Genomic DNA, 576716 nt, shown 5'->3' on the forward strand with positions numbered 1-576716 from the left:
TGGGGAACATTAAACAACCAACGCGGGTGACTCTCCCATCCTGCACCCCCCCAGCCACCCAAAGACACTGATTTAATATTGATCCCAGGCATTGATATTTTTAAAATCTCCCCAGCTGATTTTGATGGGCAGCTGAGGTTGAGAACCACTGAGCCAGCCTTATGCCCTCTCTTTATAGATGAGGAGGTTGAGACCCAGAGACATTAAATGTGGCTCAGGGCCAATTCTTATTCATCATTTCAGATGTAGCTCTTAGGGTTCACTCATTACATGAACGAAATGAATGCAAGCCAGCCCCATCCTTGGGGCTTTATTTTAATGCCCTTCCCACTGCTTTCTCCAATATCCCTGTCCTCCACATGAAGACTTCAAATTTGCAGGGCAGAGAGAAACTCTTGATTCATCTCTTCTTCCTTGAGGTACTAGAACTATTCTCACCTACACTCCTCATTTTCTAAGGGAATAAATATCAAAGTCCATGCATGGCATCCAAAGTCCTGAACAATAAGGTCACAGATGATTTTTCTAAATTTATATTCTAGAATATATCTTCAGATTACTTCATATTCCTTCTCCCCAAAGCTTCAGCTCTTTGGTCAGTTGCCTCTCCCTCTGCCTAGAATTCCTTTCCCCTTGCTCCTTTTCTATCCAACTAAGGCCCATCCATCGTTTAGATTGCAGCACTTCCTCTGGGTAACCTTTCCATGACCTCTCAGACAGAACAGATCACTTCTTATTTCATGCTCCCTTAGCACTCGGGACATTGCTCTGCAGTCAGTGGGTGCCCCTCCTCCATACAGCCCCATGTAAGAAGCTTCCATGGTTTTATTTTCTTCTATATTCCCAGCACTTGATATGATGATAATGTACTCTGTACCTAATAAATGTTTGTTGATCAAAGTCAGGTAAAAACCTATTAATTTTTTTCTTATGTGTTCTCTGGGTTTAAAGAGTATGACTGTATGAAGAATCTAATTAAAATTTTAAAATTATCAGCAAACAAAACAAGAGAACTATACTTTGAAACCCAACCTTGGTATTGTTAATTGGAATTTAAGGCATTCAGGATCGTGGTAAAATTCTGAGTCTCCAATTCCAATGAGTCTCTAAGCTGGATAACAGTGGTTCATAGTTTATAAAAGTGTGAAAGTAACATATTCTTCATTGTTAGATTCCGGGGCCCACCCAGGATTTAACTTCCAATTTAGGCCTCTCTGATCTTCCCTCACTTTTGTGATAAGAATATTGAAGATTCTAATTAATTTGTTGTGTGTGTGTGTGTGATTTTATTGGCTGAGTAAATTAATCCATGTATATTCTAGAACAAATAAATCAAATAAACAAAAAATTTTAACCAAAAAGAAAAAGAGGTAGGAAAAAGTTATTTTTTGGTACCCAGGGTCTCTTGAACATTTAGAAAAAATTGCAGCTGTAAAGCAAAGATCGACATGAGTTAAAGCTAATGACTTCATTAGAATAAGATATTCTGAAGTTGGAGAATAGAGGACCCTCAGTTCAACTGATGGGTAATTATTTAGTTGAGAAATGATTATTTGAAGAGAAATATGAATATGGCTCCAAATCTTTGCAAAAGAACTCAGCCTGCCCCACCCCCGCAAGAAAAACAACCATAACAATGATGTAGAAGCTCAGAGAGATGGACAGAATCTCCAAGCTACTTCTATAAACAGTGAAACTAAGCCTTAGGGCCATGACCCGACTTGCCCAGGCTCTCAGCGAGTTCTCAACAGACTAGGGTTGGAGGTCCACCTGAGTGGTTTCTTTCTCCACCACCCCACGCTGTCTCTCCTCATCAAGCTCTATTCCTGCAACCATTTGAGATCATTGTTATGGTTCCACTGATGGGGAGGCAGGGCACCTTTTAAGTCAAATATGAAAAATTACCTCAGAATATTTCATTAAATGTGCACTTTAGTGTATGCCTTTGCATGTTTCAGGGGTGATAGCAAAATCTCATTTAATTCATAATATAATAATTTTTCTCCAGCAAGAGTAAACTGTCTCATTGCCATTTCATCTTTCGTGTTTGTGAAACACTGGCCTCTCTGGGTTTTTTGTTGTTGTTGTTTTTGTTGTTTTGTTTGTTTTGTTTTGTTTTTGTTTTTGTTTCTGGTGGAGTCACACACCTTGGGAGACCTTCTTGGTTCAAACCCAGGCCGTTGGCAGTGAAAATTTGGAGCCTTAATTACTGGACCATCAGGGAATTCACCGGCCTCTCTCTTTGGATTGCCCATGTGCATGTGTGTCCAGCCCCAGCTTCGGGGATCTCAGTTCCCTGACCAGGGATTGAACCTGGGCTAGGGCAGTGAAAGCCCGGAATCCTAACCACTAGGCCACCAGGGAACTCCAGGAAATCACCATATTCTTATATGACCAGGGGCTGGTACCTGACTCACTCTGAGACTATCATAGTGTAATATCCCTCCTTTTTACAATTTATTGATCTATTAGGTGTGTTTTTGATCCATGCTGACTTCTGTCCTCCTCCTTCCATTTTTTAGCTAAATGGGCTATATGCGTTTTATGGGTGGTAAATTGCTAAAAACTAAATATATCACACTGTTATTGTCTAGAATAAAGATTATGGGGGAAGGGTGGGTAGATTCCGGTGCAAGATAAATCTTCAGCACTTAGTCCTGTGCATATGGTGGTTGAAGCTATGATGAAATAACACATTTGAAGGCTTAACATTTAACAGAATAGATACTAGGATGTATTATCAATTTCTCTTCTACCCAAACTTTCATTGGTGAGCTCCACTGTGGTTTGTAACAGGATATTCCTGGCATCGTGGAAAATGATTCAAAGGAAGTTTAGTTGAAGTCCCTTGGTTTTTGGAACTTCTGCATCTTGGAGATAAACTCCAACTTTGCAGTCATGTCTGCAACAAGTTTAGCAAGCCATGATGCACAAATGTCAGTTCCCTGGGGCCATGTAGTCAACATATGTTGTAAACTAAAATTTAATTTTAGTCCATGAAATTACGTTCATATGTCATGCTGATTGTCTATTTCTTCCTATCTTTTGTCTCTCAATCCACTGAATTGAAGGTCTTGTGTCAAAAAGTTGGAATAGAATGCATCTGTTGGTGGGAGGGGGAGCACAATTATCAAGGGGTGGAAAATGAGAAGTGGGGCCGAGCAGAAGAACCGAGGCTCTGTGTGCCATTTATTGCCAGTGTTTTCTGGTTTCAAAATTCACAGCAGAAGGTACGGGTGCAGATCAACCCCCACTGTTAATCAACAGCCATTAACTTGAGAGTTTTGTAGCGTTTCTAGCAGCAATGACCTATCATCTCTTAAATGCCTGAAGAGTGGTCTAGAATTCTGGGAGCTGTTCAGACTTGCTTTGTATAGTCAGTTTAGGGGTCTAAGGGCCAGAATTCAGAACAGCTTCCTCCTTTGACTATTACTCATAAATTATTCATTGATCCATAGGTAACATTCACTGTTTATTTGAATAAATATGAAGGAAAGAGCCTCTTCTTTGGCTTTTCTGATTTGCTCAAATGCATACAACATTGGAGATAGATGGAAGCAAGGGTAAGTCCTTTCATGATGGTTATAATTTTGGATTAATTACCGAACTTCATTCAGCCTTGTTTCTTCATTTGTATTGAACAGAATATTGGCAGTGTGTTCCAGCCGACTGTAAGGGAAGTGGTCCCACATCAATGGACTTTGGAGAGTGAGCAGACTTTCCTTTTCTAGCAGTGTTGCAGTCATGGCAGAGCAGGTAGTAGTTACCCAGGCAATTTTCAAGGAGTTAGAGATGAGAGAGAGAGAGAGAGAGAGAGAGAAAGAGTGGGAGAAAGGAAGGGAAGAAAAGAGAGAGCTGAGTAAACATCTTTTGTTTTTGGACCCAGGAGAAAAAGTTCTTCAGTGCTCACTGGTGAAGCTAGGAAAGTATTGAATTTCTAAGTGCCTCAGAAATTAAATGGTATTATTTAATTATGTGAAATATTTTTATCCAAAAATTTCAATTTTATGCATGCCTGACTTTATTAGTGACAATGTCAATTTATACTTTAGAACTTTATACTTTTCAAAACCTTGTCATACAAAATTACCTTCTTTACCACAATTCGATGAAAGCAGCAAGGGTAACCTGATTTCTCCCATTCTCCTGAGAGGAAATTTAAGATGTTGGGAAAAGGAAAGGGTTCCCTCTCATTCAGAAGATCAGGGTTAGAACCAGGATAAACAACCAGATCTTTTGGCTTCCTGTCCCTTGTAGCAGAATGAATCACTGTTTTCCTTTGCCACTGAAGCAATAAAATGTAATATAGTGTTACCACAATTATTTGTATATTATACAAATAAATTCCTCTTTGAATATGCCTCATGGCTTGATATCAAACAACCTAACAGAGCTTCCTGGATCATCTTGTTAATTCTTACACTGTCTGGGAGGGGAGGGGTTAGAGAACAGCACTTGTATTATGTGGCATTGGTATAGATCTGTTCTAAATAATTGTGGCAATGGTCGTGGTGGTTGTTATTGGGTTCCAGTGCACAAGGTTTATGGGCCATCGAAATCCAATCATTCAAGAACAACATTATTAATTAAATTATAATTAACATCCCTTTACTTAAAAATTAAGTTTGATGACTACCCTCTGTTGAATGGATAATTTAAATGAAATACTTGAATTCTAACTCATGGTCAGGGCAATGATGTATCATGTTAAGATTTATTTTTCTCATTTATATATATTTAGGGCATGTTTTTAGAAATTTCTTTCACTTTTTCTTCATTTCATTTTAGAACCGTGGCTATAAATCTACCATGCAATACAAATATTTTGGATAAAAGAACACGGGAACTTTTTATTTTAGTTAATGTTACTTTAGCTTTGTTAGAGTTTATGAAAATTGTGTGTATATCAACAAAAAACTTAGTATTTATTTGATTTTCAAAGAGTTATCACTTAATTGACAGCAAAACAAATTGCTTAAACTGGCTTATAATAATGTTATAAAAAGCGTCTCTTGAACTACGGTATTCCAGTATAACATAGTAACATTTTTTTTTTGAAAAAAAATCTATATTAAAATGTCTTGAGGCCACAAATATTTTAAAATAGATGATTTAGTTTCAACATTAAAAAATCATATTTAATTCTTTGGGATAAATATATTTGATTTTAAAAATAACCCGTGAAGATTTTCTTTCATTCATTTGGCCTTATTAACTTAGAATTTATAGAAATATGAAAATAACACTTCTGTTTCCTGAATGATAAGACACAAAGGGAAACAACAACCATATTTCTACTAATATCCTCTCCAGCACAGTGCCAGTAATTCCAGGTCTTCTGTAATACCTCTGGTGACTGGAATCATTAATCCCATGTTTTGAAAATTATTTAAGATTGAAGGTGCCACTCTTGTACATATTGGTTCAGTCTCTAGAGCCCTAAGAAAAGATTTAGTGCATTTTCAAAAGAATTTTGCAGGTAGGAGCCCAAATGGATTTTCAACTAGGCCTCAACCTTTTTGAAACCTACTGATGTTGAATAGTCTTTTACTGGTTGCCATGCCAACTGATACCAGAGGAACACTCTGCAGTGTGTTCATCCCCTAGAAAGCTTCACCAGATGTCTTCAACAAATTGCTATGAAAAGACTTTGGTCTGTCAGCCTTGTTAGGAGATAAAAATCAGGCTAAGAGATGTCCCTGCCTCCACTCCTGATAAAACCAAACCATAAAATATGTAGACTTGTTCTACTCTCACAATAAACCAATAAAACCTCTCATCCCCCACCCCAACCCGCCTTACTTCCTGTAGCAGGATTTTTAAAATATTTATGTTCTTATTTCTACACGAAGCAGAGGCCATTATGTGTTGCAGCTGACATTGTCTGGCTGAGCAAAGTGAGAAGCATCTGGCTGGCAGTAAGGAAAGACAGCAAGTTGATAAATTATTGATTTACATAAATCAACACCCTTTAACTATTGGTCTTTTGAAGAAAAAAAGCTTTTATGTTATTTCAGGTTGAAAAGTGTTAAAACGATAAACAGAATCAGCTGCATCATGATTTTATATTTTTAATCAAACATACACAGCCGTCACATGTGTGTGTGTGTATATATATATATATATATATATATATATATATATATATATATATATATATATATATTGCTAATCCAATAAGTTTGAGACTAAAATAATCAAATTTTGTTTTCTTGAAGATAAAATTCCTAGATTATGAACAGATTTTCTGTAATGGAAAAAATATATTTAAAGGCTAGTTTCTTTACAAAGAGAAAAAAGACTGGGCAAATAGGGTCCACATGGAATATTATTTACATGTACCAATTGGCATCTGTATGTTAAAATTGAGGGTTTGCACGTGCAAATGAATCATTAACTGTCAAATTACCTGTTTGCATATGCAGTTATTCCACACAGTATGAAAATGTGTGGAATTTGCATATACAATTGAGGCTTAGGCATTTACAAAGCCTGATTTTTAAATAGGAATTCAAAATCTTACTGCTAATTAGCAAGAAAAGGAATTACAAAATTGAATCCAAAATGTATTTGAGGCTACATTGTTGTACTACAGTTCAACTTCAAAGACCAGACAAAACACCTAAACTTAGACCTAATCACCGATCATGTGCTTTTTGTATTTCTAGGATTATATGGCCCTTTGTCAGTCTGTGTGTGTCTGTCTTTGCGTGTATGTGAGAGTTTATTTGATATGTTTGTAGTTTTGATATGTATAGAAGGAACATTTTTGGAAATGTGAGATAAATCTCATATAGTCATTAATATCTTGTCAAATCTTTCCAGGAATTTAATTATTTTAGTGTTAAACCATCTGGATAATGTGATTAAAAACTCCACAATTTCACATCTATGTTTTGGTTTGGTGGATTTCTAGAGTTAGATTGATTGAATTTCTTCCAAGTTTTCAAAGTGGACCAGAAGCACAGACAGCCATGACCTGACTCCTCATGGAAGAACCACAAAAACGGCTGGAAAAATATATACATAAATAAAATACAAAAGAATTGTTTAATATGGAGAAGGAAATTTCATCAAAATTTTTACTATATTAAGGAGACTGCTTTTCAGAGAGAAAAAGACCCATTATTACATGTCTCCAGATAACTAGTTAAAAAGAGATGAACAGAAAATATGACACCATATATGTCAAATATAAGAAACATTTTTTCAAATTAAATTAAATGCTGGTCTTGTTTACAGATTCTTTTTATGTACTATAAATAAGCACTTTTTTTTAAAGTCTTAGATATTTTAAGAGAGATCCTGCAAATGGTTTATCTGGGTGTTAAAGAAATTGTGGAATTGGGAAAGAAAGGAAGGCAGACAATATAGGTTGGGTTATCAAGTCAGCCACCACTTTGATCAGCTGGAGAAAGTCTGAAAGCCAAAGTAGAAAATACGTCTCAAAGTTATCCAACTTTATAACTGGAGCTATACCCGATATCCACTAGTCATTGACATTTGGAAGCCAGGTCACCATGCACTAAAGCACAAAGGAAGAGAGAAGTTGAATGAACAGCTACAGCTATTGATACTGAACCCAACTTGGGTCCACTTGCCCACAGTGCAGCAAAGCCAATTATTTGACACCAGGTTGTGGTGAAGGAAAGTACTGAGTTTATTGCAGGGCCCAGCAACGAGAACGGGTTTCTTGTGCTTAAAGGACCCAAGCTCTCTGATGGCTTCCAGGGAAGAATTTTAAGGCTACACTTGTGGTGAGAGCTGCAGGATGCATGAGTTTCTTCTGACTGGTTGGTGGTGAGGTAACAGGGTGATGTTTCAGGAATCTTAATCATCAACCTTCTGGTTCCAAACAGTCTGGAGTCTACAAGCTTGTGGTTAACGTGTAGTCACCATTCTCTACCTGGTGGGGGGGTGGGGCGCGGAGGTGTCTTAGTTCCTGCAGAGCAACTCAAAGATATGTGTCAGATTGTTATGTATACCCCTTGAAGAGGAACTAGGGCTCTGTTTTATTACTGAACTATTGTCATTACTTTTCTGGCTTAACCAGAAAGTCCAGCACTGGGCTTTAGCTTGCTCCTTTGAGAAGACACTCCTCAAAGTGTTACCAGGAGACCAAATGCCATGATACACACATATGAAGGGACCCTGTAACATAAAGTGTCCTACTTGGCATTTATTTTTATATAAATTTTTTTACAGTAAGTACTAAGCTCCTGTGGGTGGAAATCATGTTTTATTAAATGTTATAGTTTTATAGGTTCATAGTGTGGAGCCCGGGAATTGGAACATAATGAATGTTTGGTGAATATGTTGAAAATAGACAATGTTATTCTTAGGACTGTAAAGCGTGACAAGCCATAAAGATCATCCGGGTCAAGCTAATGATTATCCAGTTGGTAGAAAAGAATTAGCATACGTAAAACAATTGGAGGGCTAAACTGTGTGGTAAGTTACTGGTTAATTGTTGAAGAGGTGAAGAGGAGGGAGAGACCAATAGTTGCTAGGTTAGTCAGGGGAGACGATGGAAGAAGTGGGACCTGGTAGGTCCTGAAGGCTGGGCAGGAAGAAGTCTGTCTGGAGAATGTGCAAAGAAGTGGCTCCAGAAAGGAAGTATGTTTAGGGAGAGTGAGGGACTTGAGGCGCCCTGGAGGCAGGGAGTAGATTAAACTGATTAGAACTTGGAGTGTAGAGCAGTAGCATAAAATGAGGTCAAGAACACAAGCTTGGAGTTCATTTTGCCTGTTCTGTAATATCACTGGGTCCTTACTGTATTAGATAAACTTTCGTTTCCATATCTATATTAACGGGAGGATAAAGTAAGTTCCCAACATTGTGTGAAGACTAAATTTTATAAAGTACATGAAGCATTTACTGAGGTAACTGGCATCTCAGTATATGTTATACAATTATTCTTATTGTTATTATGATTATTCTATTGGTGAGTAGTATATATAGGCAGTATGTAGTTCAGGCATGAAGGCTTTTCTAATTCACCATAACTTGATATATTTGAGTTTTGATTTTCCTCCTCCCTTCAAAATTTAGCCACTATACTACTAGGAAACAAACTAATAAAAACAGCAACCTAAAAAGAATACTGAATTTTCAGAACAGCTACTATCACCATATGTATTTTTTCCAGGATTTAGAGAAGAAAAAGGATTTTGGTAAAGGGGTGCTGTATTTCCTAGAAAGTGAATGCTAGTTTGCTTTCCAGGATTCTAACATGCCTTTCACTTGCAAATTATCTCTCTCCACTCAGGGAAGCTTTAGGAGGAAAGGTTATGGCTGAGCAGGCAAACAATTCCCAGCAATGAGCACATTGCATCAGTTTTACTGTCACATAATAGCTAAATGAAGTTAGTTGGGGAAGAAATAGAATTGATCCTATATTTGACTATCAAACAAATAAAGTGCCACTGGTCATGCAGAGTGCTGTTCTGCCTTCAGCTACCTTCAACACAATCTTATTACACAAGTTGGTACTTTTGGTCAGTTGTTTCCAATCATACATTATTGAAAATATTTATCTGATTTCTTATAATATGAGATCTTTGATGTGAGGCTTAACCCAGTAACAGCTTACTGTATTCAGAAATCCTTTTCAAGCCATTTCAAAATACATTTGAAAAGATACTTTTCTCACTAGAAATAATCAATTGTGGGAAAGAAAGAATAACACGTATGTAAATATTCATTCTACACTTTTGATATACAAAATACTTTACTTGTATCTATACTCCTATGGGGTTAGTAATATTCTTTCTGCTTTTATTGGAAGGCTATGCAATTTTTGTAGGTAGACTTGGTTTTATTATTGTTGAAAATAAACTCATCATTTTTAGTAAGCTTTTTCTTAGGCTAAAAGATTTTTTTGAAATAGCTATCAATGTAAGAACAGATTGTGGTATTTTCATTTAATTGAATACTGTATAGCAATAGTCAATGAATGAACTACAGCTATACAAAATGTGAATGATATTTACAAGACTAAAACAATGCTAGATTAAGGCAGCAATATAAAATGATATAATTTTATTAATAGAAAGTTCAAAAACAAGCAAAACTAAATTATACTGTTTAGGGGTGCACAGGTAGATGATAAAACTATTTTAAAAAGCAAGGAAGTGATTACTATAAATGAAAGGATAATGATCGCCTACAAAGAGGTAAGAGAAAGCTGTGATCAGGAAGGACACACGATATGTTATCTCTCATACTAATCACTTCTCTGCATACATACTCTATTCCTTAAACCCTCTCTACCTCTGATTGATTGTCAGCAAATTTCATTCCCCATAATACTTTCTCAGTCTGCTCTGTACCTGTATGGGACTAGCAGAAACTATCTGAAGAAAAACAGTTGCCATGCATTGTCTCCTTTTATATTTATTATCACAAACCCAAGTGATCCCTCAGTGTTGCCCAGTAGTCCTTCCATATTTCCACATTCAATCCACACCACCTCCCCACTCTAAGATGAGTATTTTACACCTTCCCCTTTCTCCTCCCACCTCTACATCGTCTCCTTTTTTCACTCGTAGCTGAGGATCTCATTTCCCTGGGAAAACCAAGACAAGCAGAAGAGAATGTTTTTATTTTCTCACCCCAGAATCCAGTATTCCATATTGACGCCCATATATTCTGTCTTCCTTGCTGCAAAAAAAAGAACTGTTCTGTTCCTCTCTAAAGCCAAACCTTCCATATGTATCCAATTCGAGTCCTTCTTATCTTCCTAAGATCAATGTTTCTGCTCTTGTTTTCTCTCCTACCCTATCAAATTTTCTGTGCTGGACCACTCTCATTGTGGAAACATACTGTGAGTCTTCCATTTATTAAAAAGAAGAAAGAAACTCCCTTGGTCCAATACCTGCCTTCATCCGATAACTCTTCAATTCCGTTTCCCTCTGTTGCAATAACTATTGGAAGAGGTACTTTATTCTCACTGTCTCCACTTTCCAACTGCCCTCTATTTTCTCCTCCCTTGAATCTAATCAAGCTACCATTTCCTATATTCCACTAAAAAAAAAAAAAAAAAAAAAAACTTTCTAAACTAGTGAATAACCCCGATTCAGCCAAATCCAAAGTTCTACTCTCAATTTTTATTTTATTCTACATCTAAACAACACTGGCCTTGGTTGATCAAGTATTCAGAACCCCACTTGTCCTGGTTTTTACCTCCCTCATTGTAGCTCTATGTTTTCACACACTGGATTTTTCTCTTTCTTCTGGATCTCTATGTTCTGGAGTCCTCAGTGATTCAGTCCTCTGACTCTTTCTTTCTCTATGCTCACTCCAGTGATGCCAATATCCAACTTTGTAAATTTAAATACCATATACACTCTGAAAACTCATAATGTATGTATCTAACCAAGACCTTATCCTAAATGCCAGACTCCAATTTCCAAATCCTGATTTGACATCTCTCTTTTCATTTCTAATAGTCATCTCAAACATAACTAGGACAAAACATAATTCTTAATTCATGCCTCCCTCCCCACCCTCTGATTCTTCCCATGTCCTTCCCACCTCAAATAATAGTATCACAATTTACTCAGTTTCTCAAGCCACAACAAGCAAATCATTCTTTCTTCTTATTTTCTCCTCATACTTTCCACATGTATATTCTAGTGTAACCCACCAGCAAACACTATTGGTTCTATCTTTAAAATTTATCTTGAATCCAAGAGCTTCTCTCCACCCTCATCAAAATCTATTTGGAATCCAAGCTATTCTCTCCATTCTCGAGAATTGGTTTAAACCACTCTCTGGTCTAAACCACCACTGTCTCTTACTTAGAATTCTGAAGTAACCTCTTTACTGATCTCCTGATTATACTCCTGCCACATCTTTCTGAAATCTATTCTCCACAGAGATAGAGCAATCTTTAAAAACGATACTGGAAACAACTTAACAGTAAAATTTTATGTGTTCCCATTGAAAAGAATTGAATGACAAAATTGTACACCACCACTGCTCCTATGCAACAGTGCACTTGAGTCATTACCCATGCAATAAAACTAGGAAAGGGAACATATGCATAAAGATTGGAAGGGAAGAAACCACTTGTACTTAATTTCAAATAATATGATTTTCTACATAGAAAAATCACATGGATTATTGAAAAGAAGCAATTATCCATATAAATACTTATGGCAGAAATTGAGAGTTGTCCCCAATGACTGTTCTCCACTTCTTACATAATAATAAGATTATTAGCTTGGGCACATGATCACCCAAGTAAAGACGACATTTACAAAGGGTGGTCATGCGGCTAAGCTCTAGCAAACAAGCCACAAAGATAAGTGGTATATGCAGTTTCTGGGTTGTGCTCTTAATGAGAAGAAACATGCCCTCTTTATTCCTTTCCTCCTCCTGCTGGTTGGAAAGCAAATATGATGGCAGAAGCTGAAGCACTTATTTTGGCACAAGATGGAAGCCAAGAATGGCAGAGAAATCATATAGAAAGGTCTTGGGCCTCTGAACCCTTTGTAGAATAAAGGTACTCTACCAGCTCAGATATTAAGACACTGTCAATTTGATATGACCCTGTGGTTTCATATGTGATAGCTGACAGATGTATACAATATACTAATATATCAACAAATAAATTATGCAGATGTTAGCTTATTTTGTAACTGCTTCAACAAATTGTTTTTCTTTTTAAATAAATAAAGCCTTAAAGGTAAAATTAATTTGTTCCATGTACTCCTCACCAATCTCATTCCCCTCCTTTTCTCAGGAAGTTACCATTATCATAAAATGTGTCAGTTTCAAGAACATGATTTATATCTTTATTAAATATTAATATATCCATTATCTATATAAATGTCATGTTGTATTTGTTTTTAAATGTTCCTTTAATGTTTCATATAATATATAACATTCTGCAACTGACTTTTTCACTCAACATTGTTTTCAAAGTTCTAATCCTGTTATGTATTAGTATTAATCTATTTTATGCATAATAGTATTTTATAGTATGATACTATATGAATGTACCACAGTTTATTTACTGAGGTCATACATTTTTGTGTCTTGTTTAATCATATGTGAATGTCTATAACATAGTTTGACAAATACTAGTATTTAATTTAATGAAAAATTGTTTCATAAGTGAAATAATTCATGTCCCTTATTATGGGTATTTGAGTTGCTCCAAACTTTTCTAACTACGAATAAGGCTTCAGTGAATCTATTTGAGCATGTCTGTGCATTCAAAATAGTTGTGAGAATTCTTTAGTAACTACACCTTGAAATACAGTTTCTAATTTGAAGGGTATGAAGAACCTCGAATTACTGTCAAGTTACTCTCCAAAGTTTATGAGAACTTTTCTTTCACCACATCTTCACCAACACTTGACATAGACAAACATGTTTTCGTTTGTTTGTTTTCTACCGATCTATTCAGGATAATTCTGTATCTTTTGGTTGTGTTTGTTGTTTTAATATTCCTATTTTCTTTTCCCTACTTATTTGTGAAATTGGATGCTAATCCCTTACCGGTTATGTATATGTTTTCCTTTGTTTAAGCACCTTTTTTTCCCCAAAGTTTAAAATTTTGATATAGTCATGTTTGCTAATCTTTCTGATTTGTGAATTGAATATTTAGTTAAGAAACTCTTCGTGAACCTGTATTTTATTCTGATAATCATACAATTTTGTTTATCATATATAGATTTTTAATCCATCTAAGATCAAACAATCCACTTTTTTACACTGATTGTTTAAATCCTTTCACCTTTATATACTGAAGCTCTGTATTCTTGGATATCAGCTCTTTATTCTGCTCCACTAGCCTATATTTTAATTTATTTGTAAATAGAACACTGTGTTATTATAGCTTTATAAAATACTTTGATTTCTAATATCACAAGTATATTTCCTTATTCACTTATTCATGATTGTCTTAGCTATTGTCATGCATATATTCTTCCGTACACTTTTAGAATAAATTTGGCTAGTTCCAGGAATAAACCAATGGAGATTTTTGATTGAAATTATACTAAATTTAGAGATTATTTTGGGGATAGTTGACATTTTTATGAGCATGTTTTATGATCCCATTTTATATATTCATACTTATCACCCCATGTATTTATATACAAAAATATTAATGGTTACATTTTCAGTGGTGGGATATTAGATGTATTTTTACTTTTAAATTGGTACTATTCTATATTGCATAGTATGTAACATTAAAAAAAAGCCATCATTCTAAAAATTCAGAAAAACATTATAATGTTCTGGATATATACACTTTAAATTGATCTTCAGGTGAATATTCAAATGGTAAAACATATTCCTGAATAAATCATACTTTCCTTATACATGATCTGTTAAAGTGGACAAAGTTGATGACCTGCCCAAAATCTACTGTAAAATCCATTGGTAAAATGCTATTTACCAATCCTGTGTGTGTTTGCTTCTAACGGCCCACAGCTGGAGGTCTCTGAATGGGGTTCCTTGATCTGCTTTGACTGCACACGCAGAGTTAGAAGTATATGTGAATTACCTACCACCCCCTCTTCTGTGGCCAACGGCCAATGGCCAGAGGTGCAGGGTTTGAGGTCACAGAAAGCACAGTTCTCTCTCCTGAGTCAGGACAAACCCTGAGGTGCCCTTGACACTCCAGAGCAATGAGCATGACTAGGCTGAGGCCAAGACTTTGCCTAATACACACTTATGTTGCATTCCCCCTTCCTGTCTTGTTTCCCCCAATCCCTTACAAGTGTCTCTTAGGAATACTTTATTAATAAGTGTTATGGGCTGAATTGTGTCCCCCAAAATTCATATGTTGTAGTCCTACTCCTAGTACCACAGAAGTGACTATATTTAGAGATAGGGTCTTTACAGGGGTAAATAATGTGTTAAATGAGGTCATTAATGTAGGCCCTAATCCAGTGTGGTGTCCTTATAAAAAGAGGAGATTGGGACACAGACACAGAGATAAGACGATGTGTAGACACAGGGAGAAAATGGCCATCCACAAGCCAAGGAGAGAGACCTTGGAAGAAACCAACCCTGCCAATACATTGTTTTCCTATTTCTAACCTCCAGAAATGTGGAAAAATAAATTTCTGTTGTTTAATCCACCCAATTTGTGGTATTGTTATGGTAGCCCAGGCAAACTAATAAGTAACTGCAGTGAATCTTCATCTAATATTTTGCAAGTGACTTTTCTCTATGCTTTAAAAAAATCAGTGTTACTTCAAATATGCAAAATAACCCAAAACTTGATTACAGGCCTGTATTTTGAATCTCATTCCATTCTCATGGTAAAGTATGTATAAGATGTAACTAAAGATTATTCTTAAGGTTTAGTGGATTTTACCTTTTTCCTCTAAAATGAGGAAATATTTACATATTCTTAGTGTTCTCATGCTTTTTTAAGTGTTCAGATGATCATAATATTTATAATGGAAATTCTGATTTGTAACTTTATCAGTCACATAGATTGGGATGTTTGCATCACAATTTCATGTCTTTATTCTAGAAGCACTAAGGATTTAACTCAAAATACAGGGGATGGGTTGAGAATGCTGCTATAAAATAACTTAAATGTCTCTCATGAAAAGCAATATTAATCTGAAAAGCAAAATGTATACAAAGTGTATGTGATTATTAAATATTTATACAAATATCCATACACTCAAGTAGACTTCCCAATGTTTCTAGCTTTAAATCTAAGAGACAGAGATACCACTCAACCACTTTCTCAGTGTCACAGTTGAGACCTGATCCTCATAATCCACCATTTTGCTTCATTCATGGGCAAAAGAATTGAGCAGTGAGTAAAGATAACTGTGGGACAAGGCGCTCTTCATTTCTATAGTGTAATCTGTCCCCTGCTGCTTTTGCTTATTACTGCCCTCATTTCATTTTATTTCCCTTAGGAATGTGCATGCAGCTTGGATAGGGTAGTAGAATTATCACTAAAATCAGCCCTATTGCTGCTTGACCAATGAATAAGACCCTGATGATTCCTTGATCCCTGTTTGGATTTATACATTTTATCAATTGTTAATGTGGCCTCTGCCTGATGTTCCCCATCCCCCTCCATTATACTTCCTTAGAAAGGGAAAAGCAGGTACTTCATGTTCTAGTATGTAATGGAAATGCTCTGTCATTCTTTCCCTCCTGTTTCTCATTTCTTTGTTCTCAAGTCCACCATAATTGAAACTATTTATTATTTAGAAACAATTATTTGGATATTATGGTATTTTGAATGAATGAATTGAATTTGTCAGCTTGATAGACTTTGACTTGCCTTGCTTCAGCTTCTACCTAAATTCCTTTTTTTAAATATAATAGAGATCATCATTTCTGATAGTACCTTATAAAATTTCTAGGAATATGGAGGTTGACAAGGGTTCTATTTCTGTACTATGTGGCAGAAACTAGAAAGACATGGGATTTGGAGATAGAGATGCTAGGTTTGAATCTCTTTTCCATTGATTGTTGGCTACGTGATTTTATTCAAATTATGTAGCATCTTTGTAGCTCAGTTTTCTCATTGGTAAGATGGGAAATATAATAATCATTTTAGAAAATTAAAAATGTTTTCATAGAGTCATATGAGAAGTAAATGAGACAATAGCACAATGCATAGCTCACAGCAAGCACTTGATAGTTTGCTATTATTTTTGTTATCATTCAGATTTTAAGAATTTTTTACTAATTTATTAAACTTTTAGTGAAGCTTACTGCATGCAAGTCACTGTGCTCAATGCTGGAAATGTCTAGATGAATAAGACATACAACATTTCCTGGAAAGTAATTTGTCTAAAGGAAGAGTCAGACAAAGGACAAATAATTACAGTGCAGCATAATCAGTATGATAGAGGTTTATGCAAAGAACTTAGGGAGAAAACTCTCCATCCTCCTCCCACACACTCACCTGACACTCCCTACTCAGCTTCCCCACTTATTTCTTTTTGTAATATTATTATTACCATGTCATATCTTGATATTTTCCTCACACGTTTATTTATTGTCTGTATATTCCCACTAAAATATAAGTTCATGGAGGAAAGTGATCTCTGTCATCTAGTTTACTGCTGACACATCATTGCTTAAAACACTGTCTGGCACAGAGTAAGTTCTCAATAAATCTTTGTTGAGAGAATGACTTATCAATCCTCCCCAATTTCATACTAGTCTCATCAAATGGCCAAGGATTTTTTTCCTCCTCAGGCTCTTCTTTTGTCTTAGAGGATAGGGTTTAACACATAACCTCTCAACTTAAAACCCCGTTTGAGATTCAGATGAAGAAATATAGTACATTTATATTGGTTTTTCAAATGTCATAAATCTGAAGAGAAATAGGTCAATCACTGAATGAGAAACCAGAAGCTAAGCCTAATAGGATGGAATTTAAGGGAAGTAAGTTTAAATTCTTACACTCACTGTCAAACTAGAAAAATATAGGACTGAGAGACTATGCTTAATAGAAATTAATGGAAAACAAAAGGTAGGATATTTAGCTTATTGTGAAGACATAATGAACCAAGGGGCTTCCAAAATAAGCTAAGACAAAAGTGTGTTTTAGTCTGCTTAGTCAAGAACTAAGAGGTAACATTCCACTCTAGTATGTACTAGTGGGGCAACATTGAGGAACTGTGTTGACTTTTGGTATCAAAAGCTGACAGTAGCTCTGAATGATCTGGAGACCAGGTCCTATGTATATTGGGCAAACTAAGTGTTCTTAGCATGAAAAAGAATAGATTAAGGGAAAAATATGATTGCTGCTTTCAAATATTTGAAGGACTATTTTACTTAAGAATTTTTATTTGTCCTAATAATGAAGTAGTGGTATGGCATAATGGAGAGAACACAAGAATTGTAGTCAAATGGAGCTGACTCAATTCTAGAACAGACATGGACTGCCTCTGTCATTTTGGTCCCTGGACCCTCAGTTTCCCAACATCAAAAATAAAAATAGTTAAGCTTACATTGTTTGGTGGTTGTGAGGATTAAAAATACCACTGGCTAAGCATGTGCCACATACAAATTTTTCTATAAATGATAACTATTCCCAACAAAGGAAGTAGTATTGATGGCATTACAGCAAAACTCAAAACAAAGTTGTTCAAACATGGAATTGACTCCCTTCTCATTTCATTCTCACTGGAAGAGCTTCAATGACTACACAGCCACACATCATCAATTTTGTAAGATCCCTTTCAACTCCATGATTTCAATACCTACTGTAGTCTCTACCACTGCAATGGAGGCTATTTTAGGGAAATGTAATATAAAACATACCCAATAAAGAGGAAGAATGTTTCCAGGTAAATACTATTATTGCACCTACAAATATTATTGAATATAGAAAAAAAATCAACTTTCATATATCAGTATATCGTCAGAAATAGTACAAAGGTCTTGAGAGACAGGACAGGTTTTGAAGCCCAGCTGTGTTACTTAGCAGTCTCGAACTCTTAGGAAAGATCTTAATCTCCCTTAGCCTCAATAAGTAGAATAAATTGGAGTGATATCATCTTACAAAGTCATTGAGAGGGATTTTCCTGCACTTGGTACATAATCTAGCACACTGCAGTCACTCAGTAAAGAATTATATCTCCCTTGCTACTCCAGAGAAATAACAACTCTGATTGCTTTTCTTTAAAGAAAAAAAAATGGAGATCAGAATGCAGTACTAATGTTGTAGCAAAATGAGATTGAGAATATGCCCGTAGTTGTTTGAAATTAAAAGTAAATGATAGATAAGTGGGCTACAACAACAATGGGCCAAAGAATCATGTAGTAAGGGTCTGATGCATGTCTACCACTGATTCTGTCTCCTTCAGCAAGTCAGTAAACTCTTACCTCTCCATACAGAGCAAATGATGAAAATGCTCTTAACCAAATAGTAGGAAAACCACAAGATAAGTAGGAATGGCACAGTGCACTGCTGCCTTTACTCAACAAATTTTACATTTTATTTCAATATAGCCAAGTGTATAATTTGTATGGAATCAATAGAAAGACAATGACAATAAATAGGAAATACTTAATTGTCTATAAAAGACTTTATTTCTTTCAAGCAGTAATGAATTATAATGATCAAGGTCCTTGTTTTTATAGACAAAAATAGACAAGCACATTAAAATTTTAAGTGAGTTAGTTCTCAAAGTATTATTATTCATTTAGTAATTATGTAATTCACTTTAGAGTCTTTCTTGCTGGATTGTAAATAATATGAGGGGAGAGAAATCTCTCTCTTGTTTACTTCTGTATCTCCAGTCCTAAACAATTACATGTTCCACCATTATATTTTGAATGAATAAATAAATTAATCGAACAGGTCACCCACATGTTTGTCCCACTCTCTCCTTTGTCTCCGCCCTACTGGGCATTTAATATACCACCATAGACTTTTTAATGTCAGTTTTATTTTACTTGATTCAGCTTTTTGAACAAACGACTCATCATGTAGTTCTTGCACCCACAGCGTCTGGGAAATAGTAGCTATCAAGAAGTGTTCTCTAAGTAACAGAGCAGGGAACCCGATGATTGTAGAGATAAGAGTTGATGCTGACAAACAGGCTCCAGGCAATATTCCAGCTCTGACTGTGAGATATCTCAGCTGCTTCAGAACTGAATTATTATGGCCATCATTTCCCCTTTTCTATTTCTGTTACACATGCCTAGAGACATACTTAGGCCTAGGAACAAGAGTTATCTTCAAAGTATTCAACAATGGCTAGAAAGTGAGCACTGGCCAATCAAACTGGGGGCCATCCATATGCTAGCAAGACCAAGGTCTTAAAGCCTCTTACACGGTTAAACATTATTTTAGTAGATGCAGAGTAGTAAGTTGGGCTGGAGGGGGAGTTGGGGAGGGTGCCAATGGGTAAACCCAGGTAGGGGAGGAGATACTAGGAGGCATGAAGTAGTGGCTATTTACCCACTGGAATTGAAGTAGTTCAAAATCTTTAACAATCTGTATGGCTATGCTAGAACACACTGGCTGATTATCAGCTCTGCTTAGCAACATGCGTTAATAAAGGAATTGGCAGAATGTCAACAAGTTCTACAAACTGGAATGCTGCCAATTCTTTTCGACTACCACAACTCTTAACAATCTCTGCTAACATCTCTTTTCTTGAAGAATGCAAGCTGGAAAATGAATGGGGAATTTTAGTATCTGCAGAAATGTGAATGGTATAACTCACTATTTTACAGAAGCCTGATTTATAGGAGGGGAATGGGAAATTATGTGTGAGATCTAAAATTGCAATCTCTTGGGATCTTTTCTACTTTTTCAAAAGAGAGGCAGTTCAGGTCAGAATTTTATTATTTTTGGCTAAAGGCCAATGAATGTCTTACAATGTGATCTTAGCATGTTATAAAAAAATCAAATCCGAACAAAGTTAGAGTGAGAGTCTGAGCACAAAAGTTGGTAATAACAGTTGAGAGTTAATTTCATAAAAGGAGACAACAGTCTAATACTTCACTGTGTTGTTTTAATTTGTAGTGTCTTAACTTTTCACTGAGTGCTTCAAATATCAGACATGAAGAAAAACTCCAAACTCTCCCATAGTCACACCATAAAGAATTTCTTCTTTCCTAAATATTTCAAATCAGAACTACACCCAAGAAGCTTTTTACATGATCAGATTTTTTAAGATGAGTCCAGAGCTGTATAAAGGGGATCTTAACTCAGGGATTCCAATTTTACCAACTTACTGGTTTCAAAGAGTCCTGGGTTCTTGCCTTTAATGACAGCACTTGCCATCAGGATATTTTGCAGCTGAAGAAAGTTTAACCAAGTAGAATTACCTATTTCAAATTATATTTAGATACTTTAAATCAAGTGAATTTGGAGAATTATACATTTTATAAAATATATTTGATAACATTTATTCATGGTTGATATTGGATTATATGCAAATCCCTCATAGTATGGGACTAAAATATAGAAAGCATGTCTTAATTTAAATTACATCTATTATATAGATGATAATCAAAATGGACTTATAAACTAGGCAAACTCTTTTCATATTAAATAATTCCTTTCTAATCTGGTAAAAACACATAAGCAAATGAACCAAAATCTTCACAAAATGGGAATTAAAAATTTTGCTTGAATTTGAACATTCCAAAAAAGTCAAGAACGTAAATAAACTGGTTTAAAAGACATTTTCAAACTTCCTGATAAAACAAGTTCTATCAAAAAATGGCAAATCATTGGCTATTAGTTTGAATATAATATTCTCATCATTTATAACTTGAGTTTTTTTCAGTCGGTTAATTTGTTACTAAACAAACAAATTTTGACCAAAAATTTCTTTTACAATAGGGAAATTAATTGCTATTTGCCTTTCTTGAAATAGTCATATGACATTTCAAATAGCATTTCAAGTATACATTCTTTATACCTATAAATCTTTTTAAAGCCTAGATCCAATAAAGAATGTAGAGGATGTTTGTTTCCTTGACTTATGCTTCAACAGGTTAAAAAACTCACTATTTCACTCTGCAATAATGAAAGGACAGTGAATTTGTAAATCATGGCAGAAATTGGATAGCAGTATGAAAATGGAGCCTCTCTAGCAATGAATTGAATTCACCTCACCTCCACACAAAGCACCGTGTTGATTTGAAATGTAGGTAGAAGGAATATTTTCTTCCCGTAGTGTTTTAGTCCTGATCTCCTGAATTACTGAGACTATGAAATCACTGCCTGGAATTGCAATTTAAGGAGAGAAATTGATACAAAGCTCAGTTCTTATTACCCATTTCATATTTAGGGAATGTAGTCTTATACCAACAATATATCTTAGTTTTCTTTCCGTATGCTTATTAATTTCTTTCCTTTATAATCACTACACCCATGAAGCCCACATTCTTAAGCTTAGTTTTGAATCTTAAGCTTAGTTTTAGTCTAAATTTATTTGTCATTAATAGATTTTCTGAGTCCTCCACTTCACTTAAACTGAATACTTACACCAGCTTTTTCCATCAGAACAAGGCATATCACTCCTAGTTTTTTGCTAAAAATACTCTTAGGAAAAAGACAGACCAGGATCTGAGGTGTTAAAAAAAATCCTGCACTTTCTTCACTATCCCTCTTCCAGCCAGGCTTCCCAGCCTGCTTTATGTTTGTGGCATTTATAATGCCATGTTCTTGCATCACTTCCTTTCCCTGCTGGAATCAAAGCCACTTGAGAGGGGATCTATGACATATATTCTGCATCACAGCACCTTCCTAGCAAAGTCTGAGACTAGAGAAGTTGCTTATTGAAGGCTGGGTTTTCTTTTTACATTTCTGCCTATCTTTCTGTATAATTAAAACAACAGTGATGAAGAGGAAGGGAGGATAATGGTAGAACTGCCTCTGGTTTGTAAATATTTTCAGGGTGGCCTCTGTAGCTTTACATTTTTAATGAAAAGTATAAGCAATACCAGAATGAAGAACATGTTAGCAACTGCACCCCATCTCTGGCTGGTCACCATTATTTCTGGCTCTGTGCTTTCCAGGACTGTGGTAGGATCGCATTTGCTGGACATTTTGTGGTTGAGACGATGAGAGCTCTGGCCTGTGTGTTGTGAGTGAAGGTGTCACTTCCTGGTCAGAACATTTACTTGTAAGTAAGAATGTAACTTCTCTCTCTCTCTGGCTCAGCCACTGGCAGCATATGAGATGGTGGCTCCCTCATCCAGCCTATGGTGGTTGAACAGAACTCTCATAAGTTTTCAAACCTGAATGGGAGAGTAGTCGGAATGAAAACTAAGTAGCTGGTTTTTTTTTTTTAAACCCTGAGATTTGGGGATTACTTTTTACCCCAGAATAATTTAACCTACTTCATGCATAACTTTTCCTCCACTTTCAGACCTCATATAATGAGTTTGGTATGTCTCTTTCCACATTTTGCTTCACACTAATGAAAAAAAAATACAAATATGTATACATAATATAGGACATTTTTGCAACCAAAGTGGGATTATATTGTTCTCATTGATTTGCAGATTTTTAACAAAATAGAATTATATTGTATATATTATATTTTGTTCTACATAAAAGATTTTATGCAAAACAATTGATGCACTTTTATATTTAATAATATTGAGAAATGCTAATTTTATAATTAAGATAGAACTTTCTTATATAGAGGAATAAAATTTTTAGGGAAATGTATGTCTTTTATAAAAATTGTTCTTAATTAGAAAGATAATTCTGTTTACAATTAAGATGAATATATCTAGAATTTCTTTTTTCTCACTCTATTATCTTCTATTCTAATTTGAGTTCTTTGTACCTTGAAATATATGAAAAATATAAACAGGGAAATGTAGTTATTAAGAAAACCTTTATACAAGCTTTTAGAAATGCATCTAGTAAACAAAATTGTTTAAATTAAACACGACTTAACTTTTCATATTCTGAGAATATAATTGTACCATTTTAATCTATTCAAGTTTCATGTAAATACTAGATTATTTTATAAATATTTGCTTCTATTTTCACAAGTGTAATTAAATCCCTCATGTAAAATATTGTCAAATTATGGTCAGACCAAGCAAATATTGTTTTAGTTGTGGGAAATAAGTAATGTGTGGTGGCTTGAAAAGTGTCAGTTCCTAATAAATATAAAACAATTTCAAGAAGACAAGACCTGTATTTAAAATAACTTAAGAACAGGAGATTATATAATTAAATGCTAATCACTATTACAAATGATATTTTAAAATAAAGTTCTTTTTTTCTTTTTAGACAAAACTTCATCTTCCAAGAAGAAAATGCAAAGATGATGTAGCTTTTATGGAAAGAAAAAAAAAAAAAAACCTTTCAAGAAGACTGATTTTCTAAGAATTTGCTTATGACAAGTTTTCTTTAAACATGCAGTATCTTGGTGTATATTACATAACGGCATAGTAAAATCAATCTTTATTAATCATTGCTCCTTCGTGTCTTAGGTGACCCAAACATAACTGAAAATTTTAAGTTGAAAGTTTATCACTTCTTATTATCTACAAAAATACTTAAAATTATACAAAATGTATCATTTCATTCACCATTTATCATTAGTAGAGTGCTAACTCATACTGAGATATAGTTATACATATAATTTATTTTTATATTATTCAAACAGACATGGAAACCCAATTACTAGGATATTTTTGGCTGTTTACTGTATAACACAAGCATTTCTCATTTTACTGTATTTTGCTTCATTACACTTTGCAGATATTGCATTTTTTACAAATTGAAGATTTGTGGCAACCCTGCCTTGAGCAAGTCTGTCAGCACTATTTCACCAAACAGTATTTGCTCACTTTGTGTCTCTGTGTCACATTTTGGTAATTCTTCCAACATTTCAAACTTTCTCATGATTACTATATTTGTTATGGTGATTGGGGATCAGTGATCTTTTAGGTTACTGTTGTAAATGCTTTGGGGCGCCACAAACCACACCCTTATAGGACAGCAAACTTAAATGTTGTGTGTGTTTTGACTGCTCCACTGATCTACTGTTCCCCATCTCTCTCCCTCTCCTCAGGCCTCTCTATTCCCTGAGACACAACAGTATTGAAAGTAGGCCAATTAATAACCCTACAATGGCCTCTAAATGTTCAAGTGAAAGGAAGAGTCACATGCCTTTTGCATTAAATCAAAAGCTAGAAATGATTAAGCTTAGTGAGGAAGGCATGTCAAAAGCCAAGATAGGCCAAAATCCAGGCCTCTTGCACCAAACAGCCAAGCTGTGAATGCAAAGGAGAAGTTCTTGGAGGAAATTAAAAGTGCTATTTTAGTGAACACACAAATGATAAGAAAGCCAAGCAATGTTATTGCTGATATGGGGAAAGTTATAGTGGTCTGGATAGAAGATCAAACCAGCCACAACATTCTCTTCAGCCAAAGCCTAATCCAGAGCAAGACTCTAATTCTCTTCAGTTCTATGAAGGCTGAGAGAGGTGAGGAAGCTGCAGAAGAAAAGTTTAAAGCTAGTAGAGGTTGATTCATGAAATTGAAGGAAAGAACCATAACCATAACGTAAAAGTTCAAGGTGAAGCAACAAGTGCTGATGTAGAAGCTGCAGCAAGTTATCCAGAAGATCTAGCTCAGATCATTAATGAAGGTGGTTACACTAAACAACAGGTTTTCAGTGAAGATGAAATAGCCTTATATTGGAAGAAGATGCCATCTAGGACTTCTATAGCTAGAGAGGAGAAGTCAAGGCCTGGCTTCAAAGCTTCAAAGGACAGGCTGACTCTCTTGTTAGGGACTAATGCAGCTGGTGACTTTAAGTCAAAGCTAGTACTCATTTACCATTCCAAAAATCCTAGGGCCCTTAAAAATTATGCTCAGTCTACTCTGTCTGTGCTCTGTAAATGGAACAACAAAGCCTGGATGACAGTACATCTGTTTACAACATAGTTTACTGGATATTTTAAGCCCACTGTTGAGAACACCTACTCAGAAAAAAAGATTTCTTTCAAAATATTACTACTCATTGACAATGCACCTGGTCACCCAGGAACTGTGATGAAGATGTACAATTAAATTCATGTTGTTTTCATGCCTGCTAACACAGCATCTATTCTGCAACCCATGGATCAAGGAGTCATTCTGTCTTTCAAGTTTCATTATTTAGGAAATATGTTTCATAAGGCTATAGTTGCTATAGAGACTCCTCTGATGGGTCTGGGCAGAACAAATTGAAAACCTTCTAAAAAGGATTCCCTATTCCAAATGCTATTAAGAACATTCATAACTCATGGGGAGAGGTCAAAGTACAGTATCAACATTAATAGGAGTTTGGAAGAAAATGATTCCAACCCTCATGGATGACTTTGAGGGGTCATGACTTTGGTGGAGGAAGTCCTTGCAGATGTGGTGGAAATAGCAAGAAAATGAAACTTGTAAATGGAGCCTGAAGATGTGCCTGAATTGTTGCAATCTCATGATAATACTTGAATGGATCAGGAGTTTTTTCTTATTGGATGAGCAAAGAAAGTGGTTTCTTGAGGAGAAAATCATCCCTGGTGAAGCTGATGTAAAGATTGTTGAAATGACAACAAAGTCTTTAGAATATTACATAAACCGAGTTGATAAAACAGTAGCAGTGTTTGAGAGGATTCACTCCAATTTTAAAAGAAGTTCTACTGATGGTAAATGCTATCAAACAGCATCTTATGTGACAGATAAATTATTTGCAAAAGGAAGAGTCAATCAATGCAGCAAACTTCATTGTTGTCTTATTTTTTTTAAATCACCACAGTCACCCAACCTTCAGCAAACACCACCCTGATCAGTCAGCAGCCATCAACATTGAGGCAAGACCCTCCACTTGCAAAAGGATTACAACTCACTGAAGGCTCAGGTGTTGGTTAGCATTTTTAGCAATAAAGTATTTTTAAATTAATGTATGCACATTTTTTAGACATTATGCTATTGCACAGTTAACACATTATAGTGCAAACATAATTTTATATGCACTAGGAAACCAAAAAAAATCATGTGACTCGCTTTGCTTTATTGCAGTAGCCTGGAACAGAACCCACAATATCTCCAGGTATGCCTGTATTACATGTTTCTTATTCATGGGAAACAGAAAGATATGTCAGGTATAAAGGCTTTTATTTTCTTATATGCCAATCATTTAAAAAGTCACCTATAGGGCAAAAAATGGTTTTATAAGAATATGACCCTCAACTCCAACATAATATTTTTAGATTTGCAGGGAACAATGTACAATAAGAATAGACACTTGTTGGCTATTTTAGAAAGTGAATCAAGTTCATTGTTGAAGAGCACTGCCTAAATCCAGAAGACATATCAACTCAATGAGGAAAACCTATTTGGATTTTAATTTTTGATCAATGACAGTATAATTTCTGGGTTATAATTACATGCATTCATCCAAGCTAATAAAAAGTCTAGCCCCCATTCCTGTACAGAGAGAGAAGCAGAAAGAGAAAAAAAGAAGAGAGAAAGAGAAAGAAATTCACATAAGATGTTTTCACCATTTTTATAAAATATTTCTTGCAGAAAACTACCACCAAAGAAACAGCTTTAATAGTACACAAAATACTTGATCACTTTTTCCAAAAATGTTTTCCTTAGCAGTAATGTTCAATACTCTCCAATGAAATGAAAAAAAAAAAAAAAAAAAACAGGGCGAAGGAATAATTCTTCCAACTGCTGGGAGTTTGTCTAAAAAGAATCACCTGGATGTAGACACATGTCTCAGGAAGGAAAAGCTTTCCTTCAGGCATCAGTGGAAAAACAAGTCATAAGCAGGTAAAGCATTTAGAGTAGGAGAAAAATGATGTGCCGAGGGCATAAGAATCTCTACCTACAACATTCCTTTTCTATTCTTCTTAGGAGATGAGTGAACTTACTACAAGGGCCTCACCTTATTGAGAACAAGTGATGGATTCTTTTCCAAGACAGTTGAGTTACATTTGAATACTGGGACAAAAATTCAAGTAAACTATCATTCTTAATGTAATATATATATAACGTGAATGTATGTAAATGTAATAAATGTGAATATAATAATGTATAACATGAGATCCAAATTGTCTTTTTTGCTTATTCGGTCATTTAATTCTTAATAAAAACAATAACAATCATGCGGTCTCTTTTTACACACCAACTGTGTGTCAGCAAGCACTGATGGTTTTACATTATTGTAGTTAATCCTCCAACCACGTTAAACAATTTATTTTTCTCAATTTACACATGGTGAACTTGAGGCCCAGACAGGCTAAGTAAACTGTCTAAGACCATACAGCTAGTAAATGACAGAGCCAGTACTGAGAGTAAAGATGTTTTGTTTACAAATCTATATTTATTCCACTGTGTCACACTGAAATTAATCCATGTCAAGGTAAACATGCAACAATAATAGAGAGGAATTATTTTTATTGTAACAGTTGGCACTTATTGTGTAAGTATATATACCAGAGACTTAGCAAAAATATTTTTCTAATGTATTATTTAATCCTTCCAACATCCCAGTATTATTTCTAACATTTTAAAATAATTTTATTAAAAACCTGAGGCACAGAGAGGTAAGGACACTTGCCCTAATCTCACCTGGCTAGAAACTGGTGGAGTTGTGATTAGATTCAAGGCAGACAGAAGATAGAGCCCACAGACTGTAAGTGAAGTTAAGATTCTGGGTATGAAAACATGAAAAAGAGGGTATGAGCAATTATTTAGTAAATTTTCTTTCCTCTTACACCAGTAAGTGTACCAATTATATAGGCAGCTGTCTCCATATTCCACTATGCTTTCCCTGTCCAGATAGTAACAAAAGCATATAGTGTAATATCTACTGAGATCTTGTTCCTTTATGATCAATAAAATTATGCAAAACTCAAGTCAGAAACAATCTCTTGACCAAATGCTGGTGTTCCGTTTTTGTTTAAGTGCTACTGTAAAATTTTATTTAAAAAATACCCTGAACCTGTAGAACAAAAAGGAGGAGGAGAAGGAGAGATTCTGCAAAGATTCTTAACACAGATTCTTTAGTGCACTAACTCTTAGATATGAAAGGAAGTGGAAAAGAAAACTAAGTAAAAAGAAGTGCATGCACCTAGAAGCCCTACATCAGGTACCTTAGGCAGCAAAGCAAATAGTGTTTTGATGGCTAATTTTACATGTCAAGTTGACGAGGCCATAGTACCAGTTATTTAATCAAACACTATTCTAGTTGTTGCTGTGAAGGTATTTTGTAGATGAGGTAAATTTTTACAATCAGTTGACTCTAAGTAAAGGAGATTACCCTCTATAAGGAGAGTCGCCCTATCCAACAAGTTGAAGGCCTTAGGAGGAAAAACTGAGGCTCCCCAGAGAAGAAGAAATTAGTCTTAAGATTACAGCCTCAACTTCACATTTAGGACTTGCCAGCTCCCACAACTGTGTAAACTAACTCCTTAAAATAAATCATTTAAAATAGATATTTTATAAACTAAATCATATATATTATATATAATATATATCTTTATATGATACATATATATCTCTTATTGGTTCTATTTCTCTGGAGAACCTTGACTGTTACAAGTGCTTATTTCAATCATTCTAGACAGTAACAGCATTAATTACCAGCAATAACAAAGTATTCAGAGGATACAGCCAACTGCAGATAATTCCATCTCACAGCATCTGCCATCATCCGTGAATCTCACCTAATGCTTGGATTCAAAATACTCCTTTCAGAAATGTAACTTATGTTATTTTCAGAGCACTGACCTCATTTTGACAAAAACACACTTTGATTTGGCCATTGGTCAATGAGGGTTCAGCTTTGTGATGTATGGTGTTCAAAGAAACAAACAGTCTCTTTTATCAAAGATGTATTTCTGGAAACTTTATATTTTTCTGTGATACAGGGGAAGACTATAAATAATTTTTTTCTTATGTAAATACTTTTCATACAAATGGATCTAAATAAAAACAATGAAGAATAAAGATTTGAAAAAATCATGGCTCTATAACAACTTTTATTGTTTAAGATTAACTTGACCACTACTTAAGTTAAAATGCTAATGAGTTATTTGATCTACTTGATATGTTAAAGTAAGACATTGCATAAGCACCACTTTCATTGCCACTCTTCAAATTTCTAGAAGGCTGGATTTATATTACAATGTTTTACTCTGAAGATCTTGTATTTCAGAGATATACAACCTCTGAATTGTTTATCTGAAATACAAATGACTTATCTATAAAAATGAGTTAATATAAATTCACTATGGTAGTTTTAATAAAACTATACCAAGATATTTTCTACATGTTTATTTTGCATATTAATTATGTTAAGCAGAAATAAGATGTAACTCAGATTCCCTCTCCATAGTTGAAAAACGAAATGAGCTATTAATGTTACGATTAAAAATCAATGTGGGGCCTCCCTGGTGGCGCAGTGGTTGAGAGTCCGCCTGCCGATGCAGGGGATACGGGTTCGTGCCCCGGTCTGGGAGGATCCCATATGCCGCAGAGCGGCTGGGCCCGTGAGCCATGGCCGCTGGGCCTGCGCATCCGGAGCCTGTGCTCCGCAACGGGAGAGGCCACAACAGTGAGAGGCCCGCGTACTACAAAAAAAAAAAAAATCAATGTGAACAAATTATTTCATCCCAGGACAATACTAGTGATTTAATTAGAAAACAGTACAAGGTTATTTCCGATATTTCATGGTGGCTTTAATTTGAACACATTTCTTGTTTTAAAAGAAATAAGCAACACAATCATAGTCTCATTATAAAAAAAATGTTTGGTGGTAAAGAGCATATAATTATCAAAGAATGAACTGATTACACATTTACGAAGTGTTCTTATAAGTAAGATCTATGAAGTAAAGAAGTCTCAATATATAAAGCCCTGAAGAGTCACTGTCTGGTGCTGGGTTGAACCCAGTATTTCTTCAATTTAGTTAAAATGAAACCCCAGATTAGGGTGCCCTAACAACTAAGTCAAAGTTAATTAGTCTTAACTAACAGACAAGTAGTAAACTGCTTGAGGTCAGCTCCACCCTCAAGAAAGTGGACATTAGTGAGAGGTTTTAAAGCATTGTCTGTTTTTATAGGCAGTGCAGGGAAAGGCTAAGCCAATAAAATGTAATGGTTCCAGTCTATATTTTAATAGCAACCTCAGAAGGACAGAACACTTCCCTTAGATTTGAAGGCAAAGCCTTGAACCAAGTTAAAAATGACCCGGGAACATAGAAAATTGCTATCGTTTTATTTTCATCCTGAGCACTGAATGTAACAAACAAATAGCAGTCAAAGACATACCAGTCATTGGCTTTTTTGGATAAGACCAATCATGCCTTGGGCATGATTATTGGGGGCTTCCATTGGTCTGTTCAGGGGGAGAGAGAAACACCAATCTGAAAGTCTTGGGATGCTGTTGGGAAATGTTAGGCTTGAGCAGCTGTAGTCAATTACAGCTTCATTTTCTCTCTGGTCGTCTTTGGTTGCATGCCATAACTGCACGGGGCATTGAGGTTTACGGCTCTAAAATAGCCTTGTCATTTTGTGAAGTCTAACAGAGCAAAGAGGTTTGATAAATGGTTAAAAAAAAAGTTGCTTAGAAAACTGCTTCAATCAGATTAGTTTTCTTTTTTTTTTTTTCCAGAATCCCAATTGTCCTCAAGCATCTAGGAAATAAACATTGATGGCACCAAACTGATAAAATAAAAACTTAAAAAATTCACGTCTTGCTTTGTTTACAAGGTGTTTATGCTGCATACTATGGTAAATTAATCCAATAAACGGTATATTTAATTTACTCTTAGAAAGAGCACTTACCTGGAACACTGGGGCAAAGATGTTATAAACCAGCCACAAAGAAGATATGGGCTGTGACTCTCAGTGTCTTCAAAGTTTTCATCTTATTCCCAGCTACAAACACTACTGTTTTTACTGCTATATTTTTTCTTTATGTCATCACTTCAGATATGAGAAAAAAGTTTGTAAAATGTATTTTATTACAATTACATCTATTCCAGTGCCAGTGGCCCATCAGCTGATGAACACTATTGAATACTTAGAGTGGAAAGAAAGATGGAGAGGTCTATTAAGACACAGTCCGTGCTTTATACACTCAATTATTTAACTTACTATTAAGCATACATATCTAAACAAGTGTCAATTTATTGAAAAAGAAATCATGTGGAATTGTGGAAGCCAATGGCTTGAAAAAATTCTACTAATCTGCAGCAGACTGCAGGAGCAACAGGGCATTTTCCACTGGTGTTCAATGTAACTGCAACAGTGATGGGATTCAGAGCCTCCTCCATGTGAAATTTGTCTTTCATCCAATCAACACAAACTAACACACGGCAAGGTATATTACATTCCATCCACTTCCCAATAAAGTCAGTGGTGTCCAGTCAGACACCTATTGTTAGCAGCAAATCTGAAATGATACAGTCATCACGTTGATCCAAAGTTGTCAATCATCCTACATCTGTACCGTCTTTTTTCTCTTCTCTCAAAATGTATAGATTCCAATGGTTATTGTCATATTTATTCCAATTTTTAGGAAGTAATAGTGGAAATCATAGGTTTTTAAAAAATTATTAGTAAATGTAATTTTTTAAAGTGCTTCAAATATTTCTTTCTTTACCTGGCATTTAATACTTCAACAAATGCTATTCACTTTTCATTGAAAACTGATTGGACTTTAATCTGATATAGTTTATCTATTCCTTTTTAAAGGTCTGTCTGAAGGCTATGCTACACCATAAAATTTTGTGACTTATAAAGACATCTTGACATTCAATTTTTTCTATTATATTTGTTTATATACATGCTACAAAGCTAAAAATTATTAAGTATTAATTTCTAGAAAAATTTATTCATTAAAAATTTATATTTTCTTACTATAAACTCCTTAGGGTTTTCAAATGAGTAGACTGCAAGCTTCTTAAAGGCAGGGACCTGGATTTTATGTTCTTTGCAATCATAATCCTAAATATGCCCGATATTTTGCCTTCATGCTACATAGTGGAAGAATAAGATGTCTATGTTAAGTAAACAACTCTTTTATTGCCACTTATTTCTGAAGATTTCTGAGTTTGTTATTCATTATGTTTGCACTCACCTTCTCACAGTTTAGTGGTGTCTGTCAGTTCCTTAAATGTCAAATGATGTCAGGGCACTGGTTGGAGCAAATTAATACATTAAACATTGAAGACTTCCAGTCCTAATATGATAATAGAATCTCTCAATTATTCCTCTGGTCTTCTTTTGGCAGTGTGAATGAAGTATGACCTTCATTCACATTTCAGCCTCCATCTAATTAACTGTCCTACATCATTTATAGTTGAACAATTGTGTCAGGGTATTATCAGATGGTTATAAAACAGTATTTTCTTAGATGCTCTCTAATGCCCAATCAAAATAACACCTAATGATCTAGGAAATCATATGCAAATAACTACAACATAGTTCCAAATGATATATATAATAAAATAGATCAAGTTCACAATGATATTAAGGTTGAGATGAACATTGAAAAATATTTTGTGCTGAACTGGAACATAAAAATAGGAAAAAACAATGTAGGTCAGGAATGTCAAATTTATACATTCAAATAATTAGAGAAATTTCTGAAATCTCATCTGTGACTCAATGCACTCAATATTTCAAGGAAAATATCACTAAGCCTGTTTATAATAAACAATTAATTAAACAGAGATAATTAAACCAATGTGTAACTTGTGTATAAATATGAATGTGTTTTTATTATCCTCATATCTGTGTCACAAATAGAAAGATAATTACCATTTCTCAGATTCTGAGTTCCCCACCCTGGACTCCAGTTGCTGTTTGTTACAAAAATGGTTCCTAAGAATATATATATATACATATATATAATATATGTATATATATATATATATATATTCTTATATTCACACATACATACACATCATTGTGTATATCAATGACGTGGGGAGCAGATGCCACCATAGGATAAATGACATCATTGCCATTTGAGCTACTAGGTAGTAAACAAGCGACAAACTTAGGTCATTAATTACCAGGGTTATGCACATGTGACAAAATTGTTTCACAAAGAAAAAAATTGTAGCACCTGTTTACAGAGTTGCTATTAATATTCATATATCCACCCAGAAAATCATATGTAAGCAGATGGATGAAATTTGAAACCTGTCAAAGCACAATTTCTTAATTGCTTTAAATAAAACATTCCTACAGTTGGTAGAGAAGCAATTAGATGTTTGCTATATTCATTACCATTTTCCAGTGTCACAGTTTTCATAATTAGGAAAACTAATATGCACGATATCCGTCACAATATTGGTGATTGATGCCAAACTCAACTTTCAAGTCTTCAGTGGCAGTTGTAGAGAATCCAAGTATGCCTAGTACCACAAAGTTGAGTAAATGATGTCTCTCTAATTTTCCTGGGTTTTTAATGTGTAGATAGAAAATATTAGGTATGGAAAATATATTAGATAGTATATTAATTTGTGTATTGAGAAATTTGTATCCTTTTACCCGAATGTTCTACATTATGTCCACAGGCTCTTTGTTAGTTAATCTTTGCTTAGTGGCAAAAAAAATAATGTGGTTAATAGCATGAGTTTAACTGTTTTTAATTTTTCTAACTATTAACACTTTAAAAAACAATTATTTGATTTAGTCATGTTTTAGTTATCAGATGTTAATCTTGTGAAAATGACCCAGAGAATCAATCATCATATCTTCATTACAGTCTCTGTCTCTCTGAATGTCTCTCTCTCTCTAATAACAAATCAAAGTTAAATAAAATAAAAAATATGGTACAGACGAAAACAGTAGATAATGATTACAACACAGAAAAACAATGGACATGACATGCACTTTCAAGACCTTGCTTAAAATTATTTTAAAGATTAAATACACAAAACTTTGGCAAATTTAAAATTAAATTGAATTTTAAGTTAATTAGATTAAATTAATTAATTTATAGGGAACACATGAATTTAGAATATTAGGAAAGTCTACAAATAATAAATGCTGGAGAGGGTGTGGAGGAAAGGAGCCCTCTTACACTGCTGGTGAGAATCTAAATTGGTGCAGTCACTATGGAGAACAGTATGGAGTTCTACTAAAACTAAAAATAGAGTTACTATATGATACAGCAATCCCACTCCTAGACATATGTCTGGAGAAAAACATAATTCAAAAATATTCATGCACCCCAGTGTTTATAGCAGCACTGTTTACAGTAGCCAAGACATGGAAGCAACTTAAGTGTCCGTTGACAGATGAATGGATAAAGAAGATATGGTATATATACACAGTGGAATATTACTCCATCATAACAAAGAATGAAATAATGCCATTTGCAGCAACATGGATGGACCTAGAGATTATCATACTAAGTGAAGTAAATCAGACAGGGAAAGACAAATACCATAAAATATTGCTTATATGTGGAATCTAAGAAAATGATACAAATGAACTTATTTACAAAACAGAAATAGACTCAAGGACATAGAAAACAAACTATGGTTATCAAAGTGGAGGGGGTCGGGATAAATTAGGAGTTTGGGATTAAAATATACACACTACTATATATAAAATAGATAACCAACAAGACCTACTGTATAGCACAGGGAACTATACTCAATATCTTGTAATAACTTATAATGGAAGCAAATGTAAACAAAGAATATATATATTAATATATATGTACAACTGAATCACTTTGCTGTACACTGAAACTAACACAACATCATAAATCAACTATATCAATAAAATTAAAAACATAAAATATTAGAAAACATAAAAAGAATATAAGAATACATTTGAAAGTGATTAATTTATTTAAAAATATTAAATAGAACAAATTTGAATTACCCTGAAAATAAATGAAAATATCAATATCTAGAGAATATTGAAATCTGTAAAATTGAATCATAAATTATAGAAAGATTTAGTAGTCTCTGAAACTATGAAAGACACTGAAAAATATATACTAATTTTTTTAAATAGTTTCTGCATCCAGATAGGTTTTTTTGGAGCATTCATAAAAATTTTCAAAGAAATACTTACTTCTATTGAGTCATATCCTGTTGATCAGTACCTATATGTCAGCAACACAATAAGTTCCCAGCCTTAATTTGTTAAATGGCTATTATATTTCAGAGCAGCAATAAATATGGAAATAAATAATGATCCATGTTACAATGTTACTAAGAGCCATGTTTCAGAACTTGAAAAAGGTTATCAAAAAAGAAAACTAGAGGTCTTTTTTGTTTGTAAAAAGGGACACAAAACCTAAAGTATGTATTCAACAAACCAAGGATAAGCAGTGTTTGTCCTGGAATTCAAAACTAGTGTGATACTCGGAAACAAGTAGTAGTATATAGCATTTCCAGTGATCAAAGAGTAGAAAAGCAAAATCACTTCAAGCTGCCTGAAAGGTATTTGGTACATTTATTACCATCTCTGATTTTAAAACAAAAAATAAAACAAAACAAAATGCCTACATATCATATACATGTTAAAAGTATCTTTCTAAACTAACAGTCAAGATCATTTTTACTTTGACTAACTTCAGCTGGTCACATTAAAATAAAGAGCAATCAGGGATACTACTTATCATTATTATTATTTAATATTGTCATGAGGGTAAAGTCAATGCTAGAATCTGAAGCAAAAGATACAAACAAGTAGGATGACTGAAAAATATGGAATGCAGGGAAACTCAAGATTTACCCAGCTGGCTATACACCTCTTTTAATGTTTCTAGTGTAAGTATACCTGTGTATAGCAGAGAAAAAATATAAAGTAATATACTAATGGTAACTTGTAAAATTCAAGTGACTGAAACTTAATTGTTTGGTCTGTGTATTCTCCTATTATACTATTTAATGTTTTAAATTTTGATTAAGGATTTGTTAAATTGATATTAATTGCTTAAATGTTATTTTACTTTGAAAAAGTGATATTGATCTGAATATTACACTGAGAAGCAAGCAAAGGGCAAAGCATTCAAAACTTCCCACAAATTAATTTTTTAAATTGAGCCCCCAATAATAATGATTATATACAAAAAATCCTGAAAAATCAATGAAAGTTGCCTTAAAATTTGCAAAAATAATTGAATAATAGATGCTTAAAGTTTAACAGATTTTCTACATTCCAGTAATAATCACTTTATAAATATCATGAGAAAAAGACTATACTTTGAAAACAACAAAACATAGAAGATACTAGAAAAGTTTCTAAAAGGAAATATGTGGAACCCATAGGTAAGAAATACAAAATTAAAAGGTTATTTACAAATGTATCTAAGACCACTGGAGAACTATCTTACAGTGATGGTACAGGATTCTAGAAAGCATGAAAAGCAAATGCAAATGCCCTATACTCAGAAGGAACTTAGTGGGTAAAACTGAAAAAAGGAAACAGTATCTCTTAATCTTCAGCTCTGAAGGGATGTGTAGCCTAGCATAATGCTGGAGAGGCAGGTGATGACTATAATAAAAACGTTATCTTTTATTCCATGAACAGTGGGTCTCATTAAAGAATTTAAAGCAGGAGCAACATGAATAGATTTTTAATTTTTAAAAGGATCACTCTGACTGCTGTATAAAGAATTCACTGAGAGGTACACAACTGGAGGAAGACTGATCAATTAGGATGCTCTTCCAATTGTCAAAGAGAAAAATGATAGGAATTTGGACCAGAGACCAGCAGTGAAAAAATGAGAAAATGAGGTATTTAGAAAATACTGAGATGGTAGAATTTATAGGAATTGGTAGTTTCTTAGTGAGAAATAGGGAATTGATGAGAATGCCTCCCATTATTCTGGCTTAAGTATTTGGGAGTGGGTCATTGGATGGTATAAGGGACACTGGGAGTAAAAATTTGAGGGAGGAAAAAATCAATTCAGTTTTGGATATGCTGTGCTTGGGATATTTGTGAAATAGTCGGAGACTTGAGTAAGAAATTAGATGTATTTATTTTGGTAATCCAGCCAGAAATATAAATTCCAGAATTAATAAGAACAGATAATATTTGAATTATACCTATAGTTATAATGAAGAAAAGTACACCAATTATCCAATCCTGGGCTGTTCTATCTGGAAGACAGGAAAATAAGCCAGAAAAAAAAACACCAAAATGGAGAACCAATGAGGGAGGAGGACAATCAAAAACACATTGATGAACTCACAGAAGTTAAGGGTTGAAAATATTTCGGAAAGAAGTGAGGGATCAGTTCTGAAGAATATTGCTGAATTATCAAGTAAGATTAGGAAATAAAACAGTACGTTTCATGTGGTCACCTGGAAATCATTGATCGAGTCATCAAAAAGGACAGTTTTGGTGGAATCCTAGGAATAAAAATCAAATTTAACTGGTTTGGGGTTTAAGTAGGCAGTAAGAAAAGGAGTAGAAAACTCTGGAGAAAATTAATAAGGGCAGATCATTTTTACATAGCAGAATTTAAGAGATGTGGTGAGCCAAAATTTTTGAAAAAAGAAGATGTTATGGTTGTGATAAAAGCAATAGCATCTGCAGTCCCAAAAGAGAAAGTCTTAGTTATGGTGAGTATCATGAAGAGAATTTATAATATATTGAAATACATTATGAAATTACAATGAAAATTGTGTGACACTGACCAAAGATTTTAATTTCTCTTGAAACACACCCTACATAAAATAATTTAAAACATGATAGAAGAAACAATATGTATCAATGAAAAAGTCCATGTGTCATACTTTCAAGAAATATTAATTTAGCTCCTACTGTGTGCTAGGTACCCTTATAAGAGCTGAGAATATAGTAGTGAACCAAACTGAGAATGCTGTCATGTAGCTTACACTTTAGTGCAGGGAGATAGTCTTATAAATAAGATTAATAAGTAAAGGATATCATTTGTAATGCTACAGAGAAAAATAAAGCAGGAAACAAAAATGAGGAGAATTGGGGGAAGACAGATTTTGGAAAACAATGTCCAGAGAAAGCCTTTTTAAAAAAAGGTGAAATTTGAGAAACAACTAAAAGTATTCAGAGAATGAGCCATGGTAGTATCTGAAAATGGTCAAAACCAAAAAAGTCCTAATATGTAAACATGTCTGGAGTGTTTGAAGAAAATAAGACCAGTGCCAGTGCATCTGGAATAGAATGAGCAAGGAGAGGAGGCATGAGATGAGGTCAGAGGAAATGAGAGTGAGTGGGTTAGGTATATGGAGATTATGCAGGGCTGCCTTAGACCACTGTAATTACGTCAACTTGTCACTGGTAATAGGGAAAGTGTTGAGAAAGTGGTCAGATTCTGAGTATATGCAGAAATTTCTAAGTAGAGCTAGCAGAATTTTCAGAGTGACTTCATCTAAAGAGTTAGGATGAGTAAAAGAAGATTCCCAGGTTCCAAGGCCAGAAACCATGACAGGTGGCATGGGGCAGTTGTTAAACTCCCCATCTCACAAGGTAGACTGTCAGCATTTGTGATTCTCGCTCAATCACTAGTATGGCCTTGGGTAGGTTATTTATCTCTTACTGCCTCAGTGTCTTCATATGTAAAATTGGGGCATAATCATACTTATCTCAAGGACTTGTTATGAGGTTTAAATGGACACATAGTTTCAAAATACTTATATCAGGGTCTGGCCCACAGTAACAACTGGGCAAAACTCTGGAAGGAGTATTTTGGGGGATTATTGGAAGGTAAATTCTGGGTTCTTTACATTTCAGTTACCAGGTATATACATGGAGGTGTCAAGGCAGTTAGAGATATAAGTATACAGACATGGAGTATATCCAGTATATCTGAAAGAAATATCCAGACTAGAAAGTTAACTTGTAATGCATCAGTGTAAAGATGACATTTAAATCAGAATTTACAGAATGAAAAATAGTGCATCAATAGACTGAGAGGACTGGAAGATGAGGAAGAAATGGGAAAGGGACCCATGAAGACACAGGAGAACATCCAGGAGTGTAGAGTGACATCAGCTGAATCAAATGCTGCTGATGATCAAGAAAGGCAAGGACAAAAAAATTCCCATGGGATTTAGCAACGCATTAATCGTTAATAATTTAGTTAAAAGCTGCCGAAATATTGTGATGGAGACAAAAACGTGCTTGGAGTAGGCTTAAAAGAGAATAGGAGTAGAGAAATTGAAGACAGTGAATATAGGCTTTTTTAAAAGAAGATTTGTTGTAAAGGGAAGGCAAGAATAGGCAGTAACTGGAGAGAGAGAGAGAGAGAGACCCAAAATGGTGTTTTTTGGATTTTATTTTTAGAATGAGATTGATCTACAGCAACTTGGTAGATTTGTAGGAAATTTTTTCAGTACAAAGGAAAAAAAAAGGATTATGCAAGTAAGAGAAGAGAGAATTTCTAGAGCAAGGTCCTTGAGAAGTAAGAAGGGATAACATTTAATGGCAGGTTTGGCTTTCGTTAGGCTCATGGATAATTCATCCTTGATAAGTGGAAAGAATGTAGAAGCAAGTAAGTGGATAGATAGTACTAGAAGCAGGTAAAAAATAACTTCTAATTGATTCAATTTCCTAAGTGGATTGAGAAGCAAGGTAAAGAATAGAGCATGAGAATGGAGGAAAAGGCACAATAATTGAAGATAGGCGTTGTAAAGACAGATGCTGATAATGGCAGGGTAGAAGGTTTAAAATTGAGATTATACCAGATTTACAATCACTGCCAATAAATTCTAGAAAAGTATTATGGGAATAAGTGGCTGAAGTAGGATTGAGGACAAAAATGATAGAGAAGCAGAGATCAAGGAACTGAAAGGCCATGGTATTAGAGTAATCATCTATATGGACAGTAGAATCAACCAGAATTATGACAAGGGTCGAATTGGAGAGAATGATAGTGAAGCAAGTGTTAAATCTTCAAATGGTAAAGGGCAGTGATTCAGAATTCTGTAGGTATTTGCAAAAGAGAGGATTATGGGTGAAATAAACTGATGACATAAGATTCAGGTTGGAATCCTTTAAGGAGAGAAGAAGAGAATGATTTGAAAGCAGTTTTAAGGATCCTTGGATACCTATATTACCCGAGATATTTGAGAAGAAAACATTCACCACTTGATGGGCTTCAGGAGAAGCAGTGTCTTTAGGGGCCAACACATTGTCTTTAGAGAAAAATGGTCAAAGCACTTTTATAAAAGAAGCTGAATGGCTATTTAATTAAAAGCTTGGCAATGTTGACAATTTGAAAGGAACATGGTTAAATATCTGCTTTTTCCATACAGGTAAATCAATTCCAAGAAATAAAATAAGTGGCTGAAAAATCCAACATTTAGGTTCACACTTAAGACATTTTTGAATGGGTAAGAACTTCTCTAGCACAAAAGCAAGGGAGGGGCTTCCCTGGTGGCACAGTGGTTGAGAGTCCGCCTGCCTATGCAGGGGACACAGGTTCGTGCTCTGGTCTGGGAAGATCCCACATGCCGCGGAGCAGCTAGGCCCATGAGCCATGGCCGCTGAGCCTGCGCGTCCGGAGCCTGTGCTCCGCAACGGGAGATGGCACAACAGTGAAAGGCCCGCGTACGCAAAAAAAAAAAAAAAAAGCAAGGGAATTTACCACATAGAAAAGATTCATAATGTAACTCCCTAAAAAACCTGGAATTAATATTTACCATAGATACAGCAATGGCTTAATAGCCTTAATAAATAAGACTCATAAAATATTAAGAAAAAGAATCCCTAATACAAAATGATGTACATACAAGACACAGAATTTTCCAAAGATGATTCTGTCTTTGTTTTGTTCTGCTTCTGTTTGCTTTTAAGTAGCACCAGGGTGGTACGGTGGCTAAGAGATTTGTTTTAGAATCAAAACTGTTGTAGGCAAACACACAAAAGGATGCTCAACATCATTAATCATTAGAGAAATGCAAATCAAAACTACAGTGAGGTATCACCTCACACCAGTCAGAATGGCCATCATCAAAAAGTATACAAACAATAATTGCTGGAGAGTGTGTGGAGAAAAGGGAACCCTCTTGCACTGTTGGAGGAATGTAAATTGATACAGCCACTATGGAGAACAGTACAGAGGTTCCTTAAAAATCTAAAAATAGAACTACCATATGACTCAGCAATCCCACTACTGGGCATATACCCTAAGAAAAACATAATTCAAAAAGAGTCATGTACCACAATGTTCATGGCAGCTCTATTTACAATAGCCAGGACATGGAAGCAACCTAAATGTCCATCAACAGATGAATGGATAAAGAAGTTGTGGCACATATATATAGTGGAATATTACTTAGTCATAAAAAGAAACAAAACTGAGTTATTTGTAATGAGGTGGATGGACGTAGAGTCTGTCATACAGAGTGAAGTAAGTCAGAAAGAGAAAAACAAAAACAAATACCATACACTAATACCTATATATGGAATCCAAAAACAAAAACAAAAACAGTACTGATGAACCTAGTGGCAGGGTAGGAATAAAGACAGACATAGAGAATGGACTTGAGGACAGGGGGAGGGGGAAGGGTAAACTGAGACGAAGTGAGAGAGTGTCATGGACATATATACACTACCAAATAAATGTAAAATAGATAGCTAGTGAGAAGCAGCTGCACAGTGCAGGGAGACCAGCTCGGTGCTTTGAGACCACCTAGAGGGGTAGAATAGGGAGGGTGGGAGGGAGATGCAAGAGGGAGGAGATATGGTGATATGTGTATATGTATGCATATAGCTGATTCACTTTGTTATACAGCAGCAACTAACACAACAATGTAAAGCAATTATACTCCAATAAAGATGTTAAAAAAAAAAAACTGTTATGGGAACAAGTTCCAGTTCTGCTAGTTATCTGCTGAGTGACCTTGGGCAACTTTTATAATTTCTTCGGGCTCTAACAACTTCATTGTAAAAGTATGAAAATAATGCTATACTACTTACTTCATTTGGATGTGCTACATTTAAATAAGCTAAAGGCACATGCCTAGCACACAGAAAGAATTCGTTAAGTGTTATAGTTCTTACAATAGTGGTTGCTATTATTAACAGCAGCACTGATATTAGATATCTAAGTATCCTACTCATCTGCTGTCCTTACAAAATGCTTTACAAGTGTAGTCAATCAATAAGGTTTTGTTAAGCGAATAAATTGATGTTCAATCCAATCGTCAACCACTGGCATTAAACATTAGGATTAAACATATATTAAACATTAAACATATATTAAACATTTGGATTATCAAACTGTATTCATTGTTTACTCAGAGATAGATGGACTCTAACCTTAGTTTTGCGTAAATGTGGCTAAAGTGCTGTAGAATGAGGGCCTCGGATAGGTTCAATCTGGAATTTACAGCATAAGCCATACAAAGTTAAAACAATAGAGCAATTACACACTAACCACACACTAGTCATACAGAAATAGAAATCAATTAGAAACATAACATCTTGAATGTCTATCAGTTAAAATTCCCACAGAACACAGAAATTCTCCAGAATTTACTCCCACAAAAATATTTAAGAAAGGATGACTTACAAGTATGACAAGATTGACGGAGTCAAGATAAGCAGGCGCTTCCAGATTGGCAGCAGAAAGAAGTCCTCCTCACTCTAAGGACTGAGGGGACAAGGAAGGAAAGGGGTGTTCCCAGAGCCCAGTGAGAGGTGAACCCTAGAGGAGTACCAGCCAACAGGAGCTGTGCTCACTGAGGAACCACAGACACATTCACAGCCCTGGAGAAGGCAAGCAGTGAGAAAGAAAGACCCCAAACCCTTTCTCCTCCAGCCCCTCATTGTTTGTCAGTAATTCCCATTGGCGGAACTTAAATGGACGCCACCTTCAAGGTTAGCCTGCCTGGGCATAGAACAGGACGGCAACAGACAGAGAATGGATCTGGGACTACGTATGTGTGTGGCTGGAACACAGAGTGGGAAAGAAGCATAACAAGCACATAATGCCTAATATATACTGTTTCTATACAGATTTCAATTTTTCATCATCATTTTCATTGATACAACTGCCATGGGGCACAGTTTGAATTTTCTTTTTTTTAAATTTAAATTTTATTTTTTTAAACATCTTTATTGGAGTATAATTGCTCTACTATGGTGTGCTAGTTTCTGCTTTATAAAGAAGTGAATCAGGTATACATATACATATATCCCCATATCTCCTCCCTCTTGCATCTCCCTCCCACCCTCCCTATCCCTCCCCTCTAGGTGGTCACAAAGCACCAAGTTGATCTCCCTCTGCTATGCAGCTGCTTCCCACTAGCTAGCTATTTTATATTTAGAAGTGTATATAAGTCCATACCACTCTCTCACTTCAACCCAGCTTACCCTTCCCGCTCCCCGTGTCCTCAAGTCCATTCTCTACATCTCTGTCTTTATTCCTGTGCTGGCCCTAGGTTCTTCAGAACCATTGTTTTTTGGGTTTTTTTTTTGTTGTTTTTTTTTTTTTTAGATTCCATATATATGTCTTAGCATATGGTATTTGTTTTTGCCTTTCTGACTTACTTCACTATTTATTACAGACTCTAGGTCCATCCACCTCACTACAAATAGCTCAGTTTCATTTCTTTTATAGCTAATTAATATTCCATTGTATATATGTGCCACATCTTCTTTATCCATTCATCTGTCGGTGTACACTTAGCTTACTTCCATGTCCTGGCTATTGTAAATAGTGCTGCAATGAACATTGTGGTGCATGACTCTTTTTGAAATATGGTTTTCTCAGGGTGTATGCCCAGTAGTGGGATTATTGGGTCATATGGTAGTTCTATTTTTAGTTTTTTAAGGAACCTCCATACTGTTCTCCATGGTGGCTGTATCAATTTACACTCCCACCAACAGTGCAGGAGGGTTCCCTTTTCTCCACACCCTCTCCAGCATTTATTGTTTGTAGATTATTTATTTATTTATTTATTTTTTTTGCGGTACGTGGGCCTCTCACTGTTGTGGCCTCTCCCGTTGCGGAGCACAGGCTCCGGACACACAGGCTCAGCGGCCATGGCTCACAGGCCCAGCCGCTCTGCGGCATGTGGGATCTTCCCGGACTGGGGCACGAACCCGTGTCCCCTGCATCGGCAGGCGGACTCTCAACCACTGCGCCACCAGGGAAGCCCTTGTTTGTACATTTTTGATGATGGCCATTCTGACTGGTGTGAGGTGATACCTTGTTGTAGTATTGATTTACATTTCTCTAATGATTAGTAACGTTGAACATCCTATCATGTGTTTGCTGGTTATCTGTATATCTTCTTTGGAGAAATGTCTATTTAAGTCTTCTGCCCACTTTTGAATTGGGTTGTTTGTTTTTTTGATATTGAGCTGCATGAGCTGCTTGTATATTTTGGAGATAATCCTTTGTCAGTTGCTTTGTTTGTAAATATTTTCTCCCATTCTGTGAGTTGAATATGCATATTGTTTATGGTTTCCTTTGCTGTGCAAAAGCTTTTAAGTTTCATTAGGTCTCACTTGTTTATTTTTGTTTTTATTTCCCTTTCTCTGGGAGGTGGGTCAAAAAAGGATCTTGCTGTGATTTATGTCATAGAGTGTTCTGCCTATGTTTTCCTCTAAGAGTTTTATAGTGTCTGGCTTTACATTTAGGTCTTTAAGGTAGTTTGAGTTTATTTTTGTGTATGGTGTTAGGGAGTGTTCTAATTTCATTCTTTTACATGTAGCTGTCCAGTTTTCCTAGCACCACTTATTGAAGAGGCTGTCTTTTCTCCATTGTATATTCTTGCCTCCTTTATCAAAAATAAGTTGACCATAAGTGAGTGGGTTTATCTCTGGGCTTTCTATCTTGTTCCATTGATCTATATTTCTGTTTTTGTGACAGTACCATACTCTCTTGATTACTGTAGCTTTGTAGTATATTCTGAAATATGGGAGACTGATTCTTCCAGCTTCATTTTTCTTTCTCAAGATTGCTTTGGCTCTTCAGGGTCTTTTGTGTTTGCAAAGAAATTGTAAAATATTTTGTTCTAGTTCCATGAAAAATGCCATTGGTAGTTTGATAGGAATTGCACTGAATCTGTAGATTGCTTTGGGTAGTATAGTCATTCTCCCAATGTTGATTCTTCCAATCCAAGAACATGGTATGTCTCTCCATCTGTTTGTATCATCTTATTTTCTTTCACCAGTGTCCTCTAGATTTCTGCATACAGGGATTTTTTCTCCTTACATAGGTTTATTCCTAGGTATTTTATTCTTTTTGTTGCAATGGTAAAGGGGAGTGTTTCCTTAATTTCTATTTCAGATTTTTCATCATTAGTGTATAGGAATGCAGGAGATTTCTGTGCATTAATTTTGTATCCTGCTACTTTACCAAATTCATTGATAAGCTGTAGTAGTTTTCTGGTAGCATCTTTAGGATTCTCTATGTATAGTATCATGTCATCTGCAAACAGTGACAGTTTTACTTCTTTTCTGATTTGGATTCCTTTTATTTCTTTTTCGTCTCTGATTGCTGTGGCTAAAACTTCCAAAACTAAGTTGACTAAGAGTGGTGAGAGTGAGCAACCTTGTTTTGTTCCTGATCTTACTGGAAAAAGTTTCAGTTTTTCACCATTGAGAAAGATATTGGCTGTTGGTTTGTCATATACGGCCTTTATTATGTTGAAGTATGTTCACTCTGTGCCTACTTCTGGAGGGTTTTTATCATAAATGGGTGTTGAATTTTGTCGAAAGTTTTTTCTGAATCTATTGAGATGATCATATGGTTTTTATCCTTCAATTTGTTGATATGGTGTATCACATTGATTGATTTGCATATATTGAAGAATCCTTGCACTCCTGGGATAAACCCCACTTGATCATGCTGTATGATCCTTTTAATGTGTTGTTGGATTCTGTTTGCTAGTATTTTGTTGAGGATTTTTTGCATCTATGTTCATCGGTGATATTGACCTGTAGTTTTTTTTTGTGTGTGTGATGCCTTTGCCTGGTTTTGGTATCAGGGTGATGGTGGCCTGGTAGAATGAGTTTGGGAGTGTTCCTCCCTCTGCTATATTTTGGAGCAGTTTGAGAAGGATAGGTGTTAGCTCTTCTCTAAATGTTTAATAAAATTTGCCTGTGAAACCATCTGGTCCTGGGGTTTTGTTTGTTGACAGAATTTTAATCACAGTCTCATTTCAGTGCTTGTGATTGGTCTGTTTATATTTCTTAGTTCTTCCTGGTTCAGTCTCAGAAAGTTGTGCTTTTCTAAGAATTTGTCCATTTCTTCCAGGTTGTCCATTTTATTGGCATATAGTTGCTTGTAGTAATCTCTCATGATCTTTTGTATTTCTGCAGTGTCAACTGTTACTTGTCCTTTTACTTTTCTAATTCTATTGATTTGAGTCTTCTCCCTTTTTTTCTTGATGACTCTGGCTAATGGTTTATCCATTTTGTTTATCTTCTCAAAGAACCAGCTTTTAGTTTTATTGATCTTTGCTACTGTTTTCTTTGTTTCTAGTTCATTTGTTTCTGCTCTGATCTTTATGATTTCTTTCCTTCTAATAACTTTGGGTTTTGTTTGTTCTTCTTTCTCTAGTTCCATTAGGTGTAAGGTTAGATTGTTTATTTGTGATTTTTCTTGTTTCTTCAGGGAGGATTGTATTGCTGTAAACTTCCCTCTTAGAACTGTTTTTGCTGCATCCCATAGGTTTTGGGTCATCTTGTTTTCATTGTCATTTGTTTCTAGGTATTTTTTAATTTCCTCTTTGATTTCTTCAGTGATCTCTTGGTTATTTAGTAGTGTATTGTTTAGCCTCCATGTGTTTGTATCTTTTTACAGATTTTTTCTTGTAATTGATGTCTAATCTCATAGTGTTGTGGTCAGAAAAGATACTTGATATGACTTCAATTTTCTTAAATTTACAAAGGCTTGTTTTGTGACACAGGATATGATCCATCCTGGAGAATATTCCATGAGCACTTGAGAAGAAAGTGTATTCTGTTGTTTTTGCATGGAATGTCCTATAAATATCGGTTAAGTCCTTCTTGTTTAATGTGTCATTTAAAGCTTGTGTTTCCTTATTTATTTTCATGTTGGATGATCTGTCCATTGGTGAAAGTGGGGTGTTAAAGTCCCCTACTGTGATTGTGTTATTGTCGATTTCTCCTTTTTTGGCGGTTAACATTTGCCTTATGTACTGAGGTGCTCCTATATTGGTTGCATAAATATTTACAATTGTTATATCTTCTTCTTGAATTGATCCCTTGATCATTATGTAGTGTCCCTCTTTGTCTCTTGTAATAGTAAAGTCTATTTTGTCTGATATGAGAATTGCTACTCCAGCTTTCTATTGATTTCCATTTCCATGGAATATCTTTTCCCATCCCCTCACTTTCAGCCTGTATGTGTCTCTAGGTCTGAAGTGGGTCTCTTGTACACAGCATATATATGGGTCTTGTTTTTGTATCCATTCAGCCAGTCTATGTCTTTTGGTTCGAGGATTTAATCCATTTAGATTTAAGGTAATTATCGATATGTATGTTCCTAGTATCATTTTCTTAATTGTTTTGTGTTTGTTATTGTAGGTCTTTTCCTTCTTTTGTGTTTCCTGCCTAGAGAAATTCCTATAGCATTTATTGTAAAGCTGGCTTGGTGGTGCTGAATTCTAGCTTTTGCTTGTCTGTAAAGTTTTTAATTTCTCTGTCGAATCTGAATGAGATCCTTGCTGGTAGAGTAATCTTGGTTTTAGGTTTTTCCCTTTCATCACTTTAAATATATTATGCCACTCTCTTCTGGCTTACACAGTTTCTGCTGAAATATCAGCTGTTAACCTTATGGGGATTCCCTTGTATGTTATTTGTTGTTTTTCCCTTGTTGCTTTTAATATTTTTTCTTTGTATTTAATTTTTGATAGTTTGATTAATATGTGTCTTGGCATGTTTCTCCTTGGATTTATCCTGTATGGGACTCTCTGCACTTCATTGACGTGATTGACTATTTCCTTTCCCATATTAGGGAAGTTTTCAACTATAATCACTTCAAATATTTTCTCAGTCCCTTTCTTTTTCTCTTCTTCTTCTGGGACTCCTGTAATTCGAATGTTGGTGTGTTTAATGTTGTCCCAGAGGTCTCTGAGACTGTCCTCAATTCTTTTCATTCTTTTTTCTTTATTCTGGTCTGCAGTAGTTATTTCCAGTATTTTATCTTTTAGGTCACTTATCCATTCTTCTCCTTGTCTTCTTCTCCTCAGTTATTCTGCTCTTGATTCCTTCCAGAGAATTTTTAATTTCATTTATTGTGTTGTTCATCATTGTCTGTTTGCTCTTTAGTTCTTCTACATCCTTCTTAAACATTTCTTGTATTTTCTCCATTCTATTTCCAAAAGTTTGGATCATTTTTACTATCCTTACTCTGAATTCTTTTTCAGATAGACTGCCTATTTCCTCTTCATTTGTTTGGTCTGATGGGTTTTTACCTTGCTCCTTCATCTGCTGTGTGTTTTTCTGTCTTCTCATTTTGCTTAACTTACTGTGTTTGGGGTCTTCTTTTTGCACGCTGCAAGTTCATAGTTCCCGTTGTTTTTGGTGTCTTCCCCCAGTTGGTTCAGTGTGTTGTGTATGCTTCCTGGTGGAGGGGACTGGATCTTGTCTTTCTAGTGGACAGGACTGCATCTGGTGGTGTGTCTGTGACCTAATTATGATTTTAGGCAGCACCTCTGCTAATGGGTGGGGTTGTGTTCCTCTCTTGCTCATTGTTTGGCATAGGGTGTCCAGCACTGTAGCTTCCTGGTCATTGCATGGTGCTGGGTCTTAGTGTTGAGATGGAGATCTCTGTGAGAGCTTTTGTCATTTGATATTACATGGAGCTGGGAGGTCTCTGGTGGACCAATATCCTGAACTCAGCTCTCCCACCTCAGAGGCACAGGCCTGACACCAGACCAGAGCACCAATACCCTGTCAGCCACACGGCCCGGTATATGGGTAGTTTCTTGCCTTTTGGAAAGTCTGAGGTCTTCTGCCAGCATTCAGTAGGTGTTCTGTAAGAGTTGTTCCTCATGTAGATGTATTTCTGTTATATTTGTGGGCAGGAAGGTGATCTCCTTGTCTTACTCCTCTGCCATTTTGATGGTCTCCCTTCAAAGGTGTTGCGTGCAGTGCCAACTCTCTGGTTTCACCACAGTTTGTATTTTCTTATTCTGGAATTGTGAAGGCTGTTGATTTGAAATGTCAGTGAATGGTGACATTGACCACAATGAGTGGAAGTATACAAAGTTCTCATTTATTTCAAATATGAAGTGATTGGAATTTTGCTGGCTTTGTTTTACGGCTCCTGAATAATAATATTGAGTCCTGTCATGGTCAGTAATAATGTATTCATGTCTGACATGGAAAACCCTTTCAGTCAGTCATATCACTTCAGTTTCTAATCTTGAATGCATCTAAAGTGTTAGCATTCGTAGAAAGCAAACATCAGACACAGTAACCTTTATACTTAGACATATTCTAAGAAAATTTTTTCTGCCTCTAACTTTCCAGGGTAGACAATAAAAAGACTCGACATGGAGTCTGAGTATTTATACTAGCACTTTATTCTCTTGGAATATATGTAGGCAAATCAACTCAGAATGATAAAGAGTCTGGGCCCATCTGAAAGAGAGAGAGTGAGCACTGTGTGTGTTTTTGAATGTTTTCAATTTTATATTCTTGGCTGTATTCAGAGATATTTTATATTCTTGACTAAAGTGGGTAATGACTATACAATCCACACACCACTGTCTAATATATGTTTAATTAATATTGTATAAGAGGCTTGCTGTGGCTTTTTATGCAAACAGGACCGTAAGCATATCTGTAGGTTTTCTTTTCTTTCTTACTTCTCTCTTTTGGAGTTTTGCGCTCCTGAGGTACAAAACTGAGCAACAAAATTACCTTGAATTGGGTTTATGAATCACAAAGGAGAATTATTTATGTACCTTGTTTCCATATGAAAGTGGCAACATTTGTGCATAAATGGCTTGCATCATTTTTTATGAATTGGGCCTTAAGTGCTCTTGATTGTCCTTGGTATTCAGTTTTTAGTCATTAAATAGTGTTGAAACAACAGGAGGAGAAAAAGGAAACATTTTGTACCTGTGGTACACACTTGGGCAGCACAGCTTTAGGAAAATAGCTACACTCTTATCCTTTTATATATATAAATTATGCAGGGACAAAGACAAGTGTGAATTGATAAAAAGGCAAATAATATATTTCTGAAACATTAATAGTTGAAGCCATACTCAGGATAAAAAAAAATTTCCTTGACTTTCTTATTTGATTCACGTGCACTCTCATATTTTGCCAATCTATATGGCTCTGTTTACAGAATTAGGTTGCTCCAGATGAAGAAAGGAATAATTCTCTTCCTAACTGTAGGATAATATGTCACCCCTCTTACCACATTACCTAATAGTCACCCCCAATGGTTGAGGAAGAGGGGCATGACATATAAATTATTTTAATTTTTTTTTAGTGCTGTATTATTTTATATTTCAGAAAAAGGTGAGAGCTTTGGAACAAGAGGAATATTTCTTTAAAACATTCAAAAAATACATAGGAGAAGAATCTAGAGATTTCTCTATTTCCCTCTCTGTTATGTGCTGAATTGTATCTTTCCCCCACCCATCTAACCAAATTCATATGTTGATGCTCTAACCCCTAGTACTTTAGAATGTGACTGTATTTGGACATAGGGCCTTTAAAGAGGTAATTAGAATTAAAAGAGATCTTATGGGCGGGCTCTAATCCAATATAGTTGGTGTTCACCTAAGAAGAGATTACTACACCAACATGCACAGAAGGAAGATGGGAGCTCAGAAGAAACCAACTCTACCAACATCTTGGCCTCAGATTTCTAGCTACCAGAATTGTGAGAAAACTAATTTCTGTTGCTTAAGTCACCCAGTCCCTGGTATTTGTCATGGCAGCCCTAGCAAACTAATGTAGTCTCCAATTCCAGGTTATAAGGATGCTGGATATAGATGAGAATAACTTTCCCCCTATCCATTGAGGTAATGGAGGGGAATGAGTTCTTGGGGTGAAACTTCCTACCACTGGTATCTATCTAATGCTAAACACACTTCTTTCTAATACTTCCTGAACTCTCAGCTCATATACTGCAGATTCATGGAGCACTTTCTTATTTCTCAAACTATTATCACCAATAATCTTATTTAGATTTATTGTGTAAGGTAAGCTTTATTTCTATTTTTATATGGTAAAGCAAAGGTGAAAATATACTGTCTGAATTTAGTTAAGGCAGAGATCTCCCTGTTTGATATTTACCCCCTAGATCATGCTGCTTCCATGTTATTGCCTGAAACATGAAACTCTTCAAGGGAGGCTGAAGGACTAAATGGTATGTGATACACATGCAGTAGCTATCTGAGGAACTAACAAATGTTTTCTCTATCGAGAAGCTCCCAAATAATCAAAAGGAAAATACATTGAAGGGTTTACACAGAACATAATTACAATTATTACATGATCCCATGACCTGAAGAAATATCTCCTTTGCATTGGTGTGAGGTGACTTAGCTTTTTCACTCTCTGTCCACTCAGAGTCACCTTTTGTGACTATCACTTCTCTGTATTGTTATCACCACAAGTGTATGTACAGCCAATTCTATTTCTAATTCTTGATCTCACTTTAGAATTATCCTCACAACTAATTCAAGTGAAGATAGCAGTGGGTGGTAAGAGACTGATGTTTTACTCCTTCATCTGCAAATAAAATCAGGCAACTGGAACCATGTCTCATTACCTAGGAAATGAAGCTCTGATAGTGGGATTTCTAATATTGCAGTAAGCCTGTAGAGGAATTTTTCAGCTCAAATCATGGAGATGGCTGCCAGCCTATAACATATGGGAAGCAGCTATTGTGTACCCAACACTGGACTAGTAACATATATAGTAATATAGTGCCCTCTAAATTGTTGTCAAATTTTGCCAAATGGAAAAAGTAAAGAAAAATGCACGAGCCAGGAAAATAAATAACATGAATACTAACTACTGAATTTTAATAAGGATGTGACTAAAATTCAGTAAGACTCATCAGAAAAGGGTGAATTTTCACCAGAGATTTTGGAAATTCGAGGTATGAGAAATAGAAAACAATGGAAGTTAGACAATATCTTGGATGTAGCAAAGATGTTTTACTTAAAGATGGTAGTTAAGATTCCATAACACATCTTTTATACATGTCCTAAATAATAGCTCATGTGTTGGAACTGAGTTTTGCTGTTCTCTTATGAAATCAATCAGAAACTAATGCTCTGCTCTATCTTACAACTAATATTAATCATATAAGCATTTTCATTATCTCTATTTTGCATTCAAAATTTGGTTTTGTTGAATGCTACATTGAATACTAATCCCTCATACTAACTTTATACTTTCAGACATCCCATGGGATCTGAGACCAGAGCAATAGTAATAGTAATAATAACAATAAAAACAAAAAGTGGTAATAGCTCACTTGTACAGAGCACTTACTATGGGGCTAGTGCTATACTCTGAATGCGTTCTCTCTTTTCATTGTCATAAATTCTGTTATTATTCTTGCTTTACTTATTAGCACAATTGAGGATTATATAAGAAATTTCTCAAAGTCACACAACTAATAAGAAGCAGAACCATGATTTGAACTGGATTATTTAATTCCAGAAAGAATGTGTTGTCTCATTCCACAGAATGAGGCAATAGAAGAGGTTTGGGGAATAACAACAGTACATGGCAAAAGCATTCACTTATAAAATTAATGAAATAAATTAGTCATAACATAGATAACAATACCAGTTAATTAATCCAAATGCTCTGTGTAATTAGTTGATGAAGATTGAGGGCCTCTGCTGAATTTCCCACACTCCATGTTGCTATCAAATTCAGTTCCATTTTGTTCTTTCAAGTTGACAACAAATAGATCTGCTAGACTTTAAACAATAGTTGTTTTAGGAGGAGTTTTTTTTATAGATAATTTTAATTGATATGCTTTCTATTAAAATGCCAATTAAACTTGATTTTTGGCTTTTATTATTTAAAATAGGTACTGAATAATTTTGTGGCAGATATAAAACCGCAAACCTTTAATGAAGTAAATTGCTTATGGAGATTCTGCTTAATTAGTTCAGTCACTAGCTGTCACTCCTAATTTGATAACTAAATTTCCTGCATTTGTGAAATATCACATTTGGTATGAATTTAACCTTGACAGCCACTAGTTTTATATCTCATGGCTACATTGGCTCTGTAAATATTTCTTTCACACACATTTTAATTTCCGTATGTACCACATTACTATTTTTCTGTCAATTTATCGTTTATTCAAAAATGATCTTTTGCTACATAATTTTTTAATTAAATAAAATTACTTGTTTGTTATTGAGTTTGTTATTTTTATCTTTATCTTGCAGTCAAAAATCTTATAAAAATCTCTTATTTTTTTTCAAGAAACCCTCTGGGATGTTCACAACAGCCCTGCTAAGCCCAAGTTTCTGTCTACCTACTTGATTTCTTTTCAAAATGACCTGCTACATTCTGTCTTTTTTGTAAGCTAGATTCAAATCTGAGCCTACAGACTCCTCTCCAACACTCACTCATTCCTTTCTCTAGTTCAGTTTTGCTTTATTGTGTAATGAGGCAAATAAACTCATACTCTAGGTCTAAAATGTAGAAGAGCTATGTTAGGTTAAAAGCAATCCATATTAAGAAATGTAGAATTACTCTCTCATGGTTTTTGTTTTGTTTTGTTTTGTTTTTTTTTTTTGCTTTTTGAATTTCATCATCAGCATAGGGAATAAAGAGATTACTTTTCAAAATTTAAAATAATCTTTTTCCTTTGTGAAAAGACAAATAAGGGCTTAAGGGTCTTTTTAAAGACATAACTAAGAGTTCTAAGGACATTCTTTTTAACAAAAACCAAATATAATTCTATTATTCATCCTCCTTTTCAAAAAGAATTAGACGTCATGTAATACATGTATGAAATTTGAGTAATTAAATTATTACCGAAAAAGAAAGTCTCTGGATGATATTACTTGTGACAAAGAACATGGATTTGGGGGGAATATATTATAATGGAATAGATTCTTAATTAGAATAATTATTGCTTAAAGGATATTATGATGGTCCACATAGAATATGAAGACTAATATCTAAATAAACTTGCACAATTGTATTTATTTATAGTTTCCTAAAGACGCATACATTGGACAACTTCATGATATGTGATGTATATGTTAAGGAATATTCAAAGGGTATAGAAAAAAGGAAAAATCAGGATTATAGCTTTGGCTGATTCTGCAAGTGCTCACCAGTACTTGTGGTCTAGTTTTCCTTTGGGTATGTGAGCAGTCTACATTTCCCAGTTTCCCTGGCATGTAAGAGGAGACCAGTGGCTGGTCCTTATTAATGGGCTTAGGTGGCAGTGATGGGTATCATTTCTGGTTAGGTGGCAGTGATGGGTATCATTTCTGGTTATGTGATTATTAAGATCCTTATTCTCTCTCCTCATCTAAGGGCCTGATGCATAGGGCTTAGTGAATGCCCATGACACCTTTTAGGGGATGGCAGAGGCACAAGACAGGAGGAACTGTTTCTGCCCAACTGTGTGATGCAAAGAATGAACCCCCTCCAACCCAGCCCCTACCCACCCCCGCTCCTATTGACCTGCACTGACTGTGATGTGAATGAGAAATTACTTATATTAAAGTTTGTCATTTGGATATAATTTTTTGTAGCATTTATCTTACAGTAGCAAATTTATAGGAAGTAGATTGCAAAGACCAGTCAGTAACAAACAGACCATACAAAGTGAGTATACACACCTAAGGTTAAGTGAAGCAAGTACACAGAAGAGTGAAAAGCAAAACGAAAGAAAACAAAAGAGGAAAACAGACACCACAGAATATGGAAATACAAAGACATTACCAATGTAACCAATGTATGCTGTCACTTGAAAAACACCTGCAAACAGTAACTTGGAGCTAATGTCAAAAGCTAAAGTCACTTATACTATAAATATACTATAAATTCACTATAAAAATTACATTTAAAGAGCTAACATAAAGAACATGTAAATTCTATGTATTTTTCTTTTCTTACTTTTCCTAATAATTTTGTATATTAACACTTCAGAGCCTCAAATAACTGAGTACACTTAAGTTTAGATTACAGTAAAAAATACTTTTTTATTGCTACCCACCTACTTGCCACAACTCCTTTCCTTCATCCATTTCCCAGGTAAACTTAGTAAAAAAAAAACAATTGTGGTTAAAATCTTAAGACATTGTAAGAAAAATAGAGTTGTAAAAATAGAAGGAGGAGAAAAACATTTTTAAGCCATAATTTTACATTTATTTTAGAAAATTTTTTCTAAAAATTTATTTTAGAAAAATAAAATAAAGAAGGTCACACTTTAGATATTGCCACCAACGTATTTGCAAACCTGACTTTAGGATTAATCAGTGTGTGATTGTTTCACTTCCCTTTCTGTTTGGGATCTTCCTCTCCACAACTCAACAAGCCCCTGTAAATATGTTTGCTTTGTTTTACTTACTTCTGTTAGGAGAGATATTCACTCTTGTTTTCTGCTTTTTTTGTTGTTGTTGTTTGATTCTCTATAAAAATGATCAATGCTCTTCTAATTACCTGACACCTGCTTCCTACCTGTTTGTCTTGATTCCCATTTCCCACTAGGGTCCCAGAACAGAAAATAACTTGAATGTTTGAGATGGAGTGGGAGGGTAAGGCACAATTGTGGGTAGGTTTCAATTCTAAACCCCATTCCATCAAACCCAGGGTTTAACTTTGCCTGTATAACAGTGTGCCTCCCTTCCTTCTTACAGAGTACCCTAAAGCAGAGACTGAAAGCTCATACTTTCTTTCCTGCATCTTCCATTATGCATTCCAAGGATGTTTGCTTTACCTAAAGTTTCTCTTCTTAACCTCTAGACTTAAGCTTCTGACTCTTAATCCCCATAATTTTGAAAATGAAATACTTAAGACTGGTTGAAGAATAAAACATATATGGGAATGAGTTCCAATGTGTTAGCACACACAATGTCAGGAGTGGCAATAATCATAGACTACGTAAATATTGATTCTAAATTAAGACATGCTAGGTTAATGTGTTCATGCTTTTTATTGTTTTGTGGGTGTTTTTAACTTACAGAAATAGTTTGCCAAAATTTAAGACAAATAACATTCATTAAAGAAGACTCTTCTTATAAAAATTATGAACAATTAATAAAATGTTAATTAGTTTGATATTTTGTTTATGTCCTTTCTGTTAAGTATTGCCCACTAAATGTGGATGTGTCTTTAAAATTGGACCAGGAAATTTGTACCTAGAACATTTGATTCAACATTATATTTGGACCTGGCAGTCAAAGCTATAGGAATAAAATATGGTAGAATCTTTTATTTGGCCAACTTGAACAAAGACAAAATGGAAATAGTCAGATTCATCATAATTATGAAATAGCTAGTCTATGTACAAAAAAACCCCGAAGAAACTATTCTTTCATCATCTTACCTTCTGACTTGAAAGTGCTATTCCTAGTCACTCTAAACTTAAAAAATTGAAGGATGTAATTACTTAATTTTCCATTTTGATTCTATGTCACTTATCTACCTACAAAAACAAAAGTATGCTTATCCCACATTAGTATAGAGGTATAATGGACAATGGACAAGATTTGCAGCACGTGTTGACATGCATAGCTTATAGGTAGCAAATTCTATTTAATTATTATAAATATGACTCCTTTAAGTTCAAATTGCACAGTATCCTTATCTAATCTGTTTGAGAGAAAAGCATAGTAAAGTTTTCTTTCAGGGTTAGGAGTGAAATTTCCAGAGGAATAAATTTTACCTACTCCTTTATTCCACGTTCTCTAACATCATAATAACTAAAATTCATGTGAAACTAAAATGAGACCAAAATAAGAAAAAGGAGAAAGAAAATATAGCAAAAATACTGACTAGGTAATGAAATATTCATATAATTAAAACAAAGATGTTTTTCCTCCTGAATTACTTTAGCTGCTTATTTAACTACACCTTTCACTTGGCTTTTAAAGTAAATATTGAAATGGTCCTAATATAGTATAAATTTGTCATTTATTTTTCTTAATCTAATTCCAAACTGAGGGATATTTTCCCAAAATTACTTGGCACGCATTGTTTGTAACGAAGATGCCAGAATATCAAAACAAGAATTCAACTCTGACTTTTCTTATAAAGCAAAGTCTATGGCAACCTTTGCATATTACTTTTGTTCCTGACCACTTCATTCTTTTCTTTTTTTTTTTTTTTTTTTTTTTGCGGTATGCGGCCCTCTCACTGTTGTGGCCTTTCCCGTTGCAGAGCACAGGCTCCGGACGCTCTGGCCCAGCAGCCATGGCTCACGGGCCCAGCCGCTCCATGGCATGTGGGATCCTCCCGGACCGGGACACGAACCCGTGTCCCCTGCATTGGCAGGTGGACTCTCAACCACTGCGCCACCAGGGAAGCCCATACCACTTCATTCTTAAAGATCATTCCTTTCGTGAAACCGTCTTCCTTCCACAATCACATCAGGATGACCACCCTCTAATACCACTGAAACAACTTTAGATTCAGAATGATAGATTGTGCCAGGAAATATATTCATCATACACATGTCAATCATTTGTAAAAAGAAAGGACTAACATCTCTAACTTAGAAAGTAAAGTTTTTATCATAAAAGCAATACATGTATATAGGTATTCAGTTATAGATTCCCCCCAAAATACTAAATAAATAAAAACCAGGTTTATTAATAAGCATACAAGGAGGGAAATGAATTATATTATCAAATTGACTTCTTCATGGACAGCAGTGAGACCAAGTCACAGTAATAGAAAAAAGGGAATATATTATACATGTGATTGAGGACGGAAAGGGATTTTGATTATATTAATTAACAGTGTTTGCCTTAGGAAAAGAGTTTAAGATTTAAAAGAAATAACAAAAAACATAACTAACAATAACAATTCTTAGCATTTAACGTACCATCTCTGTGGTAACACTCTGAAAGTTATGTGTGAAACAATCACAATTTGGTATCATGACCACCGCTTGTCAGAGTCTATTCCAAGATCAGCCACTTACACCTGGTTTACATAACAGAAAAAAGATTCGTCTTGGGTGTTTCTTGCCCCTGGTGTTGTGTTTCCTTTTCTTAGAGATGTATCTCCTTCTCGGTCAGTAGATTGACTTTATTAGAATGATAAGTATTCAGTGGACCTCTTATTTTAATGCAAGTATTAGAAACTCAAAATATATATTACAAATAATTAAAACCATCTAATGATGATTTTAAGGTCAAATTATTTGAGAACTAAATACAGACCTAGAATTTTTTTAAAAATGATTATCACAATTATAATTTCATCACATTTCTGCATGACTATTTTTTCAAGAAATATCCCAGATTTATGAAATCTATGTGCAAAGGTAATAGCACCAGACTATATGATTTACATAAAAACACCTACATAATTTACATAAAAATACTTAAAGTATTTTTTTCAGTTAATGTTAGTGCAAACTATTGATAGTTGGTTTACTACATAAAAAAGAAAATCAAGTCAAAATACCAGTGTACCAAATTTTTGATTATATTCTCTACTGGATGAATATTCTCAACATGCTATCATATTTCCAACCTCCAAAGGCCACATAGAATTAAAATGTTACAAACATAGTACAAAGTAGCCTATTGCAATTCAAATTTTCACTTTTCAATTTATTTCTTAAATATTGCCATTTTCATATTTGTTTTCTAAAACTACATATAATTGAAATTTTTGAAGTTTAAAAGAAGAATTATTTTCTTTATTAATAGTAAACATTTGGCTAGAATCTATCAGGGTTTTAAATATTCTTGAACATAGCTTGGAAATTTTTTGTGAAAAAAAATGGTTTTCAGTTGAGTAATGAATATTTGTGGTAATTTACAAGCTACTTTTCTTATTTACAATCTTTTTGGAAAGAACAGTATACATTTGACAATGTTAAAATACCTATGTGTGTTTATTAACATGTGTAAACTTTTATATATAGCATACATACGCATAATATATATTATGGGCTAAATATCTTGTCATTTTATTTAAATGAGAAAATGTGCCTTGTGATTTTAAGAAGAAAGTATGAATAAAAACAAAGTATAAAAACATATATACAGGGCTTCTCTGGTGGCGCAGTGGTTGAGAGTCTGCCTGCCGATGAAGGGGACATGGGTTTGTGCCCCGGTCCAGGAAGATCCCACATGCCACAGAGCGGCTGGGCCCGTGAGCAATGGCCGCTGAGCCTGTGCATCTGGAGCCTGTGCTCTGCAATGGGAGAGGCCACAACAGTGAGAGGCCCACGTACCGCAAAAAAAAAAAAAAAAAAGATATATACAATGATATGTTAAGAATCATTATCTTGGGGATACATGATTACGGGTAATATTTGTTTTCGTCTTTGTTTCTTTGTACTTCAACATCAGTGTTTGTCACATTTTGGGGATGGATCTTCTTGGAGAAACACTGGAAAGCACAGCATGTCAAGATGTCAAATGAATGTTTAAAAAGATAGTGGAGAATTTGACAACATATGAATGAGGTCCAGTGACCTTTCTGGGGCAATCAGGCCTCTTTTGCCATGAACTGCAGAATTTAAGTTGTGCTGCAAAGCTGAAGAGAAGATGGAATCAGGGAATGCTCAAAGTGTAAAAGCAGAGTGAGGAAATGGGCTCCATGAGAGAAACTATGAGGTTTACTTGAATGAACTTATGTAACAGTGTTCCATCTAAAGGGCTATGAATATGCCAGAGTGAAAATGTTTAATAACATTACACTTTCACATCAGAAGGCTATACCTTGAGGATTTTGTTGTTGTGGTGGTGGTGATTGTTTTGCCTTGTTTTACTGATTTTATTTGTTTTTCTCCATATGTGGTACAAAGGAATATATCACACTTGAACCTGTACATGTTCTTAATAGAGTCAAATGTGGTAGAGAGAGAAGGGCAAGGTGAGATCCAATACTTAATTTCTTTAATTATTTAAGCAATTGTGCAAGTATTTGATAGAGCAATTCAACAAAATCACAACTGGGAATTACAGACAATGTTTCTTTATTTCAACAAAAATTTTGTACAGATTTACTATAAGATAAAAATTAGAAGATAATATTAGCAGAAAGGACTTACATTTCAGTAATATATTTTGTTTTCCATAAGAAAAATCTAACTTAAAATTTTAACAATATTCATAAGTTATTTATAAAGTGAACTTAGGGCTTTAGTGAATACCATTTCCTTTCAGCATCTGTTTTAGAGGAAGAATTCAAAAATTTAGTGCAAAAATACTTTTAAATATGCATACTTTATGTATATTTAAAAAATTGTCAGCCATGTGTAAACTACTTCAACATACAATGACCACGGCAAGACTTAAGGTAAATTGTTGGTACAGAGGAAAGGCTACTTTGAGTTCGGCAAATATGTACCGTGTGTCTGAGCTCAACTTTTGATCTAGTTTTTCTATACAAGTTGTATTTAACATCTTTGATCTCCAAGTTAGTGATCTAATCTGCTGTATAACTGAGCTTTTATTGATCTGTTCTCATGCTAAGCAAATCAAGTCTCACTTTTATGGGGTAGATTGAAAAAGATAGTAAAACTGCCTCTGAGACGGCAGTTTAAATCTGTGCAATAACAGTGAAAGCAAGAGATAAGACTTTTATTACACTGCCAAACTTCACATGAACTCAAAGTGTCATTAAATAGGTATGTGTCATTTACCACAGATATTTATTTTACTAGAAAGCATGGTTACCACCCATTTGGAAGCAATGTAGTGTATTTTCTACCATCATAGAATATATTGCTTGTCCAGGTACCTGCAATGATGGTGACATTAGGTGCATAACATAGCATCCTTTTTGAATAAATTATTTATTCTGATTGAGCACTGTCTGCATCTCCTTGTTTCTTTCCTTTTGGTATAGTATCAAGAGCAACAGAGAAGAGGTTTATGCTGGGTTGCTTGATATTGCTTAATGTTTGATTTTAAAAGCCATGTTCATGGAATAAAAAGCCAGTAATATGATTTGACTATCTTCATTTGTCCCCTATAGCAGTACTCCTGCTGTTCCGAGTGATATTTTTTTCACAAAAATGAAAGAAGGGGATGCAAAAATTGAAGCTCAACTAATATTGATAGATTGTCACTTGCACTCTAAAGGACACTTTTTCTGTTGGAGCTGAAACTAAGAATTCAGAAAACATGGAGGCAGAAATGGTGGTAGTTTGAAGATATGATGGACTGTAATAATAGCACCAAAGACATATTTGTATAGAATTTCATGTCTCTACTTATGAGTGTACTCAAAAATTTTTAATGCAATAGTAACAAACAATAAATACATCATCATAAAGCAGTTACCTGTTATTGCATGGTGTACAGCATATTTGGAAAACTTCTGAAAAGACGAAAACTTTTACCATAATTCCAAAATTCAGAGAAAATCTCCGTTATAAATTTTATGTTTTAATTTCTGTTTTCTACAGATTTTTTAAAATTAAAATTATTAGATTGATAAAAATATTAAATACTTATCTTACTTTTCCAATTTAATATTTACTTCTTTATATTTATAGGTTTTTAAAGGCTTTGTAAATATCCTATCATATGGACACTATAATTTACTTTATCATTCATTCAGTGTTGACCATTACATTTTTTTCCAGTTAAATACGGCTACAATAAACATTGTTGTGTCAAAATGTTTAACTGAAAAAATCTTTGACTTTGACTTAGATTTTCAGAAAGGAAATTACTGGATTGAAGGGTATAAACATTTTGATATATTTTGCCAAATTGCTTTCCAGAAAAGTAATGTCAATTGTTAATACCTTTGGTCTTTTGTGAGAGCCCATCTGACTCTACCTTCCTTGCATCACATAATTTGTTAAGCCTTTCCTGTTTGATAAACAAAGGAAAGTATTTCCTTTTAAGTTAACATTTTTCATTAATAAGAAGCTGAATAGGGTTTCCCTGGTGGTGCAGTGGTTGAGAGTCTGCCTACCGATGCAGGGGACGCAGGTTCATGCCCTGGTCTGGGAGGATCCCTCATGCCGTGGAGCGGCTGGGCCTGTGAGCCATGGCCGCTAAGCCTGCACATCCAGAGCCTGTGCTCCGCAACGGGAGAGGCCACAACAGTGAGAGGCCCGTGTACCGCAAAACAAAAAAAAAAGTTGGGGGGGGAGAGGCCACAACAGTGAGAGGCCCACGTACCTCAAAAAAAAAAGCTGAATATATTTCATATGTTTGTTACCTATTTTTATTTCATTTTGTGAATTATTTTGGTGTCTACTTGAACCTCAGTGTCTCCTTATCTATTTTTAGTACTTCTTTTTTAGTACTCTTATTTTAAGAAATTTTATTGTTATCCAATTTGTTTTCTATTGTCATGTTTACTATTAATTTTAGTCCTGTTTTCATTTGGTAACCAGGAGTTTAAATATCTAGATTTGTAATGAACAATATATTTCCCTCTGTTTCAACATATTCAAGCTCAGCAAGTATTTTTCCATCCAAAAAGTGGTGGATATTATGCTTTATTCTTCTAGCATTTATGCTTTATTTTTTCCTCCTTAAGTTCTTTGAGGCAATTTCAGCTTCTTTTGTTGTACTCTATAAGGTATGTATTCAAATTACTTTGGATATTCAAAGAGCTGGTGAATTCTCTGGTGCTACTTATTAAATAAGAGTATTAACAGTAACTTAATTATAACATAGTTATAACTGTAGTAGACATACTATTTGTATACCACTTTTCCATTTGCTATTGCACCAAAAAATACCCATTGCTTCAGGGTCTTCAAAATCCTCATTTTTAAAGCTTGTAAGATATTCCTTGTAAATGTAAAGGATGTGTAAGAATTTAACAGAAGCTCATATCTGGACCTTTACTTTGCTTTTCATTTTTCAGTGTTATGAAAAATATTGATGTTAACAGCTTTCTAAATGTACATTTTCCTAATTTTGTATTAGATTCATACAGTATATTCCCAGAGGTGGTAGACAAAAATAATGTGAACTTTTTAAATATTTGAAACATATTGACAAATATCCTTGCAAAATGCTATGTATATTAAAAAATGTCATTGACTATGTAAGAAAGTAACAGTTTCCCTGTATTTTCCCTTTTTCTTTTCAGGTTGATTGGATGGGTGAAACTGCATGATTCTTTTATTGTCTTCCCTCAAGTACTAATGAAGGTTATAATTTTTTGCACTATTTTTGGGGTCATTTTTGCTAGTTACATTATTTTTTCATGTGTAAATTGTATGTGTTGTTCATTTACTGATCTAAGACTTTTAGTGATTATTGTTTTTAGGTCCTTTAAAATTATATATTTAATTATTTATGTAATTTAGCTATTAACTCAAGCTTGTAATGATTGTTGTATATATCTCCCTTTCTGTTTTGATTCATTCATATAGATGTGTTTATTTTTGCATTACTAAATATGTTTATCATTCTTTTAAATAGACTATGTCATATCTTCCAAAAATATTTAATACATATTCACTTCTATTTTCACCTGTTTTTCATAGCTTGGTGTTTTGTTTTTTTTTGTTTTTGTTTTTTTTTTTTGGTACGCGGGCCTCTCACTGTTGTGGCCTCTCCCATTGCAGAGCACAGGCTCTGGACGCACAGGCCCAGTGGCCATGACTCACAGGCCCAGCAGCTCCACGGTATGTAGGATCCTCCTGGACCAGGGCACGAACCTGTGTCCCCTGCATCAGTAGGCAGACTCTCAACCACTGCACCACCAGGGAAGCCCATAGCTTGGTTTTTTAAATTACCATCTTAAAATATTTCTAACAACAGCAAGGTCAGTTAAGTCAGTTAGGTCAGTTAATAAACAAATTTTTGAGTTCACTAAAATTCAAATTTTTTCAAAGTTCTTTGATATAAAAATAATCATTTTATTTGATCTTTGTCATTAATTTGAGGGCAACAAGTGCTGAACACCCTAATTCAGAAGAAAATAGTTTTAGTTCAAAACTATTTTGTACACAAATCAATGTACCTTAAAATTAAAAAAATAATTAATAGCTCACATAACTAGAGAGTTCAAAGAGATGAACTTGAATCCGTAGCTGGATCAACATTTAAATAAGGTTACTCGCTAGCTCTTGTGTGACTTCGGGGCTTTGAGTTTCTCTTGCTATATCCCCAAGTCACACAGCCACCCTAGACTAAATGACAGTGTCCTAGAGGAACACAGCTTCCCTGTAGGGAAAACTGAGTAGAAGTCCCTATCCCTGTGATACAGAAAGAAGACCAAGGGATGGGACAGTTCTGATGAGGAAGGGATATAGAATCCACAAAATAAAGGAAGTCTACTTCCTCCCAACATCTCAAATCATGCATCACTGCATTTCTTCAAGACTGAGTTAAATTCGTATAATTACTTCTTTTGTCTCAGGCTGGTGACAAAATCATGGTAAGTTCTACCACGCTGACATGTCATAGGAAATAGACTTCAAATTCGAGGTTCAATTTTAAGGTTGTTTGAGCAAAAGTAGTTTTCAAAATAATTTTGTGGTGTTTCTCCTTACAAGACATTTCTGTTTGCCACTAAATTTATAGTGCTTTACTATGTCAGAAATATTGTACTCTACTTTGAAAGTTCAAGAAAAGAAGTTTTGCCAACGTAGCTCGTAGTTCATCAGCACTGTCTATAATGTCAGTTATAAGGACTTGAAATGGATCTCACTTGTATAGTCAAAAATATCTGCCAAGTAAGCCAACCTAAATAAGTTCTTCCCTATCAAAGAATGAATTCTTTGTTCTGAAAAAAAATCTTCAAATTTAAAGTAATTTTATGTGTTAATATACGATATTTGTTTTTCTCTTTCTCACTTACTTCACTCTGTACGACAGTGTCTAGATCCTTCCATGTCTCTACAAATGACCGAATTTCGTTCTTTTTTATGGCTGAGTAATATTCCATTGTATATATTACCACATCTTCTTTACCCATTAACACATATATGTGGAACCTAGGACAATGGTACAGATGAACTGGTTTGCAGAGCAGAAATAGAGACACAGATGTAGAGAACAAATGTATGGACATGAAGGGGGGAAAATGGTGGGGGATGAATTGGGTGATTGGAATTGACATATATATACTAATATGTATAACATAGATAACTAATAAGAACCTGTTGTATAAAAAAATAAATAAAATAAAATTCAAAAATTCAAAAAAAGTAAAAATAAAGTAATTTTAGACTATTTTTGTAAAGAAAATAATCTTCTGTTAATATAAAATAATATTGAATTGAATTTTTTATTTGATTGACCTAGTGTATACAACCAAAGAAGATGAGGAGCTGGACAAAGTGGAGAATAGTAGTTACTATAAGAAATGAAACTGCTATCAATTTCTCCATAACCTTCCTGCTTCAAAATATCAGAGAATGCCAGAAATGCTGAAGTAGATGGCGTCATTTGACAGAGGTATTGCTTTGGTATTGTTACCCATCGTAAAAGTGTCTATAGTTCTCCCCACCTCCCATAAAGAAAAAAAGTCTATCATCTCCTCCACCCTCTGAATCTGGATTAACCATGAAACTTGTTTGGGCCAAGGGGCTTAGCCAAGCAAACAGAGGTTTGAAAAGCACTCTCCCACTGGGCCCTTTACTTTTGCTCTTTGCACTCGGCTGCTAAGTAAGCTCTGTCTAGCCTGCTGGATAATGAGAGAGCCATGGTCCAGGTATCCCTGTCGCCCCAGACAGTAGCTGGACTGCTGCCAGACCTGTACGTCTTAGACTGCCTCAGCACTGGCCAAGCCCTAGATGAGCTGCCAGCCGACTGGACGCTTGAGAAAGCTCAGCTGAGATGTGCTGAGTCTAGCCGGGACCAACAGAACCGCCCAGTTGTCTTTGTAGATTCATAAGCAATAATACATGTGAGAGGTTTTAAACACCTACGTTTTGGGTGATCTGTTCCGTACTATGAGATAACTGATAGAACTCACCCTAAGTAGCAAACCAGGGAGATAGTTTCAAGGGGACCTGGTATGACTTTTCAATCTGAAGGTACTTCTTTTGCTCAATTTGTGAATTAGCAACCTTGCATAAAACTCCAGGACAAGATTCTTTAATAGAATAAATCCCATTTCAGCCGTTATTAGTAAAGTCTTCTTTTTCCACAAAAATAATCCACACTTTCCCATGGCTAGAGCTAAATTTCTTTTTCTTTTGGATTTCCAACTTTTACTTGTCTTACAAGCAGTAATGAAAATTTTGGTTCCTCTGCGTTTAGTAATGCAAGTTAAAGACGTATAAGTTTAGTTTCATCTTTTTCTCTGACTTCTTCCAACTTAAGTTATCCCACTTTAAAGATATACCCAAGGTCAATAATTATTACAAGGTATGTTTTCTTTTATTCTTATAGCAGAAAAGTATTCTAAATATCAAAACAAAGGGACAGTGGTTGTGTATTACCTGACTGTATACATTGGAGTTTCATGTTATCTCATATTTCTTTGGAAGGTAGCAGTAATACCTTATTTGTATAATGTGACATGAATTATTTTTAAAAGACAATTTTCTAAGTAACAAGAAGTGTATTTAAGGGAAAATAATTCCTTCTTCTCCCTTTATTTTTCAACAGCCAGTTTACAGATGCCATAACATTCAGCCATGGGTCACAGGTAATAAAGCGATACTAGAGGTGCACTATTAAATGAAACATTGAAAATAAGTTCTAAATAACTTCCATCACAGAAAATTAAGGATAATTGGATTTAGTATTGATTGTTCTTGTATATTAATCTCACCTATTATGTTTTTTTAATATATTTCCAAATAGCAAATCATCCTTAAAAATCTAGAATAGGTTTTCCTGACTCATAGCAAATGATTTTTAAAAATAGTTCACATCCCATTTATTAGTATCTTAATTATTATTGTTCCTATATTATGTTTTTAAAATAGATTTTTAGGATTTTAACATAGAGGCACACAAATATGTATATATACATGTGTGCCTGTACATAAATGTATACATATTATATATACATATATAATATATTACATTACAATATATGTATTGTATAACATAGGTTTCTACTTCTGGCTCCACTTTTTTTCAGATGTGTCTATTTTCTTTAGAATTTCCTTGTTCTCTTTCTAACACTTTGAGTTCAACATTTTAGTTCACTATTTTCTTTCTTTTCCACTAGTGAAAATATTGTTGCCTGTGAATTTATCTCTTCAGTACAGGAGAGCATATTTTACTCAACCTATCTGCTAGAAAGAAATATTTTAATCAGCCCATCTGCAATATGAGCACATATTTTTTCCCTTTCTTGTCAGGAATATCGTTAGGCTTTTATTTTTAAATTGCAGTATTTATTGTTGATTTTCAAACTTTAAAAAATCTTTCCCCTACTTGCTTATGTTCTTTGGTAGCTGGGTCATTCCTTTATTTGGGGATACATTCTGCATTGTTTCCTATTACCAACAGTACGAACACATGAGCTAGAAACAATGGCAACGCTATTATGCACTATCATCTTGGCTTATATTGGGTAATTTAATAACTACTGTCTCACCTGGCAGAGAGCAGAACACTGAAAGAATGGGGAGGAAGAAACATAAATTTTGAAAGGGTGAGAAAAACAATGTTTACAGAATATGAGTGTTTGGTAAAGACACACTACATATCTATGAAATATACGGAGGCAAGAGGCAACTGTACCTAAGAGGAGAAAAAAGAAGAAAAGCGAGGTGGGTACTAATGACTAAGTTCACCTGCTTTAGAATTTCACATAGCCAATAAACCTGTGTCCTAGGTTACGCGGTAAGGGAGCTATGGTAAGAAAATGATTTGTCAACTATAGAATATCCTGCAGAAGTCTGGCTCTATGAAAGGATAAATAGGATTATATTAATATATTAAAAATTAATAAAATGAATTTATTTTATGCATTTACTCATTTATATATTTTCATATCAACATGCATACATTAAAATAGTCAACAAAGTTTTACCTCTCAAGAGTAAAACCTCTGAAAGTGACTTATCTGGGTATCCAAAGGGTTTGGGAAAGCATTTCCATACTGCTACCTTCCAAAGAAATATGAGATAACATGAAACTCCAATGTATACAGTCAGGTAATACACAACCACTGTCCCTTTGTTTTGATATTTAGAATACTTTTCTGCTATAAGAATAAAAGAAAACATGTACAAATTATCCTTTGCTCCTGCCTGCTGCTGTTGGATAGCCAGTAAAAGCGTATGGAAACACTAAATCTAGTTACTTTTATTAATCAATCATAAAGCACTTTCAGTGCTTCTGAAATTGACAAAACACTTATATGTTACAAACCTAATTGGCTTATTCACACTTTTTAAAGCAAATATTACATTGTGTATCTTAAACCCCTATAAGCAGTCCATCTCCTGTAATCACTGAAATCACAATGCATTGTTGTGGCATAATAGGCAGCACAATTTAAGAGAAAAATGAAAATAATTTATTTCAATGGTGAAATGGAATTTCAAGTTTACAGAGATTAAGGAAAGTGGCAGATTTTAAAGTTTATAATAATGCAGTAGTTAGACCAATATAGTAATTGTAATTTTAAGGATATTTTAAGGCCCTTTTTATTGATTGATTGATTGATTGATTGATTGATTTATGGCTGTGTTGGGTCTTCGTGCCTGTGAGAGGGCTTTCTCTAGTTGTGGTGAGCGGGGGCCACTCTTCATCGCAGTGCGTGGGCCTCTCACTGCTGCGGCCTCTCTTGTTGCGGAGCACAGACTCCAGATGCGCAGGATCAGTAGTTGTGGCTCACGGGTCCAGTTGCGCCGTGGCATGTGGGATCCTCCCAGACCAGGGTTCGAACCCGTGTCCCCTGCATTGGCAGGCAGACTCTTAACCACTGTGCCACCAGGGAAGCCCCTACTTTAAGGCAATTAATGAATTAATTTGCAAATAATTCCTATGATGTATAGAAGTCTTATCTCTATTTCAAAGGGGGTGATAGAATACAATTCTTTCTAAATAAGACTTAACTGTGGAATTTTCTCAAAATTCAGCACACTTATTTCTCTACACAATTACTTAGTGACAATTTTTCACCATCTCTAGCAAAAAGGTACATCAAGAGTTATGAGATTCAGAGGGATCAATAATCTGTACAGGAAGCACTGATAAATCAAAGAAGAGGTGATTATCAATTCATCCATCCATTCAATCATCCATCCATCCATTCATCTCTCCACTCACATAATAAGAAGATTAGAATTTAAGATTAACAGCCTATGAGTTGCAATAACAAATATCAAGGCAATTTTGAGCAAATACCAAAACAATCTTTCCACGTTTTGCCTGATTTGTGAGTAAATTGCTAATAATTCCTGCTGAATGATTTCATTGTGATAATAGCCAACCCATATTCTTCATCCTAAGTGCCACAGATCCTATTCCCCAAATTGTACAGTCTTCCTGCTCTTCTCCATCGTTTCTTGATACATCATCTCTCCTTCCTCTAGCACTTGCAGCTCAAATCATCTAAAACCGATCATGCCACTTTCCTGTTAAAAAGCTTCTATACTAAATGTCTTAATTTAGCCTTGCAGCCATCATCTGGCCATATACATGATAATATACTGTATTTTCCTATATACTTCAATAATCTCATTCTAATAGTTTTTTTTAATGAAGTGAAATTTGAAAAAGTAAAATGCACAGATCTTAATATACTCTTCAGGTTTTCACTAATATTCACATTTGGATAACCAACACCTGAATCTAAATATAAAAAAGCACATCACAGAATTTTTCTTAGGACCACCCTCCATAGACACTGTTCTGATTTCACCATTGTTAGTTTTGCCTATTCTTGAAATTAGTATAAATGAAATCAAACAGTGTACACATTTTGGAATTTGTCTCCTTTCAATAACCATAAATATTTTTGTACAAATCTTTTTCTTGATATATGTTTTTATATTTCTTTGGTAAACAAATAAGAGTGAATTGCTGGGCCATTAAGTATTTTAAACTTTATAAGAAACTGACAGAAATGTTTTTCAAAGTACCAATTTATACAACCACAATCAATGAACAAGATTTTCAGTTCCACATGCTTTGGTGTTGGCAGTCTTGCTTAATTTTGGTGTTGGCAGTCTTGCTTAATTTTTAAATTTTAGCCATATAGTGGCTGCATGCTATAGCATTCTGGTTTGAATTTTTCATCTATCTGAAGTCTAATATGTTGAATATCTTTTCAAAATTGTAAAAAACATTCTTAGTTTGTGAGTCATGCAAAAACAGTTTTCATACCATATTTGGTCTGTAGGCCTTAGTTTACTGACATGTGGGCTAGTCTTTGATCCATTTCTATTGAGTTGTCTTTTTATTATCAATTTGAATTCTTTATATATTCTAGATATTAGTCTTCTAATTTCAGGTATAGGTGAACTGAGAAAGGTATCAAACTTTCACAATTTACTGCAACTTCTCTCATGGTCTGCCATATGCTCTTAGCAATTACATTTGTGCTTGAAAAGAAAGTGTATTCTGTATTTAGGGGTGTAATATTTTATAAACAATAGTTGTGTTAGGTTGGTTGATACTGTTGTTCAAATTTCCTATATTCTTGATTCTTTTATTTTAAAAAAAGTTTCTATCAAGTACAAAGGGAGGAATGTGAAAACCTCTATCCATGATTACAAATTTATTTATTTATTCCTTTAATTTCTTCAACCTATGTTTCATTATTTGAAGCTTTGTCATTAGGTACAAATGCCTTTATGATTTTTATGCTTTCCAGAAGAAATGACAGTTTTATTAAGAAATGTCTCTCCTTGTCTCTAGTATTTCTTAGTCTCCTGATGTCTATTTCTTGTGAAGTAATGCAGTTTTTCTAGCTCTCTATTGCTTACATGTGATATCTTTTAAATTAAAATTTTTTACTTTCAAACTATGTCTTTATATTTGAAATATATCACTTTTAGATAGTATACACTTGGGTCTTGCTTTCATATTCAGTTTGACAATCTCTGCCTTTTAATTATAATTTTTAACTACTTACATTTAATTAATTGAGTATAAGTTTTCCAACTTGTTATTTGTTTTATTTCTCCTCCCACTTTTTGTTTGCTTGTTTCTTTTTCTCTTCCTCCTTTCAAGGCTTTTTTGTTTGTTTTTAGTTTTGTAGTGATAAGAGATTACCACGTGTGTCCTTAACACAAGTCCTTAACTATCAAGTATAGTTAGAACTAAACTAATTTAAAAAGGCTTCCATTTATTCTCCCATCCATTGTTTCATTGTCATATATTTTAATTCTAGATACATTATACACCTCAAAATACAATGTTATTATTATTTGTCTTAAGTATTCAGTTGTCTTTTTAAAGAAATAAGGAAGTACACAATTTAGTGTCATATTTACTGGCATATTTACCATTCCAGTGCTCTTTATTCTTTCATGTTGTTCCTAATTTTTGTCTGACATTTTTTCTCTTCAACCTATTGACTTCAACAATTTTTATAGTTCCAAGTCTGCTGTTGACAGATTCCCATAACTGTTGTTTATGTGAATATATCCGTCATTTTGAAGGATATTCCTGTTTAATCTCTAATTCTGGGTTAATGGTTTGGGGGTCTTCATTGCTTCAGAGGAGAAGTCAGCTATCATTTGAGTAGTTGGTCTCCAGTATATAATGTATACCTTTCTTCTAGCTACTTTTTACATAGCTCTCTTTATTTCACTTTTAATCAATTTGACTATGATATGCCTAGGTAGGGTTTTCTTTTTATTTATATTGCTTTAATTTGCTCACCTTCTTAGATCTACAAGTTGAGATATTTCAGCAATTATTTGTTCAAATATTGTTTTCTGCACCATTCTCTTTTCTCCTTCTTGGACTCCAGTTATACCTGGATTATATACAATTATATATGTTACAACAATTAATAGTGTATATTAGTCCTAAGCCTCTGTTGATGCTGTTCAATTTTTATCATTCTTTTATTTATTAATCTATCTTCAATCTGTCTTCAAGATCACTGAATCTTTCTTCTGCATGATTTAATTTGTTGTTAAACCTATCCAGTGAATTTTTCAGGTAAGTTATTGTATTTTTCAGTAGAATTTATTTATTTATTTATTTATTTCCATTTCTCTGCCAAGACTCCTCAATTTTTTTTAATCTTCATTATGTTTTTTTAATCTACATTATGTTTTCCTTTAAGTCTTGAATACATGGGTCATGTTGAAATTTTGTTTATGTTGGCTACTCTTTTTTTTTTTTTGATGTGGTTACTATTCTTGTTTTCTAACGTCTAGAAATCTTTTGTTATATAGGTGAGAAAATGGATTAAACAATATAGAAAGTTTTGATTATGTTATTTTCCCTTAAAAAGTGTGGAGATTTGTTCAGGTTTTGTTTGTTCCTTGTTAGCTTTATTTTGTTTTCCCCACTTTATCTTAGGTCTTGACCCTTACTTTAGGACATAGGTCTTACCATGAGGGCATGGTTTTCCTGTGGTCTCACCTGAATGCCTGAGGTGACCAGGAGGTTTCCATACTCAATCTAGTCAAGATATCTAATGTCTCCCAGATCTGCACAGCCTGTGATCTCTCCATTTCTCAGTCTCCCTTTGTACATGCCTTCAGCCAAGACTGGGGCACCACCCTCTACTTCCAATTTTTTAATCCCTTTTCTGTGCTGATTTCTCCCCTGATGTGCAAATTCCATCTGCTTCAGCAGCAAAACTTAATATCTGACTCCTCATCTCAGTGAGTCTACTTGTTCTTTTTTATTCTAGATTAAATTAAATAATATTTCTGTATTAATATTTGGAAGGTGGAATTGTTTATTCCTTAATTGCATTTGAGTAACTTCCAGATCATGGAAGTTTTGTGTGTTAGGTATGTATGTGTGTGTGTGTGTGTGTGTGTGTGTGTGTGTGTATGAATGAAACTTCTGAGTGACTTTAACAAAAATTATTTTCAGTTAAACAGGTCAAGAAAAGTTTATATTATACTGCTCCCCAAAAATGACACAGATTTAACTGTGTTCTCTTGAAAACAATGTATACTATGTAAACATTAAAGAGAAAAAACTAAAAGAGAAACAAAATGGACCTTAAATGGAGGTAGCATGTGGAAGAAAAAAACATATTTAATATCTAGGTGTATTTATTTCATCTCTACAAAGGTTGGCATTTACAACATATTTTTTAAAGTTTTTTCAGCCTAATTCATATGAATAAAGGAGAAAATAACATTAGGACATAAAAAAGCAGCCCAAAACAGAATTGAAATTACTGAAAACTACTTTGTGTTTCACCACCATGTTCTGATTTTATGAATTTCATCTAGACCATAGAAATGAGAAGCTTTGAAAGGACTTTTTTAATTACTTAGTTTTACCCTTAAAATATTTTTAAAATGAAATTACTGAGGCTCAAAGTTTTTTGTGACATGCCCCCAAACCATGCAGCTAGTTAGAATCTTCTGATTTTATTCAGCTCTTCCACTTTGTTAAATTATATCAGGAAATATATAGTAAAGTTCAAATATTATTTAAAAATAAATAAGGGCAAGGTTAAATACATGATAAAAAAACCAAAATGGGTTTACTGATGATTGTGAAGTATAAATCAATAAATACTTTGAGAAAATCAAATTGATAACTTCCTCATTTTAATTATAATAAACTTAGAAAGCATAAGCCAATCAGCAACCTCTATGTGAATAAACTCTTTCTTTCTTAGTTTCTCTTTCTCTCTTTCTCTTTCTTTTTTCATTCACCTACAACTTAAATTTCCCTGGGAGTTTGGAAATGGATTTACACATGTGGAGAGGGAGGATTATTTGAGGCAAGAAATTATACTTCCAGTGAGAGCATAATGGAATGGCATACCCCAGTTGGATACTTTGGGGTGACATGTAAAGGCAAGTTTCAGGGTTTTAAAGAGGTCATTTATAGCCATATTTATTTCAGAGACCTCATGAACAGGTGGCTGAGATGATTTTGGTCAGGTTCCCAAGGAAAGCATTAAAGTCCACCAAGCTGGGGAAGTGACATGCTCCCCCTCTGCTCAGAGAAATAATGCATTGTTCATGGAGCAATCTGATGAAGCTTACTTACAAATTCTGATAAACTTGTAACCAGGAGCCAATTACTTCTGCAGGTTTGAGTTTCTGATTTTATTGAGTCAGGATTCTTACTGTCTAGTAACACAACTTTTAAGAGTGTTATCTAGAGCTATCTATCCTGATTTTCTATTACCAGCATAGAGAAATTATTTACTGTCATCCAGATGGTATAGTATTTGATTTAAAAGTCCACCATGCCAGGGAGCTTTTCAAGTGCCCCCAAATCATGGAAGTAAAATCTCAGACTTTATTTAAGAATAAAACTATTGTGAGTAAAGTTCAAAACAAATTAACCTCATCAACTCATTCACATATATCAAGTGACTACACAGTACATACTTTAACTATAGGTTTTGTGGGAAGTGTTAAAAAACATCTAAGACACAAACTCTAAAGACTTGCTATCTAGTTTAGACAAGAGGAAAGGACATGCAATCCCGGTAACTATGTATACATGACAGACTCTAAAAAATCTTAACTTATGGTCTCCAGGCAAGTGATTTGCTAGTGAAGCATGTGGAACTTCAGTCAGAGAGAAATAGGCTAATGGTGTTTCAGTTCTATTCTCCAAGGCTGAAGATACATTCATCAGTGACAACCATTTGACAGGATGTTCCAAACCTCTGTACACAAGACATAACACTGCTTCTTGTTGGGTGGATTAGAGTGCTGCATGCAGCTTTGCTTTACCCGGTTAAAGGAGTTCTTCCTATTCTTTTTTTTCTGTTCAATACTGTGTGGATGTTGAGGGTACAGTTAAAAAGGAAAAGGTCAAAGCAGGATTGGAATTTAGGAGACAGGGTCATTTAAAACAGTCCAAGAGAGTCTTGACCTTTAGAAGCACTAAAATGCTTTGGGAAAGATGAGTAAGGGGAGAAGGACCAAGACTTTTGGAATAACATCCTGAAAAGTAGATCTAAACACAGTACGATCATTTGTCTAATACTGCAAAATTGATTTTAAGAAGCAAAATATTTTGTATAGCTTATCAACTGAGAAATGTGAGCTGTTAATGAGTTTAACCCAACCAAAGTTTGAGATAAATTTAGAAAAGTAATTATTTCCTGAAGGAATTTTAGCTCTTTTTAACTCCTTGTTTACAAATCAGTAAGTCCAACCTTTTTTTCTTGCTTGCATGCTTTTTTGTTTTGTTTTGTTTTTTGCTTATAAGGTCATATCTCCGTATTCCAAATCTGGTAAACAGTTCCTGAAATATTATTTAAAATATCCTTGATCCTATTCTGAGACAGCCCTGAAAACTTAAATGAATGGTGTTTGGTGATGTCAGCTCTGTCCCCAGTAAATGTCCACATCACAAAACCACAACACTTAATTTTAGGTGATTGATTATATCTGCTTAGCTTAAACTCAGGCTCGAGTCATCCAGAGGACTTTATTACCCTCCATTCCTGTGAGGGTGGTCCAGCCAGGTCAAAGTCGAGGTCAGTAATAGGGCAGGAAGGTAGGCTTTGCCACTAAGCAGGCCTACTCTCCACCAGAACAAAGAACTTCACTCCTCAGAGATGCTGTTTGTGCAAACAGATGTAGTCACCACTAACACTAAAAGGCTACCCTGAACTCAAATAGCACATTTGATCAAACAAAAATCTCTTCATTATCCAGCATTTGTTTATATTTTAATCTAGAAAATAAAATGATTAACTTATTAGATACTTTAAAAACATTAAAATTACATGAATTGATTCATCAATTAAAATGTCTATTCAAATATTAAAATTGCAGATACAATTTTAAAAGTAACATTTAATAGAAAAATTTTAATTATAAATAATAGGCTCTGAGATTTAAACTTGTACACTAATATCATACTGTAAAACACTTATAAATAGGTTCAGTTTTTCCAGAAAGGAATTTTATGTTTATAGTTAAAATGCAAAACCAAAGTATGTATACATTTTCATTTTAAAATTCACATTTTAAAGTAGAACTAATATTACTCATTGTAGGGAATTTCAGATTTTACAACTATGGTGAAATAAGATAACCCATTAGCACTGAACATATATAATTGTTTTATATGATTTTAATGGAAAATTATGACAATATTGATTTTAATAGTAATATTAAAAATAAGACACTAAAATATGTTATCCAAAAAATTATCTAGAAAAGTAAATTTGATCCTCAAATACTTCATATTAATTAGAAACTTTCACATGAATTAGCTCATTAAATTATGAAGAGCAAATGCCTTAGTGTATGTATATATATATATATATATATATATATATATATATATATATATATATATATATATTTTTTTTTTTTTTTCCTTCTGTACACGGGCCTCTTACTATTGTGGCCTCTCCCGTTGCGAAGCATAGGCTCTGGATGCGCAGGCTCAGCAGCCATGGCTCACGGGCCTAGCTGCTCCGCGACATGTAGGATCTTCCTGGACCGGGGCACAAACCCGTGTCCCCTGCATCAGCAGGCCTTAGTATATTTTTTAACTAGAAGTTGTATTTTAAGTAAAGTGAATTATATTGAATTAGATGAAAATGAGGATAATAACAAGTTAATAGGGAAACATACATAAGAAAATTTTAGTGGGCAGCCAAATAGATCTTTGCTTAAACACCACCACTATCTCTTATTAGAGTATAGCTTTGGAGAAGTTATTTAATCTTTGAACATTCCCATGAGGTGGTGAGGTAGAGTGGAGGATGTATGGGGAAGAATTTTTACCATATAAGTTTGTTGTAAAGAATCAAATTACTTACTATAGATAAAATGTATGACATATTCATTAATATTAGGTTCTTTTTCCATCTAAAGCTCTCATAAAGAGCTTTAGTCAAAACTCAGTGACTGTTTTCTAAGTTTCATAATCCTATTTGTTCTGTAGTAGTTTATTTTCTAGGTAACATCTAACTGAGTAAACATAACCTTAATTTTGTGTCATTCATCAGTTCGAAAATTAGCTCTAATAATTTAATTGGGCAGAAGGCAATAGAAATTCCCTCCTGTTGCCATGATATGAGGTAGTGTAGTCGTATCCATGCAGATAGTATGAATGACCTCCTGGTTGTCCTTACAGTTCATCGCAACATTGTAACAATTGGTGTAGACTACTGCAAATGAATTTCAGCAATGGCAGTCAATACATAACACTAGGATAACCAAAATGGATCAGCCACGTCTTGATTCTCTTAACTACAAAGATGCAGAACCTTTAAAAATTGTATTTGTTTTAAAGAAAAACAAAATGTTACTTCCTATAAGGGTTTTCCAAATTCCATTTGATATTTAATTTCATTAGATATAAAAACTTCTTTCACTTTTTGTCTAGCTTTGCATTTTTAAACATAAAAGTAATGCACAGTTGTAATAAAAGTTAATAAAGAAGTTGCAAAGGTGCAGAAAATAAGAAGTGAGAGTCCTATAACCCCCAATCCTACTTTCCTGGGATAAACATTAAAAGGTATCTATTTACTATTTACCCCTTCAGAGATTTTATGTACATATAAAAATATATATCCTTATTATTTTAAACAAAATTAGGATCATATATATATATATATATACATATGTGTATTGTATGAATGTATGTATCTACATATATAGGTATGTATATATGTATATAAATATGTACACATATATGTATATATTTATAAGTATAAATATTCCCACTATATTACAGAACATTACCATATTTTGGTTAGTTTAATATAGACTAAGAGCTTGGGTTAAAACTGAAGCTCTGTCTTGTGACTTTGGGTATGATACTCAACCTCTGTGTGTCTCAGTTTATACATTAATCATTATTCTAAGATAGTTTTAAAATTTCTAACCTATTATATGTGCTCAGTAATGTTAGCTATTGTTATTATTTATTGTCAGTGTATATGGTTTTTATTATTTTTAAACTGCATAGTATTGAAAAGATATGCCACATTTGCTTAACCAATTTCCTATTGATAAACTTTTATATCTTCACTTTTTATTATTATAAATAAGGTAATAATAAACTAATTTGAGGATAAGTCTTTGTATACTACAGTAAATGTGTCTATAAAACAATTTTCTGGAAGTAGCATTGCTAGATCAAGCAATGTGCACATTTACAATTTTGGGAGATGTTATCTAACAAAGTTATGACGCCATTACACAAAAGGCATTGTGCATCAAAAAGTCTACATACAATAAATGGTGGAGAGCGTGTGGAGGAAAGGGAACCCTTGTATACTGTTGGTGGGAATGTAAATTGATGCATCCTCTATGGAAAACAGTATGGAGGTCCATAAAAAACTAAAAATAGAGCAACCTCGGTGCTTTGTGACCACCTAGAGGGGTGGGATAAGGAGGGGGGGAGGGAGGGAGACACAAGAGGGAAGAGATCTGGGGATACATGCATATGTATAGCTGATTCACTTTGTTATGAAGCAGAAACTAACACACCATTGTAAAGCAGTTATACTCCAATAAAGATGTTAAAAAATAAAAATAAAAAAGAATTTTAAAAAAGTAAAAATAGAGCTACCATATGAAGCAGGTATCCCACTCCTGGGCATATATCCAGAAAAGATGAAAGCTCTAATTTGAAAAGATACATATACCCCAATGTTCATAGCAGCACTATTTACAATAGCCAAGACACTGAAGTAACCTAAGTGTCCATCGACAGATGAATGGATAAAGAAGAAATGGAAAGAAATTCCATTTACACACAATGGAATATTACTCAGCCATAAAAAAGAATGAAGTAATGCCATTTGCAACAACATGGATGGACCTAGGAATTATCATACTAAGTGAAGTAAGTCAGACAAAAAGACAAATATTATATGATATCACTTATATGTGGAATCTTAAAAAAGAACAAATGAACTTATTTACAAGACAGAGACAGACTCACAGACATAGAAAACAAACTTACAGTTACCAAAGGGGAAGAGAGGGGAGGGATAAATTGGGAGTATGGGACTAACAATTATACACTACCATATATAAAATAGATAAACAAGGATTTACTGTATAACACAGGGAACTATATTCAATATTTTGTAATACACTGTAATGGAAAATAATTTTTGAAAAGAATATAGATATATACATATATATATTACTTTTCTGTACACCTGAAACTAACACAATATTATAAATCAACTATACTTCAAAAAAAAAAGAATGCCATGAACTGTGTAGAATACCTATTTCCTCACACTATCCACAACACTAGTTATTATTAATAATTTTAATCTTCACAAATTTGATTAAATGGAATAAAAGATAATTAGTCTAATATCTCTTTATTTTATTATTATTTATATCAAATAGATAGCTGTTTCTGAACTTAATAGATATTTGCCTTATTTTTTTCTGTTAACCATTCAAATCCTTTGAAAACCTCCCTCACAAGGTTTTCATCTCTGTATTCTTATTCATTTGTCAAAGCTCTTTATATGTTAATAATATTAACCATTATTTATATCAGAAAGTGAGAGCAATCTTGGCTATATTCTCAGTCACTGCTTTCCCCTAACTATGTTTCATCGTACAGATAAATTTGAGACCCTTAATTTTTAACTAGTCCATATGTGCATATTTGCATTTAATTAAAATAATATCATTGCTTGTTCTAAATATTTTCCCTACAAATAATCCAATATTTACTTGGTCACTATTATAAAATTCAAGCTGTCATGATTGTTTTTATAAAAATGAAAACTGTCTTGTACATTATGAAGATCTAAGGATCCCCAACCCTCTAATTTACATAAGAGTACACTTTCATTTAAGCTTACCTGAATTTCTCCATTTGGGTCCAGTAAAAGGGATACATTTTTAAGCACTTGACTTCTCTCTGCCTTAAGAGAAAACTTTCATACTGTAGTCACAGTCATGTTTGTAAACCAAAAATACGATCATGTTTAAAATTCTTCTAATGGCTTCCATTTGCAAGTGCTGAAGATGGCTCACAGCAGGGCTACTGTAAAAAGTGTTGTAAGCGGAAGGCAGCATCCACATCACCTGGGGTCTTATTAGAAATGCATATTCCAGGGCCCCACCACAGCCTTACTGAATCAGAATTAATGCTGAAGTTCAGAAGCACTAAACAGCATCCTGAATAAACAGAATGTCCACTCTTTCTGCTTTTGTTTTGTCCTGCTCCTTATTAATCACCATGCTTGATACTGGCTTTCTTTCAGCTAAATATCCTCTTCTATTTCAGGTCTTCACCTCTTTTCTCTTGGAATATTTTCTCCCTCCTTTTGTTCTATTCAATCTTACTTAATCGTTTAGATCACAAGTTAAATGCTCTTCCTCAAGGAAGTCTCCTTCCACCATCGAACCATGCGCTTTCTTATCCGATACTTTAATATTTTCTCATACTTTTAATCAGTATATGCTTTAGGAATTCTTAAACCCACCAATCCCGATCCCCTGCTAGTTGCTAATCTTAAGACACTGTGCCTGTTTTGGTTCACCCTTGAATCCTTAGATCCTGTCACAGTGCTTGACACATGCTGAATCTGAAGTAAATATTACTTGAAAGAATGGATAAATATATGAATGAATAAATAAATCTTCCCAAAGGTATTTATTCATTAATTCGGGAGTCAAATCTAACCTCCAGGGTCATTTCCTGAGTGAAGCTTCCTCTGGTTTCCTCTGCTTCTTCAGGATGTCAGGTACCTCTTTCTCTGTGACCTCATCTCTCTCCTCCCCCACCCTTTATTTTCTTCTTGGTGACTGGAGCATAGCAGACCACAATGAAAGCTTTGTAAATTAAATTTAATACATTTTAAACCAGTCACTGCAACAAGCTTTTGCCAAATCCCAGGACCAGTTAATCTCTCTACCTTTCAGTTTGCTCACTTATAAAATGAATAAAGACGCAGACAGAGAGAATGGACTTGAGGACACAGGGAGGGGGAAGAGTAAGCTGGGACGAAGTGAGAGAGTGGCATGGACATATATACACTACCAAATGTAAAATAGACAGCTAGTGGGAAGCAGCCACATAGCACAGGGAGATGAGCTCGGTGCTTTGTGACCACCTAGAGGGGTGGGGTAGGGAGGGTGGGAGGGAGACGCAAGAGTCAGAGGATATGGGAATATATGTATACATATAGCTGATTCACTTTTTTGTACAGCAGAAACTATCACACCATTGTAAAGCAATTATACTCCAATAAAGATGTTAAAAAAAAAAAGAAAGCAAGTTGAGGGAACTCTTTGAAGGAAGATGTTCTAAATTTTGATTGTGGTGGTAGTTACCCAAAGGTACAAGGTAAGCAAAATTCATCAAACTGTATACTTAACATGGGGGAATTTTATTTATGTAAATTACAACTTGATGTTAGAGGAAAAATAAAGGCATGAGACTAAATCATGAACTAGTGGTCCAATAGGTATTTTTGGTTTGGACTTAGAATAGGTTTTTATTTTAAAATTTATTTTAAATGAATCTGGACACCTTTAAGCCCAGCTCACACTTCTGTCTCCCACAGACCCATCTCTCTGACTGCTTTAAACCAGAGTTGATTCTCTCACTTTTATTCATCTCCCACACTAAAAGCTTATTTTTCCAGTCTCTTTCAGAACTAAATTTTTGTGATTCTTCCCCACAAACATTAGATCATAATCAAGGGTAATTTCTGAATGTGATACACATCAGATGATAATGTGAATCCTTAATTATCTAATTAAGGGACTTCTCTAATTATATATGTCCCTACTCAATGATTTGTTCATGTTTACTCACTATGGTTCAAGTGCAACTCGGAACAATTTTATTTTAAAATTTAGTTGCATCTTCATGTTAATTTTCTATATTATACGAAAATCCTCAAGATTTTTTTCTTGTGGTGATTTAAGTATAATATCAGGTCAGGACAAGACTATCTAAGAGAGTAATATATATGATGATTTATAGCATTGTATCATATATAATATGATACACACATATATATAGCATTCTATCATATATGCTTCTCATATATATGTTATATACACACATAGCATTCTTAACAACATCTAATGTTTATTTTCAGTGAATATTAATCTTTCACTGTTAATATAAGAAGTTGTTTCACATCTAATGTGCTATTAGAAAAGTGCCATTAGTCAGAACCCCAGCAACACCTGTCTGGCTTTGCGGAAGGGTTATTTTTAATTTTATTATGCCAGGAAATTGTTTTTCCTTTCCATGTGTTTGTCTTCTTATCACTCATCCCATCTCACACTTCCAAATCCATCCTGACTCTAATAGGCTAAATGATTAATCATCCTAGAAGCTGACATGTATAACAGAGCAATAAAGAAAAAAGGCAACAAAGGGAGTCTGAGTACTGCACACCCCCCTTTGATAAACATGAGAAGTGGACATCTCACTTTTTAAGTCACAAAAGAAGAACTTTGTTGTAATCTTATAAAAAAAATAGTTTCACCCTTATTTAATTTTTTTGAAAATCACATCCCCACATACACACAATCTGGGAATAATGAATAAAAATATATTGCAAAATTATATATTTATAAAAATTAAAATATAAATAATTGACTAAAATCATCATCACAAGAAAAAAGCAATTTTGTAATTATGTGTGGTGATGGATGTTAACTAGATTTATTGTGGTGATCATTTTACAAAATATACAAATATCAAATCATGTTGTACACCTGAAACTAATATATGTCAATTAAACCTCAAAAAAATCCTATGAAAATTACAAATAGTTTACATTAATATGGAAATTCTCAGCAGTAAGGCCAAAAATTCTTGTCGTTCTCCCTTAGGGATTTTTCAATTTTCTTTTAGGCATATAAAATGTTTTTTGTTATATGAAGCAGAATTAAAACTGTAACATTTTATAAAATAAATAAATTATTGACTAATTGGTCTTTTTCTTCACAGCAGAGACACACTTTCTGTCATTCATAATATTAAACATTTATTTCTCATAAGAAAATAGATTATTTTTTTAATTTATTAAAGAAAATACATAAGCTGAACTTATAAAATTTCATGAAACATTTTCTTACTTGGCATATTAATGTTAACTTAAACAAAAATAATAGGGGCATCTCCTACCTGCATGTAAGATATTAAAGTTATTCTTGTCTAGTCAATAACAGGTAATTTCACTTCTGAACTTTAGGTTATTCATCAGGGAGAACAAGAGTACTGGTCCCATTATCTCTGTGATTATGTTATTAACTTCTTACTCTCATTTTGGAACAAGATAGAAGCTGAGGCCTTGGAAGTGATTCCAGAACTTGCTGCATGCCAGAATCAGCTGGAAAGCTTATGAAGAATACGAATTCCTGGGTCTCCTCCAGACTCACAGCATCAGCATTTCAATGGAATAATAGTTTTTAACAAGCCCAGTAGGCGATAGTGATGTATCTTGGCCTCATACTGGAACTTATGACTTGAATTTAGGGATATTAAGTAAATGTAAGGCCTTATCTCAACTCTCAAATTTGGGGGTAGTAGGGGAAAGAAAAATAAGTATGTAGAAAGAGAAAAAAGTATGCATGCAAAATTTAAATTATTTTGATAGAAGTAATAAGTATATTTTGCAATAGTTATTTTTAAATGATTCTACCTGATTCAGTTGGCTGTTTTCATTCAGTGACAATACTATGTAAATGAGGTAGGCATAAATAAAACATAGCATTGAAAACTACCAAATTCGGGGCTTTCCTGGTGGTGCAGTGATTAAGAATCCACCTGCCAATGCAAGGGACACAGGTTCGAGCCCTGGTCTGGGAAGATCCCACATGCCATGGAGCAACTAAGCCTGTGTGCCACAACTACTGAGCCTGTGCTCCACAACAAGAGAAGCCACCACAATGAGAAGCCCGTGCACCGCAATGAAGAGTAGCCCCCACTCTCCGCAACTAGAGAAAGCCCACGCACAGCAATGAAGACCCAATGCAGCCAAAAATAAAATAAGATAAAATGAAATAAAATAAATTTTTAAAAAATTAAAAACAAAGAACTACCAAATTCATCTCTGCCCTCTAATGATTCACAAATTTGCCCACAGATCTCTCTCTCTCTCTCTTTTTTTTTTTTTTTTTTTTTTTTGCGGTACGCGGACCTCTCACTGTTGTGGCCTCTCCCGTTGCAGAGCACAGGCTCTGGATGCGCAGGCTCAGAGGCCGTGGCTCACGGGCCCAACCGCTCCGTGGCATGTGGGATCTTCCCAGACCGGGGCACGAACCCGTGTCCCCTGCATCGGCAGGCGGACTCTCAACCACTGCACCACCAGGGAAGCCCTCTCTCTCTCTTTTTAATGGTTTTATAAAAAGAAGAGGAAACAAAAGAGGAGATGGCAAAGAAATAGTTCCTGAATGCTCAGGAAAAACACAGTGGAAATGATCCAAATCCTAAAAACAAACAAACCACCAGGAGTGTGTGAGTCTGTGTGAGTGTTGAGTGAGTGTGTGAGTGAACCAAGTATCAGGAGAGAAGTGAAGACAAGAGAAAAGAGATGAGAAGACAAAAAGAAAAGTATGGAAAAAAGGCAGGAGAGAGGATGGAGAATAGCAAAGGAGCTACTACTGAGAAAATGAATAGAAAAAGAGGAGTTTGTAAATAGAGTGAGAAAGAAAAATCCAGCAAGTAACAGATACCTGAAGAGAAAGGTTTTCAAGTTTTATTTGGTGATGGTGGCGGGGGTGTGTTCAGTTCCTTATATGTCCCTGCCCCTGACTGATCTGCAGCAAACTTAACACGTCTTCTTTGGGGCATGTATAAGACAAATTGTGTTAACAGACTGTGTGTCTGTAAAATCGTTTTGTAACTTTCGCAGAGAAATAGTTCCTGTGCAAATCTGTCATACCAAGTACTTTTACTAAGTTACTAAAACTAAATTTTAGGGTAATGCTTGCCAACTTCCAGCCTGGCAGATTTTGGTGACTCAAGTAATTCTAGGTTTAAGCAAAATAAGGACACAGCTGCTATCTTTGTCAAACATTGTTTAGTGTGTGTTAATACCACCTCTCGAACAAAATGGAGCATTGATTAGATTTCAAATATCTCACACATTTAGCTTTTGTTTTCAAAAATAAATGTAAAATATACATCTATTTTTTTTCAGTACCAGTACTATCATCTTTTCGAATCTTAAATAAGAGATCATTTCTGATCTTTGAGTATAGAAAAACTTCCCTATTACTAAGCAACTGTAAATCTCAGCCTGAGGGAAAGAAGATTAGACTGAAAATAATTTTTACTATCTTTATGTCAATTCCAGTTTATGTCAGTTATCTTGCTGAATAAACTTACAGACAAAGTTATTAATCGAAATAAGAAACATTATTACAGAAAAATTTTTATAAGATAGTTGATCCATAACAATGATCTGCTGAGGTTCTGAAAGTCCTGAAGGTAAAATTTTGAGTGGTGTTAATGTTACAATCTCTGATTTGAAACAGAAATCCAGCAAGCATATGAGATTCATGTAACAGAGGCTTAATTTTTATCCGAGTCTCAGGAATACATTTCGTTCACAACTGAGAAGGCTCTGTGGTAGCGCCAGTGTATTCTTTAGATTTGTTAATTCATTCTTTAGTAACATTTCTTCAAAATTGTTCTAACTATAAGTAATATAGCATAATTTGTAATCTGCTTTTTTACATTTCAAAGTCAATAAAATTTGTGTAAAATTACATGTTTAGCAATTTTTCTTTTCTTAGTTTTTAAAATTGGATTTCAGGTTGTGACTCTGATTCTAGTTTTCCTATAAAGACTCAACCAAACTGCTTCAGCAGTAAGGTTTAATTGTATAAATATTGAGTCTCTATGTTAGAGGATACAAAGTCTCTCTTTGCTGTATTCAGTTTGAAAAGATAGATTTCAGTAATTTGTTGCAGTATGCACAAAGCATATATCAGAATGTGGGTTGTTTCCTAAAGAGATGTTTTATTTTTTTACTTTCTTTTTTTTTTGGCTGCGCTGCATGGCATGCGGGATCTTATTTCCCTGACCAGGGATCGAAACCGCACCCCCTGCAGTGGAAGTGCAGAGTCTTAACCACTGGGCCTCAAGGGAAGTCCCAAGAAATGTTTTAAAATAGAGATTTTAAATAAGACAGCTTCAAATTCATTGTCTCAGCTATTTACTGGTATAATACCTACCTAAAATAATGTATGCAGGAGGACAACAATAATTCATTCAGATAATTTGTAGTAGCATAGCCTAATGATGAAGTGGGGAGGAGGGATTGAGCTGAACTGTAATAGAGAAGGCCTCCTGAAGAAGGTGACACATGAGTGACACCTGACAGAAGGTGAGAGAGTAAATCATAGTCTGGAATTAAGTTCTAATATAGCAAACTGTTTCAACAATTTTAAGTTTAATGGTGGATCCACCAAAGGTCACAAAATTAAAACTCATACCTTTCTTTCTTTACGGGGACCCATATATTTTCATAAAGTTAAAAAAAATCTATAAATATTTCATATTTGTATTTTCTATATAAAATACATTTTAGGAGTAGTAGTTGTGTTCATAAAAATGTTTACTATTAAGTTAATGCAGTTCCATTTCTAAAACACAAAGCAAAAATGATTAAAATATTTTCAAAGAGTTTGATGAGAAAAATGCGTGATTTTCACTCTTATTTACTGCCCTTGAAACTTACAATGTAATAGAGGATAAATGAGGATAATATGTATGGGAAAATATGGGAAAAAAATAATCTTTCTCAAGCCATGAGCTTAGAGTTATAGACGATGTAATCATTCAGACCTGGGACAGTGTGTAAACATTTGTACATTTGTTCAACCTCAGAAATCTAGCCTTGTGTGTCTAATGATTTAAGACTTCTTTTTAACCTCTGACTCTTAATAGCATCTGAAAGTCCTCTGTAAACCAAGAATCTACTATAAAAAAGGGTTACAGTGGGCTTTCAAACAACAAATGAAAGGAAGAGGTTGAGTGGTAAAAGGGGAGGAAGATCAAATAGTCTGTTTTTCATTCTAAACTATAGTCTCTATTTGAAAAATTTTTTTTCTGCTACTTGGCAATTCTTAAAGTCTGGGAACTCTGTCCAACACTTCTTTGAATACAAGCAAATATGGGTATCTAAGATTTTGAATTCTTGGGAGAGGCTATTTTCACTGTATTCTCAAAGAAAATCTGAATTTCTAAGAATTAAAACAATTGGTGAAAAGGGGAACATAGAAGGTCAAAGCTATTATATTTCTGCTTGTTTACATTGCTTAGTTTTGGCTCGATCTTTTTTTCTAGAGGCATCTTTAGACAAGTGACAGTCTGGCAAGTAGAATCCCTGTGTTCATATTTCCTTTTTCTCTTGAGTTGGAGTGGGCTGGAGTGAGCATTTCCTCCAAAGAAACCAGGCACATGAAACTGAAAAAAGACGAAAAGAGTTTCCAACAAAGTATGATAAGGTCATCATATTAAGTATTAGAATCATCATACTTGTTTAAATTTATAATTAAAACTTTAGGAATTATAAGCTTATTACCAAAGGCTTTAGCTATGATCCTTAATTTGTTATATGGGGAATTTCTACTGGATGACTTCTACCCTTTACATTTCCTAACTACAGGAACCTAAGGAATCAAGTGACCTATTTAGAGATTCTAAACTTCTACAGACCTTCTAAAGACACACTGACATATGTACATGGGAAGGGCCATAGAGGAGGTAAAGCTCTCATTTTTACTGAGCTCCTGGTAATTTCACACACATTTTTTGTTTCATTTCTCTTAGTAACACAGTGAAGTAAGTTAGTTTTCTTTTTTTATGGATGAGAAAACTGCCAGTTCAGAAGGTTAGTAAATTGCTGTATTAGTTTGCTAGGGTTGCAATAACAAAGTACCAAAGTCTGGATGGATTAGACACAGAAATTTATTGTTTGAGTTCTGGAGCCTAGAAGAATGAAATCAACCTGTCGGCAGGGTTGGTTCCTTCTGAGGGTTGTGAAGAAAGATCTGTTCCAGACCTCTCCTTTTGGCTTGTAGATGTCCTCACATTGCCTTCCCTCTGTCCCTGTCTGTGTCCCAATTTCCTCTTCTTATAATGACACCAGTCATATTGCATCAGGCCCCACCCTCATGACTTCATTTAACTTGATCATCTCTGTACAGGCCCTATCTTTTTTTCCTTTCCTTTAAGAGGTAGTATTATATGCTCACAACTTATGTTTAGGCCCCAAATCCTTTTACAGACTGAAAGCTTTCCCAATTCCTTTCATTGGTGGATGAACTTTCCTAGTGTCTGAGAAAAAGAAAACCTTCAAAGCTTCAGAGTTTGGGTAAGGGCCCAATGTAACTTCTCCAATATTCATAACTGTGGCCATCTCCTCATTTTATAAGATCATTAGAACTTGAGATATTAGCGCCCAGACCCTGGGCCTATATCTAGCCCAGTTGCAATGGGTTGTTGAAGTTTTCAGCCTTCTCTTTGCTACTGTGGCTTTGATTTTTCTCTTTCATTTTTAAAGATTTTTCATTCACTACTTAGAACTTAGCAAGGTATTACATTTTATTATATTTGATCCAACATTCCTATGTGCCTATGTGCGTGTGCGTGTGTGTGTGTGTGTGTGTGTGCGTGCAGGGAAAGGGGACTTGATAGCATATCCATTTTAGTTGATTCCACTATGATGAAGGAAAGCATCTCAGACACATATTAAGGTTTGAGAATGACCTTAGAAGAAAAGTGGACTGTAGGTCCACAGAGGATATGATAGCATCTTATATTTCATTTTATTCTCTACCTCTACTACCCACACATATAAACACAGTGTTCTTGTAGTTACAAGGGCTTCTGTTAGGAGATATTCAATAAATTGCTCTTCAATGAATCTGTGTATGAATGAAGAACATCTAAGACATAGTACACTGATGTGTGGAGTTGTAGCCTTCAAGGGTTTCTCAATTTTTGTTTATAGCAGGCAATTACTTTCATTATTTATCTAACAAATAAATGTATTAAATTCTTTCTATTTGGCAGACTTTCAAAAGTTTACAGTTTAATGCAATGTCTGTGTGTATATATTTGTTGACTAATAATTCCACCAATATAATGCATGCATGCTAAAAGCCAGGGATGTAACTATCATTATGGAAACACAGAGCAAAAATATCCCTGACCTTGTCAGAGAACATTAATGAAGGCTTCCCATGGGCAACTGCATTGGAACTGAGACTTAATAGATGAATAGAAGGGAATAAGGTGCAACAAGGGTGACAAGCAATAGCAGAAGACCATTTCCAGCTAAGTGAACAACAGCAAGTCTACAAGATTTACAAAAAGATTCGAATGAGGAAAAAATAAGTCAATGTGAGTGTAGAAATGCATATTAGTTTTGGGGTGGCAGAGGAGTTAATAAGGCATTGTGGGAGATAAATTTAGAAACGTTGGCAAAGTCAGACCATGAAAGTCACATCAGGTGTTCCTAAGAAGTTTGGATTTTACAGTGTAGGAGACATTGTGTCATTAAAGGATTTTAAGAGGGAAATGATATGATCAAATTAAGGATTTATAAGGCATGCTCTTAGAGCAGTGTGGAGATGATTTAGAAGTGAAAGAGACTAGTTAAGTGGTTGGCAAAGAATTGCAAGGCCCTCACCTAAGGTAATAGAAGGGAGCCCGTGTGGAGGAGATAGATTAAAGAAATAACTAAGCGATCACATCCCCTGGGCTTGGTAAAACCCGGAATATGTGAATGGACTGAAAATAGTAATTCAGTCAACAGAATGTACTCTGCCCATGTATAAACTAATCATTAGATTTAAATAGTACCTCAAAGTTGGAATTGATTCTCTGATGAGAAGGTTGTAAATTATTAGCTCAGGCCCTAAGAAACTCTTCAGATCCACAGCTGATACATTTGTAAAATGTCTCTAAATTACCTGAAAGTAGTCATACATGGATGGCTCTGACATTTAAAAGAAAAAAGTCTACATAGCTAAGTTTGTGCTTAGCCAAGATAGTTTCCTCCTCCTATATTTTCAAAATTGCAGCCCATATGTGAATTACGAACATATTTGCTTTCACCAAATTCAGGCAACCTCATTTACAGTAGCATCATCTGCAGACAATGTTTAATTGCTGCTTTTTTTCAATACACCTGAAACTACCCAGTATAACTTTTTTCAAAAAAGGAGTCAAAAGCAAGACATGGAATTCTTAAGTGCAGCTTTTGTAGTAACATTTTGAACAATTTCTAGAAGTTGAAAAATGCTGATTGGTAGCCTAGAGGGTTATGCTAAGGAAAACAAGACAGCAATCCAAGCTGTAGAATTCATGAAAACCTTTGTCATGGCAAACAATAGTGAAACCCAACATTGCCTGGAAGGGGAAATTTGAGTCTGCAATCTGTTAGACTTTATGCACTGATAACCGATAAGATTCTGTGCTGCATTTTGAAAGGAATACAGTAAACACAATTCTAGACAGATCTGCCTCAGGCTTAACATGACACTTAAGTGCTCTGCAAGGGAAAAGGAAAGGCAATTCTGGACACATTACAAACTGCTTTTATTTTCTAGCATTAAAGCTAAGATGTCAGGTAGCCTCTGTTAACAGGGAAAAAAGTCCTCTTGACTGTGTTTCATCTAGTCTATATAGACTTTGATGTGGAGTGAGAAGATAATTATTTTAAGTAATAATATGTGTGAATGTATAAAAATTCTGACTATCACTGAGGCATTTTGGGGTATTTTTGTTTGTTTGTTTGTTTGTTGAAAATGTTATAACTCCAAAACAAACGAAATGCAATTGCAATAGAATAATTAAATACTTACAAGTAAATCTGAATTGAAAGTCACTTTATACAGTGGAAAAATAGTAACTAAAGACTATGTCATTTTTAACTTCCGCAATCATATGTCTTTAGGAACCCCCAACCCAGGAGGGGAGAAAGAGCAGCCACATAACAACAAAAGTATCTTTTATTATGTTGAGTCAAGCATTTGATGGTCTAAGATAGGAATTATCTGGGTTTCCGAAAGTAAAGCGTTCAACCAGTGCCTTGAAACTAGTGTAACCTGTGGAACTGTACTCTAATTATTCAGAAATTATGAAAGAAATGGGATGATTATGGACATTTACTAAAGAAAAGTATTCTTCACTGTTAGAGCATATTAATTTCCATGAAGTGAAATACAAACAGAAGTTATATGGCATTTGTCTTAAAATTATGGAGGGATTTTTGGCTGGGGAACAAAATTCATTTTCTATGGTTTATACTGAGATGAATTTTCTTCCCTGCTAGTAATTCTAGGTGGAATTATCCATATAGTTTATGATTACTTGTGCACAATATAAACAAAATGAATAGGAATTAGGCAACTATATGGGTTGAATTGAAAAAAATATAAAATTATAGTTTCTTATGATCTTCAGTCATTTAAATTTTAGCTCATATTTTCTGCTCTGTATTGACTATAAAGGCACATTTTCTAATTACTTAGGAACTTGCATTTATTCTTTGACATTCCTAAATGTAAGACTAACAAATCTATAATAAAACCTTTATTATAATATATTAAATATTCTTATTGGAGTTTTTTAAAAAATACCTTTTCTTTCTTTCTTTCTTTCTTTCTCTCTCTCTCTCTTTCTTTCTTTCTTTCTATTTTTGGCTGTATTGGGTCTTCGTTTCTGTGCGAGGGCTTTCTCTAGTTGCGGCGAGAGGGAGCCACTCTTTATCGCGGTGCACGGGCCCCTCGCTGTCGTGGCCTCTATTGTTGCGCAGCACAAGCTCCAGACGCGCAGGCTCAGTAGTTGTGGCTCACGGGCCCAGTTGCTCCGTGGCATGTGGGATCCTCCCAGACCAGGGCTCAAACCCGCGTCCCCTGTATTGGCAGGCAGATTCTCAACCACTGCGCCACCAGGGAAGCCCCAGGAGTTTCTTTTTTAATTCAGAACACTCTGATGTAATTTCCAAGTGATTCTAATTATGTAAATTGATTAAATAATTTATTATCAAGACATTACGTATATCATTTCCCTGAATTGAAAGTCCTGCTTAGTTTATGAAAGCTTAGAGCTGCAACTTTTCTTACACTATTCTAGGGAAAATTATGTAGTATTTGAAAGAGCAAAAGAGAGTTGGGATTGCATCTAAGTCCTATTACCATAGCTTTTTGACTCTGGAAAAATTCATTAATATTTAATGAATGAAATATTTAATTAATTTAATTTTCCTCAAATGTGAACTAATAATAAGAATAGCAACAACTTTGGAAGATTCCTTTAAGATTTAGAGATAATGTGTATAAAGAAATTATCAAGGCAGTTAGCACACGGTAGGTTTTCAGAAAATAACAAATGTCATAGGGGTAGAAGCAGTAGTCATTAGTAGTGGTGTGTTATTACCACCACTGGAGGTGAGTGTAAAATAATTATGTTTAATATTGTAAGTTAGTAGAATTAGTTTAAAAGAAAAGATTTATTTTATAAACAAGTATCTTTTAAATTACATTCTTAACTCCTTTTTGACAATATTTCCACTCTTGATGGTTTATCGTTATTGAAAATAATGTTATGCCCAGTTGTATTCTTAATCAAGACACTGTGTCAGACACGTACAAAGTGACAGAGATGCAAAAGTGAAAAAAAGTCTTTACTATAAGAAAGCCACAGTCTATTTGAAGAAATAAATACTCATATAAATAATTATTGGAGTATGGAAATCGTCAGAAGTCAGGAACTATTAGGGATATCTGTTGAGCACAGGAGTCACTATTCGGGAAGTTGGGTCTTCATAGAGAAGGTAACAAATAAGGATAAAGGTAAAAGAAGAGTAGAAAGGAAATGGGCAGACATCTAGGTATTAGAGCTGAGAGTTGAGAGGGCTTTTCTCATCAAAGGCCAAAACCTGTGAAATTATTTGGCATTTTGAGCAGATGAGAAAAGGTATTTCATCTCAACTTGCCAATATCAATATTTAAAATCATGATTATTGCTGCTACTCATAACATTTCTTCACAATTAGAAGGAGAAAAATAACACCAATGTTTGAAACAACCTATGATTTTTCAGTTTCAGCAGTCAAATTACAAGTACTTGATATAATTTTCTTAGCTAACCATTACTTAGGAAATTACATCTTAATTCTCTTATATGTTTCTAATTATAAAATAAAATTACTAGGGAATATGTGAGTATTAACTAAAGTAAGTAAAACGAATAAAATAGAAATCCTCAGTAATCATATCATAGAGAAACGATTGCTGTTTCTAATTTGGTGTAGTTCCACATACATTGTTTCTGAGCTGCTAAAGACATTGGGTTGCTGGACCTTAAAGCACTTAACCAGGGCTTCCCTGGTGGTGCAGTGGTTGAGAGTCCGCCTGCTGATGCAGGGGACACGGGTTCGTGCCCCAGTCTGGGAAGATCCCACATGCCGCAGAGCGGCTGGGCCTGTGAGCCATGGCCGCTGAGCCTGCGTGTCCGGAGCCTATGCTCTGCAACGGGAGAGGCCACAACAGTGAGAGGCCCGCGTACCGTGAAAAAAAAAAAGCACATAACCAATTCCTAATTCTTGTACACTGAAATTCATTTTGATATTTTGACATTATTCACAATACTATGGTGTGCAATATGGAAACATCTCTGTAATTTCTTTAGGATAAATTCTGCATCGATGGATAAAGGGAATTTTAAGTCTCTGGATACATATGAAGTTGCCCTAAGGAGAGGTTGGACCAATTCCACTGCTCAATTTTATCCCCAGTGCTAGGTATTATCATGTTTTAAATATTTTAAAATTTAATAGGAAACAGCCATTATGTCATTATTATTTAAATTTTTATTCCCTTTATTACCAATAAGGATAAAAATATTTTCCCTTAGAATTTGGAGAGAGAGGAATTGTTATTTTTTTTTCAAAATTTGAGGATAATAAATAGGATTATTCTTTACATCTGCACCTGGATCCAAATAAACCATTACCAATATAAGTAGACAACTGTAAGTCACAACTGTGTTCTCCTTCCTTGTACTAAAATTATACAATTATAAGTTAGCTTTAGAGATATAGTTTTTTTTAAACCAAGAATTGAAATCATGAGATGTATTGACCAAGTTTAGTCACCATTTATTGATGCAGGAAGAGACAGATTTGTTGGGAATAAGAAGAAATCAACAGAAAAGTTTTAGATTTCCTTGCATTTTATCTTAAGAAATAAGAATTTTAGAGGGTATCTTCTATCATAAACACTGTTAAGAAAAAAAAAACAGTTGGTATACTAAAGATAGATCTAAAATTAAGGTTGATAAGCCCCAGATTTAGAATGAAAGTTAGAAGGAATTGTGATTTATTCAATCAAATACCCATCTTACCAGGTGTCAAGACAAAGTTTCATAATGTAGGCCACACATAGTTGCGTGCACTTATTTCTTATACTTCAGAAAAGCAACCTTAGTAGCTGGGCCCAGCATCCAGCACAGTGTCCTGTATACTCCCGTGCTCATTACATTTCTATTGATTGATCATGTTCAAAGCTACAATTATCTGGACATATGGAGTTTAAAGGGGAGAGGTTGGTATAAAAAAATACTGTCATAAAAATGTAACTATTACTTTTGGCAAATGTTTTTATCATAAAAATGTAACTAATATTTTTGGCAAATGTTTTTGTATAGAAGCAAATTCATAGGGCTGGAAATAAAAATAATATTACTAATAATAGGAGGCAATATTCTTAGCATTTTTCAGATTTACAAATGTAAGATTTAGAATTAGATAAAAATCTACAAACTGTTCAAAATACACAGGCTGATTCAAAAATAGAATTTCAATTTTACAGATTGTGTTTAGAAATCAGCACGATTGTCTGTACTTGGTCAATGAGGGTTTGAGAAATTGATAGTAACATTTAAAAACAGAGAGAGTAAAAGTTAAGTGCGAAGGGAACTTGACAAAATCAGTGTCCTTATAGCTACTATTTGAAGAAAAGGCCTGAAGGTCTTATGATAACTTAAAAACATTGAATGTGTCATTTATTAATAGCAAACAATGTAAATAAGGATGTATCAAAGAATTACAATATGGTTAGAGTCATTTTCACATCTATAAGCCTTCTGAAGCTATTCACTTAATTAATTAATGTGTATTTATCAGCAGCACAAAAGAGTAGCATTCCACTTCCTTTGTGGTTTCTGCCATCAAACTTTAAATTGATGGAATTAAAGACAAAATTTTGATAATTTCTGCTCCTGAATAAGGCTAGATTTAAACAGACTGTCTTTTATTGAATCACAGTTCAGAAAATGTTCTTTGAACTGAACTGAATTTAAAGGATTATTATTTTGTTCTGAAAGTTTAAGCTTGTATTTTCTGCTGTGCAACAAGGCAAATTCAGGATGAGTTTGGTAGCATAATTCCAAAATTTAGATTAACTCCTAGGGTATCCCATTAGTATTACAGAGATTATATGATGGTTCTACTCTATTGTTTTTATATAAAACATAACTTTAAAAAAATTGAATCCAACAATAATTGCCACCATCTGTATGTTAACATTAATAGAAATATAATTAAAGAAAAAAATGAATTACCTACCTAATTAACTAGCAAACTTTATAAAATGCTTATTTTAATACAACCTTAATGCAGTTCCTAGTCTCACAAAAGCACATAGAAGCTTCAGGGAATTTTAAAGCTGTCCTGGTTATCAGCTTATCCTTGTAAGCTTTAGCTTATCTTATCAAAGTAAGGCATCACTTTTGCTTCCTTCTGCTAATAAGGTCTGGAACAGAGCTTTCCTCTAACAGTGCAGTAATTCCTTTTGCAGACAGAAGTGTTCAGTCTGTTGTCTCTCCCCTCACTTATCTCTCTCTACAGTTTTTTTTTTTTTTTTTTCCAGGGCAACCAGAGATCCAAATCCATTTTCCACCAGTGCTGGAACTTTAAGATTCTAAGGAATAGGAAGCACCTTTTTATCCTCAAAACCTCAATGCTAGATTTTGGTTTTCCAGATGTCTAGATGATTGTGTAGGAATGTAGATTTTGGGGTAAATTATAAATCATGGTTGAATTATGCCTGACTCAAACATTATCATGTTTCTGGCCCTTTTGTCCATGACAATGGTAAAAATATTTAACTCTCTGTACCTTTATTCCCCTTTTCGTAACCTGGTGATGAAAACTAGTAACTCACAAGGTAAGTGCAAAGATAAATGAATTAATATAAACACTACAAAATTGCATATTTTATAATTACTACTATTAATGCTTTTAGGTGAGATAATCTATATTAAATGTCTGGTACAATTAATATTTTGTGCTGTTATTTTATACTAGTCCATTATCCAGTTAATAAGTGATTAACAATGATTTACACATTGCAGATTTGGAAGACAGATTTCAAATTCAATATTACTTTAGTAAATATAAAAGACAGTCAGATATAAACAGATTACAGCTTCATCAAGGCAAATTTTACTGAGAACAGTTGAAGAGGATGGAAGTGAAAGAAGAAAGGATGGGGGAGGGATAAATTAGGAGTTTGGGATTAAAATATACACACTAGTATACATATATGGATAATAAAAAAGCATTTACTGAACTAGTATATAGCACAGGGAGCTATACTGAATATTTTGCAATAACCTATAAGGGAAAAGATTCTGAATAAGAATATATATATATATATATATGATTTACTTTGCTGTACATCTGAAACTAACACAACATTGTAAATCAACTATACTTCAATAAACACAAACAACAAAAAAATTAACTGATTAAATTTGGGAGCAATGGGAAAAAATTAGAGTATGAAGAAGAAACTGGGTACAGTCAATCAGCAGTATAAACATTACAGTTGGAAAGGCAAAGTTAATGCTATGTTACAAAATGAAGGACACAGTATGTAAGAACTATGAGGTAATCTTCTTAATGAACGGACAACTTGTCAAACCCTTCCTGGAACTCTGCAGCATGTAGAAGACTCCCAATCTTAAAAGGAATGTGAAAACTTGGAGAGGGTTCAGAGGACAGCCACAAAGATAATGAATTGGTTGTAAAGTAAGACCTACAAGAAAAGGTTAAAAGATCTGGAATTATTCAACTTGGAGGCAAGAACTTCGAAGTTATTTAAATCCTCAAGTTAAAAATATACAGTGCCCATCTCAAGCCTCTCCATGAATTAAGAGGAGGAAATTAGTTTAAATCTCTGGATGAAAAATTTATAGAATTTAAACAATAATTTAACAAACAGATTCATTACACATCATTAAGGGCTCCTGAGAGTGGTTTACAAAATGTACGTACTCCTTTAAGTTGTATAATTTATTTACATATTTATTTTAGTTAGCTGTGAAGGTGCAGTCTTTGATGAAGAAGAGAAATGGCCTAGATGACCTAGCAGGATTCTTTACAGCCTTAAATTTCACTGAAATCCAGAGTTAAGTATTAATAGTCCACTAAATCATTGCCACATTTCTAACCTTGTCTCTCACTCATTTGTTTTAGGACCGTGGGGGTGAGAAGGAAATTGAGGTGATTTGTTCCAAGGTGAGTCTGGGAGAAGGGGACAGGGTTGGGGGTGTGGAGAGGAGGGAAGGTGGACCACTCGGGAGAAGGGCATTCCAGGCAGAGAGAACTGAAGTTTAAAGGCACAGAAATGAGAAAGAGAAAGTGCAGCACATACAGACTATGGGGCATAATTTGGGTGTGGCTGAAACAAAGTGTACATGGAGAGGATGGTAGGAGGTGGATACTGGAAAAACTGGCTGACATGAGACCATGTGGGTGTTTTAGTTTCATGATCTTCATTTTTTAGGTGTAAAGATTTGAAGGACATTTAAGAGAGGAATGCTGTAATCAGATTTCTATTTTGGGAAAATCACGCTGAGAACAATGTGAATGATGGATTATAGAGGAGAGACTGGAAGAAGAGCTGATAGGTTTCTATCCAGTCAGTCCATTTGAAAGATAATAAGGATCTAAACTAGGTCACTGTGGGGATACGGAAGGATAACAAAGATTAGGAATGTATAGGAGGTAAGATGAGCTTAAGAGTCCACATGGGTGTTAAGTGTGGGAATGAGAGAAGGCTGGGTCTGGGGTAATTTTTAGTTTGATACTTCTAGCATCTAGGAGAAAAATGATATTTTATAAAATTGGATATTCAGTGATACAGAGCTTTGACTAAATCATTTGCTTATCATTTTATTAACAAATGAGTGGTTATTATGTATCAGACATTATATTAGGCACTGAGGATACCAGTGTTTATTAGCAGGTAAATATATGGCCTGGTTTGCTTGGAACAGTCCTGGCTGACTGGCTATACTCATCCACTGACAGATGACTAGATAAACAAAATGTGATATATACATACACTGGAATATTAGTCAGCCATAAATACAGAGGACACTCTGATATGTGCTACAACATGGATGAAACGAGGATATTATGCTAAGTGAAATAAGCCAGTCACACAAAAGACAAATGCTGTACGATTCCACTTATATAAGGTAGTCAAACTTATAAAGACAAAAAGCAGAATGGTGGCTGCCAGGATCCAGGGAAGAAGAAATGAGGAGTTGTTGTTTAATGGATATAGAGATAGAGTTTTGCAAGATGAAAAAGTTCTGGAGATTGACTGCACAACAGTGTGAATATACTTAAAACTACTGAACTAGGGGCTTCCCTGGTGGTGCAATTGTTGGGAGTCCACCTGCCAATACAGAGGACATGGGTTCGAGCCCTGGTCTGGGAGGATCCCACATGCCGCAGAGCAACTAAGCCCGTGCATCGCAACTACTGAGCCTGCACTCTAGAGCCCGCAAGCCACAACTACTGAGCCCACGTGCCACAACTATTGAGACCCATGTGCCTGGAGCCTGTGCTCCACAACAGGAGAGGCTACCACAGTGAGAGGCCCACACACGGTGGCGAAGGGTGGCCCCTGCTCACCGCAACTAGAGAGGGCCCACACGCAGCAACGAAGACCCAACGCAGAAAAAAATAAATAAACATTAATTAATTAATTTTTAAAAACCTACTTAACTGTACACTTTCAATGGTTAAGATGGTAAATTTTATGTTATGTCTATTTACCACAATTGAAAAAACTTTAAGTTTTGGTTAATGCCTTTAGTCATAACTTGAAATTTCCTTTGAATTTTTTTCTTTTTCTTTTTTTTTTTTTCGGTACACAGGCCTCTCACTGCTGTGGCCTCTCCTGTTGTGGAGCACAGGCTCCGGACGCGCAGGCTCAGCGCCATGGCTCATGGGCCCAGCGGCTCCACGGTATGTGGGATCTTCCCAGACCGGGGCACGAACCCGTGTCCCCAGCATCGGCAGGCGGACTCTCAACCACTGCGCCACCAGGGAAGCCCTCCTTTGAATTTTTTGAGATAAAAAATAATGAATGGGGCTTCCCTGGTGGCGCAGTGGTTGAGAGTCCGCCTGCCGATGCAGGGGATACGGGTTCGTGCCCCGGTCTGGGAAGATCCCACATGCCGCGGAGCGGCTGGGCCCGTGAGCCGTGGCTGCTGAGCCTGCGCATCCGGAGCCTGTGCTCTGCAAGGGGAGAGGCCACAACAGTGAGAGGCCCGCCTACCGCAAAAAAAAAAAAAAAAAAAAAAAAAAAATAATGAATGAAAGACTCTCTATATATTAGGTTTTATCAATTCCTCGGATTTTTCCTACAACATTTGGTTTATGGTTAACAATACCTAATAATTTTCCTTGGAGGAAATGAATTTTACTGTCCAGTGAAGTTCAAGCGTAATTTTATGTTGGTGCCATTTTCTGTAACTCAGGTCTCTGGGCTGAAGGGCACGTAGTCCATCCTGTGGTTTGCCTTTGGGAACAGCTACTCAAAACTGTTAATGATAAGCTTGGATATAGCACATCAAACCTCTACAATATTTGCTCATACCAGCCTTTTAAACAGCAGCATTAAGGACAGGAGTTAGGTCCCTATACTCATGTGATACCTGGGCCTAATTCAGGTAGAAATAGTTTATGAGTTCCTGTTGGGTGGACCTAATGCCCATAAGAGTTACTGACAAAGCCTTTGGTCATGAAAACTCATTTTGCCAGTTTCAGTTTTTGATATGCCATTCATTCATTCTGTTTTTTCTGAGGACTGAGGATGGCAGTGAGGCCTATTGGTTATAGAGTTCCTTATTTACTCTCACAGTAAAATTGATACTCATATTACCAGACATATAGGAGATTCTTCCCCAGGTGGAAAATGTAAGGTCTAAAACTTCTTTGCTTCTGTGAGAACAGTTGTTTTATTGTTAAAGAATCCAAAAAAGGACAGAGGAGCATGAAAAGGGCTTCTAGCCAACCAGAAAACAAACAGATAATATTAAGAGCATATTCATAACCATATGGGACAGGGTCTAGAATGATCCTTATTTGTAGATATTCAAACAGGCCTAAACTTTGAGCTTATATTCTTATCCCACTTTAAAAGATTTTTAGGACTGTGGGCTTGAACAGTTAAAAAAAAAAAGAAAAGACATAAAGACATTCTGGGCAATTTCAGAAGTTTCACCAATAAAGCCTATTCGGATAATTATTGTTAGGTTTTCCTCTTTGTGGTGGTTTATAACATATAACATTTTTGACAGACTCTCTTTTAGCCTATTTGGGCAAATATTCTTAACACCACCAGAGAGACACTCTGAGTGGAACAAAGAATCAAATCTTTACCAAAGTGTCTTCTTTTTCCCCCCCTCAGAATTAGGTACTTAAAACTGGCATTGAATCATGACTTAATGGCATCAGTCAGGATGTAGTTTTGGCTTTGATTTTTGAACTGTTGAATAGTCTAGATGTGTTTTAAAACAGCCCATTTAGCATTAAAATTCACTAAAACATAGCCCTTTGCTCTTAAATCTGCTTTTTAGTAGGTGCCTTAACCTTAGTTATAACCAATTCCTTTGGAAGAAGCGAGACATTTAATTAGGTTTTGATATGGTTGCCATGTTTAATTGTACTATCACCTCCTTGTTGCTTCCAAAGCACCAAAATCATTAAGGTTCCAAAAGATAGATAACTTCTACCTTTACAGACATTTCCTCTCCTATCTATGGCTACTTGACAGGGCTCAGTAACCCCAGCATCAAGTAGGAATGAAATATTCTCTTCTTGCCATTGTATGAGAATTTCTCCCTATTTTGTTAAGGGTAACTTTGGTCAAACAGGAGGCATCATTCATCATTAGATCAGACAAAGTTTGTTCTTTATCTTTTTTAGATTTTATCTTTTAAGATAAGGCAGGGCAATTGTTTATTCAATGTCTCCTGTTCTTCCTATATTGACAGGTATGAGGGGTTTTGTTGTTGTTAATTTGTTTTGTTTTGTTTTCCAAGAGTATTCCCAGAGATGTCCTTGTTTTTAGGTTTATCTAATTGCCAAATTTGAAGAGTTATTAGGTTTGAAGAGTTATTAGGAGTTAGTGATATATATATTAGTTAAAGTATCTTCAAAATGCTCAGTGAGGTCTTGTAGAGCAGAGATGGGGAAGTCTGCCATCCTATTTTTGTATTTCTTACTAAATCTGCCACCTCAGATTTAAGACAGTCAACAAGAAAGGTGAATAGGACAGTTGTAATATCTTCTCTCTGAGTGGAACCCAGATACTTTCTGAAACTGTTAGGGAGATGGTCTCAATATCTGGGATGTACTCATTTTTTCCCCTTGTATATAGGACTGGATATTTTACCAATTTTTACAGAAAAGACCTCGGGGATTGCCTCTAACAGAACTTGTTCTACATTTGTACTCTTTTTGTGTCTGTCCTTGGCTAAATTTTGATTAATATATATTTAAAATTTTTTTTATTTTATTGGAGTATAAATATGCTGTGTTAGTTTCAGGTTGATTCATATATTTGATATCATTTTGGTAATTAATTCACTCTTATTTTGCCAATCAAGTTTTGACCTTCTTTGATCCTAAGAGGAGACTTCTGGACAAAATGTTCAAAGGGCAGTACTAAATTCTTAGGTGTATTTTTACCTTTACTTGTGAGGGTTGGTAAAGGCTTTAACCAGATAAATCAAATCTAATCTTGACTAAGGTTTAAAACCATAAAGCCAGCAAGATTGGTCATCTTCTGCAACTGTGTTATAAGACATTGTACGTGGGTATTGACCAACAAGAGTGTATGTGTGTAGAAAAGGTTGGTAGGAAAAAGAAAAGGGTAGAAGGGGAAGAAGGAAGAGAAGGAATTAAGCAAGGGGTGAGAGGTGGGCAGTTGGGGTCAAAGTAGAGGAGGCCAAGAGAAAAGCCAGGAAAGAGTTTAATCTAGAATTGTATCTGGAAGAGGGGACTGTTCAACTATAAATTTTAGCTCTTCCATATAGGTACTTCTTTTCTCTGGGTAGGAATTTTAGAATTTTCCTGGATTTTAAAAAGCCTCTTCCTATCAATCAAAATGTATAGCTGACCACTGAATATTCTAAGTCTTAAGATCCTTTGATTTCCAACATGCCACACAGTTAAATTATTTTATTCATATCTCAATTTCCCCAAATAGACCAATGAAATTCTATATGGTCCTTAGTAAAATTCTGCAAGTGCTTCACATATTTAGTGCTTTTGTCACTATAATGTCTCTACATATAACCCAGACAATTATTCAGAAGTCCATTAAGTAACTAATGATGATCTATATTCAAATGATGAGAATAATGGGAGATTACTAACTAGATCCCCCAAACGATCTTGTCAATGAGAGACCTGAATAGTGAAACAAATTAATCTAAATTTTTCAGCAAGGGAAATGAAAAGTATGTATAGGGCTTAGATGATGCTTAATATAAGGGAATGAGCAGGATATATTCAGGTGTCCAGGGCCTGGGATTCTGAGAAGGAGAGATGTCAGTGGTTTCCTTCATGCTCTAGTCTTGTGAAAGTGGCCTGAGTTGAGAAGCAAGAGGGTCCAGGTCCACGCAAGTGACAGCAATTATGCTTTTGCAAAACACCAAGGTTAATTTCTGAAAAGAGACTTTATATTCTTTCAAACATGGAATTAAATGCATTTTATTAGTTGGTCAACATAAAACATGTATTAACTGTGAGCTAGTTAAACTTTGTTATCATTGGTTTACAATGATCAGTTTAGAGCTGCCTAAATGAAAGTGGACAGAATTTAACTATATTTAACTATATGAACTATAGTATTGTTCATAGTGCAGCGCCAAAAATGTATGGCTGCTACCAGTGCCTAATGTTAGATGTTGTCTTGTGTTCTTTGTCAAATATAACCAAGAAAGAAAAATATTCTATTGGCTTATAAGAGAAAAGCATAGCTTAAAATACAGAGTTTAAGATGGTTTTTCTTCAAAAGAATAATATTTTAGAGATTATTATATTTCATAATTTAAATATGAGCTATTAAGATATCAAATTTTAAATTCACTTGTTTTTTATGTTATTAATTTCACACTGTGCATTGAAAAGAAAAGCTATCAATAAAATAAGAAATTGAATGTACATTTTAAAACTTCAAGACAACTTCATAAACAAATATATGATTATAATAAATTTTAAAGAGAGAAAATTTAATATAAATGATATTTTTTCAACAAATATCTCATTGGCAATCTGAAAAAATCTGATCTATTGTACAAAATGGTAATAAGAATAATGCCCTGTAAGTCCATCTATATTCAGTACACACACTTTGAAAGGAAACACCTGAATATTTTTATTTTTTGAATTGAGGGAGAACATATTTTAAGTACAAAAAAAAAGGAAAAGGATGTGATATTCAATGAGGTCAATACCTTAGTATGAAACAAGTTCCTACTAGTTGGATAGAAATCTCTAATATATGATACAGAGTAGTTAAAGAATACATAACAGAAAAGAAATACAAATGGCAATAAAACATGGACCAATATTCATTCTCACTAATAACCAATGCATGTGAAATACAACATAAGTTGACTATTTTCTACATACAAAATGGCCAAGCACTGAAGGAGACATGCTCTCTCTTGCTGCTTTTGACTTTTTTCTGAGGAGAAATTTGACACAATGCATTAGAAGCCTTAAAAAATATCTCTTGCCCCTATAGCCTAATGAATGCACTTTTAAGAATGTAACCAAAGAAAATAATCAGATACAGAAAAATGATATTTTAGAAATATTTATTCTACAATATAAAAAGCAAAAATATTTTTGAAATATATTTAAATACAAAGGACAGCAAAAACTTTTAAGTTAAAAATCAGGAGACAAAACCATGAACTGTAGTCTCTCAAATTTGTGAAAATATTTAGTTTTAAAATAGACTCTAAGGCAAGATACTAAAAAGCAGAAAATGGGATTTGGGATCATTGGTGATCTAATTTGTTATTCATAGCTTTCTGAATTTTCTAAATTTTCCAAGAATGTTATATATTCCTTCTCTAATCATAAAAATGAAAAAATATGAAACTCCATATATATATATATATATATATATATATATATAAATTGCTACTTATTAGAGTCAATATTGAAAAAGAACTTTGCCTCAAACTATTCATGGCATTTATCAGTCTGATTTCTCCTTTAATATTTAAAAGGCATAGTTACATACATTATTTATATACATATGTATTACATGTGTGTATACATATATAACGCACAGATATGTGTGTGTACATACATCTATATACATACATATACGTATATGTATTCACAATGGAGGTAAAAGTGAAAATATTGTGACATCAACATCTTTATAATTAAAGATGGCTATTCTACACTTATGTTTCAGAACTCCATTCAATGAGATCTATAACTTCAAAATTCACTAATATGTCAAGAATTTATAAATTCCAGCAAGATATAATGTAAACAAAACAAAACAAAGCAAAACAAACCAAGGCACAAAAGGTCAAAAAAGAAAATGGAAGTGTTCTTTCAGGAGCATAGTTGGTTGTTCTTAACTCTTCTATTGAACCAATGTATGGCAAAGCTCAGTACTAAAGTCCAAAATCCAGAACAGTCTGTGATATCATCAAACATTAGAAGGGAAAATATAAAGTTCTATGCCAACTATCTAGTAATCTATTATCTCAACAAGTGGTGAAAACTTAAAGTCTATTAGCAGCAAATAATTCTGCCAATATCCTTCATAGTGGGGCAAATTCTCCAGCAATTTTCATGATTAATTACCAGTGGCCAGCATTTTTATAATCTGTTCTGAATTTTGCAATATCTGAATGAATTTGGCTCTGACACATTTCTTATTATTTCCTTACTACCAGTAGGATGAAATACTTGTCCAGTCCATGCTGTGTCAAAGAAGTGCTAATGTATTTACACAAATGCTTCAAGAAGCATCTGTCTTGAATACACTGTATTACTTTTTTTCAGCCACAGTTGAACACATAAAATTTTTGGTACAGGAATGTAAAAGGAAGAAAAATAAAAAATTTCTAACAATAGAGATTAAATTCCTTTGCAGAAGCACAGTCTGCTATTATAACATTAAAAACAGTTTCTTATTTTCTTTCACTACCTTTCCTCATTTCCACTTATTATATAGGTAGAAATTTTTATTAGTTTGTTTTTTCAAATGTTTTGAGACTGATAATTGAACTCATTTTCATTCTTTTCCTCAATATGTATATTGAAAATGAAAATAAAATTAATATGGTATCTCTTTTGACACTTATACACATATATTTTATATGTATATACATATATGTGTGTGTGTGTGTATATAAATATATATATATAAAATCCAGATTTTTTCATGTGTAAGGCAGTTAATACTTAAGAATCATCCAAAAGAAAAATGCATAATTATGACTAAGCTTTGTTAATATTTCAGACTTCAAAAATTATTTACCTGAGGAATAAAAACTTTGCTTACGTAGTCTGTTGTTTTTATTTGTGTTATTTTGAATTGTAAAGCAAATTTTAAAATAATTCTTACTTCAGCTTCAAATGTTTATATAAAAAAACCTCATTTTCAATTCTAGAGAATATATGGTACATCTTTAGAGTCCTTTGCTAGCTCTTCAAATAAAAATACGTTTAGTAATTATCATAGTTTCTAAATAAACATAAAATCAAATCTATTCCAACTAGTTACATGATTCTCATACTGAAAAATTTGGCTACGAAAAAACTTTTTTTTCCTAAGGAATTATAAAATGTTGCAATTGTGATGAACTATGGAATAAAAACGGAAGAGGGTAAATATATGTGAATATGAATCAATAGCATTTTTTTAAAGTAGGTAAACTAATCTAAAATAAAAATTGACTCAACTGCTAAATTGAAGCTGGTTTAAGCTCATTAGTTTTTATTCAAATCTTATAAAAGACAAATATCTTTTACTACGCAATGTAAAAAACTTGCTAAAACTTTAATTGTATTACAATGTTTTCAGTTACCATTCACATTTTCTTAGAAGTTATGTCTATGCTGAATGTTATAGCAAACAAATTCCTTAAAATGTAACAAGAGAATTGGGATTTGATCAAATGCTATTTTCAGCATGAAACAAGGTAAGCTGAAGCCTAAGACCAGCTCTGTGCTTTTTTTTTTTTAATATCTTTATTGGAGTATAATTGCTTTACAATGTTGTGTTAGTTTCTGCCGTACAACAAAGTGAATCAGCTATATGCATACATATATCCCCATATCCCCTCCCTCTTAAGCCTCCCTGCCACCCTCCCTATCCCACCCCTCTAGGTCATCACAAAGCACGGAGCTGATCTCCCTGTGCTATGCAGCAGCTTCCCACTAGCTATTTTACATTTGGTAGTGTATATATGTCAATGCTACACTCTCACTTCGTCCCAGCTTCCCCTCTTCCCTCCCCTCCCCGTGTTCTCAAGTCCGTTCTCTAAGTCTGCATCTTTATTCCTACCCTGCCACTAGGTTCATCAGTACTGTTTTTTTTTAGATTCTATATATGTGCGTTAGCATACAGTATCTGTTTTTCTCTTTCTGACTTACTTCATTCTGTATGACAGATTCTAGGTCCATCTTTGTGCATATGATGTAACTAAGTAGATTAGAAATCTTAGGGAAAAATTCAATATAATAATGTAAATTAAACAGTTTTTAACTTTTTGCCTTGGTATATATGAGACAGATTGAAACAGTGAGACAAAGAGATAAACATTCATAGGGACATGGACTACCCTTGGTAGTAGGCATATGCTTGAGAGCCAGGGTTGGGCCCAGAATAAGGGATAAAGGGCCAGCATATGGAGCTGAAAGTACTGTAAGAGCATAGTTTCAATTCGAAGTGCCACCATGGGGCTCATAGTAACCTTCATTGTTGAAAAGGAGTCACCAGCTGGATCAAGATTTGTAACCACATTAGAAGCAAGTTTTCTAGTTGTCAGTGCTTGGGGCAAAAGATCGTAAGAAGTGAACAGCAGTCTCCTTAGAGAAAAGAGGAGATCAGCTTTGGAGAATTCTGTGACAGTTCTGTCACTGACTGAGGGGTTGATAGGGGTCTCACAGATGAGAATTTAAAATGGAGCTCCAAGGTCAAAAGGGAAAAAGGAAAGCACATTTTGAATATTTCTAGGATTGTTAGGTTAAAAGAAACTAATGTAAAAGATAATTCTTACATGTTTGAAGAAAAACAACAGCACACAATTGGATTACTATTGAGTTATGACAGCACACAGTAAGTTAAGTCTTACTTAAACAAAGACCTTATTTAAATAGGTCTTTGTTTCTAATGTGTTCGATCATCACTTTGAGAAATAAATTAGTATTCTCACCTAAAAATTATGACTAAATATTCATTGTGCTTTTTCCAAAATCTGTAATTCTACATAATGTGAAGAGCAATATTATAGGAATATGAATTTCCAGGGGGACCTGGGGGAAGATGGCAGAAGAGTAAGACGCGGAGATCACCTTCCTCCCCACAGATACACCAGAAATACATCTACACGTGGAACAACTCCTACAGAACACCTACTGAACGCTGACAGAAGACCTCAGACTTCCCAAAAGGCAAGAAACTCCCCCACGTACCTGGGTAGGGCAGAAGAAAAAAGAATAAACAGAGACAAAAGGATAGGGACGGGACCTGCACCAGTGGGAGGGAGCTGTGAAGGAGGAGAGGTTTCCACACACTAGAAGCCCCTTCGTGGGCGGAGACTGCGGGTGGCAGAGGGGGAAGCTTTGGAGCCACGGAGGAGAGCACAGCAACAGGGGTGCGCAGGGCAAAGCGGAGAGACTCCCGCACAGACGATCAGTGCCGACTTGCACTCACCAGCCCGAGAGGCTTGTCTGCTCACCCGCCGGGGCGGGCGGGGCCTGGGAGCTGAGGCTTGGGTATCGGGTTTCAGTCGGAGCGCAGGGAGAGGACTGGGGCTGGCGGCGGGAAGAGCCTGAAGGGGTTAGAGCACCACGGCTAGCCGGGAGGGAGTCCGGGAAAAAGACTGGAGCTGCGGAAGAGGCTAGAGACTTTTTGTTCCCTCTTTGTTTCCTGGTGCGCGAGGAGAGGGGATTAAGAGCGCTGCTTAAAGGAGCTCCAGAGACGGGCGCGATCTGCAGCGATCAGCGCGGACCCCAGAGACGGGCATGAGGCGCTAAGGCTGCTGCTGCCTCTACCAAGAAGCCTGTGTGCGAGCGCAGGTCACTGTCCACGCCCCACCTCCGGGGAGCCTGTGTAGTCCGTCACTGCCTGGGTCCTGTGGTCCAGAGACAGCTTCCCCGGGAGAACGCACGGCGCGCCACGGGCTGGTGCAACGTCATGCCGGCCTCTGCCACCGCAGGCTCGCCCTGCACTCCGTACCCCTCCCTCCCCACCGGCCTGAGTGAGCCAGAGCCCCCGAAGCAGCTGCTCCTTTAAACCCGTCCTGTCTGAGCGAAGAACAGACGCCCTCCGGCGACCTACACGCAGAGGCGGGGCCAGGTCCAAGGCTGAGACCCGGGAGCTGTGCGAACAAAGAAGAGAAAGGGAAATCTCTCCCAGCAGTCTCAGGAGCAGCGGATTAAAGCTCCACAAGCAACTTGATGTACCCTGCATCTGGGGAATACATGAATAGACAACGAATCATCCCAAATTGAGGAGGTGGACTTTGAGTACAAGATTTATGATATTTTCCCCTTTTCCGATTTTTACAACGAATTATCCCAAATTGAGGAGGTGGACTTTGAGAGCAAGATTTACGATTTTTTCCCCTTTTTCTCTTTTTGTGAATGTGCATGTGTATACTTCTGTGTGAGATTTTATCTGTATAGCTTTGCTTCCACCATTTGTCCCAGGGTTCTATCCGTCCATTTTTTTTTCTTTACTTTTTTTTAATAATTATTTTTTTAATTTTAATAACGCCATTATATTTCATCATACTTTATTCTATTTACTTCATCTTCTCTCTTTCTCTTTTTCTTACTTTCCATCCTTCCTCCCTCCCGCCCTCCCTCCCTCCCTTCTTTCCTTCCTTCCTTCCTTCTTTCTTTATTTTTTCTTTCTTTCTTTCTACTTCTACTAATTCTTTCTTTCTACTTTTTCTCCCTTTTATTCTGAGCCGGGTGGATGAAAGGCTCTTGGTGCTGCAGCCAGGAGTCAGTGCTGTGCCTCTGAGGTGGCAGAGCCAACTTCAGGACACTGGTCCACAAGAGTCCTCCGAGCTACACATAATATCAAATGGCGAAGATCTCCCAGAGATCTCCATCTCAAAACAAGCACCAGCTTCACTCAACGACCAGCAAGCTACAGTGCTGGTCACCCTATGCCAAGCAACTAGCAAGACAGGAACACAACCCCACCCATTAGCAGAGAAGCTGCTTAAAAACATAATAAGGCCACAGACACCCCAAAACACACCACCAAACGTGGACCTGTCCACCAGAAAGACAAGATCGAGCCTCATCCACCAGAACACAGAAACCAGTCCCCTCCAACAGGAAGCCTACACAACCCACTGAAACAACATTAGCCACTGGAGACAGAAACCAAAAACAACGGGAACTACGAACCTGCAGCCTGCAAAAAGGAGACCCCAAACACAGTAACATAAGCAAAATGAGAAGACAGAAAAACACACAGCAGGTGAAGGAGCAAGATAAAAACCCACCAGACCTAACAAATGAAGAGGAAATAGGCAGTCTACCTGAAAAAGAATTCAGAATAATGATAGTAAAGATGATCCAAAATCTTGGAAATAGAATACACAAAGTGCAAGAAACAGTTAACAAGGACCTAGAAGAACTAAAGATGAATCAAGCAATGATTAGAAACACAGGAAATGAAATGAAAAATACTCTAGATGGGATCAATAGCAGAATAACTGAGGCAGAAGAACGGATTAGTGAGGTGGAATATAAAATAGTGGAAATAACTGCTGCAGAGCAGAATAAAGAAAAAAGAATGAAAAGAACTGAGGACAGTCTCAGAGACCTCTGGGACAACATTAAACACACCAACATTCGAATTATAGGGGTTCCAGAAGAGGAAGAGAAAAAGAAAGGACTGAGAAAATATTTGAAGAGATTATAGTTGAAAACTTCCCTAATATGGGGAAGGAAATACTTAATCAAGTCCAGGAGGCACAGAGAGTCCCATACAGAATAAATCCAAGGAGAAATATGCCAAGACACATATTAATCAAACTGTCAAAAATTAAACACAAAGAAAACATATTAAAAGCAGCAAGGGAAAAACAACAAATAACACACAAGGGAATCCCCATCAGGTTAACAGCTGATCTCTCAGCAGAAACTCTACAAGCCAGAAGGGAGTGGCAGGACATATTTAAAGTGATGAAGGAGAAAAACCTGCAACCAAGATTACTCTACCCAGCAAGGATCTCATTCAGATTTGATGGAGAAATTAAAACCTTTACAGACAAGCAAAAGCTGAGAGAGTTCAGCACCACCAAACCAGCTTTACAACAAATGCTAAAGGAACTTCTCTAGGCAAGAAACACAACAGAAGGAAAAGACCTACAATAACGAACCCAAAACAATTAAGAAAATGGGAATAGGAACATACGTATCAATAATTACCTTAAATGTAAATGGACTAAATGCTCCCACCAAAAGACACAGACTGGCCGAATGGATACAAAAACAAGACCCATATATATGCTGTCTACAAGAGACCCACTTCAGACCTAGAGACACATACAGATTGAAAGTAAGGGGATGGAAAAAGATATTCCATGCAAATGGAAATCAAAAGAAAGCTGGAGTAGCAATTCTCATATCAGACAAAATAGACTTTAAAATAAAGACTATTAGAAGAGACAAAGAAGGACACTACATAATGATCAAGGGATCGATCCAAGAAGAAGATATAACAATTGTAAATATTTATGCACCCAACAAAGGAGCACCTCAATACATAAGGCAAATACTAACAGCCATAAAAGGGGAAATCGACAGTAACACACTCATAGTAGGGGACTGCAACACCCCACTTTCACCAATGGACAGATCATCCAAAATGAAAATCAAAAAGGAAACACAAGCTTTAAATGATACATTAAACAAGATGGGCTTAATTGATATTTATAGGACATTCCATCCCAAAACAACAGAATACACATTTTTCTCAAGTGCTCATGGAACATTCTCCAGGATAGATCATATCTTGGGTTACAAATCAAGCCTTGGTAAATTTAAGAAATTTGAAATTGTACCAAGTATCTTTTCTAACCACAATGCTATGAGACTAGATATCAATTACAGGAAAAGACCTGTTAAAAATACAAACACATGGAGGCTAAACAATACACTACTTAATAACAAAGTGATCACTGAAGAAATCAAAGAGGAAATAAAAAATACCTAGAAATAAATGACAATGGAGACATGACGACCCAAAACCTATGGAATGCAGCAAAAGCAGTTCTAAGGGGGAAGTTTATAGCAATACAATCCCACCTTAAGAAACAGGAAACAACTCGCGTAAAAAACTTGACCCTGCACTTAAAGCAATTAGAGACAGAAGAAACAAAAAACCCCAAAGTTACCAGAAGGAAAGAAATCATAACAATCAGATCTGAAATAAATGAAAAAGAAATGAAGGAAACAATAGCAAAGATCAATAAAACTAAAAGCTGGTTCTTTGAGAAGATAAACAAAATGGATAAACCATTAGCCAGACTCATCAAGAAAAAGGGAGAATACTCAAATCAATAGAATTAGAAATGAAAAAGAAGTAAAAACTGACACTGCAGAAATACAAAGGATCATGAGAGATTACTACAAGCAACTCTATGCCAATAAAATGGACAACCTGGAAGAAATGGACACATTCTTAGAAATGCACAACCTGCCAAGACTGAATCAGGAAGAAATAGAAAATATGCATAGACCAATCACAAGCACTGAAATTGAAAGTGTGATTAAAAATCTTCCAACAAACACAAATCCAGGACCAGATGGCTTCACAGGCAAATTCTATCAAACATTTAGAGAAGAGCTAACAGACATCCTTCTCAAACTCTTCCAAAATATAGCAGACGGAGGAACACTCCCAAACTCATTCTACCAGGCCATCATCACTGTGATATCAAAACCAGACAATGATGTCACAAAAAAAGAAAACTACAGGTCAATATCATTGATGAACATAGATGTCAAAATCCTCAACATAATACTAGCAAACAGAGTCCAGTAGCACATTAAAAGGATCATACACCATGATCAAGTGGGGTTTATTCCAGGAATGCAAGGATTCTTCAATATATGCAAATCCATCAATGTGATACATCATATTAACAAATTGAAGGAGAAAAACCATATGATCATCTCAATAGATGCAGAGAAAGCTTTCGACAAAATTCAACACCCATTTATGATAAATACCCTGCAGAAAGTAGGCAGAAAGGGAACTTTTCTCAAAATAATAATGGTCATATATGACAAACCCACAGCCAACATCATCCTCAATGGTGAAAAACTGAAACCATTTCCACTAAGATCAGGAACAAGAAAAGGCTGCCCACTCTCACCACTCTTAGTCAACATAGTTTTGGAAGTTTTAGCCACAGCAATCAGAGAAGAAAAGGAAATAAAAGGAATCCAAATTGGAAAAGAAGATGTAAAGCTGTCACTGTTTGCAGATGACATGATACTATACATAGAGAATCGGAAAGATGCTACCAGAAAACTACTAGAGCTAATCAATGAATTTGGTAAAGTAGCAGGATACAAAATTAATGCACAGAAATCTCTGGCATTCCTATATACTAATGATGAAAAATCTGAAAATGAAGTCAAGAAAACACTCCCATTTACCATCGCAACAAAAAGAATAAAATATCTAGGAATAAACCTACCTAAGGAGACAAAAGACCTGTATGCAGAAAATTATAAGACACTGATGAAAGAAATTAAAGATGATACAAATAGATGGAGAGATATACCATGCTCCTGGATTGGAAGAATCAATATTGTGAAAATGACTCTACTACCCAAAGCAATCTACAGATTCAATGCAATCCCTATCAAACTACCACTGGCATTTTTCACAGAACTAGAACAAAAAATTTCAAAATTTGTTTGGAAAAACAAAAGACCCCGAATAGCCAAAGCAATCTTGAGAACGAAAAACGGAGCTGGAGGAATCAGGCTCCCTGACTTCAGACTATACTACAAAGCTACAATAATCAAGACTGTGTGGTACTGGCACAAATACAGAAAGATACATCAATGGAACAGGATAGAAAGCCCATAGATAAATCCATGCACATATGGTCACATTATCTTTGATAAAGGAGTCAGGAATGTACAGTGGAGAAAGGACAGTCTCTTCAATAAGTGGTGCTGGGAAAACTGGACAGGGATATGTAAAAGTATGAGATTAGATCACTCCCTAACACCATACACAAAAATAAGCTCAAAATGGATTAAAGACCTAAATGTAAGCCCAGAAACTATCAAACTCTTAGAGGAAAACATAGGCAGAGCACTCTATGACATAAATCACAGCAAGATCCTTTTGGACCCACCTCCTAGAGAAATGAAAATAAAAACAAAGATAAACAAATGGGACCTAATGAAACTTCAAAGCTTTTGCACAGCAAAGGAAACCATAAACAAGACCAAAAGACAACCCTCAGAATGGGAGAAAATATTTGCAAATGAAGCAACTGACAAAGGATTAATCTCCAAAATTTATAAGCAGCTCATGCAGCTCAATAACAAAAAAACAAACAACCCAATCCAAAAATGGGAAGAAGACCTAAATAGACATTTCTCCAAAGAAGATATACAGACTGCCAACAAACACATGAAAGAATGCTCAACATCATTAATCATTAGAGAAATGCAAATCAAAACTACAATGAGATATCATCTCAGACCAGTCAGAATGTCCATCATCAAAAAATCTAGAAACAATAAATGCTGTTGAGGGTGTGGAGAAAAGGGAACACTCTTGCACTGCTGCTGGGAATGTGAATTGGTACAGCCACTATGGAGAACAGTATGGAGGTTCCTTAAAAACCTAAAAATAGAAGTACCATATGACCCAGCAATCCCACTACTGGGCATATACCCTGAGAAAACCATAATTCAAAAAGAGTCATGTACCAAAATGTTCATTGCAGCTCTATTCACAATAGCCCGGAGATGGAAACAACTTAAGTGTCCATCATCGGTTGAATGGATAAAGAAGATGTGGCACATATATACAATGGAATATTACTCAGCCATGAAAAGAAATGAAATTGAGCTATTTGTAATTAGGTGGATGGACCTAGAGTCTGTCATACAGAGTGAAGTAAGTCAGAAAGAGCAAGACAAATACTGTATGCTAACACATATATATGGAATTTAAGGGGGAAAAAATGTCATGAAGAACCTAGGGGTAAAACAGGAATAAAGACACAGACCTACTTGAGAATGGACTTGAGGATATGGGGAGTGGGAAGGGTAAGCTGTGACGAAGCGAGAGAGAGGCATGGACATATATACAGTACCAAACGTAAGGTAGATAGCTAGTGGGAAGCAGCCGCATAGCACAGGGAGATCAGCTCGGTGCTTCGTGACCACTTGGAGGGGTGGGATAGGGAGGGTCGAGGTTGGGAGATGCAAGAGGGAAGGGATTTGGGAACAGATGTATATGTATAACTGATTCACTTTGTTATAAAGCAGAAACTAATAAAAAATAAATAAAAAAAGAATATGAATTTCCAAAAGTGTACATTAAAAATCCTACACTATTTTCAGTGGCCCTCCCTATTGCATACTCCAATTGAGAAGATGGTTATTAATTTGGAATCAAGTCAATAGACATAACACCTTTCAACTAGATAATCCCATATTAATCACATATTTTTTTTCTTTCTGTATTGCTAAATTTGAGAAATTGTAAAAGAAGAAAATGAGAAGAGTAAATGTAGGTGAGAATAAAGTTTAAGAGTTCCTTTGGAGCATGTCAGAAATAATACGTGAAAGGTGGAGAATGAGAGAGAGCAGGAGAAAGAGAAATGGAGCATACGTGCACACACATACAAGAGAAAAATTGACTAAAGGAACTTAGAAATGCTAAGAAAGAAAACAGTATGAAAGATGCAGCCATTGAATATATTTTACTTGTATTACACTTTTGGTCAGTTTTATCCTGAAGGAAATTCATTAGCAATGCATGTGCTTTGGGAGAACTTCTTGAGCCTCTTTTGTCAAGAAGAATGTCATATAACACATGCATTAAGCCAGGGTTATTTTTCATAACAAAATATTTCCATCAGCCCTGATGAGCTGCTCTGGGTACCCATGTTGTTGGCATTCACTTGATAGTAGCAATAATACCACAGATAACATCGTTTAAGGAATATAATTGGCCTTCATATATTTGCCTCTTCCCCAAAGACTAAAATGTCTTCCCTGGCCTTTTTCCATCTTATGTTATATGAACCTTTTCCCATTAATGTGAGGGTAGCTCTACTTTGACGAATGCTTCCACTGCAATCAGGAAGATGAAAAATAGGCCAAATCATAATCACTTGAGTTGTGTTCATGGAAAGGAATGCTATAGGTTCTCAAAACATTTTATTCATCATGTCTAATGTAGCTAGTTTAGTTTCATTGACTGTCTGTACAATCTTTGATGCTAGATGGAGTATTTGTTATACTGAATCATGCAGCTAATTTCAGATTGTAAGAGACAGATGGAGTAGAACAAATAACATGAAGTAGGATTATTGCTTTAATGAATATATATCCTATTTAAGATATGATAATAATCTGTAAAAAAGTAGTCTAATGGTTGCCAAAGTGGCATTTAAGAAGCTAAATATATACAAAGTAAAGGAGCAATGACACAGAAGAATAAAGAAGTTTAGAATTTGCAAACTACACTTGGAAATTACATACATACAAACAAATTGGTTATATAATAAGTATGTAATCATGATAGCAAATTTAAGATCTTACTAAGTTATATGTATAATTATTGAATCAAATTACTTGGACATTTAGTGAAGGTGTATCTGATTCTTTCACAGTCTTGTAAGGGAATTTAACCTTAGATTAACATTTATTATTACTAAACTGTAAAGAGTGATAGAAGATAATCTTTGAATATCTCTGATATTTTCTTTAAGGATCTGATACATTCTTATCAGATGTATCTGTTTGATTTCCTTCTCAGGATTCTTGATCACTTTTGATTATTTATTTGAATCTGGAAATGCCCAATAACCCCTGCAGGTATTCATAACACCTGATCAAGGGCAATAAGAAGAGGAAAAAGGCTTGACCCCTGTTGTGATTACTCAAGGATCTACTGCAGGGCGAGTAAACTATAGTCTGCAGGGCCAGTCAGACTACTCTGTTTTTGTGAATAACGTTTTATGGAAACACAGCCATGTTCACTCATTTACATATTGTCAATGGCAGTTTTCTCACTACAAGGTCAGAATTGTGTACTCGGGACAGACCTTATGGTCTGCAAAGCCTAAAATATTTGCTATTGGGGTCTTTATAGAAAAACTTTCCTGACCTCTGATTTATTATAACAAAGTAGCTAAATTGTCCTAAATCTTAATCTACTCCACCCCCAACTCCTCAACCTCTTTTCTTCTTTCCTGCCTCATTAGCAAATACCTAGATCTTACTCCCTTACTACCATTCATTCATTGACTGACTACATGTGCTCCAAGTTTTCACTTGAGAAATATTAAAAAATATATATATATATGCATATATATATATATATATCCTAAAATGATGTTTCAGTTTGAATGACTTTCAGAGACAACCAGAAAATTCTAATATCAATTTAACATACATAATATTTAAAAATAATAATAACAAACGTGTATAGCACTCACTAAGTTCTAATCATGGTTCTGAGTATATTACTATATTAACTTATTTCATTCTCGCCACACACCCTTGGAGAGAAACATCATCCTCATCCCCTTTTGGGGGATGAAGAAATTGGGCACAGAGATTTTAAGTAATTTATTCAAAGTAACATAGCTAAATGGGAGGCAAAAATGGAATTGGAACCCAGGCCAGCAGAATAATCACTAGGGTCTATAGACTTATTGTATTATCTATTGGCCAATGAACATGCTTTATATTTTAATCAATGTTATCATTCCTCTGCTAAGATTACTATCTCTCATTCTCATATGTTATCATAAAGCTTAATGTAAACCAGGTGATACATTAATAATTAGAGTTTTCCATCTAATACATGGAGATATGTCTTTAACTTTTTAGTACTTGGTAATTCTCAGAAAACATTAAAAGGACACTTAACAGTGAAGACAGAGGAGGAGAAGAGTGATGATACTCTGAGCTTTATGTGACACTGAATTGAGATTGAGAATGAGATTTAATATGTTCCAGATAGTATAGAATTTCTTGATGAGAAAGAGATGGAGCATTTCTAGTTCTTTCATCACAAATCTTACTAGAAATATCATAAATAAAGTATTTTACTATTGCGTGTATTTTTCATATGAAGCATACATTGATGAAACACAGAAAAATAAATGAGCCTATAACAATAAATAACAGAGACAAATTTACTTGGATGATATAGACATCAGCATCAGAAAGAATGAATTCACCTAACTACAGAAATAAACCATCATTGAAAAAAAAATCCCTAAAACCTAAAGAGAGGTACATTATTCAGGCATTATTATTATTAGTTGAAATAATAATTGGAAAAGGAAATGACAAGTTTAGGAAAATGACTCTCTAATTTCAAGCTAAGCCACATTTAATTACTCTATAATTAAAATAGCTGGGAAAAAAATATGTGAGCTCTGACTGTCAGTAAAACATCTTGAGAATTCTCTAGTTTATAAATTTTTCTTCCTTTTGTCAAGAACACACTTAAACTATTCAAATATAAAAACTTATCTCACCTCTAAACTCTCATAATTATTTTTGATTTATGAGCTTTTCTTCATAATCCATTGTTTGAGATTCCCCTCTTACTCGGTCTTTGATACACAAAAATAAAATAATACACCTACTTTTTTCTAGGAAATTATCTAATGGTTAGTAAATGTTTCTTTTTTTAAACTAAGGTCTGAAAGGAACTGAACAGCTATTGTGTGATATGGCTAGTGCTCAATTAATTTTATTCTATATCATTGCATAGTCATCTTGAAAATGAGAAAAGCTATCGAGTCAAAAAAATACTGCTTTGTACATTTAATAAAAATATTAGCTACATAGATCAACCTTGAAAAAAATTAAATTTTACCAGATTAAAATTTTGTTACAATAGTTGTTTTTATAATACTTGTTCAAAAACACTTAAACATTCACATATGATGGAGGGATAAATCTGTTTAAAGGGGTTTAAAGCACAACCACTCTCAACTAAGCTGGCCTTTGTCAGCACGCACTTGACATCTGAATGAGTGTATTCTCTGTGTGGTGAGGGGTCAACACAATAAAATGGCTGTCATTGAATCATTGAGTGGTTTTGGAGAATACTACCAAAATGCTTTCTAGGTGTTCTGACACTGATTGGTGGAGAGGTCACTTTCACCTGAGTGACCTATGGAACCTCATGGTCAAGAAGACACAAAGAATAGTTAACAAACCCAGAGACAGTAAATAGTGAAGCAGCTCTTCCTTGACCAGTGTTTTGTATATAACCAAAGTCTATTTTAGAACTATGGAAAGAATGTGAAGTTGACACATTTGGACGGATGAGAATTTTCTGTCCCAAATCCCAGTCTGATTCAACAACAGGAAATTTATTATGCTAACTATTTTTAATATTGTTATTGTTTTTTTAAATGTTGAAAATATATAAAATTTCCATTGAAGAAAAGGATCAGCCACTTAAAAGTAGATTAGAAAGCCACTGCACTAAAGAAATAAATAAGTTTCTGAGACTGTCTCAACATTTAAGATATAGATATGTACTAAATAAATTTCTTAAATTATAAGATGATTTGACACAAGATGACTTTATAAACAGACTATGTCTTCAAAGGTCTGTTTTAAAAATTGGGCAGAATATAAAACAACCTACATGTAATCTCAGAATTAGATATGATAGTAATTTTGTTTTAAAATGATATAATTACTTAGATTTAGGACTTTTGTAAAATAGCTTAATTATTACTCCAGATAAGAAAAGGGTATGCATTATAGACCCAAAGATACTAAAGACCATTTTGAGAAATTGCTGTAAATAGATTTAATAACTAAATCTATAGATAACAAATATTGCTGTGGTTTACCAAAAAGGTAGGTAGATTGATTGGGAGACTCAGAAAGAGTGACCTGCAATTAATCTCCAATAAAATTTGTTTAAAAATCAAAAGAGTGATCATTTAGAAGCCAACACAGTTTCCAAAGGGTAGATAACACATTTTCTAGCATGCTTTGATATAGTTCTTTAAGCATGAAGAGCCCTCATATGGACATCAGATTAACAAACCTACTTCTGGCCTTTTCCTCAGTTCAATTTCTTTCTTTGGCTTCCTATTCAAAAAGGCTCTGCATTAATTCATGAGTTCAGTGTTACAGTTATGATTAAAGAAAGTGTCTCTTCATTATTTCGGTCCTACAAAACTTTTGCTGGCCAGGTTATAAGAGGAGGATATTCAGGTGATGTTTAAAAAAATTAAATTTTCATTTTTAAGAGGTAGTTTAAACGTGGGCATCAAGAGTCTGTTTTGAACAGTGTTTTGGACAGAGTGTATGTTGAGTTCATCCGGGTGCTTGATTGTCTGGTGGGTCTTCTGGATGAAATGTAGTTTGCTCGAAGTGTTCAATTAAAGTAAATTAAATGCAAAGCAAAAGTTATAGCAGAAAGCTATGTAGACTTGGTAATTGTGCCTGTGGTCATAATTTTTAATACAAATTAGATTGGCATTAATTATGATATAATATATTAGTTGTTTAAATTCCTGCTTCCTCTCCAAAATCCACTCATTAATTTACAGGACATCATGGACTTGACGTCTGACAGACACAATGCTGATTCTGAGTGTCAGAGTGGTGAATCAGCCAGAAATAGTCCCTCCTTCATGGAGTTTATAGTCTTATGAAGTCTTCAAGGCAGAAAATTAGTCTTATTCATTTAATTGTATTATAAGTGTATACAATAGGTGCTTAATACACATTTATGAATCCTGATTAAAAATTTGTAAAGTATATGTATCATATTTTTCAAATTTTTAATTGCTTGGATTAAAAAAACCAAGTGCTTAATTTAGTATGATGGCTGAAGTATCTTTTATGCATTACGTGACAATCAGCAATTAGAAAAAATCCAGGAATTTCTTAAATTAAATATAAATTAAGTAAAGGACACAGGTTAGGGCTTTAAAAACTTTGAGACAATCCAAAACTGAGTTAACACCAATGATAAAGCACAGTATTGACAATCAATGCCCTAAATGAATTGGCAGATGTAAGTTGGTCCTTAAACACTGTCTAAATATACGGCAAACATATGAGCCTTAACAATCCCTTTAAAAACAAATCCTAAATACTTACAACCGAAGGATAAACTCCAAGGCTACTACATTTCAGTAGTTCCGTTCAACCCATTTTCTCTAAACTGGCTTGTGTTTTTTTGTTTTCTGCTGCTTTTTTTTTTGTTTTGTTTAGTTTTTTATTTTTTTCCTTCTCTTTCCCCTGAGAGAAGGGTAGAGTGGTAGGAGAGCTGGCAGTTCTCTGGGTTACAGGATAAATCTCACTGAGCTACACGTGACTGCCTCATTTAGCAGCTGGTAATTCTGTGCAGCAATGCTCAGCACTTGCTCTTACAGTCTTTTATGTAATATAATATATATTTTTAAAATGGATTGTAATTTTTTTAGCACTTTGGGGGCTGCTGGTGGTCTCTTTTTCAGGCTAAATAGACCAACTGCTGCTGCTAAAAGAGTTTATTCAACCACCCACACTCAGAAGAACAACCTCCTTCTCCCCGTGTCCCCTGAAGTAGCAGTCAGCAAGGCCTGTTCAGTAATAACTGTGAGTGGCCTTCAGGCTCAGAAAAATGTCACAGCTTGATCCCCAGAGCCTCCAGCGCCCCCATTCAATCAGTGATCAACTGCACGATGCACCCTGAAACTTAAAATGAAAGCCCTGGATTCATGGCCAAAAATACAAACTCCCTACCGGCTCTTTCTGTGGGAGTTATTGAAGTTCTCCGTTAGCTCACAGACGGTTACCTACCTTCTCCTTCTGTCCTAGGTAGCAAGGAAAAATGGCACAACTGTAACATTTTGTGCACAAAGACCTTGCCTGGAATGCAGACAGACTTAAAAACAGCAGGCATTTACTTTTTTTTTAAACATCTTTATTGCAGTATAATTGCTCCACAATGGTGTGTTAGTTTCTGCTTTATAACAAAGTGAATCAGCTATACATATACATATATCCCCATATCTCTTCCCTCTTGTGTCTCCCTCTCACCCTCCCTATCCTACCCCTCTAGGTGGTCACAAAGCACCGAGCTGATCTCCCTGTGCTATGTGGCTGCTTCCCACTAGCTACCTATTTGACATTTGGTAGTGTATATATGTCCATGCCACTCTCTCACTTCGTCCCAGCTTACCCTTACCCCTTCCCGTGTCCTCAAGTCCATTCTCTACGTCTGTGTCTTTATTCCTGTCCTGCCCCTAGGTTCATCAGAACCTTTTTTTTTTTTTTTAGATTCCATATATATGTGTTAGCATATGGTATTTGTTTCTCTCTTTCTGACTTACTTCACTCTGTATGACAGACTCTAAGTCCATCCACCTCACCACAAATAACTCAATTTTGTTTCTATTTATAGCTGAGTAATATTCCATTGTATATATGAGGCATATACATTTTAAAACAACATTTCACAGATAAAGTCAAGTGATAAAATATAGTGAACTTATTTATAATTATCTCTGTTGTTGGAGGCGAGCAAAGGAGGGGGACCCAGAACAGAGGTATGCCGGCTAACCAAATTGCATTTCATTTTGCTCTGAAACCACAGAATTTGACAGTGTGTGTCTGTGTCTGTGTGTGCGTATGTGCGTGTGAAAATTACGGTAAGGGGTGATGACTTTCAGGCCCAGATCAATACAGAGGAATAGGGAAAACAACACTGCATTAAAATTTTGTTAAAAATATTTCCTCCCCACTCCAAGGCAAAAAGGACATCTGGTTGTCCCCAGAGGATCACATACAAAATACTGAGTGACTTTCCTGGGTCTACATTAGAGAGGCCCAAGTAACTGGGCCAAGAGTTTTGGGTCACAGGAAGATAGGGTAGTAAGCACATGTAGAAATTTACAACCATATCAATAATCATTAATATTGGCAGCTTTTTGGGGTGACTAGATGCTCTTATGACCCCTGGCCCTTAAGGGACTTCTCATACCCTGAGTGTATGTGTTTTTCCAATAAAATCTGATTTTCTACACTTTCAAATGTTGCTGTTATTCTGGTAGAAGATTTCAAAAAGCAGTAAAGCATTTCCTTTAGTTGCTGCCATATTTTAAAATTATCTATTTTTTCCTATAGTATGAAACAATAAATGTAATATAAATGGCATATAAGCAGAGATATGTTGTATATTTTGACACATATGTTAAATCTTGGTTCCAGAATTATTTTGATTGATAATTAAATTTATCCTAATAGAACTTCAAAGACAACACCTACTCTCTATCGAATAAATTAAAAGACTCAATCATGCAAGCAAGTTGCAGATCCTATTAATTTTAGAATCAGACTCACAACTTCTTTTTGTACATGGAATCTTGTCCAGTAATTCAAACCTATAATACCTGAGTTTATTTTTACCCTTTAAATTTTCTAGTTTACTACCCTTTTATAAAACATTGTTTATTTCTTGACTAAGGAGGTTAATAGAAGCTCAGTGAGTCTAAAGTTCCATCAGATATGTGTGTTCACCATGGTTGAGGAACAGACATGTTGAGAAAAGAAGAGACTTCCTCAAGCTAAAGAATCTCTCTTCAAATAATTGAGCAGTGATGAGCAGGTAAATAAATCCTTGTTTAATAAGTGAATCACTTTTCTTAAAATTTTACACAAACGAAATACAAAATTTTAAAAGAAAAATAATATGATGGATCATATCAATTTGCATAAAAATGTAACTTTTTTATTAGGTAGAGAATAGTATTTAAAATTTAAAGATGCAGACGTAGAGATGTTTATTTTTAACTCTACCTTATACAGGTGGAGAAAAAAAGAATTGTCTTTCATTTTTCTGTTACAAAACTGACAAAATGGTATATGGAAAAATCAACAAAGAAGTAAAAGAAGGTAAAGCCTAGATTTTTAATGAGTCTTTGTAGTATAAGATTTGATAGAGGGCCTCCCTGGTGGCGCAGTGGTTGAGAGTCCGCCTGCCGATGCAGGGGATACGGGTTCGTGCCCCGGTCTGGGAGGATCCCATATGCCGCGGAGCGGCTGGGCCCGTGAGCTATGGCCGCTGGGCCTGCGCGTCCGGAGCCTGTGCTCCGCAGCGGGAGAGGCCACAGGAGTGAGAGGCCCGCATACCGCAGAAAGAAAAAAAAAAAAAAAAAAAAAAAAAAAAAAAGATTTGATAGAGCTTTTGTTATAACTCTTTCTTTCCCTTTTTACTGATGTCATGAACCATTGTGTGTTCAAAAACAATTAGGAACAGCAACATGGAGAAGAATTGAATAGCCCAGATTCTCTTCTTTTAATAAAATTTTGTAATATTTTACTAACTTTTCCCCCAGGGTTTTGAGAAGCCACTGATATATTTGGGGTACAGGGCTATGGACTATGGAATGTGCATGCATATATATATATACACACAAACACACACAGAGAATAATGTCTATACCTTAGAGCAAATGCTGCCAAAAATGTTCTTTAAAGGGTCATATAGTATAAATTTTAAGTTGTTTTAGGCTTTGTGAGCCAGAAGGTCTCTGTTGCAACTACCCACCTTTTCACTGCCATGGGAAAGCAGCCCTAGATGATATGTGAACAGATGAGAATGGCTGTGTTCCAACAAACCTTTATTCAGAAAAGTAGGCTGAGGGGGTGACATTGGTGAATGATAGAATAAGGACCTCCAAAAATTTTCTCCTCCGTAAAAGCAAAGAAAAATGGCAAAATTATCAGAATCGACTTTTTCACTACTCTGGAAATTAATCAAAGGCTTGCAGTAATTCAGGGAGTATCTACTGAAAAATAAATGGCTGAAAATTTCAGTAAGAACAGTGAGCTTTGGAGTATTTTAACTTGACCTCTTCCCAATCCCCACCTCTGCTCCAGAGGGTAGTCTTGAAAATTAACAGCCCATAATCATAGCAAAAAACAGCAGCATGGCAGCCACCAGAGTGCAGAATAAGGTTGGGGCTCCTTCAAACCTCATTCCCAAAGATTTGTCATTATTGACCTGTTAAGTGTGTCTAGTAAAGAATTTGACCTTGTCCAAAGAGAGGGCTGTCCTTTGCCCTCAATTTCTGGGAGGTAACCAATGTCAACTCTGCTAGGAAGGTCACAGTTTAGAGCAGAGGCTGGTCACACCAGAACCCAGCCATGTGAATAAGGGGGGAAAGCTTGGGTCACGTGGTATCAGTTGGCCTGGAGACTGAGTTCCACCAAGTGGGTAATCAATCAATCAGTCATGTATACATAATGAAGTCCCAATAAAAATTCTGGACAATGAGTTTCTGATGAACTTCCTTGGTGAGCAGTACTTCATATGTACTGTCTCATATCAATGTCAGGAGGATAATGTGTCTGGGCAAAAACATAACTTCATGTTTGGAACCCTCCCAGACTCTGCCTTATACATCTTTGGATGTAAACCTTATACATCTATAATTTGGATTCTGGCTGTTCCAAGTTATAGCCTTTAACCTCAGGTCTCATATCAATGGGTAAAGTTAAAATAAAAAATTAAAAAGTATTAAGGTAAATTCTGACTCTGGGCCAAGCTTCAATCCTGACCAACTGAGTTTACAAGCTTTAGTCTCAGGGGTAAAGTTAAAAATAAAGCAAAGAAAATATTGAAGTGCACCTTAATACTGGGTCTCAAAACTGCTTCCAAAGGGGAAAGTTATGTTGAAACAATATTCAGCAAAGAAGGTTAGAATGATTCAAAGGACAATGGGCAAAATAAAGAGGCTAGAAAAAAGAGTAAGTCAAAGGACTCATCCCAACAGTATGGAAATCTTTAAATGGTTATTAAGAAATGGGATGAATAAAGCAAACATTGATGAGGTCAAAACAAAGGTCCTAATCCAGCACTCTTGGAAGTTGTATGGGCCAATGGAAGTCCCTGATGTTTTGCCAATATTAAAGAGCCTCAAACAAGTCAAACAAATCTGCCTAGTTCACCTTAGTTTGGAGGAATTTAAAAGACTGTAAGGCAAAGATGGCAATGAGAAATATGACCTATAATCACTTGGGACAATGGTCCCACAAGATAAAAATTGTTTAGAGGGTCTAGGCCCCTTGACCTGACTCCTGACTGGGGACCAATGGCTATAGACACATAAGTGAATAAAATGGTCAGAGGGTGGAAAAAGACATTTCTGGGCCTCCTTGGCATGGGGGCTCCATGCAGTGTATTCCCAAAAGAGAAATAAACACTGTCTCAGAGACATGGGATACACCATCAAATATACAGGAAACACATAATTGAGACCTAAAGGACACCAGAGGGAGAAAAGGACGACAACAACAACAACAACAAAAAATGCTGAAATCTTTCTAAATGTGATGGAAAATACTAACCTACACATCTAAGAATCTCAATGAATTCTAAGTATAATATACTCAAGAAGATTCACAGCTAGACACATCATAGTCAAATGGTTGAAAGCCAAAGAGGGAATCTTGAAAGCTGCAAGTGAGAAGGGACTCATAACTTACAAGGAATCCTCAATAAGATTAACAGCTAATTTCTCATCAGAAACTATGGAAGTCAGAAGACAGGAGAACAGCATATTCAAAATGTTCAAGATACACTGTACTATATATAAAATAGATAAATAACAAGGACCTACTGTATAACAAAGGGAATTACATTCAATATCTTGTAATAATCTATAATGGAAAAGAATCTGAAAAAGAATAGTCACTGTAAAATAAAACTTTGTTTGTAGCAATGCTCTGCTGTGTTATCATTAGTAAATGATTCTGTGCACAGACAGGAATTCTAATCTTAAAGGAACACTTCATATCCTCCAGGATTGCACACTCTTTCTACATGTGCCCTCCATCACTGGATTTAGCATTTACATACTGCTAAACATAAGAGGGCTTAGGCAACACGTCGATTAAACAACAAAGAATTTTGACAGAGGGGCCTTTTTGTCCAAAGAATGACAGTGTTTGGAACTTAGTCTTGGAGTCTAGTGTGGTGGACAAATAATCACCTGGATAAAGTGATGACAATTCTCTTAGGCATCATCTTCCATATTTCACATCGTTTCTAGAATACAAACTTCTTGAGGGCAGAGGTGTGTTTGCTCATTTTTAAAAGTTTGTTTATCATATTCTCAATAGCTGATGGGGGCTGGCATTATATAGGTGCTCATAAAATAAAGATTAAATGACTCAGGGAATATTGAACTGGATGATGATGAACATCTTTCAAATCTAAACTTTCTATTATGTTATAACTGTATTTTACGATTGAAAGGAGGATCTAATATACTAAACATTCATTAACATATTATATAACTAAAATAGAAAGTAATAAATAAAACACATCATTATTACTTGACTTATAGATCCTCTGGGTTAATTAATCCTGACTCTCCGTCTCATGGCAACCCTATCATACTATTAACTTAAATCATTTCTATTTACAATTTTCTCCATCAGCCATGTTCTGAAAAGGCTCACTGCCTTTTCCAGGTACAACTTGAGTCAGAGTGTCTTTTTAGCTAAAATCTAAAAAGATTTCAACTTTTTACCCTCTTTTTCCATTTCTCTCAGGAGCTGTCAAAGTAAACTACACTGGGCTTGTTTTATCAAAGAAGCTCAAAGTCTGTGGCTTAGTTATAAGAAAATGAAGCAAACTGATGCAAATAGAAATTGACATCTTTTACCCCCAAAAAAGAAGCAGCCTAATTTCTGAGATGCCCGCTATATGAGAAAATTTTTCCCACACTGCTCTACCTCATTCCTATAGAAACTTTAAGATTCTTTAAAAGTATCTACAAAATTAGGTGAAGGGTAAAATTATGAATTTCCCACTTGGAAGAAAGTGGCTTAAATTCTATCCAATTATTTGCCATGACAACCAGCTAAACACAAAAGGGCTAGAATGGATGTAGAGTACTGCCTCTATAATCATCACTGTATGTCCTTCAAATCATGGATATGCAGCACCACTATCCCCGGCTACTTCAGGGCCATAAGCCTACACGGTAATTACATGCTTTGGAACACTCCACTTAAGTACATCAATAATATAGTGAGAGAATGTGTTCTTTAATTCTGCACCTGTAAATGGAGAGAAAAATAAAGAAAGTGTCTCTACCAAAAATAAATAAACAAAAAGGAAGAAAAATAAATTAGCCAAATTATTTTTAAGCTGCTTTGTTAGGTCTCCCTCTAAAACTCAGATGGTTAATAATTCAAAGTTTTCCATAAATAGAATCAAATGACCAAATAACTCTACCTAAGTGACTGCAAAGTTTAGGACATAGAAAAATAAATGATGATAAACAAAAACTCCCAATTAAGCTTAATATTTTATCTTTAATGTACTTATTTCATCTGTGAATTACACAATCTCAAGCTACTTTTTCTCTCCATTGTCATGTCTCTATATAACTGCTATTATCGGGATTTAGAAGATAACCCCCACTACTCCACAACATGCCACACAAAAGAAGAGTTAACACGTTGTGGCATTACAAAACAGTATTTCTCTATATGCAAGTTGTAATACATTTAGTACATGTTAGAATGAGGTGTGTCCATGTGGGTATGTGTGTCTTTTTTATTTTATGGATGGACTTGAAATCCACATTTTTTCTCAAAAATGGAAAGTTAATCAGTCAATTTGATAGAGAAGATATAAGTCAATAGAACCATAAGGAGAATAAGCAGTTGGTGTGAAATTGTAAGAGCTTTCTCTCACCTACATATTCCAATCCAATAAAATAAAATGAATATAAATAGAATCAAAATTTCTTCTGAAAGTCAAATATTTCTGAGTGACTCATTTCCTATATCCTTATGGAATTTCAGAAAAATTCTTGTGAAAATTATACACATAAAATTTATGTTAACACAAAATTAATGCTGTTATTATTAGAAACAAACCAGGTTTTTAAGTGGGTCCATCTTAAGTTTCTCCACTTAAGAAAATAAGAAAAAAAGAAAGAGGAAATCTATATAGGTACCAATGTTTCTTATGCAAATTAGTCAACATTCTTAAATAAAGATACTCAATGTGCAATATGTCTTGTTATACTGATTTCAAAATATGAGTGCTAGTTGAATTTTAAAAACCTTACCATAATTTCAGAAAACCCTTAAAACAGAAAAATCAGATATGTAATAGTTCAAAATTCATAAAAGAAGCAGAAAGGATGCACTGAATAGCCAGAATAAAGTTTCTCGTTTCAAAAAAATAGCGAGTTATTTCAAAGTGAGGTTGTATTTGTTTTTCCTTATAATTTTAGGTTTGTAAATTGATGGATGTTCATGTCTTACTAAATTAATGTTCAATATATGAGTATGACCTTGTGTTCTGTTAATTTTGACACATTTACTTCTTAGAAATTGTTATATGTCTCAAATGTTACTTTTGCAATTAAGAACATTTATTTTCTCCTTTATGTAACCAGTATACAGTCTGTTTCTAATAATAAATATCTTTTGTGAAAAATATGCAATTTAATTGACCATGTGGCAATGCTACTTAAATACTAAAATCATCAATTGTGTTTTCAAAATTACTCAAGCAGTTTCAAGCAACACTTGTTAGAATTATTAAGAAGTATTTAATATTAACTGTTTCTTCATGATCTCAGTCTTCTGAAGATTCTTACTGGTAAAGAGATCAGATTTTGAAGTTTGTATGCAATTCTTATTATATAGATACCCTGCTACTAAAATAGTATTCTACCATATAGGGAAACTACTGTTTTAAAGCTTAAGCCTGTTCCCGGGTTACAAATTACATTAACTTGGCCATGAGCCATCAGCACACCAAATTCAAGATGAAACACTAGTTGATTTTTGAAGAAAATACAGATAATCATCTGAGAGTACAAACTTATTAGTATTTACAGTTTCTTTCCTCTTCTGTTACAGGCATTTAAGCAGGTCAATTGTTTACAGCCATGTAAAGATGCATATTGCTGAGACTTGAATTATAAAATGTAGACTGGAGAGAAGTACTAGAGCTAAATATTAAGTCACTGAGAAGGTTTTATAATAGAAACGCCAGCAGAATATTTCCAAAATCACAGTTACAGTAACGCCTCCTTTTGAATACCTTATTAACGGTGTGTACAGTAAGAAACAAAAGTGGAAATGCTTAAGGTTGGATGTCCCAGTGACCCCATATCCAATGTTTTTTGTTTTATTTTGTTTTTGTTTCTGTTTGGGTTTGTTTTGACTTCCTGATTAGATGGCAATCAATACTATTGAAGCAAAGCAATTCTAAAAATTCAGCTCACTTAATTGGCCTACATCTGTGATCTCAATGAAAATCTTAACAAGAATGTCACCTTTGAACAGGCAACTGAGTGTGGGATATTAATCAGACATACAGAAACTATCTCTTGGTGTCATCTAGTGGTTGTATTTCATCACTGCATAAAAGAAATGCCTTACTGGTTTTTCTGAGTAAAGATTGTTTTATTACATTTGTTTCTGACTGACTGGAGTGAAAGAAGCTGCCATTTTTAACAGACAAGAGAAGATTAGTAGCAATCAAGCCTTTCTGGGCTCTTCACCCTGGCCCTTTGCTGTGCCTTCTTATAAGGTCAAGACTCATCGACAGAAAGCTCAGTTATCGTACACTGGTGTGAAGGTGCTGTCTGCTGCCACATTTAGGCTGCATGACTGAGTGACTGGGTGTTGTTAAGGGACATCCACAGCCAATACACAAGGTATTTTCTCTTAGCTGGCTGAGCAGCATTCAGGGGATTCTGAGAGACTGAGCTGACATGCTAACAATCTGATTGCAGATGGCCATGGTAGGAGGCTTTGCGTGAGAGAGAAGAGTCCCCTGACCCTCCTGTCATCTACTCTCTCAATCTCCATCCTAGGATAGGAACACTGCACAACTACCACAGGGAAAGGTGACATAGTGAAAATAACTTATCCACAAATGTGCTGAAATGTCATCTCTAATGTTATAGTTCCTTTAAGACGAATTATAATTTCTAATATAACTTTTCAGTTTTGAAAGGAAAGGGCACCAAGGCTGGGTTGACAGAAATAAATTATCCAGATAATTAAGGCTAACGACTCCACTTTCTCCTACTCCTTGGCCCACGCACAGACAATAATAGAGCCCAATTATTTATAATTCAGGAATATTTTTTCTTTAAAAAAAGAATTTTCTGTAAAACTGGTGTTTGAATGGCTCAAAATTATAATCATTAAGGAAGCAAATTAATAACAAATTATAATCAGAAAATCTACAAATTTTAAATGATTATAGTCTCATCATGTCCAATGTAACAAAGATAAGGCATGATTTAAAAAATGGAAAAAAATGAGTGTGACACTTCATTCTCAATTTTCCACAATTACCTGATACTTTTAGGCAAATTCTGTGGGTTTTTAAAAATGATCTTAATGGATTTATCAGTATCAAGCAAGATATTTCTCCACATACTTATAGACACTTACTTTATATTACTAGGTGAACATTTTTTGTTGTTGAATTATTTTTCATTGATGTTTGCTTTTTCTTGTCTATAGGTCTCTAATGTTTCAATGTCTTACACAAGCACAAGTTGAGAAAAATAATTAATAAGAATATGAATTATATAAATTTCCTAAAATTTCTATTTGCCTTTGCTATAAAAGAATTTACTACTGCTAGTATCCTTGAAATGCAAATGTGTGTACTACACACATAGATACATAGATGTATAAGGTATATGTGTGTATATATGGAAAAGTATGTATATTTTATATTTATACACTTACATATAGACATATATATACACTATATATATATACATTTTTGTTGGAGATATATATATCCACAGAAATGTTCTCGATTTACAAACACTTTAAGCCAAAATATATAGGAGCAATTAGTGTTGCCCATATCCCCTCAAAACATCACCTTTCTTTTCAACAAAATCATAAGACTAGATCATTTAATCTTGTATCTTGTGTGAGAATCAAGTTTGGTTTACAGTTGCTCGAATTCTGATCATTGTGCTATACATTATTTTATATTATAGGGCAAATGATCGAGAATACTGAAATAGTTGTGTGGGAGTGTATGTGCTTGTTGCATTCATAAATCTCTCATCAGATTTTGATTCCACTTACAGGAACTATCCCAAGTCTGAATCATACAACTATCATAATTTTCAGTCTATTAATACATTTTCAAGCCTACTTCCTGATACTACAGCTAAAATCAGAGTACAAAGAAAAGATTTCTTTGACAAATAAAACACATGATTTAAATATCTTGTCTGAAGAAAACAGAGCTGTGCCTTAAACCCCTCACACTGACTTAATTTTAACTTTCTCAGTAAACAAAATATACACTGCGTAATAAGAAAATAGATGAATGTCTACCAGATCTAGCAAATAGGAAACTTTGACCTCTTTGTTAACAGAACAGGTTTGTTTACTACATCCAAACAGGAGAAACCTTAAATAGCAGCAGAAATTCTTGGTTAATCATCAACAAAGTAAGTAAATATCAATTTAATGTAATTCATTATTCTTGAAAGATATTCTTTAATATTTAAATTGGCTACGCTAAGTGGCTTTGTCAAATAGATTATTTTGTTCAGTTATGTGGCAATACTTTTGGAAACAAATTCATCCTTGACAAGTCTACTGGAGTTCCATTTCATTTTTCTACAGCGTTTAGGTAAGTTGTGGACAAGGTTATAGATTAAAAACACCTATTCATTTTTTTTTCCTATCCATGTTATGTATTGTGGTAATCTGTGGTTTCAATTGCATATTTGTTCAAATGCTGAAGCTGTTGTAAAACTCCTTATTTGATAAAAATAATAATTCTCACTAATGCACCCTCATGACCCAAACTCGTTAGCAAGTGAATGAAGATTTCATACTGTAGTGTAATATTTCACAACTGGCACCTTCATCTCCTATGCCAGTTTGTGCTTTCTTCCCAACGGTGCCTATGTATTGGAATAATTGCCTAAATTTTACAGATTACATAAACAAAAGAGAAGTTATGCAAGTCTCTCAAGCTATGTAATAAATTGTGGAACTTCAATTTGCTGCAAAGTCTGAGCTTCTTTATAATTTAATTGGTCAGCATATGGATCCCTTTCCCAAAAATAAGATAGGATAGTCACAAGTTTGTTGTAATCTAGTCCCTTAAGATAGCTTTCATTTAAAAGGAAGAGACAGTCTAGTGACACGTTAGCTTTCTGTTTTTCTCGACTGTCAGTCTTTCCCTTATTCAACCACACATGCAACTGGTATGGTTGTATACTTAAATAATGGCCAAGAAGATAAAAAGCACAAGCGTTTTTGGCTCCTGGAATTTAAAGGGAATGGACATGCCCTCTTTCTTACCCTCTTTCTTCCTTCTCTTTACTTGTAATTGCTGAATGTTTAGCCACAATTTTGCATCATGAAATAACATAAAAAGAAAGGCAAAGCAATAAGATAGAGCTGCCTGGATCCTGATGATTCAGACAACATATTAGTCCTGGACTATTCATCGCTGGGCTGCTTTTACATGTAAGGAAAAGAAAATTCTATCTTTTTGTATTAGATTTTTATTGCTGCATAACAATTTACCACAAACTTAGTGACTTAAACAACACCCACCTATTACCTCACAGATCGCATTAATCAGGAATCCAGGTATAGGTTAGCTGTGTCCTTTGCTCAGAGTCTCAAAAGGCTGAATTAAAGGCATGCTAGTCATCAGCTGAGGGTGGCTCTCAGATCTTGCACGTGGCTTGGAGGTCTCTGCCACTTGGTCTTCTCCACGGGCCCTCTCATAACATGGTAACCTAGTTCCTCAACTCCAGCAGGAGGTTCCCTGGTGTGGTGCCTCAAATCTCTTCTTTTAGGAAGGGCTCAGTCCCTTTTAAGGGCTCATCTGTTTCAAGTCAGGCCCACCCAGAATAATCCCCTTTTTGATTAATTCAAAGTCAGTTGAATTTGGGACCTTAATGGTACCTGCAAAATCCTTTCATCTTTGTCATATAGTTGAATCACGGAATTGAAATCCATCATACTCATAGTCCGATGTTCAAGTGGAAGGGGATCTACAGAGAACATACATCAGGAAGTGGGAATCTTGATTGACATCTTAGAATTCTACCTACCACCCTTGTTTAAACTACCATTATTTTGTTTTTTAATATACAGCCAAACCTCATTATAAATAATGCACTGTGTGTTATATTACCTTTGAAGTTGATGCAGAAGTTTTTGTTTAGAAAAACTTGTATCCATCCTATCACAGACAGAATTGTTTACCAAGTATCTATAGATATACATGAATTTTTGTTTTAGATATCAAGAAATTTACTTTTAAATTTAGTGCACAAATAAAATAATTATCCTGAATCAACTAGGATGCTTAATCCTTTGTGTTCTATGTCTTTCTGCATTTTAATGACCCGATTGTACATTGTGCTTAATTTTACAAATCACCTCAAATTGTTTTTAAAATTAAAAGAAATAACGCTACAAAGATAAGAGAATATAAGAATTAACACATGCTACGTTATATTTAGAATCGATGGTAAGCTTCATGGAAGGAGGAGGTGAGGTATTTTTCTTTGCTTTTAGTCATTCGAATTTTCTATCTTCATATATTTTATTTAACCCACAAATTAAATAATTTGAAAAAAGCTGCTGGGAAAAATGATATTTGCCTCTAGTTGTCTTTAAATTTCCACGGTGAATCCAGGTTTTTCACTAGTTTTTCTACATGATCACTACTTCTTATTAATTAATTGCTTTCCTAAAAATCTCCCACCCCAGAAGTTTACATGGCAAGTTGAGTTTATAAAACTTGCTTGTGATTAAAGAGGCATATTACTTTTTTCCCTTTTCCATTTCTTCCAAAGGGGCCAAAAAAGTCTGACTTATAAGTGTGCTTTGTTAAAATAAGAGCATATTTTATTTGCCTTATATGAAAACATTCATCGTCGTTCTGCAATTATCCTTATGATGTAGACATTACCTGGATAAATCAACAATTATCTATCAGGATTCACAATCTCAAAAGCCTACATGGTCGGGCATGAATTATGAATAAGTTAAATAATTCAGGTATAATAAAATAGGGTACAGTGGAGAATGCGACAAACGGGATAGTGAACTTCCCATCCGTTTAAAGCTATACCTCCACATAGCACCAGCTGATTCATTCAAGGCCGAATTTGCCAGATCTTCCAATGTACATAAGGAACTCATAACCCAGATTTCTAGTAAGATAACTTAATTTTAAATGTTAATGTCACATTCATAAATTTAGAATCGGTATAGGCCAGAAAACATCACTTCTAAGTGAAGGTGGCCAACTGGTTGGCAATGAGAAATTTCTGCTCTAGACAATTCAGTTGATTAACAATAGCAAATGTTTTATTGTTGGCTGTAAATACATGTTAAAAGCCTGACATATCATAAGTGCTCTTAAAATATAAGCTAATTTAATTTGATGTTTCATAGAATAAATTCCTCTTCTTCAAGATCTTCCTCTTTCATTAAACTTCTTTCCTCTTTTAGGTCTTTATACCTAAAGGACCTTGTTAGGAGATTTTTGTACATCTAATTACTTTTAGTATAATAACACAATCCTATATCTTATTTTGTAGATAAAACCAGAGCTATCTTTTGGATAAGAAAGACTAATATGTTCCAAGTGGGTATAGGATATTTTATAATCTGAAAATTATATAATAAACGGGTTATAAAAGTTCTTTTTTTTCTATGTACCATATCTGCTCAGACAGGACTTCAATCTCCACAATCATACTCAGCCCCTGGAAAGTGAGGAAAAGTTTTTTATTTTTTCATGTTCAAAGACAAAAGGTGCTGTATCCGGGAGAAACTTGTACTCTACATGTTTTACATAGCCTTTGTTCTGCATTTATAGCTCCTGTCATATCTAATTAATCATTTAACTTCAAACTCTATTTATATATAATTGACCACTGGATTTCATGACTGCAATAGAAAGGATTTTGCCCATTCACAAATACTTTAGAGTATGGATAAACTTTGCTATGGTATTATTCTATGAAGCAAATACACATCAGACTTAATCTGGCGGCTCTCTTGTGCTGAACTTGGGAGGGAAATCCATGCAGTCATCGAACTCCTACATTTCAGGCTACAGTTGAGCCTTGAACCAAGTGGGGCAGGGATTAATCACATATAATTTATAGTCAGCCTTCCATCCATGTTTCCTACCCTTCTGTGATTCAACAAACCACTGACCCACTAACCAGTATTAGCACTGTAGTATTTACTACTGAAAAAATCTGTATATAAGTGGACCTGCACAGTTCACACCTGCTTTGTTCAAGGATCAACTGTATATTACTCTGTATTATCTGTCTTAAGTTCTCAAACTGCACATGCAGCTGCACTGGGGCACTGCAGTAAACTCACAAGGATGCCACAGGATATTTAAAATTGAAAAAACTTTAAAAGTTTGAAAGAAGCACAGTGATACTTGACACCTGTTGGAATTCTGTGAACTACAAGCCCAAGGTAGTTCACAGTTTATGCATTAGATGGTGCTAGTAGGTATGATGTCATAATATCTTAACGAAGCTGAGTTTTCAGTGGTTCCTACAATAAAAAGAAAGAACCATGTATAAATCAATGCAAAACAGGAAATGAGGGTGGTCGTGTCCAACCTGATTGCCACGTTTGAGAACTTGTGCAATGCCGGGCAGCTGCATGCATGCATGTCATTACTAAGTAGTTGTGGTTATTCAAGAATGAACTAACATATTTTTTCTTTAAATTTTTGTGTATTATTTATATGTACTAAGTTTTTAGAACAAAAGTACTCATTACATTATTTGGACTTCACTACTCACTAAATGGAATGTTAGGTATCTTTGTCTAGGAGCACCATGAGGAAACTTCTTTAGAAAAGAAGAGGTCCATGAACAGAGAATATCTGAAAATTTCTGTGATGGTCATTTCCACTAATCTGTAAGCTCCAGATGGTTAGGGACCAAGCCCACCTTGTTTACTGTTCCATTCCCAGCACCTACTGTAGTGTCTGGCATATCATTACCACTCAAATATACAAGTTGAATCACCCTCAATGGTGAAAAACTGAAACCATTTCCACTAAGATCAGGAACAAGACAAGGGTGCCCACTCTCACCACTCTTAGTCAACTTAGTTTTGGAAGTTTTAGCCACAGCAATCAGAGAAGAAAAAGAAATAAAAGGAATCCAAATTGGAAAAGAAGGAGTAAAGCTGTCACTGTTTGCAGATGACATGATACTATACATAGAGAATCGGAAAGATGCTACCAGAAAACTACTAGAGCTAATCAATGAATTTGGTAAAGTAGCAGGATACAAAATTAATGCACAGAAATCTCTGGCATTCCTATACACTAATGATGAAAAATCTGAAAGTGAAATCAAGAAAACACTCCCATTTACCATTGCAACAAAAAGAATAAAATATCTAGGAATAAACCTACCTAAGCAGACGAAAGACCTGTATGAAGAAAATTAGAAGACACTGATGAAAGAAATTAAAGATGATACAAATAGATGGAGAGATATACCATGCTCCTGGATTGGAAGAATCAATATTGTGAAAATGACTCTACTACCCAAAGCAATCTACAGATTCAATGCAATCCCTATCGAACTACCACTGGCATTTTTCACAAAACTAGAACAAAAAATTTCAAAAGTTGCTTGGAAAAAACAAAAGACCCCGAATAGCCAAAGCAATCTTGAGAACGAAAAACGGAGCTGGAGGAATCAGGCTCCCTGACTTCAGACTATACTACAAAGCTACAGTAATCAAGACAGTGTGGTACTGGCACAAAAACAGAAAGATAGATCAATGGAACAGGATAGAAAGCCCAGAGATAAACCCACACACATATGGTCAACTTATCTTGGATAAAGGAGGCAGGAATGTACAGTGGAGAAAGGACAGCCTCTTCAATAAGTGGTGCTGGGAAAACTGGACAGGGATATGTAAAAGTATGAGATTAGATAATTCCCTAACACCATACACAAAAATAAGCTCAAAATGGATTAAAGACCTAAATGTAAGGCCAGAAACTACCAAACTCTTAGAGGAAAACATAGGTAGAACACTCTATGACATAAATCACAGCAAGATCCTTTTGGACCCACCTCCTAGAGAAATGGAAATAAAAACAAAGATAAACAAATGGGACCTAATGAAACTTCAAAGCTTTTGCACAGCAAAGGAAACCATAAACAAGACCAAAAGACAACCCTCAGAATGGGAGAAAATATTTGCAAATGAAGCAACTGACAGAGGATTAATTTCCAAAATTTATAAGCAGCTCATGCAGCTCAATAACAAAAAACCAAACAACCCAATCCAAAAATGGGCAGAAGACTTAAATAGGCATTTCTCCAAGGAAGATATACAGACTGCCAACAAACACATGAAAGAATGCTCAACATCATTAATCATTAGAGAAATGCAAATCAAAACTACAATGAGATATCATCTCACACCAGTCAGAATGGCCATCATCAAAAAATCTAGAAACAATAAATGCTGGAGAGGGTGTGGAGAAAAGGGAACACTCTTGCACTGCTGGTGGGAATGTGAATTGGTACAGCCACTATGGAGAACAGTATGGAGGTTCCTTAAAAACCTAAAAATAGTAGTACCATATGACCCAGCAATCCCACTACTAGGCATATACCCTGAGAAAACCATAATTCAAATAGAGACATGTACCAAAATGTTCATTGCAGCTCTATTCACAATAGCCCGGAGATGGAAACAACCTAAGTGTCCATCATCGGATGAATGGATAAAGAAGATGTGGCACATATATACAATGGAATATTACTCAGCCATAAAAAGAAATGAAACTGAGCTATTTGTAATGAGGTGGATAGACCTAGAGTCTGTCATACAGAATGAAGTAAGTCAGGAAGAGAAAGACAAATACCGTATGCTAACACATATGTATGGAATTTTAAAAAATGTCATGAAGAACCTAGGGGTAAAACAGGAATAAAGACACAGACCTACTTGAGAATGGACTTGAGGATATGGGGAGGGGGAAGGGTAAGCTGTGACAAAACGAAAGAGAGGCATGGACATATATACACTACAAAACGTAAGGTAGATAGCTAGTGGGAAGCAGCCGCATAGCACAGGGAGATCAGCTCGGTGCTTTGTGACCGCCTGGACGGGTGAGATAGGGAGGGTGGGAGGGAGGGAGACGCAAGAGGGAAGGGATGTGGGAACAGATGTATATGTATGACTGATTCACTTTGTTATAAAGCAGAAACTAATAAAAAAATATATATATATATATATACAAGTTGAATTCTTTTATTCAGTAATCAAATGATGTAAATGGTCCTGATGAGTAAGCCGACTGCTACTGCAGGCATGGAAAGTAAGAGAAACTAAGTGTTCCAAGAAAGATATGTTTCTTAGTAAAAATTGAAGGCTTGGATAAATTTTGAGTAGAAAATCAATTTTGTCCAATGCTGGCATCTATTATGAGAATGATTCCACATTTTGATTTTTTTTAGAAACAAGAGAAAGCAATTTTTGAATTCATATTTGTGTTTCTGCCAGTGCTAAAATGCTCATCAAGTGAGAAGTGAAACTATTTGAAAGTCAAAAAGGCATGGGTAAGTTCTTGCTTATGCATGTGGGTGCATAAAAAATTTTACTCTTAAAATTATGATTCAAGCAAAATTCACCCCTCTGTACTTAACCTTTTCATGAAGTAACAGGTGGCAAATGTTTGAGTCAAGGCAACAAACCCATTTTTCCAGTGAATAAATATTTCAGTTATCTATTGCTGCGCCATAAATCACCCCAAAATTCAGTAGCTTAAAATAACAATTTACTCTTATCTGTCACAATTCTGTGGGTTGACTGGACTCAGCTAGTCAATTCTTTGAGTTTTTCAGGAGATTGCAGTTAAGTGTTGGTTCAATCAGGTGGCTAGATGACTAGGAGGTCTTCTTTTTTTATATCTGTTACTTGGGTTAGCTGGAAGAGTTAGGGGTTGGCTGGGGATCTGGCTCTCTACAAGTCTTGTATTTATTATCTGCTGTAGCATAACAAATTACCAAAGACCTGCAGCTAAAAACCACACAATTTATTATCTCACAGTTTCCACAGGTCAGGAGTTTGGCACACCTTAGTGGCATCTCACAAACCTGCAATCAAGGTACTGGCCAGGGATAGGTTCTCACCCGGGGTTTCACTAGGGAAGGGATCCATTTCCATGATCACTTAGGTTGTTGGCAGAGCTCATTTTCTTATGATTGTAAGACTGAGGCATTCAGCTTCTTCCTGGCTGTCAGCTGGAGGCTGCCCACAGCTGCTGGATGCTGCCCACAATTCTTTGCTATGTGGGCTTCCTCAAAATAGTTGCTTACCTCATCAAGTCAGTAAGAAACATTTCCTAGCCTGTCTGCTACCAAAATAGACGTCTTAGGTAATGTAACAAAATCATAGGAGTGGCAATCTATCATCTTTTCCATACTTTGTTGGTTAAAAGCAAGTCATAGGTCCTACCCACACCCAAGCAAGGAGGATTACACAATGGTATAGACGAGGAGGTGGGGATCATAGGGTAAGGGTGCCACCATTTTTAAGCTCCACCTGTACTGGACTACAAAAGGTTCTGTATTGTTTTTTATGTTATGTTTGTGTATACTCTTTATTTGGATTATCATTTCTATCCCTATTGCTAGGCAAAATCTCATTTATCTTGCAAAATAAAGCTCTCTTACTTTTTTGGATAGATCTTGTTGAAACTTCCCCTGACAAAAAAAAGACATATCACAATCCTTCTCTTCCCTTTTGTACCTTTTATTTTTTTCTTATTATGTATCATAATGTATTATAAAAATTTGCTCAATTGTCTGCTTCTTACCTTTATGATATTCTAAAAAGATTGGAATCATATCCTAATTATATTTGCATTTTCAATATTTCACACAGAGTTTAACATTTAATAAGTTGGTTGAATGAATAGTTCAATGATTTCCTAGAAGAAGAAACTTTCCGAACAGCCCATATGTTGGCTCTGTGTTTATTAAAGGGGTAAAAAAAAAAAAAAAAAAAAAACTCACCTTAACCCTGTCAGTTTACTCTCCATTGACAAAACAATAGATCTTGTTTCTATGCCTTGACTCTACTTTTGTTCTAGAACCTCAGGGTCACATTTCTTCCATGACCCAAACAGACTTCTTTGGTCATCTTGAGCAGTAAGAGTTTTTCTCTTACTCTTAAAAATAGAGTAGAATAATGGCAAAAAAATAATAATAAAATAATAAAATAATAAAAATAAAAGCAAAAAAATACCCCTCCCTTAACACAACTTACCCACAAAAAAATGTGAGAAATCAGACTTAGCTCCCTGAAAAAGCCACTTAATACAATACTATTAACTTATTCTGCAAATATTCACAAGGAACAGAGGGGACATCTTTTCTTATCAGTGTAGGATCTGTTACAGAGGCTGTTTTGAGATGTGAATATTTCAGTGGGATGCAGGGATTACATTCATTCTATTCAGGGTTTCTTCTTAGGTTTTGTAGAAACATTTCCAGAGCATTTGTTACATTAAATTCTGGTTTTCTACTCATTGAATACTGTGATAATAGAACAACAGAAAAAAGAATCATGGGAAAAACATGAGTCACATGTCTAAAGAACTAAATGTCTATTATCAGAAAAATTTAATGCTGAATAACAATAACCATAAAAATGTATAGTTTTCTTCTCTTGTTTCCTTGTAATGTTTCCCAGTCTTTGATATTACACATCTCTATCGGCAAGGATAAGCTTCTTTTAATGAATATCATAATCGAAATACTAGCATTACCATAACAAATAATATATTTTTGGCTATTGAAAAATAGGAAAATTGATGCTATTTAAATACAACTTTTTCCATGATGCAAAAGCTTGAAACTTTAGCTAACTAAGGCTACTGCAAATTTAGAATAAAGCCTGCAGCCTTTTTCCATAAAGGTAGATATAGAAGATTTATATTACCCTCAAAAATATGGAAAACAAAGTTATCCACCAAGTTTAACATTTTATTGAGAATGTATTTTAAATTAAACCTTCCATTTTATAAGTATTTATGAGCATCATGAAACTAATTAAAGGAAAATATTCTGCTGTAATGTTACTTTCTAAAATCTTCATATTATTTCATAGTCTTGATTATATCATGGTCTCAACAACATATATTCTCAAATTGTTCAAAAATAAGACAAAATTTATGACAAGGAACAATAATATCCATAATGGTTTGAACTTATTTTCTTCAAGATTAATATTTTATTGTCAATCAAAAGAAACCATAATAAAAGTGCATGCTACTAGGAGATATAAAGTATTTGTTTTAATAGTTTCATTATTATTTTTCTATTGTAATGATTGCAATTATATGTAACCTAATTATTACATTATTATGGAGGATATTAGGATTTTCTTTGGGATTTTTTTCCATGCTTTGCTTTTATAAGATCTAGAAGAAATGTGTAGAGTATTAACTCAGCTAGACACAGCAAAGATTTGGGTTTGATATTTATGTTAGGTAGGAAAAAAGATCATAGGTGAATTTTATTTTCTTTTTTATGTTTAATTTTAATTTAGTGACATTGATTTATTTGAGAGTAGTTCCCATTGGGTGATGGGTTACTTTCTATAGCATGTATTTCTGTAATATTGAATTTGTATGACTTTATAATTTCTTTATATTTAGAAAAAATTATTTTAAGAAACAACAAAAATAAAATATGATTTTTGAAAGACTAATTATAAACAATAAGATAAAATTCATGTCATTCAAAACATAATTTAAATACTGGAACTGCTAACTTTAATAAAGATTAGAGAAAGTCAGGAGAAACTAAGAAGTAAGTTTTTACTAAAAAAATATATTTTTATATTACTCTTTTCATAACATAAACATCATAAACATCTTTCTATGTTTATAAATATACTTTTATTTTTTTTCTTGTGGTAAGCAGGCCTCTCACTGTTGTGGCCTCTCCCGTTGCGGAGCACAGCCTCCGGATGCGCAGGCCCAGCGGCCATGGCTCACGGGCCCAGCCGCTCCACAGCATGTGGGATCTTCCCGGACAGGGGCACGAACCCGTGTCCCCTGCATCGGCAGGCAAACTCTCAACCACTGCGCCACCAGGGAAGCCCAATAAATACACTTTTATAACATCAGTTGTAATGGGTTCATGGTAAAGAAATAATATAATTTATTTTACCAATTACTTTTTAAAATATTTCTAATTTTTTATTTGTAAAAATACCATTATGATGAATTGTTTTGTTCATAAATCCGTTTTCTGGTAGGACAAATTTCTAAATAGACAATCCTTAAATTAAAAAATTGTATTGTTTTTTCTTTAAGCTTTTAGCAAATATTTTGGTAATTTGCCCTCTAGAATAGTTGTACCAAGTCACACACTCCCATTTTCAAATGTATGAGAGGTCCCATTTCTGTGTGTATATACCAGCTGCTATATGAGAACATGCCTTTGCTGATTTCATATAAAAAGTTTCTTACTTTCAAAATAAACAGTTGATTAATACATGAGTTAAATACTTTTTGTACGTTTGTCATTTTTAATTTTTTGTTTGTTGTATCATCATATTATTACCCACTTTTTCTGAGAGTTTTGACTTTTTCTATTTTAACAATAAGGGCTCTTTATATATTTTTGGGAGCAACCCCTTGTCTGTCAATCTTGTCATAAATAATTTTCACAGTTTATATTTGCTTTTTTAATCTATACATGGTGTATTTGGAAATGCAGATGTTTAAAATTATATAATAACATCTATTTATATTTTATTAATTTTATGTTTACATGGCTTTGCTATATAATTATTAAGAATTTTACATTTTATTTTAGGCCTTTTGTGATTATTGCCTCACTCTTCCTTTTTGTGTTTAAATTTTTAAACTTTTTATTTTGAAATGATTAGATTCTCAGAGAAAGTTGAAAGCATAGTACAGAGGTCCTCATAAACGTTTCAACAAATTTCCTTCAGTGGTAACATCTTATATAATACAATATCAAAACCAGAAAATTGACATTGACACAATATAGACTATAGACTTTCAGATTTCAGCAGTTTTTATATGCACTCATGTGTGTGCATGTGTGTGTAGTTCTACAATATTTTATTGCATGTACAGATTCATGTAACCACCACCAAAATCAAGGCACAGGATTGTTCCATTACCACAAAGGGACCCTCCTATGCTACGTCAATCCCCATCTCCCCATTCCTAGGCCCTGCCAACCACTACTCTCTTATCCATCTATAATTTTGTCACTTAGAGAATTTTTTAATCAAGGGAACCATGCATAATATAACATTTTTTTGATTGGATTTTTTCACTCTGCCTAATACCTGGGCTTATTAAATGCATTTATTTCTTTTGTTTTGTTTTGATACCTCCACTTCTCCATTTATATTTTGTTTGATTTTATTATTTAACTTATTTTTTTAATTAATTTACGGTGTTAACCATTGTGATTGAGTGGTTGGAGGTGTTATAGAAGTCTCCCCCTCCCTCCCCATCCAGATGAGGTGTTGTTAGGACTACTTCATGCTGCCTTACAAATGTCTCCTGACCTTTGGCTTCACTGGTGGATCATCAAGCTCTTCTAACCCTGACTCTTCAAGTAATCCTTTGTTTAGGACACACAAGAGACCTGTAACTTAACTGTCCCTAAGGCTAAACTCTCTGTGCAGGGCTATTGAAGACTCATGACCCTTATATAAGGATTCTAAAACTCACAGTCTCTGATATTGATGACAATGATATAATACTAGCTGCAGTTTATTGAATACTTGGTATATATGGAATAGTTTTCAGTTGATGTCTAATTTAAGCCTTACAACCACTGTACTAAATATGTATTATAGCTCCATTTTACCAATGAAGGAACTAAAACAAGTTAATATCAAAATTTTTAACTACTAAGTCCACAGTGAGGATTCTAAGGAAAGTCTGTGGAACACTACAGCCTGTATAATAAACCATCCTATTATTAATATCACCAAAATTTGGACAAACTGTAATAAAAAAAATCCAAATGATCAGGAGATAGTATCTAAGAGATATACTTGTGGAAAAGATCTCTATTTTCTGCCCTTAACTATAGTGATGAATTAGGTGATACTAAACCTTCTGATGGATTAATACAACCACGGGCATCTTCCTAGGAAAATAGTGACTCACACCATCACTTTAACAGTGGCCTAATTTTAATATACTGATTTCCCAGTTGGTTTAGACTTCTACGTGAAAATCAACAGAAGATTCTCTCAGTGATCAGTCTATGCTGGTCCACTGACATTAGATAGTTAGGGATTAGTTGACTACAGTAAAAGCTGTTGGATAATGCTTTTTTTTAAAGGGTGTCAACTTATCCTAACATTGTCCTGACATCTCTTAACATTTTGTATTCTTTATTTGATGATCTAGGCTTACCTAGTTAATCAGAACATAACGAGAAAGGGAAAGCCATCTCAACTCCCGAAAATGACCTTGATCCCATCTGGAAAAGTGCTCAGGTAATATAATTCATTTGATGCTGGTCTTTGCTGATCTTTTTCTTGTCCCCTCCAAAAAACAGAAGAACATTACCTACAACTTCCTGACTGAAAAGTTGGGAGAGCTCTACTCAATGTTTGAATCCACTCTTCTTAGTGATAACCCTTGAGAAAACTATACCAATCATCCCTTTTCTACTGTAAGCAGCCTGGCTCAGAAAACCCATAGACTTCTCTTTTTCTAAGAACTAGTTAGACATACTCTACCTTTGGGCAGTTGAGGTTAGTTTATAGGTTGTAGGAGCAGTGCCTTATCATAAACCATATATAAAGCTATAGGTTGAAATTTTCTCTCTCTTTTTTCTTTTTCTAATGAGTTGAAAGATTCTTTCAATGTACCTTTCAATCTCTAAGATTAATTTCTTGGACATTTCCCCAGTGAGCTCCTAAGTGATCCTGATGAGGGTCCACTTTTTGTGTAAGCTTAATATTGCACATTCATAAGAGATTTAAATTTCCAAATCATTTAACGTATGCATAAGGTGTCAGGGGAAGAAAGGATAATTACACCAGTTGTGGTCAACTTTAGGGATTCTTAAGTACCTATTTTCTCCTATATTATTTTCTACCCACTTTTCTCATTCCCCTATTAAAAAAATAGCTATGTTGATCATTAATCATTTGGGGATCTGAATGCTGGGAGTATCAATGGCTCCAATGTTGTCCTCTTTGGAGAGCTGAGGAATGTGAGAATTATTTTCTTATGGGCCATTCTTCTAGTCTGAGTCAATATTAATTTAAATGGTAAATTCTACAAGTTTATGTAAAGAATGGGAGTGTTGAAAGATGGTAAAATGTATGATTTTGAGCAAGCACACAAAACCGTACTTCTCTCTCATCTGTGTTCAGAAACAACTAAAAAATAATGCTAGTGGATCTGCAGATTGGAACATTAAAATGATTTTTTGATTATTGATAAAAGTTGAAATGAACACTATGGCTTACGACAAATACCAAAAGGCACTAACTATCTGTTTTCTCTGGGTCTAGAAGTTAAAAAATCTGCCATTTGAGCAGATACCTACCCAAAAAAGAATGAAGGAGTGAGAGATTAAATTCCTCAAGTCAAAATTTTTGATAGATTAGATCTATTCAACTGAGAAGTTTGAATCAATGGCTGGCTATCATTGACCAAAAAGATAACCAGGGAAGTTAAAAGGAAAAAGAAATTATCTTCAGGGAAAGAAGGAAGAGGAGAGAAGCATTTCTCCTTCTAACAGTAGGAAAGCTCTGGAGAAAATTTATCCATATATCTTACCACATTGTTCATTGCTTACACTTTCTTTAGCTCCTCTCTGAGGTGCATTTATCATCTAAGTCTGCCACTTGCTAGCCACAAGACATGGGAAAACTACTTAACTGCTCTAATTTAGGGATCATTTTTTTATATGACAAATGGTCATTATAATAGGACCTACTTCATATGTTTGTTGTAAGGATTAAATGATGTAACTCATGACCTGTCCTCATCATAGTGTCTGACACGACAAACACTCAATAAATAATAGGGCAAAGCAATGTCTGTACCATATGAAATATGATCTCACAGGTACCAGAAACTGAGTAATGTTTGATCACTTCCATGCCAAATTTAAGTCTTGTCCTAACTATGTCTAAATTTACTTATATGTAAGGTTGGCCTAGATGACAAAGGATTGAGAAGAATTACGTTAACTGCATCGTTGACACTTGGTATTTACGGCTTTTAGTTTCTAGCGGGGGAGGAAAAAAATCTAATTCTTGGCCCAAGGGAAAACTACTGTAAGAATATGGAGTCACTTAGAATTTCAAAGGAATGCTGAAGAAACAGGCAACTGATGAAGTTTCAGAAGCAAGAACTGATCTTTAGTCGAAATGAAGGAGAAATGTAAGCCAATTTTAAAAATCTTGTATTCCTCAACCTTGGAGAGAGAAAAACCATTTGCTTGTATTGAAGACATGTTCTTGCCTCTTGGCTGTACAGTAACAGAAAGGCTCTAAAAGAAGTTTTCAAAAACCAGACTTCCCTAGAGAGAGGACTCAGCAACTTGATATAGCAACCTCCCAAAATGGCACAGAACAGAGAAAAGGTGATACCACATATGGAAATTGTGGGTGTTAGAAAGGGCACATTGGTTCCAGGTAGCCTAAAAGAAATACGTAGCTACTCTGGTGACCTTTTGCTGGTGAAAGGCCATTTAAAATTTCAGATCAGATGATCAATGGAGAGATTCTCTTCTGAACTTCAACAACATATTGCTGTCAGGATAAGTAACACTTTCAATAAAAAGATTTTTATTTTTTTCAAGATAAAATTTTCCACTGAACAATACATTGGATCCTTTTTAGTTTATATTATTGGAATAAAAACTTCTATCCTGACAGCCTAGATTTAGTCAACTTCTAGGAACTTCAGTAGAAGGACTTAATTTCCATTTCTGGGACAATGTTGCAAAATTGACTTTTATGCCTATTTCTGCACTGCTATCTAGTCCCTCCTTCTCTTCCTTCCTTCCTCCCTCCCTCCCTCCCTCCCTTCCTTCCTTTCTTTCTTTTTTTGTTAGCTAGTTTGTTAGGTATTGGAAATATTGTGTCCATCAGAGTAACAAGGGAGTTCTCATGGGCTTTGAGTACTGGATACAATTGAGAACTACCTTATTATTCTATGAGAACTACCTGATTATTCTAAGTCCTACCTCTGTCTGGCTATGTTATTTCTTGGAATATATCTGACCTCAAGATAATTCTTTGCTTTGCTTTATTGGTTTTTGTTTTGTTTTTTTAATTTTGTAAAGTGTTTTAAAACAGTAGTGTATTTTACACTTTCCTAAATTATTCTTAATTAATTTGGCTAATACAACTAGAGTGATATTGAAGAAACAAGCTATACATTTTCTAATATCAAGTAGGTAACACATTTTAGTTTTTATTACAGTGGCTTTTTATGTACAGTGCATTTGGAATATAACAACATTATTTTCCAAAATGTTACTTTAGGGAGTCATTCTTATATGAAGAGAAAAAGAAATAATATACAAGAATAACATATATTTTTAGTTAGATTGCTACAGATATTTTATGTTCTAGAATTTATTCTAGTTTTACACTTACACTGCCAAAAGTTAATATTTTTACTCAGACAAACTTTTAGGGCACTTTAAAATCTCTCTATCACACTCAACTCAATTAAAAACTATGTCCCAAATGTCAGAATCTTTATCAAATGCTAAATAGCATACAGGGAAGGAATTTCTAAGTATCTAAAAGCCAGTCAAGAATTAAATTGCTCCCAAGCAGCAGTTAGTATGTGGAACAAAATACCTTTGTTATAATTCTATTTTCTTACTATTTCAGTTTTTTAGAAGTTGGTTTACCTTTCCACTTACCGTGGATATTCTTGTTTAAATCTCCAATGAAATAAAAAACATTTATTGAAATAAATGTTTACCTTTAAAATTTTTTGTCTTACATTAACTCAGGTTGAGACAAAATTGCTGTATTCTAAATGTCCACAAAAAAGCTTAAAAATGAAATGGATTAAAATGTAAATATTTTCTTTGGTACTTGTGATGCAAAAATATGAGTCTTTGAATTGCCCCACTGTTCATGGCAAAGCAATGTCTGTACCACGTCCAATATGATCTCACATGTACTAGAAACTGGAGAGTTTAAAAGCCCTTCTATTCTTTCCCTTTCAGTAACTGCCTTCACCCTTTGGGGCCACTTTCATGTGCCAGACCCAGTGGAGCTGTGTTAACATTAACACAATCCCCCTGACAGAAAATCAGATCAATTGTAAGCCAGTTCTTTACTGAGGTAAACAGCTTTAAGGGCTGACTGGAAACCCACTTGACAAAATAAATATATATTTGTTACCCCAGCCTTGTTTATCTCTCATATCTGCTTCTTTTATTACATAAAGGAAACCTAGTCTTAATATAATTGTGAATGTCATTTTTAATAAAGCTCTCTTTCACTTCACAGAATTAAGTCTACCTAGGATTGGTTCTCTTTAAAGAGAAGGGAAGTAACATTTGCTATGAGTGTGTTTCTCCTGTCATGTATTGGGCAACTGTGTGGTGACAATACTCTGTCATTTCCAGTTCGTTGATTAGTCATTCCTATAAGGATTACACAGATATGTATTCCTGTAAACAACACTCAGAAAACCACACTGTATCTGTTTTGACTTCTTTATTCTCCACAGCAACCCTGAGAATACAGTATTGGTCCATTTCACAGAGGGGGCAACTGAGTCATAGAGATGTTCAGGAATGTAGTTTGGGATAAGCAACTACTAAATTAACTTGGGCCCATTTAACTGCAAAGTGGGTACCTTTCCCTTTTGTGTGTGTGTGTGTGTTGTTGTTGTTGTTTTTTTTGGTTGGTTTGCTTTGCTTTGTTTTTTGGCCATGCCGCATGGCATATATGGGATATTAGTTGCCTCACCAGGGATCAAACCTGGGCCCGCTGCAGTGGAAGCACGGAGTCCTAACCACTGGATGGCCAGGGAAGTCCCAGTACCTTTCTGTTTTTCTGCCTCATGAGTTGGATGTTTCTACTACACGTGTGTGTGTGTGTGTGTGCGTGTGTTCTGACAAAAATCAATGATGTTTCCAGTACTAGTTAAGAAGACCACATTTCCCCAGTCTGAACAGTTTCTGATTTGAAAATGAAATCTCATTTCTCTCATCAGATGAACAAAAACATGTTTACAAGAACTTACTATATAGTTGAACAATAAATAACAATAACACCCTACATTTTATATAACTTTACAGTTTGCAAAGCAGTTTCATATCTAATCATCTCATTTTGTTTTTCAAACAACACTGAGTATAATTATTATATGAATTTTCAAATCAAATTTATGCCAATAAGACTGGGAAGCTTAAAAAGGTGGTACAGGGCTAAGGGTTGAAAAAAAAATCAAAATTGTGTTATATAGTCCAAAGCAAATGAGAAGCAGTATTATAGTAAACAAACAAAAAAACACTGCATTTGCAGTTCCAAAACCTGGTTGCCTATTTTCCAGCTGGACAAGAATGCAGCACAGGAAGAATTTAGTACTCACCTCTCAAAGCCCCAATTCCTTCATCTTTAAATTAAGGGATTAAATTAGAAATAAATTCTGAGTCTCCTCATTCAATCTCTATTTTAACATAGATATCTCTTGGTCTAGATAAGGTTGCCCAAAGTCTAAATCTACCCCCAAATTTCTGCAATGTCACCCCTGTTCCCAGCTTGTATTCCCCTGGGTGCCAAGTGCCCCTGGGCTCCTTTTGCGTGTGCTGTCCCTGGTTTGCATTATGTCTACCCAGGTGTGAAATTCTGCCCCTTCCTTGGCTGCTAGGAACAAAACAAAAGGTAAACAATGAGCATACATAATTGTAGCAGATTCTACTAAAGTTATGGTCAAAAGGTGGAATCCCATGGTTCATATGCACAAAAATCCTCTCAATTCTGCATAAGACATTCCTTCTCATAAAGTCATGTTGGGTACCCTGCCAACAGCAATTTTTCATTCATCCACCTATACCTAGCCTTCCTTCAATGTATTAGTCTGCTCAGGTTGCCATAAGATAGCATAGACTGGGTGGCTTAAATGACATAAATTTACTTTCTCAGTTCTGGAGATTAGTAGCCCAAGATCAAGGTGCCAGCATGGTTGGTTTCTGATAGATTTCTCTAACTGGTTTGCAGACAGCTGCCTTCTTCTTGCTGTGTCCTTACCCTGTTTTGCAGAGAGACAGGAGAGAAAAATAGACAGAAAGAGAAAGAGAAACAGAACGAGAAAGAGAGGAAAAGAGAGAAAGAGAAGGCAAGAAACAAAGAGAAAGAGAGAGAGAGGGAGAGGGAGAAAGAGAGCACCGGGGAGCACTGCTTAGAGTCTCTTCCTCCTTTTACAAGGACACCAGTCCTATTGGATTAGGGTCCCACCCTTATAATCTCATTTAATCTTAATCACATCCTTAAAGACCCTATCTCCAAAGAGAGTCACATTAGAGACTCAACGTATGAATATTTGGGGGAGGAGCATAATTCAATCCAGAACATTCCATTATTCCAACTTCTCTCTCTACTTCCTTTTTCTTTCTTGCTCTTGCTCCCACTCTCACTCTCCTAATGCTCTGAAACACCCAAATTCTTCGCTTCTCAAACACCTTCTGGGTCTTAATTCTAAACTTGCATTCCAAGTGCTCAATTTGGAGGATGGGGAGAGGAAAGAAAGGGAAGGAAACAGAAGGAAAAGACAGTCTTCTATTGCTACATCTCTTCTTCTTTAAACATTTGTAATATATAAATGGTATGTGTTGCACTGGCTCTTCAAAGTACAAGAAAGTAATATAGCTAGATTTCCCAATTTACGTATAAAAATATGATTGCCAGAACCTCCTCATTTTATAAGGTTTTAATGACACAATGAGAAAAGTGTACAAAGCATTGTGAATTCTCAGGAAAGAAAGTGCTATAAATATACAAGCACAGAAGTCCAGACTTCACTGATACAGTGACCAAATAGTCTGTTTTAAAACTTGGCAAAAATATTAATGCACATGTTTCAGTTAACCAGACAGAAATTTTGCTACTTGGAGGACATCATAATTTTGCAGTTATGATGCATATCCCTGTGCCCAGGACAGGGGTATAGGCACATAGATGGTATTTAACCAATATTTGTGAAATGAATGAGTTAGTTTCATCATTTAAAGCCTGCTTCTATGTCCTAAAGTTACTAGTTTTATTTTGGTAAATTGTATTTTAAAAAATTGAGGTTAAAAATATATATGGCAAGCTATAGCCTGTTGTCTTACCTTCAATTAGGCCTTGTGGTAAAGCACATGTTAATGCTTTGTTGACAGGCTGCAGTATAAATTAGAGGCATTATGGTTCAAAGGAGAGGAATTTACCTTCACTTTCCTTTGTGGAAGTGCTGCACCGATGCATGGGTGTCCACATCCATTCGTGCCCACATGGGCCTAACTTCAAATATGAGTTGATGCTTTTCTTTTCTTTCTGAATTGCATCCAGGCTGAGTAGGTGGCAAATGCTCAGTTCTCTCTAAAGCAAGTTGGGATTTAGTAAAGCAGTTGGGTTACCCTCCTGGCACAAAGAGCAGCAACACAGCTCAGGAGGAGTGATGATTTTTAACAGCAAGAGAATATTTGAGCCTTCCTTCCATGAGATGCCAGTGGAAGAAGCTAGAAAATAGCGAGCTCAAGTTTCTTTACTCTTGACATGATTTAAGTTTTCCGACTGTGCAAAAAACTTTAAAGACATATTTTAAAACTTTCAAGCAGCTATAGGAACATCAAAACACTCTTGCTCACAAGTGACTGGATGATTTAATTATAAATTGTTCTGAATATTTTGAAACATTTTCCTTCAAAGTAATATATTTCAATGAATATGAATGTAATTGGTACATTCACTGTACCTCCAAATGCAAAATGTGCCTATATTTGCATATGTTTTCATCTAATTACATAACCTAATTTTAAGAGGCTATGCCTTCGTAGGCTTGAAGATGAGGTACTGAGTTTTTGGGTTTTTAATTAATTTCTATTGGAGTATAGTTGCTTTACAATGTTGTGTTAGTTTCTGCTAACAGCAGAGTGAATCAGTTATACACATATCCCCTCTTTTTTAGATTTCCTTCCCATTTAGGTCACCACAGAGCATTTAGTGGAGTTCTCTGTGCTATACAGTAGGTTCTCATTAGTTATCTATTTTATACATAGTAGTGTATATATGTCAATTCCAATCTCCTAATTCATCCCACCCCCCTTCCTCCCCTGGTGTCCATAAGTTTGCTCTCTACAACTGTGTCTCTATTTCTGTTTTGCAAATAAATTCAACTGTACCATTTTTCTAGATTCCACATATGAGCGATATTATATATTTGTTTTTCTCTTTCTGACTTACTTCACTCTGTATGGTACTGAGTTTTTATGATTCAGGATTCACCCTGTCTTTTCTCCTGTGAATGAGAAACAAAAAAAGTTAAGTAGAAGCTTCAATATTCTGTCTGTCATTGATGAACAGCTTGAATCCAAATCTTGGCATCACTAGATATCTTTAGCCTTGTAACCAGAGACTCCAAGGATTTTATCAGGACAACATCCTTCTTCATAGGAAAATGCCTTAATCCTGTAGTTTATTTGTTCAGCTTCTAGAAATATCTTGCTCTTGTCCAAATAGAGTTCTGTGAAGGTTGGGGGTTTAAGTGGAGGATGGAGGTTGTCTCTGGAGGCATCAGCACAGACAGATGTCAGAGACCAGTCACAGACATTGATATTTCCAGTTTCAAATTGCAGCTGTGATACTGACTGACTAGAGAAGCTGGCTAGAGACATTGCTAGGCTGTCAGCATAGTTAGGGGCACAGGCCCTGGCATCCAACTCAGGTTCAAATCCTACTGGCTCTTCCAATCATTAGCTGGGCACCTTTGGATGATTTACTTCACCTGTTAAGCCTCAGTTTCCTCATTTATAAAATGGGGTAAAATGGGGCTAATAACACCTAATCCGTGGCAAGCTGCCATGATTACATAATTTAGGTAATTGATGCCAAGTGCAGTGCCTGTACTGAGTGCCCTATAAATGTGAGTAGGGTTATAATTAGAGGCATGGCCTGGATTTGGTGACATCATAGAGCCATAGGTCACAACCCTGCCTGCACATTAGAATCACCTGCAAAACATTTAAGAAATGCCAATGCCCAGGTCCACCCCGGAGATTAATTTAATTTAAAGCTCCCCAGGTGGTTCTAATGTACACAAAGCCTGTACACTGCCATAGACACGCCAATTTTCAAATCTATAAGGGCTTTTAGCAATCAGTGAAACCAATGCCCTCCTTTTCCAGATGGGGATGAGGACCAGTATAGTTCAATGATTTGTCTGGGATCATTTTTAGTAAATGGTAGGGAATGCAAGCTTCCTGATTTCTAGCCCAGAATACTTTCTAGTTTACAGAATATATTAAAACCTGACATATTTCCCCTGATAGTTTTAGGGATTTTGTCATTTATTAAGTTAACTGGTAATGAGATTTTGTACCACGGTGGCTGAACCTGGTTAATATACCGTATGCTCCTTTGATAAGACAGTATTCCTGAAGCTTTGTTGTGAAGGTGTAGCATATAAAGGAATATAAGTTTTCCTTAGAATAAGGAGTTGTACCTGTTGGCCATTTGCACGTCTTCTTTGGAAATATATCTATTCAGTTCCTCGACCCATCTTTTTTTTGTTTTGTTTTGTTTCGGTACGTGGGCCGCTCACTGCTGCGGCCTCTCCCATTGCGGAGCACAGGCTCAGCGGCCATGGCTCACGGGCCCAGCCGCTCTGCAGCCTGTGGGATCTTCCCGGACCGGGGCACGAACCTGTGTCCCCTGCATCGGCAGGCAGACTCTCAACCACTGCGCCACCAGGGAGGCCCTCAGCCCATTTTTAATTGGATTTTATTTTTTTAATTGAGCTGTGTGAATTCTTTATATATTTTGGATATCAATCCCTTATCAGATATTTGGTTTGCAAATATTCTCTCCCATGTACAACAACATGGATGAAACTGGAGGGCATTATGCTAAGTGAAATAAGTTAGACAAAGACAAATATTGTATGATATCACTTATACATGGAATCTAAAAAAGCCAAATGCATACAAACTGAGAGTAGAATGGTGGTTACCAGGGGCTTTGGGGGTGAGGGAAATGAGGAGGTGCTGGTCAAAGAGACCACAGACTTCCAGTTAGAAGAAGAATATGTTCTCGGACCTAGTGCACAGCATGGTGACTGGAGTTAACAGTAATGTATTATATGCTTGGAAGTTGTTAAGAAAGTAAATCTTATATGTCCTCACCACAAAAAAGAAATAGTAATTATGTGACCTATTGGAGGTGTTCACCAAGGCCATGTTGGTAATCATTTTGCAAAATAACAGCATATCAAATCAACACTTTGTACATCTTAAACTTACTTAATGTCATGTGTCAATTGTATCTCAATAAAGCTGAAAAAAAAAAAAAAGAAGCTGTGTGTATGATCTCCAAAGTTGTATTCTTTTGGGTTTATCCTTAGGACAAAGAAGCAAAAGCATTTCTCCTTGGTGCCTGAGTATCTCAGGTATGCAGTACAAGTTCCTGACTGGCACAAACTGATCACAGTGCTGGAGGCTGGGGGGCAGCTTCAGTGACCCCTGCTTCCAGGACTGTTGCTTTTCTCCCCCTAGTTGCCCCAGTTACACAGCTGCTGGAGCGGCACCATTAATTAGGTGATGTGTCTTGTTGCCCACCATCTGGATGACACTGCCGCTCAGTCCCATCCCAAGTCTCCCTTCTGGCGCATTGTACACCGTGCCTCTCCCCCTTAAAAAGCACTTGGGGACTCAGCCCCTCACTCGAGCTCCATGTGGCGTGCAGTGGTGTGTGGGGTACCACAAGGGAAAGTGCCAGGGACAGTTCAAGCAAGAGACCCTGCAGTGTAAAGTAACCAAGAAAAGAACAGTGAAGTTGAAGTAAACCTAGTGTGACTAAATTGGGATATCTTTTCAGGAAGCAGTGACAATTCAAGTGTTTTACCATATTCTCAAATTCAAATGTCTGAAGCTTGCAAACATATTTGTGCAATAGAGAATGTATACATTAGGATATGCCTTACTGTATATATACATGTATGTTACATATAAATTGTAAAATGCTTCACTCTACTTTCCTTATATTTTCTATGATAAAAAATGAGTTGCAATTGGTGTTGGGTAAAAAGAAAGACCCCGGTAAATACGTTAGAACATCATTTTCAAGCATTTCTGAATCTTTTCTTTTTACATCCAAATTTCTTGATGGAGAGAGTCTTCAATAAGATAAAGCTATTCTAAGAATATTATATATATGTGTGTGTATGTGTGTGTGTGTGTGTGTACATACAATATGTAGTATTCGACAGTTGATTGTTTCAAGAAAATCCACAGTTATATAGGAGTGCCTGGTAGGAATTGAAACCACATTGAATTTTTGTAAGTGATACAAAATTAGGTTTGTTCAATAATTTGTACAAACCATTACTCTTAAAGAAATTGAACTGCACCCAGACTAAAATTCCCAGATTCATTCTCCTTCTGCCAAATGTTATTAGCAGCAAGTTAAAAGTGTGCCTGCTGTCACTGTGACCTCAGCTGACCTCTTAATTTCTTGAGTTCAAGTCCAATTAACCTCTAGGAAGAGGCACAACTGTTCTAACCAGACAAGTCAATAGAATCCAATAGTAATCATTTCATTTTCTGCCTCGTCAAAGGGTGGCCCTCCCACCTAACCTATTTCACACAAAGGTGGTCATTTATCACTGCTTAGAGAACTGTACTGAGCCATGTCCAAGCCCTGCCTGAAGTACATTCATCAACTGCACAGACAGGGGCTGGGGTGTGCTGTGCTTTGGGAGGGCTTAGCAGAAGGTGCTGCTGGAAAACCTGCCTTATCTCTGCAACCTGTTGGTGTGCTTTGCATAACAGCACCCAGCGTGTGGACCCAGACTGAAAGTGGTAAATGGGTAATGTATTTCCTTCAAGGAAAGCTATCCCCTTCCTGAAGAATATATAAAGTCTTTCTTTCCAGGGCAGCCAGACATTGTTATAATCATTTTAGACTCACTTGGAAAGTAAATGGTGAAAAAAAATCATTAAAAAGAACTAGATATGTACAACCAAACCTCTTTCCCATCTAGGCTGCTCCTGGAAAATGAGGGAAGACAATTACCTGTGTAGTTCACGTAAAATAAAGTTTACTTTAAACCAATTTTCTAGACGACTATTCACAAATAATCTAAGATGTTCATGGTAACACATGCATTTCCAGAAGTAGTTCTCTGAAATAAGAATTTTTTCTGAAAATGACATTTTATTTACTCTAATATTAATATGCTTTATGAACTGATTTATTAGAAATTGAATTCTAGAAAGGATCTAAAAATGAATTATGGTAAAATATTTTCAGTGCTTCCAATTTCATAAAATATCAGTATGGAAACTTAATATTATTTTATTTATATTCCTATGACAGGGCTATGGATATTTACATATATATGCCAATTTTCTTATGCTTTGATTGTTATCATCTCAATAAATATGAAAAATTATAAATAAGAAACTGTTTATTGACAAAATATATAATGTGTCTGCTCTGGCAGCCACTTAAAACTAACAAACAAAACTTCTCAATAAAGTATTTACTTTTATATTGGATCTTTTGGGCTCTGTGGATTTAATATTTTTTTCTTAAAAAACAAATTTCTGAACTAAGGGTCAATGTCCTTTGGCATCACTAAGATTGTATCCTCATAACTTGCCTTTCATTTATGTTCCTCTATTTCTTTTTTATGTTCCATTTCTACTCTTCTCACCAAAGAACAAAAATTATAACGTACAGAAAAGGCTACTAAATTGGCAGAATTAACAATGCCAGTTCCAGACTAAGTTCCTCTCCAAAAGTGAGGCTACTTTTGTAATGGACCCTAAGGTATAAGGAATTGGTCCCTCGCTTTCTAGAATAACACTGTCCAATAGAACTTTCTATGAAGATGGAAATGTTCTGTAACCTTGCGTTCCAACAGAGTAACCAATACAGCCACATGTGCCTATGGAGCCCTTGCAATAGGGCTACTGCTGCAGAGGGACTGATAGTGCAGTATCTAGAATTTTCTCATTTTTCACTGGTTGGGACTTAGCAGGTAGACTCTGCCCTTGAAAATTAACAAACAACTTCATACTCTCAAAGGTACAATTGACCTTCACCTTTGTTTCTGCCTTTACATTCTCACTGAGTCTGTGGCTGCGTCTAATAACACGTACATGGGCAGGATATGCTGATCTTAATCTCACACAAACAGGCCCTGAGTCTCAGTATGGATAGTAACAGACCTATGTGGGAATTAGAGTTATTTTCAATAGGAATTAAAACATAAAACTTTATGTCATCTCACAGACTTCTAGGAGGATAATCTCAACATGATCTGAGTTTGGTATACATGGATTAATTGGTAAATGTGAAGGACTATTAGGCTATTTTTGACAAAAGAAATGATTGCTCCTTATATCATATGCATATATTCCTTAAAGTTACAGAATGTCTCTTGCAAATAGGTTGACATTGGATGTGAATATTTTAAGATCAATACAGAGATTGACATAAGGAAAAATTTAGGCAGCTTTTGAATTATTATTATAAAGATATAAAGTATTGTTTCTGTGAATTAGCAAACTGTCCTCCAATGACTAGTCACATGTATGAGACAAAAAACAGCAGTGAAAAAAAATTCTCTCTAATTTAGTTGTTCAGTTTCCTACTGTCTTGTATTAAAAGCTACCTAATAGAATTTATAGTTGGAGAAACCTTTTAGGCAGCACTCTTTGTATTTTTTATTAAGTCCAAACTCAGAGAATCTACTTAATGTCAATTCTGTACAATGGTTATACTGCACAGCATATTTCATTTTAAATCTGCAGGACATGATGATAAATTGATAATTGACCCCAAGGCCATTATAAATAAGGAGGCCCTGTTTTTCATTAGTACAGTATTACCTAGTCATAAGGGAAAGAAGACCAATGTTAATTTTGCCCTGAGAAGTGAGCAATCAAGAACTCATGGTTTTAAAAACACACATTTAAAGAAAGCAAATTTCTAGTTGTTAACAGTAGAAGAAAATGCAATTATAGGAACATATGATTAGAAACATGCCAAAAAGAGTTTGTGTTGTGCGCTGATAAATAGAACATTCTCAACTGTGTTTACTTAAAAAAAAATCTAGCTGAGAAATAAACAAAAAAATATCAGGTTGGCATTCTTGTTTAGGGTATCCAGGTATGATTGTCTCATGTTGACATTCCCACCCTGGGAGGGAGTAGTTTCCTTAAAAGTTTATTCATGTGAAGGTCATTTTAAACACGCTCCTCAAACCCACATACACTTACACCATATGTAGACCACCTGTCTCAGCTCTATTGGCCCTTGTATCTTTAATAAATGAATAAAATGTGTCTGGGGACTCTTGCTACAAGCAAAGATATCATGGAACATACAAGTTCTAGAAAACACAGCCAATGATCTTGAGGATCCAAATGTAGAGAGAATGGAGACTTCCTGAAGGTAATATTTTATAAATATAATAGCAGATATTAACCAACCACTATGCCCATGCAAAAAAATAAAGAGATATTATGAAGTTGAAAGCACTAAAAGACTATCAAGAAATATACTGAGTTTAAAAATAGTCTTGAAGAATGAGCAGAATTTTAATGGATAAGCTACAGGGGAAGTTTGATCTTCAAGCATACCACCAAGAACATGAAAAGACAATCTGTGGAATGGGAGAAGATATTAACATTTCACATATCTAATAATGAACTAGGATCTCTAAAGAAGATATACAAATGGCCAACAAGCACACGAAAAGATGCTCACCATCTTAGTCATTTGGGAAATGCAAAGCAAATCCATAATGAGACATCATTTCTTACCCATTAGGATGGCTAAATAAAGAAAGATAAACAATGAAAAGTGTTAGCGAGGATACACAGAAATTGCCAGTGGACTATAACATAGGGTAGCCACTTTGGAAAACAGCTTTTCAGCTCTTCAAAAAGCTAAAACTAGAGTTAACATGTAACCCAGAGTTATACTCCTAAGTATACATCCAAGAGGACTGAAAATATATGTTTACACAAAAACTTGTACATAATGCCTATATTACCATTATTCACAATAGCATAAAAGTGGAAACAACCCAAATGTCCATTAAGTGATGAATGTATAAACAAAATGTGGTATATCCATACAACAGAATATTATTCAGCCATACATAGGAATGAAGTACTGATACATGCTACAACATGGATAAACTTTAGAAACACACTGAGTGAAATAAACCAGACACAAAGGCCATGTACTGTATGATTCCATTCATATGAAATGTCCAGATAGGCAAATCCATAGGAAAAGAAAGTAGATTTTTGGTTTCTAGGGAGGAGGGTGTAGGAAGTGACTGGGAATGGGTACAAGGTTTCTTTTCTGAGTTGATAAAAATATTCTGGACTTAGATAGCAGTATGATTGTGCAGCTTCATGAATATACTAAAAAACACTGAATTGTATATTTAAAGGGGTGAATTTTATGGTATATGATTTGTATCTCGATTATTTAAAAACAAGGATGCAAGAGGCTCTCTGGATAAAGTGAGTGCGTGGTATAAACAAAGAAGAGAAAAGGTGAGAAGGAACAAGAAATATCTGGAAGAGGGTAAATGATCTTGTCAATAGTAGTTATAGGATGGAGATGAATATCAGTTTGTAGTTATATATAGTAGTGGGAGGTGAAGTTGAAATGGTTGGATGAAGAAAAGATCAGGGACGGTTTCAAAGGGTAGGCTAAGGAGTTTGGCACTTATTTGTTGATATTAAGGAGTCAAATTAATTTGGCAGTAGTATTATTTTATCTAGTTTGGAAGGAGAAAAAGCTGGAAGGGGCAGATCAGCTACCCACAATGCATATTGGTTTCCCTGAAAGATAAGAAAATATCATATCTGGTAGTTGAGGTGATGTGGAGAGAGAGTCATGGGGTGTGGGTTGAAGATCAGAAGCAACTGGGAGGTAGTTTCCTGGAATCAAGAATTTCCCTCTCGGGTTTCCCTGGTGGTGCAGTGGTTGAGAGCCTGCCTGCCGATGCAGGGGACACGGGTTCGTGCCCCAGACCGGGAAGATCCCACATGCCGTGGACCGGCTGGGCCCGTGAGCCATGACCGCTGGGCCTGAGCGTCCGGAGCCTGTGCTCCACAACGGGAGAGGCAGCAACAGTGAGAAGCCTGCGTACAGCAAAAGAAAAGAAAAAAAAAGAGAATTTCCATCTGACCAGAAGAGAATGTCTCCTGTTTTCTACCATGTACCAAGTAAAATGAAATCTGTATCTTTAAAAGTACAAGAAGAATTTCATATTTTACTTTAGATGTGTTATTAAACATCAATTATGATCTCTTCTGAAATGTTGCTAATAATTTTAACAAAGCCTTTTTATTCTTTACGGAAAAACAGAGTGACTCATCAACAGGGAGAAAGTTAATCAGGGTTAGGAATTTAGTTAAACTGTAAAGGAACTAGAGGCTAGGATAAATCTGGGAGGAAGGGCTGGAAGAAATGTTTGCCTACAAGGCAAATGCACAGTTCTCCGCCTAGTGACAAATAAAATGGTAGCAACATTAGCAAAGAAAGGAAAGTTTAGAAAGGAGACACTGATATCATGGAGTCATTGATTCAATGAGCACCTGCTGATTTTCTTCTGTATGTTTCTTTAGTCATCCAGACTGCAGTGAACAAACAACATGGTCTCCACTGTTCAGGTGCTCAGAACCTCTGGGAGATTCTCTTTTCTCGTAAACAATTACAATAAAATGTGACAGCATAAAGCTGGGCACAAGGAAAAGTTGGTGGAGGATGAACAAGAGAAACTGTGACAGAGAACAGTCTATTTGAGGTACGTATTAAAAATTAATAGAAGCTCCCCAGGCCAGAAAATCAGCAAAAGACTTTAAAGGTCAGAGAGCAGTGTCTGCACCCCTAGGAAAACCAAGACTAGGGAGCATTCTGAGTGTTGATGAGAAATGTGGTGAGGTTGGATCCTCAGGTACTGGAAAGGGAGAAGATGCTAGAAGATATTGGTGATGATATAGATTTCAGCTTTCATTCTATTGATAATGGGGAATCAGTGAAGTTTGTAAAGCAGAAAAAAACAGGCTTATATTTACATTCTGGAAATTTAATATTCTGGTGGGATTTGAGGGTCAAAGGGGTGAGGCGGCTGGCTAGGATTTTGTTCTCTTCTCAATGAGAGACAATGAAGACCTCCTCTGGGGCTGATAGAGGACACGGAGAAAAAGAAACAGATTCAGGAGCTATTTAGAAGGATGTTAACAGAAATAAGTGATGTGATCGAGGGAGAAGGTGCGAGGGAGGGGAAGTTATCAAGGAAGACTGCAAGGTTTCTGGTTTGTGTGACATAAAACGGATGTGTCGTTTACTGAGATACGGAAGACTGGAAGGGAAGCAGGTCTCAAGAGGAGGAGGGGCAGACAATAAATCCATGTTGGTGTATGCTGAAATACACACTGGGAAAAAAGTTCAAAGATGGGGCCTCTCTTCCTCTTTATCTTGATGGAAAAAAGGCGATTAGCCTATACGTTTCCTTGCATCCATGATGAGAATATGATTCATTTTCTTCTCACCAGGGTTATCCGTGCAATTTAATTGTTTTAGAGGCTTTCATTTTTTTATTTAGGTAAGGACTGTTTGGATTCCCAAACCAGCATTGCACATTTTTGTACTATGGATTGTGCTTTCTTTTTGCTGCTTTTGTTGGAACCAAGCCTATTATTTACTGTTCTCTGTTGAAATAGTCCACGAGCAGGAGAAATGAGTTGAGCATTTGACATTCAGTATCTGGTTAATGATGTCTGCTCACTGGGCCTAACAATATTTACAGATAAGCAACTCCAAAGAATGGGACTCATATTACTGGCCCTGTGTATTCAGGAAATAGAGCTTCTCTGATGATCCAATAGCCATAATCCAAATTAAACATCTGGCTTTTCCAATGTGTATTTCCTAATATTATGTGTCATTTTTTGTAAGCACATCAAGTAGTCCACTATCTATGTGGTGAGATTTCATCCAGAAGATTTTCTTCCTCTCCCTTTATAAGTCTTAATACATGACTACTTTTATTGAAAGTATGAAATTATTTTAAGTGATAGACTTTTACTATGTAATACAAGGATACAGTCTTGGCTCTGCAAAACATTTATTTAAATTTACTTTATGAGTTATTTGATTGAGAAGGTGGAGAGAGAAAGTCCTCAGGCACTGGCTAACTAAGGGGACAAGAGGTCAAGGAGAGATCATTGGAGTAAGAAACTGTGACTTCCCAAATATAAGCTTTTTTCTATTTCACCATTTCCAGTATCTCTTAGCCTAGGTCCCCAGAATTTGTACATGTGTTTACATATGAAGAGTTTAGGAAAAATAAAGAAGTGCAGAGTTACTGGGAAAAGGTCAAGACTGGGAGTCTGAAAATCCTGTTTCTGAAATTAAGCACTGGAACTGTTCCAGCCTGAATGCTTGCTCTCTGGTGATTCTCTAACTGGAAAGAATAGTGAACAGTTATACCCAAAGGAAACCACTGCGAGTCATAATGATGGGGATGATGATAAATATCACTTGGGTGGATGTGTAAAATACAAATCTGTGGCATGTTTTAAAATATCTACATGTGCCTTTTGAGAAGTACAAGTACATAAAGAATAGGGTGGCTTCCTTAGTATTGAATTTTTAAAATCAATTATGTAATTGGATTTTAAAAATAATCTATATTACAGACCCTGATACCTTACCAATAATCTTTGGACAGAAAAAGAAAAAAAGAAAGAAGAAAAGAAATGAAGGGAAGTAGGGAAGAAAAGGAAGGAAGAAAAAAAGGAAGAAGGAAGAAAAACTAAAAAGTAAAATAAATTTTATAAAGGGGATTTTTGTATTCTTTTGAGATCAAAGAGCCTGTAAGCAACTCATTAAATAGGTGATAGTAAATAGTAATTAAATTAAAAATATTGATTTGTATTAAGTAGCTCGTTAGTGAGGCTATCTACCATATTCATTTCTATCTTGTCTCGACTAAGCTGTTGTCACCAAAATAAGTGTGAAATAAGCAAATACATGCACATTTACTATAGAAAACAGGCCTCCCAGATCTAATTAGACAAAGCTCTGCCCATCTGCTCTGCATTATCATGGGGCCTGCTCAGATGGACGCTGTTTCATTACTAAAAGGCAGAGAGATGCAAATTGAATTGAACTGGACTTCCTCTCAGACAGAGACCAGGGCATGAAGTCAAACCCTTGCTGTGAACCAACAAAGCACCACTGGGAAAAAGTGGGTTGAGAGGGGATTTCTTTTTCTAAGGCCACATGTCTAGTACTTAGCAGAGGCCATAAGGGAGTGTTCATCCCATTGTTTGGTACAAGGCAACATGAGTCGCCACAATATAAACCTTGTTCACTATGCAAATTGTTGATTTTGGTACTTAGTCCCTTGTGACAGATGCCCTTTTATTAGCTGTATGTCACGGCATGTTGAATTGCATTTCACATGAGGGAGACAAAACAGCAGTCCTGACATGTGAGTTATTTCAAAAAGTTAGTAATTTGCATTTAGTACTCAGTTATATATGAAGATGAATTAAAATACTTCGATAAAACTGTTCTTCAATGTAGTGTCTCTGGTATGCAAAAATGGGCAAAGCCACTTTTTATGTGCTGTTCCTGCCCAGGCAGTTTTAACAGTTTCTCTATTAATAGGGATAATTGCCAATGTTTTCAACAAGACTGAGAAAACCCTTTGGCTTGAAAAAGTTGTAGATTCAGAGTAGCTAAAAAGCTAATATATTGTATGAAAAGTTCCACATTTTGATCTTGGAAATAGGCTTTGAAATGACATTTTTCTCCATATGATGAATTTGTGCCATTTTCTTCAGTAAAAACTATTTTCCTGCACAAATGGATGCATTTTATCCTGGATTCCATTCATGCTTACTTTTAAAAATGCTTATCTCTTTGTAGAAATGCACTCTAATAAGGATCCAGTCTTCCAAGCGTCAAAAGGAGCAAAAGAATTAGGTTTTACGTTAAATTTAAAGGTTTTTCCTGTAAGTACTTTTCCTAATAAAAGGTTATACTATATCAAAAGAGAACTACATACAACTGGTAAAATCTTAAAAACTGGAGACCTATAGAGACAGATTCAATGTTTCTTCTTGTACTTCCAGCAACAGGTAAACTTGAAGTAAGGGGAAAGAAGTTTTCGGCCCAGGCCTTCCCTGTCTGTGCTTTATTCTCCACCCAAAGGGTTTATTCCTAGGTTGTTTCTGGATACAGACCTTCTCAGCCATTAAAAACCACCCCTAGGCTCCTAGAGAAGATCAGATAAACAGCTCTACCCTGCAAGAATAATTAATGAGGTTTAAAGTGTTGTTTCTGTCATTCACACTTCTCCTAAAAAACTAAAATTTTATTTTCTATAGACTGGAGTCATTACTTCCAAATGGGAAGAAAATACCTTTTAGTGCTGGGACAGCAGACACTTGTGTCTTATGATACAGTCCAACACTTATGGTAGACATCAGTGATTGATCATAAAAGTCTTGTCAACCTTGTGCTTGATGTGTTCATTGCTATCCTACCTTTTGATAAGATGAAGACTCTTTGCTATCCTTGCTCTGGAAGACAAACCTGAACCTCAAATGGAAGTGATTGTTTGAGCCCTGGATGGAGTAAATCCTCTGGGTTGGCCTGAAAAATCCAGAAAAGGAACTTCAGTGAATGTGGTGGTGCCTTTCCTGTTTAGTTGGGTTGAATAAAGCACACACCAAATAGTGTTCAGATCCAACAATTCCTTTTGCTTACACAGCTTCCTTGGAGCTACCTCCACCTTTTGTAAATCTCTGTATTGTTTCATCAGTGACCTGAACACTTGGGGTCAATCCTGCCTTTTGGATGTCCCATTTGGCTTGTTCCTTGCCATTCATACAATGACAGTCAGTCTGGACCCCATGCCTTTAACTCTCCCCTCAATTACTACTCTCACTAGTCCCCTTTCTTTGTTGTCACAGGTGCACACCATTCTACTTGCTTGTTCTAACATCCTGGGTGTTTTTTTTTTTTTTTTTTGGTCGTAGGTCGTTGTTGTTTGCCTTTTTTTTTCTTTGTTGTTGAGTATATATAAACCTGTATCCATGTATCTAGTTACCTTGCTTATACCTTGCTCTGCCTATTCATCTGCCCAGACTTGTCTGCACATGGATTGCTGTGTTTCTAAAAGGTTTCTTTGCTAACTCTGTGCCCAGATCATCATCCCCTTTTGAGTCTTTTTGCTGACTCTGCCTACTGTTGATCATTCTAATAGCTTATTACACACTTAACTTTTGGCATGATAAAAAAGCTGTTCCTTCATGAAATGAAGTTTTATTTGTTGTCATTTAGGTACCAAATGATGCTGCAAATGAGCATTTCAGTGGAAATAGCACCTTCCCACTTTTCCTGACATTGTAGGATATAAGTAACAGCCTATGTTCCTGAGATCAGCCCTTGCCACAAGGAAGAAGACTGCAGTGATGAATTTTTAGATGATATACCAAACAATTTAACCTGATCCAGAGACATTGCCTAGCTGATTCTATATCTTGACACCAAAAGAATTATGCAGGTAAAATCATTAACAACAAATGGTTGATTGAGAAAGCAGTTCTGATTCATGGAACTTTTAAAGTACCTAAATTTAAATTTTGTTTCTAATGTGTATCCAATGAACTTATAGATAATACCTTCATCTTATTCTAATTATAAAATAAGACGTGATCAGACTTATGATGATACTGTGAACAGACATATTTCTTCAGACCTGGGGATATTTGAACAAGAATTGGGATAGGAGAAGAGATAGGAAAAGTTACATGAGGTGGATGACTGAGAGGGAGACATACATCCAGAGTCAGGCATAATTCATTCCATCTTTTGTGAAAGAACTTGTCTAAAAGACAAAGATCTAAAACTCAGGTATCTCAGGGGGCCAGGCTTGTGACATAAATGTGTACTATCAGCTGAAATGTGTACAATTAGCTGGGTATTAGAAAGTGTGGGAACTGTTGAAATCTTTAAAGTGCATGGCCTGCTATTCAGCTCCACCTTTTTGTGGCCATCTTTTAATATTTCAAAAGAAGCCAGGAATCCAGATTATTATGTGAAATTTGTCAATTTATGAATTCCAATTCAATTATCAAAAAACCCCAGGCACCCCCAAATGTCTGCAGTTCTCATCATAGCCTGTGGGCTGCCAATTTACAATCTTAGGTATATGTTTATTAAATTTATTTTATGTCTAACCAAACCATAATTCTTGCAGAGAAATATCTTCCTCCTTAAGGGGTTGGTATATGGTAGTTTAGGTCTCATTGAGACTAGTAATTAATAACCTCTCAATACATATTTGCTGAATGAATGCTGATAATTGCCTATTAAAGTAAAATCACACATACTTTGTCTACTCTTATAGTACATCAAGCTAATATAGCAGATTATTATAAAGGGATTATAGACATACCCATTCTACAAACCATACTGAAATTAGCTTAAGTCTGATTCTTAAATATAAACAGAAATTAAATTTGCTATTGCAGTATGTTGATGGTTGGAAGTTCTCAGCTTCATGGCATTGATAATTTTTATTTTTATCAAAAAATTTAATGATGATTAAATAGTCTAAGATCAGTGATTTTTAGTTGGTCTACATTATTCTTTTTATAAAACCAGGTCCATCAACAGATGAATGGATAAAGAAGGTGTGGTATAGATACACAATGGAATAGTACTCAGCCATAAAAAGAAGGAAATTTTACCATTTGCAGCAATATGGGTGAATTGCATGGATTCACTTATATGTGGAATCTAAAAAATACAGCAAACTAGTGGATAAAACAAAAAGAAGCAGACTCACAGATATAGAGAACAAACTAGTGGTTACCAGCAGGGAGAGGGAAGCAGGGAGGGGCAAGATAGCAGTAGGGGGAAGAAAAGGGTTACTATGTGATTGTATAAAATCATGTGTGTGAAACTTTTGAAAATTGTAAAGCACTATAGGACTGAAAGAATCCCTTATTCAATTAAAAAATACAAAACAATAAAACCAGTTTGTGCATTTATTTTCCACCAGAAGTTAGTTCTTTCATTTGGAAGAGTGGAATAATGCAGAGGCACTCATGGTGTAGCCTACTTGGATCAAGATGTCTTGGAGCAATATTACGATATCTGCTTTAGGGCCTGTAGTATTCTTCAAGGTCTGTGTTCAGTAGTTTCCTTGAGTTGATTTTAAATTATTTTGAATGAGGCGTTCAAATTTGTATTTATTAGCAATAAATTATTTAAATACTTAAGTGTAATGAGTGTAATCCATCATAACATGGTGTTTTAGTTGCTGTTTGTTTCATATGTCAAAGGGAAAGAGTTTGTGCAATAATTATCAGTGTTAAATTTGCTGTGGAAATATAAATCAGAGGGAATGGCTTAAATGTCAGGTTTTTTGATTTGTATTTGTAATGGGCTATTTTAACGTCTGGATTTGATTGGTTCTTCTTTCAGATGCCTGCACACAAAATGGCCTGAGACCATTCTCCAATGACTGATTAGGCACCACAAACACCCATGTATCATCATGTAAAAATAGATACTAGTACAGGCAAAACCTGCCGGTAATGTCAAACAGATCTTTAAGCGCTGGGTATAAGTGCCTGTCCCTGAAGTGGATAGAGGCTGAATCTGGACTTCGGGAGTTCATTGACTTTTCAGGTAGTTCCCTGCGAGAGAAAGAACACTTGAGAAATAGCTTAGTCTTCCCAACTTAGCTGGGATAGTTTGATGATGACTATGACAACTAAGTTTGAAAGGTGCTACTGCCACTGTACTCTTGGTTGCTGTTTACCCCTCTGTTATAAAGCCATATTTTATAATGGAGGCAGTAGATAGCCTTAACTATCACTAAATACTGTCTCTTTATAGGCTATTCTGTCAGCCAACCATATTGCTTTATATTTGTGCATGAGATTTCAATCAGTGTGTACAAGTTGTGGTAGAACAACTTTAGCATTAACTGAAAGTAAGTAAGAAATGTCAGTGCAAGAAGGGTGGACTGAAACCATGGTCAAAGTTTGGGTGAATATGAGGAATGTATTGGCTATATGTGGTTTTAGTGCTATAGTTGAAATTAGGGACAGTGAATGAGAATGGCAAAAAGTGAGACTAAGAAAATGGGAGGAGTTATCAAACTGCCCAATCTTAAGGTCTAAAAGCAGCAGGAGGCCTTCTGATAGTCAAAACGTTTATATATCTGTGAGTGTTGTCGAAAAAAAAAGGGGGGGAGTTTTTAGGTGGTTACTTATTAGGGAACAATTTTTACATTGCATAAAATAATGTCAGATATTTAACAGTAAGTTTTCCTGCCATACTGACTATGATAGCAAGACATATTAGCCAGTAAAAAAAAAAAAATAGGATGGAGAAAAAATAAGAGTGAGTTGTTTTCATGGAAATACCCACTCTCAGATTAAGGAGTACATTTAAGAAAGTAACCTCTATTTCTGCCCTTCAAAGTCTGTTTATGTTCATTTAAGGCCACGAGTATTTCCTCAAACATGCTTAACTAAAATATAGATATGTATATGTATATATTTTGGTTACCATTTCTATAAAAATGTTTTTTTAAGGTAATACATAGTGCTAACTTCTTTTCACTGAAATAATTCAATACCCTAGTTACAGCAAGTTTACAAGAAATGCAAAACTTCTAAAACCAAATTATAACTGTATATCATAAGTAAAAACAACAGATTATTTAACAGTTATGAAATTTATTTTCTGAAAATGGGCTTGTGTTCATAATTAAGAAAAATGATTTTTTTTCATCTTTTTCTCCAAGAGCCCTTTGAGCATGTTTGTGAAATGAGAATTATGATGCCTACTTGACTGGCTGGTCATGAATAGGAAATGTGACAATACGTGTAAAATACGACCAACGTGTCTACAAAAAAATCTACTTGATCAATAGATAGACGATTATTTCTCTACCTTACCTCCACTATGGCACCTTCCATCCACCTTTCTATTCCAATCTGCCTCTTATTTGGACCATTTGTGGCAAGTATTCACAGCACATATTACTTGGTGAGCTTCAAAGATCTTTAGTTATTTTCTATCTTTAATTGCCTCAAGTGTTTCTTTTTGAGCAAGGTTGTAAAGTTGTATTTATTTTATATCAAGAACTATTCTTAGGCAAATCCTATATCCCAAATTTCCCCGGGCCATTCTGAACCACAGCAGGTCACACATAGTTCTCCAAATATCACATAACCCTTGTAAATTTTGTGCATCTGATCATTCTCTAGAATCCCATTAATAGCTTTATTGTCTTGGTATCCAAAGCATTTGAAGATACCTTATTTGTGACAGTACATTGAATTCACTAGTATTCTCTGACTTAAAAAATGACATTTTTTAGAATAAGGATCATGCATCCTTTAAAGCTGTTATCTCTGGTGCTTAACACAGAGTCTGGCCTATGTTGGGTATGCAATAAGCAATTGTTGAGTAAATGAGCAAATTAGACCATTACACATTAACCAAATATAGAAATCAGGAGTGAAGCTGTGCTCCATCAAGGCAGGATGCAACCTTTGATTGACGTCCTGATGAATGGAGGATGGAATGTAGGTACTCAACACACACCAAGGATGCGGTACAATTTGCAAGGAACTAATCTCAACTCCTCCCTTCCCCCAATCAGGAAACATATCAGAATGAGATTGAGTGAGAGCATGATATTTAGGGACAACCATGGATTTATTAAAAAATAAAACCAAGAAAATCATTTACAAATTTTTCTACGATTCATTCAGAAGCATGCTTCTAAAAGGAAATGATTATGAAGGAAATGTTCTCTGTAAAGGTTAAATACATTACTATTTTTATAGAAAACATTATTTTTTGTTTAAATACAAGTCAGAAAGAGAGAACATTTCATAGAAATTTTTAAGCCTTTGACTTTACCAGTAGTTCTATATTCCATTTTGGGAAATCTGCAATGGTTATTGAAGTATCTGAAAAGTCCTGCCGTAGAAGTATAGCTTGGTATATAGCTAACAAGCATTTGTATCAGTTATGTCTTAATTATAATCATCTCTTATTGAACTTAATACTAAAGTTTAACTTATCTATATTTTCAGTTAAATCTCTGATTTTCTAAAATTGATCTGGGATACCATCTTCTAGAAGATTCTCAAACCTACTGAAAAAATAAGACTGTTGCTTAATTACAGAAGGGTCCAGCTTTTGCCTACATGTGAGGTAGAATGGAGAACCAATTACCTCTCCCAACTTCGGAAAACATTTTGAGAATTTGAGGTAATTTTAGTGCCTAAGGGTATACTCCCACAATATATGTTGTCTATGTGGGCATTGTAGTTTTTTCTTGTCCTAGAAGGGGAGAGTTAAACAGAATATATGATTTACTATATAACTTATCATCTATTCCACATTACTAAATTCAATTCCTTTTAACGGTATTAGGATGAGCTATGCAAAGCTAGCAAACAAATCCCAAATTTCAGCAGCCTATGACAATAAAGGTCTATTCCTTGACCACCCTACATATCTGTTGTGGTGAACTAGGAACATCCTTCTGCTTTGACTTCACTAAATGACTGAGGCTGACAGAGAAGCCACAATCTGGAAATTCTTACTTCTGGCGATCCTATATTTCTGCTCAGAAGTGACATATGTCACTTCCACACTCGTTTTTGTGTTAAAGTGAGTCACACCCACATAAACATCAAGGAAACAGGGGAACACAATTCCCTCTTTGACACAGAAGTCGAGAAGAGCTACATATGACTGCATGGTAGTAATGTTACCATATTGGTATTTATGAGACTAAGGGCCAAATTCAAAAGAATTCCTTAAAATAAAATAACGGATTTATTTAAAAATAAATAAATAAACCCAAAAAAGGTGAAAAGAGGACTGAAGATTGCAGCTAGCCTGTCTTGTGGCTGCTAGGAAGAATGTCATTCAAATCCCAGAATGACAGCAATAATAATTGAATTACACATCACCAGAACATTTTACAACAAAAATGTAACATTATAGCATAAAAACATATTCCTGTAAACTTTCTCTCCAAGATTAGGTGTTCTGATTGCTTTTGTCTTTCCTCATAAAATCTATTTTTTAAATGTCCCATTGAGAAACACTTTCGCTATTTTATACACGCCTTTTCAAGACCTTAAACTCTAAATTCCTTAACAGGTGGAATGGAGATGGTGGAGAGTCAGATATCGTCCACAGAATCATTTAAACTTTCTGCCTTAAAAATATTGCAAAGGTAATGACATTTTACAGGCTCTCATTTACTCTATGGAAAGTGTCATAAATCGATCTCTGGCAAAGAGCAGTTTCTACTATATAGCACATGAGTTATTTTAAGAAGGGCGATAGAGGTGTTACATGAATACAGCTATCCTTATATTAGTAATGACAAGAAAAAAAAAAAAAGGCCAAAGAATTACTAATGTAGTTTGATGAAACAAAGTAGAGTCACTAAAATTTAGTCCTCTAAGAGTGTAGAATGCATTCTAATATATAAGGGGAAGTTTGCTCTTTTGTTGGAGTTTTGAACTATTAGAAACAATACCTTGGTGTTAATTAAGGCAAGCAGCACATCCCAAGCCTGAACTGGGACCCTGGTTTGACACATATTCTGAGGGAAGATTGCCACCTACTGGATTGTCAACACCACTCCCTCAGGTCTTATAGTATATGTAAATATGTTTCCTTTAAAATTATAGACTTTAAAACTAAAACCCCAGTTTGTCTACAAAACTTTCCCACATTTATTTCAAGAGAAGCACCTAGATATGAAATTACTTTAGTCATCCTCCAGAGAGAGCTGAATGTGAGCTTCTTCGACCCTTGGCTGCCACTGTTCCTGGTTCTGGGGTCACTCTTACAAGTTGTTTGGGGTGCAATAGAGGAGACTGAGGTTTTCTCAATGTCAGCTGGATTTCCCGCCTTTTTTTTCTTTTTCTTTTTTTTGCTGTACGCGGGCCTCTCACTGCTGCGGCCCCTCTCGTTGCGGAGCACAGGCTCCAGACGCACAGGCTCAGCAGCCATGGCTCATGGGCCCAGCCGCTCTGTGGCATGTGGGATCCTCCCGGACCGGGGCACGAACCCGTGTCCCCTGCATCGGCAGGCGGACTCTCAACCACTGCGCCACCAGGGAAGCCCTGGATTTCCCACCTTAATCAAATACAACTTTCACATTGGATTTGCAGTAGATAATGATTCTAAAAAGGAAAAAAAACCGTTATATTTTTAAATATGTATCTGACTTCTCAAAGCAGTTCTAATCTTTATAAAATTTTCATCTTTAAATTTTTGTGGACAACATATTACAGGTACATGGATAAGAAGAATAACAATGCAATTTAAGATGTATTCATTTGAGCAGCAAAACTGTTGGTGATTTCTCTGGACAAATGGCATACAACTGAAATTATACCCTCCATTCAGTTGTTATGGTATGGCCTTTTGTAACATAAGCAAGAGATTTCAGCACTATCTTTTGACTATTGGTGAAAGAAGGGTGATTTTGAGACTACTTACAAAGCCGCTGTCAGTTTTAAAGGTAAAAGTGTTTTAAATATTATTTAAATTTATTTATTTATTATTTACATAATTTAAATATTATTTAAATTATTTAAATATTAGTGAGTTAATATAACTTGTTGGTATTTTAGCTGATCAGTACAAGAAAAGACAAAGAGAAGATTTAAGCATATCAAGCCCTGGCAGAATGAGGAAGGCTGCCAACGAGAGGAGTAGATCTAGAATAAGAGTTCAATGAAGGAGGAGAAAAAATGGAAGTAAAGGATTAAGGATAATGATTAGGAATGAGAGCAAAAAGGTGAGATGCTAGAAATAATAGTAGAGAGGTGTCTATGCAGAGAAATGTCTATGCAGGAGACAATGTGGTGTAGAAATAACAAAAGAGCGAAATCAAAACTTTGGAATTACACAGACTTGGGTTCATTAACACTGTGACTTGGGGGAGGGTCTTTAACTTTGCTGAGGACCAGTTTCAAGTCCTACAAACTGCGAATAGCAGCTTCCCCATTATTTTTTAAAATTAAATTAGATAATGCACATAAAATGCTTAAGATCCTAAAACACTCAATGAGTACCTTCTCATTTCACCGTTCCTTTGAAGAGGTTAAAAAAGAAGTAGAAAATTAATGAAGACCTTTGGCTACGGTAGACACACAGACACACAAAGGAGGAGAGGCAATAAAAAAATAATTTAGGAGCTGAAAAAGAAACAAGAATGAAATGGCAAAAGAGGCAGGAAACACAGACCTTGATCAGAAAATTGTTGCTGTAATAGGAGTACTGACTCAATGTCATACTCACCTTCTCAAAATAAAGTAAAATATGCACGGAAACAACGTTTGGGTTGCCAAACCACAGCAAATAACCAATTTAGCTATTCCTATGACTCCTTCTCTGTATGACTGTCATTTCTAATTTTAATCAGTAAATTTTCCCTTCACCCTTCTTTGAGCTACATTTCCACTTTTTGACAACTTTCTGGACATTTCTGTTTGAAATCTTACCCACGTCTCCAAATCAATATTTCCATAATGGAAGCTTATTGTCTTCATTATCAAACTTGATCTTCTCCCAATGACTTTTCTTTTTTCCCTGATTAATAACATCACTATTCTCCCAGGACAGAGGTTACTTAGCTTAGTACTTCAATTTTTTTCTCTGTCTTTGTTACCATCCCCTCCAGTGTCATGTGTACTTGTGGTAGTGATGGTGGTGATAACAATGAAAATCAGAATGTATATAATTTCTTAGAATTTATATAGTGCTTTCCTATACATAACATTACTTAATCTTTACCTAAAGATTCTTCTGCTAAATTTATCTCCTTATTTCAAATATTACCACTATTATCTTAGCAAATATCCTTCCCATTTCTTGCCTGGATTATAGATGTAGTAACTAACATGGCTTAGTGTCTTCAGTGTTCAAAAGAAAATGATTATTTTTTTCCTGAAGATAAAGTGTATACTCGTTAATAGAACATTTAAGACATTCCATGATATTGCAAATTTGGTTTTTAGCAGAATTTTCTTTTATATATTCTAGGACACTCCCTTCCTGACTGCTTATCTTCCAAGATGACTCTGTACATGTCTTATTCTCTGCCCATCAATAGCCCAAGACCCTGATCTAATGAGAGTTTCTCTATGATCCCTAACCCAATGAGAGACTGGCTGACTCAAAGGTGCCAAGTCCCAGTCTCTCAGGGTACCGGAACATCACTAGAATAAATTGGAGCTATTTGTGACCAAAAAAGGATGCACTTATACATATATCTTCAATTGCACATAGTGATTCAAACTTAGTATCTTTGAGAAGGTCATTCAGTTACGACTTTGAGACCAAATAGTCATGGTTTAGCTCTGCTTATCTGACATTAGTGGTATATCATCAAAAATTTCAACCTTTCTCAAGGAGTTGTCTAATTCAGGATAAGAATTTTAAAAGTAAGAAATAAAGAGATAACAGGAGCCATAGAGAATTGGTAAACTGTTTTCTTGTTTATACTCCTGCCAGAATAGTGACTCTTCACTGGTCAGTGGAAGACATTGGTAAGTGAATTTATTTCTCTATATAATATTTATTGCCAGAAAAAAAATGTTTGCCCACATCCACTACATAAATACTGAATAAATAATAAAATAGTTTTTGGGAGACCCCACATTTATTAGCTTTCTCAGGCCTTCAAATGCTTACATTTCTCCATATTTATGTTCCTTATCATCTTTATTGTCTTGTTTCATAGAATTGAGTACAGGTTTGTCTTCTTCTCAAAGTCCCAGGAAGACAGACTTTTATCTTAGACAACATTGTGCAAGAACAGAAATATGAACAATTTTGAGGATTGGAAGTTAAGAGCCATACCCTGCATGTTAGCTCCTGGGCACAGGGCCTAGTAAAGATTGGCATTCTGTCTTACGCTTTACATAGGTGATGTAGCAGAAATGAGTTATGAAGCCTTAAAAAAAACAACTATCTTGAATTTCAGGTTAATACATTATAACTAATGGCATAAAATGCTCAGGATTTCATGCACACACACACACATACATACACTCACTAAATATCAGATTTAAAGGTAAAAATAATCTGTTTATCCAGTAAGGACTACTGTGTTCATATTCATAAATAAATACAAGTGTTAAAAAGCAAATGCACTTACAAAGCAGCTGTGCAAGTTTTTTTTAGTTTTTTTCCCCTGAACTTTAGATTTATAAAAACCATGTCTCAGCTGCTACCTTTCAACAATTTTACTCTGAGGCAATAAATAATTCAATGTGCTAATTTGACAGATGACTCTCCAGGAGCCTCCTACCATTACTAGCATCATTAGGCCATAATATGCGTGACGAGGATGGGCCATTCAGCAAATGTCCTTCACTTGTTTACCCCTAAAGAGCTGTACTCTGCACAATTAACTAATGAAGCATTATGGACCTTTTTTTTTTTTCTTCCCTCCTATTTCAATACATCAATGCAGTGAGTCTGAGGGAAAATATATTCTGTTTCCTTTCACTAAATAAGTATTTATGGGATGGTTAAGACTTCACTGTAGCTCCCAAATGAATAAAGGGAAAATAATAAGATGGTCAAAATGGATTATCATCATCATTATTATTATTATTATTACTTCCTTTCTCTTCCATGGTTTGTAAGGAAAACGTAAAAGCAATTCGGTGTTGAATTGCCAAAAAAAAGTCAGTGTGCAAATCATCAGCTTTAATATTTGCTGGTTATCAAGAACCTGTACACTGTCTCCATCAAGTTCGGAAATTGTATCCTTATCTAAAAACTAGATCACATGTGAATTTTCTCAGACTCTTGAGTTTAAAATTTAATTTCAGTTTAAAAAAATACTTAAATAGTACTGTGAATACTCTAATTGGGTTATTGTGTGTGTATGAATATACCCTTACTGTCCAGATCAACAAAGCATGTGTCTATAGATGTTCAGATGGAGTTACGGAGTCCACATCTAAATAGTTCCATCCCACAGAGTTGAATTAAACAAAGAAACATCAGCTGACTTGCCTGTTGTTATTGTTTCACTAAACATTTGATTGCCAAAACATTTTGTTGTTGGGAAAAGAAAAGATGACCTATGGTGCGAATGACGTTAGGGATCTCTTTCTTACATTTGTAGAGTATGTATTATAAGTTCTTAGTTAAGGAATTATTGCATCCTTTACCATCCCTGGCATTATTTTTTGGTTTAGAGTGTAGAAAGCAAACATTGCCCAAAGCATGTCATTTGGAAGAGAAGTGGGAGGGTTCTAGAACTAAAGCAGTTACATTTTTCTCTTTCCAACCTTCATCCAATCCCACGTTGATGTTGACATTATTTCCGAAGAGTAATAGTCACAGCTATTCTTCCTAGATGTAAAACTATTTTTCCCCAGTTGACAACACATGTCCAAGGACAATTATAATGCTCCTCTTTGCACAAATAAAATAATAATCAACATTATGATATGAATAATAATAAAATGGCTATGATTTATTAAGAGCCAATTCAGTCTAAGGCCTTAATGCTTATCGCATGTATGAAGCAAATAGGAAACACTGATGTGAAGAGCATGTTGGTTCCTCTATGAACCTCAAGGTTACAGAAAATATTCACATTAAAAGAGAAAGAGGGGCTGCCCTGGTGGCGCAGTGGTTGAGAGTCCGCCTGCCGATGCAGGGGACACGGGTTCGTGCCCCGGTCTGGGGGGATCCCACATGCCGCGGAGCGGCTGGGCCCGTGAGCCATGGCCGCTGAGCCTGCGCGTCTGGAGCCTGTGCTCCGCAACGGGAGAGGCAACAACAGTGAGAGGACCGCGTATGGCAAAAAAAAAAAAAAAAAAAAAAAAAAGATCAAGAGAACCATTAAATTTCAAGAGTTCTGAAGATAAATTCTGGTAGGTTATCAATATAATATCACATTTATAGGGTTTCAAAACTATCTGTTACTATAAGTCATACCCCTCCACACACTATCCCACTTGAACAATTTATTTAATTTTACTTTCAGTAAAATAAAATTTAAAGATGCTAATGCAATAATGAGTAAATTTAGTGGAAAAATAATTCACTTTTCTCAATGTAAATGTTCCCAGTGGCCTTACTATAGCCGTTTGGTAATTATAGATTCAGTGAAAGTCTGACATATTTCTGATATTTTGTATATAATAAGTTGGATACTGTTTAACTTTAAAATATTCTCTTTTCTATCCACATATAAATGGAGCATGTAAAACTTATTTTTCAAAATGTACTTAAAATGGAAAAGACTACTCGAATGCCAATGAAAACTGTCATTTTCTTGCTTTTGTATCAGGGAGAAGGTTATGTATCATTTTTAGGAAACATAGCCCATCCATGAAAATCTGAGGAACATTAGTAAAATGTAGGAACATTTCCAGTCAGTAATAATGGAGGAATTACACAACACTGAATATATTTGGTGCAAAATTTATTTAGAAAACCAAAAAAAAATTACATTTCTATACAAATGCCCTTCTTTTCCATATAAATCCTTCCATACAAGGTTTGTTAAATTTGTTAAATGTGATGGAAAATTGTTTCATTATTTAAAATATGTACTGAATATTGTCTGTTACATGCAGAATCTATAATTTAACCCACATATTCTATTAAATGGGAAGGAGTCCAAAATGTGGAACACCTTATAGAATAATTAAATGCTTCATAAACATGGAAGAGGCAAACTTCATTTTAAATGGTTGGTCATTTATCCACAAGAGCTATCTAGAGAAAATAGTACAGGTAATAATATTACAGCTTATAATTAATAAAATTACCTCTACAATTTTAGGTTGTTGGGATTTGAAATAATCCAAATATCATTAATGAGTACTGAAAGTTACTAGCAAATATTACATACTAACATTTATTTTAAAATATTGTTTCCATACTAAAAAATGCTGAAAATTAAGCCAGTCACTGAGATTAAAAAATTACTCAAACAAATACATATCATTTCCATATGAATTTATCTACAGTCAACAGAATTTAACCAAAATTACCTCAAATTTTGTTTAAGATGTCTAATGAAATAAGTATTCCTGCTTTTTATAACAAAAAAACCCGCTACATATGGTGTTTTTCTAGATCTTTGTTCACTCTGATGTAGTAATTTCTTCTTTTTAGTGTGACTTTGCTAAAAATTCAATAGTGTACCATTAAAAAAATCATAGCTATGCTAAATACATCCCAGAGGCACACTCCCATAGATATGTCACTTAACTGCAGGCTCACAGTTCATCGAAGACATTTCTGTTTATTTTGATATCTTTTGTTAAAGAAATCCACAGTAACAATGACGACCGGACAAAAAGAGGGAAAAAAAGCCATTCATCCATTCATGGGTAATTGAATTCCCTCATATTTCATAAACAGAATGCCTATCTGTGGGGTTGTTTTATTTGAATAACTTTCTTTAAAATGATTTTCCTTATAAGATGGGGAATTAATATTTAAGAACTCAATGTCAAAACATTTTTAAGTTAGTTTATTCGATGGATGCATTGCCATAAGAGAAGGCACCCCTCCTCCTTTCTCTCCCCTTTCTCCCACAAATTGCCTTTAGACTGGATGTTTATTGCCCAACGTAAAGAACAAAAAAGGGAGGTAATTAAGCCCAGAATTGCCTGCTGGTGCTTATGACAGTCAAGCCACCGACCTAGGACTAGGAGTCCTCCCAAATCCGCAAAGAAGGAGTCTTGGTTTAGGAACAAAGCTAAGCAGCAAGACGTCATTACTGTTAATTACCTGATAAACAAAGAAGACTTGGTGTCGGTGGCAAAACACCAAACTCAGGGCTGCAGCTGATGCTGTAAAAGACAGTTGGCCTGACTTTGTCCTGTTGAGCATTGTGCTGTGAGATGATCCACCTCTATAAAGAGCTCAAGTAATTAGACTGCAACTACTGTGTTTATCCGTGCTGTACCCTGTATGGTGCCCTAATAACAACAAACAACCTGTCCTCTGGAGACAGGTGGCATCTGCTAAACATCAAATAGGAAAAAAAAAAGACATGCTTTCAAATAGTAGTTCATTAATTTATAAGCCAAAGACAAAGGTGAGAAATATGAAGACGGGTGAGAAATATGAAAGCACACTGAAGTTTATAGCTCCCTTAATAAGTAAATGAGTTAAATAAAACATGAGCTCTATTTCACAAAATAATCATTGGTCTTTGTGATCTACCTTGGGATATAATAGCATGCAAGAAGTATTTTAACAAGAATATATATATATATATATATATATATATATATATATACAGTGTATACATACATTTATATGTACATATAGGTATTATTGTGTATTTGTTGTTTTGTTTTGATCTTTTTCATTCCCATTGTCACTGATTCTGTATGAAAGTCAACCAAGAAAATAGGTAAATAAGACGGCAGCCAAGATAAAATCAAGTTCAGACAAGACTGTACTGTAGAAGACCTATGTCTGTAAAACCACAGAACATGGAGTTGATTGAATGGATTTGAGTGTAATACAGAAGGTGATGTAGAACTAATGGCATCCTCAGATAGACCTAAGTTTGCTCCTTGTCAGCTGGCTAGGCTTAGGTGAGTTAGACTTCTCAAATTTGTTTTATTCAAATGGAAATAAATTTAATAAGTTAATAACACATTTTTCTCAGCATTCCTTTGAGGACTAACAGACATAATGCATACACAGGCTTAGAATAGTGCCTGATACATTGCAGGCTCTCAGGCAATAGCAGTTCCAATAGCTGACTTGGAGTAAATTACTTTTGAGGCAACTGGTTATTTAAGACATTAAGAAACACAGAGTGGGTTGAATTGTAGCTGATTTGGTAAACATGTGCAAGCAACTCATAACATTCTCCTCTAGTAGAAACCCTATCAGCTAAGGTAAGAGTACAGAAAAGCTCTGAATATCAGAACCTTCACGACTCCAGACATTCCTCACATACTTTATAGGATAATGGGATGGTTAAAAGCAATGAATTTGAAATCAGAATGACCTAGGTTCAAATCCAAGCTTTGTGCTGGCTCATTCTGTGTTCTTGGTAAGTAACTTAAACTTAATTCATGTCCTCATCTGAAAAATGAGATGTACAGGGCTAACCACTTCAGAACATGAACTACCTAAGTCTGAATCACAATTCCACTATTTGCTTAGTTACTTATCATAGCTTTGACTTAGTAGTCTCTCCTGTAAAATGGGGATATAGGGTTGTCATGTGGATTAAATGAGTCATTCTATATATAGCCCTTAAAATAGTGATTGTGTTATAATCTTGCTCTTGCTACTTAGGGACTTTAGAGACCCTTTCAAATTGACGCTTTACCTACCTGTGATATTAAATATTATTTTTAACAATCACTACCTGCACACGACACCACCATCATACACCAAATGCGTCCCATCTCCCCATGATTTTCTGAAAGACTTTAAATGTACCCTCACATTTGCTTATAAGACAATCAGTCACCAGTATGACCACCACAATTGCCACATGACACTCTCTCCATGTATTTTCCTTCCTTCTTAGGTTTACTCTATTTCACATAAAGTAATAGCAAAGCTACCTGAAAGGGACTCTCTGCTGCCACTGCTATTATAAGATCCCAAGTGTTTGTCATTCAGTGTCACTAAAGTTGTAGTGGATTATCTGTAGACATGGCTGGAAAGGACACTTTTACAACTCTCAGTCACACTTTGTCACCTGGACCCAGAACACACCTCATGACCCAAGGCTCATTAAGGTCCTCATGAAGTTACCTTCTAACTCCTGTTTCCCTAGGCCTCCAACTTAGACCACAGTCTGAAGGAAATCAAACCCAAGGTCATCCTTTTCATTGTCGTTGTCTCTCTCCTAATGCATGCCAGAATGGTAATGATATCATGTTTAAATAGCTGGTTGAAAATGAATAATGCAAATTATGTGTCCCTTCATGTAGATCCACAGAATCTATTTCTTTAATTTTATAGATATTAATCAAACTGAATTTGCATACCTGAAGTCTCTGAGACTGATTATTTCTGAATGACCAGAGACCACTGACTATAAAATGCTGCTCCTTTGTTAAAAAGACAAATTTCTGGCTTGCCTTTCATGATAAAAATATTAGTCTCATACAACACTTTATTCACTACTATATTCTTCTTCTTCTTCTTTTTAATAATGGAGTCTTTTTTAAAATAAACTTATTTATTTTATTTTTGGCTGTGTTGGGTCTTCATTGCTGCACATGGGCTTTCTCTAGTTGTGTTAAGTGGGAGCTGCTCTTCCTTGTGGTGTGCAGGCTTCTCATTGCAGTGGTTTCTCTTGTTGTGGAGCATGGACTCTAGGCGCACAGGCTTCAGTAGTTGTGGCTCAGGGGCTCTAGAGCACAGACTCAGTACTTGTGGTGCATGGGCTTATTTGCTACATGGCATGTGGGATCTTCCCGAACCAGGGCTCAAACCCGTGTCTCCTGCATTGGCAAGCGGATTCTTAACCACTGCATCACCAGGGAAGCTCCACTACTGTATTCTTGTATAGTAAACTTTTCTGAGCTTTTTATGGCTGTCAGTAATTTACATAAATAACTAGAGCATTGAAGTGTACATGCTGCAGTTTTTGGTAATGAAAGCAAGCATTATATTTAGCTTAGTAAGTAAGCATCCTGAATAAAATCCACCAAGAAATAATAAAAATAATAACACATATACTGTGCTTTATATTTTTGTATACATTAGCTCATTTAATCCTAAATTCAAAAGTAGTAATTCTTCAACTCTAAATTCCAAATTATATGTATTCTGAAGTCATCTCAATCATTTGCTCAAGAACAATCATAACTTTAATAAAGTTGTCTAAAACATCTAAATATTTTTATTAGAAACTTCTGTCCAGGGAGATTGGTTCAAGACAGCAGAGTAGAAGGACATGTGCTCATTCCCTTTTGTGAGAGCACTGGAATCACAACTGACTGCTGAACAATCATCGACAGGAAGACACTGGAACTCACCAAAAAGATACCCCACATCCAAAGACAAAGGAGAAGCCACAGTGAGATGGTAAAATGGACACAATCACAATAAAATCAAATCCCATAACCGCTGGGTGTGTGACTCAAAAACTGGAGAACAATCATACCACAGAAGTCCACTTACTGGAGTGAAGGTTCTGAGCACCACGTCAGGCTTCCCCAGCTGGGGGGCCAGCAATGGGAGGAGAAATTCTCAGAGAATCAGACTGTGAAGGCTAGCAGGATTTGATTGCAGGACTTCAACAGGACTGGGGGAAACAGACACTCCACTCGTGGGGAGCACACACAAAGTAGTGTGTCATGAGGACCTGGGGGAAGGAGCAGTAACCCCATAGGAGACTGAACCAAACCAACCTCTGCAGAGTCTCCTGCAGAGGCAGGGCATGGCTGTGGCTCACCGTGCAGTCAAGGACACTGGCAACAGAAGTTCTGGGAAGTACTCCTTGGCATAAATAAGCCTTCCCAGAGTCTATCATTAGTTCGACCAAAGAGCTTGTAGGCACCAGTGCTGGGATGCCTCAGGCCAAACAACCAACAGGAACTCAGCCCCACCCATCAGCAAACAAGCAGATTAAAGTTTTACTGAGCTCTGCCCACCAGAGCAACACCCAGCTCTACACATCACCAGTCCCTCCCATCAGGAAGCTTGCACAGCCCTCTTGGATGGCCTCATCCACCAGAGGGCAGACAGCAGAAGCAAGAACTACAATCCTGCAGCCTGTGGAATGAAAACCACATTCACAGAAAGACAGACAAAATGAAAAGGCAGAGGACTATGCACCAGATGAAAGAACAAGATAAAACCCCAGAAAAACAACAAAATGAAGAGGAGATAGGCAACCTTCCAGAAAAAGAATTCAGAATAATGATAGTGAAGATGATCCAAGACCTCAGGAAAAGAATGGAGGCAAAAATAGAGAAGATGCAAGAAATGTTTAACAAAGACCTAGAAGAATTAAAGAACAAGCAAATAGAGATAAACAACACAATAACTGAAATGAAAAATACACTAGAAGGAATCAATAGCAGAATAACTGAGGAAGAAGAATGGATAAGCGACCTGGAAGACAGAATGGTGGAATTCACTGCCGTGGAACAGAATAAAGAAAAAAGAATGAAAAGAAATGAAGACAGCCTAAGAGACCTCTGGGACAACATTAAACATAACAACATTCGCATTTTAGGGGTCAGAGAAGGAGAAGAGAGAGAGAAAGGACCCGAGAAAATATTTGAAGAGATTATAGTCGAAAACTTCCCTAACATGGGAAAGGAAATAGCCACTCAAGTCCAGGAAGCACAGAGAGTCTCAGGCAGGATAAACCCAAGGACAAACATGCCGAGAAACAGTAATTGAACTGACAAAAATTAATGACAAAGAAAAATTATTAAAAACAACAAGGGAAAAATGACAAATAACATACAAGGGAACTCCCATAAGGTTAAGAGCTAACTTCTCAGCAGAAACTCTACAAGCCAGAAGGGAGAGGCACAATATTTTTAAAGTGATGAAAGGGAAGAAACTACAACCAAGATTACTCTACCTGGCAAAGATCTCATTCAGAATTGACAGGGAAATCAAAAGCTTTACAGACAAGCAAAAGTTAAGAGAATTCAGCACCACCAAACCAGCTCTACAATAAACCAGCTCTACAATAAATGCTTAAGGAACTTCTCTAAGTGGGAAAAACAAGAGAAGACAAGGACCTACAAAAACAAAAACATAACAATTAAGAAAATTGTAAAAGGAACATACATATCGATAATTACCTTAAATGTGAATAGATTAAATGCTCCAGCCAAAAGACACAGGCTCACTGAATGTATACAAAAACAAGACCCATACATATGCTGTCTACAAGAGACCCACTTCAGACCTAGGGACACATCCAGACTGAAAGTGAGGGGATGGAAAAAGATATTCCCTGCAAATGGAAATCAAAAGAAAGCTGGAGTAGCAATACTCATATCAGATAAAATAGACTTTAAAATAAAGAATGTTACAAGAGACAAGGAAGGACACTACATAATGATCAAGGGATCAAACCAAGAATAAGATATAACAATTACAAATATATATGCACCCAACATAGGAACACCTCAATAGATAAGGCAAAACTAACAGCTATAAAAGAGGAAATCAACAGTAACACAGTAATAGCAGGGGACTTTAACACCTCACTAACACTGGTAGACAGATCATCCAGACAGAAAATTAATAAGGAAACAGAAGCTTTAAATGACACAATAGACCAGATAGATTTAATTGATATTTATAGGACATTCCACCTGAAAACAGAAGATTACACTTTCTTCTCTAGAGCAGACAGAACATTTTCCAGGGTAGATCATATCTTGGGGCACAAATCAAGCCTCAGTAAATTTAAGAAAATTGAAATCATATCAAGTATCTTTTCCAACCACAACACTATGAGATTAGAAATCAATTACAGAGAAAAAAATGTAAAAATCACAAATACATGGAGGCTAAACAATATGTTACTAAATAACCAAGAGATCACTGTAGAAATCAAAGAGGAAATCAGAAAATACCTAGAGACAAATGACAACAAAAACATGATAATCCCAAACCTATGGGATGCAGCAAAAGCAGTTTTAAAAGGGAAGTTTTTAACAATACAATCCTACCTCAAGAAATAAGAAAAATCTGAAATAAACAACCTAACCTTACACCTAAAGGAACTAGAGAAAGAAAAACCAACAAAACCCAAAGTTAGTAGAAGGAAAGAAATCATAAAGACCAGAGCAGAAATAAATGAAACAGAAACAAAGAAAACAATAGCAAAGATCAATAAAACTAAAAGCTGGTTCTTTGAGAAGATAAACAAAATTGATAAACCATTAGCCAGACTCATCAAGAAAAAGAGGGAGAGGACTCAAATCAATAAAATTAGAAATGAAAAAGGAGAAGTTACAACAGACACCACAGAAATACAAAGCATCATAAGAGACTACTACAAGTAACTCTATTCCAATAAAATGGACAACCTGGAAGATATGGACAAATTCTTAGAAAGGTATAACCTTCCAAGACTGAAACAGGAAGAAATAGAAAGAATGAATGAACCAATCACAAGTAATGAAATTGAAACTGTGATTAAAAATATTCCAACAAACAAAAGTCCAGGACCAGATGGCTTCACAGGTGAATTCTAACAAATATTTAGAGAGGAGCTAACACCATTATTCTCAAACTCTTCCAAAAAATTGCAGAGGAAGGAACACTCCCAAACTTATTCTGCGAGGCCACCATCACCCTGATACCAAAACCAGACAGAGATACTACCAAAGAAGAAAATTAGAGACCAATATCACTGATGAATATATATGTAAAACTTCTCAACAAATTACAAGCAAACAGAGTCCAACAACACACTAAAAGGATCATACACCATGATCAAGTGGGATTTATCCCAGGAATGCAAGGATTCTTCAATATATGCAAATCAATCAATGTGATACACCATATCAGCAAATTGAAGAATAAAAACCATATGATCATCTCAACAGATGCAGAAAAAGCTTTTCACAAAATTCAACACCAATTTATGATAAAAACTCTCCAGAAAGTGGACATAGAGTGAACCTACCTCAATATCATAAAGACCATATACAACAAACCTACAGCAAACATCATTCTCAATGGTGAAAAAGTGAAAGCATTTCCTCTAAGATCAGGAACAAAACAAGGATGTCCACTCTTGCTGCTATTATTCAACATAGTTTTGGAGTCCAAGCAATTGCAATCAGAGAAGAAAAAGAAATGAAAGGAATACAAAATGGAAAGGAAGAAGTAAACTGTCTCTGTTTGCAGATGACATGGTACTATAGATAGAAAACCCTAAAGATGCCACCAGAAAATGACTAGAGCTAATCAGTGAATTTAGTAAAGTTGCAGGATACAAAATTAATACACAGATATCTCTTGCATTCCTACACACTAACAACAAAAGATCAAAAAGAGAAATTAAGGAAACAATCCCATTCACCATTGCAACAAAAAGAATAAAGTACCTAGGAATAAACCTACCTAAGTGGGTAAAAGACCTGTACTCAGAAAACTATAAGACACTGATGAAGGAAATCAAAGATGACACAAACAGAAAGAGAGACATACCATGTTCTTGGATTGGATGAATCAATATTGCGAAAATGACTTTACTACCCAAAGCAATCTACAGATTCAATGCAATCCCTATCAAATTACCAATGGCATGTTTTACAGAACTAGAACAAAAAATCTTAAAATTTGTATGGAGACAGAAAAGACCCCGAATAGCCAAAGCAATCTTCAGGGAAGAAAAACAGAGCTGGAGGAATCAGACTCCCTGACTTCAGACTATAGTACAAAGCTATAGTAATGAAGACAATATGGTACTGGCACAAAAACAGAAATATAGATAAAAGGAACAGGATAGAAAGCCCAGAGATAAACCCATGCACCTATGGTCAACTAATCTATGAGAACAGAGGCAAGGATACACAATGGAGAAAAGACAGTCTCTTCAATAAGTGGTGCTGGGAAAACTGGACAGCTACATGTAAAAGAACGAAATTAAAATACTCCTTAACACCATACACAAAAATAAACTCCAATGGATTAAAGACCTAAGTGTAAGACGTGACACTATAAAACTCTTAGAGGAAAACATAGGAAGAACACTCTGATATAAATCACAGCATAATCTTTTTTGACCCACCTACTAAAATAATGGAAATAAAAATAAACAGATGGTACCTAACGAAACTTAAAAGCTTTTGCACAGGAAAGGAAACCATAAACAAGACGAAAAGACAACCCTCAGAATGGGAGAAAATATTTGCAAACGAATCAATAGACAAAGGATTAATCTCCAAAATATATAAACAGCTCATGCAGCTCAATATTAAAAACACAAACAACCCAGTCAAAAAATGGGCAGAGGGCTTCCCTGGTGGTGCAGTGGTTGAGAGTCTGCCTGCCGATGCAGGGGACACGGGTTCGTGCCCCGGTCCGGGAAGATTCCACATGCCACAGAGTGGCTGGGCCCGTGAGCCATGGCCGCTGAGCCCGCGCGTCTGGAGCCTTTGCTCCACAATGGGAGAGGCCACAGCAGTGAGAGGCCCGCGTACCAAAAAAAAAAAAAAAAAAAAAGGGCAGAGACCTAAATAGACATTTCTACAAAGAAGACATACAGATGGCTAAGAGGCACATGAAAAGCTGCTCAACATCACTAATTATTAGAGAAATGGAAACCAAAACTACAATGAGGTATCACCTCACACCAGTTAGAATGGGCATCATCAGAAAATCTACAAACAACAAATGCTGAAGAGGGTGTGGAGGAAATGGAATCCTCCTGTACTGTTGGTGGGAATGTAAATTGATAGAGCCACTATGGAGAACAGTATGGAGGTTCCTCAAAAAACTAAAAATAGAACTGCCATGTGACTCAGCAATCCCACTACTGGGATAGATGATCTGTAGCATATACCCAGAGAAAACCAAAATTCAAAAAGACACATGCACCCCAAAGTTCATTGCAGCACTATTTACAATAGCCAGGTCATGGAAGCAACCTAAATGCCCATGGACAGATGAATGGATAAAGAAGATGTGGTACATATATACAATGGAATATTACTCAGCCATAAAAAGGAACGAAACTGAGTCATTTGTAGAGATGTGGATGGACCTAGGGACTGTCATACAGAGTGAACTAAGTCAGAAAGAGAAAAACAAATATCATATATTAATGCATATATTTGAAATCTAGAAAAATGGTACAGATGTACCAGTTTGTAAGGCAGAAATAGAGACACAGATGTAGAGAACAAACGTATAGACGCCAAGGGGGGAAAGCGGCTGTGGGTGGTGGTGGTGGGATGAATTGGGAGATTGGGATTGACATATAAACACTAATATGTATAAAATAGATAACTAATAAGAACCTGCTGTATAAAAAAATAAAATAAAATTCAAAAGAAAAAGAAAAAAAATGATGAGGAAACTGAGTTAAAAAAAAAGAAAAATAAACTTCTCTCCGCTCTTCAAAGAAAGGTCTTTTTATTGTAGATTCAATCATTCTTTTATTTTTATCATGTTGATTAAAACGTTTGTCATGGAAAGACATGGTATTTCAAAAAAATACCAAAGAATACTGATAAAACATTGGAAATATAGACAAAAAATGGTCATTATATTAGCATTTGTATATAGTGGTATGTTATATAAATGACCTAAATAAGCTGTCTCAAAATAGTAAAAGTAAATTGTTGTTCAAGTAATATAAGTATATTTTCAAGTATTAATGAAAGATTGAAAATGTTACTAAGGTGCAGAGATGCTTAAGATAAAGACTTGAAATAGAACAATGGAATCTTGTAGGTCTTGCAAACCCAGGCTATAAGATTGAGGCATTTGTTTCTGAACGATTACAGTCAGCAGACCAAACTTCAGTCAGTTTGAGGAATGCTCAGCAAGACAAAGATAATGAGTGCACACTCTTTAATTCCTCATGTTGCTTCCACAATATTTTCTTTTCCTTTTTTTGGTAAAATTATTTATTTATTTATTTTTGGCCACGTTGGGTCTTCATTGTTGTGCACAGGCTTTTCTCTAGTTGTGGTGATGGGGGTGCTACTCCTCATTGTGGTGCACAGGCTTCTCATTTCAGTGGCTTATCTTGTTGTGGAGCACAGGCTCTAGGTGCACAGGATCAGTAATTGTGGCTCGTGTGCTTAGTTGCTCAGCGGCATATGGGATCTTCCTGGACCAGGGATCGAACCCGTGTCCCCTGCATTGGCAGGCAGATTCTTAACCACTGCACTACCAGGGAAGTCCCCACAATATTTTTATCAATGAAATGACAAAGTTATTGCCATTTTCTTCTTTGTTTCTCTCGTTATGCAATTTACTGTCCTTCTCCAAAATGTACTTTCTTTAAAGGAAGTTTTATAGCTCTGAACTTGTGGAAGAGAAGCTGTATTCTTTTTTTTTTTTTTTTGAGAAGCTGTATTCTGTATAAACAAATACTAAGCCTTATGCAGAAACTTGGGATAGACGCTTTCAGCAATCAAACTAAAGCTGTAGTTTACAGTGAATCATTTGTAGGGAGTATCATTCAAAATATAATTGTCCTAAACGTCAACAATTTTAATATTTTTGTTAACTTCATGTATGTACTTAAGAGGGTAGACTTTTTTGGTGTGTTAATCAAGTTGTTGATGCTGAGTCATCAAATATTTACTGCTTGTTTTTTTATGTGTCTCATTCTATTTATGTTAAATGACCTTTAGTCTCTAGTCTAAAGCAATAAAGTGAATGCTTCCTGTTTTATCGATTAGGAAAAGCCTATTTTTACACTAATAAAATGAGAAGCCCAGTTTAATAAAATACTTTTTTCTACCAGTGGCCACAAGTGAACTGGAGACTTGAGCATGTTGGCAGAGGTCAACTGAGAGGACAGAGGTCAGATCTGTGGTAAATCAACTTCCAGGAACAAATCACTGGACACTATAAAAATCAAAAGTGGTTCTTTAAGAGACCAGCTTGACCCTCCTTAACCAGAAAATAACATCTGACCTGGCAGTGAAATTTATCACAACATTTCAATTAAAACTTGGCAGGCACTCTGGCAACACACTATTCTTCCACAGTTGGCCTTGTTATAGGAAAAACAGAAAGGAGGGGAAGAATGGATATTCTTGCTTCATATTACATAACAGGTATGATCTGTACAATAGCATTTTTCTCAGCCACATGAAGTTTTCTGGAGACTAGATAAACATGCTAAGTGTGGATAACACGCGACTTTTCATCAATTATTTTCTGTTCAGTTCTTTCAGATGTCTGCTTCCCTATGATATTAAAAAACAGCCTGCTAGTATTTCCAATTAAAGAATAACCTGTTTAGTGTTAGCAGATATTTGGAGTTTGGAAGGCCACACAAAAACATTCTTAGGTATCTTTATTTTTAATTTACTTTTTCAATCACTCATGTATATGTATTCTAAATTTCAAGTAATTCAGTTTGATCATATGGTTTTCCTCCCACCTCTATCAAAGAGAATTACACCAGAAATCAAGAGAAAAACTTAATTTATACACACCCATCCTTTTGGGTGTGATAACTATGATCTTATACCTACTATAAAGTACAACATTTAAAGATGAGTTTTTAATCTAAGTGACATACATTGTCTCAGCAGTTTTCACAATGGAAGTAGTACTAGGAAAATGAGCACTCAAATGACATCACATTTTTGGCAACAAGGGGTCTTTATAGAGATAAAAAAACTTGAGTCATATAAAAGTTTGTTAACTCCTTGAATCATTTAATTTCACATATGGTTCCTGTGTACAAAAAGAACCTTCTCCTTTGCTAATATTAACTGTGTGACCCATCAATGGTAAATTATTGTAAAATGAGACGGCAGAAATAGATACTTTTAAAGATTTCTTTTAGCTACTAATAGTTGTAATCTCTAAATATTTCAAATATAAAATATTAATGTAATCCAGATTAGTTGTAGACTCAGGATAAAGTTTAGGGTTTTCTGACTTTTAGGATACAGAAACACTTGGATTTACAGGTCTTTGTGAGACTTCAGAAAGAATGCACTATGCACAAGTTGCCTTACTTAATGCAGGCAACAAATCCTAAAATCAAAAAGAAAGTGGTACTATTCCAGCTGAGTTAATGAGGCAAGTAGGTATAGTCATAGTATCTTTACGATTAGATCAACAGATAGATATAGATGTTTATCTATATATTTAAAATTATTTTATTTATCTAGTGTTGATAATATCAAAATTTTAAATATATAAATACTGATATGAAAATATATGAGTATTTTATTCAGCTAATGACCATATAACAGATGTCAGTGTTTATGTTAACATTTATATTTTTCAATTAAATTGGGATTTATTACCAATTTATTCATATTACTGATTTAATCATGGCAGGATCTTGTATAAAGACCTGAGATGGATTGTATACCTGAGGGAAAGGCAAACAACTCACTCAACACATTGTGCAAATCAAAGCTTTGCAAGAAGTCAAATAGAAAAAAGTGATGGGGACATGAAAGCAGCATGTGACACACTGTAAAATAGTATGCCAAAATGAAAGGAAACTGCAAGGACAATATTCCCTTGCAAACAGTGATCAGGTTTCAGCAAAACATCCTTCATTGATGCATTAATGTTTTGCACTAGAATTTTGACTTTGTTTTTAATTTATAACTTCTTTTGTATAACAAAAGTTGATTCAGGAGGGGGGTTTTGCAAAGTTGGGGGGTCGTATCAATGGTGGAAAGGCTTTGAAAGCATGCTTTCAAGGAAGATGGAGTTGCTTGATGAAGACTTGAGGAAGGATAGAACTTAGAGTATTCCTCGAAAAGAATGAGGTAGCTGGTCAGAGAGAAAAAGTAGTGTCTGAAAAGTGAGATGAAACTAAAGATACTGGCAATGTTTGTTTCAGGCCTTTATTGTGGTTTCCAATTACTCCAATACTGAGAATTTAAAATGAACTATTTACAACTTAACATGTTAACAAATAAATATGTTTGCATTCTTAATTTAGATGTTGCTGAAAAGATCCTTTTGGGATGAGGCAGCCATGAAGTTTCCTGCTCAGAACTCCCTTCAAAAGAACCTTCTGCAGGAAGCATAGCTGGCTGTCAGCCTTCAGCTGCCACCCTTTTTGATGAATCAAGGGGGTCAACCGTGGCCACGGTTACCTTGTGCTCTACCAACTCAATGACAAAACTCTCCCCAAATGGAGAGTTTAAGTGAAACTGTCATAAAAGTATTGTTGATAAGTGATTTTTAAATATAAATTAAATTAAACAAAAGACAAAGAACTTATTAGCATATGCTTTGCAGTAATTTTGAAAATTTAAAGACATTTAAAAATATTTAGTATTATATATCATACACATTTATGAGTAAAGGAATTTGGTGGAAGGGGACATAAGTCTTACCAAAAATTGTGCCATAAAATTTTACAAAACAGAAGAAATCTTTGAGCTAGATGATCTGGAGCTTTTCTAAAAGTCCAAAATTACTAGGAAAGAAAATTGTCTCAATTTCTGTTATAATATTTTGGTCTATTTTATTTAAAGAGACGGCTCATAAAGATTACCACAGATGCAATCACTTATGACATTTGTCTCTAGAAATTAAGGATGGGGCATGAGGAATATTTCCATTTCTTACATTTTTTATAACAAGCTTACATAAACTTTGTATTTAGAAAAAATGGAAATTATGACATCATGTTCTAAAATATCTGAGTTCCCCGGTAAACATTTTTATACCATTGGTATATATGAATTTATATATGAAACATTTACATAAAAGATATAAAATTTATAAATAAATAAATAAATGTAAACATTTAACATGAAATGAAACTAAGAATTAATACATTCAATTTTCAAATTCCCTTAATTTTATAGATGAGGAAAGTAGCTCAGAAAATCAATTTAATTTCCCTAGTTCATATACGTACTTTGTGATAGAGCCACGGTAGACATGCTGTCTTCTTAATCAGTCTATTAGTCAGACAAAAATGTTTAAATGAATGTTTTCTATGTAACATCCTATGGTAGATGCTGAAGATACAACAGTAAGCAAGGCAGATACTGTCTTTGCCTTCACAGCCAATAATTAGAAGGCTTGAGCAATATGAATAATAGGTACTGAGTAATTCAGAAACATGTAACAAGGGTTCCTGATCTATTTGGAGAAATCAGGGAAGGCTTTCCTGCAGAAGTGTCATTTGGGCTAATACACAGAGAGTTTATTTTTATAGATTTTTTTTAACTTAACTATTTTATCCTATGCCAGGTAGTAGTTTGTGCTAAAATGTTGGTTGCATGTTTCAAGCCATTATTCGCAGTCATTACTCATCAGGTACTCAAAATTCCCTTCATATCTAGTGTTTATTATTACATTTGGCAGAGAGTCATATCTACAAATGTGACTGACAAAATTTAAACTATGGTGCTTATTAACTAAAGCAATGCTTTCTTCTGAGTGCCCCTGCATTTTCACCTGATTCATTTCTGAAGCAAACTGCATCCTTTTTTATATGACATCTCTTTTATCTTTACATAGAAAATTAACAAATTAATATTTAACAATTTAACAGAAAATTAACAAATACTTTCATCCCCTTCTGGTTGGAAGAGTAGCTTTCTGATTACAATCAGAAGATAATTTCTCCTATTTGGTCCCCTTGGGGACCCTTATTTTGCCTGCAGGAGGTATTTAATAATTGCATGGCTAAATTAATTAGAATTGTCAGTTAAAAGCATCAGAAACTACTCTGGCATTTTGGCAGAAAAAAATAAATTTATTGAAGGGTATTAACAGAAAGTCCAGAGAAGCAGAAAAGGAAGGTATGCAGTCAAGAACAATGCCAATGCCAATTACAGAGACCTTTCTAGCAAGCATATCACTGCCTTCCCCACTCAGCTTCCATAACATTTAGGACTGCATGCTAGAAGCTCTATTATCTGCCATTCCGTGATAACTAAAAGTCTCTACCACTGTGGAGGGAACTCCTCCAAAAAGGGCTCCCACCACACATTGTTTGTTTCTAAAAACCAAGATTTCCATTGATGCCTTGATTAATAGAACCTGAGTCAGTTGTCTGCACACTACCCTCAAGGGAATCTGTAGATTAACCTTTTCTAGTTTCTGCACTGGGAATGTGGGAAATGACAAAAACAAGAGGAATATATTTAAAGACATTGGTTAGCCGTATATGACAGAATTCTACATTACCCAATATTGTGTAGGCTATAGAGTCAAAATATTCTGAAAACGGCTTTCTTAAGTGGCCCTGATCCTTTACATTTAAAATGAAGTCTAATCAAAAAGCAAAATCTGTAAATACACATATGTACATCTTTGTGTACAAACATATATTTATATAGCAAATAGTGTCATGGGAACCAGTAAGAAGTATAACGAAGGTTTATGATGAAAGGCCCATGCCCTAAGGAAATTAAAATAATAGTATTAAAATATTTTAATTTTACAGTGGTAAATTTGGGAATATATGTTGAACAATTGTTAAATAAATTTAGTGCACTTTCCATTAGTAGTGGTGTACTAGTTTTATATTGCTGCTTTGGTGGATTATTATGAATTTAATGACCTAAAAAACACAAATTTATTATTTTTCAGCTCTGTGGATCAGAAATCCAACATCAGTCTCACTAGACTAAAATGAAAGTGTCTGCAGGGCTGCCTTTATTTCTAGAAATTCTGGAGGAGAATCCATTTCCTTGCGATTCCAAAGTTCTAGAAGCTCCCCTCATTTCTTTGCTCATAGCCCCCTTCCTCCATCTACAAAGCCAGCAACGTTGCATCTCTCTAACAGTTCTTCGAGTCACATCTTCCTCTGACCACAACTGGGAAAAGTTCTCCCCTTTAAAGGACTTAAATTGATTATATTGGGTCAGATGATCCAGGCTAATCTCCCCATCTCAAGGTCTTTAATTTAATTGAATTAGCGACATCCTTTTGACGTTTAAGGTAGCATATTCATCCGTTATGGGAATTAGTACTAGGACATGGATACCTTGGTGGGGGAAATTATGTCTACCTCAGGTTACATAACTGCCTCACCTTTCATGTTCAGTACCTGGTGAAGATTAAAAAAAATTCAAAGATAGTAGAGAAAAAAATTTAGTTTAAACGTTAGTATGCCCACTGTATTTCAAATCTTCCCTTTAAAAAAGTCTTTACTAAAAATGTATAAAACTTGTCACAGACCTCGTACAATAAAACTTCAGTAAGCTCTGTAGGACATGATTTGCATATGGTTTCTCTATTATATTCTCTATTATATTATATTCTCTATGTATTTTCTCTATTATACAGTGTGATGATTCAAAATATAACAGTAACTTATATGTCCTGGTAGCAGAAATAAAATGAATAATAAGCAATCATTTTACACAGTTTTGTATATAAATCACAAATTCATAAGCTTTTCAAATATAAAGTAATAATATAATTCTAAATTGCGTTTTCAAATGCTCTGATTTAGGACTAACAATAATGGGTAGACCCTACTTTGAATATTGTCAAGATTGACAACATTTAATGTTAAGATTTTCCACCGTTGCTTTCTTATCAAATCATCATAAAGCAGTGCAGATAATATACACCAGACATAACTATAAGGACACAGATGAGGTTCCCTGATACTTGCTTTGTTCTTCATCTACTAAAGCCTGAAGTTAAGTGGTCAGTGCAGCCCACATGGAATAAAGAACTCTCCAGGTCAGAAAGAAAAGAATCACTCTTTGACATAAATTATAGCAATATACTTTGGATCCATCTCCTACAGTAATGGAAATAAAAACAAAAATAAACAAATGGGACCTGATTAAACTTAAAAGCTTTTGCACAGCAAAGGAAACCATAAACAAAACAAAAAGACAACCTACATACAGAATGGGAGAAAATATTTGCAAACGATGTGACTGACAAGGAATTAATCTCCAAAATATACAAAGAGCTCATATAGCTCAATATCAAACAAACAAACAACTCAATCAAAAAATGGGCAGAAGATCTAAATAGACATTTATCCAAAGAAGACATACAGATGGCTAGAGGCACATGAAAAGATGCTCAGCATAGCTAATTATCAGAGAAATGCAAATCAAAACTACAATGAGGTATCACCTTAATTCTTAATTCTGTCAGAAAGACCATCTTCAAAAAGTCCACAAATAATAAATGCTGGAGAGGATGTGGAGAAAAGGGAACCCTCCTACACTGTTGGTGAGAATGTAAATTGGTACAACCACTATGGAAAACAGTATGGAGGTTCCTTAAAAAACTAAAAATAGAGCTACCATATGATCTAGCAGTCCCACTCTTTGGCATATATCCAGAGAAAAACATGGTTCAAAAGGATACATGCATCCCAGTGTTCATTACAGCACCATTTACAATAGCCAAGACATGGAAACCACCGAAGTGTCCATCAACAGATGATTGGATAAAGAAGATGTGTTATATATACACAATGGAATATTACTCAGCCATAAAAAAGAATGAAATAATGCCATTTGCAGCAACATGGATGGACCTAGAGATTATCATACTAAGTGAAGTAAGCCAGACAAAGACAAATACCATATGATATCACTTATATGTGGGATTGAAATAAAGATACAAATGAACTTATATACAAAACAGAAATAGAGCCACAGATATATAAAACAAACTTATGGTTACCAAAGGGGAAAGGGGGCTGGGATAAATTAGGAATTTGGGATTCAAATATACACACTACTATATATAAAATAGATAACTAACAAGTACCTACTGTATAGCACAGGGAATTATACTCAATATTTTATAATAACCTATAAGGGAAAAGAATCTGAAAAAATATATATATGTATGTATAACTGAATCACTTTGCTGTACACCTGAAACTAACACAACATTGTAAATCAATAATATTTCAGTAAAAAAAAAAGAATCAAAGGAATCTTTCCTCTTGTACCACTGGGTTGGGGAAGGAACAACATCAGCACTCAAGAGTGTCCTACTACAATGTAAGGTAACTTCTTATATCATCTATAAGTCCTTCTATGTTTGATTTCTCACTGTACCATTGGACCTACAGAGGGCCTGCCATAACCTACCATAGCTTCAACATACATTATATTTTTTTTTCATCTTTAAAACAGCCTTTAGTTATCTAAAGGGCACAATTTTTTTATAGAATGCTTAAATATATTCTAACAAAAACTTTCTTTCTGGAAATAGTAAATCTGACTTCCAAAGATACACTTTTTCAAAAGGAACAAGTTCCAACATTTTTAATCACAGACTCAATTTCAGTGCTTGTGATTGATCTGTTTATATTTTCTGTTTCTTCCTGGTTCAGTCTCAGAAGGTTGTGCTTTCCTAAGAATTTGTCCATTTCTTCCAGGTTGTCCATTTTATTGGCATATAGCTGCTTGTAGTAACTTCTCATGATCCTTTGTATTTCTGCACTGTCAGTTGTTACTTCTCCTTTTTCATTTCTAAATCTGTTCATTTGAGTCTTCTTTTTATCTTGATGAGTCTGGCTAATGGTTTAACAATTTTGTTTATCTTCTCAAAGAACACGCTTTTAGTTTTATTGATCTTTGCTATCATTTCCTTCATTTCTTTTTCATTTAGTTCTGATCTGATCCTTATGATTTCTTTCCTTCTGCTAACTTTGGGGTTTTTTAATTCTTCTTTCTCTAATTGCTTTAGGTGTAAGGTTAGGTTGTTTATTTGAGATGTTTCTTGTTTCTTGAGGTAGGATTGTATTGCTATAAACTTCCCTCTTAAAACTGCTTTTGCTGCATCCCATAGGTTTTGGGTCATCATGTTTTCATTGTCATTTGTTTCTAGGTATTTTTTGATTTCCTTTTTGCTTTCTTCAGTGATCTCTTGGTTATTTAGTAGTGTATTGTTTAGCCTCCATGTGTTTGTATTTTTTACACAGTTTTTCATGTACTTGATATGTAGTCTCATAACGTTGTGGTTGGAAAAGATACTGGATATGATTTCAATTTTCTTAAATTTACCAAGGCTTGATTTGTGACCCAAGATATGATCTTTCCTGGAGAATGTTCCATGAGCACTTCAGAAGAAAGTGTATTCTGTTGTTTTTGGATGGAATGTCCTATAAATATCAATTAAGTCCATCTTGTTTACTGTATCATTTAAAGCTTGTGTTTCCTTATTTATTTTCATTTTGGATGACCTGTCCATTGGTGAAAGTGGGGTGTTAAAGTCCCCTACTATGATTGTGTTACTGTCAATTTCCCCTTTTATGGCTGTTACCATTTGCCTTATGTATTGAGGTGCTCCTATGTTGGGTGCATAAATATTTACAATTATTATATCTTCTTCTTGGATTGATTGCTTGATCATTATGTAGTGTCTTTCTTTGTCTCTTGTAATAGTCTTTGTTTTAAAGTCTATTTTGTCTGATATGAGAATTGCTTCTCCAGCTTTCCTTTGATTTCCATTTGCATGGAATATCTATTTCCATCCCCTCACTTTCAGTCTGTATGTGTCCCTAGGTTGAAGTGGGTCTCTTGTAGACAGCATATATATGGGTCTTCTTTTTGTATCCTTTCAGCCAGTCTATGTCTTTTGGTTGGAGCAATTAATCCATTTACATTTAAGATAATTATCGACATGTATATTCCTATTACCATTTTCTTAATTGTTTTGGGTTTGTGATTGTAGGTCTTTTCCCTCTCTTGTGTTTCCTGCCTAGAGCAGTTCCTTTAGCATTTGTTGTAAAGCTGGTTTGGTGGTGCTGAATTCTCTTTGATTTGCTTGTTTGTAAATGTTTTAATTTCTCCATCAAACCTGAATGAGATCCTTGCTGGGTAGAGTAATCTTGGTTGTAGATTTTTCCATTTTATCACTTTAAATATGCCCTGCCACTCCCTTCTGGCTTGCAGAGTTTCTGCTGAAACATCAGCTGTTAACCTGATGGGGATTCCCTTGTATGTTATTTGTTGTTTTTCCCTCACTGCTTTTAATATTTTTTCTTTGTATTTAATTTTTGATAGTTTGATTACTATGTGTCTTGGCATGTTTCTCTTTGGATTTGTCCTGTATGGGACTCTCTGCACTTCCTGGACTTGATTAACTATTTCCTTTCCCATATTAGGGAAGTTTTCAACTATAATCTCTTTAAATATTTTCTCAGTCCCTTTCTTTTTCTCTTCTTCTTCTGGGACCCCTATAATTCGATTGTTGGTGTGCTTAATGTTGTCCCAGAGGTCTCTGAGACTGTCCTCAATTCTTTTCATTCTTTTCCTTTATTCTGTTCTGCAGTAGTTATTTACACTATTTTATCTTTCAGGTCACTTATCCCTTCTGCCTCAGTTATTCTGCTATTGATTCCTTCTAGAGATTTTTAAATTTCATTTATTGTGTTGTTCATCATTGTTTGTTTGCTCTTTAGTTCTTCTAGGTCCTTGTTATATGTTTCTTGTATTTTCTCCATTCTATTTCCAAGATTTGGTATCATCTTTACTATCATTACTCTGAATTCTTTTTCAGGTAGACTGCCTATTTCCTCTTTGTTTGTTTGGTCTGATGGGTTTTTTACCATGCTCTTTCATCTGCTGTGTGTTTCTCTGTCTTCTCATTTTGCTTAGCTTATTGTGTTTGGGGTCTCCTTTTCACAGGCTGCAGGTTCATAGTTCCCTGTTGTTTTTGTTCCCTGCCCCCAGTGGCTAAGTTTGGTTCAGTGGGTTTTGTAGGCTTCCTGGTGGAGGGAACTAGTGCCTGTGTTCGGATGGATGAGGCTGGATCTTGTCTTTCTGGTGGTCAGGACTGTGTCCGGTGGTGCATTTTGGGGTGTCTGTGACCTTATTATGAATTTAGGCAGCCTCTCTGCTAATGGGTGGGCTTGTGTTCCTCTCTTGCTAGTTGTTTGGCATAGGGTGTCCAGCACTGTAGCTTGCTGTTCATTGCGTGGAGGTGGGTCTTAGTGTTGAGATGGAGATTTCTGGGAAAGCTTTTGCCATTTGATATTACGTGGAGCCAGGAGGTCTCTGGCAGACTAATGTCCTGAGCTCCGCTCTCCCACCTCAGAGGCACAGGCCTGACACCTGGCCGGAGCACCAAGACCCTGTCAGCCATATGGCTCAGGAGAAAAGGGAGAACAAAATAAAGAAAGAATAAAATAAAATAAAATAAAATAAAGTTATTAAAATAAAAAATAATTATTAAAAATTTAAAAATTAAAGAGCAATAAGAAAAAAAGAAGGAAAGAAATAAACAAAAAAGAGAGCGACCAAACCAAAAACAAATCCACCAATGATAAGAAGTGCTAAAAACTATACTAAAAAAAAAAAAAAAAAAACAAACACGGACAGACAGAACTCTAGGACAAATGGTAAAAGCAAAGCTATACAGACAAAATCACACAAAGAAGCATACAAATACACAGTCACAAAAAGAGAAAAAGCAAAAATATATATATCATTGCTCCCAAAGTCCACTGCCACAATTTCGGGATGATTCGTTGTCTATTCAGGTATTCCACAGATGCAGGGTACATCAAGTTGATTGTGGAGATTTAATCCTCTGCTCCTGAGGCTGCTGGGAGAGATTTCCCTTTCTCTTCTTTGTTCGCACATTTCCTGGGGTTCAGCTTTGGATTTGTCCCTGGGTCTGCATGTAGGTCGCCTAAGGGCATTTGTTCTTTGCTCAGACAGGTCGGGGTTAAAGGAGCAGCTGATTCAGGGGCTCTGGCTCACTCAGGCCGGGGTGAGGGAGGGGTATGGATGCGGGGTAAGCCTGCGGCAGCAGAGGTCGGTGTGATTTTGCAGCAGCCTGAGGCACGCTGCGTGTTCTCCCGGGAAAGCTGTCCCTGGATCACGGGACCCTGGCAGTGGCGGGCTGCACAGGCTCCCAGGAAGGGAGGTGTGGAGAGTGACCTGTGCTTGCACACAGGCTTCTTGGTGGTGTCAGCAGCAGCCTTAGCGTCTCATGCCCGTCTCTGGCATCCGCGCTGGTAGCCGCAGCTCGCGCCCATCTCTGGAGCTCGGTTAGGCGGTGCTCTGAATCCCTCCTCCTCGTGCACCCCGAAACAATGGTCTCTTGCCTTTTCGGGAGCTCCAGACCTTTTCCTGGACTCCCTCCCAGCTAGCTGTGGTGCACTAGCCCTCTTCAGGCTATGTTCACACAGCCAACCCCAGTCCTCTCCCTGGGATCCAACCAAAGCCCGAGCCTCAGCTCTCAGCCCCCGCCCACCCCGGCCGTTGAGCAGACAAGCGTCTTGGGCTGGTGAGTGCTGGTCGGCACCGATCCTCTGTGCGGGAATCTCTCTGCTTTGCCCTCTGCACCCCTGTGACTGCATTCTCCTCCGTGGCTCCAAAGCCTCCCCCCTCCGCCACCTGCAGTCTCCACCCGCAAAGGGGCTTCCTAGTGTGTGGAAACCTTTCCTCCTTCACAGCTCCCTCCCACTGGTGCAGGTCCCTTCCCTATTCTTCTGTCTCTGTTTTTTCTTTTTTCTTTTGCCCTACCCAGCTTTCTTTCCTTGGGATTAAAATATGCACACTACTATCCCACAGCATGCAGAGCAACTAAGCCCATGCGCCAGAACTACTGAGCCTGTGTTCTAGAGCCTGAGAGTCCCAACTACTGAGCCCTGAAGCCACAACTACTGAGCCCATGCACCTAGACCCTGTGCTCCACAAGAGAAGGCACCGTGATGAGAAGCCCGTGCACCACAAGGAAGAATAACCCCCGCTCACTGCAGCTAGAGAAAGCCCATGCACAGCAATGAAGACCCAACACAGCCCAAAACAAATAAATTTATTAAAAAAAAAAAAAACTTAGAGGAAACAAGAAACCATAAATACCCTAAAAACATATAGGTAAACATTTATATAATTTTAAAATATGATTAACTCTTTTTGAAAAAAGCATAGGTAATGTATAAGAATTGATTGGTAGATAGCATTTTATACACAAAGAGTTCTTAGAAACACATAAAACATGAGTATCTCAGGGCATATGCAGCAAAATATATAAACCAGCAAGTCACAGAGTTTGAAACACTTATGACCAGTTAAAGTATTAAAAATTTAAATCTCTGTATTAATGAATTTTTAATTAAATGTAATACCATTATGTTATACATCAAAGAGATTTTTGATATTGAGTTAAACACATGAGAGTTGAATTGTATATTATAATTAGACTTAAATCTCAGCTTCACTTTACTAATTTGGTGATTTTGAGTAAATTATTTTAATTTTCTATGTCTTTTTCCTCATTTGGAAAATTCAGTTTTGTGCCCCTACTTCACAGGTTTGTTGCAAGGATCAAATGAGCTGTAAAACTCTTGGTCTGAAGCATGGCACATAGAAGACACTAAAAAGTATTAGATTTAATCAAACCCTCAAACATAGAGGATATATTATATAAACTAATTCACTTTTGTAATGGAATACTGTGCAAATTTTTAAAAAATCATGTTGGCATGGAAAAATGATCATTATCTATTGACAAGTGAAAAAAAGCTCAAACCATAAATACAGACTCTTTTTTTTTTTTTTTTGGCTACAACAGTAGCTAGTACTAGACTAGCTTTCCCAATCAAGACTATAACTGATGAAACAGTTTCATCAGATATTTAAACAATATCTGTTTCCAAATATTGCAACAACAGAACAAAACTATAATTCTCAAAGAAAGAGAAACTTATGATTTGATCCTATGATCACCCAGACCTCACCAGGGAACAATTTCTTGACCATAAGCACAAAAACCTAGGGTCCACCCAGAGCCCTACAAAGTTAGGAGTAGCTGAAGCACCGGACAGACCTCTAGATGGCAGAGACATGAGGAAATTGTGTGAGGCTTTTCTGTGAATCCTTGGCTAAAGACAGGCAAAACTACATAAGACATAGCAAAGAGTGGCTGTGGTAGGCTTGTAAGAGAATAGCACAGAGGCAGTATAGATTAAATAGTGCTGGGGACAAGGCAGGTCAGGCACATGCAAAGTGGAGACATTTTTAACATCCTAGCAAACTGAAAAATCTGGGAACCACCATAGAAATCAGAAAGGCTATGAATTAACAGTAAGGACCATGCCCTAAAATAAAGCCTATTCTACTCTTTCTCTAACAGAGTCTAAATTTGAATCCTGGCAAGATCTTCTCAGAAGACAGATTTGGAAGGTCGAGTTCTTCTAAATAAGAGGAGTTTGAGAAAATTCAGATTTCTGCAGAACTGCTCATAAAACAAGCTCAAGATGATCAGCCAGTTATTAGAAATAACCACAGGAACAAAAATCAAAATCCTTCAGAGGAAGAAAATAGAACTAGAATCTCTAGATCATCTACAAAATACAAGGCAAATCAATAACTATATGCAAAGAAATAGAAAAATGTGACCTAGAGTCAAGAAAAAATATTCCAGAGTAATATTAAAATGGTCCAAATGTTGGATTTAGAGAAAACTTTTTTAAAAAGCTATTATAAATATGTTTAAAGAAATAAGGGAGACCCCGGAGGAAGATGGCGGAAGAGTAAGACGTGGAGATCACCTTCCTCCCCACAGATACATCAGAAATTCATCTACACGTGGAACAACTCCTACAGAACACCTACTGAACGCTGACAGAAGACCTCACACCCCCCAAAAGGCAAGAAACTCCCCACATACCTGGGTAGGGCAAAAGAAAAAAAGAAGAAACAGAGACAATAGGATGGGGACGGGACCTGCACCAGTGGGAGGGAGCCGTGAAGGAGGGAAGGTTTCTACACACTACAAGCCCCTTCGCGGGCGGAGACTGCAGGTGGCGGAGGGGGAAGCTTCGGAGTAGCGGAGGAGAGCACAGCAACAGGGGTGCGGAGGGCAAAGCGGAGAGATTCCGGCACAGAGGACCGGTGCCCTCAGGCACACACCAGCCCGAGAGGCTTGTCTGCTCGGCCGCCGGGGCGGGCGGGACTGGGAGCTGAGGCTCGGGTATCGGGTTTCAGTCGGAGCGCAGGGAGAGGACTGGGGCTGGCGGCAGGAAGAGAGCCTGAAGGGGTTAGTGCACCACGGCTAGACGGGAGGGAGTCCGGGGAAAGGGTCTGGAGCTGCCGAAGAGGCAAGAGACTTTTTTCCCTTTTGCTTCCTGGTGCGCGAGGAGAGGGCATTAAGAGGGCTTCTTGGGGAAGCGCCGGAGACAGGCATGAGCCGCAGGTAAGGCGCGGACCTCGGAGACGGGCGTGGGACGCTGGGGCTGCTGCTGCCGCCGCCGCCGCCACCGCCGCCGCCGCCGCCGCCGCCGCGGGGCCTGTGTGCGAGCGCGGGTCACTGTCCACCCCGCCTTCCGGGGGGCCTGTGCACCCCGCCACTGCCGGGGTCCCGGGACCCAGGGACGGCATTCCTGGGAAAGCGCACGGAGCGCCACGGGCTGCTGCAACGTCACGCCGGCCTCTGCCGCCACAGGCCCACCCCACACTGCGCGCCCCTCCCTCCCCTCTGCCTGAGTGAGCCAGAGCCCCCGAATCAGCGGCTCCTTTAAACCCGTCCTGTCTGAGCGAAGAACGGACGCCCTACGGTGACCTACGCGCAGAGGCGGGGCCAGGTCCAAGTCTGAGACCCGGGAGCTCTGAGAGCAGAGACAGGGAAATCTCTCTGTGCAGCCTCAGAGGCAGCGGATTAAAGCTCCACGGTCCACTTGATGTGCCCTGCGTCTGTGGAGTGCATGAATGGACAGCGAATCATCCCAAATTGAGGAAGTGGACTTTGAGGACAGGATTTAAGACTTTCCCCCCTTTTCCTCTCTTTACAATGAATTATCCCAAATTAAGGAGGTGGACTTAGAGAGCAAGATTTCAGACTTCTCGCCCTTTTCCTCTTTTTACAACGAATTATCCCAAATTGAGGAGGTGGACTTGGAGAGCAAGATTTTTGATTTTTCACCCTGCTCTCTGTTTGTGAATGTGCATGTGTAATCTTCTGTGTAAGATTCTCTCTGTATAGCTTTGCTTCCACCATATGTCCCAGGGTTCTATCTGTCCGTTTTTTTTACAATAATTACTTTTTAATTTTACTAACGCTAGTATATTTCATACTTTATTCTATTTTACTTTACCTGCTCTTTCTTTTTTCCTACCTTCCCTTCCTCCCTCCCTCCCTCCGCTCCTCCTTTCCCTCTTTCTTTTTCTTTCCTCCATCCCTCCCTCCCACCCTTCTTCTTTCCACTTTCTTTTTCTTTCCTTCCTCCCTCCCTCCTGTCTTTCTTTCTTTCCTTCCTCCCTCCCTCCCTTCTTCCATTCACTCTTCATTTTGCTTTCATTCCTCCCTCCCTCCCTCCTTTCTTTCCTTCTTTCTTTCCATCCTTCCTCCCGCCCTCCCTCCTTTCTTTCTTTCTTCCGTCCTTCCTTCCTTTCTTCCCTTCTTCCTTTCTTTCCCTCTCTCTTTCTTTCTTCTACTAATTCGTTCTTTCTACATTTTCTCCCTGTTATTCTGAGCCGGGTGGATGAAAGGCTCTTGGTGCTGCAGCCAGGAGTCAGTGCTGTGCCTCTGAAGTGGGAGAGCCAACTTCAGGACACGGGTCCACAAGAGACCTCCCAGCTCCACATAATATCAAGCAGCAAAAATCTCCCAGAGATCTCCATCTCAACACCAGCACCCAGCTTCAGTCAACGACCAGCAAGCTACAGTGCTGGTCACCCTATGCCAAGCAACTAGCAAGGCAGGAACACAACCCCACCCATTAGCAGAGAGGCTACCCAAAAACATAATAAGGCCATAGGCACCCCAAAACACACAACCAGATGTGGACCTGTCCACCAGAAAGACAAGATTGCGCCTCATCCACCAGAACACAGGCATTAGTCTCCCCCACCAGGAAGCTTACACAACCTACTGAAACAACCTTAGCCACTGGGGACAGACACCAAAAACAACGGGAACTACGAATCTGCAGCCAGCAAAATGGAGACCCCAAACACAGTAACAAAAGCAAAATGAGAAGACAGAAAAACACACAGCAGGTGAAGGAGCAAGATAAAAACCTACCAGACCTAACAAATGAAGAGGTAATAGGCAGTCTACCTGAAAAAGAATTCAGAATAATGATAGTAAAGCTGATCCATTATTCTATTTCCAAGATCCATAATCTTGGAAATAGAATAGACAAAATGCAAGAAACAGTTAACAAGGACCTAGAAGAACAAAAGATGAATCAAGCATCGAGTAAAAACACAATAAATGAAATGAAAAATACTCTAGATGGGATCAATAGCAGAATAACTGAGGCAGAAGAACGGATAAGTGAGGTGGAAGATAAAATAGTGGAAATAACTGCTGCAGAGCAAAATAAAGAAAAAAGAATGAAAAGAACAGAGGACAGTCTCAGAGACCTCTGGGACAATATTAAACGCACGAACATTCGAATTATAGGGGTTCCAGAAGAAGAAGAGAAAAAGAAAGGGACTGAGAAAATATTTGAAGAGTTTGTAGTTGAAAACTGCCCTAATATGGGAAAGGAAATAGTTCATCAAGTCCAGGAGGCACAGAGAGTCCCATACAGAATAAATCCAAGGAGAAATACACCAAGACACATATTAATCAAACTGTCAAAAATTAAACACAAAAAAATCATATTAAAAGCAGCAAGGGAAAAACAACAAATAACACACAAGGGAATCCCCATCAGGATAACAGCTGATCTCTCAGCAGAAACTCTACAAGCCAGAAGGGAGTGGCAGGACATATTTAAAGTGATGAAGGAGAAAAACCTGCAAACAAGATTACTCTACCCAGCAAGGATCTCATTCAGATTTGATGGAGAAATTAAAACGTTTACAGACAAGCAAAAGCTGAGAGAGTTCAGCACCACCAAACCAGCTTTACAACAAATGCTAAAGGAACTTCTCTAGGCAAGAAACACAACAGAAGGAAAAGACCTACAATAACGAACCCAAAGCAATTAAGGAAATGGGAATAGGAACATACATATCAATAATTACCTTAAATGTAAATGGACTAAATGCTCCCACCAAAAGACACAGATTGGCTGAATGGATACAAAAACAAGACCCATATATATGCTGTCTACAAGAGACACACTTCAGACCTAGAGACAAATACAGATGGAAAGTAAGGGGATGGAAAAAGATATTCCATGCAAATGGAAATCAAAAGAAAGCTGGAGTAGCAATTCTTATATCAGACAAAAGAGACTTTAAAATAAAGACTATTAGAAGAGACAAAGAAGGACACTACATAACGATAAAGGGATCGATCCAAGAAGAAGATATAACAATTGTAAATATTTATGCACCCAACAAAGGAGCACCTCAATACATAAGGCAAATACTAACAGCCATAAAAGGGGAAATCGACAGTAACACAATCAGAGTAGGGGACTTTAACACCCCACTTTCACCAATGGACAGATCATCCAAAATGAAAATAAATAAGGAAACACAAGCTTTAAATGATACATTAAACAAGATGGACTTAATTGATATTTATAGGACATTCCATCCAAAAACAACAGAATACACATTTTTCTCAAGTGCTCATGGAACATTCTCCAGGATAGATCATATCTTGGGTCACAAATTAAGCCTTGGTAAATTTAAGAAATTTGAAATTGTATCAAGTATCTTTTCTGACCACAATGCTATGAGACTAGACATAAATTTCAGGAAAAGATCTGTAAAAATACAAACACATGGAGGCTAAACAATACACTACTCAATAACGAAGTGATCACTGAAGAAAACAAAGAGGAAATTAAAAAATACCTAGAAACAAATGACAATGGAGACACGACTACCCAAAACCTATGGGACGCAGCAAAAGCAGTTCTAAGGGGGAAGTTTATAGCAATACAATCCCACCTTAAGAAACAGGAAACATTTCGAGTAAACAACCTGACCCTGCACCTAAAGCAATTAGAGAAAGAAGAACAAAAGACCCCCAAAGTTAGCAGAATGAAAGAAATCATAAAGATCAGATCAGAAATAAATGAAAAAGAAATGAAGGAAATGATAGCAAAGATCAACCAAACTAAAAGCTGGTTCTTTGAGAAGATAAACAAAATTGAAAAACCATTAGCCAGACTCATCAAGAAAAGAAGGGAGAAGACTCAAATCAATAGAATTAGAAATGAAAAAGGAGAAGTAACAACTGACACTGCAGAAATACAAAAGATCATGAGAGATTACTATAAGCAACTCTATGCCAATAAAATGGACAACCTGGAAGAAATGGACAAATTCTTAGAAATGCACAACCTGCCAAGACTGACTCAGGAAGAAATAGAAAATATGAATAGACCAATCACAAGCACTGAAATTGAAACTGTGATCAAAAATCTTCCATCAAACAAAAGCCCAGGACCAGATGGCTTCACAGGCGAATTCTATCAAACATTTAGAGAAGAGCTAACACCCATCCTTCTCAAACTCTTCCAAACAATATCAGAGGAAGGAACACTCCCAAACTCATTCTACGAGGCCATCATCACCTTGATACCAAAACCAGACAAGGATGTCACAAAGAAAGAAAACTACAGGCCAATATCACTGATGAACATAGATGCAAAAATCCTCAACAAAATACTAGCAAACAGAATCCAACAGCACATTAAAAGGATCATACACCATGATCAAGTGGGGTTTATTCCAGGAATGCAAGGATTCTTCAATATACGCAAATCAATCAATGTGATACACCATATTAACAAGTTGAAGGAGAAAAACCATATGATCATCTCAATAGATGCACAGAAAGCTTTCGACAAAATCCAACACCCATTTATGATAAAAACCCTGCAGAAAGTAGGCATAGAGGGAACTTTCCTCAACATAATAAAGGCCATATATGACAAACCCACAGCCAACATTGTCCTCAATGGTGAAAAACTGAAACCATTCCCACTAAGATCAGGAACAAGACAAGGCTGCCCACTCTCACCACTCTTATTCAACCTAGTTTTGGAAGTTTTAGCCACAGCAATCAGAGAAGAAAAGGAAATAAAAGGAATCCAAATCGGAAAAGAAGAAGTAAAGCTGCCACTGTTTGCAGATGACATGATACTATACATAGAGAATCCTAAAGATGCTACCAGAAAACTACTAGAGCTAATCAATGAATTTGGTAAAGTTGCAGGATACAAAATTAATGCACAGAAATCTCTGGCATTCCTGTACACTAATGATGAAAAATCTGAAAATGAAATCAAGAAATCACTCCCATTTACCATTGCAACAAAAAGAATAAAATATCTAGGAATAAACCTACTTAAGGAGACAAAAGACTTGTATGCAGAAAATTATAAGACACTGATGAAAGAAATGAAAGATGATACAAATAAATGGAGAGATATACCATGCTCCTGGATTGGAAGAATCAATATTGTGAAAATGACTCTACTACCCAAAGCAATCTACAGATTCAATGCAATCCCTATGAAACTACCACTGGCATTTTTCACAGAACTAGAACAAAAAATTTCAAAATTTGTTTGGAAACACAAAAGTCCCCGAATAGCCAAAGCAATCTTGAGAACGAAAAACGGAGCAGGAGGAATCAGGCTCCCTGACTTCAGACTATACTACAAAGCTACAGTAATTAAGAGAATGTGGTACTGGCATAAAAACAGAGAGATAGATCAGTGGAGCAGGATAGAAATCCCAGAGATAAACCAACGCACATATGGCCAACTTATCTTTGATAAAGGAGTCAGGAATGTACAGTGGAGAAAGGACAGCCTCTTCAATAAGTGGTGCTGGGAAAACTGGACAGGGACATGTAAAAGTTTGAGATTAGATCATTCCCTAACACCATACACAAAAATAAGCTCAAAATGGATTAAAGACTTAAACGTAAGGCCAGAAACTATCAAACTCTTAGAGGAAAACATAGGTAGAACACTCTATGACATAAATCACAGCAAGATCCTTTTGGACCCACCTCCTAGAGAAATGGAAATACAAACAAAGATAAACAAATGGGACCTAATGAAACTGAAAAGCTTTTGTACTGCAAAGGAAACCATAAACAAGACCAAAAGACAACCCTCAGAATGGGAGAAAATATTTGCAAATGAAGCAACTGACAAAGGATTAATCTCCAAAATTTATAAACAGCTCATGCAGCTCAATAGCAAGAAAACAAAAAACCCAATCCAAAAATGGGCAGAAGACTTTAATAGGCATTTCTCCAAAGACGATATACAGACTGCCAACAAACACATGAAAGAATGTTCAACATCATTAATCATTAGAGAAATGCAAATCAAAACTACAATGAGATATCATCTCACACCAGTCAGAATGGCCATCATCAAGAAATCTAGAAACAATAAATGCTGGAGAAGGTGTGGAGAAAAGGGAACACTCTTGCACTGCTGGTGGGAATGTGAATTGGTACAGCCACTATGGAGAACAGTATGGAGGTTCCTTAAAAAACTACAAATAGAACTACCATATGACCCAGCAATCCCACTACTGGGCATATACCCTGAGAAAACCATAATTCAAAAAGAGACATGTACCAAAATGTTCATTGCAGCTCTATTCACAATAGCCCGGAGCTGGAAACAACCTAAGTGTCCATCATCGGATGAATGGATAAAGAAGATGTGGCATATATATACAATGGAATATTACTCAGCCATAAAAGGAAACGAAACTGAGCTATTTGTAATGAGGTGGATAGACCTAGAGTCTGTCATACAGAGTGAAGTAAGTCAGAAAGAGAAAGACAAATACCATATGCTAACACATATATACGGAATTAAAAAAAAAAAAGTCATGAAGAACCTAGGGGTAAAACGGGAATAAAGACACAGACCTACTTGAGAATGGCCTTGAGGATATGGGGAGGGGGATGGGTAAGCTCTGACAAAGCGAAAGAGAGGCATGGACATATATACACTACCAAACGTAAGGTAGATAGATAGTGGGAAGCAGCCGCATAGCACAGGGAGATCAGCTTGGTGCTTTGTGACCTCTTGGAGGGGTGGGATGGGTAGGGTGGGAGGGAGGGAGATGCATGAGGGAAGGGATGTGGGAACAGATGTATATGTATGACTGATTCACTTTGTTATAAAGCAGAAACTAATATAAAAAAATTTTTTAAAGCTATTATGAAAAAAAAAAGAAATAAGGGAAAATATAGTCAGAGTATTAGTGAGGGAACAGGTAGGGAACACCAGCAGAGAAATGCAAACCATAAAACAAGAGTCGAAAGGAAATTTTAAAACTGAAAACTATTATAAAAGAGATGAAATAAATTCACTGAAAGTGCTTGACAGGTGATTGGAGAGGCATATTAAAGAGTCTCTGAACTCTACAAAACATCAATAGAAATAATTCAATCTAAAAAAGAAAAGAGGGCTTCCTTGGTGGTGCAGTGGTTGAGAGACCGCCTGCCGATGCAGGGGACACGGGTTCGTGCCCCGGTCCGGGAAGATCCCACATGCCCCGGAGTGGCTAGGCCCGTGAGCTATGGCTGCTGAGCCTGTGCATCCGGAGCCTGTGCTTCGCAATGGGAGAGGCCACAACAGTGAGAGGCCCGCGTACCGCAAAAAATAAATAAATAAATAAAATAAAATAAAATAAAATAAAATAAAAAGAAAAGAAATTGAGGAAAAATGAACAGGTAATTCAGGTACAAAAACAAACGATTAAAACACATGTTTTTAAAAAGCCTCAGGAGAAAAAAGTGAAGAAATGAAGAAAACAGTGTTCCAATAAATAATGGCCAAAATTTTCCCAAATTTGATCAAAAATTGACTTAGAGATTCAAGCCCTCAGCAAACCTCAAAAAGGTTAAGTACAAAGAAAACCATACTTTGGCAATTCTTATTAAAACTGCTGAAAACCAATGCTAAAATTGTCACCTTAAAAAATTCAATAGCTTGACAATCTACAGAGTCAGTGTAATCCCTATCAAGCTACCAATGGCATTTTTCACAGAACTACAACAAAGAATTTTACAATTTGTACAGAAACACAAGAGACCCCAAATAGCCAAAGCAATCTTGAGGAAGAAAAATGGAGCTGGAGAAATCAGGCTCCCTGACTTCAGACTATAGCACAAAGCTACAGTAATCAAGACAATATGGTACTGGCACAAAAACAGAAGTATAAATCAATGGAACAGGATAGAAATCCCAGAGATAAACCCATGCACATATGGTCACCTTATCTTTGACAAAGGAGGCAAGGATATACAATGGAAAAAAGACAGCCTCTTCAATAAGTGGTTCTGGGAAACTGGACAGCTACATGTAAAAGAATGAAATTACAACACTCCCTAACACCATATACAAAAATAAACTCAAAATGGATTAAACGCCTAAATATAAGGCCAGAAACTATCAAACTCTTAGAGGAAAACATAGGCAGAACACTCTATGACATAAATCACAGCAAGATCCTTTTTGACCCACCTCCTAGAGAAATGGAAAGAAAAACAAAAATAAACAAATGAGACCTAATGAAACTTAAAAGCTTTTGCACAGCAAAGGAAACCATAATCAAGAAGAAAAGACAACCTTCAGAATGGGAGAAAATATTTGCAAACGAAGCAGCTGACAAAGGATTAATCTCCAAAATATACAAGCAGCTCATGCAGCTCAATATCAAAAAAATAAACAACCCAATCCAAAAATAGGCAGAAGACCTAAATAGACATTTCTTCAAAGAAGATATATAGATTGCCAACAAACACATGAAAGGATGCTCAACATTACTAATCATTAGAGAAATGCAAATCAAAACCACAATGAGGTATCACCTCACACAGGTCAGAATGGCCATCATCAAAAAATCTACAAACAATAAATGCTGGAGAGGGGGTGAGAAAAAGGGAACCCTCTTGCACTGTTGGTGGGAATGTAAATTGGTACAGCCACTATGGAGAACAGTATGGAGGTTCCTTAAAAAACTAAAAATAGAACTACCATATCACCCAGAAATCCCACTACTGGGTATATACCCTGAGAAAACCATAATTCAAAAAGAGTTATGTACCACAATGTTCATTGCAGCTCTATTTACAATAGTCAGGACATGGAAGCAACCTAAGTGTCCATCAACAGATGAATGGATAAAGAAGATGTGGCCCACATATACAATGGAATATTACTCAGCCATAAAAAGAAACGAAACTGAGTTATTTGCAGTGAGGTGGATGGACCTAGAGTCTGTCACACAGAGTGAAGGAAGTCAGAAAGAGAAAAACAAATACCGTATGTTAACACATATATATGGAATCTAAAAAAAAAAAAAAAATGGTCCTGATGAACCTAGGGGCAGGACAGGCATAAAGACACAGAGGTAGAGAATGGACTTGACACAGGAATGGGGAAGGGTAAGCTGGGACGAAGTGAAAGAGTAGCATTGATACATATATACTACCAAATTTAAAATAGATAGCTAATGGGAAGCAGCCACATAGCACAAGGAGTTCAGCTCAGTGCTTTGTGACCACCTAGAGGGGTGGGAGGGAGATGCAAGAGGGAGGGGTTATGGTGATATATGTATACATATAGCTGATTCACTTTGTTATACAGCAGAAATTAACATACCATTGTGGAGCTATTATACTCCAATAAAGATGTTAAAAAAATTCTATAGCTTGAGAAAATACCCTTCAAAAAATGAGAATGTAATAAAAACATTTTTATGTTTATAATCAAATTCTGGTTGAGATTGATTTTATTCTACACATCAAATTATGGAAAATGTACATTTTAACAATTGTGAGTTTTTCCAACTCATGATCATAATATATCCCTCAAATTATTTAGATCTTCTTTATTTCTCTTAGCAATACTTTCTACTTTCAAGTGTTGATATTTGCATATATATATTTTTATACTAATTCTTAATTATTTTTAGTGGGTCTTAAAACTGTTGTTGATTTTCAATTTCATTTTCTAATTTTTCTTTGGTAGACACAGAAATACAATTAATTTTTGTATACTGAGCTTATATCCTGTGACTTTGCTAAATATTCATTAATTTCAGTCATTTTTTAAATGGTAGAAATGTAAATGGTACAGTGCTATGAAAACCTGTATGGAAGTTCTTCAAAAAACTAATTATAGAATTATCATATGATCCAGCAATCCTGCTTCTGGGTAATATGCAGAAGAACTGAAATCAGAATCTTGAAGAGATATGCACTCCCATGTTCACTGCAGTAATAATATAATAATAATACAATAGCCAAGATATGGAGATAACCTAAACGTCCATTGATGGAAAGAAAATGTGTTATACATACATGACGGAACACTATTCAGCCTTAAAAAGAAGGAAATATTGCCATATGAGACAATATGGATGACCCTGGAATACATGCTAAGTGAAATAAGCCAGACACAAAAGCACAAATATTGCATGATTCCATTTATGTGAAGTATCTAAAATAGTCAAACTCATAAAAACAGACATCAGAATGGTGTTTACCAGAGACTGGGGTGGGGGGCAAGGAAGTAAATGGGGAGTTGCCATTTGAAGGGTATAAAGTTTCAGTTATTCAAGATATGAATATGTTTTAGAGATCTTCTGTACAACACTGTACCTATAGTTAAAAATACTGTATTTTGTACTTAAAATTTTGTTAGGAGAGTAGAGCTCATGTTAAGTGTTCTTATCACAATAAAAAAAGACTTTAGAAAATATCATGATAGGTGAAATAAATCAGACATAAACAGTTTATATTATATGATTCCACTTATACAAAATGCTAAGAAAGACAAATTTATATTATAGTAACAAAAATCAGTGGTTGTCTTGGGTGAAATCTGGGAGGGGGGTTAGCTCAAAATTGACAGGAGGGACTGTTCTGGGATTATGTAAGTATTCTATATTTTGACTGAGATGATGATTACATGAGTGTATAAACTATCATTACTCATCAACCTGTGTGATACTGTGATTTATAAGAAATATATATTTGGTCATTCAGATGACTGAAATATATTCCTCATATATATTTGGTCTTCATTCATGGTTCCTGGCTCACAGTTGCCAAAACTCTTGAAATTTTCTGAGTGATAGGAACAATGGGAGCACCTTTTATTATAATATTTGGTCTCTTGTCCTCAGTTCCTGAAATAGATTCAGAGGCATAAAGGTGAAATGGGTGTCCTGTCATTCATAACAAGCCCGTTACCACAATTGGATCTACGCTAATGAGGTGATTTTTTAAAGGCACCTAAGGATGGGGTCTGGCTGCCAGTGGAGCCAACCAAGTGATTTTAGTATTGGAACTTTCAATCCCCTGGCCTGGCCCCCACCAACTTACTAGAGGGAAGAAGAGCTGAAGGTTGAGTTTAATCACCTATGGCCAATGATTTAATCAATTATGCCTACATAATAAAGTCTCCATAAAAAACCAAAATGATGAGGTTGGGAAATCGCTGGTGGTCCAGTGGTTAGGCCTCTGCACTTTTACTGCAAAGGGCCTGGGTTCCATCCCTGCTCAGGGAACTAAGATTCCGCAAGCCAAATGGTGTGGCCACAAAAAAAAATGATGAGATTCAGAGAACCCCCAGGATGGTGAACACACGGAGATTTGGAGAGAGTGGTCCACTCAAAGAGGGCCAGAAGCTCCAAGCCCTTTCCCCATACATTGTCCTATGCGTTGCTTCCATCTGGCTGTTCCTGAGTTATATCCTAATAGTATATATATATATATATATATATATATATATATATATATATATCTCCTAATAATATATCATAATAAACCAGCAATCTAGTAAATAAAATGCTTCTCTGAGTTTTGCGAGCTCCCCTTGCAAATTAATTGAACCCCAGAAAGGGGCTCTTGGAACCTCCGATCTATAGCCAGTTAGTCAAAAGCACAGTGACAACCCGGACTTGTGACTGGCATCTGAAGTGTGTGTGTGGGGTGGTCGAGGCCTTATAGGACTGAGCCCTTAACCTGTGGGACCTGACACTAGTGTCAGAATTGACTTAAATTGCAGGAAATTTAATGTAGCAGCGCATTGCTTGGTGGTATGATGAGCTGTCCCCCCTACTCCCCCGTCAGCACACACAATGTAATTGGGTAAAGAATTCTTAACCTGTTTATTTAAAATGGATGCATTTCATTTTATATAAATGATACCTTAAATTTAGTATGCATATCATGATCTCTGTTTTTGTAAGTGTAAAATTAAATTGAGAATTGATTCATTAAAAATGAACAGAGATCATAATTTACAGTTGTATTATGTATAATTTTTTGGTTTCCTGGCTTTTGGGGGGATTTCCTTTTCAATTTTCTCCACTGAATTGTATACAAATTAATATTAGCTGGAAAGGAACTGTTATTAATAAATTAATAGAATAGAAATAAATAAATAGAAATAGAAATAAATATTAATATATTTAAAGAAAAACTAATATATTTCAGAAAATTTAGCTAAGTATAGAGTGAAGGCAAATTTCAATTGCTTGTTGGACTTTTTACATTGCATATTACAAAAAATATGTTTAGGAAATCATTTGGCATTTCTGAAGACACTAAGTCGGTGTTTTGCTTGCAGCTTAGTGAAGTCATTTATCAATGAAGTTTGAAAAGGATGTTTACTTCAAAACTGAACAGGTAAAAGAATATAAAAGTAAATTCACAGAAATCAATAGCAGTTCTTGATGACTGATTAACTTTGGGATATTGAAGATGGAGACCAGTTTAAAATAATTTAGGATTTGCAAGTATGATTATAATAGTAATATCATAATGACAATAGAAAAAGTTATCTGAATTTATGGCAGGGTGGTTGGCTTATGATCATTGGCTCCCAGTCGAGAATTATATGAACATATAATTATATCAGTATATATAATTATATCCACATATATTAATAAGCATTTATTTAAATAATATGAGGTGAAATAGAGTAGAAAAAAGCTCTCATATCATAGCGTCTAAAACTGGGATTGAGACATACTGAAGGGTTCATGGTCATTAAACAGTGAGATTGGGTTAATAATGATAATATTCTTTTTCATAATAACCTTCTACCATGTAAGATTCATGAGGGCAGGGACTTTGTCTTATTCACCCAGTACTAGAAGAACACCCGGAACTTAAGCTTGCTGGACATTTATGTTAAATGAATGAGTACATCAGCTCTAGTGAACTCCCCCAAATAGCTCACCAAAACACCACAGATATTGAACATTTGAATTATATTAAAACAATCATACATTATAAGAATATCCTGGTAAACATCAGTTGCTGAGGTTGTTAAGGCAGAATAATTGCCCTCAAGAAGTAAGAACCTAGAGGGGATTTCATTTTACCCCAGTATCATACCATCCTGCTCTGACTTCCCACACCAGTCCCACAATCTCCACTTCTCCCCACTTTATCCTAATCCCTAGAGGACCAAGGAAGACTAGCTCTAGTAGGGATTGAAGGCTAGCTAGCAATCACTTTCCCAGTTGGAAGCAGAGTTGGCTTTTCTTTTCCATTTCAATAGAACATTCCATTTTATTCCATATTTTAAAAGAAATTCTGTCTTTACATGTCAGACAAACGTTTAGGTGTATATCTAAATAAATCGCTAAAAAATTAAATGATTCTTCAGAGAATGTGGGAGAGTTTAAAAATCTTCAATTACTTGATTATACCTCTCAATGCCAGTTTTCCATGAGGCATTCGATCAATTTTCAACACAGACACAGCATCAACACAGTGTCAAAGAGTGTCTTTGTCACAGCTGGTAACGCAATAGAGCTATTAATTTCTTTTGAAATCATGTTCCCTTTGTGACATAAGTATAACATAAATAAATGTGTTAGGAGAAATTATTTTCATGATTTTAATATGTTACCTATATTCACGATAAGGGCCATGATCAAACATGTTTCCACTTGATAAACCAGCCGGACAGATGATCTATAATGATTTATAATTTTTTTGGATGCAAAAATCTAAGCAATATTTAAAAATCATGAACACCCACTTCATATTGATACTGCATAAGGCTACTCTAATTTTCCTGTGAAGTCCAAGTGTTGTAACAATTATGGCTCACTAAGTTGTCAGAGATACCTGTATTCAGTAACTATTTCCAACTCAAGACAGACTGTGTTGCTGCCAACAGGCTTTTCACTAACCTGTGACAATCCAGCCTGCAGAGGTTAGAATTTAGCCCCTATACTGTCATCAGTTTGTCCCAGTTCCTAAATCGTCTGGCTTACTTTCAGAGATCACAGATAAATCCCTTGTTCGTGTTCATTCTTGAAGAGTTCTTCCTCTCAGTTCTCAGTATAATAAACATGATTTTCTAATGGTTACCTTCTTCAGATTACTTATGGCTTTCATCTAGCACAGTACATGAAGGCAGAGGAAAAGGCAATCCAGATAGAATACACTGCTTTTAACTTAGCTTCCATGGAAGGAGCAAGAGGTTTTTCACTTAAAATATGTCATTCATCTCCTTGGCTCTGCCCCTTGTCCTTTGTTGACCATCTCTTGTGACCTTGTCAATGCAGAGTGACTCTGGGGCCTGTTCCTCTTCTAGATTATGGTCAGTCAGAAACCAGTGAATATTTGTACAATAATCACCAATTCATGCGTTTCTGATAAAAGCATAATATATATCCTGTTTTAGAAATACAAATAAAATGATTGAATCATTACCTTTTCTGATCTGTCATGCTAGAATTTAAATGTAGATGCTCAATTAAACTTACAGGTAAAATTTCTTTGTTTAAAACTACATTTCTTTTCTCCAGTTTGAAAATGAAATGCCATAAAAGCTTAAGAGCAATGGTTCATTTTTTTTATGTAAAGAAATTTTTAAAAAAGGAGTCAAACAACTGTTTAGATTATTTGGATTAAAATGCAGTACACTTGTTCCCAATCTGAAAAACGGCACTCAAAGGAGAAAGAAAAAGGATGAGTGTTTCCCTTCATTTACTCCTGCTCTCTGATACATATATTTTTTGTTTGGGGACCTAAAGAGGTCTCTTGAGTTGGGTTAATTCAGATGTGAAAAAGTGTATAAAAAGATAACTGCAGCCCTTCAAATGAAATAAGCCACAAAATCACCATCTTTATCATTAGAACTATAATCACATTGGATTTATAACAATAATTATGACAGTGATGACTTTAATAAAGGAGAAGGAGATGGAGAAGCAGCAGCTGTACTGTGAACATTATTTTATAACTTGGTGATGTCATTTTTTTATGAGCTCTTCAGTGGAAATGCTGGGGAAAAAACTTTTTGTTGAAATTTGTCTCGCCTGAATAATCCCAGAGCCCATTGTATGAATAGATGCTTATACATGTGCATATATTTGGTTAGCAAATATATACAGATATATGCATTTATATATATATACATACATATCTGTGAATATATATACATATACAAACATACTACATATACATACACATATATGTGTAATGTGTGTATTTATATATATATTTAATCCACTTAGACTTTGTTAGTGCTTCTGTTTAAAAGGGGCTAAGATCAACTTGGGGATAAAAGGGAACTACGTTTGATTCATTGAATACAACATGCCCAAATGAAAGAAATACCAAAGGAGCAGCCAAAACCTTCTAATGGTAAAGACTGATGCCAAAATACTCTGATCACACAGAATTTTCTTTTTCTTGCTTCGAGAAATTACATTGTTGATTACTTATCAAAATGAAGAGTAATATGGGGTAATTAAAGTGAATTTACTGGCCCATAAACTTTAATGCGTTTGATGATGTGTAACGCTCTAACTAGCACAATAACCAAATAAGAAATTTTTCTAGGCAAAAAACACTTCGCACATTTGTAAGTGGCTATGATAGCTATACCAAAAAAACAACGTCCTTGGTAATATATAACTCAATTTTACATATTTTGGTTTCCTGTACACTTATGTATTCCTATTATGCTTGACTGTAACCTTCTAAATACAGACATGCCATGTTCTTAGTTCAAAAATGCTATGAGAACCTAATGCTTTGCATAAAATGAGTCTAAAAAAATTCCAGGCCCTATATCAGTGATCAAGTGTTTCAATACTGATGATCTACACTCCAAGCATTAATCTTTGATCCATATTAAAAGTTGATGGGCTTGGGAGAGGTGATATATTTAACTTTATCAGTCATTCATACTTAGCATGAATCGGTTTATCAGGCTCTGCCCTAAGAATCTATAAATAGGAGATAGGAGAGAGGGAAGCTCCAAGGTGCTAAGTGCCTGAGATTGGAGAGGAGGCCACCAGAGCAGAGGGGAGAGAGAATGGGAAACTAACTTTGTTCATTTCACTGTTCTTTAGTCTGTGCTTCCAAGCAAGGAAGGACACTGACTTACTCTTTAAACTAGACAAACCAGCATTATGTTCTGAGGCACGTGGACGTTAGTGACAATGTCTGGTTGATATTTTAGTGCCTTTCTTTGACATTTGTCTCTGTTAGGCTTGAAAAAGATATCGTTATCTTCAGTGTTCTTCCCCACCCTCAATCCCTGCCCCCATTGTACAAAGATTGGTGAAATAAAAAAAGATCTTTACTTGATTTTTTCTTGACTCTGGCTTCTTTAGGAATAGTACATATGAAAGTCCTATTCTTGTAAATGGTGTTACGTTTATAATGTGATTTCTTTATCTATTCATTTGCCAGATAATAGAGAAAGAACTGGTGGTGCTGAGGTCAAAACGACGTATACAGAAGATACGTGATTTTAGAGCTGGAGACAGCTCCACACACATGGGTTGACTGTCACAGGCTATGGAACTGTCATCCCCATCATGCTTAGGCATATTAAATGGCACGACACTTCAGCAGGGCACGTCAATTCACTGAAGAATGATAAAGACTAAGCTACATGCATGCTAATCTGGAAAGTGTTAGAAAACTGCCTTGTAGCCTATGATTCTAGTTTGAAAAATGACAATGTCCAGTTTGTTGTCATAACAAGGGAAAAGGAGAATTGTTTACAAAATGGCAAGGTTTAGGTGGAAATTTCTGACTTTTTACTCCGTTTTATTATTAGGTAGGAATCAAAACAAGTGGGATTTAAGAATACAGACATGCAAATCTCAGAGTTGGAATAAAAATGAGCAATGAGAATATACCGCCTGGAGGGGTGGGATGGGGAGGGTGGGAGGGAGGGAGATGCATGAGGGAAGGGATGTGGGAACAGATGTATATGTATGACTGATTCACTTTGTTATAAAGCAGAAACTAATAAAAAAAATATAAATTAAAAAAAAAGAATATATCTGAGAAACATATCCAGTCTAGGATTCAGGATAGCAAGAAAAATTATGATTCCAAATTAAACTCTATCTATAAGAGTGAGCAATAGACAACAGAAGTCAGCAATAGTGAAGCAAGTGGAAAAAACAAATGTAGAGAGAATCTGACCCTTCTTGATCTTTAGAAGTGAAAACTATTTCTTTCTCTCAGGAGAGAAATTAAAATTTTAGAAGCCATAATTAATATTCACATCTCTTAAATTTTGATTTTTTTTTAAAAAGAGGGAACGGTTGTTTCTGAGAATTTCATAACTTGATTGTAGCATAAACTGATTTATAACATTGTCTTATTTACACAGGTATGTGTTTAAAACAGATACAGCCACAAAAATCTAATAGCACTCAGAGATGGAATTTGAACACAGATTCAGTGATGCAGGACCAGTTGGAAAATACTTGTGCTTCTCCCATATTGGAGCAATGTTGCTTACTATTAAATGTAAAGAATTAAGCAATTCTACCAAATACATTTTATCACTTAAAATTATACAGTTTATTATTAATTCTCAGGAAATTAGTATAGCTGACCATATCTTGTGAACAAGAACTCTTTTAGTAGGTCACATTTTTTTCCCCAGCAAATTCATGATTTTACTCTTAATGATTTCGATTTATCTAGTTTTACAGGGAAATAGTCCATTAAAAACTGTTATTTTTTAATTACATGTTTTAATTCTTGGTTTTTGAGCCAGGTCTTGGGCAACAAATCAAGTGACTTTGATCAAAGTCTTTGGAAAATGTAATGTTTTAAGGACACGTTTAATTGAATCACAGTTTGAAGTGGTAGCAAAGTGAGTTTGCCCTTTGTCATAAGGTACCTAGGAATCCTGATCTATATTCCTGATTGCTATTGATTTTTCTAGATTTCATTATAAAATCAATAACTGTTGCACAGGGTAAAATAGTTTACAAGGGTTGCAACATACTGTGGACTTCTGAAAACATACTGAGCTCCGTGAAGCCACCCAGGCAGCCAATTAGGAGAAAACATCTATTAGGCAAAAACAGGGCAGTCCCATTGACTGCTATTGATTTTCTTAGCCCTGTGAAAAGACAATCAATTAGATAAAGAAGGCTAATGTTACAGCTGCAATTTAATAACCCCTAAAAAAAGAAGGAGGGCTATTGATTCCTGACATGGAATGTTGAGGCTTATTGAAATAGACTGAACTTCACCTGTCTTTTAATCAGGCCTGCAGAGAGGAGAGGAACCCTGCCTTTCCAGCCTTGTGGTAGAGAATCCCAGTTATGAAAGAGCCTTGGTGAGGCTGGACCTAAGAGATGCAAATAAAACAGAACTTTAGAAGCAACACAAGCCCAGATTGAATACGAAATCATGGAAGCTATTGACAGAAACTGTCTTGGTGAAGGTTGATTCTTTTTCTACACAGAGCTCACCAGAGTACCTACCACCTGTCATTTTCAAAAGCAAAGTCAGTTTTGCCAACCAGCCGTGAATGACAAATAAAGCTTTATATGAAACACAAGGGCATATTATGTGCTATTGTGTGTTCTGCTAAGTGCTAATTTATCTGGCTTGTTCTCTTCAGCAAACACAGGCACAGCCACATGAAATAATCCATCTAATTATGTAGCTATTTAGGAGAAAAACAAAGCAAGGTGTTTTTGTGTGTTGCAGAAAGGTACATGATACAAGAAAGGTTTTCACAAAACCTAACATAGCTAATGAAAATAAATGAAATGCTATAAACTGTAACAACTTTAGAACAAATAAACTTTTGCTAGTTTTGGATTTAGGGAGTCCCAGCTGCTTTTCATAAATAGATGAGTACCTTCATTCATTTTTTTTTATAGTCCCTAATTGGAAATGGCTAATAGGCCTTGTCCCTTTCAAGTATAAAATCTGGGCTAAAATACCTTATATAGATATTTTCTTCATGCTTTTCTTTTCTATTGCATGTATTTGATCCTTTCTCCCTCATTATATATATGCCTTTTTACCAGCAGACAGCTGCTATTCACAATAATTGCTAGGGCAGTCAATTATACTTTAAATAGACCTACTTGAGGACAAATGGTGGTCTAAATTGTACTGAAGGCATACCATACACAAAGACTATGTCATTTCTACTATCTGAAATATTCTAACTATTCCTGAGCCATGATATAGTTTATATATCTTAGCATGTCAAAGGCTTTCTCCCAAATATTTCCAGAATACGAAAATCCTATTCTGTAAGCCATTACTTAATTACTTAAATTTCTGTTTATAAACAGAATATATTGTGCTAATTCCCCCATGTGTATTTAGATAGCATAAATCTGTGTTGTAGGGAATCTACTTTGTTGTTAATATTTTCCTTTTTGTTTAAAGCCACGTGAATTCAATATGCGTGTATGCTTCTAATCATTAATGTGGATGTTTAAAATGTTGTGTTCTTTAAAGGGTGCATTTTTCCTTAGGAATTATACATTTGTAAAACAGAACTTTATTGATTTAGATAAAGAATTAAATTTTAGAATTTAAGATCACAATCAAACATGTATAAATAATATGCCTTATTACAATCATGCTTTACATATGTAGTGTTAGTATTATAAACACTATTAGTGGTGGTGTCACAAGTGAGACCATCACATTTCTGTTTGTAACAGTATAAGATTGGAATAACAGTCAATACATTATTGATTGGCAAGAAGATTGCAATCCATGAAAATCTAAAATACAATGTTATAGATAAACCACAGTAATAATATTTTTAGAACCAAAATTTCAGGATGTAAAATTGTTTATCTAATTTAAATATTAAAAATATAATTTATTCAGCCTCTTGGAACATCATACCAAAATGTCAATTATTCTCTCATTTTGTTTTTCAGTTGCAAAGCATTAAATATAGGTCATTTATTTTCAAAACTAAGTGTTGCTATAGAGTATATGAAATATATCTTTTTTCTCATCTATTCTCCTATGTATCTGGGGTAAAATGTCATACCTCTTAGGTATCTTGGATGTATGTGTTCTGAATTGTATTTTGACCTTAAAGGTTGAAGATAGCTCTTCCCGCTGTTAGATAAGAATGCAAGAATAAAAATTTCATTTTAAAGTACATGGTGAGAGTAGCAACAAAGTAAAGTTACATTTTCAAAACCTTAAAAAATGGTTTATGAATGAGCAAAGGCAAATGAATTAAAAAGCTTTTTGGTGGAGGCTACAGAGGACACTAATTATAACACCAGCTCTAATACCAGCCACATCAGCTGGGTTCAAACTCCGACTCTCCAACTTCATAACTGTGCAATTCCAGTCAATTACTTAACCTCGCAGCCCACTCATCCCCCCAGTTTTCACATCTGCAAAATGGGGGAAAATTGTAAATTTCTGAAGATTGTTATGCAGATTCAATAAATAATAAGCAAAGAACTTAAAGACAATAAAACTGGAAAAAAGAACTTAAAGAAATGTGATTGACAAATGTTATTGTTGCTGAGTATGATTATATGTGTATTATTTTATTAGTAGTATATTAAAATATTTTCCCTAAGAACACTTTGAAAATTATTTTTTAAAATCTCATTTGAAAATTTAGATTATGACTCTGGATTAAATTATGGCCACCTCAAAGTGTAATCTGTGAAAAAGCATTTATAAACTAATTGGAATTAATGGTATAGTCACTTAAAAATTTGAAGGATTTAACTTATGGATGTACTTTGGTTTTATTCCTTTATTCAAGTAGCAAAAAGTAATATATATTTTAAAGCGAAAAAATGAATAAATGTATGCAAATACCCTCCCCTTCCATACAAGTGTGTGCGTGTGTGTGTGTGTTTTGGATGTGCAAAGAGTGATTGAAATTTGGTTGATTTGAAACGGTATTCTATTTGAAATGGAATGGAATTAAAAGTTACTGTAAACTTCACCTAGTGGAAAATTTCTTGAACTAGAGTCGATAATACTATTCTAATTCTGCTTTTAGTATAGAATTGGGTCAAATGGAGGCAAATCTCTCAAATTTTATCCACCTCTTTGTATGCAAATTGCATGACTAACGTGAAAAAATATGTTTCCATCACAAAAATGATAAGACATAGGTGCCAGATCAACAGATAAGGCTCTTAGAATGGTTAGCATAAGAAATTTAAATATACATGCTCTCTTTGGGAATGGTAATTTCCCCAGCCCTTGCTATTTTGATTTAAAGAGATACTAGTTTATTCTCACAGCTCCTGGGTCTCAGCTTTGGATTTGGCCCCGCCTCTGCGTGTAGGTCGCCGGAGGGCGTCTGTTCTTCGCTCAGACAGGACAGGGTTAAAGGAGCAGCCTCTTCGGGGACTCTGGCTCACTCAGGCCGGGCGGGAGGGAGGGGCACGGAGTGCGGGGCTAGCCTGCAGCGGCAGAGGTCGGCGTGACGTTGCACCAGCCCGAGGCGCGCCGTGCGTTCTCCCAGGGAAGCCGCCCCTGGATCCCGGGACCCCGGCAGTGGCGGGCTGCACAGGCTCCCGGAAGGGCGGTGTGGACAGTGACCTGCGCTCGCACACAGGCTTCTTGGCGGCGGCAGCAGCAGCCCCAGCGTCCCACGCCCGTCACTGGGCTCCGCGCTTTCAGTCGTGACTCGCGCCCGTCAGTGGAGCTCCTTTACGCAGCGCTCTTAATCCCCTCTCCTCGCGCACCAGGAAAAGAGGGAAGAAAAAGTCTCTTGCCTCTTCGGCAGCTCCAGAGTTTTCCCGGACTCCCTGCCGGCTAGCTGTGGCACATTAGCCCCCTTCCGGCTGAGTTCTCGCCGCCACCCCCAGTCCTCTCCCTGCGCTCTGACCGAAGCCCGAGCCTCAGCTTCCAGCGCTGCCGGGGCGAGCAGACAAGCCTCTCGGGCTGGTGAGTGCCGCTCGGCACCGATCCTCTGTGCGGGAATCTCTCCGCTTTGCCCTACCCAGGTATGTGGGGAGTTTCTTGCCTTTTGGGAGGTCTGGGGTCTTCTGCCAGCGTTCAGTAGGTGTTCTGTAGGAGTTGTTCCACGTGTAGCTGTATTTCTGGTGTATCCGTGGGGAGTACGGTGATCTCCGCGTCTTACTCTTCCGCCATCTTACCCGGAAGAGAAAGGGAAACCTCTCCCAGCAGCCTCAGAAGCAGCGGATTAAAGCTCCACAATCAACTTGATGTACCCTGCATCTGTGGAATACATGAATAGACAACAAATCATCCCAAATTGAGGAGCCAGGAGTCAGTGCTGTGCCTCTGAGGTGGGAGAGCCAACTTCAGGACACTGGTCCACAAGAGACCTCCCAGCTTCACATAATATCAAACGGCGAAAATCTTCCAGAGATCTCCATCTCAACACCAGCACCCAGCTTCACTCAACGACCAGCAAGCTACAGTGCTGGACACCCTATGCCAAACAACTAGCAAGACAGGAACACAACGCCACCCATTAGCAGAGAGGTGGCCTAAAATCATAAAAAGTCCGCAGACACCCCAAAACACACCACCAGATGTGGACCTGCCCACCAGAAAGACAAGATCCAGCCTCATCCACCAGAACACAGGCACTAGTCCCCTCCACCAGGAAGCCTACACAACCCACTAAACCAACCTTAGCCACTGGGGACAGACACCAAAAACAATGGGAACTACGAACCTGCAGCCTGCAAAAAGGAGACCCCAAACACAGTAACATAAGCAAAATGAGAAGACAGAAAAACACACAGCAGGAGAAGGAGCAAGATAAAAACCCACCAGACCTAACAAATGAAGAGGTAATAGGCAGTCTACCTGAAAAAGAATTCAGAATAATGATGGTAAAGATGATCCAAGATTCTATTTCCCAGATCCAAAATCTTGGAAATAGAATAGACAAAATGCAAGAAACAGTTAACAAGGACCTAGAAGAACTAAAGATGAATCAAGCATCGATTAAAAACACAATAAATGAAATAAAAAATAGTCTAGATGGGATCAATAGCAGAATAACTGAGGCAGAAGAACGGATAAGTGAGGTGGAAGATAAAATAGTGGAAATAACTGCTGCAGAGCAAAATAAAGAAAAAAGAATGAAAAGAACAGAGGACAGTCTCAGAGACCTCTGGGACAACATTAAACACACCAACATTCGAATTATAGGGGTTCCAGAAGAAGAAGAGAAAAAGAAAGGGACTGAGAAAATATTTGAAGAGATTATAGTTGAAAACTTCCCTAATATGGGAAAGGAAATAGTTTATCAAGTCCAGGAGGCACAGAGAGTCCCATACAGAATAAATCCAAGGAGAAATACGCCAAGACACATATTAATCAAACTGTCAAAAATTAAACACAAAGAAATCCTATTAAAAGCAGCAAGGCAAAAACAACAAATAACACACAAGGGAATCCCCATCAGGATAACAGCTGATCTCTCAGCAGAAACTCTACAAGCCAGAAGGGAGTCCAGGACATAATTAAAGTGATGAAGGAGAGAAACCTGCAACCAAGATTACTCTACCCAGCAAGGATCTCATTCAGATTTGATGGAGAAATTAAAACCTTTACAGACAAGCAAAAGCTGAGAGAGTTCAGCACCACCAAACCAGCTTTACAACAAATGCTAAAGGAACTTCTCTAGGCAAGAAACACAACAGAAGGAAAAGACCTACAATAACGAACCCAAAACAATTAAGAAAATGGGAAGAGGAACATACATATCGATAATTACCTTAAATGTAAATGGACTAAATGCTCCCACCAAAAGACACAGATTGGCTAAATGGATACAAAAACAAGACCCATATATATGCTATCTACAAGAGACCCACTTCAGACCTAGAGACACATACAGACTGAAAGTAAGGGGATGGAAAACGATATTCCATGCAAATGGAAACAAAAAGAAAGCTGGAGTAGCAATTCTCATATCAGACAAAATAGACTTTAAAATAAAGACTACTAGAAGAGACAAAGAAGGACACTACATAATGATCAAGGGATCGATCCAAGAAGAAGATATAACAATTGTAAATATTTATGCACCAAACATAGGAGCACCTCAATACATAAGGCAAATACTAACAGCCATAAAAGGAGAAATCGACAGTAACACCATCATAGTAGGGGACTTTACCACCCCACTTTCACCAATGGACAGATCATCCAAAATGAAAATAAATAAGGAAACACAAGCTTTAAATGATACATTAAACAAGATGGACTTAATTGATATTTATAGGACATTCCATCCAAAAACAACAGAGTACACATTTTTCTCAAGTGCTCATGGAACATTCTCCAGGATAGATCATATCTTGGGTCACAAATCAAGCCTTGGTAAATTTAAGAAAATTGAAATTGTATCAAGTATCTTTTCCGACCACAATGCTATGAGACTAGATATCAATTACAGGAAAAGAGCTGTAAAAAATACAAACACATGGAGGCTAAACAATAGACTACTTAATAACAAAGTGATCACTGAAGAAATCAAAGGGGAAATTAAAAAATACCTAGAAACAAATGACAATGGAGACACGACGACCCAAAACCTATGGGATGCAGCAAAAGCAGTTCTAAGAGGGAAGTTTATAGCAATACAATCCCACCTTAAGAAACAGGAAACATCTCGAATAAACAACCTAACCTTGCACCTAAAGCAATTAGAGAAAGAAGAACAAAAACATCCCAAAGTTAGCAGAAGGAAAGAAATCATAAAAATCAGATCAGAAATAAATGAAAAAGAAATGAAGGAAACGATAGCAAAGATCAATAAAACTAAAAGCTGGTTCTTTGAGAAGATAAATAAAATTGAAAAACCATTAGCCAGACTCATGAAGAAAAAAAGGGAGAAGACTCAAATCAATAGAATTAGAAATGAAAAAGGAGAAGTAACAACTGACACTGCAGAAATACAAAAGATCATGAGAGATTACTACAAGCAATTCTATGCCAATAAAATGGACAACCTGGAAGAAATGGACACATTCTTAGAAATGCACAACCTGCCAAGACTGACTCAGGAAGAAATAGAAAATATGAATAGACCAATCACAAGCACTGAAATTGAAACTGTGATAAAAAATCTTCCAACAAACAAAAGCCCAGGACCAGATGGCTTCACAGGTGAATTCTATCAAGCATTTAGAGAAGAGCTAACACCTATCCTTCTGAAACTCTTCCAAAATATAGCAGAGGGAGGAACACTCCCAAATTCATTCTACAAAGCCACCATCACCTTGATACCAAAACCAGACAAGGATGTCACAAAGAAAGAAAACTACAGGCCAATATCACTGATGAACATAGATGCAAAAATCCTCAACAAAATACTAGCAAACAGAATCCAACAGCACATTAAAAGGACCATACACCATGATCAAGTGGGGTTTATTCCAGGAATGCAAGGATTCTTCAATATATGCAAATCAATCAACGTGATACACCATATTAACAAATTGAAGGAGAAAAACCATATGATCATCTCAATAGATGCAGAGAAAGGTTTCGACAAAATTCAACACCCATTTATGATAAAAACCCTGCAGAAAGTAGGCATAGAGGGAACTTTCCTCAACATAATAAAGGCCATATATGACAAACCCACAGCCAGCATCGTCCTCAATGGTGAAAAACTGAAACCATTTCCACTAAGATCAGGAAGAAGACAAGGTTGCCCACTCTCACCACTCTTATTCAACCTAGTTTTGGAAGTTTTAGCCACAGCAATCAGAGAAGAAAAGGAAATAAAAGGAATCCAAATCGGAAAAGAAGAAGTAAAGCTGCCACTGTTTGCAGATGACATGATACTATACATAGAGAATCCTAAAGATGCTACCAGAAAACTACTAGAGTTAATCAATGAATTTGGTAAAGTTGCAGGATACAAAATTAATGCACAGAAATCTCTGGCATTCCTATATACTACTGATGAAAAATCTGAAAGTGAAATCAAGAAAACACTCCCATTTACCACTGCAACAAAAAGAATAAAATATCTAGGAATAAACCTACCTAAGGAGACAAAAGACCTGTATGCAGAAAATTATAAGACACTGATGAAAGAAATTAAAGATGATACAAATAGATGGAGAGATGTACCATGTTCTTGGATTGGAAGAATCAATATTGTGAAAATGACTCTACTACCCAAAGCAATCTACAGATTCAATGCAATCCCTATCAAAATACCACTGGCATTTTTCACAGAACTAGAACAAAAAATTTCACAATTTGTATGGAAACACAAAAGACCCCGAATAGCCAAAGCAATCTTGAGAACGAAAAATGGAGCTGGAGGAATCAGGCTCCCTGACTTCAGACTATACTACAAAGCTACAGTAATCAAGACAGTATGGTACTGGCACAAAAACAGAAAGATAGATCAATGGAACAGGATAGAAAGCCCAGAGATATACCCACGGACATATGGTCACCTTATCTTTGATAAAGGAGGCAGGAATGTACAGTGGAGAAAGGACAGTGTCTTCAATAAGTGGTGCTGCGAAAACTGGATAGGGACATGTAAAAGTATGAGATTAGATCACTCCCTAACACCATACACAAAAATAAGCTCAAAATGGATTAAAGACCTAAATGTAAGGCCAGACACTATCAAACTCTTAGAGGAAAACATAGGCAGAACACTCTATGACATAAAGCACAGCAAGATCCTTTTTGACCCACCTCCTAGAGAAATGGAAATAAAGACAAAAGTAAACACATGGGACCTAATGAAACTGAAAAGCTTTTGCACAGCAAAGGAAACCCTAAACAAGACCAAAAGACAACCCTCAGAATGGGAGAAAATATTTGCAAATGAAGCAACTGTCAAAGGATTAAACTCCAAAATTTATAAGCAGCTCATGCAGCTCAATAACAAAAAAACAAACAACCCAATCCAAAAATGGGCAGAAGACCTAAATAGACATTTCTCCACAGAAGATATACAGACTGCCAACAAACACATGAAAGGATGCTCAACATCTGTGCTCATTAGAGAAATGCAAATCAAAACTACAATGAGATATCATCTCACACCAGTCAGAATGGCCATCATCAAAAAATCTAGAAACAATAAATGCTGGAGAGGGTGTGGAAAAAAAGGAACACTCTTGCACTGCTGGTGGGAATGTGAATTGGTACAGCCACTATGGAGAACGGTATGGAGGTTCCTTAAAAAACTACAAATAGAGCTACCATATGACCCAGCAATCCCACTACTGGGCATATACCCTGAGAAAACCATAATTCAAAAAGAGACATGTACCAAAATGTTCATAGCAGCCCTATTTACAATAGCCCAGAGATGGAAACAACCTATGTATCCATCATCAGATGAAAGGGTAAAGAAGATGTGGCACATATATACAATGGAATATTACTCAGCCATAAAAAGAAATGAAATTGAGCTATTTGTAATGAGGTGGATGGACCTAGAGTCTGTCATACAGAGTGAAGTAAGTCAGAAAGAGAAAGACAAATACTGTATGCTGACACATATATATGGAATTTAAGAAAAAAAATGTCATGAAGAACATAGGGGTAAGACAGGAATAAAGACACAGACCTACTAGAGAATGGATTTGAGGATATGGGGAGGGGGAAGGGTAAGCTGTGACAAAGTGAAAGAGCGGCATGGACATACATACACCACCAAACGTAAGGTAGATAGCTAGTGGGAAGCAGCCGCATAGCACAGGGAGATCAGCTCGGTGCTTTGTGACCGCCTGGAGGGGTGGGATAGGAAGGGTGGGAGGGAGACGCAAAAGGGAGGGGATATGGGAATATATGTATATGTATAACTGATTAAAATTGTTATAAAGCAAAAAATAAAAAAAAATAAAAAATAAAAAAATTTTTAAAAAAAACAGATACTAGTTTAAATCAGAGGTTCTCAACAGAGAACAGCAGTTCTCTGATTTTGACCAGTAGGAAATGTTAGGCAACTCTGGAGACATTTTGGTTGTCATAATTAGGGAACAGGGGGCTCCTGAAATCTGGTGTTAGAGGCCATATACAGCAATGCAGAGGATAATCCCACACAACAAACAAGTATTCAGCCCAAAATGTCATTAGTGCTGCTGTTGAGAAACCCTAGCTTAGAAGTAAGACCTTTGCTTTCATTGTCTTAGTCATCATTGGACATATACATATGCTGGACACCAAAGAGAAACATGCCAAAACCCTGCATACATTAATTCCTTTATCATTGGTACAATGGTGGGCTAAATATTGTCTTGGGGATGCCGTAATTTCTTTTGGGGATGGACTCTATCCTCAGTCCTCCACGGGCCTTGTATGAGAATCCAGAAGTATAGTTTTTAGAAAATTATTGTGTTAATTTTTTTTCCTTACCACATTAACTGAAGAGCATGAAAAAAGACACTGGCAAAGGAATTTGTCAACACATTATCCATAATTAGTTTGTAAGTGTTTTGTTGTAGACACAGAAATTCCATTAAAACATGCTTACCTTGGTCTGTATAAAATTTCCATCATCTCCAACATTGATACTCAGCCCATAAGCATTTCATTTTCCTTGACATAATAAATGGCTGCATTGTAGAACAAAGAACTACAAAACTATGTATGCAGATCTGAGTTCAGAACAATTTTGCAGATATGGAAAAGAAAACACATGTTTGAGAGAATCTCATTTTCTTTATTTTAAGAACCTTAAACATTCTGTTCTTTTGCTGTTGTTAATTTGGTAAGTATTGTGCCTTTGGACCAACAGGCTGACAGTCTAAATGGTGAATCTCATCAAACTTAAAGCTAAACTCTAAAGCATGTCACTTCAATGCTTCATTTTTTTGTCACCTCCTTTTATAGAGATACAGAATATTTTTCTTCTCTTTTGAATTGTATTGTCTTTACTCAGTTTGTAAGTATGGTTACCTTCTCTACCTCCTTCCCAGTTTTGTTTTATTTTTTAATTGAACCATACTGGATTTATAATGTTGGAGACAGAGGATCTTGGTCAATCACTTCACTGGTAAAATTTAAGGTGAATAACAAAGTTAGTGGGAGTCATTTTTTAAAATTTGATGCTCAAAATTTGTAAATTATTTTCAAAAATTTTATGTTTTAATGCTTTGAATTGTAGAATAATATTGGAAATCTACATAGTTTAATAAAAATTAAAATATAAATGTCTATTTGCCTGAGTCTATATAATTGGAAAAATTAGATATTATTTCTAAAACTGCTTCTATTAAAAATAAAATAATGAGGATTGGAGAACAAAATTAATGTAAATTCACAAATATAGAGAGCTCTTTTCAAATGCCTTCAGACAGATTTATTTTTCATTTATCTTTTTTCTTATATATGAAAACACTGACAAAGTAGTTTTATTGGCTCAAGCAATAAAAACAGTAAAATGTACATTGTTTTTTCTGAAATCATTTCTCTTCAACTATTCATTTGTTGTTAAATACTTATTTTTTAGTTCTCTGAAAGGACTTTTGAGAAAGAACAATAAAGTTTAAAGCATGTATAATTTCTAGTGATGAAGAATGTAGAATTTATTTGGAAATCATCTAGTAAATGAAACAAAAGAGGCAAAGAATCCAGCTAAGTTTTTTCTTAATCTATATTATTAATTTATTTATTAGACTTTTTTCACTGTCTTTCTCTTTTTATCCCTCATTTACCAAAAAATTCAAATTTGTTTTATATAAACTCAAGGAATTTTGCAATTCAGTAATACTTAAGGTTGTCCAACGGGGCATAATTATTAGATCTGTTGATATTTTAACAAATAAGTCAATTAACAGTATTTTGGAGAACTTGTATTGGGGAAATACAATATTTTGAAGCAACATTTAATCAGCTCATCTACCCATGAATTTTCCACTTAACCCTATACCAAACATTTATTCAAAATAATTAATATTATTTATCATATTTTTCCTTTAAATAATCTCAGAACTCCTTGATTATGTAATAGTGTCACTGTTTTGCTACATTTGCCTTCCTATTTAGTATTAGAGTTGATTGCATTCTTATTTTAATAGGAATGGCTAAATCCTAAGCTTCTTGAGAGAAGAAGGTATGTCTAATTGGTATGTGTTTGTGCTCTTAATGCCTATCATAGAATTGACTTTCAATAAATACTTGTGGAATTTAAAAAAAAAAACTCAGTGAATGAATGTATGGCTTACTTACAATTCCTTGATATTTGTTTGTATATCATTCAAACTATTGCTCACATCTTTCTTGAAACTCTCATTTTTACTTTACAAAAAAGTACAGTATCTCATTCTTTCTGAGATTCTTTTTCAGTCTGCTTGCCAGTTCTTTTCCTTTTCTTAAATGTACATGATCTCCAAACTTCTCTCTCCATCTGTCCTCTCTGTCTTTTCCATCTTCCCTTGGCTTCCTCAAAGATCTAATCCAGTGTTACCATGTCAGCTCTAATGTGGTCTCTATCTTGCCTTTGTTCTGGGAGCTCAGGCAAGAGTGTTGGCCATATCTTCTTACCATCTGCTAATTGCAATATATTCAGAACAAAATTAATGGTAATTAACATTTGACTGTACAATTCTATTTTCGTGAAATTATTCTATAATTAAGGATATAGTTAAAAATGTGAATACAGTTAGACTTTCTAATATAATTTTTAAAATACTGGAAACAATAACCAAATTGCTCTAAAACAGAAAATGAAATATGTATACTCTATTACTTCTAGGCAACTGAATATGGTACAGCTATTAAAAATATAGTATTCTAAATTGAATTAACTGAATTAAAATTGTATCCCAAATATGTTATTAAAAGTAAATCAAAAAAGATTCGATAAAAAGGATACCTGGTATAGTCCTTTTTTAATAAAATATGGAAACAGTTATATCACCTTCCACATTAATCTCCATTAACAATGCATACTAGTAAAGTAATGCAATTATGTCTCATTTCATCTTAATTTGTTCATTTATTATTTCTAAGTTTTCTTCAAAGTCCATACATATGCATGTATCTAGACACCCATGTAAACAATAAAATATTTTAAAATAAATCATGTTCAGTGGCGTTCCCTTTCTGCAGGAGAGAAAACAATTTTACTGGGGATAACACCTGAATTTTATGGACAAATTCTCAAACAACATACTCAGGAAACAAAGAAGACATTGAATTTTGTTAAGAGCACACACAAAAAATTCAGAAAATATATACTGCTTTTTATCTCCTTAATTTAATTTGGAGTTTTGCATACTGAATTGACATTGCATTTAGATCAAAGGAGGTTCTGCTGCCTTATACTAGAAGGATATATACTTTCTATGAGTAGGTTGTAGAGGTTCAAGCTGTGGACAGCGTGAGAGGCTGAGTAATGGCATGAAAAGGAGGCAAGAAGATTGGGGACATTCATTTTAGTCCAAGGGAATTATATGTAAAAGGACAACACCATGGAATGATTCCGACAATAGAATTAGTTAATTTTAGCTGAAATATAAGCTTCAAAAGGCTATAATGAAAACTAAAGTAAACATGAAACTAAATAAAACACGTTTAGAAAAGCTTCTGAAGACTGTCAAAATCATCCCATACCAATAATTTACAACATACTCTATAGAGTGTACAAGGATGTTGAATGAGACTGTTTTCTTTGCCATTGAATTAGGTAAACCTTAAAGCTGAAAGTAGCAGGTGCTAAGTTTTCTGCATTACAAATGTAGTTATACTTGAGAGAAAAAAGTTCCAGCTAAGGTTTACTGAGAGGCAATAGAAATCAGACTTATTGCCATCAGCTACCACCCAAACATTTACTCAAGTCTACATTTAAAAGAAACAAACAAACAAACACACACCATAGTAGGAGAGAGAGAGCTGAAAGTAATAAGCCTTGTGAGGAATGCCTTATTTGAGAGGCTTTCACCACCTCTAAGCCAAGAAAAGAGGTCAGAAGACCTGCATAAAATCATGCAAAGAAGCTGTCTGACTACACTAATGGGAGACTGGATTCTTGTTGAATCTATAATCTCATCAGGTGGTTTTACTCTTGTAAAATGTGTTGACAGAATCCTTAGGGACCTTTCCCAAGATCTTCCTAATTTGGGGGCAAAAGTGAACAGAGATGATGGTGCTTGCCTCTGTTTGAGATTTCTGAAGGTAGGAGCCATAAAGAAATAGCCTCAGCTAGCAAGTTAACAGGAGATCAGGTAGTTGTGGGCCTGATTACATAAAGTTTATTGATTTAAATGTTAATCACATTTTTTAAAGTGCCATCACAGCAACAACTAGACTAATTTTTGATGAAATAATCGGGCACCATAGCCTGGCCAAGTTAACACATAAATTTAACCATTACAAACCACCTCTAGACAACTTGATATCCACACACATCCCCTGAAACCATACTTAATATCTAAATCAAGATAATAATAAGGTCATACTTCCACCTAACATGATACAACTATCCTCATGCAAGTGAAAATTCACCAACCCTTGGCCCAGAAGAGAAGGCAAAGTCCTTGGGTGATGTTAATTCTTTGCCTTGATATCCTGTAACCTGAATACTGTGATATAAAGTTAACAATAATTAGAAGATATGATGTAAAGTTAATGCATCTTATGTTATATGACAAAGGGTTAAGAGAGAAAAGGAAATATAGATATTTGTTACATACAAACACACACACTCAAAACAAAATAAGGAAGATATGTTCATGACGATTACAGTCCTTGTTTCTCTAACTAGTCTCATGGTTGTAGCTGACATTTGTAACTACCTTCTTCCACTACCCATGCTGTATTTCTTTTGTCTTCAGCACACCACCTACAAAAAGGAGTAACATAGATGTAATGGGGATACCATACGTAAAAGAAAGAAAAAAAAGAACAGAACAAATATTTGAAATAATAATGACTGAGAATTTGCCTGACTTAATGTCAGATACCAAACTACAGATCCAGGAAATGCAGAGAACATCAAGCAGGAAAAAAAAAAGAAACCTAGGCATATCATATTCTAACTTCAGAAATCAAAGATAAAGAAAAAGTTCTGAAGGAATTTAGAGAAAAAAAAACCACCTTCTCCATAAAGCAACAAGGTAAAAGTATATCTGACTTCTCATACAGCATATGAGTGAGAAAAGAGTGGATTGAAATATTTAAAGTGTTGAGAGAAAACCCCACCAACCTAGAATTCTGTACCCTGAAAAATTATCTTCAGAAGTGAAGGAAAAATAAAGACTTTCTTAGACAAACAAAAATTGAGGCAATTTGTTGCCAGTAGATCTACCTTATAAAAAATCTCAGAACAAGCTCCTTAGAGAGAAGGATAATGATATAGGTCAGAAATTTGGATCTACATAAAGAAACAAAGAACACCAGAGAAGGAATAAGTGAAGGTAAAATAAACACTTTTATTTTTTATTCTTAATTGACCTAACAGATAACAGTTTGTTCAAATTAATACTAGCAGCAATGTATTTATATATATTTATGTATAAGTGAAATGAATGACAGCAGTGATAAAAAGGACATGATGGAGGAATTAGGATTATTTTGTTACTATAGGCACTTGCATTACATGTGTTATAGTGTTATTTGAAAGTGGACTTGAATTAGTTGTAAATGTATATTGCAAACAAGTCTATATAAGGAAAATTACAAAACTCTGATGAAAGAAATCAAAGAAGAATTAAATAAATGGAGAGCTATTCCATGTTTATTTTGACTCAATATCATCAAAATGTCAGGTTTTTCCAACTTGATCTGTAGATTCAATACAATTTCAACAAAAATCCCAGCAAGTTATTCTGTGGACATTGACAAACTGATTCTAAAGTTTATATGAAGAGACAAAAACTCAGAATATTCAACACAATATTGAAGAAGATTAATGTTGAAAGAATGACACTATTCAACTTCAAGACCTACTATATAGCTATAGTAATCAAAACAGTGTGGTATTGGTGATAGAATAGGCAAATAGATCAATGGAATAGACCCAAACAGATATAGTCAACTGACCTTTGATGAAGGAGCAAAGGCAGTACAATGGAGAAAAGATAGACTTTTCAACCAGTGGTGTTTGAACAACTGTACATCCACATGTTTAAAAAATAAACCTAGACAGAGATCTTGCACCTTTCACACACACACACACAAAAACCCTCAAAATCGATAACAGACCTATGTAAATTCAAAACAACAAAACTTTTATAAGATTACATGGGAGAAATGTAGATGACCTTGAGTTTGGCAATGACTTTTTAGATATAACACCAAAAGCACAATCTATAAAAAAGAGATTTGATACAGTGGACTTCATCAAAATTAAAAGTTTCTGCTCTGCAAAAGATACTGTCAAGAGAATGAAAACACTAGCCACATACTGGGAGAAAATTGTTGCAAAGACATATAACATATTGTTATTTGAAATATACAAAGAACTCTTAAAATTTAAAAGTATAAAAGAAACAATTCAAGTAAAAAATGGGCCAAAACATATGAAAAGATGCTCTACATCATATATCATCAGGGAAATGCAAATTAAGATAACAGTGAGATAGGATTACATTCCTATTAGAATGGTCAAAATCTAGAACTCTGACAACACCAAATGTTAGCAAGGGTAAGAAGCAACAGTAACTCTCATTCGTTGCTGGTAGGAATGTAAAATGGTGTAACACTCTTGTAAGAGCATTTAGTGGTTTCTTACAAAGCTAAACACACTGAACGTATGATCCAGAAATGGCACTTTTTAGTATTTACCCAAAGGAGTTGAAACTTACCCACACAAAAACCTGTACATGGATATTTATAGCACTTTTATTCATAATTGCCAAAACTAGGAAGCAACCAAGATGTCTTTCCCTAGATAAGTGCATAAGTAAACTCTGGTACAGCCAGGCAATGGAATATCATTCATCTCTAAAAAGAAATGAGTTATAAAGTTATGCATAGACACGGAGGAAACTTAAATGCAGATTACCAAGTAAAAGAAACCAGTGTGACAAGGCTACATACTGTATGGTTCCAGCTCTATGACCTTCCAGAAAAAGCAAAATTATGAAGAGAGTGAAAGAACAATGATTGCCAGGGGTTAGAGGGGAGAGGGAGATGAATATGTGGAACACACAGGATATTTAGGGCGAAACTATTCTATATGGTACTATAATGGTGATTACATGTATATACATTTGTCCAAACACATAGAATTAACAACATCAAGAGTGAACCCTAATGTAAATTGTGGACTTTGGGTGATAAAAATGCATCAATGTAGGTTCATCAACTGAAACAAATGTGCCACGCTGGTGGGGGACATTGAATACTGAGGGAGGCTGTGCCTGTGTGGAACAGTGTGTATATGGGAAATCTTTTAAAATTCCACTCAATGTTGTTGTAAACCTAAAACTCCTCTAAAAAATAGGGTCTATTAAAATAAACAAATAATGACAACACCAAATGCTATCAAGACGGCAGGAAAAAAATGGATGACTTAAATATTGCTGGTCGGAATGTAAAATATTATAACCACTTTGGAAAAGAGTATTGTAGTCTCTTATTTATAAACATTTCCTTATCATACAATCCAGCAATGGCACACTTAATCATTTATCTCAAAGATAAGACAACACAAAAATCTGTACATGAATATTCAGAGTGGTTTTATTCATATAGTCAAAACTTTAAACAACCAATGCCATCAATCTGTGAATGGTTAAACAAAATGTTATACATCCCTACCATGAAATACTACTTAGCGATATAAAGGAATAACTATTGATACAACAACTTGGATAGATTTCAAGGGAATTATGCAAAATGAAAAATAAGGCCAATAACATATAAATGTTATACCCAAAAGCCAATACCAAATACAGTTGACCCTTGAACAAAACAGGGGTAAGGGGTGCCCACCCTCTACCCAGTTGAAAATCCACATATAATTTATAGTTGGCCCTCCCTATAGTTGGCCCACTGGTTTCTCCATATTTGAGGTTCCATATTAAGGTTCCACATCTGTGGATTCAACCAACTTCAGATGGTATAATACTGTAGTATTTACTACTGCAAAAAAAATCCACGTATAAGTGGGCCCACGTAGTTCAAATCCATGTTGTTAAGAATCAACTGTAAATCATATAAATGATTTCATTTATGTGGCAATCTTGAAATGACAAAAGAATAAAGATAGAGAATAGCTTAATGGTTGCCAGTGGTTGGTTTGGGATGAATAGAGGGATAGACGTGATTGTAGCTACTTATGATAGAACTGTTCTATATTGTGACTGTAGTGGTGGTCACATAAATGTACATAAGTGATAAAAATGCATAGAACCAAACACACATACATATATAACACACACACACACAAATGAGTGCATATAAAATTGGTGATATATGTCTAAGGTCAGTGGGTAACATCAATATCAGTGTCCCAGTTTTGATATTGATATTATGTATTATCTGAAAATAAAAATTGTTCATAGAGCAGAGGAAGAACTAGGATTTCAACTAAAAGCTGTTTTTAAAAAAACGCAAATGCAGTTAACAAACTTTTTGCAAGTCTGAAAGAGATTTTTGAAGAGGTAAAATAAAAGTATTAAAAATGCTACATATAAAGACTTAATTAAAAATAAAATCTGTATATTTAAATATATAAAATAAATTATGTGCAACAGTACAGCAATGAATTTGCATTTATAGGCCTATATTTCTCAAAGAGTGCAAAATTTTGAGTGTGATAATTGTTTGGGGCTTGTGTGTGTGTGCGTGTGTGTGTGTGTAAGACTCTCCTATATATTGGTTGGTGTTCATCATGCTTGCAATCCATCACTAATATCTAGTGCCCCTACTTAGTCATTATAAACATCAAAAATGGTTACACACATTTCTAAATATCCTCCAGTGATGCCCAAGTTGACAATCATCAACGTAGATTAACTGTTTCTTTTCCAAAAAAAATTGAATGATCAACATTTCCTGAAGAAATAGGGAGAAAATGAATGGTTTAAGCTTTTTGATGATATTGAAAAAGAGGTCAAGTGTTTACCTCTTAAGAAGGTGCCAGGACAAGTATATTTTACTGGTGACTTTTAGCAAACTTTGAAGAAAGAGGTAATTCCTTTATTATCAAAATAGTACCCATCCAGAAAAAAAGATGGAACTACCTTTTGACTTTTTGACTGGCTACTGATTCATAAAGGTAAGTATGATATTAAAAAAAGTAATGTAAATTATGAATATCAATGCAAATTTTGCAAATAAAATATTAGAAAACTAATATTTATCTTTGCATAAAATAATAAAATATAATAACCAAATGCAGTTTATCTCAGGAATGCAGAAATGGTTCAACATTAAAAAATCTATCAATAAAAAAAATCTATCAATAATTTTCAATTTTAAAAATTGAATGAGATGAAATACACTATTATTTTAAAAGATGTTTAAATGTAATTGGAAAAAATAAAACTTTTAATTTATACTTAATTAAAAATTAAAATAAAACAATTTTGTTATAAAATATTATTAATAGTTATTAAGATTATAAAATGTTATAAAATTATAAAAGTTTATGGTTCTTTATTATACAAAATATTCTAATAATCATGAAAATTTCAGAAATTTAAAACATATGAGTAAAATAATTTAAAACTCCTTATTAACTGCTACCCCCAAATAAATTATTATTAGCATATTGGTAAAATTCACCTACATCTATACATATTTATCTGAAATATATGTGGTTTACACAAATGGACCCTTAATAAATAAATATGCTGTTTATTAAAAAAATCACATTGTATAGGCTTTATGTTTTTTCTTGATTCCCTCTTCTCTACATCTTTACTCAATCCTGAAGGAGATGATATTGACAGCTTTCTTCCTCCCATACCCATCTCAAACATATAAATGGAATTGAAAAAATATAACATAAATTAGTTCCTAAGTCGGAAGAGTCACAATTATCAAACAATTTTCTCCATATTTATTTATAATTCAGTACAATCTGTATAAAAATCAGAACAGAATTTTGCTTAAAATTTAACAAGCTATTAGTAGAAGGATAAAAGGGAAAAATTGATGAGGCAATTTTTAAAAATAAGGACAGTTATCAGTTTTCAAACTATATTACAAAGTATTAATTATAAAATCATGGTATGGAACTGGGAATAGATTAAACATAGGGGAATTGGTTGATGAATTGTACTAATTAATATCATGTGTAGCAGTGAAATATAAAAAGATACAAACAACATACGCATGGAAAAGGAAATCTTTCTAAAACTCTTAAGAACTATAAACTTGCATACAAATTTAGGTAGTGTAAAAAAATCTCATAATGGCATATTATAATTAACATCAAATTCCCTTCAAAGGCCACCAGAAAAACCTGTTGAGATCAAATATTAAATTGAGTTCATTGGAAACTTGACACTGACCAGATGAATTTATTCACATGGAATACTCAAGTAGCTTAGGTTTTAGAAAGTTTTTGTTGTGAAGGATTTGGTTATAGGGTGGTTTCAGGCCAGGATTATTAAACCTGATTCTATCCAGGCTGGTCTCACTTAGAGTTAGTGACCAGGGGAATTTGATTGGTTCAGGAGGAAAATGAGGCTGAATATCAAAATTATCTGTATTTTATAGTTTGTTAAGATTCTTACTTTTCTGCAGATCATGGAGCAAACACAGAAGATCCAGCTGTTTATAGTATAGATGCACATTGTGCTCCAGAAAACTCATAATTCCATTTGGTGCACAGAAAGAAAAGCAATCCTAAATAAAATCCCAGATTGGGAGAATTTTAATGCATTTCAAACACAATTACTGGTAGTAAGGAAAAAGACTTAGTATGTGACCTGTTTTCCTTGTCAATGTAATAATATCTTGGAAATATTTTGCAATAAACGGCATCTTTCATAGCAGAACTGACATAAAATAGAATTCTTATTTAACTCACAAAAATATATGGGTACTGTCCTTTTTTGCTAATTTCATCACTTATCTGAGATAGAAAGTTTGTGCTGTGTAAGACTGAAATGATTCTCAACCTTCCTGTATTTTTTGTTTTCTTCTGTTTACTTCAGGTATCGTTGGTGGTGGCTGGTAGAATTTTTTTTTTAATTCTTTTTTGCTTTAAGTCTGTGAATCTCCTGATTAGGATACCTATAAAACATTACCCACTAGCTAATTTTATGGCGAACTGTAGAACAGTGAACATTACTAAGCTCAATGAAGCAGACTCAGAGTATAAATAACAACTCACACACAGGTGCCAGGGATCTTTCACCTTTACGCTTTCCCTTCCATACTCCCTCCCCCGCCCTTCTCGCATTCTCTATAGCAGAGTCTGCTAATGTGAGGAGTGATGAACCCATCAGACTGTAAGGAAAACTATAACTATATGTGAAGAATTTGAACAAGGGCAATGCCCTGATGAATCACAAAAGGCAGTTAAGTGAAGAATTCAGAGGCAGTGTGATCTTGGAACTAGAGACTACAGTACAAAGTGTTAGTACAGTCAGCTCTGTCCCTGTTATATCAGTGATATATGTTAAAACTGAGTCAAAATAAGATTTCAATATATATCCCAGGACATGGAACAAGAAACATGGGTGAAATTTAGAAAGTCCAGGGTGATAGGGCTTCCCTGGTGGCGCAGTGGTTGAGAATCTGCCTGCTAATGCAGGGGACACGGGTTCGAGCCCTGGTCTGGGAAGATCCCACATGCCGCGGAGCAACTAGGCCAGTGAGCCACAACTACTGAGCCTGCGCGTCTGGAGCCTGTGCTCCACAACAAGAGAGGCCATGACAGTGAGAGGCCCGTGCACCGTGATGAAGAGTGGCCCCCGCTTGCCACAACTAGAGAAAGCCCTTGCACAGAAACAAAGACCCAACACAGCCCAAAATAAGAATAAATAAATTAAAAGAAGGCTCAAAAAAAAAAAAAAAAAAGAAAGTCCAGGGTGATAGATTCCTACACTCAGCATGAATTCTCAATTGCCCACATAGTAAGGGGCTACAGGAGTATCAAATAACCTACTTTAAAAGCATAGGCCTAAATACATGGAGAGCTGTTCTGTGTTCATGAATGGGAAGACTCAATTACAGGCACTTCACTAAAGAAGATATACAGAAGACCCAAAAGCATATGAAAAGGTATTCAGCTTCATACGTCTTTCCTGAAAAGTAAGTTAAAACAATAATGAGGGCTTCCCCGGTGGTACAGTGGTTGAGAGTCCGCCTGCCAATGCAGGGGACACAGGTCCGTGCTCCGGTCTGGGAAGATCCCACATGCCACGGAGCAGCTGGGCCCGTGAGCCATGGCCGCTGAGCCTGCACGTCCGGAGCCTGTGCTCCGCAACGGGAGAGGCCACAACAGTGAGAGGCTCGCGTACCACAAAAACAAACAAACAAACAAAAAAACAATAATGAGATACCACTGCACACCTATTAGAATGGCTAAAATCCAAAACACTGATAACAGCAAATGCTGGCGAAGATGTGAAGGAACAGGGGCTGTTCACTTATTGCTGATGGGAATACAATTTAGTTCACCCACATTGGAAGACAATTTGGGAGTTTCTTACAAAACTAAACATAGCCAGATCATATGATCCAGCAATCACGCTTCTTGGTATTTACCCAAATGAACTGAAAACTAAGTCCACGTGAAAACCTGCACACAGGTATTTATAGCAACTTTATTATTCATGCTTGCCAAAACTTGGAAGCTACCAAGATGGCTGGATCTTAAATTCATGTTGCTGAGTCTGAAAAAACTACACACTATATTATTCCAACTGAAAAAGGAAAAATGATAGAGATAGTAAAAGGAGTGGTGATTGCCAGGAACTCAAGGGAAGGGAGAGAAAGAGGGATGAATAGGTGGAATTTTAGGGCAATGAAACTATTCTGTATGCTATTACATTGGTGTATATAGGCCATACATCTGCCAAAACAAATAGAATATATAATACAAAGAGTGAACCCTTATGTAAATTATGCAGGAGGGGAGAGGGGAAGGGGTATATGGGAACTCTCTGTACTTTTCACTCTATTTTTCTGTAACCTTAAAACTGCTCTAGAAAAATTAAGTTTACTAATTAAAAAAGTATATGTTAAGGAATAGTAAAAAGGAAATTCTTTACTCCTGTTCGTGTGTCAAGGGCAGGAGAATTTTCCTAGAATCCCCATAACCTATATCCCCTTACTTCCAAATTGTTAATTTGGGTCAAATACCAAATTCTATATCTGGCAAGGAGAATGGAAAAGCCATGACTGATTTACACTAAGCAGAATTCACCTCTAGATCTGGGAAGAGGCATGGGGTATGTCAGCTTTGTAGGTAACCAATAGTATCTGTCACAAAATTGAGGTATCTCACATACAGATAAACCATTATAGACTTCCCAGGTACCAGCCAGGTAGGATGATAAAAACAGAGAAATTACAATGGTAAATATAAGTAGTGTCTCCTTGCTACTCTTTAGATAATTTTGTACCAACATATTAGGACAGAATCTAAAAGGTCACTTTTTGAAAATACTGTGTAAAGTCCTCTAACTCAGTTTCATCAAGGGGCAATTAAGAATATGGGCTATCTATACTCACAGGCATGCACACTGATGCAACAAAAATATGAGTTATTCAAATAAACAAAGGTATCTATTCATTTTTAGTGTACTAAAAATAGAAAAAAGTAATGTTATCTGGAAGTTGGGATATGATTCACTTTGGTTAAATCATATGGACAGGGAGAATCTGTAATGGAAGATATTTGGCAGCCTCATCTTCCCACCCCAAATTCTAAGAAATGATTAAGGGTAGTTTCATAATTTCAGTGAAAATAATAAAAACAAGTTTACTCTTTAGTCCCAGAAGAAGGAAACCAGAGCCAAAGAATACACAGAAGAAAGTCATTGCCCATCCTCTACTGCCTCAGCTGAAAGCAGAGTCTGAAACCAGGGGATTCCTAAAGGTTGTTTATTTTGGTCAGTGATACCAAACATCAGGACTGGTTGACTGATAAGTGAATCAGCAAAAGGGTAAGTTCCTGAGTCTGGGCAACTTGACCCCCTGAGGATCTTTTAAAATGCCATATAGAATATGTCACAGATTTACTAACTAGAAAATAAAGGTTGGGGGACAATTTGCTTCTCTCTCCTGTCCCAGTGGTTGAGGGTACCCTGTAAGTCCTCTACCTCTGGGTTGCCAGGTTCATTCCCATGGACATCCCACATCACAGCTTCAGAATAGGCTTGGTTCTGGAAGTGAGAGATGTAAAGTGCCTTTGAGACAAGGGGCACCTGTGCAAAGCTGGTTGCCATGGAATGGTGGGGCTAAATATAGACTGATAAAATAGAGCTCAAGAGATATCTAATATATCCACCAAGAGGATGTATTGCGGTTTATTATTTTTCTATTGCTATGTAAAAAATTTCTATACATGCAGTAAATTAAAACAGTAGCCCTTTACTAACTCACAGTTCTGAAGCTCAAACTTGGGTTTGACTGGGTTCTTTGTTGGGGGTCTTACAGTGCCAAAGTCAAGCTGTGGGCCTAGCTGGGCTCTTATCCGTAGGCTCTAAGAAGAATCTGCTTCTGTGCTCACTCAAGTTGTCGGTAGAATTCAGTTCATTGTGGCAGTGGAATTGAGGTCCACTACCAGCTGGGGACTGCTCTTAGCTCCTAGAAGTCACTCTCAGGTCCTTGCCTTTCTAGAGTTTAGCTGAGCTACTCCATGATATTGCTTCCACAGCATCTATTTTGTTTGGCCAAGTAACCTGAAGTGGCCTTAACCTGACACTAGGCTTTTATGCAAACACATGCTCTAGATAACAGCCCTCAGAGTCACAAGTAATGTAATGTAAGTTCCTGATATGATTTCCCAGTGGCCCTTGTGGGAGTCTCCTCAGTCTTCCAGAGCACCCATTATATAAGACCCTTGTGGAGCTTACCAGAACCCTGCCCTTTTTTTTTGTATTCGATCAATCTGTCCTTAGCCTAGGAACCCCAAAGCTCTCTACCCTAATAAAGGCATGTGCCCTAGATCCTGATTCTCTCTCTGCCTGAGCCCTGCCCTGACCTTTCTGTAGGCCATGTACTTCCTCCAGGACCTGTGAACTTCTCTGTCTCAATTTCTCTTGTGATTTTTTATTGAATCTCGGTTGGTTCACCGTCTGGTACCCAGGGGCTCTACTCAACAAATGTTGACTTAACAAAATCATAACACTGCCCCGTGTCCTCCTCTATGTCAGCAATAGAGAACCTCCCTCCTGTCAAATCCCTTTCTTGCTTCAAACCTCTAACTTCCATTCTGTTACCAGCTGAGACTATCCACCCACCTAGATAATCTCCCTACCTTAAAATCAACTGATTAATAACCTTAACTGCACCTGCAAAAACTCTTTTGCCATGAGACAGTCATGAGAATGATAGCAAGGGGTTAAGGTCTTAGAGATCATCTACCTACCAATGTGGGGCAGAAATGTTGATTACTCACATACATAGACATGTCATAGTGAGACTACAAGGCACCATGATAAAAACAAAAGCTAAAAGTAATAACCTAGATTCCTTACAAAGGAATAAGGATCACAGTAACTTCAAATTTCTCACAGCATCATTGGCTACTTCAAGATAGTGGAGAAATGCTTGCAAATTTCAGAAGAAAAACACTTTTGAATATAGGCATCCATATTCAGTTATATATGAAGGCCAAGTAAACATTTAGTACATGAAAAAAACTCAGACTATTTTAAAGTGACAAAACTTTTTTGGAAAAATTTACCAGAGAACATATTACAAAACTAAAAACAAGCAAACAAATGAAAATCCTCAGAAAAGAAAAAATAAATAAACTGGAGGAAGAAGTCAGATTCAAGAAGCAGTGGAAACGGGAAAAAGAATAAAAGTCATGGTTACTTGTTACTCCTCAGTAAACTGACTATATAAAGTTAACAACCTGGAACTAGAATCCCAGATAACATAAATATTTATTATTTCTAATTTGGTTAGAAAAATGATTTTAAGTATCAGCGGTAACAATGGTTAACCAGAGAAAGAATAGAAATGGAAAACATAACTTGAAAATCATACTAAACTCTGCTTTCTATGAGAGAGACATTCAAAACCAAAATGGAAGACTGACTATAAAGAAAATGAAAAAGGTATACTCTGCAAATGCTAATAAGATGAAAGCAAGTGGTGCTTATGTCGCAAACAGAATTGTGCGTACAAAGCCTTAAAAGTGACAGAGAGGAAAAATATGTAATCATATGGCAAGCTTTGACTGAGTGCTCAGTAAGTCCTGGTAGTGTTCTAAGGGTTAACTCTTTCAATATTCGTAACAAAGCTATGAGGTAAAGGCTGTTATTACCTTCATTCATATTTTTTCAGATGAGGAAACTGAGGCATAGAGGGTTTAACTGTCTTGCCCTATCACACAGTTATTAAGTGGTAAGGACTCGACTCAGTTCCAGGTGGCATAATTCCAGAACTAATATTGTTAAATATATATATTTAATATATATAGTCTCTATTATCGACAGAAATAAGAAGGCATATACTATTACATGATATATGTCATCGCATATATAATATATATATATATATATAAAATGTGCATTAGACACACAGTTACAATATATAAAAATCAAACCTAATAACACTTCAAAGTAGGCAAAGTCACAGAGGGCACATTTTTAAACCATTTTCTTCAAAATTGTCTTATCAAAATATAACAACAAAAAAATTAATATGTACATACATTGAAGCCAGGAAATATATTCTGAGAAAGCTGACACTTTTGTCATAGGTAAAGTGATGGGTGACAATAAACTATCAAAGGAACTTCCTATCAGAATATAATTTGTTAATTTAAAGCAACCTGGTCAGAGGAATCTTGGCACAACATGCAGAGACCGAAATATGGTATATTTTCAGAGTTCTGCAAATCAAGAGTATCTGACTTTTACGTGGAGAAATCATACATGAAACATGAATTAGGAAAGCAAAGGAGTCAAGCAATAAAATTATAAGTAGGAAGAGGATGCATTAGGCAGCGTATATCCAAAACGGCAGAAAGAGATTTTTAGCTTCTAGAACTAAATAGAACTGATTATTGCCATTCAATCCTTTTATGTTTTTTATCCACACAAACCATCAGACACAAAGGGGTAAACATCTTTTTATAAAAACAACAAAAGTATTGGTGATTGTTAAGTATAATTAAGACAAATTACAGAAATAATTACTACTACTAATAAGGGATTTAATAACTGCATATATTTTATATTTTTAAAAAATCAATAGTAGGTTGAAGGTAACATGAGTAGACTTTGATTTATTTCATTAATATAGTAATAATAGGATAATTTTCATAATTACATTCATATAAAAGTAGATTCTGATTGAAATTCACACATTTGTCATTGCTTCGTATTTTACATTCCTTACTATTCTATATGTATTTTTGTTTAGACCAGGCATCATTGTGATGGTCAGCATATCTTTTTATTTAAACACTTTGGAATTAATAGAGCAATGATCTTTCTCCGCTTTGATATGTAGGATATTTGTCACATTGTTTTGTGTCATGCTTGCTGATAATGGATCGGGGGAGGAAACCTGGGGATGTGTTCAGGAAGGCTGGAGTGTCCAAATCAATTCATGTGCATGCGCCATATTTCACAAAATTTGAAAGTTCCTTCAGAAGAACATATTATTGAAAATAAATGTCAAGGGTAATGCTCGCCCAACTCAAAAAGTTGTGTTTTTGGTTTTCTAGTGTCTCTCACATGCCTCCTATATAGTATACTAGTTTCCGAGATTCCAGTATAAGTATAATTTCCAATAAAATGACCCATAAACTAAAATTTACTCCTTGGAATTGGTGATGCGACATCTTGTGCTGCTTATTCTACATCAGCATGAGAAAGCCACATTTCCTAAGTTTCCAGAAACCAGATTTGTCTTCTCTACACTCTGTAGTGGCAGGAAGGAGAAGGATGCTAACTAAGCCTGAGGTTCCAGAACCAGTAACACCTTCACAAAGAATTAGGCTGAAAAGACCAAGAACACATCTTGCTTGAATCAGGGAGGACTAACAAGGACTAGCTGGAGAGCTTCCAAGTGGCTTTTGATGCAGGTTGTTCACCTGCACAAAGGGCATTGAAGGTCTGCCATTAACTTGGATTGGTTTCTGGATCATTTTACTGAAAAGAATTTCAGTTTCTGGTGGGTAGGGAATATGCAATGGGTTAAAAATTGTCGGAAAACATGTATGTTCCAACACAAGTCATTTGTTCACAGAGCCCACTCAACATTAAGGAGCTGCCTTCAGACCCCAGAGAGGTGCTTTCTCAGGGCTCCTGTAATCTGTGCTTTGACAAAAGGTAGAGCAAAACATTTCCCAGAGAAAAACTAAGAACATGAAGAAGCTACTGAGAGGTTGTTCATTTATCTGATTAAAATATAGAGTACTGCAGGGAAATTCAGGATTATGGGGACTTGCCTTTCACTATTATCTAATTACAGCTGGAAGCAGCAGAATGACAGAGCATGCTTGTGGCCAGCTCTGAGACAATAACATGGAAAAGCCAATTTATATCCTAATTTCAGTCTTTTATGAACACAGGAGGTAACTTTTGGAATTAGGATTTCCACAAATATAACTGGAGATTAATTTCCTTTAAAGAAGAAAGTGAATAATGAAAAGCTTGCAAAAAATATATTGAAGTCCAACTGAGACTTGGAATGTTCACCAAGATGGATAAATTTTCTATTATAATGGATATCGTTTTGGCTACAACTTAGAAACTTAGAATTCTCATTGTTAGTGATTTTTTAAGTCTGTAATCAGTTTATTTTGGGCTGTGATCCAATAGTTATTTGATGTTTTACAATTACTAAGCAATTGAGACTTAGAAAAATTAATTTTCTGCATTACTTTTCCTGTAGGTAGAAAATATGGTCTATGCAATTTATTTCTTTATAACTTATTAATGGTTTGGGGAGGTGCTTTGAAATAAATATTTGTATTGTATGGATGCTAGGAAAAGGGTGTATAATTTGCTTATGTGGAGCAAATATATAAGTATGCAAATAGGCAGGGTTAATTTTCGGTACTGAAACCAATGTGTATTTCTCCTTCCAATTTCTTTATATTCACCCTACACTCATCAATTGGGCCATAGCAAGAGGTTATATACTTACTAACTCTTGGCAGGGGCATGCAGCATAAAAGCAAGGAAGAAAGAAACAAAGTTCAACTTTTGTGTTTTCATGCATCTAATGTTAGTCTGCAGTGAAATGAGATCTGATGGTCCCAGAGAGGTGTGGCAGATGGGATGGGGCTGAAGGCTGCACAGCAAGGTGCCTGGTTTAGGTGAGTAATAAAGTCAGTGACTGAAAACCAATCCAAACTTCCATCATACTTCAGATTTTATCTGTTAATTTAGGTGAAATTCTCATCAATCACAAAACCACAAAGCATCTGTCAGAACGAGGAATCTGGTACTGTCTCCAGCACCAAAATTATTCTGCCTTGGGAAGGGGCTGGAAGCTTCCACAGCTTTTCTTCACCCATAGATGTATGCAGTATCTACTGTCACTAGTGTCAAGAGATGGATACCTCATTCTCTACTCGATTGCTCAGTAGTTTTTTTTTTTTTAATCACAGTCTTCCTTTGATTCATCTGGCAGGTGAAACCTATACTGAATGACAATGAAGCCTGTAAATATAGTGATTCTTTTTACTGTATATAAATAATGAGGGATTTTAAATACAGAGACATTTTTCCAAATGTTGAAGGAATGATCCAAAATGTCGGGCCAGATACAATTCATGGGTACTGACTAACGTCTATCTCTTCATTGTCAACATCAACAAAATCTATTTTCTATCCTTTAATATAAAGAAAAAATAGAAATAAAAAACATTTTCCCACAAAACATAAATCAACTGCATTACAAAAGAAAAAATATCCATTTTCTCCCAAAAAAGGAAGGTAAAATTTATTATCAAAATAAACCCGGTAATTAGGTCTAGTAGATCATTTTTTAGATGCCTTAGGATTTTCCACATACACAATCATGTCATCAGTGAATTCAAAGAATTTTCCTTCTTTCTTTCAAATGTATATGCCTTTTATTTCCTTTGCTTGCCTTACTTAACTGGCTAGGACCCTTGATGAAAGGTTGAATAGAAGAGAGAAAAGTAAAAATCTTTGCCTGTTCCCAATATTAGGGGCAAAACATTCTTTATTTTGGCACTAAATATGATACTATTGTAAATTTTCATAGATTTCTTTATCAGGTCAGGGAGTTCCTTTTCTTTTCTTTTCTTTTTTTATTTATTTTTTATTAGTTTCTGCTTTTTAACAAAGTGAATCAGTCATACATATACATCTGTTCCCACATCCCTTCCCACATGCATCTCCCTCCCTCCCACCCTCCCCATCGCACCCCCCCAGGCGGTCACAAAGCACCGAGCTGATCTCCCTGTGCTCTGCGGCTGCTTCCCACTATCTATCTACCTTACGTTTGGTAGTATATATATGTCCATGCCTCTCTTTCACTTTGTCACAGCTTACCCTTCCCTCTCCCCATATCCTCAAGTCCATTCTCAAGTAGGTCTGTGTTTTTATTCCCGTTTTACCCCTAGGTTCTTCATGACATTTTTTTTTTAATTCCATATATATGTGTTAGCATACGGTATTTGTCTTTCTCTTTCTGACTTACTTCATTCTGTATGACAGATTCTAGGTCTATCCACCTCATTACAAACAGCTCAGTTTCATTTTTTTTTATGGCTGAGTAATATTCCATTGTATATATGTGCCACATCTTCTTTATCCATTCATCCGATGATGGACACTTAGGTTGTTTCCAGCTCCAGGCTATTGTGAATAGAGCTGCAATGAACATTTTGGTACATGTCTCTTTTTGAATTATGGTTTTCTCAGGGTATATGCCTAGTAGTGGGATTGCTGGGTCATATGGTAGTTCTATTTTTAGTTTTTTAAGGAACCTCCATACAGTTCTCCATAGTGGCTGTACCAATTCACATTCCCACCAGCAGTGCAAGAGTGTTCCCTTTTCTCCACACCCTCAACAGCAATTATTGTTTCTAGATTTCTTGATGATGGCCATTCTGACTGGTGTGAGATGATATCTCATTGTAGTTTTGATTTGCATTTCTCTAATGATTAATGATGTTGAGCATTCTTTCATGTGTTTGTTGGCAGTCTGTATATCTTCTGTGGAGAAATGCCTATTTAAGTCTTCTGCCCATTTTTGGATTGGGTTGTTTGTTTTTTTGCTATTGCGTGAATGAGCTGCTTATAAATTTTGGAGATTAATCCTTTGTCAGTTGCTTCATTGGCAAATATTTTCTCCCATTCTGAGGGTTGTCTTTTGGTCTTGTTTATGGTTTCCTTTGCTGTGCAAAAGCTTTGAAGTTTCATTAGGTCCCATTTGTTTATCTTTGTTTTTATTTCCATTTCTCTAGGAGGTGGGTCCAAAAGGATCTTGCTGTGATTTATGTCATAGAGTGCTCTGCCTATGTTTTCCTCTAAGAGTTTGATAGTTTCTGGGCTTACATTTAGGTCTTTAATCCATTTTGAGCTTATTTTTGTGTATGGTGTTAGGGAGTGATCTAATCTCATACTTTTACATGTCCCTGTCCAGTTTTCCCAGCACCACTTATTGAGGAGGCTGTCCTTTCTCCACTGTACATTCCTGCCTCCTTTATCAAAGATAAGTTGACCATATGTGCGTGGGTTTATCTCTGGGCTTTCTATCCTGTTCCATTGATCTATCTTTCTGTTTTTGTGCCAGTACCACACTGTCTTGATGACTGTAGCTTTGTAGTATAGTCTGAAGTCAGGGAGCCTGATTCCTCCTGCTCCGTTTTTCGTTCTCAAGATTGCTTTGGCTATTCGGGGTCTTTTGTTTTTCCAAACAAATTTTGAAATTTTTGGTTCTAGTTCTGTGAAAAATGCCAGTGGTAGTTTGATAGGGATTTCATTGAACCTGTAGATTGCTTTGGGTAGTAGAGTCATTTTCACAATATTGATTCTTCCAATCCAGGAGCATGGTATATCTCTCCATCTATTTGTATCATCTTTAATTTCTTTCATCAGTGTCTTATAATTTTCTGCATACAGGTCTTTTGTCTCCTTAGGTAGGTTTATTCCTAGATATTTTATTCTTTCTGTTGCAATGGTAAATGGGAGTGTTTTCTTGATTTCATTTTCAGATTTTTCATCATTAGTGTACAGGAATGCCAGAGATTTCTGTGCATTAATTTTGTATCCTGCTACTTTACCAAATTCATTGATTAGCTCTAGTAGTTTTCTGGTAGCATCTTTAGGATTCTCTATGTATGTATCATGTCATCTGCAAACAGTGACAGCTTTACTTCTTTTCCAATTTGGATTCCTTTTATTTCCTTTTCTTCTCTGATTGCTGTGGCTAAAACTTCCAAAACTAGGTTGAATAAGAGTGGTGAGAGTGGGCAACCTTGTCTTTTTCCTGATCTTAGTGGAAATGGTTTCAGTTTTTCACCATTGAGGACAATGTTGGCTGTGGGTTTGTCATACATGGCCTTTATTATGTTGAGGAAAGTTCCCTCTATGCCTACTTTCTGCAGGGTTTTTATCATAAATGGGTGTTGAATTTTGTCGAAAGCTTTCTCTGCATCTATTGAGATGATCAAATGGTTTTTCTCCTTCAACTTGTTAATATGGTGTATCACATTGATTGATTTGCGTATATTGAAGAATCCTTGCATTCCTGGAATAAACCCCACTTGATCATGGTGTATGATCCTTTTAATGTGCTGTTGGATTCTGTTTGCTAGTATTTTGTTGAGGATTTTTGCATCTATGTTCATCAATGATATTGGCCTGTAGTTTTCTTTCTTTGTGACATCCTTGCCTGGTTTTGGTATCAAGGTGATGGTGGCCTCGTAGAATGAGTTTGGGAGTGTTCCTTCCTCTGAAATTGTTTGGAAGAGTTTGAGAAGGATAGGTGTTAGCTCTTCTCTAAATGTTTGATAGAATTCGCCTGTGAAGCCATCTGGTCCTGGGCTTTTGTTTGTTGGAAGATTTTTTATCACAGCTTCAATTTCAGTGCTTGTGATTGGTCTATTCATATTTTCTATTTCTTCCTGATTCAGTCATGGCAGGTTGTGCATTTCTAAGAATGTGTCCATTTCTTCCAGGTTGTCCATTTTATTGGCATAGAGTTTCTTGTAGTAATCTCTCATGATCTTTTGTATTTCTGCAGCATCAGTTGTTACTTCTCCTGTTTTGTTTCTAATTCTATTGATTTGAGTCTTCTCCCTTTTTTTCTTGATAAGTCTGGCTAATGGTTTGTCAATTTTGTTTATCTTCTCAAAGAACCAGCTTTTAGTTTTATTGATCTTTGCTATCGTTTCCTTCATTTCTTTTTCATTTATTTCTGATTTGGTCTTTATGATTTCTTTCCTTCTGCTAGCTTTGGGGTTTTTTTGTTCTTCTTTCTCTAATTTCTTTAGGTGCAGGGTCAGGTTGTTTACTTGAGATGTTTCCTGTTTCTTAAGGTGGGATTGTATTGCTATAAACTTCCCCCTTAGAACTGCTTTTGCTGCGTCCCATAGGTTTTGGGTCGTCGTGTCTCCATTGTCATTTGTTTCTAGGTATTTTTTAATTTCCTCTTTGATTTCTTCAGTGATCACTTCGTTATTCAGTAGTGTATTGTTTAGCCTCCATGTGTTTGTATTTTTTACAGAGTTTTTCCTGTAATTGATATCTAATCTTATAGCGTTGTGGTCAGAAAAGATACTTGATTTGATTTCAATTTTCTTAAATTTACCAAGGCTTGATTTGTGACCCAAGATATGATCTATCCTGGAGAATGTTCCATGAGCACTTGAGAAGAAAATGTATTCTGTTGTTTTTGGATAGAATGTCCTATAACTATCAATTAAGTCCATCTTGTTTAATGTATCATGTAAAGCTTGTGTTTCCTTATTTATTTTCATTTTTGATGATCTGTCCATTTGTGAAAGTGCGGTGGTAAAGTCCCCTACTATGATTGTGTTACTGTCGATTTCCCCTTTTATGGCTGTTAGTATTTGCCTTATGTATTGAGGTGCTCCTATGTTGGTTGCATAAATATTTACAATTGTTATATCTTCTTCTTGGATCGATCCCTTTATCGTTATGTATTGTCCTTCTTTGTCTCTTCTAGTAGTCTTTATTTTAAAGTCTATTTTGTCTGATATAAGAATTGCTACTCCAGCTTTCTTTTGATTTCCATTTGCATGGAATATCTTTTTCCATCCCCTTACTTTCAATCTGTATGTGTCTCTAGGTCTAAAGTGGGTCTCTTGTAGACAGCATATATATGGGTCTTGTTTTTGTATCCATTCAGGCAATCTGTGTCTTTTGGTGGGAGCATTTAGTCCATTTACATTTAAGGTAATTATTGATATGTATGTTCCTATTCCCATTTCCTTAATTGCTTTGGGTTCGTTATTGTAGGTATAGTCCTTCTGTTGTGTTTCATGCCTAGAGAAGTTCCTTTAGCATTTGTTGTAAAGCTGGTTTGGTGGTGCTGAACTCTCTCAGCTTTTGCTTGTCTGTAAACGTTTTAATTTCTCCATCAAATCTGAATGAGATCCTTGCTGGGTAATCTTGGTTGCAGGTTTTTCTCCTTCATCACTTTAATTATGTCCTGCCACTCCCTTCTGGCTTGTAGAGTTTCTGCTGAGAGATCAGCTGTTAACCTGATGGGGATTCCCTTGTGTGTTATTTGTTGTTTTTCCCTTGCTGCTTTTAATAGGATTTCTTTGTGTTTAATTTTTGACAGTTTGATTAATATGTGTCTTGGTGTATTTCTCCTTGGATTTATTCTGTATGGGACTCTCTGTGCCTCCTGGACTTGATGAACTATTTCCTTTCCCATATTAGGGAAGTTTTCAACTATAATCTCTTCAAATATTTTCTCAGTCCCTTTCTTTTTCTCTTCTTCTTCTGGAACCCCTATAATTCGAATGTTGGTGCGTTTAATGTTGTCCCAGAGGTCTCTGAGACTGTCCTCTGTTCTTTTCATTCTTTTTTCTTTATTTTGTTCTGCATCAGTTATTTCCAGTATTTTATCTTCCACCTCACTTATCCGTTCTTCTGCCTCAGTTATTCTGCTATTGATCCCATCTAGAGTATTTTTCATTTCATTTATTGTGTTTTTAATCGATGCTTGATTCATCTTTAGTTCTTCTAGGTCCTTGTTAACTGTTTCTTGCATTTTGTCTATTCTATTTCCAAGATTTTGGATCTTGGAAATAGAATCTTGGATCAGCTTTACTATCATTATTCTGAATTCTTTTTCAGGTAGACTGCCTATTACCTCTTCATTTGTTAGGTCTGGTAGGTTTTTATCTTGCTCCTTTACCTGCTGTGTGTTTTTCTGCCTTCTCATTTTGCTTATGTTACTGTGTTTGGGGTCTCCTTTATGCAGGCTGCAGATTCGTAATTCCCGTTGTTTTTAGTGTCTGTCCCCAGTGGCTAAGGTTGTTTCAGTAGGTTGTGTAGGCTTCCTGGTGGCGGGGACTAGTGCCTGTGTTCTGGTGGTTGAGTCTCGATCTTGTCTTTCTGGTGGACAGGTCCACGTCTGGTGGTGTGTTTTGGTGTTCCTGTGGCCTTATTATGTTTTTAGGCAGCCTCTCTGCTAATGGGTGGGGTTGTGTTCCTGCCTTGCTAGTTGCTTGGCATAGGGTGACCAGCACTGTCGCTTGCTGGTCGTTGACTGAAGCTGGGTGTTGGTGTTGAGATGGAGATCTCTGGGAGATTTTCGCTGTTTGATATTATGTGGAGCTGGGAGGTCTCTGTGGACCCGTGTCCTGAAGTTGGCTCTCCCACTTCAGAGGCACAGCACTGACTCCTGGCTGCAGCACCAAGAGCCTTTCATCTACCCGCCTCAGAATAAAAGGGAGAAAATTAGAAAGAATCAGTAGAAGAAAGAAAGAGAGAGAGAAAGGAAGAAGGAAAGAAAGGAAGGAAGGAAGAAAGAAAGAAAGGAGGGAGGGAGGGAGGAATGAGAGAAAAAGGAAGAGTGAATGGAAGAAGGGAGGGAGGGAGGAAGGAAAGATAGAAAGAAAGAAAGAAAGAAAGACAGGAGGGAGGGAGGGAGGAAGGAAAGAAAAGGAAAGTGAAAGGAAGAAGTGTGGGAGGGAGGGAGGAAGGAAAGAAAAAGAAAGAGTGAAAGGAAGAAGGGAGGGAGGGAGGGAGGAAGGAAAGAAAGAGAAAAAGAAGGAAAGGAGGGGCGGAGGGAGGGAGGGAGGAAGGGAAGGTAGGAAACAAAGAAAGTGCAGGTAAAGTAAAATAGAATAAAGTATGAAATATACTAGCGTTAGTAAAATTAAAAAGTAATTATTGAAAAAAAAAACGGACAGATAGAACCCTGGGACATATGGTGGAAGCAAAGCTATACAGAGAGAATCTTACACAGAAGATTACACATACACATTCACAAAAGGAGATCAGGGGGAAAAATCAATAATCTTGCTCTCCAAGTCCACCTCCTCAATTTGGGATAATTCGTTGTAAAAAGAGGATAAGGGCGAGAAGTCTGAAATCTTGCTCTCTAAGTCCACCTCCTTAATTTGGGATAATTCGTTGTAAAAAGAGGAAAAGGGGGGAAAGTCTTAAATCTTGTCCTCAAAGTCCACTTCCTCAATTTGGGATGATTCGCTGTGCATTCATGCACTCCACAGACGCAGGGCACATTAAATGGACCGTGGAGCTTTAATCCGCTGCCTCCGAGGCTGCACAGAGAGATTTCCCTGTCTCTGCTCTCACAGCTCCCGGGTCTCAGCCTTGGACCCGGCCCCGCCTCTGCGCGTAGGTCGCCGGAGGGCGTCCGTTCTTCGCTCAGACAGGACGGGTTTAAAGGAGCCGCTGATTCGGGGGCTCTGGCTCACTCAGGCAGAGGGGAGGGAGGGGCGCGCTGTGTGGGGCGGGCCTGCGGCGGCAGAGGCCGGCGTGACGTTGCACCAGACCGAGGCGCTCCGTGTGCTTTCCCGGGAAAGCCGTCCCCGGTCCCGGGACCCCGGCAGTGGCGGGGTGCACAGGCCCCCTGGAAGGCGGGGTGGACAGTGACCCGCGCTCTCACATAGGCCCCACTGCGGCGGCAGCAGCAGCTCCAGCGTCCCACGCCCGTCTCCGGGGTCCGCGCCTCTAGCCGCGGCTCGCGCCCGTCTCCCGCGCTTCCCCAAGCAGCCCTCTTAATGCCCTCTCCTCGTGCACCAAGAAACAAAAGGGAAGAAAAAGTCTCTTGCCTCTTTGGCAGCTCCAGACCCTTTTCCCGGACTCCCTCCGGGCTAGCCGTGGTGCACTAACCCCTTCAGGCTCTCTTCCTGCCGCCAGCCCCAGTCCTCTCCCTGCGCTCCGACTGAAACCCGATACCCGAGCCTCAGCTCCCAGCCCCGCCCGCCCCGGCGGCCGAGCAGACAAGCCTCTCGGGCTGGTGAGTGCCTGAGGGCACCGATCCTCTGTGCCAGAATCTCTCCGCTTTGCCCTCCACACCCCTGTTGCTGTGCTCTCCTCCGCTACTCCGAAGCTTTCCCCCTCCGCCACCTGCAGTCTCCGCCCGCGAAGGGGCTTGTAGCGTGTGGAAACCTTTCCTCCTTCACGGCTCCCTCCCACTGGTGCAGGTCCCGTCCCTATCCTTTTGTCACTGTTTATTCTTTTTTCTTTTGTCCTACCCAGGTATGTGGGGAGTTTCTTGCCTTTTGGGGGGTCTGAGGTCTTCTGTCAGCGTTCAGTAGGTGTTCTGTAGGAGTTGTTCCACGTGTAGATGAATTTCTGATGTCTGTGGGGAGGAAGGTGATCTCCGCGTCTTACTCTTTCGCCATCTTCCTCCGGGGTCCTGATGCTGTTGGTATCTTGTAATGAGTCACACAGAAGCAATTCTCCTTTCAGGTAAAGCTGCAGAAAAATGACTGAATAATCGCTGTTTCTTCATTATCTCCTTTTTCTACTTTTCTTCTTTTTTTGTGTGTTTCACTACTCAGCTCCGTCCCTCATTCCTCACAGAAGCCATCGTATATCTTTCTTAATTTCTTCATACATCTGAATCACTTTTCCCAGCCTCTGAACCCCGTGCTTCTGGGCGTAGAACTGGAGACCTGAGCGAACCCTCCCAGGGAGTTCTTTTTCTACTGCTTTGAGAGGTTTACTGTGAACGGACGTTGATTCATTTGAAATGCTTTTGCTGTACCGATAAATATGACCACATCCTTTCCCCCTTTATTTTGCTAATGCATTGAATTCCATTGATTGCTTTTTGGATGTCAATCTTGCATTTTTGGATACATCCCCCTTGGTGATGAACTAGTATATTCATATATATATGAATATATATATATGAATATATATATATATATATATATATATATATATATTTATTTGCCAATATTGTCTTGTTGTTTGCATCTATGCCAGAATACTGGTCTGTAATTTCTTTCCTCATTATATCTTTATTTGGTTTTGGTGTTGGAATAATTCAGGCTCATAAAATATTTGAGAAAGGTCCCCTCTTCTTTTTTTTTAAAAGCACTTGTGCATGATTGCTATTATCTCTGTATTAACTATTTGATACAATTCACCAGTGAAGCTGTCAAGGCCTTTAATTTTCTTTCTGAAAGCTTTTAATTACAAATTTAATTTACAGTTGACCCTTGAAGAACATGGGTTTGAACTGCATGGGCCCACATATACTTGGATTTTTTTTAATAAATATGAACATCAGGACTGCAGATCTGCTGATGGTTGAATCCTCAGATGTGGAACCTTAGATACGAAGGGCAGACTACAAAGTTATATGCGGATTTTTGACTGTGCAGGGTGTAGATGCCCCAAACCCTATCACTGTTCAAGACTCAAATGTACTTAATGAATGCAGTACTATACTGCTATTCATATCTTCAACTTCTCCTTGAGTCACTTTTGATAACTTGTATTTTTAAGGAATCTGCCCATTTCATCTTAATTGTTGGATGTGTTGGCATAAAGTAGATAGTAATATTTTCTTAATTTCTTTTCATTTCTTTGGAGTCTGTAGTGGTGCCCCCTCTAAATAACTGACATTGGTAATGTGTGCCATCCTTTGCTTGCTTACTTCCTTGATCAATAGAGCTGTAGATTTGTTAATTTTACTAAGCTTTTCAAAAAAAATACTATAAATTCCCTTCTAAACATTGCTTAATCTGTTTCCAAAAAAATAAGGTATGTTTTATTTTTAGTATCATTTTGTTCAAACTCTGCTACAGCTACTGACATCTGTGCTGCCACTGCTTTGTTTATGGACTGAATAAACTCTTAGTTTTCCCTTTCTACTTTCTTGCAGACTCCTGATCCTAAGACTTAGATAATTTCAATAAAGCTGAGCCAGAAAGAAATCAGCAACAGATATGATTCTAATCTCTAAACCATGTAACCTCTTTGATAATAATTCATTGTACATGAGTTCAACTTTAGCTTTATCCTCATGATAAATTATTATTCATAAATGTCCCCAATCATAAAATAGAGCTTTAGTGAGCATAACCCAGCATCCTTCAGACTAACCTACAAATGCCTGAATCTAGATTCAAGCTAAGACTTCTACTGATAAATATTCCTATAACAAATTTAGATGGATTAGGATATGTGCACTTTTATGAATTTATAAAAGTGGAGGAATTTTGTCAGAATATTATTTTATAATAAATTAAGTAAATCTTTAATTTTTATCTATTATTATTTTTACCAATGTAAGTGACTATATTCAAAAGCATATGGATATTGTAAGGGTTATTTTAAATATTTTTGGTAAATTTGACTACTCGTTCTTGTACCCAAGACCTTTTTTTTTTTGGTAAGCATTTATGAAACCTTGCAGAATTTTACAGAACAGGTTTGATTTAGTGCATCAATGAGAGACTTAAATGTTCTCTCTCAGCCCGTTACTGAAATTCATATATGAAGGATAGTAGCCAGATTTTTTCTTTTTAATAAATTTATTTATTTTTGGCTGCGTTGGGTCTTCATTGCTGCACGCAGGCTTTCTTTTTAGTTGTAGCGAGTGGTGGCTACTCTTTGTTGCGGTGTACAGGCCTCTCATTATGGTGGCTTCTCTTGTTGTGGAGCATGGGCTCTAGGTGTGTGGGCTTCAGGTGTTGTGGCACATGGGCTTAGTAGTTGTGGCTCGTGGGCTCTAGAGCACAGGCTCAGTAGTTGTGGCGCATGGGCTTAGTTGCCCTGCGGCATGTGGGATCTTCCTGGATCAGGGCTTGAACCTGTGTCCCCTACATTGGCAGGCAGATTCTTAACCACTGAGCCACCAGGGAAGCCATAGCAAGATTTTTTTTCATTTCTATTTTTAAAATCTAAATAATTTTTATTAAAATACTAAAGAATGCCACAGCTTTGGAATACTTGGGACTAAATAATAATTTGTTGGAATGCATTCTTTTTACCTTTATGTGCAGGAGTCTATGACACTAACTCAGTATGAGAGAATATGTGTGAAAGGATGTTGGAAAATGTTTAATATATAAACTCATAAACTTTAATCAAAAGTATATCTAATAGGGCTTCCCTGGTGGTGCAGTGGTTGAGAGTCCGCCTGTCGATGCAGGGGACATGGGTTCATGCCCCAGTCTGGGAAGATCCCACATGCCGCAGAGTGGCTGGGCCCGTGAGCCAAGGCCGCTGAGCCTGCATGTCCGGAGCCTGTGCTCCGCAACGGGAGAGGCCACAACAGTGAGAGGCCCGCATACCACAAAAAAAAAAAATATATAGTAAAGTCTACCCAGATACTTAATGTTTCCATGTAGCAATAAATTCTTTGGAGAACTCAGAGGTGTTCAGTTTCACATTTGAGCCAAATCAATGTTAAGTATGTGTGGGAGTTTTATATGGAGGAGGAGGGCACTTTAGATTTCTATAGGCCATAGCACTGGAGAGTCAAGGTAAACTCATACAGGTATCATGAACCTTAATTCTCTAAGTCACATCAGATGTAAAAGAGATGAATTAATTCTGAATATTTCTGACAATTTAAAAATCGGGGGTGTGTAGTGTGGTTAGAAGGGTCTGAAAAGAGGGTCACCGAGAGCATGCTAAACTCAAAGGCTAACACACAAATTTTGAAAAAGCTTGGAACAGCTGGTTCAGGGAAGTGGGAATTATATAATTTGTATGTGTGTTCTTTTCTTGGTTAGAGACTAAAAACATGAAGACATAGAGATGTTATCCCTGAGTAGAACAAAGTGTAATGAGATCAGTTTACCTAAAATACAAATATAGTTCTTTAGTTCACCCAAGGCTTCTAAGGAACCACTCTTGAGTTTTCCCCAAATGGTTTTCAATTAGAGGGACTGATCAGGAATATTTAAGACCATTGGTTCCATCTATAGCTGTCTGTGACTTGGTTTCCTGCTTACAAATACTATAAGAGGGCAATAGCTATATTGCCTAGATGGAAAACAATAACAGTAAGTGACAACTTCCTCCCATGATCAAACCATACCTTGGGGGCTTCTCCATAGGTATGTAAATCTGGAATAAATTATCCCTCTGATAACTAAATGCTATCATTACATACATGAGGAAATGACAGAAGCTCAGGGTTTCTGAGTTACATCTTTGCTTAGGAATTAAAGTTCTCATTATATAAAAATGATCCATCTAAAACTGACTTTTTAAAAATTATAAGAATTATATCCAATAATATATAACTAATGTACATAAGCGATGTCCTCATTTTCAAGTTTGTTATATCATTTACAAAGCTTATCTCATTTCTTCATTTCTAATATGTGTTTGAAACTAATTGGGTAACATTGAAAAGGATGGTCAAAAATATCATTTACTGCAGCCAACATATCATAGGATCCTTTCATTATTTGACAGCTTTGACAGTTATTATTGATTTGGGCAGCAACTGAAGCTAACCAGAGGGGACAATGTGACAGTTTTATGTAACAAAAGGCACAGTGTCATGTCAACTGAACTAAATGTTGTACAAAGTGACAGGAGGACAAAAAATCCTTTCACACTTAATTTTCTGCTTCATTTTTTTTTCTACCATCAATACATAAGGCAGTGCAGTAGGTGACACCAATTAGCAGGATGGAGCAAAAGGTCTATCCCTGCCTCTGCGGCTGTACTTGACTTCTTCTACCACAGAGTGGCAATTATTTTTAAGGTGAATGAACAAGAAGAGCAGCTTATAGTGATCAAACTACCCCTACAGGAGAAAATATATCCCTTATCAAGATGCTTTATATATTTCACCTAGGTGGCTTTTGGGGAAAGATGAACCAAAAAAGTCCCCATCTGCTAGGTCATGCCTACAAGACACATTCTGTCAAGTCTTAAAAGCAACAACAGCTTTGCCTGTGGGATACTTATAATTATTATGAGGAGCAGCCCAATGCCTGCTGCAATTTATTGTTCTGCTAACACAAGACCGAATGAGAACACTGGCTCCAGGCTGTGAGTGGATAAAGTGCAACTTTTCGATTTTGCTCTTCTAAGGCTCCTGCATTGTGTGGAGTCCGTGAATGACATCTTTGGCCTTCCTTGGGGCTCAGCAGATTGAATCAGTCATGCTGAGTTAAACAATGAGTGGGGGACATAACCTTAGCAGCGCCTGTGATTTTTCCCTCCTAATTCAATCTACATTTAATCAATGAAAGTAATTTCTTGTTTGTTTAAGTCTTATATCCAATGGATCTTGAGGATTTTGAGGTAGTACACCTTCACCTTGACCTTCTCTGCCTTTTGAACTTCAACTACTATATCAAAATTAGGATCTGCAAAAATGGTAAGCTGAAACGTTATACCCTGCTGGCTATTCCTTCTGTGATTTCCCCAATTTGTGCTTTTAATGGAGCTTGGGGAATAAAATTATCTAAAGGATAAGCTGGAGAAAATATTTTTAAAAGAAAAAAAAAACAACAGGGACAACAGCAATAGAATAATATCAATATCTAGAATACCAATGTAGGTATACAAACTTGAAACAATAATTATAAAGGAAAAAACTCATTTTTCAAGTTATCTCTTGTTCATTTTGTGTTAATGGTTTGAGGGTTCACTTTTAGGCTATCACCATTACTGGGAATAGCCAGTAGTAACTTAAGCAAGTTCAAGATCTTTATTGATCGGTTTAGCCAGTCTTAATCAAAATACGTCTTCCTTTCCACTCATTGTGATTAAATAAGTCTGTGAGAACTTGACATTGAGTCTTTGACTTTTTTGTAAGTTTTCAGGAAAGTGCTGATCTAAACATTTTATAACCTGTCAATTGTCAAACTGGAAAGCAAACCAGAAGATAAGGTTTTAAGGAAATGGATACACAATCAATTAAATGCCACAATTCAGAAGAGCAGTCCTCTGTAATGTTAAAAATAGAGAAAATTTAGAATTTTTTGGTTTTTTTCAAGATTATTGCTGAAATGTCAAATAGAAAAAAAAACCTACATAAAAAATATATGAGAAAGTCAACTAGATGGGATAATATTATGGTGGAATCAATGATCTGGAAGCTTTGGCATTTTTGATTCTTAAAAGAAATAAAAGCTGTAAGTTAGAAAAATAAACCTAATGATAAAAATGTGGGTGTGGTACATTTTTGTAAAAAGAATAATAAACTAAGGGTTTATTAGCCTTGGAAAAATCTGGAATATTGGAAACTTGGATTTAAATTTTAAAATTAATTTCAACATGCAATATCCCAGTGCTACTTCATGAGTCTGAATAGGAATAATAAAAAGGACTATGGTAATAGTTGGATTTTTAAAAGCTGCATAAAAATTGGCTAAACTTTTCATCTGTCTGGTACCTAACTAGTTTGAAAGAACAAATTTGTTTAAGAAGTAAGATTTGTTTGTTTGGCTTTTCTTCTTCTTTGATTCTTTCATTTGGCATTCACTGAGCTCCTATAGTGTATTAAGGATTGTGGTAAGTAATAAGGCAAGGTGCCTGGACTTAATGAGCTCATAATCTATTTGAACTATGTTGAATGTGCTTCATCATTTAAAGGAATGAAATTTCACCATTATAAAATGCTTCAAAATGGTTGGCTAAATTGTGCTTACTGTCAAAGGCTGAACGAAGTCTTTCCAGCATCCAGGCTGACAGGGAGAACTCTATGTAAAAACACCTACCTTCTTAAACCCAACCTCTTTTGCTGTATCCCAGGGCCTCCCCACCTGACAGAAGCCTGTAATACTAAAATGAAGTATAAGAAGAGACAAGATGTATTTCGAAACCAACCAAACAAACAAACCAAAAGTCTAGGGCTGTGTATGAAGCCCAAAGGAAAAGCCAGGAGGATGATCCAGAATTATACTATAGCGAGGCAGCTGTACCTAAATATGGAGATGGGCAATCTGAAACAGGGGGATAGGAACCTGTAAGGCAAGGTGACAGTGTATGAGAAGGGATCTGAGGGCAATTGTTCAAGCCATGCACTATTTATAATATGCTTTTACATTCCAGCCAAGAAAAAGTAATTATCCAGATCTGTCTAAACCGCTCTATGGTTTAACACTTACCTCTTTGGCAGGTTCCTTACTAGCCTCTTTCCTCCTCAGGTAGATTCCTGACTTCTCCCAAAAAGTCTCTCTGTTCTTGGTTGTGAACTCTGTTACAGATGCAACTCTGTCCAAATTTAGGAAATAATTGTTTCCTCCCATTTCTCAGAACTGATAATGAACTGACAAGGTTTTGTTTTCTGTTTCAGCTCAGCTGTCTCATATCAGACTAGACTCTGATAAGTCTATTGGCAGTGTCAAGCTATTTGTTACTTTTCAGCCTGTAGACTTTCATTTGTAGGTGCATGTGCATGTGGATGTCTGTGTACGTGAATGTGTGTGTCCCCTTTATTCAATGTCAATGTTGACTACATATAAATGAGTGAACTGTTAGCAATAGAATAGACTAAACCTTTTCACACTGATATATTTTTTTAATTGGAGTATGATTGCTTTACAGTGTTAGTTTCTGCTGTACAACAAAGTGAATCAGCTATATGTATACATATATCCCCTCCCTCTTTGAGGCTCCCTCCCACTGGCCCCCCATCCCACCCCTCTAGGTCCTCACAGAGCACTGAGCTGAGCTCCCTGTGCTATGCAGCAGCTTCCCACTAGCTATCTATTTTACACATGGCAGTGTATATATGTCAATGCTACTCTCAATTCGTCCCACCCTTCCCTTCCCCGGCTGTGTCCACAAGTCGGTTCTGTACATGTGCATCTCTTTTCCTGCCCTGCAAATAGGTTCATCAGTACCATTTTTCTATATTCCACATATACGTGTTAATATATGACAATTGTTTTCTTCTTTCTGACTTACTTCACTTTGTATGACAGACTCTATGTTCATCCACATCACTACAAATGACCCAATTTTTTTTTCCTTTTTATGGTTGAGTAATATTCCAGTGTATATATGTACCACATCTTATTTATCCATTCAACTGTCAATGGACATTTAGGTTGCTTCGATGTCCTGGCTATTGTAAATAGTGCTGCAATGAACATTGGGGTACATGTGTCTTTTTGAATTATGGTTTTCTCCAGATGTATGCCCAGGAGTGGGATTGCTGGATCATATAGTAGCTCTATTTTTAGTTTTTTAAGGAACCTCCCTACTGTTCTCCAGGGTGTCTGTACCAATTTGCATTCCCATCAACAGTGTAGGAGGGTTCCCTTTTCTCCACACTCTCTCCAGCATTTATTGTTTGTAGCTTTTTGATGATGGCCATTCTAACTGGTGTAAGGTGATACCTCATTGTGGTTTTGATATGCATTTTTCTAATAACTAGTGATGTTGAGCATCTTTTCATGTGTTTCTTGGCCATCTGAAATGTCTTCTTTGGAGAAATGTCTATTTAGGTCTTCTGCCCATTTTTTGATTGTGTTTTTTTGATATTGAGCTGCATGAGCTGCTTGTAAATTTTGGAGGTTAATCCTTTGTCTGTTGCTTCATTTGCAAATATTTTCTCCCATTCTGAGGACTGTCTTTTCATCTGGCTTATGGCTTCCTTTGCTGTGCAGAGGTCTCATTTATTTATTTATTTATTAATTCTCATTACTTTAGGAGGTGGGTCAAAAAGGATCTTGCTGCGATTTATGTCAGAGTGTTGTGTCTATGTTTTCTTCTAAGAGTTTTAAAATCCAAATTGGAAAAGAAGTAAAACTGTCATTTTTTGCAGATGACATGATACTACACATAGAAAATCCTAAAGATGCCACCAGAAAACTACTAGAGCTAATCAATGAATTTAGTAAAGCCACAGGATACAAAATTAATACACAGAAATCTCTTGCATTCTTATACACTAACAATGAAAAATCAGAAAGAGAAATTAAGGAAACAATCCTATTTACCATTGCAACAAAAAGAATAAAATACCTAGGAATAAACCTACCTAAGGAGACAAAAGACCTGTATGTAGAAAACTATAAGACACTGATGAAAAACATCAAAGACAACACAAACAGATGGAGAGATATACCATGTTCTGGGATTGGAAGAATCAACACTGTGAAAATGATTGTACTACCCAAAGCAATCTACAAATTTGGTGCAATCCCTATTAAGCTACCAATGGCATTTTTCACAGAACTAGGACAAAATATTTTATAATCTGTATGGAAACACAAAAGGTCCCAAATAGCCAAAGCAGTTTTGAGAAAGAAAAACAGAGAGGAATCAGGCTCCCTGACTTCAGAGTATATTACAAAGCTATAGTAACTAAGACAGTATGGTACTGGCACAAAAACAGAAATATAGATAAATGGAACAGGAAAGAAAGCTCAGAGATAAACCCATGCATCTATGGTCACCTTATCTTCGACAAAGGAGGCAAGAATATACAATGGAGAAAAGACAGCCTCTTCAATAAATGGTGCTGGGAAAACTGGACAGCTACATGTAAAAGAATGAAATTAGAACACTCCCTAACACCAAACACAAAAATAAACTCAAAATGGAGGCCAGACACTATAAAACTCTTAGAAGAAAACATAGGCAGAACACTCATTCACATTGATATTTAATCAAAATTAATTAATTAAATTAATCAAAACTGTGTTTCAATGTCTCAAGTATAAATGTATATCACTTTGAAAACGTATATCACTTTTAGGTTCAAAACAATTATGTTTTAGAAATGACTTCCATTATTCATAAGTTCAAATTAATAAAAAGAAAACCTGGGTAATTGATTCTGATTACCTTCGATTTTGTGCCATTTTTTCTCTCTCCCTTGCTTCCTTCCTTCCTTCTTTCTTTCTTTCTTTTCTTTCTTCCTTCCTTTTTCTTTCTTTCTTTCTTTCTTTCTTTCTTTCTTTCTTTCACTATCCAAGAAGAATAGTTGATTCTGATAGGTTGAGCCCTCCTGGAGGGAGAGATGCAGGATGTGACAGCATAGATTATCAGTCAGTTCACTCAGATGGATCATGAGCAAGTTGCAGCTTTAAGTCTCTCAGCAGGATGCATTGCTGAGTCTCCAAGTGGAACTAACTGTAAAGTGAAACCCTCCTGTGGCCTTAGTTACCTGAGCCAATCAGCCTTGTCATTTTCACCTATCCAAAGCACTTCAGTGTGGAAATAAGAATGGCTTCATGAAATAGAGTGGGTTATTTGACTCCAGGTGGGTGGTTTTTCTCTTATTTTTCAGCCAGATTGTTGGCTAGCCCTAGTTTCTTCCATATTTCAACTAACAACAGGGAGTTTCAAGACTAATCAGAAAGTACTTCATGTATGGAGAATCAAAATCTGGGGACTATATCCATTGGTAAAGAAAAAAATAGATTAAAAATCTGTTAGATAAAAGTAAATTAATTGTTACCATTGGTAACTGATTGAGTTTCTAGGCAATTCTCCTCAAAGATAGTAAAGTAGGGAAGGGGTGGGAATATACACACTTATTTGAAGCATACTCTTGCTATTTATTCATTTATTCAGTACATCATTATTAACCACCTGCTAGGTGCCAACCATTTTACTTGCTGCAGAAATGTAATGGTAAATAGGGACAATTCCCGCCCTTAAGAAAACGTAAAAAAATCTTAGAATAATCTGAGATTACTGGTGTTCCCCTTAAAAATGCTATTAACTCTTTTCTCTTTTAGAATACAAAATGTTGGCATTTGTACAGTGTAAATATTTACAACATAATGCTGAAAAGTATTAGAAAATAGCTCTATATCCTAACACTATTAGTGTTTGGGGGTGCATTATACCATGTCTATAGTCATGTATGTATATCTCACTATCAAGATACATTAGAGATATAAAAGTGTGTAGAGATACAGATGAGAACAATTTTACAGAGCGTGTATGTACATATATATGCGTGTATACATATGTATAATTTGTGTATATATTGCTACCCGGTGCCATATATATATTTTATATCTTTCTCCACACATGCAAACACAAACACACACACATAGGGTTGAACATTCTTCCTTGTAGATATTTTTTGCATACTTTTCTTGTTATATTTTAAGAATAAGTGTCCAGAAATCAAATATCTGCACCCCAATGTGTCCATGCTTCTTATCTGCCATATTACTACCCAATTTATACTACCACCAGCAGTTCGTCACTATATACTTCTCCATATTCTTATAAAAATGGGTATAATTAAGTTATTAAAAGCTTGACAAATACATAATAAAACATGTAAATGCTTTAACTTGTAAATGTCAAGGTGGAGTATATTTCAGACTTCCCTGGCAGTCCAATGGTTAAGGCTCCATGCTTCCACTGCAGAGGGCGTGGGTTCAATCCCTGGTTGGGGAACTAAGATCCTGCATGCCAGCCAGGTGTGGCCAAAAATAAATAACTAAATAAAAATTAAAACAAAATGCTGCTGCCTCTTAAAAAAAAGATGGAGCATATTTCATATCATTAGTGATAACTTGGTGTTTCTTCTTTAAACATTTTTTTCTCTTCTAATGCTGTGCACATTTTTATATTACGGTGATGGATATTTCTTATTGATGTCACTTACTAAAAACTGCAGTGAGACAGCCCATGTTCTGGACACTGAAAACATATCATTAAATTAAACAGATAAAAATAACTGACCTCCTATGGCTCACATTTTATTAAATGAAGGGAAACAATAAAAAATAAATATATCAATTATGAAGAATAATATAAGTATTATTAGAAATAAAACAAGGAAGAGGAATAATTGTTTGCAAATATTCAAGGAAGGTTAATCATTTGCTAGCCATGTATATTAATTTTTGTCCCATTTTTTAATATTTTAATTTGCTCATGAATTACTCTCCTATATAAGTTTTTTTAAAGTACAGATACCATTATAGAAAAATGTCTTAATAATTTTCTCCCTGGTTTCTTATTGTACTACATACTTCAAAAATGTAAAAATATTTGCATTTGCTTTGTCTGGTACTTTTATCATTTTATTTTCATGTTTATATTTTTTTCTATTCAAATGTTACTAATTTGGGTTTAAGAGAGGTAGAAATCCAACCATAGATAGATATTATTTCCTTAATGGAGGGTCAGTTGTCCCAATGATATTAAAACATATATTTGTCCAAATGATTACCAATGTCAATTTCATCTCACATTAAATCTCCGTATATACCTGTATCTATATCTAGATGAATATGTTTATTTCATTGAGCTGTCAGTCCATTCCTGTGCCAATGTTAATGCATATTTTACTGTATTAAAACTGTTGTTTGAAATAGTGCTGGATAGCTAGTAAAAAAATGTATAAGTCTTTCTAGTTTTTCCACCCAAATTTCTAATCGTTCTCAAAATTTTAAAAAATAATCTATAAGACTTAATATAATATAATATAAATATGTATTAATGGCCCAATCAAATCTCTCACTGGAATTTTGTTAGGGATTGGCTTATATTTTCATGGTAATTGAGGGAATGCTGATACCTTTGCTCTGCTGATATTTTAGTCTATAGACTAAAATCTTCATGGATTCCTGAGTTTTCCACAGTTGTCATCAAACCCAGGTTGGGTTGCATTGATTGCCTTACTCACTGAAAAGATAATTACTGGGTTTCTTCAATATGTTAGTCACTATAATAAATAAAATTATAAAAAAGTAAGAACAAGAGTTAATGTAATAAGAACCAACCAAACAAAAAACATACTGCATCAAAGTAATGCAAAAGTTAGTTCCTGAAATCACATAGAATTGGTAGTTGCTTATGATGGGATACAGGAACTAATTTAAACAAATTTAAACAATTTGTCTAGCACTATTTGTTAAATACTCCATACTAATAATTTTGTAATGATCACTATTGGTTTACATAGTTCTGATCCAGTATCATACAATTTAAATATCTTGTTTTAAAAATATAATTTCTATATGATACCAATAGGATCTAAAGTATTGTTTTGCCCAAGATTATCTTTCTGTTCTTGGCCTTTTGTTATACTATATGAATATCAAGATTTTCTCTGCAATTTCTAAAATAACAAACTTGTCCTTTAAAATAGGTTTGTAAATCTTTATAGATTGATTTGTGGAAAATTATATAAGCACACTGAGCCCTACAACAGATTTAGCTGAGTCTTATCTACATATTTAAATATCACTTTATACTTTCCTCATCATTATTAAACATATTTGATTATATTATTCCTGAGCACGTTATATTTGTTGTTATTGGATACTATATACAATGTTCAATGTATCTGCTCTTGCTACTTTTTTTCAACATTTTACTGAAGGTTCTTGACAGGATAATTAGGCAAGAAGAACAAATAAAAAGGCATCTGAATTAGTAAGGAAAAAGTCAAACCATTTCTTTTTACAGATGACATGATCTTTTGCATAGAAAACCAAAGGAATCTAGAAAAAAAATCTATTAGAACTAATAAATTCAAAGTTCATCAAGGTTGCAGAATACACAATAAATATAAAACAGTCAACTGTATTTGTATACATTAGTACAATGATACTCTGAAAATAAAATTAAGAAACACTTAAATTTACAATAATATTAAATAGAATAAGATGCAAGAATTAAGTGCTGAAAACTACAAAACATCATTGAAAGGAATTTTTTAAAGTTTAAAGAAATCCAGAAATAAACTTTTATATTTAAGGTAAATTGATTTTTGAAACAAGTTCCAGAATAAGTCAATGAGGAAAGAATAGTCTTTTCAACATTTGTGCTGGGACAAATGGATATCTACATGCACAGAGTTAAGTTGTACTCTTACCTCACATCATATACAAAATTAACTCAACATGAATAAGAGACCTAAAATTAAGGGCTAAAACTGTAAAACATTTAGGAGAAAACATAAGATTAAATCTTTGTGACTTTGGGTTAGACAATGGCTTCTTAGATATAGTAGCAAAATACAAGTACAAAGAAAAAAGATAAATTGAATTTCCTCAGAATTAAAAACTTTTGTGCTGCAAATAGAACCATGAGGAAAGTAAAGACAACCCACAGAATGGAAGAAATTATTTACAAATATTCTATGTGATAAGGGACTTATAGCCACAATATATAAAGAACACTTAAAACTCAACAATAAAAAACACAAATAACCAAATTTAAAAATGCATAGATAATTTTTTCAAAGAAGATATATATAGTCAATAAGCACATGAAATTTGCTCAAAAAGTTGCTTTGTCACCAGAGAAATGGAAATTAAAACCATGGGATACCATGTCACACCCATGAGTGTGACTAAAATTAAAAAGGGAGATAATAAGTATTGGTGAGGATGTAGAGAAATTGAAGCCCTCATACACTGCAGGGGATTTTTAAGATGATGAAGCCACTTTGTAAAATAATTTGATATTTCCTCAAAAGGTTAAACATAGAGCTACCATAGGACCCAGCAATTCCACTACTACATATCTACCAAAGAATATTGAAAACATATGCCTGGAAAAAAATGTGTACACAAATGTTCATAGCACCATTATTCATAGTAGCCAAAATGCAGGAACAACTCATATGCCCATCCACTGATGAACAGATAAACAAAATATAAGATCTCCATGCAGTAGAATATAATTCAGCCATAAAAGGAATAAAGTATTCATACATACTGCAACATGGATGAACTTTTAAAACTTTATGCTAAATGTCACAAAAGACCACATACTGTATGGTTCAATTTACATAAAATGTCTAGAAAAGGCAAATCTATAGAGACAGAAAGTAGATTCATGGTTAAGTAGTGCTGGTAGGCTAGGAGTTAAATGGTAGTCACTGCTAATAGATACAGGGTTTATTTTGAGGTTGATGAAAATATTCTAAAATTAGATAGTGGTTCTGATTGTCAAACTCTGTGATATACTAAAAAAAACTATTGGATTGTACATTTTAATTGGTTGAATTTTATGTTGTGTGAATTATATCTCATTAAAATTTTAAAATATCGCAGAAGAAAAATCTTTAAACTGGAAAAAAAAGCTACATTACATATCAAGGACCAAATAAGAATAATAGCTGATTTTTTATCAGAAAAAAATATGTCACAGAACAAAATCTTTAAAATGCTAAAAAGATATCAAACTAGAATAAGTTGTGACACTTTTCAATGTAATTCTATACAACTTTTAAACTGAACTATAGCTACATATATCACCCAGGATATCTGGATAAATGTTCAAAATTATGAAAACATAAGAATATATGATAAATATTGCAATTGTAATTTTTACAGACATGTACATACATTTGATCGATAACAACTAAAATAAAATATAAAATTTCCTTTTAAAACAAATCCTATGACTTTTGAAAACTCTACCACTTCCTTATTATGTTTGATCATCCAACTCTTGTTTATACTGTGACCATTCAGGAAAATCTATCTTCAACTTCCTTGACAGTAAAATAGTAAAGTTACTTACTAGGTACACTGGATTTCAGCCAGTAGAATTAGTTTTTCTCTTTGAGGAAAGTAGTAAAGATGTGAAGAAGTATGAAATAGATAACTTGAGTTTTTCCTTTTCCTTAATGATATACAAATACAGCTAATTCAGCAAGCACATGAATGCAGATTGTGTGTACAAGGTTGGGCTGTAAACTCTGTGAAGTTTTCTAGAATGTAATACTCCTTTAATGGCCCAAGAAATTACCCTAATTCCTAGACTGCAAGATAGATCATTCAACTAGAGTACTCATGGTCTATGCACAATTTGAAAATTCACATTGTCATTTTCTTATATGTTCTGTGATCATTATATAACCCTAATTGAGATAAGGGCAAATTACTGGGTTTGTATTATTTACAAATATATTACCCCAGTGGAAGCAGTTATATTTCTTCGGGTATCATGCATATTGCTTACTAGGACATAGTAATATATCAATAGAAAAGAGCATGCAGGGACTTCCCTGGTGGTGTAGTGGTTAAGAATCCGTCTGCCAATGCAGGGGACACAGGTTCAAGTCCTGGTCTGGGAAGATCCCACATGCCACGGAGCAACTAAGCCCATGTGCCACAACTACTGAGCCTGTGCTCTAGAGCCCATGAGCCACAACTACTGAAGCTGCACATCACAACTACTGAAGCCCGCACGCCTAAACCCCGTGCTCCACAAGAGAAGGCCACTACAATGAGAAGCCCGTGCACCGCAATGAAGAGTAGCCCCCACTCGCCACAACTAGAGAAAGCCCGTTCGTAGCAACGAAGACCCAATGCAGCCAAAAATAAATAACTAAATAGATAGATAGATAAATTTATTACAAAAAAAAGAGCATGCAGTATACAGATGTTCAAAGTCCTTCTTTCAGATTTGGAGTGATAACAGGAAGCAGTCATATTAACAAGAACATTATTCCCTGAGAAAGATGCCTTGTGAACCTACTCCAGTCAGATTGAAATTGTAGCACTCTTAATTCTTTTTAGTAATGTTTGGAAACCCCTCAATTTAGGAAATAGAACTTTAGAAACAAGGATATTAAAAATAGAAGCATCAAAATGTCTTTTTCACTTTTAACAGATTGGAAACATCTCAATCAGCTGAAACCTTTAGATGTCAAAAATTAAATCAAAATACAAGAGAGATTATATGCTTTATATTGAATTATACATAAAATCTATCACACAAAGCTTTCTATTTTAAAGTTGACTAAAGAGGGACCCAGGTTCCAAATGTTGAGTTAAAAGTAGATATTTAATTTTCGGAAACTGTGAACAATTCTTAGTCATTAAAGCTGAAATTGTTCAAAAAAGCAAAATCCCTATGAAAGTCAGCTGTTTGCTACTAAAATGGAAAATATTTTGCTTTCAGAAAGTTACATCCAAAATTTTCATCTTAGGTCAATTTCTGTAATGACTAGTAATCAGGAGAGTTTTTTAGCGAATTCTTAAAGGGTATAGTTTTTTTTCCCAGTGTTACTTTCCTCTGTTGCACATGTCTATTGCTTTTCTCTAATTAAATATTTAATGCTTCTTAGACTATGAAATCTCATAACTGTGTTTTATATCAGATATCAACAGAATTAAGCCTTAGCAGTGTAATTTTTACCATTTATACCTGTCTGCTTCTAACACTATGCTTAGCTAAGCATTGCAAAGACTAAGCATGAACATGTCATAAGGGGCTTCCTAATTAAATATATTTAAATATGCTCAAATGATCTTAAATATATTTAAATATGCTCAAATGATCTGCATGAAAGCTGTAGAAAAATTTATATTTAATTTATCATTTCCTCTCATTTATCTTTTTGTCCACCTCAATCACTGTCCACACTATAGCTATACTGGTTTTTCTAACAGACAAATCTAACTCTGTCACTTTGCTGTTGAAAAACTTGTATATTTTCCCATTGAGCCATAAACTCCTTAATGGGGTGTGCAAGGCTCCTCAAGACCTCCTTCTTCTCCTTCTCACACTTCCCCTCTAGAGCTAAACTCCAGCCATGGTGAACTACTCACACTTTCTCGAAACTATTTGATTCTAGGATTTTCTACAATTGATAAATACTTTCTGGAATAACTTTCATTCTCCTCTTGACCTTACTTCTATTTGTCAACCCAGTTAAAAAGTTTCCCCTGACCCCTTCTTTTGGCTTATCATCTCTCTAGAGAACTCACTCTTTGTCAACTATTAACTGAGTGCCTGCCATGAGCAAGGTACTTTTCTAAGCATAGAGGTTTCGGCAGTGAAAAAGAAAATGCCTCTGTCCTTATAATTCTTACATTCTGGAATAAACTCATGAGTATATCCTTAACATGATGTATATCCCCATCATAATCAAATCACTTGTTTCTTTTTGCTCTCCTCTAGTAGATAGTATGCTTCTTGAATATACGGTCTGTGTCTCATTTCTCATTTTTTCGTACAGAATTTATCTGTTATAATTAACAGATATAATTAACATAAGGAAACTAATGAACTGGTCACTGTGAGTGAATAAAGGGATCTCTCCTTACTTCCCCAGCACCCACCCAAGGCAATAACAGTCTTATGCAAAATTAGTGATAGGAAGCATAGTGATAAATCTAGTGATAAGAAGCATAGGACAGGGCTTCCCTGGTGGTGCAGTGGTTGAGAATCTGCCTGCTAATGCAGGGGACACGGGTTCGAGCCCTGGTCTGGGAAGATCCCACATGCCACGGAGCAACTAGACCAGTGAGCCACAATTACTGAGCCTGCGCGTCTGGAGCCTGTGCTCCGCAACGAGAGAGGCCGTGAGAGTGAGAGGTCTGCGCTCCGTGATGAAGAGTGGCCCCCGCTTGCCACAACTAAAGAAAGCCCTCGCACAGAAACGAAGACCCAATGCAGCAAAAATAAATAAATTAATTAATAAACTCTTACCCCCAACATATAAAAAAATCCTTAAAAAAATAAAAAGAAGCATAGGACATTTTGTGGCAGCTAATCTTATCAATGTACAGCATTATTCGTCTGAAAGTTTCTCTAAACCTTATTGTACCTCAAATTTGTCTTGGTAAATATTAATAGGGGTAGTAGTAAAAATTAACAATATAATTTAAAACGATTAGACATTAATATATGTGATTCAGTTGATTGTTGCAAGAACCTTATGAGTTAGGACAATGATTTTTTTTAAATGGTCTCCTTTTTTATTTAAATGGAAAAACTGAAGGCAATAGAAGTCCATTGACTTGTCTAAGTTATATGTTTAGTAAGTGTTAGAGCTGACCTACAAACCTGACAGGCATTGTAGTCATGATCATTAATTTCATTAATCAGGTATTAGAGGTAGAGCCCTCCCCCCACCTTAAGTGACAAGATACTTTGCCACTTGCTAGCCTAGTGTGAGTGGGTTAACTTCATGCCTCAGTTTCTTCATGGCTATGGCATGGGAATACACATGAATATGGCATAGGAATGAAATTACACAATCTATTGGAAACATTTGGCACAGTTTTGCCCCAACAGTAAATATCCTCTATGTATTGCAATGTTGATGTTATTGTGCAATATTAAGCATATGGATGATACTTTCTACCACAAAGTACAAGCCATTTCCTCCTAACATGAGTCATTTCAATGTTATTATTTAAAGTATATACAAAACTCTTAATAGTGAACTTTCTGGGAAAAAAAAAAGCCTTGTTTATTCAGTGTTTAGCACTTCGCCATCTTTCTCTATCAGTCTCTCACAGTGGCTTACACAAAGTAGTTGTAATTAAATGCTTCTTGGAATGGAAAAATAAAACAAGTATATATACTTGCTCAAACTAAAAATTCATCTAAGTGTATTACCAACCTACCTTAATAATTTATATAAATCTTGGAAAGAAGGGAAGGAAATTACTATTATTACTAACTATTATTTGAGTGTTTCTGTGTCAGTGCCAGTAAATTGGCAATGGATACTGAAACAAATCACATCAAAACATGCCAGGAAATATAACAAATATGACACGACTAAAAGAAACATCCTCCAGTTGCTGTTTTTGGGAGTAGGCTAGTTGATAGTGTTATCTATGACACTTCTGGGGGCAATCAGGTTTCTGCCCAAAGGGTTATCTATTTTCATCTTTATCAAAACCAAGGGATGATCTTTCCAAAAAAAAAGTGTACTAACTTTCCAATATTCACACCTTATTAGAACATAGAACATACATATGTTGAATGCTCAGAGTGGAGAAAGCTGGAAGTTATTTTTGATTTAACAAAGAACTCAGCCAGTGTTTTGCAGACATTATTGGAGGCAAAAAATATCTTTTGTAAGAATAGCTATATGTAAGGGAAACATTTTTTATAAGTTAATAGATACTTAGTGTGATGTTTCTAATTTTCAGAAGCCTGCTAATCCAAATGCAAAGTGGCATGGGATAAGATCAACTTTATAGAAATAACTCAGAGTCTCTTCAGATTTGGTACGTTCCTGTTTCCTGCTTCTACTTGTCGGAACTCTGGCCTTCTCAATATTTCTCTGAAATGGATTTTTAAATCAATAACCTTACTTGTGTTTGGATTTCTCATTATAGATCATAATCCATAACCAAACTTTCCATCTACATTCAAGAAACCTCTCCCCAAAGTGCTATAGATACATACATGGGTCAGAAAAACTCAACTCCATCACTATCACTGTCTTACATACAGAGAACAGAGTTAATGAACTCTGAGGGAAAGATACAGGCACTAGTGCTGTAGAGAAGGAGAAATTAGGCAGTAAAAAGTAGAAACTGCAAGTAAACCATGTGCCAAGAGTGTTGAACTTAGTAGACAGGGTGACAAGAAGCTTCAAATGTATGAAAAAAAGAGAGCTGCATGCAGCAGATAAAGATTTTAATATTTGGTGTTGAGAAAAGAAGTATAATTGTAAAAAGACTCTGTGAGAGAGGGTGCAGCCTAAACAGCAGGAATGTTGTGCTGTTGTTTACTGCTCGTACATAAACAAAGTAATCAAGATTATGCATGGATTTGGCAGTGTGGAAACATCACATCCAGAAACAGGTAGAAAGGAGAGAGAAAATTTGGAATAAATTTTGAGTTCTGTTTTTGCCATATTGAAATGGTGATAAAACCATAAAGTTTAAGGTGTTTGTGAATCCAGAAAATGCTTAAATTAGAAGAATAAGAAAGAATAGTATTAAACAGAGAGGACTCATAAGTGATGACATGATTCAGATAAAGGTGATCTCAGGATATTAGTAATAATGCTGGACAACACATTCAAGTGAGCAGAAAAGGACCAAATAGAAAAAAACTGGGGGGGGGGACTTCCCTGGCAGTCCAGTGGTTAAGACTTCACCTTCCAATGCAGGGGGTGTGGGTTCAATCCCTGGTCAGGGAGCTAAGATCCCCCATACCTCGTGGCCAAAAAAAAAAAACCCGAAAACATAAAACAGAAGCAATATTGTAACAAATTCAATAAAGACTTAAAAAAAAAAAAAGAAAACGATTGGGGACTTTGGGTAAATTAGTGAGACTGCAGATCTCCTAAGGTTTTCTGACACTTTAAATACATAGAAATACTAAATGGAATATAACAATGATATTGAACATACTGCTGAATTCAAGAGCAAAATAGGGAAAACTCTAGGAACCAGAAGTAAAAGACCAAAACTGAATTTGATGTAGAAATTGAAACTGAAGCCAAATAATTTATAGTTCACTGGAACAATATATTGGGCTTAAGAGCCACAAGGAGTTGGAATTTTGAAGGCCCTGTAAAAATTGAGATGAGTGCTATGCTGAGAGACAAGGAGCTGGAAGTTTGCTATGTGCATAGAGCCACAAGCTGGGTTGTTCAACCAAAAACCAAGGACTATAATATCTCTGTTGACCAGTTTAAGGAAGTTCTTAGATGTCCATCTGGAACAGTGGACGGAAATTAGAAACCTACACTTGTAGGTTCTAGTGGTATAGCCTTCAAATTCATACTAATAATGGAGCAAAAGACCTAATCACTAGCTCATTATAAAAATGTTCCTGAACCAGAAACATCTATGGAGCCCCAGGAGAAGAAAAAATATCTCCTGATAGAAAAATGGTGATAAAAAATGAAATTTAAAGTTTTAAAGCAAATCAGGAAAATTTTAATTTAGACTAATAACAGAGAGTGCTATTACAGATGAAAGACTTATTAGAATGATAGGATTCAATTATCCATAAACAAAGAGTGCCTCAAGCAAAATAGCCTTTGATGGAAATGGTAAAAAAAATAATACTAATCAAAAGATATGAACAGCAATGGGAGAGAGATAATAGAAGCAACAAACATAATAATGTATACATAAAGAACTAGAGACAGCAAAACTATTTGAAAGAAAGTTTCAAGGAAGAAAAAAAAGCATCAGAAAGTATTCAAACATCAGTAAAAGAATAATGGACTAAAGAATAAACAGATTGATTTGAAAACACAAACACAGAGAAGTTCCAGAAAAGAAAAAGATGGACAGACCTAAAAAAAGTTAACAGCTCAAAGATCCAGTCAAGAAGAGAAAATTAGTGAATTGCAAAATACTTTTTAGCATCATCAACATATAAAGAGCATGAATTCTAGGAGAGAAAAGCAAAAACAGAGAAGAATCGATATTAAAAGTGGTCACAGAGAAGAATTTTTGAGGAAGCATACCATGTCCAGAATGGCAAATAAAACACACTTATATTGAGACATAGCACAGTGAAACTATGAAAAATAAAAGACAAAATATGAAATGTTTAATAAGATACCGTGTAGAAAAGATATTATTTACAAAGAAGTAATAATCAGACTGATAGCGATCTCTTGTTAGCAACAAAGGCTATCAGAGACGATTGTATAATATCTATGAAATACAGCAAAGAAAAAACCTTAACCTTAAAACTAGGATTATATAGCCAGAAACAGTATTATTCAATGGTGAGTAAAATAAATACATTCTTGAACAGGCAGAGACTGAGAAAGTTTTCTACTTAATAACACTTGCCTAATAGACGTCTTACCAAAAGATGTGTTTTGGTCAAAATGAAAATGAATTTTGAATGAAGAAGTGGGGTGGGCTGGAAAAAGTCATGGAGATCAAAGAGAGTGGTGAATATGCTGGCAAATCCAAAGACATATTTATTGAAATGTATGGCTATCTTGGAGTGAGAGAGGAATTAAAAACAAGGTTGAAATAAAAGTGAAAAAATTAAAAAAAGAAGAAGGGGGTATTCAGTGTTAAGGCATTCTAAGATATTGACAGTGTTTAAATTAAAAAGAAAAAAAGTTGGAGAGTAAAAGGAGAAGCCAGTCTGAGAAATGTGGAAAAATATAGATATTATTGGAATGTGTCAATATTCTTAAAAGAAACAGGGGAAACAGGATCAGGAAGGGACAATTCCCTCAGAGGTTTTTGGATATAGTACTGTAGCATGAGAAGTTTTATGGTGTTTAAGTAAGAATAATCAGAACTAGAGTGACATCTCCAGTCTCCCTGTTCACAATGTTGTTTTGTAAGGAAGACAGGTCTCATGAGCTTCATTCAACTGTGGCACTTATCTTACGATGGAAATATGAGAAACACTGGTAAGAAAGGCTCTAGGAAGTGGAAATGGTTATTTTGTAAATATAATAACTAGTTATTTCTTGTAAGCCACGACACACCCTTACTTCACTTAACAAAAAATGTATTGTTTAAGTTGATGACTTAGAACTTGCATAAAACAAGAAAGCAAACTTATTACGGTAAATGCCTATAATTAGTCCACAAAGACATCTGCCGTCTAAAATGGGACTGAACACAGAAGCCCACGTATTTTCCTGAGGCAAAATTCCCCATTTTCACAATGAATTTTAACTTGAAAGAAAACAGTTCTTTTATCTGCAATTGCTTTTTCCTTTGCGGCAAATCCCTTCACGAGGTCTGATTGTGAGAAATGATACATGAAATGCTCAGTGCTACAACATCTTGAAAATAAGCATTCTTTATCGGGATTTAAAAGATGAAAAGGTAAGGAATTACTTTCCCAACGTTGAGAGTTCTGATTATGAGCAACATGAACAATAGATATTTAAGAGACTGGACCTAGGATTTTCATATATGAATGGCTACATTAAGTAAAATGTATGCTTGGATTACAACTTCTCAAAACAGTGGGAGATGTTTTCAAGGTATAAATTAACATTAATAGAATGCAGCAGTGGCACTGTAGTGACCATTTTACCATGTTTTGCCTAGACAGTGCCTGACTACACAACTACAGACACTTTATAATACAACTCAGTCAAATCCTTCTCATGGACTGATGTAATTTCTATCTTATTTTCCTGTTTTGAATTTTGCACACCATTCACTAATTCAAGAAATTTTTACTGGGGACTGTTTTAGTCAATTTTGGCTGCTATACCAAAATATTATAAACTGAGTGACTTGCACAAAATTTTTTTTCTCACAGTTCTGGTGGCTGGAAGTCCAAGATCAGGATGGCATCACTGTCAAACTCTCATGAGGACTTCTTCCCTGTTGCAGGCTCTGGACTTCTGGTTGCATCCTCCCTTGGCAGAGAGCAGAGGAGGAAGCAAGTTCTCTCCTGACTCTTAGAAGGGCACTCATCTCATTTATGAGGGCTCCACCCCTATGTCTCCATCTAATTCTAATTACCTCCCTAAAGGTCCCACCTCCTGATACTGTCATATTGAGGGGTAGGGGTTCAACATAAGAATTGGGGAGGTGGGGGAGGGGCACAAACATTCATTCCATAACAGAGATATTTATTATGTGCCTGTCATCATTCTAGGTATAGGGAAATAGTATTAAAGGAAATAGACAAAAATCCTTGCCCTCTGGAGCTAGAACTTAATGTGGCCGACATGTAAAAATTAATAATAGTAGAATACATACAGTTTACAGGGTTGAAAGAACTAAGTTAGAAAAAAAAGTATGGAAAGTGAATGAGAAATTGTGGCGTACAATTTTTAATAGGGTAGACAGAGAAAGCCTTCCTGGGAGAGTGGTATTTGAGTGAATATCTGTGGAAGTTCCAGGGCGAACTACAAAAACAGCTGGAGGAAGCGGGCTCCAGGGCAACAGAAAAGTACCAAGACCTCAGGTATGCAGAGCTGTCATTTTAAAACGTAGATACTATCAAATAACTGTTACACTTAAATAAATTCAAGGACTTCCATTTCTTCAAGAATAACATGTGAATACATTTTATAAAATATTCTAAAGGCCCTTCCAGATTGGTTTCCAGGACCTGGTATCTGCCCCTACCGTGTACCCCTGCACTTCTCTTGCAACACAGCGCAGTCCCTCCAGCCAGATCTTAGAAAGTGCCACCACTTTATCACCTCTGGCTCTTGGTCCAGTTAATTTATATTTTCATTTTTACCCATTCCTGTGCCTGACAACTTTTCATTTTTTACATTCAAGTTTAAATGCTATTTTATCAAAGAAGACCTTCCCCAATATCCTATTATTTAGGACATGCAATTAATTATTCACCATTGTTTAACCTTCCAAGAGAAGCTTCCCGATTCTTTCCTAGTACAATCTATGCGTCTTTTTTTTTCTTTCTTTCTTTACTTGCCTCCGTCCTTGTAGTGTAAGAAACAAGAAGGCAGAGACCTCCTGTAATTGAGTTTCTTTCTGCTGGAATGGCCTTTTCCCAGATCTCCCTGTAGATTGTGCATTGTTATCTTTCATTTATGAGATCTAACGCCACCTTCTCAAGGATTGATTATGATATGCACAGAAAATTCACCAAAATTATAATATAAAAAGAAACTAACTTTTAAAAGAAAAAAAAATTCAAACACAATACAATAAGCTCCATATGGGGAGAAATGTGTGTGTTTTGCATCATCATAAAATCTCTAGTTCCTAATGTGAAATCTGACATCTGACACTGTCTGTGTGTAATTAGTTATTGTTTGTTCTTAACAGATTCAAGAAAATGGATACAAATATTCAGTGTTGGAAAGTGTGGATAAACAGACACTACTGTAGACTATTTTCAGGTCTGGCAATTTGGGAATATCAGAATTGGAATTGTGTGTCCCCTTAACACAGCTTTTTAAACTCTAGGAATTTATTTAATAACTTGCCAACTTACATAATGCAATGTTCACCTAAGCACTTTTTGTAATAGCAAATGATTAGAAAAAGTAAATTTGCATCAATTGAGCAATGGTTAAATATGTAAGGCAGAATGGCTATTAAAAGTTGCATTGTGTGTTATGTGGCAGCCTGGATGGGAGGGGAGTTTGGGGGAGAATGGGTACATGCATATGTATAGCCGAGTCCCTTTGCTGTGCATCTGAAACTATCACAACATTGTTAATCGGCTATACTCCAATATAAAATAAAAAGTAAAAAAAAAAAAAAAAAAAAAAAAAGTTGCATTGTGAAATCTGTCTAGAATACATTAATTAAAATTTCAGAATAAAGCAAATTTGCATATATATGCCTCAGCAGAACAGAGAGAAGAAATATGAAAATGTTATGTTTGTTTATCAGTGGACTTGGAAATCCAGCTATTTATTTCTTTGTTTAGGTATATATGTATTTGTATGTATTTATATATGGATTTTCCAAATATTCTCTAATCAACTTATTTGCCTTTCTTAAGTCGGAGAAAAATTTTAAAATATGAACTATTTATTACTTCTCACACCACTAGCCATCACATTGAAATAAGGGATTTTCAAACGGTCCTTCATAAAAGAAAATTCCATTATTATTGATGTTTGATTTGGAATATATATACAGATATTTCTTTCCATAATAAAGTTTTGTTTACACTCTCATCAAATTTATTTGCAATTACCTGCACAAATATTCCCGGGTGATATAGGGTAGAGAAATTGGCCTGGAAATGTGCTATGAATATACAAATAGCTTGAAATCCATACATATAATCAAGAGTAAATGATGACCTATTTACTGGAAATAAAAATGCTATAATAGAACTGTATTAGTTATCTACAGCTGCTGTAACAAATTGCTATGATACTAGTGACTTCAAACAACTTAAATTTATTAACTTATAGTTCTGTAGGTTGACGTCTAACACAGGTCTCATTGAGCGAAGATCAAGATGTTAGCAGGGCTATATTCCTTTCTGCCTCCTCTAAGGGAAAATCCCTTTCCTTGCCTTTTCTAGCTGCTATGGACTGCCTGCACTCCTTGGCTGGTGGCCACCTTCCTCCATCTTCAAAGCCAACAATAAAGGGTCAAGTCTTCATATAGCATCACTCTAACCTACTCTTCACCTTCACTCTTCCACTTTAAAGGACCCTTGTGATTATGTTAGTCCAACTTGGATAATCCAGGACAATTTTCCTATTTTTAGGTCAGGTTATTAGTAACATTGATCCCTTCTCAACATTCATCTATGTCTGCATTAAAACATGCTTTTGATAACTTGTATAATTATATATTAGAGATAATTTATCTCATGTCCTAGCACATACCCAAAGAAGGGTGGATTTCAGCTCAGTCTTGAACATTCATTGATGGTCTTGCAAAATCCTCTAAAATGTAACATTAGAATTGTGGTTTTAGCATTCTTAAGTTTACCTGTGCTGATAAATATAATTTGCCAAATACCACAAAGAAGTGTCTTTTCTCTGGAGTTTATTCATTAGACTAATTTTTGCAAAGTTGGTCTTTTCCATCATTATCACACTTAGGAAATTAGAAAGTCATTACCATTTTATCAATAATCAGGGCTATTCTTATTATACCTGTAGCTATCTTTAATATGGTTTTAATATCTCTCTCAGAACAGCAAGATGATATGAGCTATTCCTGAAGAGGTTCAAGGCCTGACTTTTCTATCACCGCTTTATTTTAAATAAATATGAGTTACTAATAGCTCATAATTAGACTTTATGACAAAGTTCCTGTAAGGCATTGTCAGATACCCTGGAATCACCTTATGCACAAAATAACTTGCTATAGAGTTGCCACTTACACAAAGGAGCTGAAGAATTTAATAACAAAGTCCTTTAAAATTATGCTACCATATTTTCCCTTATGTATATTTAGGCAGTTAATAAAAATTTGTTGCAGGAAATAAGACCTTAAGGTTGTTTATTTGAATGATTTAAGGTTTGTTCTGTAATTTCTACACCAAGTTTATTGAAAGCATATTTTATAAGAATTTCATTAGTATAATTTTTTTGCTACTCTGTGTCTTCCTCCCCTCTCTCCCACACCTCCCCACACCCCCAGAAGAGAGTTGGAAGGTTTATAAAATTTTACCACTGCTACTTTAAAGGCAATTATACTCATGAAAGGAAATGGTTATAATCTGATTCCATCTTACTGGGAAACCTGGGCATTCTACGTTATCCTCTAAGACTAAACTTGTGTGGTTCATTCACTCGTATTTATTGGGAATCTAGGAAAATAATGCTTTTCTCTCTTACTTCACCTGCACTAACAATGTCATCTGAACATCTTCTGGGAATCCCAATGTGAGTTTTGTATTTTGTTCAAAGAGGAAGTTGTCATATTTCTTCCTGTTTGAGCATCTCTAGGGTAAAAGTTTCCTGTTTAACCTTATTTCCTTGTTAATTTTTTGCTCTGTAAATTATCTACATACTTTTTAATAAGTTGCTCCCTCTTTAACTTTTTTTCCATTAGATTCAGCTGATTCTGGTGATTTCAAGGACTAGTGAGAACTATGGTCATTAATTTATAGTCAACAAAAACTTATGGAATTCCCACTATATGGAAAGTACTAGACTAGCAGTGATTCATTCTTTCTTGACAGAATATTTATATTTCTTCTTTCATGTCTACAAAGTGGTAGATAAATCTGAATTTTTTTTTTCGATACACGGGCCTCTCACCGCTGTGGCCTCTCCCATTGCGGAGCACAGGCTCCGGACGCGCAGGCTCAGCAGCCATGGCTCACTGGCCCAGCCACTCCACGGCATGTGGGATCTTCCCGGACCGGGGCACGAACCCGTGTCCCCTGCATCGGCAGGCAGACTCTCAACCACTGTGCCACCAGGGAAGCCCTAAATCTGAATATTTTTATAAGGTTAGTGAAATGTTTACAATTTAGCAAAACTAAGGCTATAAAAAGACTAGGGAGAAATTTACTCACCTTTAATATACCAGGCACTCTAGAAAACAAAAAGAATAACAACAAAACACTAAAATTTGTGGGTTTCTAGTGACCTGTCTCACCAAATATTATCAAATTATCTGGAGTCATAGGGGCATCTAATCCAACCTTCTGTAACACTTTTCATTATTTACTTATATCAGTAATCCTCAATCAGGATGACTTTGCCTCCCAGGGGATATTTGGCAAAGTTTGGAGACATTTTTTATTACCATGACTGGGGAGTTGGGTGGGTATTTCTGGTTTCCAGGGAGTAGAGGCCAGGGATATACTGCTAAGTATCCTGTAATGCGTACAACACCACCATCACCACAGAAAACATACTGAGTCCAAACCATCAATAGTGCCAGGGCTGGGAAACCTTGACTTACATAAACTAAACATAAATGCTCTATGCTCTCTGGCTCTTCAAATAACCTACAGATGAAAAAGTCAATGTGCTGGGTTGATTTTTTTCATATAGAACTAAACCAAGGAAGGTGGAATCATTATTTTGTACCTTTAATATAAAGTGTATAGTATTTATTCACATTTTTCCTTTGATTTGTTACAGTTTTACTAAATTACAACTGCAATCAGTTAAAACCATTAAGCGCAAACCTGACTGGCTTCTCAAGTATCTAAGGAGACACAGCTGGAATGAAAGCAGATGGAAGGTGTAAATGAGAAGATTCAATTAACATTTTTCCTTCCAGTAAATGTTTCACAAAGAAAATCCCCTGAGAGTGAAAATGAGACCTTAATTTAAGAAATATGGTGCCTTTTTACCATGTTAAGAATAAAATCTCTTAACATCTTTTTACACCATTTGGTGTTCACACCAAATCTGTGTCCTTTGGGTCAAGACACAAATATGGTAACAAAGGAATTCTAAGCTAAGAGCTACAAAATTACTATACGTTAGAACACTAACCAATTTAGTGGCAGCCTGATTTTTTCAGGAGTCTTTCTCTACTTCTAATAGCATTATAACTGTTATTATAAGATTAGATTTGACACTATGCTTCCTAAGAATGAACATAATAAAAACACACCATTTATTATAGTGCTAGCAATTATCCCACTGTGCCTTCACCAAACATCTAAAGGGATCGATGAAATGTAGTTAATCAGATCCATTTGAAACATCCTTATTTTGAAAGTTTAATGCCCCTTTCAGTGCTAATTTAAAATATACTACTAATGAGTTTGGCTATTCATAAGGCTGAGATTGTTTTCCACCTGTCTCTTAGGGATCAATAAAGAACTCTAAAAAGATTAGCTGATGGACAGAGGCAAGGTTATGTATTCATGTCTTCAATTATTTCAATTGCTCAAAATGTTGCAAGTGCTTTCAGAGTAAAACATTGTAATTAAACGTCCAGTATTTAGTAGGACTCTTTTAGATTTTAAGAAAAAGATAGATGTTCAAGTTAGGACTACATGAGGTTGTAAGGAAATATAGACCCCTCAGCAGCAGCTGTGTCCCACTGCACGACCTCATGTGATGGAGCATCCTCTTGAGCCAGCTTTTCTTCATCTGCTTCTAGTGCCACTGCAATTTACTACTACTGTTTCCACTACCACTTCTTCCTGAGGGCTTCTGCTTATGGGTTTCCATGTATCTTCCACCTTCTGTTCTACTTTAATGTAGACTACTTCTCTATGTGATTCATATTCAGGCTCCCTGACAAGAAAGTTCTGTCTAAGCTGGTGATTACCAGTCAGAAGAGAGAATTCCTAGGGTTCAGAGTTTTCAAGTCAGACCTCTTCACAGGCATCTGGCTCCTTTTATGTCCATTCGATGGATGGCTGCCAACTCCTGATCCAGTCACTTTGGGCTAGGATTGCAGGTTCATGGGTATAGAGCACAGCAGTGACATGGAACATGAGGAATAACTGTAGACTCTTTTTTCAGATGTGGGTTGTGTTGTGATATGTACTCAAAGCTTCATGATCTTCTCTTGAGTTTATCTGATTATCAATAATTGGATGATACATATTTCTGATATCATGGTTAGACATTTTATCTTGAAGAAACTAAATTTCACCCCAAATAAAATATAAACAAGGTGGGATAAAGAGACTTTATAAATATTTGGTAAGTACTTTATAAAGCAGTCATCTACAGACCTTTTCCCCAAAGTTGTGACAAGCCAACAAATAAAATACCATAAAATATTTCACTAAACCTCAAAAAGAAGACAACACATTGCTCAGATTATACAGGGACAGAGAATCAAAGTGTGTAAGTAGTTGTAGGGGTAGATCTTGATATAAGCAAACAAACAAAAAACATTCTTTTATTATGAAAAGTAATGGCAGATGAAAGACTAAGAAAAAGAACTTCTGTATCATGGACAAATAATAGATAATGACTTGCCTAAATATTTTTAAAATGTAAAGAGTATGGACAGCGTTTACCAAATAACAGCATAACAAGGTTATTCTTTGATGTTGTAACTTATACATTAGGCCAATAAAAAGATAAAGTAAAATAAAAACTATGTTTTTGAACTACTAAAATGATATGAAATGAACATACAAATGCCTGACAGAAACATGAATAAATCTATGGAAAAGCAATGCATAGTAGGTCATTTATACACTTTTGATTTCTCTAGGACACACACTTTTCAAGGTGGTAGTAAGATAGGTAATTTTCAACCCAATAATAATTTTGCTACATTCAAATAGGATACTTCACTGGTTTAAAATGTTCATTTAACATTATTTAACATAGCATTCCCCCAGTTGTTTTTAATACACAACTCACTTTCTATAGAAGCCAAAGGGAGCATGGAAGGAGGCGGAGGGAGAGTGAGCCTGCTGTCCTGAAAGGTGCTAAGCATCGACAGGTATGAGGGAGGTAAAACTAGTCTCCCTGCCCACATCCCCCAATTTCTAACCAAGCGCCAGAAAAGAGAAGTGAAGTCAATCTTACACCAATTCCTGATAATCCACGGGCCAGACTATTAATGTATCTGTTGGAGACTTCCTGAGCTGCTGATGTGTTTCACCCACTGATGTTCTAACTTCCTCTTTGGTTTTTCTTTTTCTTTTTCTTTTTTTCATTTTTGCCTTTATTGAGGTATAATTGACATAAAATTGTAAGATATTTAAAGTGTAAATTATGATGATTTGATATACATATACATTGAGAAAGGATTCACACCTGGTTAATTCATACATCCATCATCACACATAATTATTTTCTGTTTTTCTAAGTTGGTGAGAACATTTAAGTTCTACTCTCTTAGGAAATTTTAATTATACGGTAAGGTGTTATCAACTATGGCCATCATGTTTTGTATTACATCTTCAGGTCTTATTCATCTTACAGCTGAAAGTTTGTATCCTCTTACCAATATCTCCCTATTCTTCTCCTCCCACCCCAGACCTAGAAATGACTTTTCTTCTCTCTGTTTCTATGAGTTTGACTTTTTTTTTAAAGGTTCCACATATAAGCGATACCATGCAGTATTTGTCTTTCTCTGTCTGACTTATTTCACTTAGCCTAATGCCCTCAAGGTCGATCCATATTGTTGAAAATGGCAGGATTTCCTTCTTTTCTCATGAATGAATAATCTTCAGATAGAGAGAGCAAGAGGTACTTATCTATTTCTACCTATCATCTATCTATCTATCTATCATCTCTAGATAGCTACATATCACATCTTTATCCATTCATCCCTTGATAGACATTTAGGTTGTCTCAGTATCTTGGCTATTATGAAGAATTCTGCAATGAACCAATGAACATGGGAGTACAGACATCTTTACAAGGTCCTGTTTTCATTTCCTTTGGATATATACCCAGAGTAGGATTAATGGATCATATGGTAGTTCTATTTTTAATTTTTTGAGGAAACTATATTGTTTTCCATAATGGCTGCACCAATTTACATTCCCAGCATGTTTTTAGTGTTGATGTGTCACTTTTGTATTACATAATTTTCAGGAAGATTGATTCACTAATCTGTTGAATTCACAAAAAGAAAATAATTTTGTTGTAATTGCTATATACATTATGATTTTTTAAAACAAATTGTGTATTAGATTTGTATAGCTACTGTTAACAAATGTGATATATTTAGTTACTTAAAATAATACAAATTTCTTCTCTTGCAGTTGTAGAGGTCAGAAGTCTGAAATAGTCTCACAGGGCTGAAACCAAGGTGTTGGTAGGGTGTACTCCCTTCAGAGACTCTTGAGGAGGATCAGTTTCCTTGACTTTTCCAACTCTTAAGCTGTATTCCTTGCATTCTCCCGCTCATGGCCCCTTCCTCCATCTTCAAAGCCAAAAGCAAAACACCTTCAAATCTCTTTCTTGTTCCATCCTCTCATAGCCTTCTTCATATTCTGTCTGTGTGTAATCTCCCTCTGCCTCTCTCTTACAAGGACACTTGTGATTTCATTTGGCCTATCCAGGTAAGGCAGGATAATGTCTCCTGACCTCCCTGAGGTACTAACATCAATTTAGCTTTGTGCTTGCTCTCTGGAGCTCAACTCTGCATTTCTTTTCTCTAAGCTTCTATGTTCTGATAACCCTGAACTCTTCCCTTTCCCCCCAATCCTATACCTGGTAACTTATAATTGTAATTATTATCTCTGATACCTCAAAGTTCTATTTTTGCCTTTTTAGTACTCTAAATCTGATTAAGCCATTTCCTATATTATAGTCTTTGATAAAAAAGAAGACGTAGCATGTGTTGAGATATGGGTGACTTTTTATTCTGAGTATCTGTTACCTCACCTGTAAAGTGTAATTATAATACAAAGTACTAAACTATTCATGAGATACACACATACACACAGAAACAGAATAGTAATTACAAGCAAGAGCTGTGGAATCAGACCAGATTTTGATTAAATGTTATAATTCAACAAAGTTGTTAAACATTTTATGCCAATTTCCTAATCTGTAAATTGCAGTAGATAAAAATAGCAAGTACTAACTAGCAAAACTTGTGCACTGTATCATTTTCATAGTGATTATATGGAAATTTATAGATATATGTGCATCTGTAACTTACTACATTACCAATATAGAGGACAAATATACATGCTTATCTTGAAAGATTTTTTAAAATTCAATAAAATTTAACATATGTTTATGACAAAACATCTCTGAAAACTAGAGTTAAAGGAAACATTTTAAATCTGATAAAGGTGTCTACAAAACACCTAAATTTATACTGAATGAAGAAGTATTGAAATTTTTTCCCCAAGTTGGGAAAAAAACAGAATAATTCTACCATAAGCTCCTGTATTAAATACAGTAATGGAAATTCTAGACCATCTGAAAACATAAGCCATAGATATTAAATAAGAAGTAAAATTTTCATTATTTGCAGAGGACATGATTGTATGGTGTAGAAACTCTAAAAATTATCTACAATCTATTTTAATTAAAAAGGGATTTTAGCAAGGTTGCTGGGGATTTCTGCCTATTGTATTTATATACGTTAGTTATCAACAGAAAACACATTGAAAACCATATGGTCTATAATGGTATAAAATGCAAACAGCTCATATTAATTCTGAGGAAATATGTGTAATACATTATACTAAAGACTAAGCAATATGGATGAGTGTAATTAACAAAGGTCTCATCAGTGGAAACATATCATGTTGGAAGAGTCAATATTTTTGACATATCAATGGAAATTGATATATGATTAAATTTAATACTAATCAAATTGTGCATATGTATGTGCATGTGCATGTGCGTGTGTGTGTGTGTGGACATTGAAAAACACTTTCTAAAATCTATATGGAAGTGCAAGGCAATTTTGAAGAACAGCAAACCTAAAAGACTTAAATTATTAGTAATCAAGTTTGCCATAAAACTACTCTAATTAAGACACGGTGAGATTAGTACAACAAGAGAAAAGCAAATAAATGATACAGAATAGAGAGCCCAGAAAGAGAGCCACACATATATGTCACCTGAATTATGACAAAGAAGACATGGTACAATGAGGGCGAGGGAGGTCTAGTCAATCAATTGGTGCTGAATCACTTGGATAAAAAATGATACAAAAATGAACACCTTGAAAAAATGAACTTTGAACTCATCTCACCATATGTAATATTTAAGAAAGATCACAAATTTAAATGTGAAAGGTCAAACAACAAACTGTAAGAAAACAAAGGAGAATCTTTCAAGGCCTTTGGAGTAGGAAAATATTTCTTGTAGGAGACAAAAGAACTAACCATAAAAAAAAGGAATAATACATTTGACTTCATTAATATTCAGGAAAGTGTTCTTCATTCTTAAAAGATCATTTTTTAAGAGACTGTAAAGGCAAGCCACTGACTGAGAGGCTATATGTGCCACACATACACACATATATATATTCAAAATGACTTCACATCTGCAATAGAAACAGACCCCTCCATATTAAAAAGAAAATAACAAAAAATTAAAAAATGAAAGAGGCAAGAACTTGATCAGGCACTTCACTAAAAAGGACATCCAAATGAATAATAAGCATATTTAATTTTAAGCTTCAAGCTTCAGTCTGAAGACTTTCATTATTAAAACTCCCTTTAGATGCCTCTATACTTTCACTAGAAAGGTTAAAATTCAAGAGACTATCAATTCCAAGTTTTGATGAAACTGTGGAATGACTGGAACTCTCATATACTGCTTGTGGGAGTTAAATTGTCTCGATCTAAGTAAACGGAATGCTTCTGACAAAGCTATCGCATGTGTATTCTATGATTCAGCAAGTTCCACAGAATTTGGTATATGCTGTGTGATGTCTAATGCTTATTGCCCCAAATGACATGTAAAAGTATGCTCGTAGCAACTTTGTTCATAATAGCTGAAAACTAGAAACAACCCAGAGGTCCATCAACATTGTAATTGATCTAAAAAGTGGCAATTCATACTGTGAAAGGCTATGAAACAGTGAGATGAATGACTACTCTCTTTGCAACAGAAAGGATGAATTTCACAGAAAAAAAAAATTGAGCAAAAGTAGCTAAACCTCAAGGAGTGAGAATACTGTAAGTTTTAATGGTCATGAAGATTCCAAACAGGCCAGGCTAAACTATGGTGATAATAAGTCAGAATAGTGGTTACCTTTGTAGGGAAAGAATATTGCCTGGCAAGGAGAATAAGAAGCATTCTACAAGAAATATTTTCTATGCTGATCTCTGGATTTTGATGGGTGTATACGTCTGTAAAACTTCATCAAGCTGTGCACTTGTGTACTATATAAAATTGTATGTTATACTGCAATAAATAGTAAACACTAAGACTTAAAAATAGCAAACACAGCTCATTTCTCTGTGCCAGGCATTTATTCTAAGCACCGTATGCATATTAACTCATTCAATCTTCACAATAATTCTCTTTTACAATTATGCTCATCCCTGTCTTTTGCCCCTTTCAGGCATAGGGAGAACGCATATCTTGCCAAAGACCCCACAGTTAAGTGAGCCTGGGGCATAAACCCAGGCAAGATTGCCTGAGTCTGGAATCGTGAACACTGTACTATAGCCTACATTATAAAAAGTGGCCAGGAGTTATAAAAGTGCTAATGTCTATGTGTGACACTTATGTTTCATGAACACGACTTATGGGTTGTAATCATAAAACACTTTTATTTATGTCACTCAGCCTCTACATTAATTTTATTCCATAAGGCCCCATTACTTTTCTAGTCATTCTTGAGTAACAAAAAAAAATGTTCATTTCTTTTAAGTTGCATAATAGAGTCTCAATTCAGTAATTAAAATGCCCGATCTCAGCTAAAAATCAGGACTCAAAATTTGATTAAAGTGGAGGTTTCTTGCCTTCACCCTCATCAGACCCTAGCTGTCTGCTGTGTGTGCAGATGGCCTGGGAGGAGGTCATTCATGGCCCACCATTGTCTTCTTTCCCTACCTGTGTCCCCAGTTTAGTGAAATTGATTTCAAGGTCCATACAGAATTGAAGTAGGAAGGGAAGGATAGGTCATAGTTGGTTGATAATGCTCTAGAAATCTGGAAACCTTGCTCTCTGGACTTGACAGAAGTTGACAACTGGCTCATCCTGTACAATGGCACACTTCCCTGTATGAGTGAGGGGTGAAGTACAGCCCAGAGGCCCTGTGGTAACTTTGTGGAGCCCATGATACAATACAAATGGGGCCTATAGCATATTTCTAAATATTTAAGGTTATATCAAAAATCAGTTGTTAAATAAAAGGCAGTCCATCATGCTAACTTGTCAAACTTAGAAAACAAGCAACCAGAAAAAGATGTGTCAGACATTATATGATTCAGAAAATTCTTAAAGAGATTTTAATTTAATTATTCTTGTCCATGGCTGGGGAGGCTTTTGGTTGGCAATGTTTGTATGAGAAAAAAAAACCAGAAAATTCATCAACTATTGTATTTTCCATAATATTTATTGTATTTACTTAATTCCAATGCAAATATTATATTGTTTTATTAAAATTTTAACATACTTTTCATTCTATAAGCAGAGTCAACAAACTTTTTCTATAAAGGGCCAGATAGTACATATTTTAGCTTTGAAAGGCATATAGTCTTTCATAGTGACTCAGCTTTGTTAGTATAGCACAAAAGCAGCTATCAACAAAAAGGAAATCAAGCTGTGTTTTTTTTTTTTTTTTTTTTTTTTTTTTTTTTTTTTTTTTTTTTTTTTGTTACGTGGGCCTCTCACTGTTGTGGCCTCTCCCCTTGCGGAGCACAGGCTCCGGACGCACAGGCTCAGCAGCCATGGCTCACGGGCCTAGCCGCTCTGCGGCATGTGGGATCTTCCCGGACCGGGGCACGAACCCGTGTCCCCTGCATCGGCAGGCGGACTCTCAACCACTGCGCCACCAGGGAAGCCCCAAGCTGTGTTTTAATAAAACTTTATTTACCAAAACAGTCAGTGGGCCACAGTTTGCCAATCTCTGATCTAACAGATTAAACAATGAAAATTTAATTGTGTTCAAAATTTACAAAGTTTTATACATTGTTATTAAGAATGTAATTTAGTAAATGTAAACAAGTTTTTACATTTTTCATGTATGTCTTCTAGTGAGTTCTAGTATTCAATATCAACCTAGTAGTCAATGCAAAGGATCAGAATTACATTTCATGCTAAACCTCAGCACATACAAATTTAAGAATAATATAAATTGTTTTATATTGTAAAGTTCCTAGAAACGTGATTTTTGCAAAAACCATACTGATTTGTAGGTATCTCTTGAACAATGAATCAGAACACAAAAAGATACAAGAAAATGGAAATGACATCTCATTATGCAAGTTTCTATTGAATTTATGCTTTCTGAAAGGAATGGTTTGACAGGTTAATTAACTTGTCTTTTCTCCTACCCAAGCTCTTCTGCTGCTCAAGTCCTCCCTGCTCTCTGAAGCATGATCGATCTCTGATGTTGGCAGCAGCAAAACTCACAGACCCTCATGGATGGCATTTGGATGCAGTTTCCTTTTGTTTTAAGTGTATTGGGTGAGAGATGTGGAGAAGCAGTGCCCTGGAACCTGAACCATGTGGATCAGGAGAGCGAAAGGTTCTGGGCAGGGTGGTCTTGTGTCAGGGCTGAATGGTAGGTCATGAGTCACAGGGAAGGGAACATAGCTATTTACTGATAGATGAAGGACTTATCATTGGCTCCAAATGCCAACTGTTTCCATCTAAACTAGTGTTTCCCAAATCTCAAACTGGTCTTATATAAGAAAATCATCTGGGGAACTTAATATATATGTAATCTAACATATTTATATATATGCACAGGAATTATTTCATCACTGACCACTGCTAAATGATAGGTCTCCAAGTGATGGCTGGGGTGCGTGTGCAAGTCTGTCTTCCATACAAAAATCTCCCCAGACAATTACATGGTGAAACTGTGTTTGGGAACCATTGATCTAGGCCATGCAAGAAAGGGAACTGATAGATCTTTTAAAATGATGATATTACCCTGCCTTACACAAGATTATTTCTTTAAGGAAAGCTTTGTTACCTTGGTTGTAGTACTATTTTTGTTATTCAAGGGCTTCTCAGACAAGTTCTAGCATCCTAAACTCCAGCAGCAGTACTGAGAGAGTGATTCTGAGCGTGACGTAATAAGATGCACTGACCAGTTACTGAAACAACGCAGGACACTGTGGTCCTTCCCTGCCATGTCCTCTGCCTGACTTCTGTCTGTAGAAAAACTTTGGTCAAAGAATAAGTTTAATTAGAGAAGTGAGAAAATTCAGAATCAAAGGAAAGCAGTCAAATAGGACAAAATAATAATAATTTAGCCATTAAGCAAAGACAAGAACTTTTAGTTCCTCCTCAAGGGCTACAGATAATATTCTGAGCCATATCCTTTGAGCCGTCTGATAGATACTGGAACTCCCACCAGGTGGAAAAAGTTAAGTACATGATGACCAGACTGTAGCCATGACATATGCTACCACAATTCTGAGAACTGGCCTCGAAGAAATGAGAACCAACCAACCCTGGAAACTGAAGATTAACTGTACTTAAAACAATCAAGATGACACTGATCAGACCACCGCATGATCAGATTCAGAGCTGACTGTGCTGTTTCTGCATGTAGCCCCCTCCCTCTGTCTATACACCCCTGAAACTCCCCTTTAAAAGCTCATGTCCACTGATTGTCACTGGGGGAGTTGGCCTTTGGACACAAGTCCACCCTCTTCACAGTTGCCAGCCTCCAGAGCAAAGCAAACTTTCCTTTCCACCAACCTTGCCTCTCGAATATTGGCTTTCAAGCAGTGAGCAGCTGGACCCCATTTTCAGTAACACTACCAAGGCCTTAATTTTTTTTAAGGAGCTAAAATACACTGTTGTGAGACTAGACAACTTGAATAGCTACAGGGAACTCATTGGAGCTATTGTTTCTCCCCTTAGAGGAAAACACATGACAATGCTTTGGGCATGATATGACTACTTACAGCTCTGGGATCCATTTACCATGGGAGCCATCTTTGATGTCTTAACTAATAAGGCATTGGTTTTTTTGTCCCCTGTATTTCCATAGAAGTTTTTTTTTTTAATTTGGCTTTGTAGTTATCTTCTGAATTCAATGTCATCACTTGTGTATACACTTCTAAAGAGTAGAGACTTTGCCTAATTAATCATTATATTCTTAGTACACAGCACAGCTCCTAATCCATAATAGATGTTTGATAAAAATTCAAACAAGGTAAGTATTTAATAAATAAATAATGTCTCAACGAGAACCAAATTTACTCAGTGCTGCTGATAGAGCTCCTCACACAAGAGGAGGAACAAAGAGATATTTGCTTCCCACTGCTTCCAATCTGTTATGTGGAGTAACAGATTGCGAGTTGTACTGGAGAAAGCTCTGCCATTCTAAGAGTTGCCATCACCATTATCTGAATAGAAGACAGAAATCAAGAGCATTTTTATGAGAGGTTTCTTACTCTCCTATATCTTAAACCCCATAAAGAAAATTATTAGGTTGGCATGGAAAATTCTGGAAAATATAATTTTATAACTTAGTTTTCTATTTTCTGTTAATACATATAAAATAATGATTAATAATTTTGAAAAGTATACTGGGAAATTTTGAAATGTGGACTATAAACCTATAATCTGTGAGTTTCTTCGTACAGAGGTCATAGCCTTCAGTGGTGATGGGTGATGGTAGGGCAGAAAGGAGAAGGTTCCTGTGAAGACTAATGCTATTGGATCCCATCAATAGCTGCAAATATATTTAAAACTCTGATCTTGAATTACACTAGATTCTCAATGAAAGTTGTTTCAGAACATTCTCTTCTTTGTACTTATTTTCTTCTATCATTAAATTCAGATTTAAAAGCCTCCCTAAGCTCCTTCTCGAGGTACCCCTCGCCCTCTTCACCTCTATCCACTCCACCACTTTCTCTTTCTTCTGTGTTTTACCTGCCATCTGGAACCACTTCCCTGCCTCTCTGGACTTAATTGACTCTTTTCAAATTGCATCTCTAGCCCCCATCTCTCCTGTCCGCCTTATGATTCCTAACCTTACAGAAACAATCAACCTCTTCTCCGGAGCCTGGCTGTTTCCCTCTGCTAAAGTTCTTCTTGTCCTAGCCAGCCTTTCCTGCTCTTCTCCACTCAAGTGGCTCTTGGTAATCTCTATGCTGTTGCTTGTTCCTTTATTAAAGCTATTTAAAGAAGCAACTGCAAATGTCGTTGCATTGTTCCAGATACACATGTACATGCATGCAAAGCCACACAGAAGCATATTTAATTGCGTTGCATCTTACATAATCAGCATGAGTCACTGAAGTAAAACCCATTAAGGAAAAATTACTCTCTAAGGAGTTAGAATATTGTGCTTGGGTGACTTCCTCTTGGTTAGGAAGCAGAGTCTGGCTTCCTTGATTCATAATTGGCTTAAAAAGCTCAGAGAGTGCATTTCAGCATGAGTGGCATTGTAATATGTACAAAGACTTACAGAAATATTCAGAATCAGTAACTCTTCATCAACTCCCCTAAAATTAAGATCTGTTTTGGGAACTTTGATTTAAAATATTAAACAAGCAATTAAAAAATAAAAACAAAAGATATTCATAAGTTGAAACAATTCTTAAAATTTATCCTGTATAAAAATATCAGGTGAACCAAATTGTTCAATATTACTATTGAAAGAATACAATGTTTTTATGAGTTTTATTATGAGAAAAAATATGTTGGTCAGTGTAAAATTTTAAATGCTATGCTACCTTAAATTAAAATCCATAAATATCTTGAGTATTAAAATATTGATATAGTTTGAAAATCTATAATGAGTTTTTACCTATTTTTATCAATTTAGAGAAAATTCTTTAGTCTTTACTTTCAGTTCTTTATCAGCGTGTAAGACTGCTAAAATAGGACATGCAAATGTTCGCCGGAATTTCATATGCGTCTCAAAGACACATGGACTTCACTTTTACAAGGTCAGTTTTGACAAGAACATTTCTCATATTTTTGGAAGCTGCCAATAGATGATCAGTACATTCTGACTCAAAATATCATGCCCTTTGCCTCCTCATAGAAACCCAAGTTATTTGTAACAAGAACGCTAAAAAGTGCTGTATTTTAATAAAATTAAATCTTTAATAGATTTTGCCTTCAGTTTTCCAGTAAAATAAAACAAAATCTTTTCAGGTTCACATTTTAAGTTATTTGTATTGACTTTTTGATGAACAAAACAAAGTCACTGAGAAATATGAGCACTTTCCTGTGAGATTATTAGATTCACTTAACAAATACCTATTGCCAGGCATAAACATTAGTGACTAGAGATTTCTAAAACACCTTCCCGGGCTTCCCTGGTGGTGCAGTGGTTGAGAGTCTGCCTGCCAGTGCAGGAGACATGGGTTCGAGCCCTGGTCTGGGAAGATCCCACATGCCGCGGAGCGACTGGGCCCGTGAGCCACAACTACTGAGCCTGCGCGTCTGGAGCCTGTGCTCCGCAACAAGAGAGGCCCGTGCACTGCGATGAAGAGTGGCCCCCGCTCGCTGCAACTAGAGAAAGCCCTCGCACAGAAACGAAGATCCAACACAGACAAAAATAAATAAATAAATTTATTAAAACACCTTCCAAGCCTCAAAAGTGCTATAGTCTATCGAGAAAGGGAAATCTGTATGGGTCCCAATAAATAAATCCAAGCAATCATAAGGTTAATATGCCAAAAGGTGACAACATTCAGAAAGCCAACATATTATTTTAAAGTTCTGAGATAAGTCTCTACTATTAATCAATTTGTGAAGCATAATATTTACAACAAACCAGTTCATGGCAGATCTTTAGTGATTGCTCAGTCCATGCCTAGCTGAAATGAGGTATTTAATACATATTTTGAGAAGTGATAGGGTACTGCTACTTAGGATATATCAGGTTTGTGTTATTTCTTTTTCACGTTCTTATCCAAGATGACACTTTTTGCCCTTCAGCTTTGTGGATTACATGAAAGAAAAATATGACTGTATTCGATTGGGTAGCGCTTCATGCACAGATGGGCTACACTCTCACCTGCTGGCATACTAGCTCTGTTTGTGATAGAAATTTCTCCAACCGTATATATTTTTTATACCGGTAGGCTTGTTACAGGATAACACAGAACTCTATCATCAGCTCTCATCAGGGCAAAGCAGATGTTCCTCAGCCTTGTATAATCCCCACCTGCAGTACACTGGATGCCCCAGAATAAGACATGCAGTCGAGAGGTCCTAATGTCTGTCACTTGTGCTCTCTCAAAGTGTAGCACCTATTTTTCTTTGTCTGCTTTAGACAGTCACATGAAGGCGAAATCATGTATGAAAGCCAAATAAAAGAAAGGCAACTAAATTCAGGAGACATGTCTTTTTAACTTCAGAGAAGTCAGCATTTACGCCAGACATTTACTGCCTTGATTTTCATTCAAAATTTACGACAGACTCTTACACAGATAAATGATTGCACTGACAAGACCCTCTGGGACACTAAACCATTATTTATAATTATTGTTCAAGTGCGCTTTTCAAATTGAAGGCCTGCTTGTATCTGCCAAAAAACTATTTTCAAAGAACTTTACTTAATTAATTACACTCATGTTTGTGTAGTAAAGAAATTCTATAGAACATTTAAATTATAAATAAAAATAAGGTGGAAAACAGCTGATAGAAAATGACCATAATTAATTTTGCAAAAGTTAATAAACTGATATGACACATTTATCAGGACAAATATTATTTGGTAGATCATGTTTATAACATTTTCTAATTGTGGAAAAGAAAAACTATTTATCTTTCTCGTTATATAATTGCTACTTTAAATTATTTCTCTTGACTCAATTTCCATGTTAATGTTAAATCAAAAGATACAAACTGTTAGGAAGCCTGAAAGGACAAACTAAAAAAAGGAAAACTAAGTAGAAGATTTAGGAATTTGAGAGTTCTTTATTTTAAAAATTAGCTATAAGAATATCAATGCATTTTTATTGGATTATCTCCCATTTTATAAATAAAACATTTTCATATTTGATAAATCTTTTGATAAAGTTATAACATAGTGGGCTTGAATGGAATGGATATAATTTGATTTTGATTTGTAATTAACCTATTTTATTATCTGTTATCAGAAAAGTATCTATTTGATGGAACTCAAGTCTTTGGAATAAAATTTTAATTTGTAAACAGATGTGTTAATAAAAATAAGAAATGTACATCTGTCCAGTCATATAACTATATGGAACATTAACCAAAGAAAATATCATTTATGCAAATGGGAAATTAATCATATATAATAAGCTATTAGTATAACACACACAATCTTAATTTGATGTTATACTTTAAAATATTCACATTTATATAAATTTTCATACATTTAATTACCTTATTAAACATGCAATTATTTTCCTTTTAAAATAGTTGGGTATATTTCATCTTTATTGGGATAGAAACTTAACAACTGATTTTTTCTTTAATTTAAAATATTATTTGAATATAAATTTTAAAATGAGCACAAAAATCTAAAACCATACTAAATCTAATAGCTAAAAAAATAGTCATTGACTTTTTACTATATTATAGAAGTGATCGCCACAAAAGTTGGAGAAATCCACTTCCTAGCCTTATTTTAATTAAATGATTCAGATTAAAATATTTAATTGATAAATGATATAAAGTTAAATGACATAAACTTAACTTCCAATATATTATGAATTTAAGCTTTCTGTAGGTCATTTCATTATGTACTTGTTTGTAAAAATTTAAAAGAGATTTTAATTTCTACCTAGAGAAATGTCTTTAAAAAGGAAAATATAATTTCACTTATTTTTCCTTTAGTAAATTAATGTTAAATTTTATTTTGTAATAAATTATATATATATACAAAATGAAGAACTTTATGAATGTGCTTTCCACTATATGTCTATAAAGTTGTACATGTAACAAGAAAAAGTGAAGAATTAAGTTAAAGAAACAACTGCTAAATACATCCATCGTTATAGAATAATAAACTTAATTTTGCCCTTATAAATACAAGACAATTTGGTACAACCATTAAAATTTTTTTTTGTCTTAGAGTTGAAGAAAATAACCATTTAAATATATATTTCTACTTTTTTGGTATAAAAATAATTATATATGTGTATGTTTGTTTATGCATGGGGACATAGGTAGTCATCAAGGATTTGAAAATGCTATATATCTTTGTGCAATTAAAAATATTAAATATTTCTGTGTAAACACAGACTGTTTTTTCAAACACCAACACAGAAAGTCAGTATGAGACATTCAATATTCTTTCACTTACCATCTCAGGGCACCACCCTTTATGTGATTTACAATGAATCAGCCAAAATCTGTTGCCACAAGATGGAATTTAAAGAGTTAAATTGAAATTATTACTTGGTTAGATAAAATAAGACCAATCATACTGACTCTCTGGCTTCAAGATATGTGGGAAGTCCCAACGGTGGCAAGCATAGAGATGAAAATTACTGACAGAAGACCAAGAAGTATATGACTCGGTGGGTGATGTGACAGTCATTCACAAAGAAATAGCTCATGCTCAGCCATTCAAGAGTCAAAGGGACAAATCATCAGTTTCATGTTAGAAAAGAGAATAGGAAACTCCTTCAGAAAGGACAGATGGCATCAACATGTCTCAGACTCTTCTGGGAGTCATGTTACCTAAGCTTGCCAAAACACGGTTAACGAAAAAAACTGGGTACTGGATTTTTATTCAGCAACTCAATCAATTGTGCTAAGGAGATACAATAATCCAGAAAAATGTTGAAAAGAGCTTGAGCACATAGACTGTCAATGGGAATGGAAAGACATTATGGAAAGACCATGAACATAATTTGGTTTAAGGTGGGAGTATGAGAACACATGGAGGAATTTGTGTGCCATTGACGTCTAGTAGATAGAGGTCAAGGGTGTTGCTAAACATCCCACAATGCATATAACAGACTCCACAATAATTTACCTGGTGCAGAGGTTGTATCGAATAAGTAGTTCATAAATCTGGAATAGAAATTGGTTTGGGAGCATCTCTATGAAAATAAATGGGTTGAGTAGTGTGGTGGCTAGACATGTGAGAGGAGAAAATTATTCATGCCACAAGTAACTGATGAGCACCTTCTCCATATGACACATTGTTCTAGGTTCTGGGAATAAAATGTTGAACCAGACAGAAGAGATGCCTGCTATTGGGAAAGTTACTTCCTGTTGGAAAAGACAGACAAATAAAAAAATAAGAAAACAAATAATATCAGATTGTTATAAAAGATATGAATACAATGCAAGCAGGTTAATGTGATGGCAAGGGACCATGTGGGAGGGATTAACTTAAAATGGGGGATTAAAGAAGACCCTTGATCTGATGATGATGTTTCAAGTGAGACCTAAATATTAGAAATTCTCATCCAAAGTCAGGATCAATTAAAATGCCAGTTTGTTTTGGCTACACAATTTGGAACTTAGTATACAGGTCAAGGTTGCAGATAAAATTTGTAAGTATTTGCAGAATTAGCAAATGAAAAAATCCACAAGTTTTATTTTGTGCCTAGAAGAATACACAGCAAAGCAGTTAAAATCCAGAGCAATAGAGTAATTCTATGTGCATTCAAATAATCTGGTAAACAATCTTCAACCCTTGTCCGAAAAACATAATTTTGGTTTGGGGGAATTAAGCCTAGGAAATCTCAGCGATACAGAAAGATACTTGATTGGCAGTTGTTATCAAAAGAGTTTCCTTTGTGGAAGTCAATCATTACCAGCATTTAATTGTCTACTTGAACTTGTATATACATTCAGTTAAATATTATGGATATAATTATAATGGAAAGACCGATTTATAAAATGATTCCAAGTTAACATTTGGTACTATGAGAATATGAATATAATTTAAAAATCTATAGTATATAAAGGAATGTCAAGACATAGAATTTAGAATCTATTGTAGGCTTTTGACTTTTGATATGTTTTTAGATGTTTGTTTTACAACAGTGCATTGCCCAGGAGTCGTTACTGACAGAGCTACATTTTTCTGAAAGTTCATGGATCTATCAAGGATTGTTCTGATATAAACTATTAAGTAGATGTCATGCCATTTCCATCAAATGTCTTTTTCTTAAACCTCAGCATCAATGGTTATTTTCTGCTATTGTTTTCAGAACTATTTTGATTTATGCAGAATGTTATTATAATAATAATAATTGATCTTCAATAAGTTATTTACAATGTTTTTCATAAGGAATTTAGTCCTCTAGTTCAGAACTTTTTTCCTAAATTACTTGCAATAAAATAATTTTGCTAATCAAACAATGAAGAATCAGTAAATTAAATTACTTTTATCTGAGAGGAACAAACCTGTATTTTAAGGGCCATATAAAATGTATGATTTTCAGATATTAGATTTCAAGGTCCTGATAATCATCATTCTTCACTTTATCTACAAAGCACTAATGATTTGTTGTACTATGGTACAAATCACATGGCAGTTTGTTTTTTCTAATGATAAAATTATAGACAAATATAAAATAAGATGAATAATCAACCCCTGGATCACTAGGAATGGTTGCTAACTAGCTGTAATTAGCAATGTAAATGCTAAAGGTTAATCTGTTATCTATTGATTTAGGATGACACATTTCCATAATGTGGGCAAGTTAAGGTCACACCAAGAGAGCTATAGTGGCAGTAAGACTTCTCAGTGTTAAATTCCCTAAAGTAAGCTAGAATTATCAGCCAGTAATATCACCAGATAAAAACCTATGAAAACAGATAAAGGTGTCAAATCAACACAATGTTCAAATGATCTAAGACAGGGTCCACCGGGAAAGAATTAACATAGTTTCTGATTACTTTGTTCTCAATAAAGCCCATTTCTGTGTAATTTAACAACTTTTATTATGAATGCCAAAATTGGCTTTAGTGCAGATTTCACATCAACTTTATTCTCTTTGAAATTTATATTTGTCACTAATGGATAGAGACTGAGGGAAAAGATGCAGTTTCTATGCATTAAATACATTAAACAAATTATTTTAATAATATTGGTCCAGTAAATAAATGTCTTTAATCTGCTAAAATAATTATATGTATATCATTTAAAATCACATTTGTATTTCAGAATAATAGCACTCAAATTACCCAGATAAGTTATCAAGTTAGTGCATAAGAGTTCTTAACAGGCTTTCTCTAAAGATTAGAGGAAACTTAAAACTGTATGTACATAGTAAAAATATATATGTAGAGCCCTAACATATTTAATATTTATTTTTTTAAAATTTTTAATACTTTATTTATGAAAACATTTAAAATTATTTTGAATAATTTTATGCTTTTACCAAATTTAGTATTGAAAAGATAATTCCAACACTTTTGCAATAATTAGCTATATTTTCACCAGTCATACATATAACCATAGATATTTACACATTTTGTGTGTGTTTTCTCATGTGGTGTCTTTGTGTAAATTGTATGAAAGAAGGCTCATTGGGTCCTTGCATGATACCTGCTGCATCCTTGAATAATATTATCATATTGAGAAGACTGCTTTTTATCCCATCAGAGACAACTGGCCCTTATAACAATACTTCTAATTTTAAAATTAATTATCATTTCTTTTTAACTGTCTGAAGAGAAACTTCTATACGCAGTAAGTACTCAATAGATAACTTGCATGAGAGCATGAAATGCTTCTAAGTCAATGATAAATCACCACAATAGAATATTATTTGGTAATAGAATGAAGTACTTATACATGTTTCAATGTGGATGAACATCAAAACATTATGATAAGTGAAAGAAGCCAGTCACAAAAGACCACATGGTGTATAATTCCATTTATATGAAATTTCTGGAACAAGCAAATCATAGAGACAGAAAGTATGTTAGTGGTTGTCAGAGACTAGGAGAAAGTAGGTAGGGAGTGACTGCTAATGGATATGGGGTGTTGTGGGGGGTGATTAAATGTCCTAAAATTAGGCAGTGATGTTGCACAACTCTGTGAGTATACTAAAAAACACTGAATTGTACACTTTGAAAGGGTGAATTTTTTGACAGATAAATTATATCTCAATAAAGCTGTTATTTAAAAATAATTTTAAAATCAACAATATCTTCTGGTCTTAATCTATATTGATAATAATATATACTAAGGCATTTTTTATAGCTTCTATTAATGCTGTGTTAGAGTTGTTTTCTCCAGTTAATGAATTTTGAGAGATTTGTTTAATGCTCTATTAGCTTGAAAATAATCTTTTTAAAATTAAGGACTGATAAACAAATGTGCACAACTAAGTAAGTCTGTAGTTGTGTGAAGTGATATAATGAATTTTATATTCACGAGTATAGAATGTTTATTGTTATTCAAAAAATTGATTGCTCAGATGTTTTACCCACTTTTAAAATATTTATTTATTTATTTATTTATTTATTTTTGGCTGTGTTGGGTCTTCATTTCTGTGCAAGGGCTTTCTCTAGTTGTGGCAAGTGGGGGCCACTCTTCATCATGGTGCGCGGGCCTCTCACTATTGCGGCCTCCCTTGTTGCGGGGCACAGGCTCCAGACACACAGGTTCAGTAGTTGTGGCTCACGGGACTAGTTGCTCCGTGGCATGCGGGATCTTCCCAGACCAGGGCTCGAACCCGTGTTCCCTGCATTGTCAAGCAGATACTCAACCACTGCGCCACCAGGGAAGCCCTACCCACTTTTTAATTAGGTTGTTTGTTTCCCTATTGTGAGTTTTAAGAGTTCTTTGTATATTTTGGATAGAATGCCTTTATCAGATATGTGCTTTGCAAATTTTTCTCCCAATCTGGAGCTTATATTTTCATTCTTTTAACAGTGTCTTTCACAAAGCAGAAATGTTTAATTTTAATGAAGACTGACTTACAATTTTTTCATGGAGCACACATTTTTGGTGTCAGAACAAATATCTCACTAAAGAAGATGCACAGCTGGTAAATAAACATATGAAAAGATAGTTAACATCATCTGTGGTTAGGGAATTGCAAAATAAAACAACAAGAGATACCACTACATACTTATGAGAATGACTAAAATTCCAAACATCCAAACACTGACAACATCAAATGCTGGTGAGGATGTGGAACAGAAACAAGCCTCATTCACTGCTCGTGGGAATGCAAAAGGGTACAGACTATGAAAAGAATATTGTCAGTTTCTTAACAAAGCTAAACGCAGTCTACCACACTATCCAGCAATTGTCGGGAGGAGCTGTAATTCCAAAGGAGTAACTCCAAAGGAGTTTAAAATTTATGTCCATACAAAAACCTGCACACAAATGTTTATAACAGCTTTATTCATGACAAAATCAGAAGTAAGCAGGATGGCCTTCAATGTGTGAATGGATAAAATATTGTGGTACATCCATAAAATGGCAAATTACTGGGCAATAGAAATAAATGAGCTATCAAGCCACAGAAGACATGGAAGAACCTTAATGCTATTCTTATTGCTATTTTAAATAATCTAGCCTGAAGAGACTAGATACTTTATGGTTTCAAATATATGACATTTTTGAAAAGGCAAACTATAGATACAGTAAAAAGACCAGTAGAGGGGGGACCTTCAAGATGGCAGAGGAGTAAGTCATGGAGATCACTTTCCTCCCTACAAATACATCAAAAATACAACTACATGTGGAACAACTCCTACAGAACACCTACTGAATGCTGGCAGAAGACCTCAGACTTCCCAAAAGGTAAGAAACTCTCCACGAACCTGGGTAGGGCAAAAGAAATAAGAAAAAAACAGAGACAAAAGAATAGGGACGGGACCTGCAACTCTGGGAGGGAGCTGCGAAGGAGGAAAAGCTTCCACACACTAGGGAGCCTCTTCGTGGGCGGAAACGGGGTTGGGGGGAGACTTCAGAGCCATGGATGAGAGCGCAGCAACAGGGGCGCAGAAGGCAAAGTGGAGAGATTCCCACACAGGGGATGGCTGCCGACCAGCACTCACCAGCCTGAGAGGCTTGTCTGCTCACATGCTGGGGCGGGTGGGGGCTGGGAGCTTAGGCTCGGGCTTCAGAGGTCGGATCCCAGGGAGAGGACTGGGGTTGGCTGCATGAACACAGCCTGAAGGGGGATAGTGTGCCACAGCTAACCGGGAGGGAGTCCGAGAAAAACTCGACCTGCCTAAGAGTCAAGAGACCATTTTTTTGGGGCGTGCGAGGAGAGGGGATTCCTTCCCTGTCTGCCCACAGAAGGCAGAGGACCACCTAAACGAGCTCCAGAGACGGGCGCAAGCTGAAGCTATCAGCGCAGACACCAGAGATGGGCATGAAATGCTAAGTCTGCTGCTGCAGCCACCAAGAAGCCTGTGTGCAAGCACAGGTCACTATCCACACCTCCCCTGCCGGGAGGCTGTGCAGCCCGCTGCTGCCAGGGTCCCGAGATCCAGGGACAATTTTCCCGGGAGAACACACAGTGCGCTTCAGGCTGGTGCAACGTCATTTTGGCCTCTGCCACCGCAGGCTCTCCCCACATTCCATATCCCTCCCTCCCGCCGGCCTGAGTGAGCCAGAGCCCCCTAATCAGCTGCTACTTTAACCCCATCATGTCTGGGTAGGGAACAGATGCCCTCAGGTGACCTACACACAGATGTAGGGCTAAATCAAAGCTGAACCCCAGGAGCTGTGTGAACAAAGAAGTGAAAGGGAAACTTCTCCCAGCAGCCTCAGGAGAAGAAGATTAAATCTCCACAATCAACTTGATGTACCCTGCATCTGTGGAAAACCTGAATAGACAATGAATCATTACAAAATTGCAGCAGTGGACTTTGGGGGCAACTGTAGACTTGGGGTTTGCTTTCTGCATCTAATCTGTTTCTGGTTTTAGGTTTATCTTAGTTTACTATTTACAGTTTATAATCATTGGTAGATTTGTTTATTGATTTGGTTGCTCTCTTCCTTTTTTTTTAATATATATTTTTTCTTGCTTTTTCTCTTTTTGTGAGTGTGTATGTGTATGCTTCTTTCTGTGACTTTGTCTGTATAGCTTGGCTTTTATCATTTGTCCTAGGGTTCTGTCTGTCCGCTATTTTTTTTTTTTGATACTTTTTCATGCTTGTTATCATTGGTGGATTTGTTTTACGGTTTCATTGCTCTCTTCTTTCTTTCTTTTTTTATTATTACTTTTTATTTTTAATAATTTTTATTTTTTAATTTCAATAACTTAATTTTATTATTTTTTAAATTTTTTTTTTCTTTCTTTCTTTCTTTTTCTCCCTTTTATTCTGAGCCATGTGGCTGATGGGGTCTTGGTGCCCCGGCTGTGTGTCAGGCCTGAGCCTCTGAGGTGGGAAAGCCGAGTTCAGGACATTGGTCCACCAGAGACCTCCTGGCTCCATGTAATGTCAAACAGCGAAAGCTCTCCCAGAGATCTCCACCTCAACACTAAGATCCAGCTCCACTCAACGACCAGCAAGTTACACTGCTGGACATCCTATGCCAAACAACTAGCAAGACAGGAACACAATTCCACCTATGAGTAGAGAGGCTGCCTAAAATCATAGTAAGTTCACAGACACCCCAAAACACACCAACAGATGCGGTCCTGCCCACAAGGAAGACAAGATCCAACCTCATCTACCAGAACACAGGCACCAGTGCCCTCCACCTGAAAGCCTACAAAACTCACTGAGTCAACCATACACACTGGAGGCAGATGCCAAAAATAACAGGAAGTATGAACCTGCAGCCTGTGAAAAGCAGACCCCAAACGCAGTAAGTTAAGCAAAATGAGAAGTCAGAGAAATATGCAGCAGATGAAGAAGCAAGGTAAAAACCCACCACACCAAGCAAATGAAGAGGAAATAGGCAGTCTACTTAAAAAAGGATTTAGAGTAATGATAGTAAAGATGATACAAAATCTTGGAAATAGAAAGGAGAAAATACAAGAAATGATTAACAAAGATGTAGAAGAACTAAACAGCAAACAAACAATGATGAACAATAAAATAAATTACTTTAAAATTCTCTAGAAGGAATCGATAGCACAATAACTGAGGCAGAAAAACGGTTAAGTGACATGGAAGATAAAATAGTGGAAATAACTACCACAGAGCAGAATAAAGAAAAAAGAATGGAAAGAATTGAGGACAGTCTCAGAGACCTCTGGACAACATTAAATGGACCAATATTGTAATTATAGGGGTCCCAGAAGAAGAAGAGGAAAAAAAAAAAAAGGGACTGAGAAAATATTTGAAGAGATTATAGGGAAAAACTTCCCTAAGATGGAAAAGGAAATAGTCAACCAAATCCAGGAAGTGCACAGAGTCCCACACAGGATAAATCCAAGGAGAACCCCGCCAAGACACATAGTGATCAAACTATCAAAAATTAAATACAAAGAAAAAATATTAAAAGCAGCGAAGGAAAAGTAACAAATAACATACAAGGGAATCCCCATAAGGTTAACAGCTGATCTTTCAGCAGAAACTCTGCAAGCCAGAAAAGAGTGGAAGGAAATATTTAAATTAATGAAAGGGAAAAACCTACAACCAAGATTACTCTACCCAGCACGGATCTCATTCAGATTCGACAGAGAAATTAAAATCTTTACAGACAAGCAAAAGCTAGGAGAATTCAGCACCACCAAACCAGCTCTACAACAAAGGCTGAAGGAACTTCTCTAGGCAGGAAACACAAGAGAAAGAAAAGACCTACAATAACAAACCTAAAACAGTTAAGAAAATGGTAATAGGAACATACATATTGATAACTATCTTAAATGTAAATGGATTAAATGCTGCAACCAAAAGACATAGACTGGTTGAATGGATACAAAAACAAGACCCATATATATGCTGCCTACAAGAGACCCACCACACACCGAGGGACACATACAGACTGAAAGTAAGGGGATGGAAAAATATATTCCATGCAAATGGAACTCAGAAGAAAACTGGAGTAGCAATTCTCATATCAGACAAAATAGACTTTAAAATAAAGAATATTACAGGAGACAAAGAAGGACACTATATAATGATCAATGAAACAATCAAAGAAGAAGATATAACAATTGTAAATATTTATGCAACCAACATAGGAGCACCTCAATACATAAGGCAAATGCTAACAGCCATAAAAGGGGAAATTGAGAGTAACACAATCATAGTAGGAGACTTTAACACCCCACTTTCACAAATGGACAGATCATCCAAAATGAAAATAAGTAAGGAAACACAAGCTTTAAATGATACATTAAACAAGATGGACTTAATTGATATTTACAGGCCATTCCATCCAAACACAACAGAACACACTTTCTTGTCAAGTGCTCATGGAACATTCTCCAGGATAGATCATATCTTGAGTCACAAATAAAGCCTCAGTAAATTTAAAAAAATGGAAACCATATCAAGTATCTTTTCTAACCACAATGCTATGAAACTAGATATCAATTACATGAAAAAATCTGTAAAAAATACAAGCACATGGAGGCTAAACAATACACTACTTAATAACCAAGAGATCACTGAAGATATCAAAGAGGAAATCAAAAAATACCTAGAAACAAGTGAGAATGAAATCATGACAACCCAAAACCTATGGGATGCAGCAAAAGCAGTTCTAAGAGTGAAGTCTATTGCAATATAATCCTACCTCAAGAAACAAGAAACATCTCAAATAAACAACCTAAACTTACACCTAAAGTAATTAGAGAAAGAAAAACAAAAAAAACCCTAAACTTAGCAGAAGGAAAGAAATCAAAAGTATCAGATCAGAAATAAATGAAAAAGAGATGAAGAAAACAATAACAAAGATCAATAAAACTAAAAGCTGGTTCTAGGAGAAGATAAACAAAATTGATAAACCATTAGCCAGATTCATCAAGAACAAAAGGGAGAAGACTCAAATCAATAGAATTAGAAATGAAAAAGGAGAAGTAACAACTGACACTGCAGAAATACAAAGGATCATGGGAGATTACTACAAGCAACTATATGCCAATAAAATGGACAACCTGGAAGAAATGGACAAATTCTTAGAAATGCACAACCTGCCAAGACTGAAACAGGAAGAAACAGAAAATATAAACAGACAAATCACAAGCACTGAAATTGAAACTGTGATTTAAAATCTTCCAACAAACAAAACCCCAGGACCAGATGGCTTCACAGGCAAATTCTATCAAGCATTTAGAGAAGACTTAACACCTCTCCTTCTCAAACTCTTCCAAAATATAGCAGAGGGAGGAACACTCCCAAACTCATTCTACGAGGCAACCATCACCCTGATGCCAAAACCAGACAAATGTCAAAAAAAAAAAAAAAAAGAAAACTACAGGCCAATATCAGTGATGAGCAGAGATGCAAAAATCCTCAACAAAATACTAGCAAACAGAATCCAACAGCACATTAAAAGGATCATACACCATGATCAAGTGGGTTTTATCCCAGGAATGCAAGGATCCTTCAATATATGCAAATCAATCAATGTGATACACCATATTAACAAAGTGAAGGAGAAAAAACATATGATCATCTCAATAGATGCAGAGAAAGCTTTTGACAAAATTCAACACCCATTTATGATAAAAACCCTGCAGAGAGTAGGCACAGAGGGAACTTGCCTCAACATAATAAAGGCCATATATGACAAACCCACAGCCAACATCATTCTCAATGGTGAAAAACTGAAACCATTTCCACTAAGATCAGGAACAAAACAAGGTTGTCCACTCTTCCCACTATTATTCAACATAGTTTTGGACGTTTTAGCCACAGCAATCAGAGACGAAAAAGAAATAAAAGGAATCCAAATTGGAAAAGAAGTGAAACTGTCACTGTTTTCATATACAATGATACTATACATAGAGAATCCTGAAGATGCTACCAGAAAACTACTAGAGCTAATCAATGAATTTAGTAAAGTAGCAGGATACAAAATTAATTCACAGAAATCTCTTGCATTCCTATTCTCGAATGATGAAAAATCTGAAAGAGAAATTAAGGAAACACTTCCATTTACCGTTGTAATAAAAAGAATAAATAACCTAGGAATAAACCTATCTAAGGAGACAAAAGACCTGTATGCAGAAAAATATAAGACACTGATGAAAGAAATTAAAGATGCTACAAACAGAGGGGGAGACATACCATGTTCTTGGATTGAAAGAATCAACATTGTATAAATGACTATACTACCCAAAGCAATCTACAGATTCCATGCAATCCTTATCAAACTACCAATGGCACTTTTCACAGAACTAGAACAAAAAAATTGCACAATTTGTATGGAAACACAGAAGACCCCGAATAGCCAAAGCAATCTTGAGGAAGAGAAACAGAGCTGGAGAAATCAGGCTCCCAGACTTCAGACTATACTACAAAGCTACAGTAATCAAGACAGTATGGTACTGTCACAAAAACAGAAATATAGATTAATGGAACGGGATAGAAAGCCCAGAGATAAACCCATACACATATGGTCACCTTATCTTTGATTAAGGAGGCAAGAATATACAATGGAGAAAAGACAGCCTCTTCAATAAGTGGTGCTGGGAAAACTGGACAGCTCCATGTAAAAGAATGAAATTAGAACACTCTCTAACACCGTACACAAAATTAAACTCAAAATGGATTAAAGACCTAAATGTAAGGCCAGGCAATATAAAACTCTTAGAGGAAAACCTAAGCAGAACCCTCTATGACATCAATCACAGCAAGATCCTTTTTGACCCACCTCCTGGAGAAATGGAAATGAAAACAAAAATAAACGAATGGGACCTAATGAAACTTAAAAGATTTTGCACAGCAAAGGAAACCATAAACAAGACAAAAAGACAACACTCAGAATGGGAGAAAATATTTGCAAATGAAGCAACTGACAAAGGATTAGTCTCCAAAATATACAAGCAGCTCATGCAGCTCAATATCAAAAAACCAAACAACCCAATACAAAAATGGGCAGAAGACCTAAATAGACATTTCTCAAAAGAAGATACACAGGTTGCAAACAAACACATGAAAGGATGCTCAACATCACTAATCATTAGAGAAATGGAAAGCAAAACTACAGTGAGGTATCACCTCACACCAGTCAGAATGGCCAACATCAAAAAATGTACAAACAAGAAATGCTGGAGAGGGTGTGGAGGTAAGGGAACCCTCTTGCACTGATGGTGGGAATGTAATTTGATACAGCCACTGTGGCGAACAGTATGGAGGTTCCTTAAAAAACTAAAAATAGAATTACTGTATGACTCAGCAATTCCACTATTGGGCATATACCCTGAGAAAACCATAATTCAAAGAGACACATGCACCCCGATATTCATTGCAGCAATGTTTACAATAGCCAGGACATGGAAGCAACCCATGTGTCCATCAACAGATGAATGGATAAAGAGGATGTGGCACATATATATAATTGAATATTAGCCATAAAAAGAAGTGAAATTGAGTTACTTGTAATGAGGTGGATGGATTTAGAGACTCATACAGAGTGAAGTATAAGTCAGGAAGAGAAAAACAAATACCGTATGCTAACACATTTATATGAAATCTAAAAAAAAAAAGTTCTGAAGAACGTAGGGGCAGGATAGGAATAAAGATGCAGATGTAGAGAATGGACTTGAGGACATGGGGTGGGAGAAGTGTAAGCTGGGACGTAGTGAGAGAGTGGCATGGACATATATACACTACGAAATGTAAAATAGATAGCTAGTGTGAAGCAGCTACATAGCACAGGGAGATCAGCTCTGTGCTTTGTGTCCACCTATAGGGGTGGCATAGGGAGGGTGGGAGGGAGATGTATGAGGGAGGAGATATGGGGATATATGTACACGCATAGCTGATTCACTTTGTTATACAGCAGCAACTAACACAACATTGTAAAGCAATTATACTCTAATAAAGTTGTTAAAAAAATCAGTAATTGCCAGGGTTTGGGGAAAAGGTTTTGGAATACAGGGGAGTTTTAGGGATGTGCAACTAATTTTTTGGGACTATAGTATGATAACGATGGATATAGGACATGATGCATTTGGATAAATCCATAGAAGTAGAAATATCAACAGTGAGCTCTAATGTAAACACTGGACTCTAAGTTAATAATAATGTATCAGTATCAGTTCATAAATTATAAGAAATGTACCAATTCAAGAGGTTCACAATAGAGGAAACTATGATGGGGTGAGTGGGGAGTGAGTATACAGATTTTGTATTTTCTACTCAATTTTTCTCTAAAGTTTGAACTGTTATATAAAATAGAGCCCATTAACTTTTTAAAAATTGTTCAATCCTACAGTAAAAAGTTATTTTAATTTTCAAAAAAATTTAACTAGTACTTAAAATTATCACCTAAATTCTCGACAAAAATAATACATTTAAGAAATTTTCAATAAATTCTGTTGTCAGAATTGTTTAAAATTTGGGAAGAGAGAACCTAGACATTGAGGCCTCAGTTGGCAAAGTCTGATATGCAGGGAAACAAGAAGTAATGGTGAAAAAGCAAGAAGGAAAATGCTGTTAATTTTAATAAAATATTTATTCTAACTTTTCACAAAAGGTATTGTCTCAGCTATAAAAAGGAACGAAACTGTGTCATTTGCGGAGACGTGGATGGGCTTAGAGACTGTCATACATAGTGAAGTAAGTCAGAAAGAGAAAAACAAATATCGTATATTAACGCATATATGTGGAATCTACAAAAATGTTACAGAAGAACCGGGTTGCAAGGCAGAAATTGAGACACAGGGGAGAGAACAAATATATGGACACCACGAGGGGAAAGCGGGAGTGGGGGGTGATGGTGGGATGAATTGGGAGATTGGGATTGACATGTATACACTAATATGTATAAAATAGATAACTAATAAGAACCTGCTGTATAGCACAAGGAAGTCCACTTCGCTGTACAGTAGAAACTAACACGATTTTGTAAAACAACTCTATCCCAATTTAAAAAAAAAGAAATTATTTGAGTATCTAATAAGGCTTAGTATATATAAGATAACAACCAAGTCTCTTAAAAGCCAACAATATTTAAGAAATCTGAAAATAATACATCGTATTTTCTCTTAATTATATAATCAAGAAGCTTCTGTTAAAATCTTTAAGAATTAAGATAGAGAAGATTCTATTAAAATATTTCTTTTAAAGGAATAGAAACATTTCATCTGCTCTAAGAATATGTGAGAGAATGGAAAAGAAATGCTACTAATTCAACAAAACAAACATAATAAGTGCATACTAACCACTGACCACACAGCAAATCCTAAGTAATATACTAAGTGCTAGAAGTCTAACAGAGGAGATAACTCTTGTCCTTAAAAAATGTAAAGTTCAATTATAATCTTTGATCATCTCAGTGACTAAATTCTATGTGTTTCAGGGTGTTAACTTTGTAGTATATCTACTTTAGACTTTTCAATAAACCAAGCCACTTGACAGGGTGTGATGAAAGCTAGAGCTTTCCATCTCCCAGATGGAGGTGATTGATTGAGGATATATTTCAGAATGCTGTTTGTTCATCCAAGTACCTGAAAACCTTAGTTTAATTTATGTTATCAGATCTGGAAACATAAACCTCAGACAAGTTCAATGTTAACACTTTTTTTTATTTGTTAGTTTGGCTTTATACTTAATTATGGAAAGACTATGCTTAATTTACATCCTTGAAAAATACAATCTCCACACAGTTTCAAATATATTTTATTAAAAGCTGCTTCATGTCTAAGATGCTAAAAGACAGCTTTAGGACCTATTTAGTTTTTTTCTGTGTATTTTTTCCTCTTAGATATATATTTACTTCAGATGCCAAGATAATAATAATGCTCAGCTAGTTTCAACATAATGCTTGATGTTAGAAGTGCAGGATATTTTTCTATAATGAAGAATTTTGTAAAACAATTACATATCATGTACTTTGATTTAAAATGAAAAATAAGGGCAAAGCATTATAGAATAATTCGTTCAGGGGGAAAGTTTAAAAATATAGAAATGATAAAAGGATACTTCTTTGGACATAACATTCTGGATAGTCTTTTATTCTCGATATAACAGAATAATAGAAAATTACACTAAGATATCCATATTTAGCTTTTAACTATTGGTCTTTTGATTTCTGGAGTGCATATTAAATTTTCTAATTCAAAACACACTAAATAACTTTTTGTAAAAAATGGCAAAGGCTATATCTTATGAATATTTCTTCTGAAAACTGATTATAATTCAAAAGATGGTGTTCCATTCAAAGCAAGTGTGTCCACTTAAAAAATATGTATTTAATCGAATTTTTAATTTAATCAACTTGAAGCTGTGAATTTAGTGCCCCTGAAAGAAAGAGATTAAGACTGAATGGAGAGAGGAGGTTCCCATCCTGCTTTCCTGGTGCATTTAAGATTTCACCTGAAGGGGCCACCCTCTAGTATGCTGAACAATGCTTTCCACATGGTTATTAAATCCCATGGACAACAAAATAATAGGCCAGTGGATTTCACTTAGGACTTTCTTTAGCTCATTAAATCTTGGGGTTTTCTTATGGAAAGTCAAACGTGCTGTATTTTTCTTACAATAGGGCAGTAGGTATATTGAGTTTGACAAAAGAACTACCACCTATATCAAGTTGTAATTTTAACTTAAACCATTTTTCTTAAAGAAAAGAGCCAAAAGTATTGTCTAAATGCTGAAAAGTCACCAAGGAAAAGTCCAAACTTAAAAAATAAACACACACACAAAATATTTAGAGGTAAGAGTTAGAGACATAGAAACAAACTTTATGGTTTACCTAATAGAAAACATTGAACTGAAACTCATCAAAGTGTTTATAAGACTGTTTTTAGATTGCATGCTTTGAGATTGTCTTCCATTTTGTAAAGCCATTGTTTGATATCTGAAATGAGTTACATAAACATTCATCACTCCTTTTAATGATCAACTTTCGTGAGGTAAAACTTGGCAAGGACTGATGTAGGAAATCTTTGCTTTAGATAGGGAAAAATACCACATCGGAATTGGTTCAAAGTAACCTTTTACTTTTTCAGTATGCTGCCATTTAAATACTGAGCCAATTATTCTAATATCACTAGGAGGAAGAAGGTCCATGTAGAAAATAATTTATAAGAGACATAATAGCACTGAGTTCATCAACTGCAAAATCAATTAGGCCCTAATGAAAACACTCCATATAAGCCAGGTAAAAAGTCCAGCTGCTGGGGAGATAAAGTGTCACAAACTATCAATGAAGAACAAACAATCAATGAAGTGTTAGTGGGAAAGCAAACTTTCCTCTTTACCTTCAACTATGCAAACATCAGGCATTTCAAAAGCTGCAAAAGTGCAATCCTACTGATAATGACAAAACAACAGTGCTGATTATTCAGTATGCCAGTGCAGAAAGCTTCAAAGTTTGCCGATTGCATATAATCACTTCCATTCATAATGAAATGTTGAGTTCCTTTGATTTGTATTTAATCCTTATCTCGGAAAAGGTATAATTTTCAAATAGCATAATCACACACACTTCAAACACTCATTAAATTCTCTTTGTTACAATTGGATGAAATAACTACACTATCAACAGCTATTTCAAAGTTAGCACAACAAACTTTGGTAATTGATAAAGATTAGTCATTGTAAGAATGTGTTAGGTACCATAGATTAAATTCAATTCATCAGTTCAGATATGTAGTGGCCAAATACGGAAAGAAAAAAAGAAGTCAAGAACAGGATGTATCGATGTTTTTATACATAATATTTAACCAACTACATTTTTTTTATTATTCAGAGAGTCAATATAATCCAATATAATCCAGAGAACTAAATGTGAAGGGAGCTGAGAATTTAGAATTATCAGATTTTAGAGATAGAAGGAAGGTTAGCATTATTTTTATAGACCTCACATTTTGAAAACAAAGTGATTGGGGTCTTGGAGTGCCATATTTGGCTTTATGCTTGGGTGGTAGCAGTAGAGTTAGGAATACTCCTTTGATTCTATTTTTTCCTTATCCCCAGTCTATCTGGAGCTTAATTATCATCCCAAACTCCATTATTGCTGTTTATGAACAGGGCAACAGATCGTAAAGGACTCTCATGTTCCTTCCATCTAAATCACTGCAGTTCATTTATCTAGTTTATTAGTAACCTAGAAATGTTTGTAACCTGTAGAATAGTGTGGTATGCTTTCAGTCATATAATATGTTTTGGCAGTGGTTGAATTTGGTCACAGTCAGATAAACTATAGGTAAGCTACATTTTTTTAATCTGTTTTTAAAATCTGTTCTTATGCTTCTACCCTATTCAGATGTTTTTTCTATATTTTCCTAAATCAGGGACAAAGAAAATATTAATAGGTTTATAGACTAACAATGTCTTTGCACTTTGATGGGCCAATGTTTTTATAATGTCTCATTTAACAAAGGAAGTTTGACAGTCTAGATTTGCATATATTTACGGGTATGAAGTAAGAAGGAATAGGAGACATGATTTTTAGATACAACTGAATTTTTTTTTGCAGAGAGAATCACTTCCACTCATTATAAAGGGGAGATTTGTCAACATGTTTTGGCTTCTTTTACAAGGGGTGAAGCAAACATTTTTAATAAATTCATAATGGGATGGAAGTGCCAGACCTAGGCTTTCAAACCCTAGAATTCTGAAAGAATTTATAAATGTTATTTTGAAGCCATTATCAATAATTTTTGAGAATGGTAATATTTTGGAACTATAGCAGAAAAACCGAGATAGAATCCTCTCTCTCTCTGTCTCTGTCTCTCAGTATCAAAGAGGTAAATTCTGTACATTGCTAAGGTTATCTAACACTAATCTCTGGAAGAATTAGTAAAGTGGATCTCTAACAGAGAAATTCATTAACATCAAGTCCAGCCAAATCTCCTTCTCTTTTTGTTTACAGTAACTTTACTAAACTTGCACATCTAAAGAAAGGTCTAAAATGCATGTATTTTCATTTTAGCAAGTCAAATGATCAACTACCTTAATTATAGAAAAACGGGGAAAATGTAGATGATTAATAGTATAGATTGTGAGTTCAAAGCTTATTGAAAAGCAGTGCCCATCTGGTATTGATTAATGAATCTCACTCACTTAGGAGAGTGGTCTCAAGTGATTTAAAACAAGACACTGTCTCTATCTTGTCAACATCTAATCAATGGTTTCCTTAATGTTTAAAAAGGTGCTGCTTATCAGATTTTATTCAAAACTAGATTATAAACATACTTGATGATAGATTTTGTATCTAAAAATCTCTTGAGATTTTTGTAAATTCCAGAAACAGCCACGTGCTAATAATGAGAAAATTGGCATGAATGGGGATTATAAATGATAGGTAGATGTTAGTTGATCATAATTTCAATATACATGAACTGTATAAATATCTACTAAAATAAACAAAACAAAACCACCAACAAAAAAGTAGTCCTGAAACCTGGCTTACAAGCATTTTATGTAAAAGATGGCTAAGTGTTTAGATGGATACAAGTTCAATGTAAGCTAAAAGTGTAAAGCATCTATGAAAATCAAAGTGAAACTAATATAGATTTATGATTGAGGCTTTATACAGAAAACTTTCATGAAAAAAAGAGGTAATTCTTTTCTGTTTGTGTGCATTACAGGAATCACATTTTTAATGATAGGCATTAATTGACTAGAGTATACAGAAACAAGGTATCAAGAAAAGAAACACTTCTCAAAAGTATATCACATCATAACTAGTTAAGAGATATGTGTTGAAATTCTATTACCTCTTCTGAAAAAAATAAGAACAATAATTTAAAACATAATCTTAGGGCTTCCCTGGTGGCGCAGTGGTTGAGAGTCCACCTGCTGATGCAGGGGACATGGGTTCATGCCCCGGTCCAGGAGGATCCCACATGCCATGGAGCAGCTGGGCCCGTGAGCCATGTTGCTGAACCTGCGCGTCCGGAGCCTGTGCTCCACAATGGGAGAGGCCACAACAGTGAGAGGCTCGCATACTGCAAAATAAATAAATAAATAAATAATAATCTTAAAACAATTAATTTAGTTCAAAAATAAAATAAGTGCTTTGGAAAATAATGAGATTTTCATCTCTGGAAGTGTTTAAGCAGAGAATACATGATTGTCAGTTATGAATGTTGTAGAATGAGTTACTTAACTGGGAGGTGATTTAGAAAATCTCAAATTCCATTCTATGATTTTCACTTGTTTAACCCATGGCCATCTTCTCAAATTTAATACACTAAGCAATTACCTCACATTGTTATTTCTAGTACCAGGTCCTTCTCTTCCTATGGAATTTTCCCTTAGAAATTGTGCAGTTGTAGAGTGACAAGAGAGTTATCTAAGGCTAGCTAGACGTTTTTAGAAGTTCCTATGTAGAATGCTATCATCATGTTTGGAACTAGGCCAACTGTGGTGTTCTCATCCCTCTTTGCCATTGATTAGGCTAGGGATGAGTATGTGAGCAGTTCCTACCAAGAAGATTTAAAGGGAAGGATTCTTATATAAAGGGGAGGAGTTATTTTCTTCCCTCATAAGGAGAAAGTTTTGTCTGAAGAATATCATTTTATTTCTTAGCATATGGATAGCTGATGTGTGGCCATAGTGTTTGTAATTGAGGCTACCATTCTTGGAAATTGAAGGAATGGTCAAGGGAATTGCAGAAATGTGGCTCCAGAGCCTTAATATCTTGAGTTACCAAATTTTACTTAGGACTCACCACTTCCAGACTCTTCTTAAGGAAACTCCAAATGTTCTTATGTTTTAATTCACTTTTAGAAGATATTCTATCTTAAGCAGACAAAACATTTTGAAATAATACATTATACAAATATTACATGACTGTAAATTGCAGTAAGTTTATCAGTAAAAAATAAATGGGGAGATAAGAGATTACCCATAACAGGAGAGACATACCTACAGTAAATAATCAGAAAATTCTTCTCTGAAAAGGTACATTAAGTGTTAGGCCTGAGCAGAAACTATCCATGTGTTGAGTGTAGTGTGTGGATATTTTATGGGGAAGGGGTGAGAGATTTCTTGTGGGAAAACTCTGAAGCAGAAAAAGAGTATGGTTATTAGTAGGAAGGGTGAGAAGGCCTGTGAGCTTGCAGAATAAAGAATAGGAAGAGGAAGAGAAAGGATAAGTTTAAGGGTTAGATGAAGAGTTTTGTTATTTGCAATGGTGTTTATATTTTATCCTAGTGCAATTCTAGCTTTTGAAAATCTGGTAGTGAGAAGCTGGGGTTTACACAATCAGACTTGTGATTTCAAGGTGTCATCCTGTGTTGAGAAAGTTTGGAGTAGAGGGATTTAGAGTGGCAGTGAGGATGTCTGGTACAAGCCTACCGCAGATGTTCAGGGAAAAGATAAGAGTGACGTGGAGTAGCATGGTGGTGGTGTAATGGAAATATGTATATAAATTTGAAATATTTTAGCAATAGGCAAAGCTCTGTGATGAACAGGATGTGGGGCCTGAAAGAAAGAGGAGAGTGTCAAGTAGGATTCCTAGATTTCTGATATGAGCCATCCTGTTGATAATGGTTTTTTGTTTGCTTGTTTGTTTCTTTTTTGTGGTATGCGGGCCTCTCACTGTTGTGGTCTCTCCCTTTGTGGAGCACAGGCTCAGCGGCCATGGCTCACGGGACCAGCCGATCCACGGTATATGGGATCTTCCCGGACTGGGGCATGAACCCTTGTCCCCTGCATCGGCAGGCGGACTCTCAACCACTGCACCACCAGGGAAGCCCCCTGATAATGGTTTTAATCACCAAGACTGACAAAAATGGAAGAGGAATTGACTTGTAAGGAAAAATATTATGAGTTTGGAATTTTTACAACAAAGTCTAAATAGACATGAAAAGACGCATTGGATACCAGATTCTGGGATTCAAAAGAGTGACACAACACAACGACCCAAAACCTATGGGATGCAGCAAAAGCAGTTCTAAGAGGGAAGTTTATAGCAATACAATCCTATCTTAAGAAACAGGAAACATCTCGAATAAACAACCTAACCTTGCACATAAAGCAATTAGAGAAAGAAGAACAAAAACATCCCAAAGTTAGCAGAAGGAAAGAAATCATAAAAATCAGATCAGAAATAAATGAAAAAGAAATGAAGGAAACGATTGCAAAGATCAATAAAACTAAAAGCTGGTTCTTTGAGAAGATAAACAAAATTGATAAACCATTAGCCAGAGTCATCAAGAAAAAAAGGGAGAAGACTCAAATCAATAGAGTTAGAAATGAAAAAGGAGACGTAACAACTGACACTGCAGAAATACAAAAGATCATGAGAGATTATTACAAGCAACTCTATGCCAATAAAATGGACAACCTGGAAGAAATGGACAAATTCTTAGAAATGCACAACCTGCCAAGACTGAATCAGGAAGAAATACAAAATATGAACAGACCAATCACAAGCACTGAAATTGAAACTGTGATAAAAAATCTTCCAACAAACAAAAGCCCAGGATGAGATGGTTTCACAGGCGAATTCTATCAAGCATTTAGAGAAGAGCTAACACCTATCCTTCTCAAACTCTTCCAAAATATAGCAGAGGGAGGGACACTCCCAAACTCACTCTATGAGGCCACCATCACCTTGATACCAAAACCAGACAAGGATGTCACAAAGAAAGAAAACTACAGGCCAATATCACTGATGAACATAGATGCAAAAATCCTCAACAAAATACTAGCAAACAGAATCCAACAGCACATTAAAAGGATCATACACCATGATCAAGTGGGGTTTATTCCAGGAATGCAAGGATTCTTCAATATATGCAAATTAATCAACGTGATACACCATATTAACAAATTGAAGGAGAAAAACCATATGATCATCTCAATAGATGCAGAGAAAGCTTTCGACAAAATTCAACACCCATTTATGATAAAAACCCTGCAGAAAGTAGGCATAGAGGGAACTTTCCTCAACATAATAAAGGCCATATATGACAAACCCACAGCCAGCATCGTCCTCAATGGTGAAAAACTGAAACCATTTCCACTAAGATCAGGAAGAAGACAAGGTTGCCCACTCTCACCACTCTTATTCAACCTAGTTTTGGAAGTTTTAGCCACAGCAATCAGAGAAGAAAAGGAAATAACAGGAATCCAAATCGGAAAAGAAGAAGTAAAGCTGTTACTGTTTGCAGATGACATGATACTATACACAGAGAATCCTAAAGATGCTACCAGAAAACTACTAGAGCTAATCAATGAATTTGGTAAAGTAGCAAGATACAAAATTAATGCACAGAAATCTCTGGCATTCCTATATACTACTGATGAAAAATCTGAAAGTGAAATCAAGAAAACACTCCCATTTACCACTGCAACAAAAAGAATAAAATATCTAGGAATAAATCTACCTAAGGAGACAAAAGACCTGTATGCAGAAAATTATAAGACACTGATGAAAGAAATTAAAGATAATACAAATAGATGGAGAGATGTACCATGTTCTTGGCTTGGAAGAATCAACATTGTGAAAATGACTCTACTACCCAAAGCAATCTACAGATTCAATGCAATCCCTATCAAACTACCACTGGCATTTTTCACAGAACTAGAAGAAAAAAATTCACAATTTGTATGGAAACACAAAAGACCCCGAATAGCCAAAGCAATCTTGAGAACGAGAAATGCAGCTGGAGGAATCAGGCTCCCTGACTTCAGACTATACTACAAAGCTACAGTAACCAAGACAGTATGGTACTGGCACAAAAACAGAAAGATAGATCAATGGAACAGGATAGAAAGCCCAGAGATAAACCCACGCACATATGGTCACCTTATCTTTGATAAAGGAGGCAGGAATGTACAGTGGAGAAAGGACAGTCTCTTCAATAAGTGGTGCTGGGAAAACTGGACAGGGACATGTGAAAGTATGAAATTAGATCACTCCCTAACACCATACACAAAAATAAGCTCAAAATGGATTAGAGACCTAAATGTAAGGCCAGACACTATCAAACTCTTAGAGGAAAACGTAGGCAGAACACTCTATGACATAAATCACAGCAAGATCCTTTTGGACCCACCTCCTAGAGAAATGGAAATAAAGACAAAAATAAACACATGGAACCTAATGAAACTTAAATGGTTTTGCACAGCCAAGGAAACCATAAACAAGACCAAAAGACAACCCTCAGAATGGGAGAAAATATTTGCAAATGAAGCAACTGGCAAAGGATTAATCTCCAAAACTTATAAGCAGCTCATGCAGTTCAATAACAAAAAAACAAACAACCCAATCCAAAAATGGGCAGAAGACCTAAATAGACATTTCTCCACAGAAGATATACAGACTGCCAACAAACACATGAAAGGATGCTCAACATCTTTACTCATTAGAGAAATGCAAATCAAAACTACAATGAGGTTATCACCTCACACCAGTCAGAATGGCCATCATCAAAAAATCTAGAAACAATAAATGCTGGAGAGGGTGTGGAAAAAAGGGAACACTCTTGCACTGCTGGTGGGAATGTGAATTGGTACAGCCACTATGGAGAACGGTATGGAGGTTCCTTAAAAAACTACAAATAGATCTACCGTATGACCCAGCAATCCCACTACTGGGCATATACCCTGAGAAAACCATAATTCAAAAAGAGTCATGTAACAAAATGTTCTTAGCAGCCCTATTTACAATAGCCTGGAGATGGAAACAACCTAAGTGTCCATCATCGGATGAATGGATAAAGAAGATGTGGCACATATATACAATGGAATATTACTCAGCCATAAAAAGAAACGAAATTGAGCTATTTGTAATGAGGTGGATGGACCTAGAGTCTGTCATACAGAGTGAAGTAAGTCAGAAAGAGAAAGACAAATACTGTATGCTTACACATATATATGGAATTTAAGAAAAAAAATGTCATGAAGAACATAGGGGTAAGACAGGAATAAAGACACAGAGCTACTAGAGAATGGACTTGAGGATATGGGGAGGGGGAAGGGTAAGCTGTGACAAAGCAAAAGAGTGGCATGGACATATATACACTACCAAACATAAGGTAGATAGATAGTGGGAAGCAGCCGCATAGCACAGGGTGATCAGCTCGGTGCTTTGTGACCGCCTGAATGGGGATGGGGAGGGTGGGAGGGAGGGAGATGCATGAGGGAAGGGATGTGGGAACAGATGTATATGTATGACTGATTCACTTTGTTATAAAGCAGAAACTAATAAAAAATAAAAAAGAGTGATACAGGATTATGAAAAAAATTTATGAGTGTTTAGAGTATACATGGCACAGCTTTGCATATTGAATTATTATGTGTTTATAATATTAATACTCATCAAAAAAATGGACAAAAATTAACATAATGTGTATGCATAAATTCTGTTATTAACCAGGAGACACATTTGCATGAGAATTAATTTTCTAAAGGAATTAGTTCATTAATAAGTAGTTTCCTTCTGTTTATCAAGATGGCAGGGACTTGGGTAATGAATGTTAGAAGAATGAAGAACCTCTATATTTGAAGCCACTGGGATGATATGTTGAATAAGTACATGCTCTGACTAATGCCCTGGGGTTCAGAAAGAGGAAGAGCCTTAACTTACTGTTTGGGGTTATCTTGTTTCCTTGTTTACCACCTGCAAGGACTATCACCCTCCTAGAAAACCATCTTTTTTTTTTTTTTTTTTTTTGCGGTACGCAGGCCTCTCACTGTTGTGGCCTCTCCCGTTGAGGAGCATAGGCTCTGGACACGCAGGCTCAGCGACCATGGCTCACGGGCCCAGCCGCTCCGTGGCATGTGGGATCTTCCCGGACCTGGGCGCGAACCTGTGTCCCCTGCATCAGCAAGCAGACTCTCAAGCCCGACAACCATCTTTTATTCTGCCATCTTCCATGTATCTTTCTTGTTGATTATTCCTGCTTAATGCCTTTCCATATGGCTTTATTTAGTGCTTGATTTTAAAATTTTGAATGGGTGCAGTATGATTAAATACTTCACAGTTATAATAAACCGTGTCTAGGCAATTATTCAGTGGATTTAACCTGAATATTATGGTTGGTCAAAATATTTTAATTGCTCTCCATTTTTGCAGCATGAAGTCTGCATTTCATGGTCTGTCATCTGAGGCATTTAACAAAAATTCTGATTTTTCTTGTTGTGTAAACACTAGTAATACTTAATATTGCTTATTTTATATATGGCAACTTATGTTTTAATTTATAATCTAGTTCAATAGCATTTAATGGATAACTGCTATATGCAAAGGGCGATACTATATTTTACTGAAAGGTGTATAGTCTTTACCAACAGTGATTTATAATTAAACACATTGTATCATTAATTATCTTTCTGTGTAGATATTTTTAAAAATCTCATTTAGTATACAGACTTATTTAATTCTTATTAGCATTCTCTAAAGCCCTTAGCACCAAAACGTAATTTTTTGGTAGTTATTTTTTTTTATTTTTTATTTTTTGCAGTACGCGGGCCTCTCACTGTTGTGGCCCCTCCCGTTTTGGAGCACAGGCTCCGGACGCACAGGCTCAGCGGCCATGGCTCACGGGCCCAGCCGCTCTGCGGCACGTGGGATCTTCCCAGGCCGGGGCACGAACCTGTGTCCCCTGCATCGGCAGGCAGACTCTCAACCACTGCGCCCGGGAAGCCCCCTTGGTAGTTATTGATCAATGCAGTTTAGATATGATAAGAATGTGAAAATAAGAAGACTGGAGATGTATATCCAGTCTAGGTATAGGCTGTTAGAAGCAGCACATGCTATTCTTTGTGTCTGACCATTTGTAAGATTAGTTATCTGGGCACTACAAAAAAAAAGATAAGCAGAGAATTATTTTTTCAAAGTAATCTTTTAGTGCTGAATCTTTGAAAACATTGTTTATAATACTAAAAACTAACAATCAACCTAATGTCTAACAATGTGGGTTAGAAAATATAGTATGTATCCATACAATTAAACACTTGACAGTCATTAAAAGGATGATGTGGGTCTGGATTTGATATAATGGTAAATATTTACAGAGAAAGGTAGGTAACAAAATCTGAATGGATTATAATGCCAACTTTAAAGTTATAAATTCATATAATTTGATTGTATTAATATAAAAATTTGGAAGCCACAAAGCAAAATTATAAGAATGTTTTCTTCAGTGCTGAACTTGTACATACTTTTTTCTTGTTTTTGTATATATTTTCAAATATTATCTTAATAAAGAGGAATAATATGCATTATTATAAGTACCAATAACCGTTATTATAACAATAATATCAGTAACAATGCATATCATTGTTCATAGTGCAGGTTCCAAGTGAGACTTGATTCAAATTTCACTACTGACACTGTCCAACATTGGGAAAGTTGTTTAATCACTCTGTGCCTCAGTTGCCTCTCTTTCTGATGAGGATAATGATAGTACCAACCTCAAGGTGATAAGAGATAAAGCACCTGGAATATATTAATCACCACACAAATTTCAGAAATAGTTAAAAGTAAATAGACACATAAACATCAATTTCATTTTGTTCACAACTGTTATCTCTAATAAACTCTCCACAGTGTACTTTGTCATATGTAAGCATTAAGCAAATGCTTTCTGACTGAAACTTTAAGATATATGTGTGTATTTGTATCTTTACATACATGTGCTCAGTGAATTAAGCATATCCTTTGATGTGTGCTTGTCATTTTATTCTACATAAAAAAATGTAGATGATTTTTACACAAGGTATTCTGAGGCCAAGTCCATTTTTATATATTCTAAATGGTAAACAAGTCATGGAACACCTTTATTAATAATAAACATTTTAAGTGAAGATAAGGAACGAACTGATCAAAAAAAATCTCATTGAAAAGATTTAAAATGCTGATTAACCACTGAACAACTCCAATACTTTAAGTTAGTAGGGTCTATAGTCATACATGTAGTTATACATGTATAACTACAAACAGATGGTTTACAGATAAGGAAATATCTTTTGTCCCTAAGTTATATTCATTTTCCCTTAAATATTTTTGCTATTTCAAGAATTTTCTATTTCATTATTTTCTGGAATATATTTTCTTCATTTAAATACTGATCTCATGTCTTGCAAGGACCATAGTTTAACAGCAGATAGTAAATGGATGGAGATTATAGTTGTTTTGTACCCAAATATAGTCTGGCATCAAAGCTATTATTAATGATAAAACATTTTTTGCTTTCACATAGTTATTATAATTGTGACTCCTGGGAACCAAAACTGTACAATCAGGAATCCATGCTTACTTTTCCAGCATTAACATTGGACTTGAAACTTCATATTAATCTAAAAATGGCTACATTATAAATAATATATATCTTATCTGGAGAAAAAAAAAAGAGTGAAATAATTTTCTCCAGAAAAACATTCTTTTTTTTTGACATGTAATACTCCTTTATATTCAATTACTAAGTGACTACAGCTAGCCTTTTATACTTAATTTTCAGTGTTACTGATAAATGCCTCCCAAGCTGTGTGATGCCATTACTTAATTACTCCTGAATATAATTACATGTAACAATTTATTTCCCTCATGATGTCTATTGAACAATGTTTATTTGTTAACAGTTCTGATAGATTATATACCTCATAGAAGGAACAGATGTGGACTTACTTCTCCCTTTTTCCCCAAGAATATTTAATAACTGTAAAATACATGAAATTATGTGTGCATATGTCCATGTATATGTATGTACACATATATGTATACATGTATGTATATGTATATATGTAATATGTGTAAATTGGGGGGTTACCAAATTCTTTCTTGTTTCTCTATTTTGTTCCATTAGTCTCCTTATTGATCTCTGTATCAATGTCATGCTTTAAAAATTAATAGAAGGCTTCCCTGGTGGCGCAGTGGTTGAGAGTCCGCCTGCCGATGCAGGGGTCACGGGTTCGTGCCCCGGTCTGGGAGGATCCCACGTGCCGTGGAGCGGCTGGGCCAGTGAGCCATGGCCGCTGAGCCTGCGCGTCCGGAGCCTGTGCTCCACAACCGGAGAGGCCACAACAGTGAGAGGCCCGTGTACCGCGAAAAAAAAATTAATAGAAAACTTGTAGATCTGGCACAGCACAGTTTCCCCAGCTTTTGGACTCCGTCCTCCTGCTCCCCAAATTTGGAACACAATGTTTGCCTTCAGATTTGTGTAGGTGTTGATCCATTCCCTGTTGGTATTGACTACTGTAGTGATTTTACAGTTATAGCTTTATGAGATATAAATGTTTTTCTAAAGAGTTGAATAGTTAATATTTCTTTGTTTTAAGGTTCATAAAAAGGAGTTTTACCATATACAGGTATGATGGTTAATTTTATGTGTTAATTTGACTGGGGCACAAGGTGCCCAGATATTTGGTCAAACATTATTCTGGGTGTTTATATGAGGGTGTTTTGGGTGAGATTAGCAGTTAAATTGGTGGACAGAGTAAGGCCGATTACCTTCCCTAATTTAGTGGCCTCATCCAAACAACTGAAGGCCTGAATAGAAAAAATGCTGACCTTCCCCTGAGAGAATTCTTCTGCCTCATGGCCTCCAAGCTGGGGCACTGGCTTTTCCTGGTTCTACAGAAGCTTCAGGCCACCAGACTCAAAAAGGGACATTGGCTCTGCAGTTTTGGACTTGCCAGTTTCCATAATTGCATGAGCCAATTCCTTATAATAAATAATAAATATAGTAATTACATAAACATAATATATATCTAAAAAAGGATATTTCTCTTCAAAAAGTATTGAAAAAAATCCATCCTATTGGTTCTTTTTCTCTGGAGAACACTAAATCAGCAGATTTCTGCAACTTGTTTTTTTCTCTAAATATTTTGTTTACATTATGATTGTTGTTGTGTATGGCTGCAACTCAATAACTATTGTAACAGTTGTCCAGTATTCCATTCTGTGAATATAACAAAATCAATATATGTATTCTTTTATCAAGACGTTTGAGTTTCTTCCTTTATTGTTTTACTCTTGTGAGCAATGTTGTCGTAACTATGTTAGCAGTTTGGTTATGGTGCTTTTGCAGGACACTGTCTACGGTACATGCCTTGAAATTGAATTGCTCATTTGTAAAGTTTATGACAGTTCAGCTTTTCAGGAAAGCACCCAACTATTTTCCAATTGGTCACACTTATTCATATGGCAGTGAGCAGTTTATAGGACTCCCATTGACACTCTTCCTCACCAATGTTTGTAATAATATACTATTTATATTTAACAAATATAGTGAGTATAAAATGTTATATGTTATTGTAATTCCAATTCACATTTCTCTGATTATTAGTAGGTTTGAACATTTTTCCATTGTTGATTTATATGCCTTGTATACCTTTCATCTTCTATTAAATGCCACTCATTTCTTTTGGTCATTTTTCTATTGAGATATTTGCCTTTATATTTTTTTGTATTGATTCATTAATGTAATAATTCAACAAATATTTATTGATCCTATACTACTTTCCAGACACTCTTCTCATTACTGGAACACAATATAAAACGAAATAGGCAAAGATGCGTCCTTCATAGATTATACAGTTAGTGAAGGGTTATAGATAATACACAAAATAAATGTGTGAACTAATAGTAATTTGAAGATGATAATTATTTTGAAGAAATATAAAGCAATGAAAGTATGAATGAAATATGAATGAAGGAGGTATTTACAATATGCAGCCTGTTAAAATTTCTGTGCTGCTTTTAAAATAAAAAATCATTATTTTAACATTGGGAAACTATACTTTTTTCCCCAAAGGTTATGCATTTTGTGTCTTGTTTAAGAAATTCTTTAAATATTTTTTCCAATTTCTTCTAATTTTCTACATTTTTTTTCTTTTACATTTAAGTAAAAAATATTTTTTGAAGTCAATATATTGTTCTGGGGTATGAAGTAGGCACATATTTTCTTCTCCGAATAGGTAACTAGTTGTCAACTTATTGAAAAACTATTTTCTTTTCCCTCTACCCTTGTTTCTGAGTTTTCTGTTAGTGTTTACTTGTTAATTTGTTTCTTCTTGTGCCAGTATATCTCTGCTTTGATAACTACTGGTTAATAAGAAATTGCTGTGTGGTAAGGCATCCCCTCACCTTATCCATTTATTTTTGGGAAATCTTGACTATTCTTGGATCTTTGAGTTTCCATGTAAGTTCTTGAATCAGCTCATTGGCTTCCATGCAAATTCCTGTTGGGATTCTCACAGCAACCACTGTGAATTTTTGATCAGTTTTTACAGAATTTAATGTATTTACTATATACGAGTCTTCTTCTTTCTGTTTATTGTAAGGTTTTCTGTTTGTGTGGGTTTCCTTTGATGTCTATTAATAAAGTTTTCTATTTTTTTAAACAAAGTTCTTTTAATGTTTGTAAATATTATGTCTAAGTAATTGATATTTTAATTGATAATGTTCCTAATTTTTCTTAATGGTTTATAGATAATGTACAAAAGGGCAATTGATTTATATCAGTTTTCTTGAATACAGTCATCCTGCTAAATTTTCTTAATATTTGTAAAGAGATTTCCATAAAGTTTTTCGTATTCTCTATGCAGTCAATTATATCATCTTCATAACTAGTTTCAATTACTGTTTTACAAACAGAACTTTTTTTTGTTGTCTTCCTGTGCTAAGACATCAAGAACCATGTGGTGTTCTCATTACTGTCTATACTAATAACTATTTAAAATTTTCATTATGAGTTTCTCTTTGATGATGTATTTAGGAATAAGTTCTATAATTTCTGAATGTATAGAATGAAAAATTAATATATTAAAATAGCATGTTTCATGGTCTTGATCAGAAACTCAAATAGAATGCCTTACTTTATCTATTTGAGGAATTCTCTTTTTAGTTTATCAAAAGGTTTTTTTTTTTTTTTTTGCGGTACGCGGGCCTCTCACTGTTGTGGCCTCTCCCATTGTGGAGCACAGCCTCCGGATGCACAGGCTCAGTGGCCATGGCTCACAGGCCCAGCCACTCCGCAGCATGTGGGATCCTCCTGGACCGGGGCACGAACTCATGTCCCCTGCATCAGCAGGCGGACTCTAAACCACTGCGCCAGGGAAGCCCCAAGGGTTTTTTTCTTAATATAAATAAAAGTTGAATTTCATCATATGCTTCTTTCTGCAAATTTCAAATATTTATATATATTTTCTCTTTCAATATCTTACATTTTTAATCATAATAATTGATATTCTAAAATTTTCTATCCTCTCATAACCACAATATGCCAATATGTATTTTTTATACATTGCTGGAATGGCTTTGCTAACATATTTTTTAAATTTTTTGCATCTATTTTCATGAGTGAGATGGTTTATAATTTTAATTTTTCTTAATCTGTCTTCTAATCACAGTTAGGATTTAGGACTCCTTTACCTCTCATCACCCATTTTATGTGCTATATTTGTCCAACATTTTATTTCTATCCTATTTACCCTAAAATTAGCTAAGGTTATTATTATTATTATTATTATTATTATTATTATTATTATTATTATTATTGGTTGTAGTAGTATAGGCTATAAAACATTATTTAGAATTACTACATAGTTCTGGAATCTTCTGTGTGTTCTCCTGATTCATTCTCCAACCTTCTCTGTTCTGCCATGATATAATTCTTTGCATCTCTACCTCTATTTTATATTGTGTATCTCCTTGTATTCTTGCTCTATATTCTCCCCGGTTCTCTCCTTTCCTTAGTACTTCTATTGTACTTTTTATTCCAGTATTTGTTATTTAGTGGTTCCATACTTGATTCCTATATTTTTCATCTTTGTATTGCATTAAAAAATGTTGTTCATTAGTTGTTCTATAGCTGAAAGATTTGTGGGAAATTTCTTTTAGTTTTAGGCATATGATATTCTGTGTTGAGCATTTTTTGATAGCTCATGTAATGATTCTTTTCACTTTTAATTATTAAAGGTTATTTCCAGAATAACCTTGAAGTTGCTTTTTATTTGCTCAGATATAATGTGGGTGACTTTCTGTGTCTACCTCTGGCTCTGAGACTGTTCTCCCTCTGTGGAAAATCATTTGAGCACTGATGGGTATGGGAATAGGTTGGGAGAGCATAGATGAATGGGAGAGCATAGATGAATGGGAGACTATGTTGATGGCTATTAAGTATTCATTTAAGAGGTTTTATTAAATATCCAGTACCTGAGTTCACTCTACCTCTTTGATATGTGTGTTGCATCCTTATAAGGCTTTAGATCAATTCTCTAATTTATCATGAAATATTAGAGCCTTTACTTATGTCACAAACCCAGCCCTCTATTTTTCTTGCTTCATCTGATTCTCCCAGCAATCTATTTTTAATCCTCTTGTTATCAAAAGCCTTTTTTTAAAGTTGGCACACAATTTACTTTTTTCTAGAGATAGCAAAATTAACGGGAAATAAAGCCTTGCCTATTTTGCCATTTTTTTAAATCAAGATTACAAATATTAATTTTATTCAACAAGTTATAAAACATATTTACATTTGAAATCACAATATAAATATATTTACAATTTGTATTTATAATTTTAAAATGTCCAATTTTGTTCTTTTACTATTAAACAGAAATGAATATTGGTATACTATAATGGAAAGGTAAATAAGTAAAAAATAAACATTTAGGAAAATTTATAAAGTGTGTAACATTTATTACTGGTTGGGGGAAAACAAGTCTTATAGAAAAAGTGTTTAAAAAGCATTGATAATTGAAGAAAATCAAAAGTGAAAACGTACAGCTTTGGGATGATGATACAAACAAATGGAAAAATGATACTGTATTTAGAATTGGAGGGTCATGTATATATCTTTAGTGTGAGTTATGTCCAAATTAGAATCAATATAATATGTTTAAGAATTTTCCAAAAATACAATGCTACTGCTTATTTTTTTCATCTTGTTTTATTTTTCTTTTTCTTCAAGAATCACTCAATACCTCATTTTAATAAAAATCCGAGTTTGGATAGATGTGTGGTTGACTTCTCATGAATTTGAATTAGCCTGGTGTTGCAACTGCAAAAAATATAATGAAGTGACATACTCTGCATATGGTGTTGAATGATTCTGCAGTATTCATTTAGGAGTTTACTTTTAACATTACCTAACAGAGATATATGAACTAACAGCTGTTTATCATCTTAATAGATATTATACCCAAACGCTTCATATTCAAACATTCATATTATAAATTGTTGCTGATAAATGTTTTATAGATGATGTAAGATAAAATTGTTCATCAACAAAGCTGAGATCATTGAGTTATTGATTCAATGTCCCTTGCTAAAATTACCAAGCTAAATATGATGTCAGCTCAGAGACCAAACAGGAATGAAATCTATTAGTCTTTGTCATTATGCTTTTAATTTCAAGGGATGCTTTTAATTTAGTGTGTATTTTCTTTCTTGGTCACTGCCCATACTTCAGAGGTGTCAGTAAATCAAAATATAAAGCATGAAAGGTGTAACTTATGTCTCTTTGTAGTCCATGTATATTTATTATTTGCTTTCTTCATTGTAACATATTGACAAGACTCTTCAGTAATAATGGATAATCCATATCATACATGTACATTTATATTTTATTTAAAAACATTAGCAAGACACCTGAATGTAGAAAGGCACAGATTTTAATGGCAGATGAGTAACTGATAGATGTTTCTGTTCTTCCCCAGAGTCTATTTGTAGGAGTTCTATACCTGTGTTATAAAGGTGTTCACTATTTTGGTAGATATAATTGCTTCTGATTCATTAAAATTTAATCTTTTATGTAAGGTTGTTTCTTTGGATTTTTATAATGCTTAAAGACAAAATAAACAGTGAGTTAGGTAGAGGAGTAATGGAGTATTTGGGGACGTGATACTCTACTCATTCCAAAGTCCTTTATTTAAGCTTGTACACTAGAATAATGCAGGGTCATTAGTATCAAAAATTCACATTTTTCATGGCATTTTTAAGATAGGAAAGACAAGCAGTTATCTAGGCCTAGAATGGCAAAATGACTTTAATATGCATGCAAATGTTATTTGTTTGGATGTTTGATTCTTACAAAGATTAATATACATTAATACAGAGTTGTGCTATTGGTAGGAGTTGTTTTAATTAAAATGAACAAAAATATTCAAGGGGTTTCGAATAAACTTTTAGAAACTACAGTATCAATAACAGAATGAAAATATTTTTGAATAAATTGTGATTAACATAAAATTAACACAGTACCATTATTTATTTTAAAACAAGTCTCTTTTTGGCTTCTGAATTTAATTGACAAGAACAGTCTGTGCTTTTCTTTATCAGAAAGAGAAATACCTTGTAAGCTGATACCTTTCTTATAATCATCTAAATTGGATCATTAAAAACAAAAATTGTCTAATATTTAATTATTTATCTTTATTATATAAATAAGAGTACAAGAACCAGGTATGGAAGTATATAATAATTCATGTTTTATGTTATTGCCTTATTACTTGCATATGCAATACAAAACAACTTCCAGATCTGAAGAAATAGAAGATTCAAAAGTGAGTTCTGGGCCTCCCTGGTGGCGCAGTGGTTGAGAGTCCGCCTGCCGATGCAGGGGATGCGGGTTCGTGCCCCGGTCTGGGAGGATCCCATATGCCGCGGAGCGGCTGGGCCCGTGAGCCATGGCCGCTGGGCCTGCGCGTCCGGAGCCTGTGCTCCGCAACGGGAGAGGCCACAGCAGTGAGAGGCCCACATACCGCAAAAAGAAAAAAAAAAAAAAAAAAAAAAAAAGTGAGTTCTATAAACTGTTTACCTGCACAATTCCACATCTCTCTACAAAGGTAACCATTCTTAATAATTAGTTTCTTACACTCAAAATGGTTTTTCTGAAAATTTTTTTTCAATTACTAAGAGAGTTCATTCTATGTCATATAAATCTAAGACATTTTAAGAGCTACAGAATATTTTCTAAAGGCGGTTTTCCATTATGTTCTCTATTCTATTTCCATTGAAGGACACATAAGTAGTGTTTTATTTATTTATTAAAATTTTGGTTGTAAAACATGATGCACGACTATTCTTGAGGATGCATCATTGAGCTCAAATGTTACCTATTTCTTTAGGTAAATTACTAGAAGTTTATTTGGTTCCAAGACGTGTTCATTTATAATTATAAACAATATCTCCAAATAGCACTTTCAAAAGAGTTAATCAGCTTACAATTATATATAAGTGGTCATTGCTCTACATCTTATTCTCATATTTTGTGTGATTGTGTGTGTGAGTATGTGTGCGTGTGTGTTAATCTGATGGGGCATAATGATTTTATACTGTTTTGTAAAACTCATTTGTTTAAACCATAGTGAAGCTGAACATTGATTTGGCATACACTTTTACTTCTATATTTAGTTGTTATTTTTATATTTGGAGCTCTATCTGTTGGGTTTTTTCTTTTTCATTTTTACATAAAGAAATCAGTATTTTTTCTTTATCATTTCTGAGATGTTTGTGTCCTGGAAGATATCGATATTTCCCACTTCAGTATTTTTTAAAATTAATTGTATTTTCTCCTAAGTGTTTGATCATTTTTGCTTTTAACATCTATTGTTAGAATTATTTTTTTAACCCATGTGAAGGGATTGGAATTTTTTAGCCTATTTATTCAATAGTTTCTTTATATCAGTATATAAAGTCATTTATTTATATCAGTATTATACTTTGGATTGTAATCCAGTATTACTTAATTTGTTGCTAAAATTTTTCTAGCTTTGGCTCTTAGGAGCTTTTTCAGTTGGCTTTTATGTCTCTCGTTCTTTTGACATTATTTGTGTGTGTGTGTGTGTGTGTGTGTGTGTGTGTGTTTATAGCAATTTGCTTAGTTTTTTTTCACTACAAGATGCTCCAGGATCATCTTTGAAATTAACTATCTTAGTCCCAGAATCAGCCATTTCTCCAAGGAACTCTGACTTCCTTTATTTGGAGAATACTATTAGAAACTAAGATCTGGGTGTAATATAATATTTACAATGGATTTAAAATAAATTTTAGAAGAAAAATGCTGAAATATAATTATTTTAAAGGAACACCTATTAATATTTTATAGGACAGAGCTTGGCTAACAATCAGCCAGATCATGTTATTGCCTTATGTTAACATATCTAATTTTACGTGAAAAAAAAAGAATTAAATAATCACTAATATCGATACTTTACTAATTAAGACTGACATTTTACCTAATATTTGTCATTTATTATTGCATTTTTCAATGTATAAAATGAAAAGAATGAATAACAAAGTAATTACTGTTAAAGCAGTTTTCTTATTAAAAATAATTATAAAATTATTTTAAATTAATAGACTTGATAGAGAAAAAATAAACAATGTAATAACTTTGCTTTACTCTAAACACTAATACAGTAAATGTTTATACAAATAATTAATAAACTAATATGGGCAAAATACTTATGTACAATTTTTATACATAAAAATAAAGTATGGATATTATATTTAAAGCATTCTGCATGACATACTGACATTGCTGATGTGCTCTGTGTATTATACAAGAAGTTCCTGATATTTTATTAACATAAGCATGCCTATGTCCATATCAACTGTGTTTTCTCATTTGATTTCTCTCTTGGTATATTTATGGAAGCCTTAGTTAGATCTAAATTTACATTCCTCTGCTCGTTAGTCTGTCAGCAATTTGTCAAACACTTGAGGCAAATATGCTGAATCAGCTTATTTACAAGATGACTTCCTTCATCTCCTCGTTAAAAATTTCTCTACTTATATATGCATATATAAGCAACTTTATAGTAAAGGTACAAATAAAATTTATAATCTTGACAGTATGAAGACTGAGCAATTTCATCATGAAACTCAACTAAAATCAATTATGGACTTGAATATTTTAGACAAAAATATTCATGTGTCATTTTTCCTTAACCTTTGAATTTTATTTTAAATTTGCAAAATATTTTCTAACCTTTACACTCTACTTGATTTTATGGTTATGGAAAAGCTGCTGTGGTGTAGGTAGATATATAGTTATTTCACTGAGGTTTTTTTAATGTATGAAAAAACACAAAATTAAATACTTCCCCTGAAATACTGCTCTCTCTGTATCTCTTCTCCCTTTAAGGAATTTTCTAAAGATAGGCTGTTAATTCCCTAAATTCACTAGTATATTAATATAACACATATACCTCTGCATTTTGCCACATTTAAACAATGCCCAGAAACGCTTTGGAAAATTACCGAGCCAAGGCTAACCTAGGAACAAAAACAAGATTTCACACTTCCATTGTCCCATTTTTATTTGGGATTTTGGAACATTGAGTAGACTGCCATGAATGTAATCAGCTGTCCTCTAATATTTCTCTTCTAGAGCCACCCTTATCTTTCATTATGCCCACCAGTCTTGTAATAATAAGTTAATTTAAGAAGTTAATACTGATTTAACTATGATAAAACTTGACTTAGAGTTATCCATGGAAACTGGAGTTTCAATAAATAATACTGATAGGACCAGGAATTTTTGCAAATATCAAGAAAATCTCCTGAAGTTAGGGTGGAAATAACATGCAAGTACTTTTATTAAAATTTAAATTTATCAAGTTGTTAATTGATAACAATTATATATAATTGATCAATCTCCCTATAGGTAAGAAGATTTAGTATTATATATTTTTTAAAGTAGAGCATGGAAGAGTCTATCAAAATCATTAACCTCCTAGTGGTTTATTTCTTGGGTTTAAAGGGATCACAGGATTTATCAATTGCTATAAGCTGCAACCCACTGAGAAATTCTGAAATTCCTTCTTTTGTTTTTCTCTCATTCCAAACCTATTGTGTCTTCATAATTTAAATAGCTGTGTCTAAAGGTAAACTGCCTTTCAGAATTAATCTGAAAGTGTACATCATATCTTTGGTGGTATGGGGCACAAGTTGTGTGATAGATATCCTCTATCATCCGTGACATAAATAAGCATTCACAATAATCAATATAATGTAAAAAAAAACACTCTTAGCAGATCAAGGTCAATGCCTTACACAGTCCTAATAAATAGAAATATTAATGCTGTAAGTAGGAAGGAAAATCCTTCTTTGAAATTGTAAAATTGTTATGGGATGAAGAATTATGTCTGTGCTGCGCATTTAAACATAAGGGACATTGGCATAGAGCTGAACTAGGTAAATGGAGTCTCTCTAGCTGTGGGTTAACGTAGCTGGAGAATTAAATTTGGAGTGTGCAGTCTTCAGCTTGGTAATTCCCACAGTAGGCTTTACAGGGAGAGAAAAACTTGGCAGTGATCACTAGTGTTTTTCAGGGCTTTCATGGTATAAAATGGCCATTATAGAACACTGTTCCTTTAACAATATTTAAGTGGTAGCTGTGTTTAACAGTTCAGGTGTAAACACAGTAAGAAGTTGGAAAAAAATATTTTTCAGCCAGAGATTTTAACAAATCTACAAAATGGAATAATGCCAAAGGGAAGAAGCAAGAGCACTGTCACTGGAAAAAACACAGAGGCCAGAGCCAAGAAATCTTACTTATGATGCCTGCAAGTGTACAGAAAGGTCTTGGACAGTCTTTTCTGGAGTTATCTGTGCTGAATCAGCTTCTCCCTGATTAGATTACATATTTCGCTGGCAGTGGCCAAGCCAAAGTCATTTCTGATGGACTGAAAGTTAAGCATACTCAAAGTGAATTTTGATGTTGATTAGAAAGCCTATGCACTTTCTATTTGTTATAGAGCTTTTCCTCAAAAGTACTGATGCTCATGTTTTTAGAGGGTGAACATATGCAATTTTCTATTCTGAAGGCCTTCTTAAAATATACAACATGAAAAGAAAAAAAAACTTTCTAGCATCCTGCTATGTTCTTAAAAACACTATTTTATATTTAGGGTCTATTTGAAAACTAGAACACAAGTACTGGTCTAAAAACACATATGTTGCACATCCATATGATACAGTACTACTAAGCAATGAAAGCTAACAAACTACTGAAGAGCAGCAAGATGGATACATCTCAAATATATTGAGCTAGATGAAAGTATTCACACTCAAATGGTTGTACATTATATGTTTCCATTTACATGACATTCTGGAAAAGGCAGGCTTATAAAGGGCAGAAAATAGATTAGTTGTGCCAGAGTCTAAGGGTAGGAGCATGAGCTAATTATTAGGGGTGATAGAAATATGAGTATATGACTGTGTACATTTGCAAAAACTCATCAAACTATACATCTAAACAGGGTAAATTTTATCACATATGAATTACACTTTAATAGATTTGACTTTTAAAAAATATATAATTCAGAAATTATCAAGTACTCTTCAGTACAGCCAATTAAACAGTTAACAAAAATTCACAATATATGTTTAATATTGCAACTATGAAGCTTATGCTTTTCTTTACCACAAGAAGGTCACAAAAGAGACCAAAGATGGGAGGTTTAAAGCTTAGAATTCCTAATTTGGGGGCTTGTTTTTAATCTGCTACAAAATGTTTCTTCCTTAACAGACTGAAGATTTAAAATGTTTAAATGAGAATTAGCATTAAAAATTACTCATCCTTGAGATGCCACAAATCCTCTATTAGGTTGTTTTGAATCAAGAAAATATGATTAATATAATAACAATCAGTTTTGGGGTTATACATCTGGGTGTTGGCTATTTAGATTAAATGACCAGGGGAAAGTTACATTTCCATCATAGGTTTATTGTCTAATCAGTGCTTTGATTTTTTTTAAATGTAATATTTAGACATATATTAAGGTACTTGCCTCATGTAATTTCCTGATACATCATTAAGTTGTTAACTGCTTTTACATTAGAATCCCCTCCTGGATATGGACGTGTATTCACCATTTAGATGACTGAATTTGATGAGTTTAGCTAGTTGATTAGCCAATGACAAAATCAAGAAATAAAATTCTTGGCTCAGTGTTGCTAGCCATTGTCCATTTCCTTTCAACCTTTTGCAAAAGAAACAGTATATTGTTTTCTTACAGTGAACTGTACTTTAAAATAATCAGATATATATCTATAACCTATGGTTTTGGAAATCTGAAAATCACATGAGAATTTAAACTTTTTTCTTCCCTTTTATCATCATTATTTTACATTTATTTATAGGCTATTTGGCACATTACATATGAATTATTAAACTCCACATTTCTTCATTTTGTGGCTCAATTCTGTATTCTATAATTCTACAATAATTTTAGAATTTTATCTTTGTTTTCTATTTTTAATTATGAGAACATAATGTAAACAATTAAAAACACCCTAATTTAATTGTGTAACAAATGTCAAGTGTCCAGCCACTGTACAAGCTAGGGGTTAAGATGTCACCCAAATAATTGCAAATAGGTCCCTGCTTTGTGTTGTGAATGTTGCCAAATCAAAATGGCCCACAGTGGTCACATAACATATTAACAACCTCATGAAAGACAACTAATGAACCTCTCCAGAAAACATCTATTGATACATTTCTTAGGGAGTATAGAATATAATTCTCTAAGGTTCACACCAGGGTATTCTTTATGTGCTTGAAAATAAATATGTTGTAGGACAATTATTTTGCCCAAGGATGAATCAGAGCTCATGATTTTCATGATTTTGAAATTGGTTCTACCTATGATAACATAACTATGGTTTATAAAGCCAGATGGACATCTTTATACCACCATCTATATGTATATATACTTATCATTCCATTTCAATGAAGAAAATATATATATAGCTTTTTTTTTCAAATAAGAAAACAAAATTGCCTCTCAGGAAATCACTGTTAACTTTTTGACCACAAAATACAGTAGTTCATTCTGCATTTGGAAAATCAATAGTATTAATGTCCATCATTTATGCTATTCTTGAACATCTCAAAATGACTACTCTCAAGGAGTGCCCAATTATGAATTATAAATTTCAGTTAATTTAAACTGCTCATAAGCATATTTTCCTTGTTCAAAGAGAACACTGAAGAGTTTGCAAAGTCAGAGAATTTTCTCAGTACATTAGTTTTCAAAATCTAATCAAATGGTGATAATATACTCTTAATTAAAAACAAATTAAGAAGAACACTTTAGAAACAGTATTTCCAGTACTTTATTTACTAGTATCTAGGTCCTTAGGGCCCTGATATACTTCTCTAAAATTTTACTCTTCAGCAAATTATACCAATAACGCTTAATATGAGCCCTTAGATGAAAATGAAAACATGAATTATTATGATATAATTACATGTTGGGTATTCCAGGGATACAGCCAGCCCACTGTGAGATTTTATTTTCTCTCCAGTGTTTGCAACTCGCATCATAGTGCTGTTACCACAGTGCTATCCTAGAGCTGGGTGACAAGTTGTTTTCTGTTGCTAGATAGTTTAATTTTTTCCTTTCATGAGGCAATTCAAAAAGAATTCAGGTGATTCAAGCATGGTATCTCAATTTAAAGAGGAAGACATTGACAAATATTAAAATGCTTTAGTGTCAAAATGCCACAAATGTGTAAAACGTAGTCAAATAGTAATTTAGAAAACTTGCCAATGATTAAATGATGGTCAGACAGTTGTGATATAGAGCTGAAAGTCACGTGGTCTCTTTCAACTGTGTTTCCAGAAGCCAAAATTTCAATTGAACTTAATTTGTCATAGAACAAGTAGGAAGTGAAAAGCCATGCTGCTTCCGAGGGATCTTTTTAAGCATCTGTTGACTAGATTAGCAGCTCAGTATTTATCAGGGTGCAAATTCCAGTCAGGACAAGAGAGAGGCCTATTAGTTTTATAAAAATATCCAAGTCTGTTTATATTGGATGATCTTTTTGATAGATTTCTCAGTCTTCAAGATGATTTTAAGCATTGACTAGAGAAAATGTAAATCTCTTAAGTAGCTTGTTCTAATAAAAGTATAACACTTGCTTCTGTTTTGCAAAAAGACAGCTAAGCAGTCTTGATTAACAAAGGTTGAGACACAGCATTGAATTATTGCACCCTGAAATTAAGAGCACATCAGAGAGATTTAACCCATCTGTGGAAAGTGTTCATAAATAAATTCTCAGGCTCTTCTGACAAAGTATTTTCTGATATGTGTAAAACTATAGGTGTGTGCTTGTCCATAAAATGCACAAGAGAGGCAGTAAAAAGAATTTCATTAACATAAACAAGCCCAAAAGCCTAATGTATTTCAACAGAAATGGGCTCCCATGTAAACTATGGTATGAGAGCTTATGTATACTTCAAAGTTTTCAGGAACTTCTGCCAAATATACTATGATTTATTTTAAAGGACATGGAAACATTCATGGCAGTAATGTTGCTCCTAGATTTTTAAATAGAGTGAAAAAATACAATCTTAGAGTCCTGCGGGTTTTAAGAAATTAATCTTCTTACTTGGAAAACGTTAATACTGTACAGGTTACAGAGTCTATACAGATTCTCACACCCACAAAATTTGAACGACATTAATCTAAAACAACCATATAGCATCAGAGGACAGGTTATTTTCCAATACTGGAATAAAAAGAAAATTCCATGGCTACACTTGCCACCAAGAGAAAGACCTTGCACTGCATGTCTGGTCAAATCTGTCGATAGATATATTTTTAGGCATCAATGCCTTTAGGTGACATCAAAGAGATATGGAAGTAGAGAATCAATATCTTTGTGCCAGCAGCAGTGGCAAAACTGTGACCGAGATGACATTTACTGTTGATCAGGCTACAGTCTCTCCATCCAAACCTTCTAAAAGTACCAGTGAGCACATCCAGAACCCACTTGGCAGAGCCTTTCTTTCAGCTATAGCTACTGAACATATTTCACTTTGATCTCACGATGGAAGTGTGATGGTTAAGAAAGAAACAGAGACAAAAACAAGCAATAGGAAAGGGTTTCTAAGCAGTTCATTAAACTGAACTGTTTCAAAACAACAGTGCTTATTGAATTGTTCCTCTAAGGGGGGCTGAAACTATACAAAAGCTAAGAGACAGAGAGAGTGTACTAGGGCATCATTAGGCTCGCTCAGGCTACACAACTGGTTTCTCCCAGCTCTCCAGATGTGCACAATATCAAAAGGGAAAACGGAAAGGAGTTAAAGATATATCAGCAATATTTCAAATGACTGCCGCCCAATTTATATCCAACTGTAATGAATGGAATGGCACTGTTTACTGTAACTTTTTCTGTATTTTAAACAATATTTCCTTAATTTAAAAAGCAAGGTAAAAAAGGAATCCAAATCGGAAAAGAAGAAGTAAAGCTGTCACTGTTTGCAGATGACATGATACTATACATAGAAAATCCTAAAGATGATACCAGAAAACTACTAGAGCTAAACAATGAATTTGGTAAAGTAGCAGGATACAAAATTAATGCACAGAAATCTCTGGCATTCCTATATACTACTGATGAAAATTCTGAAAGTGGAATGAAGGAAACACTCCCATTTACCATTGTAACAAAAAGAATAAAATATCTAGGAATAAACCTACCTAAGGAGACAGAAGACCTGTATGCAGAAAATTATAAGACACTGATGAAAGAAATTAAAGATGATACAAATAGATGGAGAGATGTACCATGTTCTTGGATTGGAAGAATCAACATTGTGAAAATGACTCTACTACCCAAAGCAATCTACAGATTCAATGCAATCCCTATCAAACTACCACTGGCATTTTTCACAGAACTAGAAAAAAAAGTCTCACAATTTGTATGGAAACACAAAAGACCCCGAATAGCCAAAGCAATCTTGAGAACGAAAAATGGAGCTGGAGGAATCAGGCTCCCTGACTTCAGACTATACTACAAAGCTACAGTAATCAAGACAGTATGGTACTGGCACAAAAACAGAAAGATAGATCAATGGAACAGGATAGAAAGCCCAGAGATAAACCCACGCACATATGGTCACCTTATCTTTGATAAAGGAGGCAGGAATGTACAGTGGAGAAAGGACAGTCTCTTCAATAAGTGGTGCTGGGAAAACTGGGCAGGGACATGTAAAAGTATGTATTAGATCACTCCCTAACACCATACACAAAAATAAGCTCAAAACGGATTGAAGACCTAAATGTAGGGCCAGACACTATCAAAGTCTTAGAGGAAAACATAGGCAGAACACTCTATGACATAAATCACAGCAAGATCCTTTTTGACCCACCTCCTAGAGAAATGGAAATAAAGACAAAAATAAACATATGGGACCTAATGAAACTTCAAAGCTTTTGCACAGCAAAGGAAACCATAAACAAGACCAAAAGACAACCCTCAGAATGGGAGAAAATATTTGCAAATGAAGCAACTGACAAAGGATTAATCTCTAAAATTTATAAGCAGCTCATGCAGCTCAATAACAAAAAAACAAACAACCTAATCCAAAAATGGGCAGAAGACCTAAATAGACATTTCTCCACAGAAGATATACAGACTGCCAACAAACACATGAAAGGATGCTCAACATCTTTACTCATTAGAGAAATGCAAATCAAAACTACAATGAGATATCATCTCACACCAGTCAGAATGGCCATCATCAAAAAATCTAGAAACAATAAATGCTGGAGAGGGTGTGGAAAAAAGGGAACACTCTTGCACTGCTGGTGGGAATGTGAATTGGTACAGCCGCTATGGAGAACGGTATGGAGGTTCCTTAAAAAACTACAAATAGAAGTACCATATGACCCAGCAATCCCACTACTGGGCATATACCCTGAGAAAACCATAATTCAAAAAGAGTCATATACCAAAATATTCATAGCAGCCCTATTTACAATAGCCCGGAGATGGAAACAACCTAAGTGTCCATCATCGGATGAATGGATAAAGAAGATGTGGTACATATATACAATGGAATATTACTCAGCCATAAAAAGAAACGAAATTGAGCTATTTGTAATGAGGTGGATGGACCTAGAGTCTGTCATACAGAGTGAAGTAAGTCAGAAAGAGAAAGACAAATACTGTATGCTGACACATATATATGGAATTTAAGAAAAAAAAATGTCATGAGGAACATAGGGGTAAGACAGGAATAAAGACACAGAGCTACTAGAGAATGGACTTGAGGATATGGGGAGGGGGAAGGGTAAGCTGTGACAAAGCGAAAGAGCGGCATGGACATATATACACTACCAAACGTAAGGTTGATAGCTAGTAGGAAGCAGTCGCATAGCACAGGGAGATCAGCTCGGTGCTTTGTGACCGCCTGGAGGGGTGGGATAGGGAGGGTGGGAGGGAGACACAAAAGGGAGGGGATATGGGAACATATGTATATGTATAACTGATTAAATTTGTTAACAAAAAAGCAAGGTTACAATTGATGATTCTACCATAATATACTGCTTCAGCAAACAGAAGTTATAATAGACCAAATGCCTAGTAGTTTTAGATAGATCTCATGTGACAATAAAATGAAAAATCTTTGACTTCAATCCTTGCTATTGAACCACATGCTTTAAAAAGTGAATAAAAAAGTATTCCAGACAAAGTAAGATGGATTAATTTAACAACCAAAATGGAATGCTCAGTTGAACTTAGTAGCCACGGATAGTTTGAGCCACATAAAAATGATATTCCTGGAATGAGCGGCAGGCAGAATTTGATGTTTTGGATGTAATACTCAAAAAGAAATATTATTCCTTAGAACTAGATACATATAATACAAACATTATAATGCCATTATTTGTGCTCAACGTGTTTCTAAAATGATTTAAGGCAGCTTGCAATAGAAAGATAAAAGTGCCAACAATCTTCACCTTGAAGCTTATCATGAAGTCAGCATAGAGTTTTTACTCTGCACTTATTGCCCAAGGACGGAGGTTTCACTGATGTCTGTGTCCAGGGTATCTCTCACCATGCTACTTTATCCTTTTTTTTAATGTCTTTTTATCAAAATTTGCATTTTAACTAATGTATTTGGAACACTAAGCAGACTAAGGCAGGTAGATTTATTTTCTTCTGCTCGTCAATTGGTAAAGGCAGATGGGATGAGATGCAGCAAGTATGTGGCTCTTAGTAACTGGGTTTATGGCCTATGTTTAACTCCTCAGGCAGTCATGTTCGATTCTCCAGTATTCACCACAATGCTGGGCACATGAAGATTCAAAAGCTTTTCATTAACGAACTAAGAAGAAAAAAAATGCCCAGGTATTGCTCATCACAGTTTTCTGTGGCTGATATTTTTCTTTAGAAAAAGAAAAGAAAAAAATATGCCTAGCGTATCACTTGTAAGAGATATAACAGAAACTTGTATTTTATTCAAGAAAAAGTCACCCAAAATTTTGAAAACTTTTTAAAAACTTTTTTCTCCTACAGTGCTTAGGAGAACTTAGTGCTTCAGATGCTGATGAACTTACCTTATGGGCAAAGATAAGATCCTAAAACAATTAGAGAAAAATGCTCACATTTGACACTTTTCCAGGAGCAGATTCTATTAATTCTACCTTAATTTCAAAAGGAAGGTTTAAAATCTAGTTTAACTTCATGGCTAATGGGTATAGGAATGCAGACTAAAACACAATTACCACAGCCAAATTGCAATTACCAAAGCCAAATTGCAGGGGGTTTTGTGATGTCTTATTTTGTTTGGATTCTACGAGTTGTTAGTAATTCCACAAGAAATTCTTACCAAAATGGAGGTTTGAAATCCAGATTTGAATCATATTTGCCACTACTGCAAGATTGTCAGAGAATGCAAGTGGTGGGTAAATATCATAGTCTTCGTGGCTAGTAACAGTCATATAGGTGCTATTTGAAAGCGGTGGATTTCTATGAAAAGTACATGCACAACTGAAGAGCAAAATATTTGCCCAACTTAATAAATTTACTGAAGTAAAAGTTAATTGACATTTCCAATTTTAAGAATTCATACAGGGAAAGAAAAACTCAGTTTATAGTTATATAACTAATACTAGCAAATGTAAGATTATGCAGTTTTTATGTTATGCTGAAAATATCTCAATGAAAAGAAATATTTTAAAATATTAAAAAGCATGTATGTAAAGGGGCATAAAAAAGAAAAAATAAGTTTCACTTATGAAGAAATGTGTACTGCTTTATTTTAAGGCATTGTTTTGTTTTGATTTAAAAATTAGGATAGGTTGACTCATTACATAAAGCTAACTTTTGTGCTACATACGTGTCAATCTACAGTGTACAAAGGATCTGAGAGGTTATTTAGTACAAACTCTCAACCAGTCAAATAATACCCCTGACCCAGCCAATAATTTGTCACTAACTCAAACAGCCAGTGATAGTGGACACTGCATTTGGAAACCTCTTCCATAGTGGGCATCTCCAATTACTATCAAGATCTTCCTTTTATTAACCCCATATCTGAATCCCATGAATTATCACCGACTGGTTCTAGTAAGAGTCCTCCTTTTACCTAAAATTTTAAACCATTTTATTTTCCTCTTGGGGAATTTTATTTCATTCAGGCTTAATGTCTACACTTTCTTGAACTTGTTTCTAGACTCTTCATTGCCCTGCTCATCCTCTGATTGAACTTCTCTGCTATACCAATATCCTTTGGAAATATAGCCTGCAGGATTCAGCACAATAACCCTGATGTGATGTCACTGGGGTCTTCTTCCACTTCCCATTCATAAATGCTGATACTATCCAGAATTCTGAAATTGAATACTAGACTTTATTTTGCTTTCCATATTTATGCTTAGATTTCATTTTATTGTCCATGTTTAATAGTTTTGCATCAATCTAAATGGCTTCAAGTAGTAACAATACACTGATGACTTGTAAAAATATAGAAAAGTCCAAACTAGTCTTATGCACTCCAGAGTTGCATATGTAAATATGTATCCAAATTCTGTAATCCAAGCTCATCTTCACAGGCAATTCAAAATTTATCTCTTCATTCAGTAGATATGTGTCAATTGTCTTCCATGTGTTAAGCATTATTCAGGGATTTTTGGACACATCAGTGAACAATGATCTCTACCTTTGTAGGGTTTATATTATAGAGCTGGGTGGGTGGGCAATGAATAGTAAGAACAATATATAATTAAATTAGTATGTAAGAAAGTAAGTTCTATGAAAATAAGGAACACTAGAGCAGGGTAATACAAATGAGGAGGGATGAGGGGGATGTTTGTGGTTGGTCTTGTTGAGAAGTTGACATTTGGGCAAACTTGAAGAACAGAAGAAATTGGAAGGGACACATTTTGTATCAGAGTTCAGAGGCATCATTGGAGAACTATGCAAGTATAAATAAGCTAAAATGGGGAAAAAGGTAAGGTATTTATGAAAAAACCCTGTTGAAAATATAGAGACATTGCAAAGCAATACAAAACATTAACGCTGGTTAAATGTCATCAACTGATTTAATAATTTTAAACAATTAAGCTGCATTTTTCTAATCCATTTATACATCCACTCTACCTAGTTCTCTATTTTATTCCTTTTCCTCTCTTTTCTAATCTGTAACACCTTTTCTACCCTCCCTTTTAGCCCATGACTTTGTTAGTTCACTGAGAATATATTCAATAGAAACAATCAGAAGAGACATTTCTCATGTACTGTCTTTTACCTGCCTCTCTGCCCATATGTTCTTCCTTTCCTCATTTGCAATTTTTTCCTGGTTGCCAAACTTCTTAGCACTGGAATAATACTGTGTTCAGTCCTTATACCTCTTTTCTTTTCTATCTACCTACCTTTTTGGTGTGTGTGTGTGTGTGTGATTTTATCCAGTGTCATGGCCTGATATACCATCTATAGGCTGATGACTCTCCTCCCCATTTTTTAATGTTTGCTCCCATAAATACCATTCATAATATGTCTGATTGCTTATTTAAAATATCCATTTGGATGGTGTGGTGGGCAGAATGATCTCTCCCCCTCATGTCAACTTCTTTCTTTCAAATCTGTGAATATGTTGCATTACATGGCAAAAGGGATTCTGAAGATGTAATTAAGATGACATCATAAGATAGGTCTTCCATTACCCAGGTGGCCCCAATCTAATCATATGAGCCCTTAAAAGCAGAGAACCTTTTTTTTCCTGGCTGAGCACAGAGCTATGCAGCAGAAACAGAAGTCTGAGAGATTTCAAGTGTGAGAAAGAAGGACATTTCTGGCTTCAATGTAGTGGGCAATATGCAAAGGTAAGAAAGGGCTTTAAAAGTGAAGGGTGGCTCTCAGCTGATTGCCAGCAGGGAAATGGAGACCTCAACAGCAAGCAACTGAATTCTGCCAACAAGTTGAAAGAACTTGCAAGTGGATTATTCCCAAGAGCCTCCTATACAGAAGGTAGCTTTGCTTGCTAAACCCTTCATTTTGGTCTTGTGAGACCCAGGAAAGAAGAACCAGCTGAATCATACCGTACTTAATTTTGGCACTATTATAACTGTGATAGTAAATGTATGTGGTTTTAAGCCAAAAATTCTGCAATAATTTGTCATGACAGCAGTAGGAGCCTAATATAAGTATTTATTTGATATCTTAGCAATAGAAAATCAGGATAAATATCTAAAGGCATTTGAGATATTCAGTTTCACATATTCCCTAATTTCCCCCCAAACCTGTTTTCCCCACTGTCTTCCCCATCCCAGTAAATAGCAATTCTGTCCTTTAATAGCTCAGACCAGAGGCCTTGGAACCATCCCTGACTCTTGTCTCGCTCACACACTCCACAACCAAACCAGCAGCAGCATCTTTGGGGATTCACTCCAGGAGATACACAGTGTCTGACCAGCGCAGAGCACCTCCTGCTGACACTGTCCTTTATATCTCAACTGGGTTATTGCAGTGGTCTCCTGATTTGTCTCCCTGTTTCTGCCTTTGTCCCTTCAATCTTTTGTCAATCTGTCAGAGTAATTCTAAACCGTTAGTCAAATCATATTTCTCATTAGCTCAGACCTTCTGATAGTATCTATATAATCAATAATAAACAATATGATGTGTAAAAAAATAGGCAGAGGTAGGTAGAGGGACAGTAGCCCAGAGAAAGAGGACATCATGAGATTCTAAATCCTGGCATTTCCAATTAACTAGGCTTTACTTCTGTCCTTAACCAGACTAGAAAATTAATAACTCCAAGAATTCTTATCTATGGTTTAAGGTACAAAGACGATTCACTTTTAAACTAGTTATGATTTAAAGAAATACAGAAATAAATATTTACAGTGGTTATAATGGAAGAATGAGATTAAGGGGCACAGGGAAAAGGAGGTTTGCTTTTAGGTTGATACTCTTTTCCATTGTTATAGATTTTTAAATTTAGCACATGTCAGATTTATATTAAATGATTCCTTAAGAACTTGAGTTTTTACCTAGTCATCGCTGAATAGGGAGGTCATCAAACATAAAGTAATAGAAAAAGCAGATATTATGTAGATTTCTTTTCAACAGCTTATTTAAATAGGATAATTTATACCAAATAACATTATGTTTTTCTATATAATACAGGAATTTCACTTTTTGAATGTGAAAAAAATCATCTTTTAAAATTAAACTACTTGTTTGAACTCCTTTTGTATATACTATGAATGGTATTGCTATAAATCAAGCAAATAAATATTAGTTACAAACAATAAAGTTTTTAAGGATTTAAAGGGTAAAAAAATGATTTATTGTGCACGGAGAGGAAACATACATTTATATGAATATATTGACATCCTAAGTAATATAAAAGATGTTCTTTTAATTTAAAAAGTAAAGGAAATAATTACTATACTGTATTTAGATGTATAATTATATATAATTAATACCTACAATTAGACATATAATATCTAGTTTTAATAATTTGAAATGGAATTATGCTATAACATAATTCATGTTCCAAGGCCACTATAGAGAACTAGTTAGATTTTTAAAGAATATTTTAAAGAACTGTCTTGAAATAACACTTTGATAAAATAAAAGAAAAAATTGAAATAGTAGACAGTCTATAACTGCGTGATGTTCTAATACTTTTTTAAAAGGTTTTTTTAAAATATGTTTTTGGAAAAACTTTTAAATAGTCAAGCAAATTGATATATGCTACACATTTCCTTCATTTTTTAGTACACTTTTACTGGAAAGTATGCTGAATTGTCTTTAAAGAATATATTTTCTTTTTTTAGAGTAGGGAAGATACAAACATAATGTTTTAGAAATGTGGTGGAAAAGTATCTAGGGGTTGTGAGTAGTTAGATGATTCAATTCCAGGAATAAAGATTTTTCTATTAGGGACAGATTGGAAGATAGACATTTAAAGGCTTATTTCAATTTCTTTTTGAATCCATCATAACTAAGTCAATAACAATTTGAATTTAAATGTAAAAATACATTTATTTCCAGAAATTGAAGTAATTCAACTGAAAACAATAGTACACTTCTACCAGTGACTAAAGAATCTAATTTATATGCATAGTAAAGTAGGCACTGGACCTAAATACATATATGTATATATAAATACGTATATATTTCTTATATATAGGTAAGAAGAAAAAGAGAAAACAGAAAGCATATCTGAAATATTACTTTCACATACTTTTAATTTTGAGCTCAACTGTGTTCTATTCAAACACCTCATACTGGTCAGGATGGCCATCATCAAAAAATCTACAAACAATAAATGCTGGAGAGGGTGTGGAGAAAAGGGAACCCTTCTACACTATTAGTGGGAATGTAAATTGATACAGCCACTATGGAGAACAGGATGGGGGTTCCTTAAAACACTAAAAATAGAACTACCACATGACCCAGCAATCCCACTACTGGGCGTATACCCAGAGAAAACCATAATTCAAAAACATACATGCACCCCAATCAATGTTCATTGTAGTACTATTTACAGTAGCCAGGACATGGAAGCAACCTAAATGCCTATCAGCAGAGGAATGGATAAATAAGATGTGGTACATATATACAATGGAATATTACTCAGCCATAAAAGGGAACTAAATGGTGTCATTTGCAGAGATGCGGAAGGACCTAGAGACTGTCATACAGAGTGAAGTAAATCAGAAAGAGAAAAACAAATATTGTATATTAACACATATAAGTGGAATCTAGAAAATGGTAAAGATGATCTTATTCGCAAAGCAGAAATAGAGACACAGATGCAGAGAACAAACCTGTGGATACCAAGGGGGGTGGTGAGATGAAGTGGGAGATTGGGATTTACATACATACAATGTTAAGTATAAAATAGATAATGAGAACCTACTGTATAGCACAGGGAACTCTACTCAGTGCTCTGTGGTGAATGGGAAGGAAATCCAAAAAAGAGGGGATGTACGTATAGGTATGGCTGATTCACTTTGCTGTACAGCAGAAACTGACAGCAGTGTAAAGCAACTATACTCCAAATTTTTAAAAGATACTTAAAATTAAAAAGAACAATGATCAATAACTCCTCATCACAATCTCATCTTTTTTCCATCTCTCCTTTTTTTCCTCATAATCGTTTTCATCTCTCTCTTTTTTTTACATTAGTAGCGTAGATACCAGGCAAGGCCATTCAGATTAAATGATGATTCAAATACAGACCACAACTTAAAGAAGTTAATAGTCTAATGGAGAAGGAAGAAAAACCAATTACAATTCAACATCAGAAACACTATGAAGTGCACAAGTGCAGGATACCTATACGAGCATATAGAAGTATTCAGTAAGGCTAGAAAGTAAACAGGTGTATTCAAATTAACTGCCTCACCTAGAAGCAGGTATGTAAATATTATCCAATTTTATACTGGATTATTGGTTTTTAAATATTGATTTTAAAGATAACATTTTATATTAAGGATTTACTGTGAAATCCTTACATTTGTATCATCATATATGTTTTTATTTTTATCTCGTTTTCAAATTTTAATGTTGTTTGTGACAATGTAGTTACAAAGCTAGTGTTTATGATTATGGCTACTTTCTCATTTTTAAAATCATGATTTAAGAAGCTATTTCCCTTGAAAAATGAATAGGCTAATAAATGAATAAATATATCATTCATTCATAATGGCAATTATTCATAAGTAAAATACTATCATGATATATTTTAATGTATATGTACATATATAATACATTCATATAAATGCATACATCTACTACATATTTACATATATTTAACAAGTATAGAATGTTCAATTATATTACTTAGGTTATTTATAATTTATAATACTATATAATTATATAAATAACATAATATAATAATATATAGTATAATATATTATACTATATTATATAATATTATATATTATAATATTATATAATATAATAATATATAATAATATATAATATTATTATATATAATAATAATATATGTACTACCATATATAATTGTTTCATTTCCATATATATGACATCATAATATAATCATATTCTTTTCTTTTTTTAATAGATCTTTATTGGAGTATAACTGCTTCACAATACTGTGCTAGCCTCTAAGCGCAACAGAGTGAATCAGCCACATGCACACATCCATCCGCATATCCCCTCCCTCTTGAGCCTCCCTCCCACCCTCCCTATCCCACCCCTCTAAGTGGTCACAAAGCACCGAGCTGCTCTCCCTGCGCTATGCTGCTGCTTCCTACTAGCTAACTATTTTACATTTGGTAGTGTATATATGTCAATGCTACTCTCACTTCACCCCAGCTTCCCCCTCCCCTGCATGTCCTCAAGTCCATTCTCAATGTCTATGTCTATATTCCTGCCCTGCCACTATGTTCATCACTGGCATTTTTTTTCTTAGATTCTATATATATGCGTTAGCATACAGTATTTGTTTTTCTCTTTCTGACTTACTTCACTCTGTATGACAGACTCTAGGTCCATCCACCTCACTACAAATAAATCAGTTTTGTTTCTTTTTATGGCCGAGTAATATTCCATTGTATATATGCCACATCTTCTTTATCCATTCATCTGTCAATGGACATTTAGGCTGCTTCCATGTCCTGGCTATTGTAAAGAGAGCTGCAGTGAACAGCAGCCCAGAGGGGGCCACTGAGGGCATAAGACCCCGCCCTAGAGCTGAGCAGACTCCTCTGGACAATTGGGCAGGGGATTTTCTGAACATGCTCCCCCCCAGTCTCAGATGCCAAGGGTCTCTAGAGGAGTGGGAAACCCTCCCCCCTCTCAGCCACCCCTCAGGGGAGCTGGTCCTGTCCTGTCTCCACTTCTCCTCCCCCTTCAGTCCCCCCACATCCTACCAGTTTGGTTGGGGGTTCCTTCTGTCACCTTGGGCGTCAAGGTGCCCCACCAGAGTCCTGCAGTTTCTCTAGCTGTGAGGAGATGCCTATAATCACATTCTATATCATTCTATTATGTTTTTTCTCTTTTTAAATAATTATTTGTAAGGCCGGCTCTTTCTTTTTCATATGTATGTACATATAATTACAAGCACATACTCATAAATATATAATTGTTTTCAGCTAATCACTTATGTATTATATAATCATAAATATATAACTTATTAAGAGAAGATACTTTTCAAATCATGATTCCAAACAAGAAATAGAGAACACAATACATAGTATATTATAACATATAATAATATAAGAAAATACATATAATAGAAAATGAAACCAGAAATGTATATACATTATTATGTAATATGTATATAATATGTAATATGTATCATGGGTTATGCAGATATATGTGTACATATGTGCATTTTTGTATGTGTATATACAGTAGAGAATAACATGTAGGTGGGTAGGTACCTTTTTAATCAGGGGCATTAATTATAATATTCAAACCATCTTTATAGTCTTCATATATCAAAATCTTAGAGGAATTGTTAACTCTGCTGCAACTACTGTGTTTTGATCAACTCTGTTTTTTAAATAATTTTCATTTATATGTTGTAATATAATGCTATTTAGCATGTGGGATTTTTCTGACAGTTATATTTTCATTATGCATTTTTTTCTATTGATATAGAATGATATTTTGTTTCCATTTACTTTGATACAGATATTACAATTCCTCCTTTTTTGCCACATAAACCTTAGATATCATTCCTTTTAAAATTGTTTTCAGTTATTTTGCATCATCTTCCTTGTAAATATCATAAACTTTGACATATTTTCAGCTAATCTAAGATTCATTGTCTCTTAACAGGAAAATGTAACTCACTTTTACAAAAAGGTTTCTTGGTGTTATTCTTTCGTCTGCTTAGCATGGTTTCGTATTTTTCTCTGATTTGCTTTTTGTCTCTTTTTTACTGATTTTAATTTTCTCCAGTATTTTGAGAAATAATTTTAAAACAAATGAGTTATAATCTTTAAAGTTTCCAAAATGATTCTTTAATAACACCAATCTAATTAAGCATAGTCAAAACATAGTCTCTTTAATAAACTGAAATTCCCATTTTCCCTGTGAGAAAATCAGAGTTAGAGACTATTCTGAATGTTCCAGGATGACGAACATTCCTGGGAGAATTATATAATAAAAATAAGGACTTTTTGAAGAAAAGCAAAGTTGGAGCAGAATGGATCTGGAGGAAAAGAGAGCTGGGGAGAATATTAAATGCTAATGAGTCTGTGACTAAACATGTTGAGTTCAACGGTGGTGCTTCTCCTCTATATGATTTCACAAATCTTAAGTAACACCTCTGAAAAATCACAAGATGAGTGCTCTTGTGCTCTTCTTTCACACTTTCTCTGTCCTCCCCCCGCAGACCATCCTCCCTAACCCTGTACCTAACTGCTACTCATCCTTTTGCTTTCAGAGCAACCCCTTCACCACACAACGGGAGCTCAAACCCCTTAGTTGCATATTCGCAGAGAGCCCTATACTTTGCCTCTATAGAATCTAAAAGAACTATAATTAATGTTTGTGTAATTATGTCTGCCTCTCCCAGACTCTATAAATTTCATGAGGGCAGAAATTGAAGTAATTTGAACAACTCCAATAGTATGTTTCTTCTAGAAAATAAGAATACTAATTTATATGCATGACAAATTTCCCAAGGACAGGAACTCTGTTTAATTTATTCACTATTTGCTCACTGGAGCATAGTACAGAGGTCATAATCGTTGAATATCCATTGAATAAATATGCAACTATTAAATAATTATGTATATTTATTGACATGCAAATTTGCCCCTGATGTATAGTTAAGAGAAAAAGGAGATTGTAAAACATCATGCATTTATATCACATTTTGTTTAAAAATAGTTATATTGAACATATAATTGTATTCAAGATGTAAGGCAGCATATGCTAGTCTGAAAAATATATTTAAAACTGTTAATTATATTTATGTCTGGATGATGAAATTAGATGTGGTGCTCTTATGCTTTTTGTTTCTTTATACCTTCCAAATATATTATGAACATGCATTACTTTTAAAATTAGAAAACAAAATCCATTTTGGAAAAAAATACCCTCTTGGTAGGAGGATTGAACTTTGATGAAAAACAGAATTTCCCTAATCACAACTTCCAAAAAGAAACACACTTTTGAAATCCCTGAAGAATGAATTGAAAAGGAGATAAACTAGAGTCAGAACTTTCAAGAAAGAGGTAGTTGCCATAGACCAGAATATTGATAGTAAGAGCCTGAAATAGGCTCTTAAAAAGTAGAAAAAGTAATAGCACTTTTTCTATTTCAATTTTATGAGTAATTACACACAAACACCAGATATTGGAGAGATGAAACTGTCAACACATTGGACATGGTTTTGTGGTTGGTAGAAGAATGTTTAGAACATTATCTACCCAGTGTTCTAAAATTATTACTGCAGGCATTTCCCACACCTACCTCCTCAATGATACCATCATGCAGGATGCAGGATGGTCCATTACTCTTAAAATAATTCCTGTGATACCTATACAATATTTTATGTTTTCTCTTGTCATTCCCTCAATTGATAGGAGAAAAATTTCACTCCGTTTGCCAGAGTCAAGATTCAGAAGAAGCAAGTTAATAACTATAATCACTTTTCAGCTCTCCTTGAGTCACTCAGGTACCCTTGTTCCTGTCCAACTCATCCAGTTTTGCTCCTTTTATTCTTTGTTAGCCAAACTTAGTGTGACACATAAATATTTTGATCACCTTTCAAAACTTATTTTGTATTTTTAGGTATTTTTATAGATGTATGATTTGATATTTCTTTGTAATTTGTTTCCCAAGGAAAATGGAGATATAGAATTTCCTTCTATATATATACTCTACTCCTGCTCATAAGTCTAAGGGAAGGATAAGGATAACAAAAATAATAAAATATATTGTGCAATGCTCATGATATTCCAGGCACTATAATAGACAGTATTAATTACTGCCATTTTTTAGATAAAAGAAATTGAGCAATTTTTTCTAGTCTGTACAACTAAAGAACACACATTTGATCTCAGAGTTAGTGAACCCCAAAGTCCATGCCCTAAACTACTTCTCCCTTCACTTTATCTTCTTTCCTCTGGGTAACTAGTTGATTTATATTGTAATTGGTATCTCAGGCAATTCTGAACAATGGAGCCAATGGTGTGGGAAACTATTCTCCCCCCAGTGGAAGGCAGCAATATGAGCTTTGGCAAGTGAGGTCTCTGGAAGAACAACTACTAACATCAGTAGTAATAGAGATGGACCAGAGATGGTGATGTCTCTTCTTTTTGGATAAAAGAAACATTCTAACATAGGATCACAATGGAAAGAGAATACAATATGGAATCAGAGACTTGAGTATAAAACCTGGTTCCACAATTAATTAGCATAATCACATAGAATATCACATTGTGATATGATGTCACATTGCCCCGCACCTGTCTGGCACACAACAGCATTCAAATATTTGCTTATTTCTTTGAATGCAATGGAGCTAGTATGTATATTTCATGAGTATAAATGCTTGCTTGTCTTGTTTTAGTAGTTTAATTTTCATTAATGTTAATTAATTTTAAAATAAGTGGCATATTGTATGTATCTAATTAATATTTATTGAATGAACTAATCAGTTGATTTAAAAATTTTCAGATACTTATCTTCCTTGTCTCTGCAATGGAAATAATGTTTCTGATAACTGAGCGCCTTAACATTTCAAATTCCTAGTCTAGTGTTTAGAATATACTTGGTTCTGTATTCCAACAAGTGTTAGCTCCCTACCCTGCCCTAAACCCTCAGTTAACTTAGGGGCTTATCATTTGTATTAGTGTTTATTTCTAGTCTAATGTAAAGCTTATGACCAGTGCACTCTTAAGCTTGGTCCTTTGAGTGGGCTTGAAATACAAGAAACAACTCAGCTAAGAATGTCTCAACTGCATTGAAAGGAACATGTGAAAATTCTAATTAGTGAAAGTTATGCAGTGGATAACTACTGTGTATTCTAAATTATATTTATCCGTTACAACTTTGTCATCAAATATTGGATATGCCCTATAGTTAGCATCACTGTAAATTTGCATTTCAACCGGAGAAAAAGACACCTTCTTTTTGTCTTCACTGATTAACATTTTCAGGCTCTGCAATTTTCTTGCTGCTCACAGAAACAAAGCAAGCCAAGCTCATACAGAAAGCCTATTCTCCAAGATATAAATATTTGCTATTCAGAAAATCTCAATGAGGGTTTAGTTATTTTAAACTAAAGGAAGAAAATTACTAGTAATGATTGGTTTCAGCTAACGAAATGCTTTTATGCAAATATGTGAACCCTAAATATGACCTGGAAACAAAAGACTGCTTAACAATTACTATTAAGCAATACATTAGTAGATCAATTAAATAGAACTTCTTTCTAATGAGTATGTGGTACAGAGGTTGCCGTAGAAACCTGGAAAGGAAAAGCCCTTGAATGGTAATTTATTATTATAAGACTGTAAAATACTATAGATCTATTGGTGGCTGGTAGTAACTGATGTTGAAAGAGGTCACTCCCAAAGAACTAACTTCTTGTATTTATAAGGTGGCTTTGCAAAGATTATCTGTTAGATTCTGTCACCTCACTCTTCTAGTATTTAGATATGCCATTCAAATATACCACCTGCCTGGTTTTCCCTCTATCCCAGATGTGTGTTTACAGAGAGACCTGTTATAGCTCATTCTCATATGTCTAAACTTGAGTTTGCTCCAAGAGAAAAAGCATACAGAAAATGTAATATGAATACAATCTTGACTCCTTTTTGTGCCATTCCAGTGAAGTAAGTCTCCACCATACTCTTACACTTTGCATACAAAAATCATGAAATTGGGCTTTACCAAGTGTTGCAGCTGTGCAGGGTAGGGAGTAGAGGAGGACTGACAGGACTGGGCAGAGAAAGAAGTCAAAGTGCAGTTCAGACCGCGTTGGACCAAGAAAACTGAAATTTCATTCCACCCATTGATGAGTTATTGAATGCAGGTTGTCCCAGGAAGGGATGTGACCTCAGGCAAAACAGCTCTCTGCTACAGACACAAAAGCTGACAGCTGACCACTCTTCTGACTGCACTCATAGTACAATAAAGTCGCTCTCCTGACTGCTGCACAATTGGGCAGCAATTCCATATGAACTCACAAAATACTTATATCCAATGTTTAAAAGCAAAGATCAGACTAAATCCGTACATCTTTGTGTACATAATGGGAATTATCTCAAGAACATGTTTAGTGATATCTTTGTACAATTTGATCTTTAATTATTAAAATATTAAGAACTATTAAAATACCAATTGGGTTGAGATAATAGTATAGAATGACATCAAGTGCAAGTTTCACATTGATGAAAAGGAGTGAATGAAAAAAATCTGACATGTCCATTGTTTCAGAATGTGGGAAATCTAACTCAATAGGGAAATGATAGAAGAGCTATTTCCAGATATGTTCCACTCAAAAAATGATCACATCTGTTTAAGTAGAGGCAAAGAGACACTACAGTTAAAAAAGTACTTAAAGTGCATTCATTTGGAAAACACATAGGTGAAAGCACATAATATTTTATAATAAGAGTGTGACACTGAAATTTAAAAAAATACTGCATCCTCAAATGTGTCAAGGTATCTGAGAAACCATAAAATTAGAGAGACAGGATATTGCCACCAAGATGACTGAACCTCTAATATTGTTCAAGTCTGAATGAAGGTTAAGGAGCCTAAGGAGAATGACAAAAACATTTATCAGAGGAATTACACAGAAAGATAAAAGCTATTAATAACTCAGGGGTCATAGGAGCTCTATGCTCACCAGATTGGCCTCTTTATTGAAAACGGTCAAAGGATATTTGCATGAAATTCAACTGTAGAAAACAGTAGGCTACAGTCTGATGAATCACAGCTTAAAGACGACAGGAATAAGAACTTTTAAGATCATGTATAAATACCTGATACTTTCAAAATAGTACAAATTGCTATTAAACGCTTTACTACTAATTTTATTTTTTAAATTAAAAAACCTTTTCACCATTAAAATTTGCATGCTTTACAGAGTGATAAGGAAGTTATGAAGTGCTTACAGTGATCCTAGTCAATGAATAAAGATACCTAACCTCACTTAGATCAGATGAGTTGGAAAAATCTTAAAATTAAGAGTATTTTTTCTGTCAAAGTGTTTCACCTTCAAGTGTTAAGTGTCTGAGAACAGTATTCTCCTGACGTTCTAGAGTCAATCATATAACGAAATAAGCACTGATTGTAACTGTATGCTGACTCTTACACAGTTTGGACAGATACTCTAATAGAGTAAATGACAGACTATACTTAAGTAAAGAAATAATTTGGGGCTTCCCTGGAGACACAGTGGTTAAGAATCCGCCTGCCAATGCAGTGGACATGAGTTTGAGCCCTGGTCCGGGAAGGTCCCACATACCATAGAGCAACTAAGCCTGTGTGCCATAGCTACCAAGCCTGAGCTCTAGAGCCCATGAGCCACAACTACTGAACCTGCACACTGCAACTACCGAAGCCCACGTGCCTATAACCCGTGCTCCACAACAAGAGAAGCCATCACAATGAGAAGGCCACACAGCGCAACGGAGAGTAGCCCCTGCTCACCACAACTAGAGAAAGCCTGAGTGCAGCAATGAAGACCCAACGCAGCCAAAAATCAATAAAGAAAATAAAGAAAAGAAAAGAAAAGAAATAATTTGAATTATTTAGCCCAGTAAATGTCAAAGATCCAACTAGGTGATGACGAAGCTCAGAAGTAATAATGACTTTGCATATGCTTGCCTTCTGGTGAAGGTTAGAAGCAGGCATTAGTCTAATCTTGAATATAGTAAGGAAATATATCATTTGAAAAAAACAGAATTATTTGTAAAGCATAGTATATAAATCCTAATATTTTCCATGTGTAAGTTTTATTAAACAAGTGGAACAATTTTACTCAAAATCATGCTTTTTTTCCCCACCTTGTATAGCTGTTATAAAGTAATGAGATAGCTCTTCACGGGTTTAATATGTAAATGATCTGCCTTACTTATAGTCTCCTCCTCATCTTTTTTCTGTGTAAACATAAGAACAACTCTACTACCATTTTCAATATTAGTGTCATATTGGTAAAACTGAATCAATAGGTTATTTGGCATTTCTGTAATGACAATGGAATGTAATAAAGTTTAGTTTACAAAATGTTATGTTAGGTCTAGTGGTATGTATGTGTATTTATTAACCACTTTCCTTTTAAAATTGAGGTTTTGCTGTGGTTCAAGTGATAACTAATGGTAAACAAAACATATATATATTTTTTTAACTGTATGAACTTTATGAAACAGCTCTGTGATAATGGTTTTCATTACAGTGATATCATTTATTTAAGATCCTAAATGAGAGGAAATAGAGCCATCCATGCCTTATTTTAGAATGAGTTGATCATTAATATTTTTCTGTATATAAAAAATATACATTTAAAATACATGAAATTTACTAAAAGAGTGGAAATTAAGTGTGATCACCAAAAAAAAAAAAAGATAAATATGTGAGGTGGTGGATATGTTAGCTCAATGAGGGGAATCCTTTCACGATATATATGTATATCAAATCATCACATTGTGCACTTTAAATCTTACAATTTTATTTGTCACTTATACTTCAGTGAAGCTGGGAAAGAAAAAGAATGTCTAGTATAAAAATATATAAAATATATTAATCAAAATTGAACAAATAAAATGTAGTAAAATAATTATAATTCTGTTGATTCATATACTGAAAATATTTAAAGCACTAGTAATATTTTCTGTATATAAAAATGTCATAAAATTGTTCTGGATTTGTTATTGCTTTGAGTTTTAATAACAAAGTTAAAGCTTATGGGAGTTGGAGGGAAACAGGTCTCCCTTTTTTTACACAGGCTTCTAAAAAAGGGAAAATACTAGTTCTAGAAATAATCATTTGGAAGAGGGCGAATAATTTTCTGGTAAGAAATGAGTAAGCTCTAAGTTAAAGGGTCAAAAATAGATGATGATTCTGTGGACAGAGTGTCATTTAAGTGAACTGTGTTAGAATAATAGCTATAAGATGAAAGATAACTCATGTGACATTTGATTCAGTTGGAAAAGTTCAAAGACTTTCAATCATTATAGCTAGGGATTGATTTATTTTTGTCCACAGCACTAAAAGATAATTTTAAATGGAAGAATATCTTCATTTTAAGAAAAATGTTAGGGGTATTACCAAAGCCCAAAATGGCTTGAGGTTAATAAGACCTCTAAGAGTATGCATCCAAAAAAAAAAAAATGTTCTTTCTCTCTCTCTCTGTCTCTCTGGTGTTATTTTTTCTTAAAACCTTATTGAATCATAATAATAATCAATAATAATAATACTTTGTGAAAAAATTAAATAACATGAAACGTTTTCAAAATAATTTTTAAACTGCATTCTTAATGGCGTTATGGAAACATACTCCTTTTGTCCATGGAACTTGTGTCTACTAATTCTTATAACTGTCCAATTAAATTCTGTACTAGGAAAATATTTTTAAATGATGTCTTATGTATTCTCCCTTCTCATTTCCCCCTCAATTTACTTCTTTAGAGCAAAAGCCCACTTTTAGTAGAACTCTGCCTTTAATGTGGCATCTTCAGTGACTGAAGGAGGTTCCTATGCAGGATCTGAAATAGTGCTGCAGCCCTTCATGGCTTTGGTGTGTCAGGTGTGGAGTTCTAAGGTTCTTGCATGCCCCACAGTAATGAAGACGTTATGGGATATTTCCACCAAGTTCATCAGGAGAAAGGCCATGGAGAGGGGTGAGGCTTGACTTCTTAGCTGATGATCAAGTGGGAGTTATACTGGGCCTAACAATATAAAGGATAGCCAGCAAAAGCCAAGGCAAGAAACAAAGAAGCAAGTGGAACAAATGGGACTCAGCCATACTCTGATAATACATCAGAAGGTAACTTGGCTAAGGGCATTTAGATAGTGGATAAAGTGGAGATTAAAGAACACAAAAGGAGCAGTTCACTTTGTTCACCATGAGAAACGTAAGCTACATGCAGCCTTGAATGACCTCAGAGGAAAAGAATAGGAGTGTCAAGAATAAATCCTGAAGAAACTGAGTTAACTTTGAGTGAACTAGAAAGAAAATATTTTGAATTAGAAAGTGCCAAATTAGTCTTCAAATATCAGATTTTGGTTGTATGTTGTGTATATCTACATGTGTCTGTGTTTTTGATGTCATGGTCAATGACAGGGTGACTCAAGATCAAGGTAATATCATATATGGAAAATAAAAAAAATTTCCACATTTTTTACCTATGATGGAGAGGATTACAAATTCATAATGTCCACCTATGGGTGTTATACTATTGGATAAAAATATGCTTATAACTTAGTGTTTCATTCAATCTAGGTTCTATTGATATTTTTTCAAAACAAGTTCTACCCAAAAGTAACATGTAATAGAAAAAGTCTAACATTAGAATGTTTTAAAATTAAAGGTGAGGTTCTAGAGTTCTGCTGTCCAATATATAGCTACATTTGGCTATTGAGCACTTGAAATGTGGATCATCCAAATTGAGATGTGCTGTAAGTGTGAAAAATTACATTGGACAACAAAGCGTTAGTATATAAAAAAAGAATTCAAAATATCTCAGCAATAACAGTTTAGTAATGATTACATAGTGAAATGGTAATATTTTAAATACATTTACTTAAATAAATTATAGGTATTTTTTTATTAAGTAAGTTTCGAGTATACAACATTTTAGTTCAACATCTCTATGCACTACAGAGAGATCACAACTACGGGTCTAGTCACTATCCATCACCATACAGATGACCCTCTTCCCTTCTGGTAACCACTGATCTGATCTCTGTATCTAGTAATTTGTTTTCCTTTTGGTTTTTGTTTGTTCATTTGTTTTTTAGATTCCAAATTTGAGTGAAAAAATACAGTATTTGTCTTTTTCTTTCTGACTTATTTCACTCAATACCCTCAAGGTCCATTAACATTGTCACAAATGGCAGAATTTCATTCTTTTTTATGGCTGAGTAATATTCCTTTGCGTGTGTGTGTGTGTGTGTGTGTGTGTGTGTGTGTGTGTGTGTCGCATCATATCTTCTTTATCTATTCATCCATCAATGAACATTTATGCTGTTTATGTATCTTGGCCATTACTGTTATAAATAATGCTGCAGTGAACATAGGGGTGCATATATCTTTTCAAATGTTCTTCAAGTGTTCTTCAAATAAATACCCAGAAGTGAAATACCTGGGTCATATTGAAGTTCTATCATTGATATTTTGAAGAACATCTTTTCCATAGTGGCAGCATCAATTTACAGACCCACCAAAGTGTACAACAATTCTCTTTTCTCCACATCCTCTCCAGCATTTGATATTCCTTGTCTTCTTGATAACAACCATTCAAACAGGTGAAAGTTGATGCTCATTGTGGTTTTGATTTGCATTTCCCTGGTAATTAGTGATGTTGAACATCTTTTCGTATGCCTGTTGGTCATCTGTATGTCTTCTATGGAAAAATGTCTATTCAGAAACTCTGGCTATTTTTTAATCAAGCTGCTTGTTTTTTGTTGTTAAAGTTTATGAGTTTTTAAATATATTTCAGATATTAACCCCATATTGGATATATAATTTTCAAATATTTTCTTCTATTCTGGAGGTTGCCTTTGTTTTGATAATGGTTTTCTTCACTATGCAGAAGCTTTTTATTTTGCTTTAGTCCCATTTGTTTGTTTTTGCAATTGTTTCCCTTGCCTTTGGAGTCAGATTCACAAAAATATTGCTAATACTGATGTCAAAGAGCATACTGTCTACATTTTTTTCTCAGAATTCAGGTCTTAAATTCAATCTTTAATCTACCTCGAGTTAATTTTTGTGTAGGAGGTAAGATAGTGGTCTAGTTTCCTTCTTTTGTGTGTGGCTGCCCAGTCCTCTCAGCACCATGCATTGAAGAGACTGTCCTTTCTCCATTGTATGTTCTTTGCTCCTTTGTCATAGATGAATTGTCCATATATGTGTGGTACATCTCTGGGCTCTCAATTATCTTCCACTGATCTGTGTCTGTTTTTGTGCTAGTACCACAATGTGTTTTGACTACTATAGCTTTGTAGTATAGTTTGAAATCAGAAAGTGTGTTACCTCCAGGTTTGTTCTTTTTTCTCAAGATTGTTTTGGCTATCTGGGGTCTTTTGTGGATCTACACAAATTTTAGAATTCTTTGTTCTAGTTGTGTGAAATATGCCATTGGCATTTTCATAAGGATTGGATGGAATTTGTAGATTGATTTGGATAGTATGAACAGTTTAACAATATTAATTCTGTCAATCCATAAGCATGGAAATTGAAATATAATATGATAAGAGAAACTGTGGGGAGGGGACTAGCTATGTTAGATAGGATTCACAGAAAAGAATAGTATTTTAGTTGAGCCCTGGGATTCAAGGAGGTGGACATAAAGATTCTTGAAACATAAAACAAGAAACATAAAATGGTCAGTGTGACTAGATCATAGTGTGAGGGCCCAGAATTACATGAGAAAAATCAAGGAAGGCATGCTTTAGCTTATTAGGGCCTTGTAGATTATCTTAAGGTGTTTAGAGTGTACTCAGAGTAAAATATAAAGCTGTAATTTACATCTTAAGTTTTTGCCCACCCAGCCTTTTTGCCTTCTTTTGCCAGGAAAAAGCCTTAATATTCCTTTTGGGAAAATTTAATTGAATGCAGTACAGGTAAACCTAAGTTCCCTAATGTCTCCTGGCAATCATAAAATTGAGCCCAAAATTTGAAAATTGAGCCCAATAATCCAAGAATAATAACTGGTTTGATCTAACACACTCTTTAAAGGACCTTCTGAAGAAACTATTATTTTCTGCTGTTCACAGTCCAGAAGCTGACACAATTCTTGTCACTTGAAAACTTTGATTTTACAGATTCCAATCACTTCTTAATACTACCATGACCTCCACTCTAGTCCAAGACACCATCATCTCTTTCCTGGAGATTTGCAGTGGGAAGCTCCCTTCTTCTGATATTTTCCCTTACCCATGTGTAGTCTCAACATAGAGAAAAATTAATAACATCCATCAAAATTCAAAATGTATATGTCTAGCAACCTCACTGTTATGAATTAAACTAAAGTATATACTCACAGAATTTCACTGATTTATAGGCAGAAGTTTATTACATCATAGCCTTTAATAGCTACACTACAAATAACTGGGAACTGTTTCAGTTAAACATGATACATCCATAAAAAAAATCATGATGCAGTTATATTTAACATATAGTGATAACTCTATATGTGTGAATAAGCAAACAAGCAAAGCCCAAAATAACATGTAATTATGGCAAAACACAGAAAAATATGTATCCTAAATTTCCCTTTGTGTAATTATTATAAAAGGAGCATATAGGTGGCTACATACATGTAATTATATACATTTTTACATTAGGAATTACATGAAATTGATGTCTAGAGTGTTTGGGGCAATGGGAGACTTTTCATATTTCATCTCTTTAAAATACTTGATTATTCTAATCTTAACTATATACTATATTTAATATTTTAAATTTATTCTGAAAAACTTCAGACATACACAAAGTAGAATAATAAACTGAACTGTTTCAACCCATCACTCAGGTTAAAAATCATCAAAAATTTGTCAGTCTTTCTGTGTCTGAATCTCTCTGGCCACACTTGCCTTTTTTTTTTTTTTTTTTTTTTCACCTAACAGGTATCATTGGGGAAGAAAGGTAATTGAACATATTTTAATTTTCTTCTTTTTACTTTAATATGTTTAAAGATATAGTTGAATATATAGAAGTAGATTATCACTGACATGAAGGATCAGTTGTAGGGGGACAATAATGAAAGTAGGGGCTCAGGAGGGAAAACTCTTGCAATGATCTATGTGAAAGATGAGAGGTCATTTTGTTGAGCTATGTTTCTTTCTAATCTCGCTAATAATCCTGATTCCTCCATTCGTTCAACAAATCTCATTCTTACCTCACCAAGTAATTAAGAAAAAGAAACCCTAAAGTAACTAAAATATTTTGACTTGTTATATTCTATATTTCTACAGAAATTGTATCAATTAAGAAGGTCGAACAACTAGGAAATTCCAAAGGAAAAATAACATGCTTTATCAAGCTCCCTACTTTTACTTTAAAAAAACAAAGAAGACATGCTTATGCGAGGGTAAATTTTCTCATGTCTAAATCAAAAGCTTATTATTTTTCAAAGAAGTAAAAAGCGAAAAACAAAACAGCAGTACAAAGACAGAATTCTCTGTGTTGTGACTGCCTCCTGAATTTGAAATATTGTGGGTTGAACTCCTCAGAGAACTCTCCAGGCTTTTCCTGCCAGAGCATATAGGTTAAATTAGATATGAATATACAGATAAAATTAAAGGTACGGATACAGATATAGATATTGTTTAAGTTTTCTAGGACTGCCATGAAAACAGCTAAATTCTAAGACCCATGTGGATAGTGACTATGGATATTCATGATTTTGCTAGTGCTCAGCCCTGTGCTGACACATAGTAGACCCTTAATAAACACTGGTTGAATAAATGAATAAACAGCTGACCTATTAATGAGAGAAACTTATTAAGAATGAAGTTCTTTTTCTGTAATGTCTAGATTATGTGTGGCTTATTTACTAACTTAATTTAGCTATTTAAGATAAATATTCAGTTGCTGCTCTTTATCTAAACTAAATAGTACCTTACAGTCTTATGAAGTTTTAGCCATTCTACTTTTATTGGAGTATAAATTGTACTTGTAAATCCTAATTTTGTCTTCTCGGTTGCAAAATAGAAATATAATCAAAAACAGACATAAAGGTTATTGTTCACTTTAAAAGTTGATGATTTAAAAAATTTCTGGATTGTGAAAATGATAATAAAGCAATTCTTTGAAGCAAATGTTACAAATAAACCACAATCCAAAGTAAGCATTTTATTAAAAATATGTCTTGGACAATTGTATATACAGGTACAGCTAAACAAAATTCTAGAGCAAACTGAGTTATATTTTCCATAATGAAGCACTCAGTTATAGATGTGTTGTAATTCTAAATCAATAGTCTTACAGATGAAATATAGAATGACAATATTAAATTAATAACACAAGAATCATGAATCTCCAATTTGGTAGAAAGCCATGCAAATTACTAAAGATACAGTATGTTATATATTAAATATACTAAATGTTTGTATGTATGCATATATAACTGACCCTGCATTTCCTGAGCTCTACCAGTCACATGTTTTAGTGGAGAGCACTTTATCTCTTACGAATGCTTTATAGTCAATGGGATCATGACAGCAGTTGAACTTGACAAAGCCCATGTGTTGGCCAATGAAAGAAGGATGAAGTAGTCCAGTCTAAGAGGCATAAACAAAATCCCACGTTAGAGATGAGATTACAATTACACTTTAGAAAAGTCAGAAAAACAGGAGCAGTCAGGCTGATTTTGAAGAAAGCCTTTCTTTTTTAATACAAAGTAAACAATCTCTCAAATGGGATTTGAAAACAATTGTTTTTATATCAAACTGTAAGTCATAAGCACAATCTGCCACAAAAGCTCACTCAAGAAATATATAATGTTTCATCTTTATGGTGTTGATTAACTAAAGCAGTAACACCCACACTTCACAAAAATAAAATTTTAAAGTGATATTTTTTTTTTTTTTTTTTTTTTTTTTTTGCGGTACGCAGGCCTCTCCCTGCTGTGGCCTCTCCCGTTGCAGAGCACAGGCTCCGGACACGCAGGCTCAGCGGCCATGGCTCACGGGCCCAGCCGCTCCGCGGCATGTGGGATCTTCCCGGACCGGGGCACGAACCCGTGTCCCCTGCATCGGCAGGCGGACTTTCAACCACTGCGCCACCAGGGAAGCCCTAAAGTGATATTTAAGTACTTTGTTATAAGCTTGTCTCTAAAATGTTTTGTATACCATTAAGAAATTTTCAAAAACTTATACTTACTGTCTTCTCTAAGAAAGTTTATTATTTAAATATCCATGGGGGATAATGAAAGATGCACATTTCAAGTCAATAAAAGACCAAACTCACTTCAGCAAATGGCTTTGTACCACCTAAAACTGGAGCTTTCCCTTATAAATCTACTTAGTTAATGCAAATAGTAACTATACAATGTATATGGAATATTTATGTATGTCTCTCAATACAGATAGATTACAGAATGTAATATAACCTTTATGCCGTAAAGAAATTATTGCTAACTGCTGAATATTATATTCTATTATGGTGCCAACCATTCCAATTTGCCCGTGACTGAGGGGTAACCAGGATAGTACCAGGCAAATTGACTCCGCTGGTCACCCAGTGACAACATGTAGGGGGTTTTATCATAAGAAAGGAAAGCAAACCAAACAACAACCAAGAACAGCATCAATAATAAAAATCATGTCCCAGAATCAGTACTCATCCAAGTCTCAATTGTCCTGCCAGAGAAAGCCTTTGGTTGGAGGAAAATATGCGGTTGTCTCTGGCTAAAATGGTGACCATTCCCACCAAGATAATAAAGGCTGCTAATGACATTAGGAACATTCACTTTGGTTTCCAAGGCCAATAAATTCCGCCTATTAAGAATCTCTTGAATCTCATAAGTCTGTCCTATTCTCCACACTTTCTACTGTCTTTATTTGTCTTCATTATTGCTCGCCTAGATGCATGAAATTGCTTGTGCTTTACTTTTTTACCTTCCAATTTATCTACATTGCAGTTGAAATGATCCTTAAATTAATTCTAAACAAATCTGATAAAGTTATTATCCTGCTTAACATTGTCAACTTTTCCCTAATGCCCTAAGACAGCAAAGTGGGTGACAAAGAGTAATCATATTTTACTTATTTGCCTATTTTTAAAAATATGAATGCCTTAGTTAATCTAGATTTCTATGCATTCATCAGCATGAACTGCTGTAATCGTAGGTGTTACACAAACTTATGTTACCTATTTTGTCTATGAGGACAATTGAGATTGTACATATCAATGGGCATTATTGGCATTTAGAACAGGACAATTATTCATTGGGCACTTTGAACATGTAGAAACCCTAGCTCCAGGACATTAAATTTCAACAGCATCCTTAGTTATTAAAACAAATAAATATACCCCAAAATAATTTCAAACATGCCCTGAGTAAGAAAGTAATGCCAACAATTGAAAATCACTGGTTAGAATTAAACATCTTAGAAATACTTGAAGTCTTGTCCGTAAAACAACAATCCCATCATCTTCAATTGCTGACTGAACTAATTTTTAAAAAATTGCTCTGTACCATTATTGTAATACATGGATTATTATGTAATACATGACATATGGAAATTATGTACATATACATAATGCATATTATGTGTATTACATACTTAATGTCATGTTTTTACATATATATACATGTATATGTTCCTAGAAGCAATAAAAATTAATTTTTGTGAAAGTTGATAATATATTTATATGTAAGACTTTTTTTCTGCATCATACTATTTTTCATTTGATAACTTTTCAACACATCCATTTGAATACATGTAGATATAATTCATTTTAACTACTAGATAATATTTCATTGTGTAAATATAGCACAACTAATCTACTCCTCTATAGTAGAGTATATAGATTATTCCCTGGTGGTTTGCTTTATTGCCATTTCAATTAATAATATTGTTCATATCTCTGAGTACGTATGGGAAAATATCTCTGGGTTAGATATTTTTAATTAAATGTTTTTGACATAACTGCAGATTCAAATGGCAGTTGCAAGAATAATGTAGGAAGACTCCATGTACGCTTTACTCAGTTTCCCCCAGTGGTAACATCTTGTAAAACTTATTACAATATCAGACCCAGGGTATGGATATTGGTACAGTCAAGATAGTACTTCCATCACTGCAAAGATCCCTTGCTAGGCCACACCCACTGCAGTCTTCCCACAATCGCTTAACATCTTGTAACCACTGTGAGGTTCTAACGACATGTTATTTCTCTATAATTTTGTCATTTTGGAAATGCTATATAAATAGAATCATACAGTATGTAAACTTTTGGGATTGACTTCTCTTCACTCAGTATGATTATCTAGAGATTCATCCAGGTTGTGGTCTGTATCAATTGTTCATTCCTTTTTATTGATAAGTAGTATTCCCTGGTATGTAAAGAACAATTTGTTTAACGATTCACTTATCTACGTACATGTGGATTGTTTCCAGCTTATGACTATTATGAATAAAGCTGCTATCAACATTTATGTACAGCTTTTTGTGTGAACATAAGTTTTCATTTCTCTAGCATAAAAGCTCAGGAGTATAATAGCTGGGCCATATGGTGGTTGCATGTTCAGTTTTTTTAAGAAACTACAAAACTATCTTCCAGGTGGCTGTACAACTTTACAGTCCCATCAATAATATATGAATAATACATGTTCTCCACATCATTGTCATGGTTTGGTGTTGTTACTATTTTTTCTTTCATTTTAGCAATTCTGATAGGTAGGTAGTGATATCTCATTGTGGTTTTAATTTGCATTACCCTAAAAGCTAATGTTTAATATCTTTTGATATGTTTATTTACTATTTTGTATATCTTAGTATATCCTATATATCATGAAATGTCTCTTTATGTTTTTTGTCCATTTTCTAATTGGTTGTTATTCTGTTTTACTGCTAAGTTTGGGAGCTCCTTAAATAGTCTAAATACTCAGCTGTATGTTGTACATGTAGTTCGCAAATATTTTCTTCTAGTCTGTAGTTTGTCTTTCCACTTTATTAGAAGGGTCTTTTATAGATCAAAAGTTTTTAATTCTGATGAAGTCCAATTTATCAAGTTTTCTTTTTATGGATTAGGCTTTTGGTGTCAAGTTTAATAACTATTTGCCTTGTTCTAAATCCTTAGTATTTTTCTATTTTTTTCTAAAAGTGTTATAATTTTATGTTTACATTTAAGTCTCTGATTTATTTTGAGCTCATTTTTATAAGTTATGAGCTGTAGTAAAATATGTTTGTTTGCTTGTTTGTTTAACCTATGGAGTCTCAGTTGCCAAGAATGATTTACTGAATCGCTTTTGCAGCTCTGTCAAAATACAATTTAGGGATATGTATGTGGTTCTAGTTCTGGTTCTTAATTCTGTTCCAATGATCTATGTGTCTATCTTTCTTTCAATGCCACAATCTAGATTACTGTAGCTATATAATGTCTTGAAATTGGATAGACTGATTCCTTCGATGTTCTTTCTTTCCAAAATAATTTTGCTTTTCTAATTCCTTTAGCATTTCTATATCAATTTTAGAAAAGCCTTAACTAGGTCTATAAAAAAAAAAAAACCCGTGCTGTGATTTTGAGAGGAATTACATTAAACCTATTGGGGAGAGCTGACATCTTTGTTTTGTTATTTTCCAATCTGTGGATACAATGTTATCTCTGCATTCATTTGAATCTTTGATTTCTTTCATTAGCATTTTGTAGTGTTTGGCATAGAAGTTCTGTACAAACATGCTTAGATTTATACTTCAATACTCATATTTTGAGTGATTGTAAATGATATCGTATTTTCACTGTCAGTGTTCACTGTTAATATACAGAAGAACAAATGATTTTTGTATATTTAATTTGTATCCTCCAAACATGCTGAATTCACTATCTAGGAGTTTTTGTAGATTTCTCAGGATTTTCTACATAGAATTTGTATCATTTGAAAATGGACATATTTTTATTTGTCTTTCCAAACTGCATACCTTTCATCTCCCTTTTTTGTCTTATAAAACTTCCAAAGCTATGTTAAATAAGAGTAATAGGAGACTTCCTATATGAGGGAGAAAGCATTCAATCTTTCACCATTAATTATACTGTTTGCTATAGCCTTTTGTAGACTTTTTAAATCAAGTTGACAAAGTTCTTCTCTATTCCTATTTTTCTAAGTTGTTTCAATTTAACATAAATTGGTGTTGCATTTTTATCAAATGATTGCATTGGAGGACCTTTGCATATTGAATCAGGTTCGCATCCCTGGAATAAAGTTTATTTGGTCAGAGAATATAATTCTTTTTATATATGCTGAATTTTATTTGCTAGTATCGTGTTAAAAATTTTGCACCTATATTCATAAGGGATATGTATTTGTGTTTTTTAAACTATCTTAGTCTGGGTGTACCTGGGCCTGGATTTCTTTTCTGAGATGGGGAGAAAAAGATTTTTAAATTCAAATTCAATTTTCTCACTTGCTATAGAACTATTCAAATTACCTATTTTTCTTGTTTGAGTTGTGGTAGTTTGTGTTTGATGAGGAATTGGTGCATTTCTTCTACTTTGTCAAGTTCATGAATGTAGAGTTATTCACAGTATTCTCTTATTGATCTTTTTATTTCTTCCCCCCTCTGCAGCACCTGTAAGAGATAACCCCTGTTCATACCTGATATTGGACATTTGTGTCTTTTTTTTTTTTTTCTGGGTCAGCTTTAAAATTTTATTGATCTTTCAGAGAACTAGTTTTTTTTTTCCTATTTTATATATTTATATATTTATTTTTTAACAGCTTTATTGGAGTATAATTGCTTTACAATGGTGTGTTAGTTTCTGCTTTATAACAAAGTGAGTCACTTATACATATAGTCTTCCCTCTTGCATCTCCCTCTCTCCCACCCTCCCTATCGCACTCCTCTAGGTGGTCACAAAGCACCGAGCTTAGTTCCCTGTGCTATGCAGCTGCTTTCCACTAGCTATCTATTTTACATTTGGTAGTGTATATATGTCCATGTCACTCTCTCACTTTGTCTCAGCTTACCCTTCCCCCTCCCCATATCCTCAAGTCCAATCTCTAGTAGGTGTGCGTTTTTATTCCCATCTTGCCCCTAGGTTCTTCGTGAACATTTTTTTTTTCTTCTTAGATTTCATATATATATTAGCAAACAGTATTTGTTTTTCTCTTTCTGACTTACTTCACTCTGTAAGACAGACTCTAGGTCCATCCACCTCACTACAAATAACTCAATTTCATTTCCTTTTAAGGCTGAGTAATATTCCATTGTATATATGTGCCACATCTTCTTTATCCATTCATCTGTTGATGGACACTTAGGTTGCTTCCATGTCCTGGCTATTGTAAATAGAGCTGCAATGAGCATTGTGGTACATGACTCTTTTTGAATTAGGGATTTCTCAGGGTATATGCCCGGTAGTGGGATTGCTGGGTTGTACAGTAGTTCTACTTTTAGATTTTTAAGGAACCTCCGAACTGTTCTCCATAGTGGCTGTTTCAATTTACATTCCCACCAACAGCACAAGAGGGTCAAGAGCGTTCCTTTTTCTCCACACCCTTTCCAGCATTTACTGTTCATAGATTTTTTGATGATGACCATTCTGACTGGTGTGAGGTGATACCTCATTGTAGTTTTGATCTTCATTTCTCTAATGATTAATGATGTTGAGCATCTTTCACGTGTTTGTTGGCAATCTGTATATCTTCTTTGGAGAAATGTCTATTGAGGTCTTCTGCCCATTTTTGGATTGGGTTGTTGGTTTTTATGATATTGAGCTGCACGAGTTGCTTGTAAATTTTGGAGATTAATCCTTTGTCAGTTGCTTCATTTGCAAATGTTTTCTCCCATTCTGAGGGTTGTTTTTTTGTCTTCTCTATGGTTTCCTTTGCTGTGCAAAAGTTTTTAAGTTTCATTAGGTCCATAGTTTATTTTTATTTCCATTTCTCTAGGAGGTGGGTCAAAAAGGATCTTGCTGTGATTTATGTCATAGAGTGTTCTGCCTATATTTTCCTCTAAGAGTTTTATAGTGTCTGGTTTTACATTTAGGTCTTTAATCCATTTTGAGTTTATTTTTGTGTATGGTGTTAGGGAGTGTTCTAATTTCATTCTTTTATATGGAGCTGTCCAGTTTTCCCAGCACCACTTATTGAAGAGGCTGTCTTTTCTCCACTGTATATTCTTACCTCCTTTATCAAAAATAAGGTGACCATATGTGTGTGGGTTTATCTCTGGGCTTTCTATCCTGTTCCATTGATCCATATTTCTGTTTTTATGCTAGTACCATACACTCTTGATTACTGTAGCTTTGTAGTGTAGTCTGAAGTCAGGGATCCTGATTCTTCCAGCTCCGTTTTTCTTTTTTTTTTTTTTTTTTTTTTTTTTTTTTTTTTTTTTTTTTTTTTCTTTTTGCGGTATGTGGGCCTCTCACTGCTGTGGCCTCTCCCGTTGCGGAGCACGGGCTCCGGACGCTCAGGCCCAGCGGCCATGGCTCACGGGCCCAGCCGCTCCGCGGCATGTGGGATCCTCCCAGACCGGGGCACGAACCCGTATCCCCTGCATCGGCAGGCGGACTCTCAACCACTGCGCCACCAGGGAGGCCCCAGCTCCGTTTTTCTTTCTCAAGATTGCTTTGGCTATTCGGGGTCTTTTCTGTTTCCATACAACTTGTGAGACTTTTTTTTCTAGTTCTGTGAAAAATGCCACTGGTAGTTTGATAGGGATTGCATTGAAACTGTAGATTGCTTTGGGTAGTATAATCATTTTCACAATGTTGATTCTTCCAATCCAAGGCCATGGTATATCTCTCCATCTATTTGTATCATCTTTAATTTCTTCCAACAGTTTTTTTATAATTTTCTGCATACAGGTGTTTTGTCTCCTTATGTAGGTTTATTCCTAGATATTGTATTCTTTTTGTTGCAATGCTAAATGGGAGTGTTCTCTTAATTTCACTTTCAGATTTTTCATCATTAGTGTATAGGAATGCAAGGTGTTTCCGTGCATTAATTTTGTATCCTGTTACTTTACCAAATTCATTGATTAGCTCTAGTAGTTTTCTGGTAGCATCTTTAGGATTCTCTTTGTAAAGTATCATATCATCTGCAGACAGTGACAGTTTTACTTCTTTTCCAATTTGGATTGCTTTTATTTCTTTCTTCTCTGATTGCTGTGGCTAAAACTTCCAAAACTATGTTGAATAACAGTGCTGAGAGTGGGCAACCTGTCTTGTCCCTAATCTTAGTGGAAATGGTTTCAGTTTTTCACCATTGAGGACGATGTTGGCTGTGGGTTTGTCACATATGGCCTTTATTATGTTCAAGTAAGTTCCCTCTATGCCTACTTTCTGGAGAGTTTTTATCATAAATTGGTGTTGAAATATGTGAAAAGCTTCCTCTGCATCTATTGAGATTATCATACGATTTTTCTCCTTCACTTTGTTAATATGGTGTATCACATTGATTGATTTGCATATATTGAAGAATCCTTGCATTCCTGGGATAAACCCCACTTGATCATGGTGTATGATCCTTTTAAGGTGCTGTTGGATTCTGTTTGCCAGTATTTGCATCTATGTTCATCAGTGATATTGGCCTGTAGTTTTCTTTCTTTGTGACATCTTTCTCTGGTTTTGGTGTCAGGGTGATGGTGGCCTCATAGAATGCGTTTGGGAGCTTGCTCCCTCTGCTATATTTTGGAAGAGTTTGAGAAGGATAGGTATTAGCTCTTCTCTAAATGCTTGATAGAATTCACCTGTGAAGCCATCTGGTCCTGGGCTTTTGTATGTTGGAAGAATTTTAATTACAGTTTCAATTTCAGTGCTTGTGATTGGTCTGTTCATATTTTCTATTTCTTCCTGGTTCAGTCTCGGAATGTTGTGCATTTCTAAGAATTTGTCCATTTATTCCAGGTTGCCCATTTTATTTGCATATAGTTGCTTATAGTAATCTCTCATGATCCTTTGTATTTCTGCCATGTCAGTTGTTAGTTCTCCTTTTTCATTTCTAATTCTGTTGATTTGAGTCTTCTCCCTTTTTATCTTGATGAGTCTGGCTAATGGTTTATCAAGTTTGTTTATCTTCTCAAAGAACCAGCTTTTAGTTTTATCGATCTTTGCTATAGATTCCTTCATTTTTGTTTCATTTATTTTTGATCTGAACTTTATGATTTCTTTCCCCCTGCTAACTTTGGGGTTTTTTGTTCTTCTTTCTCTAATTGCTTTAGGTGTAAGTTTACGTTGTTTATTTTAGATATTTCTTATTTCTTAAGGCAGGATTGTATTGCTATAACCTTCCCTCTTAGAAATGCTTTTGCTGCATCCCATAGGTTTGGGGTCATCGTGTTTTCATTGTCATTTGTTTCTAGGTATTTTTTGACTTCCTCTTGATATCTTCAGTAATGTCTTGGTTATTAAGTAGTGTATTGTTTAGCCTCCATGTGTTTGTATTTTTTACAGAGTTTTTCCTGTAATTGATATCTAGTCTTATAGCGTTGTGGTCAGAAAAGATACTTGATATGATTTCAATTTTCTTAAATTTACCAAGGCTTGATTTGTGACCCAAGATATGATCTATCCTGGAGAATGTTCCATGAGCACTTGAGAAGAAAATGTATTCTGTTGTTTTTGGATAGAATGTCCTATAACTATCAATTAAGTCCATCTTGTTTAATGTATCATGTAAAGCTTTTGTTTCCTTATTTATTTTCATTTTTGATGATCTGTCCATTTGTGAAAGTGGGGTGTTAAAGTCCCCTACTATGATTGTGTTACTGTCGATTTCCCCTTTTATGGCTGTTAGTATTTGCCTTATGCATTGAGGTGCTCCTATGTTGCGTGCAGAAATATTTACAATTGTTATATCTTCTTCTTGGATTGATCCCTTGATCATTAGGTAGTGTCCTTCTTTGTCTCTTCTAATAGTCTTTATTTTAAAGTCTATTTTGTCTGATATGAGAATTGCTACTCCAGCTTTCTTTTGATTTCCATTTACATGGAATATCTTTTTCCATCCTCCCACTTTCAGTCTGTAGGTTTCTCTAGGTCTGAAGTGGGTCTATTGTACACAGCATATATACGGGTCTTGTTTTTGAGTCCATTCAGCCAGTCTATGTCTTTTGGTTGGAGCATTTAATCCATTTACATTTAAGGTAATTATCGATATGTATGTTCCTATTACCATTTTCTTAATTGTTTTGGGTTTGTTATTATAGGTCTTTACCTCCTCTTGTGTTTCCTGCCTAGAGAAGTTCCTTTAGCATTTGGTCTAAAGCTGGTTTGGTGGTGCTGAATTCTCTTAGCTTTTGCATGTCTGTAAAGGTTTTAATTTCTCCGTCAAAGCTGAATGAGATCCTTGCTGGGTAGAGTAATCTTGGTTGTAGGTTTTTCCCCTTTTTCACTTTAAATATGTCCCGCCACTCCCTTCTGGCTTGGAGAGTTTCTGCTGAAAGGTCTGCTGTTAACCTTATGGGGATTCCCTTGTATGTTATTTGTTGTTTTCCCTTGCTGCTTTTAATACTTTTTCTTTGGATTTAATTTTTGATAATTTGATTAGTATGTGTCTTGGCATGTTTCTCATTGGATTTATCCTGTATGGAACTCTCTGTGCTTCCTGGACTTGATTAACTATTTCCTGTCTCATATTAGGGAAGTTTTCAACTATAATCTCTTCAAATATTTTCTCAGTCCCTTTCTTTTTCTCTTCTTCTTCTGGGACCCCTATAATTCGAATGTTGGTGTGTTTAATGTTGTCCCAGAGGTTTCTGAGACTGTTCTCAATTCTTTTCATTCTTTTTTCTTTTTTTGTGCTCTGCAGTAGTTATTTCCACTATTTTGTTTTCCTGGTCACTTATCCATTTTTCTGCCTCACTTATTCTGCTATTGATCCCTTGTAGAGAATTTTTAATTTCATTTATTGTGTTGTTCATCACTCTTTGTTTGCTCTTTAGTTCTTCTAGGTCCTTTTTAAACGTTTCTTTTATTTTCTCCATTCTATGTCCAAGATTTTGGATCATCTTTATTATCATTATTCTGAATTCTTTTTCAGGTAGACTGCCTATTTCCTCTTCATTTCTTAGGTCTGGTGGGTTTTTATCTTGCTCCTTCATCTGCTGTGTGTTTCTCTGTCTTCTCATTTTCCTTAACTTATTGTGTTTGGGGGTCTCCTTTTCACAGGCTTCAGGCTTGTAGTTCTCATTGTTTTTGGTGTCTGCCCCCAGTGGCTAAGGTTGGTTCAGTGGGTTGTGTAGGCTTCCTGGTGGAGGGGACTGGTGCCTGTGTTCTGGTGGATGAGGATGGATCTTGTCTTTCTGGTGGGCAGGTCCACATTCTAGTGGTGTGTTTTGGGGTGTCTGTGGCCTTATTATGATTTTAGGCAGCCTCTCTTCTAATGAGTGGGGTTGTGTTCCTGTCTTGCTAGTTGTGTGGCATAGGGTGTCCAGCACTGGTGCTTGCTCATTGTTGAGTGGAAATGGGTGTTGGTGTTGAGATGGAGATATCTGGGAGATTTTCACCATTTGATATTACATGGAGCTGGGAAGTCTCTTGTTGACCAATGTCCTGAACTTTGCTCTCTCACCTCAGAGGCACAGCCCTGACACGTGGCTGGAGCAGCAAGAGCCTGTCATCCACACAGCTCAGAATACAAGGGAGAAGGAAGGAAGGAAGGAAGAAAGGAAGGAAGGAAGAAAGGAGATAAAATAAAATAAATTTATTAAAATAAAAAATAATTATTAAAAAGAAAATTTTTAAAAAGTAATTAAAAAAAAAGAAAGAGGAGAGCAACCAAACCGAAAAACAAATCCACTAATGATAGCAAATGCTAAAAACTATACTAAAAAACAAAAACAATAAACGGAGAGACAGAACCCTAGGACAAATTGTAGAAACAAAGCTATACAGACAAAATCACACACAGAAGCATACACATACACACTCACAAAAAAAGAATAAGGGGAAAAAAAAAATATATATATATATCATTGTTCCCAAAGTCCACCTCCTTAATTTGGGATGATTCATTGTCTATTCAGATGTTCCACAGATGCAGAGTACATCAAGTTGATTGTGGAGATTTAATCCACTACTCCTGAGGCTGATGAGAAAAATTTCCCTTTCTCTTCTTTGTTCTTACAGCTCCTGGGGTTCAGCTTTGGATTTGGTCCTGTCTCTGCGTGTAGGTCGCCTGAGGGTGTCTGTTCTTCACTCAGACAGGACGGGGTTAAAGGACCAGCTGATTTGGGGCCTCTGGCCCACGCAGTCCGGGGAGGAGAGAGGGGCACGGAGTTCGGGGCGAGCCTACGGTGGCAGAGACCAGCATGATGCCTCACCAGCCCATGGCATGCTATGTGCTCTCCCAAGGAAGTTGTCCCTGGATCACGGGACCCCAGCAGTAGCAGGCTGCACAGGCTCCCAGGAACTGAGGTGTGGAGAGTGACGTGTGCTTGCACACAGGCTTCTTGGTGGCTGCAGCAGCAGCCTTAGTGTCTCACGCCCATCTCTGGGGTCCGCGCTGGTAGCTGCTGCTCATGCCCGTCTCTGGAGCTCCTTTAAGCAGTGTTCTTAATCCCCTCTCCTCGCACACCAGGAAACAGAGGCAAGAAAAAGTCTCTTGCCTCTTCGGCAGGTACAGACTTTTCTCGGACGCCCTCCCGGCCAGCCGTGGTGCACTAACCCCTTCAGGCTGTGTTCACGCCGCCAACCCCAATCCTCTCCCTGGGATCCGACCTCTGAAGCCCGAGCCTCAGCTTCCAGCCCCGCCCGCCCCGGTGGGTGAGCAGACAAGCCTCTCGGGCTGGCGAGTGCTGGTCGGCACCGATCCTCTGTGTGGGAATCTCTCCGCTTTGCCCTCTGCACCCCTGTTGCTGCGCTCTCCTCCGTGGCTCCAAAGCTCCCCCCTCCGCCACCCGCAGTCTCCTCCCGCGAAGGGGCTTCCTAGTGTGTGGAAACATTTCCTCCTTCACAGCTCCCTCCCACTGGTCCAGGTCCCATCCCTATTCTTTTGTCTCTGTTTTTTCTTTTTTTTTTCTTTTGCCCTACCCAGGTACGTGGGGAGTTTCTTGCTTTTGGGGAGGTCTGACATCTTCTGCCAGTGTTCAGTAGGTGTTCTGTAGGAGTTGTTCCACATGTAGATGTATTTCTGATGTGTTTGTGGGGAGGGAGGTGATCTCCTCATCTTACTCTTCCGCCATCTTGAAGCTCCTCCAGAACTAGATTTTTGCTTCATTTATTTTTTCTATTTTCAATTTCATTGGTTTCTGATCTTATCTTTATTATTTCCTTCCTCTTGACTACTTTGGTTTTATTTTCCTAGTTTCTTGAGGCAAGAACTTATAGTACTAATTTGAGACTTTTCCTCTTTTTTAATGTAAGCATTTTAGTACTATAAGTTTCCCTCTCAACACTGCTTTAACTGTGCCCCACAAATTTTGACATGTTTTATTTTCGTTTTCTTTCAGTTCAATATATATTTTTTTAATTTCCCTTGAGACTTTTGTTTTGACCAAAAGACTCTTTATAAGTGTGTTGCTTAGATTCCAAGTGTGTGGAGATAATCTTATTATCTTTCAGTTATTGATTTCTAGTTTGATCCCATGTTGTCAGAGAATGCAGTATGTACGTATGAATTCAGCTCTTAAAAATGTGTTTAGGTGTATTTTATGTCCCATGATATGGTTTACCTTCGTATATGTTCTGTGGGCAATTAAAAAAAAATGTATTCTGATGTCTTGGGGTGGAGTGTTCCAAAAGTGCTCATTTGATCCTTATGGCTATTGGATTTTTGTTTAGTTTTGTTTTTTGAGTTCTGTGTCCTTGCTAATTTTGTATCTAGTTGTTCCATTGATTTTTGAGAGATCGGTTTTGAAGCCGTCAACTATTATAGATTTGTCTATTTCTCCTTTCAGTTCTATCAGTTTTGCTTCATACATTTTACAGCTCTGTTTTGTGATTAATACAGATTTAGAATTGCTATGTATTTTTGGTGGATTGAGTCTTTTATCATTACACAGTGTCCTCATTCTGTCTCTGGTAATTTTCTTTGCCCTATAGTCTATATTATCTGATATTAATATAATCTTCCCCGATTTCTTTTATTAATATTTGTATAGCATATATTTTTCCACCTATTTAATCTCAAACTTCTATATTGTTATACTTGAAATAAGTTTCTTGTAGACACATATTAAGTTATTTTTTAATCCATTCAGCTAATCCCTTTTAATTGGTATATTTAGACCATTTATATTTGATGTGATTATAATATATTAGGGCATAAGTTTTTCATTTTATCATTTAGTGACTGATGTCTTGCTTCTGTGACTCATTCATCTGTTTATCTTTATATTACTGTGGGTTATTTCAACATGTTTTAGGATATCATCTTAATTTCTTCATAGTGTTTTTTTTTTTATTTATTTTTTGCGGTACGTGGGCCTCTCACTGTTGTGGTCCCTCCCATTGTGGAGCACAGGCTCTGGACATGCAGGGTCAGTGGCCATGGCTCACGGGCCCAGCCGCTCCGTGGCATGTGGGATCCTCCCAGACTGGGGCACAAACCGGCGTCCCCTGCATCGGCAGGCGGACTCTCAACCACTGCGCCACCAGGGAAGCCCTTTCATAGTGTTTTTAAGAGTATCTTTTTGTATGGCCTTGCTTTGTTTTAAGTATTACATAATATACACATAGCTTCTCATAGTCTACTGTTGTTATTTTGGCAGTTACAGGGAATAAGAAAATCGTACCTACTTTCACCCTCCCTTACATTTGATATAATTTTCTTAAATATTTTTCTACATATATTTATTACCACTTAAGACAGCATTATAACTTTTGCTTCAACTCTCAGACATAATTTAGAAAACTCAAGAGGAGAAGGACATGAATTTACCCATGTTTTTCATTTCTGTTGCTCTTTTTTACTGATTTTCCAAGAGTTCTTCTTTTTTCACTTCCTTTCTGTTTAGAGAGCTTCTTTTTCTATAGTTAGGTTGACAGAATTTACCTTTCAGCATTGGAAAAATGTGCCCCTTCCTTCTGGCTCCCACAGTTTCTCAGGAGAAATTTGCTGCCATTTGAATTGTTTTTCCCATATAGGTGAAGTGTCATTTTTCTCCCACTGCTTTCAAGATTTTTCATTGTACAAAAATAAGTTAATTTATCTCTTCCCCTATTGAGGGATACTTATATTGTTTTCTAATTATCTGTTGTTTTGCCACTCCAATTAACCATTGTACATATCTCCTTGTGCATGTATGGGAGGACAAATATTTAAAAGTAAAATTGAAAACTTATACAGTTTGCACACTTTCCATTTTACTAAATACTTTCAAATAATTGTCAAAGTGGCTAAGCCATCTGCAGTATTAGGACATACCCATTTCTCTGTATCCTAGTCAACACTTGATAGTCATACATATTTTATTTTAAAATTATTTTGCCATTTAAGTATGTCTATTAAAATGTTTTCATTGTTTAAAACCTGTAGAAAGCTATATCTATATCCTAATTTTTTTTCTATTACAAGTACTCAGAAAGGGAAAAAGTATGCTGATTTTCTCCAAAAAATATGTTTGGGAAGATATAGGTAGAAGTTTTAAAGACTAAAGATTTATCTACAAAATCCTTGATATATTCTTATTTTGCCACTTACAGAAGAAAACCTTACAGTGTGAATAGTATATCAAAAATGGAGTATCTACATTACTTATAATGACACTGGCTCTAAAATTACAACTAGAACAATTCAGAAAATAAAATATTGTTCCATTTTCATAAATTTACTTTCAGTAAAATTGTTTTTCCTCAGTTGGCCTATTAATAAAGGAATTAAAAATATTTACCTAGGGAAAATAAGTAAAAGCACGAGGCATTATCCTGAAAGTTTCAAAATAACATATGGACAAATGAATGGTTGTGTTAAGGGATCACATCTTGGATGTTCTTACCATAAAAAAAAGAAAAAGAGGGCTTCCCTGGTGGCGCAGTGGTTGAGAGTCCGCCTGCCGATGCAGGGGACACGGGTTCGTGCCCCTATCCCGGAGGATCCCACATGCCGCGCAGTGGCTGGGCCCGCGAGCCATGGCCGCGGAGCCTGTGTGTCCGGAGCCTGTGCTCCGCAACGGGAGAGGCCACAGCAGTGAGAGGCCCGCGTACAGAAAAAAAAAAAAAAAAAAAAAAAAAAAAGAAAAAGAAAATGGTAAACATGTGAAGTGATGGATATGTTGATTGGCTTGGCTATAGTGAATATTTACCTATATCTGATCATCAGGTTGTATATCTTAAATATGTACACTTTTTCATTGTCAATTGTATTTCAATAAAGCTGGGGCGGGCTGGGGGAAAAGATAAGGGATCTCAAGTAAATAATTTCCAAAAAATGCATTTAGTTTAAAAATAGATATTTTGAGGCAAGCATAATGTTCTAAGTCTTTGATGATGAATAGTAGCTAGCAGAATATAATTAACTGAATCAACTGTACCTTCCATTTATCCAGTTACCTGATTTGTTATAATGTTTACTTCATGGGATATTTTTTTCTTAATTATTTTACTTGTTTTTCTATAAAATTATTTATTTCATATATATAGGACCTATGCAATTTGCTTGTAACTATTTTAAATACATGTTTAATTGAAGCAGCAGACTTAATTTTCCTGTAATTAAGTACAGAAAAAAAACTCCATGTGTCTGTGTGTGTATGTCTGGGTAATGTTACCTATTTTAATATTATATACATTTGCATATCAAGAATTTTGCATTTGGGGTCAAACACCATAATATTTTCATTTCTATTTTAAAAACAAATTAAATTTTAAATAGTATATTTTGTAATCTCTACTAAATATTTTATTTTTATCTCAAACCTTTATTTTTTTGCTGAAACTTTATGCATTTTCTTTGTAGTGTCAAAGGATGTGTTTTGATAATATGGTATCAGAAATCAATGATTCCATAGCAACCTATTTGAATAATAAAAGAGAGACTAAGAAAGGTTTTATATAAAAGAGTAGACCTTGAGTACCTTGACAACTATGAATTTTTTACCAGAAAAAATTATAATGGAAATATGACTTCCTACCGATTTGCTACACAACCCATTTTATTATTTGAAATAAAAATAGAGAGTACTCATTCCTGCATATTAGTTTCCATGTTGAATTGATTTTAAATCTCATATTTAAAGTTACCCTACTAACTCTGTCTCATACAAGCACATTTTCAAAGGTTTGTTTAGATTTTATTGATGCAAACATTATTTGTTTGCCTACTTATTCCTTGCTTTCTTTCTTCTATTAATTTGTCATGGATTTATTGAGTGTCCTGCATGATAATATTTACTTTGTGAAATCAAAGAGGAGCCAAGATGTCTAAATTACACTGTTGTATAGTACATTTAGATTACATAGGACAAAATATCTAAATTTATATAACATTCAAAACCATGATCTTTCCTAATTTCAAATCAATGACTGTATAGAAAGGAACTGTCAGTAGGGAAAATACTTTTATTTGTGATTTAATTTACCTTCCAGAGTAAATAATTTGACACATTTTAAATCGTTGATTTAATAATTAAGGGCAGAAGATGGCGGAAGAGTAGACGCAGAGATCACCTTCCCACGGATACACCAGAAATACAGCTACACGTGGAACAACTCCTACAGAACACCTACTGAACGCTGGCAGAAGACCCCAGACCTCCCAAAAGGCAAGAAACTCCCCACATACCTGGGTAGGGCAAAGCGGAGAGATCCCCACACAGAGGATCGGTGCCGAGCGGCACTCACCAGCCCGAGAGGCTTGTCTGCTCGCCCGCCGGGGCGCGCAGCGCTGGAAGCTGAGGCTCGGGCTTCGGTCAGAGCGCAGGGAGAGGACTGGGGCTGGCGGCGAGAACTCAGCGTGAAGGGGGCTAATGTGCCACAGCTAGCCGGCAGGGAGACCGGGAAAACTCTGGAGCTGCCGAAGAGGCAAGAGACTTTTTCTTCCCTCTTGGTTTCCTGGTGAGCGAGGAGAGGGGATTAAGAGCGCTGCTTAAAGGGGCTCCACAGACGGGCGCGAGTCGCGACTGAAAGCGCGGAGCCCAGTGACGGGCGTGGGACACTGGGGCTGCTGCTGCCGCCGCCAAGAAGCCTGTGTGCGAGCGCAGGTCACTGCCCACACCGCCCTTCCGGGAGCCTGTGCAGCCCGCCACTGCCGGGGTCCCGGGATCCAGGGGCGGCTTCCCTGGGAGAACGCACGGCGCGCCTCGGGCTGGTGCAACGTCACGCCGACCTCTGCTGCTGCAGGCTCGCCCCGCACTCCGTGCCCCTCCCTCCCGCCCGGCCTGAGTGAGCCAGAGTCCCCGAAGCGGCTGCTCCTTTAACCCTGTCCTGTCTGAGCGAAGAACAGATGCCCTCCGGCGACCTACACGCAGAGGCGGGGCCAAATCCAAAGCTGAGACCCAGGAGCTGTGAGAACAAAGAAGAGAAAGGGAAACCTCTCCCAGCAGCCTCAGAAGTAGCGGATTAAAGCTCCACAATCAACTTGATGTACCCTGCATCTGTGGAATACATGAATAGACAACACATCATCCCAAATTGAGGAGCCCGGAGTCAGTGCTGTGCCTCTGAGGTGGGAGAGCCAACTTCAGGACACTGGTCCACAAGAGACCTCCCAGCTCCACATAATATCAAACGGCAAAAATCTTCCAGAGATCTCCATCTCAACACCAGCACCCAGCTTCACTCAACGACCAGAAAGCTACAGTGGTGGACACCCTAAGCCAAACAACTAGCAAGACAGGAACACAACGCCACCCATTAGCAGAGAGGTGGCCTAAAATCATAAAAAGTCCGCAGACACCCCAAAACACACCACCAGACGTGGACCTGCCCACCAGAAAGACAAGATCCAGCCTCATCCACCAGAACACAGGCACTACTACCTTCAACCAGGAAGCCTACACAACCCACTAAACCAACCTTAGCCACTGGGGACAGACACCAAAAACAACGGGAACTACGAACCTGCAGCCTGCAAAAAGGAGACCCCAAACACAGTAACATAAGCAAAATGAGAAGACAGAAAAACACACAGCAGGAGAAGGAGCAAGATAAAAACCCACCAGATCTAACAAATGAAGAGGTAATAGGCAGTCTACCTGAAAAAGAATTCAGAATAATGATGGTAAAGATGATCCAAGATTCTATTTCCCAGATCCAAAATCTTGGAAATAGAATAGACAAAATGCAAGAAACAGTTAACAAGGACCTAGAAGAGCTAAAGATGAATCAAGCATCGATTAAAAGCACAATACATGAAATAAAAAATACTCTAGATGGGATCAATAGCAGAATAACTGAGGCAGAAGAACGGATAAGTGAGGTGGAAGATAAAATAGTGGAAATAACTGCTGCAGAGCAAAATAAAGAAAAAAGAATGAAAAGAACAGAGGACAGTCTCAGAGACCTCTGGGACAACATTAAACGCACCAACATTCGAATTATAGGGGTTCCAGAAGAAGAAGAGAAAAGGAAAGGGACTGAGAAAATATTTGAAGAGATTATAGTTGAAAACTTCCCTAATATAGGAAAGGAAATAGTTAATGAAGTCCAGGAGGCACAGTGAGTCCCATACAGAATAAATCCAAGGAGAAATACGCCAAGACACATATTAATCAAACTGTCAAAAATTAAACACAAAGAAATCATATTAAAAGCAGCAAGGTAAAAACAACAAATAACACACAAGGGAATCCCCATCAGGATAACAGCTGATCTCTCAGCAGAAACTCTACAAGCCAGAAGGGAGTGGCAGGACATAATTAAAGTGATGAAGGAGAAAAACCTGCAACCAAGATTACTCTACCCAGCAAGGATCTCATTCAGATTTGATGGAGAAATTAAAACCTTTACAGACAAGCAAAAGCTGAGAGAGTTCAGCACCACCAAACCAGCCTTACAACAAATGCTAAAGGAACTTCTCTAGGCAAGAAACACAACAGAAGTAAAAGACCTACAATAACGAACCCAAAACAATTAAGAAAATGGGAATAGGAACATACATATCGATAATTACCTTAAATGTAAATGGACTAAATGCTCCCACCAAAAGATACAGATTGGCTGAATGGATACAAAAACAAGACCCATATATATGCTGTCTACAAGAGACCCACTTCAGACCTAGAGACACATACAGACTGAAAGTAAGGGGATGGAAAAAGATATTCCACGCAAATGGAAACCAAAAGAAAGCTGGAGTAGCAATTCTCATATCAGACAAAACAGACTTTAAAATAAAGACTACTAGAAGAGACAAAGAAGGACACTACATAATGATCAAGGGATCGATCCAAGAAGAAGATATAACAATTGTAAATATTTATGCACCCAACATAGGAGCACCTCAATACATAAGGCAAATACTAACAGCCATAAAAGGAGAAATCGACAGTAACACACTCATAGTAGGGGACTTTAACACCCCACTTTCACCAATGGACAGATCATCCAAAATGAAAATAAATAAGGAAACACAAGCTTTAAATGATAGATTAAACAAGATGGACTTCATTGATATTTATAGGACATTCCATCCAAAAACAACAGAATACACATTTTTCTCAAGTGCTCATGGAACATTCTCCAGGATAGATCATATCTTGGGTCACAAATCAAGCCTTGGTAAATTTAAGAAAATTGAAATTGTATCAAGTATCTTTTCCGAACACAATGCTATGAGACTAGATATCAATTACAGGAAAAGAGCTGTAAAAAATACAAACACATGGAGGCTAAACAATACACTACTTAATAACGAAGTGATCACTGAAGAAATCAAAGAGGAAATTAAAAAATACCTAGAAACAAATGACAATGGAGACACGACGACCCAAAACCTATGGGATGCAGCAAAAGCAGTTCTAAGAGGGAAGTTTATAGCAATACAATCCCACCTTAAGAAACAGGAAACATCTCGAATAAACAACCTAACCTTGCACCTAAAGCAATTAGAGAAAGAAGAACAAAAACATCCCAAAGTTAGCAGAAGGAAAGAAATCATAAAAATCAGATCAGAAATAAATGAAAAAGAAATGAAGGAAACGATAGCAAAGATCAATAAAACTAAAAGCTGGTTCTTTGAGAAGATAAATAAAATTGATAAACCATTAGCCAGACTCATCAAGAAAAAAAGGGTGAAGACCCAAATCAATAGAATTAGAAATGAAAAAGGAGAAGTAACAACTGACACTGCAGAAATACAAAAGATCATGAGAGATTACTATAAGCAACTCTATGCCAATAAAATGGACAACCTGGAAGAAAAGGACAAATTCTTAGAAATGCACAACCTGCCAAGACTGAATCAGGAAGAAATAGAAAATATGAACAGACCAATCACAAGCACTGAAATTGAAACTGTGATAAAAAATCTTCCAACAAACAAAAGCCCAGGATGAGATGGTTTCACAGGCGAATTCTATCAAGCATTTAGAGAAGAGCTAACACCTATCCTTCTCAAACTCTTCCAAAATATAGCAGAGGGAGGGACACTCCCTAACTCACTCTATGAGGCCACCATCACCTTGATACCAAAACAGACACGGATGTCACGAAGAAAGAAAACTACAGGCCAATATCACTGATGAACATACATGCAAAAATCCTCAACAAAATACTAGCAAACAGAATCCAACAGCACATTAAAAGGATCATACACTATGATCAAGTGGGGTTTATTCCAGGAATGCAAGGATTCTTCAATATATGCAAATCAATCAACGTGATACACCATATTAACAAATTGAAGGAGAAAAACCATATGATCATCTCAATAGATGCAGAGAAAGCTTTCGACAAAATTCAACACCCATTTATGATAAAAACCCTGCAGAAAGTAGGCATAGAGGGAACCTACTTCAACATAAAAAAGGCCATTATATGACAAACCCAAAGCCAGCATCATCCTCAATGGTGAAAAACTGAAACCACTTCCACTAAGATCAGGAACAAGACAAGGTTGCCCACTCTCACCACTCTTATTCAACCTAGTTTTGGAAGTTTTAGCCACAGCCATCAGAGAAGAAAAGGAAATAAAAGGAATCCAAATTGGAAAAGAAGAAGTAAAGCTGTCACTGTTTGCAGATGACATGATACTATACATAGAGAATCCTAAAGATGCTACCAGAAAACTACTAGAGTTAATCAATGAATTTGGTAAAGTTGCAGGATACAAAATTAATGCACAGAAATCCCTGGCATTCCTATATACTAATGATGAAAAATCTGAAAGTGAAATCAAGGAAACACTCCCATTTACCATTGCAACAAAAAGAATAAAATATCTAGGAATAAATCTACCTAAGGAGACAAAAGACCTGTATGCAGAAAATTATAAAACAATGATGAAAGAAATTAAAGATGATACAAATAGATGGAGAGATGTACCATGTTCTTGGATTGGAAGAATCAACATTGTGAAAATGACTCTACTACCCAAAGCAATCTACAGATTCAATGCAATCCCTATCAAAATACCACTGGCATTTTTCACAGAACTAGAACAAAAAATTTCACAATTTGTATGGAAACACAAAAGACCCCGAATAGCCAAAGCAATCTTGAGAACGAAAAATGGAGCTGGAGGAATCAGGCTCCCTGACTTCAGACTATACTACAAAGCTACAGTAATCAAGACAGTATGGTACTGGCACAAAAACAGAAAGATAGATCAATGGAACAGGATAGAAAGCCCAGAGTTAAACCCACGGACATATGGTCACCTTATCTTTGATAAAGGAGGCAGGAATGTACAGTGGAGAAAGGACAGTCTCTTCAATAAGTGGTGCTGGGAAAACTGGATAGGGACATGTAAAAGTATGAGATTAGATCACTCCCTAACACCATACACAAAAATAAGCTCAAAATGGATTAAAGACCTAAATGTAAGGCCAGAAACTATCAAACTCTTAGAGGAAAACATAGGCAGAACACTCTATGACATAAAGCACAGCAAGATCCTTTTTGACCCACCTCCTAGAGAAATGGAAATAAAGACAAAAATAAACACATGGGACCTAATGAAACTGAAAAGCTTTTGCACAGCAAAGGAAACCATAAACAAGACCAAAAGACAACCCTCAGAATGGGAAAAAATATTTGCAAATGAAGCAACTGACAAAGGATTAATCTCCAAAATTTATAAGCAGCTCATGCAGCTCAATAACCAAAAAACAAACAACCCAATCCAAAAATGGGCAGAAGACCTAAATAGACATTTCTCCACAGAAGATATACAGACTGCCAACAAACACATGAAAGGATGCTCAGCATCTTTGTTCATTAGAGAAATGCAAATCAAAACTACAATGAGATATCATCTCACACCAGTCAGAATGGCCATCATCAAAAAATCTAGAAACTATAAATGCTGGAGAGGGTGTGGAAAAAAGGGAACACTCTTGCACTGCTGGTGGGAATGTGAATTGGTACAGCCACTATGGAGAACTGTATGGAGGTTCCTTAAAAAACTAAAAATAGAACTACCATATGACCCAGCAATCCCACTACTGGGCATATACCCTGAGAAAACCATAATTCAAAAAGAGACATGTACCAAAATGTTCATAGCAGCCCTATTTACAATAGCCCGGAGATGGAAACAACCTAAGTGTCCATCATCGGATGAATGGATAAAGAAGATGTGGCACATATATACAATGGAATATTACTCAGCCATAAAAAGAAATGAAATTGAGCTATTTGTAATGAGGTGGATAGACCTAGAGTCTGTCATACAGAGTGAAGTAAGTCAGAAAGAGAAAGACAAATACTGTATGCTAACACATATATATGGAATTTAAGAAAAAAAATGTCATGAGGAACATAGGGGTAAGACAGGAATAAAGACACAGACCTACTAGAGAATGGACTTGAGGATATGGGGAGGGGGAAGGGTAAGCTGTGACAAAGCGAAAGAGCGGCATGGATATATATACACTACCAAACGTAAGGTAGATAGCTAGTGGGAAGCAGCCGCATAGCACAGGGAGATCAGCTCAGTGCTTTGTGACCGCCTGGAGGAGTGGGATAGGGTAGGTGGGAGGGAGACGCAAAAGGGAGGGGATATGGAAACATATGTATATGTATAACTGATTAAATTTGTTATAAAGCAAAAAATAAAAAAATAAATAAATAAATAAGGTATATATCCTCCCAAAATAAAACAACTTACGTTTGACAAACAGGACTCAATGCTATTTCAACTATAATACTCCATAAACAAATAGGGTTTAATTGAAGAATGCATTACGGCGGGAAAAAAGTTTTGGAACCAAATGACTTTAACAGAAGAAAGAGCAAAAATCATGACACTGTTACAATAAAGAGAAACAGTATGACCAAATTTACCACCCAGTCGTGATTAAAAAAAAATATATAGCCAATATCATAGCTAGTAGTAAAATACTGAAAACATCCCCCTGCAATCAGAAAAGAGAACAGGAATCACCTACTATCAGCAAGTTCTATTCAACATCTTAGAGCGATCATAGCCAGGACACTAAAGAAAAAAATTTTTTTAATTTTAAAAAGAGTAACAATTGGAAAGGAAGATACTAAATCATCTTTAATCACAGATTGCATGTTTGTTTTGAGATTATATAAAAGTATTCTATAGATATTAGACACTAAGACATTAGACACTAAACAGTAAATTTAGCAAAATTTCTGGATTCCATAGAGTTAACATTAGCATTTTCTAATAGTAAACATTATTTATTTAAAAAAAAAAAAGGATTTGGGATGAACAGATACACACTACTGTATATAAAATAGATAAACAACAAAGACCTACTGTATAGCACAGGGAACTATATTTAGTATCTTGTAATAACTGATCATGGAAAAGAATATATATGTATGTATATGTAACTGACTCACTTTGCTGCACACCTGAAACATTGTAAATCAATTATACTTCAATAAAAAAAAATTTTAAGTGATGGAGAAAAAAATTAATAATAATAATAATTAAGGGCATAACAAGAAATCTTCACTGAATTTGTAAAACCTTTATAAAACAAATGTTAGACCATGAGATGTATAGGAGTTATTTTCTTTACATAAACTCCTTTAAAAATATTGTCTTAGTCAAATGTGTGTTTGTGTGTGTGTGTTTCTCTTTGGTAGCCCAGAGTATTTTAGACATATGAAAGAATTACTCTATAATTATTTACGCATTTACAATTTTTCCTTATTCAGTTATACTCAACAGGATATATAACTATTCATGAAAGAATAACGTAGCACACGTTGGTACTTCATGATCTCATGCTTTCGTATGTTTACTGGTTACTTGTCTTCGATATACTTTTCTTTCTGTATCACACTTTCCTTTCTATTGTATGTATTAAGTTCCTATTATTTTTTCCCTCCATTATTTTGTCTTCTAAAAAGTATTTTATTATAAATACCTATAAAAAACACTTTAAAATACTTTTGAACTTCCTCTATAAATACCTCTAATCTAGAGTGTGAAAGAATATTTAAATAAATTATGCATAATATTTGCAGTGTTATTATATGTAAATAAGCTCTATTTTAGTAGAAGTTTTATTTATGATAAGTTTCTCTTAGGATGGAAATTTCTCTAAGGTATAGGTGGATATAGACAGATAGCATAACCAATGTATTTGTTTTTTAAGGTAGATTGAAACCAGAGAACAAAATTAGAGTCAACGCTTTCTGGGGCATATGTGGAACCAACAATGCCTAAAAGAGAAAATGTTCCTAGATATAAATTCAGTTAAGCCAGAGATGTCTCATAAGATAAAAATTTTTATGCTTTTAAAATGTCATTTTATTAGTAAGAAAATTCCTCTGTGTGTGGGCTATATTTGTGCTTATCATCTGAATTCTTTCTAATAGTTCTTTATAATAATTTGAATAGTTATACTTACCTTTCACAAATTTTTTCTATTTGTTGTTTGTCTTTGGTGTTTTGTTTTAACAGATGAACACTATCAAATTGCTTTTTCAGAGGCTTAAAGAGTCATAATTTATGGAAGATAAAAATGTCATAGAATGCTAAATTCCAACAGAACATCAGAATCATTGCAACTTTTTTTCCTCAAGGGCAGAATAGTCCATGACAGATTACACTTATATAGTTTTAATTTTAGTTATTTAGTACCATTTAAGTATGCTTTAGTATTGCAATTATATATAAAAATAGATATCATTTGTATTGACACAAATTTATTAATGTTCTATGCAATGAGTGAAAATTACTTTGTAAATTGTTGCATAATGTTCACTGCCAAAATAATAATCTTTTTTGTTGATTATCTTACACTTTCATACTTGTCTAGTTTCACCTCCACCTTGCATAAGTTCCCATAAACTAATGTTTAAAATTTGAAAATCATTATCTTAACCATTTAACAAAATAGTAATATGGTATTATAGCAATATGCTCATTTTAGTAGCAGCAGGGTCAATATGGATATCTAAAGGAGTTCTTTCTTCAATAACTACTGTTTTTAAAAGGGGAAGTGTATATTTAGCATGTAGTTTTAGAAACATTTATATTTTGAGAAAAAAATGATCTGCCAGGAAGAATGCAACATATATTAATTAAACATTAGTCCTTATATCTGATTTTTGTAAATTACCATGAATGGAGTAAAACTAGAAGAGTTGCGAATAACTTATACAAATGGCCCCAGCTCTTCACTACTTTCTGTATCTAATCCATTTTCCAAGTGACTTTACAGTGCCCTGTGCACTGTGAGAGGAGCGGGCAGCATATTTTAACTCTAAATTCACTCATGTGACTTGTTTTGGCTAATGGAATGGTAGGAAATGTAGACTCTTGAGAAGCTTTTGCATAATTGAGCTTACTTTCTCTTACCTTCTGCCATAACAATGAGAAGTTGCCCCAGTTACCTGTTGGAAGAGGAGATACACATGGGACACACCCAAGCCTTCCAGATAACTCCAGCTAAGGCTATCCTAGATCAGTTAACAGTCAGCTAACACCCAGATCTCAGAAATGTCAGGTGGCATTAGATAAATAAAATACAGTTTCAGAAAAATGTGTTTCAAGGAAGCTGTAGTTTAATTCATTATGTTGCGTTCATTATGAGAATGTGAAAGACTCTCATTAGAAGAGTGATTATCAAGAAAACCAAATGGGAAAAATTCCAAGATTAAGGAGTCACGGAGTTTATTCAGTTCATGGAAATATTGAAACATAAACACTAAGATGATTGGTTATGGATTCCATTGTACATAATATTTCACGAGAATTGTTTCAATTTCTTGATGAAATATCACACAAAATTATTCTTTAAAAATTAATAGGGCTTCCCTGGTGGCGCAGTGGTTGAGAGTCCACCTGCTGATGCAGGGGACACAGGTTCGTGCCCCGGTCTGGGAAGATCCCACATGCCGCGGAGCGGCTGGGCCCGTGAGCCATGGCCGCTGGGCGTGTGCGTCCGGAGCCTGTGCTCCGCAGCGGGAGAGGCCACAACAGTGAGAGGCCCGCGTATCGCAAAAAAAAAAAAATTAATAGAAACATTTCTTATATAAGCAAGGCATCTTAGTCAAAGACCTGAAACTTGCTCTACCCCCATCAAAAAAGACCTCTCTCTCTCAATAAAATATTATAATATAATGCTAAGATAATTCCTCAATATCACCTCAAAATAAAAATGTTTTAATATTCAACATTTCGATGGACCATGAGTATGGTTATTTATGAAATCAGAAGTGTAAATTCCAGACCATTATTCTAGGTTATATGCTAATAGTGCAAAAAAACCTTAAATATGTTATAACATAGAAAATAGAAAGAGAAAATTGATGAGTGTTATTTCATGAAAAAACTCTTCCATTAACATGTCTTATGACATCCCTTCCATGTCCTTGTCAACTCCCATAACTGCCCATTCTCAGTCTCTGAGCATCTGTGTCACTATGAAGCCTTCTTCTAGTCATCAGATGCCATCTCTGCCATCTCTAGCTAGGCTATCTCCAAATCAGTAGTTTGTGAGACAATAACAGCTGGAAAGCTAATTTGATTTTACTTTTAAAAGACTATAATGAGCCACATGGTATGCTCATTTAATAGTAACAAATCTTTATATCAATGCCTTAGCTTCTACTTTCAATATATTTACAATGCTGGAAATGAAAATGTTCATTAGTAATGCCACTGTGAATACAGTTCTGTTAGGGTTTATGTTTAATGGTGTAATTATTTTTTCTTTTTAGAATGCACCAAGAATATGTCAAGATTTTCCATCAATACCTGGTTGACTAACAAAGGGGCCCAATGTCATGCCTTGACTTAAGTACAGACAACATAAAAAAGGCAAGCTTCAACATCCTCCTCCAAGCAGCTTTCTCCAGCCTTGAACCTCTCAACACAATGGTGTTAAATGAGATAACTCAAGTACCACAGACATGTTTTATTTTTTCTCTTTCCAAAATGAAGGCTTCATAATTCTGATACGTTTGATTTCTGATTAATCTCAACATTCCTTCTCACAGCTTAACCTATAGAAAAATCTCTTTCTGTATTATTAGTTTTCTTATTACTGCTATTCATGACTTTCTGAGCACCCACAGTGCCTTTAAAACAGTGCAAGATATAAAGATATAGTGACAATTGAAGACAGAAAAGCAGAAATGAAAGTGCCAAATGAGAGGGTGATTACATCTCCAAGAGGTAAATTTACCAGCATGCACGCACTTGCTTTTTATATTTCAATATTATGATCTTTGTTTCACCCCATTATCTTTGAAAGGCACTTTGCAAAATAAGGAAGAAATACTTCGAGTTAATCCACGAATAATTTCTTTTTCCTAAAATGATTTTAAAGCAGTTCCTGGAAGGAAAAGTTGTGGTCCCAGGTGGTTGTATCTTTATAACCTCTAAACCAAAAATATCCATTCTATATAGTATTTCTGAGTGTAGAAAAGAAATTTAAATTTCTCAATTGTTCTGCTCTCATTTTCCCCTAACTCCACTTAAAATACGGGTATATTATCTTTATTTCCTTAAATAAATAATTATAACACTCAATAATAATATTTTTGAAATATAAGATTAATAATTTTTATTGTATTTTCTAAATGTTGAATTATTTTTATAATATTCAGGTTCTTCATTATTATAATTTTATGTGGAGCCCTGGATTGTAATATATATGAGGCATAAATTATGATGTCTGTTAAGCTAAACATTTCTGGGTAACAAAGAAAATATATAAAATTATTAATGAATTTTAAATATCTAGATTAACTTATGAAAGATTTTCTCTCACAGAAGGGATTTAGAAAAAAAATGTTAAACTACTAATATTCATTTTTTAGCCTCTATCTTTATATAGAAGTTAAAAAAACTATTCAAGTGGTGTTTTTGGTAAAGAAACTGATATTATTTAATGTGTAGCTTTGCAGAAATAATTGTTCTTAGATACGGAAATAGTTTGGGATTGTATGTGAGTCTTTAAAAAGTTTGTTGTTGATGTTGGCTTATTTCTATATACTTTAAACTTTACTTTGAAATGTGACATCTTGCTCAACATTTCCTCATATATCATTCAAAAAAATGCTTAACCTGGAAACTCTTGGAGGAAAAACTTTTGGTCATGAAGCTTGTTTGTATAGTACATCCTCTATCTTCCTCTGAGAAAATTACAGAAAGTGTAAGCATAATAAAAATTCAGAGAATTCCTACAAAAATGATACCTATTCAATATGGATTTAGTCAGGGATTACTATAAATATATTTGATTACAAACCACTCTTTCTCTACCGTAAATATCTAATATTCCAAAGAAATTGTGCTTTATATAAAATATATTATAAAATACTATAGATCACATATTTTTATGTAAAATATATAAAAAATCACCTTTGCTAGTATAATATTTACTATTTGAACACAAGTGTCTCTCTTTTGCTGTAAAAAAATAAATTTTCTACTTTTATTTTTATGAATAATTATGACGACTGTTTTAATAAGAACTGCACCAGACGTCTCTTCCTTTTCAAAGATGCCAGACTCCAAAACTCCTTGTGAACTTATGTAGCTTAAATATTAGTAACCTGCCCAATAAATGTGAAAAATAAATTGACATATATAACTAGTTAGTAGTAGAAGGGTAATTAAAATCCAGGTTCATAGTCGGTTGGTAGTAGAAAGGAAATTAGAATCCAGATTCATGGTTGGTTAGTAGTAGAAAGGAAATTAGAATCCAGGTTTTCTGACATACAGTCTTAAAACTAGTCAACTGTCCCAAGTCTGGGGGATATTCCAAATGAGAGCAAAAGAAAAATTGTTTATAACTATAATTTAGTTATTCATTTCCATGTATTTGTCTGTAATAGCAGTCTAAGAGGGCACTAATTTCTTAATAATAGCTTCTGTCTTCTGGCTAAAAATATTTTAGTCTATGAATATTCCAGATTTCTGAGATTATTATGCAAGAGACTGCCAAAGGGATCAGAGTCAAAGGAACCCCAATGTTGAATTACACAAATGGTCAGAAAGTATAATATTTTCAAACAGACAATTCAAGATAATTAATTCCACAAAGCCAGGTTTAATATTACCTTTTTAGCTTCATAATCAAGCAGATTCATAAGGAAAACAAAAGAGTGGGCTTATAAAACTCTTAAAGGATTAGAAGTAAAGTATACTTCAAATCTATCTGAGTTATTCCACAAACTGCATCAATTAATTTGGTACAGAGTTTTTATTTTATTTTATTAAAAAATTCTTACCTATACATTTACAGAAAATTTTACAAAACTGGATTAATATGATCATATTATACATACTGTTGCACTTCTGACTCTTTTTCAGTCTTTTCCTCCAAAACAGACAAACAAAAAAAAGCCTTCCTTTACCTCACTGTGGTAACAACCGTCATAATTTTTCTCTAAGTTTATTTGACACACACACACACACACACACTCACACACACACACACTCACACCACTAATATTTCTGTCAGTTTGTTTTACAAAATGGAGCCTTATCACATACATGTTTTCTGATTTTTTTGCTCCATCAACAATATCTGGTGAAAAAATTTCAAAGTAACTGACTTATTTGCAATTCATTCTTTTTAATGGCAGCCTTTTATTCTATAGTATGAATGTTGTGGACATTTCCTAAATCTTTTCATTTTTGCTTTTGATGTGTGTGTTTGTGTTCATGTGTTCCACTTGTTCTCCTACAAAAAATGTTACTATACATGTCCTTTGTGATTGAGTTCTAATAGTGTTTTATTTCTGAGGTATAGAATCCCAGGAGTACAATTGACGAGTCAAAAATTATTTACATCATTACATGGTTAATTGCAATAGGTGATAACAATTTGTTTTTTTTTTTTAATCTCCAACAACCCACACATCTTGTAGCAATTTATGAGAATGCTGGCTTCCTCACATCTGTATCAATTACACTTCAATTTCTCCTAAACTGTCTGTAAGTTAATACCTCATTCTTCCTTTATTTGTGTTTTCCTGACTGCTATTGTATTTGAATAGCTTTTCATATGTTTGTTGGCTATTTGGATTTCCTCTTTTGTAAAATTCTTCTTTATTCTCTTTGCTTGTATTTTATTGAATTTTTTTCCTAATTTGTAAAAGATATTTGGTTATCACAGAAATTCTCAATATGTTGCAAATACTTTCCCAGCAAATCTATTATCTATTAGATCTGTTAATGCTATCATTTACTCTACAAAATTATATACATTACATATACTTCATATGTATGAAGTATAACATAATTCATATATATGTGTCGTGTGTGTGTATATGTATATACACTTTTTTCTTTTATACTGTTAGTGCTTCCAGACTTCACTTTGAATATTTCCTTTATCCTCAGATTTTAAAAGAAAATAGTAAATGTTCTTGCTTTATTTCACTACCAGTTACATTTTCACTTATAGTGGGATCTGTTTCTATATTCTCTCTCTATTCCTAGAAGCTATGGCAATATCAAATAGAATCATTACAGTAGCTTTACAGAATTACCTGGTAAGACAAAGACCCATAGTTGTGCTTTCTCTTAATTGAAAATCATTAAAAAATTATTCTTACTATGAGCTTGAAAAAATATACTTGATTAAAACTTTTATGCTTTGACTTTATAGAAAAATATTTGGAGAATTGTCAATTTTATGATGTCTTCCTTTCTAAGATTATGGCCTCTCTTTCCATTTTTTAGTTGTACTTTAGTCTTTTAAAAGTTTTCTTTATTAGAGGTACAATGATTTTTGAATTAAAATTATTTTTATATACTTTATTAATTTTTAAGTTACTATGAATAATTCTTTTCCATTTACATTTTTGAGTGCTAATTGCTAGACTATAGAAAAGATATTTATTTTCTGCACTTATCAAGTCAAAGTAACTCACATAATTCATTAATTTTTGTAAAATTTCACTTTGAACCTCTTGGGTTTTCAGGGATTTAATCATATCAGAAAAATAAATTTGTATCTTCTTTAACAATGTTTTGATAACTATTTCATTTTCTTTTCCTATTGCTTTGCTAAAACTAGAAGACAATATCAAATACCAGTGCTGAGAGAGTAGCCTTATTTCATTCCTGATTTTTAATTGCAATTATTTAGAGTTTTATTCTTAGGGTATTTTAATATTTGCTGTGTTTTTGTTGTTGTTGTTGTTGTTTTGCTTTGGTAAAGAGAATTCCATTGCCTTGAAGTATTTATCTATACAAACTAGCACCCACTCACTCTGTTTTTTGTGCACATATACTGTTTATTTTTCATTATTCCATGGCTATTCAATCGATATGGCAAAGCTGCCAGTGTAAGATTTTATATTTCAAATTTTAAAATTTAGAAAATTTTTTTATTGTAGTTGATTTACAATGCTGTGTTCATTTCAGGTACTTTGTACAGCAAAGTAATTCAGATATATATACACACATATATATATATATTCTTTTTCAGATTCTTTTCCATTGTAGGTTATTACAAGGTATTGAATATAGTCCCCTGTGTTATACGGTAGGTCCTTGTTGTTTATCTATTTTATATATAGTAGTGTGTATATGTTAATCCCAAACTCCTAATTTATCCTTCACCCACTCACTCTTAAATTCAATCAAATCAAATTTTCACCAGTAACATTCTACCAAAATTGCTTTTGCCGAAGTGACCAACAATATCCCTATGTTAAATCTAATGGTCACTAGCCATTCTTCTTTTGTTCCTACTAATATTTAGGTGGGCTGATATCTTTCCTCTTTGATATACCTTCTTCACTTGGTTTTCTTTTCCTTCAGTTTTTTCTCAGTCTTTTTCCCCTTCCTTCCTCTTATTCTCCCCAACCTTTAAATGTTGGAGTGATAGAGGGCTCAGTACTCAGTTCTGTACTTACTCTCTTGGTGATCTTATCCAAGCTTATAATTCTAAATGCCATCTGTTTGCAAAGCACTCCCAAATTTATATCTCTAGCTCAGACTTTTCTCCTAAGCTCTAGAAGAATGCATCCAATTGACTACTTGAATTATTATTTCAATACTGGACAACTTAAGCTCCACCTACTCTATAGCTAACAAGCAGTGGCTTTCTTCAAAGTATATGCACCTAACTGCTCTACTACTCTGCTTTTTAGTACTATGTATACACAGTCATATATATAAAATTAATGCTACAGCTATAAAATTGGTCAGAGGTTTTAATAATATTTAAATATGCATACTGACAAAATATCTTTTGTGATAACATCCTTTCCAAACTAGGTATAATATTATTTCTTCCAAAATGTAGATTAAAGATCCTGGAAGAAAATACACTCATTTTCTGGTATGAAATAAAAATACACAAACAAAAATAGTTATGTATCACTATAGAGTTATCATAACAAAATAATTTTAGAATCAGCATTTTAGTATGTCATGGAAATCCAAGAAACCAGCATGTGTGTGAATATATGTGTGTATGTGTGTGTGTTCCATAAAAAGGAGCCATGAAAGTTTTGCATATTTCACCTCAATTAATCCTTACAACGATCCTATATGGTACATAATATGAGCCCTATTTTATAAATGAGAAAACCAAGATACACAAAAATTAAGTAATTTGGCCTAGTTTTCACTCAGGCAGGCTGATTCTAAGGTCTATTCTCTCAACCATTATATTGGGGTTTTTTCACATAATATCTAGCAAAAAAAAATACTTAAGCATTATGTAAATGACTGTTTTCTTCTACATCTATTATTAATGTAGATTATGATGATGACATTGATGATTTAGGAAGAATTTGCCAAAGAACTTGAGAGTAAGTCCGAAGAAAATTATGTTTTGGCCATTTATTCAGCCAATACTCATTGCTGTGCTCTAGCCACACTGTTTTATAGCAAACTGGATTAACTGTGCAAATAATGAAAATAATTCATAGTCTTCATGCTATCTTATAGTAGTTATATTTTTACATACTTACCACAATAATGTTTATAAGCTATGATCAAGAAATCTATGTAAATTTATTTTTAAATATAATATTCTCAAGAAAGGAGCCATATACAATAATACTTATTTAAATAATTGTGAACAGAGAAAAGATTTACTGAGATGATTTAATTTATCTATTGTCTCATATGGTATCTACTAGTTTATTCGTACATTTTGTAAAATCAAATTGAATACCCTAGTTTTATGAGTAATAAAACCTATGCTACCTGTAGAATGTATTTACTTATTTCATTCTCAAATGCAATGTTGGATAAATGCTAAATATATGCCAACTTTTAGATGGATGTACAGGAGTTCTCCCTTTTTAAATTTCTGGTGACTCAAGGCCAGGTAGAAGAAAATCTTACACTTAAGTGGAACCACCAACTTGAATAAAATAACAGTTAGTATAAAATGCATGAGGAATTGTTCAGTGGTTGTGTCTGTGAGAGGGAAGCTGCTTGGTTCTGAGAGGCGTCATTTGCAAGGGGTGGGTGCACTTGTTGTGGTCAGCATTGCACATGTGTTATTTTGCCCTTCTTCTTCTGGGACAGGGTGCTGCTGAACCCCATCTGGGTCTAAAATAGCATGGTATTAGCTGCTTCTTGGTTTGTCCCTCTTCTGATGATGATTTGAAAAGTTACTTATATACCCAAATATAGAATATATATTTAACTCATTAGAACTCCCTTGTGATGTTATTGAACTTATAAAATACATTTATATAATTCTATAATAAATATTATTTTCAACTATTTTATGTACTGGTAATCCACATAAACATTTATTTGATAAGAAATGAGTTCTTTTGATGAAGTAACTTTCTAAACAAGAGAAATGTTTACCATGTTTTGAAAAGAAAATACTGTCCACATTTGAAGAATAAAAAAGTAATGAAAATTAAAACAAAAACAGAAATGCCTCATCGACACTGTAAAAAAATATGAAAAAATCAATTACTTTAATCATTACAGTGTGCCTCATTTTCCTAAAACTACTTGTTTTTAAGGATTTCTAGTGTTTTTACTGAGCTGTAAAATTAGTACCCAAAATTTAATCATAATTTATAGGTCTGAAAATACCTCTTAGTTGTTAATATGAAAATACCTGTATTTTGTCACCATTTAAAATTTGCATGCCAAGACACCAAAGCATTTTCATTCATCATTCTTATTATTTTCATTAAAATTATAATATTGGGTAGAATATAATTTGACTAAAAGACAGTTTATTTCTCTTACGAATTGTTCATTTATTTTCACACATTGAAAACTAGTTGGCAGCACTTTTTTTTTTTTTTTTTTTTTTTTTTTTTTCTTTTTGCGGTATGCGGGCCTCTCACTGTTGTGGCCTCTCCCGTTGCGGAGCACAGGCTCCGGATGCGCAGGCCCAGCGGCCATGGCTCACGGGCCCAGCCACTCCGCGGCATATGGGATCCTCCCAGACCGGGGCACGAACCCGTATCCCCTGCATCGGCAGGCGGACTCTCAACCACTGCGCCACCAGGGAGGCCCAAGCAGCACTTTTTAATGGTAATTTTTTCTAACACTTTCATGAAAACTATACATTTAGTTTGATATTCACTAATGATTTTTAATGCATACATCATGGTTTGCCTCTAAATGACGGTATTAAGGACTTCACGCACATCTGAATGTAATACAATTTTGATTAAACACACTAAATTGTTTTTATCAGATGAAAATGTTTTTTATCACATGAAATAACTTGCAGTAGACAGGCTTTGTGTTCACTGGGAGACTTTCTTTGGTTGTTTTGTGTTCTCGTGCAGAGCCTGGGACTGAATTAATGTGCTGTGTACAATCGTGCTGACCATTGAAAGACAAATGCTGAGTGCGCTGAGAGGCTCCAACCTCTTCAGGACTAAAAGAATTTTCTGACTGCTACATTTCAAAAACAGATAGCTGAAAGAGAGCAATATCATTTAAAACTGCTTCTGAGAGCAGTGGAAGTCTATTTCCCCGCTTCCATCTCTTCTTTTCAAGAGCAGGAGATGGAGTCTATTTCTCAGAAGTTTGAAAACAAACAAAAAAGAACAAATCGAACTTTGCCTTAGGAAGCCTAAATTACTTACATGTAACCTCAGAGTCGTTCAGAGTTTCACAAGAAAGCCTAGACAGTGCCCACGGAACACTGACATGGTGGTGTATGAAGACAGGGGCTCTTCGGAGTGTATTCACCCCTGCATCTGTTGATATTATGTGGCCTTGAAGTCTCTAGAGTCTCCATGTACCTTTATTTCTTTTTGGTGTGTTTGGATCTCTGCCTGTTTACTACAGCGTTCATGCTGCATGAAAAGAAGCCGGCTGGGATGTTTTATCTCTTGTCTGAGCTTGCTTCAATTAAATTAATGGACCCATTCAGCTCATTCTTTCCTCTTTCAGATGTACCCCTGATGAATACATTAAAAAGATCTTAAGTCTCAAGATGGTACATCATGGTATTAGCCAGGGCACTCATTTCCCTCTGCCTTCTTTTTCTGTAAATCAAATAATTAATGAGATCTCCACCTCAATAAAGCACTTCATCAATATTTTGTGGCAAAGGAAAAAAAATTCCCTCTTTGCTTGTAGTAGAGCTTTTATCTCCATCTGTATAGGATTTTGTGGGCAAATGTAGTAATATTGAAATGACAAAATATTGACTGATTTCTTGCAGTTTGTTCTTCATGAGAAGGATTAGTTAAAGGCTTTATACACTGTTCAGCAGAGATACAAGTGACAAACTTGTCAATATGCTGTGGATGTTTTGTATTCAATATATAAATTGTAAACATCAAGTGGGACAATTAATTTTGCCAGAGTTTGATGTCACTAGAGGGGGCGCATAGGTTAATACGGAAAGCACACGTTATTTCACCATTTTTTTAAACAGTGAGGAATTACCTATACTTAGCTACATTTTATTTTATTTATTTATTTTTCTTACATTTTAGGATATTCTGTCTTTTAACAACAAAGTCGACTGCTTTCTACCTTAGAGTTTCAATGAAAAAATGACACTAAACATGTAAGTGACTGTAGTAACCCCACTGTAACTTGCTGCATGAGAAGGTCCCTTTTTATAGACTGCAGAAACTATATATAAAAGTAGAGAAGGAAAAAGTTCTATTTGCTTTGTGCAATACACTCCAGCTGAGCTGGCAGCCATTTCTCATTTCTGTGAAGAGGGCTACACCATAAAATTTGGGAACTTTCTCTTTCTCATTCATTTATAGGGATGGAATCTCAATCAAAGACAGTTGTCTTTCTTTCTTTTCTTTCTTTCTTTCTTCCTTTCCTTCATTTATTTATTTACTTACTTGCTTACTTATTTATTTATTTATGGCTGTGTCGCACAGATTGTGGGAGGCTTGTGGGATCTTAGTTGCATGATCAGGGATTAAACCCAGGACCACAGCAGTGAAACCACCTAGTCCTAACTACTGGACATCCAGGGAATGCCCCAGGTTTGCTTTTCTGAAGTGTTTAGATTCTCTTTGGAATGAATATCAATAAATCCTATTTGATGTTTCCTTGAACATCTAATGTCAATTAATATGGGTCATGGTCTGAATGGGAATTGAATCTGGAGAGAAGGCTAGAGAGAAAAGGTGAGATAGGGATGATACAGAGAGAAACAGAGAGAGATAATTAAATCTGATTTGTACTTCCAGATATGCTTAACTCAGTGCATCCAAATCAGTATCACCCCAAACACAATTTGGTAAACTACTAGACAGAAGGAATGATGTAGCTCTTATCTCTGTAGATTATGGATTCAAACAATCAATTTTAAAGCAATAAGAAGGCTAAAAAATAAATATAAGCACATGAACAGGATGCGGGAGCAATGAGAGAAAACTAAGAGTTTTGTTGCTTTTACTAAAATAAATGGATACAGTTAGAGTAGGACTGAGAAAGACTCAAGAAGAAAGAGAAATTTGGTGGAGAAAAAGCATGTTCATCTGGAGATTACGAAGGATCAGAGTTGTCTTCAACAAAACTAAGAGGTTGAAAAATAAATAATTCTAGCCATTGTGGTCAAGGACAATTTCTTTTCATAACCGTTAATGATTGAGTCATGAATCGAGTATTGATTTATAGCATATATTTAAACCTTATCTCAAAGGCTTCAAAAGCAAGATGATACTTATATGTCCACTGCCAGGTAGGTGAGGCAAGATTAATATTTTAATTATTCCAGATTGCATATAGTGTCCAGCAAATGAAGTGGACACCCAAATACAAGTCTTGCCATTTACTGGACTTTCTTCAGTTAACTTAATATTTATGGAGACTTACTGATAAGTCCACACTCAAATCCAAATGATATGACAAAAAGAGTGGAGAGGAAAGGGAAAATAGAAAACTTACAATGGATATTAAAGTTAAATTTACATGCCAGAAACTTAAGAATATTTTGGATAGATTTAGTGAATATTGAGTAACAAATTGATAAAAGGCATAGAATCCAATTTATAATTCACTCTCCAAAAAAACTGTCAATTTCGGATAAAACTAAAATAAAGTGATTTATAAATACTCAAGGAAAAGAATATGGGGAAACAGAAATACTTAAGGAAAGTACAAATGGTGTTTAAAATTGACAGTTACCTTAGAATTAAGGTCAAAATATTGAACATAAAAATGGATAAAAGATAAGATACAAGAGGATGCTATAGCAGTCATTAAATTTTATGTATAAATTAACAAAATACCTAAATATCTAAGGTGTTAGAAATTAAAAGAAACTAAAAAAACATCATAAATGTAGAAGTCTTAGGACATTTCACTGAGTCTTAACTGATTTCATAATTAAATATAGATGTAGATCATCTGGAAATACAATTAAAATTTGATTTAACAAGTATATAAAATATATTTTGTATCCCCAAACTAACAGCCTCATGGAAAAGTATGTGAAAGACCAATCCTGTATTAACCTAAAAGAAATACATCGATAAATGTTGAAGAGCAAATATAAGCTTACATTGTTGTACCACTATATAATAGAACTTGAATTCCAAAACATTAAAAAATTAAAAACATTAAAAAATTACTTGAAAATCCATGTAAATTTTTAAAACATTGTCTTCTAAATCAAAGCAAAACAAAACAAAAAATAATAACTACAGCAAGGCCTTGGGATCAAAAATTTTTAAATACGTGTTTAGAGATTACTGCATTTCACCAAACTAGCTTATGTCTGTGGATCCTATAGTTTTAACTGTTTAAGGCTTTTATATAAATATTTTATTAAATATTGAGTAGACAAAAATTGCTCATAACCTATGTGTGAAGTGTAAGGCTAACAATACAGTAATATGCATCAATTTAAGGGAGAAAATTAACTTTACATGTGAATTCTCTTGGGTAACATTCCCTGAACCTTCATTTAGTTTCTTCTCCTTTCCTCTCCATTAACCACTATATTAAGTCTTTTGTTTAACATTCCCAAACTTCTGAATATTTTTAACTGCATAGATTGGTATTCCAAATGATATATTTTGCTGTTCATGTACTGAACATTGTATAAATGGACTCATACAAAATCCCTGACTTGCCCTTTTCACTTTTCATCATGCTCTGGTTGTGTTTAGCTGAAGTGAATTCATTTTTGCTGCTGCACAATAATCTATATCAGAGCTGATCTACCTATTTTTCTGTTGGTGGTTATTTGCATAGTGCCCAGATACTTGCATTTGCAACAGTGCCACTATAGACATACTTGTACAAAGTGCTTCATGACATTAGGGTCGCCCTTTCCAAAGAAAATGATTATATTTAAATACCATTAAGCAAGATTCCTTATTTCATGTTTCCATAACTGATACACCCCAATAAGTTTCAAATATTCTTTCAGTTTTATGCATTAAAGTAACACTTTTTCTATTTATAAAAACAAAAATATGCTGAAAATAGAAAATTGAAATCTATAGGAAAGTACAAAAATAAAAGCAAAAATACTAACCCACATATGTAAATATATAACATTTGCATATAAGTGTGCACATAAATAAAATTAATATACATTAATTACTGGAAATATAAGGACTGAGTCAAACTTCTTAATGGTAAACTCTTCTGGCTTATCTGTATCTGACACTTGCATCCAAAGGTGTTTTACAGTAGGAAAACTTCATTGTTTAAAAGTTGACTTTAAAGCTTTGGCAAAGTTTGAAGGCAAACTGCATTGGCCCCAATATTAGTAAAGCCATTTGTGCCTTAAGTAAAATTTGTCCTCATACTTGATCGAATTTACAAAGCAAATATGTTGATCTTTTGCTACCTAGGTCAGCTCAAAGTCAGTGTAATCTATTATGCTGTAGGAGGTTAAATGACTCATTTTTAAAGCAAAAGAGAAATATTGTCTCTATTAGGATGTCAAAAGGCAGCTTATCTGATGTATTAATAAACAAAGCCAAATGGTCTTCTACATATTTACCCATCCCAGACTCAATCACTCAGCTGAATTTATTATAACTGCTAGGGTTTACTTAAGAAGACATTTAATTATGAAGCATGTAATTATCATAACGTTTGCTTAAATGGGATAATAAAATATATCTTGCATAAATATGGGTATACATATGGACAACTGTAGCAGAAAAGGATGAATTTAGGCTAGCAAAATATTCTGTAATTACATAAAAATTCAGAAGAACTAATTTTTTAGAAATAAATCACTGATAAAATATGGGCAATGAAGAATGGCCACTATGGAAGGCACCAGAGTCCTTGGAATTGCTCCACTGTGTACTGTAAAATGAACCTTATTTTAAAATGTTGTTGTGAGATGTCACGGACTGACTTTTCCTGGCTCTTCCCCTCAAAAAACATCTGTGTCCTGAAATAATTCCACAGTCATAAATAGACTCAAAACTCTGAAAGCTGTGAAGAAAAAGGTAGCCTCACAGCCCTGAGTTCCCTGGGTTTTCTTTTCATCTTCCACAGATCTCCAGCTGGGCACCTGAGGGGCCCACAACCTGGAAGCACCAACATGTGTAGATCAAAAAACAGGCAAACAAACAAAAAGCCCTGTCCTCTTTGGTGAAAAGGCCGGGAAAGAGAGAGCACGTCAAAGACCTAGCTGGGATAAACATCCCACCATCCCCACCCAGGGTGCAGAGGGTCCAGCTGACCACAGCAGCTGAGCTAGGGCAGAGACTCATCCCTTGCCCCCAAACGTGGGGCATTGACAGACCTGGTCCAGAGCAGCAGCAGAAACAGACAAGGGGCCCACATCATGTCATATATCCAGGACACTGCGGCCCAATCCACCCCAGCAGCAGAGTCTACAGATACATCCCTGCCCCACATCTGAAGCATTAGCAGGCCTGATATGTAGGAACTCACATAGGCAGCCCTCTATCTTTGACTTTAATGGCATTATATGTCTTGAGGTTTTGACTTTTTAAAATAAAGTTAGGTATAGTTAGGCAACATTTAATTCTGACAAACATAAAGTCCATAGTCTTTTTAGACAGAAGAGGAAAATATTTACATAGAAAAATCGCTTAAAGTGCAAAACAGTGAAGTTAGGTCTAAAAATCATAATCTTTATTTCCAATACCATTTAGAATCAAGACAATGTTATCTGAGGAAAAGGTGATACGTGAGAGCATAAGGGAGAAGCTTGGATCTCCCATTCTTAAAGCACAAACAACTACTCTAAATTAGGAAAGGCAAAGTAGTAAAGGGAAAGATCCATTTGATGCATGGACATGAATTTCACTCAGCGCCATGGAAATAAATTAGCAGAAAGGACATATACAAGTGTGTTTTCAACCAGCAGTGCAGCCATTAATTTGAACAAATAGAAATAACCTGCTTCTACTAGGTTATTTCTCTTATTTGCAACTAAGAACTCAACTTGATACAGAGGGCGTAAAGAACTGTAGTGCATTAGTATCAGGATAGAAGAAAAATAGACATTTTCTTGAAAGAGAAAAGGCAAAGTCACTATGAATGTCTGTGTAGTTTGTGCACAAAGGGCCTTGATGAAAGGACACGGGGGGTGAAATTTAGCACATAATCCACACGTACCTTGTGCCTGGACACAGGTCTGCACTTACCATTGCGATGTCACTGTTCACCAAACCATGAACTTCCTAGGCTGCATCTACCAAGGGAAATGTTTTTCTTCTTTTCATTGTATAAGCTAGTGATGGACCTGGGGGAAAAAGCACAGAATGAACACACAGAAAATGACCCCCCCAAAAAAAGAAAAAAGAAAATATCCATCTCCAAAGGGGTGTTTCAGCCATGGCATTTAGAAAAATGAGAATCATGCAGATAAATATTGGTGGTGCCCAGCCACATCTTGTCTAAAACTCTGGAGAAAGTTTTGGATACTGCCTTGGAATCTTTTCAGTCTTAACTCCTCTTATGGATGTTCTGAGACTAAAGCCATTAACCATTACATTCATTAAAAGTCCTTTATTCTGACAAAACATTTCACAAGCACCATTTTGATTCTGTTCTATCTGTGCCTGAGTGGAACATCCAAACCATTCTTCTGGCCCAGTTTCCTGTGGGAAAAGATTTCTTGGCTATTTGAACAAAATTATAGGCATGTTCTTTGGTTGTGCTAAAGAGCAGAGCTTCAAAATGGAAAGATTCAAGAGAGACTAAATTATAATAATTACTATGAGAAAGATTACAGAGCTGCTTATTGATAAAAATAACATCAGAAAAGTAGGAATAATGGACAAGAATTTTTTTTAAAAGGGGGAAGAAGGGTATATGATGGAATTCTGACTTAGAAAAATCTGGGAAAATGAGAAGATTTTAATCAGATGCTTTGATGAATTTAGGAATATGGATAAGTGGAAAAGAGCCTTAATGGTATTATGTTATTTTTTGGATCCCCTTGGAAGACTTGGATATAGAATTGTAAAACTTATTTCTGGAGATTGGTTCAAGATAGCAGAGTAGAAGAACATGTGCTCACTCCCTCTAGCAAGAGCACTGGAATCACAACCAGCTGCTGAACAATCATCGACAGGAAGACACTGGAACTCACCAAAAAAGATACCCTACATCCAAAGACAAAGGAGAAGCTGCAATGAGATGATAGGAGGAGTACAATCACAATAAAATCAAATCCCATAACTGTTTGTGGGTGACTCACAAACTGGAGAATGACTATACCCCAGAAGTCCATCCATTGGAGTGAAGGTTCTGAGCCCCATGTGAGTCTTCCCGACCTGGGGGTCCAGCAACAGGAGGAGGAATTCCCAGAGAAACAGACTTTGAAGGCTATCAGGAGTTGATTGCAGGACTTTGACAGAACTGGGGAAAACAGTGACTCCAATCTTGGAGGGCACACACAAAGTAGTGTGCATATCAGGACCTAGGGGGAAGGAGCAGTGACACCATAGGAGACTGAACCAAACCTATCTGCTAGTGTTGGAGGGTCTCCTACAGAGGCGGTGGGTGGCTATGGCTCACTGCAGGGACAAGGACACTGGCAGCAGAAATTCTGGGAAGTACTCCTTGGCATGAGCCCTCCTAGAGTCGGCCATTAGCCCCACCAAAGAGCCTGCAGGCTACCGTGCTGGGTCCCCTCAGACCAAACAACCAACAGGGAGGGAACTCAGCCCCACCCATCAGCTGACAAAAGGATTAAAGTTTTACTGAGCTCTGCCCACCAGAGCAACACCAAGCTCTACCTCCTGCCAGGACCTCCCATCAGGAAGCTTGCATAAGCCTCTTAGATAGCCTCATCCACCAGAGGGCAGACAGCAGAAGCAAGAAGAACTACAATCCTGCAACCTGTGGAATAAAAAACACATTCACAGAAAGATACACAAAATGAAAAGGCAGAGGGCTATGTACCAGATGAAGGAACAAGATAACCCCCAGAAAAACAACTAAATGAAGAGGACATAGGCAACCTTTCAGAAAAAGAATTCAGAATAATGATAGTGAAGTTGATCCAGGCCCTCGGAAAAAGAATGGAGGCAAAGATTGAGAAGATGCAAGAAATGTTTAACAAATACCTAGAAAAATTAAGGAACAAACAACTAGAAGAGTTAAAGAACAAGCAAAGAGATGAATAATATAATAACGGAAATAAAAATACACTAGAAGGAATCAATAGCAGAATAACTGAGGCAGAAGAACAGATAAGTGATCTGAAAGACAGAATGGTGGAATTCACTGCTGTGGAATACAATAAAGAAAAAAGAATGAAAAGAAATGAAGACAGTGTAAGAGACCTCTGGGACAATGTTAAACACACCAACATTCGCATTATAGGGGTCCCATAAGGAGAAGACAGAGAGTAAGAAACCAAGAAAATATTTGAAGAGATAATAGCCAAAAACTTCACTAACATGGGAAAGGAAAATGCCACCCAAGTCCAGGAAGCGCAGAGAGTCCCAGGCAGGATAAACCCAAGGAGAAACACGCCAAGACACACAGTAATCAAACTGACAAAAATTAAAGACAAAGAAAAATTATTCAAAGTAACAAGGGAAAAAACAACAAATAACATATGAGGGAACTCCCATAAGTTTAACAGCTGATTTCTCAGCAGAAACTCTACAAGCCAGAAGGGAGTGGCAGGATATATTTAAAGCAATGAAAGGGAAGAACCTACAACTAAGATTACTCTGCCCAGCAAGGATCTCATTCAGATTTGATGAAGAAATCAAAAGCTTTTCAGACAAGGAAAAGCTAAGAGAATTCAGCACCACCAAACCAGCTCTATAACAAATGTTAAAGAAACGTATCTAGTGGGAAACACAAGAGAAGAAAAGGACCTACAAAAACAAAAACAAAACAATTAAGAAAAGGGTAATAGGAACATAAATATAGATAAGTACCTTAAATGTGAATGGATTAAATACTCCAACCAAAAGACACAGGCTCACTGAATGGATATAAGAACAAGACACAGGCTCACTGAATGCATATAAGAACAAGACCCATATATATGCTGTCTACAAGAGGCCCACTTCAGACCTAGGGACACATACAGACTGAAAGTGGGGGGATGGTAAAAGATATTCCATGCAAATGGAAATCAAAAGAAAGCTGAACCCAGTCTAGGAAGGTTCCACATGCCATGGAGCAACTAAACCCGTGTGCCACAACTACAGAGCCAGCACTCTAGAGCCTGCAAACCACAACTACTGAGCCCACGTGCCAAAACTACTGAAGCACACACACCTAGAGCCCATGCTCTGCAACAAGAGAAGACACCGCAATGAGAAGACCGCACACCACAACAAACAGTAACCCCCACTCTCCGCAACTAGAAAAAAGCCTGTGTGCAGCAATGAAGACCCAATGCAGCCAAAAACAAATAAATAAAAAAAATTATTAAGAAAAAAAAGAGAAAGAATGCTGCAGTAGCAATACTCATATCAGATAAAATAGACTTTAAAATAAAGAATGTTACAAGAGACAAGGAAGGACACTACATAATGATCAAGGGATCAATCCAAGAAGAAGATATAGCAATTATGAATATGTATGCACCCAACATAGGACACCTCAACACATAAGGCCAATGCTAAGAGCCATAAAAGAGGAAATCAATAGTAACACAATAATAATAGGGGACTTTAACACCTCATTTACAGCAATGGACAGATCATCCAGAGAGAAAATTAATAAGGAAACACAAGCTTTAAATGACACAATAGACCAGAGAGATTTAATTGATATTTATAGGACATTCCATCCAAAAACAGCACATTACACTTTCTTCTCAAGTGCGCATGGAACATTCTCCAGGATAGATCACATCTTGGGTCACAAATCAAGCCTTCGGAAATTTAAGAAAACTGAATTCATATGAAGCATTTTTTCTGACCACAATGCTATGATCTTAGAAATCAATTACAGTGAAAAAAAAATGTAAAAAACACAAACGCATGGAGGCTAAACAATACATTACTAAATAACCAAGAGATCATTGAAGAAATCAAGGAGGAAATAAAAAAATACCTGGAGACAAATGACAACGAAAACATGATGATGCAAAACCTACGGGATGCAGCAAAAGCAGTTCTAAGAGGGAACTTTATAGCAATACAAGCCTACCTCAAGAAACAAGAAAAATCTCAAATAAAAAAATCTAATCTTACACCTAAAGGAACTAGAGAAAGAAGAAAAAACAAAACCCAAAGTTAGTAGAAGGAAAGAAATCATAAAGATTAGAGCAGAAATAAATGAAATAGAAACAAAGAAAACAATAGGAAAGATCAATAAAATTAAAAGTTGGTTCTTAAAGAAGATAAGCAAAATTGATAAACCTTTAGCCAGACTCATCAAGAAAAAGAGGGAGAAGAAGCAAATCAATAAAATTAAAAATGAAAATGGAGAAGATATAACGGACACCGCAGAAATACAAAGCATCCTAAGAGACTACTACAAGCAACTCTATGCCAATAAAAGGGACAGCCTGGAAGAAATGGAAAAATTCTTAGAAAGGTATAACCTTCCAAGACTGAACCAGGAAGAAATAGAAAATATGAACAGACTGATCACAGGTAATGAAATTGAAACTGTAACTTAAAGTATTCCAACAAACAAAAGTCCGGGACCAGATGGCTTCACAGGTGAATTCTATCAAACATTTAGAGAAGAGCTAACACCTATCCTTCTCAAACTGTTCCAAAAAATTGCAGAGGAAAGAAAACTCCCAAACTCATTCTATAAGGCCACCATCACCCTGATACCAAAACCAGACAGAGATACTACAAAAAAAGAAAATTACGGACCAGTATCACTGATGAATATAGATGCAAAAATCCTCAACATAATACAAGCAAACAGAATCCAACATCACATTAAAAGGATCATACACCATGATCAAGTGGGGTTTATCCCAGGGATGCAAGGATTCTTCAGTATATGCAAATCAATCAATGTGATATACCATATTAACAAACTGAAAAATAACAACCATATGATCATCTCAATAGATGCAGAAAAAGCTTTTGACAAAATTCAACACCCATTTATGATAAAAACTCTCCAGAAAGTGGGCATAGAGGGAACCTACCTCAACATCATAAAGGCCATATATGACAAACCCACAGCAAACATCATTCTCAATGGAGAAAAACTGAAAGCATTTCCTCTAAGATCAGAAACAAGACAAGGAGGTCCACTTGCACCACTATAATTCAACACAGTTTTGGAAGTCCCAGTCATGGCAATCAGAGAAGAAAAAGAAATAAAAGGAATACAAACTGGAAAAGAAGTAAACCTGTCACTGTTTGCAGATGACATGATACTATACATAGAAAATCTTAAAGATACCACCAGAAAACTACTAGAGCAAATCAATGAATTTGGTAAAGTTGCAGGATACAAAATTAATGCACAGAAATCTCTTGCATTCCTCTACACTAAAAACGAAAGATCAGAAAGAGAAAATAAGGAAACAGTCCCATTCACCATTGCAAAAAAAGAATAAAATACCTAGAAATAAACCTACCTAAAGAGGTAAAAGACCTGTACTCAGAAAACTATAAGACAAGACACTCAGTGATGAAAGAAATCAGATGACACAAACAGATGAAGAGATACAGCATGTTTCTGGATTGGAAGAATCAATATTTTGAAAATGACTATACTACCCAAAAGAGTCTGCAGATTCAATGCAATCCTTATCAAATTACCAGTGGCATTTTTTACAGAACTAGAACAAAAAAATCTTAAAATTTGTATGGAGACACAAAAGACCCCAAATACCCAAAGCAGTCTTAAGGGAAAAAAACGGAGCTGGAGGAATCAGGCTCCCTGACTTCAGACTATACTACAAAGCTACAGTAATCAAGACAGTATGGTACTAGCACAAAAACAGAAATATATATCAATGGAACAGGATTGAAAGCCCAGAGATAAACCCACGTACATATGGTCACCTTATTTTTGATAAAGGAGGCAAGAATATACAATGGAGAAAAGACAGCCTCTTTAATAAGTGGTGCTGGGAAAACTGGACAGCTAAATGTAAAAGAATGAAATTAGAACACTCCCTAACACCATACACAGAAATAAACTCAAAATGAATTAAAGACATAAATGTAAGACCGGACATTATAAAACTCTTAGAGGAAAACGTAGGAAGAACACTCTTTGACATAAATCACAAGATCTTTTTTGACCCACCTCCTAGATTTGTGGAAATAAAACAAAATAAACAAATGGGACCTAATGAAACTTAAAAGCTTTTGTACAGCAAAGGAAGCTATAGACAAGACAAAAAGGCAACCCTCAGAATGGGAGAAAATATTTGCAGATGAATCAATGGACAAAGGATTAGTCTCCAAAATATATAAACAGCTCATGCTACTCAATATTAAAAAAGCAAACAACCCAATCCAAAAAAGTGCAGAAGATCTAAATAGACTTTTCTCCAAAGAAGACATACAGATGGCCAAGAGGCACATGAAAAGAGCTCAATGTTACTAATCATTAGAAAAATGCAAATCAAAACTACAATGTGTTATCACCTCATAGCACCTAGAATGGGCATCATCTGAAAATCTACAAACAGCAAATGCTGGAGTGGGTGTGGAGAAAAGGGAACCCTCTTGCACTCTTGGTGGGAATGTAAATTGATACAGCCACTATGGAGAACAGTATGGAGGTTCCTTAAAAAACTAAAAATAGAATTACCATATGACCCAGCAATCCCACTACTGGGCATATACCCTGAGAAAACCATAATTCAAAAAGACACATGCACCCCAATGTTCACTGCAGCACTATTTACAATAGCCAGGCCATGGAAACAAACTAAGTGTCCATCGACAGACAAATCGATAAAGAAGATGTGGCACATATATACAATGGAATATTACTCAGCCATAAAAAGGAATGTAATTGGGTCATTTGTAGAGATATGGATGGACCTAGAGACTGTCATACAGAGTGAAGTAAGTCAGAAAGAAAAAAACAAATATCATATATTAATGCATATATGTGAAATCTAGAAAAATGGTACAGATGAACAGGTTGCAAGGCAGAAATAGACACACAGAAGTAGAGAACAAATGTATGGACACCAAGGGGGTAAAGTAGGGGGCGGTGCATCATGGTGGGATTAATTGGGAGATTGGGATTGACATGTATACACTAATATGTACAAAATAGATAATAAGAACCTGCTCTATAAAAATAAATATATAAAATAACAATTTTAAAAAAGATAACATATTCTACCTATAATATAAAAAAAGAGAATGGTAAAATTTTTTAAAAATAATTTTTCCAGAAATCTTTTTATTGAAGTATAACTCACAAAAATGTACAGATTTTGAGTACAGTTTAATGAGTTTGACAAAGGTATACACCCATCTAACCACTACCCAAATCAAGATATAGAAAATGTCCATTCTTCCCAGATTTTTTCATCATGTCCAATTCCTGTCACCTTCTACAGAACTGACCAGAGTTCTGACTTCTATAACTGATTTCTCTAACTGCCTATCCCAGAACTTTATATAAAGGGAATTATACAGTAAGGTACTATTTTGTGTCTGGCTTCTTTTTTTGCATTGAGACTGTTGCATATATCACTAATTGATATCTTCTTACGGACACTGAATTACATATATGAATATACAATTTCAAGTTTGGGGCTAATTAGACTAAAACTGCTATGAATATTTTTATACAAATTTTTGGTGGACTTATATTTCCCTTTCACTTTGGGAAAATACCTAAGAATGAAATACATGGGCCATGGAGTACTTGTCAATTTAATTTTATAAATATATGCCAAGTGCATTACTGCTAAACAACTCACATCACACCCACCATGTACAAGAGATCCAAAGTTCCTCCTCATCCTTGCCAAGGCTTGAATTTGTCAATCTAAATTTTCACCATTTTAGCAAGTATACAATGATATCACAGTGTATACTAAAACATTTAAAAATTTAATTTTGTATTTCCCTGACAACAAATGATGATGAGAGCACTCTTTTCTGTGTTTATTGGTCATAACTATATCTTATTTGGTGAAGCAGCTATTTGTTTTGCCCATTTTTATACTGAGATTTTAACTTTTTATTACAGATTTGTAGGGGTTATCTATATTGGACACAGATCTTTGTCAGATATATGTATTGTATTTTCTCAGTCTTGTGGCATGACTTGTTATTTTCTTAATGGCCTTTTAATGAGCAGAAAATTTTAATTTTGAGTAAGTCAAATTGTCAATTACTTTCTCTTGTTTTATTTCTTTTGATGCCCTGTACTATATATTTTCTTACAATATGTAGCAAAGATCTATTTCTATGTAAAAACTTTATATTTTTACCTTTTAGATTTAGAGTCATGATTCATCTCAAACCACTTTTTATTTATGGCATGAGGTATGGATCTAGGTTTAATTTTTCTCAGACAATAGGCAGTTGTTTTAGAATCTTTTGATGAAAATGTTTCCTTTTCCACATTGAATTACCTTAGTACTTTTTTAAAAACTCAATTAATTATGTATATATATGTCTATTTCTGAATTCTCTATTGTCCCATTGATCTATTTTTATACCCTGTGCCAATACTATGGCGTTTTGATTACTGTAGTCATATAGTAAATCCTAAAATCAGTTGTATACATCTTCTAAGTTCGTTCTTTTTAAGGTATATTTTGACTGTTGTCAGTCTTTTGAGCTTTTATATACTTCTATACAAATTATAAATTTAGCTTGTCAAATTCTGCAAAAGTAAAAGCCCAGTAGAATTTAGACTCAGATTACTCTGAATGTGTACATCAATTTAGGGGAAATGATCTTAACAATATTGAATCTTCCAATACCTTATCATTACATATCTCTCCATTTATTTCGGACTTATTTAAATTTGTTCTGTAGTCTTTAAGGGTTGTTAATGCAGAGGTCCTGCACATATTTGTTAAATCAATCCTTAAGTATTTTATGTTTTTGAGGCTACTGTAAACAGTATTTTAAATTCTCTTTCTTTCTTTCATTAAATTTTTATTGGAGTATAGTCGATTTACAATGTGTTAGTTTCAGATGCATAGCAAAGTGAATCAGTTATACATATACATATATCCAGTCTTTTTTTAGATTCTTTTCCCATATAGGCCATTGCAGAGTATTGAGTAGAGTTCCCTACGCTATACAGCAGGTTCTTATTAGGTATTTATTTTATATATAGTAGTGTGTTTATGTCATTCCCAATCTCCCAATTTATCCCTCCCCCCTCCTTATCCCTTGGTAACCATAAGTTTGTTTTCCATATCCATGACTCTACTTCTATTTTGTAAATAAGTTCATTTATACCCTTATTTTAGATTCCACATATAAGCAATATCATATGATGTTTGTCTTTCTGTGTTTGACTTACTTAACAGGAACCCCCCTACACTGTTGGTGGGAATGTAAATTGGTACAGCCACTATGGAGAACAGTATGGAGGTTCCTTAAAAAACTAAAAATAGAGCTACCATATGACCCAGCAATCCCATTCCTGGGCATATACCTGGAGAAAATCATAATTCAAAAAGATACATGCACCACAATGCTCATTGCAGCACTATTTACAATAGCCAGGACATGGAAGCAACCTAAATGTCCATCAACGGAGGAATGGATAAAGAAGATGTGGTACATATATACAATGGAATATTACTCAGCCATAAAAAGAACAAAATAATGCCATTTGCAGCAACATGGATGGCCCTAGAGATTGTCGTACTGAATGAAGTAAATCAGACAGAGAAAGACAAATAAATTCACCTTCTAATTGTATGTTGCTGATACATGGAATGTGGTTGGTATTTCTATAGTGACCATGATCCTCTGACCTTCCTAAATGTTTTATCAGTTTCAGTAGTATGGTCATGATTATTTTGTAGTATTTTCTTTGTTAATGAGGAGTTACCCACTTTCCTGCTTTTAGGCTTTGTCTTTCTTTTATCTTGAAGATCTAGCTAGGACTTCTAGTACAATGTTGACTACAGCTGATAAGACCAAATATCCTCAGCTTCTTCCTGACCTCTCAGTATAATGTTAACTCTAGGTTTTTTATAGATGCACTTTATTCAATTAAGTTACTTTTTTTCCTAATTTACTAGGAATTATTATTATTATTATGAATGAGTATTAAATTCTGTCAAATGATTTCTTGGCAGATTTTGAGATGATCATATTTTTTTCAAATAGTCTATAAATTTGTTGATTTTTAATAATTATATTTCACAAGATAAACCTAATTTGCATTTCTGGAATGAAATTCACTTGTCAGGAGTTATTATCCTTTACTTATGTTGCCAGATTTGGTTTAGAAAAGTTTGTTAAATATTTTTTGTATCTCTGTTCATAAAGGATGCTACCTACAATTTTCTCTTGTTGTAAATTCCCTGTTAGGTATTGGTATCAAGGTTTTGCTGGTCTCATAAAACATTAGAAAATGCTCTAAAATCTATTATTTTCTAAAACAGTTTATGTAAGATTGGCATTGCTTCTTTCATCAATATTTGATAAGCATCACCAGTGTAATAATCCTGGCCTGAACATATTTTGGGGGAATATTTTTAATTACAAATTCAGTTTTATTCATAGATATAGAACCATTCAGATTTTATGTTTAATCTCATGTGAGTTTTGATAATTTTAGTCTTTCGAGAAACTTGTCTATTTTATCTGTTGTCAAATTGTTGGCATAATGTTGTTCAATGTATTCCTTTATAATCCATTTAATATTACCAAAAATTGTTAGTGTTAGCTTTTCTTGTGTTCCTGATATTGGCATTGTATGTTTTCTCTCTCTCTCTACCTTTCTTAAAATCAGCCTAGCTAATAATTTACCAATTTTGTTAATATGTTGAGGATTAACATATGCTTCCTTTTCTCTATTGTTTTTTGTTTCATGTTTTATTAATTTATACTCACCTTTGTTATTTGCTTTCTTCAGATTTGATTTTCTTTTATTAATGTTTTGCTTTCTAAGGTGAGTAGCCACATAATTCATTTGAAATCTTTCTTCTCTTCTAATAAAAGCATTTAAATAAAATTTCTCTTTATGAAAAAATTTTCATGCATCTCACAAATATGAAATATTGGATTTTAATTATCTTTAAGTTTGAAATATTGCCTAATTACCTTTGTGATTTCTGGTCTTTCATATGTATTATCTAGAAATATGTTGTTTATTTTTCAAATATTTGAGAATTTCTAGGTATTTTAAGTATGATTTTCTAATTTAATTTTATTGTAGTGTGAGAAAATTCTCTCTGTATCTCTCCTTCTCTTTCTCTATAGACAGATATATAGAGAGACAGAGATAGGTATCCATACACATATATAGATATATATACTCATATATACATATATACACCTATACAGACATAAGTATATATTGATTGTAGATATAAGAATATACCTATTATAGACATAAGAATATACCTATTATAGTTGTAAACATATTCTATTATACCTGTAAGTAGATATCTCATACATATACATGTATATTTTTATGAATATCTGTTACATATACACTTACATAGAGATATATAGAGATATATATACAATACTATATATCTAGTATAGTATTATATATATATGTATATATATATACACACACACACACACTATGGTATATACTTATATATGTACTTGTATATATACTTTGTCTCTATCTACCCACACTATTACTATACAGTATACGGTCTCTCTTGGTGAATGAATATTCTGGTGTTATTGGGTGGAGTGTCTATCCATATTAATTGTGCTAATTATGTCAAGTTGTTTGAGAGTATTGTTTAAATCTTCAGTATATTTACTTTTACATGTTGTTCCATCAGTTACTGAAAGAAGAGTATTAATATCTTAACCATAAATATAGATTTGTGTATTTATAACTATTGTCTTCTCAGACTGCATCAAGTATTTTTGAAGCTTTGTCATTTTGTACATACTTATGTAGGATTATTATTATTGTTATTTTGATGATATTTCTATCATTATGAAATGACTCTCTTTACTACTGGTAAAGTCTACTTTATTTGATGTATTGTATCCACATCAGTGTTTCCATTCTTAGCATTTCTTTCAGTTTGTTCTTACAATCCTGGTTTTTTGTTGGAATAATTCTTTCAATTATATTTAACATGGTTATTTGATACAGTTTAGTTTAAGCTTATCAGTTTGCTATTTGTTTTTTATTTGTCTTACTTTTGTATGCTTGTTAGGTCCTTCCCTATTTTTCTTTCCCTGAATTGTACATATGTGGAGTGAGACTCACAGGTGAAAGCAGCAGTGGGAAAGATGACAGAGAGAACACAAATTTGAACAACTTCTCATAAGAGTTTAGTGTTCAGATCATGTCAAGATAGACAGCCTTGCTAAATATCTCGGGTTATAGGTCCTTCCCTATTTTTCTTTGGGCTCATTAACAATTTAAGTAATTCATTCTATCACTTTTATTGGATTTTTACCTGAACTTTTTGCATTTTTAATGATTGCTCTACTGATTATATTATACATCCTTCACTCATCACATTCTACTATAAATTCATTTTATACCACCATAAGAACCTTAAAAGACCATAATTCTTTTTTTTTTTTTTTTTTTTTTTTTTTGCGGTACGCGGGCCTCTCACTGTTGTGGCCTCTCCCGTTGCGGAGCACTGGCTCCGGATGCGCAGGCTCAGTGGCCATGGCTCACGGGCCTAGCCACTCCACAGCATGTGGGATCTTCCCGGACCGGGGCACGAACCCGTGTCCCCTGCATCGGCAGGCAGACTCTCAACCACTGTGCCACCAGGGAAGCCCGACCATAATTATTTTTATGCTCTTCCAGACTTCATGCAATATTATGAAAAACATCACTATATATTTTTAAACATCACTATATATTTATAAACATCACTATATATTTTTACCTTTTTTTAAACAATGAATGAATCATTAAATAATTTTTGAAAAGAAAAATAAACCTTATATTTACCCATAGGTTTACCATTTCTAGTTCTTCTCATGTCTTCTTTTGGATCAGAATTTCCATCTGGATCATTTCTCTTCAGCCTAAATATGTTCTTTTTTGCATTTCTTTTATTATGGGTCTTCTGGCATCATGTTTTCTCAGCTTTTGTTTATCTGAATATATCTTTATATCACTTTTATTTTTTAAGAATATTTTTCTTAAAAAAATTATGGATCTAAAATTATGGGCTAAATGTTAGTTTTCCTCTAAGCATTTTAAAGATGTCAAGGTGCCATTTCATTGTCTCTAGACTTCCTTGTGTCTGATGTAAAGCCAATCATCATTTTTATTGTTTTTCTCTCAGTGTCTTTAAGATTTTTTGATTGACTTTTATTTTTTTTAGCAACTTGACTGTGATGCACCTATGTGTATTTTTTTCTTTTGAATTTCTTTTGTTTGCAATTTGCTGGATTTCTTAAGTTTGTGGATGGTTCTTTTTATCCTTGGGAAAGTGTTGGCCAATATTTCTTCAAAGTCTTTTTCTAACAATTATTTATCTCCATTCTTCTCAAAATTCCAAATGAACTTCACATTAAATCACTTGATGATGCCCTACACATTTTTAGCCTCTCTTTATTATCTTTTATTTATTTATTTTTGCTTGCTTCAGTTAGGATAATTTTTTGTGAGGGCTCTTTAAATTCTTATCCTTTTTTCTGTACTGTCCAATCTTATGTTAATTATACTCCATGAACTTTGATTTCAGATATTACATAGCCCCATTCTTGAATTTTCCTTTGGCCTTATTAATAGAGTTTTTCTATATATTCTGAATTTTCTTATCTCTTCACCACTTTCATTAACTGTTTTCTGTAGATACTTGAACATATCTACAATGGTAAATTCTAGTTCTTTTCTGCTAATTCCAACATGTCATCTCTAGATCTGTTTCTATTGACTAATTTTTCTCATCATTATAAGCCATGTTTTGGGGCTTCCTTACATGATTGATATATAAATACATAATAATTAGTATTTTATACTGGATATATCACTATATAGTGAATAGGATTGAGTTTTGTGCTACTAGGCAGTTAAATTACTGTTGGTCACTTTAATCTTGTAGAAGGTTTGGTTTTAGGTGTCTTCAGGGCATATCTACTGATACTTTTTCTTAATAGTAGGCAATAGTTATTATTCCTGGTCCTTAGGGATCTTAACTGTAAGATATTATCCTTCTGGAATTTCAACAGATAGCCCAAGATATTTAGCAATGCTGTCTACTTTGACATGATCTGAACTCCAAACTCTTATGAGAAGTTGTTCAAATTTGTGTTCAGTCTGTCATCTTTCCCACTGCTGCTTTCACCTGTGAGTCTCACTCACATATGTATAATTCAGAAGTCAAGCAAGGATTTGCAGGTGTTTGTTTGCAGGTTTGGGTGCCTCCTTTCTCTGTGTCTCCCTCCTTTTCAGGATTTTGACCCTAACTTATATTGGCTCTGAAAGTCCCAGTCTCTGACTTCTTATCCCATAAAACTCTATCTTATGTTTCAGGTTAATTTTCCATGTAAGAAAAGAACTGACAAATGCCCTCACTAGAGAAGCTAACCAAATGTGGAATTCAAAGGTTTATGTCTTCCTGTTTCTATCTTCCACAGGTTGCTCTCTACTACCTCAAAAGAGACGGGTTTCTTTTTTTTAAAGATATTTATCCAGACTTTATAATTGCTATCAGTAGGAGGGTTAGTCTGATGTAAGCTAATTTACCATCCACAAGAGTTAAAGTCTTAAAATCACTTAAAATAATCTTTAAATAATAAACTTGTGCATTTTTAATATGATACAGAATTTGGAGAGCATACAGATTGTCCACTTTTATGTAGGGCACATTTTAGAAGTTATTATTCTGAATTTTTCACCTAATATATAACATTTCACTGATCCACAGATAATTTTCTGACCACGACAAGAAGCCAAGAGCACACTTGCACCATGATCAAATGGAGGCTAGACTTACAGTGCAGCAGTTGTAGTGGAGGAAACACAAGCACTGTGGCTCTTAGAATAGCACCTCAAAGTCAGAGATGAAGTGGAGATTTTGTGTTTAAACATGATTTTGGGAAAATTCTCTGCTCAGAATAGAGTATACCACATGAAATATTAAATTTATGTAGAGTTATATTAATTCACATAATTGGGAAAGTCCACGAGAATATCCTATAGCATTCTCAATTAGAAATTGAATTTTAGCCTAACCTCCATGGACTCCCATTTTTCCTAAGAGAAGTAAATAGTAGCTGTCATGCTCAGTCTAATTCAAGGCATTTTACTCATTTTTTCTGGATGGTTCTAGAACTGCGGAAATAGACTCTCACTGAGAAACAATAGATTGTGCAGCCCTTACAACCACAGGTCACATTGTCACCTTGTTACAAGACCTAAAAAAAATTCATGAAGAACACTCTTCTATGAATGAAAAGAAAGAACTTCGTAACTGATTGAAAAATGCTATTGAAGTGGTTAAAGAGCAGGTCTTTTGAAATATGTGGCTAAGTGAGAGTTTGTACTTCTAGCATTAGAATATATATTATTTACTCAAATTCCCAAAGAATTCCGTTTCTCTGCTGGACAGCTTGACTGCCCAAGAAAAGTATGTTTCAGGAGGGAGTGTTTCTGGGATTCTGATATGATGTTTACAACTGCATTTAAGAATGAAAATTATTGTTCTAGGTGATTTAGGTCTTAAGGATGTGTAGCAGGTCAGCTACAGTGATGGGCACTGTTTTGAGAACTAAAACAAAGCAAAATGATTTTTTAAAAAAACCCAAAGAATTCAAGTAAGAAAGAGAGCTGATTGGCCAATTATTTTAATGGGGCTTAAAAGTCAACAGCAGCAAAGGGACACTTATATGTCAAACATTACTAAAGCCAGTTAGAGAGGATGAAAAGAAAGTTACTGTCATGGAGACTCTCAGAGAATGAGATATCAGAAGGAATCATGGACTTGAAATGTTCAAATTCTCTGGGACCCAAAATGAATGTAGACAATTCACTCTCCTTATATCAGATGTCAACAGTCAAGGTTGGAATAGGCGAGAATAAAGGCTGATGCTCAAAGTCAATCAAAAGATAAGCTCAGAATCATTTGGGGTTAGGAATTGCACCCTCTGGTTTGTTTGTTCATTTTTTTTTTTTTATTGAGGGACAATACTTATCACAAAGGAATTACTTTAGTTAATGGGATGCTAATCTCATAATGTTCTAGGAAACCCCCAGATCATGTAAGAATGATTGAATTAGAAACTGGAACTTCCTAGAAATTTTGTGGGTTAGAATGTAGAAGTCCCTGTTTGATTCAGTTGTAAAAAGAAGGATAATTAGTAGCCAACTTCATTCATGATAAAAAGGAATCCTATTTTATTCTTTCTGTCTTTATTTGCAGAAGAATCAGTTCTAGTGAGTTTAGGAAGCATTAAACCCAGTTTCAGATATGTTTGTTGCTCTGAGAATTCAAATTCACCAATATCTGCTTTGGCTGGATTATGAAATGATAAAAACCAGCAAGATGAATTGTACAATTTCCCCATTCCCCCCATCTGGGAAGAACCCAACTCCATCCTGGACCAGGAGGAGGAGGAGGAAGGAGTAGGGAAGGAGGAGAGGTAGGAGCATCTTGGCTGTGGAGGACTTCTGGGTGGCAAAAAATACAAATGGTTCTGTGAATTGCAGCAGACAACAGTTATTTAACAGAGACAGAAAATAAGCATTATAGAGTTCTTTCCTATTAGAAATATTAAGAGCAGCTCTTCAAAAAAAAAAAAAAAAGAAGGGGGAGAGAAAACTTAAGAAGGTAAGAGAATGAGAAGAGAGAAAGTAGGAAACTCGGGATTTCTCTGGTGGTGCAGTGGTTAAGAATCCACCTACCAATGCAGGAGACACGGGTTTGATCCCTGGTCTGCGAAGATCCCACATGCCAAGGAGCAACTAAGCCCATGCACCACAACTACTGAGCCTGTGCTCTGCAGCCCATGAGACACACCTGCTGAAGCCTGAGTGTCACAACTACTTAAACCCATGCACCTAGAGCCCGTGCTCCACAACAAGAGCAGCCACCAAGAGAAACCACCGCAATGAAAAGCCAGTGCACTGCAATGAAGAGTAGTCCCTGCTTGTGGCAACTAGAGAAAAACCTGCGCACATCAAGGAAGACCCAACGCAGCCAAAAAAATAAAAAATAAATGAATAAATAAAATTAAGAAAAAAACGAAAGTAGGAAAATAATGGGGAAAACGTTAAGGTTAGGAGTTTGAGCAAGAATTTATAATGAGATGGTAAGAAAGAGATAATTTATTTTAGCAATTGCCAAACGAAAAGAAGAGGATATTTTGATATTATACTGTATGTTGTAAATTTTAAATTGTTTTTCTGGGTAATGAACTAGTAGTTTTTTGAGTGCAATACTGATCTAATACAGTCCATAAGACAGTTTATTTTTATCTAAGTTACATTAAACCCATTCTATTAATTCTTTCAAAAAATATGCATCAATGTTAATCACTGGGCTACTTGCAGGGGATATGATGACAGTCAATTCCTGCCCAAATATGGCTTAACATCTAATGACACATTAACAAATTTGCTTTCAACCATCATTTACAGACCATGGTGACATAAATAGTGTAGTTGGCATGACAGTTAGGTTTTCCACCATAAATTAATGAATTGCAAACCAGTCTCCATTTCCATGAGATTTTTATTTATAATGATGTCATTAGGACCTTATCATCTCTGGGCAAGATTAATTGCTAAGTTTGTCACATAAGATGCCACATTTATATAGAAGCATAAAACTTTATTCTAGAAGTAGTATTATAATAAAAATACCATGCTTACTATAAGGCAGTGATTCCAAATTACTTTAATCCAACTATCTCATTTAATAAAAATATAAACACCATGAATCTATAAGGTAAATATTATTAGTGTACCCATTTCATACAAAGAGAAATTATACTTCTGAACTTTATTAATTTTCTTGGTGTTAAACAATAATCCATATACTGCTCCTATCACCACTATGGACTACCACATTTTCCTGCACAGAATCAGGTTTTAAATAATGTTGATGGACAGTTAAAGTGAGAATTTAAATCATATTGTTGACGGACCTTCAAAATTGTGGTGATTTTCCTATTTCCATAAGCAACAAAAATCTACTAACAAACCACTCAGATGAATCATCAAGGTATGCTAATAACCACATTGCCTGATAATCTTTAGACTAGCCTTCTCATTTGTGTTTGATAGAAAGTCCATTCTTTTAATTTAAAAAATGCCATATAGCATATCAAATGCGTGAAATTCAAGGTGCTTTGTTCATAATGGTGATAACTGACACGGTCATACAAGGGAAGGCTTCTGAAAGAAAAGAATATTTAACCTGAAAGGACTTGTTAGATGATGAGTATCAGGGTACAAGACAAAGTTTTAGGAATTATTTTATTGTCTGGAATGATAGACTTTCCTCCATGTTGATAGTCTTGTTTCCAGCAACACAGAGTCATCACTTTTACTGGGTGAATGTAGGGTCATTATGTTTTGTCTTCATTTACATTTAGACAGCACCAACATAGGGAATTGCAGACTGGTCATGAGGGAGACCTCTCAAGTAATTCAGCCTGGTTCAACCTCAGTTCTGCTACTAAAAACTACAATATTTTGGACAAATTGCATAACTTCTTTACATTCTAGTTTCCTGGTAATATGCCTATATCATAGTGCCATTTGGATTTAAGTGCTTGATACATAGTAAGTATTCAATAAGTGTTGGCTACATTTACTAGTCGTTTTGGGTCTTCTATTTAAATGGGCATGTGCTTTAAACAGGCAGATTCATTCTGCAGTTTCAGCTTTTGCTGTTAAAAAAAATAACCATACCTATTCTATAAGCTTGAGGAGCAGAATAAATAGAATAAGACATATGAGAATGCTTTAAAAATGCAAAAACATAAAAATATAAGGAATTTAAAAGTATATGTTACCTTCTTTTGTTCTCTAATTATGTGTTATGTATGAGTCTTGCTTCCTGAACTTCTTTGAGGTGTAGGTCAATCTCATGTTCTTCTTGGGGGCTTCTGATATACCTAGCACAGTGGTAGCATATAGAAGACATCCAATAAGCAACCTCATAGGTTTTCTTGATTATAGCAGCTAGGTAGTGGTCCTCCTTCCAAATTTATATGGCATTTCTGTACATGTTTTTATATATTTAATGAAAAACTACTTATGTTTTTTTTTTTTTTTTTTTTTTTTTTGCAGTACGCGGGCCTCTCACTGTTGTGGCCTCTCCCGTTGCGGAGCACAGGCTCCGGACGCACAGGTTCAGCAGCCATGGCTCACGGGCCCAGCCGCTCCGCGGCATGTGGGATCTTCCCAGACAGGGGCACGAACCCGTGTCCCCTGAATCGGCAGGCGGACTCTCAACCACTGCGCCACCAGGGAAGCCCCCCTAATTATGTTCTAATTACTTGTGCACTTGTTTTATTTTACCAGAAACAATGCAAATTTCTTATATGAATTAATATATTTGAACATTTAGAACAACAAAGGGTATAGAGTAAGCACTACAGAAGGGTTTGCTGTTATAATCATAAGTACTGTCAACATTGCTATTATAATTAGCTATCTTTTTCCAGGTGGGGACCATGTGTACCACTCAGCACCTAGCCAGGTGCCTAACTGTAAAAATTATATTATTAAATTTGAGCTTTCTGAGTCCTAAAAATAAATATATGCTATTTTCTTAAATAGGCTCATTGCTTTCATTCAGGAGTTTTACGGAATTTAGCAGATTCCTGTGGGAACTTGAATACAGTGCACTTAAGGGGAGTGAGGCAGAAAAAAGGTTAAGAAATCACCTCAGATAGAAAATCCCATAACATTGACTTCATGCATAATCACATGTGAGCAACGAACAGTATTACAACCAATTTCAATTTATGGAATCAAAATCATGACTGGACGTCATCTGTCTAATCCTTGAGAATAGCAGCTTTAAAAATGAGAGATGTCTGGGTAATAAAATGCCCATTATCTGCTTCTACCCATAGGTAACCTGCTTTTACCCTTTGACCCACAAATCTGCTATGCTGAAATATCTGTGAGAGGGAACGCTTCTGAAAATGATATATTAGTGCCAGTGAATCAGCACATCCAGCAGTGAGATGTCCTTTCTGTATGTCCTGCATTCAGAGACAATGTTCCCAGAAATGGTAATCATTACCATAGTGAAGGACAGGAAGTTTTCTCATCAATAATTTAGGGCAAGAGATAGAAATAGAACGAAAAAGGACAATCATGCTATAAATACTGTAAGTCTCAAGAAACTTTTATGACCATATCCAAATTTCTTTAAAATACCTCAAATTTAAATATATTGTAGGTTCCATCTAGCAGAGTATGTAACTTCTATTTCCCTCCTCCAGAACATGAGAATCACATCTTTTATTATCAAGGAATTATCTTAATTCTTCCCCCAATTACATTTTAATAAGAAGGTTCTTAACAATTACTCTTAGAATTGTATCCATAGCTTCCATAAATGTTCTGATAGCTAGTTTCATTCATAAACACTGATTAAGTCCTAATTTTGCCCTGAGACTTGCACTGATTGTTGTGTAGGATGCACAGGTAAATAAGACACGATATTTTCTGTCTCGAAGTAGTAAATGATCTAGTAAAAATAAACTCATAATGGGACAAGTGATTTGGTCGTCAACAATCCAAGCATCATAAATACCCAAAAAGTTTTCTTTCTCAGTCCACTGCACATTGGATGGTGGATTAAATTCCTCCACTAATTTACATATGTGCACTTGGCTTTCGACTGTGTTGGGATTATATCCAATTTAATCCCTTAGAGAAAAAAAAAAACTCCTATGACAACTTTTCTAAGTATGATACTATATCTAAAATTTTTGAACATGTGAAGACTAGAAAGAGTTCTAATTTTTCCATTTGTTTTGTAAACCAATATCTTATTAAATTTGAAATAATACCTGAAGTTTATCAGGCATAAAACTGAATGAAATAAAATGAAAAATCTTATAATTCTATTTAATTCTTTTCTTTTTTTTTCAACTTCACTTATTTGTGTACTTTACCACTGGAAAAATCTTAACCACATGATATTTAGGATCTACTCAGCAAAGAATTTTTTATTCAGCAAACAATTTATGAAGCAGCTATCAAGTGCTGAACAAGACCTGTCCTCCTACAGAAATAGGGGGAGTATTACAAGATAAATCAATGGCCATCTACATATGAGGAAGAATTATAGCTTGAGAGATGACACATCCTGGTTTACTTCACACAGTCAGTTTATGTCAATAGTCCTGAAGTATTTACTAATATCATCCCATTTTATTGTCAAAAGTGTACCAGTTTGGAATGTTAATTATATGGTCACAAGAGAGGGGAAAGAGTATGTGGAGTGGAGTCAGACAGATTTCAGATTAAATCCTGACTTTGCCTTTTACCTATTCTGTGACATTGGATCTCATTTTCATCATCTGGTAAACAGGTATATTACCACATAATTACCTAACTGTGAAAATAAAATGAAGGGTTTACAAAATGCTTTGCCCTCCCACACCTCACCCCAGGTGACTGGCACCATTGTAGACACATAGTAGACACTCAGGACATATTTGTTAATATTTAGAAAGATACTGCCAGCTACATAATTTGTGGGACCCAATGAAAAATAAAAATGCAGAGTCTCTTATTCAAAAAAATGAAAAACTACTATTAAAATCACTTAAATATAAAGCCTTTTCTTTCTTCCACACACACTCCCTCTCAACTTGTCATAATGTAGTTTTCTATTTAATATTATAAGTAAAGACAAAATAAATGTTAAAATCATTAGCATGGATTTTGCCAATAACCTTTATACTTTGCAATGCCAGTTTTAACTGCAAAGAAAATAGCATTTAACTCATATACAGAATCACCAAAATGAAACACTTGTATTCCTTAGCTCATGCTTTCACATATATTTCATTCTTTCCAGAACAGTGGGAAAAGTGCACAAAACTAACTGGTTTTATTTCACTTGATACACATATATTCTGTCATGAGTAAGGAAGAGCTGAAAGGAAAAGGAACTATGGGTTGCCCTCTTTTCCTTTCTTTTTATATCATTTTCAAACTAAGTGGTTGGCAAATATAGAGAAGTAACACAGGTTAAAAGATATAAGAGGGGGGCTTCCCTGGTGGCGCAGTTGTTGAGAGTCCGCCTGCCGATGCAGGGGACACGGGTTCGTGCCCCGGTCCAGGAAGATCCCACATGCTGCAGAGCGGCTGGGCCCGTGAGCCATGGCCACTGGGCCTGCGCGTCCAGAGCCTGTGCTCTGCAACGGGAGAGGCCACAACAGTGAGACGCCCGCGTACCGCAAAAATAAAATAAAATAAAATAAAATAAAGGTTTTTGACATAAATTAAATATTAAAACTATCAAGCCATTCAAAATGAAGAAGAACATAATTTGGAGCATATGTTGTTTCCATGTATGTGTTTGTGGGTTTGTATTGTAAATATAAAATAATAAATCTAGGTGCAGCTCTCTATGCTTCAATTCTTCCAGCTACAACTTTACCCCATTTGAAATAAATTGCACCTTAAATTTGAAGGCAATTTTCAGTAGTTTGGTGTGCAGTACAGATTTCATCTTTGACATTTAGTAAGACTGAGATCTTTCAAACTTGTGAAGTCTGCATGTCTGCAAACTAGGATGTCTGTGTTTGTGTTTATTACCTTTTCCATGCATGCCTTGAAATGACTAAATTACAGGTATTTTACATGTGTTTTGTGGTACAAGGCAGATACAGTCCACTGGTATAATTTATCTTGAAACACCCTGCTTTACAAAATTACAGAAAAGCACTGCAATTTGCTCAATTTTTTATTTCTAAGACTATGGTAAAATCTTCAAAGCCCAGAAGATGTCTTCCAGATGAGAACTTAGCCATGCAATAAACAATTTTCATCAAAGCTCTGGGTTTGGGGAAATAGAATACAATTGTGGATTTAAAATCTTGATGATGTTTCTTACTTATTAGCTATTTTGTCTTTTGTATTTTGACCTAATTCAGCCACCAAAGGCATCAACTCTTATATAAGATTAGATACACACACACACACACACAAAGTGGTCCAAATCAGATTATCTACAATCAAGGTAATTGTGGAGAACAAAATTGTTCATCTGTGCTGTGCAGCTGCCTTTTGGATTTAGCATTTGATCCCAAGGGACTGCTGAAGTTACAACTATAAAGTGTCCTTCTCTAATCCAGGGGAACTTTTTTACTTTAAAAATCACTTTTTAAAGACTTGTTTTGACTTTTTCATCCTTCCTTGCAGATTTATACATGAATAAACAAAAACTCAGTAGATAACACATAAATCTTACAGCATTTTAAAAAATGCAGGATAATTTGATCCTGAAAATAATTCTTACTAATTTTCTATAAATATTCAAAATATTTTGTGCCTTCAATTCAGTTGTAAACGTTCTGGCTTCTTAATACTTAGTTAAGAATCTTTGTATACTAGGAAAATATTTTGAATATATGTGTAATTAAATCATATTATGAAATTTTGACTTAGAACTGGACACTTCATTGAAGACATAGAAATAATATTACCAGTTTTAAAATGTGACTCTGAATTTTATATCTTTTAGTGTGGCTGAATGTGTAAAAATGTATACCCATTTTTTCTTATCTTGAGTCTACCTATTTGATATTCTGGATAATCTATCAGAATATCTATCATGTATTGATGGCATTCAATTGGCTAAAGTTAAATTCTATATCTTAATCCATTTCTTCAAATGTTTTTCGATGTAAAATGGTGCCATTACTAAAGACATTTTCAATTTTTCTTCTTTAGAACTACTTGAGAGACAGCTCAACCTGGAGATACTAAGAAGAGACAATTTATGGGAGTTTTCTGCTTTACTTGGATATTTTCCCCCAGTGGAAAAAGTACCTTTTGACATTACTGGTGAAGGCCTTTATTAACAAATAATCCTTCAAAAATTAACATATTTTCTAAATTCATAGTTTTTGCCTTGATTTTATATATGTTTATCACATATAACAATTCCTTTATCATTTATAAATCTTCAAATTAATGAGTAAAAAAAGCATACATTTATATTTTTAAAAATTTTAGTCAATGTATATTTCATGAGTATAAAACTATCTGCTTCTCATAATTTGAATACTTTTTAAAAAAATTTTTATTGGAGTACCTTTACAATTTTGTGTTAGTTTCTACTGTACAGCAAAGTGAATCAGCTATATGTATACATATATCTCTTCTTTTTCGGATTTCCTTCCCATTTAGGTCACCACAGAGCACTGAGTAGTGTTCCCTGGGCTATACAGTAGGTTCTCATTTGTTATCTATTTTATACATAGCATCAATAGTGTATATATGTCAATCCCAATCTCCCAATTCCCATCCCCTTTTCCCCCTTGGTATCCATATATTTGTTCTCTACGTCTGTGTCTCTATCTCTGCTCTGTAAATAAGATCGTCTATACCAATTTTTTCAGATTCTCCATATATGAATTAATATATGATATTCATTTTTCTCTTTCTCACTTACTTCACTCTGTATAACAGTCTTTAGGTCCATCCACGTCTCTACAAATGACCCAATTTCGTTCCTTTTTATGGATGAGTAATATTCCATTGTATATATGTACCACATCTTATTTATCCATTCCTCTACTGATGGACATTTAGGTTGTTTCCATGTCCTGGTTACTGTAAATAGTGCTGCAATGAACATTGGGGTGCATGTGTCTTTTTGAAAACCCAGGTTTTCTCTGGGTATATGCCCAGCAGTTGGATTGCTGGGTCACATGGTAGTTCTATTTTTAGTTTTTTAAGGAACCTCCATACTGTTCTCCATAGTGGCTGTATCAATTTACATCCCCACCAACAGTGCAAAAGGGTTCCCGGAATGAGCTCCACCACTTGTGTCCTCTGCTTTGCCTGGCCTTAGACTTGTATTGAGCCACAGTGGACAGGGTGTGTATGAGGTTGTTCTCAGCTGCCATAAACACTCCTCCCTCCCTCAGTAGTGCCCACGCTAACTTTACTTGCTTGTCTTCCAAATACTGTCTTTGCCTTTGTGTGGACAGTTAGTTGTCCTCCCCATGAAAAAAACAAGCAGTAGCAGTAATAGTGTAATAGTAGCAGTTGTAATAGCAATAGTATTGTAGTAGCAAAACTACAGGGTGTATTTTCTCAGTAAAATTATTATTGCTAATTTAAAGAATCAGAGCCCCTAAAATGCTAATACAATCCAACCTACAGATACAGAAGTCTAGATTTAGAGAAACCTATCATTACAAAGCATTCATAATTACAACTGTAATGACTAAGATTTATTCTGAGCCTATTGTATGGTAGGTATTGTCCTGAGTTTTTGTATGTGTTACCCTTTTAAATCTTTACAATTCTATGGGTAGGATTATTCTCATTTTCCATGTAAATAATCAAAGTTTAGTATACTTTTCAAAGGTAAGGTAGCTAGCAATTTTTAGAGTTGGTATTCCAATATTCTAATCTAGGTTCATCCAACTTTAGAACACATCCAGTGTTATATGACTGAAACATAACAGAGACTCCAATATATATATATATGTATCGAAATATATATATATGTATTGAAATATACATATATATGCATATTTAGGATAATATAAATATACATATATATAAATATACACATTTATATATATATAGGATAATCAGTAAAACTCCTCTTTCTGAATATAAACATTCAGTCTACTAAATGGCCTTTTAAAAAATACATGCAAATGTTATAAAAGCAGCAGGGTTTTACTAGGACTAGTCAAATTCTATTACTAGCAAACTATTAGATGCAAATTGATCAATAACAATGTTATATACAAAAGTAAAGAATCAGGGAAGAAAAATATATATCAAATTATTCCTGCCCTTAGGAATCTAATAACGCAGTAAGATGATGTACATACAAAAATTGAATTAATAAAAAATATTTGATGAACTGATTGGAACACAAGGAATGATATAGACAATAGGAAAGAAATCTGTAGTGAGAAGAAGTTGACTATTGAGTCCTCATGTGGAAATGGAGGAGCTGCGACTTTGAAAAAAAAGGATTTGGATGAATAAAATGAAATATAATTATTCACTCTATTTGTTTGTTATGTGGAACTGGGATCTTCATACATTAAATGCTCATGCCCTGAACTGAATGTTTGTGGCCCCTCAAAATGCATGATGACGCCCTAACATGATGGCATTTGGAGGTGAGACCATTGGAAAGCAATTAGCTCAGAGGGTGGAGCCCCTGAGATGGAATCTAATGTCTTTACAAGAACAGGAAGAGAGCTAGGCCCATCTCTCTCGTATTCTAATTCTCTGTCTCTGTCTCCCCTTCTCCCTCCCCCTTCCTCTCTCCCTCCCTCTCTCTCTCTCTCTCCCTCTCCATCCCTCTGCCATGTGAAGACGCAATGAGAAAATGGCTGTCTGTAGCCAGAAAGAGAGACTTTACCAAAAATTCAACCATGCTGGCATCTTGATTTTGGACTTCCATATTCCAGAATTGTGAGAAATTAATGTTTGTTGTTTAAGCCACCCAGTCTGTAGTATTTTGTTATAGCAGTCTGAACTAAGACACTTTGCTTGCCTTCACTTACAAAATTGAGACAGTGTAACATAGTGAACCAAGGATACACCTTTGAGTTTGAATCTCTTTTCCACCATTTATTAGCTCCATGTCATTGGGCTACTTACTCAACATCTTTGAAATTCATCTTTGAAATATATTAGCTAGCTGTATTGTTGAGGACTTGTGAAGATGTAGAGAAATTAGAACATTGCACACTGTTGGTAAGAATGTAAAATGGTATGTGTAGTCACTATGCAAAACTGTATGGCATCTCCTCAAAAATTAAAAATAAAAATTACTGTATTATCCAGCAATTCTACTTCTGGGCATATACCTAAAATAATTGAAAGTAGGGTTTTGAAGAGATATTATACACTCATGTTTATTGCAGCAGCATTATTTGCAATAGCCAAAAGGAGAAAGTAATACAAGTATCCATTGGTGGAAGAATGGATAAACAAAATGTGGTATAAACATCCAATGGAATATTATTCAGACTTAATAAGGAAGGACATTCTGGCACATGCTACAAAATAGATGAAACTTGAAGATATTATGCTAAGTGAAACAAGACACAAAATAAGTTCTATACAATTCCACTTATATGAAGTACCTACCATAGTAAAATTTATAGACATGGAAAATAGAATGGTGGTTTCAAGGGGCTGGGGTCAGGGAAGAAGGGGGAGTTTCAGTTTTGTAAAATGAAGAGTTCTATGGATGGATAGTGGTGATAGTAGTACAACAATGTGGATGTACTTAATGCCACCAAACAATACACTTAAAAATGATAAATTTGTCTTATATGTATTTTACTATAATTAAAAACAAAGCAAAAGCAAATTTTTTTTAAAGTGTGGTGTAGGGTGTGTGCATCTGTATGTGTCTTAGGGAACTTGAGGAAGTACACTTTTTAAAAAAATTAAAAGGGAAGGAAAAAAGGCCATTTCAAATAATATTAATTAAATTTTGCTAACCAGCTTTTGAATAACTTGAATTTTCCATTTTTACAATATGTTGGATAAGAAAGAAGCCAAAATTACCCACATGTGTAATTTCAGTCCAGGCTGAATGAGAAACATATTCAGTCCAGGCTCAATGCTGACATCTTTTAATTCTCTAATCATGATTTTGGAACATTAGTCCATGGTTTTATAAATCAAGCATTGAACCAAAAGGCAGGTCACAAGGGCTCTGTCTAAAAACTCTCAAATATACACTTTAATTGCTGAGCTGTTTTTTTCCTTTAAAGTTGTAATTCCCCAATTTTGGATATCACAGTAAATTTGACACAAAAGATACCATCTTAACATAGTACTACTTAACAAAGATGACTGTCATTTCTGTCACATGAAAACCCTGTCAGGAACCACACTTCAACTTTTCTGTTGCCATAGATACCACATTTCCTCTTGTGACCAAAAGTGAAAAATGCGGCTTAGTATCATGATTCAAACATAAAGAACAAAGAATTGCAAAATTTTAAAAGATGCCATTAATTTTCATAAAACTGGCAAATATGAAAAAAATTCCAATATAGGAATTGGTGTGATAACACAAGGATTTTCACAAGGTACTTAGAAAAGTAGAAATTGGCATAGCCTTTTGGGTAAGTAATTTGGAAAAATAGAGCTTTCATTTTTTTCACTGTGTTTTTCCAATAATAATAGTTGTTGCCATATTTCTATCCTAAAGAGAGCGGTAGCAAAGATATATGTAGAATAATATTCATTGCAGTGCTTTTGTGATAATAATAGTAATTTAATTATGATGATGATGAAATTGTTAAATAAATAATATATCTATTAATTGAATTATGTATATACCAAAATTATTTTAAAGTTCTTTTCTTTTTTTAAATAAATTTATTTATTTATTTTTGGCTGTGTTGGGTCTTTGTTGCTATGTGCTGGCTTTCTCTAGTTGCAGTGAGCAGGGGCTACTCTTCATTGAGGTGCACAGGCTTCTGTTGTTTCAGAGCACAGGCTCTAGGCACGTGGGCTTCATTAGTTGTGGCTCACAGACTCTAGAGCGCAGATTCAGTAGTTGTGGCACATGGGCTTATTTGCTCCGCAGCATGTGGGATCTTCCCGGATCAGGGCTCGAACCCATGTCCCCTGCATTGGCAGGCGGATGCTTAACCACTGTCACCAGGGGAGTCCATTTTTAAAGCTCTTTAATGACATTAAAAATGCTCAAAGTATATTAAATGGGACAAAGGGACAAAACAGATTACAAATTGTGTAATTGCATAATTTGAATTTTTATTTAAGTAAATACACTCTACATTTGTGTGAGTGTATTCTAAAAATAAATCGAATTAGAATATTAACAGAGATATAGTTGAGAGATGGTGGTGAAAATACATCTCAGCTTCTTCTCTTAACATATTTATGTTTACCTGATTTCCTAAAATGGATATTTGAAACAGTAATATGTACCACCTTAAGCATTTCATGCTGCAAATAATATAAACCTCAAACCACCCTGTGTGGTAGATTTTTTTTTCTCCATGTTTTTTCAAATGGGAAATTTGAGGCACAGACAATTAATTTGCCTGAGCCCGTAAAACAAAAATATAGCAGAATGGCATTTAGTCCCAAGACATATTTCACTCTGATGAATTTAGTCTAATCCACTAAATTACAGCAGTAATAATTTATTTAACACTTCACACATAAATGAATTAATAAATAAAGTACTTAGTACATCAGAGTTAAGTAGGATGTTCAGCCTCAGTTTACTCTAAATCATTGGAATTTGATAATTTAAGGCTTATGGACAATTTTTAGTTTTAATATTTGTATTGGATTTCTTCCTAAGAGAAAATAACAAGCTCTATTGTTGTTATTGTTGATGTTTCTTAAATAGCCTTGGAGAACAAATAATATAGTAATAATGAAACCAAGTCTAGTGATTAGCTGGTAACACATTTCTTTTATTGCCCAGACATGTTTTTCTACATCAGTAATGACATGTTATGTAAAATAAATTTTTGGCCTTAGCTTATAACTGGTCTTCCTGTAATTAACATTAAGAACTCTCAGTCCTAACCATGTCTTCAACTGAAGGGAACACATTGTGGAGGGAGAAAAATTCCTATTAATTATTTTTAACAGCTTAGTTACACTTTACTTCCATGCGACTCTAGTTAATAGTGTTTTCATTTTATATTGTTCTACGTTTTAATATATATTTATTAATAGACTGAATCAGTGTGATAAAAAATTAAGTTATTTGAGCTTCCCTGGTGGCGCAGTGGTTGAGAGTCCGCCTGCCGATGCAGGGGACACGGGTTCGTGCCCCTGTCCGGGAAGATCCCACATGCCATGGAGCGGCTGGGCCCGTGAGCCATGGCCACTGAGCCTGTGCGTCCGGAGCCTGTGCTCTGCAACGGGAGAGGCCACAACAGTGAGAGGCCCGCATACCGCAAAAAAAAAAAAAAAATTTAAGTTATTTGAAGTGTATATTATTAGTGTTTAAAAAATATCTGTAACTCTCCACATAAGAAGGACATTGTCTTTTTTATTCAAAACTAATTCTTTCTGTTAGCTAAATTAATTATTATAAAAAATTGTCAATGAAGTCTCTGGTATTTCCAAAAATAAACTCATCTGCTTCAATCAAAGTTTCATATTCTTTAAAAATTATATAATACCATAATCTAATATGTATAAATTGTCAGCAAAAATCTGATTTCAGAATTTGTTAATGGCCAGGTGTTTATCTACTGCCAGTGCAGGAGTTGGCTCTAGTGCAAGGACACTCCCCAGACAGAAGTATGGAGGGCAGGCAGGATCCATTTCAGTTTCTTAATTAGTCCCTGCAGGGCATTTTCAGTTAACAGATGCTGAGTTTCCTTCTATATTTTATTTCTTCTATTTTACCTTTTATTTCTAAATTAATGATATTTCTCAAATATACAGAAGTTTGACACATTAGACCAAAGAGAAAACAAAAACACAAACTCCAAAGTAAATCTGACATGCTTTAGCACAAATTGCTCTGTAATTGATCTTATAATTTCTTTTATTATAATTCTAATGACTGACAAATTTTTATCAAATTTTATTTTACATATAAATATATGTAAAATATATGTACATACATGTACATATATATGTACATACATGTACATTACACATTTTTTAGAAACAATAACAGCGGTAACAGTCAATTTTTTTCTTCCTTGCTTCTAGGGAGGAAAAATAAAGTACCAAGTACTCTGAGAAAATTATATTTTTCCCATGGAGCCAAAAATTAGTGATTCCAAGAGCATTTTGTACTTGAAATATGGTACTGTGATTAAAAATCTGAACACAAAACCTCAACTCATTTTGAAATAGCTTTTAGTTTTGCAATGTTATTAAAGACTTGTAAGTTCTAATGGTACTAGTATTGTATGAACAGAGTTAGTATTAGAATGAGTTACAACTGCTCTAAAATTCTGCTGTCAGCTAGAAGAATCAAAATGGAATCTAAGTCTATTTCTTTTAAATACAAAATAATATACATACTATGAATGTGCTTAAACATGGTTGCTTGTGTCTGTGTATGTGATATGTGTATAATTGTATAAAGTATACTCATAAGAATATAGCTTCCACTGATTTCATTTACAACTATCTTTTATACAACTAGAACAATAAAAATACATTTTGTATTTAATTACACTTCAACTTTTAAGATAATTTCATATTGATGAAAATGTTGTCATTTATTATTTAGTATTACTCATAACTTTACAATTTAAGATTAAAGATACTCCAATAGTCTTAATTTTGACAGTCTTTGCTATAGTAATCAACTAAAACAAAGAAGCCATTATCTAGGATACCAGGTTTTCTACAAAACAAAAAATGGTTGTAGTTAACATGCCCCTATGCTATAACATTTGAAAAAACAAAGGGCAACATATGTAAATATAAAAGAAAAAATAATTTGCCCCAAAGCAGATATAGCGAAAATTCTAAAGGAATATCAAGTGAAATTTAAATAAAGATCAGTTCCACAGTAAGTCTTAATATTATTTTTCTTAAGAACGCTATAGCAACATGGATCTTTAAGTGATGTTAACATATATCACCATCCCAGCTCCCAGAATAATCACAAGATTCATGTTTCCTTTGCTACCAGCATGTACTTGTCTCCCTTCCAATATTTGAATTGATCTTTATTTATCCAATATAAATCACTGTATAGTTGGTAGAAATGTTTTAATGAAAAATAACAAAATCCAAGAATGAAAAAAACTAGCTGGTTATGTAACATGTTATTTAATCTTTCTAAATAAAGCCTCATTTTAAAAATAAATAAAGACAGAGTAGTTAATTATATGCATTCTCTTGAGTTAGTTCTTTATGATTTGACAACTTGCACGGCAGCTGTTCCTGTAAATATTACAATAAATTTCTAAATCTCCAGAGAACTGGTAAATACAGGCAGATGCACTTAACTGCTGGTGGGCAACAAAAGTCAGACTGCAGGAAACTGTGGCACTGATGTAGCTCTTGATTAATCTCTAATTACAGTTTTGTCATCTTAGCAGGGAGACAAAACTATATCACTTCCTAAATAGGCAAGCAGCATTTTGGCACCTAGCAACCGGCAGTTCGTTCCTATTAGCCTCAGTGGACTTGATGTTGTTACATGGGAGGTGGCTACGGATCACTGCTCTATTATTTATGGAGCAGCATTTCCAGAGGCCTTCACAACAGTAGATAAATTAGCAGCTTAATAGGCCAGCACTAATAAAAACATAGCATAAGCTGAAACACCAAGTATGAAATTAAAATGTGGACTAGCCCATAATGTTTGCATCATACATAGAAAGAAACGTTCATTTATTCTGTTAATTATTCAACAAATATAGCATGAATGTGAGCATATTAATGAAAAACATGTAGACATTTTTTAAATCATCTCATATTATTTTATAAAGTAATTATATTAAATCTTTCAGAGAGAACTTTTTTTAAAAAAAATTATTTTCCTCTTCCTAAGGGGATTCTCTTGGGTTCATTCTTAAGCCCAGGGATGAGAGGTGGCAAGCATTAATTAGAACTAGTGCAGATACAGGAGAGCCCTAAGTATCTGTGTAAAAGTGCCTTATTAAGCTCAAAGTGAGCAAATGAGGCTAATTCTCATCGTGCTTCCATTTCTCTTTCACTTTGGGTGTGATGAAAAAGTCTAAGGAATGACCTCACACCTCTGTCTGTGTCAGTAATTTGAAGGGAGATATAAAATTCTTAAGTTTTCTTTTTTTCCAGAAGACAACCCACAGAAAGGTTTCCTTAATTAAAATTGATGGAACATCATACTTAGTCTTAATAGTAGAGATTATACTATGATTCTGGGAAATCCAAAATGTAATATCCAAAATGATGGCAACTTTTCATTTCCTTCAATTTTACTAAAAATTACTTTGGAACAAAATGGCATGATACAATGTGATATATATTTTTAAAAATCCACTTGCAGTTTTCAATTATAATAATTCCTATCATGAGAATTTTATCCAAAATGAAAATATACTATATTCACATCACTGTGTGACTTTAAAAAATTAAATTTTTCTGATGACACGAGTGGCAAAATTTTTTTTAAAAAACTAACATGGTAGCAATATATTATAAACATAATAAAATCCCTTTAAATTCAACAGCCCAGAATACTCTGCAGTAACAGTTGAGAAGCCAACTTATTGAAATGAGACTACTCACTCTAGAAATTGTTTCCATGTATAATTCTGTTTAAAAGAATTATTCCTTAAAGGTAACTCAAATCTATATCACAAATTCTGAATATAAATTTTCAGTATCATTATGTCAATTTACCCAAAGAGGAAACACTGGAAGATGATGAAGTTTAAAAAGAAAGCTGTAGGTAGATTCTAGTATGTAGAGTTTAGGTGCCTTTGAGACATCCAAGTGAAGATGTAGTAGTCAGGTGGATAGTGGTATGGAATTCAGAGAACTCAGAGCTAGAAACAGAAATTTCAGAATCATTGTCCTAGAGACAGTAATTGAAGCCATTGGCATGGATATGATATTCTAAAGAGAGAGTAAAACATGAAAGAAGAGTGAAAATGAGGAACAAACTTTGAGGAGTTTCAACATTTAAGAATCAAGTAGAAAAAGTTGAAGTGGAAAGAAGACTGGTAAGTATTGGCCAAAGAGGATGAGGAAAAAATGCCATTGCCAATGCCAAGGGAAAGGAGTTTTGAAAAATGGAAAAGACATCTTAAATGCCATCAAAAGACCAAGTATTATTAGAACTGAAAAAACACAGTAGGAAGATCAGCTTAACTATTTCAAGAGAGTGATGAGGATGGATAGAAGAAAAATCTGAGTTGAGTAAATAAATAAGAAATATGGAAAGTGAGCGGGAATAACTACTCCCTTCTTTATTAAATGTTGTAATTACAGAGGAGACATCTGATGGTAGCTGGAGGGCTTCATTTTGTTGCTGATATTATTGTCTTAGAAGGTAGGGGAGTTGAGAAGATTCTAGTAGACAAAAAGATAAGAGTGATATAAGTAAATGAAGAGTACCCAGGTATGGGCACTGTAATTATTATTACAGGGCCTTCTTTCTTGTCCTAAAGAGTTTCATGCTATGTTTGATGGTAGTATTTGGGGGGCAGTGAGGCTGTGAAGAGGCAGTAAATTTGTTCTTAATATTTAAACATCTCTGAAGGATTTCTCTGATGCTCATGGCACTTGGGTCACACTATAACTGTGATGACCAGTAAAAATTATGTAGTAATTCTCAAATCAATCAAGCTTTGCCTCTGTCTCCACTGGAGCCCCCTCAATACGGTTAAGAGGTAATCACTGCTCTATTCCTAAATTTTGCTTATTAGGCTATTTTTCTCTGGACCTAACACAGCCTCAGTTATCAGGCAGAAAACTAAGTTCTTCACTGAAGAAGCAAGTGTTCTCAGAAAAATATAGCACACAGAATGCAAAGAAGGTACTTTTGCCTTTTTCTATTCCCTCCTGTTTCATAGACTTGGACTTTCATTGCAAGGGTATACCATCTCTTTTTCTCTAATTTCCATTTTCAAGTTTTCATATCTACCCCCTTACCTGCCCAAGAGAAATCTATTTTGTGTTTCTCCCTTCCCTACCATTCCGGGATTCAACCTTATTCTCTTTTTGTGCCTTGCCAAGTAAAGTATTTCAATGTAGTCCAGATGATCATGAGGACTTCTCTTAGTTCTTGTGATTGTAAATAGGAAGTGCTGTGTCCTGTAGGCACAGGAGTGTGAGAGTAAAAGTAGAGGCTCCCATTCTAGCTTACTTTCTTTTTAATCAGGGACTAAGTTTTTCACTTGTTTAACTAAAAATAAAACCCATTTTAACCAAGAAAATATGAATGTTATTTCAGTGGTAATATAGTCTAATCTCACTTGAGTTCTTTCTTTGAACATGATTTTGAACTTGACCTTTGTGGAATAATTACATGAGTATTATTGCAAATGAATATTTGTATTTTTCTTTGGTAGTATAGTATAGGTCTCACCATACTAGTGCAAACAGCTCTTCCTTAGCCCTCTAAATCTCTCCTTACACAGAATGAGGGCAGGGTGGTTTCAAAACCACTATCCTCTTAATCTTTAAGAAATTTAGAATGTATAGGATCCAGAGCAATGGTGGAAAAGTTGGCTATAAAGAGAAGATAAACACCTTTTCTCAAAGAAGAAAACAAGGAAAAAATATGTGCAGGTGTCCAAAAATTAAAGAACATTTAATTGAATTCTTGTCTTATGCTTTTATTTTCTTTGTGATGGAGAAAACATGCCCATTTGTTGAGAGTAATTGCAATGGATTGGCAAAATCAGAGTTTTGAAGAGCATTAAGAAGGTTTAAAACAGTTTTTGCAAGCGAGTGCCAGGACAGTGAGTCAATTAGAGAAACATAATAGAATTTCCGTGCTGACTTAGGGGTATTTGGCATTCGTTATTCACACATTAACAGTGGTACCAATCTACACTAATATATAATTTTCCGTGCAACAATCAGCTGCAAGGTTACAGAGAGAAAGTGAATATTGTTGTTCACCCAGGGTGGAGGTTTTGCCAAATTGACAATATAAGATGAAGAAGCAATTGTTACTGAAATGATGCACAATGGAGCCTAAAATGGATGTGAATAGAAATAAAAAGAGGAGGGGACTAGATCCATAGAAAGAAGACAGTCCCCAAGAAGTCAAGAAAAAGTCCCAGTAGGAATAGTTGAGCTCTCAAGCAGTAATAGCAGGAAAATCTTATCAGAGACTTCCATGTTTGTTTCAATGATCTGGAGTAGTAGAGTAATTTCTGGTGTAGACAGTTTCAGCATGTGACACTGTTAGTGTGGATGAAGTAGAGTTAAACAAATCAAGAAACTTGGAAGTCAGGGAATTGGGTGAGTCTGTCATGTGGATACTGACATGTCCACAAATGATAGAGAAAACCATGCATCATGTGCCAAAATTTACGAAGAAGGAGCTAATGGTTTGTATAGAGCACTAGCTCTAGTGAATAGATATTCTTACTTTATCTTAAGCAGGTGATTTGGGGAATAATTATCTGCAGAAGCTATCAAGAGCAAGGAGGATGATGACCTCTCCCCTAAGTCATTAGTCAAATAGAAGAATTAATACAGGGTAACTGAGAAAAGTTAAAAACACTGAAAAGAAAATTCTAACATGTTCCACAGAAAATACTATAAATAAAACTTTGGTGTTTCTTTCTTAAAATTCAGATTCTAGTGGTTTAGATATATAAATTTTTAAATAGATAATGGATATATTAAGTGAAAATAATTTTAAAAGCCACAGTTGTTTTTAGCATTTCTAGAATATTTTCCTTTTATCCAAAGATGAAGAAAACCTTCACGAGGACTTCAGTACGAGGTATAATCCTGAGATGCTGTATGTATGGGGTAGGAATGTCAGATAAAACCTTCCTTAGAAAGCACATGAAATGCACAGCTAACGTTAAAGAAGAGACATGGTCAATTAGTTTTAATAGCATGAGTATTCGGGAAGATTTGTTTAATGATGACACCCTCATTTTACTGAATCAATACCAGGGGGTGTCTTACAATGAAATGTCTCTCTCTAGTGAGTAATTTACAATAAATAAACCCATAAATCTATCAAGGCAGAAAATAAAGCCCCTTTGCTTGTCTGGGAATCTATAATGTATGCATGGCTAAAGATCAGTAAGAACTTTTGACACCCAAGTTCCAGGTCAGCAAATGGTCACTAGAGCTCTGGTAGTAAATTTGGGAAAGGCTATTCAAAATAATCCAATCATTACGGATTTGTTTACTGATCATGAAAAACCTATGTATAAATGGCGACGGTATATACATTCAAAACATGGATTACATTTTTGGCGAAAATAGTCTGCTCACTTGACATGCTGTTAAGTTTTATCCTTCTTAGATGTTGGTTAAGTGTGCATGTCCTGGAGTCCAGCTGTCTGTTTCACAATCCAGCCACTTACTAGTTGTGTGACCCTGAACATTTTACGTGACCTCTCTATGCCTCAGTTTCCTCAGCTGAAAAATGAGGTAATAATAGCACTTGTTCACATAGTAGTTTTGAAAATTAAATGAATTAGTCTCTGTGTAACATTTAAAGCTGAAAACAATACCAGGCACAGAGTAAGCACTCAATAGCTATAGCCCATATATATATATATACATATATTTATTTATTTATTTATTTATTTATTTATTTATTTACCTTTATATATTTTCTTACATATTTTCTTGTAATACTTTATAATGTGGATTTCAGTATTATTTAAATTTTTAAGTCATACAGAATTTTTTGGTATAGTTTAATAATTTGGGGACTGAATTTTCAATAGGGAATGTGTTAGAACTTCTTAAATATTAGAGTTATGAAACAATAATATGTACCTTTGTAAAACAAAAATGATCTTACAGACACTATGACACCTGGAAACCAGGTTATTTCTTTCTCGAAAATTGAACTGGATTATAAACTTACAATTCAAGGTCTACTTTTGTTATTCTATGAATAATTACCATATTCAATATAAGTAGTTGTAAAAGCAATTCTTTTGAATCAGTGTAAAGTAACTGAAAGGTGAGATGTCTTATAGTGAGTTGGACTTCATTCTGTTGCAAAAAAACAAACTCATGTTTCCTCAAGTGAAGCAATGTATTTTAAGGATGCATAGAGAATTAAGGGAAAGAGGAAAAGCCATACTGCCAGGCTCAATAGAATGATGGAACAGAAAGGTCCTTTTGAGAACAGTACAAATGAAGATGGTATGGATTATCTAGTCCTTCTTTGTACTTTTTTTCATAATCTGACATGGCCATTGGGATTGGTCACATATATGCATTTCCTTGGCCTCCCCTCTGAATCAGATTCTTCATGAGTGACGCCCTGAAGTTGGTATTCAAAAACTTCTCCTAGTTCTGGTCATGTTGTTCAGTGGGCACTTGCCCATGACCCATTGTTGAGAAGCACTCATCCACCATGAGCTTGTTGATTTAGCTTCTCTTTTTCTCTGCCTCTAACCACCAACTGATTTTATTTTCCATGTCTCTCATTTAGTCTCTCAAAGGAGGATCAGATCACTTCTATCAAACACAATCTTTAATAAGTAATCTATTCATAAATTTATATGTGTATATATGTGTATATGTACATATGTGTGTATATGCTCACATAAAATTGTATGTGTACACACACACACAAATACTCATACGTGCAATTGTACAAGAGCAAATACATTGTTCTAACTTATCCTTTTGGACCCAGTTCTTGAACTTTCATTTTCAGTGCTTCTGCTCCTCTTTTTTTGTCCTTTTTGAACTTGCTCATCCTAATCAACATTTGCTATTCATTAAACACAATGGTTGTCTTTTGCATCTTTGTGAGAAGAACGGTCACACTGGGTAAAATTCTTGGAGAACTAGATTCACTGCTTGGTCTACTTTGCTGTTGTTGTTGTCCTGGGTTTCTGACAAAATTACAACATTACAGAGTCAAATGGCTCCATGCAGTATTTTAAAATCCATTCCAACTGTGAGCTGAGTGAGCTGCAGGTTGGACGGACTGCCAAAGTCTGAGAGCTTCAGCATTTTCTTAGTGTCAGGATCTACTTCAATGATTTCCTGATCCAGGGCTGAGATCTCAGGAACAAAATTACCTTTCCTTAAAATTACCTTTCCTTTCTCTCTCCTCCTTCTGCAGCATGATGGAGATACGTCTCATGGGACCACTCTGAACCCCCTTCATCAGATACCTGCTGTCTTGTGGAAATTCTTGCTGAAAATAATGGCAATCTCCTTGCACATGTGCTTATTCATGTGGAAATTGTTGCCCAGGCACATGTAGTACTTCTTTATAAAGGCCTAGGCCACCTTCTTCACAGTTTTGATGCAAATGCTGCCCATGTTGCTGGGTCCCTGGTAAAAGGGTCTTCTTTTGTTACTTCATTTCCTACTGCCTTATCAGAAATTACATTTATCTATAAGATGTACCAGCAGGTGACAAAATGTCTTTATCAGAAAACAGAGATTGAGCCTATCCACTGGGATCACAATGTAGATGTAACATATTTGATGTATATTGTTGCAATTTTCAGAGTAGCAAGATTAGGTACACATGAGAAGGAAAAATATTATTGAGATCAAGAGTTTAAAGGAGTACACTGGTAGAAATCGAAGTCAATGTCAGCATTTAGTTCATTGTTCTCAGCACCGTAGAATTTGATCCTGATTAGGAGCTTTATACCTTGACATAACTGTAACTCAGCAATGTGTCACAGATGGTGGGTCATTCTTCAACAGTATTATAAGAAGCCTGTACTACTTTGTCTTTTTACTACTCAACTATGATTAGATCTTTGAAAATAAATTCATGGGTGTTTATTCACTACTTTTGCTCATCTGTGTACAGTGTGCCATGTAATGTAAATGCTGAGCTTACAGAGAAGAAGCAGAAATGGAAAGATCTTAATCATTATGCATAATGCTTAAGAATCACTGTTATAAGGAAAACCATGGTAGTCCTATTTGTCAGTAAATCATGAGGGCACTCAGTGGGGATTTATTTCCTTAAATCTTAAAAAGAGGCATTAAAAAAGAAATAGTTTATTTTCTCTTGCTTCCAGATGTTGTCATAACTGCATGTGAGACATGGAAGTGCAGCAACCACCGTGGTACCATATCGAGAGTCATAGATTAGAGTCATGTTTGGGATGGCAGAGAGGAAAAGGGAAAGACCATTGTTTCAATGACCCAATTACATTGTCAAGTCACTGAATTAGTCAAACCTGGAGCCACCCTCTTCCTAACTCATTATTTGAGACAATAGACTATTTTAAACTGACTGTTCTGTTACTTGCAGCCAAATGCTTTGTAACTGATTTGCATAGATTAATACACTTGTTATTTTCAAGAAATCTATGTCATGAGGAAAGCAAGTCTTAATATCTTCATTTTAAAGATGAGTATTCTGCAGTTCAGAAAAATCAAATGAGCCACTTAATTAGTTAGTGGCAAATCTACAATTAGAATTCCAATAATTAATCCTGGAACTTAACAGGAATTACTATATAATGTCACATTGCCTTTCAAAAAGAACACATGCAGAATCACCAAAGGCTAATGGTCAGATTTCTGTATATAGTGCCTTTCTGCAGAAAAGTATTTCAAAGGGGTAGGACCATTCTACTCTAAGTAGATAGCTAGAAGTAAAGTTATAATAGAATGATTGCCCAAGTAGGAAACACTACTTATTGTACCTGCATTCTTTCAGTTGTTTATTCAGTTACCCATTCAACATGCAGGTATTGAGTGTCTTATATGTGTCATGAAATATACCAGCAGCTTGTGCTGCAGAGAGAAAGTATAGATAAACTTGCCTGAAAGAATCTTACAGTATATAAATCTTAACAATTGGCAAAACACTCCTAAGAGTTCCTTCACCTGCACAGTAAGAATTACTGTAGTAGGAAATTCTTCACACCTTCCCCGTCTGATACAGTAAATAAAAAACAATATTTGTCCAGGGATGGGGGTAAAGTAGCAGTGATTATGATACCTTCAAATACTTAAAGAATGAAGGGGTAGTGGCTCTTGTCTGGTGTAGGTTGTGTTCTCTGGAACCAGGTTGAAATGGAGTTTGGTGTAAAATATTTATTAGATACCAGCACCTAAGCAAAGAAGGAGGATAAAGCAATATGGGCAGAAGTCAAAATTCAATGCAGAGCTTATAAATTCTGGCCAATCCAGCTGAGAGTTCTGGACTTAGTATGTTTTTCTGAATGTCCCACATTGGTAAGTCACTGACCTTTTATATCATGCCCTGATCAATTGTTAGATGAGCATGACTTCAGCAAAGCAATTCTCTGAAGCTAAACAGATTATGAAGGAGCTCATAGTTGGATATTCTCTTCTGACCACACTCCATACAAGTAGGCAGCAAGTTCTTTCTCAGAGGGGATCTGGGTGGCACACCTCTGTGTTAATCTGTCCATAATAATTCCCATTTAATTCATCAGTAAGGAATCTGAAAAACCTATGTGAATTATGGTGGATAAGAGTAGGTAATTGGGGGCTTCCCTGGTGGCACAGTGGTTGAGAATCTGCCTGCTAATGCAGGGGACACGGCTTCAAGCCCTGGTCTGGGAGGATCTCACATGCCACGGAGCAACTGGGCCCATGAGCCACAACTACTGAGCCTGTGCGTCTGGAGCCTGTGTTCCGCAACAAGAGAGGCCGCGATAGTGAGAGGCCTGCGCACCGCGATGAAGAGTGGCCCCCGCTTGCCACAACTAGAGAAAGCTCTCACACAGAAACGAAGACCCAACACAGCAAAAATAAATAAATTAATTAATCAACTCCTACCCCCAACATCTTCTTTAAAAAAAAGAGTAGGCAATTGAAAAGTCAACTAATAATCATAAAGAATTGCAATATTTGATAGGCCTCTATAGAGGCCATAAAAACACACCTCTTGGGCTTCCCTGGTGGCGCAGTGGTTGAGAGTCCGCCTGCCGATGCAGGGGACACGGGTTCGTGCCCCAGTCCGGGAGGATCCCACATGCCACGGAGTGGCTGGGCCCATGAGCCATGGTTGCTTAGCCTGTGCGTCCGGAGCCTGTGCTCCGCAATGGGAGAGGCCACAACAGTGAGAGACCCACATACCGCCAAAAACAAACAAACAAACAAAACAAACAAACAAACACCTCTTCAGGGATCATAACTGACTAATGGCACTGGCTGCTCCACTTCTGGATCCACTACCATGCTTGCACTGAGTCCACACCTCCCACAAACTGCTCCCAGTCAATGACTAAGAACAGCAAGAGTACAAAGGCAGTCCCATTCCTGCAAGATGCAAGATCCTTTCATTAATAACTGTGGCCTAAGGACTTCCACCAGCCTAGCCAAAACCTTTCTGGAATAGTACTGTGGTCTGAAACTATTTTAACCTGGGGTAGGACAAATAATGTTCCCTCAAAGATGTCTGTATCCTACTCCCTGAACCTGTGAATATGTTACCAAATCATGGGAACATTAATTGACCATGTGACTAGAACTGCCCATCAGGAGTTGAACTCTGTCAGACCTACCAAGTCATTCATTAGGTAGGTCCAATAGCAATCAATTTTAAAGTGGAAGCAGTGCACCTGGAATCAACCTTGAGAAGGTTCATATTGTACAAGTAAGTTTGCATGAAGAGGTGGCCTAGGACCCCTATAATCTGCCACAATTGAAATAATGCCTCTCCCTTGGTATATATATATGTATATATATATGGCTTCATGGAAGATTGCCAAGACCAACTAACAAAGAGAATATAGTTTGAACTTTGTTCTCAGATGGGTCAACTTGGCATGTGAGGACAAGCTAAATATAAACTACTCATGAACCACAGACCCACTCAAAGGTGGTCCTCATTGATAAGGGGAAATCCTTCCAAAGGGCAGGGCTTCAGACAGTACATTTCATCACCTTTCTGTGAAGAGAGAAGTATCCCGAGATAAGTGTATACTTGGAATAATGTGTAGGGGCAAATAGTTTTAGTCGGTTGGGCAGAAACCAAAAGGAAGCAAGATTTTTTTTTAACATCTTTATTGGCGTATAATTGCTTTACAATGGTGTGTTCGTTTCTGCTTTATAACAAAGTGAATCAGTTATACATATACATATGTTCCCCTATCTAGGAAGCAAGATTTAAAGATCCAGGACAAATGAGATCAGGAAAGAGGTATATGGATGGGCAAAAACAGAGAGGATCTTTGTAAAATAGCACGTTACAGTAAGCACTCGATCCTTGCTGCTTGTGATTATTATTATTGTTGTGGTGACTGTTAATTTACTGTTCTACCACTTCATGATAGGTTTAATTAGGTCTTGTTCATTAATCTTGTTTAGTATTTTGTTGGCCATTTTAGTTTGCAGAAATCTCTCTTTATCTTGATTTTCTTGCACTCTTTCTTTGAAAATCTCTTCATTTTCTCTACTCTGTCTTTCTCAAACCTCTATTGATCAGATTTTGGCCATCCAGAGTTTAAATTCTGTACTTTTTTTTCTTTCAATTTTTGAATCTCATTGCTTTTTTGCTTTTGTTTAGGAGTTTCCCTCAATTGTACTTATACTTCTTCTATTTGGTGTTTGTTAGATTTTGGAAGCTAGTGTTCAGTTTCTAAGAGTTCTTTTTACTGGCTCCTTTATATTGGCATCCTATTCCAGAGTTGCAGAAATAATATTTTTTTCAACTCTATGTGAGGATTCTACTTAGAGTTTTGTTTTAAGTTCTATACTGTACTTCAAATCATTTATTTTTTCTCCTAGGATTATGTGTTTATTTCTCTTAATCTTTCTTGCCTATGTTGTAGGCTTTTCTCAAATCTTTGGTGACCCATAGGTATTCGTTCATATTTAATAATAAACTTACCCCCAAATAAAGTTTTACAAAGCTCTGTGCACATACATGGGTTTGCTAATATATAGGCTTTACTTTAAGTGAGAGGCTATGATATTTATCTGGGGGGCAACATCATATAGGAGTGCTCTAAATGCCAGAATGCAAAGGTCTTGACTCTAGGGGTCTGTCACCTATGCTAGCTGCCTAGCTCTCCTCCAGATGTCTCATTCACTTTGTTTAGGTAAGAATACTTGCATTTTGAGCCTAAGGGAGAGTCCTCAGCTGCTGCTGTTCTACTGGAAGGTACAAGCCAGTCTACTCTTCCATATATGGACTTGTAAAATATCCTCTATTTGGTCTACCCACATATTATATCTACCCTTTCATAAACCTGATATTCCCTAGTGCTGGGCCTCTCTAGAGTTAAACCAAAAAGGTCAAATATATCCTCACCTAGAATTCTGTTCTGCTTCATCAGTCAACAGAGTTAAATAAATATAGTTCTTGCTTTCAAGAAGCTCAGACTCTTGGGTTTTTGATAAACACATAAATAGATAATTATAATACAATGTGAAAAACATAGTGATATATTTATATAGGTGTGATTGCATGATCATAGAGACAGGGTGCCCAAACCCATTTGAGAGTCACAGTGCTGAGCTTTTGTGGTCAGGTAAGATGTCCTGGGAGTGAGCATCATCTTTCTCAAGGCCTCATGCCTTACCACTGATGGATTATGGGATCACAGACTTTGTTTCTTGGTTGTTAACTTTAGTGTCATCATATGAAAAGGGGTATAATTCTATATTCCTCATAGGGTATTTTATAATGATTAAATGGCATGATACACATAAAGCCCACATAAAAATGCTTGGAACTAGAAAGATCTTGCATACAGAATGCCTTCAATAAATGGTAGGTACTAATTTTCTTCAATTCTATCATATTCTTTTATCACATTCTATCTTCTCTAAGATGGGAATTCTTCTTATGATTTATGCCAGAGAAATGTGTCATCTGTCAGGCAATGGATTAGGTTATGATATAGTTGTCATTGCTTGTTTTTGTGTAAATTTAGAAATGCTTAGAAGGTACCTGCTTGTCATCTCAGTTGAGATATTTTTATTGGTAGTTCTAGAATTGATTGAACTTAAAAATAATTCTTAAATTCTTGTTCCAAATGTCTTCAAGAAAATAACTCTATGATGCAGAACTGATACAAAAGCCTTATCATATATACAGAAAAACTCTGCAATTAAATGTAGTAGAGGTTGCCAAATCTCTCTGGATAGCACTAACATTTTCAAATCTATGACAGGTTAGTGTGACAGATTAATTCACAATGGGCTATGGTTTAGGAGATAACATTTTTTCTGCCCAAAACTTCTAGCTGACTTTTAAGAAAAGTTGAGTTACTCTTAGAAATTCATATCTGAATTAAAGGAAAGAAATGTTTAATCTGGTTTTTTTTTCAATCTGCTTTAGAAGTGTATTGTTAATGTTGGAGATGCAAAACTATGAGCATGGATCAAAACATGCATGTTATCTTCCTCATAACATGTAAAACTGCCAATGTACATGATTAAATCAGAAAATCTTTAAATAATGAACTCGATTTTTCTTACTATGTTAAAGAGGAAAATAATGTGAAAATCTCTATTAGTCAAGAGAGAGGAACAAAACTATAATTTTTTTTTTTGGTAGAACAGTAAATGGATGTATCAGTTAGCAATTGCTGTATAACAAACCACTCCAAAACTGCATGGCTTAAAACAGTAAATGTTTGTTTATCATACAATTCGGCAGATTTTTAGGCAGTTCTGATAAGAATCAGACTCAGCTGATCTTGGCTGGGTTTGCTTATGATTCTGGGGTTAATTGACAGGTAAGTTTTGACAATCTTGTCCAGAATAACCTCAGCTGGGACAACTTGTCTGTATTGCATGTGTTCTCCCACCCTTCAGGAGGTTAGCCTGAATTTATTCTCATTCTGGAGAAGGGTGCAGAGAGGAAGAGAAAGAGTGAGTGGAAGAATGCAATGCCTCTTGAAAGCTAAGCTCAGAACTAGCATATCATCACTTCTGACACAGGTTTGCCAACACAATTTACACAACCAGACCAGATATAAAAGAGTAAATGATAAATTCCACATCTTGAGGTCAGGAGCTACAAAATAACATTTCAAAAGGTACAGATACTTGGAGGAATAAAAGAATTTGTAGATCCACATATTTCAACCCCAATCAACCAAAATGGGGATTCAGCATCAAGCAAATACTTGCTTCAATATAATTTTTTGTGCTTCAAATATTTCTGCTGCCAAGTAACTTCATGTTTGTGATGCCACGAGATTTTCTTAATTTTAATCTTTTAATTGAAGTATAGTTAGTTTGCAATGTTGTGTTAGTTTCTGCAAAGTGATTCAGTTTTATACATGTATATTTATGTGTATATATATATATTCTTTTTCAGTCTTTTCCATTATAGTTTATTACAAGATATTGAAAATAGTTTCCTGTGCTATAGAGTATGGCATTGTTGTTGATCAATTTTATGTATAGTAGTTTGTATCTGTTAATCCCAAACTCATAATTCGTGATTTAAAAAAAAAAATTAACCTTAGGTTTCTTATTTGTAAAACAAGGAGGTTAGATAGATACTACTTTATGTTTTCAAACAAAATTCTTCTCACCCAAAGAGATTTTACCATACTTCCTTGGGAGATGAGATGGGAGTGGGGCATGCTTTTCCCTCAAAATCACTGATTTAAACATCCCTAAAGAGTATTTCCATTCTAAATCTTTATCTCCAAAGACTACTCCTGAGTTCTTCACTTTATTTTCTACACCTATATACTCTTTCATTAAACAGTCCATCCATTTATAGATACAATGATTACATATTAATCCAGAATTTTTCTTGAATTCTATTTCCTTCTCTCTAATTACTAAATTATTTTAATGCAAATTTCTTGACATTTTCCAAATCCAATTTATGTTATGTATCTCTGCTCTCTACCAAGAAAGATGAAAAGAAATTGACTTTACCTCCTGCCAAAAACAGCCAATAAATAAACAAAATGAATGGAAAACAATTTTTTTTAAGACACTGAATATTTGTCAACGAATGTCATTGATCCCTGACCTGGGAATGTGACAGGTACTATCACTACTGATTCTACTAATATTGAAAATAATGAACAACTTTATGCCAATAAATTAGACAACTTAGATGAAATGAAAAAGATCCTTCAAAGACACAAACTACCAAAGTTCACTCAAGAAGAAATAGATAGCTTCAATGGCTTAATATAGCACTATTTCACTTGATCATTTTTTATTTCCTCATCTATGTTTATGATACTATCATTTTACTGGTCTGCATCTTTGAAATCTCAGAATTATTATTTAATATTTATACTTCTTTTTCTTAAAAATTAATTAATAACTCTTGGTAAACTTCTTTCATAATATTTCTCTCATTTTAATCTTTTTTTTTCCATTTCCTTTGCCATAGCCCTCCTGTTGTTAAATTTTGTTTCTGTAAGACTCTCTTTCTATCTTCTTTTTTCAAATAGACCTGGCATGTAGCATAATGCATAACTAGAATTTAGTTAGCAGCCAGATGATATTTGTTGAATGAATAATATGGTGGTTAAGTTCATGAGTTCTGAAAATTAGGCTGCCAGAATTTTATATCTGGCTTTTAAAATCTATCTTTTGGAAATTTTACCTTTCTCATTTAAAAAAATAATAACTCTATCTTCCTCATAAAGTTGTTATGACTATTATATGAATTGGTACAGATTGATCACTTAGGGTAATAACTGGTATATAGTAAATTCTCAAAAAACTTTTTCGATTTTTACAAATGAATGAAAGAATAAATGCATGAATCATTGCACTAAAAAACCATGAAATGTTTTTAAGCATGGATGTGCCAAAGTCTTATCAGTGCTTTAAAAACTAAATTTGACAATGTGAACAATGGATTAAAAGAGGGTCAATCTAATGTCAAGGAAGTTCATGTAGAGTTTATCCACATCCAGCCCAGAGATAACAAGCAGGTGAATTAAGGCAATAAAAAGGGCATTAAAATCAAGGGGTCCCTCTCTTCATCTTCGAAGCCACCAACAGTGGGTCAAGTGTTTTTAACATTCTTAGTCTCTCTGATTTCTCTCCTTCTTGGAAACAGTGACTGCCTAAGACTGAGGTTTAACCAGGACAACAGAGAATAACTCCTGCTACTAGGCAAATAAGCATTGAGTAACAATTAAGAGGGTAATGCTGCTGAGAGACTCACAAGAACATGGAGAGAGACAATGTCTGAGCTTTAAAACAAAGAAAAGAATAAAAGCTGAGGATGGAGCAAGCACTGAGAAAATCTCCTTGGCATACAAGCCCTCAATGTAAACACAGTATCATTAGAAAATTTTGAACCCTGTTTTCACTGAGGGTAACCATAACAATGACAAACCTCAAATCCTCTTCATCTCCTCATTCAATTAAATTAAACCCTGATACTAAAGGAATAACAAAAAGAATGCTGTTCCCATTTCCAGACATTACAACTATTTATTTGTCTCTATTATTCTACACAAAATATATAGCACTCAACCACAACAAACAATTATGAAGTAGAGAAAAAAAAGGAAAAAAACAACTCACTGCCAAGAGGTTAATAAAGAAAAACTCAGATATAACACATATGTTGCCACTGAGAGAAAATTTTTTAATAAGTATAATCAATGTGTTAAAGGTTCTAATAGAAAAGGTGGGAAAAATGAAAAATCAGATGGATAATTTCATCAGAGATGGAAACTATAAGAATTAAATGGAAATGCTAGAAACAGAAAACAAAAGCATGTACTAGAAAAGAAGAATGCCTTCAATAGGCTCATAGATTCAGTTAAAGAAAGTACACGCAACTTAGCTAAGGAAAGAATAAAAGACCTAACTTGAAGATAAGTCAAAAGAGGTGACCCAAACTAAAGATAAAATAAATTAATAATTATGACAATAATAGAATAAAAGACTAAAGGATTTAAGAACTTTGAGCCAATATCAAATGAGATAACTTACATAAAATCAGAATTCCAGAATGGGAAGAAAAAATATTTGAAGAAATAACTGCCAATAATTTTCCAAAGTTCACAATAACAAACCAAAGATCCAAGAGCCCAGAGACACTGAGCAAGATAAATTTAAAACACACACACACGTATATATTACCAAAGCCAGAGAAAAATGAAGAACTTCTTGAAAAAAAAGAAAAATGATACATTACCAATGGAGAAATAAGAATGACATAAATTACATTACACTTATCAGAATCCATGCATGTGAAGACAATGGAGTGATATTTAAAAGTGCTAAAAAGAAAAAATTCACTTCCCACAAATATACTTCACAAATGCATTTAAAATAAAGACTCAGAGAAACAAAGAGAGAAATTATTGCTAGAAGACCAGCACTAAAGGAAATATTAATGAAGTTTATCAGGTTGAAGAAAATTATACCAGATTGAAATTTGAATTTGTACGAAGAAATGAAGTTTACTGAACATGGAAGGTAAAACAAAATAAACAAAGGTAAAAAAATAAAATAAAATAAATATTTTTCTTCCTTTAATTACTCTGAAAGGTAACTACCTGTATTGGTTAGAGGTCTCCAGGTATACATATGAAGAGAGGGGGGTGGAGAGGGAGAGAGACAGAGACAGAGAGATACAGAAAGAGATACAGGTACAGAGAGAGACAGGGATTTACTGTAAAGAATTGGCTCATGTGATTATAGCGGCTGGGAAGTCCAAAATCTGCAGGATGGGCCAGTAGGCTCAAGACCCATGAGAGCCAATGGTGCAGCTCTAGTCCAAAAGTAATCTGCCAGAGAATTTTTTTTCATACTCAGGAAGGCCAGTCATTTTTTCTATTCAGCCCTTCAGCTGACTGGGGTCTACCCACATTATGGAGGGCAGTCTGTGTTACCCAAAGTTCACCAATTTAAATGTTAATCTCATTCAAAAACACTCTCAAAGTTGACACAGAATTAACCATCACACTATCTAAAGCAAAAATAGTAGCAATGTATTTTGTGTTTATAGAATATGTAAAAGTAATATGTGTGACAAAAATAGCCCAGAGGTTGGGAGGTGGAAATTTTAAAAATATATGTATTTAAGGTCCTTACACAACATGTGAAGCAATGTAATATTATTTAAAGGCAGACTCTAATTAAATTAAGTTGTATGTTGTAAAACTTAGGAAATTCCTAGAATAGTTAAAAATGTATAAATAATAAAAAAGTAGAAAAACATAAACCATAAATAAATGCTTAATCAACCCAAAGGAAGGGAGGGAAAAAGAAAGAAAATAGCTCCCCTCCCACCCAAAAAAAAGCAACTGAATAAGCAGAAACAGGTACCATGATGGTAAAATTTATACCAGTCATTTTAATAGTCACACCAATTAAAAGAAAAATTGTAAGATTAGATTAAAATGCAAGATCTGACTGTTGTCAACAATAAACACATTTTACATATACAGTTAAAGGATGGGAAATGATATAACATGAAAACAATTTTTTAAAAGCTGGAGTAGCTATATTAATATTAGACAAAAAGACTTGGAATAAAAAATGCTACCACAGTTAAAGGGAGCTATGACATAATGATAATGGACTCAATTCTCAAAGAAAACCGAGAAATCCTAAATATGTATGCACCCACAACAGGGTTTCATAATACATAAAGCAAAACTGGAAGAGACAAATCCGCAACTACAGTTGGAGACCTCAATATTCCTCTCTCAGTACTAGATAGAATTGGCAGAAAATGAAAGTTAAAATATTGAAGACCAGAAAAGCACTCTCTATCAAATTCATCTAACTTACATATATAAAATTCTTACAATGACAGCTCTTCTTATACACATTCTTAAGAAGTGCACATGGAACATTAATTAAGATAGATCATATTTTGTACCATAAAATCAACCTTGTTAACTTAAAGAAAATGCAAATCATACAAAGGTTATACTCTGTCCATATAAAATCAAATTAAAATTTTAAAAATAGATAACAAAAATACATTCTTAAAATATTCTAATATTTGAAAATGGACTTCTAAATAAATATAAAACAAAGAGGAGAAAATAATAAGTGCAGAACTCAATGAAATTAAAATAAGAAAATTAATAGAAAAAATTAATAAAAACAAAAATTAGTTCCTTGAAAAAATCAATAAAACTGATGAACTTTTACCCAGACTGACCAAGAAAAAAAGAAAAAGAAAAAACTCAAATTATCAATATTAGGAACAAGGGAAGATGCATCATTCAAAACCCAACAGATATTAAAAGAATAATAAGGGAATAGTATTATATTCAGATAAATTTGAAAACATGGATGAAATAGATCAACACCTTGAAAGACACAAACTACCAAAGTTACTCAAGAAGGAACAGATAATCTGAATAGTATTATATTGTGAAAGGAGCTATGTCAGGAATGAATGAGACGTGACCTAAGGACCTCTATGTTTACTGCCTGAGCTGAACCTTTGCTAAAGACTCTGAAATAAAACTGCTGAATAGTTGGTGAGTTGCCAAAAGGAAATAATGCTGAGAATGGGACTTTTTCTGGACAAAGAAAATATACCTTTCCCTATTGACAAATGAGATGTGTTCTATAACCCAATTATATGTACAGAAAAAATTTACCCTCCAATCCAAATATTTGGTAAACAATTTGTATAACCCTGCATGAACTTTCCCTGTTTTCTCATAAAAGCCCTCACCCATTTTCCTCTGTTGGGACAATATTCTGGGTTCCTCTGGAATCTGTGATTCATAAATTGCAGTTCTAAGACCCCAGATTAATAAATTGCCTTTTTGCCTCTTTACAGTTCATGGTCCCTTCAGCTGACAATATCCTCTATAGAAACTTAATTCATAGTTAAAAACCTTCCAACAGAAAACTTAAGGCCCAGATGATTTTACTGCACAATTTATCACACATTTAATGAACAAATAGTTTTAATTCAATCTTTCTATACAATCTTTTAATGATGAAAACCTGAACATTTTACACTTAAGATTGGGAAAAGGTAAGATTGTTCTCCTTTCCACTCTCATCCACCATTGTATTAGGGTCCTAACACCAGTTCAATAAGGCATAAAGTAGAAATTTAATGAATATAAATTAGAAAAGAAGAAATAAAATTCTATCCTTTTGCAAATGATGATTGTCTACATAAAAAACAAACAAGCAAACAAAACCCTCAATCTAAAAAACACTATCATAGAACTAATAAGTGAGTTTAGAAAAGTTACAAGTTTCAAGGTCAGTACATTAAAATCAATTGAATATACTAACAATAAAATATTGGAATTCAAATTTGAAGTACCATTTATAATAGCACTGATAATAATAAAATACATCGAATTAAATCCAACAAAATATATTTACTAACTTTAGGTTAGTAACTAACTTTAGGTTGAAAACTACAGAATATTGATGAAAGAAATCAAACAAGGCCTAAATAAATGGAGAGATATACCTCGTTCATGGATTGGAAGACAATATTCTTAAGATGACAATTCTCCTATATTGATCTATACATTTGAAGAAATCTCAATCAAAATGCAAACAGAACTTTTTGGAAAGATGAACAAGCTGATTCAAAAATTTATATGGAAAGAAAGGAATTGTCCAAAAAAAACTGTGAAAAAAGAATAAAGTTGAAAGGCTCACACTAATTGATTTCCAGAGTACAGTATGGTATTGTTGTCAAGGTTGGCCCATAGATCAATTTAGCAGAATAGAACATCCAATAATGTACCCACACAGATACTGGCAATTGATTTTTGACAAAATGCAAATACAATTTAAGTGAAAAAGAAGAGATTTTTTCAGATAATGTTGCTGACAACAATTGGTCATCCATTTTGTAAACAAAAAATTTAATCTAAACCTCACCTATTAACAAAAATTAGCCCTAAATAATTTAAAAATCTACCAAAAGATATAAAGCTATAAAATTTGTGTAAGAAAAAAGAAGAGAAAATCTTTTTGACCTTAGGTTAAACAAAGAGCTCTTAGCTACATCACCAAAAATATGATCTTTCAGAGAAAAAAAAATGATAAATTGGACTTTGTCAAAATTAAAATAGTTTGCTCTGTGAAAGACATTGTTAAGAAAATGAAAAAGTAATTCACAGGTTCCACATGAAAGGAGCTTGGATGTCACCATGCTGTCCTAATAACAAGTAAAAAGCTGAATAGATTAAGAAATCAACAATTCTTCTTGCATCCATAAGATAGGGAAGGACACAGAGCAAAACACTACTCCCAAGTTTGGACACAAACAGACAGATAAAGGGAGTCTTGACTTACCAGAGCAGAGACTCACAAAAAGAAACCTCCACGGGAACCTCCACAGGGGGGTAGGAAATCTTGAACTTTAATTGACAAATTGCTGAAGGCTCAGTGCAGACAACTCAAGAGATTAAAAACTCCAGGAAGACTCAATCATCAGTATTATGAGATTTGCCACCAGGAGTGGTAAACTGAACTCCCACAGTAAATATGGAAGAGAAATCCCCTCAGCCTCCTGGCAGGTGGGAGGGAAAAGGAACCATTTTGAAATACTGCAGAGCATTCCACTCCTTTTAACGAGGCCTACCTTCAGGTGAAACTAGTTAACTAACCAAGGGGAAGTTAACTAACCAACTCCAGCTGAGTCTAGCCTTCTCCTTGGGAGAAGGGTAATATGTAACAAACTCCAGCCCACTCTAGCCATCCTATCCCACCCAAGGGGGGAGAAAAAAGGAAACCCTCTGAAGCTCACAGTACAGAGGCACAGGCTCACTAAAAGACTGATACCTAATCATAGGACTATAAAACACTTGCCCTCTCCCCTCACCTCTCACCACCACATTACTAAAGGCCTCTTACAGCAGTTCCATTTTCCTGGTATAGCATGTCTGGCTATCAGTCAAAAATTATAAGGCTTAAAAGGCAAAAAGCACAACTTGAAGAGACAGAGCAAGCATCAGAAGCAGACCTGGAGGCAGGGATGTTAGAATTATCAGATAGAGAATTTAAAAACTGTGATTAATATGGTAAGGGCTCTAATGGATAACGCTGACAGCATGCAAGATCACATGGGTAATCTAAGCAGAGTGATATGAATCTGAAGAAAGAATCTAAAACAAGAAACACTAGAGATGAAACTCCGTAACAGAAATGAAGAATGACTTTGAAAGACATATAAGTAGATTGGACACAGCTGAGGAAAGAATCCCTGAGCTAGAGGATATATCACTAGAATCCTCAAAACCAAAAAGCAAAGAGAACAAAGACTGGCAAAAGCCAGAAGAGAATATCCAAGGACTGTGGGACAACTACAAAAAGGATAATATACATGTAATCAGAATATCAGAAGAAGAAAAAGAGAGAGAAACAGAAGAAATATTTGAAATTATAATGATTGAGAATTCCCCATAAACTAACATCAGACACCAAACCACAGGTCCTGGAGGCTTACAGAACAACCAATAGTGAACGCTAAGGTAAACTACTGACTCTGGGTGATTAGGATATGTCAATGTAGGATCATCCTTGGTAAAAAATGTACCATTCTGGTGAGTGATAATGGGGGAGGCTATGCAGGCATGGGGGCAGAAGGTATATAGGAAATTTCTGTATCTTCCTCTCAATTGTGTGGTAAACCTAAAAGTACTCTAAAAAATAGTCCTTTAAAAAAAAGGCAAGTTTTACTATAAATCAGGGGCAGAAGTGCTCTAAGTGCACTTAGAGCAGTGCAAAAAAAAAATAGGATAATTCATAGACTAGGAGAAAATATTTGAAAAATCCATGAGACAAAGGATATGTATCCAGGAAAATATATATATCAATATGTCTATATTTGTGTATGTATACATACATACATGAGTAAATTCAAGAATAAGAAAGCAATCCAATAAGAAATGGACAAAACCTTTGGGGAGACAGTTCACCAAAAAAGATAGACAGATGGCAAATAAGCACATGAAAAGATACTCATAATTATTTGTCTTTAGGGAAATGCAAATTAAATCAATTTTGTATCACCATTGTGGTGGTACAAGATGCCACTACACATCTAACAGAATGACTAAAAATTTTTATTTTTTTTAAAGAAGAAGAAATTAACAATACAATGTAGCTGCAAGGATTTAAAACAACTGGACATCAATGCATCACCTGTGGAAACATACACTGTAGAGTCACTTTAGAAAACAGGCTTGTCTTTTAAAATTAAACACATATTTACCATATGACCCAGCAATTCTAGATATTTACTGAAGAAAAATGAAAACGTGTGTTCACACAAAAAACTATATGCAAATGTTTAGAGCAGCTTTACTCATGACTGTCAAAACCTGGAAACAACTCAAATGTCCTTTAACTGGTGATGGTTAAACAAACTGATACCCTCATGTAATGGAATACTAACACTATAAGGGAATACTAATCAGCAATAAGAAGTAACAAAATGATTGATACATGCAACAACGTGAATGAATTGCAAATGCATTTTGCTAAGTGAAGGAAGCCAGGCCCAAAAGAGTACACAACGGATGGTTCCATTTACATGACGTTTGGGAAAAGGCAATACAATAGAGACAAAAAACATATCGTGGTTGCCAGGGCCTAGGGTTGGCAGGAGGAGACTACAAAAGGTTAGCAGGACATATGGAGGGATGATGGAGCCATTTAAATCTTGGCTGTGTTTGCCAAACCTCACAGAACTGTACACTGTTCAAAATTAAGAATTATACTGTTCCTTTGAAACAAGAGCCCATATAATTTCTAGGTTAAAATTTATGGTCCCTGTTTCTTCTGAATTAGTTTTTAATTAATCAATGGGTATTATTTAACATATTTTTATCTTTAAATTCAACTCAGGAAGCTTGATATATAAACATTTGGGCCTAAGTTTTAAAAATTAGAATTCTAAAATGCAGCAAGAATTAGTTATACAAATTTTGAATAATATAGTTTGTTTATAATAACAATTCAAATTAAACTCCTCATGGGTTCACTGTGTTCTAAGTAAATTAATGAAAAAAGATACCTACTTATTAATTACAAAGATAAAGACAAGAAATTCTAATGCGCACTAGTGGCTGGGAAATAAAACTAGAGCAGCTTTGCAATAATAAGAGATTAAAAAGACAAAGAAACTATCTGGAAAGTGTGGATGAAAATAAATGTTGTACCTCAAGAATTCTACGTAAAATAGGGTAGGTAAAGAAACAGTATTTATGGAGAAAAATGAGAAAAAAATTAAAAGTAAGAAAATGTAAGATTTGGAGCAGTTTCACTGTAAAACATGGAGATTTGAGAGTCATTTGCACAGTTGACAGTTAAAGACATTTGAGTTGATTACACCTCAGAATAAAGACAAAAGAAAAGAGGTACAAGGGAAAGACCTTGGGGAGAAATCTAATATATATGTATATATGTGGAAACAGGTAAAGGAGAAAGGGGCAATATGGCTAAAGTGGGAAAATGACAACATTAATCAAATTTAAATTTAAAATAATCTATTTGTTGTTAAGGAAAAGAAAAGTTTAGAAAGTAATTTCATATATTTTGCAATTGGCACGCAACATATAGAACACATGCGTGTAAAGAATTTTGAACTAGGACTTCCCTGGTGGTGCAGTGGTTGAGAGTCTGCCTGCCGATGCAGGGGACATGGGTTCATGCCCCAGTCCGGGAAGATCCCACATGCCGCGGCGCGGCTGGGCCTGTGAGCCATGGCCGCTGAGCCTGCACATGCAGAGCCTGTGCTCCACAGCGGGAGAGGCCACAACAGTGAGAGGCCCATGTACCACAAAAAAAAAAAAAAAAAAAAAAAGAACTTTGAACTAAAATTGAATAAGTAGTAATATGTGAAAGCAACAGATTCAGAACTGAAGTATATATAATAATTTTTCTAAAATTGTTCCATTTCTTTACCTAAAATAATAGAAGCAATCATATGGAAGCCATAAGTAGAGAACAGGTGATTGATTTAAGGTATTCAAGGAGCCCTTAAAAAATAAAATTCTGATTAATGATTTGAAAGCATAAAACTTAGTAAAAAACAAGAATGAGAATGTAACCTAGAATGTTGGGAAATCAAAGTGCCTAGCTGAGATTTCTTTACAACAACTCACTATTAAATTCCCTGCGAAAATAAGGACCTTGTAAAACTCCTGTTGATAAAAAGCAGATAAACAAGTACTAGGAAAATAGGAACATGTTATATGGGTCTTAGGACCATAACTTTTCAGAGGGTCCTGGGTACATATATTTAACCATGCAATTAACTTTCTATGTTTTGAATCACTAAGTACTATTTCTGAAACTCACAATTTTTAATTGAAGTAATAGTTCTCTCTAATAAAAAGAAAACATGAAATACTTGCATGATTTTTTTAAAGAGAAGATACTGGTAATAATCTTTCACTTTAACAGTTTTTACTGAATGTTTAAATATCGAAAGTACCCTTGATGCCCCTCTTTACTAGGATTCTCTTTTTAATAAATATTCACTCTAGCCTTAATCAAATTTAAAATAACTATTCTAGCTCTCTAGAGCAAAGAACATAAAAAATAACTGCATATTTTTATAATTAATCCAATTATTTATAATAGATACATATTTATAAATGAGGAAATATGCACACAAAATTGAATTAGCAGGCATCACTACTAGATTTACACTACTAGAAATAAAACTGTATGTATCGCTTTCTCTAAAGTCCAAATATTAATATTTGCTAGCAATGTCCTGGAAAAATACATATCTTTGACAAGGAGCAGCATTTGACAGGTGGTCCACAGAACACAAATTCAACAATAATTCAAACTATCTGCAAACATATTATTACATATATGTATTACAGATATACATATTACAGATATATAATTATGTATAACATATGATAAGGACACTTTCTACATTAAAATATTTTCTATTTAGCAACGTAGAGGATATTCTACTGCTACAATAGCACCTAGAATTTCAAAAGCGGAGATCAAGGATTCTTAGAGGCAGACGGCTTGACCAGAAATTTGAAATGTGGTGAGGATCTCTCAAACAGAGATGGAAGCAAGACAGATATCCCAGGGAGAAGCAGCATGAGGAGTGGTAGTGCAGAAGTGGGTGCTGTCCTGTGTCTAATAAAGCAAGTGTGTTTGGCTCCAAGAAAGTTTCATGTGCTGAGTGCCTTTGCATGCCTTCAACTCTGGTCCTGATATCCACATTGTCAATGGGGAAATGATGAGCATATGAACATTTATCATTTATTTGGTCCTTCTATCCCTTCCTATCTATGATCACACATATACTTTACTTATTTTATCTTGTCTAAAATGTCTCACAAGCTACTTGCTTCTGTACTTAGTTTCACCTACTTTCCATATGAACATTAAATACCATAGGATTTGGGTAGTGTGGTTAGTCCATCCCACTATACCCTTTTTGAAGTGTGTAAACCTACCTCATCTCTTTTCCCTTACTTCCTGCTGTATGTTTCAAATGGATTCAATCAATAAACAATGCAACTTGAGTAGCTTACTTTGGTCCTGTAACGTAGCATGCTTGGCATCAACCACAGAATTATAGAAATATAAAGAAAATATGGATGGTGAGATTTATTTTGTTTTAATTTACTCTTAGGAAATTTATAATGTCTCCTTTTATATGTAAGTAATAAGTATCCTTATTTTTATACTTACATTTAAGATGCCAAAAACCTATTCAATGAAAATAGGGAAAATTTGACAATATCTAAGTAGGAAGGGATAAGTGATGAAAGATGGTTTTGTGTAAGGGGTTTTAGGAAATGGTGATGAGAGTTCCTGTGGAGGAATTAGCCTTGGATGGCAAAAAGGACATCTCCTCTTCAAGTACAGGAAAAAAAAATTCAGTAAAGTCATGTTCTAAACTGATTTAAAAGAGGATAGGAAGTTGAGGGGTGTTCTTTATGTAACTAATATTTGCCAAGCATCTACAATGTTCAAGACATGGTGATCAGTGTTACATAGACTATACTGCATAAGGAAGACAATTCAAGATGAAATGATTGAGATCTGCAGAATCAGTAAGAGTTGGCTGAGTGTGGAAGACTAGAGGGGATAAAAGGATTTCGGACAGAAGGAATGTCTGGTATAAAGTCTTAAAGTTTAAGGATTATGTGACACTTTCAAAAAGTAAAAGAAGTTGGCTGAAGCAGAATGTGTGTCTGTGGAAGGGTGGAAGGCTGAAGACATAAGAGAGTAAGATGCACAAGGAAAAATTGGAAAGGTAAGAAGGCAGGATAGGTTGTGGAAAACTTCTGTTTTTATCCTAAAGACAATGAAAAACCACAGAGGGTTTTTAAGCAGAATGTAATATAAAATAATGATAATAACAACCACCACATTAAACCCAACTGTTGGCTATGTGGAAAATGGATTAAAATAACTTTGAGAAAAGAGGATTGGAGGGCAAAAAGTTAAATGGATAAATATTTCCTGGAGGAAGGTTGTAAAAATAAAAATAAAATATGTTAAGATCTTAGGGGAAAAAATGATAGAAGTATAGCCTGATGTTTTGGTAGCTGTAACATGTATAAGAGATGAAATACAATCTTTCAGAAGTTGGAAAGAAAAAGTTAAATTTCATTACTGTCAAATACGTACACTTTGTTACCCATATGAAAAATGCTGCATGAAAACAATACAAAGAAAATATCCAATAGTCATTTTCCTGTTAGTACCTGTTATCCGGTATGCTTAACTATTATGAAAATGAGAAAAATAAAACCCCTTGCAGCTGTAAGATTTCTAAATTTTTCTACACACATTTTATATCCATTTCCATTACTCCCAAAACTTAGCCCAATGATAGACACAGAGTGCTTATAAATACTGATGAAAAATTTCTGTTTTCTATGTGATTGTGGTGCTTCTGCTATAGAGCCCTATTTCAAATTAACTTCTGTTAAGAACAATACATCTGCACCACTATAACTGTACAAGTCTATAAATTTGTGTCCCATTTCTAAATTTCCTAAGGCATTATCCTCATTTTCGTATAGAAAAACACTAAAATACATTTTTAAAGTATTTTTTTGATGTCCCAATGCTGGAATAATAGTAAGCCACTAGCACTAGTGCTGCAATCAGAATGGAAGGTGACCTTAGATCTGGGACAGGGTTCTAAAGACCCTGCTGCTCTAGGTTTAAGCACTTAATTGAGGATTTGGGAAAACTCTTGAGAGTTTCATGGAAGGGACTAGAACAGCATAGACAATTGGAGGGTCTGGGGCACTCAATGTTTACCATCTACATGGTAGTATCCCAGCATTTTATCAACCATAATGCCCATTCTATTGTATAGCATTTGAACACTGGCCTTGTCATAATGTTTAATTTATTAACAGACTCATCAATTTCCTATCCTCTGTTCTGTTTGCAATATTCTTCCTACTCCTTCTTTCCAAATCATACATAAAATTTACTCCTTCTCCCTGTCTATAAGACTTGCCCAAGTCTTCTTTACCTGCTTCTTCACCTATGATGAAGTTATTCGTCCCTTGGGGTATGGTTGCACCTTGACAATTACTTTAGACCCAAACAGCACATTTCTCATAAGCTTGCTTTTTGAGAATGCATTTTTTGAACTCTTTTCCACTCAAACTTTTCCTCTTCCCTTCAAATGTTTTTTAATAAGCACAACTTTTATTTGTTATTCCTGTTGTAGGGAACCACAGATCTGAGGTGTGGTTCATGCAGATGATGCTGTCTTAAAGCACCACATCTATTTTTTGAAAATGTACTTTTAAAAAGGATGTGATATAAAAAACAAACAAAAAAGATATAATGATTTATTTTCCCACCCTCTCCACTGTCTCTCACAATTTAATTCAACTCCTGTATTTCTGTGCTTCTCTCTCTTTCTCCTCATGGTGCTTTTCTCCATTTTCTTACCCTGTAGATTCATCACCAATGTCACGTGGTATGATAATTATTTATCTGTGAACTTAAGAATTGCATCTTATGCCTTATTAAAATCCTCTCTACCAACTACTGTCCTTGGACTAGTGCTCAATTAATAGTGATTGATTTGATAGTTTGAATACTAGAACATGTAGCTTTCTCTTTATCAAGCACTAGATCTATAGATTTCTTAGACTCAACATCAGGGTTCTTGATTTATAACACATAAATAATGTGACACACTGGCTAAATTATGACATAAGTCATGAAATTGTCCCATAAGGATTCATGTTCTCCCAATTGAGAAGCTGTACAACTAAATATCACAATGAATAGATTGGCTTAAAAAAGTCACATGGATCAATTTACTCATTCAGCAAAGGTATTCTCCTCCCCCCTCCATCTTGCCTCACATCCTTGCTAACCACACAAGCTTCTCTGAGAAAGTATGGATGCCTTTATATAAGCAGGCTTGGCATCAGTTAAAAGCGCTCAAACAGATAAAGTGACAGATAACTTTCTTACACTGGAGTCAAGAAACCCTCTCACCATTCTCATGGGGATGCTCTGTGATGACTATAGTGTCCCTAATGTAGCTGATTATAAATGGAGCTGGAAACTCATTCAGCAGCAGAAGCAAGATCACAAGAGAGTGAAAAGGGCACTCCAGAGTAATATGTAGTCTGAGGTTCATTTTCTGATCACTGTTCTTCAATATTTCAAATCACGCACCTAATTTATTAGTTCTACGGAGTCTGAACAATTATGATTTGCCCTATTTTGTTCTCTTTTGGTTATACATCTGTGGCATGCCATCACATTCTTACTGAAAAGAAACAAATGTCCATTTATAAACAGGGCCTCCATTATCAGGTGTTAATAAATTACACAAGAACAAGATTCAAGATTAGGATTGTTGGAAATCAGAACTCATCTGTGCTGAAATGAAAACTATAGTAATGCAAATAGGTACCTCTTTTGTAAAACATATTCCAGGTGAGATGGGACTGTTCTCATTGCCAGGTGAAACTTACAACGGAGTAAGCTGAATACATTCTTTGTTTGCTCATTGAAACTTGCTTTATAACAGGATAAATTTTCTGAAGTAATAGGTGGGGGAAAAAAGAAGTTATGTCATACTTAAAATTAAGTCCACAAGTTGCTTCAAGTTAAGTTAGGAGTTTTTTTCTTATAAGGGACTATATACAGAAAACCCTGTGAAGTCTAACTTGAAAAGATAAGATTCTAATGTTGCTAATAGTGTATTCAGTGGGTGTTACAAACTGGAGAATTTAAATTATTTTCAATTAATTACCATGAGAGAGGAAAACAAAGGGTAAAGAGACATTATTAAGAAATGAAAATGCAATTGAACATTTGTAAAACCGAACTCTCCACTTTGTCCCCCACTAAGGTGTCAATCTTCTGTATTTCTGCGTAACCAGTTCAGAAATCATGTCATCCATGACTCTTCCTTCCCTTTGTTACACTAACCCACCACCTAAACTGCTGCCATGTCATGTAATTTCTCTCTTTTTTAGGAATCCATCTCCCTTATTCCCTCATCCAACTCATTTTAAACTGTCTTTTTGCTCTTGCCTTTTTCTTACCTCTAATTTACCTTATGTACTTTTAAAAATCAAATCATGTCATACACCAGTGTCAAACTTTCTATTTGCCTTCAAGATCAAACTCCTTAGCTTGACTAATAAGGCTTTTATAACCTGGCCTTTGTTTTCCAACTCTAACCTTCTTCACACAATCAACACACCCCCACCACCGTCTCCCACATGCCCAACACACACAAACTCTTGTCTGGTTATATTAGCCTACTTAGGGTTTCCTGACTGTACCAGGAGCTCCTGACTTCATATACTATTCTTCTGTCCTATTGATTAACATATCTCCTCCCTCTCTTGTCCATCTAATCCCCACCATACCTCCCCCAGCTCATAGAACTTTATGTTTTGAACCTGGATTTAGATGCCCTGTCTCCAGGAAAACTTCTCAGTACAAACCTTGATGGTGGCCTTTATCACATATCATTTCACCTGTTTCCATGACCGATTTCTTCATAAACTTTAAGCACTTTGATGTTATGAAACTGACATTATTTGAATTTGTATTTTTAATACTTAGCATTCTGGTTAGCATTGGGATGCAAAGTAGATGTTTAATATATTTGTACTGAATTGATGAATGAATAAATTTATTCACTCATTCATTCAACAAATATATATTAAATGACTACTATATTTCAAGAACTGGTCTAGGCCCTGAACATAAAATGAGCTAAAAGAAAACAAAGTCTCCACTCTTTTGGAGCTTTTATCTTACTAGGAAGAGATAGAAATAAACACTAAATAAATATGTAACTTCAAATAGAGTAAGGTAAACAAACAAAAGAAAGAATATAAAATCTTGGAGCCTTAAATACAGATATTAAATAAGCAAATATTATATTTAATATCAATTCTCATTTTTTTAAGAGAGCTCCATCTTTGTTTTAAGATGGCAGTGTGTCATTCAACCTATTTACTTTTAAGAATTCCTTGTAATTAGGTATGTCCATGTGATGCACTCCTAACCAATGAGCTCAAGTTACTGGATGGGCCAGCCAAGGCTGTTTTTCCTTTTCGCCTTCTTTTCTTTATCCATCCTCCTACTTGAAAAGTGGAACAGATGATTATCAACCATGAAAATTAGTCATGCCCTAAGGATGCAAAGTAGGAAGAGAAGAGCCTAGTTCTTAAGTAGCAGTATCAGCCATGGCTTGCCTAACTGTAGGCTCCATGTCGGGTAAGAAAAATAAACCAATAAGCAGACAGGTATTAAGCCACTTAGTTAGGTTTCTGTTAAGTGCGCCCCAATGCAATCCTAATTGACGCAGTGGTTATTCAAGTATAAGTGGAAGAAAAATGTGTGCACATGCTTCAGAGAGTCAGCAGTTAATGTGAGACATTTTACCATTATGAAAATATAGAAGTAATGTTTAAAAATTTTTGTGAAACTTTACATTTTGTATCTATATAGGAGGATTTTAGATTTTAGGGCCAGAAAAATATGTGTTAATTATGATTTCAATTCTTATTAAACAAGATCATAAAGTTTTTTTGTTTTTTTTTTGTTACGTGGGCCTCTCACTGTTGTGGCCTCTCCCCTTGCGGAGCACAGGCTCCGGACGCACAGGCTCAGCGGCCATGGCTCACGGGCCCAGCCGCTCCGTGGCATGTGGGATCCTCCCGGACCGAGGCACGAACCCGCGTCCCCTGCATCGGCAGGCGGACTCCCAACCACTGCGCCACCAGGGAAGCCCGATCATAAAGTTTTATAATATTGATATTAATATATTCCTGATTATAAAACGATACAGTAAACAAATGACCCTGTTAAAAGTCTTATAAAAGATTGGACATGGACAGAAAAAATATCACTTAAGAACCGAAGGCATGACATAAAAAAATAATGAAATATTGCCATTTGCAGCAACATGGACGGACCTAGAGATTATCATACTAAGCGAAGTAAGTCAGACAGAGAAAGACAAATATTATATGATATTACTTATATGTGGAATCTAAAAGTAATACAAATGAATTTATTTACAAAATGGAAACTGACTCACAGACATAGAAAACAAACTTACGGGAGGAATGCGGGGGGCGGTGGTGAGGATAAATGAGTAGTATGGGATTAACAGATACACGCTGTTATATATAAAATAGATAAATAAAAAGAATTTACTGTATTGCGTAGGGAACTATATTCAATATCTGGTAATAACCTATAATGGAAAAGAATCCGAAATATATATATGTGTGTATAACTGAATCACTTTGCTGTATACCTGAAACTAACAGGACACTGTAAATCAACTACACTTCAATAAAAAAAATCAATCGTCATAAATATCTATATAAGTTAAAAAAAGAAGAACAGAAGGCACCAAACTCATAATTTTCTTAGTAGGGGGTGGATAGAGAGGGACTAATATTAGCAGAGTCAGCAAATGCACAATGTCATGAAGACCAATATGGTACTTTTGCCTTCCACACTTTTAACCCATTGATTGTCTAATAATGGTAATTTCAATATTAGAGCTTTATTTCTTCAGCCCTCTGACTCTGATATTTAAAATGGAAATGACATTTAAAATTAACCTAGGAAGGTTAATACTTAAGTTTTTATTAATCCTTTTTTACTTAGTAGAAATCAGTTCATCAGATTCTCTTTAGCCAATTGGGAGTGTGCCTATGCGTGACTGTATGACTCGATGTGGATACAGATAAGAGGAAAGACAGTGAGCAAAAGGATTTATACTCCCAAATTGTGTTCTTAATTATGCAAGATTAAACATAACATTATAAAGCTTACATTTTATTGTTTCTTGAAACAAATAAAATGAGTTCAGCCTCCCTAGAAAGAGGGAGCAGAGCAATTCTTCACACGAGGGTCTAGGAGCTGTCTCCAGACCGAATATTGATACCCTGGCCTGCCGTCTCCAGCAGGGTATTAAGTATCAGCTGCCTCAAAGGTTGGCGCCAACCTTCTTCTTCAGTGCACCACAAACCAGAATTAATTGCAAATCAATCGAACAAAGTACAACTGATCAGTAAACCAATTAGTAATTTTAGCTGTTCATCCTGTCTTCATCTATGAGGGGGAAAAGTGGGAAATGGAAGTGCTTTTTTAGACAACATATAAAATTCTACTCTTTCCCTCCCTGTCTCTGTTTCCCCACCCACTTCCACGGCAAGAACATTCTTATGTAAACCCTGTAAAAAGCATGTGTTGTATAAATATTCTGTGGGTAGTCTTTGAAGTTCTTCACTTTATTTTGGAAGTATAAATTAGCTTTGGCGAATAATTGCTGGAGAAAATGGAAGTAAGTTTTCCTATGCAAAATATGGTATGTTCTATTTTAAAATCAATTTGAGAAAACCTTAATTCATATAACATTTTTCCCACAGATTTTGTTATGTGACACTCATCCTCCTCTTGAATGACATAGGTATATGAAGGTCTCTGATTTAAGAGTAAGTGAATCTTAGAGTTGTATGTTGGTATCTGTCCTAAATGTCGTTCTGTGAGTGATATATTTTTCTGTCACTATACTTTGGCATATAGATATTATAATACAAACATTGATATAAAAGAAATCTATACTTACAGCTTTCTCAGTTTCCTGTCAGTCCCAAATGAATTCATCTTTGATAATACTTTGTATATTACATGTTACTGATTGGAGGTTCATATTATTTACTTTGCATAGGCCTACACTCTAATGCTGATTAGGAATTTTTTCTTTGGTACTTAATGGCAGGGCAGAACATCAACTTCCCCCAAGCCACTGGGCAGAGTTTATATTATTCTGCTTGAGAAATAAATTATTTTAGTACTGGCATCCATGGAAGATGATAAGTTTTTAGTCTAGCTCAAGAGAAGATATTTAAGGAAACGTGTTGTCTTATTACGGATTCAGGTCATTGCTAGTAATGTCCTGTGAGTCCAAATATCCAAGAAAAGTAGGTTTTTACATACTCTAGTTAAAATAAAATGAGTTCATTTGAGAGCACTTGAAATTCCTATGGAAATTCATCTAGTTCACTAAGTCACAATACTCTTAGTTACAATACTCTTCTGTAAGGCTCTGCTGCTCAAAAATCAATAACAGAGAAAATCTAAATGGTAATCATGTAGCTTTTATCACTGGAGAGTAATCTATCTACTTCAAAAATATTTTCTTTTACAACAGGTCTCCAAAGATAAATACTTCCTATTTTAATAGGAAATTCTAAGCTGAAGGAATAGTTTGTTTAATAAAATTAAAATAAGGAAAATAATTATTATTTTACAATAAACACGCAAAGCCTGTCACAAAATTTGTTTAATATTACCTACCTTTCCATTATTATTCGTTAAGTGTTTTGCCCATTCTCTATTTTCAGTGAAGCATTTTTAGTGGTATTCTTGCATTATAGGAAATAATCCAGTCCAAAAGCAGGTTCAGAGAAACTATGTTGAAAGGGCTCAGGGAAACTATGCTGGTGCCAGTAAAAGAAAAATAAGCAAAGCAATCCAAAGTGCTCTCTACAAATTGTATGTCATCATAGGATTACATTAGAAAGTTATGAAGAATTGAATGTGAAACTGAGTAATGAGGATAGTTATCATTCTATAGGGAAGACTTGGGGTAAGCAGTGACCGGGGTGGTAAGCAACAGATACTATCTGACCTACCTCAACATGGTTGAGTAGGTTTCCCTGCATTCACTCTGTAATTCAGCCAACCAAACTTATGTGTTACTGTCTCACTACCAACAAACTTTAAATTTAAAAAGCTCTGAGACCTGACTCATCATTTCTAACCCCATAACCTGTAAGCAAAGTTTGCTATGTAAGGTGGGCACATTTCTAGGAGCTGTCAAGCTCAGAATACCCAGTGAGACATGCATTAGAGGACACCTAAATGAATTAACTATGAATCTTACATCAAGAGAATGATGCTTTATTTTAATTTTTCTCAAAAAGCTCATGTCCTTTCATCACTACCCTTGATAAACAGTATAGTATTTAATGACCAAATCCTCATGAAAATAAGTAGAGATTTGCTTTGTTTTTATCACAAGTTTTAGAAATCATATCTCTCTACTGCTATTATTGAAATAGATAACTACAATCAAAGCAGATTCCTGGGCTTCCCTGGTGGCACAGTGGTTGAGAGTCTGCCTGCTGATGCAGGGGACGCGGGTTCGAGCCCTGGTCTGGGAGGATCCCGCATGCCGCGGAGCAGCTGAGCCCGTGAGCCACAACTACTGAGCCTGTGCGTCTGGAGCCTGTGCTCCACAGCGGGAGAGGCCGCGATGGTGAGAGGCCCGTGCACCGCGATGAAGAGTGGCCCCCGCTTGCCACAACTAGAGAAAGCCCTCACACAGAAACGAAGACCCAGCACAGCCAAAATAAATAAATAAATAAACAAATGTGGGGTTTAAAAAAAAAAGAAAAGAAAACATATGGATTAATTCTTAAGTAGTTAAATATTCTAAAAAGAAAAAGCAGATTCCTAAGAAAGGTAATATAAGAAATACAAGGTACACATTCAATTCCCCCGTCAATTGATCTTCCCATATTTCTACTAGGTTACAAAAGGAATTAGTAGACATTTGCATGGATTTTCTTTCATCATAGCACAATTTATATGGAAAAGGTTCTGAGCATATTTCACAGTGATTGCTTCTTTCTACTCCCTGTCAGAATCATAAGGGAATCTTTCTCAGATCTTCACCATGAAAATTTGGGTAGGTAAAGCCAATGAAAAAGGGATGGCTCGCATAAGACTGTGACCGCAGGAGCTTCTTCTTCTCATGCCAGTCAACACTCAGATTCCAATAATTTGTTAAAATTACCATCTAAGTTTTCCTACCAGTGTAAGTCTCCAACAAACTTATGCTCCATATAAGTAGATCTCAACTATGTTTCTTGGTGTGAGTCTATCTCTCCAGATTTTGGAGTAGCAGTTTGCCCTGTACCTCAGTTATTTGATAGAACCAATATGTCACTGATTTTCAGTTTGTCCAATTTTTTTCCTCTTGTAAGGAAAGGAATGATGAATTCTAATCTCTTTCCATGTTAGGGCAGAAACCAGAAGTCAGTGCTATAACATGAGGAAGCACAGGTTATTATAGTCAAATCTAAGGATGTTAAGACTCAAGTGTGGGAGATGGGAAAAAATTTTAGAGCTAAATAACAATTGACAAATTGATCATGTGAAGATACAAAGAGAGACTTTCTAGAGAGAGAGTCTCATAAAGGCATGTAGGTACAAGAAAACAGTAGAAGAACATCATGCAGTACAAACTAGCAGTAGTGTTGAAGCCAAACAGAACACTGCAGTCACACTCCCTCAAGTACAAAAGCCCTTCTATGCCCCCTGCCTCTTGTTTGTAGAAAAGTTGAAGTCTCCCTGAGTCACAAAAAAGCAAGCTCAAGCAGCTAATGATTAGGAAAATAGAGTTACAGAATCTTTCAGTGTCTTATGCATATTTCTGAGTTGTTTTACAGATACTATAACTGCCACAAGAGGGAAGAAGCTAATTGCATGATGACCAGACTGTAGCCATGATATAAGCTGCTCCATCTTGAGCAGTACTAAATCTATGGCTAGCACAAATCCAAGAACTGGCCTCAGGATAATGGGATTAACATTATGAGCAATAATAATCTATATCTTTGTGGGCATCAAAATAATTGTAGCTTGCTCTGCCCAGGTATGTGAGCAGGCATCTAAAAATGTCAGCAAGGAGACGCGACCCACTCATGTTGACACCTTCCACTCTAAGAATAAGGTGCCCTATGACATCATGAAGAAGTTACAGAAGATGGACCTTCACCCCTAATCCCATAGAAATGGAATGATGTCTGACAGTTGAGGGTTTGTAAACAGCCCTTTTGCCCCTTTCCTGTTTGCCTATTTCTGTTCCCCTTAAACCTTAATTATAAAAATGCAATCACTAGGTAACATTTAACCTAACTCCTAACTTATGCTCTACTAATTGCACACAATACCTTGCCTAACCTGTTGATTCTTTCCGTAGATTAAAAGAAGTAGAAATGAAGAATTAAGTAGTTAAAGAATGACTAGCTCTCTATCTCACAACAGCCCCCTTAGCAAGCCTGAAGGAAGCCCATGAAGGGACAAGATAACATCTGAAGAAAGATCATGAGGAGTCAGCCAGCCTGGAAAAGGAGGCAGAGCCTAACCTTCTGCCTCGATGATTAACTGAGTTCACTTCCCCTTTTTCCCTTTAAAAACTGTCATGTCTGAGCAGTTTGGAGTTGGTTTTGGGGACATGGGTCTGCCTTCTCCCCAGATTTCCAGGCTTCTGATTAAAGCAAACTTTCATTTCTACCAACACTTCCCTCTCATGTATTGGCTTTTGAGCAGTGAGCTGCTGAACCTGAGTTCGGTAGCAGTGTAGAGTGCAAGAAGGCAGAATTAACAGGCAACAGCAGATGAATATAAATAAGAAAATCACACTTCAAGATTATAAACCATCCCCTCGATTAATCCAAGGTGACTCTCTTGACAAATAAATATAGTACACAATTTTTAAACTTGGGGGTTAGGGCTATTTATAAGTGGGATTTTAGCAAAGGTGGTGAATGGTTAAAGTTGGTCAAAGGTTCAAGGTTAATAAAAATAGATTTTTCCTCTAGGATCCAAAGGGCTACCAGCTGAGAGGTTAAACTCTTCTTCACAAAGGCGTTGCTTCCCCATGGGCCTCCAGTTCCTGATCACCTTTCCCTGCTTTCAGAGTTGGCACTGTCCCCCAACTCCTCCTTCAAAATTCCTTACCTGAAACTTCACTCCATTCATAGGCTAGGTCCTCATCCTGGATCTATCTCTCTTATCCTATTTTTACATTTCCCAAGTGTGAATCATTAATTCTAGATATTATCTCAGAATATCAGCAACACAATAAGCGCTGGATGGGAAGAGGCTTGGGGGCTCCATGTTTTGGAAGATTCCAGAGTGAGTCAAGGCCAACCAGATTAGATTTCCTCATCAGTGTAAATTTCAACACACCTGATAACCTATTTGACTATATTTTACTTGTAAGACAGAAGCTCATTGCATACATCTCCCAAGAACCAACAATTTTTAAGGACAGTATTAGCTACTACCATCAAGAGGTAGAAAGTATTTGCAAAGTGCCTTCTCTATCATGAGTTTTGCAATTTGCATTACTATATAAAACAATAAATTCTCTTAGAGATCCCCAAATATTTATACCACTGTTTTCTACCTTCTCTACTAAGTAAATCAGGAGGCAAAAATATCATCTTTATTACTGTCTGGGGCCAAATGGTAGATGTGGCTTTAGATCTCTTTGCCACACGTGCTTGCACTATTAAATTCCAGTGACTGGCAAAGCTGAACTAGGACAAGATTTCCCACATAGAAGGAGCCTTTTTGGGTCCAATTTATGACATGAAGGAGCAGAAGGGAACTCGTTGTTTCTGGAGTCAAGCTTGTACTCAGGAGGAAGGAAAAGGCCAGATATGATCTGAGTGTGCCTAGTTATTCTCCTCAAACAAGTCACTCTCTCTCTCTCTTTAGCTTACAGTCAGTAAAGGAGCAAAATGTGTGCTTAGGGAAAAATCTTTCAGGAAGAATTTCAGAGAAGGTGCTTCCCTCTAACCCAGAATACTAGTACAAGTCCACACTGCTTTATCCATAACTTCAGAATCCAAAAAGCTCTAATTTATTTTTTTATTTGCAGCCAACTCATTTGGCTACAAAACGTCAACTGAACAGATGTTACACCATTTATTTATCGTTCCTACTTGGGGTGAACAGTCATGATTTTTGTTATAGACATAGTAATCTGTCATTAAGCTATTGTCTCATACTCCAATCCACCCTTCCATATTTGGCTCTGAAAATCTGGGGCTGAGATTTTCTCCTTTGCCAACTGGTTTCTCACTCTGTTTTACTGGTAACTGGCAGTAATGTGAGGCAGAAACGGGGGAGGAGCCTTGCTTCTTTCTGTGGTTTCCTGCTCCAACAGAACCACTTCCACAGTTGGCTCCAACCTCCAGTTTCTTCTGGAAATCTCCAGAATCAGCCTCATAGCTCCAGCTGGGCAATGCCCTTTTCTAACCTTCTAAGTTCCCATAAACTCTTCTTGCTGTTATTTTCTCTGGATCTAGAGATTTGTTTTGTTCTTTCATCTCTTCAATGCTTGCATAACCCATCTTGTACATGAAACTTCCAGTGTTGAAGCACCTAGTGAGATTTCTCTTTTCTTGACTGAACCCTTACTGATACTGGCATGTTACCCCAGGACCTACTGGGCATATTATGTAATATATGATATATGCCATATGCCATATTACCATTCTAAAATTCAAACACTTGAGAATTCCAAAATACTTCTAATGCTTAAAAATGTGAATAAGGGATTAGAGAAAAGCATTTTTGTAGAATTGTTTGAATCCCCTGGATTGCTTTTTGAAAGGGAAGACTCCTGGGCAACACTAGAGATTTCAGAATCTGGGGAAATGCCCTGAGCTCCAGCATTATTAAACAATCTCCCCAGGTAATGCCTGTTGCTTGGCTTAAGAAACACCCTCTTCTATCCACTAGAAAGCAAAAGGGGCCACATATACCTTAGTGGTTACTCTCCTAAGTGCACATAGAGAAGCCGTGAACTGACCATTCCAGAAAGTTCTTATTAATTTGCTACACAAAAGCCTATGTTCCAGTAAGTATCCATCTGGGGAAAAGGGAGGAGATAGCCTATTCTTTCCTGCATTGCCCCAACTGAGAAACTAAAATATGTGTACTGATTAACTTTTGAGGCTGGCTTCCACCAGTACAATTCTTGAGACCGCCCAGTGATGAACTCCCTGCGAAGTCGGGTTGAGCAGTTTTGTACACTTTCTTCTGGTATCCAGCCTCTAGTTCCCCTCAGCCTCTACACTTGGTGAATTCATCCAGACGCTGTTGCTTTTTACATTGGATCTTCCTTACCTATTACCTCTTAAGGATGCTTACAGAGATACAAATGGATATTTAACAATTGTCCTAATATCCTATGCTTTTTGAACTTTGTAGGCAAATGAAACTATGTCTGTAACTTCTTAAGAAACGCTCCGTCTCAACAGAGATTAATCAAGAATCGTAGTGTTCAAAGATGAGATGAGATATGCACCCAAGTTGCAGGCCAGACAGTGGAGGTGTGTACATAAATACTTGTATTTAATTGATGTTACTAAGCAGTTAACAGGAAACCTTCCCTCTGCGCAATATATAGATATACAGTTATTTAGATATCGAATCTGTATACAAATATATAGTCACAAAATCACAGGCTTAGAATCTACATGTTAGGCGTGAAGTGACCTTGATCGTAACTGACACCTAATCATTACATAGATCAGTAGCCTCCAAACCTTTTCAATTGTGCACCATTATATTTGTGTATTTAATGTGAACAGATATATGTGAACCACTGTATTAATACAATATTCACATTCTAAACCATACAGAAAAATACGAAAGAAAAAAACAAATATACCCAGAAGCTCCAGTGTTGTCCTCATCAATCTGAGAGCACCTGGCATGTACCATCAAGTGCACATACCTGGAGATCACCGTGGTAGCAAAAGTAATCACCATCCACATAGAAAGGGAAAGCAAATCAAAAATACCAACAGCTGATTTGTCAACCATCAATGCTAGATCTCTTGGGTAAGCATATTGAGACACTCTTTGCTTGCTGTGTCAGTCCATGAGAAATCTTATGCTGCAATTTTTCCTCTGGGTAATTGTGTGTGGTGTCTTATCTTGCTTTCTCTTCTCACTACCCCATGGTTTAGTTTTATGTTACAAACATAAAAGTTGTTGAAGGCACGTCACCCATCACATTCCTGCTTTATTTTTCCCTTCACTGTAGCCCCTTGTAACATATTGTGTGGCCCTTCTACAGTCCCTTTTTTTCCTAAAATATTTTTATTATCATGTAGATGTATAGCATGAATATCAGCACATGTTCCCCAAAGATGGATTTTCCACAAATTAAAATATTCTATTTAGCTCTAAATATGGAAACTAAAAATATACTACCCACTGTGAAATGAATTACTCATACGTTGTGTGTCACATTTTAAACTAGCAACTCTATAACCTTAAAATACAGCTCAATCTTAAAGTATTAATTTTGAAATGATGCATTTGTGCTAATGATTTACCGGGAGGAAAAATCCTTTAATCTACCCCTTTGGCTTATGAACTTGAAAGTTGAACTCCATAGAAATGACTGACTGCAACAGCAGGGCTTTTCACCAGCTGATCAAAATTAACAGTTTCTTTCAATTGTTCTAATTAAGACCAAGGGGAGTTCTGGAATGTACCAACAGTATCTCAAATTGCCCCCTTGCTTAAAAGTAGCTCCTGGGAAGGAATGTCAGCTTTTACCTTTCCCTACAAATAGTTTAGTCTAAGTTGCTATTATTACTATTTACTAAAAGGCCTTCTATGAATACATCCCATGAGAATTTTTTTCAGTTTTATTTTGTTACATTAGAAGGGATAACAATTAAAGATGAGAAACATAACCATCTCGCGTAGAAATCTGTTAGAAACCAGATGGTCTATCAATGATCTGTAAAACTGATGAAAGCTCTATAAATATGGGTTAATGTTTTACAGAGTAATAATTTTATCTTACTCAATAACTACTTCACATTCATACTGGAAATACAATTAGAGAAATCAGATAACTGAATAATAATCATGATAAACAATATAAAAATTAAATGTATTTAAATCCTAGGTAATATAAGAGTATTGCTTTAAAGTGTATACTTCTCCTTCTAGCTGAATATCTCTCAAGGAATATTTTCTACCCTTCAAAAGCAATTCTTTCCTACTAAGTTGTAGTCTTTTGTCACTCATCATCCAAAGTTATGATCTCGGTTATTAATAAAACATGTTTTCTTAGTAGTAATTTATTTCAAAATTATTCATTCATTTCCTTTGAGATTCTTGTTCCTTACTATTTAAATAAATCATCTACCTTAAAAGTTATATAAATGGTGAAGAGGCGTAAAAGCAAACACCAATATTTTCATCATAGAAGCAAAAACAGGGTAAAGTTTAAAATCTTCACCTAGGTGTAATTTAACAGCAAGTTACTCAAATGGTACTTTTAAAGTGATAATAATTAAATTAAGAATTGAAGGTCAACCTACTGAACAAGTGTCTTGTGTATTATGATAAAGAGTTCAGATCCCTAGAAGTCAACCAAACACCAGCTTGCTTATAAAGTATGCTTGTGTTATGAGTGATGAAAATACGTTGCCTTGCTTCATCACCATTTTAAGCCATTTCTTCTTTGAATGTGGCAATTCTCAGTTTAAAGGCCTTTGAGAGGGCATACTCTTTAACCTTATACACAATCCCTAAATAAGTAATTGACTCTTTCACCTCTCACCGCTGTGTTAAGATATAAGCAATCCCTTGTTGTAATTAGCATTCTTTCCAAGGAGAAGGATGATGGTTGGGTGTCTAAATGGGCTAGCAGTCTTCAGAGAAGCATTCTCTTCCCTGGGGCTGGATGCAGACTGTTTAAAACCGCTGTGAAAGAGTCAACAGGATTAACATGGAGTCAACTTCCTTGGGAAATGGAGCCAAAGAGATTCTAAGGAGACAAAATACTTCAAGGCAATCACAGTAGTGGTGAAAATCTCCAGGCTTACTGGTCCTGTCACATCTAATTTAACTGATGACATGAACATTAAGCAGGGCCACAAATACTTTTTTTTTAATGAGCTTAAACTCCTTTTCTTTTCTTTTTTTTTATTTCCTGAAAGCTTAGGATATTTCCTTTTTTTTTCAAAGAAACTGAAAAAAGTCCATCATAAAAACTTGGAAAATACCTTTTGTTTATTTAGACATACATGCAAGATTAGTACCTTTAGACAGAAGCACTTTTGCCACCAAATTTTAAACTGCATTTGAGTGTTTCTTTCGTTTAACTTGCAATTCTTATCATGTGTCTTTGAAAAGTCTTAAATATGCATAAAAATTTTAATTTATAGATAAAGATTCATAAAAGTAATTTATATTTTGTGGAATTTTTCACGCAAATTTCTTCAAGGATTTGAGTATTTTCTCATTATCAAGTCTCATATCTGAGGATTTAAATATAAAAGTAGAAAACAGAACTTCAGGAGAATTTCATTATATATAAAACAATTATTTCATTGTCAATAGGTTAAGTCCAAATATTCCACTAAAGATAGGTTATTCTTAAAGATAAAAATTTGAAATATAAAAAGCTATCATTCCTTGTTTTATTTGTATAATTAGAATATCATTTTATTAACTATTAACTATGTACAAATCCTTATGATGCAAATTTCTAGTAAAGAGATACATAATGCTTAGTTTCTCTCTCTAAAGCATGTAAACTGTAGTGGGCTAATCAGACATATTTATGAATAACAGTATTAACTATGGACGGTGGGCTATGTCTGGAAATAACCAGCTTCCAGGTTGAAACTTCAACACTGGTATAACCATGTGGACCAGCATTAAGTTCCATCCCAGGAGAGTTGCAGATGTCAAAAACCAGTCTGGGTCTATGAGTGGGAGAAAGACTGGGGCTTATTTACCAAATTTAAACCAGATCAGCTTCCTAAGGAAAATAATTTTTATTTTGAGAGAAAATATATAAATAATTATTTTGTATTGTTATGGTTACTTACTGGTCTAGGAGTGAAGATTCAAATAAATCTGGGATGGAGGTCAATTCATTTATCCATTAACTTGTTCATTCATTTATACATGCAATCATTTAATAGAAAGCACTTGGTGCATACAATGTGCTTAGCACTGGTTTAACCCCATTACAAGTACTATTTACACCTCATAAGATTTGTTTCTCCTGGTATATGTAATGATATGTATTTTCCTAAAGTAAACTAACTCTGTTCATGATTGTTGCACTGGATTAAAGTTAACTGGGATAAAAGGATGCAGAAAAAGCAATGATAGAATCTACCATGAGGGAATCTGTGCCTCTGGGAGAAAAAATTTAATATTAAAATAATGACCAAGCAGACCTAATATGGGGGTTTCAGTAATAAAGCATGAAAGTCAGTAGGGTATAGCTTAGTGGCTGTTATTTAAAGTCTTCTTGACCCAGGCACACTGGACAGGTTATGCATCCTAAGAATGAAACAGTGACACTGTGATTCTGTGACATTGTTTGACATATTGTGCATAAGCCATCTCATTAAACACTTGTACTACTTTGTGTCCAAGCAACCCTGCAGTGTGATCCCTATAAATGTGTAATATTGAATAAAAGGAACCTTTCCTCTTCTTCTATGAAATAAATTTAGAATTAGCACAGCTCTATGATAATTGAGAGAATAATTATTTAAGATAATGTTTTAAGAATCTAAAATTTAATTGTATCTTAAATATACTGAACTTATTTATATCAAAAAGGGATCCGTGGAATGGATCCTAAAGGCCTTGTATTCTCACAAGTGGGGGATGATTAGGTAGAAAACTTCATATTCTAAAGGGAAGCCTTCAAATTTGTGGAGGTCATTATCTACCTTCAAATAAAACCAAGAGTCTATGAAGGTTAAATCCTAACCTTCTGGCATACCTAAAAATGCTACATTGGTTTAGTGGCTTTTTATTCAATTCCTAAGACTGAAATGTTAATGAAAAAATTGAAGGTAGCTAAACTGGTATCTTATCAGAAATTTACATTTTCTTGCCTATTGTTTGTTTAACCATTAAAATACTATATTACCCAGGCTCTTGGATTGGAAGAATTAATAATCTTAAAATGGCCATACCATCCAAAGCAATCTACACATTTAATGCGATCCCTATCAAATTACCCATGACATTGTTCATAGAACTAGAACAAATAATCCTAAAATTTATGTGGACCCAGAATTGCTAACGCAATTCTGAGGAAAAAGAACAAAGCTGGAGGCATAACTCTCTCAGACTTCAGTCAATACTACAAAACTACAGTAATCAAAACAACATGGTATTGTCACAAAAACAAACATAGATCAATGGAACAGAATAAAGAGCCCAGAAATAAACCCATACACCTGCAGCCAATTTATCTTCAACAAAGGAGGCAAGAACATACAACAGAGAAAAGACAGTCCCCACAGCAAGTGGTGTTAGGAAAACTGGACAGCCTCATGGAAATCAATGAAATTAGAATACTCCCCCACACCATATACAAAAATAAACTCAGAATGCTTTAAGGACCTAAATATAAGACATGACACCATAAAACTCCAAGAAGAGAACATATGCAGAAGAGTCTCTGACATAAATCAGAGCATAGATCAGTCTCCCACGGCAAATGAAATAAAAGCAAAAATAAACAAATATAAAAATAGCACATACATAGTATAGTATAGATGCCAACAGAAAACTGCTAGAGCTAATCAATGAATTTGGTAAAATTGCAGGATACAAAATTAATGCACAGAAATCTCTTGCATTCCTATACACTAATGATGAAAAATCTGAAAGAGAAATTATGGAAACACTCCCATTTACCACTGAAACAAAAAGAATTAAATACCTAGGAATAAACCTACCTAGGGAGACAAAAGACCTGTATGCAGAAAACTATAAGACACTGATGAAAGAACTTAAAGATGATACCAACAGATGGAGAGATATATGATGTTCTTGGATTGGAATAATCAATATTGTGAAAATGACTATACTACCCAAAGCCATCTAGAGATTCAATGCAATCCCTATCAAATTACCAATGGCATTTTCTACAGAACCAGAACCAAAAAAACTTAAAATTTGTATGGAGACACAAAAGACCCCTAATAGCCAAAGCAGTCTTGAGGGAAAAAAATGGAGCCGGAGGAATCAGACTCCCTGACTTCAGACTATACTACAAAGCTACAGTAATCAAGACAATATGGCACTGGCACAAAAACACAAACATAGATCAATGGAACAAGATAGAAAGCCCAGAGATAAACCCACGCACCTTTGGTCAACTAATCTATGACAAAGGAGGCAAGGATATACAATGGAAAAAAGACAGTCTCTTCAATAAGTGGTGCTGGGAAAACTGGAGAGCTACCTGCAAAAGAATGAAATTAGAACACTCCCTAACACCATACACAAAAATAAACTCAAAATGGATTAGAGACCTAAATGTAAGACCGGACACTATAAAACTCTTAGAGGAAAACATAGGAAGAACACTGTTTGACATAAATCACAGCAAGATCTTTTTTGATCTACCTCCTAGAATAATGGAAATAAAAACAAAAATAAACAAATGGGACCTAATGAAACTTCAAAGCTTTTGCAAAGCAAAGGAAAACATAAACAAGATGAAAAGACAACCCTCAGAATCAGAGAAAATATTTGCAAATGAATCAATAGACAAAGGATTAATCTCCAAAATATACAAACAGCTCATGCAGCTCAATATTAAAAAAACAAACAACCCAATCCAAAAATAGGCAGAAGACCTAAATAGACATTTCTCCAAAGGAGACATACAGATGGCCAAGAAGCACATGAAAAGCTGCTCAACATCACTAATTATTAGAGAAATGCAAATCAAAACTACAATGAGGTATCACCTCACACCAGTTAGAATGGGGATCATCAGAAAATCTACAAACAACAAATGCTGGAGAGAGTGTGGAGAAAAGGGAACCCTCTTGCACTGTTGGTGAGAATGTAAATTGATACAGCCACTATGGAGAACACTATGGAGGTTCCTTAAAAAACTAAAAATAGAATTACCACATGATAGAGCAATCCCACTACTGGACATATACCCAGAGAAAACCATAATTCAATGAGACCCATGCACCCCGATATTCATTGCAGCAATATTTACAATAGCCATGTCATGGAAGCAACCTAAATGCCCATTGACAGATGAATGGATAAAGCAGATGTGGTACATATATACAATGGAATATTGGGTCATTTGTTGAGACGTGGATGGATCTAGAGACTGTCATACAGAGTGAAGTAAGTCAGAAAGAGAAAAACAAATATCGTATATAACACATGTATGTGGAACCTAGAAAGGTGGTACAGATGAACCAGTTTTTAGGGCAGAAATTGAGACAAAGATGTAGAGAACAAATGTATGGACACCAAGGGGGGAAAGTTGCAGGAGGATGGGTGTGGTGGTGTGATGAATTGGGTGATTGGTATTGACATGTATACACTGATGTGTATAAAACTGATTAATAAAAAAAATAAACTAATAAACTAATCAAACTTAAAAGCTTTGCACAGCAGAAGAAACAATAAACAAAATGAAACAACACCCTATGGAAATATTTGTAAATGGTGCAACCAATGAGGGGTTAATTTCCAAAATATACAAACAGCTCATACAATTCAATATCAAAAAAACAAACAACCCAATTAAAAAATGGGCAGAAGACCTCAGTAGACATTTCTCTAAAGGAGACATACATGACCAATAAGCACAGGAAAAGATGTTCAGCATTGCTAATTATCAGAGAAATGCAAATCAAAACCACAATGAGGAATCACCTCACACTGGTCAGAATGGTTATCATCAAAAAGTCTAAAATAATAAATGCTGGAGAGGGTATGGAGAAAAAGAAACTCTCCTACTCTGTTGATGGGAATGTAAATTGGTGCAGCGACTATGGAAAAACAATATGGGGTCTCTTTAAAAACGAAAAACTGTTACCGTATGATCCAGCAATCCCACCCCTGGGCCTATATCCAGAAAAGATGAAAACTCTAATTCAAAAAGATATATGCACCCCAGTGTTCACAGCAGCACTATTTACAGTAGCCAAGACATGGAAGCAACTTAAGTGTCCATCAACAGATGAATGGATAAAGAATATATGGTGTGTGTGTGTGTGTGTGTGTGTATATATATATATATATATATATATATATATAATGAAATATTAGCCACAAAAAGGAATAAAATATTGCTATTTGCAGCAACATGGATGGACCTAGAAATTATCATATTAAGTGAAGTAAGTCAGACAGAGGAAGACAAATATTATATGATATCACTTATATGTGGAATCTAAAAAATAATACAAATGAATCTATTTACAAAACAGAAACAGACTCGCAGACATTGAAAACAAACCTATGGTGACCAAATGGGAAAGAAAGCGGGGGATAAATTAGAAGTATGGAACTAAAAGATACTACTACATATAAAATAGATAAGCAACAAGGATTTACTGTATGACACAGGGAACAATATTCAATATCTTGTAATAAGCTATAATGGAAAATAACTGGGAAAAATATAAAACTGATTCACATACCTGAAACTAACACAATATTGTAAATATTCGATTTAAATTTTTTTTTATTTTAAATATAAAAAAATTAAAAATAGTAAAATGCTATACTAACTCTTAAAATAATTTACCAGGTTTCCTGCTCCATGAAAGTCTTTCCAATATAAAGAGCCATTGCTAAGAGATCAAATAAAATACTTCAGTAGAATTTGAGAGGTCAAAAATTGGGCTATTTGAAGATAATACACTTGAATTTGAAAAACAAATATATAAAAATCATAGAACCCAATATGTAAGGAATTCATCATATACTCATGTATAAGTTTAAATTTAAAAACAAAACAAAAAACATTATTTTGCAAAATTATACTACCAGAATCCTTAGGGAAAAAATAACAGCTGCATACACCGGAGATACATAGATAGATAGATAGATAGTTATTTAGATACGTCTCCAGGCTACAGCTCTTCAGAATGCTAAATATCTGTAGGAATAGAGGTTACTTAGCAGAAAGAACACTTTAATATGTAACCTAAAATAACAATCTACAGTTGTACTCTTATTAGGACTAATGGACTAAAGTTTACAGAAATGAAAGGAATCCACCCCATTTCCCACTAAGGAGCCTTAAATAATTGGATATATAAACTTGAACACTCAACTTTTTCAGTTGCAAAGAGAATATAATAGTTGCCTTTTATCTTACCTCATGTTCTACCAAGAGATAATAGACATGAATACATCCTGAAAGAAAAAAAAAACTTTAAGGCAGTTTAAAGAAAACATAAATTTACATGTGAAATTGTATAAACTGATAAACATGAATATCTTATTTATCTTTTTATCGCAAAAAATAGACCACAAGTAGGGTTATAATTTTACCAAGGCACTTTTCACCTAAAGAGGTGATAACAGCAGTACCTACACCAGCACTGGCTCTGTTTGCTCACAGATTAGTTCTTCACAGTTCAGCTGCTCTGCTCTGTATGGTAGGAGGGCTAGCTTCTGTAGGCTCCCTAGGTGCCTGCATTGCTGACTTCTAGCTAGGTGTGGCTCAGGAGAGACACAGGTGGAAAACTGGAGATTAGGAGAACAGGAGAAGCTAGAATAGTTCAACTCCTCCTTTGGACAGTGACTCCAGATGCAAACCATCCTCTCCATAACTTCAACTTACTCCAGAGTTTCTGGTCTAGTTACAGTTTCTCTTGGGTGAATTATCTCTCAATTCCCTTAACCTCTCTTCCTATCCATATCCCTTCAGCCTTATGAGAGCAGCTTCCTGCTGTTCCGAATCTCTCTGTTGCCTCACTGTGCCATAGGTGGCATCTTGACTCTGTCATCACCAGTGTAATCAATTCCTGCATTAAATTCTCTCTGTTTGAAACATGCTGGGTAGTATTTGTTTCCCTGATTGAACCCTGACTTGTGTAGTAGTTAACACATTTATAACATTTACAATATGACATGACTGACTTCCTTCAAAGTGCTTTATATTTACTAAATCAGTTAATCTTCACATAACGGTACTAGGGAGGTTATTAATATTATCTAAATTTATGAAAAAGCTCAAGCACTGAGAATTTTTATTAATTGCCAATGTTCACACAGGTAGTAAGTGGTGGTGGCACAATTTGAATCCAGATAGATTACGTTCTTAACCATGCACTTATTCCTCTCTGCTAGCATTGGCTTCATTACCTTTAAATAGAGGTATCACCTCTATTATCAATATATCACCTATTCAAGAATTTGATCAGAAATATACCACTGTCCAGAGTTCCATGCCATATAAAAACTTAGAATAATGCCAGGCAAAGAGGAAGCATTCAAGAATTCAAGAAACTTTAGCTATTTTTATTATTATTATTCACTTAATTACCACATTTGAGACCCAAATTTTGTCTCAGAAATATTTATTACTTCAAATTTTTAAATTTTTCTAATTAAATTTCAAAGATTTCAATAAACAGTAAAAGTAACAAAAAATAACTCCAATGATAATAATCATAATAAGAGAATTGTTATAGTATTACCAAACTTGATTTTGCCAAGTAAGTCTTTTATCTGTTATCTATTGTTATTTCTATAAAGGAAAAATGTTGTGACACTAAAATTTGGACAGATATTGAGAAAAGAGTAGATTTGAAATTAAATAAATTTAGTGTTATGAAAAATTTACTAAATTATTATTTCATTCCATAGCAGACTTGTGAAGTTAATCTACAGACTCTACTCTTGGAAAAACATTTCTCTAAATAATTTATTGCAATAATTACAGCAATTAAAAGTACTAATAACCTACTAAGTAAAAAATTCAGAGTTGAGGTAAATACTGTTGTTTGTTAATATAGAGTCTCTTTCCTCCTTTCTTCACAAGTTCCAATTTTGCTCAGCAATTTAGTTTACTCCTACATGTCCACATGCCTTGGCAAAAGCTGGTCCATAAGCAGTTCCTAAAGCTAAGTCCAGATTAGATCAAGCCACTCAGTCATCCTGCCTTGATACAGAGTCCTAATTGTGTTTTATATTCCATGCAGCTCATACTAACTGCTACAAGGATAACAATGAACAATAGATATTAAATTTTAAGAGTTTGAGTTCAAATCATATTGTTGTAAGAGTAGCAAATCCAATTTACACTTAACTGGTCATGTATCCATACAGGATCAGCTATATAATATTTGGGGCCCAGTGCAAAGTTAAAACACATAAACCCTTTTTCAAAAATTATTAAGTAGGTAACAACTGAGCACTAATTCAAGTACAGGACCCTTCTGAGCATGAGGCCCTATACAATAGCAGGTCTCATGCCCATGAAGCCAACCCTGGTCCTAAAGAATGTCCCCTAACCTCTTTATGCCTCAGTTTCTTCACTCATTAATTGGCAGCATTATCAAAGTATCTATGTTAGTGATTTGGTGAGCTTTCTTCAGACCATCAAGGATGTATGAGTATAGGTTATTTAGAATATTTGTTGACAGGTAAAATTAAGGGTGAGATTCCAGTAGGAGAATAATTTAGGATGGACGAGGGGACAGCAGTCATAATAAGTCAAGTACACCCTCTTCCTCCCTAAGCCCCTCCACCCAACCCCTGTGACTCCATAAGTAAACAAATGTGAAAATATTCATTAACTATGAAATAATGTGAATTCCTGTTAAATTATAATGTTCTGTGTGTGTGTGTGTGTGTGTGTGTGTGTGTTGGCGTGGGTTGGGTGACGGTCACTATTCATTTGTTTGGATTGTGAAGTAAAAGGAGTTTATGAATGATATTTCCTCTTCTTCAAAATTACAAAGGTATCTTATGATATAAAAGAGCCAGTAAACGAGACTAAATCTGTACCTAGCCAAAAGAAGAGCCTCATCCTACAATTTTCATGTCTTTAAAAATACAAATGAACCACTATAGCAGGAACGATATGAGAAATAAATGATGGCATCATGGCCATCTGCAAATATAACACACATAATTGGATCTGTTTGCATATGTCGTAGTGCACACCTGATCTTTTCTATGCATAATGTTAAATAAACATTTGCTTTAGGTAGTATTGCTCTTTGGGAGAAATGTTAAATACATTCGAATTCAGAGTGGTTTGCACATAACCATTTCACACATTCCTCTAAACCAGTCTTATTCCTTTAGCAGTAAAAGGAAACAACAACAACAACAAAAATTCTTTACAACGGGTGAGCAGAAAAAAAAGAATAGTGGAAATATTTTTACCAAGCTGAATGATTACTGATAGAAATAAACATCATTCTAAAAAATTAGAAAATCTGTGACTTAAAGATGTAAGAAAGTAGATTCTCTGAATCAGTATGAACCTGGGCAGCATTATTAGGTGCCGTTTCCCAGTGAACCTACAGTAAAAAGCCATAAGGCTTGCACCTGTCACCACTGTACTGAGATTAGTTACTCTGCTTGGTGTGAGATTTAAGTATGGTGCTGAATGCTGTTTCACACGACAATCTGAATAGGTTGCCTAGAAAATGAATATAAAGTTTCCATTGTTATTTTTCTTAGGTTTTTAGTCCCTTTATATCCCTACTAGAAAGATTTTTTTTTAACATGGAACTCTGATATGTTGCCATGTACATAGATGTTTTACACAAATTACAGGCCCCTTTGATCCATTAAGATATAGCAGCATAAGACATTCATTTTCTTGAAGAAATTCTAGGCTTCTAAAAGGAATTTAGTAACAGGATCCTACTTTGGACCTCACACCACCAGGGCTGTCAGGCTCTTCCTTCTCTAAGATTGGAATACAGGTAATAACAAAATGACTTAATAGCGGAAGAACACATTACCTTATAAAAGACAATTTTAACTACTTCAAACCTGGATAACTCATGTTAGCTCTCAATAATTGCTGTTATAATGCTAGCTACTTTAGTTTCTCCAAGAGACATCTTTTGCCTGTTACTTCTCCCTATTACGGGAGATGGGATAATTCCATAGATTACCTACTATTGTTAGATAATTATGGCCACACAAACCAGAAGGGATTTCAGATGCAACACCTAGGTAGATGGAGAATATGACGTAAATACTCTTGTCCATCAGTGACCGCGTGTTTGGGAAATGGATAAACTAAGGGCTGAGTTTGAATCTAAAGATATCACCACCATTATGACTCTCTTCCTCTGCTGTCATTGACCAGAAAGAAAACAATGGCCAGAGATCATAGGGTTATGCTAAGTCATGGCCTTTCTTGGTGATTTTACTCAAGAAGTACAACTTGAAGAAAATCAACATAAAGTAACTTGAAGCAAATTATCATTTGCTGAGGAATAATATCTATAGACAGATTTTCTCAAAGGCACATGGTCTTACTTCTTTAAAAAAAAAGTTCAGATTAGGATTATCTATCAGAGAAGCTTGGATTTTCCTGTGACTGGGAAAGCTACCACTATGTTTTCTTACAATATTAGTCCAATTTCTTTGCAATGATGTGCAGAAGTATTAGATGGTGGGGAATCTAAGGCTTATTGTAAAGTGATTCATCTATGAGCAAACACAAACAGAGCCAGAAATAGTTATGATGAATTTTATATCCCAACACAAGGCAGACATAGTAACATCTTTAACAACAGCATCTTCAGTAAAAAGATGCAAAAGTGAACTCTGCATGTATAGCCTGATTATGGTGTTTGAATGTGGGGAAAAAAACCTATAACACTCATTGATTGATTCAATTAGTCATGTGTTTATTCATTCAACATGCTTCACATTATTTCTTTCCAGAGCAGATCACATAGCATCCCTACCATAATGGTATTGAAACAAAGAACACCCTAGGAATTTCTTAAAAGATACTCCTTTATTTGGGTTCATTCTTCTTCTATGGGTTCCCTAAAGATGACACCCCTTAAAATGATCTCCTAATATATTTCTTGATTTCAGAGCAGGCTGAGCTTCTCTAATGGATTATCTCCCCCCTCATCCAGACCCTCTTCTATACTCTTTGTCAGGAAATGCCAGCCAGCTGGAACAGCAGGACAACAAGTACAGCTGGGAATTCCTGGCCCACAGGTGTCCAGCCTCGCATTTGATATCTTGCCAATATCAAAGCTAGATTTGTTGGGGGGATCCCCACAGTTGTTTCACAGAAAGAAAATTATCCACTGGTACTAATAGTAATAATCCCCTCCTCCATATCTGACTTAGTACTTGAGCTAGAGCCACAGGCTCCTTTCCCCACCAAAACTGAACCAGTATCAAGTTCTCCATCCTTTTAACAAGTGGGTGGCAGACTGTCAGGATAGGAATTAGATGGGTACAGGTGGCACCACCTGCTTGAAATGCTTTTGAGTATTTTGTGTTTCATTATTGCTGCACACCATTGTACCATTCTTTCTTTTCTTGCCAATAACCATTGTACCATTTGTTTGAGCTTAAAGTTTGTTTCAAACTCAGATTTTGGATAAAGAAAACATGAAAGGGAATTTTTTTCCATTGAGAATATGGAACAAGTCAGAGAAAAGGTAATTATTTTGCTGTGTAGAATGGAATACTAATTGGAAATCTAATTGGGAAGTATATAGGTTCATTAGCAGATGGATAAGAAGTGAGATTATTGATTATTCTCCAGGAGATAATTATTTTTGGCTGTTGGTTTAGCTGAAATACAATAATCAGTACACTGTGTATGCCTAAATAATACTCATACATACAATATTCAAATATAAACATCTGTAATAAGTTGTTAATCATTTTATGCTTCGGCTAAGCTTTACACAGATAAATGGACTGGCACTTGCTGACCTTGTAAGATGGGGTACAGTTTCACTGCATCATCTTGAGTAAGACAGCAGACAACAGAGAAATTTTTGCAAATAGAAGGAAAGGATGAGACAATGTAACCAAAATTTAGTCTGAGTTAAAGAATCAGGGCAAAGACCTCAAAAAAGTGTTTTCAAACTTCCTGAAGATGCTATAGAGTAAAGAGAGGCTCTGGAGTAGGACTGTCTACCCACAACACCCAAAGTTTTCTAAACAGACCTCAATGTATATCCACAAAGACTATTGCTTAAGTTTATTTATTTTTATCAGTTGGGGTCCTGGCATGTAAGATATAGCACATTTAAATAGCACACTTGAGAATTTAATAAAAGAACCATTTATAAATGGGTGGGTAGGAAAAAAATGAAACTAACAAGGACTGGTGCAGTTCCTAGCACAAGATCTGAATGGACAAGTAGAAGGAGTGTTTACTGGAACTTAGAGAGTAGTTGTAAAACAGGGAAGGACAACTCACAGCAGATGCAGCCTTAAAATAGAGGGTTGGAGTTACTGCCAGTGCAGACAAGGAAGGAGACAGGACCTCACTCATCACCTGCCCTGCAATCTCCTGCTGGTACCCCACATAAGCCTAACCCAACCAGAAGCCAAAGGCAAGGGGATCCTATAATGAAGTCCCTATAGTTTTGTCTCCCAAAGAAATAAGCAAGGAGTCAACTGGTAGAGATATGAAGGGGAAAATTGAAAATATCCTGTAAAATCCACACATTTTGCCTTGTAACATGTATTCTTTTTCTGTTTTCAGATCATGGCTGTGTAATTTCAGTTCACAATTTATTGTATTCTTTTCTAAAGGTCATGAGCAAATAAGAAGGAAAGGAAAAAATAAATAGCAAAATAACAGAAAAAAATGAAAAAAGAGGGAAAAACAAAAAAAGGAAAGAAAGAGGGAGGGAGGGAGGGAGGGAGGGAGGAAGGAAGGAAGGAAGGAAGGAAGGAAGGAAGGAAGGAAGGAAGGAAGGAAGGAAGGAAGGAAAAATATCACTGCTATAATCCTGCTTCTATAACTGATCATGAGACCCAAATTGATAATTTCAGTTTTTGTTTACCATCACATATTCCATGCTCCCCTTAGCTTTAGTCATCCATCATCTAAACTGGACAGTGTCCTTTCCCTACTGGTGTGAACCAAACGTTCATTTTCCTAGGATCTGAGTCCTTGGTGATCTTATCTTTATGGAGTTGCTATAGCTTTCCACTGGTAGGAATATTAGGCAAGAGAGTGCTAAGCGGTACCTAAGTAAATCCCCTGGGCTCTTGTTCCTCCTTGCCTCGATTGTATAGCTGAAAGTCAGTATCCCCATTGATAATCAGGATCACTCTCCCTGACTTTACGTGACGCCCCCTCTCCCAGCCTTTTGTTTAAACAACATACCCAAAACAGCCCAGGAAAGCCCTCAACTTCCAATTCATCTGACCTATGACAGTGTTCTCAGATAGGATTCCTCTCCTGAGTAGTAAGTAGGACTTCCAAACACACGAAGTCCAAGGTAGCAGAGAAGATAAGCAAAATGTTTTCCAGTGTGTAATTTAGTGGAATAATGAAGGGACCACTTCTATCTTTACCCTTTTGTCCTTAGAATAACAAATTCTGGGTATGAGATGGTCCCAGCAATTATCGACCACAAGTTTATAGCATATGGCATATCCAGTAGGAAAATGCCCCATGTTTTCTCCCAGCTGGCACCACAACTAAGTCTTCAGCAGGCTATTTATTCATCCTATCAAAGCTGTTGCTACTGGGTGATGAAAGCCAGGTTCCGCTGAGCCTCATAAAGTTTCTAGATAATTTTATGGGAGAGCCCACTGTTGAAATTCTTTTGCATAAAATGAATCATCTGATTAGAAGTGATGCTGTATGGAATTTTATTCCCGTGATAGGTAAGGCATTCTTAATGTTCTTGAATGGTTGTTTTGACAGAAGCACCACCCAAAGGGAAGAAACCTAATTTGCATAAAATGTGTCAATCTCTGCTCCCATCCATGGGACAAGGGGACAATGTAATTTACCTGCCAGTGGTGGATGGTGCCCTGTTAGGGGATCAGAAATGTCCTCTGATGTTGGCAAGTTGAAAACTCAACTGGGAAAGAAGCCAGAACAACCTTGGTGAAAAGAAGTTCATGTTGCTGAGCCAATGTATAGCTTCAATCCCTGTGTCCATAGGCCTTTGTACATAAGCCTTTTGATCAACGTTGTCTAGGGAAAGAAACCAACTGAGATCTTCAGGATAGGTCATCGTGTCTATCTGTTTAATGAGAGTCTCCTTTTAATGAATGGCCTCTGGTGGGCATTCTGTGAGGTATTATTATCTTCACACCCTGTTCCACTTATGAGAGGTCCAACCACATACTTCTCACCTGGATTTCTTAATTATCACTTTTCCAGTTTTATCTTATCAGCCACCTAAACTATTAGCCACTGTAAGTCAGTATCAATCCAAGCCTCAGGCCATCTCTTTCACATAAAGTGAACCACCAGAAATATCTAAAATCCTTCTCCCTAGGAAGACTTCCTTTTACTACTGTCCTTCAATGCTACCTCTGAGTAATGCTATAGTACTATTATATGTCAATTCTCTTTTAGGTACTGAGGAAAAAGGCAAAAGAGACAGAGTCCCTGCCTGCGTGAACCTAATAGTTTAGGGCTCATGTTCCCGAACTGTCTTGGTTCACAGCACCCTTAGTTTCTCAGTAATTTTTTGCAGCAGCCCTAGGCCAAAAGAAATACCTAACAGTTCCATTTATTCAATATTTAGGTCTAGGGACTTCCCTGGTGGTATAGTGGTTGAGAATCTGCCTGCCAATGCAGGGGACACGGATTCGATCCCTGGTATGGGAAGATCCCATATGCCGCGGAGCAACTAAGCCTGTGTGCCACAACTACTGAGCCTGCGCTCTAGAGCCCACGAGCCACAACTACTGAGCCCACGTGCCACAACTACTGAAGCCTGCGCACCTAGAGCCCGTGCTTCACAGCAAGAGAAGCCACCGCAGTGAGAAGCCTGAGCACCGCAACGAAGAGTAACCCCCGCTCGATGCAACTGGAGAAAGCCTGCGCGCAGCAACCAAGACCCAACACAGCCAAATAAATTAAAAACAAAAAAAAGTATTTAGGTCTAAACAATGTATTTATGTCCTAATACATCACTTAAAACAATAATACACGTAAGTTGAAAAAATATTTTATCCTATTTTTTAATGACCACAATGAATTAGTAATGGGAAGTGTGCAGCTGTCGGGCACTGCCCAGACTTTGGAATTACATTAGAGCCCACCATCCTCATTTATTAGTTCATATTGATTTTTTTCATGGTACTTGCATTTTTATCACTGTCACCCCAACAAAAACCCAGTTTTGTAAAATATGGCACCCCAAAAGAATGTAATTGATCTAACATTAAAACGAATATTCCTCAAATTAGCAGTTTATGTGGCTTCTGAAACATACTAAGTATAATGATGTTGGCCTCACATATTTACAATATCCGGCAGTGCCCCTGTGAGTTCACTGTGGTGGCCCAGTACTCCTTGGTGCAGTTTACAAACTGCAGGCGTAGGGAGGTATGACAAGTAAATATATAAAATACTAGTACATTATGAATTATCTAAAGAAAAAAAAATCAGGATCAAGAGGTAGATATGAGCACAATTTAAAATGGTTATCATGCGAGCACTGAGAGTGGTGAAATTGGATCAGACTTGAATGGTGTGAAGGAACAAAAGGAACAGTACTCTTCACAAAGAGAACAGAAGCATAAATATTCTGAGGAAGAAGCATGGTTCACATACAAGAGGAAGATTAAAAACAAAAACAGTGTAGATGAAATTGAATTGTACAGGGAAACAGTAGATGAGTGAGATCAGGAATTTTCTAAAGGGGTTTAGACTGTTTAAGACCTCATGCCTATAAGGAGTCTAGATTTTGCCTCGAGTGAGATAGGAACTATCAGAGTATTTTGAGAAGAATGACATGATCTGAATTAAAAAAAAAAAATTCTCGCCAAATATGTACACTGCAAGCATAGAAAATGTGTCCCTTTCATTCACTAATGTATGTTAAGAACCTAGAAGAGTACTTGGGTCATAGTAGATGTTCAATAAATACCTGTTGAATGAATGGTTTATATGTAAAGAACAAACTGAAAGACAGATAAGAGTAGAAGACAAGAAGCCACTTAGAAGGTTACTGCAGGAGTACAAGGAGCTAACAATGGCTTGGTCTAGGGTAAGCTTGGAGAAAGTGGTAAAAGGTTATCAAACTTAGAATGCATTTTAAAGGTTGACTTAGAAGATGTACAAATATTTGGACAAAGGATGTGAAAGAAAATTAGAAATTAAGGATGGTAAAGACAGGGAAAAGAGCAGTTTAAAGAAATTAATAATTTTGGGCATACTAAGTTTGAGATGGCCATTAGATATCCAATTGGAGATGTTGAGTTCATAATATATTTGTATATTTATAAGTGTAGTGATATATTATTACTATTCATATATTATTATTCTCATATATATGAACATTCAGAGTAGAGGTCAAGCTGGAGATACACATTTATGATTTGTCATTATATAGATGCTATATAAGGTCATGGGACATTGTTGTTATGGAGCCTCAAGTTCTCAGAACTTTTGGAAACTGTTGCTAGCATATTGTTTATATACTTTCATGTATGTAATTATATATTTATGTATGTTTGTGAGCTCACCTTTAAGGAAGTTTTTTTTTAATGTATATATTTTTAAGAAATATGTATGAGTTCCTTCCAGAATGGTTTTGCATTTGTTTCTGCCAAGCACCTGAGAGGCATCATCAGTTAAAGATCCATTTTTTGTTGTCGTTAATTTTTTATCTGGGGTGTTGAACTAAGTGAGAAGTATAAATCTAAATCCTAAACCTATGGAGAGCACAGGTCAAGAGTTTCAATTTCTCAAATCCACTATGCCAGAGAACAGAGTTTTTATCATGTCTCTTAGGAGCACAATTTCCAAGGCCCAAGTTTAAATGGGGGGGGTCTCAATTTAAAATCCTTACTTCACCCAATGGTTAAAGCCTTGTTCCTTATTCATTTAGTCTTTAAAACATGAAGTTGTAGACAAATGGGGGATAATAACCTTCTACATATTAAAGGAAATCAGTGTTAGTTTGAGGGCTTCCCATGTGTTTTCTCATTTTTTCCCCTTTGCCAAAAGATTTGCATTAAAATTTATTATATTTTATGATTTATATTTTTATTACATTTATCATAGTTTTAATATATTTTATTCAACATCAACATTCTAACACCTAAAAAGAATATATGTAAAGATATGTCAGCATTTTATCTTACTAGAACTGGGAGCGTTTCTCCATTTTCTCACTCTCTTTCACCACGTTAATTCAAATGTTGTCAGTACATTTATAATTTTTAAGGTTTCACTGTATTTCTCAAGAATATTTTGAGCATGTTATTTTTCCAGTTCTAGATAAGTTTTTTGCAAATGCTTTGGGTTTTGCTTGTCCTTTCTTCCTTTTTCCCCCTAGGAACAATGCAGATCTTAAATTTCCTTTAGTCAATACATTTTTTGAGTCAAACAACTGTGATACTTCCATTCGAAGCCTTGGGAGTACATAAGTCAACAAGATGGCAGAACCCCTGCCCACAAAGACCCAATAGCCCACTATTTTTCTGTCTTTCATATTTATGGCTTTCCTCATTTTCCTTTTTTATTTTATTGTGGTAAAAAATCCATAACATGAGATCTACCCACCCTCTTAACAATTTTTAAATGTACAGTACACTATTTTTAACTATAAACACAATGTTGTACAACAGACTTCTAGAACTTTTTTATTTAGTATGACTGATCTCTAGATAGCAACTCCCCATTTCTTCCTTTCCCCATCCCCTGGCAACCATCATTCAACTTTTTTTCCTACAGGTTTGACTACTTTAGATACCTCATAAAGGTGGAGTCATGTAAAATCTGTCCTTTAGTCATTAGCTTATTTCACATAGCATAATATATTCAAGGTTCATCCATGTTGTTGCAAATGGCAGGATATCTTTGTAAGGCCAAATAATATTCTAATATATACATGTGTGCATATATATATATATAGATAGATATACATATATCTCACATTTTCCTTATTCATTCATCCATGGACATTTACATTCTTTCCACCTCTTGGCTATTGCTAAAATTGCTGCAATGAATTTGGTAATGTAACTGTATCTCTGAGATGCTGATTTTAATTATTTTGGGCAAATATTCAGAAGCAAGATTTCTAGATAATACAGTAATTCTATTTTTAATTTTTTGAGGAACCTCCATAGTGTTTTCCATAGTAGCTACACCATTTTGTATTCCCACTAACAGTGCACAAGAGTTTCAATTTCTCCACATTCTTGACAACACTTGTTATTTCCTCATTTTTTGATAATAAGCATCTTAACAGGAGTGAGGTGATACCTCACTGTGATTTAGATTTGCATTTCCTTGACATTAGTGATGTTGACATCTTTTCATATGCCTCTTGGCCATTTGTATGTCTTCTTTAGAGGAATTTCTATTCAAGCTCTTTGCCCATTTTCAGCAGGGTTATTTGTCTATTTTTTACTATGGAGGTGTACGAGTACCAAATATATTTTGGATATTAACCCCTTATCAGGTTTATGGTTTAACAATATCTCACATTCTGTAGGTGGCTTTTCATTGTACTGATTGTTTCCTGTGCATCAAGCTTTTTAGTTTGGTATACTTCATTTGTCTATTTGCTTTATTGCCTGTGCTTTTGGTGTTATATCCAAGAAATCATTGCCAAGACCAACATTGTGAAAGTTTTCTCCTATGATTTATTTTAAGAGTTTTATAGTTTCAGGTCTTATGTTTATGTCTTTAATCTATTTTGACTTTATTTTTGTGTATGACATAAAATAAAGATCCAATTTCTTTCTTTTGTGTGTGGATATCTAGTTTCCCTTCACCATTTTTTGAAAAGACTATCTTTTCCCCATTATGTAGTCTAGGAACACTTGTCCATGATCATGTCTGACCATATATGTGTGGGTTTATTTCTGGACTCTCTATTCTGTTCTATTGACCTATATGTCATTTTTATGCCAGTGCCATGCTGTTTTGATTACTGTAGCTTTATAATATGTTTTGAAATCAGGAAGTGTGAGGCTTCCAGCTTTGCTCTTCTTTCTCAAGATTGGTTTGGCCATTTGGGGTCCTTTGTGGTTCCAAATGAATTTTAGAGTTAATTTTTCTATTTCTTTAAAGAATGCTATTGGGATTTTGATAAGGATTGCATTGAATGTGTACACTACTTTGGATAGCATTGGAAGGTGGAGATATTGAATAATATCCTCTGAACTGAGAAGGAGACCAAAATATGAAGTGGGCAATTCCATAAAGTGCAACTATGAAGTTTATTGTGGGCAACTTACACATAGGCAGGAAAGATTGGGTGGATGAACAAACTAGAGGCATTCATAGCTGCACTCCACACTGCCCAAAGGGGCATAGGGAGATTTAAGGGAACAAAGCTAAAAATAGAATCTGATTACCAAGTGAGAAGCACATCTGCACTGACTGGAACTGGGGATTTTTCTTCACCATGGGGCGATCTCCTGACCATTCACTATCTATGCATCAGCAAACGGCACACTTCCAGTTTTCATATCAGACAAAGGCAAGGGTAAAAGTTGGCAGGGAATTTATCTGGCTAGGTTGCATTCTGTGTGAGTAGGCTAAAGTTCAGTCACACAGAAAGGGGAGCAGGTAGTACTGCAGACCTAAGATGGAGCCAACAAAATGGAGTCAGTGTGGTTCAGCCACACAGGTAGTATGGACATTTTAATAATATTAAATCTTCCAATCCATGAACACTGGGTATCTTTCCATTTATTTGTATCAGTAAATATTTGTATCTTAGCTAAGTTACAACAATAACAAAAAGTGAAACCTCATAAGGCACGGAGTCAATCTCCAGTCTAGGCTTTAGTTCATGCTTGATGGAGCTAACACCATGCCTCAAAGAACTCTTTCCTATTGTATCATCTATATATATATGAATATACACACACATATATATATTCACAAGAATTACATCAAAAAATCACATATATCATAACAGGGAGTTTAATCCATTTATATTTAAAGTAATTATTGATAGGGAAGAAGTTACTATTGCCATTTTGTTAATTGTTTTCTGTCTGTCTTGCTGCTTTTTTCCCTCTCTTTTCCTCTCTTGCTGTCTTCCATTATGTTTTGATTTTTTTGTACTGACATGCTTTGATTCCTTTCTCACTTTCTTTGTATATCTTCTCTATTTTCTTTATGGCTACCATCAGATTTACATAAAGCATCTTATAGTTATAATAATCTCTTTAGAGCTGACAACAACTTAACTTCAACCACACACAAATACTCTGTACTTTTTCATTCCCCCACTTTATACTATTGATATCACAAATTGCATCCCTTTGTATTGTGTATCCATGAACATATTTTAGTTATAGTTATTTTTATACTTTTGTTTTTAACTTTTTAACTTTTAAATAAGAATTAAAAGTGATTTGTGCATTACCATTACAGTATTATATTATTCTGTATTTGTCTATATATTTACCTTTGCCAGCAAGCTGTATATTTTCATATGGTTTCATATTGCTATTTGGCATCTATTCATTTCAGTTTGAAAGATTCCCTTTAGCAATTCTTGCAAGTCAGCTCTAGTGGTGATAAACTCCTTCAGCTTTTGTTTACCTGAGAATATTTTTATTTATCTTACACTTTTGAAGGATAATTTTGCCATATATAGTATCCTTGGCTGGTAGTTGTTTTCTTTCAGCACATTGATTATATCATCCCACTTTCTTTTGGCCTGTAAGGTTTCTGTTGAGAAATCCACTTACAGACCTATGGTGGTTCTTTGTACTTGGTGAGTCACTTTTCTCTTGCTGCTTGTAAAATCTGCTTAGTCTTCGATTTTGACAATTTGATTATAATGTGTCTTGATGGCACTGGAGTTTTGATTCTTTGAAAACAAGCAGAGTGACATGTATCTGTGTGCATATGTGAGTGTTTTCATGAGAGCAAACTGGATGGGTGTGGATATAGCGCTGGGTATACATGTGGGCTGAACGCAAAGTTTATTTAGTTCTTATCAGTGTAAGCAATAGAAAATTATTTTAATACAAATATTCATTACTAAAGCCATCTGATCTTTCTGGTTTTGGTACACTGCCATATTCTATGCTGTGAAGCTCATCATTTAAATATCCATTTCTTTAAATCAGATACCTTTTTCTTTACTAAACCTCTGTAACAGAATTTGACACTCTTCAAAACAATATGCTACGTAGGCTGATATTTCACTGAAATGTCATTTAGCCTTACAACGTAATGCATCTGGAAGAACATCTCATGAAGGTAATAACTGATACTTTCTACTCATTTAAGAAAAATAACTGGGTCCATCCATATTGCTGCAGATGGCATTATTTCATTCTTTTTTATGGCTGAGTAGTACTCCATTTATTCCATTTTGTGTGTGTATATATATAATATATGTATTATATATATTATATATATTATATTATATAACATATATATATCCATTCCTCTTTCAATAGACATTTAGGTTGCTTCCATATCTTGGCTATTGTAAATAGTGCTGCTGTGAATACTGGGGTGCAGGTATATTTCTGAGTTAGCATTTTCTCTGCATATATTCCCAGGAGTGGGAATCCTGGATCATACTGTAACTATATTGTCAGTTTTTTTAAGGAACCTCCATACTGTTCTCCATAGTGGCTGCACCAGTTTACATTCCCACCAACAGTGTAGGAGGGTTCCCTTTTCTCCACACCCTCTCCAGAATTTATTATTTGTAGACTTTTTGATCATGGCCATTCTGACCGGTGTGAGGTGATACCTCACTGTGGTTTTGATTTGCATTTCTCTAATAATGAGCAATGTTGAGCATCTTTTCATGTGCCTACTGGCCATCTGTATGTCTTCTTTAGAGAAATATCTATTAAGGTCTTCTGTCCATTTTTTTTATTGGGTTGTGGTTTTGTTTGTTTTAGTTTTTTGCTTTTTGTTCTAATATTGAGCTGCAGGAGCTGTTTGTATATTTTAGAAATTAATCCCCTATTGGTTGCATAGTTTGCAAATATTTTCTCTCATTCCATAGCTTGTCTTTCCATTTTGTTTACAGTTTTCTTTGCTGTGAAAAAGCTTAGAAGTCTGACTAGGTCCTATTTGTTTATTTTTGCTTTTGTTTCCATTACTCTAGGAGACAGATCCAAAAGGATATTGCTGTATTTTATGTCAAAGAATGTCCTGCCTACATTTTCCTCTAAGAGTTTTATAGTACCCGGTCTTACCTTTAGGCCTTTAATCCATTTTGAGTTTATTTTTATATACGATGTTAGAGAATTTCTAATTTTATTCTTTTACATGTAGCTGTCCAGTTTTCCCAGCACCACTTATTGAAGAGACTGGCATTTCTCCATTGTATATTCTTAAATGCTTTGTCATAGATTAATTAACCATAAGTGAGTGGGTTCATTTCTGGGCTTTCTGTCCTGTTCCATTGATCTATGGGTCTGTTTTGGGGCCAGTACCATACTATCTTGATTACTGTAGCTTTGTAGTTTAGTCTCAAGTCAGGGAGCCTGATTCCTCCAGCTCTGTTTTTCTTTCTCAATATTGCTTAGGCTATTTGGGGTCTTTTGTGTTTCCATAAAATTTAAAAAAAAATTTGTTCTAGATCTGTAAAAAATGTCATTGGTAATTTCATAGGGATTGCATTGAAACTGTAGGTTGCCTTGGGTAGTATAGTCATTTTTACAATATTCATTCTTCCAATCCAAGAACATGGTATATTGGAGGGATTATTTGCTTAATTTCTCTTTCTGATATTTCATTGTTAGTGTATAGAAATGCAACAGCTTTCTGTATATTAATTGTATCCTGCAACTTTACTGAATTTCTTGATGAGCTCTAGCAGTTTTCTGGTGGCACCTTTTAGGATTTTCCATGGATGGACCTAGATATTATCATACTAAGTGAAGTAAGTCAGACAGAGAAAGACAAATATCATATGATGACTTATATGTATAATCTAAAGAAATGATACAAATGAACTTATTTATAAAACAGAAATAGACTCACAAACATAGAAAACAAATTATGCTTACCAAAGGGGAAGGGGGGAAGGACAAATTAGGAATTTGGAATTAACAGATACATACTACTATATATAAAACAGATAAACAAAAAGGACCTACTGTATAGCACAAGGAATTATATTTGACACTTTGTAATAACTTAGAATGGAAAACAATCTGAAAAAGAATACATATCTCTATATATATATGTATAACTGAATCACTTTGCTGTACACCTGAAACATTGTAAATCAACTATAATTCAATAAAAAAAGAAAAATTTTTAAAAAAAAGAAAAATACCTGTTCAAATGCCACAGTAAGATATCTACTACTATACAACTTTCTGACTCAGGCTACAGTTTGATCTTGTATTCCTACACACAAATGTAGAGTTCCATAGCCTTTCAGTATCCAGGACCTCTGTCTTACTTTGGCTATGCACAACATTACTTCAGAAATCTCTCTTTAGAGAAAAATGCAAACCAATCCAAGTTGCTGTGCCATGAGTATTATAGCAACCTTAAAAATTTCTTAAAAATAAATATAGCAAGTAAATTCAGATAATGAAAATGCATTTGAGATCATTGATTTGAGAACTTGTACAGCCCAAATGTGACATTTCCATTCCCATCTTCATTTTGCTTTTAAGGAGATTTCCATTCCTTGACATGTTTATTATTTTGACACTGAGCCAGTTTTCTCAAAGCATTTTCACTTCAAGGGTCCTAAACTAAGCAAATAAATATTATGCTATTTAAAATATCCTCAGCTTTACTTAGAAAATTAGCATATTGACAAGATTCACACACTAAATCTCTCATCAGAAATATGCCACCTTCATTAATAAATTTAAAACTCTACTTCCAATCTTGCAATAGAAAGAAAAATCTAAACTTATGAAAGAGTAACTGGTTTTTACTGCCCTCCCCATGACCCCCTATGTAGGTTGTCCTTTAGGTGCCAACTTTGGAGGATTGAGGTTTGATTGTATTAAGAGTATAACAAGTTCAAAATATTTAACCGCAGTATAGTAGGGACACAAAACCATCTGAAAAGACAGTGGCCTAGTGCTGGAGCCCAGTTTGGGCCCCCAACTGGGTCAGACATCATCCCTTTATTTGCTGGACTGTGAGAGGTATGGAGGGTAGTCAGAGCATCACGAACACTTAGGGAGTTCAAGATAGTTATTATTTATCAAATATTGTGAAAATATAACAGTACTTGAACTATCAGTGAGTTAGCATGCACCAACTAAATACTGACTAAAATAGCATTTGCTCTCTTGCACCCTCATGGACTCAACAGCCTTAATTGCAACACTCAGTCCCTGCACAGGATTTTAGAGGGATATCAAGCACAACAGATACATTATACTTTTATTGAAGATTTGTAAGTCACAGGAAGGAATCACATCTCTTAGCACATAGTGTTTGTTTGAAAAATCTCCATAGGGCTTTTCTCAGGGCTCTCCAACCTGTCTGTAGCCAAAGAATCGTTCATATTTCTTTACTCCCTTGTTCCACTTGACCTCAAAGGTAGCAGAGAGAATTATCTTTTTCCTGACTATTCTTCCCTTCCCTGTAAATCAGGATTTCTCAACCTTGGCGCTATTGATATGTAGGTCAGATAATACTTCGTTATGAGAAAGGAGGGGGTGTCTTGTGCATTGTAGGATATTTAGTACCATCCTTGGACTCTACGCACCAATTTCCAGTAGCATCAACCCTCTCAAGTCATGGCAACCAAAAATGTTTCCAGACATTGCTAAATGTCCCGTAAGGGGCAAAATTGTTCCCATGGAGAAAAACTGCACTAAATCTATTACTCATTTTTCACTCATAGTAATTTAAAAGTTCTATTTTAGTGCCTTTAAACTTCTACACATACATTCACATGTGGCTCAGAAAACAAAGCTCACATGCTCCTAGGAGAGCGAAGAGGATTCTATTGTGTTGTTGTTTTGGGCCAGATGGTTTCTGTAGGACTAGACAAACACCTTGAATTTGATGGGTGCTCAATGAGACCATGAACTTCATTATGCCAGGTAGTTGTTCTTTTGTGTTTGGTATGTTGAAAAGATCTTCAAAGATAATGCACAATCTATTACTGTGTTGTATATAAAATCTTTGTGATGACAAGGTCTAAAATCAATCCTATATGTAATACTATTAGTCCAGGATCTTTTTTCTTGGTTTGCAAAATCCTCAGGTAAGAGAGAAGTTAGGGACAGCATGCCATCTGAGGGCTGCTCTCACTCCATCTGCTCAGATATTTTTTTCTTCCTTGTTTAATCATCTTTTACCCTTATTGATCTTTTATATCCCTTTCATTATCCAAGTCATATATAAGTGTCATTATTGTGAAACTCAGGATGAATTCTAAGGTCTAGTTTATTTTCCAGCTAAGCTCAGATCAGTATGAGAAATTCCTCTCAAACCATGTCCTACTTTTGTATTGTAAATGATCTTTGCATTGTACTATGATTTGTTTCAGCAAAATTCTCTTTTAGCCAAATCAGATCTCCTAAGGAAATACTCTCTACAAATCAGTCCAATCACTGACAAACTTATAAAGGGGGTAAAATTTGTATTTGGTTTTCTGGGCCTTTGACAATCACAGAAATTAAGATTTATGGAGATTATGCGATCTGTTCATTATTCCATGATTAATTAAAATCTCAGAAACATTGTTTTAACAACAATTTACTGAACTTGCCTTCATATAGTCACTCAATGCATTATATTTTGTAATTTTTAAAAGTAGGATTCTAATTCACGTTAAGTAAATGGATGAAAAACTAAGATATATATTAGGCTTTATACTCCAATTATTTCAGCATCATTTCTTGGAGTATTAAATAGAAACCCTATTTCTAGAAAAAATACAGAAATATGAATTATGAAATTTCTTGCTAAAACCTTTTATTAATTAATTTTAATTATTCATTTATATATAGTTAAAATGCTTGATATCAAAACCACATAATTGTAACCAATAAATACGCTCTACTTAAAATAACATATATATTTCCCAATTCTGGTTTTCATGACAATGTCATGCTAGAAATATGTAGCAAACCTCAAAAGCATGCAAAAACTACTCGGGAATATTTTACTATAATACACTTGCTTTTTATCTGTAGATAAATATGGATTTATGTTCTACCATTTATTTTGTGAAATTCAACCTAGTCAGTGAAAATTCTAGAACCATTCTTTGCCTGAATTCTCTTATTGGGAACGCAATTAAAAAATGTAATTTTGATAAGGTTAATTATTGCCCAGAGCATTACATAGATTTGAAAGCACTGATATAAACTCCATTGAAACGTAATCAGTGATATTGCCCCTCCTGATATGTTTTTAACTCTTGGCTTTTTTTTTCTTGGCAAAGCTAGAGGATAAAACATTTCCAACATAAATCAATCTCTTTTAATGTAAATTCTTCCTCTATGGAGAATTCTAATTGAGAAGATGTAGTGGAAATAGCACTAATGATAAGTGTTTCTTTCCAATAAAATCTACATATAAAAAAAAAAGCTGATGAGAGTACAGCCAAATATTCCACAAGTAACAAAAGCTGATTTTGATAAACAAGTAAAAGGAAACATTTTTAAATAAAAGTAGTTTAATTTAATCATCATCTGTCAGATTTGTTTTACTTTTGGCTAGCTATATCACATGCTTAAAGGCTTTTTTTCTGTTTTAATGCTGAAGGATTTTGCACAAGCTAGTGAAATATCGTCCCCTACTGTTCAGTTCTGATAAATTGATTATAAGGAAACTTTTTGTTTCAGCCTATAAAATTGTGGCTACCCCTGAGACCTCTGTGTGGATGCTAGATTGTGAAGAAGAGAGTTCCTTCTTAAAGTTCTAATCACATATCCATTAAACTATTTATTTTCAATTAATTCAGTTGAGGTATTTTCTAACTGAGTTGACTGCTGACATTTTGGATAATTTTAACTACAAACCTTGGAAAGGATATATGTTATTTTACCTACTCTTCTCAGTGTGAAGGAATACTATATTTATTTAGTAGATAAGTGTATTATTCCATTAAAATATTATACCCCCATTCATGTTTACCTTATTAAACTGTGTACTTATAAAACTGGATTTTCTCTTAACAAAGCTTGTCACTTATACATTATTGTGTCATGCATTAGAGAACAAAAAAAAAAGATTTTTTTAATTTAAAATTCAGGAGGCATAGTTTATTTATAATATAAGCAACTCTTCCAATATAGCTGCCTACAATTCAATGCATTTTTGTAAAAGGAGATAATTTTTTAATATACACTTATATGTTTAAAAGCAATTTATCCTCATTTTAACCCTTATTTGGATATTATTAGTACATTTTGGGAGGTTGGACTTACAACTATCCGTAGAGCTTTTATACTTGTAACTTAAATATAAATATCTAAAGCAATTGTATCTTTTTGACTTTATATTAAATTATAAAAATTAACAAAAGAAATCATGTTGAAGTAACATCTACAGAGGGTTATGGGGTTTGTCCTCTTACAGTTACTAAATTACCACACTTCTTTTTCACCAGTCTTTTAAACATTTAGCTGTAAGAAAAGAAAAAACACTTTGAACTAATTTATTTTAAGCAAATCACCTTTAAAATCAAAAATAATTTTCTTTCCATTTCTGCTCTGACCAACCAAAAGGGCAATAAAGCCTTTTTACCTTATCTAAAAATTGACATCTCAGTCATTATTGAAACTATGAGGGAGTATGGCTATAGGGAGCAGAGACAAAAGAAAATTCAAAGCCATGGGTGGCAGTTTTATTGCCTATCCTTCATACAAGGAAGAGTATTTAGAGTTCAATTGGGAGCATTTTTAAAATTTAGACTAACAGTAACAGTGTTGTAAAAAAAAAAAGGAGCATATAGAAAGCAACCTCTGTGGGAAGATAAATAGTAGTTAAATAGGTAGAAAAATTGATACACCAAATCAGACCTCATAGACTACTTATAAATTCCACAAAGATCAATGTAGATATGGTCTGGGGAAATTGTCATCACTGACTCAGGATCAGAATTTTCTGAAGTGTTTGATGAGATGCTTATCTCCTTAAAAATAATTTCCCAAACCTCAGCCCTGCTCCCCACGTTGCCTCTCTGTTTGAGGCTAAGTCATTTTTTACTTTCTGCCAAGTGTAAAATACCTATGTTAAAAAGATGATTCCTCCCAGTTTTAGAGCGTATATTACAATGCTTAAGAGCATGGGCTTTTACAAAAACATGTGGACAAGAATATCCACTGAAGCGGGCTTCCCTGGTGGCGCAGTGGTTGAGAGTCCGCCTGCCAATGGAGGGGACGCGAGTTCGTGCCCCGGTCTGGGAGGATCCCACATGCCACGGAGCGGCTGGGCCCGTGAGCCACGGCCGCCGAGCCTGCGCGTCCGGAGCCTGTGCTCCGCAACGGGAGAGGCCACAACAGTGAGAGGCCCGCGTACCGCAAAAAAAAAAAAAAAAAAAAGAAAGAATATCCACTGAAGCATTTTAATTAATGAAGAAACTGAAATAGACTGTGGTTTGCCAGAGTGAAGTGGTTAGATAAATCCTGGAACACACATGGAATGAAGTACACGGGCAATTCCTAGTGCAAAGTGATGCATGAATTACTTGTTCAATATATACTTAGCAAATTAGAAAATCAATTTTTCAAAATATAGATAGAATAATAAGTTCATTATTTTGTGAACATATTTTCCGTCCCCAGGTAGAATAAAATTCTATAAAAATTATTTTTTTCTGACATCTTTGCTACCCTGCCTACCTTATCAAGAGAAAGGATAAAGGGGAAAAATATCAATTCAGGAAGCAGAGAAACATCTAATAAGCCATAATTGGACAGAGGACTCTAATAGAATTTAAGAAACCAAAGTTAGAACTTTATAGTTAAGGTATAATTTGAGGTTTATGTGTTTATACATCTTAGTTAGATATACTGAGATTTTGCCCAAATTCTACATTAGACTTAATTTTAACAGATAGGTTAGATAAATAGGTTGATTGATAGATAGAAGATAGACTCTTGAATCACTGACTGTTGGATTTCAGTCAATCTCCCAAAGATAATAAAAATTAAGACCAGTGTTCTTGGAAGCCTCTTACTCTGGTATTAACTAAAGGGTTAACATTGCATCTTTGAACACAAACTTCCTTCTCCTTCACTGAGGACCAGTTTATCCCCAGAATGAATCACGTCAGTGAAATGAGTGTATACAATGGAGAATTTTGAGGCTTAGGCTGCTACTTTGTTACTTAAAGCAAGCTATGTTCCAATAAATTCTTGTCAAGTTCAAAAAGAACTGTATTTATTCCTTTGTGACCTCTAGTCAAACTGTGTATAATGCTGTTTCCTGTACAAGAACCACCTGTACAGATAAGCCTTGATATATGTTCATGATCATTTGCAAAATATTGTTCAACGTGATTTTCAAAGCCCTGCTGTATTTTCTTATCTTAAGGATAGGGACTATATTTGTAATACTGCTTAAATTAGATGCCTAAACAAGATGCTAACAAGAGGCATAGTCTCTCTTTGTAAAAGGTACATTTACATCAAGCACACTACATATATTTTAACAAATGTAATTTTCTCATAAAAGTAAAGGATACAGAACAGATATAGTAGCACTAACTCAATTATTATTACCAAACGTACTGCAAAGTCCCACATAAATAGATTCATTATATTTACAAGGACCATGTCTTTTATGTATCTCATAATATGTTAGGTAACATGGTCAACTTGATCCAGTTGGGAAGAATAGGATACCAATAATCAGAGATGTGAATTGAGCATCTTAATAGCCTGTTTTTTCACACGAATACACTGTTCTTTGACCAGACTCAAACCCGCATAAAACATTTTACTTATGCAGGTCTTTTATTACATGAGAGCCCAGGGGGAGAGTTGATAGTTTGTCGTGACTTATCATCACTATTAAAAAGAACAGAAACACTGCTGTATCATTTACTGCAGAGTTCTCCACAGTAAGGTGCCTTCCAACCTCTTCAGCCTCATCTTGTGTTTCAATACCTTCAGTATGTCATCAAAGAATGTGCTGAGGCTTCCTGTTGCACTTGCTGTGCCCTTTGCCCTCTGTATTGCCCCCAAGCTCATCACTCTGCTGGTTCCTTCTCTTCTCTCAGAAAAAGGACACACCCTCTCTGCTTCAGACCCATGCCACTTAAATTCCTTCCCCCCATCAATAAACCCCACCCTCCAATACTCCATATCATAACACCCTGTTGGCTTTGCATCACTCTCCAAAATCTTTAATTTTCCTGTTTATCATGTATTTCCTTATTTATTATCTGTCTCTTCTATCTAGACATAAGCTATCCATTGTACATCTGGGTTCTAGCATGATGTCTGGCAAACCGTAGTTACTCAGTAATGAAAGAAACAAATTGTTCACTGCATTTAATAGAGAATATGTGAACCATATAAGGGAACTGCACTGAGTAATTCTATTGAACTGCATTCATAACTAGGGATTCTAGAAAGGAAGTGTGAAAGAAAAGAGAACATTTTCACTTAAGTGAATGGACATTCACATTATTGCCATACACGTGCCAGCCAGGGTGAAGTGACATAGACTCAGTTGGATCCAGAAGTGTTAATGAGACAGCACTAGAAGAGAGCTAGAGTGACTTGGCATTAATAATCAGGGCAGACATTGTGAGGAAGTGAGTCTGAATCCCATATTTGAATTGGGCTGTAAAGAATTCTGACTAACCTGAAAGAAGTCCACAGGATTACCTTTCAGAAATGGTAGTCCATAGCTTTCAAAGTATGTAGCAAGTCTTATTGTTATCTATGGCAATATTAAGCACTGTGAAATTACAGTAAGGTCCTAACTTTATAAATATGTATGCTGTTTCCCCAGAACCCTAAAACATGAGCAAAGAATCATGGGAAGAGCATGCTCAGTTAAACTAGATAGGACCACAATAAAGAAGGTAAAAAAAAAAGATGATAAGGCAAAAGACAAATTAAGCAACTACGATGCTTTCAGTAGCAGCACCCTAAGTAAATCACACAGTTGCAGAAACATAGCTCAGCTGGGTAGTGTTCATATCTCAAACTGATCCCCAGGATGTAGAACAACAGTGATGATTCAGAGCTCACAATTTTGTGCTGCTTTTCTCTAAAATGGGAACTTTTCACCCACACCTAAAGGAAGGGAGGAAATTTATTTTCTTGTACAAAAGTACCAGAGAAATAGATGTAAACAGATTAAAATTTTAAAATATACTTTTCTACACTTTGCAAAATGACTGTACCCTGAGACCAAAAAAAACCATAGCTCCTTCCCTTTGACTCTTTCCACTTTGAAAATAAATATTCAGAGTTGTGCCTAATCTGGAACACATAAATGAATCTATGGGTGTAAACTGTCCTTTTAATATGTGGAATTTTATTTTCTTGTGTTGATTTCCTTATTCACTCTTGACCCCAGTAAAATTCCACACGTAGAAATGCATCTGCTATAGCCTTCATTTATTCACATTCAAAAATCCTACTGGTAATTCTTTCTAGCTTCTCTGAGAATGACTGAAAAACTAGTAAAGAATAAGCAATATTTTTCAAATAACCAGAAAAATTTGCTGTCACTCTTATTACTATTATCTGCTATTTTCATATCTGTATGATATCAGAACAAGCAGATAAAACACAAATTCTTTTAACTAGGTAGGTAGGAATAGAGGCATTGGATTCTGACTTTACCTCTCTGTGCCTCAGTTTCCTCACTGGTAAAATAGGGAGATTATTAGTGTCTACTTCATATGGTTGTGAGAATTAAATGATTTAATCTTTGTAAAATGTTTAGAATAGTGTCTGTCATACAGTAAGCCCTCTGTACGTATTTATGAAGATTAACCTTAAAGGAGGTTAAAATTAATTTAACCTTTTCACACAATTTCTGAAACGTCCGTTTTCTTGAGCATTGAGTAGAAATAAAGTAAGATTCACAGAAACTTGCTCATGTCGGTAATCAGTAGATTTCAGTTCTGTAAGATTCTAAGTTGGCACTATTCTGTGTTTTTTAGTTCTCTCTAAATGTGATCAAGGTTTTTCTTTGTCATTTAGCATACTATGGAACATCAAACAGATTAGCTTTTGACCCAGTGTATACGTTAAGAATCTTCAGTTTCATGAGGACTTCTAATGCAGTCTACTGTAGTTTTCTTCAGCCTGCTAATTGACAAAGGCTGTAAAGCAGTCCACTTACATTGATATTTCTTTTCCTCGACATGATTCAATGGAAGAGTTTCTCAACTCTCTGAGTACTCCTGATGCCTCTAACTTGGGAATTAAAAGAACTTTCCAGAGAACTTCTTACATTCCATACAAAATAACTTTGTGTTTCTACTTTTCATTGAAGTTACCCTGTATTTTCCACACTGTGCTTTGTTTTTTGCAACCTACAAACGTATATTGCTCCTCTGGTAAGCTACATATATTTCTATTCAGATCCATTTTCAATAATCTCCAAAAATCAGAGATAAGAAAAGTCCAGATAGAATTTTTTCCCATAGTATCTTTACAAACTGGTACTCGCTTTCCTAAAAAGTATCTTCCCTTGATTTTAGGATGAAGAAACTAAATTCAATTCAATATTTTATGATGTCTATCATAGAGCTAACTAATTCCTCTCCATTCCAAGTAAAACTATGGTGTTAGCACTAGTACTACTATTACAACTATTATTTGAACTAATGTACAAACTACAATATGAACTAATATTTATTTGTTACTTATCTGTTAATCATTTTATATATAGAAACTTATTTAATCTTCATTATAACCCTATAAGGCATCACTATTTTTGTACTTATTTTAGAGAAACCAAGGCACAGAACAATTAAGTAACTTGCTCCTAATCACAGAGCAAGTAAATAGAGAGCCAGAATTTGAATCCAGAAGGTCTGCATCCAGAGTCCAGACTATGATTCACTTTATTGATAGAATCTTATAATAACATATATTATAATAATTTTAGGGGAAAGGTGACTATTCATTGAACTAAGTGATATATAGATTACCAGTTTCTTACCAGTGAAATCTAAAGATAGAATTAAGATGCCAAAGTCAGGGTTACCCTTCCTGGATGACACTCTCCTTACATGTTTACTAGTACCATTTTGATGTCTGCACTTATGTATTAATGTAAAATTTAATTAAATAAGAAAAATAATTCTGTTACATTAAAATGTAAAATAATTAGGAAGCTAAAAAGATACAAACATAGTCTTGTTCTTCCCAAATGGTTCATATTGTCATGGGTATATTCAACAAACCATATATCACTGTGCCTAAATTAATCAATAGCACAGATTGAGCAGAGGTTTTCCAGATAAAATGTAGATGTTGACCAGTATTGAATATCTCAATCATAGACACCCATTTCCATGGTGTTTTAAAAGGTTCCTCCAGTCTACTGTCACGTGTGGGCTCATTTAGAGAATGCCCTAGTTTAGCTATATTTTCTCTCTATATTCTCAACTTCCTTGTAGTACATAAATCTATTTACTTCCTAGAACTGGAATTGAGAGGTTTAAACCATTGGTTTACCCAATTTAAGAGGTTGATATAAGTAACAAATCATACGGTAGCCCTATAATTGACTGAAGTTCTAAAACTAACCATAACAAAAAATGGTAAGAATGTAAGTTTGATTCTAACACACTGAGCACAATATCATAAATGTGTGTAATAAAGTCCTCTGCATTTACTCTTGGGAAATATTCAACTCAACCTCTATAATATGAGGGCCAGAGAGATTTTCACCACAGTACAGTAGCACTGATTATTTCAGAGCAAAGAATGAAAATATAGGGTGAAATTACACTGTAAACATTTAGAAATTCAGCAGTTGCCTGGTTGATAAGGCTCTTTCTTGATCCAGCCATGCAATAGAATAACTGGTGGGACACAAGAACACGTGAGACTCAGTTCTAGATCTACTAGCTCTTGAATTTTGCACTTCTCTGAAAATAAGACTGGAAAAATTATTCAAACCTCTGTAAGAGATTACAATGCATGTCCTGAATTGAGATCTCATACTCTTAGTTCTAGAGCATGCACTCTAGACAAAAGTCTGAGGGCATCAGATTTGGTATATCTTTATAAGTTTGTGTTCTAGCAGCTTATATTCACAAAGCTTTTTATGTCATCATAAATCTACTATCTTCAGTTTGGATTCATGATGCCATATGTGAAGTGGCGTCTGGATTATATTCTCATGGTCTAAAGAGCTAGACTTTATACAGGCAAGCTCCACCAAACCACGTCTGCATCATTTCCCTTTTGAGAATACCTTGCTTCTTGAGGGTTTGGATTGGAGAAAAAACAATTCCCTTAATAAATCTGTAAACTCAAATATAAGTGAAAAGTTTCTTGTGGTTTGAAATAATTCAATAAATCCTGGCTTTAATGTTTTCTACTTCAGTCCTAAAAGTTATACTCAGTTCCTTGTTGACTCAGATTTTTAAAAAGCTTGGTTAGTTTGTTTCCTTGACAACGATAGATGAGGAGAACAATTTAAGGGATGAGAAGAAAGGCTGGTTAGAGTCAAAGAGTCTATGAGAAGAGGTGGAATGTGACACATGGAAGAATTATACATTAGATTTAAGGGATGCCTAAGAAAAAAACCAAAGGTAAATACCAACTCTAATAATACACAGGGTAATTAATCACGCTCATAATGACTCCAAGTGAACAGGAAAAGATTAACATAATTTTAGCTTTCTCCATGAAATAAAACAAAGACTTAAGTAAATTGTAGAAAGAGCCCTTGAAAAATCATATTTTAAAGCCAGCATTCTTAAAAGAGGTATCTAGTGGTATCAGTAGTTCTTATGTATAGGAAAAGTTATGAACTAATAAATTGAACTTATTAAGTACTTTACTTAAATACTTTGCATTTTAACAGCTATTCTCTAATCGATTCATTTAGTTTTTCTTTCACAAATATTTATTGAGCACTACTACGTGTCAGATTTTGAATTGGGTATTGAAGTAGGCCAAGTTGAATACAACATTCTTAAGAGAATATAAGATATCAGCCAAATAAACACAAAGAGAGTAACACTGCAAGTATGGTAAATGCTCCCAAAGAAAGGTATCTTATGCTCTGAGTGTTTGATACGGAGCATCTCTCCATCAGGAAAGTAGTAAAGGATTCCTTGAGAAACCTAAAAACTATGTTTGATAATAGGGAGTGGAGGAAAAGATTTGGAAGGACGGGGTGGGGGCAGCCAGTCCAAGAGCCTATGGTTAGAGGGCATGGAATACAAGGAACAGACATTAGCAAGCACTGAATTGCACCAAAAGAAAAATCAATTTCAAAAAAAAGATATATACCTTAAAAACATATATGATTAAATTGTCTAACAAAAAGATCAAAGCACTGAATTCTGTGCTAATTATCCCTGGAAATTCAACAGTCTTGATCATTTCACTCTTTCTGATGAAACCACTTTAAGTTTAAATAAATGCAAATCTTGAACAGAAATCATTTTTTAATCCTGTGAATTAGAACCCCATCCTAACATTTTTAGAACTATAAATCCAGTAGCCTATATCAGCAGTCCCAAACTTTTTTGGCACCAGGGACCAGCTTCATGGAAGACAATTTTTCCACAGATGGGAGAAGGGTGGTTTCAGGATGATTCAAGCACATTACATTTATTGTGCACTTTATTTCTATTATGATTACATTGTAGTATATAATGAAATAATTATACAACTCACCATAATGCAGAATCAGTGGGAGTCCTGAGCTTGTTTTCCTGCAACTAGATGGTCCCATCTGGGGGTGATGGGAGACAGTGACACTAAAGTGTGTTGCTTATGTCCAATCTCCTCCGTGATCTCGTTTTGGCTGCTGTCACTGCAGAAAACCCTGCTTCACAAAGATAGGATGTTGGAAATGCAAACAGGCTTTTCAGTGCTTTTGTGGCAATCTCAGGATATTCTGCCTTGACTTTAATCCAGAACGTATGGAGATTTGAAGTTTTCTCAAGCACACTTTTAAGGCCACTGTCATTTGCGATCTCAAGCAGTTGATCCTCTTCTAGCACGGACAAAGTCGATTCACCTGGCTTATTCACAAATGGGTCACGGATCCATTCCTTCCCAGTTTGGGGGTCTTTTGTGGTTGGGAAGTAATGCTTAAACTCTTTTGAAAGCTGAGATAGGGGATCATGCACCAGCTGGGAGAAAGAAGGCCCTGGCTCAGTCTCTCAAAATCTCTGCTAATGTTTGAAACATGTCAAAAATCCCAATGTTCACTCATCGCCCCCATAATTCCAGTTTGGCTTTGAAAGCAGCCACTTTATCTGCCGACTTGAACACAGCTGTCATTCTCCCCTGAAGTGACAGATTGACTTCATTGAGCAGGTTGAATATGTCACACAAGTAAGCAAGTTTTGTGACCCATTCTATGTCACTGAAATGTGCTTCCAGTGGTGACTGTTTTTCTAAAAGAAATCTCTGGAGTAGCTCTCGTAACTCAGAAACTCTGGCCAGTGATCTACCTTTAGAAAGCCATCTCACTTCTGTGTATAAGAGAAGACGTGTGTGCTCCGCGTCCATCTCCTCACAGAGCTGCACGAACAGACCTGAGTTAATGGCATGTACTTTAATGCGGTTGATGATTTTAATCACATCCTGCAAAACGTTGTGAAGTTCAGGTGACATTTTTCGGCTAGCCAGCATTCCTCTATGGATGACTCAGTGCGTAGACTCACAGTCAGAAGTGACCTCTTTGACCCGAGTAGTGAAACCAGAAGGCCGTGAAGTCATGGCAGCAGCTCCGTCCATGCATATACTGAAACAAAATGACCAATTCAGTTTTCCTGATATGTAATCATTCAAAGACTTGAATAGTTCTGCAGCTGTGGTGTTGGTTGGCAACAAAAGTACACATAACATATCCTCATGTACATCCTCCTGAAAAATATATCACACAAAAACAAGCATTGTTGCCTTGTTTTCAACATCGGTAGACTGGTCAGCCTGGATTGTGTACCACGTGACTCATGAATCCTCTCTAACAATTGTGCCTCAATATCCTCTGTTATTTCATCAATTCGTCTAGTTACGGTGCTAGCCAGAAGAGGAACACATGCCACCTTATGAACTGCAGCCTCTCCTAAAAGTTCACGACAAATGTCCGTAGCAGCAGCAGGATCAACTCTTCACCGATAGTAAAGGGCTTCTTAGCTTTAGCAATGCAGTTAGCGACTAAGAATGTGGCTCTCAGGGCAGACACATTTGATGAAGTGGTGACCTTCAGTAATTGCTTCTGTTCTTCGTGTTCATGTTTTTTTCCTTTTGAAAAACTCCAAAGCCTTGTCTTTTAATGCAGGATGCTTGACCTCCATGTGGTGAAGCAGTTTTGAAGGTTTCATGGCTTTGCCGGGTAGCTGATTACCACATATTATACAAAGCTGGCTTGGAGAATGTGAATCACCTGTTGCAATGAACCTGTAATTTAGGTAGGACTCTTGGTATTTTCTCTTAAACGCAGCTTTCTTTTTGTTGGCCGTCTTAGGGTCTTCTGCTGTCTCATCATTGGGTCTTTCCCCCTTTTCAAAGAAGCTCTCTAGCGACATTTGTTTTTTACTCATTTTGGCTAGGGTTAGGTTGTGGGCTTACCCAAACTGTAACTGAGACAAGTGCACAGTGCAGGAAAGAGGCATGGATGGAAGTGGCAAATAAAATAATGGGTGGACCAAGCGCAGACTAAAGTAAGTGTCGGATTCTGACTTAAAGCCTGCCACCAGATGCAGCTTATCACTTGCCACTCACTGATAGGGTTTTATTTATTTATTTTTTATTCATTTTTTTGCGGTACGCGGGCTTCTCACTGTTGTGGACTCTCCTGTTGCGGAGCACAGGGTCCGGACGCGCAGGCTGAGCAGCCATGGCTCACGGGCCCAGCCGCTCCGTGGCATGTGGGATCCTCCCGGACCGGGGCATGAACCTGTGTCCCCTGCATCAGCAGGCAGACTCTCAACCACTGCGCCACCAGGGAAGCCCACTGATAGGGTTTTGATATGAGTCTGCAAGCAGTTGATTTATTATGGTCTCTGTGCAGTCAAACCTCTCTGCTGATGATAATCTGTATTTGCAGCCGCTCCCCAGCACTAGCATCACTGCCTCAGCTCCACCTCAGATCATCAGGCATTAGATTCTCATAAGGAGCTCGCAACCTAGATCCGTCACATGCACAGTTCACAGTAGGGTTTGCACTCCTATAAGAATCTAATGCCGCTGCTGATCTGACAGGAGGTGGAGCTCAGGCGGTAATGCGAGCGATGGGGAGCGGCTGTAAATACAGATGAATCTTCTCTTGCTCGCCTGCCACTCACCTCCTGCTGTGCAGCCCTGTTCCTAACAGGCCAAGGACCAGTACCGGTCCATGGCTCAGGGGTTGGGGACCCCTGGCCTATATGACATTTCCTACTGGATGACTCAAGCCCCTCAAACTCAGTATGTCTAAAACTGAACTTGTAAGCATAGACCATCTGAATATCACACGTTTTTGCTTTTCTTTCTCAGTAAATGGTACTATCATTTCTCCAGTTTATTCAAGACAGAAAACTGGCTATTACTTTTTATATATAGTCTCTGAGAAGTGAAATTATCCTATAAAAATATTTTACTTATATTATAGGTACCTCATCTGTGGGAAAAAAGTAAAGTTGTGGCAGATGATAGAGGAATAAGAAAATATGATGTATATTGATTTATCCTCCTTTCTTCCAACCTTAACATCATAGTCAAATCATAATGACAACAGTAGTAATATTCTGTACAATGCTGGAGAATTCTAGGGTTGCATACTCAAGCCTTGACCCTCAACAAGCCAAAGGAAAGATAATGAGGCCTGGAAAATCTTAATACATTGGCCCGGCTTACAAGAATTCTGTCATGCCGCATAAGTCTATTTTGTATGTCAGAGGTTGAAAATCTATACCATTTTACTCCTTGTATTTCTCCTGTAAAAAAACTTTGCTCTCACTCCCTTACCCCTTCTTCAGTCCAGATAGAATACTCACCTCTTTGCCTATTTGTTCTCACATCCGTTCCTTTCTCTTGTTCTACAGTTTCCCAAGCTCCTTTTCCAAGTTTGGCTAAGTTCAGTCAAACAGAAGCACCGATAAGAAACTGGAGAGCAGAAGACAAGGAAAAGTCAGGGTATTTTTCCCCTCTCCTTCCCTCTTTTGGGGGACGTATTCTTTGGTATCTCCTCTTCTTCCCTCCACCGGCAGTGCTTGCTATGGTTCTAGCTCTTACCAGACAGCCCAGGTTTCTAGATCAAGGTAATACCATTTCCAGCTTTTATACCTTTAGCCCTGGATGGTAGATTTTGCTAATCTGTGGCTGTTTCATCATTCCCCATCTAACTACTCATCTTACAGGTATTAAATTTCCTAAAATTGCCTATTGTCTTAACAACTGATCTATCGTGAAGATACAGATACCAGCAGAATAGGAACAATGCTATGTATTTAGAAAGGCATTAGAGCAAAGCATATTATTTTCCTCAAAATATCCACATTACAATCTATTTTTAGTAAATTAATTAAATGTTTTATTACTATTTTTTTCTTATAAACTTTCACATTTTGCTTAAGGATAGCACTCTTATTGGTTCCAAAATATATACAGTTCTTCAAGCTAAGTTCATGTCTTATAATTCACTTAGAGTCTTTACAGTTCTTAGAACATTTTAATCTCTAATAGTTGCAGATTCCCTGAAAAATAACAAAAGTAAGATTTTTTTTTTAAATCACTTCTTGGTTTAGCAAAATTGTAGCATATAGTTTGATCATAATTTCTGAAATACTGCTGTTTATAATTATATATAACATGCCTATATTGGGCATTTGTATGCAACTTTCACAAATTCACCATATTTAATATGGTAAATTTGTTTACATCTCCCCTTTATCCTCACACTTTGGTGGTTGCTTTCCCATAGTGACTTTAGGGTTGGCCATGAGACTTGCTTTAGCCAATGGGTAATAGCAAACCTGACACAGTTTGACAAATGTGATATAAGACAGTGAACAGAAAAATCACTTGCCCATTGGCGTGCAACTTCATACAGCTCTGCAACTCTGCCATCATATGAATACCTGCCTAGCCTGCTGAGGGGTGAGAAACCTTTTAGATAGAGACCCCAGTCATCGCAGCTGTCACAGCCAAGGACATTATAAACCAGCTAGCCCACAGCCAAACAGCCAGCTGCTGAGAGATGCATGAATGAGTCCAGTTGAGATCAACCAAGCTGGTCCCAGACCAAAAGAACTAGCCAGCAGAGGCCAGCTAAAACCACCATTCCACAAAATTATGAAATAAATGAGTGATCATAAACCATTAGCTTTTGAGTAAGTTTTATTGTAGCAAAAGCAACTGTATTGCACATATGACTTATACTGTTTAAATTTTTCTTCAAAACAACTTTGTGTTTAAATACGTACTTTATTTTTGTCCTAAGTATACTTTGGAGATTCTATTATACTTAGTATATGCTAATACTTACCTTTCCCCCTTATCACTGGTGTGTGTGGGGGGGTGGCGGGATAAGCAGAGGTACACAAGAGGAAAAGTAAAGAAATGACTATTAGGAGATAAAGTTGTAATATGTATCAATATAGCACCATTAAACACAATTTTATTATAGTACACACACACACACACACACACACACACACACACAAACTATTCTGAGTGAGGTTCAAAAAGGTACTGCACCATATAAACGGTGAGAATCCTTCTCTTACACAACTAATGATCTGTTTCTGGAAAACCATATGATTGTTTTTCATCCTTTCATTACCAGAAAGACACAAATTAGAGTGAGTTCAAATAATGGTGAAGGCTTGGAATCATTGACTTATCTACTAAAGAAGCTAAATACGTATTGATTGTCTAAATGATAATGGAGAGAGAAAACAATGACAATTCATGGATGTTTGACATGGATGAGAGCAGCTATATCCTGCCTGCCATTAAAACTGAACTAGAGCCCTAAAGGTCATTTTGTGGGGAGAATTTGAAAAGAAAGAGGAAAAATTTTCTTGTCCATCTCATTTCAAATGCCAGAGGCCTGCATGAAAATAAATGGTAGTTAAAAGCAGTCCAAAATCTAAAAATATAGGAATTCCTTCCATAAAGGAACATTTGTGAGCAAATATTATATAATGATATAAAGCAATGCATGGTACATAGTGGATACCCTCAATAGCTACTACAACTATGACAAATATTACTGCTGCCTTTACTGTCCCTCCCCCTCCTCTTCCTCTATCTAGTACTACTATTTTTGCTGGAAGATTTTCATCCTAACTTAAAGGACCTCCTGAATAACAAACTGTGCCATCTCTATGAGATATGATCTTCTCCCTCAGTTCCCATCTCTCTTCTCTGTTCTCATAGGTATAATTCATTCAGATTCATTAATCATATAATTTTGAACTACAAATGATATTAAATATCATGTAGCTTAAAGCCCCCTTGCAGAGAACCAGGGAACTAGAATGAAAGGTTAATAGTTTTGGAACTTGTGTCTGCCACTCTCTGGTTGTGTGACTTTAGACAAGATCCTTAATTTGTCATAACTTCTTTGCCTATAAAATGAGAAAATAACAATATTTACATCCTGAGGTAGTTTTTAAGATTAAATAAACTATCATTTTTCAGATTGCTAGTAAAACATTTGTTTTTTTCTGTGGAAGCAAATTAGGCAGCCTCAAAGTGATTCTTTCTTTACCAAGACATTCCCCAAAAGACCTAAAAATCCTACCTCCTCTCACTTTTCTCTTTTGAATCCAAACTCCTGTAACATTTCTCTCTCAATTTCTATTCTTTGCTGTCCTGTTCTAGAATTGCTCTTTTGTAAAGTTACCTAAGTGACTCAAGTTCATCTCAATTTCCTTTGATAAATTTGTTAGCTATTGAGTACTTGCTCTACACAGAGAATAGTATGAGGTTTCCAAGTAGGTTAATTGTATGCCATTACTCTTGAAGTGTTTTCACCATCTTCCAGTTATAGAGACAGATTACTAGTAAATAATGTGAAGTATAGAATCAAATCACCAATAGTGTCTGAATCATGAAATCTAGTGGAAATTTTTTATGCTAGCATCTTGCTTCTTAAGCATGATTTTATCACATGATAAGAACACAGTACCACCACAACATTCTGACTAAAAATGAGTAACATGTAACTAATCACGAGGAAACATCAGAAAAACCCAAATGATGGGATATTTTATAAATAGGACCCTTTAATATCCATACATACACAGGTTGTAGAAGTCATAGAATGACAAAGGAAATGTTTTACATTGACGGTGACTAGAGATACATGGCAAAAGATGATGCTTGATCCTGAATTGGATTTTTTTTTTTTTCTGTAAGGAACACATAGTCTCGGTTATCAAAACCCGTATCGGCCCTCTGGATGAAGGGTGTGAAGAAGTTGTGTTTTGTACTTTTCTCATGCAACTTTTCTGTAAGTTTAAAATTGTTTCAAACTAAAAAGAATAAATGAGTTAGTATATTTTAAGTACTTAAAAGAGTGATTGAGTCATTGTATGCACTCCCTAAGATCATTATTTGGGATAAAGGATAGATCTTTATCTACAAAGAGAACAGGGAAAGGAGATTACTTGGGGTGTGTAAGCAGGGGCCAGAGGATGAGGAGCCTTAAATATTGCTCTAAAGAGACTGGACATCCTGTTGGAAAATGGGGGTAAAACACACTTTACTGCTGTTTTGACTGTGAAGAGCCAATGATTTTACCCACCTCACTTTACTGCCTTTACACCAGCCCATGACAGGTCACTTGCTGTTCCCTAATATACCCTGGCATCCCATGTTTCATGATTTACATATGATTTTCCTTATGTGGAACATCTTTTTCCTTATGGTCTATGTGGAAAAATTTTCAACTCATCACTTAAGACAGGTTATTCGTCATCTATGCTGTCACTCCACAGTGCAGTCACCTCTGGGGTTACACTGATCTCACTGCTTACAAGTATCTGTCCAAGAAGCTTTTTTTCTTTTCCTAGAGTTGAACTCCTTGAGAGCAGAAACTAGAATGTCTTGTCTTATTTTCCCATCTAAAGAACATATCTAAAGAACATTATCACCACATAATTTGTGCTCGATTAGTGTTTTTATTTACATAGTTAATGAATGCAGCTGCTTGGTGTGCCAACACAATATAATGTGGATAAATAGTTCAAGCTGTCAAGTAAAGAGAGCCTGGAATTAGATGCCAGCTCCACCACTTCCTAGCTGGGGACCTATTGGGAAGTTATAACATCTCAAGGCTTGATTTGTTCATTTGTAGAATGGTAATAATAATGCCTACTTTTATCAGGTTGTAGCATTTAATATAAGTATCTAACTTATATCAAATTTCTAAGTACCTTTTTTGGGGGTGTACAGTCCTATGCTGGGGAATTCCTATTGATTGTTGGTATCTTAGGATTTTCCCAACTTGCTTTCAGCAACCTTAAACATGTCCAGGGACAATTTGGCGGGGGGAAGGGGAATTACATTATATCCCACATCACACTAAAAGATATTTTGGATGTTGATTTAAAACACATTTAATCTTAATGTTCTACCTAAGGAGTGTTTTCCCCTTCTTAAATCCTTGAATTGGGATTTACCAAAAAGTTAATTTTACTGTATAACATGACTGACAATTTTGTTTAATTTTATTTAAATAATTTAAAATTTAAAAATTTAACTAAACATATAAATTCCTTATCCAAACCCAGATTGTCTACTTGATTTTGTTTCTTTTGGAAAGCACAATTTTACTTCATTTCACTTAGTTCCTTGTGATGACTCACAAAGATGTTAATCTCTAACTGAACTAAATTATTGCTTAACCTAAACTCTAAGACGTATGAATGAGGTTAAGCATTCTCATAAAAAGAATATTTTATTTTACAGAGTTCCACATTTGTAAAATAAAAGACTACTGTGTGTCAACCAAACAAGGTGATGAATAGAGGTGGAGAAGAGACAGTTTTCTATGAAGAACAATGTTTAAGTAAAAGGCACAAGTTATATGCAATTTTATGTCATACACTCATTTAGTTTCTTTATTAAAGGAGCCTGTTGAAAAACACTACCTCTATTTCTTTTTTTTTAACATCTTTATTGGAGTATAACTGCTTCACAATGGTGTGTTGGTTTCTGCTTTATAACAAAGTGAATCAGCTATACATATACATATATCCCCATATCTCCTCCCTCTTGCATCTCCCTCCCACCCTCCCTATCCTACCCCTCTAGGTGGTCACAAAGCACTGAACTGATCTCCCTGTGCTATGCGGCTGCTTCCCAGTAGCTAACTATTTTACATTTGGTAGTTTATATAAGTCCATGCCACTCTCTCACTTTGTCCCAGCTTACCCTTCCCCTTCCCGTGTCCTCAAGTCCATTCTCTATGTCTGCGTCTTTAATTCCTGTCCTGCCCCTAGGCTCTTCAGAACCATTTTTTTTTTTTAGATTCCATATATATGTGTTAGCATACAGTATTTGTTTTTCTCTTTCTGACTTACATCACTCTGTATGACAGACTCTAGGTCCATCCACCTCACTACAGATAACTCAATTTCGTTTCTTTTTATGGCTGAGTAATATTCCATTGTATATATGTGCCACATCTTCTTTATCCTTCATCTGTCGATGGACACTTGGGTTGCTTCCACGTCCTGGCTATTGTAAATAAAGCTGCAATGAACATTGTGGTGCATGACTTTTTTTGAATTAGGGTTTTCTCAGGGTATATGCCCAGTAGTGGGATTGCTGGGTTGTATGGTAGTTCTATTTTTAGTTTTTTAAGGAACCTCCATACTGTTCTGCATCGTGGTTGTATCAATTTACATTCCCACCAACAGTGCAGGAGGGTTCCCTTTTCTCCATGCCCTCTCCAGCATTTATTGTTTGTAGATTTTTTGATGATGGCCATTCTGACTGGTGTGAGGGGATACTTCATTGTAGTTTTGATCTGCATTTCTCTAATGATTAGTGATGCTGAGCATTCTTTCACGTGTTTGTTGGCAATCTGTATATCTTCTTTGGAGAAATGTCTACTTAGGTCTTCTGCCCATCTTTGGATTGGGTTGTTTGTTTTTTTGATATTGAGCTGCATGAGCTGCTTGTAAATTTTGGAGATTAATCTTTCGTTAGTTGCTTCATTTGCAAATATTTTCTCCCATTCTGAGGGTTGTCTTTTGGTCTTGTTTATGGTTTCCTTTGTTTTGCAAAATCTTTTAAGTTTCATTAGGTCCCATTTGTTTATTTTTGTTTTTATTTCTATTTCTCTAGGAGGTGGGTCAAAAAGGATCTTGCTGTGATTTATGTCATAGAGAGTTCTGCCTATGTTTTCCTTTGAGAGTTTTATAGTGTCTGGCCTCACATTTAGATCTTTAATCCATTTTGAGTTTATTTTTGTGTATGCTGTTTGGCAGTGTTCTAATTTCATTCTTTTACATGTAGCTGTCCAGTTTTCCCAGCACCACTTACTGAAGAGGCTGTCTTTTCTCCATTGTATATTTCTCCATTGTATATTCTTGTCTCCTTTATCAAAAATAAGGTGACTATATGTGCATGGGTTTATCTCTGGGCTTTCTATCCTGTTCCATTGATCTATATTTCTGTTTTTGTGCCAGTACCATACTGTCTTGATTACTGTAGCTTTGTAGTATAGTCTGAAGTCCAGGCGCCTGATTCCTCCAGTTCCATTTTTCTTTCTCAAGATTGCTCTGGCTATTCAGCGTCTTTTGTGATTCCATACAAATTGTGAAATTTTTTGTTCTAGTTCTGTGAAAAATTCCATTGGTAGTTTGACAGGGATTGCATTGAATCTGTAGATTGCTTTGGACTACCTCCATTTCTAACTTTAGATTATGGTATTGCTGGGAATGCCAGTTAGAAATTCCATCACCCTGAAATTTTTAACCATTATGATTTAATTTCAGCTTAAATTTAAAATTAATAAATGTAATAATGTATAAGAAAACTAAATAATGTAACTTCATCTTTATATTCAATCAACCTCTAAATTGCCTTTGCAAAGATTCCATACCCAGAATGAATAAGGGAATATATATTTTAAAGTCCATAACATATTTGTAACTGACATCAAGGTTGACCTTCACCATAAAAGAAAACAATAGGCATTGAAATAAAACAGAAATCAGTTTTAATACTGACCTCATAGTGGCAATCCTTGCATTGTAATGGTTAAGTATGTGGGGTTGAGAGTGAAATTGCCTAGATTTGAATTCTAGCTGTGCCATTTATTAAGTGTGTGACCTGTGTCCAATTACATAATCTTTCTTACCTTCAGTTTCTCCAACTACAATAGTACTCAGGTCAGAGTATTGCAAATAAATACACACATATAGAAGGCATAGGAGAATGTTTGGCACTTAACACCCAATAAATATTAGCTGGTAGTGATGATTGATACTTAACTGAGCTGTAGGATCTCAGCAAATGTATTTAATTTTTGTAGTGTTCATTTTTTAATTCTATGTACAATGGAAATAATAACCTTGCAGGATTTGCATGAGGATTAAATGAGAGTATATATTTTTATACCTAGCCTATAGTAGTATATACACATAGGTGTTAATATAATTAACATAAGTATTCTGGAGGTCTGCACATATCTTCTTTCTTAAGCCATGTCCTACTTAATCCAGTTTCTCAAACTTGGTTGGGAAAATCAACACAGAAGTTTATAAATAATATTCTGAAGTAGTGGGATACCAAATTAGAACATTTACTCAATGTTAGGGCAAGCCTCCGAGGCCAAAACAGATGGGACACAGTGACAGAAGGCATCTGAGATTAAGCAGGACTTAGCTTACAGATGTTTCCTTGGCTGTTCTTGGCCAAAGAGAAAACAACCCGGTCTTTTCCCTTGGCCTTGAGGTCAAGTTCATTAATGCATTCATTTGTTCATGCATCTGACAGGTATTGATGCACCTTAGTGTCAGGCACTGTGCTGGGTCCCGGCATCGCTGTGGTGAGTGAGACAGACACTAATCAAGTCTGTGTGGAGCTGAACAGTTGCTGCCACACAACAGCTCATCAAGTTGCCAAGTTCTGATGGCATTTTTTTTCAAAACTTAACTATATATTTAAAAATAAATTAAAGGGATAATAATATTAACATAAAGTAATTTTGAATACACCCTGTGTGTCAAAAATCATTGCCACTTCTCTACATGCGTTACTTCTAATGCTCAAAGTAATTCCAGAAAGCGGGCACTATTGTTTCCCCTAGCTTAGAGTTGAAGCAGTTGGGTGACAAAGACACCAAGTCATTTGCCCAAGATGAGGTAGCTGGTGCAGGAGATCTAGGGTCCATAGCCAGGCAGTCTCACTCCTAAATCAATGCTCTTAACTGCAATTCTCCTATTTATTAGGAAGTTTTAAAGAGCTTTGTAATTTCAATATCTATATGAAAAGAGGAAAGAAACAATGAGCTTGTAGTAAAATTTAGTCATGTAGAAAAACACTGATCCATCTACCAAAAATGTAGAAAACTGAAAATTTTATTTTACTTGCTTGCATAGTTCACCAGACTATGCTGGATGTTATAAGAGGATGGTGGTGGAGAACGTTTCTGTTCTGGTTAAAATATTTCCATAGTGATTTATCTGTAGCTAAAATGTTTACAGCTTTAGATATATTTCTGGAAATTGTGTAGAATTCAAATTTTTACTATTAAAATGTTATTTTTTAACTTTAATTATGCTAAGAAGTAAAATTATCAGTTTTAGAGCATGTTTATAAATTGTATCCTCTTATGTTATACATGTTAATATCAAAATATACTTTGTGTCTCTTTAGGTAAGAAACACATTTGCTTTTTGTGTTTGCTCCTTTGCTGATCCTGCTGGATGAGCTCAAAATGACTACAGTCAATCATCAAAATTAAAAAATACAAACTTCGGTCGTTTAAAATTTAAATATTACAGTAATACAAAAAATACCTCATATTCATAGAGTGTTTATGCAGCATTCCACATGTATTATTATATGTAGCTTTGAAGCTTTAGCTAGGGTAGCATATTGATTTTACCAGTTTCCTCCTCCCCACCAACATTCCCAATCCTAAGCTTGGCTGGAATGAGATTCTTGTTATCTTACAGGGTCCAGCAGTCAGTTTTCAGGTCTGGAATACAGCTTCAAAAGGACCTCCTATGTCACTGATAAAACCAGAGATGATAAAGTTCTACGTTCAATGTTTTATTTGTAGTAATTTTAATAGCTTATATTCATCACTTTATTCCTTATAACATCCCAGAGCTTCTTTCCAACATATATTAGACTATGTTGAGACTGTGGAAGGAGAGATGAGACAAAACACATGGCGACTGTCACCAGGTTGGACCACCACCATCCAGGCAGTCAAATAGCACCTGAATGTTTATAGAGATCATCATTAGTCATGAAGTAATCTTGCATGTTAAAGTATTCCCTGTGGGACCTTTTGAAACACATACTCCTGCCATTGTGAGCAAGGCACCTGCTTTGGCAACATAAGGGAATGCCAAATTGAAAAATGGATAAGAATAAGCAGGGAAGCATTTGACAGAAAACAGACCTAGAGTAATAAGCCTTTTATACTTTGAAGTATAGGCCGTTAGTCTTTACTTCTTACTTTTCCTACACTGTCATTTTAGAATCATGTCTTCCGCCACATTTGACTAAAGATGATTGTGGATTTTTTTGGGTTTTTGCCATTCTAAATTGAGAAAGCACATATAAGTTTTCTTCATAAAATTTTTGTAAACCCCATGTCTAATTAGGTAGGAAAAGAAAGTGCTTATGGAATTAACATTTATCTAACTATTTGTTTCTACAATTATGTGAGTGGGAGCATTTTTATAAAGTTATGCATTATACATAAATATACAAACACACATGTATTCATACATATGCTTATGTGTGTTGTGGGCAAGTAATGAGGATACTGATTCCAACATGGTCTGATTGCACATGGGAAAGGGAAAGTCAATCCTAGTCTTCTTTTTTCAGCTTTTGCCTTATGACTGAATATGGATATTATTCTATTTTCTAAGTATGATGTAGAACTACTAGTTAATTCCCTACTGAATATTCAGAAAATATAGTGTGTGGGGTTTCAGTCATCCTGATACACATTTACAATAGAAATAATGTTTTGAGCTGGTGAACCTCTAAGTGTATATTACTTTTTCAACTATATTCCTCATATCTTAAGGGAGAGGAGACACACTAATTATTTTCTACTCAGTACACTTATTACTTTATGAAGGTTGGTATGTATAGGACATTTAAAACGGAAATAATTGGCAAGAAAAAAAAAGATGCTCTTATTGCCAGGATTTTAATTTTGGTTTTCTAGTATTAATAAGAATCAATGCTAATAAAGAGTTAAACTAGGGGTTGGCGAACTATGGCCATGGCTGGCAGGTGAAATTGGATCCACTTCCAATTTTGTAAATAAAGTTTTATTGAAAACAGCCATATTCATTCATTTACACTAGGTCTATGGCTGTTTTGGAGTTACAATGGCAGGTTTGAGTTGTTACAACAGAAACTATATGACCCACAAAGCTGAGAATATTTACCATTTGGTCCTTTACCAAAAAAAAGAAAATATCAACAGTCCCTGATTTAGATGCTCATCTATTGACCTAAGTTTTAAAATAATACTCAGAAATTTCTAGTCCTTTTATCTTAAAGAAATTCACTTAATGTCTATGCAAAAACACACCTGCTAGCTGATTAAAATTAAAAGCTGCACCCGCGTATTTTGAGTCTGTTCCCACCATTGCTTCTCAGCCCTTGTTTTGGGGGCTTCATCTTTTCTGATTTATAAGAAACTCTACACACTGATGAATGCCAGGTACCCACCCTTTAGTTTCACTAGTTTTAAGAATCAATCAGGTGATAGTTATCTGAATGACTCAGTCTCTTAAATGTTTCCTATTTTCTACACTTCTACACTTTTTAACTTATTCTTTCTGCTTAACAAATACATAAAATTGAATTTTCTAAAATCTTCAGCACTTTTCATTTCTGTCCAAAACAATAATTTTTCAAAGAGGCTCTATGTCTCATTTATTCTCTTTTGAACTCTGCAAAGTGAATTCTAAAATAATATAATAGATTGATTATATATATATATATATATAATATATATATATAATCAATGGATTATATATATAATCCATTGATTATATATATATATAATAGATTGATTATATATATAATCAATTGATTTTATATATATATATATATATATATATATATATATATATATATATATATATATAATAGATTGATTATACCAGCAGCACCACCAGCACTACCCATGAGGTCCATAGATCCCCCCCTCCACATCCTGGGACTTTTCTGTCATGTAAAATAGAAAGGTTAATCTTCCTTTTTGTGCTTACCTCACAGTACTCATGTGTCACTCAGACAATATAATATGTTGTTGAAAGATGCTGAAAGAAAATGGCTTGATAAATTACAGCTCTATATTCTTACGTGCAAGTGTTTAGAGATAATCTTGGTTGACCAGGATTTGAGATTCTCTCTTATTCTATTAGCAAAATATTTGTGCTGACCACTCCTTCTGTTTATTTTGACCTGTTTCTGTAGGACTGCAGCCATGTGGCACTCCGTGTGCTGCACTTTGAATCCATTATAGCTGCGAGCACTGGGATCTGGGTATGTTTGTAATCCAGATTTGAAAAGAAAAGATAACCTTGGCATTTTATGAAGTCAATTTCATTCATTAGGCAAATTGCCACATTTGAGAACAAGCAAATTAAGCATTTTAATCTGTCTTTTGGCTTCTCTGAGTAATCACCATGGATTGTGTCATGGATTGGATTCAAAGCCTTGTAATTGTATGTCAGTGGGCGATGTGATGCTGAGCATTCTCCTGGGGCTCTTTACCAGCCCACCTTCAGCTACACACTCTCCTTGGACATACCATGACTTCTGATACACAATAAGGATCATTTGGAAGCATTGTTCTTTCAAGCCTCTTAACCCATATCCAATTTGGAGGATCTTTCTGTCCCCATCTTAAGGTGAAGTAATAATAATGCACAGTAAAAGTAATGAATAGTTAGTTACCTATTGTTTCTGAGAACTGTGTGGCAAAGAAACACTCTGCATGTGGACCCCTTCCACAAAACTCAGATTTGTATTATTAATCCTTGTAAATTGCTACCATCTATGGAAATTGCTACAGTGCAAAAAGCAGAAATATATTTCCTTTGTTAAAAAGCTAATTGATTCATTTAGAGCTTTCTTTTGTTAACCTACCACATCACAGCTACTAAATATTGCATGTTATAGCCATAGATACAGTCATTATTAACATGCCAATTATTGTGGGGTTTTCAGCCCACATTCATATACGTTTTCCTTTTAATATAATATGGCTCATAGTTTAGAAAATTTTCTTGCAACAGATTTTACAGTTTACCTTTAAAGGCAAAGCGTTCTAGGAAGAAAACTTTGACAAATCTTTCTCCACTATATAAGAAATGTGTGTGTTTGTAAATATATGTGGATATATATACATTATATATTCATTTCTTATTTATATATATATACTGATTTCCTATTCTAAATTATATTTTATAGCAATCAAAAAGTATATTTCTGATAAATAGCAATTATTTCTTTCCCTAAAATGATGCATGTTTTCAAACTATAGAATACTATTTTAATTATGTTGATTAATTATAGCAATAAGGCAAAGTAAATATCCTCTACTCTCCCTTAAATATGGCTTTTATTAGTGATTAAAAGGATCTTTCTAAATAATACTTTGACAACTTATTGATTATTTGCTAATAAGACATATATAGCAACATATACTATGCTTATACATCTGCTTCTTGCTCCCCATAACAGCCTTATGAGGCAAATATCATCATTTGCCCCATCTTAGAAAAGATGAGGGCTTCCTTGGTGGCACAGTGGTTAAGAATCCGCCCGCTAATGCAGGGTACACGGGCTCGAGCCCTGGTCCAGGACAATCTCACATTGCCACGGAGCAACTAAGCCCATGTGCCACAACTACTGAAACCCCCGTGCCTAGAGCGCATGCTCTGCAACAAGAGAAGCCACTGCAATGAGAAGCTCACACACCACAACCAAGAGCAGCCCCCGCTCACCCCAACTAGAGAAAGCCCCTGTGCAGCAACAAAGACCCAACGCAACCAAAAATAAATAAATAAATAAATTTAGAAAAGATGAAATGAGAGAGGAGGTCCCATACCTTCTCCCAAGGTACAGAAATTTCTCATGTCATCATGGACCTGAAGCTACAGTTCTAGACCCTGGGTCCTAAGTCACTGCATTATACCACATTTCTTGCAACACAATAAACTTACTATTTACGAAATTCAGTGAACTTACTACACAACCAATTAAAGAAAATTTCAGCTTTTTCAAGCCTCCTGAGTTTTAATATGGTAATGGCATTTCTAATTTGAGATGTTTATTGAGGTCTATGCAGCATATAGGGATGATGTCTGTATTTATATAGGATTTTTATCCTACCTACTTTTTAAAAGGATTAGAGGTGTGAGGAAGATATGCTATCTTTCTCTGATTTATATGTTCATTCCATGTACATTTATTTGGATTTTGTTTCTTCTGAAGAAATCAGGGATCTCTGCATGTGGCCCGAAACAGGTCTGGAACTCTGAATAATTCGTTAGCCACATGTTCTTGTAGTACTCATTTCACATCTCGGATTTAGTTTCCATTCCTGAATGACAGGACTAGACCTGGGAATACACAAGGTACCTTCCAACTCTGGCATTTATGATTCTTATGAAATTCTCAGCATTCATTGAATTTTCAGGCATTTGAAATAACTAATCCATTGCAGTACTTTGAATTATTGCCTGAAGGGTGGTAACAACTCAAACCAATTAATTCTTAGCCTAATGATCATTGAAGAGCTGCTAATGTTAAGCATTACTAACTTAATCCGTAAGCAGTATTTTTCTAATGGCAATAAAGACTCAAAACACAGTGGCGGCTATGTTATTTTATTCAATCTTCTTATATGAATCTCTAAGACTCCTAGTGAAGAAAATCAGTTTTTCTTAGGGTTGAGTACCAAAGCCATGGACCTTGTGTATGCCCTATTAAGAAGACAACATCTCTAGCCACATAGCATCCTTTTGGTAACACTGAGACACTCTCTGTCTCAAATGTCATATCTGAATGGCCAATATCACTAGGGGTAGAAATCTGGATATGTTTTTCCCTCCATAGGGTATCTATTGATATTTCCTCATTTCTCTTATAAAAAATAAGTAAAGTTAGAGCCTAGAACATGTTTGTTTTATATGACATATGCAAACTCCTAAGGATGTCTTCTGCTTCTAAAAAGTAAGATGTCAAATAAAAGATACTTATATTCCCTCATTTATTCCTTTCTAGATATTCTTTACCATCTTTTTCAGGAGTCACATCTTCAGTTTCATACCTAATTTCTGACTCTTTTACAAAAATATACCTTACATCTCTTAAAATCCGCAAAAACTTCTATACCAACTTTTAAAGCAAATTTTTACTTGCAAATTAGAATGCAAAATAGTTGGACTTAGATGGTGGTAAAAGGAAAATTCCTATTACAGCATCTGCAAATTACAAGTGAAAGTCACTTATAACTTATCCTGCAGTGCTTTTGAGAAACTTCGCTTGTTTTCTTCAAAGAAGAAAAATGCTTCATGAATGGCCTAATAACACATTTAAATTACTGAGAATAATTTGAAAATTTTAAGTTTTATGGAATTTAGATGATTACTAGAATCCCAGCAAGTAGCATAGTGGACATAATTTTTATAACAATTGAGAATTACTCTGCACATGATACACTTGCATTGATTTGAACCTAGCATTTAAAAACTGTATTTAACCCACGTCACCAATCAGAAAGGACTTTTTTTGGCAAAATACAGTTAGCTTGATAAGAACTTTAAGTAGCTCATATTGTTCTATAAACTCAAATCAAATGGAATGGTACAATTATTTAAGACACTGAGTCATATAATTTTTGCATATTTTCATATTTGCATGAAAAGTATTCTGAAATCAAATATATAGATATAGATATAATATAGGTATACATGTCTGAGTGTGTATAAATCTGTATCTACATTGTATATGCACAATCCTATAAAGATTTGATTGTCTGTTTGTTTCACCACCCAGAGGTTTAAAACTTCTCAGAAAGTCTCTGGTTCCCCCTCTGCAAGTGGCTGTCTTCACTGAAAAAGACCAGAGGAGGCAAAGGCTGAATGCTCTTTCATGGTCTTTTCATCGATCACCTGAAAGTGCAAAAATGCAAGGGTGGACTGCTGACTTCACTCCAAAAATATTTTATAATTTGAGAGGAGAAACAAGAGGCCAGGAAGGGCAGCAGGGAGGAAAAGGAGAAGAGGAAGGAAAAGGAAAGAAAGTCTAGATAAAAGGTTGAGTAGGAGAGAAAAAAAATGATGAGGGAATTCCCTCTGCCTGAGCTTGAATCAGCTGAGATCTGTGTCCACCTTTCTTAACCCCACAACGAGCCAAAGGGATAGTGCCATTGCAAACCTGGAGAGAAGGAGAATAGCTGGGAGAACATCATGTACAGCCAATGTGGAGAGAGACTCTGTAGAGTCCTAAGTTCTAGATCATTATTGAAGCACTAATCAATAACCTAACTTAAGAAGATTAAGACCTTGCATGTAGGGGCTTCCCTGGTGGTGCAGTGGTTGAGAATCTACCTGCCAGTACAGGGGACACAGGTTCAAGCCCTGGTCTGGGAAGATCCCATATGCCGCGGAGCAACGAGGCCTGTGAGCCACAACTACCGAGCCTGTGCATCTGGAGCCTGTGCTCCGCAACAAGAGAGGCTGCGACAGTGAGAGGCCCGCGCACTGTGATGAGGAATGGCCCCCGCTCGCCACAACTAGAGAAAGCCCTCACACAGAAACGAAGACCCAACACAGCATAAATAAATAAATAAATAAATTTATTTTTTAAAAAAAAGACCTTGCAGGTAGACTAACCTGAATCCTCAAACTGGATTACCTAAATCTCAGTATTCTGAGGCTAAAAAACTGTACTTCAGTCTTGAAGAATAAATTGAGTAAAAAATAACCATGTACAATATATCTACATTATATATTCTCTAGTTTTCATTTTTTAAGAAAGAAACTGGTAAACATCAAATTGAGATGATCCAAATATGTATTAAATATTTTATGCTATGCAACAAATTACTCCAATAATGTCACAGTTTTAAACAACAAATATTTGTTTTCTTACATAACTTTTGAAGTTCAAGAGTCCAGAAGCCGATCTGCTGGCTGGTTCTAGGTCAAGGTCACTCATGGTGTTGCAGCAGTGAAGCTGTCAGCCTGGCTGCAGTCATAGAAAAGTGCAACGAAGAGTGAAGGATCCACTGCCAAGTTCAAGCATAGTGGTTGTTGACAATCCCCAGTTCCTCATCTTAGGGCTGCTCATGACATAGTAGGTAGCATCCCCCAAAAGGAGTAATCCAAGAAAGAGAGAACACCAAAATGGGAGCCACAGTCTTTCATAACCTAATCCTGAAAATGACATTTCATCACTTCCTCCACATCGTATTGTTTATACAGACCACCCTGGTACACTATGGGAGGGGACTGCATAAGGATGTGAATATTAGGAAGTGATATTCATTGAAAGCCACCTTGGAGGCCGACTACCACAAAATCCTTAACCCTCATTTGCTTCCTAAGTCATATAAATATATAAATAAGTAGAATATGATAGATTAATAAATGCATGAATTTATGAAGAAATGCTTAATATCAACTATCCCCACATTATTTTATGTTTTTATTGTTGTATTTCCCAAAATAAAGGTCAGAGTCTATCATGTAGCTGGAACTGAAACATGTAAAAGACAAAACTGAAGAGAAAATTCTATTAAGAAAGCACAGTAAACGTGATGTTTTAATATGTGCTACTAATACAAAGGAATGAAGAAAAATGGACTTTTAGCAGACAGAGTAATCTGAACTCTCCTATCTAAAAACAAAACAAAATAAACCCACCCCAACATACCCACTTCTTCCATCATCACACTAAATATTTCTTTGCCTAGAAAGGTCACAATTACTTCTTAGATGACAAATGCCCTAAAACCCTTTTGACCCTGACCTTCCTCAATACCACATTATGGACTTGTTTCATTTTTGATTTTGATTGTTCCAATAACCTAAGTACTCACCCCCTCCACTTGCAACTATAGTCTTATCCCAAAGATAGTCCTGGAGAGAAGTATTGAAGCCACCTACCCCCAGGATTTTTCTGCCACTTATAAATTGTTTCCAATCAATTTTCTAAACTGCAGACCCATAGTCTGTATGGAAATCAAGATACCTTCCTTTGAATGTCCCCAGACATACCAAATTCAATAAATCTAAAACATTTTTCTTTCCCCAACATCTACTCCTCCAGACGATTTTCTTAGTTCAGCAAATTGTATTCCAGTGATGAGGTTATTCAAGTCAGAAATCTGAGAACAGTCCCCCTGTGCTATGAAAGACTGTGCAGTTCATGGACCACACAACAGTGTCCAGCTACGATGATAAGTAGGGGTTGAAATCTAGACTACCATCTGCTTCCCAAGCCCTGTGCTCTGTGAGGCAGAGGGCTACGACACCTTTTTCACAAGGTGGTCTCCTGCTTGCCAGACTAGAGGAGCTGCTTCTGTCTAGAAAAAGCATCTTTTTTTTTTTTTTAGTTTGCAAAACGGCACTGAACTCTGAGCTCACCAATGTAATCTACCACAGATCCTGTTGATTCTGCCTCCGATACAATCAATGACCTATTCTTCAACCCCATGCCCTCCTCTTCAGTTCAGGTCCTCATCACTCCTTGCCTATATCATGCAAGACTCCTAACTGGTCCTCTTGCCTAAAGCATCAACCTTCTAGTTCAATCTCCACACTGCTAACAGATTGATCTTTCTAAACTGCTCATCTAAACAAATGTCACCAAAAACCTGTCCAAATATGTCACATACTCATTCAGCAAATATTTTAAAGTATTTGCTAGATGATACCTGAGTCCTCAAGCAGAAGTCTAAATTCCATAGGAAAAAAACACAGCTCTTCAGATCTGACCCTTGCTTATATATGCAGCCTTATTTTTTCTTCAATCCCTCCTCACTTTCTGGGAACCCTTACCCTGAACTATTGAAGGAGTCATGACATCCCACACATCCACAGTTTTGCACATGTTATTCTCTGTCTGAAATGTCTCCCACCTTTTCTCCAATAATTTTGCTCTATATTTAAAACTAACAACATCAGTGAGAAAGAAAAAAACAAATACCATATGCTAACACATATATATGGAATCTAAAACAAAAATGGTTCTGAAGAAGCTAGGGGCAGGACAGGAATAAAGACGCAGATGTAGAGAATGGACTTGAGGACACGGGGAGGGGGAAGGGTAAGCTGGGACGAAGTGAGAGAGTGGCATGGACATATATACACTACCAAATGTAAAATAGGTAGCTAGTGGGAAGCAGCCACATAGCACAGGAAGATCAGCTCAGTGCTTTGTGACCAGCTAGAGGGGTGGGATAGGGAGGGTGGGAGGGAGACTCAAGAGGGAGGAGATATGGGGATATATTTATATGTATAGCTGATTCACTTTGTTATAAAGCAGAAACTAACACATCATTGTAAAGCAATTACACTCCAATAAAGATGTTAAAAAGTAAATACATAAAAGTTACAAAAAAAAAACTAACATCAAAACTCAGCTCCTCCCTTCCCAATCCACCCCCGCCCACCCACTATCTTAGTTATTTTGTTTCTCCTATGCTCTCCTATGGGAGAACATGTTTCTAGTTTCCAGAGCACTTTTCACATTGTGTGTCTATTATACATTTACTCATATTTCTTTTTTCCCTGGTTGTAAAATTCTCAGACACAGGAAAAATAACTTTTTAATCCTTGTGTCCATTCCCTCATAGCAGATATTCCATAATCACCTTTTATCCTGAGGAAAATATCTATTGTTCTCAAAACATTTATCATTTTCCATCGTATGTATTTTAGTTTTTGTTCTTATATGTTAACAATGCTAGTTTTCTTTCCATCAATACTGAATGACCAGAAAAAATTACAAATTAGCACAGGACTTTTTTTAGATGCATTTCCTTTTACTTTTAATTATCCTTTTACCAGAATGCTGGCAATTGTTTCACCTGATAATCTTTTCTTATAATAATGCCATTTTTGTTCTTATATTTTCTTGCTTGCTACAAGTTTAAAATTTTTCTAAAAAACACCTTTCATATGTATGCTGTGTGTAAGATTAAAAGGTAGAAGTAACTTCCAAATTGGAAGTAACTTCAAATATGGAAGTAACATTGAAATGAACTTTGTTACCTGAGGAGTTTGTGTACGGAGCAGTATGTGCTCAGGTTTATAGATGAACAGGTGTGTGTGAACTGAAATTCTAATGTCTCATTTACTCCATGATTCCTTCTAATGCATAGCTTGGACCCTCTGAGCAGCTCTAATCAGAGCTTTATTCTCTAAAGATTACTTTCTCTGGAACTTGGTTTTGTATAGGCACTATTCTGCCAATTTACAAATACCACTGTTTGGGATTCCTTTTAATTAAAAAGCACTTTCGTGGTTGAGAGTCCGCCTGCCGATGCAGGGGACGCGGGTTCGTGCCCCGGTCCGGGAAGATCCCACATGCCGCAGAGCGGCTGGGCCCGTGAGCCATGGCCGCTGAGCCTGCGCGTCCGGAGCCTGTGCTCCGCAACGGGAGAGGCTACAACAGTGAGAAGCCCGTGTGCCGCAAACAAACAAACAAACAGACAAAAAAAGCACTTTCAAAATATCACTTAATGTCCAAAACAACTCTATGATTAAGTAGCACAGATGTTATCATACCAAATCCATATATCCTAAACTGAATTTGAAAAGCACGTGGAGATTGATGTCTTATGTTATTAGAATAAACTCCTTTTCTGTTCTGCTCTCCTTTGTGTCTCCTTGACACAGAGGCAGGCGGCTCTCACAGTGTTCTCCAGCCCAGTTGCTAAAGTTCACATTTACATTTGTAATGGGAACATTTCTGAACCTCTGCTGGCTCTTCACAGGTTGTTTATTGCATACTGGTGACATAACCATTATCTTTTCACTCTAATCTTCCTTGTCAATGTAACATCTGAAGTGTGGCACAGAGGATTAGCGGTGCCCTGACTTAATCAGTTTATAAAAATCTCCGGAGAAAGCCACCCTCCCATTCATACATCGCAGATGTTTTGCTTTCACTTGATTAGGCAATTGATTTGGCCCCCAGTGCCTCAAGAAAGGAAAGATGCTCTCACCATTTATTTTTATACTAAAGGATGGCAAGGGAATGGGACAGGTCATGTCTAGTACAGCTGGATACAGAATAAAGCATTCCAGGAAGCTGCTGTGCGTTGACTTTACCAGCTGGAAAAGGGGATAGAATAAGGTCGCTACAGACATTTTATTCTTTTCATCCCATAACCTGCTGAAGTGTGGTCGAATGCACTGTGATTCACAACACAACAGGACCTTCTCTGCTATAATTCATGCTTTATATATAGCAGCTGTATGTTGGACAGATTACTAGGAAACCGTTGGGAGAGAAGTCGAGTTCAAGTTGTTTGCACAGGTGAATGAGCAGTGCAGCTGGGGTGCAAGACTTTTCTCCCCTTTCAGCTTATTACCAAATGAACCTATTAAAGGTTCACCTAAAGGAGTAGAGGTGGGACAATGTGTCTAAGTGATGTCTTCAGTAATTTAGTTCCACAACTGTTACGAACTGTCCTCCTGTTCAATTCTGTATTTCATTTGATGGAATCTCTGATGTAACTATTCTGCTTGTGGCTGTCCAGCTATTAAGAAGATATTCTGAAAGTTGCACTACCAGTTTATTACCATGAATTTTCTTCAAGCATATTTCTTAGCCCAAATAGCTAAAAATTTAATTTTTAATATAACATATTCTAAAAGTGTTATTTCCTGGTAAGCTATTACAAGTAAAAATTACTAATAATGTTTATTTAATTCGGTCTTAAGGCTACTAGAGGCATTTAGCTAGAACTATTTGCTATTTGACATTTATTTTTACATATTTTCTTATTTTATGTGGGGGGATGTATTTTGACTTACATTATCATCCCAGCTCAATATATATCATTGAAAGAATGAGAACTTACTTTTAATGAACAAAGTTTACTAGAAAGTGTATTGCATGTGTATCTGTTAAAGTAATAGATTTTTTGAAGTTTTAATTGTATTAAACTTAAGCATTTCATGAATAATAGATTGTTATTTTGTCTTTTTATTATTTGAACGTTTGCACGTTAAGGAATAGGGTCATTTGTCATTGTGTTGTTCCTTGGAACGTGACTATCCATGATGAGGTAGAAAACACCCTTCTCAATAAACAAGCTCACAGTATGTTATCCAGTCTCTCTTCATTTCACATGGCACAGTTTATGACAACTAAACTAAAATTACAGCAACAGCCATGAATATCCCATAAAGACAATCACCTTGGAGCCCATGCTTGTTATAAAGAAAGGGTATTCAGAGCAGAGTTGTGAAGAAGAGGTGAAATATAATCAACAATGCATGTCTCAATTATATGTTTCTGAAATACAACATGAGAACAAATATTTTCATATAAAATTTAAAAAGTAATTTCATAAAAATTTTATATTGGTCTCTAGCAGGAAATTCAGTGTTTCCATACAGCTTCTTCTTTACCTATGTGAAACATGAGTATTTAACACGCCTGTGAAAGCTAAGGTATTCTGAAAATGTGAATGAGTCAGATACATTTGTGTTTATGATCAACAATGGGTGCACGGATCACCATGGAGATGAATAATCCTTTTAATCCTTCTTAGAATACATTTTCAAAACCACAGTGTAATCACTGCATAATGAGTTACATACGCCCCCAGATAAAAGTACATGGACTAGTAGGAATAATTCTAAGAAGGACCCCTTAAACTGTTCTTTACAGATAATTAGGTTCATGAGATTAAGAATGTACTCTGAAGATTAGCCAAGAGACCCTACTTCAGAATATTGTAACATGTGAAAAGCCCTTTCAGGCCATATGGTGATGAAGAGTGCTATGGCCTCCAGGGAGTCTTGTCAGACTTTGACACAATCTGTTGCCAGGTCCCACAGTTGAAAGCTGATTCCAGAGGAGTTTAACTCCAGGAAGTCTCCTGGAAGACACTGTCAAGATTACAAGGACAAAAAAAACTGCCCTGCTGCATTTCTGTTACATGTTTCTCTTCCCATTTGTGTTTATTGTGTCATAAATCCACTTCTTTCTCTCTTAACCTAAAATAATCAGTGGCATTAATGCTAAGAACATCCACCTAAGCTGAGTGAATTTCAAATTAACCCTGTGGTGACACAGAGAATACATCAAGTCTCTAAAATCTCATATTTGCATCAATTTATACATCTTGTCCTTTACATATTTCAAATAAAGAAGATAAGCTATACAGCTTTACATGAGGAATCATCCAGTAAGTGACCATTCTTGTTATGATTATTATACTCTTTTGAGGTTGGATTTGCATCTGAAAAAGAAGCAGAGTCTTGTCACTCCAAATGCCTAGACTTCTGGGATTTCTAAAAGAGTAAATGTCAATAACGACAATACTAGGGCAGACACAGGATTGCCAACTTTTATTTTGCCAAGTGTTAGTATGTGTTAAGTGACTTCTACTATCATTTTAATAAAGGAACATCCTCTAATTTTAATTTTAACACTAAATTTGGGACAGACATGCTCTTAAAGGATAGGCCTTTTAATTGAGTAAATTAGTAATCTTAATAAAAATGAACCTTAGAAGTGGCTTCATATATTTTAAAGGGGGTTGAAACCCAGAGCCACTCACTCTTCTGTTAGTGTTTCTGGATTTGCATAATGCCTATCTAAATATACAAGCATTATGCAAATCAATAAATATTTGCTATATAATACTGACCATATTTAAATCTTGAAGACTGAAATTTTGCTATTATTAAATATGTCATGGGTTATTTTGTGGTCCAATTTTTTAACACAGTACCTTTAAGATCATACTCTCACAAAGATAATCAAAGAGCTGGATACTTAGTGACTTAATTGATGAGATCTTACTGTTTTCAATCAAAAGTACAGCTATTACAATTATTTGCATGTATGTCTCTATTATCAGTCCATTTATCCATTTGTCCATTCATCCATATATTTTATCCATATATTTACCGACAGTAAAAAAATACTTCATCAGCAGGCTTTATAAAATAGTTTATCTTCTTATTCTGTAAATTGCATAAATATAAGAGAATGTGCCTTTTCATTGGTTTACATTGTCATTTACACATAATTGTGGATGGGTGTGGCAATGGAGATGCCATGACCTAAACATGATGTTATAAGAATTCAGAATTTGAAAGTCAAAATTTATATTCAAACTTAGTTTTGCAGCTGTGCGTATTTTACTATTCTAGGTTCCTTCTGAATTTCAGAACTTCTAGAGAGTAAGGGAGGTTGGAGATCCTGAGGAAGGCCCTGGCATGACCAGGGCAGCAGAGAGGAGAGAGCTCAGGTGGCAGCATGGGATGGGAGTCATCCCACGGTGAGGGAGTCATCTTATCCATATTCCAATATTCTACCAAATCATATGGCCTAATATCTTATGTAGGGTTCCCTGGGAAACAGAATTTGGAACAGAGACTAGCATGAAGCAAATTTATCAGGGAGTGCCCACAGGAGCAATACCTATGAGAAAGTGAATAAAATAGGATGGAACAAAGGGATGAGTTGAACTGTCAAGCAATTCCAGCAAAGGTGTTGGCAGATCCCACAAACTCAGAAGTTGAGACGGCCCTTTAGTACTGTCCACAACTAAGGCAACGGGGGGCCAAGTTTTACATTCCACATGAACCATTTATTGCATACAGGCTGCTCTAGGAAAAGGAATGTTACTATGGAAGGGGCTCTCTTCAACTGAGGAAAATTCTCAGGAAGAGATTCAGGTGAGACTCAACAACTGACAACACTCCCATCAGTGCAGATGAATCCTCAGTCCGGAAGGAGGGATTTGAACAGCAAACCACAACGTTTATTGCACTGCCCTAGTGTGTACCTACTGAGTATCAGCTCTATTCTTTCCCTGTTTGTTTCTTCTCTCCCCTGCACTTACATCATCTAACATAGTATGTATTTTATTTATACATTTTGTTTATTATATGTCTCCTTGCTTATACAGGATACAGGATTGTCCCAAAAGAAGAACATGAGTCAACTGCCTTCTTAAAAAGTGCAACCCCAGAGAACAAGGGTTAGGTTAAAGGGAAATAGGACTGAGAAGTGAGGGAGAGCCAACACCCAGTGAATTAGCAAACCAGCAACCACCTGGAATCAAGCATAACTGCTCAATCTCTTGAGACCATCTTGCAGACCATGTAAATAGCTACTTCTCAGATCAGCCCATGCTGGGAAAGGAGAGAGATGACTTTCTCTGCTGGCTTCTTCTCCCATTGATCAAAGTTTCATCCCACAGAACACTGATTTCTCTCTAGTCCTGAGCTGAAGATACATGTGCACATTATAAGACCGCTCTTGAACCAAGGAATGCCACTTTTTGCATTTTATCCAAAGATATTCTCAAATGCAAGTGAAAAGACAAAAGTAATGTAGATACAAAGTTATTTACTGCAGCTTTGTTTACAATTGCAAAAGACTAGAATGACCCAATTGTCACTGGAGCAGAATGAGTAAATCACAGTAAGGCCGTATTAGACTATTGTGTATCCATTAAGAAAAGCTATACTATCTTTATTACTACATAAAATAAGCTGCAAGGTATGTTAAGCGGAAAAGAAAAAAACCAAGAAAACAGAATATATATACCTGGGAAATATGTGTTTTGTTGATACCTAAGAGCTAGAGTTCCAAATATGGTCTGGGTCCTACCAGTGAGACAGATCCACCTCAACCTTTGCTCAGAACCAACCCACATGGAGAAAGAAACAATCTTGTGAGACATGAATATAACCTGAAATTTCCTAGGGAGAGGGAGAGGCAAAATGTAAGGCATCTACGTTGTGGTGTGAATCCAGACAGAGGCACTCTGGATCTCCTGTCAACAATCATGGATGTGGCTTCATAGTTAGCCAAAAGAACTTTCTCTTGCAGTTCCAGTCCTAGATGAGGTGTAGTTTTCATAGTATCCCTGGATTTCAGCCTAAAGCCTGCTTCTTAAATGTCCCAATATTTCTATGAGCTATTTATAACTTTTTGGAAGTAACTTTCTCTTTAAGCTATGTAGCTAGTTTCTATTGTCTGTAACTACATGCTGACATATAGAATATGCCACCAGGTTGGTATGAAAAAGCTTTTTTAAAGGTATATGTAAAGTTGTTCTCTTGTGTGTACGTAAAATATCTCTTGAAGACCCATGAGAACTGGTAATGTGGGCTGAGTCTAGGGAGGGAAATTAAAAGTCTTGGACACAAGGATAGGAGAGATACTTCATGATATGCTGTTTTAAATTCTGAGCCATATGAAAATATTTTTTAAAAAAACAAGGCAAATTTTACAAATATGGAATGAACACAAACATGTACTTCTTACAAAACTTTGGTTGGGAAACAAAAACATTCAATCAGTAGTATTTATTGAAATCTTACTACAAGCCAGAGACGTGCAAGAAATAGAGTGGAGAACAAGACAGTTACATTTCCTAATGCTATGAAGGCAGACAGACTAGTGAATAAGAGAATGAGCACATAGTAGCTATATGAACGTCCTTGGCATCATTTGCACAGAAGAGCAAGATTATCATATTATATTGATTAAGCTAACCATTTCAGTTCATTACCGAATCTTATTTCATACATACATTATATATATTGACTATTATATATGATACATACATTTGTTATATATATTATATATACATACATATATGTATGTATGTGTGTATACCTATATATAATATTGTGATTGTACCTATTTAATAAGCAATATCTTGATTATTTGAAGGGGCTAATAAAGCTTCCAAATATTTACAACTTATAAGTAAAAATAAGGTTTTGCATAATCTTTGTCAATCAACTATCTGAAGAAATATTTTGGTGGATTTTTTCCTCTATCAAATGATGCATAAGTAGATGACTTCATGGTCACTCACAAGTCAGATGATGGTCATAATTTTAAATCTTTTGAATTTTCTCATCATCCAGGAAGAAGAGTATCCTAGCTTTTTCAAAAATTATAAAAGTCTTTGTTAATTATTCAAAGTGTCAAAGATAATCATGGAAAACACATTAAATCATTTGAAGATGGTACATTAAAAAAGGCCCCCTGAGTACATGTTCTCTTTAAGCTGCCTCTAGTTGACTTATCAAAACTGAAAGGTTTTTTGTTTGGTTTGGGTTTTTTTTTTTGTTTTGGGGGGTGTTTGTTTGTTTGTTTGTTTTTTCCTGCTTGGAGCCAGGAAGCTGAATGAGTAAACATTGGGTTTCTCACATATTATATAAATTTAGAAAATAATGTCATGTTAATCTTAATGGTTATCAAATTTAATATGTTCAAAATACATGGAGAATTCTCATTATTATTTTGTAGACCTTGGAATAGTCACACTTTGTAAAAGGAGGCAGGATCATATGGGTATTAAAAGCCTGGGCTCCAGACTTTCTGGAATGAGTGTCAGTTGAGCCACTTATTACCATTGTGGCTTTCAACAAGTTAATCCCTCTACATGTTAGTTTCTTCACCTCTAACATGAGGATGATAATAGCACCTACCATAGAATGTTGTGGGGATCTCTTTACTCTTTCTCTTGCAAACCATTCATTCTCATCAGAGTAATGTGACAGAAAAAAAGTCACTACTTCCAAAATCTGTTTTCTCCAGTAACAGAACTCTGATTTTTATCTAGATAGTGAATAAAGAACACATTTGTCTGTCTTCCTTGCAGCAAGATATGAATAAGTTTTGGTCCATAATATGTACACCAAGTGTCATTTGGTCACTTCTTTGAACTTTTCTTATGAAATTACTGGTGTATGCCTTTTCCACATTTTAAAAATTCTTTGTCCCTTGTTTTAGTCTATGGCTTAAAACTGGAAGTGGTGGCTGGAATAGTACCCACTATCTTTTGCTAGAAGTGGTGAACTGAAAGAAACAAGGGTCTCTTGGACTTGAATTACCATGGCAAGCCTAGACCACCCACTCAACAAGAGAGAGAAACATTATCTTATTTAAGGCACTGTTATTTTGCATCTCTGATACTTTTAGTCAAGATCATCTTAATTAAAAAAAATTAATTGAGACTTAAAGGAAATGGATCAATACCCTGAAAACTTAAAGATTATTCTACCAGAAAAGCAAAAAGAAAAAGGAAGAAAGAAAGAGAATACAAGATAACATGAACAAGCTTATGAATCAATAAAACTAAACAAAAATAGGACCCGCAACCTAGGGGGAAAACAAAGCTGAGATGAAAATGCAGTGGGGGATCTCACTTCTACCAATATGGCAAGCTAAATATTCAGAAAAAATTCTCCTGTTCTAAAACACAAAGGAGTGTTTTAAATTATTTTAAAAACACTTTTTAATGTATTACTGAAAGCAAAACAGACTGAATGAATGACAACCAAAATGACAAACTGAAGCTGTTACAAATTTGGGGAACTAGGATTTTTAAATGTCTTTAGGGGAATGAGATAAGGCCTAGATCCTTGATGAAGAGGAAAAGAGACAATTGCAAAAAGACAGAAGTTTCAAAGGGCTAAATGCTCAGTGAAAAATATGCTAGAAAAACTCTACTGGGAGTCCACTAGGAAATAAGTAGTTTTTTTAAAGAAAAAGACTCCATCTTTTTAATGGTATTGCATATTAATATTAGAACTTTATAGAAGCAATATATTTTTGACACAAAAAATCAAAATAAAACATTTATGAGGTACAGAATTTCCTTCAGTTTTTCTTTGGTTTTGTTTCTATATTAAATGCTTTATTTTTAAAGCTTTTATAGTATGATTTAATTTTTATAAAATTCTTTTTGCTGTCTATATATCAAATTTTGTTATGATCTTCCTTTTTGTATATATGTATATATGTGAGGATAACTAATAATAGTTTATTATTGTTATTATTTATTAATCATAAATAATAATTATACTAATATGCATATATGTGAGGAGATCTAATATTAAAACTGGTTATTCCTGGGTGATCGATGTGAATTAGGTTGATTAATATATTCTTTTATTTTTCTGTATTATTAGATTTTTAGAACAAGCATGTCCTTTAATAAAACAAAAGAAAACAAAAATCAGCTTGAAAATAGTTGCCAAATTCAAAAAGAAAACATAAACAAAAGGAAGAAAGCTCAAATTTGAAGAAGGAAAACAAACTTGAATTCAATATAGCAATATCGGGACTTCCCGATATTCACTGGCAGTCCAGTGGTTAAGACTTCACCTTCCAATGCACAGGAGGTGGGTTTGATCCCTGGTTGGGGAGCTGAGATCCCACATGCCTTGTGGCCAAAAAACCAAAAAACATAAAACAGAAGCAATATTGTAATAAATTCAGTAAAGACTTCAAAAATAGTCCACATCAAAAAAAATCTTTAAAAAAGTAATATAGCAATATCATGCACGGTACTGTGCAGAGAAATCAAGAAGTAGGGTAAGTATAGCTCAGAAAACAAGAGCTACCAAATCAACAGTCACAGGAGCAGGAAGTCCAGGGATCTTTCTGTATTAGGACACTGAATCTCTTGGAATGTCATAACAAGACATGGAACAAATACAGAAGGCATCTCCAAGGCCTTGTAACATGCTAGGAAAATGGAGCCAAGGAGAAAACTAGCTTAGCTAGAAAATGACTTCCACCTCCCTAGGGAAGTTAGATTGGAGATGCTAGTGAAGGAATCGGTGTGTATATGCACTATCTTTAACCCTCAGTCACTCTGAAAATCTGGTTAGGGTACTGATGTTCTGGCTAGGGAAATCTTCAACATTAATGTCTTGGAAATGCTTTGGCCAATAATGAATTAAAAATTAACAATAAAATGATAACTCCGACCCCAAGAGACACTATATTAGACTATGTTTTCAATGACTCCAACATATGTATAGACAGGGACTATTATAGTAGTATGTCAAATACTTTTGTTCTTGTTTTAATATTAATATGAAAATGGGGAATTTTAAAAAGCAAACTTTGGAAGAATGCAACACTTGGCCAAACTCTCCAAACCCCATTTTTCAGGTCTAGCTGACTTGATGAAAGTGGTTGTCATTTTTCAAGTAAACGGAAGATTAGATTGATAACTCAAGGTATTGAACAGGAATAATTTCATTTATTGATTCATAGGTTTTCATTATAATACAAATATTTACTAATTTTAAAAATCACTATAATAATGTGATAACTCAGATGTCACTCTTTGAATTTAGTTATTAAAGTACTTCACCATACAGCAATCATGTCTTGCAAAAATAAATAAATAATAAAGACCAAGATCTCAGCAGATTTGGATGAGGAATGTTTTCAGTATATAATTTTTTAATTATAATTTTAAGAATTTTTTCCTTTTCACAATTTGTCTGGTTTTAGCAGCCAAGTTTTGCAATGAAATAAGTTTGAAGTGGGAAGTAGCAGACCTGTTGCTCTGATGCCTCTATAAGTTGCCTTAGAACGGCAGCAGCCTGGCACTTAAATTTTGCACTCTGCAGCTTGTAATTTATCAAGATGCTTGAACACACTCAGAAAGAATTGTGCAAGCAGAACATGGAAATAAATAAATAAATAAGCCAGATAAGAGTTTTCCTCACCCCCTCTGTCACCCCAATCCTTTTCACAGAAGAGCACACGGCCAATATCATCAGGTATGAAATGAAAGTTTTTGTTCATTGAATATGGTGGAGACATATTCTGGGGAAATGTACTGCTATCATGAACCAACAGCTACTAACCCCTAGTTATTCAGAAGTACAGAGTAACTTAATTCAGTTTGAGGGATTTGTTTGTTGGGGGGTGGTTTATAGTGGAAGAGAATAATAAGATGTTTATTCATGTGTTTTTAAATCCAATAACACAGCTACGATAACAATATATGGTAAAAATGACACATTATTAACTACAGTCTTATTTGGGGCCCGTTTGCAAATGAAGCTGAAAGGAGAGAGAGAAAGGAATATTCCATTCATACTATTTTTAAAATAAAAAAGAAAGTCCTAGAGAATACACAAATTCTAGGATGTCAATTTTATAGGCCTGAGATGCTCTTCACTGACATAAAGAATGCAGGGCAAGCAGATGCTGGATGGGGAAAGTATGACTTCTTCCTTTAGTATACTGAGAATGTGTCCTATGGTCATTTAAGTGAACTAGTCCAGGGGGCTTCACAAAGAAATCTAGTCTGGAAAGATAGCTGTGTGTGTCATCAGCACAGGGTGCAGTTTGGGCCTAGACAATTTAATGCTGTAGCCTTCATGCTTAGCCCAGAGTTGTGCCCACACTAAGCTACATGCCCACATTTTTGAGCCTTTTTATTTTGAGCTATGTACTGTTGCTCACGCTTGGCTCTTATCATCAAATTAATTTGAACTTGCTTTTTTTATGAATTCATAGGGTCACTTCAAACATGAAATAAACATTATTAATTTGCTTGAGGAAATCGGAGCATTTGGCTCAGTAGAGCGTACAAAAATGACCTGCTGATTCTTCCACATGAATGTCTCTTCACCACTTCAGACCCAACATGCCCTAATCTAAGCATCTAATTTTCCCTGAACATGGGCTTCTCTCCTGGACACCCTATCTTGTTGTCTATATTATTACACCACCCTCCATCTCACCCATGCTTGAAACCTTTGAGTTTCAAACAATATATACTTAGTCTTATCAATAACTGCAATTGAAAAGTATAAAGGAAGATGCGTTTGACTCTTTTTTCTTTTTTTTTTTTAGCATTTTAAAAAGACCATTTTTTTAAATTAGTTTCTGGTTTATAACAAAGTGAATCGGTCATACATATACATCTGTTCCCACATCCCTTCCCTCTTGCATCTCCCTCCCTCCCACCCTCCCTATCCCACCCCTCCAGGCGGTCACTAAGCACCCAGCTGATCTCCCTGTGCTATGCGGCTGCTTCCCACTACCTACCTTACGTTTGGTACTGTATATATGTCCATGTCTCTCTTTCGCTTTGTCACAGCTTACCCTTCCCCCTCCCCATATCCTCAAGTCCATTCTCAAGTAGGTCTGTGTCTTTATTCCTGTTTTACCCCTAGGTTCTTCATGACATTTTTTTTTCTTAAATTCCATATATATGTGTTAGCATACGGTATTTGTCTTTCTCTTCCTGACTTACTTCACTCTGTATGACAGACTCTAGGTCTATCCACCTCATTACAAATAGCTCAGTTTCGTTTCTTTTTATGGCTGAGTAATATTCCATTGTATATATGTGCCACATCTTCTTTATCCATTCATCCGATGATGGACACTTAGGTTATTTCCATCTCCGGGCTATTGTGAATAGAGCTGCAATGAATATTTTGGTACATGTCTCTTTTTGAATTATGGTTTTCTCAGGGTATATGCCTAGTAGTGGGATTGCTGGGTCATATGGTAGTTCTAAAGACCTAAATGTAAGGCCAGAAACTATCAAACTCTTAGAGGAAAACATAGGCAGAACACTCTATGACATAAATCACAGCAAGATCCTTTTGGACCCACCTCCTAGAGAAATGGAAATAAAAACAAAGATAAACAAATGGGACCTAATGAAACTGAAAAGCTTTTGCACAGCAAAGGAAACCATAAACAAGACCAAAAGACAACCCTCAGAATGGGAGAAAATATTTGCAAATGAAGCAACTGACAAAGGATTAATCTCCAAAATTTATAAGCAGCTCATGCAGCTCAATAGCAAAAAAACAAACAACCCAATCCAAAAATGGGCAGAAGACTTAAATAGGCATTTCTCCAAAGAAGATATACAGACTGCCAACAAACACATGAAAGAATGCTCAATATCATTAATCATTAGAGAAATGCAAATCAAAACTACAATGAGATATCATCTCACACCAGTCAGAATGGCCATCATCAAGAAATCTAGAAACAATAAATGCTGGAGAGGGTGTGGAGAAAAGGGGACACTCTTGCACTGCTGGTGGGAATGTGAATTGGTACAGCCACTATGGAGAACAGTATGGAGGTTCCTTAAAAGGCGTTTGACTCTTTAACCCTATTAAAATGTTCTATTAAAAAATGAGTTAGTATTCCTAATAGTAACAATCATTTGTTTTCTGAATTTAAAACTTTAAATTCTTACTAATTGCAAAAGTCCATAATGTCTGTATGAAGTGCTTAACTTCATGGATTAAAAATGGCAGCTCATGGTTTAAGAATATTTAAAAGATAAACAAGGAATAATGAAGCCTCAAAACTGTGGTTATTATGGATCAATTCACTTCATGTATCCACTCTCATGCAAAGAGAAGTTAATCACTAAACTGCAAAGAATATCACTGTCATTTTCAATTAAAAGTGTATCCATTATTTTGGACCCTGCAGCGTGTCTGTAAGACATGATTTTTTTCTTCTCTCTGTGTATGCATAATCCAAATATATTTTGTCTGGTTCAGCCTTAAGTGAGATAATATTTCTTACTTAACTACTTGAAGACCATCTGGGGATCTGAAACCTCATTATGATAAATTAACATAAGTGGCTCATGGCTTAGGTAAGGCAAACATAGAAATCTATGTGTATATACATATATGTATAAATTCATACACATGCACACATACACACACACACACACACACATATTGAGTGATAAGAGGCCAAATAAAATATTCCACTTCAAACTACATCTCCTAGAAAGAAACTCTCCTGGAACCTAGTATTTCAGTCTTCATAATGGCGTCACGGCTCAGGTACTGATTATAAGGATATGATAATTCAGGAAATTAAGGAACACATGCAGGCTAGTCTCTCAGCGGGTATTCCCTCCTACAGAACAACTAGCACAGCTGGTCTGCTCAGCCCAAGTGCAGACACAGCACCCGGCCCCACTTCAAAATCACTCCTCAGCATACCAGAGATTTCACGTTTCAATCTTAGCAAAATAGTCTTCGGAAAAAAAAAAAAAGGTTCCCTTTGAGGTATTGTTTCAACTCTATGCTGGAACAGACAAGAGTTTTACAAGGAATATATTGCATTATATCATTTCATTATATTAATTAAACACCAAGCTGAAATTTTCAAGTAATTGTTTTTAATTCAAGATGATCAGTCAGTAGGTCCAGAACTCATCACATAATTTCTTTTATTACATGAATTGTCTTTTGTGCAAAATGGACATAATAAGAATTATTTTCTTACCAATATCTGCCAAAAATCATTAGATGTTAATGACTGATAGGTTATTTCTGTACTTTTCTGGGTTTTGTTAGCTTCAAAAATAATTTTATCAGTCATTTTAGGCTGTGTTCTTAAACATGTTGACAAAAATACAACTCGCCTATTAGGAAATTGAACCAATTAGATAACTTTTAAGACAATGCTTAATTCTGAAATTCTATAAATCATGGATTATTTGACTAGTTAAATAATTCATCTAGTCATACCATAATCTTCAAATTCCTTTCCATCAAACTCAGATGGGACCTACCCATAAGTTATAAAACTCACCTGGCCAAGATTTCACAACCAGACTTCTACAGAGTAACTGCTTAATGGCAAAATGCCAAGGTGAATGAGGAAAAAAGAAAAACTTAGTTTAGCTATACACAACCTAATCCACGAATAATCCAGAGTTGACTATAAAGAACACGAATCCAAATGGGCAATGCTCCACTGTTTTTTAAATAAATATGTAAAGTTTTTCTTTAACTTTTGGAATCTTAAGGCATACAAAGTTGCTGCCATTCCTATAAGTTCTTCAAGAACTTAAATTCTGGGAATATATATTTCTTCTCTCTTACCACAGTTCAGCGTTATCCCTAGTGAGGCTGAGATAATTATGGTGAAAGACAACTTAGTTTTAAAACCCGTCTACCTCCTCTCGGTATGATACTGTGCATTTTAATTTCTGTTCATCCCCCAGTTATCAGTTTCTGTGAAATGGACATAGTAATACCACAGAGGGTTTCATGAAAGTAAATGGAATAAGCATGTAAAGAGCTTGGCACTATGTCTAAAATCTGAGAACAACCATCAACACTGAGCACATAATATACCATTTGGATTTACCAATTATGCCTGTGATGAATCCCATCACATAACCCACCCCCATTTCAGTTCCATGCATAACGCCAGGACCCTCTCAAATTGCCAGTGGTGTTTCTGCTTTGAGCCTCAAGGCTTTCTCTAAAGCCAAGGAAGACAGATCAGCCCATAACTGAATGAAGTTTCCTCCCCGTCGTAACTTTCAACCAATGGGGGACAGGAGTTAGTGGATTAATTCCCCAGCCTCCTTCTTTCCTGGTGGGACAATTCTAGGGTGCCCCTTGGAAGGCCCCCATGGTATTGAACCCCAGCTGGTCATGTCATAACCAACCCATTAATTTACCCTCTTCTGGCTTTTCTCCCTTCCCTCTCTCTCCTTCATCCCTCACTTCGTTTCCTAAGATTAATTCTCAAATAAACAACTACACCCAAGTCCTTATTTTAGGCTCTGCTTTCCAAGGAACTCAACCTAAGACAAGCACATAATATACGCCAGTCACTGTGCTGAGTACTTTTAGGATTGACTCATTTAATCCTCACAATAAACCTATAATGCAGCTACTATTATGAGTCTCATTTTACAAATAAGGAAACAAGCTTAATTGCTTAAGTTCTCACAGCTAGTAAGTGACAGAGCTAGGATTCAAACCCAGTATATCTAGTTAGACTCTCTACAATGTTAAGTCACTACACCTCCTTCACAAACTGCTCGATATATGTCAGAATTATGCTGGTGGCTTTTTAATAATTAAGACTTCTGAGTGCCAGACAAGACCTACTGAATCAGAATCTGTGGCAGCAAAGGCTGGGCTTTAGAATTTTTAGCAAGCTCCCAAGATGATTCATATGTACACAAAAGGTACAGAGACCAACTAAAGTAAGTTGTTCCTTTGAAGACATGGGTGAAAATTCTTAATATCAACCAGAGATGACCATCAGCAAATTTGCCTGGTGTATAAATTTAATACACACCTGCATTTGATATTTGCATAAAGAACCTACTCATTACCCCAAACTTAAGCCATATCATGGGAAAAAGAAAAGGCAATAGCCTCATAACTGATTACAGCAGTAAATTAGTGACTGTGTGGGGAAGAAAGGAATGATTGTTAGTCACAGGCATCCTGACCACAACTTGAAATCACCATGGACTACCAGAGAGAGGAGATGACAAGAAACACTTTAAAAAGCAGACACAGTAACTGAAGTAACATGAAACAGTATAGCACCTGAAAAATGCCCTGATGTAGATCCCATCATTTCCCAATGATGCTCAATAAATGTGGTTTAACTGTAATTAGGTTCTGTAACAACCACGGCTCTCCGAATTTTTAGCTACTGCAATTGCTTTAGGGATCACTTTATACTATCTGGATTTGCCACCTTTCTTTTAGGCTAGGAATCAGCAACTCAGTTTCTCTTGGTGACAGTGAGAGCAGAGCAGGTTATAGGGACATTGTAAATTCAACCAGGGTCCTCCTCTTCCTTGCTGAAATTTCCATAAATTGAGACTGTTTGCTAAGTCCTAGACAAACACTATCTCACTTAATCCTGACAATATTCCTAAGAGGTCAGTAATTCTATCTAGACCATATGGATGGGGGAATTTTAAGTAACTTCCCAAATTTACAGAGGAAGTATGCTATGGTAGGGCCAAAATTACCCACATGGGTAATTTTTAGTTGTTATTGTGCCCCTTCAGCAGAATTTGACATTTAATCTTTCTGGAAGCACTCTCTTCCCTTGGCTGCTGTGATTACACTTTTTCTGGTTTCCTCTGCCTTGCTGGCTTCTGCTTTAGTTTGTTTTGAACACTACCCAAAAAATTAAGTATCAGAGGTCCTTTGAGCTCCCTTTTAGGCTTCTTGTCTCACCCTACATTCTCTCCCTGGGCAATCTCAGCTATGCTATCAGAATTAATTACTATCTATAGGATGATGATATACAACATTTATATATTTAAACCTGACCTGTTCTCCAATTTCCTGTTCTTCAGTATTTTCTCACATATTCAGGTGCCTACCTGACATCTCCCTTTCAGTATCTCAATGACAGCACAACTCCATCTGCCCAAACCAAATTGTTATATTATATTATATATTATATTATTATTATATTATTATATATAATATAATATATATTATTATATATATCATATAATATATATTATATAATATATATTACATAATATCATATAATATATATTATATATTATATTATTATATATAATATATATTATATATATAATTATTTCAGATCCATGACTATATCTCTAGTCCAAGTTACCCTTATTTCCTTTGTAAAAATTGCCAATTCTGCCTAATTGGTCTATAGCATCAACCCTGTCCTGTTTGTTAAGTTCTCTACATTGCAGCCACAATGTTCTGATCAAAAGACAAATTTCTACCACTGGTAACAAGATTTTCCAAAATGCTGAAAAGTTCTTGGTGAAGACGGAAACAAAATTAAGTAAAATCTTCCCATTTTTCCTATAATACATAATTGTATTCCTGAAAATTTTAATATATATTGAAAACATGCAAAGTCTGCTTTATATTTATAGGTAGATTCTAGACTTATTAAATATATATAAATATATAATTGTATATAAAACATTATATAAGAGTGGTGTGTGTGCATATACAAGCAACTGAATACTTAGGACATTCGATAGTTGTAAGGGATTGAGAACGATCCTTCTTTGTGAGGGATTATGTCATAGGCTGGCATCTCCCCAAAACATACAATGAGAAATAGACATGGGTATAAGGAAGGAAAAAAGAGAATATAGGGTAAGTTAACCTGTGGGATATTGCTGTGGGTAAATGGGACCCAGCCCACGGGATCGCCTCTGAGAAACCAGGCAGAACACGCCTCAGAAGTATCTTCTACCCAAGGACAGGAAGGCTGGGGCATTTATCCATGGATTCCTATGACCCACTGGGGTCTTTAACTACTCCCCACCTCGGGGTTGCCCCTGTTTGTGGCTGAGTAAGCTCCTGTGATGCTGGAGAAAACTCTCAGCCAGAGAAGAAGAGACGGAGATGTCTGAGGTGGAAACTGCCTACTTTAGCTGGGAAGAGGCAGATAATACATGCATTGCAAGATAACTAGGGCTGGCTCCACACACTAAATGCCAGTGGTGCCCCCAATTCATTGCGACTTCAAGAAAAGTGCCCCAAAATTTTCAAAATATGTCCTAAGGTAAGTTAGCACCCCCTTGGTTAATAAATATTTGATCAATATTGTACAGCTATTTAATAATAAGTATTAGCTGAATGAGTCAGTTAATTAGCATAAATGAGGAATTTTTTGTCTCTCCAAATCTTCTTTTAGAATTCTAGTATAAAATGTTATGTTTGTGAATGAAATTTACATTTTATATGAAGTACAGTTTAGAGGAGTTTTTTTTTTAAAGCAAGTAACTGCCTGAACTTAGTGTCCACAGTTCTTCCCCAAGTTTAAGTTATTTAAAAGTTTAAGTTATTTAAGTTATTTAAAATAGCTAATGAAAATAAAACTATATCTTTACCTGGGTTATTAAATGATTTTCTATGTTATACTACCATCATCTCCTATTAGACTGGCCTGTTATTAAAACAAAACATTTATTTTGTGCCAAAAAGCTAATGTTAGAGGCAAAGCAGTGAGTTAAACAGTGGATTTTTTTTTAAATAAGTCAACCAGGTGCTGTAAATACATAAACCCATATAATCTACTGGGTACATATAACCACACATAGCCGTTCATGATATTAGTGCATTTTAAAAGTCAGCATACACCCAGACACTAACTGATGGGATGCTCATCAGGTCAACCTTCAAAGCATAATAATTAATGTGACTTTCCAGACTGTTCTATTGCTAGGCTTTCACAAAGGGAGAAATGTTTTCTGGCTTCCCTATAAAACATAAGACCCCAAACTTCTCAGTTTCTGCTGCCTGGTAAGAAAAATAGAATTGGTTGGAGCCAATGAGTTTATTTGTTCTTTTAAACCATAGCAAGCATAAATCGACTCTGGTAGCATGTTTCCATGAGGCAAACAAAACCCTTGAGTGTAGGGCTGTGCTTTCTTTAGATGGGTGTTACCTATAACACCTGAACTCTGCGGTGTCCTTAGGCCACAGTCACTGTGGCAGATTTCCAGTTGTGAGTAATCTTTACTTGCTGGAACTTTAAACAGTTACAAATTGTGCCATATATGTATGTTTTAATTATGGTAATCACCGTGCCCTGACATTCACTCAAAGAAGGCATTCTATATTCAAAGGCAGCACTTGAAGTGTCAGAACAGCATGCCCTTACTTGGCTACTTTCTTAATAGCACATTTGCTTCTGTCACAGATTCGGTGTCCTGTGCCCATGTGGTCTGACTAATCTTACTGGTCCTACAATTATTTTGTCACTGTAATGGTTGAAGGGTGATCTATGAAAGGCAGTGGGGTTTTTTCCCCCTTTTTCTTATTGATGGTTCTGTCTGGCAGAATCTACAATACTAGTGGTTGATATTCTAATTTTTATGTATACAAATTTCAAGAGGAAAATTGCACACAAAGCACAAGAAAAATAGAATTCACTATAGGGAACATTAGGGATAGCAGCTATATACTTTTTTGTTATACCTGCCTGCATAAAAAGAAGAGAAAAAGAAAGGGAGAAAGTGGGTAATTAATAGCATTTTAAATGTGATATTTTAATAAATTTAGCAACAAAGCTAATATTAATCAGCTGTATCTAGAAAATGCTATTTGTACAAAATATCAACGACTAGTCATGTTAAAATGATGCAGAAGGGAATCCTTTTCCTTTTAATTTTTCTTAAAGCTACTAAATAGATTTGTTACACCTAAAATGTCTACAATTTTCCACATCTTTAGAATAAAACCATTTGTCGATGGAGTAACTTCAGAAGAAATTCTTTGCAGTACAAGAAATCAACCATCAAGGAACATAATAAAATGAATCTGGAAATATGTTAATCCCCTACTTATTCAACTGTACTAGAGATTTAATATTGATATTGCTGGGAGCTGAACAGGAGCCAAACTAATTCCACAGAAGTGCTCTATCTGCATATTAACTACTGAAAATGCACAGAGATACAATCCTATTTATGCTACCCTGCAGCATCTGATGTGATTTAGGTTTGCAATCTCTTCAGCTTTTTAAATGTGTTGCTATGCCCCACTCCCACATACCTGGAGACAAGTGCGCCTTTCAGTCAACTTTCAGGACATTCCACATCATACATTCTGCAAATGTAAATATTTACAGACATGAGAATTCATTTTATTTCACTGGCTTATACGTTTCTTTTATTCCTGTGTTTAATGTGGTATCCATTGAATTACAAATTTTCTTGAGAAAATATGTTGTCTCCTTTATTTACTCAAGTATAGCTAGATTATCTTTGTGACATACATAGTTACTAGTAGTCTTCTTGAGACTACAAACACAAATTTGAGATTATAGTCTTAATTAAGGTTGGCATGACAAAATTTTAATCAGCAGGAAATAAAAGATAAATTATTTTTCTATTTTCATAACTTCTGGGTTTGGTAGTAATGTTCCATAGAAGGTAACATTGATGTCTATGTAATTTCCAGAAATGATCTTAAAAACTCCAACTTCTCTTTGAAAATATTTAGATGATTACTTTGTAAATTAAATAGTAAATTTTTAATTTTAAAAATGCCTTTACAAAAAGAGACATAAGAAGATGAATTCAGTGACTCTTGGTTGAGGTTTTAAAGTAAACATGAAAAAATATCCCCAGAATGATAAATAATATATTCTAGAAGAAGGAGGTCATGCTAGGGTATTGCCAGCATTATAATGTAGTAAATATATAGAAAGCTATATAGCTAGACCAGTTATCTCTAGATAGTTTCAATAATACCAACTAGGTAAAGAAAAGCTTAATTCAATCTTAGATGAAGGGAATGCCAGGTAAAACATCTAGGGGACACAGCCCAAAGGAACACAATCAAAAACACTGAGATGGGAAGATTCACGAGATCCATGCATACTGAAAGGAGGGATCCGTTTCAAACAATAGTGAAACTTTGCTGTAAATCATATATTTTACCTGTTCCTATAAAAAATAATTTGATTTGATAATTAAATACGTACACTGTGTTTAAGCATTGCATTCACCTATTGACTAAGTGAGATTCAACAGTATACTGGAATCTCCTGGAGTTAGAAAGAAAAAAAATCTACCTGTGTCTCTATTTTCCATTTTCTCTGGTAGAGGAATTTTGTCACAATACTTCATAGCCACAGCTTCCTCCTTGATCTTTTCTACCTTTTCTGGGTGTGTGTGTGTGTGTTTTATTTTTCAATTTCCTTCAAAGAATAGCTAATGAAAAGAATTGCTCTTGATTAAGACCAAGGAAAAGGCTAAGCAATTCTTTGTTGTACTTTTTGAACCAATACATTTCTGACTACCCTCTTTCATACTTCAGGCAATGTAGCTGCCAATCAACCCTTTCCTCTTCATCCAAGGAAGAAAACGTCACAAAGAAAAAGTTGCATCTCCAACGCACATAGCCACATATAGTACTTCTCTTTGTATGTTTATCCTACCACTCCTGACTTAATAGGAATGAATCTAACCCTGAAATAAATGAGGAATAAGCTTCTGGAAATATGAGCATTTCTCTCCTCCTACAATTTCCCAAAGTCACTGCAGCATAGGAAACCTCAATACACACTTTGATGTTTCTTCAAGATAATGGATGTTTAGATTTTCTTCAATATTACAGTCAGAGAGTGTTTCAGTTTTGAAATAATGCTAATTTCTAAGATCAAGTAAAATAATAAGACTATGTGTTAAATTCAAATAATAATAATAAGTGAATACTAGAAAAATTATAGTAAATCAAGACAATCTGAACATCACTGAAGGATGGGGATCCAGAAACTAATCTTTACAGTAGCTGTGCAGTACTTGGAACCCCCTTATAATGAAGAATATAGACAATTTCCTTTGCATATTGTTTTTTTCTCTTTTCATTTATTCATCGTACAATGCATATGTATCAATATGAGTAGGTTAGAGCTCTTCCAGGATTGTACATCAGTTTGCTATAATTACATTGTAATATAAATGGCTGAAGAGACTTTGTACGAGTCAATCAGTGACCTTGATTTATTTTTCCAGGTCATGGAGATCCATCTTTGAACCTCATCAAAAATTCCAACTTAATAGCAGGTGTCAGCCTTTAATATTCCTCTGTCACAATCAGATCTGTCAGAAAAAAATCCTACAAATAATAAAGCAAATTGGAGAAAATTTTTATTTTTCCATCTTTATTTTATGAATTATTATTGAAAAATAAAATACAGCTCATATGACACAAGGCAAAGAGGAAGAATAAAAATTTTATATATACCCTTTATACTCTCTCCTTTGGAAGCAGCAGACTGAGAGAGAGTAATTTTTTTTTTTTTTTTGGATTGGAGGATAGTAAGTATAGCTTCCATATTCCTGGTTACTTTTCTGAGAACAGCACAGCACTTAAAACTGCATCTGTTCAAGAATGCTACAACCCCTCTTAGTGTTAGAGGAAGCCTTTCAAATGTTATTACATTTAAAGCTGGATAGTACATTCAAGTACTGTCACATTAGAGGAATCCTAGCCTGCTGGCCACCCTTTCGATAAAAGCATGTGATCAAATTTAAGCCCAGGTTGGTAGTGTCAACATTCCCATGTCAAAGCAAATTTGGAGCTGATGAAAACAAGCCTGGCTTGCTTATCAATCTGTGATAAATAAATGTTCCAGCTGGGCACACACATTTTAAATAAGAATCTGATAGAGACCCCGCTTTCTAGAAGAAATTCACCCAAGCATTTTTAACTTGTAGTTATCTGGGGCAGCTCTCTGTGATGGGCTGCAGTGAGACAAAGACATGGTGTGGGGCTGCCAGGTTGACGGGAAGAGGAATCAGTGAACCTAAAATGGCAGCAACATCCATTGAAGCTGGGTAATTGTATTTGCCCATTCAGAAGGGACCTCCTCAGCTCCAGGCACACACCCCTCTGAGACCCCAAAGAGCCAAGCTCATGGAATTGGAATGACCTCTTTTTACCAGATGACTCGAGGGTTATGATGCCTCTTTTACATGTGGGGGGGATAACCAATGGGGAAATTCACTCCCAGTTACTGTTTATCTCTCATTCATTGCCATCCCTCTCCTCGGCACTCTGTTCTAAGGCAGGAGACCAGTGTGCGACATTCGGGATTTCAAGGAAAGCTACACCAACTTCTGCTCAGGATGCTTAGCTAATCTGAAGAAAGTGATGGCAAATTAGAGATTGGATATAGCTAGCGTGTGCGATGAAATGTTTAACAACCATCTCTCAGGGGTGTGGGAGTCAGGGGAAGCCTGACAATTTCTGTGATATGGCTGATTTCAAACTACCAACATGATGATGTCACTGGGAGCTGAGAAAAGATGCAAGCAACTGGCTCTCAAGCCAGCTGCCAAGCACCATTGACTATAACTCCAACAATGCAGGAAACCACTCACTTCCATGCCGAAGTTCCTTATTTCTGAACATCAAAACCTGGTTGACTCCGAAAATTTCTATATGAGAAGTAACAAAAATAAATTTGTATAAAATAGCATCAATAGAACATGCAATAGCAACAGAGCTTTAAGAGGGCCCTGCTGGCCAAATGTAAGACCATTTTACAATTTTATAAAATTTTGTTTTTGTTTGGGGGTATGAACCACTGAATAAAATAAAAAGCCATGAATCCATATTAAAATAAATAATGAGGGAGAAGGGAAAGATCTTCCCTACAGTAGAACACCAACTGATAAATGCACAAGAAATGATGGAATTAGAAAATCACCTCCATCCAATAACCATGGTCATTGAGGAAGAACAAAAAATCTGTGGAAGTTAAGGAATATTTACATTGTCTCAAAATATCTTCTCACATATGACATATTAATTACCCACTTTTTAAAGTGAATGAAGGATACCATCCTAAAGGAATGATCAAAAGTTTACATCACCAATAATATAGATAAAAGCAAAACAAACAAATAGACAACAACAAAAACAAGATATGCCCTAGATGTGATGCACTGCAAAGGATACAGTATGACTTCTGTGAAATTCTTGACAAATGCATAAATTGAATCAAATCATGAGGAAAGATCAGACAAAACATCAGATAAAGCCTTCAGTTATTCTACAATATAACTGGCATGTACTCTTAAGTATGTCAAAGAATGAGTGAGAGGAAAAAAAGAAGAGTGAAGAACTATTCCAGATTACATGAGTCTAAAAGAGAGATGATGACTAAACAAAATGAGTGATCTTGCACTGGAAAAAAAAGCTAAAAGGACACTATTGGGACAACTAGTGACATTTGAAAATCGACATAAATTGGGTAGTTAATGCATCTTTTTTTATGGAAAGTCACGTTATTTTAAATATAGCTGTGTGTACATGTCAATCCCAAACTCCCAATCTATCCCCCTCCCCTCCCCACCCTTCCCCCCTGGTAACCATAAGTTCATTCTCTAAGTCTGTGAGTCTGTTTCTGTTTTGCAAATAAGGTCACTTGTATCTTTTTTTTTTAGACTCCAGCAAATAAGTGATATCATATGATATTTGTCTTTCTCTGTCTGACTTATTTCACCTAGTATGATAATCTCCAGGTCCATCCATGTAGCTGCAGATGGCATTATTTCATTCTTTTTTAATGGCTGAATAATATTCCATTGTCTATATGTACCACATCTTCTTTATCCACTAATCTGTCAATGGACATTTGGGTTGCTTCCATGTCTTGGCTATTGTAAACAGTGCTTCAATGAACAGTGGGGTGCATGTATCCTTTCGAACCATGTTTTCCTCTAGATATATGCCCAAGAGTGGGATTGCTGGATCACATGGTAGCTCTATTTTTAGTTTTTTAAGGCATCTCCATACTGTTCTCCATAGTGGCTGTAACCAATCTACATTCCCATCAACAGTGCAAGAGGGTTCCTTTTCTCCACTCCCTCTCCAGCTTTTATTGTTTGCAGATTTTTTGATGATGGCCATTCTGACTGGTGTGAGGTGATACCTCATTGTAGTTTTGATTTGCATTTCTCTAATAATTAGCAATGTTGAGCATATTTTCACGTGCCTCTTGGCCATCTGTATGTCTTCTTTGGAGAAATGTCTATTTAGGTCTTCTGCCCATTTTCTGATTGGGTTGTTTGTTTTTGATATTGAGGTGTATGAGCTGTTTGTAAATTTTGGAGACTAATCCTCTGTCGGTTACATCATTTGCAAATATTTTCTCCCATTCTGTGGGTTGTCTTTTTGTTTTGTTTATGGTTTCCTTTGCTGTGCAAAAGCACTTTAAAATCATTGTTAAATTTCTTTATTTTGATGATTTTTATTGTGGTTATATAATAGAATGTTCTTATTCTCAGATAATACACACTGAATATTTAAGAATGAGGACATGATATTTTCAACTTGTTCTACATACATACATATGAGAATGGTATCTAGATTTAGGTCTATCTATATATACATATATATAATTCTCTCATATATGTATGAGAGATACATGAGAAAATTTATAGAGAGAGAGAGGAAGGAAGGGAGGGAGGGAGGGAGGAATAACAAATATAGCAAACAATATTTGATGAATCTGGATGAAGAGTAGACTTGAATTCTTTACCCTATTTTTGCAACTTTTCTGTTAGTTGGAAATTAAAAAATATTTTTCTAAAAAAAAATCAGCAATGGAGCTCATTTATTTATCCATTGAGTATGTCTCATATGTTCACAGCAAGCCAAACACTTTGCTGGGCTTTGGAAGTTAAGGGAACACCTTCACAATACACTGTAGGAAAAATCAAGTATGATTTTATAAATGCAATAATGGAGTGTTGCTAAATAAGAAGATATAACGAGTCACTTGACTCAGTGCAAAGGGTGGTAGTGGAAGGGTGGGCAAGGAAGGCCTTCCAGATGTGCTGATGCTTGGGCTGATTCTTGAAGGATGAGCAGAAGAAATCCAGGTAGACGAGTGGGAAAGGCAACCCAGGTAGAGGGAACAGCACAGGCAGAGACATGAAAGTATGGAACACTTGGCAGAAGAGTGAGAGTTAGGGCACAGGGCTAGTCACTATCATATATCATAGGCTTTAAACTCAGAATTTTATTTGAATACCATTTCTTCTATTTATTAGCTACATGTTAATGCTAATTTACTTGCTCTCGCTGGGCCTCAGGTTCTGCCTTTGTGAAGTGGGAAAAGTATTAAGTTGTTACTCACAGGGTTGTTTTCAGGATGAACTAAAACCATGTATGTAAAGTACATGATGCAAAGTAAACTTTCAAAGCATTTTAGCTGCTACTGATGTTACTGTGTTTGTGTCAGATTGTTAGAAATAACCAGAGGCAGCAACACATGGTGGGCAGTTCAAAAATAAAGTCCTGCCTCGGTTATAAAATGCATTTGAGATTACAATAAACAAAGCTAACCGGCACTCAAAATAAATTACCAATAGTAGTATATGCGTCAATTTGTACATGGTGACACGGGATGCTAAATAAACTGTGGGGATGCTAGTAAACTGATGGGATGCCAGTAAACTGTGATGGTTATGAAGAACTGGAGTTTTTGTTTGTTTACTTTGTTTTGTTCTGTTTTCCCTGAACCAACAGAATAGTGCATTTTCTTCCTGGCTTTCACCTTGTAAACCAGAATCACTGGCACTGCCTTGACCAGAGCTTGCACAAAGATGCAGTCATGCAGATGCAGCGGGGGAGGGGGGGGAAGGAGAAAAAGACAAAATCTAGGGTTGTGTGCGCAGTTATTGGGAAGCAATAAATGTCCCTAACACTCCTTTTCTTTGAATAAGCTGGTGACCCTGACTCTAAATAAAGCAGCCTAACAAATCTTTACTCCAGACGTTAGAGCAACTGTAATAAATGGTGGAGGGAGTAGATCTTTGTGGTTAAGACCTTGGGCTCCAAAGTCAGACTAGATTTAGATGCTGGCTCTGCTGCTTACCAACATATTGACCTTGGCCCATTTATTTTATGCTGTACCCAGATCTCTCATCTGGAAGAAAAAAAGGAGACAGAAATGAGCAACTACGTGTCATTGTGTTCCTATGAAAAACAAAACATCTGTAAAGCTCTTACTTACGTATAGTGCTGATGACAATGAAGATGATGACAACAATGATGGTGGTGGTGGTGGTGGTGATGGTGAGATAAGCAATGGTGGAAGCAGTTTTCATGTCACTAATTCACTCATTACACAGACATGCG

The sequence above is a fragment of the Mesoplodon bidens genome (assembly GCF_964165515.1).
Source record: "Mesoplodon bidens genome assembly, chromosome: 4".
Taxonomy (NCBI): domain Eukaryota; kingdom Metazoa; phylum Chordata; class Mammalia; order Artiodactyla; family Ziphiidae; genus Mesoplodon; species Mesoplodon bidens.